Here is a 576716-nt window from a genome sequence, read left to right on the forward strand (position 1 = left end):
CCATTGGTAGCTTGATCTACTAGCAGATTTGGATCAAAGCACAGGAGTGTTGCGATTCAGGAAGCCAGCATATACCCTGAACCTTTCAGCACAGTTAAAGGGGTTAGGGACACTAGCAGGGTATAGACACCACTCTCCCTTCATGGCATAACCAACATGTTAAATTGATTTCATTTGGTTAGATTAGAAGCCAAATGCCTGGATTCAAGCTCCAGCTCCGTCTTTTACCAACTGGGAGTGTTTGAGTAAGTTATCTGATGTTTCTGAAGCCACATTTCCTTACCTGTCAAATGGGGATAGTAAGTTCATCCTACTCACTTCACAGAGTGGTTGTTAGGATGAATGGTAGATAGTGCAGATCTTGTTTTATAAATTGTAAAGTGTTCTATGGGTGCAAGAAAGTGTTTGTATCAATCATGTACATACACTTGTTTCTTGTGAACATATCTTTCCAACTAGACTCTAGGATTCTAGAAAGGGAAGGCCTCAAGAGATGTATCTTTGCAGTGCCCAACAGATTGCCATTTACCTATTGGCACTTAATGCATCTTTGTTGAATAAATAAAAAATTGGAATTCTTAATATGAAAAGAAAGCAAAGATTCCCTTAATAACATACAATATGTCTATGAAAGAGTATGCAATGCCATTTACTCATTTATTGAAGACCTACTATACTCAAAATTCTCTGTACATCTTTGAACACAGGATGAGTAAGATGTGGCCTCTGCCTTTAGGAAATTAAGTGGGATAAAGTGCTAAACAAACTAAGATAAGAGTCTATAAAGAATATGAGGGGAACACAAAGAAATGCTTGGCCAGTTCTACCCCACAGAGTGTTGGGCATGGAGATGAGGAGGAAAAGCAAGAACTTCGTATAAAAGGTAATGCCCACTGAATCCTAAAAGATAAGAGGGCGCTAGCCACCAGAGGAACCAGAGGGCAAGGATACCCTGTTAAGGGAGAAGGCAGGTTGTGAGATAATGTGAACAGAAAGAGTAGAGCAAGGCCAAAGAGTTACATGTGGTTTGTAGGGGCAGAGAACCGGGAGCAAGGGGAGGGGTGGTCAGAAAGATGTAAAACGAGAAAAGAAAGTCTTCTCCCACTCTTGGTTTCTAAGAAAAGGGATTTCTACTAAGCACACTCCTGGCTTCTCTCCTCCCCTTCTTTCTCTCCACCATTGGAGAGTGAGGTGACTTCTTTGATGGATAAACTGGAGAATACCTGGGTGTGCTCTGCTCAGTCCTGTCCTTCCTCTCAGGAATGTTTGCTGCATAGAAACCTCCGCTCACCATGCCCTAGCTCACTTGCCTGGGACTGTGTGGGTGAGTCTCTAATTCAGGGGGTGAGTTGGCAGGCCCGTTTGGCTCCTACACTAAGCTATGTTTTCTAATTTAGCCTTTATTAGTAATAAAGATGATGTTTTGGCCCGGTTTGCACACTTTTGTTTGATTTCACAATTTGTCCAGTGCTCATGTGGGCAGGATGGATGCTAAACAGGCAGGCAGGTGGGGCCAGACTGTGGAGGGGTTGGAAGGCTCTGCCCAGGAGTTTGGAATCACGCAGACCTAAAAGTCTACACTACAGTGAGCTCAGGACCTACAAAGGGAAGCAATACCTGAAGTCTTTGTGGAAAGAAAAAGCGTGGCTCTAAGTGTCAGGAGAACTGGAATACAGGCCCAGCTCTGCCTCTAACCATCCCCATGAGTTTGGGCAAGTCACTTAGACTTTCAAGACTTCAATTTCTCATCTGTAGAATGAAAAAAAATCTCTAAGTGTCCTCTCGAATTACATAGCCTGAAAAAGAGAGCATCACCTAACAGGAGGAAGATTTGAACACCAGGGTAGGTTGAACACTGGGACAGGCTGTGGAATTTCTCTCCTTGGCGATCTTGAAGACACATCTAATTTAGCATCCATTCTTGGACATCTTGAAGATATAGCTGAATTAGCACCCAACTTGGATAAGCAAGCTAATTTCCATATGCCAGGTGTTCTATTATGAATGTTATGTGGACCATCTTCTTTAATCCCCATGCCAACCTATGAAATTGATACTATTATCATTTTTATTTTATGGACAACCAAACTGAAGCTCAGGAAAGTTAAATAACTTCCCAAGGTGCCTACAAGCAGTAAGTGTCCATGCTAGGCTTTGAACTGTGGCAGGCTGGCACCATGGGTGCACTCCCAAGCGCTGCACTGCACCACCTCTGTGCTGAGGGGCAGCTCTAGGGCTTTTCCCAAGCAGCCCATCACAGTCCATGGTGTCCCGGTTTGCAGCTTCTCAGACACGTGCAAAAGGCAGGTGTTTGGCTAGTGTGAGAAACTAAACTCTCTTGGCTCCCTCTTAGCTCTGTGCCCTCGGTTTTGACATTCAGGGGTGAGAAGCACTTGCTTGACAATTAATTATGTACTGCCTTGTGACATCTCTTGTATTGATGTCTTTTTTGTTGTTTGGTTTCTCTATGTTTACAATTTATCTTCTCCAATAATATTGACTCCATGCTTACCACATGTCAGGCACTATTCTACATACTTTAAATGTGTTATTTCATTTAATACCCACTACAACTCTTCAAGGTGTGCAGCTATTATTCCCAATTTACAGCTAATAATACTGAGGTACGGAGGTCAAGATACTATTATGCTGCCCATAGGATGTAGATATCTGAAGCGTATACTGAGTCCTCGATTAATACTGACAAAAGATTCATTCATTTCAAAGATTCCCTTTGCCTAGATGCTTCCATAGCCTTCTATTGATTCTCTACTTAGCTCTATCTTTTCTATATTTTTTATAGGCTGTGTCTAAGATGGAGTCACTGGGTGGTGCAATGGTTAACATACTCAGCTGCTAATGGAGAGGTTGAAAGTTCAAGCCCACCCAGAGGTGTCTTGAAAGAAAGGCCCAGTGATCTACTTCCAAAAATCAGCCACTGAAAACCCTGTGGAGCGCGCTTCTACTCTGACACACGTGGGGTTGTCACGAGTGGGAGTCGACTCCACGGCAACTGGGGTGGGGTTTTTTTGTATGTGTGTGTCTAAAATGGTGACTGAAAACTGAAAAAGCCATATATGTGTGGGCTATTCCTAAATACCTGTCTTAGTAAGCCCTGAGAAGCCACAGGAGCTCCCCAGCCTGGGGTATAAAAAGCACTTTGCATGCAATAATCACTCATTTATTGACTGAGGTGTTGCTCCACAATCTGCTGGTAAAGATACTTGTTTATTCTTTTATGAATTCCTGGTCTCATAGAATTTTTCTTGCCTTTTTATTCTTCTTTCCCCTGACTGGAGCCCTGGTGGCACAGTGGTTAAGAGCCACGGCTAGTAACCAAAATGTTGGCAGTTTGAATCCACTAGCCGCTCCTTGGAAACCCTATGGGGGCAGTTTTACTCTGTCTTATAGGGTTGCTATGAGTTGGATTGACTAGACGGCAACAGGTTTTTGTATAAGTTCCCCTAACTTTTGGCTTTCCTTGCTACTTGAAAGCAGAAATAAACCCATTGCTGTTGACTCACAGTGACCCTATAGGACAGAGTAGAACTCCCCCATAGGGTTTCCAAGGAGCAGCTGGTGGATTCAAACTGCCAACCTTTTGGTTAGCAGCCTGAGCTCTTAACCACTGCTCAACCAGGGAACTATAATGAACAGAGTGAGGGCTTCACAGGGTAAATATGCTTTTCTGAAACAATATATACACATTTTTTAAGCGAGTTGGGAGGCTGGGACAAAAACCTCTCCTCCCTGGCCTCTTGAATGTCCTATTGGACTGCTTCTCGATTTCAAAGCCATGGTTTCCATTTTTACTTTGGAATCTGGCAATGAGAGTTTTGTCTTCTCCAGTGGGGATGCATCCACTTTGGGTACGGGCGTGCCAGTTTACACTCACATTACACTTTGCAAACCAACCAAACCTGACTGAAGCCAGGTCAATGACCTGCAGTGACAACAGCAGCAGTTCACACAAATGAGACACATTTTCCAACTGATGTCGATTTATCCTTTGTGCCCACTGCTTCTTGTGTCCTGACCTACTCAAACTCCTGTAGACAAAGTTAGTTTTTGTTAATTAAATGAGAATTAACACAATAGCTATTTCCCTCCTTGTTGTCAACCTTTCTTTTGTAAACACCCTGTCCCAAAGTTGTAATTTGAGACATCTCAAACTCTACCTTGGGCATGTTTCCTTTGACTTGATTTGTGACATGTCCCTAGATAAACATTAGCATTTTGCAACTTTGAAAAATACCAGAATATACATTTCTCCATAAATTCTAAGTGGTAGAGCCTGAGCCGTAACTCTGTGACCCTTTATGCTCTAGATTCGTGCACACAGCCCCCTCCCCAGGCATGTGTAGGTGTCTCAAGACTGGGTGGTACAGGTAGACATCTGGACACAATCACCATCAGCCTAGCAATGGCTGCTGCAAGGACCCTGAGTTTCAATTCTCTGATTGGGAGACCCACATTATCAAATGGCACATTGCTGTGGGGTACTCAGTGGTGTGCACAGGTCTTGCACTGGCTTGTATGGAGAAAATGTGGGTACACTGAATGTACCCAAAGAAAAGTGATGTTCACTCATACATTCTCATGGAACAAGTGGGAGCTGTGCTATAAATTATACAGGAAGGCAACTCACCATAGTGAGATCTGGTCTGGCAATCTCTGAATTCCCTGCGATAGACAGCAAATACAGACCACCCATGTTAAAAAGCAAAGGTGGGCAGAAAAGATGAACAAGCCATTTACAGAGGAGGAAGCATGAGTAGCTGCTAAACGTATGGACAAATGAACAACCTCCGTGGCTATGAGGGAAATGCAACTACAACAGATTACCATTGTGTGCCCATCAGATTGGGCATAAAACGTTTGACACTACCAAGGGATGACACAGTTGTTAAACAACGGGCAAGCTTATGCCCTGCTGGTGAGAGTATGCTTTGGTGCAATCGCTTTAGAAAAAAAAAAAATGGCATCATTTAGTCAAACAGAAGATGTACATTCCCTATACCCCAGGTGGTCCTCTCTTAGAGTGAATCTCACACAGGTGCACAAGGAGATATATACATGGATATTTGGAGTAAGATTATTTGTTCAAACAAAGCAATGGGAACAACCTAAAGTCCATCAACAATGCACAAATGAAAGTACTATACAGGGATGGTTAAAAGAAGGTGCCACGGTTTATTTGTGCATTGTCAATGGACATTAAGTTATTTCAAAATCAATTTGACGGCAGTGGGTTTGGTTTGGGGTTTATACAGGGATGAAAATGTACAAGCGTTACATGGATCAGGAACTCACAAACAAAATGTTGAGAGAAAAAATATGCTTGCATACTAATAAATATAGTATGATATTACTGTTATTCGCCATCTGTCAGTTTGCTGTAGGGTGGTAGCTTGTGTGTTGCTGTGATGCTGGAAGCTATGCCACTGGTATTTCAAATACCAGCAGGGTCATCCATGGTGGACAGGTTTCTGTGGAACTTCCAGACTAAGACAGGCTAGGAAGAAGGACCTGGTGATCCACTTCTGGAAATTAGCCAATGAAAACTCTGTGGATCACATCAAAATATTGTCCAGTACAGAGTTGGAAGATGAGCCTTCTAGGTTGAAGGCACTCAAATCATATAGTAGCCACAAAAATGGACTCCAGCAAACCAACGGTCATGAAGATGGCAGAAGACAGAACAATGGTTTGTTCTGTTGTACATGGGGTCACTGTAAGTTGAAGCTGACTTGACAGCAACTAACAACATTACTGATACAATGTTTAAAAGAAGGCAGTTACAGCACATATTGCTCAGGGTTCCATATTCATATATATATATTTAAAAAAAGACCCGTTGCTGTCGAGTCAATTCCGACTCAAAGAGACCCTATAGGATAGAGTAGAACTGCCCAAGTTTCCAAGGCTGTAAATATTTACTGAAGCAAACATCCACATCTTTTCTCCCACAGAGCGGCTGGTGGGTTCAAACCACCCACCTTTCAGTTAGCAGCCAAGTGATTTAGCCACTGTGCCACCAGGGCTCCTTAATACATATTAAAAGTAGAAAGAAATGCATTGAGAATGAGAAGCCCCAAATTCAGGATGGTGGTCTCTCCTGGGATGGAGACTGCACTTGGGGAGAAGAACACAGAGAGTTATCTATTACATCGACAGGTTTTTTTTTTTTCAGCTAGGTAGATATTCATTGTATTCTTCTTTATATCATTTTGTACATCTTAAATATTTTATAATACATTTTCAAAAGAAAAGAAATGATAATGTTCCTTTGAGATGTCAAAGAATTCCAGAGCTAGAAAGGCCTTAGAAAAGATCGAGCCCCACAGCCTCTTTTTGAACATGATGAAAGCAAGGATCAGAGCCATCTAATGGCTTGGCCAGGATCATGGCTTGGGGCTGGCTGAATCCAGATCATTGGCCTATTCTCTGCACCTTGCTATGTCTTGATTTTTGTTTTATTTTCAACAGCATTCCTGAGATGTGAGATGGCCTTTAGTGACCATTGCTCTAAGAAGACACAGGGGCACAGAAGAGATTCAAGTCTTGGTTGTATGGTGACATCTCTACTTTAAAGGCTTACCTATGTTTTTGTGAGGCCTGCCCACAAAGCTCTACAGGCTTAACACTGAGTGTGTGATTTTATTGCAAGCAATTACACATCAATATTATGCCCTGCTATTGCTACTTTTCAAATGTAGAGCTCAAGGTCCTGCAGAGGCATTTGAGATTCATGATTTGCCTATTGGATAAAATGACAGTTGTATTATGGGGAGAAAATTTTGAGGCATCGAACGGTTAAAGGGCTTATCTAACATTATAATGTCATCTTTGATGGGAACAAGCTTTATTTCAAGTTCAAATTATTTAAAGCTTCTCCATCCCCACCTCCACTTCAGATGATGATTGTCTGCCTCATTCTCTAGCAGTGGAAAGTGACTAAAATGTATAAATACAGACATTTTCGTGCCGGCAGGCCCACCTTTTGCCCTTGGAAACGACCTCTTGCTTACTGGCCTCCATGACACTCAAGTCTTAAGGGTTCAGTAAGAAAACGGTAAAACGTTTCCCTGCCTCTAACGACACCTTTCCACATATTTTCATAACTTTAGGGCGACTGAGACTTTGAGGTGAGAGGGAGCAAGGGAAAGGCTCTCCCAGAGGGGAATTTGAGCCCCTGCAAGTGGAAGGTAACAGCAAAAGGCATCCTGAGTCATAATTCAGTCCTTGCTGCTGCCGTCATAATTCATAATTTCCTGAACACTCCGTAGGCTCCTGAGGGTAATTATGGCTGCCTCCTCAGGCACCCGCACTTGCCCAATATGGGCACAGGTAGGCAGACAGCCCCTCTCTGGGGATTCAAACTGGGCACCTGGCCCGCCTGCCTCCTGGTTCACCTCAGGCCCTTCATTTAGAAAACTGAGGTGACCAGTTGTTTACATTCCTCTTTCCTGATTTGCTTCCTTTCAGTGAACTTGCCTGAGCTGGGTTCCAGGAAAACATACCACTCTACAAAACACAGAGGGGGCGACAGCTAGCCCAAGGGTTCCGAGGTTGACTGCTTCTCCAGGATTTTGCCCCCACAGCCATGCAGAAGTGGCATGAACCCCCTAGGCGATCTCCGGCGCCCCAGGGGCGTCTGCTGGCCGGCTGTCGGCCCCTTGGCCCCAGCGTACGTGGAGAAGTCATGCACTCTGGTGGCCAGGGAATTCCTGCCCTGCATTCCTCACCCTTGGGGTGCAATGATCCCCCTTCTGGGCCTCCGGCCTGACCTCTGGGTCCTGGGCGTTGGCACGATTTATGACTCTGAGCTTCTTTTTATCTCTTCGGGAAGTAAACGTTTTGGTTGGGAAGTTTTTCAATTTCCTCCTGGCCTGAACCAAACCGCTCAGATTTCCAAGGGTGAGTGTTCCCTCTCTTCATGACCCTCCTTGCAGAGGCATGTAGCAGGGAGCCTCACTCCACCTGCAGACAGGCCTGCGCAAATGCTCCCGTGGCGGTGGCAGCGACAACGGGAGCAGGCTGTGCCGACCTTACCCAAACCTAACGTTTGCTGGGTAGAGTTATGTTTCAGTGGTTGTAGACGTAAAACCACTCCCACCCCCACCCCCCCCCCCCCTTTCAGGCCTACCACTTTGACTCTGCTTAGGGAAAAACCTTTCCAAAATGTATATGGGGTGCCAGGGACACAACTTCTAAACACTGATGGTCACTGATGGGCTTTCCCTCAGTGCGCCCCATAAGTCAATAATAGATTCTCCTGAACCACAACCTCCCAGGATTGGGCCGGAAACCAACCGTTTTTAACAAGCTCCCCAGACCATTCTAGGAGTCCTCAGGTAGCACACATGATTAAGTGCTCAGCTCCTAAACAAAAGGTTAGCAGTTCAAATCCACCCAGAGGTGCCTTGGAAGAAAGGCCTGGAGATTCACTTCTGAAAAATCATAGCCATTGAAAACCCTATGGAGCACAGTTCGACTCTGACACACATGAGTCAGAATGGACTCAACAGCAACAGGTTTGATTTCCTTCCAGGCCATTCTGATTCACCACAAAGGTTGAAAATCACTGCTGTCGAGACTGTACACGGAACGGAGTGAAGTGAGCCTGAGTCCTCTTGTAAGCATCATTCATACAAAAAGAACATGGACCCAGGATAGCTCAACAATAGCTCATGCTGGGCTTCTCACCAATAACATCGTGCCTTTTTTTTTGTCTTTGCCAAGAAGTTTTCATCTAATGACACACACATCCTTTCTTTCTTCCTCCACAGGGCCCCCTCCTTCCAACTCCCATACTCACCCTCCCAAGCAGTTTTCCCTCTTAGCCTGGTCCCCAACACGATGTCATTTGAAAGTCAGGGAAAGCAGTAAAGTCAGGACATCCCTTTTATACCTTTGTGAATATCTTCCGCTGTGATGGGCTCTTTTATCCTGAAACGCTTCACCCACTTTATATCCTAGGATAACTTCACCCACCACTGAAGTACCGCCAGCCGGCTCAGGAGGGCAAGTGGCAGCTGTTGCTCTGTTTAGGGCAGGAAGTGAAGAAGAACATGATATTCAACTAAAACTGCAGGGGGAATTCAGCGAGACGGCAGGGTCTAATGGAGACTGATGAACTGGGAGATCAGCCGGTCTGAGTTCTATTCCCATCTCGGCCACCAGCTCACAGGGGTGACCTTGGGTCTTTCACTGAAATGATCTGGGCCTTCGTTTCATCTGAAAAATGGTAGCGATGATACCTGCATCCTCACAGGAATAGTTACGAGGATTAGAGAGATTAGAAAAACACACAGGGCTCTTTTGATCCCAAGAAAGTCAGCAGAGATAGATGGATGGAGGCAGAAAGCAGTCTTATGCTGAGTGGAGTCGGCTGCCAATTACAGGATGTGATCTGAGGTGTAATGAAAAGTCGGCAGCGTTGAGATACCTCCCCTCCTGGCCTGCTGAGTGGCTCTGAAATTCCACTGCTGGAAGGGCATGGGCAGAGCCAGAAGAAAATACAAACATGACATCAGGAGCAACTCCACGTCCACAGCTTTTTGCCAGGTAGTTGGGGTAGTTTGCCACTTCTCCAGGAGGGAAAAAAAAAGGGGGGGGGGGCTGAGTGATCGAAGGAATCCTGGTGACACAATAGTTAAGTGCTTGACCGCTAGCTGAAAGGTCAGCGGTTCAAACCCATCAGCGGTTCAAACCCATCAGCGGCTCCCAGGGAGAAAAGACCTGGCGACCTGCTCCCATGAAGATTACAGCCTTGGAAACCCTACGAGGCAGCTCTACGCTGTCCTATAGGGTCTCTATAAGTCGTAATTGACTCAACAGCAATGAGTTTGGTTTTTTGGTTTTGAGTGATTGAGGCACTCAAACAGGTAAAGATAATTGGAGGAGAATTTAGATACAAAGAATGACAGAACTCACAGCCAGGACTATTGTGGGTTAGAACGTGGGACTTAGTGGCGAGTAGGAAGGATTAAACCCAAGGAAGGATTGGGAGACCTCAAAAGCCACAAATGAGTTAATGACAAAAACTGGTTTAAGAAACACTCTAATGAATGTTAGGTTATAAATGACTAAGAGAGCCTTCCAGTGGCAATGCTGTCTGATGTCTGTCCTCTTCTGTAAGACATCATTTGTGTTATTTCTTACTGACCTTACTTTTAGTGAAACTAGGTTTGTTACGCATATGTATGCGTGTGTTTGTGTGTGTATATGTGTGTGTGTGTGCATGGTTTTTGTTAGCTGCTGTCCAGTTGGTCCTGGCTCACGGTGACCCTTGTGCAACAGGATTGGACAGTTGTGACCTATAGGGTTTTCATTAGCTGATTTTTTCAGAAGTAGATCACCAGGCCTTCCTGCCTAGTCTGTTTTAGTCTGGAAGCTTTGCTGAAACCTGTTCAGCATTATAGCAACACACAAATCCTCCACTGACAGATGGGTAGTGGCTGGGCTTGAGGTACAAAAACACAGAGTAGAACCGAGTCTCCCACATGGAAGGTGAGAATTCTACCCCTGAACCATCACTGTCTGCTATTATTTGTATTCAGTGGTCTGATCTGCAACAGATCAGGACTGGGCAACAGATGGTGCAGGACTGGGCAGAGTTTTGTTCTGTTGTGCGTGGGGTCACCATGAGCCGAAGCCAACTCAACCACAGCTAGCAACAACAACAACAAGAAAATGACCAGCACAGTTGCTATTATAACAGCAAAGCTGAATTAAATGTGGCCCCTGCCCTCAAAAAGCTGACACATTCCATTTCTCCAATTCTGGATCACCACCCAGAGGTTCCTGAAATATATCTCTAGCAGAGTGCACCCCCTCTTCCTGTTGTGGGCTCACCCCTGCCCCCTGAGTGGAATGGCACTCATTTCTACACATGAATGCCTTTGGCTAAAGGAGCTAAAGCACCCACCTGTTCCCTTGGCCTCTGCCATGCTGGTTGTAAAATAACCCCCAAGGCCTGTCTTTCAGAGCTGCTGTTCTCACTCTGGCCTTTACTCAGACAGCAAGGAAAGGTGCCCAGGCTGCAGGGTTCAGGATGAACCCCCCGGCTGCAGCTAACTGTACCGTGCTTGAGTGCTGCTGGGGGGAACAGTTCTTCCTCTGCCTGCTCGTGGCAGACACCTGCTGACCTTCCAGCAGCCCATGCTCAGGCTTGTCCTTCTGCCTTCAAGGAAGAGACAGGCCAGTCTGAGGTCTAGCTTTGCCTCACCCAGTCTCAGCTACAGCAGTTTTCCTGCTTTCCTGTTGGAGCATGACATCTCTGATAGCTCCTTCTCCACCAGCCAGAGATTCCAGCCTGAGTGAGACTCACCAAGGCCCTTTCCTTGTTCCACTTGAGTCACGTCACTTCTCCTTGGGTACCTCAGTTAGGGACCCTGCAAGAGAATTTAAAAGTATTTCATGTAATAACGTTCATTACTACACTTGGGGTCGCTGTGAGTCAGAATCAACTCGATGGCAATCAATAACAACGATGTATTGTTAATAATAGTAGTAAATATAATAACAATGTGCCAGGGTCTGTTCTGAGTGCTTTACATGTATTAACTCATTGAATGTCCACAACAAGCCTATGAGATAGGTATTATTAATATCCCCTTTTCAGAAATGGGAACAGATCCAGAGAGGGTAAGTAAGTCATCAAAGGTCACACAGTTAGTCAACGGCAGAGCTGGAAGTTAACCCAGGCAGTCTGGCTCCGGAGTACATGCAGATCAGTTTCCACCACAGCAATTATTTATAAAGAGTTTGAGAAAGGTGATTGAAATGATAGATTAAAGGATTGCAAGGCCACCTTCTCTCTCAGACGCTCATTTTGTGAATTATGCAGATAGCTTTTTCTGATGTATTGTGAGGCCGTGCCTGCCCTCTGCTGGTTATTGGTGAACATTGCAACTCGGAGCGCATTCAGCTGAACCCGCGGGGATGTGAGCCACTGCGCTACCAGGGTTCCTGAGGACATCACAGGGTAATTCAAAGACAGGGACCTGGCAAATAAACGTACCTCTTTCCTGCGGCATCGGCATATAGAGTATTTCTTTTCCTCTGGTTTGGTGTGTTTTACATTTGTTTCCTTTTTCCCCCCCCTGAGGCGGGGTGGGGGATGGCGGGGGGAAGAGGGTAGAACGAGAAGTGCGAAAGCAGATTTCCACCTCAGTGAGGACAAGCAGAAGAAAACCACAATTATGCAACTATAAAACAACAAGTCTATGTGTTTATTGTCATGGAAATGTTGTGTAGCACTAGATGCCCATGAAATGTCATCCTAAACAGATGCAAAAGCACGTTTTCAGTCGCTTATAATTAAGTGTAAAAATGCTTTCCTAAATTAATCAGGGTATTCTTCCACTGCGCAACGGTGCATGTAAAAATATTCTTATTTTAAAGTTCAGCCGTTTTGAATTATCTGTGTCACGTTTGGTTTGATGTAGAAAGACAATGTTTCCCGTTTCTGACTCTGCTGTGATTCAGCTTGGCCTCAGGACTTGTGTTTCAGGGACCCGAAATTCCTGGGCTAAGACCAGTGACCACTCTTGATGGGGTTAACCTGGCTTCTTAGAAAGCCTCCAACCAAGAAGACCCCTCCAGACAAAGTCAGTCCTGCCCCTTAAGTGCTTATGTGGAGTCAGAGGGGAAGGGAAGAGGGGACAGAGAGGAAAGGGGATCCCCACCTGCTGCCACAGACACTCAATCCTGGAGACTCTGCCGAGGGATTATCAGCTGAAGCTCCTTGTGAATATGTGGGAGACCAGGGGAGTCACAGCCCTGGAGGTTGGGTTTTTGACCCTCAGATGGAGAATTGTCAGCATTTGCAGTTCTCAACTTGGCCATTTATAATTTTCCTCCTTGAAAGGATTGAGCAAGTTAGGCTTGCACAGGACATACATCACACAAATGGTAAACCCTCCACAGATTTTTCTGGTTACACATTCTCATAGAGGAGCCCTGGTGGTGCAGTGGCTAAGCACTGGGCTGCTAACAGAAAGATCGGCTGCTAACTGTAGGATTGGAGGTTCTCCTGCTCTGTGGGAGAAAGATGTGGCAGTCTGCTTCTGTAAAGATTACAGGCTTGGAAACCATATAGAGCAGTTCTACTCTGTTCTGTAGGGTTACTACGAGTTGGGATGATCTCGACAGCAACAGGTTTATTTAGTTAGTTAGTTGTTTTGGCCAGCACATACTGCTTATATAAATGTGGAAAAGAAAAAATCACAAGAAAACTGCAGGTACAGAGAATTTAGTAAGGCAGACCAGTTTTCAGGATGTACAACAGGGTTTGTACATACTCAGGCCCACCCGCAGCTCAGACCTGGACCATGTCCATTCATACCCTCTGCTTGGGTAACTTTTTCCCATCCACATCCATGGCTTCAGATCATCACCTCAATGTGGGTCTCTTACAAATTTACTTCCTTACTGCTGCCTCTGTCGTGGGGTCTGGACATGCATCTCCAGCTGCCAAGTACAGCCTTTCCTGGTTGCCCCTGTACCCCTGCTCAGCATGCCCAAAGCTGATCCAATCATTCTGTCCCTGGAAACTCCTCCCTTGATTTCCGTATTTCTTTTAATGGCATCACTACTTTCCTTGTAATTCCAGCTCAAAAGCTCAGAGTCAACTTTGCTTGATTCTTTCCCTTTCACTGGACCTAGTCAATTGCCGATACCCCTCTCACATTGTTGTTGGATGCCATGGAGTCAATTCCAACTCATACAGACCCCATGTGACAGAGTAGAACTGCCCCACAGGGTTTTCTTGGCTGTAATCTTTATGGAAGCAGATTGCTAGGTCTTGCTCTCACAGAGCCATTGGATGGGTTCAGATCGCCAACCTTTTAGTTAGCAGCCAAGCACTTAAATGTTTGCAGCATCAAGGATTCTTTCTCTCACATTAGTTACCTCCTTTCCATTCCCTACCGTTACTGCCCCTGATGGTTCAACGTAGTGGACAAGTATGAGCTTCAGAGTCAGACATTGGTTCAAGTCCCAGCTCCATTATTTATTATGTGTATGAATCTGGACTTTTCACTTAATTTATCCAAGCCTCATCTGTAAAATGGAAACAAATAGCATGTACTTCATAAGATTGACTATGAGTTAACTAAGATAATATAGATTAAATGCCTGGCATGTGGTTGGTGCTCAATATATACTATTTCTCTTTCCTTTCTTTCTGGCCTCATTACTTCTCACCAGGGCTAATTTAATAAACTTGTAATTGATCCTTGTCTCTTTGCTCTGAACATGTACTTATTGAATATACACTATTTGCTAGGTACTAGAAAAAAATTTTTTTTTTCTATTAGACTGGTTACTAGGAAGAAAAATATTAAACAAGTCCATAAGGCCTTGTTCCTGTGAAATTTACAGTCTGATGGAATAAGTAAAATCCTATCCTCACAGCATTTATTTTTACACTTCAGCCTGATGACTCTTGGTAGTGGAACAAAAATCCCTGCCTTTGCTGAAAAATGGAGGTATTTTGTTAAACTAAATTGAAAACTGCTTCCTCAGGTCTTGAGAACTAATTTGAAAGTCATCAATAAAGTAATATTTCAAGAAATAACTTCCAGAGTTTGTGAGCAGGTGTCTGACTTGAGCTAAGCCACGAAGGTCCAGAGGAAAAATACATAAACGCATAAGTACTACGTGAAGAAGTTGGGTCCTGTCTTAGTGCTGCTATAACAAATACTACCAGCGAGTGGCTTTAACAACAAAAATTTATTTTCTCACAGTTTACTTAGGAAGCTAGAAATTCGAATTCAAGGTGCCAGTTCTAGGGGAAGGCTCTTTCTTTGTCTGTCTCAGGTTTTGGTCCTTTGTTTCTTGGTGATCTTCATGTGGCATCTGTCTTCCACGTTTGTCCTTGCTTCTGAGCCTAGTCTGCCACTTCTATACCTCAGAGGTGATTGGCTTAAAACATAGTCTACACTGATATGGCCTCATTAACATAACAAAGAAATCTCATTCCCTGATGGGATTACAACCACATATATGTTTTGTTGTTAGGTGCCATCGCGCCAGTTCCAACTCATAGCAAACCCATGTACGACAGAAAGAAACACTGCCCAGTTTTGGGCCACCCTCACAATCGTTGCTATATTTGAGCCCATTGTTGCAACCACTGTGTCAATCCATCTCGTTGAGGGTCTTCCTCTTTTTCATTGACCCTCTACTTTACCAAGCATGATGTCCTTCTCCAGTGACTAATCCCTCCTGGTAATATGCCCAAAGTACCTGAGATCAAGTCTCACCATCCTCGCTTCTAAGGATGCATAGAACCCACATGTATACGAGTTAAGATTTCCAACACATAATTTTGGGGGACACAACTCAATCCATGACCGATACCATTGAGGAAGGACTCTGTAATAATACCGCAGGGGCACACTATAACTCTTCCTCTTAATTTTCCAAAGATTACTGAAGACTATTTACCAGGGTAGCTGGGTGCCAGGGAAAGGTATTATTTAGGCACTGACTCTAAGCTAACAAATTCTTAGAGTCTTGGAACATTATTGACGGGACCATGTGATGAGTGAAGTTTTTTCCAAATCACCTGAAATACAGCTTAGTGGGAATCCCAAGCACATCCTGATTATTTCACCAGTCCCTGAGTTTACAATTAAAATAATATCTTCAACAATTAGAAGTCCCACCTGTGGAGGAAGAGACTTCATGGCAGAGAAAGAAAAAAGGAGGTGTCGGGAGAGCCTTACCAAAATGGCAAAAGAAAAAACAAAACAAAACAATATTCCTGGGTGGGGGAGGAAGGTACTCATATAGGTTAGTGGTATCTGAAAGACACAGGCTGGTGATTCTTCAAAATGAGGATAATATTATTTATCTCACAGAGATACTGTGATGATTATGCGAGTGCATCTGCATGGCAAATAATCACTTAATAAATGTTAGCTACTATTTCCATAATTATTAATAACTTTAAATCCCTATTTGGACTTGCATGGGGATATACCGGAAACATGATCTTTAAAAATTATTATAGATGATTTTAAGCTTAATCAGGTAGTGGCTCCAAGTATAGTTGCTCTAGCAGATTTGGTCTACTTACTAAGAAAAAATAAATTTCTCTATCCCAGGAAGGAGAGGACACAAAAGGCAGTTTGTCTTCACCTTGTAGGGACAGTAAAAAGCCTCTCCTTCTTGGTAAGGGTTAAATCACCCTTCCATCTTTGTGCCTCAGTTTATTCCACCAGGGCATGATTATGTCTTCACCCCGCAGATATGGTCTACTACACTAACGATAACAAGGTTATAGAACCTGAAAAGTAGAAATTGGTAAAACATAGCCTTGGTAAAAGGATGAGAAATAAATTCCACAAAAATATGTAGAACTTTCCTCTTCAAAATGCCCTAGGGTTCAATAGTCTGGGACATGTAGAGATATCTCCTCCACGGTGAAGACCAATTCATGAAGCTTACACCTCCTCCAAAGAGACATAACGCTTGGCAGGTCTCTTTGGATTTTGGATGAGATGTAAGCTATATTTGAATCACTTATCAGCTAGTTCAGGAGCCCTGGTGTTGCAGTGGTTAAAGCACTGGGCTGCTAACCGAAAGGCTGGTGATTCGAACCCACCAGCCACTCTGCAGGAGAAAGATGTGGCAGTCTTCTTCCGTAAAGATTTACAGCCTTGGGAACTCTATGGGCAGCCCTACTCTGTCCTGTAGGATCACTATGAGTCAGAATAGACTTGGTGGCAGTGGGTTTAGTTTGGCTTGGTTTAGTTGGGTTTTTACCAGCTAATTCAACATACAGTAAGGCTGGGAACAAGAGATAGTTCTCTGGCTGATTGAAGCTGGAGGGCAAACAGCAATACCACTTGACTTTCTGATTCAGAAGATCAATGGTGCTTGAAGTATTCACAGCAGTTTGAGTTTCTGTGAATAGTTTGTAGCAATCCTCAACAGGAGGTCACAGCAAGACCCTTAGGGTCTTTGGGCAAAGTTATACTCTTTTCAACAAATAACTATTCTCTTTTGAGGTCCTGCTATAGAACCTGGGTGGCAAGTGAACTTCTGACTGTGGAATACCACGTGGCAATGTATTCTGGCTACTTATTATAAACTAGCTGTTATTTGATCAAACTACCCATAAAGTTGGTGTGCCCAGCAGTATTCCACCATCAAATGGAAGTATATATGGGTCAAGGTCTGAGCAGATTCTGAGGTACAAGGAAGTTGCAAAAATAGCTCAAAGAACTTCTACAGCTCCCTCAACTCACATCTTCGATATCATGGAGAGTATGCTAAGATCAGCTTACTGAAGGAAAAGAAACCAAACTTTGGTTTACCGAATGTGCACATGACATGAAGGTGCTGGTCATCTTTGGATTGTTGTGGATTTAGAGCCCCACTTGAAGTGGACCTAAAAGACAACAGGGAAGGAAAAATCTTTTGGGGAGCAATACTTATAGCCATACACAACGGTTTCATTCATTTTGCCTGGGAGGAGAAATTGCTTGAATCATGATGAACAACCAACTCATAAGCAGATGCTAAACCACCTCATCAATGGTAGCTAATAATCTGTCCAGATGATTCGAGACTTGAAATGTACAAGATTGGAAGGCTGGTGACAACAACAAGGTCAGGGAAGTGTGTGGATGCATCTCCTGAACTGAACGCAGAAAGTGAGAAAACTTGTCGCTCATGTTAACGCTCACCAAAAGGAATTCCTGCAGCAGCGGATGCTTCCCCAATTGCCTCATTGCTTGTTGAATGACCTCCTAAACTTAGTAACCATGGCAGCAGGTATGGAGGCTGTGCATGCATATCTGAGGGTATCAACCCACCCTGTGCACATACTGATTACACCAGACTCTTTCTGTGATGGAGGAGATTTGTCTTCACTGGAATATATGCTTTTCTATATTTACTTTTGCTTCTCTTGACCATCTTCCTTCTGCCAGCATCACTATCAATGAACTTCCTGAATAACTCACAATATCTCACTTATACTGCTATTGACCAAGGAACTCACTTTACAGAGGAAAAAGTAAAGTAATGACAGATGTTCAAGAGACTTTCTAGTTTGGATAGTTGGAATTACTCCCCACCCATTTTCAGTGTCCTTGTTTGCCAGAGGATTATATATACACAATTTCTTCAGCCCATATAATGTCATGTGATTTGGTTCAGCCCGTAAAGTGAGAGTAGGAGTAATGTGTGTCACTTTCAAGCAGAAGCTTTTTGAGCCAGTATGTAGTTTACCATGTTCTATTTTTCCTGTCTTGAGACCAACAATGTTCCGTAAAAAGGCTGCTCCATCCACCTGGGTCCTAGAGTGAAGATGCCATGAAGCAGAGCTGCAACTATTCCATGACGAAAACGAAGAATGAGAAAGAAAGAAAGCTTCATTGTTTGTTACTGCAGCATTACCTACCATATTCTGACTGATACTCTCTTCTCACCATGCACACCGTCAACCAGAAGCGGTATGCCTTACTGAATGCTAAAATGGCTTAGGCAATATTCAATTTCAGTGCCAGATGGAGTGCTGTCCTTCAAGTGGAGAATTTACTCAAAACCAAAGACCAGTAAATGTATTATACCGTGTTTCTCATAACTAGAATACATGGATCAGAGAACTGAGGAGTGGATGCGAGGGGTAGAACATAACTACAAAGTTTTGCTTTCCATCTCTGCAGCTCTAGCCTCTGTCGATTCAGAGGTTATCAGCAAGAGAATACTTCTTCACCCAGGGGAAACGAAGATGGTCACATTGAACTGGAAGTCGAATCTACCACCTGAACATTTTGACTCCACCTCCACAGGATGGACAGGCAAAAGAGGAATTAGAACTGGCTGATGCATTGACCAAAAAAAACTACGGGCAGTCTTACCCTGTCCTATAGGGTCGCTATGAGTTGGAATCGACTCAACGGCACTGCGTTTTTTTTTGTTTGTTTGTTTTTTTGATGCATTGACCTGGCCGTCAGGGAAAACAGGTTTGCTGCTATACTGTGAAAGCAAATAGAATTGGGGATCCCATTCTTGATTCTTTCCCTTCTCCCATGCTCTTCAGTGGCCTCAGTCTCTCTAGCTTCAGCTCCCTAGTTCCCTTGGGCAGAAAACCACAGTTTTTCCATTGATGTCTTATGCACAACATGATACCTAGCTCCAGCATAAAAGATACAAAAAATGGGAACGTATCTCATATGTTAGCACATCTCATATAGCTCTTCTTCCCTCTTCCTAGAGTGTACTCCCCACCAGAGTCTGTCTGTTTTTATTCACTCTCCTGTGTCTTCAGATCACTGCTTTATTATTATTATTATTATGCCCAGGTTTAATAGTTGTTTTCGGGGGTGGGGGTTTCATCCAGTAGAGTCTCACTGTATTATTATTGGAATCAAGCTGGGCTTTTGACAGAAATAGATGAACCGAGTTATTGGCGTTACCCAGAGATCCTAGACATGGAAAAGGATGTAGTAATTGACAAAACCTTTTGTCCCTTTTTGAAGGGAGGGAGTTATTTTTCAATTACATGAGGAAAAACTTTATGTTTTGTGGAGTTGGGAGTCAGGGAGATTAGCACCATAGTGGGAAGAAGGAAGTATGAAATAAGGAAAGCCAAAGGGGAGGACTGAACCTAGGATCAGCTTATAGGAAAATTCTGTCCGGGACTTTGGATCCCAAAGGACCTTAAATTGGGAAGTCACAGGACTAGATTGATATTCAAACTATCAAAACGGGAACAGCTCAGTTTAGAGTCCAGCAGCAACAGTGGCCAAAGGCCTATTATTTTGGAACCAATGAAAGCACCTTAACCATACTGTTCCTGTGGCAAGAGCACTGGGTTTTGGGTTTTATCTTGGTCTGTCAGCCTATCTATCATCCAACTGTCTGTCTGTCTACCTACCTACCTACTTATCATCTATCTAGAGGGCATTAGTGGTTCAGTGGTAGGATTTCCATGTGGAAAACCTGGGTTCGATTCTCCCTCAATTCACCTCATTTAGGGCCACTACCCATCTGTCAGTGGAGGTTTATGTATTGCTATGATGCTTAACAGGTTTCAGTAGTGCTTCCAGGCTAAGATAGATTAGGAAAAGAGGCCTGGTGATCTACTGAAAATCAACAAATGAAAATGCTATAGATCATAACAGTCTGATCCGCAATCCATCATGAAGAAGGCACAGGACTGGGCAGCATTTCATTTGTTGTGCATGGGGTTGCCATCACTTGGGGGTCAACTCTAACAACAACAACAACAACAATACTACAACAACAACAACATCTATGTATCTAATGAGGTATCTTGATTCCTGAATGTTTTCTGAGCATGGTTTTCCAAGCTTTGCTTCAATTCTACAAGCTACTTCATCACCTTCCCATAAATTCCTTCTCAAAATGCCAATGTTAGTTAGAGTTGACTTTTCTCATTTGCAATTAGGGAACTAGCTGGTACATTGAACAAGATTGCACTTTTCTCCCTCTGTGAACAGTTGCCCTTGCTCATCACACATCTTGAAAAGTACTTCTCCATACCTGCTTCTCACCATCCTTCCCAGGCTGGTCACATTTACCTGTTTTTTCAGCCCCCATTCATTCTGCTAAGTATCCTAGGGGATCTGGGACTCCAAATTCCATTTACTAGGGTCCCTTGCCACCTGACATCTGGTTGGGATCTACCAGTGGGATCACTGGCTGGATATTGGAAAGTGGGAGGAGTGGAGAAGGACACTTCTATTGCTTCCAGGTGCTGACGGTATCTCTCCAGCAGAGAGTAATGGGCAACTCTACACTCCAGTGTCCTTTGGTAGTTGTGGCATGGAGGCTCTTTCCTGGTCCCAACACTGGTCACGCAGCTCTCTTAGCAAAACAGCACTGTCGTGTGTTGCTTCCCATCATGGAGGTCACAGCACCAGCTGTGGGGCCACTCTTCCATGGTTCCAAGACTGTCCCAGGCAGCTGTTCCTCATCAGAGTCCCATATATCTGGATGGCATCCCCGCTGTGCTGCAGTGAGTGAGCTCCTGGGTATGGGTGGTATCATCTCTGCCTCTTTGCTCTTGCAACTCTAGGGAGAGAAATTTATTCCTTCAGTTACAAATCTCTGGGTTGCCTCCCCTTCCTGTTTTTGCCTTCTTGACCCATTCAATATTTTTGTAACCAATTCTCTGAATTAAATCCTCTATGTTAACATTGTTTTCCTTGGTATCTGTTTTCATGATTGGACCTGGAACGATACACTACCCATTCTTCAAAGCACATCTCTAATGCCCTTTCTTCTGTAAAGTCTTATCCAATCTCCCATCCAGGTCTCTTCTTTTGAATATTTTCATTTTTAAAACAAATTTTGAACATTTTTTGGCATTTGTGATTTTCCATCTTGTATAAAATTCCTTGTTTTATCCCACCCAACTTCCACAACATTGTAAGCATATCAAAAGCTGTTGCTGAATCTTAATCATAGGTGCATTTTCCTACAGCAACTAGCTCAGTACCATGAACTCAGTTCACGTTCTGAGAAAATATTTGTTGATTTGAATTGATTTTCAAAATGATGACCCTAAAGTCTTACATGATGACATGTGCAAAGACCTGGAGATAGAAAACCAAAAGGGAAGAACACACTCAGCATTTCTCAAGCTGAAAGAACTGAAGAAAAAATTCAAGCCTCGAGTTGCAATCCTGAAGGATCCTATGGGGAAAATATTAAACAATGTAGGAAGCATCAAAAGAAGATGGAATGAATACATAGAGTCACTATACCAAAAAGAATTGGTTGATGTACAACCATTTCAAGAGGTAACATATGATCAGGAAACAATGGTACTAAAGGAAGAAGTCCAGGCTGCACTGAAGGCATTGGTGAAAAACAAGGCTCCAGGAATTGACAGAATACCAATTGGCATGTTTCAACAAACAGATGCAGCACTGGAAGTGCTCATTTGTGTATGACAAGAAATTTGGTAGACAGTTACCTAGCCAACCGACTGGAAGAGATCCATATTTATGCCTATTCCCAAAAAAGGTGATCCAACCAAATGCAGAAATTATCGAACAATATCGTTAATATTACATGCAAGTAAAATTTTGCTGAAGATGATTCAAAAGCAGCCGCAGCAGTATATTGACAGGGAACTGCCAGAAATTCAAGCTGGATTTAAAAGAGGACATGGAACCAGGGATATCATTGCTGATGTCAGATGGATCCTGGCTGAAAGCAAAAAATACCAGAAAGATGTTTATCTGTGTTTTATTGGCTATGCTGAGGCATTAGACTATGTGGATCATAACAAATTATGGATAACATTGTGGAGAATGGGAATTCTGGAACACTTAATTATGCTTATGCAGAACCTGTACATGCATCAAGAGGCAGTTATTGAGCAGAACAAGGGGATACTGTATGATTTAAAGTCAGCGAAGATGTGTGTCAGGGTTGTATCTTTTTACCATACCTATTCAATTTGTATGCTGAGCAAATAATCTGAGAAGCTGGAACATATGAAGAAGAACGGGGCATCAGAATTGGAGGAAGACTCATTAACAACCTGCATTATGCAGATGAAACAACCTTGCTTGCTGAAGGTGAAGAGGACTTAAAGCACTTACTGATGAAGATCAAGGACCACAGCTTTCGGTATGGATTACACCTCAACATAAAGAAAACAAATATCCTCACAAATGGACCAATGAGCAACATCATGGTAAATGGAGAAAAGATTGAGGTTCTCAAGGATTTCATTTTACTTGGATCCACGATCAATACCCATGGAAGCACCAATGAAGAAATCAAAAGACGCATTACATTGGACAAATCCACTGTGAGAAATCTCTTTAAAGTGTTAAAAAGCAAAGATGTCCCCTTGAGGACTTAGGTGCGCCTGACCCAAGCCATGGTGTTTTCAATCACCTTGTATGCATGCAAAAGCTGGACAATGAGTAAAGAAGACTGAGGAAGAATTGATCCCTTTGAATTGGGTGTTGGTGAAGAATATTGAATATACCATGGACTGCCAAAAAAACAAATAAGTCTTGGAGGAAGTACAATCAGAATACTCTGTGGAAGCAAGGATAGTGAGACTGTGTTTTACATACTTTGGACATGCTGTCAGGAGAGATCAATCCCTGAAGAAGGACCTCATGCTTGGTAAAGTAGAGGGTCAGTGAAAACAAGGAAAACCCTCAATGAGATGGATTCATGCAGTGGCTGCAACAATGGGCTGAGGCATAGCAACAATTGTGAGAATGGCACAGGACTGGGCAGTGTTTCACTATGTTGTACATAGGGTTGCTATGAGTTGGAACTGACTCAATGGCTCTTAACAACAACAACAAAGTCTTACGGTATCTTCAGTCATCAAAGATAATGCAGCCTTCATTATGCTGTAATAGTTTATATTCACATAGTGATTAAATTTTGGATTTTTTTTATAACTGTGGTTGCATTGCAAAGAATTTTCTGTCCAGTGATTTCCTAAACTGAAATTAAAACATTTGCATATCCTATTTCCTTCTCTATACTTACGCACTCATACACTTCAGACAGTGCTTTGCAATTTATTAAAGCATTTTCACCAATGTTATCTCATGTAAACCTCACATTGATATCGCAAAATAGGAATTAATACCTTCATTTCAAACAGTGCTGAATGAGAGAGCTTGGGCTCCTAACCCAGGCCTTCTAACTCCAAAGTCCAGTGCTCTCCCTTGGCTTTTGTTTAAAGTTGAGGTTCCGGACAATCCAAGATCATAATTTTCTATGTCTTTTCTCACTGCTGAGAAATGCCATTAGAAATGCAGGCTTCCATTTTTCATACAAAAGTACAAAATAACAGGTGATCTGGGACTCTTTTGTCATATAAAATCAAAGGGAAAATGACCTTTTTATTCCTTGGGCTTAGCAAAAGTGGGCAATCATGTTCTCAATTTCACAGTTCATTGCATGTACATTTATGAGATTACTGCTGGTTTAGAAACGCACCATAGAACCTCCCAATAACTTGGCAGTCACTTTTTGATTGCTTTTTGGAATTGTACTGTCTTGTTCTCCCAAGACTCTGACCAAAGTTTAGTGACTTAAAACTGAAATACTGCAGCCATAAATTGAATCCAACCTAGGCAAGGCTCAAGTTATTACTTTTCTCCACCTGTTTATTATTTGATTGCTCATTGGCGCCATTTCTGTCTCAGGGGCTAATATTACAGAAGCGGATCCCCCTTCTAGGCCAGGAGACAAAGGGCAACATATGTGCTCAGGTATAGAGGGGAGACCGTTTCCATCACTATCCCTGTATTGGCCCCCAAACACCTGAAAATATAGCCCCAGGAAGCTTGTCTTGTGTTTGGCTAACAAAGAATTGTTCCATGGCCAACAATACAAGGTGTTATTTGAAGAGTACTGGAAAGGTCCAGGAATAAATGTCCCTGCACTTATCTTACACTGCAGTTGATGCCTAAGTTCCACCAACAATAAGTCATTTTTTCCTTACCACCTGGCTTTAAAATAACATATTCCTGACAAAGTCAACACACTGATTCTGCTTAACTGATCTTGTCCAATCCCCTTACCTGATCAGACAGCTTTGACACCACTCTTAACCACTACCTGACTTGACAGCAGTAGGTTTGGTTTTTTGGGAACATGGGCTAAGTACTTAGAATACTGCCTAGTGTATAGGTCCTCAATCGATGGTAAGTATTATTGTAGTTGTTGTCATTATTACAATTTTGAATTTGTTTTGCGGGCCAAATTGGTTAATCATAATGATTATTATTTACTGAGCATATACCATGTTCTAGGGATTGTTCTAGGCACTTAATACCTTATCTAATTATTGCAGCTGCCGTAAGAAATAAAAACTATTATCATATTCATTTTAAGATGAGGCAGAGAGGTAAGTGCTCTTTACTTTCAGCAAGCAAGGTTGTATCAACTGCATAACACAGGTGGGATATACTCAAGGTCATATTTTGGTCTTGAGGCCTGGCTCTGATTTTCTTCGGTTTCAGCTTGAACTTGCACATGAGCAATTGATGGTCTGTTCCACAGTCGGCCCCTGGCCTTGTTCTGACTGAGGATATTGAGCTTTTCCATCATCTCTTTCCACAGATGTAGTCAGTTTGATTCCTGTGTGTTCCATCTGGTGAGGTCCATGTGTATAGTTACCGTTTATGTTGGTAAAAGAAGGTATTTGCAATGAAGAAGACATTGGTTTTGCAAACATTGGTCTTGAAGCACTTACTAATGAAGATCAAAGACCACAGCCTGCAGTATGGATTGCACCTCAACATAAAGAAAACAAAAATCCTCACAACTGGACCAATAAGCAACATCATGATAAACAAAGAAAAGATTGAAGTTATCAAGGGTTTCATTTTACTTGGATCCACAATCAACAGCCACAGAAGCAGCAGTCAAGAAATCAAATGACACATTGCATTGGGTAAATCTGCTGCAAAGGACCTCTTTAAAGTGTTGAAAAACAAAGATGTCACCTTGAAGACTAAGGTGCGCCTGACCCAAGCCATGGTATTGTCAATTGCATTATACTTGTGTGAAAGCTGGACAATGAATAAGGAAGACAGAAAAAGAATTGATGCCTTTGAATTGTGGTGTTGGCGAAGAATGTTGAATATCCATGGACTGCCACAAGAACGAACAAACCTGTCTTGGAAGAAGTACAACCAGAATGCTCCTTAGAAGCAAGGATGGTGAGACCGCGTCTTACATACTTTGGACATGTTATCAGGAAGGATCAGTCCCTGGATGAGGACTTCGTGCTTGGCAGAGTACAGGGTCAGCGGAAAAGAGGAAGACCCTCAATGAGGTGGACTGACACAATGGCTGCAACAATGAGCTCAAGTATAACAATGATTGTAAGGATGGCGCAGGACCGGGCAGTGTTTCGTTCTGTTGTGCATAGGGTTGTTATGTGTCGGAAATGACTCAACGGCTCCTAATAACAACGCCAACAACAGAAAGGTAAAGCAACTTTTCCGAAGTTAAAGAGCAAGAAAGTGGTGAAACCAAAATGCAATAGTCAGCACCCCTTAGAGTGTAGAAATTAAAAAGAGAGGGCATTCCAAAAAAAAAAAAGACAAACCAGCTTCTCCTAGGAGGGCTGGAAGGTGGGCCCTATATAAAAATCACTTAAGGGAATTTGTCTAGGTACAAGGAACAATTCAAAGGCTTGTGCCATTGAGGAATAGTATGGACCCTCTCTTTCCTAAGAACTTTCAGAATGAGGTACATAATACCTGGAAGGAACTGAACATAGTATACCTGGAGGCAGAAGATACATTAGAAAGATGGTTCTCAACCTGTCTTTGTTCCAATCCAATTTATATGGTAGACGAATCCCCAGGGATATACCTAGGTCTGTGTACAACCCATAGCCTTGGCCCGTGCATTTCTCCCTTACTCCTCCACTCAGGAAAGCATATGGGAAATGAAGTGGACCATATAACATTGTATGGAAAGCATTGTTCTGGTGGCCCCAATGGGCTACTTCCAAGGGAAACACCTTGGAGAGAGCTTCAAGGTAACCCCTTGCCCCTGACATTCCCCTGCTCTCTGAAGGATATTTCCAGGTGTAGTTATGCCTATGACTCCACCCCGAGAGTTGACAAGCTTCTTGAAAGAAGGAGAAGTGAGGAAAAGGTCAGAGATGTGACTTGACAAACCAAGATCTTGCAAACACTGTTCAGACATGGTGAAGGGAACAGTGGTTAGATCATCTACCCGGGTCTCCAGCTTTCCATACTCAGCTCCAGGAATTGGGTTGCAGATAGAGATCGAGCCCAACCACTGGTTCTGGGTGGGAGGTGAGCCTGGGCTAAGAACCAAGAGTTCAAGGCAGCTGGTAATGTAGTGTCAATGGCCATCTTTCTGGTGGCTGAGCTGGCCCTTCTTTCTCCTAATTCTTTCCTCTGCCCCTATTCTCCCATGCTGTCCATCCTATTCTCATCACTTTCCATCCCAGTAGCCACTTCCCAGTATCACAGCTGTGCTGGCAGTGGGGAAGTGGCAGTCTGGGGGCCCATATTCGCCATGCTATAACCTGTTCCCCATCCAAGCTCCAATATGATGTCTCAAGTGAAGAAATTGCAACTGTCTGAAATGTATTAGACCATGAAATGCAAAAGTATATGAAATCAGCTACACAAATTTTGAAATAAAGTTCAGAAATTTAGTTGTTATGCTATAAAATACATTTGTTCTTAGCTGCAGTTGTGTTGGCCCTTACTCATGGTGATCCCATGTACAATGAAATATAATGCTGCCCACTCCTGCACCAACCCCATGATAGGTTGGAAATCTGACAGTTGTGATCCATAGGGCTTTCACTGGCTGATTTTCAGAAGTAGATTGCCAGGCCTTTCTTCCTAGTCTATCTTAGCCTGGAAGCTCTGCTGAAACCTGTTCATCATCACAGCCACACTCAAGCCTCCACTAACAGATAGGTGATGACTGACTGTTCATGAGGTGAATTGGCAGGGAATCGAACCCTCATCTCCCTTGTGGAAGGTGAGAATTCTACCACCGAACCACCATAGCCCTCACTGTAGCATACATTTACATATATATTATATATATATACGCATCACACACACACACATAATCTGTGAGCGCCATGTAGTGAGGAGAGCCATCTGCGCCTCACTAGATCATTCTCCCCTTCCCAAGCTCCCTGGATTTTCTAATGAAAATCGCTGCCTCTTTCTGTTGTCTCCTCTCCAGTCTTCCATTTTCGCCACCACTCTTATCCGTCAGCTTCTCCCTTTCCCCTTTCGTCTTTCTTTCTCATGTTTCTTTCCTCTTCTCATACTCATATTTCTGCTCCTCTTTGTCTCATTCCTCTTTGACAGCTACTATGTGATGGCAAGTGTAAATGACAAAGCAAAACTTGGATTCAGTTACTTGTTCCCTTCTCCTAACCTTTTCTTCCCCCCAAAAGTTGGAATATCCACATACATTTTTTTTCTCCTCCCACAAGGCCTATACATTTTTAGTTGGAAATGGTGCCATACCATAGCAAAGCTTTGATAAGCACAAGCTATTACCTGACTTCCATTATTATACAAATGTCGTGGTGCTCTATTTTTAGGAGAAAGGCAAATGTCAAGAAAGCAAGCTTAGTGTGTTTTGAAAGGACACCCCCGTATGGTAAGATATTGCCACAAAAAATGCTATGTAAAAAATGACCCCAAAACTCAGTGACATGAATATATATATATATATATATCTTTTTGCTCACATTATTTTTGCTCACACATCTGCAGGTCAGCTGAGTAGTTGGTTGGCCTAGGCTTGGCTGGGCTAGGCTCTAAGTTGCAAGTTGGCTTCAGCTTTTTTCCATGACACTGTCCTCATCCTTGGGTCAGTGGGATTCTTGGGACATGTTCTTCCCATACAGAGGACAGAAGCCCAAACATGCAAGCTTGCTTCACGTCTAACATCCCAGTGGCCAAAGCAAGCCACATGGCCAAGCCCAAAATCAAAGAACAGGGAAGTACATTTTGCTTCTAGTTAAAGGAACTGCAAAGTCACATTATAAGGGATGTAAATATGGGGAGAGGTGAAGAATTGGGGCCACTACACCCCAACTCCTAGGGCAGGAGCTGTTGCATTTAAAATAATGAATAGCAAGCAGTTTGGATGAAACCTTCACTTTCATAGATTGTGGTGACACAAGGGACCTTCTTAAGGTCTGAGTCAGTGAGACGTGAAGGAAAGTAGGAACAGGAATGGCCATGGTAGTGGGACACCATGTGAACACTCTTTACTTCTGATAGAGAGTCACTTTACAGGACACTGCTCCTTTTATAACCTTGAGGTTATCACTTGTCTACTTTAAGCCTTAATTTTTCACCTGTTGAATGGGCATAAGGGGAGACAGAATAAACTGCATGATATCTGGGTTCCCTTCAGACATTGAAGGAACTTAAATTTTTGAATGAAAAATAATATTAAGAACACTCTTGCCTCCCTTGCCTACCTCTCTCAAAGTTGTATTCACCTTAGCAAGACCTCAATCCTACTTTTTGCTTACTCCACACCTGAACCCAAATACTGAGCTCATTGCTCCTGGAGGGAAGTGCACAGCAGCATTAGCTAAGCCAGCTTCAAACTTATGACCAAAAAACCCAGATGGGCACTCAACACCACTGGGCAATCCTCCTATATTCTCCTAATAAATGCACTTTCTAATTTTATCCTCATATATCTAACATTTATTCCTTGTTTTAAAGTCTTCTGGTGATCTCACTTCATACCTCAGAGAGAACATAGTTGTTGTTGTTAGTTGTCATGGAGTCAGTTCCAACTCATGGCGATCCCATATGTACAGAGCAGAACTGTTCCATAGGAGTTTCAAGGCTCTAACGTTTTGGAAGTAGATTGCCGGGCCCATCTTCTGAAGTGTCTCAGGTGGGTTCAAATTGCCAACCTTTCTGCTAGTAGTCAAGCGTTTAACCATTTGCACCATTATTTTTATAGAGAATATAGACGCAATCAAAATGAAAATACCTCATTTTCCTACTAATGCCATCAATCTGTCTATAACTCTACTTATTTTCTCTTCTCACAGCTTGCAGCAGTGACCACAGCCCAGACAACTTAGAAAGGACATACAACACGAGCAAGAAATAAGCCTTTGTCTTGTATAAACCACTGAGATTTCAGAGCTATTTGTTACCACAGCATAAGCTATTCAAAGCTGACTAATACATTTTTTCCTTTTAGTTTATCAGATTAATACATACAATGAAGGCTACCTCATAAGTGAAAGAGTTTAAAATCTAGAGTTAAAAGTCCTAGGTTTGAAACCTAGATCTGACATTGATTAGATTTGTAAACTTGAATAAATTACTTTACATCTGAAGTTCAGTTTTCTTGTTTGTAAATAGAAAGTAATAAAATCTCCATCATGTTTTTTTTCCCAATGATTATTGTTATCTTTATGCTTTAAATGGTCATAATAATAGCTACCACTCACTGAGATCTCACTGTTAAGCTCTTACTAGGTCATAGGTCACCAAGGCAAGTTTCACAGATTTAATCTTACCACAATCTCATAAAGCAGGTTTTACTGTTCCTATTTTACAGATTATGACCTCAAGGTCTTACAATATTAAAGAGTCTGCCCTTGGTCACATAGCATACAAGAGTAGACGGCAGATGTCTGCTGAAGCTGAATGCGTTGAATTTAGCAAGACAGTCAGTCATCTATACAATTAGGAAGAAGAGAAAAAAAATACTTATAGAAAACTCCAAGATATACCTTTTAGAAATTTAACATTTTTAATGATTTATCATTTTTTAATTAGAAGACCTAACAACAGCATTGTACATAGGTGAGCACTATGGTTCGTCTAGGCTTAAAAAAAAAAAAAAAAAAACTTTCTCACTTTTCTCCCACTAGATGGCACGCAAGGCCAACAAGCTTTAACAACAACCAAAAAACAGTTGCAGAGAGGTTGATTCAGACTCCCGGCAGTGATCCCTTGGTGCAAACTGTTAACGCGCTCTGCTGCTAACTGAAAGGTAGGAGGTTGAAGTCTACCCGGAGGCACCTCGGAAGAATGGCCTGGCAATCTACTTCTGAAAACTCACCCATTGAAAACCCTGTGGAGCACAGTTCTACTCTGACACACATGGGGTCGATAAGCTCTAACAAGTTATTCCTAAATCTTTTTCCTTTACAGCTTCCCCAAATATTATGGTGCTTTTGCAACAAGTCTCACACCTTGCTCACACAAGAAGGCCCAAGATGGAAGAATTCCACACATCTAGACACCTAGACCAACACTGATTCTACATTTGGGATTTTTCCCCATAGATTTCTTAAAGTTTTTCAAATCAAGCTGATTCATCTTGTTAACTTTGACCAAATCTTGCCCTTTTAGAAACTCTGGAGGCCCCCAACACAGAGTAGTATAACGGGCTAAAATGCGTCAAGTGCCCACTTCTGGCCAAGATGCATTAGTATGAAAGTCGCCATTCAATGTAATAAAATAGATACTTAAGGTTTTGAGTTTATCGCTAATACATCAAAGATCCCACCATGTTACTCAAGCATGGGCCATGGACCAGCAGTGCGGGTAAAACCTGGAAGCATATTTTAAAAACCTGTTGCTGTCGAGTTGATTCTAACTCATAGCGATCCCATCGGACAGAGTAGAACTGCCCCATAGGGTTTAAGCAGACTGCCAATTCTTTCTCCCATGGAGCAGCTGGTGGGTTCAAACCACTGATCTTTTAGTTAGCAGCCAAGCACTTAACCACTGTGCCACCAGCCTCCTTGGGAGCATATTAGAAATGCAGAATTTCAGGATCTGCTCCAGGTCCACTGGATCCAAATCTGCATTTTAATAAGATCCCCCAGGTGATTCGTATCACATTAGAGATTGAGAAACACATAAGTGCCACTAGCCCACCCGTGGTCTTCCCATAAATTAAAAAAAAAAAAAACGTGCTCCCCTTCAGGCAGATGTAGCCAGGCACTTCCAAGCACAGGATTTCTGCGCTCAATAGCACTTTTGGCCAGAGGCTTTTAGGTGGGGTTCAGTCTGCACACTACACAGAGATGGTCAGGTTTCTCTCTCTCTCTCTCCTTCCCTCCCCTTATTGCCCTCCCTCCCTGTTACCTCTCATTTCCTTCTCTCTGTATATGGCATATATATATATATATATGTATCTCCACAGATCCACCATCATATACATATATAAAACTAAAAAAACCAAACCCATTGCCGCTGAGTAGATTCTGACTCATAGCAACTCTACAGAACAGAGTAGAACTGCCCCATATGATTTCCAAGGAGCACCTGGTAGATTCGAACTGCCAACCTTTTGGTTAGCAGCCGTAGCTCTTAACCATTATGCCATCAGGGTTTCCATGTACTTTGTGTTTAATCAGAATACAACAGCTTATCTTGCAAATGTGTCTGAGAAAATCACTTCTCCATTTTTGTCTGCTCAGAATACTTACGCCACATCCATTAGCCCTGGTAATCCAGAGTAGGCTGTATTTTGGAGCCTGGGAAAAACACACACTCCCTCACAAACTTACACTGGAAAAATGGTGGAAGAATTGATATGCACCCATCTCTTCCCCATTACATTCCCATCAACCAGATACAAGGCCCACATTTCCTTAAATGCTTTAGAAAGTTCTCTACAAAATATCCTTGATGGCCTTCACTTTAATTCTCATCTAACTCTCCCTAAGCCTTTTCTGTCTGATGCCCAGCATTGAGGAATTAGTCTAAATCCCCTTGAAAAGACCAAGGCTGGGCCAAGTTTCCCTTTGGATATTCCAAGGGGCAGTGACTGCCTGGTTTCATGTGCCACTTGTCGTTGGTGCTGTTGCATCGATTTTGACTCATAGCGACCCCATGTGACAGAGTAGAACTGCCCCATAGGGTTTTCTTGATTATAATCTTTAAGAAACAGATTTCCAGGTCTTTATCCTTCAGAGCCACTGGGTGGGTTCAAACCATCAACCTTTTGGTTAGCAGCCAAATGCTTAACAGTAGCACCACCAGGGCTCTCCTATCTGTTATAACCAAGCTAAATGTTACCTGAAAGAAGAAAGATTACAAAAGAGTAGAAAAGGAGCTAGAAGAAAAAGAGAAAGAGGCATAGATGTGGAGACGGAGGAGGGGACGGAGGAGAGGCAGGGAGAAAGGAAGTCAGAGGAAGGAAGAGCAAGGAAAAAGTAACCAACAAAAAAATCCAGCACTGAAGGTGTGGAATAATAATGTTGTCATTGTTGTCAGGTGCCATTGAGTTGGTTCTGACTCATAGCGACCCTATGTACCACAGAACGAAACACTGCCCCGTCCTGCGCCATCCTCACAATCCTTGTTATGCTTGGGTTGCTTGTTGCAGCCACTATGTCAATCCACCTCGTTGAGGGTCTTACTCTTTTCTGCTGGCCCTGTACTTTGCCACCCATGATGTCCTTCTCCATGGACTGACCCCTCATGACAACATGTCCAAAGTATGTAAGACGCAGTCTCTCCATCCTTGCTTCTAAGGAGCATTCTGGCTGTACTTCTTCCAAGACAGATTTGTTCGTTCTTTTGGCAGTCCATGATATACTCAATATTCTTCGCAACACCATAATTCAAAGGTGTCAATTCTTCTTCAGTATTCCTTATTCATCACCCAGCTTTCACATGCATATGAAGTGATTGAAAATACCATGGCTTGGGTCAGGCGCACCTTAGTCTTCAAGATGACATCTTTGTTTTTCAACACTTTAAAGAGGTCCTTTGCAGCAGATTTCCCCAATGCAATGCATCTTTTGATTCTTGACTGCTGCTTCCATGAGTGCCTATTCCCAAGAAAGGTGATCCAACTGAATGTGGGATAGTAATAGTTATTATTATTATTGTCACCATTCCCTATCTCAGGCAGATCTAAAGACAAAGTCCTCATCACGGCCTGAAGCCCTACATAACCTGCCTCTTCACATTCCCCCAAACTGGGTTTTACCTCCCAGCACCCCACAGGGCCTCTCCTCTTTCTAGGCATTCACACCCAGCACCATGGTCACACCCCCTCACTCCTTGCTATTTCTAGAACATAGCCAGCAGGCTCCCGCTTCAGGGATCTTGCACTTACTTGCTGTTACCTCAGTGGCTAAATGCTTCCCCAGGTATCTGCATGGTGAAGTTCCTTTTTTGATCAAGTTTTCTGCTCAAATTCTCTCCCCTGACCCCTGTATATAAAATATCACAAACGTACCTTCCCCATCCACCTCCTTACTCTGCTTTCTTTTTCTTTCCCATTTTTGTTACCTCTGAAATATTACATGTCTATTTTGTTCCTTAATTTGTCTGACTGGGTAGACCAGAATGTTTGCTCCAGAATGTTTTGTTCAGGATTGAACTTCCAGTACCTAGGACAGTGACTGACACAGAGGAAAAACCCACTGCCATTGAGTCGATTTGGATTCCGCAACCCTACAAGACAGAGCAGAACTGCCTCCATAGGGTTCCCAATGCTGTCATCTTTACGGGAACAGATTGCCAGGTCTTTGTCCCACAGAGCCACTGGGTGGATTCAAACCGCTGACCCTTAGATTAGCAGCCTAGTGCTTAACCACTTTGCCACCAGGGCTCGATACAAAGTAGATGGGCAATGAACAATTGTGGAGATGAATTGAGGGCTTACTATGTGCTTGTGTTCTTAGTGCTTTCGTGTATCAACCTGTTGAATCCTCACAATAACCCTACAGGGTGGGTTTTATTAACATGCCTATTTTACAGAAGAAATTGAGGAACAGAGAGGTGAGATAACTTGCTCAAGTTTTCTTTGTTGAGGTTCTTCTCTTATTTGCTATTAACCAGCTTTTCTCAAGTAAAGGGTGTTCTAGAACAGATGTCAACAAACTATAGCTCCCTGACCAAGTCTAGCCCACTGCCTGCTTTTGTAAACGGAAGACAGTCATGATGCATATTGGTTTACGTATTGTCTGTGTCTGCCTTTGGACTACAACAGCAGAGTTTAGTAGTTACTACAGAAACTATATGGTCTGCAAAGCCTGAAGTTTTACTATCTGGCTCATTCCTTTGTCTAAGGTCCTAAATAAAGGCTCTTACTAGGATGTGTGGGCATCAACATGCATGCGGGTGCATGGTTTTAGGGAGGGAAGCACATTAAACTATTAGTGATCATCAGCAAAAACCAATATATCTGGTTTGTTACCCTGGAAACCAAATGAATGAGGTTTAAGACAGATATATTTTGAACAGGGGTGTCGGCATTTCCTGGGAATTGTGTCAAGTCAATTCTGCCTCACGGCAGCACCATATGACAGAATAAAACTGCCCCATAGTGTTTTTTAGGCTGTAATCTTTACAGGCGCAGATCACCAGGTTTTTTCTCCTACAGAGCCACTGGTGAGTTTGAGCCGCCAACCTTTTGGTTAACAGTGAAGTGCTTATCCACTGAGCCACCAGGGCTCCTTGCTCCCCTGACCGCACAGCAAGTGTGCACTGAGCGCTACTCTGTGCCAGCTCTGCAATCCTCCTGAGTAAGTTGTCTACCAGGCTGCCACATTTCACAGTTCCTGAGGTGCCACCCACATTCTGTCAAGGGATGCAGGGGTACATTTGTACAGGACACAAAATGAGTGTGATCCTGGGAGGTGTACAACATGCAGCCTCCTTGGTCCCTCCCCTCTTATGAGCATCTCATCCTCTCAGGTGCTGTGGAGGTTACCAACCAGGGAAGAAGCCAAGGATTGGCAGTCTTTTAAAAGGCCAAGTCTCCAAAGCTAAATCTTCTGAGGTCAAGGGAGAGGGGAGCGAATGGGCTCTCACAAGAAAGTGGGGGGAGAGGAGGACATAGAATAACAGCCAGAACTCAAGTTATGTGTAGAAGACAAAGAAGGATCTGGGACTAGAAAGGCAACCCTTCCTGGGAAAATCCTAAGAGTCAGGACAATATATTTCAAGGTACCCAAATGAAGAGTACATATGGTGAACATATTACAGGACCTCAGAGAGATGGCAGTGTTTTGTGGGCTAAATGATATTTCTTCCAATTTTCTTTTCTGTATTTTCTTTTACATTGAGCGTATATTGCTTTTATAATCAGAAAAAGGAATAGCTATTTCTTTTTGACAAAATTAATTCAAGCCTGTTGAAAGAAGGGGTGACAACATAAATACTCACCATGAACATGCCACCCCATAGGACATTGTCATCTCCCTTTACACGTGTGTCTCAGGGCAGAGGACATTTCTGGCAACTGGGCCAACAGAACATGTGAGTTGCTCTGTCCAGAAGTTTGGCATGTCAGCTTAACATCTGTGCTTGGTATGTCCAACCCCTTAGTACTTCTTAACTGAATTGAAAAAGCATGGTTTTGATATCTAGTAAACCTTGGGTTTGAGGCAAGGTTTTCATTATGGAAATTCATTTCCCTGACCTGCCAGCATTACTTTGATGTGTTCTGGTTTGAGATTCAGAGAACTAAATGCTACCCAGGTTTCTAAAATCTTTGGAACATTCAGTATATCCATTTAAAAATGTGGATTTTCAAATCAATAAGGTTTTGCCTTAGTTGTTTGAACTCAAAATATATCCAATAGCAAAGTGAAGAAGGCCCATCTCATCTGAAGGCGGGGACAGGTAGGATGTTTTGCCCACATTATTCTCCAATGGCTACAAGATTTCTTTCTATCGGCACACACTTGAAAAATGTGGAAAATCTCCACACTTTATCTTTCTTCATTGTCTTTTCTTCAACTTCCTCTCTACTCCTGTTTCAGAGATTCCATAATCATGTTATTGCATTACTCACAGAAGCTCTGTAGAATGGTTTATAGAAAAGATGTCATATAAAATGAAATGGCCACACATGCAGCCACACTGTCTCACTATGAAGCAATTTGGGCATGGGGAGTGTGAAATTTTTGACAGCAAATGAGAATGAAATGAAGTTCAAACAAGCTTTCTCTTCTACTTGCTCCATCAAATTTGCTCTATCAAAATTTGGGTGCCCTCTTGACATAAACTTAACAGACAGAAGCTTCCAATCACTACGTAAGTTGTATACCCAAAACCAAACCAAAGCCACTGCCACCCAGTCTTATGGAGTATTAGAAAAAGAAGCACCATTCTGCTGGCTAAATCCACACAATGGGAAACAATTATGAAAGGATTTAAGACTTAAGACGTTGGATTTCAAGAAGCACTGACATAAAGGCTGATTCATGTTCATGAACAGTTCCAAGCAAATTTTTCATTTTCCCAATTGTACCTCTTCAGACTGAAATATTCACTAGTTGGATTCCATTTAAAAGTTAAAATTCCAATTTGGTGAAGTTGTGGATGAAGATCTGAGTTCACTCTTGTTTTATTATGATCTAAGTTTCAAATCCATGCCAAGTTTTTCATTTTTCTTTTTCGTGCATTAACGATGCCTTCTTTTTTCCTTGAAGTTTAACTCCATAAAACATCATATTTAACTGTTCTATTTGCCACAGTCTAAACAATTCTCCAATCATATAGTCTTGCGTAGCACAATACCTCCTCTCAGAAAGCCAAAACCATTGATATGGGGCAAACAAAGTGCAACTGTGTTAAAGTTGTTTAATAGACCGCCAATGTGCAGTCCACCAATGGGGGAGGGTGGTACAGAAAGACGGGGGTGGGGAGGAAGGCACAGATCTCCAAATAAAGAGCACCAATTTTGTCTTCAGTAGCAAAGCTAAAGAACATCATTTTAAAAAGGTACTTGGAATGAGTGTGATCTAATAATACGGGCTCCAGCATCAGCGCTCCCCAGGGAGGGCAGTCTCTCTTATCTGGAAGTTAGGCAGATGGATGGCTGTTGTCATGGAGATTGTTAGCTACCCAGGGCAGCTAAGCTGTCTGGAGTCTCTGCAACATTTTGGGATGCGTATTAGATGGGTGAGTGTGCCTTACCAGCTGAACGAAACTCAAGGAGTAAATCCCATTGGCTTGGCCAGAGAGTCTTAACATCTTTGAAATGGCTACGCACCATTAGGAGGCTAATTCTTTAGTGATCAGGAAAAGGAAAGGAATCTTATCTGGGGGCAGGGGGATATGGAGCCATCTGCAAAAATGGCCTAAAGCTAAGGAACAGAGTGTTTAACAATAAGCCATTGATGATTAAGTATTTCAAAGATGAAGCAGAGAAGATATTAATGGAAACCATGGCAGGGTTGTAAGGCAAAGAGAAATGGGACCAGATCAAGTGCCCCCAATACAAATGATGTCTGGCTTTTCATCTTCAGGCTTCTATGGAAATGTATGCTTCCTGACTCTCACATGTGCAAATCAGCTGAAAGCTGATGTGTTCCCTCTCCTGTTAGGTTCTATGAAGTACTGGAAGAAGGGGAGTTTTTAAGTGAAACTATAGCCTTTTCATTTGGAAAGATTCACCTACTGTGATGATGGCACTAAACTAAGAGATTGCTGAATAGTGTCTCAAGGTTGAAAACTGAAATCTTTGAGACACTACTAAAAAAAAAAAATTGCCATTGAGTCAATTCCAACTCATAGCAACTCTATAGGACAGAGTAGTAAGGCCCCATAAGGTTTCCAAGGCTGTAAATCTTTATGGAAGTAAAGATAGCCACATCTTTCTCCCATGGAGCAGCTGGTAGATTCGAACTCCCAACCTTTCAGATAGCAGCCGACTGGTTAACCACTTTGCCACAAGGGCTCCTTTGAGATTTAATTAGTTGCCCCAAATTATGATCTTATTTTGAGGGAAACTTAAATCTTCATTTCTTGTTCATTGTTAGAGTATCTTTCCATTTTACTTGATAAGCTTTGTCCAGATGACACACAGATAATTGTAACTCTTCTGGTGGTTTCATATTTCTAAGCCAGGTCCAATTTTATAAACAAGAGTTAATTCAGCTTCTCTCTATAATTATCAAATATTGGAGTACTTAAGTATTCTCTGGAAACTTGTTAAATTGTGGATTCCTGGGCCCCATTGCCAGAGATTCTGACTGAGAAGGTATGGGACCCAGAAAGCTGCATTCGTGACAAATACCCTGAATGGTTCTGATTCTAATGCCACTGGCCTTCCAGTGGCACCTTGAGAGGCACTGCCCTGCCCCATCTTCTTCCAATTGCCTTTTGCTCATCCTTTGCTCCTTCCAGTTCTCCCTCCCAGTCAGAACTCTTCCAGGTCTACACTGAAGCAAAACCCAAGAGTCCCAAAGAACCAACTGCTTGCTCAATCATTCCAACTCCAACCCTCCATCCATTACAGATTGATTCTAAAGGATATAGATTCTAAAGGATATCAGCATACAAACTAAAACCCAAACCTGTTACCTTCCAGTCGATTCAACTCACGGCAACCTTACCTGTTGCATAGTAGAACTGTGATCTATAGGGTTTTTGCTGGCTGTAGTTTTTATGGAAGTAGATCTCAGGGCCTTTCTTCCACCATCAGCATATAGATGCTATTTAAAATCATGGGGTTGGATAAGGTTAGGGAGAGAAGAATAGAGAGAAAAGAGAAGATGGTAGAAGACAAAGCCTTGAGCAATCTCAGCATGGATAACTGGTGAGGAGGCTTGGGTGTGAGAGCCATTGGCATAGGAAAACCAGGGGAGATCAGCATGTTTATATGCTAATGGAATAAATGAATAGAGAGAAGGAAAGACAAGGGAAGAAAGAAATAAGTACCTGAGCAAAGTCCTTCAGAAGGTAAGAACAGTGAAGACTAGAGCAAGAATGAAGAGCGGGCCTTTCATAGGTGCAGGGAACCCTCTTCTTTGTGACCAGATGGGAAACAGATTGCACATGAGCAGGGGCTTCAGGTTGGTAAATTTGATGTGGGAGGTAACAGAGTTTGGCTTCAGTCATTGGATCTAAACCCACTTGTTTGTTTATTTGATAGTCCTTATAGAAAATCTGTTCGTAAAGCTCAGCTGGCCCTCTGAAGATCAAAAATTCAATCTGGTCTGGCATTATTTGAAGGAGATGGTATTGCAAAGTTAATGAGCTCATAGCTAGGACTGGCCCTGGGTAAATGGTGAGGTAAATAGTGCTTATCTTTAGAAACTCCCCAGCCCCCCATTCCAACTCCTCAGCCCTTTGCTCAGTGTTCTCAGAGTGCTTTGGTATTCGGGTCCAAGAAGAAAGCAGCATTACATAAATGTCTCTATACCAAGCTGAAAGGGCTTATGTTTCACTCTTCCCAGGATTGTTTGTCTCTTTAAAGAGAGTTCTGGGGAAAGAGAAGGTAGTTCCTAATACGAATCCCTAATGGTGAAAATTCAGGGGAATATTTAGGGGAGCAGCTTTCCACCGTCAAATCCCAGTGGGGTTAACTTTCATCAGTTACAGGACTGAGAACCAAAACATCAACTAAACCACTATATACAAATCTGTTAATACCTACAGATGTTTTCCGTCTTCGCTTTCAAGGTATTTAATTGTGACATACTGTGAAACCCAAAATGCACTATAATTGCAGAGAGAGAGAGAAAGAGAGGAAGAGAAGGAGGGGGAGGAAGAGGGGTCAAGGGAAGGAAGAAGACATACTATTTGGCATAGTTTATTGACTCTAGCTGCCTGTGAAATAATACCTCTTGGATAATCCATTTATATATTTAGTGGCAACTCTGGCTGTAGTGTCTGAGCATTGTGATTATAACGTATTCCAAATCCAAATGGATTTGATATCAAAATTCATTTGGTTATCACTATGACTCACTGTACTTGTCTTTAATAATAACGTACAAAATCTCATTTATGCATGTTGTATCAGAGGCAAAATAAATATATATATATATATCTTGGTTGTTTCATAATAAAGAGAAGAACAGCAGAGTAATTCTAACGACAACAATCATACTGGCAATAGTAGTAACTATCATTTGAGCACCTACTATATGCCCAGCACAATGTTAGGTAATTGGTAATATCCATTTAATTGTTCTCATTTCTTCTTAAAGCGTTTTTAAAGTCCATGATCTCATAAAGTGAGTACCCATAATGGTTGCAAATATTGCAAGGTCAGAAATAACGTGGACTTCCAGACTTACAAAGGCCAAGGGACAGAGATCTTTAGCAGTAGGATGTTAATTCCAAAATGCTTGTGTTCGCTGTGTTGATTTCTCTATCATCTGTCCCTCCTTCACTCAAGCCAAATGAAACAACACACTTATCCTCTGTTATGTCTTTTTCTCTCAGTTCTTACATCTTTGATTTTTTTTCTTTTTTCTGGACTCTCCACGTATGGTGCATGCTGTGGAATGAAACCAGTTTACAGGTCAAAGTACAATTAGTGCAGAAAGTTCTCATTCAACATAAACACACATCTGGCCCCTCAGCATTAGTTAGCAGCCAACACTGAGCAATACTCTGTTTTTGATATGGCAGTTCTGGTGGATGGAAACCAACAGCATCTCACTCACAATACCTGTGTCTGGATCTCATCTCTGCTTTTTATTAGCTGTGTAGCCTTCGGCAAGTTCCTTAGCCTCTCTGACTCCCAATTTCCTTATTAGTATTAAAAAGAAATCCCAGCCTTCTTGTAAGAATCAAACCAGAGAATGTATATGACTATATACATACTTCATAAATGAAAAAGAGATGTTGAATTTGTTGATTTTTAGTACCTCTTTTTTTCTCTCTATCTTTGGAGGAAGTAGGGGAGAGAACGAGAGAAAGAAAGAGGAGAAGGAGAATAGGAAGAAGAAGACAAGGAAGAGAAGGAAGAGGAATAAGAAGAAGGAAGGAAGAGGAGAAAGAAGAAGGAAGAGGGAGAGAGGGAAGCACAGATGGAGGAGGAGAGCAGAAGAGATGGAGAGAGAAAAAAATGTTTGAGGACTGGGAATTGTTTTGCCCGTACGGGAAACATTTGATTATTGGTTATAATGATGAATCAATTTCAACTAAAAATATCACAGTAAATAGCTAACAGTTTTTCTCTCTCTTCCTTTCCCCTCCCAATAGTTTCCAACATCTGCCTCACCAAATTTGGAAAGAAATAAAATGGCAGTATACGATATCGCTTTCTTGGGGAAATCCTAATGAGGGGAAAAAGAAAACGGCATGGAGCTTCTGGCTAATTCAAAACGAGAATAATCAGCCCCTGAGTAACTGAGAGTGGGTGGTTTCTGCGGCACCGTTTCACGCTGGTTAGGGAGCCGGCCAGCCCAGTGGATGTACAGCCCGGGCATTGCGAACCCACCAAACTGGCCCAGACCCCAAACCCAGGCACTTGTATTTGACCATGACTTCTTAAAACCTAAGCTCCACTAAGCCCAGGACAGTCTCTGGGTAGTAAAAACACTAACTGAAAAGTTAAGGGTTCGAGAGCACCCCTAGGTGCCTCAGAGGAAAAGTTTAGTGATCTAGTCAGAAAAAAAAAAATCAGTGAAAACCCTATGGAGCACAGGTCTACTCTGACACACATGGGGTCACCATGAGTCACAGTCAACTTTACAGCAGCTAACTTTGTTTTTTACTCTCCTGTGCTCACTGTGTATGCTCCATACATATTTAAAATATAAGTCCAGTGTGTTTTTTAATGACTGTGGTGCAAATGGGGATAGTCGCCTGCAAACATCGCTTACTTGAAGCAGAATTAAGAAAAAAAGTATTTTTTTTTTAAAAGACTGTCAGTGGACTGATTGTAGGTACAGGGCATAATTATGAAATGAAATCTCTTTAGGTTTTGCTGGAGTTTGTTTTGCTATTTTGAATTCTGGATAAATTGGTGTCTGAACTCCTGTAAGAATCAGTAAAAAATAAAATAAAGCTCTCCCATTTCTGTATTGCTCTCGATGGTACAGCAATGGAATAAATAATTCTGTCAATCAATGCTTGTGATATAGAGGCTGAGATTTCTTCTACTCGCCAGCAGAAAGCACATGTTGAGGGCTCCTTAGTACAGGGCAGATGCCAATATCATTTCAAAAGAGTGGGGCATGGAGAATTGAGTGCTTTCTGAGAAGAAATGGGCTCAGCAGCCACCACACCCATTTCCAAAGCCTTGGCCTTTTTTGTTAACCCAGCAGTGGAATGAGGTGGTTTTCCCAGGGGCCACTCTGTCCCCTTCCTCATGACCCAGGAGATGAGAATCTGGCCCTTGGTTGGGGATGAAGCTTGAGTAAGCACCCTGAAAAACTCCAAATATTGGTGTGATACTTCAGACTTCCTGTGAATCCAGCCCGCATCCCTTCTGGACACTGTCATCTGCCTTGTTTCCAGTTAATTCTTTTCGTTTATGATTCGTCAGATTATGGGAAAGGCACCACCACTGGAAATAGCAAAAGCAAAGTGCTTGGATCAATGTGCTGAAGTTTGTCATTTGGCATGCATGAGTCCAGGGAGAACTGTGTGGGGATAGCAATGGGGACAGGATGCAGGGTCTGCATTTTGAAAGAGAGCAAGTGTGTTTGTGGTGGAATGAGGTCGCTGGTATTTTGATGTGGGGCTGATGGGGCACTGAAAACCTAATACCTAGGGCAAATGCCCGTTCTTAGGATCTTGGCCCTGCAGTATCCACAAATATTTCCAAGACCAGAATAGTGTTCTGTCTGAGAATTAGCCTACAAGGAATTAATAAACATCCAGAATACAAAAGAGTCGGTGACCAAAAGCACACGTTTTTCTTTCATTGTGAGAACGTGGAGGGAAAACCTTCAGGTTCAGTCTTCAAAGCAGCTCAGAACCCTGGCTCACTCTACCCTGTATGTAAACTCTCACGTGTGGTTCATTTTAAACCACCAAGTCTTGCTAACGTGTGGAGCTGGAGGGTGAATGGCAGCCTGGGCAGCACCTGATCATCCAAGGACGAGGACAGCCTTGAGCAGTAAACAGTGAAAGGCTGAGCCTTTTTCACGGGGCTCACATTTTTGAAATGGTTTCCAGGTATCTGAATTACTGAATTTGGGGTAAGTTCTTCTTTTAAAAGTTCATTAAGTCAGAGTCCCTGGATGGTGCAAATGATTAGCTTGCTTGGCCGCTAGCTGAAAGGTTGGAAGTTTGAGCCCACCCAGAGGCACTTCTGAAAAATTAGCCATTGAAAACCCGATGGAGCACAGTTCTACTCTGACACATGTGGGGTCGCGGTGAGTCGCAGTTGACTTGACGGCAACTAGGTACTGGTAAAATACAGCCGTTTTTCTTAAAGAGTAAAGTAGCTAGAAAAGAGGCTTTATAGAAGAATTTTAGAGAAGGCCTTAGCCTGTTTCCTTTTTCAAATGTGCAAAAAGTACCATTCCGGAACTTTCTCCCACTATCTCAAAGCATGGAGTCTCCAGTGGCAGGAACTTCTTAATACTTCACCAAACCATTTTCTTTTTCCCCCTGGCGCATAGCTAGACTGCATTTCCCAGTGTCCCTGGCAGCAAGACATCACCACCCGACTGAGTTCTGGTCAAGGGAATGTGGGCAGAAACGATGCTTGTCACCACCACTGCAGGCGCCACTACTGGGTTTGGCCCATAAAGCTTCCTATGCAGCCCTCAGGCCCCCTTTCCTCATCACTGGTTGGAGGCAGAGGAACCAGTGGTAGGTGGAGCTTTTTAACCTGGAGTCCTCAGACCCCAAAGAGGTATGAGGGGACAATTCAGGGTATCTGAAAACATGAATGAGGGAAAAATTGCATCCTTCTTTTCTCTATCTAACTGAAATACAGTATTTTCTTCAATTATGAATGAAAGCCACAGTACAATTAATGGTACCTGTGACTTTGTCAGAAACCCTGGTGGCATAGGGGTTAAGTGCTATGGCTGTTAACCAAAAGGTCGGCAGTATGAATTCACCAGGTGCTCCTTGGAACCTCTATGGGGCAGCTCTACTCTGCTCTCAATGATTTGGTTTTTGCTTGGTGACTTTGTCACCCATAGAAATAACAGCTATTTTCATTACAGTTACAGTTGTTGCCAAGGTCATAGAACGCTGTATGATCATTGCCACTGTGACATTGTAATTATTATTACCTGCATTTCAAGCTTATTATAATAAAGAACACGTGTCACGATTCCTTAAATATTTCGATAACTGTATTTCAATGTCATTGGCTTTGCAGTTACACTAATTCATTTTATGCATTTAGCAATTTTATTCTGCAAAGAGTCCTTAAGCTTTACCAGACTGTCAAAGGGGTTCATGGCACAAAAACATTTAAAAGCCCCTGCCTCTGGGGTGGTGGGCCACAAGACCAAAGACTCCTGGGTTCCTGAACGACTGCTTGGAGCTGCCCCTCTCTCCTCTCTCCCCTCCCTCTCCCACTCCACCACCAATCCACAATAAACTGACATGAATGAGAAATAAACAGCAGTTAGTCTGACTAATACAAGGCCACAGGTTGGTAAGTAGGGAGGAAGTTAAATTCGTGTTGATATTTAGATTCTGAAACTCAATCTTCTACCTCTAACTGGCAGACACCTAGCTGCTGGGCTTTTTCATCTTTGTGATTCTCAGTGAGGGATCTCCTTGGTTCAGCAGAATGAATGCACCTTACACCTCAGCACTCTTAGATTGAGTCCTGTTGTTGTCATTGTTGTCAGCTGCCTTCGAGTTAGCCCCAGACTTGTGGTGACCCCATGTGTTACTGAGTAGAACTGTTCCATGGGATTTTTTTGGCTGTAACCTGGTGGAGCAGTGGTTAAGAGTTTGGGCTGATAACTAGAAGGCCGGCAGTTTGAATGGAAACCCTGATGGTGTAGTGGTTAAATGCTATGGTTGTTAACCAAAAGGTCAGCAGTTCGAATCCACCAGGCACTCCTTGGAAACTCTAAGGGGCAGTCCTACTCTGTCCTATAGGGTTGCTATGAGTCGGAATCGACTCAAAGGCACTGGGTTTTTGTTTGTTTGTTTTGGAACCTTTTACAGAAGAAGATCGCCAGCCTTTTTCTTTCATGGAGCTACTGGGTGGGTTTGAACTGTCAGCCTTTTGATGAGCAGCCAATTGCAAGCTGTTTGCATCACCCAGACTCCTAGACTGAGGCCTACTACCGCTGTATCAAAGTCTAGCTTGTGAAGGGACACAGGCTGGTGTGGTTCAAGGACAGGATGTTTAGAGTTCATAAAACTAACATGGAACAGCATCTGCCTATATAAACCATGAGGCCTTTGTGGCACAGTGGTTAAGCATTCAGCTGCTAACAAAAAGTCTGGCAGTTTGAATCCACCAGTTGCTACTTGGAAACCCTATGGGGTAGTTCTATTCTGGCCTTTAGGGTCACTATGAGTCAGAATCAACTTGAGAGCAATGGATTTGGTTTGGTTTTATATAAACCACGAAGGAACCTTGGTAGGGCAGTGGTTAAGCACTCAGCCGACCAAAAGGTCAGTGGTTCCAACTCACCAGACGCTCCACAGGAGTAAGATGTGGCAGTCTGCGTACATAAAGGTTACAGCCTTGGAAACCCTGTGTGGTTATTCTACTCTGTCCTACAGGGTCGCTATGAGTCAGCTATGACTTGGTGGCAGTGTGTTTATATAAGCCACAGTTGTGTATATAAGCCACAGTTGTGTATATAAGCCACAGTTGTGTAAAAAGATGGCTAACCACCTCTGCTGCGAAATCTGGAAGACTTAAAGCTGTGCACCACAGAACACGAAATAACAGTCTCTCACTTTCCTTTCAAAATTAATATTTCTTGCAATGCAGACGACATGAACTGTAAAAAGTATGCACAGATTTTTAAAATAGGTTTTAAAATTAGAAAACATTCCAACTGGTAATCAAATTTGACAATTAAATGATTTAGGAGAGTGAGATGACCAGTGGCCAAGCATATGCTTCCTGTTATAAGTTTAGCTAAAAATTGCTGTTTTCTTTTTTCCTCATTTATTTAACACGAGATTGTTTTTCCGTGGTCCTATTTTAATAGGCTCCTAACGATGTTCTCTATGAGTCAGAATCTACTCGACAGCAGTGGGTTTTTTAATGATGTTCTAAGTATTCACTTGTACATTATTGGAAAGCAATGGATTTATAAGCATAACTAAGTTGATGATTATAGAAATTCGAACTAATGCCACATCTTTAACCTATGCTATGAGTTAGAATTGACTAGATGGCAATGGGTTTTTTCTTAATCTTCTTGAATTTCACCTATTTGTTGTGAGTAGAGATTGGTTCAATCATTTTAAAGCGATAGCAAGTTTACATAACATTAAAGGAAAGCAGGCATTATCCTTAAGTTGGATGTTCATAACGTGGGAATTTACGGCACTATAAATATTGTTTGGACTCTTGCTTGTATCAATCTCTTCACAATAACATCTATAAGACCTTTCCATATCGGTACACCAAGAGTTTCCTCCCATTTCTGTACAGTATTTCATTTTTTGGATGCACTCTGCTCTGTTTAACCAGTTCTTATTAATGGACATTTAGGTGGTTTCCAATCTTTTGTTATTACAATGTTCTAGTAAGTATCTTTGTACAATTATATCATTTTGCACATGTGAGTGTGTATACCTGTTAACTAAATTCCAAGAAGCAAAAGGTATGAACGTTTTTAATCTTATAGATACTGTAAAGGACTATACATAATACAGTGTCTTTGCATTGACCCATGTTGGATTCCTCCACCAAAAAGAATTTCCTCCAAAAAAATTCCAGTGATGGAGGGATCCAGCAACTTGCTTGACCTCTTTGGAACTAGCTGAAGGTCTAAACAGCCTAGACCTAAAGATGTTGAACGGAAACAAATTTGCAAGATGCAGGGGGTGTTTGGGGCTTGGGGTAGGTTAATAGAAGGGGTGATGGGACTGAGAGGGGTGGGCAAATGGCATTTAGAATTAAGTCCAGTCTTGCTAAAGATGCCAGGAAACGAACAGGTTAGGGAAGGGTGGCTACCTGGAAAATATTATTGTGTAATTGTGGTGAGAGAGAGAGAGAATTAATACAGAACTTGGAGTTGGAAGACTAGGTTTGAATTCCGGCTCCACCACTTGCTAGGGCCATGTGAGTTTGAGATGAAGATAAAGAAACAATACATGTGGAAAGGCCTGGTGAACAGTATGAACTTAACAAATTTTAGTAGAATCTGAATGAATTCTACATGGTTAGGCATGAAAGAAAACTACCAGATGTTCTCTAGAACCTTCACCCTGTGAGAGTGGGGCAGTGTCTGGCTTGTTCATGGTGTATCTTCTGTGTCTAGAGTTGTGACTGGCCCTGAATACATTCTCAATGAAGATTTTTTGATAAAGTTCAGGCCATCTCTACAGAGAATGTAAATGCAAAGAGAATGACTGGGTAAGCCTAGGAATATAGTTTTGTGAGTTACACGCTTATAATAATAGTGCTAATCCTTATGATAAGGAAAATCTCCCTACCACTGTAGGTATTTGATGAAAGTGTGTTGTTTGAATAAATGAATAAACTTTTCAAAGAGCTTTCAGAAATTATTTCATAAAGTAAATGGGTTTCCCAAACCTTAAACCCAAACAAACCAAACCCATTGCCATCGAGTTGATTCCAACTCATAGCGACCCTAGAAAAGGAAAAAAGAAATGAGTATTTTTATTTGAAATATTTGTATGTTAGTGGCCATCTAAGATACTCCACTGGTCCCACCTCATCTGGTGCAAGGGAGAATGAAGAAAACCAAAGACACAAGGAAAATATTAGTCCAAGTGTCTAATGAACCATGAGTATCACAGTCTCCACCAGACTGAGCCCAGTACAACTAGATGGTCCCCAGCTACCACCACTGACTGCTCTGACAGAGATCACAGGGGTTCCCAGACAGAGCTAGAGATAAATATAGAACAAAATTCTAACTCACACACACACAAAAAACCAGACTTATTGGCCTGACAGAGCTGGAGAAACCATAAGAGTATGGCCCCCAGCCACCCTTTTAACTTAGTACTGAAGTCACTCTTGAGGTTCATCCTTCAGGCAAAGATTAGACAGGCCCATAAAACAAAATGAGACTAAATGGGCACACCAACCCAGGGGCAAGGACAAGAAGGCAGGAGGGGACAGGAAAGCTGGTAATGGGGAACCCAAGGTTGATAAGCGGAGAGTGTTGACACACCTTAGAGTTGACAGCCAATGTCACAAAATGATATGTGTATTAATTGTTTAATGAGAAACTAATTTTCTCAGTAAACCTTCAACTAAAACACAATAAAAAAATTGTTCAAGAAAGAAGAAAAAAAAAAGAAATTTGTATGTTAGTGACTTGAAGAACTGTTGACAAAGTTACTGTATATTTTATTTTTGTCTTTTATTTTAGCTTCTTGACCTGTGCTTTAGTTGGAATAGATGAAAACATTCTAGTCCCCTGTTGGTGCCTACATAGTTCTAAAGCCTGTTTTAAGGGTTAATGGGGTTTATGTCTTCATACTGAAATGTACAGATGAGAGGAAAATTTCTTACCAATCTGGTTTTCAAAATTAAATTAACTGAGGAAATTGGGTTAGATGATCTTGAACACCCCACCCCTTTCTGCTCTGAAATTGTACAGTCTTGTGAATGAAAACATCAGGGGAAGACCAGAAGTCAGAAAAGGCCCCAGGATCCCTGCAGGGCAGAAGTCACATTACACTTGGAAGATTGTAATAAACACTTCACATTTATAGAGTGTTTACTAAGGGCTGGGCTTTGCATCTTTACATACCTTGTTTCGCATAATCCTTACAATCCCTGTAAAAGAAGTTGTTGGGAATTCTGCCTGGTCTCCAGCAGCTGGAAAGGAGGAGATCTTTCTGAGCACAGACCACCATTCCAAGCAGCAAAGCTGCCAACAATAACAGGCTTTGTAAAAGTAATTGCTGTCCTGAGTCAAAGAACTGTCTTCCACTGAGTTGAAAGGGCTATTAATCAGGGGGGTGGTCTCTCCAGACACAAAGACATGCAGAGATAATGTCATTTTCGACTCTGAAGGACAGAGTTCTGGGTGACATGAAATCTTGTGCAGTTATGACTTCATGGAGCAGGTCTTCTTAGCTTGGCCTTTGCTCTCTCTACATTTGTTCTCATTTCCTTAATTGGTGATGCTTTCCTCTTCTGTTGTGAACCTGCCTAAACCAAGGCGGCTGCGTCTAGTTACTGTTGTTGTCAGTTGCCATCAAGTCAGTCCCTGACTCATGGAAACCCCATGCACAAAAGAAAGAAACATCGCCTGATTCTGCACCATCCACATGATGGGTTGCAGATGGACCATTGTACTTGGCTGATTTTTGAAAGTAGATCACCAGGCCTTTCTCCATAGTCCATCTTAGCCTGGGAGCTTTGCTGAAACATGAGGTACATCGGCCAGGAATTGAACCAGGTCTCTCACATTGAACGAGACAATACAATCACTGAGCACTGAGCCACCAACGATTCATATCTACTTAGTAGGGTCTTTTTATTTATATTGGGTGGATGTCAATAGTCAGAGGTAGGTGAGGACTACAGATCTCTGAGCCCATGACCACACTGCAGGTAATAAAAGCAAGATACAAACACATTCTGCTGCCACACCAACATTTATAGCTAAGGAAGCATAAAAACTTGCAACTCAGTGACCTCAGGTCCTTGCCCCTTTAAATTCTTCAACACCTCCCTGTTCGAAGGGATCATTTAGGGCAAATGCAATAATATTCTAGAGGCAGCGTTCAGTCAATCTTCTACTTGCCACCAGGTAACCAGAATCTTCCAAACCAGCAATGGACTTAGAACCACTTTGGAACCCAACCTAAGGAACCATTTTAAAGAATGAAGATATTTAAATTCTTAAACCCTATTTTACTCAAGGACAGGAAACATTTTTATACTAATCTAATCCAGCAGTCAGCAAACTTTGGCCAGAAGTCAAATACAGCCTGTGCCTATTTTGGTAAATAAAGTTTTATTGAAACACAGCGATGCCAATTTATTTACATATTGTCTCTTGCTGGCTTAAGGAGCCCTGGTGGTGCTAAGGTTAAATGCTCAGCTGCTAACTGAAAGGTTGGTGGTTCGAGTCCACCCAGTGGGAGAAAAGACCTAGCAATCTGCTTCTGTAAAGATTACATTCTAGAAAACTCTATGGGGTTGTTCTACTCTGTCGCATGGGGTTGCTATGAGTCAGAATCAGCTTAACAGCACTTAACAACAACAGGTTGGCTTTGTGCTACAATGATAGAGTTGAATGATTCTGATAGAGACCACATGGCTCAAAACGTGAAAAGTATTTACAATCTGGCCCTTTACAGAAAAAGTTTGCCAAACCCTGCACTAGTCAATTCGTATATATTGTTGTTGTTAGGTGCCTTCAAGTCAGTTATGACTCATAGTGACCCTATGTACAACAGAACAAAACAATGCCAGGTCCTGCCCCATCCTCACAATCATTGCTATGTTTGAGCCCATTGTTGTGGCCACTGTGTCAATTTATCTCGTGGAGGGACTTCCTCTTTTTTGCTAACCCTCCACTTTACCAAACATGATATCCTTTGCCATCTTCACTTCTAAGGAGCATTCTAGCTGTATTTCTTTCATGACATATTTGTTCATTCTTCTGGCAGTCCATGGTATAGTCAATATTCTTCGCCAACACCACAATTCAAAGGCATCAGTTTGTCTTTGGTCTTCCTTATTTATTGTCCAGCTTTCATATGCATATGAAGCAATAGAAAATATCCTGGCTTGATTCAGATGCACCTTAGTCCTCAAAGTGACACCTTTGCTTTTCAACACTTTAAAGAGATCTTTAGCCAAAGATTTGCCCAATGCAATACATTGTTTTATTTCTTGACTGCTCTTTCCATGGTTGTTGATTGCGGAGCCAAGTAAATAAAATCCTTGACAACTTCAATATTTTTTCCATTTATCATAATGTTGCTTATTGGTCCAGTTTTTAGGGTTTTTGTTTTCTTTATGTTGAGGTGTAATCCACGCTGAAGGCTGTAGTCTTTGATCTTCATCAGTAAGTGCTTTAAGTCCTCTTCACTTTCAGCAAACAAGGTTGTGTCATCTGCATATTTCAGGTTATTAATGAGTCTTCCTCCAATCCTGATGCAGTGCTCTTCTTCATGTAGTTAAGCACCACTATTTTTACCAGTGAAAAGCCATTTCTTACACCCTTCATGCTAATTAGCAAAATCTGTGGCATGGATCAGAGATAAAGATACCTGAAGTGCTTAGAGCTACTGCCTCTGGAGAGTGCTTTTCGGATTAGATACTAGAGGACACCCTGGGGATATGAATCTTGCACTAGGACAATAATAGCCCCACACTGTTTAATAGAACTAACATAAATGTTTGTTGTTGTTAGGTGCCATCAACTTGGTTCAGACTCATAGCGACCCTATGTACAACAGAAACACTGCCTGGTCCTGTGCCAACAATCGTTAGGTTTGAGCCCATTGTTGCAGCCACTGTGTCAGTCCATCTAGCTGAGGACCTTCCTCTTCTTCACTGACCCTCTACTTTAGCAAGCGTGATGCCCTTCTCCAAGGTCTAATCCCTCCTGATAACATGGCCAAAGTATGTGAGACGAATTTTCCCTATCCTTGCTACTAAGGAATATTCTGGCTGTACTTCTTCCAGGATAAACTTGTTCTTTTGGCAGTCCATGGTATATTCAATATTCTTCACCAACACCGTAATTCAAAGGCATCGATTCTTCTTTGGTCTTCCTTATTCATCATCCAGCTTTCACATGCATATGAGGCAGTTGAAAACACCATAAATGTATAGAACATTGTAAATTTTGAAATTTCAAAAATAAATTCCAGGCATTATATATTCAAAACTCGCTTTCCTTAATCATTATTATAAACCTTCAAATACTCTCATATTAATAACAATATTAAGCCCAGAGTTTGAAAAGTATATTATGTTATTAGATCCTAAAGTGATAGAGCAGGTTTATTCTTATCCCCTTTTTACAGGATAAGAAAGCAAAGGCTGGAGTGTATATGTAATTTTCTCACAGTTGCAGATCTAGTGATAATCTCTTCTCTACATCATGGTAACTTCATAGTAACAACAACCCAATTAATTTTTTGAGTAAACCTAGCAGAGTTCAACTTCAGTCAACAGAAATATATTTTCTCTTCAGAAGAAAAAAAGAAGATAGCATTCTTAGAAACTTCTTGGCAAGTTTGCAAACTATCTTCACCTCCTTTTTTTTACGTATTTTATTCTTGAAGTTTTGGAACTACCATTGAGTGGTGAGATTGGCAATAGGGGGTGGGGAAAGTTCCCAGAGGAACACAAGGGATGAAGTTAAATGCTTGAAAATGGGTCAGTTTCATCAACTACATAAAATGAGACCCTATACAGTCAAAGAAGCCTTTGAGGGACCACCCTGCCTTGTAAATCTATAACTGTAGCACAGTATTACAAGTTTCCCATGCCAATCACAGAATTATACATGGCAGGAGAGGAAAACGCTCATTATTGGGTCAACAAGTTCACCCCACCTCAACCTTACAATGCTGAGTTGTTCTCTCTGCTACGTCTCTAACAGGATGGGAAGTTCATTTATTATTTGACTGGGGGCTACTAGAGCTGGTGTGCTGTCTCCTCAGCCTTTTCTCAGCCTCTTTTCCCAGTGACTCTGACCCTCAGCTCTCCATAATCTATTCCTTCCCATCTCATGACATCATCTCAAATGGATTTAAGCCCATAATTGGGACTTGAACATTTTGCCTCTTCCACTACTAGCAGGTTCTCAGTTGCAGACAGGAGAGCCCTTCCTTCAAGACAGTGCCTTCATATGCCAGGAGCTCCAAAGGATTTCTGTCCTTACCATAAACTCCAGAGAAAAAGAAAAAGGGGTAAATATTATATTCAGGAATAAGAACATTAAGATATGAGGCTGGGAAGAAGTTAGAGATCATCCCCCCAGACCCTGGAGGGATTATTTCCTGTTAGAGATTTAGATCACAAATCAGAACCATGTGAATTCTAGAAGTAAATGAGTCACCCACTCTAGAACACTTTATTATCCTAGACAGCTTTAAAACAACTCAATTGTTTAAAGTGACAACTCAAAAGTGAGCTCAAGTCTGAGTTCACTGGTAGATGTTAACCGTGATGTTAGGAAAAGTTCCAAAGTCTGTTGAAAATAACTGAATTGTTAGAGACAGTGTCTCATTTCTGAACATCTGGAGCTGTTCTAGTGATTCTTCTAGCGGACTTTCTGTGAACCATGGAAATAGCAGGGTCAATGTTGAGAGTAAGAAGAGACTTTCAAAAGTTTGAGTTCAAGATTAAATATTTATAATTCAGCTGCAATAGAAAAAAGAAAATATTAATGAAATCTTGAAAACTGATTTAAAGGCAGAGGGCTTATTCCTCTTTTAAAGACAACTTACTTTTCTCTTCACATAATACCAACTTTAAGGATATATAGTGAAGCATTCCGATGGCTCAGGTTATCCTGCGGTAACACACAACCTCAAAATCTCAGGAACTGAAGACAACCAAGCTCTATTTTTCAAGAGTACTACATATTCACCATGACTGTTCACCTCACTCTGGGAGCTAGGATTACAGAACTGCCACTTTCTGGAGTTTTGCCGATCATGGTGGCAGAGAAAAAGAGAGTTTTGAGAGACCTCACAACATTGGTTAAAAACCCCAGCTCCAAAGTGACATTTGCTTACAGCCCTAGTCAGCACTGGCCACAGGCCCCCACTCAATTACAAGGGGCCAGGAAGTGTGATCCTACTAAATGTCTGAGAGACAGGGAACTGGAAATATTTGAAAATAGTACTAAAGGCTTCTACATGTCATTAAGTTTGATAGGACAAAATTTGATCTGGGATATGTTCAAAATTATGCATATCCCACGCTTCTGATAATGTTGGTAAGTTGACTTTTTAAAAGCAAGTATTCACAAATAGTAAGAGGCCCTACCCATTGGTTTCTACATTTGGAGAATGAACACTGGAACCTCAGTTTAAAAAGTGTTAATACTTGCCCCGGATAAGCAAAGCACTACTGAAAAAGAAGAAGAAAGTGGGAGGCCTCACCTTACCTGACTTCAGAACCTGTTATACAGCCACAGTAGTCAAAACAGCCTGGTATTGGTACAACAACAGACACATAGACCAATGGAACAGAATTGAGAACCCAGACATAGATCCATCCACGTATGAGCAGCTGATATTTGACAAAGGACCAGTGTCAATTAACTGGGGAAAAGACAGCCTTTTTAACAAATGGTGCTGGCATAACTGGATATCCATTTGCAAAAAAATGAAACAGGACCCATACCTCACACCATGCACAAAAACTAACTCCAAGTGGATCAAAGACCTAAACATAAAGACTAAAACGATAAAGATCATGGAAGAAAAAATTGGGACAACCCTAGGAGCCCTAATACAAGGTATAAACAGAATACAAAACATTACCAAAAATGATGAAGAGAAACCCGATAACTGGGAGCTCCTAAAAATCAAACACCTATGCTCATCTAAAGACTTCACCAAAAGAGTAAAAAGACCACCTACAGATTGGGAAAGAATTTTCAGCTATGACATCTCCGACCAGCGCCTGATCTCTAAAATCTACATGATTCTGTCAAAACTCAACCACAAAAAGACAAACAACTCAATCAAGAAGTGGGCAAAGGATATGAACACACATTTCTCTAAAGAAGATATTCAGGCAGCCAACAGATACATGAGAAAATGCTCTCGATCATTAGCCATTAGAGAAATGCAAATTAAAACTACGATGAGATTCCATCTCACACCAGCAAGGCTGGCATTAATCCAAAAAACACAAAATAATAAATGTTGGAGAGGCTGCGGAGAGATTGGAACTCTCATACACTGCTGGTGGGAATGTAAAATGGTACAACCACTTTGGAAATCTATCTGGCGTTATCTTAAACAGTTAGAAATAGAACTACCATACAACCCAGAAATCCCACTCCTCGGAATATACCCTAGAGATACAAGAGCCTTCATACAAACAGATATATGCACACCCATGTTTATTGCAGCTCTGTTTACAATAGCAAAAAGTTGGAAGCAACCAAGGTGTCCATCAACGGATGAAGGGGTAAATAAATTGTGGTATATTCACACAATGGAATACTACGCATCGATAAAGAACAGTGACGAATCTCTGAAACATTTCATAACATGGAGGAACCTGGAAGGCATTATGCTGAGCGAAATGAGTCAGAGGCAAAAGGACAAATACTGTATAAGACCACTATTATAAGATCTTGAGAAATAGTAAACCTGAGAAGAACACATACTTTTGTGGTTACGAGGGGGGGAGGGAGGGAGGGTGGGAGAGGGTTTTTTTATTGATTAATCAGTAGATAAGAACTGCTTTAGGTGAAGGGAAAGACAACACTCAATACATGGAAGGTCAGCTCAATTGGACTGGACCAAAAGCAAAGAAGTTTCCGGGATAAAATGAATGCTTCAAAGCTCAGCGGAGCAAGCGCGGGGGTCTGGGGAACATGGTTTGCGGGGACTTCTAAGTCAATTGGCAAAATAATTCTATTATGAAATCATTCTGCATCCCACTTTGAAATGTGGCGTCTGGGGTCTTAAATGCTAACAAGCAGCCATCTAAGATGCAGCAATTGGTCTCAACCCACCTGGAGCAAAGGAAAATGAAGAACACCAAGCCCACATGACAACTAAGAGCCCAAGAGACAGAAAGGGCCACATGAACCAGAGACCTACATCATCCTGAGACCAGAAGAACTAGTTGGTGCCCGGCCACAATCGATGACTGCCCTGACAGGGAGCTCAGCAGAGGACCCCTGAGGGAGCAGGAGAGCAGTGGGATGCAGACCCCAAATTCTCATAAGAAGACCAAACTTAATGGTCTGACTGAGACTGGAGGAATCCCGGCGGTCATGCTCTCCAGACCTTCTGTTGACACAGGACAGGAACCATCCCTGAAGACAACTCATCAGACATGAAAGGGACTGGTCAGCGGGTGGGAGAGAGACGCTGATGAAGAGTGAGCTAATTATATCAGGTGTACACTTGAGATTGTGTTGGCAACTCTTGTCTGGAGGGGGGATGGGAGGATAGAGAGAGAGGGAAGCCGGCAAAATTGTCAAGAAAGGAGAGACTGAAAGGGCTGACTCAAGACGGGGAGAGTAAGTGGGAGTAGGGAGTGAGATGTATGTAAACTTATATGTGACAGACTGATTGGATTTGTAAACGTTCACTTGAAGCTTAATAAAAGTTATTATAAAAAAAAAAAAAAGTGTTAATACTTGATATTAGCTCATATAGATACTCTAATTCAATCTGAGATGCAGCTTGACCATCAAGAATTTTTAAAGCCCTGAAGCTAAAATCCCTGGGTGGTGCAGGAGTTTGTGATTGGCTGCTAACCTAAAGGTTGGCAGTTCAAACCCATCCAGTGATTCCACGAAAGAAAGTCCTGATAATCTGCTTCCATAAAGACTGCAGCCAAGAAAATCCTATGGGGCAGCTCTATCCTGTAAAGCAGGGAGTTGCCACGCGGCAGAATTTACTGGACGGCAGCAGATTTAAGGGAAGTTAACAAACATTGAGAGTAGGAAACCACTAATCCAGCCCAGGGTTCACTGTTTAGGGAGATTTTCAGCTCCAACATTATCTGTCTATCTATGTGGTCTTCAGTCAATTAATCTTCTTGGATTTCACTTTTATTATCTGTAAAATTAGGGATCGCATACACGGACTTCCACAGATCCTTCCAGCTATAAATGTTTCTTCCTGCACTTACTTCTTTTTGGAAAGAGTTTCAGAGCTCAAGTTAATGTGTTAAGCGCAGCCAAATTACTTTGTAAATTAATCTGGTTAGGTTCTTTATTTTCAATAATGGAATAAGGAAAATAATTGGAAGTAGTCTATCAGGCCAGGCTTGGGGATAAAGTCATATTATGAAAAAGATGTAAAGTTAACTTGATCTTTTGGTTATATGTGGACTGAAGGTGAACTTCTTGGCCTAAAGAGGAAAAAAAAAGAAAATTATATCACTTAATGCTATTCAGATAAAAATGAATTTTAAAAAGCCACTTCCCTCAATTCTTCTTGGTGAAAATGGAAAAGCTCAAGGTTTCGCAGTTTCTCTGCCTTGTAACCCTCCCTCAGCGCTGTCAGCATCTTAATAGTGTATTGATTGGCTCACACCCCGCTATCTTTAAAGAAGCATTATTACTCTGTTGGGCCAAACATGAAAAACTACTTTTAAATGCCTTTTTAAGGATTTTTTTTTTTCCAAAAGCTTTTTGGGGGCTTATTGAGCTTCTCTAACAGCTGGAATTAATTCTACAATGCTCTTCATTTCTGAGACAGTGAATTCATCAGAAGCCAGCGAGGCATCAGTGAGTCACAGGAGAGGAAGATGAGGGCCTGAGATAAATTAATGTGGTGATTAGTTACATGAACACCTGTATTTTTAGGCTTTTTCTAAGTGAGAGAACTTTTGGCGTCATTGCATTGGAAACTGGTGATAATTATCAATAGCCATTTTAAATATGTGAAGTTGATGCCTGTATTAAGGGCTGGGAAGTAAGGAAAGGAGAAGATGGGTTGTAAAAATTGAAACTTTTAGTACCTAAAATAGCATTATATTGTTTTTCAATTATAAAAGTGCCTGGCAAGCTGAAAATGACAGAATTTTCATTTATAGCCTAACTGTATTTATTCAATACCTATATCTCGTCCCTGCAATCATAGAAAAAAGACATCAGAATAATTTTTATTGAATGCTTCGAAAAATATCTGATGGTCATTCACTAAAATATTATCGCTTTAGGTGATAGTATTGTGGGTGGATCCTTTTTCTTCCTTTGGAAGCCTGTGTTTCCTCAGTTTTCTCCCTTATGTGTATGTTACTTTGGAAATAGCTTCACCCCTCACTGTGTGTTCTTGGGAAAATTACTTAACCATCCTGAGCCTCAGTCTGCTATCTCAAAACGAAGTTAATAATAGTATCTACCTTGAAGGGATTAGGGCAAATTACAGGAAATGGTAGATAATTGGCTGTGATGGATTGAATTTTGTCCCCCAAAAACCTGTGTTGAATTCCTGGCCCTTGTACCGGCTGATGTGATCCTGCTTGGAAATAGGGTTTTGTTATATTAATGAGGCCATACCAGTGTTTGGTGGATCCTAAACCTAATCAGGTGAGTCATAAAAAGAACAGAATGGACTCAGAGACACACGCCCAAACAAGGGGTAACAGGTGCTCTGTGAGAATGGTCTACTAGACAAGAAACGCCAAGGAACTGAGGAACACCCAGGGCTATCCACAAAGAAGAAATTGAAACAACTGAGACACTGATTTGAACTTTTAGCCTCCAGAACTATGAGAAAATAAATATCTGTTCTTTAAAGCCACAAACTTGTTGTATTTGTGTGATAGTAGCACCAGGTAAATAAGATATTGACCATCTTTTGACCTACAAAATAGCAATTTGAAATGGTTGCATACAATATTAAATGAATACTTACCATTAAATGAACACTTACCGTTATGCCTGGCAAATAGTAAAAACTCAGGAAAGTGTTACCTATAAAAAATGTTAAAGAATAGAGAGAATAAAAGCCCCTTGTGATTTGCTTTGAAGAATTAAGGATACTGGGGTTCCAGGATGTATAGGGGGCAGGGACAGGCATTTGCTGAGGTTTTATTTGGTTCAGAGTTCACAGCTCCATGAAAATGGAGAAAGAAATGTGCTCAGACAATCCATTTTGGCTTCTTGTCCTAGGATTGAACAAGGATTTTTGACTCTCATTTTGCTGTTGATTAATACATATAGACCTGCTTGTCAGAGATCGCACTAACATTCGATTTAATTTCAGGTTTCCAAATTGAGTTTAACAAAGATTCCCTTCTTAGTCCAACCCTCTTTAGAAAATGCTCTACCTGGGTATTATTGAATGCTGGTGCACTTTTAGCATGATCTAGCTCATGTTTCATACTCTGAGTTATCCTTTTTTTTTTTTTTCCTTGCCTTCTCACCATTTCTCTCCATCATGATATCACTTTGCATGAATACAATTTGCCACAACATCCAGTTGACTAATTTTTATAATCTGCAAATCAGAATCTGCCACTCCCCTATTACAAGTCTTCTGAACTTTCCCATTGTGTAAAGGATGAAATCTGGACTCATTTGCCTGGCAAAGAAATCTTTCATGATCTGATCCCATCCAGATTTGAATAGCATAATTAATAAGCTTGATTTATTTGAAACATATAGAACCCAGTACCCACGATTTACCGAATGCTATTCTTTTCAAGCACTCATTGAACATTTACAAACATAGGTCATTTGTTTGCCATGGAACCAATTTCAACCATCAAAATATTGGTATCATGCCCTGAGAGTATGGTTCCTGGACACCATTTCAGCTCATTAATGAGGTCACTCCTGTGGTTCACCCTTCAGCCAAAGATTGAACAGGCTCATGGAACAAAACAAGACTAAAGGGGCGCACCAGTCCTGGGGCAGGGACTGGAAGGCAGGAGGGAACAGGAAAGCTGGTAATAGAGAACCCAGGGCTGAGAAGGGAGAGTGTTGACATATTGTTGAGTTGTTAATCATGCGACAATGTGCGTACTAACTTTTTGATGAGAAACTAGTTTGTTCTGTAAACCTTCATCTAAAGTACAATAAAAAAAAATATATATATAGGTATCATAGAGGTCATTTCACATAGTGATAAAATGCATTTTAGGTCCCATCTGCTTTTGTTTGGATCCTGACCGCTCTTTTTAATAGCTCAGTGACCTTGGGTCAGTTATTAAATCTCTCTGTGCTTCACTTTCCTCATTTATGAAACTCAAAAGTTTATGATGAGGATTAAATGAGTAAATTTCTTAGGATGGGCAGACTTTGGTAAGTATGGTTTTGCAAGTGCTAGCGATTATCTCCTGCCTCTTCTCCCCCTAAGCTTCCCTGTATTTTTTGTTCTAGGAAAACTGTAATTCCTCAGTCACATTGCACTCTCCCAGGCTTCTCTGTCTTTGTATTTTTGCTGTTTCTCCTACGGACACGCTCTCTCCATGCTTGTCCGCCTGGAAGCTCCCATCATCCATAGAGTTTCAGAATTAAATTCCTGACTCCCTAGAGTAAACCCAGGTTCTCTTCCTCCTTGGATCCCTTTGTCAGTTTTATTGTGTGGAAGTTGCTGGAATCTCTATCTTCCCACTGTTCTGTAAACTCCCTGAAGTAGGAATAGCAAAAACACCAAAAAACTCAAACTGGCTGCCTTCCAGTCGATTCCCACTCATGGCTACCCTATGTGTTAGCAACACTTATTTAATTCAAAAAGTATTTACTGAGTGCTTGTTACAGGTCAGACATTGTTCTATACCATTTATTTATCTTCATAACAACTCTACGAGAGTTGGGTGATATTATTTTCCCTGCTTTACATTTAAGGAAATGGAATCGGAGAAAGGTTATGTAATTTGCCCAACTTCACCTAGACAGGAAGTGGTGAAGCTGGAACTCAAACCTATAGAATCTAGCTCCAGTGTCCACACTTTTAACCATTGTGCTATACAGAGATTATGATTGACTGATTAAATAATGCTATAGACCAGTGCTTCTTAGACCAGTGCTTCTTAGCCCAATGTGCATGTGTATCACTTCAGGATCTTGTTAAAATGCAGATTCTAATTCAATACATCTGAGGTGGGATTAAGATCCTGCATTTCTCACAAGCTCCCAGTCAGTACTGCTGGTTCATGGACCAATCACACTTTGAGAGGCAGACTCTAGACCAATGGTTCTAGAACTTCCCCTCCCCAGGACCTTTTTATATTCTTAAATATTATTGAGGATCCAAAAGAACTTTTGTTTGTGTAGGTTATGTCTGTCAATATTTACCATATTAAAAATTAAAACTGAGAACATTTAAAATACTTAAATAAACTAATTACACATTGTGTGCCTCAGAGCTGTATCCTTTCACCACAGTTATTCCATTGTATGCTGAGCAAATAATCTAGAAGCTGGACTATATAAAGACGAACGTGGCATCAGGATTGGAGGAAGATTCACGAATAACCTGTGATATGCAGATGACACAACCTTGCTTGCTAAAACAGAAGAGGACTTGAAGCGCTTACTGATGAAGATCAAAGACCACACCGTTCAGTATGGATTACACCTCAACATAAAGAAAACAAAAATTCTCACAACTGGATCAGTAAGCAATATCATGATAAATGAAGAAAATATTGAAGTTGTCTAGGACTTCATTTTACTTGGATCCACAATCAAGACTCATGGAAGCAGCAGTCAAGAAAAAGACACATTGCATTGGGCAAATCTGCTGCAAAAGACTTGTTTAAAGTGTTAAAAATCAAAGATGTCACCTGAGGACTAGAATGTGCGTGACCCAAGCCATGGTGTTTTCAATCACCTCATACTCTTGCAAAAGCTGGACAATGAATAAGGAATACGGAAGAAGAATTGATACCTTTGAATTATGCTGTTGGCGAAGAATGTTGAATATAAGAACAAACCTGTCTTAGAAGAAACACAGCCAGAATGTTCCTAAGAAGCAAAGATGACGAGACTTTGTCTCACATACTTTGGACATTTTATCAGGAGGGATCAGTTCCTGGAGGAGGACGTCATGCTTGGTAAAGTAGAGAGTCAGCAAGAAAGTGGATTGACGAGAGGGACCCACACAGTGACTATAACAATGGGCTCAAGCATAACAACAATTGTGAGGATGGCACAGGACCAGACAGCGTTTCGTTCTGTTGTGCATAGATAGGGTTGCTATGAGTTTGAATGGACTGTATGGCACCTAACAACAACAACCACAACATATTAATAAATAACATGTTTTAAAGAAAATGGGCATTTTTAAAACAAAAAATTAGCTATAAGAATGACATTGCCTTACATTTTTGGAAAATCACTTCAATGTCTGGTTAAATATAAGATGGCTGGATTCTCATACCCTCTGTCTGCATTCAGTCTCTTGTGATATGACAAGTCATGAAGTCTCTGGAAAACTCTACTGCATACTCACAAGAGAGTGTGAGTTCAAGCCCTCAGGCTCCCTTTGGAAATGTATTCCCTTAAGTTTTGGGCCTCTGGTGATGTAGTGGTAATTACTCTGGTGGTGAGTTAAATTATAGTATTTAACTTATAATATTAAGTCTAGGAGATCCTCCCTAGGGGGTTTCTGGACCATACTTTGACACCGACACCCCAGACCTTTCTGAAGAATCCTAGAGTACCTTGAAAGCTTATTGAGGTCATTGTGGAGTTAGGCTTTTCATGTTTTGAAAAATTTCACATTTATAAAATTCTGTGAGGATACTCTTTCTCAATCCAGCTTTTGTCTTTTTTTCCAGTTGCAAATCACATTCTCATCTTCATCCTATGATGGATGGTACATGATGTCAGTCTCAGCACAGACAATAATCTCTCCCGAAAACTCCACCCAAAAGGTGGTACGGCTTCTAGACAGGACATTTGATAAATAAGAGCATCAAAAAGAAAAACACATGTTTTATTCAATACCTAAAACATTTAAAAAATTGCTTTAGAATAGATCATCCCCACCTAACATATCAATTGACTTCAAATTAGTATGATTTTCCTTTATAAACATTTATTACAGGTGACTTAACATTTTTGTCCAAATGCGGTTCTGGAATTTTTTAAATATAAAGTATAAACTATTCAAAATCATTTGATATACTTGAATATAATATCTCCGTTCTCTTCCTCAATTTTTTACCTTACTTTTATGATTGGATTTACAAGCTTACTCAGTCTATTCAGGAGAGCATTTGAATACGTTCCTTGGTTCCTTGATGTGAACTTCCCTTTGAGCTCTGAAATGTTTCCTTGGCACATTTTCTTCTCCATTGGGTCTGCATCAACCTGACTCCTGTGGGACCACTGAGTTATGCTCCTTGGCTAATTGGCTCATTACCATGTTTGGGCCAATCAAGTATCACCGTGTGAATTCAAGCCCTCAGGCTCCCTCTGGAAATGTATTTCCTTAAGTTTTGGGACTCTGGTGGCATAGTGGTTAAGTGCTATGGCTGCTAACCAAAGGGTCGGCAGTTGGAATCCGCCAGGCATTCCTTGGAAACTCTATGGGGCAGTTCTACTCTGTCCTATAGGGTCGCTATGAATCGGAATCGACTCGACAGCAATGGGTTTCGGGTTTTTTTTGGGAAGTTTTGATGCTCTCAATTCTGAGAATCAGGAATCTCAGGATCAGAAGGGACCTTCAAGGTGGTCTAGACTTTTTCCACTCAGATGTGGCCCTTGGAGCAGTGGCATGGCCATCACTTGGGAGCTTCTTAGAAATGCAGGATCTCAGGAGCCACCTAGACCTACTGAATCAGAATCTGCATTTTAATAAGATCCCAAGAGTGGACACATTGAAGTTTGAGAAGCACTGCTCTAGACCAGCCTTCTATCTGATGCAGAAATCTGCAATGCCCTGCTCCCAACAGCCACCCTTGCGCTCATCAGCCTTCACCTTCCAGCTTCTTGCATTCTAGAACAATGTTCTCATCTTTGCTTGCACATTAAAATCACTTGGAGTCATTCATGTTATAACATGCTACAGCATAGATGAACCTTGCAAACATTTTGCCAAGTGAAGTAAATAGGTCACAAAAGACAAATTCTGTATGATCCCACTTACATGAAATATCTAGGATAGGCAAGTGTATAGATACCAAAGTTTATTAGTGGTTACAAGGGGAGGATCGGGAGGAGGAGAAGGACAGTCCCTGGAGAAGGACATCATGCTTGGTAAAGCAGAGGGTCAACGAAAAAGAGGAATGCCCTCAACAAGATGGATTGACAGAGTGGCTGCAGCAATGGGCTCAAGCATAATGAGGATTGTAAGGTTGATGTAAGACCAGGCAGGGCAGTGTTTTGTTCTGTTGTACATAGGGTCCCTATAAGTCAGACACACTTAACGGCACATAATAACAGCAATAATAGAGGTAGATGGGAGGGAAGAGGAAAGGAGAATTCACTGCTTAGGGGATGCTGAGCTTCTGTTAAGGATGATGGAAAAATTTGGAAATAAATAGTGGTAATGATTGCTCAACGCAATGAACGCAGTGCCACTGTATTGTACATGTAAAACATATTGAAATGGGAAATGACTGTTACATACATATTTGTCACAATACAAAAAAATCACCGGGAGAGCTTTTAAAAATCTCAGTGTCCGGGCTTTGCCCCAGACTAATTAAATCAGAATCTCTGGGGGTGGAGCCCAGGCATCAGCATTTTATGATGTTCCCCCAAGTGATTCTAATATGCAACTAAGTGTATGAACTACTGATGGAGAGTCATCCGTTTCCATCTTAAAGCCCATCTACCTCATTCCTTACTTTGATTTCCTGTGATGATGTGAATAACTTCTCAGAAAGGCAAACCTATTGCCTCTCATTTACACTTTTCTTGGAAATAGGTTTGGAAAGTAGAAAGTAGGAGTGTGGAGAACAGGTAACAGGTCTAAGACATATTTTGCTAATGTCATAATTTTCCTGGCCTCAAAGATGGTTTTCCTCTATACTGTATTTTCTAGGGTAATAAGTCCTTGAGTTTGTGACATTAGTGTCAATTAAGAAATTACTGTTTAACAAACTGAAACCTGTATTTTCGCAAGCAAGATACAGGGGAAAATGATTTTGGTGACACTTTTCTAGCCTTTAAACTATCCAATTTTATTTAGATAAATTGTTGCATGAGACAAATTATTGTTTGGGAATATGAAAGTCATGTTAACTGTAGTTCTGCACAGACTAAATACATGATCAGTCAAAAATTTGGGGAGACGGAAGGGAGTGTTGTTTTAAAAGGAAAATCAAATTGTTAGCCAGCATCATATTCATGTACTACTAATAAAAATCAAACCTTAAACCCTTGATAATAAATAAATTTGGAAATTTCACCATTTTAGATAATGGTGAGTATCATTCATATATTAAAATTTAGAAAATTTTTAGTTTACAAGCTCTCAATTATACATATTAGCTTTGAAGCCCAGGGATTTGAAAACTAAATAAATAGTCTAATTAATTTAGATGTTTGAGGATAAAATATCATCAGATCCTTTCCCCCCTCTTATTCCCACCTCTCCTAGCCTCCAAATCTGGATAAATATATTAGAGTGTTTAATAAGGAATCTGACACATTAGACAGACTTATAGAAGCTTTAGGAACCCTGGTGGCACAATGGTTAAATGCTAGGCTGCCAACTGAAAGGCCAGTGGTTTGAACCCACAAGCCACTCTGTGGGAGAAAGATGTGGCAGTCTGCTTCCATAAAGATTAAAGCCTTGGAAACCCAGGGGAGTAGTTCTACTCTGTCCTTATAGGGTCTCTATGATTTGGAGCCAACTCCACAACAGTGTGTTTGGTTTGGTGGTTTAGTACAAATGTTCTAAGTGTTTGAAAAGTTGACCCTCAGTTCTTTAAATATCCCAACAGGTAATCTTTAGCGATAATTTACTATTGGAGTTTACTCTTTGGACTAAGCAAGTATTATAGGAAGAAGGGATTGTGTCTTGGGTTCCTGGAGAGGTACAAGGAGTTTTAGAGCATTTCTCTATAGAACACACTGGTCCCTGGGTGGCGCGTTTGGCTGTTAAGAGAAAGGTGCGCAGTTTGAACCCACTCAGTGATGCCGGAAATAAAGGCTTGGTAATCTGCTGTGGAGCATAGTCCTAGTCTGCAATACATGGGATCACCATGAGCCAGATCAGCCTGCTGCCAACACTTTTGATTTTTTTTTTCTATAGAACACGCAGTTTGGCTCCCCCGAACTCGGAGAGAGATAGAGAACATTTTAAGAAGGATTTTGTTTTCTCTGTATATTTTTCCCCATTAATAAAATATTTGTATTTCTAAAACTTTTAAATTAAATCCCATTTTTGTACATATACTCCCCTCTTTTTCTACTGACTTACAGTTTCATTTCAATAATGCTTTATCTTTATATCTGAACCCATTAAATTGAAAGTGTCCCCTTATACCTTAGCTTAAGCATATATTCTACTCTCAAATTAAAACACTTGGAGAAGTCACCTGTAATGAATACTCCTCTAAAATTAAAAAAAAAAAAATCATGAAAACTTCTAATCATCTCCCAAATGAATCTTCCACACAAATCCAGATTTCTTAAAGAAGGGCTCACCCGTTAAAAAAAAAAAAAAAAACCCGCCAATTAGGACTAGTATTTCATTTATCTATTTGACTTGTCATTAAAATGTGATACACTCAAAACCTGAAAATGCACCATCAAACCTGTGAGCTAGTTCTGTGGACTTTTTGGAATGTAGATGAGAATGTTCCTGATGTCTACATCTTCCACTTCAGTTTCTTTCTCTACTCTTGTCCGTTCTCTTTGTTTCTGGGTCTTTTTGTCCTAATTTCCTAGGCATTAGGGAAAAAGGGGGGTATAGCTTGAATTGTGTGTGTGTGTGTGTGTGTGTGTGTGTGTGTGTGTATTCAAGGAGACTCATGACAATGAAAGCGCTTAAGGCCAGGCAGTGATTAAGGCCATTCCTCTCTGTTTGCCACATAAATCCTTTCAGAAGTGCCTGCTACGAGCTAGCCAGCATCTCCACACTCTGCTTCTGCTTCAAGGGTTTTCCCACAGCCTGCACTCAGCAACCATATGGGCCTATTTCTTAGACATGGTAGCATTGCCCCAGGATAAGTGGATAGGGTCTGGACATGACTGAGGAGAGCGTTGCTGGAATTTACCAGTTTTTTTTTTTTTTTTAAACTTGGACCAAAGAGCTGGGAAGGATCTTGGGCTCCATTCACTTCAGTCCTGGAAAATGAGGTCAGAGAGGCAATGTGACTCATCCAGGGGTGCATAATAAGTAATAAACAAAGAAGAAAGATGGGGAACACAAAAAGGAAGCATATTGAAGAAATTAAGAGGCACTCAAGTTGAAGGAAAATATGAATGGGTTAGATGTTCCCAGGATCAGCTAGGATTTTTTTTTTTTTCCCTCCTTACTAGCTCTAAGTGTTCCCTGTGTGTGTTTTCATCTATTTTGATGGCTCAGCCATTAATCCTGCCCAGGAGAATTCCTCTCTCATATTTCATTATCTTTTGGGAGAGATCTTTCATTGTCCCTAAATAGAAATCTGGATTTTCCATTGCTTTTAGTTTTTACCAAAAGGGCCTGAATCAAAGCATAATCTTTGGCCCCAAGCCTTCTTTGCCATCCTAGCAAGAATTCACTACTGCCTCTGGAATTTAATTCCAGAGAGGATTTAGCCCACAATTGGCCCTGCTATCTATGTGAGAAATGTGACAGTAATGATTGAAATAAAACCAACCTTCAGTGAGTGCTGAGTATATGCCAGGCCAGTGTACTGGACAACCTTTTAAAGTAGGGGTTATCATTCCATTATACAGGAAAGAAAACCAAGGCGAATTTCTCCCTCACCTTTAACTGTTGTCAAACTGTTGATTTTTCTTCATTATTGTCACTTAACTTAAAAACATGAATCTCAGCCATCTCCTCCTATTTTGGGATCAGGAATTTCCTTTAAAGCTATTCTATTCTTCTTTCCTCCCAACAGCATTGCCATCCTGACCCATCATACAATTTCTCTTGCTAAAATCTTTTCCTCTCTTACCCCTTTTGCCTCAGAGAGCCAGGTACAAACCAAGTCTCCCATGACACAGATATTTTTCATCTCCTTGGCACCTTCCATGTGGTGACCCCGACTGATCAAACCGTACCTTCAGATTCTTCCGTTTCCTCCTCTTCCTCCTTTAAAAAACCAGACAGGAATATAATCAATATGGGAACTCTCCGTACTTTCTGCACGAGCTTTCTGTAAACCTAAAACTGCTCTAAAAAATAGTGCTTTAAAACAAACAAAAACAATAATCAAACCCAGACTAAAAACCTGACTTTTTGCTTCTTCCCACAGGTTTTCTCTTGGCCTCAGAAAATCTGCATTTATTTGTACCATTTCTCATCTCGGTCTAACCCAGAAATGGGACTGGCATTCCTCTGCTTCCTACGCTCACCTCCCAGCACTGGTCTTCCCCGGCCCTCCCTTTTCACACCACCCCCGTTTCCTCTATCTGGATGGATTGGACATGGTCTGCTTGGAAACTCTGAGTGGGCTTTCTACAGCCTTGTCAAGGGCAAGGGACTGCTGTTGTCCTGCCTGCTTTGCGTGGTTGTGTGTGTATTAAATATTGCATTTTATTTTATTGTGTTTTCTTTCCTTTTATTTATTTATTTATTTTGGTAAGAGACTTGCTTTTCAACCTCAAAGAATTTTCCTTAGAAGAAACTTTTTTTATAAGGCTTTTTTCTTTGTTTGTTTTGTGTTTAACTAGTGACATATGTCTGTCCTGGGACAAGTAAAGCAGTTTTTGCTTTTTTTTTTTGTGGAAGTTGAGATGGTGAGCCCTAGTACAGACTGAGCTAGCATCGTGTCCAACGGCCTCCTTTTATACAAGAGAAACTTTAGAGCTGTTGATCGACTCATCAGAGTACCGTTGCCCATAGTGACAGGGCTCGAACTGGACTGCAGGTCTCCTGACCCCTAGTCTACAGGGACTCCCTTGACACCATTTTGATTCACAAACAAACCCTGCATTTTGAAATTGCTTGCTGGCTCTTAAAAAAAAAAAAAAAAAAATGTTACCATAGTGCTGACTCTGACTTATGGAGACCCCATGAGTATCAGAGTGGAAATGTGCCCCACAGGGTTTTCAATGGCTGATTTTTCAGAAGTGGATCACCATGCCTTTTCTTCTGAGTGCTTCTGAGTGGACTCAAACCTCCAACCTTTCAGTCAGCAGCCGAGCTTGTAATCTGTTTGCTGTATCTGGGTTCTCTAAATAGAGGCCTTGTAGTATGGCATACAGTTGCCTGTAACCACTGTAGTACTCCCTCATTGTGTGGTAATTTGAGGTTAGCTGGTGATCACACGATCCAGGAGAATCCCAACATCTTCAAGGCATGCATACTACATAGTCTCCCTATATTCTCAAGAAGACGGTAGCTCCTTGCTCTTCCTGGTATACCCTATCTGGCAGCTCTAGACAAAAAAAAAAAAAAAAAAGACAAGATCACATTATTTGCGAGGCCTGCTTTTTAAGCTACATCCCCTGTGGGAGTACTTATCTCAAACTCTTCATTCTCTCCTTCTAAGACGTTTAGGGCTTAACATGTCTTCTCTTAGTTTCTTAGTCCCTTCAATTCCTCTTGTCCCACCAAGCACTCCACCTAGGCTGCCCCCATATTCTTCTGAAATTTATTTCTACTTTATTTTTACCCCTAAATAAGATATTCCTATGATTAAAAATGTGTTGTTTTTGTTGTTGTTAGATGCCATCAAGTCAGCTCCAACTCATACATAGCATTCCTATATAACAGAACAAAACGTTGGCTGGTCCTTCACCCTCAGCGCAATAATAGGTATGTTTGAGCCCATTGAAGCAGTAAAGAATAAGAGAACACAATGCTCATTTCCCCTTGTCCATTCCAGACCCCAATCCCCTTCCCACACTTTATTCATACCTGCCCTCTGTTCTGCATCTTGCTTGTTTGCTTTGTTCCATTTTAGCACATAAAGCCTTAACCTCATTATTTTTAAATAGGTGCATAGTGCTCCATTATATTCCATAATGTATTTTGCCTGTCTCTCTTCTACCAACGGATATGTTTATTTCTTCCAAGGTTTTATTATTACAAACAATTCATATGCCACATTCTGAACCTCTCTCACTACCCCACCAATTTTCACTATCAAACTCAAGCATTCTACCTGCTGTAGACCCTGCATCTGCTATCCTAGGTGGCAGCTAAATTATATAACAAATTAGTGACTACCATTGTGTTAATAGGCACAGTATCAATGAGCCTTTCCTTCCTTTTTAAGAAGCATGCAACCATTTTAAGAAGGAACACATGGAGATAAGTTCTTAAACATGTCTCTCCCATCTCTGTCCAGTGCTTTTTGGAAGAGAAGAGATACAGACAAAGCAAGTCATAATTTTAGCCCATAGGAACATACCAAATTCAAATGATAGAATTAAAAAAAAAAATCTGAAAGACTAGTAAGATATTTTGGAGCAGGTAGGCTTTGTTGTAGCCTATAAAACACATGAGTTTATGACTATCTACTCAGTTTTTTTTTTTTTTTTTTTACTCAGTTTATGGGAGCTCCGGTGGCACAGTAGTTAAGAGCTATGGCTGCTAACCAAAATGTTAGCAGTTTGAATTTACCAGCTGCTTCTTGGGAACTCTTTGGAGGCAGTTCTACTCTGTCCTATAGAGTCTCTATGAGCCAGAATCAATTAGAGAGCAATGGCTTCATTATTATTTTTCTCTTACTCAGTTTATACAGGTGTGGCTGATACTGGCAGAGAAGTAGGTGTACTTCAGGAGCCATATCCCAGAATCCACATCTCCTCCCTGAAGAGATGCAGCTACCCATATGTAAATCAGGAGGAAGTGTCCAATCTAAAAGGCTGTGAGCCCTGCCTCACGCCATACACAAAAATCAGCTTACAGATCTAAATGTTGAAGGTAAGCAATAAAGCTTTTAGGAGTAAACAGAATAAGGTCTTTGTGATGCTGGAATAAGTAAAGATTTCTTAAACTAAACATAAAAAATGCTAGCAATAAGTGAAAATATTGATCATTTGGACTACATTAAAATTAGAGCTTTTGCTAATTAAAAGTCATCATTTAGAGAGTTTAAACTTGGAAAATTATTTTCAATATAAACATCTATTTAAAAACCTCTGACTTGTATCCAGAATACATAAAGCATGTCAAGAATTAATAAGAAATAGATGGACAATGTAATACAAAAAAGGGCAAATGAAATGAATGGACATTTCACAAAATAGTGTGCCCAATAGCCAATAAAGAAATGAAAAGGCACTCAATAATGAGTCATTAGCTATCAAAAAAACACAAAACCACAATGTGTTACTACTGCACACTCACAACAATGATTAAAATGAAGACAACAATATCAAGTGTTGGTGAGATTGCTGAAGGACTGTATTACACTCATACATTGCTGGTGTGAGTGTAAATTGGTATAACCACTTTGGAAAATTGCTTAGCCTAACTTCCAAACCCAAACATACGCTTACTATAAAACTGAATCATTCTAGTCACAGGCATATACACCATATGTTCACCCAAGATACATACAAGAATGATCACAGCAGTATTTTTAGTTGTACCAACTGGAAACAGCCCAGTTCACAATCAGCAAAAGAATGGATAGACAAATTGTGATATAGCTATATAATGGATTGCTATACAGTAAAGAAAATAAATCACCACACAACATGGATGGATTTTTCAAACATAATTTTGAGTAAAAGAAGTTAGACATTAATGATTACATTACAGCATGATTCCATTAATACAAAGTTCAAAACCAGGCAAAGCTAACCTAGATTTTAGAATTTATGAATATAGTTACCCATTTGGTTGAGGGGACAGGTCATGATTGGAAGAGGGGATGAAAAGACTTTCAGTGTTCTGGCATTGTTCTAGTTCTCGATTTGGATGCCAATTACATAAGTGTGTCTTCTTCATTACAATCCATTGAGTTATACACTTAAGATTTATGCATTTTAATACCTTATTAAAATTTTTACACTAAAATAAAAGGCTAAAGAATCATCAGGTAGCCCAATCTAAGTCCCCAGTCATTTCTATTTGACAATGCTAGAAATGCACGCAGAGGAAGGAAGGTCATTATTGGGGATAACAGGTAACTTACCTTGGTAACTCCATTTGTATTCCTGGAAATTATGAGTAAATAATGTAAACATCAGTGAGATTGACAGCTATGTATTTTATAGTATATTATTATATATATTATTAGTAATACAGGGTCAGTGTAACAAGGTGGTATGACAAGAAAACATTGTTGTATTTTTTAAACATATTCTTTCTGTTCTTAACAGAGAGCCTTATACATAAAGGGATCAGATCTCAATTAACGTTTATTCCATATTTGGGATGAGGAAGTGTTTAGGCTTTTGCTGATTGACTTTTATTTGTGTAACTTAAAGAAAAGTGAATGGGAGGTTTGAACTCTCCTAATCCTTCTTCAAAGGTGGCTTATGTGCTGTTGTGATACTGGAAGCTATGCCATGGAATTTCATATACCAGCAGGGTAACCCATGGTGGACAGGATTCAGTGGGGTTTCTAGACTAAGACAGACTAGGAAGAAGGACAGGCAGTCTACTTCTGAAAACTTGGCCAGTGAAAACCTTATGACTAGCAGTGGACCATTGTCTGATACAGTGCTAGAAGATGAGCCCAACAGGTTGGAGGCATTCAAAACATGACTGGGGAAGGGCTGCCTTCTCAGAGTAGAGTCGATCTTAATGACATGGAAGGAGTAAAGCTTCCAGGACCTACATTTTCTAAGGTTGGCATGACTCAAAATAAGAAGAAACAGCTGCAGATATTCATTAGTAATCAAAATGTTGAATGTACAAAGTATAAATCTAGGAAAATTGAAGTTGTCAAAAAAGAAATGGAATGCTTTAAGATCGGTATCCTAGGCATTAGTGAGCTGAAATGGACTGGTACTGGCCATTTTGAATCAGACAATCATATGGTCTACTGTGCTGGGAATGACACATTGAAGAGGGGCAGCATCACATCCATTGTTAAGAAGAACATTTCAAGATCTATCCTGAAGTACAGCACTGTCAGTGATACGAAATCTATATGCCTACAAGGACAACCAGTAAATACAACTATTATTCAAATTTGCACACCAACTATTAATGCCAACTATGAAGAAACAGAAGAATTTTAACCAACTTTGGCAGTCTGAAACTGATCAAACATGCAGTCAAGATACATTGAAAATTACTAGATCTTGGAATGCAAAAGTTGGAAATGGTGAAGAAGGGTCAGTAGCTGGAAAATATGGCCATGGTGACAGAAATGACACAAGAGAGTGCATGATGGAGTTTTGCAAGACCAATGACCTATTCATTGGAAAAGTCTTTTTTCAACAACATAAATTGCGAGTATACAAGTGGACCTCACCAGATGGAATACACAGGAACCAAAATGACTACATCTGCAGAAAGAGGCCTGGAGAAGCTCATTATAATTGGTCAGTACAAGGTCGGAGGTGAATTTCGGAACAGACCATCAATTGCTCATATGAAAGTTCAAGTTGAAGCTGAAAAAAAAATAAAGTCCACAGAAGCCAAAATACAACCTTAGGTATGTGCCACATGAATTTAGAGACTATCTCAAGAATAGATTTGATGCACTGAACACTAATGACTGAAGACAAGATTATTTGTGGGATTTCATTACACATGAAGAAAGCAAAAGGTCATTAATAAGACAAGAAAGAAAAGAACAAAATGGAGGTCAGAAGAGACTCTGAAACTTCCCCTTGACTGTAGACTGCAAAAAGTAAAGAGAATAAAAGAAGTAAAAGAGCTGAACAGAAGATTTCAAAGGCAGCTTGAAAAGACAAACTAAAGGATTATAATAAAATGTGCAAATATCTGGAGTTAGAAAACCAAAAGGGAAGTACACGCTAGACATTTCTCAAGCTGAAAGAACAGGAAAAAATTCAAGCCTCGAGTTGCAATATTGAAGGATTCTGTAGGGAAAATATCGAAAGATGCAGGAAGCATCAAAAGAAGATGGAAGGAATACACAGTCACTGTATCAAAAAGAATTAGTGGGTGTTTAACCATTTCAGGAGGTGGCATTGTGATCAAGAACTGATGGTACTGAAGGAAGAAGTCCAAGCTGCACTGAAAGCATTGGTGAAAAACAAGGCTCCAGGAATTGACAGAATACCAATTTAGATGTTTCAACAAACAGATGCAGCACTGGAGGTATTCACTAGTCTATGCCAAGAAATTGAAAGACAGTTACCTGGCAAATCAACTGGAAGAGATCCATGTTTGTGCCCATTCCAACGAAAGGTGATCCATCAGAACGCGGAAATTATCAAACAATATCAATATCACATACAAGTAAAATTTTGCTGAAGATCATTCAAAAGTGGTTGCAGCAGTGGATAGAAAGAGAACTGCCAGAAGTTCAAGCCGGACTCAGAAGAGGATGTGGAACCAGGGATATCATTGCTGATGTTAGATGGATCTTGGCTGAAAGCAGGGAATACCAGAAAGATGTTTATCTGTGTTTCATTGACTATGCAATGAAAGTTTGTGGATCATAGCAGATTATGGATAACAATTGCCAAGAATGGGAATTCTAGAACACTTAATTGCACTCATGAACAACCTGTACATAAACCAAGAGACAGTTGTTTGAACAGAACAAGAGGGTATTGCATGGTTTAAAATCGGGAAAGGTGCACATCAGGGTTGTATCCTTTCACTATATAACTATATTTATTCAGTCTGTATGCTGAACAAATAACCTGAGAAGCTGGACTATATGAAAAAGAACTCGGCAACAGGATTGGAGGAAGACTTATTAACAATCTGGGATATGCAGATGACCCGATCTTGCTTGCTGAAAGTGAAGAGGACTTGAAGCACTTACTGGTGAAGATCAAAGACTACAGCCTTCAGAATGGATTACACCTCAACATAAAGAAAACAAAAATTCTCAAGACTGGATCAATAAGCAACATCATGATAAAAGAAGAATATATTGAAGTTGTCAAGGATTTCATTTTACTTGGATCCACAATCAACACCCATAGACAGAAACAACATATTGCATTGGGCAAATCTGCTGCAAAAGACCTCTTCAAAGTGTTAAAAAGCAAAGATGTCACTTTAAGGACTAAGGTGCACCTAACACAAACCATTGTATTTTCAAAAGCCTCATATAAAGAAGACCGAAGAAGAATAGATGCCTTTGAATTACGGTGTTGGCAAAGAATGGATCGCCAGAAGAGTGAACAAATCTGTCTTGGAGGAAGTACAGCCAGAATGCTCCTTAGAAGGGAGCATGGTAAGACTTTGTCTCATATATTTTGGACATGTTATCAAGAGGGACTGGTCCCTGGACAAGGACATCGTGCTTGGTAGAGGGTCAGCAAAAGAGAGGGAGACTCTCCAGGAGATGGATTAACACGATGGTGGGATCAATGGGTTCAAGCATAGCAATGATTGTGCAGATGGCACAGGACTGGGCAGTGTTTTGTTCTGTTGTACATAGGGTCGCTATGAGTCAGAAATGACTAGATGGCACCTAACAGCAACAAGGGAGGAATCATAAGGAGGGCCTTCTGGAGCGGGTTGGTAATGTTTTATTTCTTAATCTGGGTGGTAGTTACATGTGGGATCACTTTGCTGCAATTCATCAAGCAGTACAGTTATTTTTTGCACACTTTTATTTATGTGTTTTATGTGTTAGTTTCTTTGGATGCCATAACAAAATGCCATAAAATGGGTGACTTTGAAGAATAAAAATTTATTGTCTCAGTTCTGGAGGCTAGAAGTCCAAATCAGTGTATGATCCATGTTGGTTCCTTCTGAGGCCTCTGAGAGAGAAACCCTTCTATGCCTCTCTCCTAGCTTCTGGTGGCTTCTGGCAATTCTTTGGCTTGCATCTGCCTCTGTTGTCACATGGCCGTCCTTCTGTCTAACCGTCCATGTCTGTTGTCTTCTCTTATAAGACACTGCTGGGATGGGATTAGGACTCTCCCTATTCTGGTATGATCCTCATGTTAACCGATGACACCTTCAAAGATATTATTTCCAAACAAGGTCACAGTCACAGGTACCAAGGGTGGTTAGGACTTCAACGTACCTTTTTGAGAGGGCACAATTCAATGATATACATATATATATACACACACACACACACACATATTTCTAGTTTATTGAAATAGTCTCACTCATATACTGCTTGTGCGAGTGCAAATTAGAACAACTTCCTTGGGAGGAAATTTGGCCAAATTATCAAAATTGAAAAAGGCATTTACCCTTTGAGCAGTGTCTAGCCTAGAAATGTACCCTACAGTCACTTATAACTTACGCAAACCGTTACCCATTCAAGGTCATTCACTGCAGTGTTGGTGATAGTAATAAAACTGGAAGCCACAGAAGAAAGAATAAATTGCTGTACATGACATATTAGAATATTATTCAGTAGTTAAAAACAGGGAGACAGATCTGTATCTGCTGATCGGGAAGCATCTGCAGGTGAAGTGTGGAGAGGACGCTCCTGTTTATGTTAAAAACATGTACATGTATATATATTTGTTTTTATGTTCACAGAATGTCTCTGAAAGGATACACAAGAAACTGACACTAAGAAGCACTGGGGTGAAGGGAAACTTATTTTCCAATTTACGCCCTTCTGATATACATTTCAAAATTACGTATATACATGCCATCTATTCAAAAATAAATTCAGTTTGAAGATAATTCTTTGCAGCTGTGTCTTTTTCTACTCTCATTTAGGGTCTTACTAAACTTGCGATAACTCACAACTTTGCCTTTACTGTCTTCGAACAGCCTTCCAAATCCATTCCATGGGGTAAAGGTCGGAGTCCTCTTCCATAATACTGAACTAAGCAAGGAGGTCACTCTTCTGCTGGTGACCTTTTTAATTGAGTTTACACCTCAAGTGAATTTGAACAGATCTCTTTTAATGAAACATTCAAAGCCTCTTGGCCCTCGTTAGTTTCCTTCCTCCCAGAAGGCTGCTCTAGAGTGAAAGGCAAGACAGAACCAAGGGCTCCATTCATCATTAGTCAGATTTTCAAGTGCCATAACTGGTTATCAAACTGGGAGTAACAGGAACTTAAAAAAAAAAACCTAAACCAGTTGCCATCGAGTGAATTCCGACTCACAGTGACCCTATGGGACAGAGTAGAACTGCCCCAGAGGGTTTCCAAGGAATGGCTGGTGGATTCAAACTACTGACCTTTTGGTTAGCAGCTGAGCTCTTAACCACTGCACCACCAGGGCTCCAAGAGAACCTTAGGGACATGATTTGAATAGCAAAGGAGTGTTGTAAGTAAATGTAAGTTAAGCACTCACCTACTAGCTGAAAGGTTGGTGGTTTGAACCCATCCAAAGGTGACTTAGAAGATAGGTCTGGCTATCTGATCCCAAAAGATGGTGGTGTTGTGTGTTGTCAAGTCGATGCCACCTCATGCAACCCTATATGACAGAGTAGAACTGCCCCATAGGTATTGTTAGGCTGTAATCTTTACAGGAGCAGATCGCCAGGTCATTTTCCCAAGGAGCCACGGGTGGGTTTGAACAGCTGATCTTTTGGTTAGAAGCCGAGCGCTTAATTGCTGTGTCACCACGGCTCCCTTGAAAACCCTATGGAGCATACAGAGTTAGAATAGAATCAATGGCAACTAACAAAACGACAACAACAACAACAAACGGTGCCCTAGGTTTATAACAAGCGGATGTCAGGAAGTAAGGTTGTATCTCAGTGGCCTGAGGACTGCAGAGAATTTGGGTACTCTCAAAAGTAAAAGATGACAATAACAAAGGTAATCCCTTCCCTGCAAAGAAAAGGTAAGAGAGGCCTCTGAATAAGCCAAGTCAGCTTCCCAAATTGCCTATGGTCTTACACAAAAGATGAATGACAGGCAGAAAGCCAAGGATGAAGAGATGGTGTGGGTCACATATTGAAGACATCAGCAAGAAGGCTGTAACTCAGGCTAGCAAAATTTGCAATGAACCATTTGTATATGACTTTAAAAAAGACACATTCAGAGCACAAATGGCTTCGATTAGATAGCACTGTTTTATCAGATAATACAGAGAAAGCAAAACCTGGAATTTACTGACTATCTCATCCAGCCCCTTTATTTTACTAAGATACACTACAGGCCTAGCCTAGAATTAAATACCCAGCTTGCCTAATCTTGGTTCACTGCTGTGCCTGCTCTCTACCTTGCCTCATAAGAGCTTATACTCTGGAGCCAGACTGCTTGGATTCAATCTCTGCTCTGCCTCTGCGGGAGCTGTGTGACTCTGGGCAAGTTACTTAACTTTTCCATGCTTCAGTTTCCTCATCTGTAATATAGGGATAATGCTAATAATACTACCTAGATCATGTAGTTGTTATTGGATTGTAAGCCATGACCTGGCAGATTCCTGTGTAGAGTGAAAGCAAGACTTAGAGGACCTCTGTTGTTTTTAGTTGCTGTCTAGTTTTTCCCGACTCATAGCAACCCCGTGTGTGCAGAGTAGAACTGTTCCACAGGGTTTTCAAAGCTGTCATCTTAAGTAGATCACTAGGTCTGTCTTCCAAGGTGCCTCTGGGTAGGTTCAAATGTCCAGCCTTTGGGCTAGTTGTTGTGTGCTGCCTAGTGGATTCTGACTCATAACGACTGTATATGATGGAGAAGAACTGCCCCATAAGATTTCGTAGGCTGTAATCTTTATGGGAAGGAGCCCTGGTGGTGCAGTGGTTAAGCTCTAGGCTGCTAACTGAAAAGTCATCAGTTCAAACTCACAGCTGCTGATGGGAGAAAGATGTGGCAGTCTGCTTCCATAAGGTTTACAGCCTTGGAAACCCTATGGGGCAGTTCTGCTCTGTCCTATAGGGTCACTATGAATTGGAATCCGCTCTACAGCAATGGGTTTTTTTTGGGTTTAATCTTTATGGGAGCAGATGCTAGGTCTTTTCTCCAGCAGAGCCACAGGGTCAGTTTGAACTGTAGTAGCTGAGTGCTTAACCATCTGCAGACACCCAGGGAATTAGAAGACCTCTAGGGCCCTTGAGAACCCTAAGGATTTGTGATTCTTCTCATAGTCACATAGTCTGGCTTGGAGCCCTGGCCTTGTGGTCACCTTGGGAAAAAGCTGAAGAGCACAGTTCTGTCCTGACCTTTCTACTCTAGCCCTATAGAAGAGGACAAGCTCTAGAGCCGCAGCTAAGACTTCGCTCAAATACTCAAGTTGGAGCTGACTTTGAATTTAAGGACAGCTGCATACTGGAAACTGCCATCATATATCAGAACATGTTCTCAGCTTTGCTAACAAGATTAGGGATACTTCATTTCTAAAAAAAAAAAAAATTTTTTTTTTTTTTTTTCATTTCTAAAGGAAGAGTAGAAATCCTTGGGAGGGGGAAGTTTATCAGTCAGCATTGTTCCTTCTCTCCTGAACGGAGGAGGTTAACAATAAAGGGCCTAGCCGCCTACGGAGCTTTGGCTGAGCCTCAAGGTGGGGCAAGGGCGGCCCGCTGTGCTCCAGGCCTAGGCGCTAACTCCCTCTGCAGGGCACTTCCTCGGGCCTTTGATCTTTCCCCAGGAACTGGCCAGGGCTGCATGGTTTATTTACTGTATATGTCTTCTCTCGAGGCAGATGCTTTTGGTCTATTTACTGTATATGTCTTCTCTCTCTCCCTCTCCCTCTGGCTCAGAGGTCAGAACGCTAGTTTGCGGAGGAACTTGAGTTCCAGGTCTTGCCTCGAGAAGCGCCACTGGGAAACTCCGCAAAAAAGGCACGTTTATTTTTGAGTAACCCACTGCCGTAGAGTTGATTCCCACTCATAGCAACCCTATAGGACAGAGTAGAACTGCCCCATAGCGTTTCCAAGAAGAGCCTGGTGGATTCGAACTGTCGAGCTTTTGGTTAGAAGCTGTAGCTCTTAACCACTAGTCCACCAGCAAATCCGGAAAAGGCGTCTTTCCCGGCCAGGATGCCAACAGACGATCCCAGGGCTGCCGACCAGGGCACCCAGATCCCGGGGTCAGCCTTGTGGGCGCGCCCCGTCGCAGCTCAGGCTTCTCGGTCCGGCAGGGGCTCGAGCTTGCGTCCCACTCCCAGACGCCAGGCTCCATCTGGAGTTTCATCTCCTCCTCTGGCGTCTCAAGTTGCCTTCCTCTGCAGGGAGGGGACCCCGCTCCCCGCGCCAGGCCTAATCTCCACCCGGCCTTTCCGTCTGAGCCGCCCGGCCCCAGCTCTCCATCTGCGCACCTTAAATCCCATTTATCTTCTTAACGCCCCAGGCCCGCCGCGCCGCCGCCCCGCCCGCTCTTCCTCTCACCCCCCACGCACACTCTTGCAAACCACAAACCATCCCCCCTCCGTATCCCCTCAAGAGCGCTCGCCCCTAGAGCGACGAGCGCAATCTCTGGAGGTTTAAGGAAAAGTCACCAAGCTAGGTGGGAGAGACCTAGAGGGGCGCGGCAGGAGGAGGAAACAGTCGGGACAGAGAGGGGCTGCCAGATTTCTGGGTCAGGACCACAGCAGAGGCTCCCAGCCCCGCGTCTCTAGTGGTTGAAATCGGTCCCCCTGCCCCCGGATCTAAGTCCCCAGAGGAGAAGGGCTAAGCTGGGGGGTCGGAGAGGGGTGGGGGCGGGCTGTCTGCTCCCGAGGTGGGCGAAGTGTATATGGCCCCATGGCCTGCCCCTCTCACTTACACTGGCTGTAATTCCAACCCCGGCCGGTCCAGCCCCCTCCCTCCGAGGCCAGCCCAGCCCTCCCCGCCGGCCTCCTCCTCCACCTCCGCCCCCCTACAAGCCCTGCCGCTCGCAGCCGGCTTCACTCCGCACACCGACCTCCCGGCGGCTGTCGTGCCTCCTAGGACTCCCTCCTCGTCCTGCTCCACCCTGCTTAGCCGCCCACCTCCTCGCCCAGGCCTGGGGATTTGCCAGGACCGCGTCCCTCACGTCCCCCAGGAGACGCCCATTCCCTGTGCGCCCGGGACTTGGTGAAACTTTGCAGGCGCCAGCCGGGAAATGGATTTAATCAGAGGCATCCTGCTCCGACTCTTGCTCCTGGTTTCCAGCCTCGGACCCGGCGCTGTGTTGCTCCGGACGGCTCTCGGAAAACCAGGTAATATGCGCTCAGTCCGCTCCGGGGCACCACGTCCCGTGCGCCCCTGCCCTGGTCCATAGCGAGGGCGCAAAGTGGGCAACGCGTCGCCTCTCCCTCCCCGGACCAGCGGCAGCTTAACCGGGTTCAGCTCTTCTCAGACCTGAGAAAAGACGCAAGCCTCGGCACCCCTCCCCCCAGCCCAGGCGGCTCCAGGGATATTTATTTGTTAAAAGAATGATCTATTTTCCAGACACAAGAGAGGTGAAGGATTCTGTATTTGACCGCAGAGAGCTAAGTGTTGGGGCAGCAGCGATCCTGCTGTCTCAATTACAGAGGATTGCAACTGTGCAGAGGAGTCGAACAGCTCCTCCTTGCCTCTCTAAACATCTTATTGAATTCACATTGTCCAGAGCCCAGCCATTTCCTGTTAAGTGTTTGAAGGTTTGCCTGGAATCCCCTCTGCCCATGTCCGCCTGGCCCATGCACCATGTGGGGTGTGGACTTTGCTGGTAGGGTTCTCTTCCACTCTGGGGCAGTTTACTCGAAAGGCGCACACAGTGGGTTAATATTTACCACGTTTTGAACTCTCGTCTTTGCTATTTAAACAAAGATTTTAGGCTATTACAAAGGATTGGAGAAAACATGAGATCACAGCAACTTGCAGTTCCGCTAGTTGTGTAGGTAAAAGTCTTCGTGTTTTTTTGTCTCCTTTGATTTGTCTGCCTGTTATGAGATTATTCAAAGTAGTGCGTTCTTAACAATAAAGTTCCAAGCGTTATTTCCTGAATAATGATTTTCATTTTTTTTTTTTGCGGGACTATATTTAGAATTCTGAAAAATCTGTTTTTTCTTAGTTTACTTTGTAAGCAGAGGTTGTCTTATGGGATTAATTATATTTTATGAACAATGGGAAACAGTATAACTTTATTTGAATGCAGTCTGCAAAACCTCGCAGGAAGCGCAGTTTGTCTTCACAAATAATGTGTCTGTAACAAAGAGGCAAACCAGGAGAAATCTATCAGAGGGCAAAGAAAATAATCTTGGCAGGTTCCCATGTAGCTGCTTAAATATTTTTGCTGCTCAGGATCTCTCCATTTGGAAATATGACTTGTTGCCTGTCAGCTATGGCAGACACTGTCACTCTTCAGGCTGTGTCGCTCATCACCTGCGGCTTGATATCTATCTCGAAATTTAGGGTCATTACCATAATCTGCATCGTACTTAAATTATGAGCCATTTCATATTCAGGTTCTTCAATTCATTTTGGAGATAATAAGAGCAGTCCAAGGTAATACTATACCAAATTGTTTCCCTTTCTGTAATGCACGCATACACACATCTTTGAGAATTTCAAGGAAAGGCTCCTTCCTAACTTTCCTCTTTAAAATAACCACGTCATGATGAATTGCATTCCCCAGGTTAATTCACATAAAACCATCTAGTCACAATTTTTGAACATGCATAGTTATATCTGTAGTTCTTAAGCATGAGTGGAGCGTGAGATGTTCTCTTAAGGATAGATTTCAACCCATTTAAGCAGAATCAGGATGAAAATAGATAAAAAAGAAAGAAAACTAGTTCACAAAAGCCTGCTGTACAAAACTGCTCATGTGGTTCACCGTATTTTCTTTCTCATTTTTTTGTGGTTCTTCACCTAAAATGCATTCCATCTGGTTCACCCAGGGTCTCATTCTAATGGCAATGTCATGGACATACCATGTTGGTCTCTTTTGTTTTATGAAGCATAGACAGGATCCCGGTAGTGGAAACTCTACCTTTTAAATATTTTGACATTAAAATCATCAAATTTCTGTTAAAAAGAGTATTTCGCCTAGGTTTAGCCTAGAAGTTTCTATTGCTTTATAATTTTGTTCAGACTCTGCCTTTCAGGTTGGAAAACCGCTCCGATTAAAATGACAGCTACCTCATAAACTTCAGGGAAAAATTTCCTCCTGGGCTCATTTACATCTCTTGGAAAGACTAGTTTTTGATCCGGAAAATTGGTCCCCATTAAAAACTGAATGTGCCCAGCTTGCCTCTGATGTGAACAGCAACCAGCTAATTTATAATCTTCCCCAGACACCCTCAAATTCTGCTAGTACGCATATAGGAGTTTCTTTGTACCTGGTTTCCTCAATAGAAATTGGATTGTGTGCAGTATTCTGGGGGTATCATGCCACCATGCAGGCATACTGGAGCAGCCCTGATTTATCTGGATACCCTCCTTGTCTCCTCACACTCCTAAATCTATTTTGACAGCTACGGCTTTGTTGGAGAAGTCTTAGATTCAAAATTAACCTGAAAATTTCCCCATTCTCTTCCACCTCTGTGGAGAAATGACTAAGTAGCAGCTGCAAGTATGAGTCTAATTTGGGTGCTACACAGGCAACCGTCTCCACCCCAAGTTAGCTCATCTTCTGGCATTGAGCATTAATAACAAAACCTCTACATTTCCAAGAGTCACAAGAAATGACAGTTTGCAAATTAAGTCAAATTAAATAGTAATAATAACTAACACTAATCAATTGTTGACCTGGCACACACTGATTTATTTAATTAACCCAACAGCCATTTGAGCTGTGTCATCTGTTTCCATCAAGTTTGATTCCCACTCATAGCGACCCTACAGGACAGAGTAGAACTACCCCATAGGGTTTCCAAGGAGTGGCTGGAAGATTTGAACTGGCAGCCTTTTGGTTAGCAGCAGAGCTTTTAACCACTGTACCACAAGGGCTCCCTATAATAATTGTGGCTTAGAGAGGTTTTTTTTTTTTTTTTTTAGAGAAGTTAAATATTGCATCCAGGGTCACACAACTAGCAAATGGTGGAATGGGAGTTCAGGCTTTGATATTCAGGACCAGAAGCTGAGCTCTTAGCAGCCCTGGTAAGCAGAGACCTGTAGCCTGTCTTGGAGGATGTCTTCTAATGGCTGAGAGGAAGCTACCATGAAACAGAGACGTAGTGACCAGGCAGAGAGTGTTGCCCCTCTTACTCTGTGTGGGGAATCAGAAATACCAGTAAACATTTGTGCATGGGATTATATCCAGGCTTCCAAAGGCAACCGAGGTGAATAATACCCAGCTGGAGTTCTGGAAGCTGTCTACTGACCTCCATCCACGGAGATCAGGGTGATGATGAACCACTTGGTTTCTGTTGTTGGACTCCTGAGGGTTAAGACTTGGAAAGGCCAGAGTGTCCACTAGAATACCTGGAAGTAGAAAAGGGGACCTCCGAAGAAGCAGAAGTATAGGGCCCTGTCATTGTCCCAGGTCTTCGTGGTATGGAAACACTATTTATTGAATATCTTGCATTCCTTCTCACCAGTTGCTATTGCATCTATTTTGACTCATGGTGACCCCTGTGTTTGGAAGTAGATAGCCAGACCTTTCTTCCAAGGTGCCTCTGGGTGGATTCAAACTGCCAATGTTCTGGTTAGTTACTAGCTGAGTGCTTAACCAATTGTACCACTCAGGGACTCTTTTGCATTCCTTTTCAGATAAAAAATCGGAATCACAGACCTGGAAGAAAGTGAAAAACCTTCATTTTACAACAGGCAGAGGGTGGTTAAATGACTTGCCCAAGGTTCCATCAGCCACTGAACTGGGTCTAGTACCCAGGTCTCCCACACCCTGAGTGGTCTTTATTGCTTCTCCCTTAATCTGAGTCACACGAGGAAGTGAACGATGGACAGTTGTGCTGATGTGAGGCAGGAAGAAAGGAAGGGGAAATGCAGACACGTCTACTGGAACCAGCACATGACAAACCACACATATTCCCATAGGCAGATGGGTAATTTTTGCCTTTATTATTATTTTTTTTTTAGTCAGAGTTATTGAAGTATAATTTACATGCCATAGAATTCACCCTTTTTAGGTATTCCATTTGACGAGTTCTTGCAAATATACACAGTAATGTAACTACAACTAAGACCACAGTTGAAATAAAGAACATTTCTGTCACCCCGCAAGTTTCCTTGTGCCTCTTTGTAGCCGGTCTTCCTCTTCTTACTCCCAGTCCCTTGCAAGCACTGACCTGATTTCTGTCCCTGCAGCTTTGCCTTTACCAGAATGTCATACACTGAGTCTGGCTTCTTCCACTTCGTGCTTTTAAGATCCACCTATGTTGTTGCATGTATCAGTAGTTTGTTTTTTTTTATTGCTGAGTTGTGGTCCATTGTATAGACGTAGCACAGCCTGTTTCACCATTCACTAGTTGATGGACTTTTGGGTTGTTTCCAGTTTTAACTATTATGAAAAATAGCTATTATAACCATTCACATACAAATTTCCACAAGTCCATACAAATGAAATGTGTTTTCATTTCTCTTGGTTAAATAGGAGTAGGAGCAATACACCGTATGGTAGGTGCATGTTGAACTTCACAAGAAACTGCCAAATTGTTTTCCAAAAATGACTATACCCTTTTGCGTTCTGACCAGCAATATATGAACATCCTGTTTACTTCACATCTTCTACAGCACTTGGTACAGTCAGATGGTTTCTTTTGGTTTTGTTTTTAGCTCTTCTAATAGGTACATTTTAATAGGTACATAAGGAGCCCTGGTGGCACAGTGGTTAAAGTGCTTGGCCACTAACCCAAAGGTCAGAGGTTCAAACCCACCAGGAGGTCCCAGAGAGAAAGATGTGGCAGTCTGCTTCCATAAAGATTATAGCCTTGGAAATGCTACGGGGCAGTTCTACTCTGTCCTATACGGTGGCTATGAGTTGGAATAGACTCCATGGCAGTGGGCTTGCTTGGGTTTAACAGGTGCATAATGATATATCCTCATGGTTTTAATTTGCATTTCCCTAATGACTTATGGTTTTAAACATCTTTTCGTACACTTATTTGTCATCCATATCTTCTTTGTTGGAAACCCTGGTGGTGTAGTGGTTAAGAACTATGGCTGTTAACCAAAAGGTCAGCAGTTCGAAGCTACCAGGCACTCCTTGGAAACTCCATGGGGCAGTTCTACGCTGCCCCATAAGGTCCCTATGAGTCAGAATCGACTCAACGGCACAAGTTAATTTCTCATACAAAAATTTATAGGTATATTGTTATGAGACGTTAGTCGCAATCCCTATAATGTGACAGCACACTCCCCCTTTCTACCCCAGGTTTCCCATGTCCATCCAGCCAGCTCCTTTCCCTTCCTGCCTTCTCATCCCGCATCCGAACAGGAGCCTTCCATTTGGTCTTGTGAATCTGCTTGAACTAAGAAGTACACTCTTCATAAGTATTATTTTGTTTTATAGCCCCACCTAATCTTTGTCTGAACAGTGGGCTTCGGAAGTGGTTTTTGTTCTGGGTTAACAGAACGTCCAGGGGCCATGGCTTTGGGGTTCCTCCAATCTCAGTCAGACCATTAAGTCTGGTCTTTTTACAGGAATTTGAGTTCTTCTCCACACTTTCCTCCTGCTCCTTCAGGGACTCTCTGTTGTGTCCTCTGTCAAGTCGGTCACTGGCGGTAGCTGGGTACCATCTAGTTCTCCTGGACTGAGGCTGATGGAGTCTGGTTTACGTGGTCCCCTTGTCTCCTGGCCTAATATTTCCCTTGTGTCTTTGGTGTTCTTCTTTCTCCTTTGCTCCAAATGGGTTGGGACCAGTTGATGCACCTTAAATGGCCTCTCGCAAGCTTCTAAGATCCCAGACACCACTCACCGAAGTGGAATGGAGAACATTTTCTTAACAAACTTTGTTATGCCAGTTGACCTACATGTCCCTGAAACCATAGTCTCCAGACCCCAGCCCCAGCTAGTCTGTCCCTCAACGTGTTTGGTTGTTGTCATGGACTGAATTATGTCCCCCAAAAATGTGTGTATCAATTTGGCTGGACCATGATTCCCGGTATTGTGTGATTTTCCTGTATGTTGTAAGTCCTGCCTCTAGGATGTTTATGAGGGAAGATGGGCCGCAGTTGTGTTAGTGAGACAGGACTCTATAAGATTGGATTGTGTCTTGAGGGGATCTCTTGAGATATAAAAGAAAGAAGTGAGCAGAGAGACAAAGGGACTTCATGCGACCAAAAAAGCAGCACCAGGAGCAGAGCACGTCCTTTGGACCCAGAGTCCCTGGGCAGAGAAACTCCTAGTCTGGGGGAAGACTGATGTGAAGGCTGACGGAGAAAGAAAGCCTTCCCCTGGAGCTGATGCCCTGAGTTTAGACTTTTAGCCTACTTTATTGTAAGGAAATAAACTTCTCTTTGTTAAAGCCACCCACTTGTGGTATTTCTGTTATAGCAGCATAGGTGACTAAGACAGTTATGTTCAGGGAACTTCTTAGCTTTTGGTTTAGTCCAGTTGTGCTGACTTTCCCCATATTGTATGTTGTCTTTCCCTTTACCTAAGATGAATTCTTTATATACTCTGGATGCAAGTCCTATATCAGATATGTGTTTTGCAAATATTTTCTCTTGGGCTGTGACTTGTCTTTTTATTTTATTAATGGTATCTTTCAAAGAGCAGACATTTTAAATTTTTGATAAAGTTGATTGATCAATTTTTTAATGATTCATGCTTTTTTTTTTGCTTAGTCTCTGACTGAAAAGCTGTTTCCCTATGTTTTATTCTAGAAGTTTTCTAGGTTTTATATTAAGGGTGTGATTCATTTAATTTTTGTGTGAGGTGTGAGGTTGAGGTTTACTTTTTGTATATGGATATATTGACTTCGTTTTAGACGCAATCTTAATGTTGGGGGATTTCAGAGGCAAAGTGTTCCTCTGCCTTAGCATGCTAGCTGTAGCTCTCAGGCCGTACTGGCTGGTGCCATTAAGGCCTGTTCATCTCTTCATGCAGTACAAAGTGTAGAGATCTTTTTTTCTCTTGACAAAGTTTCTGTCAGTGGAATCTCTAGAGGTGTTCTTGCCATGGTATGTCTGGGGTTTGAGCCTGAGTGGTCAGGATGGGTGTAGCGGTGCTGAGAGCAGGGTAGGTTACTGAGTTAAAGATCAGTGCTGCCCAGTCCTTAGACTTATTTCTTTAAATAAAATCCATGGTGTGAGTTTACTCTCTGGCAGAGCGAAGGGCTGGAGAACTGCATGTGGGTTCCACCTTTCCTCTTACCTTTCCAGTTTGCCTGATGCCCAGGGTCAGTGACCAGAAGGCCAGATCAGGGTTCAGAGTTCAAGGTTTTCCCTGGAGGATTTCCCAGCCATCCCTAGGAGTCCCTGGGAGGTACAAATGGTTCACATGCTTGGCTGCTAACCAAAAGGTTGGAGGTTCATGTCCACCCAGAGGCACCTCCAAAGAAGGGCCTGGTGATCTACTTCCAAAAAAACATCCATCGAAAGCCCTATGGAGCAGAGCTCTACTCTGATACACACGGGGTCACCATGAGTCGGAACTGAGTCGGTGGCAACTACAACAAGGCACTTTTTCCTTTGCTATCTCTAGCACCTAGCTACTAGTGCCCCATGACAGTTAAGGCACTGTGGCAGAAAGGGTTTCCTTCGACGTTGTGTTTCATCAGCACTCCTACCCTCCTATTTGTTTCCACATGATATCTAATCCCTATAAAGATGCTTCTCTCTCAGGCTTTCTCTCTCTCATTCCTTCGATTCCCTTTGAGGTAAAGGGACAGAGAGGTCAAGGTCAGAGGTAAATGTTTGTTTCTCAACTTTCTCAAGGCAAAGTGACTTGGCCAGAAATGAACTGTTACTGTGGGTTTTTTTTTTTTTTTTTTTCTCCCTTACCCAGATCCCAGGGCTTTAATGTAACCTTACAATTCTTTTGGGAGTAGTTGTCCATCTGGTTATGGGTTATTATAGCTCTAAAGTGGCCCAGTGACTCAGAGCCAGATTCCTTGAAGACAGAGGCTAAAGCATCTGTGGCTGAGATGGGACCTCAGCTTCACAGAGTTATCCTGTGGATCTCACGTGCTCACAACCAGGACTGTAGCTTCTCCCAACTGACTGAATAAATGGTGCGATATCTTGTTTGAAGCAAAAAAAAATCTTTTGAGCTGGTCAAGACTCCTGCTCCCTGTCTTAGTCACTGCAAGGTAAGCTGCGTGGTTTGGAAGTACACCTGTTATTTCAGGGATGGAGAAAGGGAGAAGGTGAGGAAATACCACGGAGTCTAAATGGCAGTTTGTAGAGGAAACCCCAAAGACCCATCTTTGATTTCTTTGGTGTGGGCCTGCGTTGAAGAAGGACTCTAGAGTATAACTCCAGCCCCCCAAACAAGCTGGAAGGCATTTGTCCATTTGCAGAGCTACTAATTGATTGCACTGGGGCAAAAGAGACTCAGGTGTAAATCAAGCAAACCACTGCCAGCATAGGGAGCATCTTCCAGCAGGTCTTTGACCCTAGCAGGGCAAGCACTTGGTACATACTACTCTGAGATCTCTCTCCTGCATAACAAGAGTTACTGAGTAAAACTATGGGCCAGGAAAGTAATTCCCAAACTTCCATGTGGTTATGAGTTTTTGGAGTGCAGCCCAGGCATCTACCTTTTTAACAAGTACCCCAGGTGACTTCGATATATTGGTTCACAGCCCACACTTTGAGAAATGCCCAAGAAAGCTTTGCACAACCCTGGGCTCCTCCCACGTCCTCCTGTCCCCCTGTACCTGTGCCCCAGGCACTCTATGACATGCTAAGTCCCCCCGTCATTCCTCCACCCCAATCTGTGACTGCCAGTGCAGTGTAATGGGTTTCTCTTTTATATGGCCTTTCTGGCCTTGGATTTAATAATTCTGCCAAAAATGATTGGCTGGACCACAATCTTGCAAGGGATTGGTCAGTATACTGTGCAAATAGGGTACGTAAAACTACCTAATAGAATTAAGTGACCTTGTGGGAATTGGTCGACTACTATACAAATTGAGTGATTGTGTTCTATTGAGGGATTGGTCAGTTCATTGGCTGGGAGGGTCATGTCTTGAAATTGACTATAAGGGCTAATCCCACAGAGGTTGAGGGGGGCCTCACTAGCATCAAGAAGAGACTGGAGGGGAGCACGTCCTTTGGATCTGGGGCTTCTGCACTCAGAACCTCCTAGACACAGAAGCGAGAGAGAGAGAGAGCTGTATGTAACACTGAAGATGGCATGAGACAGCGAGAAATAGCTACAACCTTAGCAGAGCCCAGTGGCAGAAAAACAGCAGTGGCACCAGTACAAGTGGCAGGAGCCAGGAGACTAGCACAAGGCAGCTGCAATGGGCTTTCCAGCCCACAGAATTAGAGAGACCTAAGTGCCCTTGGACAGGAGGCTTGCTGACTGAGTGGGGTGCCTCTAAGCACTTGTTGGTGGACCTAAAGAGCTGTAACCCTTGTCTGAACAGGCCACCTGGCTGCTGGCACAGCCGAGAGAAAGGGTGCCTGCCTATAGGCATGGCTGAGAGAAGGGCCTGCCTGAGGGCACGGCTGAGAAGAAGCTCAGAGCTGTCTTGTTCAGAGGCTGTCCTGATTGAAGAACTATATCCTGTCTCCTGAATTATAGTCTGTTACTTCCAAGTTGATCCTGATCCCAAGTTGTAGCCTGTTACTTTCCTAATAAGCCATGTAATTGTGAATGTGGTCTGTGAGTTCTGTGTGACTGTTCCATTATCAAACCTAGCAGAGAACTGGAGCGTGCCATGGAGGGATGGCTGGTGTCAGTAATGGTGAAGAAGCTGGAGAGTGGGGATATATTTGACTTCTATCTCATAGGAATCAGCTTTGTGCTGATCTTGATTCTTATCCCTCCTCCTGAATGTAGACAGGCTCAGACACTAGATTATAGACAGTAACAGCGTACTCCCCTGGGCATCTGTATTTTAACTGGAACAACCCTGTCCTTACACTGTCAGTTTTGGGAGGTTGGATTTGTGGTCTTCCAAAAGCACTATGTGTCTTCTGAGCCAGGTCTTCCTCCTCCTAAAACCGTTTGATTTCCAACACACAGTAACCCCATGTGGGTCAGGGTAGAACTGTATTCCATAGGGTTTTCAATAGCTGAATTTTTGGAAATAGATCACGAGGCCTTTCTTCAAGGCGCCTGTGGGTGGACTCAAACCTCCAACTTTTACGTTAACCTCTAACTATTTGCACCACCCAGGGACTCCTCTTCTTCTCCTATTTCACCCTCTATTCTTCAACAGTCATTGAGAGATGGCTCCACAGAAGGAGGGAGGCCCTGCAGTGGCATTCACAAAGCCAGGTTGTATGCATATATAACAGCTGCGCCACACCCCCTCAGCCCCTTCTTTTAGCCTCCGTGGCTGGTTCTCCTGGCTGAACAGGGAGGCTTCCGTGCGGGTGCAGACTTTAGTGTCCAGTAAACCTAAATTAAAATCCTGGCTCTGCTTTTTAGTATTTACTTGGTGACTTTGGTCAAATTATATTAGCTCTGTAAACCTCGGTTTCCTCATCTGCAAAAGACGAGATAAGGAAAGAACTTACCCCAGAGGCTGCTTCTCATAGGGTAGCTGGGAGGATTCAATGAGTTTACACCTGTACTGATGGATTTAAAGGGCTTAGAAGACAGAAGCTTGAAGGCGATATTTAAGAAACTGGGATTGTTTAACCTGGACAAAGGGAAATAGAAAAACAAAAACCTTAAAGAATAGATGTATTTTCAGGTATCAGAAGTAATAAACACAGGCAGTTATGATTTCATGTGACTTTTATCCTTTCCCATGCGTGTTAATGTATGATTACATGTGATTTAATTTGTATCAGGCTGTAAACAATTTCAGATGAATCTGCACATTCGAAAGTCTTCGATCAACCACGTGCTTTGACTTCCAGTTTGGAGGATGGGGCTGTCAGGTTTGTGGTCTCACATGAATGGATTACCTTTGAGAAACAGTAACCCCACGAGTGGGATGACTTTGCCTGGCAATTGTCTTGGGGGAAGTGTTTGTTACAGGGTGTGGTAGGGAGAGCAGCTGTTCATGAACGAGAATTATCCACTGTTACATGACCGGGAGTCAGTGAAGTCTCTATTGCTCAGTAGATTTGAGTTATTCATGAGCCACCCCCTGTGACACAGAAAAATGGAGACCAAGCTCATCAGCTCTTTCTTTTCGCACTAATGATTCGTCCACGACTTCAGCTGTAAAAAAAATCTCCACTTGCCCCAGATAACTCCACCAGCTTAATTTAAGAATCAAAGGAAAGAAAACAAACAAGTGCTTTGAAAAAAGTGAAGTGCTATGCAAAGGTAGAATATTATTATCTAACAATAATAATTTGTTGTCGTTGTTGAAAATTGCCGTTGAGTCGATACAGACTCATGGGGACCCCGTATGTGCAGAGTGGAACTGCTCCATAGGGTTTTCAAGGCTATACCTTTTGGAAGCAGATCTCTAGACCTGTCTTCTGAGATGCCTCTGGGTGGGTTTGAACCACCAACCTTTTGGCTAGTAGTTGAGCACTTGACCTTTTCCTCCACCCAGTCACTGATGATAATAATAGAAAGTATTATTACCTTAACCAAGCAGACCAACTGAGGATACACTTTCTGACTCCTTGATCTCATTTCCCGTTCCTCCTTTCCCCACTCCCCTAAAGACACTTGCGGATTCTATTTACACCTGAATCTGCAAATCCGGAGCAATTTAAATCTTAACGTTTGTGTTTGCTGACAGGGCAGCCAAAATCCTGAATCAGATTTAATACAATGTTAATGTTATTTATTTTTCTTGGTGCAGTAAGTTTCTGTTAGCCATTTAATGGCTTACATTGTGCAAAAGGAGTTGTATCAGCAGGCGCTTTTCCGTAACATCTGGGCAGTTGGAAACATAATACTTAAATACAACCTGAGTTTAAAGCCTTCCTTGGACAGATGGCTAATTTTATTGATCTAATCCTGCTTTTAGGAATAGATCCCAAGATCCTCTGCTCGTAATTCTTGGAGTGAGCAGAGAAATAAATAAAATGGATGATGACTGTGAATTAGGCACCTGTTATATTGCCAGTAATTTATTTATTTGTTTTTTGAATATTTTAGTACAAACAATGACCATGTGAATTACATTGTCTCTACCCTAAGGGTGTTTATTTAACACTTGAAATGACCCAGGACACTAAGCCTAAAACAAAACCTGTTGCCATCGAGTTGCTTCCCACTCATAGTGACCTTATGGAACAGAGTAGAACTGCCCCATGGGGTTTCCAAGGAGCGGCTGGTGGAATCCAATGCCAACATTTTGGCTAGCAGCCAAGCTCTTAACCACTGAACTACCAGGGCTCCAATCCAGTATAGGAGACACCATTTCCATTTAAGAGATTGTTACTGTTGTTATCGGGTCGATTCTGACTTATAAGGACCCAATGTACAACAGAATGAAACTCTGCCCACAATCATTGCTATGTTTGAGCCCATTGTTGCAGCCACTGCGTCACTTCATCTCTTTGAGGGTCTTCCTCTTTTTCACAAACCTCTACTTTGCCAAGCATGATGTCATTCTCCAGGGACTGGTCCCTCCTGATAACATGTCCAAAGTAAGTGAGATGGAGTCTTGCCATCCTGTTTTCTAAGAAGCATTCTGGCTATACTGCTTTCAAGCCAGATGTATTTATTCTTCTGGCATCCGTGGTATATCCAGTATTCTTTGCCAACACCATAATTCAGAGGCATCAATTCTTCTTCAGTCTTTCTTATTCATTGTCTGCCTGTTGCATACATACGAGGTAATTGAAAATACCATGGCTTGGGTCAGGCGCACCTTAGTCCTCAAAGTGACTTCTTTGTTTTTTTAACACTTTAAAGAGGTCTTTTGAAGCAGATTTGCCCAAAGCCATTTGTCATTTAGTTTCTTGACTGCTGCTTCCATGGGCGTTGATTATGGATCCAAGTAAAATGAAATCCTTGACAGCTTCAGTATTGTCTCCATTTGTCATGATGCTGCTTATTGGTCTAGCTGTGAGGGTTTTTGTTTTCTTTATGTTGAGATGCAATCCATACTGGAAGCTGTATCTTTGATCTTCATCAGTAAGTGCTTCAAGTCCTCTTCACTTTCAACGAGCAAGGTTGGGTCATCTGCATATTTTGAGGGTGTTAATGAGTCTTCTACCAACCCTGATGCTGCATTCATGTTCCTATAGTCCAGCTTCTTTGATTATTTGCTCAGCATACAGATTGAATAAGTATGGTGAAAGGATACAACCCTGATGCACACCTTTCCTGATTTTAACCCGTGCAATATCTCCTTGTTCTGTTCAAACCACTGCCTCTTGGTCTATGTACAGATTTGTCAAGAGCACAATTAAGTTTTCTGGAATTCCTATTCTTTGAAATGTTGTCCATAATCTGTTATGATCCACACAGTCAAACGTCTTTGGGTAGTCAATAAAACACAGATAAACATCTTTCTGATATTCTCTGCTTTCAGCCAAGATCTTTCTGACATCAGCAATAATATCTCTTGTTCCACTTCTTGTTCTAAATCTGGCTTGAATTTGTGGCCGTTCCCTGTTGACGTACTGCTGAAGACTGTGCCATACCAGTGGTTAAGTCTTTTGAACTTCACCACTATCTTAGTTAGAAACCCACACTTCAGAGCTTGTTAGTTATCATTCGAAGGGCTTTAATACCAAGTTTAATGAGCCCTGCTGGCACAGTGGTTAAACGCTTGGCTGCTAGCCAAAAGGTTGGTAGTTCAAACCCATCAACCACTCCATAGGAGAAAAGACCTGTTGACTGCTCCTGTAAAGATTTACAGTCTAGGAAACCCTGTGGGCAATTGCTATGAGTCAGAATCAACTTGATGGCACACAATAACAAAAATATGAAGTCTGGAGTCTGGGTGGTACAAAAGTTTAACAAACTCTGCTGCTAACTGAAAGGTTCAAATCCACCCAGAGGCACCTTGGGAGAAAGGAAGAAAGGCCTGGCCATCTATTTCTGAACAATCAGCCATTGAAAACCATATGGAGCACAGTTCTACTCCGATGCACCTGAGGTCACCATAAGTTGGAATGAATTCCATGGTAACCAGTTTTAATATAAAATCCGTTCTCAAAGGTGGCTATGAAAATGCTTTGAATGATGTTATTTAAAAATCTACACTAAAGAGTTTGTTCATTAGTATAAATTATGTTTGAAATTTTTTTTCATCGATGAAATATATGATTAACTAGAAAGGTTGTACATGCCCCTCTGTTTTTGCGTAGACAAAGAATTCAGCAAGGCCAGCAGCCAAGCTACTTTGGAGTTAGGTTAGAGCCTAATTCCATTCTGTGTTTCCCCTAACTTAACAGGAAACTCAATTTCCCGATCCCACTAGATGGTGGGATCCTGGTCCCGCTCTTAGAATATTGATGTACTCTCTCAGCGTGAGCCATTCAGTTAGGTGCATGCATTAAACAGGGTAGTTAACACGAGCTGCTGTAACAAACAACCCCAAATCTCATTGGCTTGACACAAACTTTATTTCTCATTTACCCCAAGTCCTAAGTGGATGTTCCTGGTTGGGCAGTTGTCACGGGCTGTTCTCCTCCAAACTGAGACTTTGAGACCTGAGTCATTCTATATTTAATGCTCTATATTGCAATGTCACCATCTTTAAAATGGGCCTCCAGGTGTCATGGAAGGTAAAGAGAAAGAGGACCTGTAAGAGAGACCTTTATGTGCCAAGCCAGAACCTAGTCATATGGTCCCAGCCTAACTGTAAGGAGGCTGGGAAATGTAGTTCAGTTGTGCACACAGGGAGAAAATGAACCGGGTTTGGTGGATACAAAGCTGTGGTGGCACAGTAGCTAAAGCACTAGGCTACTAACTGAAAGGTTGGTAGTTCGAGCCCACCAGCTTCTCCACAGGAGAAAGATGTGGCAGTCTGCTTCCATAAAGGTTTACAGCCTTGGAAACCCTATAGGACAGTTCTACTCTGTCCTATAGGGTTGCTATGAGTCAGAATCTATTCAACAGGTTGGTGGATAAATAATATTACCTCTTATGTAGGAAACCCTAGTGGCATAGTGGTTAAGTGCTACAGCTGCTAACCAAGAGGTCGGCAGTTCAGATCCACCAGGCAGTCCTTGGAAACTCTATGGGGCAGCTCTACTCTGTCCTATAGGGTCGCTATGAGTCGAAATCGACTCTACGGCAGTGGGTTTGGTTTTTTATGTAGTGCTTGCTGCATTTACTAAAAGAACAAAGAAGGGATCTCACCAAATTTACAAGAGAAGGTTATATGGTTATTTTTGTGACTTCTTGCTCATGAATATTTATAGATGAGGTAGAATTTGGCTTGGAATTTGCTTTCATTGTAGTATACAAGCTGGTTCAAAAGCAGATAGTTACCATCTATTGTTAATTGTTGGAGGCTATGATGATTTGAAGATCCATATTTGTGCCCATTCTAAAGAAAGGTAATCCAACAGAGTGTGGAAATGATCTATAGAACAACATCATTAATATCACACCCAAGTAAAGTTTTGTTGAAGATCATTGAAAAGCAGTTGCATGAGCACATTGACGGAGAACTGCCAGAAATTCAAGCCAGATTTAGAAGAGGTCATGGAACGAAGGATATTATTGCTGACATCAGATGGATCTTGGCTGAAAGCAGAGAACACCAGAAAGATGTTTACCTGTGTTTTATTGACTAGGCAAAGGCATTCAATTGTGTGGATCATAACAGGTTATGGATAACATTGCAAAGAATGGGAATTCCAGAACACTTAATTGTGCTTATGAGGAACCTGTACATAGACCAAGAGGCAGCAGTTTGAACAGAAGAAGGGAATACTGTGTGGTTTAAAATCAGGAAAGGTGTGCATCAGGGTTGTATCCTTTCACCATACTTATTTAGTCTGTATGCTCAGCAAATAATCAGTGAAGCTGGACTATATGAAGACAAACACGACAGGATTGGAGGAACCTGCCATTTGTGGATGATGCAACCTTCCTGAAAGTGAAGAAGACTTGAAGCACTTACTGATAAAGATCAAAGACTATGGCCTTCAGTATGGATTACACCTCAACATAATAAGAAAACAAAAATCCTTACAATGGGACCAATAAGCAATATCATAATAAACAGAGGAAATGGTGAAGTTGTCAAGGATTTCATTTTACTTGGATCCACAATCAGTGCCCATTGAAGCAGCAGTCAGGAAATCAAACGATGTATTGCATTGGGTAAATCTGCTGCAAAAGACATTTTTAAAGTGTTAAAAAGCAAAGATGTCACTTTGAAGACTAAGGTGTGCCTGACCCAAGCCATGGAATTTTCAGTCACCTCGTATGTGTGCAAAAACTAGACAATGAATACAGAAGACCGAAGAAGAATTGATGGATTTGAATTATGCTACCGATGAAGAATATTGAATATACCATGGACTGCCAAAAGATCACATACATCTGTCTTGGAAGAAGTACAGCCAGAATACTTCTTAGAATGAGGATGTTAAGACTATGTCTTACATACTTTGGCCATGTTATCAGGAGGGACCAGTCCCTGAAGACAGACGTCATGCTTGGCAAAGTAGAGGGTCAGCAAAAGAGAAGAAGATCCCCAATGAAGTGGATTGACACAGTGGCTGCAACAATGGGCTCAAGCATAGCAATGAATGTGAGGATGGCTAGGACCGAGCAGTGTTTCATTCTGTTGTACACAGGGTTGCTATGAGCTAGAACCAACTCGATGGCACCTAACCACAACAACAACAATGATGATTTGACAAAAGTACCTAAAGACAAAGCAGCCAAACTGACTTTTCTGTTTGCGATAGGGCCCCAAAATATTTATGTGGTTAAGTGAATATCTGCTATATGTTGCCACATATTTCCTACATTTTACACAAAGTAAAATTGATCCCTTTCTAAAAGTGAAATAACTACCCAGTTGTCTAAATAAACTCAATTTCTAAGGCAGATCAACTAGAATTCCAGATTTTTTCTCCCGAGTTTTCTAGAAGCTCCTTTTATTTATGTCCTGTAACAAAAAGGATTGTCCATGGTAGAATACTTTATTCAGTGAGGGAAGCATCTTAAAATATAAAAATCATGCTTTAGACATCGTAGCCTGCTTTGATGAGGGTGATGATAGTGTAGACTGATCGCAGCAAATATAAATGGATACGTTTGGTTGGACCACCATACTTTTCAAAGTTCTTTCATCAAAACGATCTTGTTTGATCATTACAACCCTTACCCTGGAGTGTCTGGATGGTGCGAAAGATTAATATGCTTGGCTGCTGACCCAAAGCCCAGTGGTTCAAGTTCGCCCAAGGGTGCACAGGAAGAAAAGGCTAGCAATCTACTTCTGAAAAATCAACCCTATGAATCACACCTCCACTTTGACAGACACGGGTTCTGCATAAGTTGGAGTTGACTCAATGGTAACTGGATAACCTTTGGCCCACTGGGAAGTCAGGTCAGATGACTTAGCAGAGAGGAAACAGGTATAGCCAGGACATAACCCAGGTGTCCAGTTCCTAGCCCTTGCTGCTTCCTATCAATCCAAAGGTGTTTTTGCAGCTAATGGATAAGAGTGTGATTGTTGCAATGTGTTCACATATACCTCTGCAGGCAGGAGGAACGCCAACAACAAGATGGCCTCCTCATCCACCCTTCACTTGCAGGGGCTCCATGCATGTCATGGGACTCTCTGTACCATGGCCTGGCATTGCATTCAGTCATGCTCCTGGCTGATTGGTGTGTGGGGAAAGTGGCTGGTTTTCCAAAATGCTTGATGAATAAGGGCTGCTTGCAACTGAGAAGCAGCTGTAGCAGCTGGAAGATAGCCGCAGAATACTCACAGGTGTCTCTTACAGGTGAGCCTTTTGGGGGTCTCAGGGACCACCCAGATGACTGACTGGCTTTGAAGTTTTCCATCCCTCTACTCTTCAGCCATCTTCTTTAGTGGTAATAATGTTTGCTAGACCTTTCAGTGTGGCATATTTCAAGGTTTACCATTTAAATCTCAAGGCTTTCTGTTAGTTTCTCAAACATCTGTTTGATGCTCTGGGAGTTCCTAATTGGTGTAGTTAAATAAATAAACCACTAAGTTGAAAAAAGAAGCGTTCATTTGATAGTTATCTTAAAGTAATTGATAGGCTTTTTTCACAGCCTACACACATTAACACAGATCCCTTCCACTTGGAGGAATTGTAACAGGAATCCAATCAGGCAGGCCTGGGTTTGAATTCTAACTTTAAAATTTATAGCTGTCTGATCCCAGATAGAGTACTTAATGTCTTTATGCCTTAGATTCCTCATCTGAAATTTAAGACTCAGAATACAAGGGCTTTGTGTGATGAATAAACGAGATAATACAATAACTGGAAATGCACCTAGAATAGTACCTAAGCATTTGGGCTCCAAAGTTGTTGTTGTTAGGTGCTGCCAAGCTGATTTCAGCTCACAGTGACCCCATGTGAGAGAGCAGAACTGCCCCAAATGGTTTTCTAGGCTGTAATCTTTACAGGACCAGATTGCCAGGTCTCTCTCCCAAGGAGCCACTGGGTGCCTTTCGGTTAGCTTAACTGTCGCACCACCAGGACTCCTTACCCCAAAGATAGTTCATTTCAATTAGGCTCGTTATGGTTTATAAAGTTTGTATAGTGGCAGAGATGGCAGTTTTCCCGTACTTCATATAACCCCAGATATTGACAACATTGGAACAAATGCATAATTGAGCCTTGGGCCCCATGAAAATAGAAGTTAAAAACATTTCATTTTTTTAGTTTCAAGTTATGGATTCTTGGACTTTATGTTCCAAAATGATGACTTCTGGTGTCTAGGTTGGTCATAAAGTTCAAGTTATTGATGAAAGACCAGCAGTCAACTTCAAGTTTAATAAAAAACAGCCAACATTTGTTTTGGGCTTTGTACAAAACCAAGAACGAACAAGGTCATATATTTTTATATGGCCACTGAAGTAGTAATAGATTTTCATGTATTAAGTATATGGCTTCCTACCCAAGAAGAGGTTATTTGCCATTGGAATATAAAAATTTTTAAACCATAGCCACCTTTTTTTACTGTGGTATTGAGATAATAAATGTAAAAGATTCTATTTCTATGATGTCTCTATTCCCTATTTCTGTGATCTACTCTCTCCCCATTTTGATTCAGCATACTGTGCCAGAATAATCTTCCCAAATGCAGTTTTAATTCTGTCACTATCATGCGTAATATTCTTTCCTGGCTCCCAGCTGCCTTCTAGATAGAAACCCTGGTGGCATAGTAGTTAAGAGTTCGGCTGCTAACCAAAAGGTCGACAGTTCAAATCCACCAGGCACTACCTTATGGGGCAGTTCTACCTTGTCCTATAGGGTTACTGTGAGTTGGAATTGACTCGATGGCAATGCGTTTTTTTTTTTTTTTTGGTTAACTGCCTTCGAAATTAAAGCTGAGCATCTGAGATATGTCACAATATGGCCCCAACTTACCTTTTTACCTTTCCTGTGTTCTCACTGAATACATAACTTGTATTCCAGTCAAACTGGATTATTTGCTATTCTGTTGACCTCCTCTTCGCTTGCCCAATGCTGAACCTGTCCACATGCTCATCTACCCCCTTGGAATATGCTTCCCACATCTCTGTCCAAAGACATACAACTACCCTTCCAAGCACAGCTCAGTTGCCGCCTTTTCTGTGACCTCTTCATGTACGCTTCCAGCCAGAAACCATTTCTCTCTTCTCCTATCCCGCCTTGTATTATATTATCCGGGTACCTGACTCATGTCTTCTGTTAGATTCGTAATTATGTCAAGGGAGTATCATGACTTTTTTTTTTTTTGTAGTAAATATGTATGTAACAGAACATTTGACATTTCAACAATCTTCACATGTACACTTCAGTGATGTTATATTCATCATGTTGTTCACCCATCACTCTTTAACTGTTCCCAAAATTTACCATCACCCTTAACAGTTGCTCCGTGTCCCGTAAGCATAGAGTCCTCCTTTCCTCTTCCCTCCCGCCTGCCCCTAACAGCCAGTAGTAGACTTTGTTCTCTATACACTTACCTATTGTAGATATTTTATATAAGTGGGATCATACAACATTTGTCCTTCCATGACTGACTTATTTCACTCAGCATAATGTTTTCAGGGTTCATCCATGTTGGAGCATGTATCAGGACTTTATTTCTCTTTATGGCTGAACAATCACTTCTCCATCTCTCTATCCCCTCCATCGCCTGGTGGAGTGACTTGTATGTGGTCAGTCCTTCACAGATAGCTGTCAAATCAAAAACGATAGCCTCATTTTGGGCGAATCCATTTTTAGCGTTGTATGATTAATTTGATCCTGCTTCCAGCTCCCAAATTCATTTCCTTCCTCCAGCACAAAACAGAAAAGTTATCACTTCCGTGTGCCTACAATTTTGCTCAACCTGTGCAGACATCTGAAAACCCACACTGCAGCATGATTTAGAGGAGCAAATACTCCAGAGAGTCAGGCTGCAGCAGGAGGTAATTTAAATCCCACCTACTTGCTGTCAACGGCTATTGGAATTGTGGGTTTTTAAGGTGCCTCTGATTGAGTCCATGCTGTGAAATATGTCATTCTCAATACCCAGAGGACAGGTGGGCTGCCTCAGCTTTTTATCATATCTTGGGAAGTTAAGAGGGAGCCCTGGTGGCACGGTGGTTAAAGCGATTGACTGCTAACAGAAAGGACAGAAGTTGGAAACCACCAGCAGCTCCAAGAGAAAAAGATGTGGCAGTCTGCTTCCGTAGAGACTGACAGCCTTGGCAACCCTATGGGGTCACTATGAGTCGGAATCGACTGGATGGCAGTGGGCTTTGGGTTTGTGGAAGGTTAAGAACCAAAAGCAGCACCGTTTACGCACATATCAAAAGATAGTGGGTGTGGTCTCACCCTTTCAGGAGTAAGGAAGAATGAGAAATCTCAAGGTAAAAAGGAAAGTTTAGTTCACAGGACTAACGGACCACATCTACCATGGCCTCCACCAGGCTGAGTCCAGAACAATGGGATGGTGCCCAGCTGCCACCACTGACTGCCCTGACAGGGATCACAATAGAGGGGCCCAGATGGAGCTGGAGAAAAATGTAGAATAAAATTCTAACTCAAAAAGAAAGACTAAGCTTGCTGGTCTGACTGAAGAAACCCTGAGAATATGGCCCCCGGGCATCCTTTCAGCTCAGTAATGAGGTCACTCCTGAGGTTCACCCTTCAGCCAAAGATTGAACAGGCCCATGGAACAAAACAAGACTAAAGGGGCACACAAGCCCTGGGGCAGGGACTAGAAGGCGGGAGGTAACAGGGAAGCTGGTAATAGGGAACCCAGGGTTGAGAAGCGAGAATGTTGGCATGTCATGGGGTTGTCAACCAATGTCATAGAACAATGTGTGTACTGTTTGACGAGAAACTAGTTTGTTCTGTAAACCTTCATCTTTCTAGTTTTAAAGTACAATAAAAAAAAAAAGAATGCAGAAAAAAAGTGGGTGAGGAGGGGTTGAAACAGTCAAATGTTCGTCACGTGCACGCGCGCACACACACACACGCATGCACAATCAGTCTTTAAAGCCAAAGGAAAATGAGGCTTGTGTGAGAGCGGCATCGGAGGTCTGATTGAAGAGGTCAGGCTGCAGGAGAAGGGATAAAGCCAGTCCATCTTCTATAATAAGACCAGACTGTGAGGTCAGGAGGAAAACAGTACTCAAGTTCTTCAATATTCGTCTTCACTTTTATTGTGCTGACCCTGGGTTGCTTACGAAGATAAATTTAGTGATCCCTGGAAAGGAAAGCAGTCAAAAGTTAGAGTGTTTACTGAGGTTTTGCCAGTCTTTGTTTTGAAAGGCCCAATATGCCTGATGGAATAAATGCTCCTGGGTGGCCAGATTGAAAGCAACCCACTGATTGACCCATTCACCAGTTGGCTTTGTGGTAATATATAAAGCAGATCTGAAAAAAATTGTGTTAAAATAGCAATGAAAACTGGACAAAGTAAAAGATATGATGCTGAGGTTTTGGGGTAAAGAATATTTGATGACTGAAATTTACTTTGAAATACATTAAAAAATAAGACCCACTGATGGATGGAAAGAAATATAACCAGATGCTGTAGAGCTAATTCCAACTCATGGTGACCCAGTATGTGTCAAGTAGAGCTGCACAATGGCTGACTTTTCTGGAATACTTTGCCAGGCCTTTCTTCCTAGGTGCCTCTGTTGTTGTTAGGTGCCATTGAGTTGGTTCCGACTCATAGCCACCCTGTGTACAACAGAATGAAACACTGCCCAGTCCTGCACCATCCTCACAATCATTGTTATGCTTGAGCCCATTGTTGCAGCCGCTGTGTCAATCCATCTCATTGAGGGTCTTCCTTTTTTTCACCGACCTTCTACTTTACCAAGCATGATGTCCTTCTCCAGGGGCTGATCCTTCCTGATAATATGTCCAAAGCGTGAGATGTAGTCTCGCCATCCTTGTTTCTAAAGAGCATATTGGTTGTACTTCTTCCAAGACATATCTGTTCATTCTTTTGGCAGTTCATGTTGTATTCAATATTCTTCACCAGCACCACAATTCAAAGCCATCAATTCTTCTTCAGTCTTCCTTATTCATTGTCCAGCTTTCACATGCATATGAGGTGATTGAAAACACCATGGCTTGGGTCAGGCACACCTTAGTCTTCAAAGTGACAACTTTGCTTTTTAACTCTTTATAAAGTCTTTTGCAGCAGATACACCCAATGCAATACATTGTTTGATTTCTTGACTGCTGCTTCCATGGGCATTGACTGTAAATCCAAGTAAAATGAAATCCTTGACAACTTCAGTCTTTTCTCTGTTTAACATGATGTTGCTTATTGGTCCAGTTGTGAGGATTTTTGTTTTCTGCATGTTGAGGTGTAATCCACACTGAAGACTGTAGTCTTTGGTCTTCATCAGTAAGTGCTTTAAGTCACTTTCAGCAAGCAAAGTCGGGTTATCTGCATATTTCAGGTTGTTGAAGAGTCTTTCTCGAATTCTGATGCCATATAGTCTGCATGTAGTCCAGTTTCTGTGCTTGTTTGCTCAGCATACAGATTGACTAAGTATAGTGAAAGGATACAACCCTGATACACACCTTTCCTGATTTTAAACCACAAAGTATACCCTTACTCTGTTCAAACTATTGCCTCTTGATCTATGTACAGGTTCCTCATGAGCACAATTTAGCGTTCTGGAATTCCAGTTCTTCACAATGTTATCTGTAATCTGTTATGATCCACACAGTTGAATGCCTTTGCATAGTCAGTGAAACACAGGTAAACATCGTTCTGGTGTTCTCTGCTTTCAGTCAGGATACATCTGACATCAGCAATGATATCCCTCATTCCGCATCCTCTTCCTAATCTGGCTTGAATTTCTGTCAGCTCCCTGTCGATGTACTGCTGCAACTGCTTTTGAATGATCTTCAGCAAAATTTTACTTGCATGTGATATTAACGATATTGTTCAATAATTTCTGCATTTGGTTGGATCACCTTTCTTTGGAATAGGCATAAATATGGATCTCTTCCAGTCAGTTGGCCAGGTAGCTGTCTTCCAAATTTCTTAGCATAGACAAGTGAGTGCTTCCAGCACAGCATCTGTTGTTGAAACATCTGTATTCCACCAATTCCTGGATCCTTGTTTTTCACCAGTCTCTTCAATGCAGCTTGGACTTCTTCCTTCAGTACCATTGGTTCTTGATCATATGCTACCTCCTGAAATGATTGAATGTTGACCAGTTCTTTTTGGTACAGTGACCTTGTGTATTCCTTCCATCTTCTTTTGATGCTGCCTGCATTGTTCAGTATTTTGCCAATAGAATCCTTCGCTATTACAACTTGAGGCTTAAATTTTTTCTTCAGCTCTTTCAGCTTGAGAAATGCCAAGCAGATTTTTCCCTTTTGGTATTCTAACTCTAGATCTTTGCATATGTCATTACAATACTTTGCCTTTTCGTGCTGTCCTTTGATATCTTCCGTTCAGCTCTTTTACTTCATCGTTTCTTCCATTTGCTCTAGCTGCTGGATGTTCAAGAGCAAATTTCAGAGTCTCTTCTGATATCCATTTTGGACTTTTCTTTCTTTCCTTTTTGATGACCTCTTAAATTCAGGTAGAATATGTTCAAGGTGGTACTTTGGCTCCCATAGACTTGTTCTAATTTTTTTCAGCCTCAACTTGAACCTGCATATGAGCAATCGATGGTCTGTTCTGAAGTCACCCCCTGGCCTTGTTGTGACTGATGATATGAGCTTTTCCATTATCTCTTTCCACAGATGTAAAAAAGTCGATTTAATTCCTGTGTATTCTATCTGGTGAGGTCCATGTGTATAGTTGCTGTTTATGTTGGTGGAAAAAAAGGTATTTGCAATGAAGAAGCCATTGGTCTTACAAAATTATATCATGTGATCTCTGGTATGGGTTCTGTCACCAAGGCCATATTTTCCAACTACTGATCCTTCTTCTTTGTTTCCAACTTTCGCGTTCCAATCACCAGTAATTATCAATGCATCCTGGTTGATGTTCCATCAATTTTCAGACTGGAGAAGCTTGTAAAAATCTTCAATTTCTTCATCTTTGGCCTTAGTGGTTGGTGCATAAATTTGAGTAATGGTCGTATTAAATGTTCTTCCTTGTAGACTGATGGATATTATACTGTCAGTGACACCATTGTACTTCAGGATAGATCTTGAAATGTTCTTTTTGATGATGAACTCAATGCCATTTCTCTTCAAGTTGCCATTCCTGGCATAGTAGACCATATGATTTTCTGATTGAAAGTGGCCAATACCAGTCCATTTCAGCTCATTAAAGCCTAGGATATTGATGTTTGTGTGTTTCATTTCATTTTTGAGCATTTCCAATTTTCTTAGATTCATACGTTGTACATTTCACATTCTGATTATTAATGGATGTTTGCAGCTGTTTATTCTCATTTTGAGTTGTGCCACACCAGTAAATGAAGGTTCCAAAAGCTTGACTCCATCCACGTCATTAAGGAGGCCTGGTCTTTCCCAGTTGTATTTTGAATGCCTTCCAACCCGAGGGTCTCTTCTTCAGGCACTGTATCAGACAGTGTTCTGTTGCTGTTCATAAGGTTTTCACTGGGCAGTTCTTTTCAGAAGTAGTCTGCTGGGTCCTTCCTCCTAGTCTGTCTTAGTCTGGAAGCTCAGCTGAAAGCTGTCCACCATGGGTGACCCTGCTGGTATTTGAATACTGGTAACGTAGCTTCCAGCATCACAGTAACACGCAAGTCCCCACAGTAGGACAAACTGACATATATGTGGGGGAGGTGCCCCTGAGTGTACTTAAACTTCCAACCTTTTAGTTAGTGGTCAAGTGCGTTGACTGCTTGTACCACTCAGGGACTCCAGATAGAGGGACTGATCATTGGATAGGATTGTGATAAAGCATTCATTGATGGAGAGAGCAATACACTATTGGATAGTATGTGTTAAAGAAAGCATTACAAAATATCAATCGTAAAGCCTAGGCATTGAGTAAATAGATGTTCACTATAAAATTCTTCCACTTTTCAGCATATCTGAAAGTATTCATAATAAAACTATGAGAAAAAAGCAAACTCAGTTTTAAGAAACCAAATGAAATGACTATGAATTTTACTCATAAAGAATAAAGTTCCAAAACTTTCTGCTGTGTTCCCACATACACTCCAAATTCATGCTCTGCTCTTCTTTGCTGGTCTCTATGCTCCATGAGGCTGGCCTCATTGGGCTGTATCATCCAGACTCTTTTGCCCTCTGGCTTCCTTTGAGTTCATCCAGTGGAAGGCAATGGTAGGAGATCAGAAGACAGCAGAGAGAGAATTCTGTGTATTTCATTCTAATTCCTGTGCTTTGTTACTTCTTGTCTGGCAGCAACTGCCTTTTTTAAAACTATAGCTCCTGCCCCTCCATGGCTTCCAACTCTTTCTGGCCTCCCATAGCACTATTTCCTCCACTCGTACTTTTAGTCCTAGGGGTAGTAACTGTATCTCACCGGTGTCGGTCTCCAGGCATCAGTATCTCTAGTTGTTTCTTAAAGCTTCACATACCTCTCCAAGCAGTCTTTTAATTAAAATCTTTTTTAATTAAGCAAATTCTTTTTCCTGCTGGGACACTGATTGAGACCGTCGGTGCTACAGCTTTGTAATATATGCTCTGTTTCTGTTCTTTTCCACCTCAGGCCTAACCACAGGTTTTGATTTGTGTTTAGCTTGCATTCAGAACTCTCTGAGGATCAGGTCTAATTTCGCTTAAACATACTCACTGCAAATTCATGGAGTAACTACAAGAGTAATAGAAGCCTTGATCTTTTGAGGATAAGCTTCTCCTTTGGGTCTAAATCTGCAGGCCGCTTGGATAACAGCATGTTTAGACCAACATATTCATGGCTATGTGGTGTTGAGGAATGACTGAAGTGATACTTAGGACTCTTCCTAGTAATTCCAAAGTCCCTACATGGCACAAATGGTTAACGGCTCCACTACTAACTGAAAGGTTTGTGGTTCAAACCCACCTAGAGGCTCCTTGGAAGAAAGGCTTAGAGATCTGATTTTGGAAGGTCACAGCCTTGAAAACCCTAAGGATCATAGTTCTACTGTGCAACACATGGGGTATCATGAGTTGGAATCGACGGTAACTGGTAATGGTAATTGCAGGAACACACAGGTTTCTGGGTAACGTGAAATACAGAGTGAATAATTCATCACTTGAGAAAGTCATCATGAACTTCAAGTATGCTGTTATAATGCCAGCGAATTTGACCTAAAGGGGAGCCTGGACTTTCTCCCACTTCTATTTAGGTTTTGATCTTAGAGATTTTTATAATCTTGATGCTTTTTAGACTCTGATCTGATTTCTTGGCTATAAATATCTGGTACCTCATATTCTACTGATTAGTAGAGTTGAAAATGCTTATTATTCAAACAAAAAAAGAATTAATTAGGTCACATCCGTCGTCTTAATTTGCACTCCCCCCAAACAGACCTTAAGATGAAGATTTGAGTGAAAATAGTTTATGCAGAAAGTGAAAACAAAACAAAAGAAAACAAAACAAGAGTAGAAAAGTGGGGTTGTGAGGTGGAGTCAGATGGAAGGCAATTTGATAAAGGTCGTTTCGAGTGAGCTACGCTGTGGGTGGTTAGAGCTTCATTACATGGAAGAAAATCTAGGAAATGGTGTAGAACAGGTGCCTCAGAGTCATCCCACCTGAGGTGTGAGGAGCTGGGATATTTACACCAGTTCCATTCAGTTCCTGAATGAGGCTGCGACTAGGGTGCGTGTTAATTCCCCAACACTTCCAGCCTGCTAGGCTTGTGGGCAGTGAAGGTTTCTAAGAAAACCCCCATGCAAAGAAATCACAGATCCTGGTGGTTGGAGGGCTGGCTGGCTCTGAACTTGTAAGGTCCAAAGGATTATGGTGGGGTACGTTCCAAGGCACACATAATTAACTAAACAGCTGTTTTATTTGGGTACTCAAGACTGAACGACATTTAGCATTTTGATAGACAGCTGTCTCCCAGTCCCTCACAAAAGGTTTGTATGTATTATGGAAAGAAGGCAAAGATGTTTCAAAATTCCAAATCCTAAATCCCAGTTCTTAGTCCCAACTTGTGCAGGGATTTTCAGGGGGTGGGTGGGGAACTACAGTGCAGTACAAGATACAGCCTTTTGGTTGAACCGGTTCTCCAGTTGGAGGTAATCGGAAAGGACAACTGCTTAGGTTTTAGTTCCAACCAAAAAAAAAAAAAAATAGCGTTATTCATTTGTGCTAATTGAGAAGGCGGCCAGTAGGAAACAGTCTTCATTACGTAAGGTTATACCCTGTTGTTTAGAGTTTGCTTTGCTGCCATTGATTCTTACAGTGGGGGAGAATTCACACTTACTTTTAAATGCATGCATTGTGCCTTCCCAAAACAACGTTAGCTAACATTTAAATGCAACTCTTGTCCTCAAGGAGTATTTTACTATCTTTCTTTGCAACATTAAACATACTCTGTTTGCATCTGCAGTGCCTTGGTGGTTCAGTGGTAGAATTCTCGCCTTCCATGCAGGAAATCCAGGTTCGATTCTCAGCCAATGCATCCCAAGCGTGGCCACCACCCTTCTGTCAATGGTGGTGTGTGTGTTGTTATGATGCTGAACAGATTTCCGCAGAACTTCGGGACTCAGACAGACTGGAAAGAAAGGCCTGGTGATCTACTTCCAAAAAATCAGTCAATGAAAACCCTATGGATCACAAAGCCCTATGGATCAATTCCGTTGTGAGTGGGGCCCATGAGTTGGGGGCTGACTTGACAGCAATCAACAACAACAACATTTATAAGGTGCTTTGTTATGTTCCAGGCAGTGGTAGTAACAGAACAGCCTCCTAAGGCAGCATCACAGAATCCTAGATTGAAAGGGTTCTTAGAGGTAACCATCCAGCCCAGTACAGTCTAGGGAAGATAAGCCATTTGCCTAAGGTCATGCAGTTAGTTAATGGAGAATCAGCACTAGGACCCAAGTCTTTTGATCCCTGATTTGGTGCTCTGTCCACTAGACCCACCTCTACCGTGATTCCTTAGGGGTATGTAGAGACTCCTATGGGTTGCTTCTATTTCCATTGACTCTCTTCTTTCCTTTCAATTTTGCTCTTTGCTTCTACATTTAGAGGTGATAAATCCTCAGTCCAGGCTCCTAGGGTACTGCCACGCCTAGAGAAGCAAATGACCTGTGAAAAAGTAGCCCCTGTTCCCCAGTCTGAGCCACGGCCACCTTTTTTCATCCTCTTCATTAGCCTCCAACTACCAGGTTTGTGAGAGGCACCAGCTCCTAAGTCACAGAGATCTGCAGGTACAGAGAGAAGGGCATTGGAACATAGATGGAAAAACAGTACATTTGTACAGTATCAAAATTCCCATGAGGAATTATCTCCATGGCATACTCTGAAGTAAACCCTCCCATGAGGCACCTTGATGGGGAAATGGAGGGGAATTTGTGTAATAGTAGTGTCAGTGGCTTAGTTAATTACTTGGCTTGCCTCTCGTTGGGGATAACCTTGAGGACTTAATCCACTATGGCAAAGTTCCAGAACATTTTTTAAAAGCACAGTTACAGTCATGCCTTGTAGAAAACTGCCTTGTGTAGCACTAAACCTTTAGAACAGAGTTCAGCAAACTTTTCTGTAAAGGGCTGGATAGTAAATATTTTAGGCTTTGGGAGTCTCTGTCACCACTACTCAGCTCTGCCGTTGTAGAATAAAAGTAGCCATAGGTAGAACATAAATAAATATGTGTGGCTGTGTTTCAATACAACTTTATTTACAAACATAAGCCAGAGACCAAATTTGGCCCGTGGGCCACAGTTTGCTGACTGATGCTGCTTTAGGGTGCTGTAATCCTGGTCTTCCCTGAGCCCTCAGGAAGTGCACCCTGGCAGGCCTGCTGCTGTCTTTGGTTTGCTCACTCTATGATGTCTGTTTTCATTACTAACATCATTAATGTCCTCTTTTACTAGTGAAAGTCTCTTGTTTCCCAGCAAATAGCTTAATTCAATCCCCAAATACCAGCAAAGGTGAAGTTGTTATGATGGTTAAAATGTATGCTGGACATTAGAGCAAGCCCAGGGAAGCTAGCCTCAGGTAGATGTGGGGTCTTGCTATAATTGTAAATAATCCTAAGAACATGAAGACATCACTAATAAACTCCCAGTTTTATATAGTTAATAAGCAATAAATGCCTGTGTCCAAAATACACTAATATGTTGCTGTTGTTAGGTGCTGTTGAGTTGGTTCCAACTCATAGCAACCCTATGTACAACAGTATGAAACGTTGCCTTGTCCTGCACCATCCTCGCAATCACTTCTATGCTTGAGCCCATTGGTGCAGATACCGTGTCAGTCCATCTCATTGAAGGTCTCCCTCTCTCTGACCCTCTATTTTACCGAGCATGTTGTTTTTCTCCAGGCACTTGTCCCTCCTGATAACGTGTTCAAAGTATGTGTTCTATAGGCCTGTCTAATCTCTGGCTGAAAAGTACACTTCAGGAGTGGCTTCAGTTCTGAGTTAGTGAGGTATCCGGGGGCCATTGTCTCAGGGGTTTCTCCAGTCTGTCAGACCAGTAAATCTGGTCATTTTGGGTTTTTTTTTTTTTTTGGTGAATTTGAATTTTGTTCTACATTTTTCTCCTGCCCTGTCCAGGACTGCTCATTATGATACCTGTCAGAGTCATCGGTAGTAATAGCCGGGCACCATCTAGTTCTTCTGGTCTCAGGCTGGTGGAGTCTCTGATTCATGTGGTCCATTAGTCCTTCGGACTAATATTTTCCTTGTGTCTTTGGTTATCTTCATTATCCTTTGCTCCAGATGGGATGGATATATCTTAGATGGTCACTTGCAAGCTTTTAAGACCCAAGGTTCTACTCACCAAAGGAAGATGTAGAACATTTTCTTTATGAACTATGTTATGCTGATTGACCTAGATGTCCCCTGAGACCGTGGTCCCCAGCCTTCAGCCCCAGTAGCTTGGTCCCGCAAGGTATTCGAATGTGTCTAGGAAGCTTCTATAACTTCGGCTTAGTCAAGTTGTGCTGAATTCTCTTATGCTGTATGTTGTCTTTCCCTTCACCAAAGTTGACACTTGTCTATCTAGTTAGTGATTTCTCCTTCCCAACTCTCACCTGCCTTGTAACTAACCCACTGAACTGAAGTTTTTTTTTTTTTTCTTTCCTGCGTGTAAACTTTTCTTGGGTTTTTATATTAGTGGCCTCATACAGTATTTGTCCCTTCATGATTGACTTATTTCTCTCAGCATAAGGCCCCGTAGATTCATCTATGTTGTGAGATATTTCGTGAATTCATCATTGTTCTTTATCATTGAGTAGTATACCATTCTGTATATAATATAATTTGTTTATCCATTTATCTGTTGGTGGGCACTTAGGTTGTTTCCATCTTTTTGCTATTGTGAAAAATGCTGCAATGAACATGGACGTGTATATGTCTATTTGTGTGATGGCTCTTATTTCTCTTGGATATATTCCTAGGACTGGGATTGCTGAATCAGATGGCATTTCTATTTCTAGCTTTTTAGGGAGGCGCCATATCATTTTCTATAGTGATTGTACCACTTTACATTCCCACCAGCAGTGCGTAAGAGTTCCAGTTTCCATACAACCTCTCCAACATTTGTTATTTTTTGTTTTTTTGATTAGTGCCAGTAATGTTGGGGTGAGGTGGTATCTCACTGCGGTTTTGATTTGCATTGATTTTAATATATTTTTAAATATATTTTATTTTCAGTTAAGAGATACCAGTGGGAGATTTATTTGACAATGTTTTGATGTAAGAAGGAAGCTTTTTTTTTTTTTTTTAATATGAGCCCACTGATTGGAGTACTTGCTCATCCTTCAAGCATTATCTAAGTGCAGAACCCTTCTAGATTTCTCGCTCTTTTAGAGTTGTAGCAATTGTTTTTGGGATTCACCTTTATTGAGTTATTCCAAAACGGTCAACCAAGATTTTATCTGAACTTTTTTTTTTGTATTTGCATTTCATCTATTTACAAAGGAAAAAGTCATGTGATTAAAATAAAACTGGAAAGCTCACAACTGACTCTTGATAAGCACACTGCTCAGCTATGGGAGAATTGGGGAATGCAGATGTATAAGAACCATAAAGAGAGCGAGACCCTTGCCAGCCTTAACGTTAGTGCATTTTACTGAGGGAATGGAGGCTGTTGTTTCATTCAGGTATTAACTTAGGCAGACTTTCTTTTGCTATGTTGTTGTTGTGTGCCGTCAAGTCGATCCCGACTCCTAGCAACCCTATAGGACAGGGTAGAACTGCCCCATAGGGTTTCCAAGGGGCGACTGGTAGATTCAAACTGCTGACCTTTTGATTAGCAGCCTGAGCTCTTAACCACTTCACCACCAGGGCTCCATTTCTTTTGCTATAGTGCTTCAAAAAGTTGTTTTGTTTTGGTTTAGTTAAAATAAATTTGCTGCCATCTTTTTCACACTCATATTTTGCTCCGGTAATTTCTTCAGAGTACGCTGTCTACAACTGTCTGCTGAACCTTGATGACATCAACTAATTTCTTTTTTTTTTCGGTGGAGTTCAAATCAATGAACTCTTTTGAAGGAGTAATCCTCCAATAGTCCATAAACTTGTGTCTTCTCTAATATAAAAATTATAATGGTTATTTAAATATTTCAGAGTTTTAAAAAATCTGAAATATTTATATAGCTTGACTACATAAAAAAAAATAGGCAAGCATTATTTCAAGCACTTAGAAATAATAATACTTTTATTCCTTTTAACAACCCTTTGAGGCAGATATTACTCCATGACCATTTTGTAGGTGAAGAGACTAAAACAGAGAGGTTAAATGGCAGAGCTGGGATTTGAACCCAAGCAGACTGGTCAAGAGCCTTACTTCTTCTTCTTTTATTATTATTGTGCTTTGGGAGAAAGTTTACAGCTCAAGTTAATTTCTCATATAAAAATTTGTACACATATTGTTATGTGATATTAGTTGCAATCCCCACAAAGCGACAGCACATTCCCCCTTTCCACCCTGGGTTTCTTGTGTCCAATTCATTTAGTTCCTGTCCCTTCCTGCCTTCTTATCCTGCCTCTGGACAGGAGCCGCCCATCTGCTCTCCTGGATCTGACTGAATTAAGAAGCACGTTCCTCAGGAGTATCATTTTTTGTTTTGTAGTCCAGTCTAACCTTTGTCTGAGGAGTGGGCTTCAGGAATGGTTTTAGTTCTAGATTAGCAGAGCATTCAGGGGCCATAGTTTTGGGGGTTCCTCCAGTCTGGTCTTTAAATCTGGTCATTTTATGTGAATTTGAGTTCTGCTCTGTAATTTTCTCCCCCTCCATCCGGGACTCTCTGTTGTGTTCCCTGGTGGTAGCTGGGCACGATATCTACTTCTTTTGGTCTCAGACTGTTGGAGTCTCTGGTTTATGTGGATTTTTTGTCTCTTGGGCTAATATTTTTCTTGTGTCTTTGGTGTTCTTCAGTCTCCTTTGCTCCGAGTGGGTTGCGACCAATTGATGCATCTTAGATGGCTATTCGCAAGCTTTTAAAACTCCAGACGCCACTCACCAAAGTGGGATGCAGAACATTTTCTTTTTTTTTTATTAACTTTTATTGAGTTGCAACTGAACGTTTACAAATCAAGTCAGTCTGTCACATATAAGTTTACATACATCTTACTCCGTACTGCCACTTGCTCTCCCCCTAATGAGTCAGCCCTTCCAGTCTCTCCTTTCGTGACAATTTTGCCAGCTTCCAACTCTCTCTACCCTCCCAACCCCCCTCCATACAGGAGATGCCAACACAATCTCAAGTGTCCACCTGATATAATTAGCTCACTCTTCATCAGCATCTCTCTTCCACCCACTGTCCAGTCCCTTTCATGTCTGATGAGTTGTCTTCTGGGATGGTTCCTGTCCTGTGCCAACAGAAGGTCTGGGGACCGTGGCCGCCGGGATTCCTCTAGTCTCAGTCAGACCCTTAAGTATGGTCTTTTTATGAGAATTTGGGGTCTGCATCCCACTGATCTCCTGCTCCCTCAGGGGTTCTCTGTTGTGCTCCCTGTCAGGGCAGTCATCGATTGTGGCCGGGCACCAACTAGTTCTTCTGGTCTCAGGATGATGTAGGTCTCTGGTTCATGTGGCCCTTTCTGTCTCTTGGGCTCTTAGTTGTCGTGTGACCTTGGTGTTCTTCATTCTCCTTTGATCCAGGTGGGTTGAGACCAATTGATGCATCTTAGATGGCCGCTTGTTAGCATTTAAGACCCCAGACGCCACATTTCAAAGTGGGAGGCAGAATGTTTTCATAATAGAATTATTTTGCCAATTGACTTAGAAGTCCCCTTAAACCATGGTCCCCGAACCCCTGCCCTTGCTCCGCTGACCTTTGAAGTATTCATTTTATCCCGGAAACTTCTTTGCTTTTGGTCCAGTCCAATTGAGCTGACCTTCCATGTATTGAGTGTTGTCCTTCCCTTCACCTAAAGCAGTTCTTATCTACTAATTAATCAATAAAAAACCCTCTCCCTCCCTCCCTGCCTCCCCTCCTCGTAACCACAAAAGTATGTGTTCTTCTCAGTTTATACTATTTCTCAAGATCTTATAATAGTGGTCTTATACAATATTTGTCCTTTTGCCTCTGACTAATTTTGCTCAGCATAATGCCTTCCAGGTTCCTCCATGTTATGAAATGTTTCAGAGATTCGTCTCTGTTCTTTATCGATGTGTAGTAATCCATTGTGTGAATATACCACAATTTATTTACCCATTCATCCGTTGATGGACACCTTGGTTGCTTCCAGCTTTTTGCTATTGTAAACAGAGCTGCAATAAACATGGGTGTGCATATATCTGTTTGTGTGAAAGCTCTTGTTTCTCTAGGGTATATTCCGAGGAGTGGGATTTCTGGGTTGTATGGTAGTTCTATTTCTAACTGTTTAAGATAACTCCAGATAGATTTCCAAAGTGGTTGTACCATTTTACATTCCCACCAGCAGTGTATAAGAGTTCCAATCTCTCCGCAGCCTCTCCAATATTTATTATTTTGTGTTTTTTGGATTAATGCCAGCCTTGTTGGAGTGAGATGGAATCTCATCGTAGTTTTAATTTGCATTTCTCTAATGGCTAATGATCGAGAGCATTTTCTCATGTATCTGTTAGCTGCCTGAATATCTTCTTTAGTGAAATGTGTGTTCATATCCTTTGCCCACTTCTTGATTGGGTTGTTTGTCTTTTTGTGGTTGAGTTTTGACAGAATCATGTAGATTTTAGAGATCAGGTGCTGGTCGGAGATGTCATAGCTGAAAATTCTTTCCCAGTCTGTAGGTGGTCTTTCTACTCTTTTGGTGAAGTCTTTAGATGAGCATAGATGTTTGATTTTTAGGAGCTCCCAGTTATCTGGTTTCTCTTCATCATTTTTGGTAATGTTTTGTATTCTGTTTATGCCTGGTATTAGGGCTCCTAGGGTTGTCCCAATTTTTTCTTCCATGATCTTTATCGTTTTAGTCTTTATGTTTAGGTCTTTGATCCACTTGGAGTTAGTTTTTGTGCATGGTGTGAGGTATGGGTCCTGTTTCATTTTTTTGCAAATGGATATCCAGTTATGCCAGCACCATTTGTTAAAAAGACTATCTTTTCCCCAATTAACTGACACTGGTCCTTTGTCAAATATCAGCTGCTCATACGTGGATGGATTTATATCTGGGTTCTCAATTCTGTTCCATTGGTCTACATGCCTGTTGTTGTACCAGTACCAGGCTGTTTTGACTACTGTGGCTGTATAATAGCTTCTGAGATCAGGTAGAGTGAGGCCCCCCACTTTCTTCTTCTTTTTCAGTAATGCTTCGAGGCTTCTTTCCCTTCCATATGAAATTGGTGATTTGTTTCTCTATCACCTTAAAAAAATGACATTGGAATTTGGATCGGATGTGCGTTATATGTATAGATGGCTTTTGGTAGAATAGACATTTTTACTATGTTAAGTCTTCTTATCCATGAGCAAGGTATGTTTTTCCACTTAAGTATGTCCTTTTTAATTTCTTGTAGTAGAGCTTTGTAGTTTTCTTTGTATAGGTCTTTTGTCTTTTATATCCTTGGTAAGATTTATTCCTAAGTATCTTATCTTCTTGGGGGCTACTGTGAATGGTATTGATTTGGTTATTTCCTCTTCAATGTTCTTTTTGTTGATGTAGAGGAATCCAAGTGATTTTTGTATGTTTATTTTATAACGTGAAACCTTTTCTTAATAAACTTTGTTATGCCAGTTGACCTAGATATCCCCAGAAACTACGGTCCCCAGCCCCCAGCCACAGCTACTCTGTCCCTCAAAGTGTTTGGATGTGTTCAGGAAACTTACTAGCTTTTGCTTTAGTCCAGTTGTGCTGACTTCCCCTGTATGGTGTGTTGTCCTTCCCTTCACCGAAGATGATCATTGTCTACTACCTAGTTAGTGAATTCCCCTTCCCTTCCCCCCCACCTTTGTAACCATCAAAGAATGTTTTCTTCTGTATTTAAACTTTTTCTTGAGTTCCTATAATAGTGGTCCCATACAATATTTGTCCTTTTGCGAGTGACTAATTTCACTCAGCATAATGCCCTCCGGAATCATGCATGTTGTGAGATGTGTCTCAGATTCATCATTGTTCTTTATCATTCGTTGCATGGTATTCCATTGTGTGTATGTATCATAATTTGTTTATCCATTCATCCGTTGATGGGCACCTAGGTTGTTTCCATCTTTTTGCTACTGTGGATAGTGCTGCAATGAACATGGGTGTGCATACATCTATTCGTGTGACAGCTCTCATTTCTCTAGCATATATGCCAAGGAGTGGGATTGCTGGATCATGTGGAACTTGATGGTACTGGGATTGGGTGGAACTTCTATTTCTAACTTTTTAAGGAAGCACCAAATCAATTTCTGAAGTGTTTGTACCATTTTACGTTCCTACCAGCAGTGCATACGTGTTCCAGTCTTTCTGCAACCTCTCCAACATTTATTACTTTGTGTTTTTTTGGATTAGTGCCGGCCATGTTGGGGTGAGATGGTATCTCATTGTAGTTTTGATTTGCATTTCTGTGATGGCTAATGGTCATGAGCGTTTCCTTATGTATCTGTTAGCCTTGTGAATGTCTTCTTGGGTGAAGTGTCTGTTCATATCCTTTGCCCATTTTTAAATTGGGTTATTTGTCTTTTTATTGTTGAGGTGTTGCAGTATCTTGTAGATTTTAGAGATTATACCCTTATTGGATATGTCATAACCAGAAATTTTTTCCCAGTCTATAGATTCTCTTTTTACTCTTTTTGTGAACTCTTTTGATGAGCATAAGTACTTGCACATTGTTAGCTGTGGTTTGTATACTATTTATGCCATGTATTAGGGCTCCTAGCATTGTCCCTGTTTTTTCTTTCCCAATCTTTATCATTTTAGATTTTGTGTTTAGGTCCTTGATCCGTTTTGAGTTAGTTTTTGTACATGGTGTGAGGTATGGGTCTTGTTTCATTTTTTTGCTGATGGGTATCTGGTTATGCCTGTACAACTTGTTAAAGAGACGGCCTTTTCCCCATTTAACTGACTTTGGGCTTTTGTCAAATACAGCTGCTCACAGGTGGGTGAATTTACATTTGAATTCTCAATTCTGTTCCTTTAGTCTATGTATCTGTTGTTGTACCAGTACCAGGCTGTTTTGACTACTGTGGCGGTATAATAGGCTGAGTACAGCTGGCTGAGCCAGAACCTACCACAGAGCTCTGGTAAAGTGAGGAACTTGGCTGATTTATTAAGTGGCATTTGTCAGCTTCAGACAAGCACTATCTGTGAGGGCAAGGATAGAAACATAGGAGATTGAATACCTATGATAATGGTGATAGCTCCTGTTTGTGTGGTGCTCCAGAATTTGCAAAACTCTTGTCTATATTATCAGTATTGGCGTGATTAGCCCTAATAATACACTTTGGAGTCAGATAGTCTTATTTTAGATTTCTGCTCCCTAGATTTCTGACCTTGGCCAAGTTCTTTAATCTTTCTGAGCCTCAGTTATTTTCATGTATAAAATGGGGGTCAATCATTTACCATTTGTAGTATTATGAGTTAAGTCATATAATGCATGTGATGTGCCTAACACAATGCCTAGTTTACAGTAGGTTCAGGAAGGATCTCCACTACACCCTATTATGGATTGAATTGTGTCACCCAAAGATACGCATTGATATGTGAGAGACTGACTTGATTTGTGTTTTTTTTTTTTAAGCACAATAAAAATTATTAAAAAAAAAAAAAGATATGCATTGGAATTCTAACCTATATTTGTGGATGTAATCCCATTTGGCAGTAGGGTTTTGTTTGTTATGTTAATGAGGCTATATTAGTGTAATTAAAAAAAAAGTGTGTCTTAAACCTAATGGCTTTCGAGATATGAAAAGGGCAGATTAGACACAGAGAGAAACAAGCACAAATGAGGGAAAGATAGATGCCAAATGAAGATTACCAAGGAGTGGAGGAACTCCAGGGTTACAGAAACTGAGATGAGGATTTTCCTCCAGAGTGTTCAGAGAGAGCCTTCCCTTAGCCTGCCCTGAATTCAAACTTCCAGCCTTCTAAACTGTGAGAAAATAAATATCTGTTTGTTAAAGCCACCCACTGGCGGTATTTCTGTTAACAGCAGCACTAAGATACTAAGACACTAAGACATATCCAAAAAGGTACTCAGAAAGAGTAAGGAAACTGCACAAGGTCACAGGAGTGTCAGAATCGGTCCTTTGGTCTTCTGACTCTTAGTCTAGTAGTCTTTCTACTTTATCACATATTGTCTGGAGGCTGGAATATTTCTAATGAGCAGTGAGGCAAAGGCACCACCTAGTACAATGGACACCCAACCAAGGCGAAGGACATGGACCAGTGCCCTGAGAGAAAGCATGCAAGTGAATGTCATCCTTGCCCTTTGTGGGGCAATGACAAATTAGTACATTCCTGCTAATCACTTATTGATGTTTAGGCATTCACATATTCATTCAGAGAGTGTTTATTTAGCAAATACATACGCCAGGTATTGTGCTAACTGCTGGGAATAAAGCGTGAATAAGAAATAGAATAATTTCTCCAAAACTCATTAACACTTTGCAAAATTTCAAAGATATAATGATCCCTGTTGGATATAAAAATTACTTAGTTTGTAACTTAACTGTATTAGATTTTAATCATCTGATTGCAGAACTAATTATAAAGCTGAAAGGCACATTATGAACTGCTTTTTCGGTGTAATTTCTTACTATAGATCCTTATTAATGTATTTTTATAGAAATGAAAATTCAGTGCACAGGTTAGATGGACTGGAGATTTTTTAAAAACTGTGAAGATAAGGGGGCTTAAGTATATAAGGCTTTCTTATTGTATTACTCAATTTTCTTGTCATCTCCTAAATGTCAGTGTAACTAGTAAAATGACTATAATGTGGGGGTTTGTGAAAGAATGGTGGTCAGTTTTAAAACTGGAAAATGGAAGAAACATATTGCTGGGAAAGAAAAGACTTCTACTTTGATCTTATCTATTGTGCATATTATTACTCTCATCCTCCAGTCAAATAGAAAGCCCTCGCTTCACAATTATACTTGAACTAGAGACCCTAAATAATTCCATAAAACTTTATAATATCAAAGAGTCTGATTCAGTAGTCCACACTTAAGATTTGAGAATGGAACTTTGTGTTCCTGAGCCTTTGGTTTACAAGGTGAGAAAATACAGGGCTCCTGTCAGCCAGGTAGGAACAATTCGAGCCCTGGTGGCACAGTGGTTAAAAGCTCAGCTGCTAACCAAAAGGTCAGCAGTTTCAACCCACCAGCTACTCATTGGAAAACCCATGGGGCAGAGCAGAACTCATAGTGACCCTATAGGACCGAGTAGAACTGTCCCATAGGGTTTCCAAGGTTGTAAATCTTTATGGAAGCAGACTGCCACCACATCTTTCTCCTACAGGGCACCTTGTGAGTTCTAACTGCCAACGTTTCTGTTAGCAGCTGAGTGCTTTAACCACTACGCCTCCAGGGCTCGTTTGATAAAGCTTAGGACAACTTAAATGCTAATTTTTTATTGTGGTAAAATAGTCTCAGAGGATAAGAAAAACAGTCATAAATACTTGCTTTTTTTTCTGAGATGTTACAGAGCTGAGTTGCTAATTTTTTATTGTGGTAAAACAGTCTCAGAGGATAAGAAAAAAATCATAAATACTTGCTTTTTTTCTTAGACTACATAACTGAGTTGTCTAGACAATATAAAATCAACTGAATCATTGAGTAGCCTCTCCTCTGGTTTTGTAGACCAGATGTGTGTCATTTCTTCACGACCAAGGCAATTTTGGGTGATAGGCAGAGCACTGGGCAGAGACCCTGAGTACAAGCCATCCTGCCTTTCCGTCTTATAACTAGGTCCATGGTCACCATACGTTGTCATGAGGGCAGCCTTAACAAAACCGTTTGTGGCTCATCTCATTAGCGATCTCCAAATCCTATTCTCTGTGGAGGCTGGGAAAGGAAAGGACTCCTCCTGGTTAAAGCAGAACTCTATAAACTCTAAATACCTCCATTGTCTTTTTCTTTTAAGATACCATTTTAATTCCAGTTTTTCAAGCTTGACTCCCCGGAGCCATCTTTAATTCTTTTTCTCTCTCCCCTACTTGCTGATTCTTTTTCCTTGTAATTTCTCTTTCACTTCCCTAACTCATTTTCCAGTTCCCTGGTCTTTGTTCAGATCCTTTTTAATTGAGGCCTGTAATAGACTCCTAGCCAACTTGCCTTCAGTCTTTCTGCCTCTTATCCCTCTGCATTAGGCAGGGTAAACTAGGTTAGTCTGAAATAACAAACAACCACAAAAATCTCAGTGGCTTAAAAGAAAATGTACTTATAGTTTATGCTACATGTTTACCACACATTATAAGAGGCTGCTTTCCACAGCATCCTCACTTAGCAACCAAAGCTCCACTATTTGGAATGTCATCAGTTACTGATGCAGGGGAAGAGAGGTACTGGAGGATCTTATGGTGACAATTAAATGCTCTGTTCCAGAAGTAACACACTAACTTCTAGTGATACCCATTGGCCAGAACTAGTTACATGGTCCCACTTAACTAACAGTCAGATGGACAGACAGGTGTAACCTTCTCATATGCTCAGAACAAGTGGAGAAATGGAGCATTAGGGGCCTTCACTATTTCATCCTAACAAAGACCAGGATACTCTAAAGAAGGCCAGGGTCCTACAAAGAAGACCAGCATTCAACAGTGAAGGCCAGGTCCTACAATTAAGGCTAGGGCCCTACAATGAATGTCAGGGTCCTACAGTGAAGGCCAGGGTAGTCTTCGCAAAGCATTCCTTTGCTTTAATTCTCTCAGCGGTCCCCACTCTCTACTAGACAGCCGTACAACAGGTGTTTTTCTGCTATTAGACTAAAATTCAAGGATCTCTAACATTTATTGAATAGCCAGTGTTTATTAGAAAAGTGCTTACTATTTTGGACATCATGCTTGGTAAGGTAGAGGGTCAGTGAAAAAGAGGAAGATCCTTGATGAGATGGATTGCATCAGTGGCTGCAACAATGGACTCAAGCATAAAATGATTGTGAGGGTGGTGCAGGACCAGGCGGTGTTTTGTTCTGCTTTAGATAGGGTTGCTATGAGTCGGAATGGATTTGAGGGCACCAACAACAACATGTCAGACACCCTGCTACATTCTTTATATCTATTATCTTACCTATTTCTGATAGCAGTTATTGAAGGGAAGTATTATTATCCCCATTTCACAGATGAAGAAACTGAGGACTAAGGAATGTCTTTAGTTTGGGTTCCTGAAATTCAGAACATAAAACAGGGCCTTGTGTGAAAGGAAGCCAGTGAGAGAGGAGGATTATGATAAAGACAGGGGAGGAAGGTCAGTATATGATAATGAGTGGGTTACCACTGTGGGCAGCTGGGGCACAGTCCCAGCTGTGGGCCCTGAGAGACAGTGTAGAACAGAGCTCTACACTGAGGGGCAAGGAGCTAGGCTGTTTTCCCATTAATTCCTGTTTCTCAACAGTTGAGGGTTGCTCGGGACAAATTAAAGTCCTTTTCGGCCTGCCCTGCCCATAAACCAAATAAGTAGAGTCTGTCACAGTATGCCCTTAGACAAAGAAACAAAGAAGCTGTCAGAGTTTTCTGGAACAGTGCTGATAACCCTTAGGGTGGACAGAGGGGATATGGGCATTGACAGTGTTTTCTACAAAAAGGTTAAGTTACTTGCCAAAGGCACACAGTGAAAAAGATTTAAGCCGAAACAGTCTTGTTCCAAAACCCTCTATCTGTTCACACTGACTTTGTAAGACTACTTTACTTACTACCTTCTACTACTGGAGATAGAGAGAGAGAGAAAGATCCATGCTTGAGCCACAGTGGATCACCCTCCAAACCAACTTGTTCTTTTTCTTTTCCATTCCTTTGTTCATGAAAGTCTTCCACTTGGGGTTCCCTTTGCCCCATGCCTCCAATTCAAATTCTGTCCATCCCCTCTGCTCAGCTCAAGTGTTGCCTCCTCCATGCAGCCTTCTTGGATCATCAGAAATGCTGCCTTTCTCCTCTAAAACCCTATGGAGTGGGTTTTGCTCCTGTAGCACATGCCCTGTACTGCCCTACAAGTCAGGGATGCATTTACAGGTCTTTTTCTGCTCTTAGACTGTAGGCTCCTTGAGGGCATGGACCATATTTATTCAATTGCCTCAAATGTTTCGTGGAATAAAGCAGTTACATATGACTGTGTACATGCACACACATTTCACTCTCAGTCCGTCTTGGCTGAACTTGTCAAAGGTCACATTGAAGTCTGAATTTCAGGAGTTAGTGGTTTTCTCTTGCTCTCCCTACTGTGCCACCATCAGCTTCCCCACTTACCCAGCTTCTGGCATCTGTGTTGCCATCGCCAGCTTCCATTCCTGTGTAGGGGCAGGAGAAGGAGCTGACTAATGAGAGCAGGTCTGTTTCCAGAAGTTTGCTGCAAGTTCCCCTCCATATGTCACATTTAGGAGATGGGTACCTATCATTCTTCCCTTAGAAATGTAAGTGGAATGAAGATGGTTTGCCCAATTCCGATGACATGAAAAGCTAGGCAAGGAGAATGCAATTAACCTTAAGGGAAATTGCCCAGAAAGCTGACACTCTAAACCATATGCCAAGGATTGCTAATGATTAGGAGGTGACAAAGACCTTCGGCTCTGTTTGTTTCAGAACTGGAAAAAAGAAGCAACTCTTAGGTCCTTTCATATGATATTCAGAGTTGCACTTTTAATAGCCTAGAGAAAGTGATGTGAACTGAAGAAGGAAATCCCACATGGTTTTCCCTCCTCATTTTCAAAGAGACACTCTTGCATTACTAAGGAGAGCCTGTCAGATTTCTAATATACACCAGAGCTCAATGACAAGAAATAGTGGCAGAATCAATGGCCCTGGCCTCATCGCAGTGTCACTTTCCTGGTTTTTCCACTTCACAAGGTGTTGTCACAGTGGTTAAGCATTTGGCTGCTAATCAAAAGGTCAGTAGTTCCTATCTGGGACAGTTCTGCTCTGTCCTATGGGGTTGCTATGATTCGGAGTCGGCTGGATGGCAACGGGTTTGATTTTTTTGTTTGAATGTGTTTTAACATGGTATCCTCCAGCCCCTCCTTATTATCATCACAATTCCATTTTGAAATGTTGAGCCAGAAGAGGGACTTCTGAGCACAGATGGTAATTCACTCTGAGCATCTTTTTTCTTTCCATAACAAGTGCAAAAGCAGATTGTGTTCTTGGTCAAGTACTTTAAAAAAAAATTATATTAAATTACTCACCTCAACAATTTCCTGAATATTGGATTCTTAATTATGTAATGGACCCCCCCCCCAAAAAAAGCGTTTTCTTTCATCTGTTGTAAATGAGTTGCCTTTGGATTTCATTGACTGCCCCTTTGTTCTCATATGGCTGAGTGAGAGTTGGTTTGAAGAATGGCTTTGTAGTATTTCATGTGTTCATTGCCACTCTTTAAATATAAAGTCTAGAAAGAAAACATTGAAATAATGAGCTGCCAAGTTGAGGGTCTCTTGCAAGTACAGGCAATCTAAAAGTTTGCTTTTATCTTCCAGTTTTGGAAATCCATTCCATTAGAAATCACTTATGTACCCCCATTTGCTGCCGTCCACTAACTGCACCTGGAATCAATAACATTGATAACATTCCTGTATCAAAATCACATAAAGATCCCATATATTCTAAGGGGATGGTACCCACAAGTACACCTATAGGCAATTGAAGTGCACTTTGCAAAGTTACATGTTGATAATATGAGAATTTTGTGTATACATGTGTAAGCAGATTGGCCAGGGCTGGAGGTTGATGTTTTCACTTGCTGTCAAGTTGGCTGTATTGGTTACAACTCATGGCAATGTTATGTATGACAGAATGAAACATTGCCCAGTCTTGTGTCATTCTCATAATATTTTGTATGTTTGAGACCATTGTTGTGGCCGCCATGTCATTCCACCTCATGAACGGCTTCCCTCGTTTTTGCTGCTATCCATAAGGTTTTCATTAGCTAATTTTCAGAAATAGATCACTAGGTCTATCTTCCTAATTGCCCACCAGGGCTGTCCAAACATGGGGCTGCCTATAGGCAATTTATATTATATTAATTATAGGGTTGCTATGAGCTGGAATTGACTCAACAGCAATGGGTTTGTTTTGTTTTTTGGTATAGGCAATTTAAATACACTTTGCAAATAGACATTTTGATATTTTGAAAATTTTTAATATCCGTGTGTAAGCAGGCTGGCCAGGATTTGGGGTGAGAAGATGATTAATCAAGGAGAACTTTCTGGAGGAGTCAAATTTTGCGCAATGTTGGAAGGAAAGGACATATTGTCATAAAGAATCATAGAAAAATAGATGATTGTTATACTAGGTGAGATAATGGGAAATTTCTATAGATAACTATTAATGATTGTTAAAAAAAATAAATTCCTGCTCTCTCTATAGGGACAACAGAGTCACTCTTATGAAAAGCAGCTCTGTTGGAAAACTCATTTTCTGTTTTCTGTTTGTTTGTTTTTAGGTCATGGCTTCTGTTTCTTCCTTTCAGCCCCTGACCCCATATATTTTTCATTTTCCCTTAGAAGAGTTTGAACTGCTACAGACGGAGAACTTCTAGACTAATAGTCTCCATTTTTTTTTTATAAACTTTTTAACCTGTCTGGTATTTTCAGATTATGAAAACCATTTACTTTCTAACCTGGGCTGTTGTAGTTGTCTTCATATGCAGTAATGTGGGACCAACAAAGGATTTGGGATCATAAGACCTGGATCTGAGTCCTGGCTCATTCACCAGTGCTAGCCGTGTGACTTTAGACGAGACCTTCAACCTCTCTGAACTTCTGTTTCCTTGTTTGCAAAGTAAATTAAATAAGCTAATTAACTAAATAAACAAGAAAAACAATGCTGTGCACAGAATTACAGTGAAGACCAAATGCAGCCATATGTATTATATACATTTTAGGGATTTTTTAGGTTGTATTTTTAACATTAAAAAAATTAAACATGAAAAAAATGCCTTGATTGTACTGGCACTGTATGGAGACTTGGCTCCTCCAAATTTCTCCTTTAAGGTCTTCTTCCATTCCTAGATTATTTTAACTGTAAATAGTTATCCCTACTATCTACACAGAAAACAAGTGAAAACATGTTTTTCCTTAGCAGTTAGTTGCCTTTTAGCTAGTCCCTGAAAATGTCTTCTTATGTGTTTCTTTGAGATATAAACATCAGAGTCATAGATTTTATGAGGTTATTTCCAAAGGTCAATGCATTATATCAAAATGACACAAGGAGTCAACATTATTTTTGAACGTGTTTTTTAATTATTTATAAAATATGGTGTATAGTTTTGGGTTTACACATGTGATTGTCATTTAGGGGACTGTGTTATAGGAAAAGTCCCTCCCTTTAAACACAAAAATCTGACTCTGTGGGGTTGATGCTTACACTGGGCAATGCATGTGGACACCGTTCATCTCACACACCTCCAGGTTCTCACTCGTTGAGCAACCCCTACATTGATGTTTCTTTCTTTCTTTTTCTTTTTTTATTGCTCTATCAGTCAGCTATTGCTGAGCAGCAAAGCACTCCAAAACTCCATGACTTGTTGTTACAACAATCATTTATTCCCACTGATGTCTCTACAGGCTGGCTGGGATTAGCCTGGACTAGGCTGGATTCAGTTGGACATCGCCGTTTCTAGCTGCAGGCTCTGCTGGGCTAAGCTCCTTGCTGTGGGCTAAGCTCAGGTCTGCTCCACATATATCTGTTCTGGAACCCAGGCTAAAGAAGCAACAGCTCCTAGGGTAAGCTCTCAGGGCAATGGCAGAGGAGCAAAAGACTGGTAAACATTTCAAGCCTCTTATTGCATCATGTCTGCTAACATCTCACTGGTGACAGTAATATTTGCTAAGCTTAAAGTCAAGGGCTGAGGAAGTATACTCTGCTTACCATGAGCCCAAAGAAAATCGTATGGTCAAGTCCAACATCAATGTGGCTGAAAACTATACTCCCCCCATGTTGGGGTGAGTGTGGGGTTTAATGTTTTGGATCAATAATCTAATCTACTCCTATTGCCGAATACGTATGTGTGAGTTGCTATAAGTAAAATACACATGTATGGTACAACTCTATAGTGCAGTAAAACCTGCGAAAGCCAGAAACTGTGTGAGGCAGAAACCTGTCAGAGAAGGAAAACTCAAATATTTTCCCCTAAATAGAGAGCGACAGAAAAGTGGTGACTGCACCCTGTCAAAGGTGGAAAACTTTCAAAACCCGGAAAAAACAAGGCAGTCCTGCTGAATTCCGGCTTTCACAGGTTTCACTATGTAAGCATAAGGGCTCCAATGCCCTCTACGATGGTCATTTTGACGTGACCCAAGAGTGGTCACGGGATGATGCTCCCATACAGGATCATTTCCCCCGTTAAAGATGAGAGGCTACGATGGGCTCAAACATAGCAACGACTGTGCGGATGGTGCAGGACCGGGCAGCGTTTCATTCTTTTGTACATAGCATTGCTGTGAGTCTGAACCAACTCAATGGCACTTAACTGCAACAGGTTTTTCAAATGTGTTTGTTCAAGCTGTAACTTTATCATTGCTCTTCCTTTCAAGAAAGTACCAGAATATGAATTCAAATGATGTTAATGAAGGTTTGACTTCAAATCTACCTTGGTTCATTTCAAAAAGCAAATTATTCTTAAACTTTGGTACTTTAGGTACAAATAGTAAATAAATTTAAGGACCCCTGGTGGCACAATGGAAACCCTGGTGGCATAGTGGTTAAGTGTTACAGCTGCTAACCAAAAGGTTGCCAGTTCAAATCCACCAAGCACTCCTTGGAAACTCTATGGGGCAGTTTTACCCTGCCCTATAGGGTCGCTATAAGTTGGAATCAACTCGATGGCAATGGGTTTAGTTTTTTTTTTTTTGGTGGCACAATGGTTAAGCACTTGACTGTTAACCAAAAAGGTGTTGGTTAGAACCCACCCAGTGGCCCTACAGGAGAACAATCTGGTGATCTGCTTCCATAAAGATTGTTGTTCTTGTTCTTAGGTACCGTTGAGTGGGTTCTGACTCAAATCAACTCTGTGTACTAGGCAAGGAAACACTGCCCAGTCCTGTGCCTTCCTCACAAACATTACTATGTTTGAGCCCATTGTTGCAGCCACCGTGTCAATCCATCTCATTGAAGACTTTGCTCTTTTTTGTTGACCCTCTACCAAGCATAATGTCCTTCTCTAGGGACTAGTTCTTCCTGATAACATGTCCAAAGTACTTGTAACAAAGTCTCACCATCCTCACTTCTAAGGGACATTCTGGCTGTGCTTCTTCCAAGACACATTTGTTTGTTCTTCTTGCTCTTCGCCAACACCATAATTCAAAGACATCAGTTCTTCTTCAGTATTCCTTATTCGTTGTTCAGCATTTGCATGCATATGAAGTGATTGAAAATACTGTGGCTTGGATCAGGGTCCACCTTAGTCCTCAAAGTGACATCTTTGCTTTCTAACACTTTGAAGAGGTCTTTTGCAGCAGATTTGCCTGTTGCAATGCACCATTTAATTTCTTGACTGCTGCTTCTATGGTCGTTGATTGTGGAGCCAAGTAAAATGAAATCCATGACAACTTCAATATTTTCTCCATTTATCATGATGTTCTTTATTGGTCCAGTTGTGAGCGTTTGTTTTTTCTTTATGTTGAGGTGTAACCTATACTGAAGGCTATAGTCTTTGATCTTCATCACAAGTGCTTCAATTCTTCACTTTTAGCAAGCAAGGTTGTGTCATCTGCATAACACAGGTTGTTAAGGAGCCTTTCTCCAAGACTGATTACATGAAAATTACAGCCTAGAAAACTCTATGGGGCAGTTCTGTTCTGTCACATGGGGTTCCTATGTGTCGAAAATCTACTCGACAGCAGATAACAAAAAACAGTAATAAATTACATGCAACAGAAGCTCACACTGATGGCAACAAACCATGGCCAAGAACCACAGCTAGATCCCAATAGCTGTGTGTCTGGACAGTTGACTACAAAACGAAGATCACGGAATGTTGTAGTGACCTCGGCTTTTCTATTCACTTTTTATCAGCTTGACTTGAAAGCAAAGCTTATATGTAGCAATAATCAAGATAGAGAGAGGCCCACATTTGATTGTTGAATAAATGGGTCTTTTAACATAGCATGTTTGAAAGTTTGTTTAAATATAGCTGATGAGTAAAGTGTAGATGGACAAACTGCAGAAAAGGGAACGACAAAAAAGATCCCTTTTCCTTCTTCCATGTGTCTTGGAGGAGTCTGAGTATCTCACCAAATGGCAAAGGTTTAGAAAGTAATGAATTACAAGTAAAAATTTGACTGAATTTTTAAAATTTAGGCTGGAACTGAAGGGAGGATCTTGATTTTTAACTTTACAACTGAGATACACCATTCCCCACCCCTAAAATGCACTGAAACAATATATAAGATTATGATGATGTTATCAGGTAACTGGATAAAGCTTCCTTCTACATTTCTAAACAAAAAAAACCCATTGCCATCACAACGCATTCCATTGCTAAGCAAACCTCCTTTCTTAAATTGAGAGTGGACTAACAAGCCCATAGTGCTATGCTACCTTCACCAAGAAGGCAAATATCAGAGTGTAGGGAGTACAGGTAGCAATCCTGAAATATGTAGAGAGGAATACTTATATCTTTGGGGTTAGTGCTCTTTAAACTGCAAAATACAAAATACAGGTAAGCCCCAGAATAATTGTTAAGAAACTTTCGGGGGTTTGACAAGTCTGTTACTGGTTACATGCAGAAAAACTGGTCATGGAATGCTCAGGAAATGATGTGTGGGCAAAAAAAAAAAAAATAGTGCCCATGGTGTATTGCTAGAGTCAGGATAGAAAGAAAAGAGGTCTACATCCAGATTCTTCATGGGTGAAACCCAAACAGAAAGATAAAGAAAAGGTCTCTTGACTCTTACTGCTCTAACTGTTTTAAACCAAGCTAAATAATTGCTCTAGAGGAGGTAAACATTAATTTTTAATGATGATTATGATGATGATAGATTCAACTTATTAAACATTGGTAAGTTGAATAGTTTGGATTCCAACAGAGGTCAGCTTAACGGCAAGTTCATTCTCTTTCATCTAGACTCAGCCGCCACACAATATACTCAGCTGCCTCTTATTTAAAGAAAGTGGGCTTTTTTTTTTAAATAGAGGAATTCAAACGAATCAATGTTAAAGGAATGAGGGAAATAGAAAATCACCAGCAGGTAAACACTGCAATAATAACAAATGTAGGCAAGATTGACCAATGGATGCTAAAATTAGTGGGTAAAAATTTGAGGCAAAAGAGGATGATTCATAGTATCAAAGTAGATCCCCAAAGATATTTATGAACTATAAAGGGAAAAAAATAGTAACTTTGCAGTGGAAAAAGCTGGCTGACACCAACATACCCAAGTTATCAAAGCTAATATCACCAGCAATAAGACATATTGACATCATGTACCGCTAGTATTATATACTTGAGAAGGGTATATCACTTCTCTGGTATTGTTGCCAAAGATGTATAACCTCAATCTAATTATGAAAAAAAATCAGAAAGTCAAATTGAGGGATATTCTACAAACTAATTGACCAATAATCTTCCAAAGTGTCAAGGCCATGAGAGATAAGGAGCGACTTAGAGATTGTTGCACATTGGAAGAGACTAAAGACACATGACAGCTATTATGCAATATGGGATCCTGGAATGGATCCTGGAACAGAAAAAGGATGCTAGTGGCAAAGCTCATAAAATTTGAATAAGGACTGCAGTTTAGTTAATAGCACTGTACCGATGTTAATTTCCTGATTTTGATCATTGCAAGGTTATGTAAGGTTTTAACACTAGGGGAAGCTGGGTGAAGGCAACAGAGAAACTCTCTGTACTATTTTTGCACCTTTTCTGTATGTTTAAAATTATTTCAAGATAAAAAGTTGAGAATGGCATAAGGTTAAATTAATACAGGTGATATGTATAAACTAGGGATCTTATTGCTCAATAAGGCTACCATTTCCCGTTATGTACTTATTATGAGGAAATGCAGAAATTCCTAGAATTCTTAAAATGTCTGATCTCTTGGCAATCAATTTCAAATTACATAGTCTTAGCATTGAACTGTCAGTTGGGTGTGTTATTCTTTTTGATTCTGGCTTGTGGATTTTGGAATGTTTCTAAAGACTAGGCGGTACAAACAGTAAATTACATCTAAAATGGAAGGAAGCCTTTTAAGAACATACATGTCCTAACCTGAACCTGCTTGACACTGTGAGCCTGTTCTTACTCTGCAGTAATTACGTGGTCTTTGAAGTCACACTTCTCAGGTAAAAAGCCAGCAAGAGCCACGCATTAAGTGTGATTAGCACTAAAGGATTGTGTTTAGCGTTCCTGGGTTCACTATCCAAATAACAGTACCAGAAGTGTTTGAATAATTTCTAGACTCTGAAAATATCCCTAAAGATCCAGAGCTATTTCTGGGTACACCAGACCGTTGATCCTAAATCCTGTGGTAGGAGAAGCAGCCAAAGAGGAGACACCCTGCAATGGGGATCTGCTGCCCATCAGTGTCCCAAGGACAATGGCCCTCCAGCACATTTCAATCAGAATTGTCATTCCGCTCAAATCCACACCACATGGAGAGAACACTGTGGTAAGAGGGGCTCTGTGAAAATCAGTCTTTGAGGGCTTACAAAGACTCAGATGGAAAACATCTCCAAGCCTGAGAAGATAGATAATAGAGGAGCTATTGTCTGCTGAGAGAAGGAGGGAAATGATTTTTTAACATGCTCAGACTATGAACCTTTATAGTGGAGAATTTCTCTTTGATGTTTTCTTTTCTTCTATCCATACAGCAATCAGCATTTTCAAAAACTTGTATTTTAATACTGTGATTTCAGCTGTATCTGAGCGATGTCAGAGTCATCTTTAGAGATAATTTCCCAGCATAGTCTTTTCCAGGACTCAGATTTTTCCTCTCTTTGATTAGGAAAAATGTAAAAAAAATCCTGACTCCTTGTACTTTCTCTGTTGCTCCCTAGTAATATGGCACTGTACAAATAATAAACACTCAGTCCTAAATGAGCCCACACCTTCTCAAGCCAACAAGATTAAATGATGCATTGGATGTGAAATGTAAGACAGAAGAGCCAAGGAACCAAGAATTTTAGCCTGAGCAAATAGAAGGAAGGCATTTCCATCAATTCAGATGAGAGAGACAATGGATGAAGCAGGCTTGGTGGTGGTTTGAAGATCAAGAGTTGCAATTTGGATGTGTTACATTTGAGATGCTTATTGTACATCCATATTTCAAGGACACAAGTAGATGAGCCTGGAGTTCATAGGAGAGGTCTGGACTGCAGGAATAAATTTGAAAGTCATGGGCACAAAGATGGTATTTAAAACTGAGATCAGCAAGTGAGTATAGGAAATAAAACATAAAGAAGTCAGAGAGGTAAAGAGAAAACAAAAAAAGATACAAGAAAGAGTGAGGTAGGAAGGAAAACCAGGGGTATCCTGGAAACCAAGAGAAGAAAGTGTGTCAGGAGAATGGGATGATCAGCTGGAAACTGCTGTTGATAAGCCAAGTAAGATGAGGATGGAAAACTGGCCATTGGACTTAGGAGAGGTAGAGGTCATTGGTAACTTTGAAGAGAAGCATTTTAGGACATCCTTGTTGTTGTTAGGCGCCGTTGAGTTGGTTCCGACTCATAGCAACCCTATGCACAACAGAACGAAACACTGCCCGGTCCTGCGCCATCCTTACAATCGTTATGCTTGAGCTCATTGTTGCAGCCACTCTGTCAGTCCACCTCGTTGAGGGTCTTCCTCTTTTCCGCTGACCCTGTACTCTGCCAAACATGTTGTCCTTCTCCAGGAACTGATCCCTCCTGACAACATGTTCAAAGTATGTAAGACGCAGTCTCGCCATCCTTGCCTCCAAGGAGCGGTCTGGCCATGCTTCTTCCAAGACATATTTGTTTGCTCTTTTGGCAGTCCATGGTATATTCAATATTCTTCACCAACACCACAATTCAAAGATGTCAACTCTTCTTCAATCTTCTTTATTCATTGTCCAGCTTTCACATGCATATGATGTGATCGAAAATACCATGGCTTGGGTCAGGTGCACCTTAGTCTTCAGGGTGACATCCTTGCTCTTCAACACTTTGAAGAGGTCCTTTGCAGCAGATTTGCCCAATGCAACGTGTCTTTTGATTTCTTGACTGCTGCTTCCATGGCTGTTGATTGTGGATCCAAGTAAAATGAAATCCTTGACAACTTCAGTCTTTTCTCCGTTTATCATGATGTTGCTCATTGGTCCAGTTGTGAGGGTTTTTGTTTTCTTTATTTTGAGGTGTAATCCATACTGAAGGCTGTGGTCTTTGATCTTCATTAGTAAGTGCTTCAAGTCCTCTTCACTTTCAGCAAGCAAAGTTGTGTCATCTGCATAACGCAGGTTGTTAATGAGTCTTCCTCCAATCCTGATGCCCCGTTCTTCTTCATATAGTCCACCTTCTCGTATTATTTGTTCAGCATACAGATTAAATAGGTATGGTGAAAGACTACAACCCTGACACAACCTCTGAAGGCACTGGCGAAAAACAAGGCTCCAGGAATTGATGGAATATCAATTGACATGTTTCAACAAACAGATGCAGCACTGGAGGTGCTCGCTCATCTATGCCAAGAAATATGGAAGACAGCTACCTGGCCAACTGACTGGAAGAGATCCATATTTATGCCTATTCCCAAGAAAGGTGATCCAACCGAATGTGGAAATTATAGAACAATATCATTAATATCACACACAAGCAAAATTTTGCTGAAGATCATTCAAAAACAGCTGCAACAGTATATCGACAGGGAACTGCCAGAAATTCAGGCTGGGTTCAGAAGAGGACGTGGAACCAGGGATATCATTGCTGATGTCAGATGGATCCTGGCTGAAAGCAGAGAATACCAGAAGGATGTTTACCTGTGTTTTATTGACTATGCAAAGGCATTCGACTGTGTGGATCATAACAAGCTATGGATAACATTGGGAAGAATGGGAATTCCAGAACACTTAATTGTGCTCATGAGGAACCTTTACATAGATCACGAAGTGGTTGTTCAGACAGAACAAGGGGATTTCAGGACATAGTGAGGGCAAAATATGACTGGGATGGGCCTAAGGGTAAATGGGAGGAAAGGAATTGGAGACAGTGAGTATAGATGGCTTTCTGGGGAGTGTTGCTGCAAAGGGGAGAAAAGATGGATGGTAGTTGGTAGTTGCCAGGAAAGTAGGGTCGAGAGAATTTCTTTTAAGATAGGAGAAATAACAGTAGGTTTAAATGGTTCATAGCTCAGGTCTGTTAAATAACATTACGACACCTTTCAGAGCTAGGACTCACATAGAAAACACTGATACCCAATTAAGTATTAGTCCTTGGGTCATGTGGGAATTAGGATAGAGTGGAACAAGATAAAAATGATAATGGGGCGGGGGGAGATGTGTTTGAGGATTGATACTTGTTAAATTCTGAGAATTTCAAAAGAGCTGGTTTTTAGCTATGTCTAGATTTCCCCAGTGTCTTTTCTTAGACAAGTTCATTGTCCAGTGCCTAGCATACAGTTGGTATTAATCTCCTTCTCCCCTGACAGCTCTAAAGGTCCACTTTAATCTTATGATAGAAAGAGATAAGTCCCAACTAGACTTATGAAGCTCGAAACATAGACTGGAAATTGAAATCCAGGATTCCTCAGACTAATAGTGATGGACTTGGTATTGACTTGAGCTTTCGTCCAAATCCCAGCTTAGCCCACTCTTCAGCTGAGTGACCATGGCCAACTCTCTGAGCCTCCATTGTCTTACCTGCATTGTGTAACCAATAATTATGACTACTTCATAAAGTTGTTATGAGAATTCAATGAAATAATAAATATAAACGTTTGCACACAAAAAAGTTATAAGTAAATTAGTTCCCTGCTGCCTTCTAAAATTTTATTTCCATTGTTTGGGTTCATTTTCCCCAAAAATTCAGAGGCACTTCTTCACTCAGGCTCTTGGAATTTCAGACACTACTGCTTTGAGAGATTTGTTTTCAAGGTGTTTGAGAATCAGGAGAGCACCTGGAAAACAAGTCTTTTTCTGCCATGTTCAAATAACTGTAAAAATGGACAATATAGATTTTTCTAAAGCTTTCCTCACATCTAGTAAGAGAGAAAGCTTTACTTTATTTCAGCTCCAGGTAATTTTCTGAATAGGCTGTAAGTGCCTGAAGTGAGAATTTCATGTATAATCTCCATTCTTGCTACTCCCTCACTGTCCTCATGCCCTAATATCCCAGATTTGACATCGAGCTTCTTCCAGACTCTTAGAATCCCAGGGTTTAGCAGATGTTGTCTAATTCAGTCTGCACAGCTGCTCATGAGGAAAGATCAGGGGAGGATTGTCATTCCCATTTCCCAAAGGAGATAAGAAAAATGCTTGCAAGTTATGGCCGAGCAGAAAATACCCTGCTGGCTACTGGAATTTATGCACATACTTCCAGGATATCTTTAAAGGACTTCATTAAAGAGAGCAACATTTCCCAAATCTAACTGCTATTCCCGAGTCTACTGAAGTAGTCTCATCAGCCCTTAATTAATGCGGAATTAAGGGGAGAGGTAGCTAAGCAGTTACCTAAGCCCAAGCCCAAGAACATTGCCATCAAGTCGATTCCAACTCAAAGGGATTCTATAGGACAGAGTAGAACTGCCCCATATGGTTTCCAAGGAGTGGCTGGTAGATTCAAACTACTGACCTTTTGTTTAGCAGTGGAGCTTTTAAGTTCTGCTCCACCAGGGCTCCAGTTACTTAAGGAGTGCTAAAATATCACAGAAAACTAAAAATTTCACTGGAAATACAAGATGAAGACAATTGTAGTTACTAGAATGTTTCTCAGGGAGAGTACGATTGGAAGGGAAACTTTGATAAAGCTGCTTTGGGATCAGATGGATAAATAAGAACATCAAGGGGAATTATTGATAAACAAAACAAAGTCCCTGGACTTCCCTCTAAGGGAATTTGGTCCAGTTATCTACAAGGCTTCTGCTTTGCTGACTGAGCCATGCAAGTCTGGTACCAGAGCTGAATTGCTGGGTGATGCAGCTAAAGCTGAAGGTTCTGGATCACCTACCCTTCTTCATCCTCCTTCAGGCAGTAAGCAGTCCATTGTTCTAAATGTGTTGCCTAGATGTGTAAAGAGTATTGATTTGAGTTTTTGCTCAAATGTGGAGGGAGAGTTAAACAAACACACCTACTTTTGCTTCATTCAAAGCCCACTAAGATGGCTCCAAATGGAGTTTTATAAAAAGGATGGGAAGAATGGGAGCAGAGACAACAACCACTGGATTTTTGAAGCTGGAGAGTAGATGGAAGAGTGGCAGATAAATTACTCTACTTAAGAGAACAGAATCCTAAGCTGACAGTGAGGAAAACTGAGAGCTTATGAGATTTACACCTTGAAATCCCTTAAGTTCTCAGAAACTGACAGCATTGGGTACTTCTAGAAGCAAAGAGTGAATGAAAAGTTAAAATAAGGAAGACATGTTGGAAATAAGATTGAGAAGTAGTCAGAGTCCCAGATCTCTTTTTAACATCTGCATAATTGGGCAACTGTCCCCAGCACACCCTACTCCACATCTTCCCAAAAGACTGGTAAAGCAAAAGTTCTGTGAACTAGGGGGCACTCATTACACTGAGGATATGGAAGTGTCTGTATACTGAGATCTCTAGCTTTCTTCCCTACTTGCTTCTGTATTTTTGGCAGGTGACTTCTTCCTTTAGGTAAGAGATCAGAGGATCCTTCTCTTGAATTTGACCAGCCTAAGTGTAAGGCACTATCAATATTGATATTGAAGGCTCCCTAAACAACTACAGTAAAGCTCACAGTCTAGAAGCCTCACTCACACATGCAAAATTTACAATGAGCTTTTTATTTGTGAATACTCAAAATTAGAGAAGATAATCAAGAACTTCCTGGCATCTAAAGAATGCTTCCAACATGGAAGATGGAAACCAAAACTATAAAAAAGAAAAAAAAAAAACAGAGAAAAAAAACAACTTGGAGGAACTAGAGACTATAAGAAGAAAAGAAAATGTAAAAACCAATACATCAAAAAAACTTCATTTATATCACTAAAGAAATAATATATTCCAACCATGAAACATGAACCGGGTAGTACATAAAAGGAAATAATAGCCAGAGGACAAAAAGAGCCCTGGGATTTAAGAAATACATATATCAGAAATGAAAAACTCACTATGAAGGTTAAAAAGAAAGTTGGAAAAATCTTTTGGAAAGTAGAACAAAAAGACAAAGAGAAGAGAAAAGATAAGAAAATTAGAGTACCAGTCCAGGACATTAAATGTACAAATCATAGACATTCTACAAAGAAAGAATGACAGCAACAACAAAAAACAGAGATGATATCACCAATGACAAGGTTAAGAAAAATTTCCCAGAACTGAAGGGCATGAGTTTGAAGATCAAAAAAGCTCATACACAATGGATGTGAAAATAAGCCCAAACCAAGGGGATGAAGAGAAAATCTTACAAATTTCAGGGAGTAAAAATAAAAACATAGAAAAGATCAAGATTTGAAATGGCCTTGTACTTCTCAACAACTGTACTTACAGCAAGAAGACTGTGGAGCAATTACTTTAAATTCTGAAAGAAAATGATTTCTAACCTAGAATTTCATACCTAGCCAAACTGTCAATCAAGGGGGCAGATAGAAGACTCTTGATACATTTACCTCCCTTGCACCTTTCCTCAGGAAGCAGCTGGAGGATGACTCAACAAAATAAGAAAGGCAACTTAGAAAGAACAAAGATGCAAGACAGAACATGCAGGCAACAGGAGATAAAACCCATGAATGAGATGTAAGAATTCCCGGGGCGGAGGGGGGGAGTGGTGAATGGAAATGCTAGCATGACAAATAGTTACCAGATGCGCAGGGCAACCAGTCCAAACTGGACTCTGGATAAAACTTCGTCAGGAAAATAAAATTGATAAAATATCTGACATGTCTGAATGTCTTAAGAGGAGATTTAAAATACTAGCAAATTATGATAAGTTAACAATGACAACAACAAAAAACCTAAAAACAGTAAGGAGGAACCATGGTGGCACAGTGGTTAAGTGCTCGGCTGCTAAGCGAAAGGTTCTTCGTTTGAACCCACCAGCAGCTTTTTGGGTCAAAGATGTGACAGTCTGCTTCCGTAAGGATTTACAGCCTTGGAAACCCTATAGGGCAGTTCTGCTCTGTCCTATAGGGTTGCTATGAGTTGGAATCGACTTCACAGCAATGGGTTTGCATTTTGGTATAATAAAAGTAAAAATTATGTATTTACTCCAGAGTATCCAAAGGCTTAGGAAGATTGGAATGTTAGATTTATTATGTAAGACCTGCTCACTCACCCTGTGACTGTGACCCCAGGAAGGCCTAGAAGACACTTTCTTCACTATAGCAATGAGAAAAACATTCATTAGGTCAGCCCTAGCATCCTTATGAGCATTGGTAGCACAGTGGTTAAGCACTCAGTTTCTAATCGAAAGGTTAGCAGTTTGAACCCACCAACTACTCCATGGGAGAAAGATAGGGCAGTTGGCTTCCATGAAGATTACAGTCTTGGACACCCTATAGGGCAGTTCTACTCTGTCCTATAGGGTTGCTAGTAGTTGGACTTGAGAACAGTGGGTTTGGTTTTTTGAACATCCTTTAAGGAGTCCCTGTGTGGTGCAAATGGTTAAGTGCCTGGCAATTAACTGAAAGGTTGGAGATTCAAACCCACCCAGAGGCATTTTGGAAGAAAGGGCTGGCTGACCATCTGCTTCTGAAAGCTCACAGCCATGAAATCCTATGGAACCTATCATAGACTGAATTGTGTCCCCAGTGAGCCAAGCTTCACCATGTGTATTCATGTCCATGAATGTGGGCTACCAAGAGAATGCAGCAGAAGTGATGCAAGTCAATTCCAGGCCTCAGCCTTAAGAAGCCTTGAAAGCCTCTGCATTTGTACTGTGGGGGCAGTCAGTTGGCATATAGGAAGTCTAACTACCCTAAGAGTACCATACTGTGGGGAAGCCCAATATAACTACATAAAGAGGACATGTAGAGGAAAATCAATAAACTCAGCTGACGGCAAGAACCCAGGTTCCCAGTTGCAGCCCCAGTTGAGCTCTCAACCAACAGCAGCACCAACTTGTCGGCCATGTGAGTGTGCCATCTTGGAAGTGGATCTTCCAGCCCCGATTGGGCCAACCGAGCTGACACTGTGTGGTGCAGAGATAAACTGTCCTCACCAAGCCAGCCCAAGTTGAAGAATCATGAACAAATACATAAGGTTATTTTAAGCCATTACATTTTGGGGTTGTTTGTTATTCAGTGACAGATAATTCAATTACTATTTGCTTATCTGCTACACTTGGCATTTGGTGTTGCCCATGATCTAAGCTGGGCTCTATATTCTCATGCAGCCCTGAAAAAATTGGTGCTTATGATTCTCTCTACTGCTCTTTTGCATGTAATTCTCTTGACACTAATTTCTCTCTTTGGGTAACTATCCATCCAGCTGAAGAAATGCTTTAAACTGCTTGGACATCTGAGGTAGCCTTCTCAGGATCATAAGAGCCTATGAACTTGGTGGTCAGGATTTTCTAATACCGTGGGCCGTTATCATGGAGTTCTGGTGGCACAGTGTTTAAGAGCTTGGCTACTAACCAGGAGGTCAGCAGTTCGAATCCACCAGGGGCTCCTTGGAAACTCTATGGGGCAGCTCTACTCTGTCCTATAGGGTTGCTATGAGTCAGAATCAACTCAACAGCAATAGGTTTGATTTGCTTTGGTAGTTACACTGACCTCTGACCTTGCCACCCAGTCTGGCCTTTGGGCTGGGCATGGCACCCCTTGACCACGACTGCTGTCTGTGACTCTTGGGTTTTGATTTGCTCTCAGCTTGTGGGGAAGGCCTGGTTATTCCATCTTCATACTTTTGTGTGGGAAGAAATAGTTTCCCAGAAAAAAAAAAAATTGCTACTAGAAAGACATTCCCTTAGGAATAAACAGATTTCTTCCTCTATGTCCTTTTTAAGTAGTCCATTTCAAAACCTCTACTCTGTCATAACTGCTAAATAAAAGTCAAAAGGGCAGCCTTTAATATGTAAAATTGGTATAGCCCCAAATTCTCATTAACATTTTAAAACCAGCTGGCCCTACTGTGTCTCTTTTATTCCATTCTTATCATGGATTGAATTGTGTCCCCCCCAAAATATGTGTATCAATTTGGCGAGGCCATGATTCCCAGTATTGTGTGATTGTCCACCATTTTATAATCTGAGTTGATTTTGCTACGTGTTGTAAATCTTGCCTTTATGATGATAATGAGAGGGGTTGGGGGCAGTTATGTTAACGAGGCAGGACTCAATCTGCAAGATTGGATTCTGTCTTCAGCCAATTCCTTTTGGGATTTAAAACACAGAAGCCAGCAGAGAGACGGGGGACTTCATACCACCAAGAAAACAGCGCTGGGAGCAGAGCGAGTCCTTTGGACCTGGGGTTCCTGTGCAGAGAAGTTCCTAGTCCAGGGAAAGATTGGTGAGAAGGACCTTTCTCCAGAGTCAACAGGGAAAGCCTTCCCCTGGAGCTGATGCCCTGAATTTGGACTTCTAGCCTACTTTGCTGTGAGGAAATAAACTTCTCTTTGTTAAAGCTGTCCACTTGTGGTATTCCTGTTATTGCAGCAGTAGATAACTAAGACAGTCCTCCTCAGGAATAGGCAGCCCCACACACCAGTTGGGTCACCTCTCAACACCCTCACGACTCTTTTTTCTTTTAGTAAAGAGATTGGGTGCTTTCTGCTCCCGAGACCCTGTACCTGTGGAGGGCTGAGTTGTACCAAGAGAAAAGAAGCTTGGCAAATTAGTGCAGTGCAAAGAGTGCCAAATTTGGAACCAGACAAATCTGGATTCAAATCCTAGGTCTGGCAATTTCCTAGTTGTGTGACCTTAAGCAAGTTACTTAAACTCCCTTGGGTTTCCTCATCTGAAAACTAGAATAGGTCAGTTCTTACTTTATAGGGTTACTCTAGGTTTGAAAGTGAATTATTAAGAATCCAGAAGATACAGGATACGCTCACTAAAAGGTGGCAGTAATGAAGATGATAATGATGATGTTGACTTCAAGGAAAGATAGGCGCTTTAGGGAGTCCTTAAATGATTCTTGCTGTCAGGCCCACCTCACCAGGATAGATGGGCAGAAGAGGATTGGGGAATCTGGAATGAAGAACCAAGATGTGCCCTGGTTTGCATACCACCTGCAGGGTCGCTGGGTCAGGTGAGAGGGTTGTGCATTGCATTGCACTGCCCAACTGCACGACAGGATGTGGTGGCCCTGAGCTCCTACGGATCCAAAATGTGGCGGTGGTAGCTGAGTAGGATAAGTAACAGTAGTGGGCTCCTGCCAGCTCCTGCCAGCTCACAAGAGCCAGTTGTTAAATGTTCAGGGATTTTGTGAGCCAGCAGTTAAACACAGCCATTATTAAAAATTAAGTTTTATAAACTTAAATCAAATGCTCAAGACTCGTGACTTCCTAATTATTTTACTCCATTTTAGTATTACCTATGTTCTCAAGATCATTTACACTTACGTATCCGTATGGTGGAAATATGCCGTAATGATGTGGTACTGAGTGTCTCTTCCCAGCTCCACTTTCTATGATATTACATTCATAACTTAAAATTGGCTGTAACGTTATTTATACCACTAAAATTGGCAAGCACCAAAAATCAGGGTTTTTTGTTAAACCTTTCCCACCACACTGTTGGGTGGTTAAGACAAGGTTAAGACAAGCAAAAGGTAATAATTAAATTCTTCTCTAGCCTACTACATGTTGACTATGTTTTAGCCAATTTCTAGCACTAATAAAGAAAAAAAAATGAGGGGTGAAAGACAGACAGATTTTGTTCCATCTCCAGTACTCTGGGATATAGATTGCTCTGCCCTCTCCCTACATCCCTGGATTCATTTGAGCCCGATGTGTGGGGGTCCGTTGTGGGGGTATAAGCCCACAGCCACCAGCTGTGTGTATTCGGTGGAAGCTTAGAAACCAGTTGAGAAATGTGACCTAAAGCCTTGAGTCTGGAACACAGTGTTTGTACCATAAAATATAAGTGAAGGTTGCAGCTGAACTTGCTTGGCTGGTGGTCCCAGGATACTTGTCTTCCAGCCCTGCCTTGCGGTTGCACGTACTTCTTTTGTTTATCATCCCTCTCACTTCTGGTACAACATGAAAAAGGGACAGTCCACTTCAGGGCAGGAAATTCAATTCTTTGGGGGCAGGTAAAGTCCAACCTGCCTATCATTTCATGAATGGTAATAATCTAACAATACGAAATAACACCAAATGCCACCACAGGACGTAATGCTTCGGCATCCGCTACGACAGATGGATGGCTCAAATAAGACTTAATGGGGAATCCAAGTCACTAATGCTGTTCAAAGCCCCGAGGGTTTCCAAGTGCTTGAGAAACACAGAGAGCATGGACACGAGATGGTATTTCATCCCAGAACAAAAGTCGATTCTTTTCTTTTAAAGTGGTTAAACAGATTCGGATGACCTTTCAAATATACTTTTGTAGCTCTCATTTCTGCAAATCACCAAACAATGTAATGTTTTCTTCCCTCCATTTATCTATTTTAAGCCACTGTTTTGCTCTGATATTGCTTTCTTCAAATTAGCAAAGTTGTTAAGAGCTATGGGCTCAGACAGTCAGAGGTTCAAATCCTTGCTCTGTTACTTACTAGCTGTACAACCTTGTACCACAGCTTCTTCATCTGTAAAATGGGGATGGGAATAATAATGCCAGGAGCCCTGGGGTAGTGCAAATGGTGAAGTGCTTGCCTTCTAACTGAAAGGTTGGCTATTTGAGTCTACCCAAAGGTACCTTGTAAGAAAGGCCTGGCAATCTACTTCTGAAAACCAGCTATTGAAAACTCTGTGAAGCACAGTTCTACTCTGACACATATGGGTCACCATGAGCTGGAATTGACTTAATGGCAACTGGTTTTGTTTTCTTTTCTTTTTAATAAAAATACCTAGAGCATGGGGTTATTGTGAGAATTAAATGAGCTACACATATTAACTTACTGAGTTAAACCATTCAGACTGTGTGACATAATAACTATCTTTTATTATTCTTTAGGAGCCCTGGTAGCTCAGTGGTTAAGAGCTATGGCTGCTAACCAAAAGGTCAGCAGTTTGAATCCACCAGCTGCTCCTTGGAAACCCTATGGCTCTTTAGTTATTTTCCTATGATGCTAACCGCCCCCCCGCCCCCATATGATTGCCTTATTCCCTGCCTTCCTCATCCTTTTCTCTCTCTCTCTCTCTAGGAGTCTGTTTGTTTGAATGTTACAACTTAGCCACAAAAAAAAAAAAAAAAAATGAACTTTTTCCTAATGCCTGAGAAAAATTACTGAGGTCATTATCGTCTACTCTTAGTGGCCTGAATTTGCAGTTTTCAAAAATAACACAAGGTTACAGATATAACAACATTGACCTTCCTTAAAATTTCAGTCTTAACAGGCATTTTAGCTAGCACACCACTATTTAAGTCAGTAAACTCTTTCCTTCTCACAAAAAGCTGTTCGCGTCTGAGAACGATGGAAGGATGATTGAGGATCGCATGCGGTATGTGCCAGGAAGCCCTGTGATTGGGGCAGACTAGGGGAGACTCTTTCCAGAGGTGGCCCGATGTGGGGATTACCATCGAGGCCTTTCTGCCCTTAACTGCCCTCTGTCCCTTACTCCGGCTGACCTGTGGCCTTTCTCTCTCACACTTGGAACTATGGGTTGGTCCATAATGACATTTTGTATACAACAGCCAGCTGTCTAGTTTTTGGTTTTATTTTTGTTTGGGTTTGGCAGTGTAGATTTAAAGACATCTACAAATTATGGTAAAGCTCTTACACTCCTTCCCTACTAAAAAAAAGATCCTTCCTTAATAAGAATCAGAAACTTGGAATAAAGTTGGCAATCTCCGGAGTTGCTAACGCTGACAAAAGAATGCAAAAAAAAAAGGGGGGGAGGGGCAGAGAAACCGAAAGAGGAATGGGTATTGAAGGTTCTGGACAACCCACAAGCTGAGCAATGGAGAGGATACTTCCTGAACCAAGAAAAAAGGGACAGCAGAGGGACATGGGGAGAAAGGTCAGCGTCTATACGTGCCATTTATATAAAAGACGAGTTTGCCCAGCTTTAGAAAGACGAGGTCCAGAGTCAGAATAGCTGACTTCACTTACGAGCTCCGTTTTTGCTAGGCCAGCCTTGTAACTCTGGGTCACTTATTGTCGTTCTGCCTCAGTTTTCTCATCTATACAATGGCAATAAGAATGGTAACCTTATCTGTAGGGTTGTTGCAATGATTAAATGCAATAATCATTGTATGGTGTGGTTACAAGTGCTGGCCTGGGAGTCAGTATGTTCATCTGGCTCCATCTCATAGGCACATCAAAAGCTTGGAGTAAAGGTGACAATCCTAGAATTTTTAATGCTGAGAAAGGAATGCAGAAAAGTTTGTGATGTGAGTATATGATGGAGCCAGAGGAAAAGACTGGCTGGCTGTCAAGCATATATTACATACCTGCAGTGTGATTTTGGAAGAGTCACTCAACCTCCCTGTATTTCAGATTGTTGTTTGTCAAATAATGATAATAACAATGACAGGAAGCAAGGATAGTGAGACTTTGTCTCATGTACTTTGGACATGTTATCAGCAGGGAGAAGGAAATCATCCTTGGTAAAGTAGAGGGTCATCGAAGGCGAGGAAGACCCTTAATGAGATGGATTGACACAGCGGCTGCAACAATGGGCTCAAGCATAACAACGATTCTGAGGATGGTGCAGGACTGGGCAGTGTTTCGTTCTGTTGTGCATGTGGTTGCTATGAGTCGGAGCTGGTTCGATGGTACCTACCAACATCACTTGGAATATATCTGGCATCTAGTACATGTTAGATGCTTTCTTCTGCCTTAGTTGTGCCTTGATTTTGTGAAGTGCCCCACCTGATGCTCACACAGTCAACACTCAGTTTTTATTAGCAATTATTATGGTACACAAAGAAAACAAATCACTTTGAGTGAATGACGATATCCTTTTGCTGATGTGTTCCCAGGGTTTTGCTTTGTGTCATTCTGTATTGATGGGCATTCATTTTGTAGACTGCCTTGTTCACCTACCATTATAGCAGAACCATTTCCCTGTGTCATTATAAACTCTTGGTAAGCATCGTTTCAGTGATAGACCATCGAGGGCACATATGTTACTATAATTTATTTCAACACTGTAGCCTGGAATTCATACTGTTTTAAAATTTTCACTATTACAAATATATTGAGATGAGCATCTTTGTGCATACTATGTTTTCCGTATTTGGGGTTATTCTCTAGAATATATTTGAAAAGTGAGAATACTAAGTCATATCAGTATTTATTTAAGATTTATCATACGTTGCTCAATTATTTTCTAAAAGAGTTATACCCAGCAAAAGCACCAATCAAAAATATAAAAAAGATACCCTTTGTAGAACAGGGTTTTATCATCTTTAAAAACTTGTTTCCATTTATAGGTAAGCAATGACTCCCAGTGTTGCAACAAGTTGTGTGTTTTTAATTACTCGTGTGTTTTGAATATTTTTCTGTGTGTCAGTTCTTAAGTTTTTTTCTAGTAACTTGTCTGTTTATGCTCTTTGCCCATTTTTTCCTATGGACCACAATATTTTTCTGTTTTATTTTGTATGAGTTCTTTATATATTCAATGATATTTTTTCTCTGTAAATATTTGTCCCCAGACTATATTTTACTTCAGTTGTTGTTTTGATAGGGAGAAATATTTTTAAAATGTGTACTCTATTTGTTTTTGTGTGTAATTTCTCCTATTAAGAAAAGCTTTAAAGTGAATATGCTGGGGGTGGCTGGGGAGAGTCCTCTTGTTTTTATGCTTTTACAAATGTGTATTTCCTTTCATTCTTTAATCTATCTGGAGATGAAGTTATGTTGGTGTTCAGTATGAATTAAGGCAGACATTGATTTTCTCTTCTAATTTGCTAACCGACTGTCCTAATGTCATTTGTTGAATAATTCTTCCATTCCCAATTGATCCAAGATGCCTTTCTTATCGTAAATTAAGTTTTTTGTACATTCTAGGGCTATCTGTTCTGTTCTATTGATCGACCTGTCCATTCCTATGCCAATACCGTGGTGTTTTAATTAGAGTTGAAGGGTATTTTAAGTCCACTATTTCAAGAGAGAGCCCAGCAGAGCCAGAACAATTATGTGAATGTGAGGATATGAGCAATGGATACTTACAAATGCCTGATAGTTTGGTTCTCCTTGCCCATCTTTGGGCCCCTGAATGGGTCACAGAGTGTTGGGTATTTGTTGAAATTTGAAAGGAGATACTGAGGGATGTAGGGGTGCTAAAGGCCTCCCAAGGCATTAGCTCCCCAGGACAGGGCTCCAGCAGGCATCACCATCATTTGCCTCTCTAACTCTTCTTTTTCTCTGTTTCACATGAGTACCCATTCCATCCGGGGACACCACCTTTCTTCAAATCTTGGCAGAATGCTATCACTCATCCATAATGACGACCCATTGAACTCAGATAGGGACGTGTGACTAGCTCTGGTCAATGAGAGGTGAGTGGTAGTGACTTGTTTCTTCAATGGGAAGAAGTCTGAAGAGCCAGCACATGGTTCATTATGTTCCAGATAGCAGCTACTCCCCACTCACCTGGGCCGTAGAGAGGGGACGGCCTGCAGGAGAGCTGCAGCTGACCCTCAGTGATTATGTGGATGAATAATAAATAAATTGTTGTTATAACCCACTGTGTTTGTTATAATAGCAAAAGCTATCCTATCCTGCCCCCACATGTCTGTCAGCTTGTCGTACTGTGGGGGCTTGCGTGTTGCTGTGATGCTGGAAGCCATGCCACTGGTATTCAGATACCAGCAGGGTCACCTCTAGAGGACAGGTTTCAGCTGAGCTTCCAGACTAAGACAGACTAGGAAGACAGACAAGCAAAATTTTGCTGAAGATCACTCAAAAACGGCTGCAGCAGTATATCAACAGGGAACTGCCAGAAATTCAGGCCGGTTTCAGAAGAGGACGTGGAACCAGGGATATCATTGCAGATGTCAGATGGATCCTGGCTGAAAGCAGGGAATACCAGAAGGATGTTTACCTGTGTTTTATTGATTACGCAAAGGCATTCAACTGTGTGGATCATAACAAATTATGGATAACATTGCAAAGAATGGGAATTCCAGAACGCTTAATTGTACTCATGAGGAACCTTTACATAGATCAAGAGGCAGTTGTCCAGACAGAATAGGGGATACTGATTGGTTTAAAGTCAGGAAAGGTGTGCGTCAGAGTTGTATTCTTTCACCATACCTATTCAATCTGTATGCTAAGAAAATAATACGAGAAGCTGGACTATATGAAGAAGAATGGGGCATCAGGATTGGAGGAAGACTCATTAACAAACTGTGTTATGCCGATGACACAACCTTGCTTGCTGAAAGTGAAGAGGACTTGAAGCACTTACTAATGGAGATCAAAGACCACAGCCTTCAGTATGGATTACACCTCAATATAAAGAAAACAGAACTCCTCACAACTCCAATGAGCAATATCATGATAAACGGAGAAAAGATTGAAGTTGTCAAGGATTTCATTTTACTTGGATCCACAATCAACAGCCATGGAAGCAGCAGTCAAGAAATCAAAAGACGCATTGCATTGGGTAAATCTGCGGCAAAGGACCTCTTTAAAGTGTTGAAGAGCAAAGATGTCACCCTGAAGACTAAGGTGCTCCTGACCCAAGCCGTGGTATTTTCAATTGCATCATATATATGCGAAAGCTGGACAATGAATAAGGAAGACCTGAGAAGAATTGATGCCTTTGAATTGTGGTGTTGGTGAAGAATATTGAATATACCACGGACTGCCAGAAGAATGAACAAATCTGTCTTGGAAGAAGTACAACCAGAATGCTCCTTAGAAGCAAGGATGGTGAGACTGCGTCTTATATACTTTGGACATGCTGTCAGGAGGGATCAGTCCCTGGAGAAGGACATCATGCTTGGCAGAGTACAGGGTTAGCGGAAAAGAGGAAGACCCTCAACGAGGTGGACTGACACAGTGGCTGCAACAATGAGCTCAAGCATAACAACGATTGTGAGGATGACACAGGACCGGGCAGTGTTTCGTTCTGTTGTGCATAGGGTTGCTATGAGTCGGAACCAACTCGATGGCACCTAACAACAACAACAACATCCTATCCTGACCGATAGCAGAAAGATAGTCAAAATATATAACAATTGGCATGACATGAGCATGGACTAGTCAAAGGGGATACCAGCCAGCAAGTACACCAGGGTGGGACCTACTAGATAATTGATAGCCTTGCACTTTATTGAAATCCTGTCATCCCATCCCTTTAAGGTGGTTTTGCATATCTCAAATCTCATTTACTGGGTATTGATTTTCTAACTTAGATTTTATAGTCCCTCGTGATTCCAGTTGTGGCCATGACATAATTTGCTTGTGCTAGACAATAGACAACCGTCATTTCTATAGTTTCAGTTATTTATCTGCTCTGTTTATAGAGATCATACGTTCTGATGGGAATGATCCATGTGTATGTAACTTCTGTTCTTCACAAGCTATGGCACCATGCTGGGCCATCATTCATTCCATAAATACATATTTGTAGTATGTATGTTGTCTTGGAAACCCTGGTGACATAGTGGTTAAGGGCTACTGCTACTAACCAAGGAAGGGGTCTGCGGTTCGAATCCGCCAGCTGCTCCTTGGAAACTCTGTGGGGCAGTTCTACTCTGTCCTATAGGGTTGCTATGAGTCAGAATTGACTTGATGGCACTGGGTTTGGTTTTTTTGGTTTTTTATATTGTCTTCATTATCTAGTACTGCTGTAACAGAAATACTGCAGATGAATGGCTTTAACAAAGAGAATTTTATTCTCTCACAGTCCAGTAGGCGAGAAGTCCAAATTCAGGGGTCCAGCTCCAGGGGAAGGCTTTCTCTCTCTGTCAGCTCTGGAGGAACATCCTTGTCATCAGTCTTGCCTTGGTCTAGGAGCTTCTCTGCTTATGAACATCAGGTCCAAAGGACACGCTCTGCTCCTGATACTGCTTTCTTGGTAGTATGAAGTCCCCATGTCTCTCTGCTCGCTTCTCTCTTTTATATTTCAAAAGAGATTGACTTAAGACATTATCTAATCTTGTAGATCTCATCAATCTAACTGCCGCTAATCCATTTTATTAACATCCTAGTCCTAGTGATAGGACTTACAAAATGTAGGAAAATCTCATCAAATGACAAAATAGCAGACAATCACACAATACTGAGAATCATGGCCTAACCAAGAATCATGGCCTAACCAAGAATCATGGCCTAACCAAGTTGACACATATTTTGGGGGGACACAGTTCAATCCATGACATGTATTTATACACACACACACACACACACACACATACGCATACACTCCATATTGTTGTTAGTTGCCATTGAGTCAATTTGCTCATGGAAGTCCCATGTGTTACAGAGTAGAATTGCTCCATAGGGTTTTCTTGGCTATAATCTTAACAGAAGCAGATTACCAGGTCTATCTTGTGCAGTACTGCTGAGTGAGTTTGAACCACCAACCTTTAGGTTAGCAGTAGAGTGCACGCTATTTTCACCACCTAGGGATCTTTGGTACTCTATAAATATGTATGGGTAAATATACACACACACACACACACACACACACACACACACACACATATAGGGAGCCCTGATGGTGCAGTGGTTAAGAGCTACAGCTGCTAACCAAAGGGTCGGCTGTTCGAATCCACCGGCCACTCCTTAGAAACCCTATAAGGCAATTCTGCATTGTTCTGTAGGGTCAACATGAGTCGGAATTGACTCAACAGCAACAAGTATATATATATATATATAAAACCAAACACTAAACTCGCTGCCACTGAGTTGATTCCAACTCATAGTGACACTATAGGACAGAGTAGAACTGCCGCATAAGGTTTCCAAGGAGCGCCTGGTGGATTCAAACTGCCAAGTTTTGGTTAGCAGCTGTAGCTTTTAACCACTATGCCACCAGGGTTTCCATATGTATGTATATATTCCAAAAAATAAAAAACCAAACCCATTGCCATCGAGTAGATTCTGACTCATAGAGAACCTATAGGACAAAGTAGAATTACCCCACAGGGCTTCCAATGAGCAGCTGGTGGGTTTGGACTGCCGACCTTTTGATTAGCAGCCATAGCTTGCCATAGCTCTTGAGCACTGTGCCACCAGGGTTCTCTATATATATTAACCCCTTGCCATCAAGTTGATTCTGACTCATAGCCCCCCTATAGGACAGAGTAGAACAGCCCCATAGAGTTTTCAAGGAGCTGCTGGTGGATTTGAACTGCCGACCTTTTAGGTTAGCAGTGGTAGCGCTTAACCACTAGCCACCAGGATATCCCCCATATGTATGTGTATGTGTGTGTGTTTGTGTGTGTGTGTGTGTATAATATATAAAAATCAAACCCATTGCTGTCTAGTCAATTTTGACTCATAGCCACCCTATAAGACAGAGTAGAACTGCCATCCTTAGGGTTTCCAAGGAGTAGCTGGTGGATTAGAAGTGCTGACTGTTCGGTTAGTAACCAAGCTCCTTAACCACTGTGCCACCAGGGTCCCAACAGATGATCTGAAACTAGAAACGTTAGAGAAGGAGAAAGGAATTGGTGGCTTCCCCACAAGAGAAACTACTGTAAACATAGTGATAATGTGACTTGGTTTCTGGAGTCCAAGTGACCTGGATCCCTAGCTGCCACTTACGAGGTATGTGATTTGGGCACATTATTTAATCTTCAGCCTCAGTTTTCTCATCTGTAAAATGGAGTTCTTGTGAAGATGTTGTTATTAGATGACATCGAATAAGTTCCAACTCACAGCAACCCTGTGTACAACAGAACAAAACACTGCCTGGTCCTACACCATCCTCACAATTGTTGTTAAGTTTCAGCCCATTGCTGTAGCCACGGTGTCAATCCATCTTTGTCTTTCTCAATGACCATCTAATTTACCAAGCATGATGTCTTTTTCCAGGGACTGATCCCTCCTGATAACATGTCCAAAGTATGTGAGATGTAGTCTCACCATCCTTACTACTATGGAGCGTTATGGCTGTACTTCTTCCAAGACAAGTTTGTTTGTTCTTTGGCAGTCCCTGGCATATTCAATATTCTTCATCAACAGCACAATTCAAACGCATCAATTCTTTTTAGGTCTTCCTTATTCATCATTCAGCTTTTGCATGCATATGAGATGATCGAAAACTCCATGGGTTGGGTCAAGCACACCTTACTCTTCAAGGTGACATCTTTGCTTTTTAACACTTTAACGAGGTCTTTTGCAGCACATTTGCCCAAAGTAACACGTCGTTTGATTTCATGACTGCTGCTTCCATGGGTGTTGATTGAGGATCCAAGTAAAATGAAGTCCTTGACAACTTCAATCTTTTCTCAGTTTATCATGATGTTGCTTATTGGTCCAGTTGTGAGGAGTTCTGTTTTCTTTATATTGAGAAGTAATCCATACTGAAGGCTGTGGTCTTTGATCTTCATTAGTAAGTGCTTCAAGTCCTCTTCACTTTCAGCAAGCAAGGTTGTGTCATCTGCATAACACACATTATTAATGAGTCTTTCTCCAATCCTGACCCCCTGTTCTTCATATAGTCCAGCTTGTGAAGATAAGATAGGGAAATGTGTGTGTGGTACATAAGCACAGATCCTGGTCCATAGCAGCAGTTACTGTTGTTTTCATTTATTCTTAGTATAGCCGAGGTGTCTGTGGGGACTTCCTGTTTCTTGGTTGGTTGGTTAAATTTGCCTTGAACCCCCATTGCAGGGCTCAGAGAAACTTAAGGCTTTCTCTAGGATTTCTGACATGTAACCTTTACCTCTTTTTGAGTCTGAGCCTTTGTGGCTAACTTTAGTCCTCATGACTATCTAGTTTCCATGCCTCCAGACTCAAATACTAAACCCCATGCATAACTCCTCAGGGCCCAGGCTCTGGAGTCAACCTCAGTTCATGACTTGACCCCATCACTTTCCAGCTGGGTGAGCTTAGAATAGCTATGTCATGGATTGAACTGTGTCCCCCCAAAATATGTGTCAACTTGGTTAGGCCATGATTTCCAGTATTGTATGATTATTTTAACATTTTGCCATCTGAAGTGATTTCCCTATGTATTGTAAATCCTATCACTATGATGTAATGAGATGGATTAGTGGCAGTAATATTGATGAGGTCTACAAGATTAGATAGTGTCTTGAGCCAGTCTCTTTTGAGATATATAAAAGAAAGGGAAGTGAGCAGAGAGGGGGGAACCTCATACCACCTAGAAAGCAGTGCCAGGAACAGAGTGCATCCTTTGGACCTGAGGTTCCTGCACTGAGATGCTCCCAGACCAAGTGAAGACCAATGACAAGGACCTTCATCCAGAGCCAACAAAAAGAGAAAGCCTTCCCCTGGAGCCAGTGCCCTGAATTCAGACTTCTAGCCTACTGGACTGTGAGAGAACAAACTTCTCTTTGTTAAAGCCATCCACTTGTGGTATTTCTGTTACAGCAGCACTAGATGACTAAGACACGCTACTTCTGTTTCTCTGATTCCTCACTCCTAAAATGGGATTAATAATAGTGCCTACCTCATAAAGTTACTACGAGGCTTGAATAAATTAATATATGCAAACTGCCAGAACTTTATTTCATGTACAGTAAGCAGTCAATAAATTTTAACCATTATTATTCTCCGCTTCCCACATTTTTGTGAGTTTGGACATTTTTATTGGGGATTCAGCATCCCTTCCTCTGGCAGGCTCAATTCCCCTGCATTCTGCTGTCTTCCAAAGCCCACATTCCCCAAACATGCCCCTGACCACCCCATGCACACCCTCGGGTCATAAGGTCCAATTCAGCTGCTCCCACTGTTTCTCTTGTGGGGAATAAATTTGCCAGATTAAATTGCTTCCCAACCCTGAGTCCAGAAGAATAAAATTTCTCAGTCTTCTATGTCACCTTTTAAGATGTCACTAAGAAATGGTTAAGAGCAGTGGAAGTCTTGCTGCCTGGGTCCAAGGGCAGAATAAGTAGGATTTAGCACTACCACACATTGTTTGCCCTTGGCGGGTTCAAATCCACCCAGGGGCACTGCAAAAAAAAGGCCTGGTGATCTGCTTCCATAAAAATTACAGCCAAGAAAACCTTGCGGAGCATTTCTACTTGGTAGTGCATGGGACCTCCATGAGTCAGAGTTGACGCGACAGCAGAAGACACCAACAACAACCACATAGTAAATCTCAGTTTGTTCCCTGTCACATTCCAGTGGTTAGGCTATCGCGTAATCTTGAAAGTAATTGCAAATATCCATTTTGGAGTCAAAGAGGCCAGGGGTGAATTCCTGACTGCTCCACTTTCTATGATCTTGAGCACATCATTACATGTCTGTCCGCAGTTTTCTCATTTGAAAAATAGGTATATTGATGTTTACCTTACAGAGCTGTTGAAAAAATTAAAGGAAGTAACTTCCATAATGTTGGACAGATTTTGCCGAGATGAGAAGACGGGCATCGGGAATCCAGCCAGGGGTCATCTTCTTAAGCCATAAATTGTTGAGGCTACAGCCACCCAGGGGGCAGAGGTTAAATCTATTCACTAAGGCTGTGCCCAGCCTGGGAATCTGCATCTGCCAGCAGGGGCATCTTTTTCCTGTGTGCCCAAACATTTCGTATGGGCTTGGGAGTGGTGAAAGGGACTTTTTACAAAATGCCTAGAAGAGTGCTAGGCTTAGAGGCTTAGAGATGGTAGTCAATAAAAATGACGGCATTGGTGGTTCAGTGGTAGAATTCTTGCCGTCCACGCAGGAAACAGTTACCATAAAACACAGATTCGAGCTGCCCGTCACAAAGCCAACACTGAGACAGGGGTGAGGTACGCAGCAAGAGGGCTTTATTTTGTACTGGCATACAAAAGACAGAGGGGAATGGGCTCCCCCAAAATCTGTCTGTCTGCTGGAGACCAACCAGAGGATTTTATAGGGTAAGGGCTTAGGCTAAAGAATCTGGAGAATGGCAGTTGAGGGCATGTTGATCACATTTCAGACATGTTGACCTTCTGTGGGTATTCTTTAGAGGTCTTCTGATGCCATCCTGGTTTTCGTCACAAGATTGGCCCCCATTGTCTAGTTGTCTAGTCCCAGATCTTATTGATTGCCGTTCTGCTTCTCCAAGAGGAACGTAGGTTAATTTTAAACTCCATAGAATCATGGAGAAAGGGAGAGGGAGGGGAGGAAACAAACTACAAATTACAAAGTCACAGGGGTATGTAAAAGCTAACTATCCAACCCATGCAGAAACAATGCTACAATACCCAGATGCGAGGCCCCTTTAATCTCTTTCTCATGCTGCCCCTTTCAAGACCAAGGTTAGATTCCTGGCCAGTGCACCACAAGCATAGCCATCACCCATTTGGCAGTGAGAGGCTTGCTTGTTACTCTGATGCTGAACAGGTTTCAGCACAGCTTCCAGGCTAAGGCAGACTAGGAAGAAAGACCTGGCAATCCACTTCTGAAATCAGCCAGTGAAAACACTATGGATCACAACGACCCAATCTGCAACTGATTATGAGGATGGCTCAGGACCGAGCAGCGTTTAGTTCCATTGTGCGTGGGGTTGCCATGAGTTGGGGTCAAACTCAACAACAGTCAACAACAATTATCATCAACGGCAAATTCATATGCCAATATGCCAGAACTATGAACCCACTGTCTTTAAAGTTTCCAGCTTCTTGGGAAACGGTAGGTAGTTAATTCTGTTTGTTTTTTTAAAGACTGTTAATCTCTATTCCCTGAGAGACAGGAAGTTTTAAGCCTTTTGTAATTACCTTCAAGCTTAGGCAGCTTATTGATCATCAAGCTTCAGGTTTGACTAACCTAAGGCTTTACCAGGAAGGACCCACACATGAAGGCTTGGCCAAATATTTCTGGCTGTCATCATGAAAATAGCAGAGGCCAGATTCTGGCCCAGTGCACAGGAAAGGGGGAACCTGCTTCTGAAGGCAGGCGCAGACTAGACACAGATGTCCTGCCATATGCTGCAGGAAGCCCGAGTTTGTAGGAGGAAGCAGGAGAGAAGATAGATCCTGAGAACACAAGAAAAGAGCCAAAGCTGCTCTCACCAGTGGTTACCGTATCTCTTCACTCACTGCAGTGGGCACTTAGGGAGATATCAGTTTTCTGTTGTCAATTTTTAGGGCTTGAGTCATTTCTTCTGCTCCAGATGGACACAGCCTTGCCTGGTGAAAGGGGCCCTCCCTAAGGGGAGAGGGTCTCATGCTAGGATTATGATGAAAAAGGAAGGACCCTCATTTTTTCTTCAGTAGTTTTATTTTGAAATAATTTTAGATTTACAGAAGAGTTGCAAAGATAGTTACAGAGAGCTCCCATATGTCCTCACTCAACTTGCTCTAGCATTAACGTCTTACATTAGTGTGTCAAAGTAAAACTGTGCTCCATAGAGTTTCAGTGGTTGATATTTTGGAGGTCAATCACCAGGCCTTTCTTCCGAGGCGCCTCTGGGTAGACTGGAACCTCCAAGCTTTTGGTTAGCAGGTGAGCACGATAACCATTTGTACTACCCAGGGACTTCTCTAATGTTAACATCTCACATTAAATCAGTTGCTGTCGAAGCAATTCTAACTCATGGAAACCCCCTGTGCTTCAGGGTAGAGCTGAACTCTACAGGCTTTCTTTGGTCATAATTTTACATTCTACTCGGTCCTAAAGAGTTGCTGAGTTGAAATTGACTTGACGGCAATGGAGGAAGGGGGGTCTTACTGAAGCAGACAGTCAGGCCTTTCTTCCGTGGCACTGCTGGGTGGATTCAAGCCACCAACCTTTTCATTAGTAGCCAAGAGCAAACTATCTGTGCTACCCAGGGATTTACATGTTACATTACCATGGTACATTTATCAAAACTAATAAATAAACATTGGTACAACACTAACAACTAAACTAAACTATGGAATTTCTTCAGATTTCTTTCCACTAATATCCCTTTTTGTATTCCAGGATCCAATCCAGGGCATACCACTTCGCATTTTGTTGTCATATCTCCCCAGTCTCATCCAGTCTGTGACAATTTCTCTGTCTTCTTTTGTCTTTCATGACCTTGACACTTTCAAAGAGTACTGGTCAGTTTGTAGGAGGAAGCCCGAGTTTGTAGGAGGAAGCAGGAGAGAAGATAGATCAAGTCCCTCAATTTGGGTTTGTCTGATATTTTCTCATGATTAGAATGGGGTTGTGTATTTGGGACAGGAATACCACAAAGGGAAATTGTTTTTCTCATCCCATGACATCGGGGTGTCTTCATTAAATAGTGCTGCTATAACAGAAATACCACAAGTGGATGGCTTTAACAAAGAGAGATTTATTGTCTCACAGCTTAGGAGTGACTTACAGGTAGATGGGATGCAGGCTCTGGGTGAATGCATTTTACTGGCCTGGGACTCCTCACATCCCTCCCCACTTGGTGAAGCAGTGTGGCCATAGGAGGATGCGAAATGAACCTTCTACGACAGGGACCAAACCAAGCAGTACTGCCCTTAGACCTGGGCAACTGGGCCTGGGGGGACACAGCTCAATCCATAACGCTCAGTGTCTGAGAATTTCTTCAATCCCCGGGTAACTAGAACAAACACTGTTACATGTCTTAAACCCACATTTTTACTGCTGCCTTGAGGGCATCACCTTGGAAATGGCTGCACCGGAAGATTTTTGGTTAATATTCATTGCAGCTTTAGTAATAATATTGAATCAAGCTTCAAAAAGGTGGAAATAAGGTTCTTCTTCCCTCCGTATTCAGAATTTCTTGATTATTTTTAGTTAGTCTGGGCACTTTCCGTTGCATCAGTGACTATAACTTGGTTCATTCCGTGAAAATCAAATAACTAAAATGTATTTCTGTCACAGACGATATTTTTGTTTGTGTTTTGAAGTGTTTTTATGAATTGGATTACAAAACTAATTGAATCAGAGATGAATTTTGCTCAGGAAGTTGAAGGCTTTTATGAAATAAAATTACCATAAGAAATTGACTTAATTATTCAGAAGTTTCTAATGCAAAAGCCTAATATAGTTTTGAAAGCCCTCCAAAGAAGAAAGCTCAAGAATACAGTCCCCTAATGGCAAAGAAACACACTTTTTATTCATTTATCTCTTAAGAATTATAGCTTTCAGCTTATAAGAGCACAGCTTTAGGGTATACTAAAAAAAAGTCTTATACTAGTTTTAAAGGCTATAGTGCATCAAAAGTAGTTTTCTGTTGTGTAGCATGTTTTTCTCTCATTGTAAATGTTGGTTAAATATGAATTGTTACTTTTGTATTTAACCACTGAAATCTTATTTAGGCCTACTACATTAATTTTTTGTTTTTGTTTTTTTAGTATTGAGGAAGCGCTAAGATCCTCAAAGACTTTGGTGTTATAAAGATTATCAAAACTTCTTAGCTTCAAAGTGGAACACAGAATTACCATTAAAAAAAAAAAAACCAAACCCTTTGCCGTCGAGTCTATTTCAACTCATAGCAACAATCTTAATCCTAGATATATACCCAAAAGAACTGAAAGTAGAAACACAAACAGAAACTTGTGCACCAATGTTCATTACAGCACTATTCATGATTGCCTAAAGGTGGAAACAGCCTAACTGTCCATCAACAGATGAATGGCTAAACGAAATGTGGTACATACATGCAGTGGAATACTACTCTGCCATAAAGAGAGATGAAGGCCATGCATATCCACAACATAAATGGATCTTGAAAACATTATGCTGAGTGAATTAAGTCAGTAGCAAAAGGACAAATACCACTGGGTTGGGTTATGTGAAATAGGCAAATAGAAACCAAAGATGATTAGTGGTTACCTCGGGTGGGAGAGTGGAGCCCTGGTGGCACAGTGGTTAAGAGCTACTGTTGCTAACCAAAAGGCCAGCAGTTTGAATCCATCAGTTGTTCATTGGAAACCCTATGGGGCAGTTCTACCCAGCCCTATAGGGTCGCTGTGAGTTGGAATTGACTCCACGGCAATGGGTTTTTGGGGGTAGGAGGGAGGAGAAAGGGGGAGCTGTTGCGTTTGAGTTCATGTTAATGGTGGTAGAATAATCTGGAAAAGAATAATGATAACGGTTGCACAACTTGAAGAACTTAATGTGACTAAATAGTACTGTACATGTAAAAACTGTTGAACTGGAAAATGTTTTATTATCTGTATTTTTACTACAGTTAAAAAACAAACAAAACCTTTCTGCCTTCGGTTTCTGGAAGAGTTTTGGAGAGTGCAGCTCCGGCTTGGGCTTGACTTGCCCCGTCCAAAGGTTTGACTTTTCCCGCTGACTCAGAGATCGTGGAGATGTGAGGAAAAGCCTCTGGTGGTTTTGCTCTTATCTTTCACTCTGGTCACTGGAAGAAATTTAGAGAATGACTGTGATCCTTTCATCCCCGTCAGGACCATACCCCAATGTCTCGCTTAGTGATACCAAGCCATGTGTCAAGACTTCCCCAGAGGGCTTCTCTGGCCTCCCCTGGTCCACCACCCTTCCCAGCCTGCAATTTCTTATCTCTAGCCCAGGGGTGGCGCCACTGGGTGGCTTAATGCTGCTTTTAGCCTGCTGCATCCCCATAATCATACAATCTTTATATAAACAGTGTGCTTGTTCTGCAAACGCAGCTTCAGACAGGCCCCCAGCCGGAGACCTCCCCTGTCCTCAAGGACACTTCAAAGAAGCACACGAGTAAAAAATACTGCGCTTGCAATGCAAATGCGGCTAAGGCAAGGCCTCTGGTGCTTCCTCCCAGCCAGACGGCCAGTCGTATGCCCTTCTTACACACAAGTTTTGGAGTCCCCGGTCTTCTGGCCCCAACCTTCATGCTGCATTCAGCTGTTTTAGAGAGAAAGAAAATTACTAAAGCTTCGCATAGTTAGGTCACATACATTCTCCCTAGTAGGGTGCAGACTGCGGAAGTCCTGTGAGGGGGATACTGTATCCCTTAGGATCTGAACACGGCAAATAGGTGTCAGTGCATATACCAGCTCCGAACAGTTGGCAGTGCTGCTCCAGGCACTGGGTTGAAGAGGATTCTGAGGCCTCCTCCAAGAGGAGAAGATGGACCAATTCAATGGCAAGGGTGGCTTCCAGGTTTCTGGAAGTCCTGGTGGATGGTGATGCCATTTACCAGGACAGGGATTACTGAAGGGTGTCAGGTTGATAAGAACGATGACCAATTCCACTTTGACATTTTGAATTTAAGAGGCCCGTGTGACCTCTGGGTTCTCTTGGCGGCTGGGTACATAGGGCTGCCTCTCTGGAGGTGCGGAGCTATCAGCTGTATGTGGTAGTGACAGGTGTCACAAGCAGAAAAACTCGGACTAGGTTTGAAATTAAAAGCAAAGAGGTTTATTACAGGAAAAAACAATTTACAGTTGGGAAATACAGGTTTAGAGGCTCTCAATACAATGTTCTGCCAGTGAGAAGCCAGGCAGCACTTAAATATTAAAACATCAGAAACTAACAGTAAAAATATTCCGATTGGCTAGCAAAAGCAAGTTCTTCTGTTTGGCTATTTTTGGTAAATCATTAAGGACATGCTGAGGCAAGTTCCTTGTGGAAGCACCTTTCTACATACTAGTTAGCCTACTTTCAACCATATTCTTCCTGAGGGCAAGCTGCCCCTCCCTGGGCTTGCTCTGACTTGTCTAAGCATAGCTACATTGTTTGTTTATTGGTCAGCAAGCATCAGGGAAGTAACAGAAAGAACTTAAAATCAAGTCCGAACTTATGTCAAGACTCAAAATGGAGTTAGGGCTCCGGTTGTAGACCTAAGCCTTTCACAAATCAAGTGCCTTAGATTTTAGGCTCTCATACACAGGCAGGGGAAAGAGCACCCAGGAAGAGGGTGCAGTGGGAGCTGGTGGGGAAGGACTGTGTTCCAAGTTGGCTGCCTTCACACATACTCATGTGGAGTGTTGGTGGGCATGTGTGGAAGTGGTTAGAATCACCAATGTTTAGGAGTGGCGAGAAGAATATCTTTACCTTATTACCCACTTGTCTCTGCCTCTTTCTGTCCCTTTGGTGGGATCTTAGACCAACAGATTCTAAACCTCAGTTTTCTCATCTGTAAAGTGGGAATGTCTGCCTCCTTTATCAAATATTGCTGTGAGGAGCAGATGAATTCTGGTGAAACATGGTGGACTGAGCAAACTTATTTACTACTATCCCTCTCAAAACCCCATTAAAAATGCTTGAAAATTTGTGGAGGAGAGTAGTATTAATCACCAGGACAAAGGAAACCAAAAGAAGATGGCAGCAATGGACAAGTGGCAACTGATGTAGAAACCACGGAAAGATGAGTTTTAGGCCAGCAGTTGGGACAGGATCAGAAGCAGGCTGATGTTTGTGTAGTGGTTTGAACTTTACACACATTTCTTCTCTCTTCCGTCCTTCTCTTTTCCTTCTCTCCTCCCTCAGATCTCTTTTTTTTCCTTGCCTTTTTTCTTTATTTTTTTAAACATTTAATCTTTTTCTTCTAAATTTTATTTATTTTGTTGCCCTTGTTGAGAATGTATACAGCAAAACATAAACACGGATTAAGCAGCTTCTACATGTACAATTTAGTGTCACTGATTATATTCTTTGAGTTGTACAACCGTTCTCACCCTCCTTTTCTGAGGTTTTCCTCCCTTATTAACATAAACTCACTGCCCCCTAAAGTTCGTATACAATCTTTTGAGTTGCTGTTGTCAGTTTGAACCCATATAGATAGTTCGTAAAAGAGCATAACGCTCAAGGTAGACCTTTTTTACTAGTTAAGCTGAACTATTGTTTGGTTTTCAGAGATCTCTTTTATTAAGAAATAAAATGTTCAAGTGGTAAACATACTGGTACATTATAGGAGTAAAGCACAGTTTGTCCATTTCTTTACTGATAGGTTGTTTCCAGCAAAAATAAAGAAATGTGAAGATGAGGTGAAAGTACGCAAACATACATGTGAATAAGATCCAAGAAGATCAGAATGGTTGTTACCACTGGGGAGAGAAGAAGGAAGGGGAAAAGAATGGAGAATAAAGTTTTAGCTGTATCTTTATTTTACTTATTTTTGAACAATCTGAATATTAAAATAATAGCAACAACAGCTGCTACCTTATGTTAGTCCTAGTTATTGTGAGAAAGAAAATAAAAATCTGCCCTCAGTGTGCAGGGAAACATGAGTGTGTGTGAAGACATCATGCTTGGAACACTGTGGAGGGCCACCAGCTCCAGTTTATAATCTTCATGGAGGTGTGAAGCCAGGACCCTGGTCATGGGCCCATCTCTCCAATCCTGGACGTTGTGAGAGCTGGCCCGGGCTGTCTGCTAGGGCTTCTGCCTCCTGTGAGGCCCAGTGGTAATCCCCTCCAGCTTCCAACCTTTAAGTTATTTTTCAAATATGTGTTTTTCTGTGACTATATAGTAATATAAAAGGAGCCCTGATGGCACAGTGGTTAAAGCAATCGACTGCTAACCGACCCCATGTGTGTTAGAGTAGAACTGTGCTCCACATGGTTTTCGATGGCTGTTTTTTTTCAGAAGTAGATTGCCAGGCCTTTCTTCTGAGGTGCCTCTAGGTGGACTCAAACCTCCAGCCTCTTGGTTAACAGCCTTTTTCCTGGGTGCCTTTGTTTTGCCATTCTGGTTGGCCTGTGATACAGGTATTATTTTATGCAGGTTTAGAGCTGATAGATCTGCTTCATTCATTGCAAACTATTTTTAGTCTTGTCATTAAATGGAGAGAGACAACCTGCAGACATGAAGCAACAGTCAGTTTTAACCCACCTGGTAAAAACTTCATGAACGGTTATTTGGTGAATTTCCCTTAGTAACAAAGGAGCCAGGTCATACCCACACCCATGCAAATGTTGGTCTTTGAATATAAAAATATTTTCAAAATAATTTTTTACATTATGAAAACAATATGTTAACATTCTAGAGAGCTTGCCAAGTAAGAGAAAATGGCGGTGGGGAGGGGGCGGGGATTATCTTTAATTTCAGCCACCCTAATGCAAAACTTAGCCTTTTTCTCTTGCTTTTAAGTTATTTTTCAAACGAGTATAATAATAGTATTAGTGGCAATTGGGCATACATTTTTATTTAAGACTAATCCTAATTGTTGCTACAGAAGTGATCCAAACCTCGTTTTCTCGATAAGCTTTTTATTGTGAAATACATTTCGATTTACAGAAGAGTTGCAAAGATAGAGTTCCTTATGATTTTCACCCAGTTTCTCCTCATGTTAACATCTTTCATAACTATGGTACATTTGTCAAAACTGAGACATTTACTACTATCAATATTGACTAGTAGTAGTACAATCCTATAAACTAAACTACAGACTCTTTCATTGGTTTTCCCACTCATGTCCCATTGATGCACCATAGTGGACCTAACTTTTGCCCTGTTTCTAAGTATTTAGATTGTTTACTGTTTCTCAGTATCACAAGTGATCTGTGACGAACATCTTCATGCATGCAGCCTCCTTTTCTTTGAAGATTCTCTCCTCAGGACAGGCGGTCATGGCGCCTCAGGCAGCCCAAGATAGGAACGTATTTACGGCTCTCCCTATCACTGCAGAGTGCCAGAGCGTCTCCCAAGAGCTTGTGCTCATTTACACTGCCATCAATAATTTTTTGACAGTAGCACATTTATGTACTCTTGTCAGCGTTAGTTACTATCACTTCAATATTTGGGCTAATTTAATAGGTAAAAACGACATCTCAATTTTTTGTTTAATTGCATTTCTTGGCTAACTAGCAAATTTAAATACTTTCTCCTGTGTGTAACCGGCTATATTTCCTCTTTAGTGAGTTTTCTCTTCATATTTTATTTACTAGGCTCCTAATATTTATTCCTCAGTTTGTGTTTTGCTTTTTTCTTTTGTAATTTTAGAAGTGCGTAATGAAAGTTTTATGACGTTAAATCCATCACTTTTCTTTTGACTTTTGTGATTTCTTTTTCCTTTTTTTTTACAACTTTTAAGCTGAGAGTTTCCTTTTCTCAAAAAAATTGATTTAAAAATTCAATTATTTTCTACAGTTTGACTTCTCATCTTCAGTTGTTTGATTCATCTGGAATATTTTTGGTATTGGGTGCAAATGTCTGACGTGGAAGCTCTTGCCTCACTGGCCACAGGTGGCTGTACCTCCTTTGTGTGTAGGAAAGACCGTCTGTCTGTTCCCAGCTGAGTGAGCAGTACACCTCTGTCCTCAGTATTGCCCAGACCAGAATCCTTGGAGCCATCTTGGCCCTCTCCTGCTTCACCACCCACATCCGCTCAACCATCATGCGCTGGTGGCTCTATTCATCTCTCCATCTCCCCTGTCCCACTCTAGTTCAGTCCATCAGCTCCCATTTGAAAATGGGAAACTGACTGATTTCTCTGCCTGTAGTTTGCACCCCCCACAACATATTATTTTTCTACAGCCAGATCACCAACTAGTTGCCATTGAGTCAATTCTGATTTTTCAGAAGCAGATTGCCAGGACTCTCTTCTGATTCACCTCTGGGTGGACTTGAACTGCCAACCTTCTGGTTACCAGTGAGTGTATTAACTGTTTGAACTACCCAGGTACTCTTCTACAGCCAGAGGGCTCCCTAAGTTCAAATCTGGCCATGTCACCCTCCTGTCTTAAGCCCACAGTGTTCTGGCCCTATATGATGTGGCCTCTGCTCCTCCCTCTAACCTCCTATCTTCCAACTACTGTCCCTGACCCTTGCTCCAACGCTTCCTCTGACCTCTGCTCATGTGGAATTGCTTGGAGATTTTGAGTATGCCTTCAGTATAATCTCTGCTTGGAATATGCTGTTCTCTTCTCTTTGCATGGCAAGCCCCTCTCTGCCTGTTGTCTCCACTTAAACATTATCTCCTAAGATAGCCCTTCTAGAAACATCCTAGATGTTCTATTATTCATTCTCTCAAACCCTTGTTTGTGTCCTTTATAGCATTAATGCACAACTTAAAATTATCTAATTTCATTGTCTACTTGCTTTTCTTAAAATTGTTTTGTCACCACAGTAAAACTCCATCATGAGGGCTTGGATATGACTGACATGTTCACCATAGTCTTCCCAGTACCTAGTATAGCACTAGCACAATGTACAGCCTCAAAAAAAAAAAAAAAAGAGAAGGAAAAAAGGTTGAATGAATGTATCTAAGAAGAGTATCTACTGTTCCTTCTTCCTGAGACATTTTTCCCTTCCCCACTTTGCCTTATTTCTCGTTCCATCAGGCTGAGTCAGGTGTCTTGCTGTGTGCCACCAAAGTGCCCCGTACTTCCCAACGTTCATGCTCCTCACACCCCACTGTAACGTCCTGCTAACTTGTGTGTGGCCCCATGTCTCTCTTCTTCATTAACGTAGCTTCACTGTCTAATCCAGCGCCAGGGACATGCAGGAAGGAGCTCAGTACATATTTGTTGAGTGTGTGCAGGACTGAATAAATGAATAAAAATGTCAGTAAAATAGGCATCATCCCTACCTGTATCCCAACAGGGCCAGATTCGAATACTCTCCTAGAAACTATGAAAGGAAAGGGGATAGAATTTATGTTCTTTAACGGTACCAAGATGCCATGAATACTGCAGATTGCTTTGCTCAACATTTATTTTACCCTCCTTCTAGGTGCTATTACTATAATGCAGAGGCTGGAGAAATAAAAACTACATTCCCTAGACTTCCTTGCAGCTAATGTTCTGGATGTAAATTGATTAAAAAAAAAAAAAAAAAAACAGTTGCCGTTGAGTTGATTTCGACTCGTGGTGACCCCATGTGTATCAGAGAAGAACTGTGCTCCATAGGGTTTTTAATGTTTGATTTTTCAGAAGTAGATCCCCAGGCTTTACTTCTGAGGTGACCCTGGGTAGACTTGAACCTCCAGCCTTTTCAGTTAGCAGCCAAATGCATGAACTGTTTGCACCACTCAGGGTCTTGGGTGTAAATTAGGTCTAACCTATTAGATGCACTCTTGGGAGATACGGAAGGCAGAAGTGAAGTGGAGGTGCCTTACCTGCTGTTGTTTCTCCAGCCAGGCAAGTCCATGAAGACCCAGGAACTCATCAGCATTGCGGGGGCCAGCTTTGTGGGTATCTGGAGGTAGTTGTGGCCCCACTAATGGCAGTAAAGAGGGTGAAAGCAGAGACTTCACAGTTCTGAATCACAGCTATAGCAATATATGTGTGTGTATACATAATATATTGCTCTAGCTGTATTGCTTTTTATATAATAGAGCCAATGGAGACTCCTGAATTCCACCCCTTGAGTTTTTCCACTAACTCTGTAAGTATCTCCCTGCTTAAAATACCTAGAGTGTTTTCTGTTGCCTGTAATGAACTGTGGCAATAGACAAGGGATATAAGACTGGTTCTCTGTTATTGACTCAAGCTAGCCCATCTGTTGCAAATTTTCCCAGAGTAAGGCGAGCAGGTGCTATTTCTAGGACTATGGATAAGGCTGTTGTCGTTGTTAATCTACCGTGCAGTAGGCCTCTGACTCATGGCTACCCTACGCACAAACAGGATCAGATCGTTGTGGCCCATAGGATTTGCTTACTGGATATCCTATAGTTCTGTGGGGGCCTGATAAATTATCTCCATCATCCCTCTCCCACCCCAAACCTAACATCTTTGAGGTTTTTGTTAACATAGACATCTTAACTCATCAATGGTTAGTCGGTAACCTACGACCACTGAGCCAGTTAGGACTCATGGTAACCCCATGTGTTACAGAGTAGAACTGCTCCATAGAGTTTTCTTGGCTGTAATCTTTATGCAAGCAGATCACCAGGCCTTTCTTTCACAGCACTGCTGGGTGGGTTTGAACTGCTAGCCTTTCAGTTAGTAGTCAAGCGCAAACTGTCTGCAACACCTATAAAGCTTTGGATAATCATATAGGGAACCCAAACATAAAACTATGAAGAGAAAATACAGGTGAATGATTCAGATCTTGAACTTACCAAGAGTTTTGAAAAAATCAAGGAGGAAAAAATTAACAACTCAGTTGAAATATGTACAAAACACACGAATAGAGGAAGAAAAATAACCAAAAATATATTAAAATATTCAATTTTTTTCCTATCATATTAACAGATATTTTTAAAGTGTTAATACTCAGACCTGCTTACCAAAAGCCAAATCAAACGCATTGCCATTGAGTCGATTCCAACTCATAGCAATCCTATAGGACAGAGTAGAACTGCCCCATAGGGTTTCCAAGGAGCAGCCTGGGTGGATTCAAACTGCTGACCTTTTGGTTAGTAGCCAAGCTCCTAACCACTGTGTCACCAGGGCTCTAGGTCTGGTAAGGATGTGTTATTTATAGTGGCATTCTCATAAACCTCCTTAAGCTTCTAAACTGGTTAATATTCTAGATATAAGTTTGGTTATATTTATAGCAAGTCTTTAAAATGTTCATTCAATGGTTCTAACCAGGGCAGCCTTGCTCCCCAGAGCACATTTGGCAATGTCTGGAGATGTTTTTGGTTGTCTCAACCAGGGAGTGGTGCTACTGGCATCTAGTGGGTACAGACCAGGGATGCTGCTATACATCCTACAATGCACAGGACGGCTGCCACAACAAAGAACTACGTGGCCCGAAATGTCAATAGTGCTGGCATTGAGAAAACGTGCCTTAGATACAGAAATTCTACCTTAGAAATTTAGCCAAATGAAATAATCGAATGCATTTAGAAATGTATTATTTAATCCTTTTGGGAGAGCAATAGGTCAGTAGCCATTAAAAATTAAAATTCATATACCCGTAATTTTTTCCAGGTATCTGTCATGGATTGAACTGTGCCCCGCTCCCCACAAAGTATCTGTCAACTTGGCTGGGTCATGATTCCCTTGTGTGATTGTCTACCATTTTATCTCCTGATGTGATTTCCCTGTATGTTATATATCCTATCCTATCACTATGATGTAATAAAATGCATTCGTGGTGATTACACTGGTGAGGTCTACAAGATTAGGTAGTGTCTTAAGCCAGTCTCTTCTGAGATATAGAAGAGAGAAACGAGCAGAGAGACATGGGGACCTCATACCACCAAGAAAGCAGCACCGGGAACAGAGTGCGTCCTTTGGACCTGGGGTTCGTGCGAGGAGAAGCTTCTAGTCCAGGGGAAGATTGACAAGAAGGACCTTCCTCCAGAGCTGACACAGAGAAAGTCTTCTCCTAGAGCTGATGCCCTGAATTTGGACTTCTAGCCTACTAGGCTGTGAGAAAATAGTTTTTTCTTTGTTAAAGCCATCCACTTGTGATATTTCTGTTACGGCAGCACTAGATGACTAAGACAGTATCCATCCTAGAAAAATTTCACAAGTGCCTAAGAAGGCACAGACACAGGTGTTCTTCACAGCATTATTTTTAACAGTGAAGATTTGAAACAACCCAAGTGTCAATCGATGGAGTAGTGGTCAACACACGTGCATGCTGTGTGTCGCAGTTTTTAGTCATCTGACCTCCCACTGCCCTTTCCCTATTATTCTATCTTCCTTTTGTGTCACTTTGCTTTGGATAGGCTTGATGGAAGAAAAATTTCCAGAACTCACAACATTCTGTCATTTCCCAGTTTGGAAATCAGGAAGGACTGATTTTTCCTCTCCTGCCCCTTTGCTGAGCCAAGAGGAAGGCATATGACCTAAGTTTGGCCAATCAGATGAGACTTTGAATCTTGAAGGAAGGCAGAGGCAGAAAGATGGTTGAAGCTCAAATTCCCGCAGTGAGCAGCAGTGGTAGGTGGTACGTGCAAGAGGGGTGGGGAGCTGCCCCCTGGCCTCACAGTTCTTCTTTTTTATTTTTTTATTGAACTTTAGATGAAGGATTACAGAACAAACCAGTTTCTGATCAAACAGTCAGTATACACATTGTTGTATGATATTGGTCAACAACCCCATGACATGTCAACACTCTCCCTTCTTGACCTTAGGTTCTCTATTACCAGCTTTCCTGTTCCCTCCTGCCTTACAGTCCCCGCCCCAGGGCTGGTGTGCCCCTTTAGTCTTGTTTTGTTCCATGGTCTGTTCAATCTTTGGCTGAAGGGTGAACCTCAGGAGTGGCCTCATTACTGAGCTGAAAGACTGCCAGGGGGCCATACTTTCAGGGTTTCTCCAGTCTCTGTCAAGCCAGCAAGTCTGGTCTTTATTTTTGAATTAGAATTTTGTTCTAATTTTTTCTCCAGCTCTGTCTGAGACCCTCTATCGTGATCCCTCACAGTTCTTCTAAATGACAGCATTGAGCCTCATTACTTGGCCCACCAGAAAGGCCTTGGGTTCTGTTATTAAAAACATTGGTGGGAGGCCCCAGCAGCAGTCCAATAAATAGATATGTTAGATCTTTTGGAATTATAAACATAGTATCCTAACTGATATACTAGAGAATTATAGGCAGAAGTTAAAAAAAAAAAAATCAGGACTTAGTAAGTGGAAAATCAGATTGCAAAATATTCATTCATTCAAGAAATGTTTACTGAACCCTTACCATTTAGCAGTCTCTGAGCCCTGGTGGTGCAGTGGGTAAGAGCTATGGCTGCTAACCAAAAAGCTGGCAGTTCAAATCCACCTGCCACTCCTTGGAAACCCTATGGGGCAGTTCTACTCTGCCTTCTAGGGTTGCTATGAGACAGAATCGACTGGTTGGCAATGGGTTTGGGGTTTTTATTTATTTATTTATTTTTGTGGGAGAGTACTCCAAACTGGACAGACCTGTTCCCTGCCCTCATGGAGCATTATTTAAAGTAGCAAAATATTGAAAATAAATTAGGTGTCTAACAATGGTGAAATGATAAATACTGTAAATTTTGGCACATGTGTTAGATGGAAGAGCTTAAAGTCATTAAGTCATGATTTTTAATACCAGTGCATATACTGTATGTACTAAGTAAAATAAAATGCAAACTTATAAATGTGTTTATATATACACACATTAAGTGTACACAGTGAACCAACTCAAATCAAACCTACTGCCATCGAATCAATTCCAACTCGTAGTGATCCTATAGGACAGAGTAGAACTGTCCCACAGGGTTTCCTAGGCTGTAAATCTTTAAGGAAGCAAACTGCCACATCTTTCTCCTGGAGAGCAGCTGGTAAGTTAGACCTGTAGGTTAGCAGCCGAGCACTCAGCCACTGGGGCTCTTTATACACTGAACACAACATTAAAATATATATTGCATGTAATATATGTATGTATGTATGTATTGACATTATATAATAGATAGGAATCCCGGGGTGGCACAAATTATTAAGTACTTGACTACTAACCAAAATGTTGGTGATTTGGAAGACAGCCCTGGTGATCTGCTTCCAAAAGGTCACAGCCTTGAAAACCCTATGGAGCACAGTTCTACTCGGCACACCTGGGGTCACCATGAATAGGAATCAACTTGATGGCAACCACCACCACCACCATTAACAACAATGAATGTAAACATATATAACTTACAACGTATAACATCTATCATACATCGAGTGTCATATAACATATATATTGTAAATCTTCTGTAAACATACCCAAGGTGGGATGCATGGAGCTTCTAACACAATGTCTTTTCTTTTGGAGCAGGCAAGGTGGGACCTCCTTTAAATATCATCTTGAATGCATTGAACTGCACAGCTATCAGTGTCCAGTGGAAAATGCCAAGGCATCCTGGGAGCCCCATCGCCGGGTACACTGTGAGTACATAGGCACGTGATTTCTGCTATGGGTTGGGGTGACTGTCCTTCCTATCCTTGCTCCTCCTGTGTATAGCCTCCGTGACCAGCCCTTCCGTATATAAGCTTGTGTATACAGTATCTAAATTATCATTAAACTTCCCCATTCTCCCTCTCTGAAGCTACAAGAAGATCCTCCTTCCAAGGACGTATATAAGTGCCCTGAAAGTCACAGCTGTATCAGTCAATTAGGATCTACCCAGTCCTTACTCTGTTCAAGGATGGGAAACTATAAACCAAGTGGAAGACATGGTTCCTGCCATCAATTGCTAACAGTCAAATTTGGAGAATAAAGTAGAAGCATGGGAAGAAAAATAGAGAACACTGTGGAATGTTGTCAGTAACACAAATCATGTAACATCTGAATTAAAGTAAAGGGGGTGGACAGGAAAAGTGGAGGAGGGAACAGAGAATGCATTCCTACATGTCAGAGGTTACAAATGGGTGGATTTCAGTTCACCGAAATGTTTTGTTTGGACCGTGTTTTTAAAAATGAGCCAACTTTTAGAAGTCAGGAGTTTTCAGGTAAATATCTGGAGTTCCACAGTCTCTGGGGAAATTAGGCCCACTTTTTTTTCCTACTGGGCCAAGCCCACTGGAGCTGAACTGTCTGCTTTAGGTAGGACGGAAGCCCCGCCATGATATCACGGAGCCACCAATCCATACAGCCTCCCTTTCACCAAGGCCAAGGGGCAGTAGTCATTTGTCCTGGCATTTGTCCTATTGTCTCTTTAAGTGGAGAAATGTATCTTTGGGCTTATGTCATATCGAAAGTGGGAAAATGAAAGATTACCTGGAAGATTCCATGGTTTCAGGAAAAAGTCAGAAAAGCCGGGTCCAGCCCTTTTCATCCATGTCCCTGATTTGCACCTTCTCCTGGCCTCTGCAGGCTTATGAGTTTGTCACCCTAGCTCGGGTGTGTATGAGGTGAGGGTTTGCACCTCCAAACCCACTGTGGTTGTGAGTGCAGTTAGAACCCAGGCCTTTGATGTATTTGAAGTAGTGGCTCTGCTTTCACCCTGGACATCTGTATCTTTTCAAGGTGTTTTACTCGGAGGTCGGGGCAGATAAATCTCTGCAGGAGCGGTCGCATAATGTGCCTCTCAGCCAGGACACACTGACCACTGTGAGTATCTCCACCCTGGCTGCCCCTCAAAAAAGGGAAAAAAGATGGACGCTTGGCCTTTGAGGAGTATTGTGAAGGAGGTCTCATTTGGAGACCTGCTGTATATGCACTAACAACAACTAATGTTTGTATCATCCTTTAGAGTTTACAGATGTCTTTCCTGTACATTATCTCATAGCAATCCGTCTACTCTCTGCAAAGGCGGGCGCCTGGAGAAAGTCCTGGCGTAAATGATTCCATCGTTAACTCACCCTCATTTTATCATTCGAGAACACAGGCTCCTTGTGGCTGCTTTTTTCTTTCTTTTTTTCTTTCTTCTTTTCATAAAGTTGAATTTTCATTTGTTTTTTTAATTCCAAGAAAGCTTTATAAATAAATATGACACATTTGTATTTTCCCAACTGCCTGGAGACACAATAGAGAAGAAAATGTTGTAACTTGCAATGTGTATTCAAATGTCTCAGGTGGTTTATTTTTTCTGGAGCCCGGTATCCTGTCCTTTCACTTAGCAGTTGTTGGCTCCTCATCTACTGCTTTTCTATTTCCTGTTAATGTCTCTCTGAGTGAATTTTTTCTCTTAGGCATTTCCTGTTGTGCTATTTATTTTTTGTTTGTTTGTTTTCTTTTCTTTCACTCTCTTCCTCGTTTCCCATTCTGTTGCTGTTATCCTACAGGTTGTTTTTGTTAGGTGCTGTTGAGTCAGTTCCAACTCGTAATGACCCTATAGGACAGAGTAGAACTGCCTCACACGGTTTCCAAGGCAATAAGTCTTTACGGAAGCAGACTGCAGCTGATGGGTTTGAGCTGCTTACCTTTCAGTTAGCAGCTGAGTGTTTAACCACTGCGCCTCCAGGGCTCTTATCCTACAGATTAGAGCCTTTGGATTGCTCTACATGGAGTTAGCGCCAGTGCTCTTAATACTGCTGTAATGAAGGTGGTGATGGTGGTGGTGGCGCTGTTATTAACTCCTATTTAATAAGCGCCTACTATGTGCAGTGATGGTTCTGTGACAGAGTTCTCACCTTCCATGCAGGAGACCCAGGCTTGATTCCCAGCCAATAAACATCATGCTCAGACACCACCTGACGGTCAGTGGGGGCTTGTGTGTTGCTATGACACTGAAGAGGTTTCAGCAGAGCTTCCAGGTTAAGACTAGAAAGAAAGGTCTGGTGGTGATCTATTTCTGAAAAATCAGCCAATGAAAACCCTTTGTTTCACAACGGTTCAATCCTGGTATGCACGGGGTCACCATGCGTCAGAGGCTGACTCGATGGCGGCTAACGACAAACAACCTGTGCAGCACACAGTTTGAAACCTATCTGTCTTCTGTCATAAAGCAACTCCACTTGTTGAGTGTCAGTTATCTGCCAGGCACTGTCCCTTGTGCTTGGCGTTTGTTTTTCCATTTCACCTTCACAACCATACTGTGAGGTAGGTATTCTCTTCACGTTACTGACCAGAAAGCTGAGACTCAGGGAGGTGAAGTAACTTTCCTCAAATCAAACACTGATAAACTACAGAGCAGATAGTAACCTAGGGCTGACTTCTGAGCCTCTGCTCTTGCTACTTTGTTACCAAAGTCCTCTTGACTTATAAAGAATAGGTGCACATTTTCAGTTTATTTGTATTTTGTATGACTTGCCCTTAACCTCAAAATAGACTTTTTGCTTAAGCTTCCCTCATCTTCCTCAAAAGCCCTGAGCCCCAGTCTCAGTGGTTTATTCTAGCCTAAAAGGGGAGATTAGTTTGGCCCCAACTAGGAAACCACTTCTAGAGTTTCCGTGTCCCCTCGACAGCACTGGAACTTTCAACAAGCTCACTGACCCCACTAAGGAGCCAGCATTGTCCGCCTGGGTCTCCCCAACAGCCTTAGCCTCGTGTCCTACAGGGCTCACTGCTCTGCCGGGGACATAGTCCAGGTAAATAACTGGAGTGCATTGCTGATGACAGGTGCTTCGGAGTCTGGATAGTGCCCCTGAGATCGGGATCCTGCCCCAGGACGTGGAGCTTGGACAGGGAACCGGTATCTCGATAAAGTCCCCTGCAGTACAAACATCAAACAGAGGGCCCAGAGGGACACAGCACTCTGGGCTCCCACCACTTATGAGTGGGGTGACTTTGGTCAAATGTATCTTGTGTTTAGTCACCACCTGTCTGTCATTGGAGGCTTAACTGCCTAAGCCTCAATTTTCTCCCATGAGGGGGGGTATAATAATTACACTTTTGTGAGAACCAAATAAAACCGTTTGTGTAAAAGCCTAAAAAGCATCCATTTTAAAGAAGCCATATATATGCTAGTTCTCATGCCTGATGACCAGCACCGTTATGTTAAGTACATTCTCTTCATTACTTACTTCCAGGCACTAGAGTACTCCATCAACTCTAAAACTTCATCATCATGCTGATTTCAACAAACTTTTTGCTTGCTACTATAAAAAAAAAAAATTTTTTTTTTTTGATATAGCCAGCACAAGATAACACACAGTCCCTACTCTTTGGCAGCTTGCAGTCTTGTTGAGAAAATGACATTTATACCAATAGAACAATTAGAGAACAACAGACCCTATGTCATTAACATGCCTCTGCATGTAGAGAGTGAGGTTTGAAGATGGAGAGATGAGTGTGGGAACAAGTGGTGATGAGGGGAAACTTGGGGCTAGGAATTGAAGCTGGGGTAGCTTTTGGAAAGGCAGAGGAGAAGGAGGGAATACTTTGAATACAGGGAATGAACACACGTGTGTGTGTACCTGCCTGTGTGTGTGTATGTGTGTGCATGCACGCACGTGTAGATGTCATAGAGTGGGAGGTGGGGTTGTAGATTGTGCAGAATGGAGAGAGGAAGTAATGACTACCCCTGAAGGCAGTGAGTCAGGAAGAGGGGAGAGGACGAGACCAGTATATAGGCTTTGGACCCAGATTCCTGCATTACAACAAACCAGCTGGGTAGCCTTACTGAATCTCAGTTTCCTCATCTACAAAATACGGATTGCATTTGTTTCCTTGGGCTGCCATCACAATGTACCACAAGCTGGGTGGCTTAAAATAACAAACTTATTTTCTTATGGTTCTGGAAGCTAAAAGTTCAAGCCTAAGGCATCAGCGAGGCTATGCTCTCTCTCTCTCTGTTTCTCTCTCTCTCGATCAGCTCTAGGGGAAGACCCTTCCTTGTCTCTTCCAGCTCGTGGTAACCCCAGGAGTTCCTTGGGTTGTGGTAGCATAACTCCAATCTCCGCCTCTGTTTTCACATGGCCATAATTCCTCGGTGTTTGTGTGTCTGTATCTCTTCTCTTCTTTAAGGACTTCAATCGTAAAGAGATTAGGGTCCATACTAATGACCTCATTTTAACTAATTTTCATCTGCAACAACCCTATATCCTAATAATTATGGTCAGTTTCACAAGTAGAGCGGGTTAGGACTTGAACAGAGCTTTTGGGGGGATACAATTCAACACATAACAAGATTTTGTAGTATCTATATACCTGTAGGAGCCTTGGTGGCTCAGTGGTTAAGCATTTGGCTGCTAACCAAAACATCGGCAGTTCGAATCCACCTGCTGCTCCCTGGAAACCTAGGGGGCAGTTCTATTCTGTCCTATAGAATTGTTATGAGTCAGAATCAACTTGATGACAACAGGTGTATATCTGTATAGTAGCCATATATCTTTTTTGGTTGCATCCATATATCTCAAGCTGCCCTTTGAAATCTTCTGTTCAGTTCTTTTACTTCATCATTTCTTCCTTTTGCTTTAGCTGCCTGACTTTTGTAAGCAAGTTTCAGAGTCTCCTCTAACATCCACCTTGGTCTTTTCTTTCTTTTCAATGACCTCTTGCTTTCTTCATGTATGATGTCCTTGATGTCATTCCACAACTCGCCTGGTCTTCAGTCACTAATGTTCAATGTGCCAAATCTATTCTTGAGGTGGACATCATGCTTGGCAAAATACAGGGTCAGTGGAAAAGAGGAAGGCCCTCAACAAGGTGGATTGATACAGTGGCTGTAACAGTGAATTCAAACATAACAACGATTGTAAGGATGGTGCAGGACCGGGCAGTATTTGGTTCTGTTGTGTATAGGGTCACTATGAGTCGGAACCGACTTGACGGCACCTAGTAACAACATCTATACATCTATATATGGAATTTCTGGGTGGTGCAAATGGTTAACACACTCAACTGCTAATAGAAAGGTTGGAAGTTCGAGTCCACCCAGAGGCACGTAGAAAGAAAGACGTGACAATCTACTTCTGAGAAATTAGCCATTGAAAACTCTAAAGAACACAGTTCTACTCTGACACACATGGGGTAGGAAGTGACTTGATGGCGACTGGTTACTGATTATATACCTATATATAAAAATAGTATTTATATAGTAGCACCTGTTATCTGTGGTTCCTAAACTGTGTGCTGAAGCACTCTGGGGCTTTGCAGCAAACTCAGAAGAGTGCTGTGGAATATTTCAAATTTTCAAGGAAACGCCAACATCTGTGAAACCACAACTACCCAGTTGTTTGGATTTAGCCACTTAATAAACAGACATGCTAGGCATTTCTCTAGGCCTAGAGGTGCTGGGAGACTATTACAGAGATGCTAAGGGTGCCGTGAACAAAGAGAGTTTGGGAACCTCTCTACATTCTGATACCATCCTACAGCATGTGGATATTGTGAGCATTAAATGAGGTAATGGTTGTAGAGCCTTCGGCACAATGTCTGGCACAGAATAAAAAATCAGTAAGTGAGCAATATAACTCCTATTGCAAAGATAGGTGTTTGCTGCCCTTGACTGTCCATAGGGGTAGGAGTGGGTGCTCTATGGGTTTGTTTTAGTTCTTCATGTTGCTTCTGTTTTTTCCTTTCTCCAGGGACCACCTGATCACCAGATGATTTTTGTAAGTATGCTTTAAAAAAGTTAAACCCCTGTCCCAACCCAGGATTCAGGGCATCTCCTCTCATCAAAACGTTGATTTTCCTGCATCTCCTGCATATCGAGTAAGACTCAAGAGAAAGCACTTAATTCTAGTGTAAGCAGGGACTGCCAAGCATACCAGGTGCATTTTTAACCATTTAGAAATAAGCTTCTTTTATCCTCCAGTGTGCTGCTTCATCTCGCATGGCAGAGTAAGGTTAAGAGGAACATTTTTTAAAGGTTGAAGTAATTTAAGCTCTGCTCCAAGACTAGGTGAAACAGATTGAAAAGGAAAGAAAATACTTAAACTAGTGAAGCATTGCTGGTCAGTAGTACCTTCCCCCCTGGTTTACTTTTCCTTTTCTCACACCCTCTAACAATTCCAGGCCTTTCAGCTAGACATGACTGAATCACCTAAAAAGGGTGGATTTGATTTTCTGGACTGAATGCCTTAAATAGAGGATTGGGTTGACACACGGTTGGACTGATTTAAATGATAAACTGACCAAACTAACCTGGCTGACTATGTGGAATTCTGATGCATTGTTTAACAATCTGCATCGGTATTGGGCAAATCTACTTCAAAAGACCTCTTTAAAGCGTTAAAAAGCAAAGATATCACTTTAAGGACTGAGGTGTGCCTGACCCAAGCCATGGTGTTTTCAATCGCCTCATATGCATGTGAAAGCTGGACAATGAATAAGGAGGACCAAAGGAGAATCGATGCCTTCGAATTATGGTGTTGACAAAGAATATCGAACATACCACGGACTGCCAGGAGAATGAACAAATCTGTCTATGCATAGTACAGCCAGAATGCTCCTTAGGAGTGAGGATGGTGGGACTTCTTCTCACATACTCTGGACATGTTATGAGGACGAACCAGTTCCTGGGGAAGTACACCATGCTTGGTAAAATAGAGGGTCCTCGAAAAAGAGGAAGTCCCTCAATGAGATGGATTGACACAGTGACTTCAACAATGGGCTCAAGCAATGATCACAAGGATGGGGCAGGACTGGTCAGTGTTTCATTCTGTTGTACATAGGTCATTATGAGTTGGAACCAACTGAACGGCACCTAACAACAACAACAATATAAAGGCCTGTAATTTGGCTAGCGTTTCACACCAATTTTATGTTTTTATTAGAAGAGCAATCTGCACTTTTCATTCTGGAAAAAGTATTATAAAACAAATCAGGACAATTTGGTAATTTTTAAAGTTAGAAACAGAAAAGATGTTTAGGCCAGTGGTTGACACACTCTTTGCTCATGCATACTGTCAGTTAAAAATCTTTGGACATGCACCAGTATATGTATATTTATGTATTATAAATTATATTGTGCTACTGTACTAATACATTATGTACATTATAATGCCCCACAAAATTTTAAAGGAGGACATGAAACAGAAATAGAAAGTTCTTATATTTTCTTCCAGCATCTCAGTAGACTGTCTTGTTCACCCAGTGGGATACTCTTTGGAGTCTGCTGGTCTGGTTGGGCCAGAATAGTGATTCTGTTGGAGTCATACTCAAGGTTTGGGAGAGAAAACTTACCCAGGAATCAGACTCCGTCTAGACCTAGCTCTGTCCCCAGTATAAGGGTGACCTTGGGCAAGGCCACTGAACCCCTCTGAATCTTACTCTTCATGACTATAAAATAAAGGGATAGATTAGCAATGGTTCCCATCTGGTGATACCTCTGTCCCTGAGAGGACCTATAGAAATATATGTGGCCATTTTAGTGAACCACTGTCCGGGAAGCTAATTCTCCTGGAATACACAGGACAGACCCACACAAGGAAGATTTGTCCAGTCCTCAAAACCAATAGAATACATCTCTAACTATCTTTGACCACTCGCAAAATAGAAATCCCTATAACTTCTTTCACCCTGCCTACTCAGTCTTCTTGAAGGCCATTGGAGGAAGGATGTTTGGAAGATAACACTTTTCTATTTCCCTGGTGCCGTTTATCTAATGATGCTAAGTATTTTCAACTTCTGCCAAGACAATCAAGCCTTGACTTGAAGGGTCAACTATGAAGTTGAATTCAAGTTTACTAATCCAAGCTTATTAGCTACTAATGAATGTTTAACCTTTGGTCCAGAGAGGCTAAGTGGTTTCCCGAAGACCACATAGCTAGTTTGGCAACAGAACCTGGGTCTCCTGGCTCCTAGTCCAGGTTCTAACCATTTCATGCCTCCGCTCAGCTGGGCTCTCTTGACGTCCTCATGGTGTAGTAGCTACATGTATGGGCAAGTGAACAGGACAAACTCTAGTTCATTTCTGAAAACAAAGCACTGGATTTCCAGCAGTGGGAGAAGTGAGCAGCATGAGAGGGAGTAAAGGCAAGGTTTGAAATCTGGATCATATAAATGCAGAACCATTCAACAGAGTTTGCTCATTGTAAAGTGAACAGATATTCAGTAAATAGTCCCATCATTTCAGGAACTTCTCTTACATAGCTGCCCAGGTTCTTTTCATTTACTAGTTAGGATATAAGTCTAGCAGAATGTTAGGGATTGAATTGTGGCCTCCAAAAATACATGTTGTAAATCCTAACCCCTATACTTGTGGTTATAATTCCATTTGGGAATTTTTTGTTATATTAATGAAGCATTATTAGTGTAGGGTGTGCATTAAGTCAATCTCTTCTGAGATCTAAAATGAGCAGATTGAGCAAGCAACCAAGCAAGCAAGCAGACAGGGGGGAAGATAGATGCCACGCCACTTAAGATCTCCAAGGAACCAAAAAACAGAAGATATAAAGAGACAAAAGAGAGAAAGCCTCCCCTTTGAGCCAGCACCCTGAATTTGGACTTCTAACCTCCTAAACTGTGAGAAAGTAAAGTTCTGTTTGTTAAAGCCACCCACTTGTGGTGTTTCTGTTATAGCAGCACTAGGTAACTAAGACACAGTGCACAGACCCAAAATAACAGTTACGCTAACAAGATGTGCGTTTATGTTTCTCTCATGTAACTGTCTGGATATAAGTGGTTTAGGGCTCTTGTGGTGGCTTCCCAGTGTCAGAGTTCTGTCATTGTCCTGTCAGACCTTCAGTGTTTCTTCTCTGTAGTCTAAAATGACACACTGCTATATTCATATTCTAGCCAAAAGTTGAAGGACAGGGGAAAGGAAACATACCCTTTCCTTTTAAAGGATAGCTAACTCAGAAATTGCCCTCAGAATTTTCACTCAAATCTTACTGGACAGAATTTAGCTACATGGTTACACCTAGCTTCAAGGGAAGCTGGGAAATGTCTTCCAGTGGTCGTGGTCCAACTGAAATATGGAAGCTGTAGTCCTTGGAGAAGGACATCATGCTTGGTAAAGTAGAAGGTCAGTGAGAAAGAGGAAAACCTTCAATGAGATGGATTGACATAGTGGCCACAACAATGGGCTCAAGTATAACAACGATTGTGAGGATGGCGCAGGCTGGGCAGTGTTTGGTTCTGTTGTTTATAGAGTTGTTATGTGTTGGAAACTACTCGACAGCACCTAACAACAAATTTCTAAAAGAAGCCCTAGTGGTGCAGTGGTTAAGTGCTTGGCTGCTAACCAAAAGGTCAGTAGTTCAAACCCATCAGCCATTCTTTGGGGGAAAGATGTGGCAGTCTGCTTCTGTAAAGATTTGCAGCCTTGGAAACCTTATGGGGCAGTTCTACTCTGTACTATAGAGTCACTAGGTGTCGGAATTGACTCAACTGCAACAGGTTTGGTTTTTTGAATATACTTCTGAAAAATCAGGCATTGAAAACCCTATGGAGCCCAGTTCTACTGTGACACAGGTGGGGTTGCCATAAGTTGAAGTTAACCAGACAGCAAATGGTTTGTTTTGTTTTTTTGGTTATTATGAGAAAGGACAGAATGAATACTGAGGGGCAATGAGTCATCCTTGTCACAGATGTAATCAGGTAGAATGAGACTGGTCTCCTTCTGAAAGAAGAGCAGGACATCAGGATTGGAGGAAGACTCATTAACAACCTGTGTTATACAGATGACACAACCTTGCTTGCTGAAAGTGAAGAGGACTTGAAGCACTTACTGATGAAGATCAAAGGTAGTTGGACATCTGAAAAACAAGGTGCTAGCCTGAGAATTAGACAAGCTGTGTCTGAGAATCAGGTGATTGGAAGCATATTATGCCATTATGTTTTATGAGGGAAACCAGACCCACTGCTACCCCCAAGGGTGGTTATATAAACTCTCAGGGTCTAGTTTCATCATCTGTAAAATGAGGATAATAGGACTGACCAAATAGGCCTGCTATAAGGATTAAATGAGGCAATGGTGTGAAAGCATTTTATAAATTCCAAAATGCTATATACGTGCAAACAATTAGGATTACACCAATTATGAAGTGAAAGTTGTCGTCTGGTGATCTGAAAGGAGGCAAGGCTCATGGGGAATAGCTCACTTGGTTTAAAGTTGCTTGAGTTTTCTCCTTGGTTCACTGCAATGACTGGCTTTGGTTTTCTCTTATAAAATAGATGTGAATATACTGTCCAAATGACAGCCAAGAGGTCTGTTGAGAAGACAAAGGAGACAAGTTTTGGAAGGGGTTTTGGATGTCAGAAAGGGCTAAACAAGCACAGCAGGGTTATTTTTGCAGCAAATCACCAAACTCTGCTCCCCAAAAAAAGGTGGGGAAGGGGGGCAGGGAAGACTGTTGAATTCACTCTGACCTCTATTCCAAGAAAGCAATTTCTCTCATTCTTTGCATCTCTTACCATCTTGTATAGAAATAAATTCCAAGAGTGATAAACATCTTGACTTGTTTTCAAGCTTCCACAAGGAAAAAAAAAAAAAAAAACACTGCTTGTTTTTCTGCTTTTAAAAGAATATATTCAGCATCTTATCTAGTTTGATACAAGGCTGAAGTAGTAGTTATGAGTGATTTAAGGACAGAAATCCAAGGATTTCTGCATTTATGTGGAATTTCACTACCGAGTCCAAGGTTATCACAAGTGACAATGTAAGGAGAGATTCCATTTGGGAAGAGAGACATCAGAGGAAGAAAAGTCTGTTAAATCACCTGATCCAGCCCTTTTTTTCATGGTTCCCACCACTCCATTCCCTGGATCTTCACCCTCTTCTGCAAACCCACCAGCTTTTCAGCCCAGGAAAAGGCATAGACCAGAAATAGAAAGATGACTTCTGGGATGATCACCCTCTGCCTCTCAGAATGCACCCTGAGATAAAGGTAGAGCAAAGTTCCATATCTAGTAAAGAGTTTAATTGTTTTTTAATCCACAATGAGGAATTTCTTGAAGGGTAATTTTTCATAGCTTTCAGGGATAACTTTTAAATTTCTAATATGTCATGTTCATAAAGTAATAATCTGATCTTTAATGTTTATGACAAATATTTTGTTAATGTGAATATTTTTTAATATTTTTATACATGTATTTCCAATTAGAATTCGGGCTTTGAGTCCAAAAAAAAAGCAGAGTTCAAATCCTCCCTTTGCCACTTGCTAAATATGTGTGTTTGGGCAAATCATTAATTTTTTCGAGCTTCACTCCTCTGTTAGTAAGAATAAAAGTGATGCTGCTTCATAGATTTGAAAGAGGAGTTAAATATGGCTATGGATGCGTTTCTCAAGCTGAAAGAACTAAAGAAAAAATTCAAACCTCAAGTTGCAATACTGAAGGATTCTACGGGCGAAAAATTGAATAATGCAGAAATTATCAAAAGAAGATGGAGAAAATACACAGTCGCTGTACCAAACAGAAGTGGTCAACGTTCAGCCATTTCAGGAGGTAGCATGTGATCAAGAACCAATGATACTGAAAGAAGTCCAAGCTGCACTGAAGGTAATGGCAAAAAACAAAGCTCCAGGAATTGACAGGATACCAAGTGAGAAGTTTCAACAAATGGACACAATGCTGGAAGTGCTCACTCATCCTTGCTAAGAAATTTGGAAAACAGCTACCTGGCCAGCAGACTGGAAGAGATCTATATTCATGCCCATTCCAAAGAAAGGCGATCCAACAGAATGTGTAAATTTTCAAACAATATTATCCATATCACACACAAGTAAAATTTTGCTAAAGATCATTCAAAAACAGTTGTAGTGGTACATCAACAGAGAACTGCCAAAAAGTCAGGCCAGATTCAAAAGAGGACATGGAACAAGGAATATCGTTGCTGATGTTAGAGGGATCTTGGCTGAAAGTAGAGAATACCAGAAAGATGTTTACTTGTGTTTTATTGGCTATGCAAAGGCATTCAGCTGTGTGGATCCTAACAGATTGTGGATAACATTGGGAAGAATGGGAAATTGAGAACACTTAATTGTGCTCATGCAGAATCTGTACATAAACCAAGAGGCAGTCGTTTGAACAGAACAAGGGGATACTGCGAGGTTTAAAATCAGGGAAGGTGTGCATCAAGGTTGTATTCTTCCGCCATATTTATTCGGCCAGTATTCTGAGCAAATAATCAGAGAAGCTGGACTATCTGAAGAAGAGTGGGATGTCAGGAGGAAGACTCATTAACAATCTGCGTTATGCAGATGACACAACCTTGCTTGCTGAAAGTGAAGAGAACTTGAAGCACTTACTAATGAAGATCAAAGACTATAGCCTTCAGTATGGATTACACCTCAAGAAAAAGAAAACAAAAGTCTTCACAAATGGACTGATAACCAACATCATGATAAATAGGGAAGAGATTGAATTTGTCAGGTATTTCATTTTACTTGGATCCTCAATCAATATTCATGGAAGCAGCAGTCAGGAAATCAAACAAAGTATTATATTGGGCAAATCTGCTGGGAAAGACTTCTTTAAAATGTTAAAAAGCAAAGATGTCACTTTGAGGACTAAGGTGCAACTAACCCAAGCCTTAATATTTTCAGTTGCTTCATATGCATGTGAAAGCTGCATGGTGAATACAGAAGAGCAGAGAAGAGTTGACACCTTCGAGTTGTGGTGTTGGTGAAGAGTATCGAATATACCATGAACTGCCAAAAGAATGAACAATGTGTCTTGGAATAAGTACAGCCAGAATGCTTCTTAGAAGTGAGGATGGTGAGACTCCATCTTATGTACTTTGGACATTTTATCAGGAGGGACAAGTCCCTGTGGAAGGACATCATGTCCAGTCAGCAAAAAAGAGGAAGACCTTTGGCAAAATGGATTAACAGAGTGGCTACAGCAATTGGCTCAAGCATAGCAACAATTGTGAGGACAGTGCAGGACCGGGCAGCATTTCATTTTGTTGTACATGGGGTGGCAATGAGTTGAAACCAAGCCAATGGCATCTAACAACAACAACATGAATGCAAAGACTCTTTGTTCTTGAAACAGCAGGAATGTCCAATAAATGGTAATAGTAGCTGTATTAGTTTCCTAGGGCTGCTGTAACAAGTTACCATAAACTTGGTGGTTTAAAGCAACAGAAATTTGTTTTCTTACTGGTCTAGAGGCTAGAAGTCCAAAATCAAGATGTCAGCAGGACCATCCTCCCTCCAGAGACTCTCCAGGTGAATCTGTTCTGCCCTCTTTGAGCTTCTGGAGGCTCCAGGCATTCCTTGGCTTTTGGCAGCATTACTCTGGTCTCTACTTCTGCTTTCACATGGCCTTCTTCTCTGTGTCTTTTTTGTGTTCTCTCCTGTTCTTAGAAAAACACCAGTCATTGGATTTTGGGCTAACCCTAAATTCAGGCAGATCCTTAACTTAATTATATCTGCAAAGACCTTATTTCTAAGTAAGGTCACATTCACAGATACTGGGAGTTAGGATTTACACACTTTTGGGGGAATGGGATATTATTCAACCCACTAGCCAGAAAACATCTCACCACAGTAGCCATATTTGGTGTTGGCTCATAGCTAGTATCTATCAGAAGCTATGAAGCCATATAACCACTCCCTTACTTCACACAGCATAATGACTTTCCAGAAGAGGATCCTAAAGCAAAAGCCTCTGAAAGCATCAAGTTGACTTGAAAGTGTATTTCTGTTTCCATGGCAAGAACCTGGGAGTAGCAATTGGGAGAGATAGAAGAAAAGCAGTGTTGCATCCACCTGCTACCTCCACTTCCCTAACTGCCCAACTTTACATGAAACCAGGGGATAGATGACAGAACTACGATGCACAGACAGGAGACTGAAAGCAGGTCTGTGTGTTCAGCAAAGCTCTTCATGCAGCTGCACCTAGGATGGAGTGTAGATGAGAGTGAGAGAAGAGCGTTTTAGAGACAGATACCCTTTAGAGGCTAAAGAATGGCCCAGGTGAGGAGTCATGGGGGCTTTAACTAGGCCACTGAGATGGTAATGGAAAGAAGAGAACAGGTCAGAAAGAACTGACGGAGGTGGCCGAATAGAGAGGGGCAAGAGGAAGTCAGCCCTGTTTCTGGAGGTACTAACTCCAAGGCCTGGGGCACAGGTGCTGACGCTGTAAATCAAGATAGAGGAGTCAGTGAGAGAAGCTGGTTTTTGATAAGGTCATCTGTTCGTCCTGGACATCTTGTTTGATTTCTTTCTTTCATTCGCCTGCTAGTTCATTTATCTATTCAGCAAAAAGCATTGCGTGAGCATTTGCTACATGTCCAATACTGTGCAAGCTTTGGGATGCCAGAGGAATAAGAACTTGCCTCCTGCCCTCAAGTGCGTGGGACAGAGTGGCAAATAAGCAGACAATTGCAGTATAACATGAGGGGCGTTAAGACTGGGTTATACCAAGGACGCCAGGGAAGTATAGAAGAGTGCACCTAACAAGACTGGTGCTGGGGGTTAGAGAAATTAGGTAATGTCTCAGCTGAACTGAGTCATGAAGCATAAGCAGGGGTGAACCAGGCAAAAACAGGGAGAAGGTCATTTCATGTAGAGGGAACAGCAGGTTCAAAGGCCCAGAGGCAAAGAATTGAATGGCATAAATTTGAGCCCTACCAAGGTCTTAAATATGACTGGAATATAGAATGCGAGGAGAGGAGATGGCACGAGATGATGCTGGAAGGATAAACAGGGGGCGCAATATGCCATTCTCAGGGGAAAGTGACAGGATCAGATTTAGGGGTTAGGAAGATCACCTGGCAGGGTGGAATCAAGATCGGAGGTGCAGGGAGTATTGGTAGCAGGGAGAATCTAGAGCCTGTTGTCATAATTATGGGGGCCTGGACATAAATGGTTGGAAACCCTGGTGGTGTAGCAGTTAAGTGCTACGGCTGCTAACCAAAAGGTCAGCAGTTCGAATCCACCAGGCGCTCCTTGGAAACTCTATGGGGCAGTTCTACTCTGTCCTATAGGGTCACTATGAGTCAGAATCGACTCGACGGCAGTGGGTTTGGGACATAAATGGCTGTAAGGATGAAATGGAGCCCTGGTGGCACAGTGCTAACCAAAAGGCCGGCAGTTCAAATCCACCAGCTGCTCCTTGGAAGCCATTTGGGGAAGTTCTACTCTTTCCTGTAGGGTTGCTATGAGTCGGAATCGACTCCAAGGCAACAGGTTTGGTTTTGGTTTTTTTGGTTTTAAGATGAAACGAGAACTAAGGTGCCTCATATGCATGTGAAAGCTGGACAATGAATAAGGAAGACCTAAGAAGAATTGATGCCTTTGAATTATGGTGTTGCTGAAGAATATTGAATATACCATGGACTGCCAGAAGAGCAAACAAATCTGTCTTAGAAGAAGTACAGCCAAAATGCTCCCTAGAAGTGAGGATGGCAATACTCCATCTTATGTACTTTGGACATGTTATCAGGAGGGATCAGTCCCTGGAGAAAGACATATTGCTTGGTAGAAGGTCAGAGAAAAAGAGGAAGACCCTCAATGAGATGGATTGACACAGTGGCTACAACAATGGGCTCAAACATAGCAACAATTGTGAGAATGGTGCAGTGTTTCATTTTATTGTTCATAGGGTTGCTATGAGTCGAAACCGACTTGACAGTACCTAACATCAACAACAACAAGGATGAAATGACATAAACACATTTAAATACTGTGAGGGAAGTAGAATCAGCTGTATTGATAACTGATTGGCAATAGGGGAGGAAGAGTGAACACAGAGAAGAAAGTGTCCAAAATTTCTGGCTTCAGTAACTTGGTGAATGCGATGCTAATCAATGAAAGAGAGTACACAAGAGGTGGATCAATCTTGTTTTGTTTTGAGCAGTGGGAATAGGAATGACTCGTTGAGCTTTGGTTATGTTGAGCTTGATTTGCTTGGTAGTTGTTGGATAGAGATGTTCAAGAGGCGGTCAGAAATCCGTGTTTGGAAATCAAAAGGTAGACCAGAACCAGAGATGCAGCTTTAGGAGATGTCAGTGCTGTGATGGTGCTAGAAGCTGAAGGAGTAGTATATGGGCTTACCCAAGCAAGACTGTATAGATTGAGAAGGGAAGATGGAGAAGGATGAACCCCTGGGAGAGACGAACACTAAAGGGGCAAGCTGAGAAATGGGAGTAGGTAGAGGAAATTGAGGAAGAGCAACTGAGAAGGATCTCAGAAGAGCAGAGTCATGGTTTCCAAGGGAGCCAAGAGTTTTAAGACGCAAGGATGGACAACAGTATTGACAGCTGCAAAAAGCCAAGTAAAAGACTGAGACATACGCGCTGGATTTACTACAAAGTTGTATTGGTGACTTAGGTAAGAACATCTCAATGTATTTTTAGTGGAGAGGTAAAGAGGCGAGGAAGTGGAGACAACTTTTTCAAGAAGGTTGCCTCTGAGGAGAGGAGCTAGGGGCGCATGTATAGTTGGGGAATGATTACTTTTAAGATGGAGAGACTTGAGCCCAGTTAGTACTTTCAGAATGATCAGGTAGATAAGGAGAGGTTGGAAATATAGGAGAAAGAGAGGAGGGGGAGCAGATGAGACTCAGAACATGGGAGGTGAGCCCAAGACCAGTGGTTCGCAAACCTGGCAGTACATTAGAATCACCTGGAGGACTTTAAAAGACAATGATACCAGGGCTTCCCCCTGCCCCTCGAGATCCAGAGTTAACTGATCTGGAGTGGAGCCCAGGCATCTGTATATATATATTTTTAACCTCTCTGTTATAGATTGAGTTGTGTCCCCACCAAAACATATGTTGAAGGCTTAACCTTAACCGCTTGTATCTGTGAAAATGACCTGGGCTGGAAATAAGGTCTTTGAAGAGTTTATCAGTTAAGATAAGGCCATACTGGGACAGGGTGGGTCCTTGTCCAATCTAAGTGGTGTCCTACAAAGAGAAGAGAAGTAGAGAACAGAGAGGAATAATAACTATGACATGTAAAGATGTATATACAAGCCAAGAAATGCCTTAAGTTACCGGAAGCTGGGAGAGACAAGAAAGGATCTTCAAAGACTTTCTAGAGACTTCAAAGGGAGCATGGCCCCCAACAACATACTGATTCAGAGTTCTACACTCCAGAACTATGATGTAGTACATTTGTGTTATTTACAGCCATCCACTTTGTGGTGCTTTGTTATGGCAGCCCCAGGAAACTAATACAATATCCAAGTGATTCTAACGTGGTTTCAGGGTAAACAACTACGGTATTAAGTATCCAATAATTATTTGTTGAATGCTTTTTATGTTTTTTGTTGATTAGTTGATTATTTCTCTTCAGTAACAATGAGTGTTTAATCACCTGCAGAGGGAGATGTGAAGAAATATAGGACAGGATTCCTGCTTTCAAGGGCTTACCATCCTGTAGGAGAAATGATATAATTTTAATATATATCAAATGCTAAATCAGTGGCACAACAGTTGGTGGGATTTGGGCAGTCAGCTAAGACATCACGGGAGGACAGATGTGCGCATCAGAGAAGTGGGGGAACCTAGGTATCTTAGTTAACTGGTGCTGTTGTAGCGCAAATCCCACAAGTGGGGTGGCTTTAAAGAACAGAAATTTATTTTCTAACAGTTCAGGAGACTAGAAGTCCGAATGTAGGGCATAACTGTACAGGGAGGTCTGTTTATGTCTAGTTCAGCTTCTGGTAGCTAGCAGTCCTTGGAGTTCCTGGCCTTGTAGGTGTATCTACCTTGTGTGTCTTCTTCCCTTGCTGTCTTTCCCCTGTGTTTCTCTGTGTATACTGGGTTTTGTTTTTTTTTTATAACATAGAAACGAGTAGGTTTAGGACCTACCCTACACTGGTATGACCTTATTATCATAATAAATAAAAAGCTCCTATTTCCAAATGGGGTCATATTTACAAGTACAGGGGTTAGGATTACATTATGGGTGGGGGGACACAATTCAATGTATAACACTAGGTAAGCAGAAAAGAAGAAGGTTCCCATGTCGCCAGGACAATCATCATTACCACCCCATTTCTTGAGCGCATACTCTCTACCAGCTACTTTACACACATTGTTTCAAACACAATAATCATGCAAGATCGTCAGGTATCATCCGCCTTTCACAGAAGAAACTGAGGCTCAGAGAAGTTAAATATCAAGGCCTCGGCTGGTAAGTGGCAGAATCAGCATTCAGGGCCAAGCCTGTTTGGCTCCAATGCCAGTGCTCTCTCCACAACAATTTGCTGCTGCTTCTCACCGATGGGACTCCGGTTCCAACTTACCATTTAGCACTGTAGCCTCAGGCTTCCCTGTTGTTGCCAAAGCCCAAGGTGGAGGAAGTCCTTTCAGCTGGGCCCATGTCCTTTCTGGTCAGGGCCATTGTTGCAAGGGAAGCTCACACACACATCCATCATTGATCCTTGTGGTTCTCAAAGTGTAGTCCCTCCATCAGCAGCAGCACTGAGAACTAACAAGTTTTAACATTTCTAACAAGAAATGCAAACTCCGGGAACCCTCCCGGACTTACTGAGTCAGAAACTCTAGGGTAAAAAAAACCGAACCAAACCCACTGCCGTCAAGTCAATTCTGACTTGTAGCAGCCCTATAGCAATCTTCTTTCACAAGCCTTTTAGGTGATCCTGACGGCCACTAAAGTTTGAGACCCCAGTCGGGTTCCTACTCTCTGGGTGCAAATCAAGGCCTCCGTCTCCTGTTGGGGCTAGTCCTTGAACATCTGTGGTGTGCAAATGAAAAGAAAGACTGGGAAGTTCCAACCCTGGACACGATCGTTTCCTGCATTTCAGCAGCCTGCTACTCTGAGTGAGGACTTCAGAGGTTTCGAGCAACATCTGATAGTGTGAGTGAGTCTTCATTCTAGGACAGTCTGTAGATTCCAAAGAAAAGGAGTCCTCTGGTCTTGAGAAACATGTCATGGTGTTTTCCTCTTTGCAGATTTTAAAATAGGGCCAACTCTTTAGAAAAAGCAAAACAATCCCTATCCAAAGCAATTTCACAGGACTCTCGAGATGTAGCCCTCGTGGAAATTGTCCTGTGTGCCCAAACAGAACTTCTGATGGTTGTGCCTTTCTTGTTTGGTCATTAACAGGAGGAAGTGATCGGAGATTTGAAACCAGACACTGAATATGGAGTGAGCGTAGCAGCGTACAGCCAAACTAGCAAAGGGCGGCTTAGCTCTCCTCGGCATGTTACCACTTTGCCTCAAGGTACAAAAAAAAAAAGGAAAACCAAACTCGTTGCAATCAAATCGATTCCAAGGAGCAGCTGGTGGATTTGAACTGCCCATCTTTTGGTCAGCAGCCTAAGCTCTTAACCTCTGTGCCACCAGGGTTCCAAATAAAAAACCCATTGCCGTCAAGTCAAAATGAGTTCAAATTTATTAATTTTATAAATAATAAATTATTTTATTAATAAGAATAAAAACTCTTGCCATCCATTCGTTTCTTCATTCATTAAATTTTAATGAGGAACTACTGTGTGCCAGTAGGAGGCAGTGGTTGTTCCCTGATAGAATTCTCACCTTCCATGCAGGAGACCTGGGTTCGATTTCTGGCCAATTACCTTACACCACCCATCTCTCAGTGACGGCTTGTGTTTTGCTATGATGCTGAACAGGTTTCAGCAGAGCTTCCAGACTAAGACGGACTAAGAGGAAAGGTCTAGTGATCTCCTTCTAAAAATCAGCCAGTGAAAACCCTATGGATCACAATGGTCTGATCTGTAACTGATCATTGGAATGGGGCAAGACTGGGCAGGATTTTGTCCTGTTGTGCATGGGGTCGCCATGAGTCAGAGGCCAATGTGATGACAGCTAACAGCAACTGCTATGTGCCAGGGACTGAGAATTCATGTTGAACACTAACAAGTACAGCTTCTGCCCTCTCAGAATTGAGAGCCTAGTGGGGTGAGTCGAGACATTATCTAATTAATGTCTGATCACAGATTGTAATAAGTGCCACATACAGTGATGTAAGAATGGACAAGGAAGACCTGACACAGGAGGAAGGGAAGATTTCCCCGAGGAGATGATAATTAAGGTAAGATCTGAAGGGTGAGTAGGAATTAAGAAGCTAGGGAGAAGAGTGGAAAAAGGAACTCGTAGGCACAGGGAATCCAACAAGCACTCACTGAGGTGGCACCAGCCTCAACCCTCGGGGACAGAGGTGGATCAATTGCAGCTACTGCTTGCAAAGAGCTCATGGTAGAAGGATAAGCTAATGCAAGGAGGCACCCAAGGTCTGTCTAAGGGATAAGGAGCATGCAGGAGGGAGCATTTCTGTCTGCCCCGAGGCTCAGGGAGACTTTCAGGAAGAATAATACCTTTGGCCCAAATATTGAAAGGTGCATGGTATTTTGCTTGGAAGAGAAGACAGAAGCAATAGCATGAACCTAGACTAGGAGATGTGAAAGTCTGGAAATGAAGGGAGTCGTGGCAGTTACCTTGGGTTGGTGGGATCGTGGGAGACTCCTACATCTTTCCAGATGAGGGCATTTTCCCAATGTCCTGCCATTGGTGTATGTTATTCTGATTATCAGAAGGAGAGGGAGGACACAAAAGCAAGATTAGAGAGACCATGGCATTAGTGCTAAGCTTTTCATTTTCCTTGTTGTTAGTTGCTGTGAAGTCAGTTCTGACTCATGGCGACGTCATGTGTGCAGAGTAGAACCTCCCTAGGGTTTTCAAGGCTGTGACCTTTTAGAAGCAGATCCTCAGGTGAGTCTTTCGAGGATGGGTTTGAACCACCAACCTTTCAGCCAGTAGTCGAATGCGTAACCGTTTATGTGCCCACAGACTCCAGTTTTCCTTGTGTTGTTGTTGTGTGCTGCCAAGTTGATTCTGACTCATAGCAACCCTATAGGACAGAGGAGAACTGCCCCATAGGATTTCCTAGGCTGTAATCTTTACGGGAGCAGATCTCCAGGCCTTTTTTCCTGAAGAATGAGTGGTGGGGTTCAGCCGCTGACCTTTCGGTTGGCAGCTGGGCACTTAACCATTGTGCCGCCAGGGCTCCTTGTTTTTCTTGCAGGTAAATATAATTCAGACATGCAGACAGAGACCAAAGGTTGCCAGGAGGTAGGAGTATTGTGGAAAGTGTTATAAGGCACACACTATTGTGTGTCCAGGGTAATGATCTGAACATTTCTCCTTTGGATTTTCAGCCAGAGGTGCTGGGGGGAGATTGGGAAAGACCAGGTCATAGACTCAAACCTTACGTGGTAAATCCAATGCTGATGGTTTATTTCAGGATTTTTGTGTTCTGTTTGGTTTGGTTTTCAAAACTGTCTGAACAGAGACGTTTTGGTTGTAGGATGCACACATGTTTTTAAGTATTAAAACCTCTCCAGCAGCTGAGACCACCAGCCAAGTCTCATTGTGTTTGCTGTCCTGCCTAGATTCCTGCCTGCCTCCTGCAGCCCCCCAGCAGCCACAGGTCGTCGTGGTTTCTGATTCTGAAGTGGCCCTATCTTGGAAACCTGGAGAGGGTGAAGGAAGCTCCCTGATTCAGTACTACTCTGTGGAGTTCACCAGGTACGTTTGTGTGTGGTATCCCCAAAGCAAACATGTCAACCTCAGCTATTCTACTCATCTCCCCTACACATATGCATAAGAGTGGACAAAAGCTGGGAGGCCTGTATTTATACTCTGTCCTTGGTCCAGCACCTTTCTCGTGGTGAGTTGTCTGGCAAACTTCTCCCCACCCTCCTTCACAGTCAGAAACTGGCCTAGGCTCTGAAAACACCCAAGGCATCATGGCCAACAAGCCTGCCTGCATTTCAAGCTTGAAACTTTCATGCCTGCCTTTGAAACATATAATTGAAATCAATATTTGATGGTGACATTTCTCAAGAGGGGGATAAAACCCTGTAAAAACAAGTAGGACTCATTGCGTCCTTCACATCTCTGTTGCCATGAGTATCTTGGTTTTGTTTTCAGTGTTTTTCCTCCTCTACCTCTCCATTTGTTATTCTGCTTATCAGAGGGTAGAAGAGTGATTAGAAGTACTTCTAATTTCTTACAGATATAAAAACATTGATTCTCAATGCTGCTGTGTAATTGTAAGGGTAAAAAAGAAGTGAACAAAAGGAATTCCTTGTCTAAGGCCCTCTTCTGAACTGTAGCTGTAGTTGGATTTTGAATGGAAGCACTTGGCTGATGCGCGACTGAAAAATGATATTTGTGGAGCTGGTGTTCTCTACCTTAAAGGTGATGGAGCTTGCCTGAGGTCTCTGGTGTTGTGGATTCATAAAGAGACTGGTTCAGCACCTCATTCCTGAGGCTTTCTGAAGCAAGGACAAAGGACTCTGCGAAGATTTTATTAGCTCTGTTTCTGTTTCTTGATGACCTAACCTAGCCTTGGTGGTAGAAAACAGGAATTTACTTCTCCAGAGATCAAGTCCTGTACTGAGCTCTTCGATGCTTGAGTATAGAGCTTGTTTTAGGCAGGACTTGTTGACTTGCAAGTGGCTGAAGTTCGAAAAAGAAGATGAAGCAGTAATGTATTGTCTCCTGTATGTATGTGTAAATTCAAAGGAGCCCTGGTGGTGCAGTAGTTAAAGTGCTTGGCTGCTAACCTCTTGGGTGCCTACCAAAGGGTTGGCGGTTCGAAGCTGCTCTGCAGGAGAAAGATGTGGCAGTCTGCTTAGGTAAAGATACAACCTTGGAAACCCTATGGGGTAGTTCTACTCTGTCCTGTAGTGTTGGTTATCAGCCAGAATTGTTTTGACCACAACAGGTATATGTGTAAAATCCAGTGGCAAGTATAAGGAAAGGCTAGATCCATGCCTTGTCGAGAGTCTGTCTCCATTCATCAGTCTGTCTCCTCCATCAGCTCTCTGCTGTGCTTTCCCTTTATTGGCTTCATTTTCTGGTAGGCTCTTCCTAGATGATGGCAAAATGGCCACCAGCCACTCAAGACTGGTAGTCTACTAGCTTAGTTTCTCACTGGAAACAAAGCAGCCATTTCTCAGTGGATCCAGCTAAGTCTCAATATTCACTCTAAGTAGTTAGGATCGGCTTCCTTTACATTCTCTGAGTCAATCACTGTGGCCAGGGTGGGGCTGGGGGGGAGGCTATATTGATTGGCATTGGTCATATTCAGAGCTCGGAAACCTCCATTTCCTCTTCTGAGTCATTCAGACCTGAAGTACATGGATTAAGAGCTCAAGAGGGTTGATTCCTCAAAGGAAAACTGCATGCAATTACTAGAAGAGAGGGGACAGAAGTACGGAAAATTAAGTAAAGAAACAAACAACAACAAAAAAAAAAACAGATGCCCAGTGCAAAGCCCCAGGCCAATGTTCTTCACTGAGGATAATATACAATCCTGCTGTTGAACAGAGTTGATAGACAAAGTCTGGAGTCTGCTTAAAGTAGAAAAGTTTCAAGTCCTAGTTCTAATACTAGTTAAACATGCAAGACTGGAAGTCCTAAAACTTCAGCTTTCTTACCTGTAAAACTTGGGACAAAACTTTGCATGACTGTTTACTTCTCTAACACTAGCAAAATAATACATAATATTTACAAACTCTGAAAAATGCAAAGTCTTTCCTGGTAGCCTAGCAAATCGTTGTGTAAACCCCAATAAAATGATTGCTGTCATTTATTATCAACTTTGTTCTCCAACATGTGTATTCTAGCCTTGTTCTGTGTCTAGTGCAGTGATAAAAGGTAGAAATTGCACTTTCTAAACCTTGAAGAGTACTTAAAGCACTTCCTGATAAAGGTCAAAGACCACAGCCTTCAGTTTGGATTACACGTTAACATAAAACAAAAATCTTCACAATTGGACCAATAAGCAACATCATGATAAAATGGAGAAAAGATTGAAGTTGTCAACAAAATATCAAAGTTGTTTACTTGGATCCACAATTAACGCCCATGGAAACAGTAGGCAAGTAAGCGAATGATGTATTGCATTGGGCAAACCTCCTGCAAAAGGCCTCTTTAAAGTATTAAAAAGCAAAGATGCCACCTTAAGGACTAAGGTGCACCTGACCCAAGCCATAGTATTTTCAACCACTTCATATGTATGCAAAAGGTGGACAATGAATAAGGAAGATCAGAGGAGAACTGATGCATTTGAATTATGGTGTTGGCAAAGGATATTGAATATACCATGGGCTGCCAGAAGAATGAACAAATCTATCTTAGAAGAAGTACAGCCAGAGTGTTCCTTAGAAGCGAGGATGGCAAGACTTCTCACATACTTTGGACATGTTATCAGGAGGGACGATTCCCTAGAGAAGGACATCATGCTTGGTAAAGTAGAGGGCCAGGGAAAAAGAGGAAGACCCTCAATGGGATGGATTGATACAGTGGATGCAATGATGGGCTCAAACAAAGCAATCTTTGGCTCAAACATAGCAACAATTGTGAGGATGGCATGGGACAAGACAGTGTTTCGTCCTGTTGTACATGGGGCCACTATAAGTGAGAACTGACTCAATGGCATCTAACAACAACAAACTGAATTGTGCACAATTGTAACTTGAAGATGAAAGAGACTCATTGGATTTAGAAACAAAAGAACTGAGAGTTCTGCCTCCTCCACTTGCCAGCCGTGTGGCTCTGGGCAAGTCCCTTCCCCTCCTGAAGCTCAGTGCCTCTCATAGTTTGGGGTTTCCCTGAAGCAGAGCCAAGACAAGGCCTGGGTAAGAGTCAAGTCCTTATTTGGAAGCAGGAATGAGAAAGTGGGGAGACTGAGAGAGGAAAGGAAGACATACAAGAGTGTGTTACTGAAGTCACTGTTGGGGGCTACAGAGACCTTGATGGGGGCTTGATCCCACTGAGACCTCTCTGAAGCAGACAGAATGCCTCTCAAATTTGCCCATCAAAAAGACAAAAGCCATTTACCCACTGGCTTCTGTCCTCCTTTCTTTATTGAGGGTTACCCCTGAGAGTATAACTTAGCTACACTTTTAGGCTGTGTTGGTGTGTGGATTAAAGAGGGAAATCCTGGGCTAGAAGGAGGGATTGATGAGAGCATGGCATGTTAGGTGCTGGCTGCATGAGGCGAGTGAGATCACATGGAACGGTCCACACCACGGCTACTACTGAAATCAGAAGTGGGACAAGAGAAGGCGACTTGGGCTCCAGAGGTATATACTACAAAGTCCTTATTTTCAAAACATGATTGCTCACTCCTTCAAGGCTTATAATGTGTGATTAGGAAGATCAAATGAAATCACATACAAGGAAGAGCTTTGCAAACATTAAAAACCTATACAGGTGTAAGGTGTACTTGTGCCTGTATTTCATGATTATAATCCCTCACCACAAAAATGTTCTTTAGCATTCAGACCTCCCCTAACATTTGAGGGGTTCAGGATCTACATTTTTATGCATTAATATTTTAGAACTATACATCATTCTAACAAACTGTTAAATATTTTTCTTATCTGTCTACCTTGACAAGTATACCTTCCCAGTGCCCTGGAAGGCTAGCTTTGAGTTAGAATTTTTTGGTACATTTGAATTCCATGTGCAACATAGTATGTGGAGAAATCCAGCCCCTGGTTCATCCCCTCTATTCAGAATTCTGCCTCTAGTGTTTGCAGAATACACAACTTGGGTCAAGCTGCTTTATCTCTATAGTATCAGGTATCCCATATTATAGTATCCCACATTACAGGGATATTGTTCATGGTCTTTGTAAAGTCTTTATACTTTTTGCCATTGAGTTGATCCCAACTCGTAGTCACCCTACAGGGCACAGTAGAACTGTCCCATAGGGTTTCTAAGGAGCAGCTGGTGGATTCGAACTGCCAACATTTTTTGGTTATATGTAGTAGATATTCAATATGTGTTTCCTTCCCACTATCCCATTGTTTTACAAAGAAGGATGTTGAGACTCAGTTTAAGTTGATTTGCCAGGGTAAAATGACTGGTTGGGGACAAAATTAAAATTAGAACCAAAGTCTCCTGACTTCCACCCCAGGCTCTTTTTTATAAAACTCCATGCCCCCTTCATGCCTGTGCTCCACCTTCAGAGATACAAGGGCTCAGCCTGCCCAGCACCCTGCTGACCTAGGAAATGGGAAGTCTTGTCTTAGGCTGCTGTTTGCTGTTGTTCCAGAAAGAAAACCTTCACAGCTTGTTGTAGCATTTATTCTTTTGCTGAAAGGTAAATCCCCACTTTCACTTGTAAACGTCTCAGAGCCTACCCCATTACAGCTAAGTGCCTGAAGATGTGTGTTTAGAGAGAGCTTTCCTGAGCTTTAAATCAGAAACTACGATTAGTGTGAAGAGATTCTTGGGGGTCTTCAATTACTCTGTTCTCCCCAGAGAAGTATGTTTAATGCTTAATATTGAATTCTTTTTGCCCAGATCCCTGTGTATGCAGAAATACGTGTGAAAGGTCTCTGTGTGAACCAAAGATTCCTTGCTACATCCAAGGAATGACCTGCCAGAGGCAGGTCAAGGTTAGAAAATTGTCAAAATTATTTTATCCCCAGAGGTTATTCTCAAATTTCAACCATCTTAATGTGTACCTCTTGTTTAAGTTCTATTACCGGAGGATTAAGTTTTAATCTTTCTCTGTTTTGTAGGCACTTACACTTTAGTTGCTCTTCTTTATTTACTGTTCAGTGGGAATAATGATACACAAGGCATTGTTAGCAGATAGTCTAACAAAAACCTTTTAAAAAGTATCTAAAAAAAACTTCCATTGAGTTGACTCTAACTCATGGTGACCCCATGTGTGTCAGAATAGAACTGAGCTCCATAGGTTTTCAGTGGGTGATTTTCAGAAGTGGATTGCTAGGTCTTCCTTCCAAGACACCTCTGGGTAGACCTGAACCTCCAGCCTTTTGGTTAGCAGCCAAGCACGTTAACCATTTGCACTAACCAGGGACCCCTACAAGTACTCAACTGGCTAATAAAAGATTAACCTGAGAAACTACACTAGCCTATGGTAAGGGCGTAATGACTTCTTATTTGCCAGCTTTGATGATATTTCAGGTGGACCTTATGTATTTAAGATACTCTCTTGATGTAAGGGTTTAAGACCAAATAAATCTTTGTTTCTCAACGAGCTTTTATCTCCCCCAAAGCAGAGGGGACTTATGGTATGAGTACCTAAAGGGATGCTCTCAGTGACTGCACCGAGAGGTCTTGGTCCCTGGCTCGGGCAGGATGAAAGCTTTTCGGTGGGAGTAATCTTCCTAAGGAATCCCTGAGTGGCACAGTTAAGCACTTGACAGTTAACTGAAAGGTTGGTGGTTCCAGGACCCCCAGAGGCGTCTTGAAAAAAAAAAAGCCCTGGTGATCTGCTTCTGAAAGGTCATAACCTTGAAAGCCCTATGGAGTCCAGTTTTACTCTGCACACATGGGGTCACCATGATTCGGAATTGACTTGATGGCACCTGTTTACCTGGGTCAACTTAAATCTTCAGAAGCTCGCCAAAGCTGGTGTAGGGGCTACTCATTAGCATCCCTGCTAACAGGATTTTTTTTTTTCTTTTACATCAGTGGAGAATATAATTGAAGAAGTAAATTCTAAGTCAGCCTGTAGGCTATGACATAAACTTTGTAATGTTTTTAAAGCATTGCCTACTTTGTTACAACAGAGGAACCATGTATTTGAGTGAAGAAGAATATTTCTTTTCTAAAGTGATATGGAAAATTTCTTTGTGGCCAGTAATGCTTAGTGTTTATTAAAATAAAACCAGACATAAATATAGCTACCTATGTTTAAAATATTTTGTCTATAAATATCTGAGAAATCTTTCTCCTTTGCCTAAGAATTTCCCCAGGGCAAGTGCCTTTCTCATAAGCAAAAAAAAAATATATATATATATATATACATATGTATATATATACACACACACACACACAATGATGGTACTGAAAACCAAAGTCCGAGAAAAATATTCTCTACCACTGCTGCTCCAACAGGGGTGCCACGCTCCACCTATACAATACTAGCAGGCTGGTTAAAGGTGAAAACCAGTTTTCATTTAACTTACCTGCAGTCCTTCCACAGGTGTGACCTGGTTGGTTAAAATTGCTTCAGAGCTTTGCATTGTCAGCTGCTGGAAGAGGTTGATTGTTTTCAAAATAAAGTCCACCGCTGGCTTATTTTTGGTGCATGTGAAAGTTCAAAATATTTCTATGTATGTTTCAGGAACATAGATCAAGAAATGTTGATTCTACATCTCAGCACAAGGCAGTTATACTGATAAATGAGAAGCGCACTGTCCCCCCTCTTCTCCCTTTCACACCTTTCTGCCTAAATGATTCCCTGGTCTCTAGCAGATGCCTTCTATAATAGAACTTGCAAAATTCATCTTCACACGGGGCTGCTTCTAAGCTGATTGCGGTGTCTACATACTGGTTTCGCTTGAGAATCTCAAGGTCATGCACACCTGGGTGTTTTTTTTTAATTATTATTGCCCAATCGATCTTTTTGTTCAAAGTCATCTGTCTTTCCATCCCATCAGCTTGTACTTCATAAACTCTTCCTTGATCTGCAAGTTACAAACGACCTTAATTAGCTTCCTCACAGGAAGTGACCCTGCAAAGGCTGGTACTGGAAATGAAGATCAAGTCAGGGATTCAGAATGGAAGCTGAACAGAGATCTATGGGTCGTACTTGAATAGTCTTAAGGCCTGATGTGATTTGTCTCGTGGTCAAGGTCAAAGGCTATGAAAGTTAAAGAAGTTTCTCATTCAGAATGGCAATTTACAGCCAGCCTCTTGGTATTATCTCTCAGGTTTAAGTTTGGCCAAATGCGGGTTCAGAAGACACAGCTCTGAGTCAACCTCTAATCCTGGGGACAGATTCTTGATACCAGTCCTCAATTTACTTACGTGTAAAATAAAGGCAGCTGGACGACCTCTAAAATCCTGTGACCATACTTCTAGCTTCAGGACATAGGCGAGGCAGTATAGACTGGTGGTTTCATGCACAGGATCTGGAGCTAGAGCCCCTGCTCCAGCCGGGGCCCCACCACTTTTAAGCTGTGTGATTTTACGTGGGTTATTACTTACTTACCTCATAGGTTGTTGTGAGATCATATGAGTTGATACACATAAATAAAATGCTTAGAACAGTGTCTGGCACCTAAGTTAGTGCTTAATCAGTTCTAACTATTCTATTATAGCTTTTATAATGGGTCTTTTCTGCTTTCCTACACGACCATATTCTTACCTAACTAGACGTCTTTATGCTTGCCATGCTCTCCCAGGATAGCTTTGCCTCGGCCTCTTTACCTAGTTAAATCCTGTTCATCCTGTGGATCCCTGCTTAAGTGTCATTTCCTCCAAGGAGCCTTCCCTGACTACCCCTCTTCCCCCTAGACTAGGCTAGTTATACCTGCAGCATCTACTTGCAACACTCAGCACACTTGCAGTTAATTACTTGTTCAAAGTCTGTCCTCCTCGCTGTGACACGAGGGCAGGTCTGACATGCTCTCTGCACCTAGCACCGATTGGGACTGATGATGTTTGGGCACAGACAGTCATGGGCTTAAACCTAGATAATGCCAACAACTAGCTGGAGCCTTGAGCAAGCCACTTAACCTCTCTAAACCTTAGTTTCCTCCTCTGTAAAATGGGGACTATAGTAGTGGCTACTTCACGAGTGTCATGAAGATGAAAATATGTATTATGGCACTTAAAATAGTGACTCATGGAAAGTTTTTTTTATTTATTTTAATGTGCTGGTTCTTTTCCTTACTCCGAGTCACACAGAAAAGGAAGGATATTGCCATTTCTTATCCCATTTGCCTTTAAGTACACAGTTTAAAAAGCATTTGCCACAGGTGGTTCGATAAATCTGTTACCACTAGCATCAGAGGCAACGACACTAACCATATCCTACCTCACTGTATGAGTTTTCCCAAGACTGCCATAACAAATCACTACAAAATAGGTGACTTAGAACAACAGAAATTTATTCTCTCACGGCTATAGAGACTAGAAACTCAAATTGAGGGTATTTGCTTGGCTTTTATCTGAAAAGGTTGGCAGTTCGAACTCACCAGCGGTTCTGCAGAAGAAAAGACCTGGCGATCGGCTGCCGTAAAGATTACAACCTAGGAATCCCTATGTGGCAGTTCTACTCTGTCCTATAGGGTCACTATGAGTCGGAATAGATTTGACAGCACACAACAAGAATAACAGCTTTCTCTGAAGGGTCTAGATGAAGATCCTTCCTTATCCCTTTGAGCTTCTGGTAGCCCCAGGTGTTCCTTGCCTTGCGGTAGCATAACTCCAAACTGTGCCTCGCGTTTATGTGTTCATCTTCCCTCTGTGTCTCTCTGGCTCTATGCCTCTTCTCTTCTTATAAGGACACCAGTAATATTGACTTAGCGCCCACTCTGCTCCAGTATACCAAAACCAAAATCCATTGCCGTTGAGTTGATTCTGACTTATAGCAATCCTATAGGACAGAGTAGAGCTGCTCCATAAGGTTTCCAATGAGTGGCTGGTGGATTCGAACTGCCAACCTTTTGGTCAGCAGCCTAGCTCTTAATCACTTTGCCACCAGGGCTCCATCTACTCCAGTATACCTCACGTTAACTTATTACACCTGCAAAGACACTATTTCAAAAAAGGTCACATTCATAGGTACTGGGGGTTAGGACTTAAACATAGCTTTTTGGGGTTACACAATTTAAACCATAACACTCACCATTGCAAAAAAAATAAAAGCTAGACCAAACCCAATGTGGTTCTGCACGTACCTGTCTCCCTCCAGACTGAAAGTTATTTATTGCTTTTTTTTCTTCTTTTTTCTCATCATGAAAGGAACATTGGTATGCGGTAAAGCTTCAAAAAATACCTAAATATACAGGACTAACATAAAAATGCCTGTTGTGCTTTTATTTCTTATTCAATGAAAACTTGTGTTTTTGAGCTCTTTGTAATACGTAAATAGAGCGCCAAGTCTTTTTACAGTATTCTACTAGAATATATAGGAACAATTGGGCAAATGGGTGCAATGTTTCACAGTGATGTAGCCCTGTGTTGGTTTCTAGCTCCCAAAAGTATAGAGCTTAGAATATTTAAAGACTTAGTGTTATGCAATTAGCTAACTTTGAGAATAAATAAATAGAAACCCCCTTTTCTTCGTAAAACAAATGTTTAGGAAGTTGTGCTGTTTAAATATAACCCTACCTGCCACCAGAAATACAATTAGAAATAAGCCTGCACGGGCTTGCTTAGAAGTCAGCTGAGATTTCATATTAACAAGTTCATGAAGAATTCCTTTCTTTTAGTTTTGAAATTGAAAATCTCAGAACCATCATCCAGACCGGGGCTCGGTCACAGAAATTCTGGTCGGAGTCAAGTTCCTCCGCTCGGGTCTGAATGGAAAAGGCTATTTTGAATGTTTTTGCAGAAGTCTGACCTACAATTCTACAAACTGATCCTTTAAAGCCTCAATTGTCCTACCATGAGCATTCCTGATGTAATCCCTGGCCAGACTGATGGGAGCTCACATAAATTGAATTCCTGTGTAACAGCATGGTAGCCATTTGTAAACTGTAAACGAAGTGTGCTCTCCTGTTGTCCCACTTGGGAGAAATGGCCAGCTGAGTTTATCATTACCCTATTCTGTGCATCCGTTTGTCACTGGGTTGCGTTGAACCAATTTGTAAATAAAGACAGAAGGCTGAAGGCTAAAGATCAAATAATACATCTTTTTTTTTTAACTGTGATTACTTAGTAGTTTTGGGTTTTCTTCCGTAATTCATTTCAGTGTAGAGCAAATTGTGCGTAATCCGGTCTGTAAAACTGAAAGAGATGCTGAGGCTCTTCTGAGGGTGAGGTTTACCCTCACCCCTGTTGGGTTCACCATGAATAATCATTGGGATCTTGCCTCTTCTCTTAAAGCTGAGTGCTTAACCCGTGGTTTGTTGATCCCCGAGGAGTCCGTGAATAGGATTCCAGAGATCCTTGGACTTTGGTTGGAAAATTGTTAAATACTTATTTTCAGCACCGGAAATTTAGCATTTCCTCCAAATATGAATGTAGACAACAAAGCCCGGTGGTATTAGCTGTACCTGTAATTTTGGCACCACAGAATCACAGATTCCTTATCCCGTTACAGTTGTCACACGTATCGTAAAACACCGGATATGCTTATCACTGCTTTGCTGTGCTCCTTCTAAGGATAATAACCCTTAGAAGCCAGGATGATGAGACCTCAGCTTGCTTACTGTGGACACATGATCAGGGCAGACCAATTGCTAGGAAAGGGTATCATGTTTCATAAAGTAGAGGATCAGCAAAAGCGAGAGAAACTCTGAATGAGATGGGTTGACACAAAAGCTACGACCACGGGCTCAAACATACCAATAGCCACGAAGATGGCACAGGACTGTGCGACATTTCATTCTATTACGTGTAAGTTTGCCGTGATTCAGAGCTGACTCAATGGCAATAACAACACCAACAACCTTGAAATTATGGTAGGTTTTCAGCCTATCGCTAGGTTCTGTTATTTAACGTAGTAATAAAGAAGTACATATATTCCTATATGATAAATTCTTTTTTATTTTGACAATTTCTTTCAATCTCATTGTTTTCCTGTATATTTTATTTTATGCATTTAAAAACATTCTGAGAAGGGATTCATAGGCTTAATCAGACTGTTGAAGTGGCACAAACATGGTTAAATACCATTGTCTGAGGCCAGGGATTGGCAAAGTTTTTCTTAAAGAACCAAACCCCAAAAAACAAACCCAGTGCCATCGAGTCGATTCCGACTCATAGCGACCCTATAGGACAAAGTAGAACTGCCCTATAGAGTTTCCAAGGAGCACCTGGTGGATTTGAACTGCTGACCCTTTGGTTAGCAGCCATAGCACTTAACCACTACACCACGACGGTTTCCCTTAAAGAACCAGAGAGTAAATATTTTGGGCTTTGCCGGCCATGTGGTATCTGTTTCAACTACTCAACCCTGCCGATGTAGCAGGAAAGCAGCCAGAGACAATATCTGGACAAATGGATGCGGTTGTGTTCCAATTAAAATTTATTGACAAAAACTGGCAGCTAAAGTTTGCCAAACCCTGGTTTCAGGCACTGTGCCTTTTCAGTTCAACCATCAATTCAGTTCAGCCATCCTTTACTGGACGCCTAATAAGAGGCCGCATATGATCAAGAACCGATGGCATTGAAGGAAGAAGTCCAAGCTGCACTTAAGGCATTGGCAAAAAACAAGGCTCCAGGAATTGACAGAATACCAACTGAGATGTTTCAACAAATGGATGTAGCCCTGAAGGTGCTAACTAGTCTATGCCAAAAAATTTGGAAGACAGCTACCTGGCCAACTGACTGGAAAAGATCCGTATTTGTGACCATTCCAAAGAAAGTTGATCTAACAGAATGCAGAAATTATTGAACAATATCATACCAAGTAAAATTTTGCTGAAGATCATTCAAAAGTGATTGCAGCAGTACATCAACAGGGAACTGCCAGAAATCTAAACCAGATTCAGAAGAGGATGTAGAACCAGGGATATCATTGCTGATGTCAAATGGAATTTGGCTGAAAGCAGAGAATACCAGAAAGATGTTTAGCTGTGTTTTATTGATTATGCAAAGCCATTTGACTGTGTGAATCATAACAAATTATGGATAAAATTGCTAGGAATGGAAATTCCAGAACACTTAATCGTGTTTATAAGGAACCTCTGCGTAGAACAAGAGGCAGTCGTTTGAACAGAACAAGGGGATACTGTATGTTTTAAAATCAAGGAAGGTGTACATCAGGGTTGCATCCTTTCACCATAATTTTTCAATCTGTGTGCTGAGTAAATAATCCAAGAAGCTGGACTACATGAAGAAGAACATGGCATCAGGGTTGTGGATGACTTATTAACAACAAGCAATATGCAGATGACACAACCTTGCTTGCTGAAAGTGAGGAGGACTTGAAGCACTTGCTGATGAAGATCAAAGATTGCAGCCTTCGGTAGGGATTACACCTCAAAATAAAACGAAAATCCTCACGACTGGACCAATAAGAAACATCATGATAAATGGAGAAAAGACCGACGTTGTTAAGGATTTCATTTTACGTGGATTCACAGTCAATGCCCATGGAAACAGCAGTCAGGGAATCAAACGATGTATTGCTCTGGGCAAATCTGCTGCAGAAGACCTCTTTAAAGTGTTAAAAAGCAAAGATGTCACCTTGAAGACTAAGGTGCACCTGACCTAAGTCATGGTGTTTTCAGTTACCTCATATGTATGTGAAAGCTGGACAATGAATAAGAAAGACCGAAGAAGAATTGATGCCTTTGAATTATGGTGCTGGCAAAGAATGTTGAATATACCATGGACTGGTTCTTCTGGCAGTCCATGGTATATTCAGTATTCTTTTCCAACATAATAATTCAAAGGCATCAATTCTTCTTCAGACCTCCTTATTCATCGTCCAGCTTTCACATGCATATGAAAAGAAAAAAAAGCAACTAAAAATACCATGGCTTGGGTCAGATGAACCTTACTCCTCAAAGTGAAATGGTATATTGAATATGCCTTGGGCTGCCAGAAGAATGGAACCCTGGTGGCTCAGTGGTCAAGAGACTGGCTGCTAACTCAAAGGTCGGCTTTTCGAATCCACCAGCTGCTCCCTGGAAACCCTATGGGGGCAGTTCTACTCTGTCCTATAGGGTTGCTGTGAGTCAGACTTGACTTGACAACAACATGTTTGATTTTGGTTTGTCCAGAACAAACAAGCCTGTCTTGAAGAAATACAGCCAGAGTGTTCCTTGGAAGCAAAGATGGCGAGGCTTTGTCTCTCATACTTTGGACATGCTATCAGGAGGTAGCAGCCGTTGGAGAAGGACTTTATGCTTGGTAAGGTAGATGGTCAATGAATAAGAGGAATACCCTTGATGAGTGGATTGACACAGTGGCTGCAACAATGGGTTCAAGCCTAACAATTATGAGGATGGCGCAGGATGGGACAGTGTTTCCTAACTCAGTGGCACTTAACAAGAACATCATGTGCTTATGTTCATTCAAACATCTATGTATTTAATATCTTCCATGTGTTAAGCTGTGCAAAGTATTTAGTGATGAATAAACCATATAGACCCTGCCCTTGGCAAAACTTCTAGTCAAGTGGGGAATGCAGACAAGTATAGTCCAGAGTGGTGAGTATTGCAGGCAGTGGAGCACCAGGGATCTTTTGACCTCTTGACCTCTTGCCAACCTAGAGGAGCACAAGCTTCGCACCTGACCCTGTTTTGTAGGAGTCTGGGAAGGCTTCTTGTAGGAATCATTACTTGAGCTAAGAAGGATGCATTAGAGTTAGCCAGATAAAAGTCAATGGAGGAAGTAACATAAAGAGATTCTGGCCAGAGGAAATAACTTGAGAAACATCTTGGCGGCAAGAGGAAAATGTTCCTGGAATTGCTTAGAAAGCCTGGAGCTCTGTGTGATGGGGGAGGCAGGGGTATTGGTAAGAGATAAGGCTGAATGGGTAAGCAAGGGTCAGACCAAGAAAGACATTATTAAGGAGCTTGTGTTTATCCTGAAAGTAATAGGGAGCTATGGAAAGTTTTAAGCAAGAAAGGGACTGATCGTATTTGCATTTTTTAAAGATCATGCAGACATTCTGAGGAATACAGAGATGACTAAGACAAGGTCACCATGCTTAATGAGCCCACAGTCTAGTAGAGGAGACAGAGGTATAAAACTACATCAGAAGATGGTATAACCAGTGCAATAATAGAACCAGGTACAAGGCAGAGAGATAGTCCAGAGGAGACTCTTATTAAATCTGTTCTAATAGATACATTTTTATTTTTTGAGATGACGTTTAGAAGGAATAACATGAGGAAAAATATTTAGGAAAAAAGCTTCCAAATAAATCCAAGGTCCTCAAGAAGACATTAAATTGTGGAATGATGGGTCCAATGTCAAGGGAAAGAGGCCACACCATAGCCCCAGCTGTACTATAATTAGGCTTTTGGACCACTCCGTCCCAGGCCCATAGTGGCCTCTGCTGTCAAGGTCATTTGGACATTCTGCTGTATCCCCAAGGGGCCTGTTTCCTGCTCCAATAAATTCCATACTCAAATGTATTTTCCCTGCAGGATTTAACCATTTTTAGCCCAACTTCCCAGCTGATGTATGCAGCACTTTGAGCTCCACCCTTCACCTGACCTCCAGCTTTCACATACAATGGGGAGTGACTCATTAGATAGTAGTGAAATCAGTTTAGGGGGTCCTGATCACCATTTTTTCCAAAGTGAAGTAGAACAGAAACAAAAATATCAGAGGACATCACACATTGTAAAAGTAATTATTTTGTGAAACTTGTGTTTCAGTTGTGTGTGTGCCAGTGTGTGTGTATGTGTACTGGTCATGATGTCTAACATAGTCTCACTGTGGGTCATTAAAAAAATTTGAAAAATGCTGTTCTAGAGCATGAAGTTACGCATTTGGAGTTTAACAGGGTTCAAATGCCATTTTTTGAGCATTTGATTCGATTATAATTAACAGATTTCTCTCCATGGCTGAAAAAATAGGCTTTCTTTATTTTGTAGGACTAACTTGAAATCTTAGAGTTGGAAGCACCATCTAAGGTATTTTGGAAGAATAACAGACACCTAGTCCAATGTTTTTCAAATTGTGGGTCGTAATCCGTGAGCGGTGAAATCAGTTTAGGGGACTCTGACCAGCATTAAAAAAGGAAGGGGAAGAGAAGAGAGAAAGAAAAGAAAAAAAAAAAAAAAGAAAGGAAGGAAGGGAAACAAAAGGAAAGGAAAAAAACAAGGATAAGTAATTCTTCTTGAAGCTCTTCTTTCAATTTTGTGCTCATACTGAATATACATATAAGTCATATTTGTGTATGTATGTATAGGAAGGAGCCCTGGTGGCACAGTGGTTAAGAACTTGGCTGCTAACCAAAAGACCTGCCATTTGAATCCACCAGCCACTCCTTATAAACCCTATGGGGCAATTCTACTCTGTCCTTTATGGTCGCTATGAATCCACATTGACTTGACGGCAATGGGTTTGGTGTTTTGATTTTATGTATACGTGTGTGGGGTTACTATACAAAAATGTATTTCTTACTATGGGTAAGGCCAGAGATGCTGATCTAAGTCCAACTCCCCACCCTGTTCTGGAAGCCACTCTGTTATATCCCTGACTGATGGCCAGGCACCCTCTGCTTCAATAATGCCACTGATGCAGTGTTCATCCTTTCCAAGGCAGTCTGCTTCATTGTTGAGCATTCCTAATTGCCATCAAAAGGTTCTCAATATAGAACTCCTGAGGGAATAGGAGAGCAGTGGAATGCAGACCCCAAATTCTCATAAGACCAGACTTAATGGTCTGACTGAGACTACAAGGACCCTGGTGGTCATGGCCCCCAGACCTTCTGATGGCCCAGGGCAGGAACCATTCCCAAAGCCAACTCTTCAGACATGGATTGGACTGGACAATGGGTCAGAGAGGGATGCTGGTGAGGGGTGAGCTTCTTAGATCAGGTGGACACTTGAGACTATGTTGGCATCTCCTGCCTGGAGGGGAGATGAGAGGGTAGGGGGGTTAGAAGCTGGTGAAATGGACACGAAAAGAGAGAGTAGAGGGAGGGAGGGACTGGGCTGTCTTATTAGGGGGAGAGCAATTGGGAGTATGTAGCAAGGTGTATATAAGTTTTTGTGTGAGAGACTGACTTGATTTGTAAACTTTCACTTAAAGCACAATAGAAATTAAGAAAAAAAAAAAGGGTTCTCATTATAATGTACTGTCTTTGGCTTCCCTGTAAGGAACCACTGGTGCTCCTGATCCAATATGGAAGACAGACAGCCTTGGTACCATCCTCTTTTGAAACATAAGTCTGTTTCTTACCTAAAGACACTGTCTTGTGTTCACTACGTCTTCATCCCCAACCAAGCAATGCCAGCCCTTTGAGCACTGCCTCAACTGGAGGTGGGTCTAGCCTGAACTCACCCCGATTTGTCACTGTTGTTAATGCACAGTGTCTTCAATTGAGTTTCTCCTGCCTGGTGGTCTGATGAACATAGAAAACTACTTCTTCCCAGTTTAAGGGCACTGGGCCTCTTCAACAGCAGCTGGTTTGCAGAGCTTATATTGAGCTTGTGATCAGTTTTTAAAATCTAGGCTTATGCCCACAAACTCACAGATTTTTGCCACACCAAGTTTTCTCTGCCTTGGATTTAAAAATCTAAGATTTTACGCTCATCCTTATTGAATTTCATTTGGGCTGGCTTTCCCCTTGTGTTTCTGTATATTGTGATCATTTTGAATTTTTATCCTGTCATCTATCTTATTTTGTGAGGCCATGTCTTGGGTGGCAACTATTTGCATTTACTAAAATTCTTCTCGTTGTTTTAAATACAACTACTCATACCCTTTTTTCTTCTGAGTTTGGACAACTGAGATTCATTTTGAGTTTATGGGGTTTTTTTGTTTTGTTTTGTTTTGTTTTAAAATTTTATTGTGGTAAAAAATATATCTAAAACACATCTGCTATTTTAACCATTTTCAGTGTACGATTCAGTGACAATTACATTCACGATGCTGTGTAGCCATGACCACTAGCCACCCAAATATTGGTCATCACCCCATGTTTGGTAAAGGTGCAGAGTTGAGTCTTCTGTACTATTTTGAAGATTTTTTTCTATCCATTTTTTCCTTCTCCTTAACCACTTGTATTTTCCTTAAGAAAATCCTTCCCATGATCTCATCTGCCTATTTATCTATTTGAGCCTTTCTGATATATGTGGGTACTGTTGGCAGGCTACTAATTTAGAATTCCATTCAAACAATAGAATGATAGATCAATCAGTCCATCAATCAATTGATAGCTGCTATTGAGGCAACTCAGACTCATGTCATCCTTATGTACAACTTAATGGACTGTTGCCCAGTCCAGCATCATCCTCATGGTCTCTAGCATGTTTGAGTTTATCATACAGCTAGTGTACCAGTCCATCTCAAAAGGCCTCCTTTGCCCTCACTGGCGCTCTGGTTCACCAAACAGGATGTCCTCCTCTAGCAATTGATCTGTCCTGATGACTTGTCCAAAGCAAGCAAGTCAGACAGTGTTCTGCTGTGAGCCATAAAGTTTTCATTGGCTAATTTTTGGAAGAAGATTGCCAGGCCTTTCTTCCTAGTCTGTCTTGGCTGGGAGGCTCTGCTGAAACCCATCCATCATGAGTGACCCTGCTGGTATTTGAAATATCTAGGGCATAGCTTCTAGCATTACAGCAACATGCAAGCCATCACAGTGCAACAAACTGATAGATGGGTGGTAGATATAAACAACGGTTATTAAATATTCATTCACCATTTATTTAGAAGAGAAGCAGAACACCAATGAAATATAATTAGCCCTTTTCCCCCCACTTCCTCACACTTCTTCAGTAAGTCTTTCAAGGCCTTTTGGAGCCCAGTTTTGTGTTCTTTGGATGTGGCACCCACGAGTGCTGTACCTCTTTTCAGTTATCCAAACCCGAATACTATGAAAGTCTAAGTTCTTCCTGGTCCTCACAGGCTTTCTTCAGGATTTCATCCACACTGATCTATCCAAATGTAGCTCTCGAAAGGTACTATTTTGCACTGATTTCATAATGTTCCTTAGATGTGTTATCTCTGCAATTAAAATTATAAGATAGGTGGGTGGGTGAATGGATGGATGGATGGATGGATGGATGGATGGATGGATGGATGGATGGATGGATGGATGGATGGATGGGTGGGTGGGTGGATGGATGGATGGGTGGATGGATGGATGGATGCTTGCTGTCAAATGGACTCTGACTCATTGCAACCTTATGTACAATTACCCAGTCCTTCACATCCTCATGATTGCCAGCATGTTTGAGTTGCAACTGTTGTGCCAGTTGTGGCAGCTGTTGTGCCAATCCATCTCACTGAGGGCCTCTCTCACCCCTTCTGGCCCTTTTCTTCACCAAACATGATGTCCGGCTGCAGACACTGGTCTTTTCCAATTACATGTCCAAAGCAAGTGAGTCAGACAATATTCTGCAGTGCTCCATAGGTTTTCGTTGTCTAATTTTTCAGAAATAGTTCACCAGGCCTTTCTTCCTAGCCTGTATTAGCCTGGAAGCGCCCCTGAAACCTCTCTACCATGAGTGACACTGTTGGTATTTGAATTACTGGTGGCATAGCTTCCAGCGTCACAGCAACAAGCAAACCACCACAGTGCGACAAACTGACAGACGGGTTATAAACTCTCAGGGAATGGAACTGTATTCATACTTCCTTGGAGTCTCCCAGCTTCTGTGATAGATGCCTAGTTGATTGTCATTAATCACTTGCCATTTGACTAATTAACCCAAGGCAGCCATCTACTGGGTATGATGGTGCCTAGAAAAACGATCAGCCACTGAGGCTGAGATTGGCAATAGACGAAGTGGTCAAAATGCCACAGAAATGGGAATAAAACATCAAGATGGACCTCTCAGTGGTTCTGTGACTTTGGGTAAATTATTTTCTTTCTGAGCCTCACTGTCCATGTGACTAAAACGAAAGCCTGAACTAGATCAGTGACTCTTTAGGGCTTGGGGATCATGATTACCTATGTGAATCTGATAAAAGCTAAGGAGACTTTCCCTAGAAAAATGCAAATAGAAGTTCATATACAAAATGTTGCATATCAATTCTGAGAGTCAAGACACTCGGATGAAACGGTCTGTAAGATTCCACCCAGCCCCTGTAACCAGGCTGGATTCTAACACTGCCAGTGGTTAATTGCGTCTTCCCACCAAACGAACCAGTGAGTGAATCTTTATTACATGTTTAGGTAAACACTGCTGTCAGCAATGTATCTCCCCCACCTCACTCCCCCACTCAACCAGCTTCCAAAAGCATGCTACTGACCTCCTGAGACGCAGGCTGCCTAAACCAACCCTGTCCCGCTGTGAAAAGTGCTTCAAGTGCACACCCTCTTGGTGACTGCCTATCTTCACCTGTGCTGGGACCGTCACCTGTGAAGACAGCGCCAGTACCAGCTGCCATGGAGTCAATTCTGACTCATGGCGACCTCATGTGCCAGAGTAGAACTGTGCTCCGTAGAGTTTTCAGTAGCTGGTTGTTTGGAAGTAGATTGCCAGACCTTTCTTCTGAAGTGCCTCTGGGTGGATTCACACCTCTAACCTTTCATTAGCAGCCAAGCGCTAACCATTTTCACCATCCTCTGACTCCTCTGGTGATGCAGTGGTTAAGTGTTTGGCTGCTAACCAAAATGTTGGCAGTTCGAATCCAGCAGCTGCTCCTTGGAAACCCTACGGGGCAGTTCTACTCTGTCCTATAGAGTCCCTGTGAGTTGGAATCAACTCTATGGCAATGAGTTTGGTTTTGGTTTTAGTCTGACTCCTCTGAGGGTACAAAAAAGCCCAGTCCAAACTCGTTGCTCATAGGGTTTCCAAGGAGCTGCTGGTGGATTCAAACTGCCTACCTTTTGGTTAGCAGCCATAGCTCTTAACTGCCGTACCACCAGGGCTCCCCTCTGAGGGTAGCATTTCTGAATTCAGCTTCTCCCTCTCTAGCCTTTTCATTGTTGGGGAAATTGCCAGGGCAGTGTTGCTATGGTGACTTGCCAGGCAACTTTGTAGTTAGATTGAAATGACTTTTTAATCTAAAAAGATAAAGCTATCGTTGAAGATGATTTAAGACAACGCTTTTGCCTGAGTTATCTTTCTCTCAACCTAGCCTTTGCACTTTTGTACCTCAAGAGACTTTAAAAACATTCAAATAAAAAACTGTGGCAAAATCAGAGGGAAAATGTCAAAGGTTTTGAACTGGTATTCAATCTGCTGGAGCTTTCTTTTCTCACTCCATAATAATGAAATTCAATGGCTATGATTTCAACCTCTTATTCGCTGAAAATAGTTTTCTCTCTTGTATTAAATAAAAAAACAAATACAGAATAATTCCCTTTTTTCCCTCCTGTGATTTTTACGTGAGGGTTTTTACGGGTACTGGCAGGTTGTTTTTGCTTTGTGCCGTTGACCCTATGGGACAGTTCTACTCTATCCTATAGGGTCACTGAGTCGGATTTGCAGGTAGGAAAACCACAGCACGTTCTGGGAGCAGTTATGAGTTAGTTCCTCTACAAATATCACAAGGGGAGCTTAGCAAAAGATAATAGGATAGTTTTATCTAAAGAGCACATCTTTTCTGACTTTACTTTTTGGAATCCTCTGTGGCTTTCCTCAGCGAAGTGATTTTGTTCTAGTTTATGTTCGTAAATGTGTTTCCTTTGACTTAGTAAGGCTTTTTCTTTGATGTAAACACACGAGAAGTCCAACTTTAGAGAAAGGATATCATCAGGAAAGGGAAACGAGCCCTACTTCCTCTGATGGCATGCCCTTGGAACTTTGCAACATAAGCATTCTTATGAAAATGAGATACTTCCCCCATAAACTACTCAGCATGGTAAGCCCAAGGAAGCATAGATTTACTTCCTGGGCTTAAGGAGTCCAATACATTTGACTTTCAGTGATTCCTGCTAATGAAATCTAGGCATGCACACATTAAGGAAATCCCTGTATCGTTCAGACATTTCCTTTTCACAAAACACAGCCACTATTTCCTTGCCTAGTGAGTTGTTCATAAAGAACTAACAGTGTTTTTTGCTCCCTGCCTTCCTCTAAGTATCTACAAGCAGAGGTGTTTAAAATTAGAACAATTTGGAGAATAGTCTCCTGACCACTCTCAGCCCAATTCTTCTTTCTGACATCAAGGATCTTCTTAACCTAACCTCAACCTGTCAACCTAATTTGGCCTCACAAATTATCACCTATGTGTATTGGATGAGGTACTTACCAGTTTAGTGCCTTAGTGGCCTCCTTTTTTTTTTTTTTTTTTAAAGAAAAAAGGGGTGTTAATAATAAATGTTGGAGAGGTTGTGGAGAGAAGAACACTTATACACTGCTGGTGGGAGTGTAAAATGGTACAACCACTTTGGAAATTGATTTGGTGCTTCCTTAAAAAGCTAGAAATGGAACTACCGTACAATCCAGCAATCCCACTCCTTGGAATATATCCTAGAGAAATAAGCGCCTTTACATGAACAGATATATGCACACCCATGTTCATTGCAGCACTGTTTACTATAGCAAAAAGATGGAAACAACCAACATGCCCATCAACAGATGAATGGATGGATAAATAAATTATGGTATAGTCACACAATGGAATATTACGCATCAATAAAGAAAAGCGAGGAATCTGTGAAACATTTCATAACATGGAGGAACCTGGAAGGCATTATGCTGTGTGAAATCAGTCAGTTGCAAAAGGACAAATATTGTATAAGACCACTATTATAAGATCTTGAGAAATAGTTTAAACTGAGAAGAACATATTCTTATGTGGTTACGAGAGGGGGCAGGGAGGGAGGGTGGGAGAGGGGTATTTACTGATTAGATAGTAGATAAGACCTACTTTAGGTGTAGGGAAAGACAACACACGATACAGGAGAGGTCAGCACAACTGGACTAAACCAAAAGCAAAGAAGTTTCCTGAATAAACTGAATGCTTCGAAGACCAGTGTAGCAGGGGTGGGGGTTTGGGGACCATGGTTTCAGGGGACATCTAAGTCAATTTGCATAATAAAATCTTTAAGAAAATATTCTGCATCCCACTTTGGAGAGTGGCGTCTGGGGTCTTAAACACTAGCAAGTGACCATCTAAGGTGCATCAATTGGTCTCAACCCACCTGGATCAAAGAATAATGAAGAACACCAAGGACACAATGTAATTATGAGCCCAAGGGACAGAAAGGGCTACATAAACCAGCGACTACATCAGCCTGAGACCAGAAGAACTAGATGGTGCCCGGCTATAACCGATGCCTGCCCTGACAGGGAACACAACAGAGAACCCCAGAGGGAGCAGGAGAACAGTGGGATGCAGACCCCAAATTCTCATAAAAAGACCAGACTTAATGGTCTGACTGAGACTACAAGGACCCTGGTGGTCATGGCCCCCAGACCTTCTGTTAGCCCAAGACAGGAACCATTCCCAAAGCCAACTCTTCAGACATGGATTGGACTGGACAATGGGATAGAGAAAGATGCTGGCGAAGAATGAGCTTCTTGGATCAAGTAGACACTTGAGACTATGTTGGCATCTCCTATCTGGAAGGGAGATGAGAAGGCAGAGGGGGTCAGAAGCTGGTAAAATGGACATGAAAAGAGAGAGTGGTGGGAAGGAGTGTGCTGTCTCATTAGGGGGAGAGCAATTAGGAGTATATAGCAAGGCGTATATAAATTTTTGTATGAGAGACTGACTTGATTTGTAAACTTTCACTTAAAGCACAGTAAAAATTAAAAAAAAAAGGGGGCTGTTAATAATAGTACCTACTGCAGCTAACAACAACAGCAGCATAGGGTAGTTGTGAGAAGTAAACGATTTAAAGTATTAGAACAATAGGAGTCCCTGAGTGGTGCAGCTGGTTAGTGTGCTGGGCTGCTAATCAAAAGTCTGGCAGTTCCAAGTCACGTAGAGGCATTTTGAAAGAAAGGTCTGGTGATCCACTTCCGAAAAACCAGCCATTAAAAACTCCGCGGAGTACGTTATACTCTGACACGCATGAGGTTGCCATGAATTGGAATCAAATCAGTGGTAACTGGTTATTAGAATAATTCTTGGTACTTCTCACCAAAAACGAAATCAGATCCCATCATAGTGACCCTGCAAGCACCTGATAAATGGTAGCCATCATTAGCTGTTAACACAAAACCTCCACCCCAGTTGGGCCAGTTGCCCTGTCCGTAGCCATGTGCACTCATTCCATATTTACCACCTGGAATGCTCTCCTTTCTTTTCTCCAGCTGTTGTTGTTGTTAGATGCTTTCAAATCGGTTTTCAACTCATAGCAAACACATGTGACAGAGTCGAACTGCCCCCTAGGGTTTTCTAGGCTGTAATCTTTATTGAAGCAGATCGCCAAGTTTTTGCCCTACAGAGTCACTGGATGGATTCAAACCCCCAACCTTTTGGCTAGCAGCTGAGTGCCTGTTTTGCCACCAGGACTCCTTCCTCCTCCAACTAAGAAGGCCATATAAAGCAGTGCTGTCCAATAGAAAAATAATGCATGCCACATGTTAAATTTTAAGTTTCCTAACAGGGGCATTAAAAAAAAAATAAAAAGGAACTCATTAAATTAATTTTAATAAGATATTTTCTTTAACCTGCTGTAACCAAAATATTGTCATTTCAACATGTAATTAACATAAAGATTATTAATGAGATATTTTCTTTTCTTTTTTTTTTAAATCTAGTGTGTATTTTCCATTTCAGTTCAGACAAGCCTCATCTCAAGGGCTGACTAGCCACAGGAGACTCATAGTTCCAAATGAGAGCACGCACATACAGAGTAAGCAGGTGGCTTTACTAGTTCTGTGAGGTGGCTAAGTTCCTCAAATAATGGCTAAACACATGCTGAGTGTTTTCGACGTGATAGCCAGGCACTAAGCTAAGGGTATATATCTCATTTAGTCTTTATGATAGCCCTCTTAGGTAGGTACTTTTATTGCTCCAATTTTATAGATGAGAAAACTGAGAAGTAAAGAAGTTAAATAGCAGCTTGTATGTGGTGGAGTCAGGGTTTGAACTCTGCTTTGTCTATCTGCAGTATGCCCACCATCTATATAGGACCTCCCAGATGGGAGCCCCAAGCAAAAATCTGCCTTCTCACAAGGTCATGGAAGCTCCATAGACACATCCAAACTCCCTGAGGATACAGAATTGCTGCACTGAGGGCTGTGGGGACCATGGTCTCAGGGAACATCTAGCTCAGTTGGCATAACATAGTTTATAAAGAAAACGTTCTACATTTTACTTTGGTGAGTAGCGTCTGGAGTCTTAAAAGTCTGTGAGGGGCCATCTAGGATACTCCCCTGGTCTCACCCCTTCGGAAGCAAAGAAGAATGAAGAAAACTAAAGATACAAAGAAAAGATTAATTCAAAAGACTAATAGACCACATCTACCATGGCCTCCACCAGACTAAGTCCAGTATAACTAGATGGTGCCAGGCTACCACCAGTGACTGCTCTGACAGGGATCACAATAGAGGTTCCCGGACAGGGCTGGAGAGAAATGTAGAACAAAATTCTAACTCAAAAAGAAAGACCAGACTTGCTGGTCTGACAGAGACTGGAGAAACCCTGAGAGTATGGCCCCCAGACACCCTTTTTGCTCAGTAATGAAGTCACTCCTGAGGTTCACCCTTCAGCCAAAGATTGGACAGGTCCATAAAACAAAATGAGACTAAAGGGGCACAGCCCTGGGGCAAGGACTAGAAGGCAGGAGAGGGCAGGAAAGCTGGTAATAGGGAACCCAAGGTCAAGAAGGGACAGTGTTGACAAGTCGTGGGATTGTTAACCAATGTCATAAAACAATATGTGTAGCAACTGTTTAATGAGAAACTAGTTTGTTTTGTAAACCTTCATCTAAAGTACAATTAAAAAAAAATCTTCCTTCTATAAAGGACACATGAAAGGCACATGAAAATTCAGCAAGTTGGCATAATTGTACAATTTAAGAGTAAGAAATACCACGAATAGACTATTCTGGAATTTCCCCATAGGAACTCCTGCAATTGGTCACCCTATAAAACAATATTTGTTTATTTTATGAACAGATTGTGAATAGATGGAATCTGTGCTCTCCTGACCTCTGAGGATGGGGACTGCCAAAGGGAGGCTTGTTTACAAAACATCTGGAAGGGAGAGTCCTTGAGAGTAAACTCCCATGTGGAGATCTTTCCATCATAGTCAAGGCCAAGTGAGGAAGAGCAGATGATCTTTAAATAGCACTTAAAATCGGCCCTAAAAATGATCTACTTGCATTTATTGACAGAAACTTACAAATTGTGACCTATGATTTAAAATCAGAATCACTTTTCGGATAGGAAATGGTAACTCATTTTTACGAGTGTTGCTTCTAGAGTTCACATACTGTTAGTCTGCATGGCCAGCTAACTTCTCTCCCCTCTGGTATTCTGAACTACTGCTTTTCTTTTCTTCTTTTATCATTAAAGGCCAGATTTCGACAAGAGTTGGACTTTAATCAAAGAACAGATCCAGATGGATTCCATGGTTATCAAGGGCCTCATTCCAGATACCAACTACCAGTTTGCGGTGAGGGCCATAAACCCCCATGGTCCCAGTCCCCCCAGCCAGCCCAGCAACACCATCCGAACCCTACGTGAGTACCACCCCCTATCTGCGGAACAGACGTAGCTGCGTTGCTGGGGTTGTCTCATGAGGAGCTGTTTTACTGGGTTTCTTCTAGCTCTGAATGGCACAGATGGTTAACTGAAAGGTTAGTGGTTCAAGTCCATCCGGAGGTGCCTTGGAAGAAAGGTCTAGCGATCTATTTCTGAAAAATCGGTCATTAAAAAACCCTGTGGAGCCATTGATAAACCCATGTGTGTTCTGCTTGGATACACATGGGGTCGCCACGAGTCAGAGTTGACTCACTCGGTTTTCCCAATCCTTTGGAAGTTTGAGGATATTAACAGGGACACAGGCTGTTTCTGTGTACAAAAGATCACCAGAAGATTTATTTTTGTGTAGCCTTAGGGGATTTGAGGTCAGTTTTTTTTTTTTTTTTTTTTTTCCACAATCGTAGAACAGACCACATAGCAAGATGACATGCAACCTTTTTTTCTGCTTTATCTTTTCAGAAAATGAGTTAATCTTATAGGAGATAAAACAAGACTTCCAGATTCTTCAGGGTTAGTGTTCACCTACCCAGAGCCCTGGTGGTGCAGTGGTTAGGAGCTACGGCTATTAACCAAAAGGTCAGCAGTTTGAATCCTCCAGCTCCTTGGAAACCCTGTGGGGCAGTTCCACTCTGTCCTCTATGGTCGCTATGAGTCAGAATTGACTTGACAGCAATGGGTTTTTTTTGGGTATCCAGGGGCACCTTGGGAGAAAGTCCTGGTGATCTACTTCTGAAAAATCAGCCATCAAAAACCCTATGGAGCACAGTTCTACTTTGACATACATGGGATTGTCAAGAGTCAGATTTGACTCAATGGCAACTGGTGGGGTTTAACCTCGAATGTCCTATCTCCTTCCTTCAAGTTGAATCGTTGATAGGGTATACAGTGAAGCCATACCCCCAACATGCACACATACACACACCCTATTAACTACTATCACATAGCAATTGTTTCACTCCTCTCCTTCAGAATTTAAGAATTAAAATTTCCCCAGCACATGGCAAATCATGAAGCTTCTTCTTTCTGAAAGCTTCTTCTTTATATTAAAAAAAAAAAAAAAAACATTTCCGTCGAGCCGATTCCGACTCATAGTGACCCTATAGGACAGATGGAACTGCCCCATAGGGTTTCCAATGCTGTCATCTTCATGGAAGCAGACCGCTACATCTTTTTCCCATGGAGCAGCTGTGTAGTTTGAACCGCCGGCCTTTGAGTTAGCAGCTAAACTCTTAGCACTGCACCACCAGGGCTCCTTTTATTTCAAAGGAGAGCCTTTTCCTACTCTTGCTGAATGAGATCTCTCCTATACTCTTTGGTTAAACTTTATGATATACGGTCAAAAATTGGGGCCATAAGAGATAGGGATTGGCTTCGGGATCGGACCATACTTGGAAACACTTAGTTTGCCATTTCTTATTACAAAGCAAGCAGGCTTTCTCTGTGGTGGGTGTACCTACCTCCATCCTTTACGGACATCGAACTCCTCTGCTCCAGTTTTGTGAGCTGCCTCACGCTCATCTCTTTCATGCTGTCCCCATAGTCATGTAAGTAGAACAAGGATGAGATGTAACAATTCCTGCCGGGCTTGGACGCGGGTGTGGAGGACTGGAGTCAGGAAAAGGGGCATGCGTTGGGGGTGTCTCTGGCATTTGTTTTTTTTTTGTTTTTTAATTGGTCTGGTCTGCTAATTTCTGATCATTATTTCACTATTAGTGGATCCCAGCTTTGTGGATTAATATGCGATAAGGTGTGTAAAAGTGCATGACAGATATTACATTTTATTACAATTGGTCTCCTATGTGAGATAAAATTTTGTAATTTCAAAGTAATTCAGGGAGGTGGACAAAGCCAAGCTGATGCTGTGAAAACTCTTGATAATGCAATATTCCTAAATAAATATGATTTTACTGCTTTTAGGTATATACAGGTATTCAAATCAGGATAATAGAAGTAGAATTTATAAGATGGCCTGTTTCATAAATACGTATGAACGTGCTATAATTGGTATTTCAGTTTTTTCTGTTCAGCTCTGTTCATTTATTATGGTTTTTCTCATAATCATTTCTAATGGTTTAGAAAACCCTTTATTTTGGCCTTTACACCTTTCTTTTTTTTTTCTGGTGTTGGTTTTGACTATAATTTAGCTTCCAAACCCTATTTTTTCCATAGGCAAAATTACCGAATTACCAAAGAGCACTTACCTGAACTGCAATAAATTTTAAATTTCAAAGCTACCTTTGGGAGAGCCTGCTGTGAGCCCGGCACTGTGCTGGGCACTTTATCTACAAAATCTCATTTAATCTTCACAAACACCAAGTGCTGAAGGGATAGTATCCCTTTTTACAGATAAAAAACAAAAAATTGAGTCTTTGAAAGGTTATGTATTTTGCTGAGATTAATAAATGTGGAGGATGGATTTGAACTTGAGCCTGGCTGACCACAAATCTACTGGTGGATTCAAATTAAGAATGCTCTTTTTCTTCTAATGCAAAGTAGCATTGGAATGGGTAACCTCAGTAAATAATGGACAGGTTGTGAAAACAAAAATCATAACAGAAATTGATTGAAGTTTATTTAATATACAATTTGCAAATGGGGGTAACATTTAGAATAAACCAAAAAAAAAAAAAAAACCAAACCCATTGCCATTCAGTTGATTCCAACTCATAGCAACCCTACAGGACAGAGTAGAACTGCCCCATAGGGTTTCCAAGGAACACCTGGTGGATTTGAACTGCTCACTCTTTGGTTAGCAGCCCGACTCTTAACCACTGCATCACTAGGGCTCCAACATTTAGACTAAATAAAAAAAAATAATAAAAAAAAAAACCTGTTACCACCGAGTCGATTCCGACTCCTAACAACCCTATAGGACAGAGTAGAATTGCCCCATAGTTTCCAAGGAGCACTGGTGGATTCGAACTGCCACCCTTTTGGTTGGCATTTAGACTAGGTAGTCAAAAATGTTCCAAAGAGAAAGAACTTGCAAAGTTTCTTATATACCATCTTATTGACATTTCCATGGAAATGGGGCCAGAACAGTGTTTAAATAATAGCAGTTTACCCTAAAACAATTGTGGTGTTGGTGAAGAATATTGAATATACCATGGACTGCCAAAAGAACAAACAAATCTGTCTTGGAAGAAGTGCAGCCAGAATGCTCCTTAGAGGCAAGGATGGCGAGACTGCGTCTTACATACTTTGGACATGTTGTCAGGAGGGATCAGTCTCTGGAGAAGGACATCATGCTTGGCAGAGTACAGGGTCAGTGGGAAAGACGAAGACCCTCAACGAGGTGGATTGACACAGTGGCTGCAACAATGAGCTCAAGCATAACAATGATTGTAATGATGGCTCAGGACTGGGCAGTGTTTCGTTCTGTTGTGCATAGAGTCGCTGTGAGTTGGAACGGACTCGATGGCACCTAACAACAACAACAACCCTAAAACACAGCTTCTAGTCTGACCTTGGAGTTCCTGTGTCTCAAAACCAACTTCACGTAGATAATTCTTTAAAAGAGCACAATGCTCAAGGCAAAACAGTATTCACTAAGCTATTTACTAGGCTTTTGTTTGACTTAAAGGAAACTTGCTTCCTCAAGACTCAAAGTTCAAAAGAAAACCTCAGGGCAATGACCTGGGTGTCATCCTATCTTCATGGGTCCCAGAAATCTGGGTTCCAGGGGAATTAAAACTCTGTTTCTCAAGAGGAACAGTCTATGTGCCGTCTGTGGACAAAGGACCCTCTGACAGCACAGAACAAAACCTGTCAGAATTTTTTTTCTTTCAAAACTTGTGAGGTGTACTATATATACAGAAAAGTGAATCAAACATACATACGGTGAAACCTGTAAGAGTGGAAACTCCATGGGACTGCCTTGTTTTTCCTGGTCTTGCAAGTTTTCTGCCTTTGACAGGGTGCAGCCTTACCACTTTTCTATGGCCCTCTATTAGTGGAAAATATTTAAATTTTCCTTCCTTCTCTGACAAGTTTCCACCTCACGTAGTTTCCTGCTTTCACAGGTTTTACTATTGAAATCCAACGAGTATGTATCAGTACAGTGGATTACAGCTGCAATTGTCATTGGTTGGTACCCAAGGCATGCCAAGTGTTAAATATTTTGACCACCACACCCCGAATGAGTTGCTGAGAGTAGTATTTCTCCACACTGGGCTTTCCTATTCACAGTCCTCCCATTCCTCTCCCACCTCGAGCTCTTTTCTTCATTTGTGCTTGCTTGGTTTGATGTCCACTTTGCCCCCTGAACAACAAATGAACTTCAGAACAAAATGTTCAAGAGTACCACTGAGGCATAGAGTACCCAGTGGGAACTCTTAGATCCCACCCTGGACTTTGCCACTCCCTGGGCCCCTCTGTCCTTGCCTGTTTATCTTAGGCCACATTCTTTTGTGAGGAGATATAACACTTTATAGCTCTACTAACAAGAAAGGAATTTACTTCCCACTGGGCCTGTTAATGCCAGACCTTATTTACAGCTTAATTACTTAATAGCACAATTGGTAGACCTTTGTTGCTCTTGGGTATGTAGTTAATGAACCAGGGCCCAATGTTTCAATTAATTGGCCCTCAGCCTGATTGAGGAAGAGTGATGGTTTGGGTTCTTTGACTGGCGTGTTGAGAGGCATGGGGCAATGTCTACTTTGTACCTCAGCTCCACAAAATTACAAACAGAATGGGAAGAAAAAATGAAGATGGTTTAATATCCAGGTCCTATAAAGAGAAATAGGAAAATAGAATCATTTCAGTGACCTTGAATAATAAATTATGCTACCCTGTATTTGCTTCTATTCTCTCACCTGAGGTTTTCCTAACATAAATCAAAAAAACCAAACCTGTTGCTGTCGATTCTGACTCATAGCGACCCTATAGGACAGAGTAGAACTGCCCCTTAGGTTTCCAACGAGTGCCTGGTGGAATCAAACTGCCGACCTTTAGGTTAGGAGCTGAGCCATAACCACTATGCCACACAGCAGCACATATTGTATACCTATGAGGAGATACAAAAAAGGCAGAGATCATGACCCCTTACTTCTTTCACCATCCTGCTCTATTTTTTTCCTGGAAGAAAGGAATACTAGCAACATTGTAATTTGCCCAATTATTCTATGGCGTTCTTTTTTTCCTGTGATTTTTCTGATAAATTAGCCAATTGCTGTCCAGAAGTAGAGTCTCTCTTGAGCCTCATGACAAGTGTACACGCATGTGGCTCTGCAGGACGTGGATTTGCTCCATCTGGTGGTCACTTATTCACTGGGATTCAAGCTAAGCTTAAAAAGAGGGACGGAGGCAAGTAATAAAGGACACACACCTTAAATAATAGAAATGACAGTGGTAAGAAAGTTATATGCCTTCTTCCTTTTTCCCAGAGACGAATGAAATTAAAAAATAACTCAATGTGTGACCAACTCTGGGATTATATAGCCTCCCTTGGGAATGGAATTTGGTCCTCTGACCCTAAACTGTTTAATTTTTAGTGTTCTATCTTCATGACGGAAACCCTGGTGGTATAGTGGTTAAGTGCTATAGCTGCTAACCAACGGAAACCCTGGTGGTATAGTGGTTAAGTGCTATAGCTGCTAACCAAAGGGTCAGCAGTTCCAACCCACCAGGTGCTCCTTGGAAACTCTACAGGGCAGTTCTACTCTGTCCTATAGGGTCGCTGTGAGTCGGAATCGACTTGATGGCACTGGGTTTTTTTTTGTTGTTGTTGTTATCCTCATGACAGAATATTCTCCAGTATAGTTTTGGAAGGTGAGCCCCCTAGGTTGGAAGGCAACAAGGGACTCAAGCATGGTGGTGATCATGAGGCTGGCACAGGACCAGGCAGCCTTTCATTCTGTTGTGCTTGGGGTTACCATGAGTTAGAGCTGACTAAATGGCCACTGACAACAGCAATCTTTATCATACAGGCAGAGAAAGAACCAATAAATTCTTTACTGAAGTGAAATTGGTATCTTCAGGGCAGCCCTCACTAGAAGATGTTCTTCCTGTGTCAATTTTCTCTCTGTTCCAAGCAAAGGCCGTGCTCTTTCCTGCCTCAGGGCCTTTGTACCTGCTGTTTCCTCTGCCTGGAACTCTCTTCCCACAAATCTTTCCCTGACCTTCCCCCCTTTTCTTTTAGACCATAGCTCAAATGTCACTTCCTCGGACAGGCCTCACTTACTTTGACACTCACTGTGATCACAACCCTATTACCCTATTTTTTATTTTCTCCAATGTACTCTTAGGGCCTAAAATTATTTAATTCATTTGATTATCTGTATCTCTCCTCTATGAAGCTCCTTACCAGGGCTGGAATGACTAGTTCAAGGTTTTGCTCCTGTGCAATGTCTGTTTTTGTTGCTGTTAGGTGCCATCGAGTCAGTTGTGACACTGTGACCTTATGTACAACAGAATGAAACACTGCCTGGTCCTGTGCCATCCTCACAATCCTTGCTATGTCTGAGCCCGTTGTTGCAGTCACTGTGTCAACCCATCTTATTGAGGGTCTTCCACTTTTTTGCTGACCAAGCACGATGTCCTTCTCCAGGGACTGGTCCCTCCTGATAACATCCAAACTACGTGAAATGAAGTCTCACCATCCTCGTTTCCAGGACAGATTTGTTCCTTCTAGAAGTCCACAGTATATTCTATTCAGTATTCTGCCAATACCATGATTCAAATGCATCAGCTCTTCTTAAGTCTTCAATTCTTATTCATTGTCCCACTTTCACATGCATATGGGGCGATTGAAAATACTATGGCTTGGGTCAGGACACCTTAGTCCTCGAAATGACATATTTGCTTTTTTTTTTTTTTTTTTATTGTGCTTTAAGTGAAAGTTTACAGTTCAAGTTAGTTTCTCATACAAAAATTTATACATACATTGTTATGTGACCCTAGCTGCTCCCCCTATAATGTGACAGCACACTCCTCCTTTCCACCCCAGATTTTCCGTATCCATTCAGCCAGCTCCTGTCCCTTTTCCCTTCTCATCTCGCCTCCAGACAAGAGCTGCCCATTCAGTCTCATGTATCTACTTGAGCTAAGAAGCACTGTCTTCACGAGTATCATTTTAAACATGGTCCCCAGGCCCCCGCCCCTGCTACTCTGTCCCTCGAAGTATTTGGTTGTATTTAGGAAGACTCTTAGCTTTTGGCTTAGTCCAGTTGTGCTGATTTCCCCTGTATTGTGTGTTGACCTTCTGTTTACCTAAGATAATTCTTGTCTATTATCTAGTTAGAGAACACCACTTTCCCTCCCTTCTCACCCTCGTAACTATCAAAGAATGTTTTCTTCTGTGTTTAAACCTTTTCTTGAGTTCTTATAATAGTGGTCTCATACAATATTTGTCCTCTTGCCACTGACTAATTTCACTCAGCATAATGCCTTCCAGATTCATCCATGTTATGAGATGTTTTGCAGATTCATCCCTGTTCTTTATCGTTGTGTGGTATTCCATTGTGTGAATATACCATAATTTGTTTATCCATTCATCATTGATGGGCATCTAGGTTGTTACCATCTTTTTTGAACAGTGCTGCAATGAATATGGGTGTGCATATATCTGTTCGTGTGATGGATGTTCTTTCTCTAGTATATACGCCAAGGAGTGGGATTGCTATGATACTTCAATTTGTAGCTTTTTTAGGAAGTGCCAAAACAATTTCCAAAGTGGTTGTACCATTTTACCTTTCCACCAGCAGTGTACAAGTGTTCCGGTTTCTCCACAACCTCTCCAACATTTATTATTTTGAGTTTTTTGGATTAATGCTAGCCTTTTTTTGTTGGAGTGAGATGATATCTCATTGTAGTTTTGATTTTCATTTCTCTAAAGGCTAATAATGATCGTGAGCATTTCCTCATGTACCTGGTAGCCACCTGAGTCTTTTTAGGTGAAGTGCCTGTTCATATCCTTTGCCCATTTTTTAATTGGGTTATTTGTCTTTTTGTTGTTGAGATTTGCAGTATCTTGTAGATTTTAGAGATTAGATGCTGATTGAATTTGTCATAGCCAAAATTTTTTTCCCAGCCTGTAGGTTGTCTTTTTACTCTTTTGATGAAGTCTTTTGATGAGCATAAGTGTTTGATTTTTAGAAGCTCCCAGTTGTCTAGTTTCTCTTCTGGTATTTGTGCATTGTTAGTAAAATTTTGTAATTCTGTTTACATCACGTATTAGGGCTCCTAGCGTTATCCCTGTTATTTCTTCCATGATCTTTATCATTTTAGATTTTATATTTAGGTCTTTGATCCATTTTGAGTTTGTTGTTGTGCATGGTGTGAGGTATGGGTCTTGTTTCATTTTTTTGCAGATGGATATCCAGTTATGCCAGCACCATTTGTTAAAGAGACTGTCTTTTCCCCATTTAACTGACTTTGGGCCTTTGTCAAATATCAGCTGCTCATTGTTGTTGTTGTTAGGTGCCATTGAGTCAGTTCCGACTCATAGCAACCCTCTGCACAACAGAACTAAACACTGCCTGGTCCTGTGCCATCCTTACAATCGTTGTCATGCTTGAACTCACTGTTGCAGCCACTGTGTTGATCCACCTCGTTGAGGGTCTTCCTCTTTTCCACTGACCCTGTACTCTGCCAGGCATGATGTCCTTCTCCAGGGACTGATCTCTCCTGATAACATGTCCAAAGTATGTAAGACACAGTCTCGCCATCCTTGCCTCTAAGGAGCATTCTGGCTGCACTTCGTCCAAGACAGATTTGTTTGTTCTTTTGGCAGTCCGTGGTATAGTCAATATTCTTCACCAACACCACAATTCAAAGGCGTCAACACTTCTTTGGTTTTCCTTATTCATTGTCCAGCTTTCACATGCATATGACGTGATTGAAAATACCATGGTTTGGGTCAGGGGCATCTGACCCAAGCCAGTTGCTCATAGGTGGATGAATTTATGTCTGGATTCTCAATTCTGTTCCATTGGTCTATGTATCTGTTTTTGTACCAGTACCAGGCTGTCATGACTACTATGGCAGTATAATAGGTTCTAAAATCAGGTAGAGTGAGGCCTCCCACTTTGTTCTCCTTCTTTAGTAATGCTTTACTTTTCCGGGGCCTCTTCTCTTCTCATATGAAATTGGTCGTTTGTTTCTCCATCCCATTAAAAAATGCCATTGGAATTTGGATTGAGATTGCATTGTATCTGTATATCTCTTTGGGTAGAATCGACATTTTCACAATGTTGAGCCTTCCTATCCATGAGCAAGGTATGTTTTTCCACTTACGTAGGTCTCTTTTGGTTTCTTGCAGTAGTGTCTTGTAGTTTTCTTTGTATAGGTCTTTTACATCTTTGGTTAGATTTATTCATAAGCCTTTTATCTTCTGGCAGGCTGTTGTAAATGGTATTGGTTTGTGATTTCCTCTTTGAAGTTCTCTTTGTTGGCATAGAGGAATCCAACTGATTTTTGTATTTTTATCTTTTATCCTGATACTTTGCTGAACTCTTCTATTAGTTCCAGTACTTCTCTTGTGGATTCTTTTGAGTTTTCTGTGTGTAAGATCATACCATCTGCAAATAGAGATACTTTTACTTCTCCCTTACCAATTTGGATGCCTTTTATTTCTTTTTCTAGCCTGATTTTGCTCTGGTTAGGACCTCCAGCACAGTGTTGAATAAGAGTGGTGATAAAGGGCGTACTTGTCTGGTTCCTTTTCTCGAGGGAAATGCTTTCAGACACTCTTCGTTTAGGATGATGTTCACTGTTAGTTTTGTGTAAATGCCCTTTATTATGTTGAGGAATTTCCCTTCTATTCCTTTTTTCCTGAGAGTTTTTATCATGAATCGGTGTTGAACTTTGTCAAATGCCTTTTCTGCATCAGTTGATAAGAGCATATGGTTCTTGTCTTTTGTTTTATTTATGTGATGGATTACATTGATTGTTTTTCTAATGTTGAACCATCCCTGCATACCTGGTATGAATCTCACTTGGTCATGGTGAGTTATTTTTTTGATGTGTTGTTGAATTCTATTGGCTAGAATATTGTTGAGGATTTTTGCATCGAAGTTCATGAGGGATATTGGTCTGTAATTTTATTTTTTTATGGTGTTTTTACTGGTTTTGGTATCAGGATTATGCTGGCTTCATCAAATGAGTTTCGGAGTATTCCATCATTTTCTATGCTCTGAAATACCTTTAGTAGTAGTGGTGTTAACTCTTCTTTGAAAGTTTGGTAGAATTCTCCAGTGAAACCATCAGCCCCTGGGCTTTCTTGTGTTGGGAGTTTTTTAATTACCTTTTCAATCTCTTTGTTTGTTGTAGGTTTATTTAGTTGTCCTACCTCTGTTTATGTTAGTTTAGGTAGGTAGTGTGTTTCTAGAAATTTGTCCATTTCCTCTAGGTTTTCAAATTTGTCAGAGTACAATTTTTCATAGTATTCTGTTATGATTCTTTTAATTTCAGTTGGGTCTGTTTTGATATCGCCCATCTCACTTCTTATTTGGGTTATTTGCTTCTTCTGTTTTTCTTTTGTCAGTTTGGCTAATGATTTATCAATTTGGTTTATCTTTTCAAAGAACCAGCTTTTTGTCTTATTGATTCTTTCAGTTGTTTTTCTGTTTTCTATTTCATTTACTTCTGCTCTAATTTTTGTTATTTGCTTTCTTCTGGTGCCTGAGGGCTTCTTTTGCTGTTCTCTTTCTATTTGTTTGAGTTGTACTGTTAATGTTTTGATTTTGGCCTTTTCTTCTTTTTGTATGTGTGCATTTATTCCTATAAATTGGCCTCTGAGCACTGCTTTTGCTGTGTCCCAAATGTTCTGGCAGGATGTGTTTTCATTCTCCTTTGATTCTGTGGATTTCTTTATTCCATCCTTAATTTCTTCTATAACTCAGTAGTTTTTGAGCAAGGTGTTGTTCAGTCCCCCCACCCCCTTTTTCTGTTATTGATTTCTACTTTTATGGCTTTATGGTCAGAAAAAATGCTTTATAATATTTCAATGCTTTGGATCCTATTAATGCTTGCTTTATGGCCTAATATGTGATCTATTCTGGAGAATGTTCCATGTGCATTGGAAAAGAAAGTATACTTGGTTGCTGCTGGGTGGAATGTTCTGTTTATGTCTATGAGGTCAAGTTGGTTGATTGTAGCATTTAGATCTTCTGTGTCTTTATTGAGCTTTCTGAATGGTCTGTCCTTCGCTGAAAGTGGTGTGTTGAAGCCCCCTACTATTATCGTGGAGCTATCTATCTCACTTTTCAATGCTGTTAGAGTTTGTTTATTTTGGAGCCCTGTCATTGGGTACATAAATATTTATTATAATTATGTCCTCCTGGTGTAACCGACCCTTTAATCATTATATAGTGTCCTTCCTTATCCTTTGCGGTAGATTTTACCTTAGTCTATTTTCAGTTTGTTTGTGTCTTTAAGTCTAAGGTATGTCTCTTGTAGGCAGCATATAGAAGGATCTTTTTTTTTTTTTTTTTTTTTAATCTGTTCTGCCACTCTCTGTCTCTTTTTTGGTTCATTTAGCCCATTTACATTCAGTGTAATTATGGATAGGTATGAGTTTAGTGCTGTCATTTTGTGTGTGTGTTGTTGATGGTTTCTTTGTTCCACTTAATTTTCTGGGCTGAGTCATTTTTCTTCATGTATTTTCTTTTTATCTTTTTCATTGTTGCTGATTTTGTATTTGCTGAGTCTTTATGTTTTTCTTGTTTTTTATTTTGATGTGTAGGATTGTTAGTTTCCTTTGTGTTTACCTTAATATTTACCCCTATTTTTCTAAGTTTAAAACAATCTTTTGTTTCTTTATATTACCTTGACTTCCTCTACATATGAAAGATCTGTGATTACATTTTTTAGTCCCTCTTTTTTGTCTTAATGTTGTTATCTATTACTTATTGACTTGTCTGTTTCCCTATTTTCAGCTTTTTGGCTTTGATGTATTTTTGTGACTTCCCTATCTGAGTTTATATCTGGTTGCTGTGTCCTGTGTTCTAGTCTTGGATTATCTGATATTATTGATTTTTCTAACCGGAGGACTTCCTTAACTTTTCTTGTAATTTTGGTTTGGCTTTTGCAAATTCCCTAAATTTCTGTTTATCTGGAAATGCCCTAAGTTCACCTTCATATTTGAGAGACATATGCTGGATATATGATTCTTGCCTGACAATTTTTTTCCTTCAAGGCTTTATATATGTCATCCATGGCCTTCTTGCCTGCATGGTTTCTGCTGAGTAGTCTGAGCTTACTCGTATTGACTGTCCTTTGTAGGTGACTTTTCATTTATCCCTAGCTGCTCTTAAAATTCTCTCTTTATCTTTGGTTTTAGCAAGTTTGATTATAATATATCTGGTGGTTTTCTTTTGGGATCTACCTTATGAGGGGTTCAACGAGCATCTTAGATAGATATCTTCTCATCTTTCACAATATTAGGGAAGTTTTCTGCCAACAAAACTTCAACAATTCTCTTTGTATTTTCTGTTCTTCCTCCTGTTTCTGGTACTCCAATCACTCATAAGTTATTTCTCTTGATAGAGTCCCACGTGGTTCTTAGGGTTTCTTCATTTTTTTAAGTTCGTTTATCTGATTTTCCTTTGAATATGTTGGTGCCAAGTGTTTTATCTTCAGTCTCACTAATTCTGACTTCCATTGGCTCAACTCTGCTCATATGACTTTCTACTGAGTTGTCTAATTCTGAAATTTTATTATTAATCTTCTGGATTTCTGTTTGCTGTCTCTCTAGGATTCTTGTAGCCTGTTAAATTTCTCATTTTGCTCTTCTATAATCTTCTTAAGTTCCTCTATTGCATTGTCTTTGTGTTCCTTGGCTTGTTCTGCATTTTGCCTAATCTCCTTCCTGATTTCTCAAAGAGTTCTGTATATTAATCTTTTGTATTCTACCCTGGTAATTCCAGGAAGTTCTCTTCCTCTAGAATATTTCTTGATTCTTTGTTTTGGGAGCTTGCTGAAGCCATCATGGCCTGCCTCTTTATGTGATTTGATATTGACTGTTGTCTCCGAGCCATCAATAAATTATTATATTTATTTATTTTATGTTTGCTTACTGTGTCCTAGCTTCTTGTTTTGATATGCCCAAATAGGCTGCTTGTGTGGGCTACTTTGATTATTGGCACCTTTGAAGCTCTAGTGTCCTGTTACCAGATGGTTAGATTTGTTACTAGGTATGTGAGCCCAGGAGTCCATTCACTTTTCTTGTATGGATTCAGCTCAGGTGTCCAGATAGTCAGTCACCAAGTGTGTGGTGCAGGCTCTTACCTACAGTCCTAGACAGACAGGGGTGATTGGAGTAGCCACAGATATCTGGCTGCAGTAGGGTTTCATGCACTGAGCAAGACAGGGGGCTGATGCTTGTCCCTGAGTATCTGGGGGGAAGTGTACACCTGTTCCCTAGAGTGTGTAGGAGGGTAGGTTTTGCGGCCAGACTATGGGCACCCAATTCTGTTGGCCATAAGGATTGGGAGGCACCACTTATTCTTGGACCTTTGTTGCAGGTGGCTAGGTGGCATGGGTGGAGCCACCAGTCCTCAGGTCCCTGATTTGGGTAGTTGAGGACCCTGCTTAATGGGCGGAGTGGTGTCAAATGTCACAAACCTGCCACTCCACCATATAACTGATATAGTGAAGTTAGGCTTCAGGTATATATCCTGTTGTACTGTGCAAATGAGGGCCTACATTGTTGAAATGAGTCCACACAGGTCTATGCATAAAATAGGTGAAAGGTATTCAACCTCTGTGGACCCCTTATGCCTGTTCCTAGGCAAAGGAGCTGTACCTGCCCTGAGTTCCCAGCTTAGGGGAGCTGGCAGATTATTTTTTCCTGTTTGTTAATTTGTTCCCTCTCCAAGGCTGGGAGAATGGCTCAGAGTGCATGAGGGGCCCTACTTCCAGGCCAGGGAAAGTGAGAATCAACAACCCGTGAAGCCAGCCTAGGTCCTGGAGCAGAGTGGGGAGGGAACAGGGAGGGAGAGAGGTTCTTCTCAAATGGGGTGTTTTTTGATTCGTGTGGTAGGTTAGACATATGTACTTATCTTTTGTCAATTGAGGAATTATTCTCATTGGTTCTGGAGGATTGAGCAGACTGTCTTTAGGGATTACATAGGGAGGTTTGAGAGGTGTTTGGTTTGGGTTTTTACCAAGCTCTTCACCCCACAATCCCTTTTCTTCAACAGCTTCAGAGACTTCCTTTGCCAGTGAGTTGAGACATACCCACCTTGGCTCAAATTAATCAAATGTCTACAATAAACCTGATTTTATGCTGCCCTCCCTCCTGCACTTTTCTTCTCTCCTCCTTCTTGTTTTCTGAGACATTACTCTGCACAGCTGCTGTTGGTTGGACCCTTGGTTACTCAAGTATCTGTGTGTGAATCTCACTTTTACCCAGTGTTGCTCTGCAGTTTGGGGCCTTATTTTTAATTGCCTGATTGTCTCCCCAGAGACCAGACACATATTTAGCCACAATATAGGCTTTCTTAATCCCCAGTTGCTGGTAAGGGCTCCTATTTGGTAGCCAGACCTGAACCCACTATCGTCAAGTCAATTCTGACTCATAGTGACCCTGTGTGACAGAGTAGAGCTGCCCCATAGGGTTTCCAAGAAGTGACTGGTGGATTCAAACTGTTGACCTTTTGGTTAGCAGATATAGCACTTAACCACTGTGCCACCAGGAGGGTAGGCCTATAGATGAGCAAGCTGCACAGATTTGTGAATCTTTAGAATGTAAGAAGGGAAAGGAAACAGGAGGAAGAACAAATCATTTCTTTCACTCTCAGCCTAGACAAGCCTACATTTTAAGTGTACAGTTTGTGCATAAACATAACTTCAAATGCGATTTTATATTCAGGGTGCCCTCTGCGTGTAATCGCTCTATTGATTTGCTAATGCCAGGATGCATGTAAATCTAAGCAACGCTCCTTTGCACAACTTTATCAGCTCTAAAGGGGATGACTCACTTTGCTGTTTAAATACCTGCTACCTATTAATTGCTCTTCTGAGGCCTTGGTACATTCTCTATTACCATACATTTACTTATAATCAGTACACCAGTATTTCCACCCCCTCTGGCTGGATAGAGAAGAAAGACTAAGGCAAATGATGAGAAAATATGATTTTCCAAAGAACAGGAACTTGGAGTGCTCTATTTTCACTCATAGCATCTGTTCAGTCAGTCAGCTGGTATTTGGAGCACAGCGTGTGAACCAGCAACCATATACTATTTGATCCACTCTGCGCAATGAGTTGTTAAACATTAAAATATTGAGGTAATATTAGAATATTCTTAAATATTTTCCCTTTTGTTTTTTTTCTATTTACCTTAGTATCCATTTTGGTCTATTTTCTTTATACTCATTGTTTCAGGATTAATCTTTCCCTCTCATCCCTTTGGAGCACTGCTTGCTTTTACACAATTCTCTATTTGGAGCCCTGGTAGCGCAGTGGTTAAGAGCTGTGCTGCCAACTGAATGGTCAGCAGTTCAGTTCCACCAGCCGCTCTTTGAAAACCCTATGGAGCAGTTCTACTCTGTCCTATAGGGTCACTATGAGTCGGAATTGACTCAAAGGCAATGGGTCTTTTGGGATTGTTTCTTAGCATCTAAATTCCTGAATCACTTAGGTTCTTTGATGAGAGAGAAGGGCCCCAATCATGGCTTAGCACAAAGAGAGCAGGTATCTGAAATCAGTTTAACACAGTGACGGACACATAGAAGGAGCAGTGCTTGCTAGCAGAGTGTGATGGACTCCATCACATCATAGAGCCAAGCAGGAAGCAAAGATGCACAGACCATACCAAATGAGAAGCACGTGCAGGAGAAAAGCTGAATTTCCTAATGATCTCGGGTGTGCTCAGGCTCTCAGCAGGAAACACAGGCACATGCATTGGGTAATTTGAAGCAACTTTAATGAAGGGACTTTTTGCAAAAGTTAGGGTAGGTGTAAGGACACCATCTATCTCCTGTCTGTCAGTTTGTCATACTGTGGGAGTTTGTGTGTTGCTGTAATGCTGGAAGCTATACCACTGGTATTTCAAATACTAGCAGGACCACCTATGATGGGTGGGTCTCAGCAGACCTTCCAGACTAGGGCAGACTAGGAAGAAAGTCCTGGCAATCTACTTCCAAAAAATCAACCAACGAAAACCCCATGGATCACAACAGATCACAACAGAACGTCATCCAATATAGTACTAGAAATGAACCCTCTAAGAGGGAAGGCACTTCACAATAGCCGAAAAACTGAACCCAAACTACAATCCTGAAGATGGCACAGGCTGGTCGTGGTTGTGTTTTGTTGTACGTGGGGTCTCTGTGAGTCCTAGCCAACTCCACAGCAACTAACGACAACAAGGAAACTGTGAGGGAGCAGTGACCAGCATCTGGAGACAGAGAAGGCTGTCTGTGGGCCTTCAGGACATGAGTCCCATGACAACCTCGTAGGGTGGAATCTGGGGGAATAAATACCCTGACTCCTTTCCTTCCTTCCTTCCTTCCACTCTCCTGCTGGTGCTTCCCAATGGGCAGAACACAACTAGAACGAGACTGGTTAGCACAGAGAGAGTGGACAAGGGTGAAGGGTGAAGTGGAGGGACCGAAAGAGGGAATCCACCGCAATAGGTAATAGTAAAATAAAGAAAGAATTGTGCCTTTACGGGGTCTCCTAAAGTGTGGAGGATTTTTGGTCTTTTGCTCTTTATAGATTTAGGGCACAAACCTTATCTTATTCATCTTTGTGTCTCCTACATAGTATTTAGCATATTTCCTTGAACACTGGAGGTAATCAAGTACATGTTTCTTGACTAAGGACCTAAGGGGGAAAAAAAAAAAAACCACTGCCATTAAGTCAATTCCAACTCATCACAGTGACCATATAGGACAGAGTAGAACTGCCCTGTAGAATTTCCGAGGAACAGCTGTGGATTTGAACTGCCAACCTTTTGGTTAGCAGCAGAGCTCTTAACCACTGTGCTACCAGGGCTGGCTCCTAGGAAAGAACCCACTCCGTCCTTGTGCACATGAGGAAACTGAGGCCCAGGATAACTCAGTAACTTCTCAAGGCCACTTAGTGGAGATCCTGGACAAGAACCTAGTTTAGTGATTACTCTCCTTACACGTGATTCCTAAAGTGAGTGAGATTCTGTTTTTCTAAAGAATCCGTTCCCTAAGTTATTTTACGATATATCTTTATTCATTCAAAGAAATATTTAGTGCCCACTGTGTCACAGGAGGAAACCCTGGTGGCGTAGTGGTTAAGAGCTATGGCTACCAAAAGGTTGGCAGTTTGAGTCCACCAGGTACTCCTTGGAAACCCTGTAAGACAGTTCTACTCTGTCCTATAGGGTCGCTGTGAGTTGGAATCGACTCGACGACAACTGTTTTTTTTTTTTGTTTATGTCACAGGAGGAGCCCTGGTGATGCAGTGGTTAACTGTTTGGCTGCTAACCCAAAGGTCAGCAGTTTGAATCCTAGTAGAGCCCTCATGGCACAGAGGTTAAGAGCTCTGGTGCTAACCAAAAGGTCAGCAGTTTGAATCCACAGCTGCTCCTTGAAAACCCTATGGAGCAGTTCTACTCTGTAGTAGAGGGTCACTATGAGTCAAAATGGACGCCTGGCAATTTTTTTTTTTTTTAATGCCACAGGCACTGTTCTAGATGGTGGGGATTCAGCAGTGAACAAAACAGACAGACAACAAACAAATAAATAACAGAGATAGCATGTCAGATGAGGATAGATGCTGTGGAGGAAAATAAAACAGGGAAGCAATGGGCAGCCAGGGGAAGCCTCCTGAGGTGACATTTGAGTAAGAAGGGGGTGAGCTCTGTGGATGTCTACTAGCTGGGGGAAGAGTGTTCCTGGCAAACGCTAAGGCATCAATGCAGAATCATGCCTGGGGCATTCAGGAAGAGCAAGGCCAGCGTGGCTGGAGCAGAGGGGCCTGGGGGCTGGGGAGGGGAGAAGAGGGAGAGGAAATGCAGTCTGAGGGAGAGAGAAGGCACAGATGATGGAGGCTGATTAGGGCCTTGGAGGCCATTGGAGGTCACTGGACTTTGCTTTGACTCAGAAAGAGATGGGAAAACTGACTGAGTGGAGGGTAGGAAGTTACCCAGAGGAGTGACAAAGCCTCACTTAGGTTTTAACAAGATCACTGGCTGTGATGTGAAGGAAAGACTAGGTCAGGGAGTCCAGTTAAGGAAACTGTTGCAATGATCCCAGAACAGAAATAGCTTTTCTGTTGTATATAAATATAAAAAGTAATTCATATTTATTAGAAAAAAAAATCAGAAAATATACAAAATCAAAATGAAAATTATCACTAATCTCAGCATCCTGACATAACCACTATTAACATTTTGGTATATAATCTTCCAGAATTTTTTGTTTTTTCCCAGTGATGAGATCACAGTAAATATACCTTTTCTGTACAACAAAATACTGTAGACATCTTTAAATGTAAATGGATATAGAACCACATCGTTAATTTTAATAACCACAGTGTATTCCACTGTAAAACTCTACCGTATTTATTTAACGAATTCCTGACTGATGGACATTTAGGTAGTTTCACTATTATATCCTCTTCATAGTGCCCTTGTTCATCTTTTGTCTTGTCCAAGTTCATGTTTACCTTCTGACAGCTCTGTGAAGCAGGTTGGGCCAGGGCCATTATCTCTACTTTATGTTTACAGGTGGACAGACAAATGTGCACAGTTGGTCAGTAATATGGATGGTGTTTGGAATCCATTTCTCTTGCCTGTTAGTTCACTATTCTACACATTAACACACAATGTGATAGATAATCTCCATATTAAAGCATAATGTTCATATAAGCCTTTTGAGACAAAAATTTTAGTTTCAAAAGAAAAAAGTTGCCTGCTGTAAGGATGAAACCTTTTACCTTTTAAACTCATATTGAGACTTTTTGTTGTCCCAGCTTCCCGTTATCACTGGTACGGAGAGCCAGAGGCTGTCATAGAACATGATTAGTGCTGCTGTTGAACTCCAGGAAACCCTGATGGCCTAGTGGTTAAGTGCTACAGCTGCCAACCAAGAGGTTGGTAGTTCAAATCTGCCAGATGCTCCTTGGAAACTCTATGGGGCAGTTCTATTCTGTCCTATAGGGTCGCTATGAGTCGGAATCAACTCGACGGCAGTGGGTTTTGGGTGGGTAGTGAACTTCAACCCTAGCACCTACCATCTTTAAAAAATGTAACTGTGTTTGCATTCTGACCCAGTGGAAAATTGCTCATATCGCTAGTTTTGATCACATGATCACATGGGAATTCCAGAGGCCAACAGAGATTTCAAGGTTCAAAAACATAATCAGCTCTTGATTAGAGTCTCTTGGTGGTGTAAATGGTTAAGTGCTCAACTACTAGCCAAAAGGTTGGTAGTTTGAACCCACCCATATGCACTTCGGAAGACAGGCCTGGAGATCTGCTTCGAAAAGGTCACAGCCTTGAAAACCCTATGGGGCAGTTCTACTCTGCATGCATGGGGCTGCCGTGAGTTGGAATCGACTTAACAATCAACAAGAAAACAAAGTGGTGGACGTGGGAATGTAAAATTATACAACCTCTGTGGAAAACAACATGGTGCCTCTTTAAAAAGCTAGAAGTAGAAATACCATATGATCCAGCAATCCCATTCCTAGGAATATATCCTAGAGAGGTAAGAGCCATCTCACAGGTAGACATATGCTCACTCATGTTCACTGCAGCACAATTCGCAATTGCAAAAAGTTGGAAACAACCTAAGTGCCCATCAACAGATGAGTGGATAAATTATGGTACATTCACACAATGGAATAGTACACAATGATAAAGATCAGTGATGAATCTGTGAAACATCTTACAACATGGATGAATCTGGAGGGCATTATGTTGAGTGAAATAAGTCCATCACAAAAGGACAAATATCGTATGAGATCTCTATTACAAGAACTCAAGAAAAGGTTTACACACACAAAAAACATTCTTTGATGGTTATGAGGGTGGGGAGGGATGGGAAGGGGAAATCACTACCTAGATGGTAGACAACTGTCAACTTTGGTGAAGGGAAAGACAACACACGATATAGGGGAAGTCAGCACAACTTGACCAAGGCAAAGTTGTAAAAGTTTCCTAGACACATCCAAACTCCTTGTGGGACTGAGTTTCTGGGGCTGAGGGCTGGGGACCCTACTCTTGGGGAAATTCAGATCAATTGGCATAACATAGTTCATAAAGAAGATGTTCTACATACTACTCTGGTGAGTAGCATCTGGGGTCCCGAAAGCTTACAAGCAGCCATCTAAGATACATCTATTGGTCCCATCATATCCAGAGCAAAGGACAACAAAGACAGCCAAAGACACAAGGAAAATATTAGCCCAAAGGACTAAAGGACCACATGAACCAGAGCCTCCATCAGCCCGAGCCCAGAACTAGATGGTACCCATCTACCACAGAGAGTCCAGGACAGAGCAGGAGAAACATGTAGAACAAAATTCAAATTCGTGAAAAAAGACCAGACTTACTGGTCTGACAGAGACTGGAGGAACCCCCAAGACTACGGCCGCTGGACACTCTGCTAACTCAGAACTAACACCACTCCCAAAGCTCACTTTTCAAAGATGAGACAGGCCTATAAAACAAACAGTAACACACGTGAGGAACGTGCTTCTTAGTTCAATCAAATGTACGAGACCAAATGGGCAACTCTTGCCCAAGAGCAAGACGAGAAGGCACGAAGGGACAGGACCTGGGTGAATGGGCACAGGGAGCCTAGGGTGGAAAAGGAGAGAGTGCTGTCACATTGTGGGGATTGCAACCAATGTGACAAAACAATATGTGTATAATTTTTTTAACGAGAAAATAGCTTGAGCTATAAACTTTCACCTAAAGCACAATTAAAAAAAAAGTGGCGCAAACAGTTAACATGCTCTACTGCTAACTGAAAAGATGTTTGTTAAGAGTCCATCTAGAGGTACCTCAGAAGAAAGGCCTGGAGATCTACTTCTGAAAGACCAGTCATTAAAAACCCTATGGAGTGCAGTTCTACTCTGACACACATGGAGCCACCGTGAGTCCAAATCAGTTCAACTCCATGGCAACTGGTTTTCTAAGAGGAAGAGGTAGAAGGAGCCCTGGTGGTACAGAGGTTAGGTGCTTGACTGCTAACTGAAAGGTCAGCCTTCTGTGGGAGAAAGATGTGGCAGTCTGCTTCTGTAAAGATTACAGCCTTGAAAACCCTATGGGGCAGCTCTACTCTGTCATATAGGGGTCACTATTTTTTTTTTTTTTTTTATGAGTCTTAATCGACTCCATGGCAATGGGCTTGGATTGGATGAAGAGCCATGCAGCAGATGGCGATAGTTCATAAGTCAACCAGCAGATGGCGATAGTTCACAGACTTTCAGAGCCAGAAACCTAATAGACTGACCCAGTGTTGGAGTCCGTTGTAGTGGTAGAGACAAGGGCAAAATAAAGAAATCGCATGTTATCTCAGATGTTTGACTTCTTTCACGGTTAACTGAGGCCAACCAAAACGGGAAAGGGCAACTTATTGTAGTTTTTAGGCTTTTCGTTACAAAGAAAAATTTTCAAACATTTCTTAAGTGATCTGGGATCTTTATAACATCTTATTTGTAATCAATACTGCGTCTTAATGATACAAAGAGCTGACACAATACAGTTTGTTCTAAAAGAAAATGAAAGAAAGGGTCGTCAAATTCACTAAGAATTAGCACAACGAGTATTAGAAGAGTAAGATATGAAAGCTACAGCAACTTTGAAGTTAGATCAGACTTTTTGCTTTGCTTTTCTTTTTTTTGCTTCACATGTCACCACTGATAATTATTTAAATTAATCTGAAAAATGTCTTGGTGATACTCAAGAAGGTAAAGAATCTAGGTTCTGAGTCTACAGTGTTTCTTTCACTTGTTTAAACATTCATTCACCAATTCACTTAAAATATGTGTGTTTAATGCCAGGCAGCTTCTTGGTGCTGGGGTTTTAGTAGTAAACAGGGTAAACGATGTCCCTGCCCCATGGAGTTTACATATGGGAGAGTCACTCTCAATCAGTAAGTAAATAATAAATCGACATTTTATTGTTGTTAGATGCCCTTGAGTCGGCTCCAACTCATAGCGACCCTGTGTACAACAGAACGAAACACTACCTGGTCCTGCACCGTCCTCGTGATCGTTGTTATGCTTGAGCCCATTGTTGCAGCCACTGCGTCAATCCATCTTGTTGAGTATCTTCCTCTTTTTTGCTGACCCTCTATTTTTCCAAGCATGATGTCCTTCTCCAGGGACTGATCCCTCCTGATAACATGTCCAAAGTATGTGAGGCGAAGTCTTGCCATCCTTGCTTCTAAAGAGCATTCTGGCTGTATTTCTTCCAAGACAGATTTGTTCGTTCTTCTGGCAGTCCATGGTGTATTCAGTAGTCTTCCCCAACAGCATAATTCAAAGGCATCAATTCTTCTTCTGTCTTCCTCATTCATTGTCCCGCTTTCGCATGCATATGACGTGATTGAAAACACATGGCGTAGGTCAGGGGCACCTTAGCCCTTAAAGAGACGTCTTTGCTTTCTAGCACTTTAAAGAGGTCTTTTGCAGCAGATTTGCCCAGTTTAAATAACGTTGCTTGATTCTTTGACTGCTGCTTCCATGGGTGTTGATTGTGGATCCAAATGAATGAAATCATTCACAACTTCAATCTTTTCTCCATTTATCGTGATGTTCGTTATTGGCCTAGTTGTAAGGACTTTTGTTTTCTTTATGTTGAGGTGTAATCCATACTGAAGGCTGCGGTCTTCGATCTTCATCAGGAAGTGTTCAAGTCTTCATCACTTTCAGCAAGCAAGGTTGTGTCAAGTGCATAGTGAAGGTTGTTAATGAGTCTTCCTCCGATCCTGAAGCTGTGTTCTTCTTTATATAGTCCAGCTTCTTGGATTATTTTCTCAGCATACAGATTATTTATGGTGAAAGGATACAAGCCTGATGCACACTTTTTTTCTTAATTTTTATTGTGCTTTAAGTGAAAGTTTACAAATCAAGTCGAAATCTCATACAAAAATTTTATAAACACCTTGCTGTATACTCCTAATTGCTCTCCCCCTAATGAGAGAGCATGCTCATTCCCCCTACTCTCTCTTTTTGTGTCCACTCAGCCAGCTTCTGACCCTCTCTACCCTCTCATCTCCCCTTCAGACAGGAGATGCCAGCATAGTTTCATGTGTCTACACGATCCAAGAAGCTCATTCTTCACCAGTGTCATTATCTATCCCATAGTCCATTCCAACCCCTGTCTGAAGAGTTGGCTTTGGAAATGGTTCCTGTCTTGGGCTAACAGAAGGTCTGGGGACCATGACCTCCGGGTCCTTCTAGTCTCAGTCAGACCATTAAGCCTGGTCTGTTTATGAGAATTTGAAGTCTGCATCCCACTGCTCTCCTGCTCCCTCAGGAGTCCTTTGTTCTGTTCCCTGTCGGGACAGTCATCGGTTGTAGCTGAGCACCATCTAGTTCTTCTGGACTCAAGCTGATGTAGTCTCTGGTTTATGGGGCCCTTTCTGTCTCTTGGGCTTATAATTATCCTGTGTCTTTTGTGTTCTTCATTCTCCTTTGCTCCAGGTGGGTTGAGACCAATTGATGCATCTTAGATGGCCTCTTGCTAGCATTTAAGACCTCAGACGCCACACTCCAAAGTGGGATGCAGAATGTTTTTTTAATAGATTTTATTATGCCAGTTGACTTAGATGTCTCATGAAACTATGGTTCCCAAACCCCTACCGCTGCTACGCTGGCCTTTGAAGCATTCAGTTTATTCAGGAAACTTCTTTGCTTTTGGTTTAGTCCAATTGTGCTGAACTCCCCTGTACTGTGTATTGTCTTTCCCTTCACCTAAAATATATCTTATCTACTATCTAATTAGTGAAAACCCCTCTGCTTTCCTCCCTCCCTCCCTCCCCCTTCTCGTAACCATAAAAGAATATTCTCTTCTCTGTTTAAACTATTTCTCAAGTTCTTATAATAGTGGTCTTATACAATATTTATCCTTTTGCAGGTGACTAATTTCACTCACCATAATGCCTTCCAGATTCCTCCATGATATAAAATGTTTCATGGATTTAACATTGTTCTTTATTGATGCGTAGTATTCCTTTGTGTGAATATACCATTGTTTATCCATTCATCCATTGATGGGTACCTTGGTTGCTTCCAACTTTTTGCTGTTGTAAACAGTGCTGCCATGAACATGGGTGTACATATATCTGCTGGTGTAAAGTCTCTTATTTCTCTAGGATATATTCCAAGGAGTGGGCTTGCTGGATCCTATGGTAGTTCTAGTTCTAGTTTTTAAAGGAAGTGGCAAATCGATTTCCAAAGCAGTTGTACCATTTTACATTCCCATCAGCAGTGTAGAAGTGTTCCAATCTCGCCACAACCTCTCCAACATTTATTATTTTGTGTTTTTTGGATTAATGCCAGCCTGGTTGGAGTGAGATGGAATCTCATTGATTTGCATTTCTCTAATGGCTAGTGATCGAGAGCATTTCCTCACGTATCTGTTAGCCATCTGAATGTCTTCTTTACTGAACTGTCTGTTCATTTCCTTTGCCCCTTTTTTAATTGGGTTATTTGCCTTTTTGTAGTTGAGTTTTTGCAGTATCATGTAGATTTTAGAGAGTAGGTGCTGATCGGAAATGTCATAGCTGAAAACTTTTTCCCAGTCTGTAGGTAGTCTTTTTACTCTTTTGGTGAAGTCTTTGGATGAGCATAGGTGTTTGATTTTTAGGAGCTCCCAGTTATCTAGTTTTTCTTCTGCATTATTAGTAATGTTTTATATACTGTTCATGCCATGTATTAGGGCTCCTAGCATTGTCCCTATTTTTTTCCCATGATCTTTAACGTTTTAGATTTTATGTTTAAGTCTTTGATCCATTTTGAGTTCATTGTTGTGCATGGTATGAGGTATGGGTCTTGTTTCATTTTTTTGCAGATGGATATCCAGTTATGCCAGCACCATCTGTTAAAAAGACTGTCTTTTCCCCATTTATCTGACTTTGGGCCTTTGTCAAATATCAACTGCTCATATGTGGATGGATTTATGTCTGGATTCTCAATTCTGTTCCATTGGTCTATGTGTCTGTTTTTGTACCAGTGCCAGACTGTTTTGACTACTATGGCAGCATAATAGGTTCTAAAATCAAGTAGAGTGAGGCCTCCCACTTTGTTCTTCTTTTTCATTAATGCATTTCTTAACTAACCGGGAATTCTTTCCCTTCCACATGTAGTTGGTGATTTGTTTCTCCATCTCATTAAAGAATGTTATTGGAATTTGAATCGGGATTGCATTTTATCTATAGATCGCTTTTGGTAGAATAGATATTTTTACAATGTTAAGTCTTCCTATCTGTGAGCAAGGTGTCTTTTGACTTATGTAGGTCTCTTTTGGTTTCTTGCAGTAGTGTCCTGTAGTTTTCTGTGTATAGGTCTTTTACATCTCTGGTAAGATTTATTCCTAAGTATTTTATCTTCTTCGGGGCTACTGTAAATGGTATTGATTTGGTGATTTCCTCTTCGATTTTGTTTTTGTTGGTGTAGAGGAATCCAACTGATTTTTGTATGTTTGTCTTGTATCCTGATACTCTGCTGAACTCTTCTATTAGTATCTCTATTTGCAGATGGCATTATCTTATACACAAGAAACCCTAAAGAATCCAGTAGTTTTCTTGAGGATTCTTTAGGGTTTCTTGTGTATGAGATAATGTCATTTACACATAGAGATGCTTCTACTTCTTCCTTACCAATCTTGATGCCCTTTATTTCTTTATCTAGACTTATTGCTCTGGCTAGGACCTCCAGCACAATGTTGAATAAGAGTGGTGATAAAGGGCATCCTTGTCTGGTTTCCGTTCTCAAGGAGAATGCTTTCAGAATCTCTCCATTTAGGATGATGTTGGCTGTTGGCTTTGTATAAATGCCCTTTATTATGTTGAGGAATTTTCCTTCTATTTGTATTTCCCTGAGAGTTTTTATCATAAATGGGTGTCAAACTTTGTCAAATGCCTTTTATGCATCGATTGATAAAATCATGTGGTTCTTGTCTTTTATTTATATGATGGATTACATGATTGTTTTTCAAATGTCGAACCATACCTGGTGTGAATCCCACTTGATCATGGTGAATTATTTTTTTGATATGTTATTGAATTCTATTGGCCAGAATTTTGTTGAGGATTGTTGCATCTAAGGTCATAAGGGATATAGGTCTGTAATTTTCTTTTTTTTTTATGGTGTCTTTACTTGGTTTTGGTATCAGGGATATGCTGGATTCATAAAATGAGTTTGGGAGTATTCTATCCCTTTCTACGCTCTGAAATTCCTTTAGTAGCAGTGGTGTTAATTCTTCTCTGAACGTTTAGTAGAACTCTGCAGTGAAGCCGTCTGGGCCAGGGCTTTTTATTGTTGGGAGTTTTTCGTTTACCTTTTCAATCTCTTCTTTTGTTAAGGGTCTATTTAGTTGTTCTGCCTCTGTTTGTGTTAGTTTAAGTAGGTAGTGTGTTTCTTGGAATTCATCCATTTCTTCTAGGTTTTCAAATTTGTTAGTGTACAACTTTTCGTAGTCATCTGATATGATTCTTTTAATTTCAGTTGGGTCTGTTGTAATATCACCCATCTCATTTCTTATTCAGGTTATTTGCTTCCTCTCCTTTTTTTCTTTTGTCAGTTTGGCCAGTGGTTTATCAATTTTGGAAATTTTTTCAAAGAACCAGCTTTTGGTCTTGTTTACTTTCAATTGTTTTTCTATTTCATTTAGTTCCACTCTAATTTTTATTGTTTGCTTTCTTCTGGTGACTGAAGGTTTCTTTTCTTGCTCTCTTTCTATTTGTTCAAGTTGTAAGGATAATTCTTTGATTTTGGCCCTTTCTTCTTTTTGTATGTATGCATTTATTGATATAAATTAACTTCTAAGCACTGCTTTCATTGTGTCCCAAAGGTTATGATAGGAAGTGTTTTCATTCTCATTGGATTCTATGAATGTCTTTATTCCATCCTTAATGTCTTCTATAACCCAGGCTTTTTTGAGCAGGGTATTGTTCAGTTTCCAAGTGTTTGATTTCATTTCCTTGCTTTTTCTGTTATTGATTTCTACTTCCATGGCCTTAGGGTCAGAGAAGATGCTTTGTAAGATTTCGATGTTTTGGATTCTGCTAAGGGTTGCTTTATGGCCTAATATGTGGTCTATTCTAGAGAATATTCCATGTGCACTAGAAAAGAAAGTATACTTGGCTGCTGTTGGGTGGAGTGTTCTATATATGTCTATAAGGTCAAGTTGATTGATTGTGGCATTTAGATCTTCTGTGTCTTTATCGAGCTTCTTTCTGGATGTCCTGTCCTTCACCAAAAGTGGTGTGTTGAAGTCTCCTACTATTATTGTGGAGCTGTCTATCTCACTTTTCAGTGCTGATAGAATTTGTTTTATGTATCTTGCAGCCCTGTCATTGGGTGCATAAATATTTGATATGGTTATATCTTCTTGGTATATTGTCCCTTTCATCATTGTATAGTGTCCTTCCTTATCCTTCATGATGGATTTAACTTTAAAGTCTATTTTGTCAGAAATTAATATTGCCACTTCTGCTCTTTTTTGATTGTTGTTTGCTTGATGTATCTTTTTCCATCCTTTGAGTTTTAGTTTGTTTGTGTTTTTGAGTCTAAGGTATGTCTCTTGTAGGCAGCATATAGATGGATCATGTTTTTTTATGCATTCTTCCACTCTGTTTCTCTTTATCTGTGCATTTAGTCAGTTAACATTCACTGTAATTATGGGTAAGTATGAGTTTAGTGCTGTCATTTTGATGTTGTTTTTGTATGTGTTGTTGACAGTTTCTTTTTCCCACTTAATTTTTTGTGCTGAGTAGTTTATCATCTTTATATATTGTCTTTTCCTCTTATTCATTATTGTTGATTTTGTTTCTGCTGAGTCTCTATTTTTTTCTTGCATTTTATTTTGATAAGTAAGATAGTTAGTCTCCTTTGTGGTTACCTTAATATTTACCCCTATTTTTCTAAGTTTAAACCTAACTTTTATTTCTTTATAACACCTTGTCTTCTTCTCCATATGAAAGATCTATGACTACATTTCTTAGTCCCTCTTTATTATTTTAATGTGGCCTTCTTTTACGTAATCACATTGCTGTTTCCCTGTTTTGAGCGTTTTTTTATCTTGATTTATTTTTGTGATTTCCCTGACATCTGATTGCCCTATCCAGTGTTCTAATCTTAAGTTGATACCTGATATTACTGATTTTCTAACCAAAGAACTCTCTTTAGTATTTCTTCTAATTTTGGTTTGGTTTTTACGAAATTCCTAAACTTCTGTTTATCTGGAAATGTCTTAATTTCACCTTCATATTTGAGAGACAGTTTTGCTGGATATATGATTCTTGCCTGGCAATTTTTTTGTTTCAATGCTTTATATAAGTCATCCCATTGCCTTCTTGCCTGCATGGTTTCTGCTGAATAGTCCAAGTTTATTCTTATTGACTGTCCTTTGTGGGTGACTTTTTGTTTATCCCTAGCTACTCTTAAAATTCTATCTTTATCTTTGGTTTTAGCAAGTTTGATTATAATATGCCTTGGTGACTTTCTTTTAAAATCTACGTTATGTGGAGTTTGATGAGCGTCTTGGATTGATATCTTCTCATCTTTCACTATATCAGGGAAGTTTTCTGCCAGCAGATCTTTAACAATTCTCTCTGTATTTTCTGTTATCCCTCCCCGCTCTGGTACTCCAGTCACTTATAGGTTATTTCTCTTGATAGAGTCCCACATGATTCCTAAGTTTGCTTAATTTCTTTTAATTCTTTGATCTGATTTTTCTTCAAATATATTGGTGCCAAGTGCTTTATCTTCAAGGTCACCAATTCTGCCTTCCACTTGCTCGATTCTGCTCCTCTAACTTCCTATTTAGTTGTCTAATTCTGTAATTTTATTGTTAATCTGAATTTCTGATTGCCTTCTCTTAATGGATTATTGCAGCTTATTAAATTTTTCATTATGTTCTTGAAGAACCTTTTTAATTTCTTCAACTGTTTTATCTGTATGTCCTTGGCTAGTTCTGCGTATTGCCTGATCTCTTTCCTTATGTCTTGAAGAGTGCTGTATATTAATCTTTTGAATTCTGCATCCGGTAATTCCAGGAAGGCACTTTCATCCAGAAGGTCCTTTGATTCTCTGTTTTGAGAGCTTGGTGAAGTGATCATGGTCTGTTTCTTTATGTGGTTTGATATTGTTTCCGAGCCATCTATATGTTACTGTATTAGTTTATTTTATGTTTGCTTATTGTATCCTAGTTTCTTGCATTGTTTTGTTTTGATGTGCCCAGATGTGTTGCTTGAGTGAGCTAGCTTGATTATTTTCACCTTTGGGGCTCTGACGTCCTGTCACCAGATGGCCAGAGCTGTTATCATGTACACGAGCTTATGAGTCCATTCACTTTGCTTGTGTGGATTCAGCTCATGTGTCCAGGTAGCCGGTCATCAAGCATGTGGTACAGGCTCTGTCCTACAGTCTTAGAGGGGCAGGGGTGATTGGTGTAGTTACCAATATCTGGTTGCAGCAGGGGGTCATGCTCTGAACAAAGCAGGGGGCTGAGAACTGTCCCCTGAGTGACTCTGAGGAAAGCGCATCCCTGTTCCCTAGACCATATAGATGGGTGGGTTCTGCAGCCAGACCATGGGCACCCAATGCTTTTGGTTGTAAGGACTGGGAGGTGTCACTTATCCTTAGACCCCTGTTGTGGGTGGCTGGGTGACCTGGGTGGAGCCAACAGTCCTTAAGCCCCTGATGTGAATAGATGAGGACCCTGTTTAGTAGGCAAAGCTGTGTCAAGTGTCAAACACCCACCTCTCCACCACACAGCTTACACAGTTGCAGTCTGCCAGCAAGGGCCTATTCTACTAGAATAGGCCCACACAGGTCCATGCAGGGGAGAAGGTATTCAAAGTGCACGGACCGTTTATGTCTGGACAGGATCCGCTTCTGCCCCGAGCTCCCCAGGTTAGTGGAGCTGGCAAATTATCTTTTCCCCCTCTTGTAATTTTATTCCTTCTCCAAGTCCAGGAGCATGGCTCAGGGCACTCAAATAGGCCTATCTCAGGCCCAGGGAAATTAACAGCCACTGAAGCTGGCTTGGGGGCAGGGGGCATGGTAAAATATACGCAAGTACTTAGCTTTTGCCAAGAGTGCCTTTCTTCTCTGGTTCCGGAGGTGTGAGAAGGCTATGCAGTTGGTTGCTTCTCCCTGAGAAAACTGCCGCTGAACGCTACCACCAGCCCACCACAGCTGCTTTAGGGAATGGTGCCTGAGGGATCCCAGTGATTCAGGTCCAGTAACTCGTCTCCACTTCTGAATGGCCTCTCTCTCCCCCTACCACTCGGTCCATTTTCTAACTTTGCCTTTGATGTTCAGGGCTCTTAGCTTGTCATACATATAATCGTTTCACTTGATTTTGGGGGTCTTTGATGCCAGAAGCATCTGGCTATTCCACCAACTTGCCCCCGCTCGACCCACATACTTTTCTTGACTTTAAACCACACAGTATTCTCTTGTTCTGTTCGAATGACTGCCTCTTGATCTATGTACAGGTTCCCAATGAGCACAATTAAGTGTTCTGGAATTCCCATTCTTCACAATGTTATCCATAATTTGTTATAATCCACACAGTTGAAAGCTTTTGCAAAGTCAATAAAATACAGGTAAACATCTTTCTGGTATTCTCTGCTTTCAGCCAAGATCCATCTGGCATTAGCAATGATATCCCTAGTCCCACATCCTCTTCTGAATCCAGCTTGAATTTCTAGCAGTTCCCTGTTGATGTACTGTTGCAACCATTTTTGAATGATCTTCTACATTTTATTAGTTATTATTTATTTATAAAATAGTGTATATTACATTATTTTACATAAATACTATGATATCTGTAAGTATAAGTGCTAGAAGGAAAAGCAAAGGTGTAAGAGGGCAGAGAGGATGGTGGAAGCTGCTGTTTGGATAGGCTGTCAAGGAAGGCTTCTCTTCAAAAGAGAGACTTGAGCAGAGTCCCTCTTCATGGAGGGAGCAGCAAGTGCAAAGATCCTGGGGCGAGAGTAGGCTTGGGTGTTCTAGGAACTTCAGGGAGGCTTATGTGGCAGAGACATAGTAAATGAAAAGAAGAATGGTAGGAAATGAAGTTGGAAAAGTAGCCAAGGGCCAGATCATGTCGAATCTTGCAGGTCATTATGAAGACTTTGGATTTTAGCGTAAGTTAGATGCAAAGACTTTGAAGGGTTTTCACAGCAGAATGACGTGATCTGAGCTAATAGTTTAAATAGTATTATTGTGGCTATGGTGTGAAATTTCTTTTGCTTTTCTGGTGCCTCCAAAAGTACCTCCTGATCCTGAACACCTAATGTGTCTGCCTCACACCTCCTAACCACATCAGTGGAAATCCTGTGGTTAGACAAGAGATCTTCTGTGCAATTGGACAGAGGCCCATAGGTGCCTGGTTGTTAACCACAGACCTTAAAAAACTTTGGGGATCAGTATGCCCAGCTATTCTGTTGCAGTAGGTTCCCTTGGGGTCTTAGCTTTAGATCTGTCTTATGCATTTTCTCGAGGTTTGGGCACCGTAGGGCAATGGTTCACAACCAGCGATCTTGCCCTCTGGGAATACTTGACAACATCTGGAGATATTTTTGGTCATCACATCTGGGAGGGGCAGTGCTATTGGCATCTAGTGGGTAGAGACCAGGGATGCTGCTAAACATCCTACAATGCACAGGACAGCCGCTCACAACAAAGAATTATCAGCCCAAAATGTCAATAGTGCTGAGGTTGGAAACACTAAATAAAAAACACTACTATAAGACAAAGATTAAATTCGAAAATATGACCCCTACTCAAAATAACATGACAGTCAGGATGGAAAAATAACAGACATCCAAGAAACAACTAGAATGAAGTTTTTCCCCAATGTTTTTGAACTGCAACCACAGTGAGAAAATACAATTTATACTGCAACCAAGAACACACAAATGTATAGAAAAATACGTAAGTGTATGCAAATGTTGCACAGAACGGTACCTTCTATAAGTGCAGTGCTCTATAATATTTTTATATCATTTGGTTCCATTTTTTTTAAATGTGGTCATGGCTCACTGAATTATTATTACCAACCACTAATGGGTTTGAAATCTACAGTTTGAATAATACTGAATTGAGTGCATATAGACATTAAATATTATTGTTATTGTTAGGTGCCCTCCAGTTGGTTCTAACTCATAGCAATCCTATGTACAACAAAATGAAACACTGCCTGGTCCTGTGCCATCCTCACAATCATTGCTATAGTTTCAGCCCATTGTTATAGCCACTGTGTCAATCCATTTCACCAAGGGCCTTCCTCTTTTTTGCTGATCCTCTGCTATACCAAGCGTGATGTCTTTCTCCAGGGACTGATTCCTCCTGATCACATGTCCAGAGTACTTGAGAAAAAGTCTTGCCATCCTCGATTCCAAGGAGCACCATGGCTGTGCTTCTTGCAAGACAGACTTATTCATTCTTCTGGCAGTCCATGGTAGAATCAATATTCTTCACCAGCGCCATAGCTCAAAGGCATCACTTCTTTTTCTGTCTTCCTTATTCATTGTCCAGCTTTTCGCATGCATATGAGGTGATTGAAAACACCATGGCTTGGATCAGGCATACCTTAGTCCTCAAAGTGACATCTTTGCCTTTCAACACTTTAAAGAGGTCTTTTGCAGCACAAGAAATTGTATATAGTTTCGTATAAATTATATATAGGCATTAAAGGGCATAAAGTAAGGATGTTTTAAGTATCCCACTAGAGTCACTAAAAGGATCAGCCATTAATTTCGGGAATATTTATTTTGCCAATCACTTTTCAAAGAGAACTGAAACAGACCTTGACCTCCCAGGCTTCACAATCCAGTCCAGTGAGAAGACGCGTGGACAACTGACCATACAGTGATGTACAGGATGGAGAACATGCTCTGTAGCACGGAGCAGAAGGGTGATGGATGGTGTGTTGGGGGGAGCTGGGAGGTGGGTTGGCAAAGGTTTCATGGCAGAGGTGACCCTGGGGATGGCTGTTAAAAGTTGAGTGGGGTTTCCCCAAAGGGGTAGGGGAAAGGAGAACAGAAGAATCCAGGCAGAAGATTGTCCAGGCTGAGCATTAAGGGAGTTTTTCGAGCATGTACAGAAGTGTTGTTCAGAGGCCAAAGGGTATAGGAGCACAGAGTCAGAAAGTAGAAACCCACTTACACCCATTGTGGGACTAATGTAAAACCACTCCTTTAGTAAGTTGCTTTCTTCTCCCTGCTCACAGGAGGAAGGCCACACTCCTTAGCCTGACATTCAAAATCTTACACATTCTAGCCCCAGCCAACCTCTGTTGCCTTATTGCTCCTGGCTTCAGAGTATGAACCCTCCACCCCAGCAGATGATATACCAGATGTTCCAACTGTCCCCAGAAGTCTTTGTGTATATTTGTATCTCCTTACCTTTCCCTACTTAGCAAATTCCAGCTGATGGTATTTTCTTAAGTCGTAGGTTTCAAACCACTGCAGAAATTCTTCTGTTAGAAAGCAACCCATAGTGAGCCCACAGAATGAACAATCCCACTAGTTATTCAGACAACAGAGTTTCAGAATTAGCATTTCATGGTTTTCTCTCCAACGGAGAATGGTTTTGAGATGCTTGGATGCTTGGAAACTCTTGGCTGTACCCCTGGCTCCTCCTCTATCTCTGTCTTGGTTTAATTAATATGCCAATACTTATTTGAAAATGAGAACAGACTGCTCTTGTTCCTATTTATCTGAAAAGATTTCTTGCCCACAACTTAGTCTCATGACCCAAAGAGAAGCTGGCTTGCACCTGCCAGGGATTCTCAATGGGACTTCAATTAAGTATTGGGCAGGATTGTGGGTCAGAGTGAGGGCTTAAGCCAGACTTCCTTCTTTTGACCGAAGTCGGGCTCTTTTCCCATAATGATCTATACCAAGGAAGAGTTGTGTTCATCGCTGTGGAGCTCTGAGGGACCCTTCCTAGCTTAGTTATCACTGATCTCACCTACAGTATGGCTGCTGTCTCCCAGAACCTTGCAGGTTTTTTAAATATAAGCTTGCCCAAGATATTTTAATGTATTTTAAAATTATTTATATTTCAAATGTGTGCAAAAATTATTTGAGGCCGTTTACACAAACATTTAAGGAGTCCCTGGGTGGTACAAACAGTTAAGTGGTTGACTAGTAGCTCAAGAGTTGGCAGTTTGAATCCATCCAGAGGCACCTTGGAAGACAGGCCTGTCAATCTGTTTCCGAAGGTCACAGCCTTGAAAACCTCATGGAGCAGTTTTACTCCGAAACACAGAGTCGCCATGAGTCGTAATCGACTTGACAGCCACTAACAACAACACTCAAACACCTTAATTGATAAGAAGTATGATAAGATGACCAGAAACCAAATAGAGGTAAGGGATACAACTGTATCAAAACTAGAGATGGGAAAATCACTTAAGTCCTGGTTATCACTGAATGCTGAGCTTCCTATTAGCAAAGACAAGAAAGAAATCAACGTGTTATAAAGCTCTCAATGGTTGACCGAAGGATGCAAACCAATTTTTCAGTGGAAAATTTTTTTCTGGATACATTTATAGGAAGAAATTACCAAAGGAATCATTATATGATGAACAATGTGGCATAGTGGTTAAGAGCTACGGCTGCTAACTAAAAGGTCATCATTTCAAATCCACTCCTTGGAAACCCTATGGGGCAGTTCTACTCTGTCCTCTAGGGTCACTATGATTCGGAATCGACTAGACAGCAACTAGTTTGGTTTTGGGTTTGTTTTGTTTCATTTTCAGTATATAATGAACAATGGGCATTATAAGGCATAGTGACTTTAATAGTGAGTTTTTCAGTGAGGAAAAAAATGTTTGTGTGTGCCTGTATTTTTCATGATCTCCATTAAAATTAAGGGTGTCAATATGAATTGTAGTTGAGTAATGGCATTTCTGCAGAGATGATCAGATCTGACAAAAGGAACAACAGTAGCACTGAAGCCTAATATCCCCTTCGAATTACCCAACAAACTCATTGTGTGTATTTTTAGAGACCAATGCCTAATACACATGCTACTATTGACTATCAGAGGTTTTCTTTCAAATTGCATTGCAAAGTGTTGTTTCAAAGGTATTCTAATTCTTTTTGGTTCAGACACATTTTCTGAAGGTAGTTGAACTTCCCATGTCTTTCTAATTTGTCCTTACTAAGTCAGGTACAAGCTAGATAAAATATCTCCTGGACTTTATATTTCAACAGCAAGTATTGTTTGACTTGACCAACCCCTAGGTTACACAGAAATCACAATGTTGACTCCCAAACTTTTTCTTCGTATTGCAAAAATTTTGCAACTGTCTCTTTGGGTGTAGGTCTCTTCATTTTAGCTAACACATTAGCCTGTTCAAACTGTTTTCTCAGGCTGGTTCTTTTTTTTTTTCTCCCCCTAGTTCCGGCAAGTTTTATTTCTATGCTTTTGATAAATGGTTCTGATTTCCATTATTGTGATAAACATGCAGGGCTGCCATAGCAAATTACTATAAACTGAATGGCTTAAAACAACAGGAATTTATTTTCTTACAGTTCTGGAGGACAGAATTTCAGAAGTCAAGGTGTCAGCAGGGCCATATTCTCTTTCTGAAGACTCTAGGGGAAGATCCTGCCTTGTCTCTGCCAGCTTCTAGTAACACCAGGCATTCCTTGGCTTGTGACAGCGTACCTCCAATCTCTGCCTTTATTGTCACATGGCAGTATTCCCTGCGTGTCTCTTTGTCTTTCTTTTCTTCTTATAAGGACAACAGTCATATCAGATTAGGGCCCACCTCACTCCAGTATGATGTGATGTTAATTCGTTATATCTGCAAAGACCGTGTTTCCAAATAAAGCCACATTCACAGGTACCAAGAGTAAGGACTTCAACACATATTCTGGGGGGACTCAGTACAACCTCTATCAGTCTGTTAGTGACAGACTCTGTGGTTTTGTGATCATGTCTTTGTTTCAATCATTTAATGTTAAACAATCATTTGATGAACATAGAATTTTGTGTTGACGTGTATTTTCTCATGGTGTTTTGTCTTAAAGGGGTGAGGAAGGATGAGCAGGGATTGGTGTCTCTGGTTTGAACCATTTGTGGGTTTGAAAACCTAAAAACATACCCAAACCACTGTTGGTGCCCAAATGTGAAGCCATTTTAAGGACACGGAAAATCTACAGGGGCCCTGTGCTCACTGGCGTCACGACTGCGATCTCCCCACCCTGTCGGTGTAGGTGTACATGTCTCCCTCCCCACTGAACTAGGAGCCGTTGATAAGCTGCGTTTCCCCTCTTTCTCATCTCCATCTCCTTGTTCAAGATCCTGGTTCCCAAATGTAAGATGTGAACTGAGCCTTCTTTTGTACCAGGCCAATTGGAGACCAGTACGGTCTATTGTCTATGTCTACTAATTTTGTGTTAGTTACCTTCTCTCTCTCCCACACCATCCAACTTTCACTCTCTGCCTTTCTACTAGATTGTTCCCATCAGCATGCGAACATGCATTCCCCGCACACAGAAAACCCCCTTGCCCCCCAACCCCCCCATCTACCACCCTATCCCGAGGCTTTCCTTTAAGCTCAAGTCACTTTGCTATCTATATTCATCGTACCCACCTTTTATTTATTAACCGTGGTGGAGTAATGGTTAAGTGCTGTGACTGCTAACCAAAAGTTCAGCAGTTCAAATCCACCAGGCTCTCCTTGGAAACTCTGTGGGGCAGTTCTACTCTGTCCTATAGGGTTGCCAAGAGTCGGAATCCACTTGACGGATTTTTTAATTTACTTTTCAACCAACTCCAGTGTCCTTTATTCCACTAGTCTTGTGAAAATCACCAGTGCCCTCAATTTTCTAAACACAAAATCACACCATGAACATAGCCCATCTCATTAAACGTCTTAAAAAATGTTAAATGCTTATGAACGTTTTTATACACTTCAATATCTTCTTAGGATTAATTCCTAATAGTAGAGCCGCACAATCAAATAACTCAAACATTTAAAATGTACTGGCAAATTGTCTTACAGAAAGACTGTGTGAGTGTGTGTATACACATGTGTATGTGTGTGTGTGGAGAGAGAGAGAAAGTTCATTTTTCTAGGCCACATCCTCCCAACACTATCAGCAACTGACAATCGCTACCACGCTCCCAGTGAAAATGACTGATCTGCTAAGCACTTAGAGCATCTCCTGTGTTAAAGACTGTATGTCTTTCAATGAGTATTTATTTTGCATTGACCACATGCAGAGCACCCTGGGAGAAGATTTGGCTCATTTACTCACTTACCTAACACATACATATTGAGTGCCTGCTGTATACATAATGCTGACTTCCTAATGTCAGCCACTATTTTGGTGGTTTAGAAATGTTTTAATTGTCTGTTCAAATCATGCCTCCAGTCCTGAGGTTTTAGTGCTGCAAAATGTTGTAAGTAAATTATTATTCATTATTCTCCAAAGCTACAAGGATTCTAAGCCTGAAATTCCCACACACCATGATAAAAATAGAGCCTTAAGTTGTCCTGCTATGTTCACAGTCGCATCTCTCATTAGGCTTTACCTGTGTATCTCCTCAATCTGCAGGTAGCAGAGAAGCAGGTGCATCACACCTTGGTTTCTGGCCATCTGCTTTACTTCCAACATCCCCATTATCTTTAGAAAGGGAGGCTCTGAGGGAGAAACACACAATGGCTTGTGTGCTGTTGGGGCTGGTTTATGTTCTTCAATTTTCTATAGGGGTTACGGAGAGTTAGTGCTTCCTTTGTGTATCTGTGCATATAGATAAAGGAGTCAGAAAGGCTTTGAGATGAAGTCCCTAGAAATCACTTGTTGCCTGGGGTGCCGTTCTTGGGCTCTGGTGAAATAAGAGATTCACGAAGTATTATGAGCAGACAAGAACAAAAATATCTGACCATGGCCAGGGAGCCCTTCTCCCCCAGCAACCCTACCTCTACCACCACAGAAACATACCTCTGGATTAGTTAGATTCATTCAGGTGGAAAGAAAAAGGCACAGGCAGATTCTTTGGTGGAAAGGGTTGAGCAAAGGAACCCACCCAGCATCCTTGCTAGTCTTCTGAGTCCCCGTGCTGGAAAGGCTGATGCTGAGCAGGTCTCACGCAGAACCAGAAGCCTCGCCTAGTGGTCTTCAGGATTGCAGCATGCACCCAGTTAGTGTATTTCCCGAGAGAGAGTCTGATCGAGTTGTTCAATCCCGTCTGTTTCGATTAGGAATGCATTCAGCTGCTGCAGATGCAGCCATCACAATCACCTTCACTGTCAAAGATAATATAGTAGAAAGGTGTTACGGATTGAATTGTGTCCTCTCCCCCCAAAAAATAGGTGTTGAAATCCTAAACCTTGTATCTGTAAATATGACCCTTTTTGGAAATAGTTTTTTTTTTTCTTCTGTTAATGAGGTCATACCAGTGTAGGGTGGATCCTAAATCTAATCACTTCTGAGTTATAAAAAGTGCAGAAGAGACACAGAGACATACACAGGAGAAGAGGAAGACAGATGCATCTACAAGCCCAGGAAAGCCAAGAATTGCTGGCAATTGCTAGAAGCTGAAATAGACAAGGAAGGACCTCCCCCTAGAGCCACACTCTGGATTTGGACTTCTAGCCTCCTGAACTGTGAAACAATACATTTCTGTTCTTTAAAATAACATTTGTGGTATTTTTGTTACAGCAGCAGTAGGTAACTAAGACATAAGTGATGTTCCAACAGACTTCCGCTTGTATCTTATTAACCCAAACTATCATATGGCCATCCGTAGATGAAATGAAGCCTGAGAAATCCAGTATTTAGCTTCTATAATATCTACAGCAGAAGCAGGTAAGGGAGGAGGGGTTGGGGCTGGAATATCTGAATTCCCTCTAGTATGAAGCATCTCTTTTGGTAGACTTTCACACCAGCATTGGTTGGTCTAGGTGTGATTATCATAAGCCTGGGCTTGGATCCTGGTTCAGTCAACTTTGACCAGGGTGCCAGGGCTGACTTCGCTTAAAGCATATAGCCCAAGTCAAAGTGATGCAATGCAGAGAGAGTCACTTGGAACCTCAACTCCATCAGGGCTCTGAATAGGGATTCTTTTCCAGGAAAACTATGCAAAATAATTCTTTTAAGATCCTGGAAGTGATTATTAATAGCTTTCAAACTCTTTGTGCAGTTCTTCTTTTGCTGTTAAGAACTCAGATGAGGAGGGCACTGTCATGTATTTTTATTATGCCTAAACTATTTGAAAAGTTCACTCTTTATTTCCCATATATTCTGTAAGTTCCTACAATGTGCCAGTGAGTGAGGTGTGTTCCACTGTGGCATGATAGAAACCAAAATAGACAGTGTTGCCATTGTTAAGGAGCTGAGAATCTGGTGGGTAAGTCACATTTATGAAACCATTCCGCTGACATAAATTTCCTTAAACTAAGAAAGGATATAAGAGAGGAGAGAACTATGAGAACATACAAGGGAACCTGACCTCATCTTGGGTACAAATCACTAAGAAAGTGATTTTGATTGGAAATAGAAAAGAACTAAAAAGGCAAAGGCATGAGGAGTGAAAGATAAGATTTTAAAGCATAAGGAATGGCATGTGAAAAGGCCCTAAGGCAGGAGAAAACATGGCATGTGTAGGAAATTGAAAGATGAACCAACATGGCTGAAGTAGGATGAGAAGGAATAAATTCATGTGAGAAAAGGCTGGAGTTGGGCCAACTCACACAAGGTCTTGGGAAGACTTTAAAGGGACTCAGGTCACAGGTATAATGTGTCATTATTCCATCCAATTTGCCAAGACTCAGTTTCAGACCTTGACCCATCTACTTCCTCATGGGCAACCCTTGCTCTGTAGCCATTCTTGTTCTGATGAGTGTTGAGGTTTTGAGGAGATCCAGTTAACAGCACCTTTCCTCTTTGCCTGTTTCTTGAATTAATGAGACGTAAGATAATGTTCAACAGATGAAGAACCAAGTGTCATCTTTATTGCTGATAAAGGCTGGGTCAGAAAATATACTGTGGGACAGCCCACTTGAGGGAAACTTTGGGTTTGTAGAACAGTCATACCATCCCAGGTCACTGCCTCTCACTGATCTGGGAGGGAAGGAGAAAGGGGAAAGGACCAGATTTCCCCAATTTCCGCCTCTATCCCCCAGGTCTTTTGATAGATACCAACAAAAACAAACTAGTTGCAGTGGAATCAGTTCTGACTCATGGCAACCCCATGTGTATCAGAGCAGAACTGCGCTTCATAGGGTTTCCAATGACTGATATTTTGGAAGTAGATCACTAGGCCTTTCTTCCAAGGTGCCTCTGAGTGGACTCAAACAGCCAACCTTTTGGTTAGCAGCCACGTGCTTAACTGTGCTACCCAGGGACTCCTTTCATGGATTAGCTTCACTCAGCTCGGAAATGTGGGCCAAGGGCTTTCACTCAGTAACTGAGTTGCTGTCTTCACTTCTGTGCGGAGAAAAGATAGGGCTAGAATCCCACAGCATTTCGGGAAAATCTCTTCCCATGCATATTACCTCAGGAGGGGGAATAAGCATTCCTTCCTCTATCATGAGCTATTAAGAGAAAGGAACTCAAAATAAAACATAGGCTTTTGAATGGAGATGGTTCCTGATAAATAGTGATAGATCACATCTTCTAAAAAAAGAAACCCATTGCGGTCAAGTAGATTCCAACTCATAGCAACCCTATAGGAGTGTTTATAATATGGAACACACAGCTACAATCCCCAAAGCACCGAATTCCCATGCTGAACTACTTCATTTTTCTTTTTCATTCACGTAAGGAAAAAAAGTAGAATTTCCTGGTTGTTTCTTTTTCAAACCATATTTGATTTGTAATAGGCAGCTGTAATACATCTAAGTCATAAGTGTGGATTCAGAGTCACAGAATGTTAGTATTGGAAAGGACCTCACAGGTCATCATCAAATCTAGTCCCACTCATTATTTTATTGGAAAATACCAAACCCGGAGAGGTCAAGTGACTTGCCTAAGGTCACACAGCTATTTGTGTTCCTCTTCCCATCATTTGGGTTCCATGACTAGAGATATTTCCAACTATGCCATGTCAGTATGGTAGAGAAACTCATTACTGATAGAAAACCAGTGACACCTTTACAAAAACAAACAGACAAGGCTCTTATAAAATGAAAGTCACCCCTTAATTTATTAATAGAAATTTTATTTTGTGTATTAATTTTTCTTGTTGTAGAATTACCCCTGAACCTGTTTTGCATTCAGTCAATGGATTGACTGTTCTGGGTATAATTAATGTCTCCTTTTTAATGTTCCCTTTTTCTAATTAACAAAGTGCCAAGTAAAAAGAGATAAGTTATACACTTTAATTACAATAACCCCAGGCTCCCGGGATAATTCTTATCAGTGGCTTGGACTGTACCTTCTGTGCTGACTTAGAAAGCACATTGGTGACAATGTCTTGTAAGCTGTGGACTCGAGATCTGAGGTGCTGGGGCTGTCAGGAAACAAGGGACATGAGCTTTAATTCCAGGTTTCTTTGGGTCATGCTGTGCCTGGACCTCCCTGTGCTCACTGTTTCCTATGAAAAATGAGAAATGACTATTAGCCTGGTTATTATGACAGATAAGGAGACTGTTAGGGTTGGCCAGTTGCATGCTTTTCAATTTTAGGTAAATCACTTAACCTCCCTTAGCTTCAGTTTACTGATCTGTACAATGGAATTAATCATACTTACCTTACAGGATTATTGTAAGGCTTAGAAATACGTTCAGCAGCCAACAGTACCTATTAGGTAGGGAGGCAGCAGTAAGCTTCAATAAATATGGTGATGGGGGAAAGAAGGAGGAAAAAGAGGAGTTGCTGTCATTGAGATCCTTGAATTCTGGACCAAGGACCCTAGAATTTATATTCTAGGCAGTGGGGGGACAGTGAAAGTTTTTTTTTTTTTTTTCCATTAAAGATAACAAAAGATGAAAACATATTTTTGGAAGAGAATCTTGACTTTGGTGACAGTATGTGTAAGAATGGCAAGAATGTGCACAGGGCAAGGGAGAACATGGAGGTAGAGAGACCAGCCTACTGAAGATGGAAACCATCTTTCTTCGTGTATGTTATAGCATCCTTTCATTGCCATATGGATTCTTTCCTCTGAAATACAACACTCTGATTATACGAGACAGAGAGATAAATGAAGAGACATACAGAGACAGAGAGAAGAAAGAAACCTAGAGACAGTGAGAGAAAAAATTTTTTTCGAGAGAGAGGCAGGGAGAAAGAGATGAAGAGAGACAAGAGAGGAGGAAGCTATTTTCAAAGGGCTGTCTGGCTTTTGCGTGAAAACATCTGGCATACAGCTGTGCTGGCTAGATGCAGGTGGCTTAAAAGAATACCCATACAGATGTAATTCTGGTATCAACAGCCTTTAATTTTGAAGACAGGTGGACTATTTTAAATCAAATTGTGAAGAATTGGTACGGAGGTGGTGAGAATGCCAGCTTCCCTGTGTTATCTCACCTCCACCTCTCTAGATGTGCCTGAACACCTGAGAACAGCTCCCTGCGCCCTGTCTCCCCCTCACCTGCCAGCCGCATTTCTCTCTTACTGCTTTAGGAGGAGATTTCTGGTCGGCAAGACAAGGAGCAGCCCCCTGCCTCTGAGACTACTTCCCACAACTGCCTTTCTGTCATTTTCTTCAGCTCCATTATTCAATCAGCTTGCTATTTGGCTTAGAGAAAGGAGAGAGTGCATTTGTGAGAGAACTGTTTGGCTTAGCTTACTCTGAAAGCAGGATACCTTTAAGTTCAGTTTATATTTTAACGTCATTTTCCTTTTCTTTTCACCAATGATCCAAACACAGGCTGCTTCATAAGTAGTGGGCATCAGTAACCTACAAAAGTCGGTTTCCATTGCCAGAGTTGATACTGCCCTAAAGGCTGGTGCCTGGTGTGCCCCGTTTAGAGGAGGCAGCTAGTATCTGTGCCTGCCCAAACCCCCAAGAGGAAATGGGGGCGCTACAGAGCAGCACTTTGAAAGGCTGCCACCTCCTGTGGAGTACTTCCTGTGCCAAGCCTAAATCAGAGCTGTTGTGGATCAGTGGCTTTTGTGGATGACAACTGAATAAAAATGCCAACCTGACTGTCTCCCAAAGGCAAATGTCCTGTGTTTTTCCTTGAAAAGAAGTGTTTCTCAGTCCACCTTCCGGTTCTGAAAGATTCCATTGTCCAGCTGAGATGGGTGGAAATGGTTCTCTATAAGATAAGATTTCATATAGGGCCCCTTTTTTTCTGGAGGAGTCCCTAGGTGGTACAAAGAGTTATTGTGCTTGGCTGCTAACCGAAAGGTTGGAGGTTCGAGTCCACCCATAAAAAAAAACCACCCATAGTCACCTTAAAAGAAAGGCCTGGCCATCTACTTCCAAAAAATCAGCCATTGAAAACCTATGGAGCACAGTTCTACTCTGACACACATGGGGTCACCATGAGTTGGAATCGACTAGATGGCAACTGGTTTAGTATTTTTTTCTGCACACGGGAGTATTTGCTGTATTATAATGTCCTTTCTTTGTTTTTTTTAAAAAACCCTTTAATGAAATATTTCATGCATCTAAAGTATATACATATACATATGTATGTATACCTCTGCCGTTGAGTCGATTCCGACTGATAGCAACCCTATAAGACAAAGTAGAACTGCCCCATAGAGTTTCCAAGGAGCGCCTGGTGGATTTGAACTGCTGACCTCTTGGTTAGCAGCCGTAGCACTTAACCACTACGTCACTAGGGTTTCCATATATATATATGACATGGATGAACCTAGAAAACATTACGCTTTGTGAAGCAAATCAGTTACAAAAGGACAGATACTATATGACCTCAAGCAAATAATAGAAAGCAAAAGTTACTAGTGATTACCAGGGGTAGGAAGAGGGGAGGGGGAAAGAAGGAGTTTTTGCTTAGGGTATATTGAATGTATGTTCTTGGTGGCAGGATAATTTGGAAAAAGATACTGAGGATGGTTGCACAACTTAAAGAATGTAATCGGTGTCACTGAATTGTACATGTGGAAATTGTTGAATAGCTGTATGTTTTGTTGTGTATATTTCTACCACACACACAAAAATAAAAAAGTATATATATAAAATATATTTTAAAAATAATATGAACACTCACATGTACGCTTGAAGGCCCCTGTGTATCACATCCCATTCACATTCTTCCCCCAGATATTTTTCTGATTGCCTTTTCCTACTTTCCTTAATAGTTTAAGTTTTATATATATATATATATATCCCTAAGGAGTAGGATAGAGATTGGCTGGTGACAAAAAAGTCAGCAATTTGAATCTACCAGCCACTCCTTGGAAACCCTATGGGGCAGTTCTACTCTGTCTTATAGGGTCACTATGAGTCGGAATTGACTTGATGACAACAGGTTTGGTTTTTTGGTTTATATATTCCTAAATAATATAGTTTTCCTTGCTGTTGTTTTTATATACATGATATCAAACTAGATGTGTTCTTTTGCAACTTGCATTTTTTGCATATCATATGCATTAATCCATGTTGATGCGTTAAAATCTCGTTCATTGACTTCCCATGCTGTATGGTACTATGTAGATACACTATAATTCACTTCTCCATTCTGTTGTTGACGGGCATTCAGGATGTTATTTGCTACTACAGATAGCAAATTTGAGATGTTTTTCCTATTACAAATGCTGAAGCCGTGAACGTGTTTTGCACAGGTTCCTGCTACATGTGTGCTAGGGTTTCTCCAGGTTTTTTAAGTTGGGGTGGGATTGCTGGGTCAAAAGATAGAAACGTTTTTCTACTTTATTAAACATTTCCAAGTATTTTGCTAGGTATCAGCTTTCATATTTAATAGTGGTACATAAGGGTTTCCATCGATCCCATCCTTGGTAATCTTTTTTATTGCTTAACTTCACATTTTTGCCAGTCTTGTCAGTCTAAAATGGCAGCTCCTTATGGTTTTCATTGGCATTTCCTCCATTACTTATGAGATTAAACATTTTTTCATATTTTGTGGCCGTTTATGCTTCCTCTCCTGTGTTGCATTCCTAGTGTATTCCGAATATATTTGGACCCAATCAGCACAGCTCTGTATATGGCTGAGTTAGGGTAGAAAATGGAGAGAAGGCAGACATTGACAGATGTGTGCTGGTTTTCTTTGTGAAGGCACCGAGGAAGCAGGAAGTGGCCACTATGGACCCCGTTATATCACTGACATGGGCATTGGTGATGATGATGAAGGATTTGAAGATGACTTAGATCTGGATATTTCCTTTGAGGAGGTAACAAAAATCTTTGCTCTTAACCCCAGGTGTTCTTGTTTTGTTGCCGAACAAGGCAGTTTAGTCAATGGACCATGAACATTTTACTTAAAATGTAAATTGGCCAATTTGCTTTTAACACCTATTTATTTCCTCTGAATATTAGGCTCCAGGTGATCATAAATTAACAATAACTAAGTACTGACCATGCTGATATTGTATAGACAGCCTCTGCCTGCTGGCTTTACAATCTGGCAGAAGCGTATTTTGATTGCCCACCAAGTGAAGTTTTATCAAATCAGGTATTATAAGAAATTGAATAATTCCTTGACAAAGTAATGCATCTTTGTAAATTTTATTAATAGTAAATCATATAATATCAGCTTTACCACTGATTTTCTGAGTAATATGGAACAAGGTACTTATTTCCTGAGCCTCAAGTTCTTCATTCGTAAATTGAGGTCAGTAATATTATCCCCATCAAAAGTGACCATATTTTCAAGGATTGGGCATCATTCACAAATAAGGCAGTCTAATTACTGTGTTCTGTGTTAATCTAGAACCCTTTTTCCTTTCTGACTTTAGGTTAAACCACTTTCTGCTACCAAAGGAGGGAATAAGAAAATTTTGGTGGAAACCAAGATGACCTCTATATCTAACCCAAAGGCCATTTCCATGCTCGCAGCCCCTACCTCAGCATCTCTCCCTAAGACTACAGTGGCTCCCCACGCCACTCCCATAGAGAGGAAGGGAAAAAGTGGTGTGGCTGTGATGCCAAGGCTCTTTGACATGTCTTGTGATGAAACCATCTGCGCTGCTGACAGCTTTTGTGTCAATGACTACACCTGGGGGGGCTCACGATGCCACTGCAACCTGGGCAAAGGTGGTGAAAGCTGCTCAGAAGGTAGGTTCCCTGGGGAGAAGAAGAACATGGTGCTGGACTAGCCTCACTGAGAGGCCGAGGGCAGTTTTATGGTCCAAACATGCCTCCTTCTAGGAGCCCTGGTGGCACAACAGTTAAGCACTTGGTTTCCAACTGAAAGGTTAGTGGTTTGAACCTACCTAGTGACTCCGAGGGAGAGAAAGACCTGATGATCTGTTCCTGTAAAAGATTATAGCCTAGAAAACCCTATGGGGCAGCTCTACTCCATCACATGGGTTACTCTGAGTCAAAATTGACTCAGGCGCACCCAACAACAACAAAATCCCTCTTCTTTTTTTTAATCTTCTTAATTTAATGTAAAAAAAAAAAAAAAAAAAAGAATCCATTGCCGTTGAGTCAATTCCGACTCCTAGCAACACTAGAGGACAGAGCAGAACTGCCCTGTAGGGTTTCCAAGGAGCATCAGGTGGATTTGAACTGCTAGCCTTTTGGTTAGCAGTCGTAGCTTTTAACCACTATGCCACCAGGGTTTCCTAATTTAATGTACCACTCATTAAATTAGCTACACATGGAAAATCATGAGGCCGTGTCTGTTGCTTCTAATTAGGTAGCACCCCTATTTATGAGTGTGCCAAACTTGTAATACTTTTGAAACAATCATTAAGTCATCCCGACAGCACCCTGGAGAAGTGGGCTTTACCATTACTATATCTCTACAGAAAAAAATCAACTGAAAGATGTGCATGAGGGGTTAAAAGTCATAATAATCGGACCAAAGTATATTACACAGAAGTATGGCTGGAAGAGGGTCGTGAAGTCATTGATTTCTTTTTAGAGAAGCAAGTACTGATCTCCAAAAATCCAGTTCCTTCCTAATAATTTCAGAACCTCAAAGTCTCAAAGAATGAGAAGCATGGGTGTAAAAAGTAGAGGAGATAGCAAACTTGGTTTAACAGGCTATCAAGGGCTTTCACTTGATGATATCCAGGCAACATGTATATTGATTTTGCTTTTGAAGATGTGAAGAAACGGTATTCTTTTGTGTTGTCTTTTTTTCTCTTTTCAGATATTGTTATACAGTATCCTCAGTTCTTTGGCCATTCCTTTGTAACCTTTGAACCTCTGAAGAACTCTTATCAGGCATTTCAAATTACTCTTGAATTTAGGGTAAGAGGATTAGTTGTTTAATGAGTGAATATTAGACACCTACTAAGAGGGATGGAGAAAGGAAGCAGGCAGGGTACTCAAGGGTCAATATGACACAGAGCCTGCCCTTAAACCAGTTCACAAGATAGCAAGAGTGAGGGGAGACATTCACACATTCAAGGAGCCAGTGAGGGGAGGGTGGGTTTGGATATTACTGAGCTATGGAAGTGGCTGGCCGGAAGGTTCTAGTGGGGATGGGACCCTAGCAGTGTTGTTCATGATGACTCTTCCCAGGCCAGAGTGTCAGAAGAAATAATGGATTCTCCATTCCAGAACCCTGTAGTTGAACAAAGAGAAAAACTACTATACACAACCGTGGTATATAGTGAGGACTTAATAGATGTTCTCTGACCTGAATCAGCTGCAGATCAGGAATCAGTCAATCCTTTTAGGTTAAAATGATTCTGTTCGGCATCTCAGACAACTCAAAAACATTTAGAAATCTGGAAACAAGTTCATCTTGTGGTCACGCCCACAGTGTTGAGTGTCCAAAAGATGACCTGTCCCAGCATAGGACAGCTGGCATGGGTGAGAACCATGCTGGTCTGCCTGATAGAAGGAAAGAAGCAAATTCTCATGACTTCCCAGAGAGAGAGAAGTAAAAAAGAATAAAGAGGGAAAAAAGGGATGCTCTTGGATGAGAAGAGAATTGGATGAGCGTAACTACCGTCCTTTCTGTGGCCATGGTCTTTGTACATATGGTTTTCCAGAAGCTCTGCAGATGGATCCACAAAGCCAAGTAAAGAGCAGGGCAAATACAGGGCCATCTTCCTCTCACCTCACTGCCACACCTCACACACTGTTTAGATTGCTGCCATCTGTTTATTGAAAATGAACTGGATCTGGGTACCTGGGAATTACTTGGCATCCATGCTCTTGCCCCTTTGTGAATGTGACTGCAGAGGGGGAATACTCAAGTTTCGTATTTATGAGCATTTCCAGATGGCTCTTTATGGACAGGGAAGTGCTCATTGTTCACGTGGCTTTTGTTTGTGTAACAACAGGCAGAGGCGGAGGATGGCTTACTGCTCTACTGCGGAGAGAATGAACATGGGCGGGGGGATTTCATGTCCCTGGCCATCATCCAGCGTGAACTCCAATTCAGGTAACGCCTGCCAAAGCTCACGGGTCTTTCATACTATTCTACATTATATTTTATTTTTATAGTGTGAATAAAACATATACAGATGCAGGTGGGAGTATGGAGTAAGGTGTATATAAGCTTATATGTGACAGACTGACTTGATTTGTAAACGTTCACTTAAAGCTCAATAAAAATTATTAAAAAAAATAACAAGAAAAACATAATAAAATACCAAAGTACATAAAAAGATAACCTCAAAGAAGCATTAACACAGAAAGATATAATAATAAGCATGCATGGGTTGAAACTATTAAAAAGTAAAGACTATCGAATTAATCAAACTCCCACCTCTTTACAAATACGGATTTAAAAATGTAACTTAGAAAGATTTCAGTAAAAAAGACATTTTAAGTAAGTATAAACAAACAAAAAACAAGACTGACTATTTTACTCTTAGAAACAATGTAGAATCCAAGCTATAAACTATTGCATTAAGTGGAGAAAAATCACCAATTTATACCAGACCAAGGTATAATCCGAGATAAAATATCACAGTCATGAAATTATGTAACGGATAGCATGGCATTGAGTATACAAGTGCCAAAAACTAGTACAGATGGTCCCCAGAGTACAAATGACTTCCATTCCTAAATCTGTCTTTATGTCAATTTTGTACATAAATTGGAACAGTTAGATATGGTTCATATCCAAAGTCAGTTAATCAAATGTTTGTCTCAGTATGTAGTGTAACTTTCTATGCTTAAAAAAATTAAAGAAACACTTCCAGATACATTAAAACGTCTTTCACAAAATAATACAGTAATAATAATAATGTTTCAATGCACATTGCAAAGTAACGCCCATTTGTTGTTATGAGACACTGTATGTACCTAGAATTTTTAATATAATAGGCTTTACAGGGAGTTTGGTTCATAGCTGCATGTATGTAAATTGGATGTTCATAACCTGGGGACTGCCTGTATTTGAAAAACACAATTTTGATGGGAAGCTTTCACATGAACTCTAAAATAGGCAAAATAAACAAGGACATAATCAAAAAAAAAAAAAAGTATGCAGATGGATTTCTGTAGATAAAGGAAAAATGCATATAAGGGAACCATGGACCCATTTACTAAATACTAGAGTAACAGTATTTAGTAAATACTTGACCTGTGGAACTTTGTGGAAACCCTGGTGGTGTAGTGGTTAAGAGCTGTGGCTACTAACCAAAAGGCTGGCAGTTCGAATTCCCCAAGCACTCCTTGGAAACCCTATGGGGCAGCTCTACTCTGTCCTTTAGAGTCACTATGAGTTGGAATCAACTCGACAGCAGTGGGTTTGGTTTTGGTGGAACTTCGTAATTATACATTAAGCAGTCCTTGGGTGGCACGGACGGTTAAGTGCTGGGCTACTAACCAAAAGGTTGGCAGTCTGAATGCATTCAGAGGCACCTCAGGAGAAAGGCCTGGCGACTTGCTTCTGAAAGGTCACAGCCGTGAAAACTCTGCAGAGCAGTTCTGCTCACCAACACATGGGGCCACCATGAGTTGGGATTGAGTCAACTCAACGACAGTTAGTACAAAACCATTCATCCATTCAACAGCAAAATTTCTAGAGTGCCCCCAGTATACTAGACACTGTTCTAGGTGCCGGAGATGCAGCATTGAGCCAAAGAGACAAAGTCTCTTGTCTCCTGGAGTTTTAGTAGATGTAAAGAGAATAGAGCTAGAATAGTCTCCTCATCCCCTTGTGGCAAATATGGCTGAAAGCCATGGAGGGCAGCAAGGAAGAGTTTACAGAAGCTGAAGCCCCATCCTCATCTCCCCTTGGGAGTGTGGTAAGTGGTTTGGCTCATCTCCTCTGCTTTGATCATTTCTCTCCCAACACAATTTTGGACACCACCATTGGCTTATGTGTGGTTCTTTGGGAGCAGAGTATCGTGGAGGTGTGAGTATTTTAATTATCTTCATAGAGGGGTGTTGTTGTTGGGTACTGTTGAGTTGCTTCTGACACATAGCGACCCCATGTGACAGAGTAAACCTGACCTGTAGCATTTTCTAAACTAATCTTTATGGGAGCAGGTCACCAGTTCTTTCTCTCACAGAGCCGCTGGGTGGGTTCGAACCACCAACCTTTTGGTTAGCAGCCATGCACTTAACCATTATGCCACCAGGGCTGGAGGTGTAGGTGGTACCTATTTGAGAACAACCAATCGAAATCATCCTTGTCATTCTCCATAGTGCACTAATGGCATCATTCACCCTCTGCCTGACTTTCCCCAAATCACTTCACCTCCTCAAGCCTGCCTTGGCGCTAACGTGAGGATTAAATGGGTTAAAAACCCCTCGCTGTCGAGTTGATTCTGATGACCCCATAGGACCGAGTAGAACTGCCCCATAGGGTTTCCAAGGCTGTAATCTTTACAGAAGCGAACTGCCACATCTTCCTCTCATGGAGCAGCTGCTGGGTTTGGACCAATGACCTTTCGATTAGCAGCTAAGCGCTTAACCACTGCGCCACCCCAGGGCTCCTTTATGAGTTAACGCATAAAAATACTTAGAGCACTTCTTGGCTCATAGCAAGCACTCAGTATGCATCAATATCTATTTTTTTTTTAATTGTTTTGGCACAAAAAGTACTTTTGGTTAAGTTGGAGAACACTATTGACCATCCACTTGGACTAGAAAATAGGTCCCCAATCTTTGCTAAATCCTTCGATTCATGGAAATTTAATGCTAGCCAGCAGGCTTTGAGGCAGTAGTTCTAACCATTGTGGGTTTCTAACCCTTGGATGATCCTGTAGACTCCCTACAGAACTAGCAGTTAGTGGCTGGTTGTTGTTCTTGTCAGATGCCCTCAATTTCCAATTCACAGTGACCCCATGTGACAGAGTAGAACTGCCCCAAAGGGTTTTCTAGGCTGTAATCTTTATGGCAGCAGACCATCAGGTCTTTCCCCAGAGAGACGCTGGGTGGTTTTGAACTCTCAGCCTTTTGGTTAGCAGCTGAACACTTAACCCTTGAGTCGCCAGGGCTCCTTTAGTGGCCAATAGCATGTCTCCAACTCTACAGCTCCCATGAGTGACTCTGACAGCCCCGTGTAGGTGAGCCTGACTTGTAGTGCCTTTCTACCACACTCATCTCCTTGCCTCTCTCAAGGCAAAGAAAGGAAGGCCATGGGAAGTGGGCAGCAGATAATGCAGGACCTAATAAGGATAATTCTGACCATGAGTCCTTCCCCACGGGCAACCTCAGGCTCCATGGGGAAGTGGTGTGGAGGCTGTTTGGTAGTTGACTAGAAAGGGTGGCAATTCTCCATGTCAAGCATAGTGAGCAGTGGGTGCCTCCAGGCTGTCTGGAGGTTGGAAAACACAAGGGTAATGCCACCATCTGAGACTGCTTCTCCCTGGCCCCTCACCTCACCCGAGTGGAGCCTCCTATGGAAACCACATGCTGCATCTGGGTCCAGCTGAGCACAGATGGCGGCGCCCGCCAGCCTGCCAAACGAGTGCAAAGACTTGGTTTTTCACATTTTATTAATATCACTGAGCCTGCCGCTTGGGAGTTGCAGAAAGTCCCCAGAGAAATCCTTGGAAGCAGAGTGACTTACGGTCTAATTTGCTGCAACTTGAATCCACTTCAAGCATCTGGCAATCTCTGACAAGGAGAGGGAGGGCCTGAATTGCCCATCATTTTCTAAGCTTGCAGAGAAAATTAGGTTAAAGGAGGCCCTACATTTGAAGATTCTATGGGCAGATTAAATATAACTAGATCGAGATCATCTCAGGGAAGAAAAGTCCAGTTATATCGCGTGTAGACTCAGATGGCTTTTTCTACTAATTCATGTAATTCTGAACAGATCGGCTTTGAAAGAAGCCATTACTCCAAAAGCGATGTTCGTGGGGTCTGGAAATATAATGAGCTAGTTGGTCAAAGAGCCTTCCTTTTCTTTTCCTCCCCCACAGGTTTAATTGTGGAACTGGGATGGCCATTCTCACAAGTGACACCAAAATCAAAATGGGGGGCTGGCACACGGTTACACTCTACAGAGATGGGCTGAATGGACTGCTGCAGCTGAACAATGGCACCCCAGTGACAGGCCAGTCCCAGGTGAGTGCCAGAGCCTCGCTCCCAGCCCACACCACCTAGCACCCACCATAAGCATCCTGAGAGGGCCCCACCGCAGAGAGCTGAGGCAGTCGTAGGACTCAAGCCCTGGATGAGCTTAGCGGAGGCCCCTTTGTCATGGAAAACCCATGAAACTGAGCTTAGATCTGCTCCTGCTAGGCCGTGGCACTCTAGGTGGGTTTTCAAGACACACATCCATGCTGTATCTACCCAGGAGAATCATTGAATTTGTAAGCATCATCGTTGGGGGTACACAGGCATATGCAGTAGGCTTTGTACCTAAGACGTTCTTGCTCCACAAGAACATCAAAGGTGAGGGAAGTCAGTTCCGACTCATGGCAACTTCACGTGTTATAGAGTAGAACTGAGCTCCATAGAGTTTTCTTGGCTATAATCTTTACGAAAGCAGATCGCCAGGCCTTTCTTCTGTGGCAATGCTGGGTGGGTTTGAACTGTCAACATTTCAGGTAGTTGTTGTTGTTAGGTACCGTCAAGTCAGTTCCAACTCATAGCAAATCCTAGGTACAACAGAGCGAAACACAGCCGGTCCTGCGCCATCCTCACAATCATTGTTATGCTTGAGCCTATTGAGCCTATTGTTGCAGCTCAGATAGGAGCTGAGCTCAAACTGTTCGCACTACCTGTTATTACTGTCAGACACAAAGCTTACTTTTAATGTAGGGGTGTTGCAATCCTGTGGCTTTAGAAAATCATCCCAAAAGGTTCACTTGGTTCAATATTCAGGAATAATCCATTCAACTACTTTTTTTGATTATAGGAAGTGGTAAAATAATTTAACTGTTGGGCTACTCAGCAAATCACCCAGGTATTCACATATTTGTCATGCTCTAGGCAATTTTAGGACTGTGTTTAGAATAAACAGTTTGAATTAGCAAGATGCCAAGGAACCAAGCCTATAATTATAACCAGGCAGGTGTCTGTATTCTCTGAGGAAAAGTGTAGCACGAAGGCCTTTGTGTCTATGTGTATAGCTTCCTCCCTGCCTGTGTCCTTCAGCACTCTTTGCTGGCAGCACGTATTATATAAAGAGCCATGCCATGCTGATCAAAAAAAAAAAAGAATAAAATCTCATTAGTTTGGATCCCAGTGGTTCAAAAGGAACATGAAACCAAATATAGTGAATGTGATCCAGGGAGATTACTTAGGTACATATTGCTAGGGAAGGAAAAGGCAGGAAAAGGAACTACAGAGTCATATACACACCAGAACAATGGGTCTAATATAATAACATGGAGTTTAATAGGAATAAAGAAGCCCTGAAGTTGGGCCCAAAATACTAACATGAAGATGGAATGGAGAAGTTATAATAGCAGTAATATGTGTGAATGTGGCATATGGTTTAAAGCAAGAAAGCTTAATAAAGGTTAGCAGACAGAGCTATGTGGTAACAACAGGCTACAGAAATTATTGATGGCATTAATAGAGGCATGCTGTGGTGGTGGTTGTCATTAGTTGCCCTTGAGTTGATTCCAACTCATGGCAACCCCATGTGTGTTAAAGTATAACTGTGCTCCATAGGGTTTTCATGTGGCCTTTTGGAAGCAGATCTCCAGCCCTGTCTTCTGAGGTGCCTCTGGGTGGGTTCAGACTGCTAACCTTTCAGCTAGTAGATGTGCATTTAACCATTTGCGCCACCCAGGGGCTCCTGGTAGAGGTATAGTATCCTGGTACAGACGTAAACCCATTGCTGTCGAGATGATTCCGACTCATAGTGACCCTATAGGATGGAGTAGAGCTGCCCCATAGAGTTTACAAGGAGCACCTGGTGGATTCAAACTGCTCACCTTTTGGTTAGCAGCAGTAGCTCTTAACCACTACGCCACCAGGGTTTCCAGTAGAGACATAGTATCTAGAAAAAGGGAGGTGACAATCCTATTCTATTCTATGGTGACTCAGCCTCCAACAGGAGTGAATTCAGATGTAGGATCACACTCTAAGAGGCCCAAGGGCAAACTGGAGCACGTTCAAAGGGCAGCCACCCAAATAGGAAGAGGATTTGAAGTCCCTGGCATGATTGATTGAAGGAGAGTTGAGTTTGGAGAAGAGGAGATGAAAGATGGACGGTGGCTTTTTATCACAGAATCAAAGGGAGAGTCTTAGGGAAGAAGGACTTACTCTGTGGACCCCCAAGGCTGAAGCTGAATGGAGAAAGCCTCGATTTTACCTCCATCTAATTGTGCAAAAGTGTCAGAGGTACAGCAGACTATCTCAGGAGATGGTTCCCTGTCCTTGGGGGTGTTCAAAAGTAACATAACTGAACCTTTTGGTAGGGATATAGAAGGGACCCAACAGCTAATGGAAGCTTGCATTATATTTTTTTCCAATCTCAAGGGTCTATGATTTTAATGAATATAGGAATTAATTGCACAAAGCATTTAATTTTATATATACTCAAGGTGAAGTTTGCCTCTATACTACTGGGACTTGCTAAGCAAGTTGTAGAAGCAGGACCACAGATGTGGAATGTGTAATAAACTGGCTTGGGAGATAGTGACTCTGTCTAAAATTGGGTTCCCCAGACACAGTGCAAGAGATGAGGATCCCCATGCAAGTGATGTATTAAGAAAGTACTCCCAGGGGAACCTGGTAAGAGAGCTGGAGGATGGGCAGGGAAGGGGGGAAGCCAGCAAGAGTCTGGCAAAGTTCTATAGAGTATGGCTTCAGCCTGATCCCATGGGGAAGCTCTGGAGTGGAAGTTATACCTACTTCAAGTTACGCCAACCCAAAACAAGAAATGGGACTTTCATACTTCTGCACCCATCGCTAACTAGTTGAAGGTGCCCTGGGGGAATGCAAACTCCCAGGCACTTTTAGTTCTGTACACAGGTAGGCAAAGCAGGCACCGGGGACCCAAAGGTAACCTTAAAAGAAAAAAGCCAGGGTGCTGGCTGTTGAAAGCAAAAGCACACTAGCATTGTCACACACCTCCTCATCAGAGGTAGGTAAAGCCCAGTCTGGGATATTGTGAAGAGCACCTCAAAGAAGCCATCCAGCCCTAAGGTCCGCTTAATGCCCTAGATAAGGATTGAGCTGTCAGACCCTTGCTGTGGTCCTAGATCTGAGAACAGGGTCAGAAGCAAGGGTGGATCCAGAAGGGAATTCTGAGAATCTTGATGAAATAAGCCAACCCAAACCTGTTGCCATCAAGTCAATTCCGACTCATGGCAACCCATGTGTTGTAGAGTAGAACTATGATCCATAGGGTTTCTTGGCTGTAATCTTTATAGAAGCAGCTCTCTAGACCTTTCTTCCATGGTGCTGCTGGATGGATTTGAACCGCTAGCCTATTGGTTAGCAGCAGAGCACAAACCATTTTCGCCACCCAGAGACCTTAAACCAGCCAAAAAACCAAAAACCAAACCTATTGCCATCAAGTCAATTCCAACTCACAGCGACCCTACAACAGAGTAGAACTGCCCATAGGATTTCCAAGGAGTGGCTGGTGTATCCCAGCTGCTGACCTTTCGGTTAGCAGCTGAGCTCTTAACCACTGTGCCACCAGGGCTCCAATAAGCCAACAGGGCACCTAAATTAATAAGAGCGTGTTCAGTAGTGGCAAACAATCTAACTGATCCTTAAAACCCACTGCAAGTACTGTAAAGTTGCCAAGCTTCTACCCAACCTCTTATTTACAAATGATTCTTATTTGGTGTATTTTGGCTTTTGGTTGTGTATCTATTCATTAGAAAAGATAAAACAATGATTAGGTTTTCTACTCATGGGTAATAAAAAGTTTAAAGAATAAAAGATTACATCTCCGTGGCTTGCATTCTGGGCATTTTATAAATTCTGGCAGAATGCCTTTCTCCAACCTTTCTTTAACCTTTAATCTAAATGAATGAGATATATCTGTAATAAAGAAAGAATAACCAAGGTGTCTTAATTTTATCCCACCTAATAGTTCATCCTGTATTTTGCAATCTGAAAACCTGCAATCCAGATTATGGCTTGGTCTAAGATTGGAAATTTCCCTACCCAACTATAATAACACTTTTTTAAAAAGTTGCATACATGAGCAGATGTCTAAATATTTTGCCACACAACCTGTTTGGCAATCTCCCCTACTCTCATAATGTTCCTTGCAGAGCATGGTATAAAGGTGGCCAGGATAGTAAAAGGGTAAACGTTAGTCCACATATACACAAAATTAGTATGATCACTTTTTAAGGCACAAAATCATCCCGTGACCCATCCAAGGTACACAATAAATTCGTCAGAGCTGGAAAGAGAAAGTTTTTGTTGGATGCCCAGCATGGTACACTGCATGTTGGGTTGGTCTTGGCTCTGACAAACCTTCTTTTCCCTTCTAGGCATTCCAAAATAATCCCTTCGGAAAACATAGCCCTCTGAGGAGTTCACTGAGTTACCCATGGTAACCGTGTGTTTTAATTTCCAGCAAGGCAGTGTCTTAAAGAAAAATATGGACGAACTAACACTAGAAGACACTAGCGCTAGAAAACAATAGCACTATAGCCTACATCTTAACCATGTCTCTTATCAAAATTTGGTGTATTTTGGCTTTTGATTGTGTTTAGTTAGATACAGTTTTCATCTTTTTTAAAGGGCCAGTACAGTAAAATTACCTTCCGGACACCTCTCTATCTTGGTGGGGCTCCCAGTGCTTACTGGTTGGTCAGAGCAACAGGAACAAACCGAGGCTTTCAAGGCTGTGTACAATCACTCACAGTTAATGGAAAGAGAATCGACATGAGGCCCTGGCCCTTGGGAAAAGCGCTTAATGGGGCCGATGTTGGTAAGTCACTCCCAGTGGGTTGGGGGTGCTGTTTCTGGCTTGGGCCAGGGTGGTGAGTATCTCTTTGGGTTGCAATCCTGAGTGGCTGGTTAATGCAGAACTTCAGGTGGGAGGTGGGCCCAAGGGGTAAGGTTGGTACTCTGCAAACATGATGACCCTGAGTCTGAATACCAAGGTATGATAAACCAAAGAGTGCACCAAACCCTTGGCTGTACCCTGCTGCTGCCTTGAATCTTCCTGAAAAGTGGCGTGGTCTCATTGGACAAAGCAACAAGTAATTCAACCCCTTCTCCCTACCTTACCCCCTTCCGTGAAAAAGTCAACACAGTAATGAAAGAAGAGCTTTCATATGTGCCCTGCTTCTGAAAAAAAATGGTCAAATTCAAAATTTTGACCACTGTACCAAATGCTTTCTCACTGAACCATCACACTAATTCTAGGAGGTAGAAAGTTTTATTATGCTCATTTTACAGATGAGGAAATGAGGCTTGTTGAAGTTAAATAACTTATCCAAAATAGTAGGCAGAGCTAAGATTGTTTCTAAATCCATAAGGACGTTTATTTTATCACTTAAGGCAGCAGGTAGATAATTCCAAGGTTGGTTAATTTAGTGACTCAGTGACAGCAGAACTCTTGGTTGATGTCTCTGTGATCCCCTTGCCTTTCACTTATAATCACAAAATGGAGCTGCAACTCTAAACGTTACATCCTCACATGACATTGCTTTTGGCAAAGCAAGACCCTTTCTTGGGCCCCTTTTCCCTCCATCTCCAAGGTGTTAGTTTGAAAGAATGGCACGGTAAACACCCGTATACCCACTACCTAAATTCTACTATTAACATTCTTATATTTGCTTTATCACCTATCGATCCATTCTTCTTTCCATCCTTTGGTCAGAGCTAGGACTTGATCCTCATGATTCCAGGTGCGTTTTGTTTTTGTTCATTTTATAGCTAATATTTTTTATTAGTTGAACACCTACCATATGTGCACACCATTCTAAGCACTTACTACTTTTATCATCCCAAGAATTCTATGAAATAGGTATTCCGGCTAGCCTTATTTTACAGATGAGAATCTGCAGCACAGAATAGTTGAGGAATTTGCCCAAGATCACTCTGCTTGTAAATGGTAGAGCCCAACTATGACCTCAGTCATCCTGGCTCCACAGCCTGCCCTTGAATCCATTGCATCTACCACATCAAAGTCTCCCCAGTGGGTCTCTAATTGCCTCCCTACACCTTTCCTGCTCCTACAGGTGATGGTATTGTTGGAACTACAAAAGATGAAGTCCACTTAAAAGGAAGACTACTATCTGTTTGTTATTCCCTGTGCTATTTTTTCCCCAGTTTATCACTTAGTCAAAACAACCAGTAGACAGCAATGACCAAAATAATTATTAAGCACCCACTGCGGTAGGACAATGTCTCCAAAACCCCCCTTCTGGAATATCTGTGATGAATCAGAACATAAGAACCAGCAGTTTCGTCAGGAGTCTCATGTGGTTGTTAAGAACCTGAACTCTAAAGGCAGATTGCCTGGATGGGGCAAATCAGTTAACTGCTCTATGACTCGGTTTCCCTGTTTATAAATAGTACCTACCTCATAGGATTATTTCGTTTAAATGAGTCGTGGTGTATATAAAGTACTTAGACTAGGGTCTTGCACATAGTAAACATGATGTAAATATTTGATATTAATATTGTCATGATTATATTCTGGACTCCACCCGTCAGGCAGTATATAAATTGTTACTTCTCTACTCATTGACCTCACAGGAAAACAGCCCTGCACGACACATCTGGCAGTTTCAAGGCGGCCAGCTTTTTTAATTCTAGCACAACGGGATGCCAACCTCTCCACTGAGCATATGGCACCAGGAGGGCCCACCTGGCTGGCTCCAGGCTCCCTAGGGGCAGTTATTGAGCTATTAGATTTCTCTCTATGAGCCTTAATGGTGGATGTTGATCACATTGCCTTTTTTCATTTGTTTCCATTTATTCCCTCTGGGGTACAAGACCAGGGCTGGTTATCCTTCCTCAACCTTTTATTTATTTCCCTTTGTGTTGTTGCTAGCTGCCATTGAATAAGCCCCCAATTCAAGGCAATGCCATCACAAGAGAACAACACACTGCTGCTTTGTCCTGCACTATCCCCATGGGTTACAGATCAGACCCTTGTGCTCCCTGGGGTTTTCATTGGCTGATTTTTAGAAGTAGATTGCCAGGCCTTTCTTCCTGGTCAGCCATAGCAACATGCAACCCACCACTGACAAATGGGTGGTGGTTGTGCTTGAGGTACATTGGCTGGGAATTGAACCCCCATATAGAAGGTAAGAATTCTACCACTGAACCACCACTGCCCCGTCCTTTGTATTAGTCCTCCTGAAATGTAAGTTCTTGAAAGTTAAATGCAGTCTCACCATGGAAGACACTGGGCTCATGCAAACACCAGTAAGTTTCCAGAGAAGCAACAGGCTTCCAGGAGAGAGTGAAAGAGTTTCAGAGTCGTGGTTCCTCCATCTGACACCTGTAAGGTGGTACTGCCATCTTCTACCACAATTTTCTCTCTCCCCTACCTCACCATCCCCACCAAACCTGTTTTTACTTCTCAGAAGGGCCTTTTGTTACTCAAATCCTCCCACTCCCAACTCTATCATTAGGCTGTTTCCAGCTTCTGGACTCTCTCCTCATCTCACATTCTAGAATATTCAGCAACTGTAGCAAAATTTTGGATTCTCTAACCCAGAGAGTTCTTGTATTGTTTCCATCTAAATTTTCATCACCACTCATTTTTTCCAGCCCTGTCTTGGGTCTCTGCATCTTGCTGGAGTAATGTTACCAGTCAAGCATCCCAAATTACTTGAGATTCAGGAGTTCTGCAGTAGCCATTGGCCTTGCCATGGCTCGTCAATCTCTTTACTCATTCTTTCATTCAATAAATACTTATTTTCATGCCTACTTATTACTAGTCATAATGCTGGGTCTGCGGGTAAAGTAATGGACAAGACAGACAGGATCCCAGCTCAGTCCTAATGTGTCTGAGGACAGACCAAATTAATCAAATCATCACACAAATAAAAGTAAAATTCTAATTGGTGTTACAAAGGAGAAGTGATGGTGCAACAAGAGTGTGTAATAGAGGCCTGGGGATCAGGGAAGGCATTTCTGAGCAAGTGATGTGAAGCTGATGTCTGAAGCAAGAATAAGACAAGGCAGAGGAGAGATAGTAGAACATTCCAGGTAGAGGGTTTGGCTTGTTCCAATGGGTGTATAAGGGGGAAATGGATAACATGACCTGGTTGGTGTCTCTAAAATCAAATCGGCCTCTCCATGGAGACTGTGAATGTTGGTGATATTCTCAGGGGCTATGGCTGAACAAAGCTCACTAGTCACTTCTGCCTGAGCTTCCAGTGGCCACTAGCTGGAATTCACAGACACCATCCCACAACAGCTATTGTGGCCAGCCATGTGGAGGAGATTGAATCAAATCGTTATCAGCCTTGAAGTCAGTCTCCTCTCCTGGGTACACGTTGTATGCTTAGTGTGTCCTCTCCTCCAGTGAGAGAGAAAGAAGATGGATCGAGTGAGCAGAGAGAGGACAGGATAAGACACTAGCCCTGCCGGGATGACACAATTGGGCCAAGGAGGGCTCATCATCTTAGAGGTGGACAGGCTACCAGCTCTGCAGGTGGAGCATTGGAGACTGAGGGGCAGAGCTGGCCCTTCCCGCCCCAATCAGAAACACACCCCCTTAGCCTTCATGCCCAGAAAAAGGGTTTTGTACTCATTTAGGTGGAAACCCTGGTGGCGTAGACTGTGCGGGCCAGACTGTGTCTAATTTGTTTCTTATACACAGGGAGAAAAGGAAGTCCAAAGGAACAGATGAAAAACAACCCAGGAAAACCTTTTTTTCACTTCATCTTGTGTAGTATGCTTGAAAATTACCGAGTGTATCCCTCGTGGGTCCTCTGTAATATGTTTGGTAAAGAAAGCTAACCAATCTGATGTGGAAGCTTCACCACATTTACCCCAGGGCACCTTCTGGCCTTCATAAAACTGTAACGTTAGAGGTAAAAAGAGGGGTTATAAAACCCACATGCTAAGGTACTATGGAGCCCTCTTCCGTCCTCTCCCATACCAGACGGAGTCAACTACTCAGACCAGTTAATAAGCTTAGACATGGCTGCTTAACTCCTTCAGGGCTTATCTTGTTTGCCTCAACTTTGAACCAACAAGGCAAGGCGGCTGCACTTAAGCTAATTGGGCTTGCACAAATCAGAACACTTTCAACATAAACACTCTGGTGACATTGGAGCAATTGAAATACATTCTTGTGGGAACAATAGATTAATTAAAGCAGAGTCATCCGCATCTGTGGTCATAAAGTTGCCCAGCTATGTGTGATTTAATTTATTGTGTCCACCATGTTTTAAAGAGTCTCTGTGACTCTTCATAAAAGAAACCAAAATCCAGTTAAAATGAAAGAGGATTCACTTATCCTGAAAGCTGGTTTGCAGTTGTGCAGGTGGAAGTCAACAGGAGGGGGAGCCAAATTCTGTCTATTGAGAGCCGTGAGCTGTTGGAGCCTCAGCCCCATCGTCTTGGGTGGCGCGCATAGGAAATCTCTTTGTAATCCCTGCTGTGTCTTTAGGGGAATGCAGCAGCGGCATCTGTGATGAGGCCTTGTGCATCAATGGCGGCACCTGCACGGCAATCAAAGCTGACTCGTACATTTGCCTCTGTCCCCTGGGATTTAAAGGTCGACACTGTGAAGACGGTGAGAAAGAAGCAAGTCGATGGTGGTTTCTTTTATCTGCGTGTTAATTCACAGTTCGTGTAATTTTTCATCTGTGAGCTTTTAGTAAAGCACCATACATTTTGATGGGCTCAATGTCGCTTTGTCAGGAGGGATGGGGGAATCTTTTTTAGCAGGCTGGAGGGGCTCCAAATGCCAAAATATCAAACCAAAGAGTTGTTCGTTTTAAGATTCACTTGAGCTAAGCCGAAAAGCCTGCTACAGCTGCTAACCAAAAGGTTGGCGGTTCATATCCACCAGGCACTCCTTGGAAACTCTATGGGGCAGCTCTACTCTGTCCTACAGGGTTGCTATGAGTCGGAATCGACTCGATGGCAACAGGTTGGTTTGGGCTAAGCAAGCATAGGGTCCTCTTGGGCCTCAAATAACTTTTAGAGTAACTTGTGTCACATCTGCCACCTAACTACAGTGGTTATTGGGTGCTGTCCAGTCAATTCCAACTCATAGCCACCCAGTGTGACAGAGTAGAACTGCCTGTTAGGGTTTTCTTAGCAGTAATCTTTACAAAAGCAGATCACCAGGCCTTTCTTTCACTGAGCTGCTAGGTGGGTTCAAACTTCCAACCTTTTGGTTAGTAGCCAAGTGCTTAACCATTGTGCCATGGGGCAGCTGGGAAATGTAGTTTAGCTCTGTGCCCAAGAGGAAAACCACATGGTTCTGGGTTTGCAACTAGCCAGTGTCTGCCACAGAGGGATGTCTAATGACATGCTTGTTTCCTCAGCTTTTACCCTGGCTGTTCCTCAATTCAGAGAGTCCCTGAGATCCTATGCGGCGACACCCTGGCCACTGGAGCCCCAGCATTACCTCTCCTTCACAGAGTTTGAGATCACCTTTCGGCCAGACTCGGGAGATGGTGTCCTCCTGTACAGCTATGACACCGGCAGCAAAGACTTCCTGTCCATCAACATGGCGGGGAGCCATGTGGAGTTCCGTTTTGACTGTGGCTCTGGAACCGGAGTCCTCAGGTAAGGCTGACACCTTCTAGAAACTTCTTCCCTCCAAAACCAAACAGTGGGCACTTGGAAAAAGACCAGATCGCCATCCAACAGCTCTCACTCTTCCTGTTTCCCCTCCACATTTCTCTTTTCTGAAACCTGTCCTGATTCATACAAATGAGGTGGTGCTCTCCCTGCCTGAAAAGTTTTCTTTTTTTCAGATAACTATCCAGCAGGTAATATTCTCTGCTTTAAATTGTGGAAAATGGGCTTGCTTCGGAAACCCTGGTGGCGTAGTGGTTGAGAGGTACAGGTACTTACCAAAAGGTCGACAGTTCAAATCCACAGGTGCTCCTTGGAAACCCTATGGGGCAGTTCTACTCTGTCCTATGGGGTCGCTATGAGTCAGAATCAACTCGACGGCAACGGGTTTGGGTTTTTTTTGTGGGGGGGGGTTGCTTCAGGTGGGGTGGGGGTGGGGAAGCCAACTGCTTTCATTTCCACCTGAGGCTGTGCAGTGTTGCAATGTGGAGAAATTCGATCAGGCACAATTAATTAGCACCTTGCACAGAGCTTTACATGTGCATGCTCAACAGATGTACAACTAGTGTAAAAGTATTAATTAGTTAAAAACATTAACGGATAGCTAATGACCAGAAATGCCCTTGATGACCTCACTGTAAATTTAAACTTTCTGCTTGCACTATTTTCTTCGATAAACCAAAACCAGACCTGCTGCCATTGAGTCTATTCTGACTCATGATGACCCCATGTGATTCTTCTGAGGCCCCCCGGGTGGAGTCCAAGCATTTAACTGTTTGTGTCACCCAGGAACTCTATTTCTTTGATACTCATTGCCATCAGTCGATTCTGACTCATAGTGACCCTAAAGGACAGAGTAAAACTGCCCCATAGGGTTTCCAAGGAGCAGATGGTAGATAGGAACTGCCGACCCTTTGGTTACCAGCCAATCTTTTAACCACTGCACCACCAGGGCTCCATTTCTTTGATAAACCAAAACCAAACCCATTGCAGTTGAGTCGATTCTGACTCATAGCGACCCTATAAGACAGATTAGAACTGCCCCATAGAGTTTCCAAGGAGCGCCTTGTGGATTCGAACTGCCGACCTTCTGTTTAGCCACCGTAGCACTTAACCACTCTGCCACCAGGGTTTCCATTTCTTTGACAGTAACGAGTTATTTAGCAACAGTATAGGCAAAAGCACCAAGGTCTCTTACTATTTTCTGTATGAAGGAACCTGACAATGAATCATCAGGAATGCAGACACTCAGTCCCTGACCAGTCTGCTCCAGGCAACAGATAGGAAGACTGTGGATGCATGTTTTTCAATAGGACAGTGGTTAGCAGGTGCTTTTAATGTAACCCAGTTGCAGACAAACAGACTTATGGTGACTCCCTGTGTGTTAGAGTAGAGCTGAGCTCTACAGCATTCACGATGGCTGATTTTTCAGAAGTAGGGCACCAGGCCTTTCTTCTGAGGTGCCTCTGGGTAGATTAGAGCTTCCAACCTTTGGTTAGCAGCGAGCATGTTAACCATTTCGCCACCCGGGGAGCTAATTTTAAAGTATTTGCTGGGTTTTTGCAGAGCTGGTTCTGACTAGTCAAAAAGTTTCCTCCTGTTGTCTAGTTTGTGCTATTAATTTACTCAGCAGATTCAATTGTTCCCAGCCAGTGACTCAGTATCTTTTTGAATCCCCTGGAGCCTGTAGTTGGTAGGTACAGACGTTTTTCTTATTTTTTTTGTGTCTCCTGTTTCTCATTGTGTTTCCCCATGGTGGTTTTAACCTTCCAGCCAGGGACCCACTAATCTATTGCAGACATGCTTCTTGTTCTCTTTTGAAACTCATGAGTGTGTTTTTCTCAATGGTGCCCTGCAGCAGGAAATTAGTTTTTGTTTGGGTTTTTTTTTTTTTTTTTATTTTGAAGAAAACTGTGGGCTCTATCCAATCATTATTTGTACTGCTAGACTCATTTTTAGAAAGAGAATGTGGGTGAAATGTTACAATCATACATTGCCCTTAACTGCTGATCATTTCTCATGGCTGATGGGAAATGCTTGCTGTTACAGGTGTCAGCAATTCTTAAAAAGTAGTATTTGTTTTTGTCCCGTGGCTGCTTTCTTACACATCAGTGACAACTCCCACCTTGGGGAAGGGACAAACATTTTTGTATCTCTGGTTATGCAAACACATGACCTATACCTCAGGATAACTTTGGTGGGTATTTAATTGATTCAATTTACATATGATTATGCAAAACAGCCTCAGCAATTCACTTAGAACTAAGCAATTCCCTTAGAAAAAGGAAGACACCTTGATTCTCACCTTGAGCTTTCAAAGGGCTTCTTCCCGGATAGCCATGACCAGAAGGAGCCAGGGGAGGGTTAGGGCTAAACAGCCCTCCTCCCTGACAGCTTGTCTGCACCACCCTGCATCTCTGTAGTGGCAGCTCCATCTGTGCAGTCACGGGCTCATGGGACCATTGGAAGTCCAACATTTCTCTCTTTCATAACTTAGTACCTGTTTTTGACGAGAAGCATTTTTAATTTTTTTTTTTTAATACATAAATATTGTTTTCCTGCCTGTCAGGAAAGGTGACTGAAAGGATAATTTTTGAGTGTTCTTTTTCCAGTTGCCTTGAGTGGATTACAACTCATGGTGACTGCACATGTGTCAGAGTAAAACTGTGCTCCGTAGAGTTTTTTCAAGGCTGATTTTCTAGACCTTTCTTCCAAGGTGTCTCTGGGTAGACTTGAACCTCCAACCTCTCAGTCAGCAGCCAAGCAATGATGCAAGAAGATGCAAGGTAATGGTTTGCATCATCCAAGGACTCTTGAATTGTTCAAAATAAATAAATAAATAAAAGAACCATTGCTGTTGAGTCAATTCTGACTCATGGCAACCTCGTGCATTATAGAGTAGAATTGCTGTGTAGGATTTTCTTGGCTATAATCTTATAAAAGCAGATCTCCAGGCCTTTTGAGGCACAGCTGGCTGAATTTGAACTTAAACCTTTTGGTTAGTATACAAGAGCAAACCATTTGTGCCACCCAGGGACCATTCTTAAGTGTTAGGTGTGATTCAAAGGAGGCAAGTTCTCTGAGTTTCCAAGAAGCAAACAGCCATTCATTCCCTTATCCCATTCCTCTCAAGTTTAAGGCTGACAACAGTGATCATTGCTGGTGTTTCAGACGCCCTTTGGAAGCTATTTGTTTTGAGAACCATTTCAAAGACTTCCTGCTTACTTAAGAAAGTTCAGTGAAAGGCTGAACTACAGGGAGTTGTGGAAATGGAGAAATCATTTTAACTTTAGGAAAAGGATAAAGTGGTCAAATTCATTATGAACCTGATTCAAAAAATCGAGACCATCGAAATGAGCTCTTGATGGCTGTGATCAATATTATTTCACTAAGGAAGGCAGTGTATTGACCAGGAATGACCTCTGCAGGACCAGAATATGGCTACAATGCCTTCCCTTATTATGGAGACAGACCACTTAAAACACGCAGCTTGCTTCTTTATTGCATATTGATTTAGCCGAGGTGATTAAATTCTAATTGCTAAGGACAAATTACAAAAGCATTTGCCAGAGCCAAAAATCAAGTGAGGGGATGATGACCTTTCAATAATTGTTTCCATTGGTATTCCTGAGGGTTTTCTAAAGATGATTCAGGACCAAAACACATTGGAAATTTTAGTATGGGCCAGAAACTAGACATTCTTAGACATATAAATGCATAATTACACTCTTTATGCACAGGACATGATAAACGGTAACAGGCAAAACTCCCACAAATGTCATTTGAACTTACATGCTTCCACCATGAATTAGAAATTGAATTTTTAAAGTGGTTTTAATCCTTATCACAATGCCAGAAAATGTGGAATCTGCTTTCCCCCAACATTTTATTATGAGAAATTTCAGACATGTAGAAATGTTAACTGTACAGTAAATACCCTTATACTTACCACCTACTTTCTACCATTAGCATCTTGCTATATTTGCTTTCCCCCATGCATCTGTCAGTTTGTCCTACTATGAGGGCTTTCGTATTGCTGTGATACTGGAAGCTATGTCACCAGTATTCAAATACCGGCAGGGTCACCCATGGTGGACAGGCTTCAGCTGAGCTTCCAAACTAAGACAGACTAGGAAGAAGGACCCGGTGGTCTATTTCTGAAGAGAATTACCAAGTGAAAACCTTATGAATAGCAGAGGAACATTGTCTGATATAGTGCTGGAAGATGAGCCCCTCAGGTTGGAAGGCACTGAAAAGATAACTGGGTAAGAGCTGCCTCCTCAAAGTAGAGTCGAATGGAGTCAAGCTTTTGGGACGTTCATCTGCTGATGTGGCACGACTCAAAATGAGAAGAAATAGCTGCAAACATCCATTAATAATCAGAATGTGAAATGTACGAAATATGAATCTAGGAAAATTAGAAATTGTCAAAAATGAAATGGAATCCATGAAGATCATTATCCTAGGTACTAGTGAGCTGAAGTGAACTGGTATTAGTCATTTGGAATCCGACAATCATGGTCTACTATGCCAGGAACAACAACTTGAAGAGGAATTGTGTTGCATTCGTCTTCAAGAACATTTTAAGATCTATCCTGAAGTACAATACTGTCAGTGATAGAATAATATACATACACCTACAAGGAAGACCAGTTAATACGACTATTATTCAAATTTACCCACCAACCATTAAGGCCAAAGATGAAGAAATTAAAGATTTTTACCAACTTCTGCAGTCTGAAATTGATGGTACGTGCAATCAGGAGGCACTGATAATTATTGGTGATTGGAATGCAAAAGTTAGAAACAAAGAAGAAGGATTGGTAGTTGGAAAATACGGCCTTGGTAATAGAAACAATGCCGGAGATCGCATGATCAAATTTTGCAAGACCAACGACTTCTTCATTGCAAATACCTTTTTTACCAACATAAACAGTGACTATTTTTTATACACATGGACCTCACCAGACGGGATACACAGGAATCAAATCAACTATATCTGTGGAAAGAGATGATGGAAAAGCTCAATATCATCAGCCAGAACAAGGCGGGAGCCGACTGTGGATCAGGCCATCAATTACTCATATAAGTTCAAGTTGAAACTGAAGAAAATTAAAACAAGTCCATGAGAGCTAAGGTACGACCTTGAGTATATACCACCTGAATTTAGAGACCATCTCAAGAATAGATCTGATGCGATGAACACTAATGACTGAAGACCACTTGAGTTGTGGAGTGATGTCAACGACATCATATATGAAGAAAACAAGAGGTCATTGAAAAGACATGAAAGAAATAAAAGACCAAGATGGATGTCAGAAGAGACTCTGAAATTTACTCTTGAATGTCAAGTAGCTAAAGCAAAAGGAAAAAATGATGAAGTAAAAGAGCTGAACAGAAGATTTCAAAGGGTGGCTTGAGAAGACAAAGTATTATAATGACATGTTGAAAGACCTGGAGAAAGAAAACCAAAAGGGAAATGCTCAGCATTTCCCAAGCTGAAAGAACTGTAGAAAAAATTCAAGCCTCAAGTTGCAATACTGAAGGATTCTATGGGGAAAATATTAAACAATGCAAGAAGCATCAAAAGAAGATGAAAGGAATACACAGTCATTATACCAGAAAGAATTAGCCGCCATTCAACCATTTCAAGAGGTAACCAATGGTACTGAAGGAAGAAGTCCAAGCTGCAGTGAAGGCATTGGCGAAAAACAAGGATCCAGGAATTGACGGAATACCAGTTGAGATGTTTCAACAAAAGAATGCAGCGCTGGAAGTGCTCACTCATATATACCAAGAAATTTGGAAGACAGCTACCTAGCCAAATGACTGGAAGAGATCCATATTTATGCCTATTCCTTAGAAAAGTGATCCAATGGAATGCAGAAATTATCGAACAATATCATTGATAGTGCATGCAAGCAAAATTTTGCTGAAGATCTTTCAAAAGCAGCTGCACCAGTATATTGACAGAGAACTGCCAGAAATTCAAGCCAGATTTAGAAGAGGATGTGGAACCTGGGATATCATTGCTGATGTCAGAGGGACCCTGGCTGAAAGCAGAGAATACCAAAAAGATGTTTACCTGTGTTTTATTGACTATGCAGAGGCATTCGACTGTATGGATCATAACAAATTATGGATAACATTGCAGAGAATGGGAATTCCAGAGCACTTAATTATGCTCATGTAGAATCTGTGCATGGATCAAGAGGCAAACAACAAAAGGATACTGCATGGCTTAAAGTCAGGAAAGGTGTGCATCAGGGTTGTATCCTTTCACCATACTATACAATCCAGGCGCTCCTTGGAAACGCTACGGGGCAGTTCTACTCTGTCCTATAGGGTCGCTATGAGTCGGAATCGACTTGACAGCAGTAGGTTTTAGTGGGATACAATCTGTATGCTGAGAAAATAATCCGAGAAGCTGGACTATATGAAGAAGAACCGGGCATCAGGATTGAAGAAAGACTCATTAACAACCTGCGTTATGCAGATGACACAGCCTTGCTTGCTGAAAGTGAAGAGGACTTGAAGCACTTACTGCTGAAGATCAAAGACCACAGCCTTCAGTATGGATTACACCTCAACATAAAGAAAACAAAAACCCTTACAACTGGACCAGTAAGCAACATCATGATAAATGGAGAAAAGTTTGAGGTTGTCAAGGATTTCATTTTACTTGGATCCACAGTCAACACCCATGGAAGCAGCAGTCAAGAAAGCAAAAGATGCACTGCATTGGGCAAATCTGCTGCAAAAGACCTCTTCAAAGTGTTGAAGAGTAAAGACGTCACCCTGAAGACTAAGGTGCGCCTGACCCAAGCCTTGGTGTTTTCAGTCGCCTCATATGCATGCGAAAGCTGGACAATGAGTAAGAAAGACTAAAAAATAATTGACGCTTTTGAATTGTGGTGTTGGCAAAGAATATTGAATATACCATGGACTGCCAAAAGAATGAACAAGCCTATCTTGGAAGAAGTACAGCCAGAACGCTCCTTAGAAGTAAGGATGGCAAGACTACGTCTCACATACTTTGGACGTGTTATCAGGAGGGATCAGTCCCCAGAGAAGGACATCATGCTTAGTAAAGGAGAGGATCAGTGAAAAACAGGAAGACCCACAATGAGAGAGATTGACATAGTCACTGCAACAGTGGGCTCAAGCATAGTAACAATTGTAAGGATGGCACAGTGTTTTGTTCTGTTGTGCATAGGTAGGGTTGCTATGAGTCGGAGCCGACTCTAAGGTACCTGACAACAACAGGATATTTGCTTTGTTATATATCTATCCATCCTTATATCCCTATCTCCGTTTACCCTTTTTTTTTTTTTAAGCATTTCAAAGGAGGTTGCAGACATCAGGCATCAGAACACAAGGAATCTGGTTTTTTACACCATCACCCATATAATGTTTTTCTCTTTTTCAAACCTTTTACACAATTAACATCACATTTTACCTTCCTGTTACCCTCATGGTATCTAGAAACCTGGGCTCATCCTATCCACATTTCATGTTTGCTGTTAGGAATAAATAAAATAATAAATGCAATCTTCCTAGCATGAAAGGAGCCCTGGTGGCACAGTGGTTAAAGTACTCAGCTGCTAACCAAAAGGTTGGCAGTTTGAACCCACTAGCTGCTCCTGAGAAGCAATCTGCTTCCACAAAGATTTACAGCCTTGGAAATCCTAAGGAGCAGTTCTACTCTGACCTATAGCGTCATTGAGTTGGAATCGACTTGACAAAGTGGTTTGCGACTCCTGCCATTTTTACTAAGCAGGAATTATTGTTTTCTGTTTACTGAATAGATTATGTGAGGTCCCTAAGGTCAGTATTGGTATGATCAGAGCTAGACTGATGCACGTTACGCATACGACGTGATTCTTGGTTTCCATCTTCGAACAGGAGTGAAGATCCCCTCACCCTAGGCCATTGGCACGAGCTTCGAGTATCTCGCACAGCGAAAAATGGAATCTTGCAGGTGGATAAACAGAAGGTAGTGGAGGGAATGGCAGAGGTAAGAACATAGCCTTTACCCTTGCTGGTTAATGTGAACTGGGTTACTGTTTTCTGCCTGTCGTGCATGAGTATGAACTTGGACTCCAGTGCTTGGGTGGAAATCCCAGCTAACCACTGAGTAAGTTACTTAACTTTCTGTTCCTCAACTGGGAGTGGAGAGAATAATAATACTGGCCTTATGGGGTCGTTGTAAGGATTAAGTGAGTAAATATAAATACCTTGCTTAAAAATTAGGTGCCGTTCACCCAACCCCACCATCACCCCTGCCTTTGTTTCTGTAGGCAGTATAATGTAGGTGGAGCCCTAGTGGCACAGGATTAAGTGCTGGCTGCTAACCAAAATTTCAGCAGTTAGAATTCACCAGCCAGCCTTTGGAAACCCTATGGGGCAGTTCTACTCTGTCCTGTAGGATCTCTATGAGTTGGAATGGACTCAAAGGCAACTGGTATGGGTTTTGGGGGGTTTCACAGTGTAGTGCACAGTCTCCATGGAGACCAAGGGTACAGGGGTGATGAGCCTGACAAGAACACCCAGCTCTACCACTTAGCAAGAGTGTGAACAGGGTATCTAAGGTATGGCAGATGCCCTGGGTGCCACTTGAAGGGGGTACCAGTGAGCAGTTTCTACTAACCATTGCAGTTTCCACTGCCAGCTGTGAGAGATCATTTAGCAAGTTAAAACTAATACTTTCCTTCATATTTTAGCACCCTTTCCTGAACTTAGTACATTCTTTCCTACCCCTTTCTTTCCTACCCCTTCCTTCCTTACCCACCCAACTTTTCTGCCTGGTCAGGTCCCAGCCAGCCCTCAGGCTCAAGGCCTCAATCCATCTCCTGCTGCCCAGGCCTTGACCCGGGTCCCCATCCACCCACCTGCACGCCAAATCCCCTCTTTCCCTCTGAAAAGTTTCTAGACTTTAGGGACTATTTTCTCCTGATGTAACCTTCCACCAAACTGGAGGGAAAAGTTAATCGAGGCCAGAGAAGAGCCAGGGTGGTAGGAGGGACCCACAAGAGCCAGTTAAAAAAAAAAAAAAAAAAAAGGTTTCTCTTCCATGATGACTAACTGGGCCTCCAACGCAGAGTTTTGGTTGTTGGGTTAATGGTCCAAGGTACCCGTTAGTGCTAAATATTTAAGATGAGTGCCAGATATTTGGACGAGTCAAGATTTCAGCACTTGCCATAGGCAGTATTTTAGTAGATATGTCTCTGCACTGGTTACTTGACCTCTCCAAGTCTGTTTTCTCATCATAAGATGAAGATAGTGGTGACAATAGTAATACCTACTTCATAAACTTGTGAGAAGTAAATGAATTATAGATGTAAAACACAACAGTACTTGGCACATGTTTGTCACTATGTAGTTTTGCTTATTGTCACTATCATTAGTTAATAGAGTACTATCACGAATTTAAGGACAAAATTTCCAGTCAATTTATAACTTTCATCTATTCGTTTATGTCTAAGGCCATATCCAAAGGAAACCCAAATTTTTATGAAGAGTTAAGGGATATTTGCTTTAGAAAACATAATCCACTAGGATTCTGCAGAGGAAACAAAACACAGTGTCCTAAAAACAACGGGGACAGATTTGCCAACATCTTAATTCACAACAGTTTTTATTCTGTGTGACACAAACTTTGAAGTGGGCATTGACAAATTTGGGTGTTCTGATAAGCAAATGTATTGGTAGAAAAAAAAAAGAAAGGAAGGAAAAGAGAACTTTGGTGGGGAAAGAGATGTTTGCCTGAGAAGAAAAGAAAGAACACACTGCCCAGAAGCCAGCCTCAGGGACTGCAGTGGTAGAAGCTCCTGTGGGAACCAAGGACCTCTTTGGAAATGAGAAGAATCCTAAACTGCGTTCTATTTCAGGAGTTAAGAGCCCTTCATACCTAGAAAGTTCTCCATAAATATTCGTGGAAGAAAGAAAGGAAATGAGGCACAAAGGAAGAATAGAATGGAAAGAGGAAGGAAGGAAGGGAGGGAGGGAGGGCAGAAGGGAGAGAGGAAGGAAGATGGATGAAAGGACATGGATTTTAAAGGGAAAACAGCAGTCACTTCTGGTACAATCCAGAAAACACTAACAGGTGACTTTAGCCCAAGACAGTATTGGAAGCTCTCAAGGATAGACATGAGGGGTATGTGGGTTTAATCATGTAAATTCAAAAAGCCATTGTATCTCTCCAGGCCTTAATTACAACCATCTGTGAAACAGGAACAAAAGCTTAGGATGGGAGTGTTTGTAAATAAATAGTACCTTTAAGGCCTTTGATTGTAAAGCCAAGGAACTCTTCAGGACACAGCATTTACCCCTAGGATCCTACAGAGAAGCCACAACACAGGTGAAAGCCATACCTCAGAGTTTCTGTTATTGCCGTATCAGAGAATGAAACTGAAACTGTTACGGTAAAGCTGATGCCCTTTCTCTTGGGGTTTATTTCCAAACAGGTTTGGGTGGATGGCGCAGGCTGGAGTCCTGCCCAGCGGGAAAGCCACACAAACACACGGAAGGTGTGACCATTATGTGTGGCTGCAAGGGTGGTTCTGCTGAGGCTGCTCTGAGCCAGGAGTGGGAAAGCCCGATGCTTGACCTCAGTGGGTTGAGCCTTAATCACGTCTCCTCCCAGGCGGTTCTCTCCCCAGCTGCCCTCCCACCCTGTTCAAAAGCTTGGCTGACAGTGGAAGCAGCCATCATAGAGCTTAGTGACTGGCAGAGGCAGGGGCCAGAGCACACTTCTGGGGACTAAATCAGGAGCTAGGCACAGTCTGTGTCCAGACTGACCCCTGGGATGCTCACCTGAGAAATACCCACCAAAACTAAAACACCGAACCAGTTGCCGTCTAGTCAATTTGGCTTCATGGCATTCCCATGTGGACGCGGTTTCAAAGTAGAACTGTGCTCCATAGGGTTTTCAAGGCTGATTTTTTGGAAGTAGATTGCCAGGCTTTTCTACTGAGGAGCCTCTGAGTGGACTCAAACCTCCAGCCTTTCAGTTACCAGACAAGCTTATTAACCTTTCGTACCCCCCAGGGCTCTTCCAACACCTCAGCATGGCTTATAAGGCTCTGCCTGATCTGACCACTCCCTCACTCTGCCCTGACACCTGTACTCCCTCCAAGCCCTGGCTTCTTCCTGTTTCTACAGTTCTACCTCTTCCTTGGCCGTGCCCCTATTCCCTATGTCTAGCGTATGGGACACACACTGCCACTAGGTGCACCCACAGCCACTTGTACAGTCCCCGTAAGAGTACTGATCCCAACTGCCTGCCACTAGTTTGTATTCCCCACCATCGTCAACCCACTAAGGGCAGGGATTGGTCTTTCTTATTTACTGTTGTTTGCCCAACATTTGACAAAATGCCTCGGACATAGCAGGTGTCCAATAATATGTGTCAAATAAATGATTAGATTCTGCTACTACTTTTTTATTTTTTTTACCATAAACCAAAGCAAACGATAACTTAAGTTACTCGAAGTGTATTTATCGCCAGAGATCTCAGTTTTTTTTAATTTATCTTCTGTATGCTGTCTTATGATATTTCAACTTGTTGCTTAAGGCTCAAGTTTGAATGAGTTTAGACATTACATATTACACAGCTTGTTATCTAGCCCACCCACTGGAGTTTAGGCTATTAAAATGACCAGAAGTAGGGAAAGTCTTTGTGGTAACTGACATTGGGGAGTTCCTTGCAATTTCAATAGATGGAAGAATGTCTCATCCTTTGTATTTGATAATAAGGAGTGCCCCCCACCCACGTGCCTCTCCCTTTCTCTTGGCCCCCCAGGGGCTCCACCTTTATCATTACGGAATATAACTATAACTGGCCATACTGGAACGCTGATTAGGCATCCAGCTCTGTGCAAAGTGCTACCTAAGTAGTAGCCCATTCCTTCCTTGCAGCAGCCAGGAGGAGCTAGTCTGTTCCAGTCAGTCACAAATAACCCCAAAACATCAGCAGCCAGTAATAAGGGTTTGGGGGCAATGGTGGTTCAGTGATAGAATTCTCACCTTTCGTGCGGCAGACCCAGGTTTGATTCCCGGACGATGCACCTCATGCACGGCCACCACCTGTCTGTCAGTGGTGGCTTGTGTGTTGCTGTGATGCTGAACAGGTTTCAGCAGTGTTTCCAGACTAAGGTGGACTAGCAAGAAAGGCCTGGCAATCTACTTCTGAAAATCAGCCAGTGAAAACCCTATAGACCACAACAGTCTGATCTGCAGCTGATCATGGGGAAGACACAAGACCAGGCAGCATTTTGTTCTGTTATGCATGGGATCGCCATGAGTTGGGGCTGACTAGGTGACAGGTAACAGCAACATACGTGTTTATTTCTCACTCATGCCACATGTCCATTAATGGTTAGCTGCAGCTTTATTCGGAGACTGAAAGAATAGCCACTGACCCTTCATCATGGCAGAAGGAGAAAAGGACCTGGCTCTGAAAGCTTCTGCCCAGAAGTGATTCATGTCTTTTCTGCGCATGTTTTGTTGGACAGAGCAAATCACGTGACTGCACCTGAGATGGACAGGTTGAGGATAATCTTCCTGCAGGGAGGGGCACTACAGGAAGAGGCACTAAATACTGGCAAATGATAATTCAGTCTACCACACTCACCATGACACAGCAATGAGGTAGAGTCTGTGATTCCCATTTTACAGATGTTGAAACTGAGTCTCAGAGAGGTTAAGAAATTTACGACCATCCGAACAAGTGGTAAGTAGCAATGCAAAGCAATGTGAAAGTTAAGCAAATATGTAGACAGATGGTTGTGATAGGGTCTTGAGGCTGTCTCTACCTGAACAGGCACAAAGCATAGTTGATCGTCTTGATAATATATTCTAAAGTTATAACATGTATTGTTTTTACTCTGTTGGCAGGGAGGCTTCACACAGATTAAGTGCAACACAGACATATTTATCGGTGGTGTCCCCAATTACGATGACGTGAAGAAGAATTCGGGCATCCTCAAGCCATTTAGTGGGAGCATCCAGAAGGTACAACCTTAATTTTCTTGTATTTATGGTGTGACCCGGACTGTGATTTTCACATAGGGTGATAGAATCAAAGTTTATGAACAGAGCAATCTGCTGAACCCAAATAGAATCTTTGAGAAATTTTTTGAAGTTTTAAGTTTCATTTCTTAATGCACACAGCCTAGCTTCCCATTTCCACTGTCTTAAACACCTGCTCCTGGGTCCATACCCAGCAGGCATCCCACGAGTGCCACTCAGAGAAGACAAATTCCTACAGCAAATCCACCAAAATATTGTGGGACAGGTGAGTGAGGCAAATGGCACCAGGTCACCAGGATTCTTCTCCAACAGGGAAGGAGACCAGTGGGGTCTAATAGCAGTACTAGCAGTCCCCAGATTATGAATGAGTTCCATTCCTAAGTCTGTCTTTAAGTCGAATTTGTACATAAGTTGGAACAGTTAGGTACAGTTCATATCTAATGTCGGCCAAATGTTTGTCATAGTATATAATATATAGCATACCTTTCTATGCATAAAAAACCCTAAAGAAATACTTCCAGATATGCTAAAACATCTTTAACATAACATAGTAACAATAATAATAATGTTTTGATATGCCCTGCAAAGCAGTGCCCATTTGTTATTACGAACCATTGTATGTGCCTCGAATTTTTTTTTAATAATTTTTATTGTGCTTTAAGTGAAAGTTTACAAATCAAGTCAGTCTCTCACACAAAAACCCATATACACCTTGCTAAAAAAAAAAAAAAATTTTTTTTTTTTTTTTTAGCACACTCCCAATTACTCTCCCCCTAATGAAACAGCCCGCTCTCTCCCTCCACTCTCTCTTTTCGTGTCCATTTCACCAGCTTCTAACCCCCTCCACCCTCTCATCTCCCCTCCAGGCAGGAGATGCCAACATAGTCTCAAGTGTCCACCTGATCCAAGAAGCTCACTCCTCACCAGCATCCCTCTCCAACTCATTGTCCAGTCCAATCCATGTCTGAAGAGTTGGCTTCGGGAATGGTTCCTGTCCTGGGCCAACAGAAGGTCTGGGGCCATGACCACCGGGGTCCTTCTAGTCTCAGTCAGACCATTAAGTCTGGTCTTATGAGAATTTGGGGTCTGCATCCCACTGCTCTCCTGCTCCGTCAGGGCTTCTCTGTTGTGTTCCCTGTCAGGGCAGTCATCCGTTGTAGCTGGGCACCATCTAATTCTTCTGGTTTCAGGATGATGTAGTCGCTGGTTCATGTGGCCCTTTCTGTCTCTTGGGCTTGTAATCGCCTTGTGTGCTTGGTGCTCTTCATTCTCCTTTGATCCAGGTGGGTTGAGACCAGTTGATGCATCTTAGATGGCTGCTTGCTAACGTTTAAGACCCCAGACACCACTCTTCAAACTGGGATGCAGAATGTTTTCTTAACAGATTTTATTATGCCATTTGACTTAGATGTCCTCTGAAACCATGGTCCCCAGACCCCTGCCCTGCTACGCTGGCCTTCAAAGCATTCGGTTCATTCAGGAAACTTCTTTGCTTTTGGTTTAGTCCAATCGTGCTGACCTCCCCTATATTGTGTGCTGTCTTTCCCTTCACCTAAAGTACTTCTTATCTACTATTTAATTTGTGAATGCCCCCTCCCACTCTCCCTCCCTCTCCCACTCTCCCTCCCTCCCTCCCCACCTCATAACCACGAAAGAATGTTTTCTTCTCAGTTTAAACTATTTCTTAAGTTCTTATAATAGAGTTCTTATACAATATTTGTCCTTTTGCAGCTGACTAATTTCACTCAGCATAATGCCTTCCAGATTCCTCCATGTTATAAAATGTTTCACAGATTCATCACTGTTCTTTATTGATGCGTAGTATTCCATTGTGTGAATATACTGTAATTTATTTATCCATTCATCCGTTGATGGGCACCTTGGTTGCTTCCGTCTTTTTGCTATAGTAAACAGTGCTGCAGTAAACATGGGTGTGCATATATCTGTTCGTGTAAAGTCTCTTATTTCTCTAGGATGTATTCCAAGGAGTGGGATTGCTGGATCATATGGCAGTTCTATTTCTAGCTTTTTAAGGAAGCGCCAAATTGATTTCCAAAGTGATTGTACCATTTGACATTCCCACCAGCAGTGTAGAAGTGTTCCAGTCTCTCCACAGCCTCTCCAACATTTATTATTTTGTGTTTTTTGGATTAATGCCAGCCTTGTTGGAGTGAGATGAAATCTCATTGTAGTTTTGATCTGCATTTCTCTAATGCCTAATGATCGTGAACATTTCCTCATGTATCTGTTAACTACCTGAATGTCTTCTTTAGTGAAGTGTCTATTCATATCTTTTCCCATTTTTTAATTGGGTTATTTGTTTTTTTGCAGTTGAGTTTTTGCAGTATCATGTCGATTTTAGAGATCAGGCACTGTTCAAAATGTCATAGCTAAAAACTTTTTCCCAGTCTGTAGGTAGTCTTTTTACTCTTTTGGTGAAGTCTTTGGATGAGGGTGTTTGATTTTTAGGAGCTCCCGGTTATCTAGTTTTTCTTCTACATTCTTTATAAAGTTTTGCATACTGTTTATGCCTAATGTTGTCCCTATTTTTCTTCCATGATCTTTATCGTTTTAGTTTTTATATTTAGGTCTTTGATCCATTTTGAGTTAGTTTTTGTGTATGGAGTGAGGTATGGGTCTTGTTTCATTTCTTTGCAGGTAGATATCCAGTTATGCCAGCACCATTTGTTAAAAAGACTGTCTTTTCCCCAATTAACTGTTTTGGGGCCTTTGTCAAATATCAACTGCTCATATGTGGATAGATTTATGTCTGGGTTCTCAATTCTGTTCCACTGGTCCATGTATCTGTTGTTGTACCAGTACCAGGCTGTTTTGACTACTGTGGTGGTATAATAGGTTCTAAAATCAGGTAAAGTAAGGCCTCCCATTTTGTTCTTCTTTTTCAGCAATGCCTTATTTATCCAGGGCCTCTTTCCCTTCTATATGAAATTGGTGATTGTTTCTCCATCTCATTAAAGAATGTCCTTGGTATTTGGATCGGAATTGCATTAAATGTATAGATCGCTTTTGGTAGAATAGACATTTTTATAATGTTAAGTCTTCTTATCCACGAGCAAGGTATGTTCTTCCACTTATGTAAGTCTCTTTTGGTTTCTTGCAGGAGAGTACTGTAGTTTTCTTTGTTTGAATTTTTAATATAATAGGCTTTACAGTCCGTTTTAACTATGGGTTGTATGTAAATCAGATGTTCATAACACAGGACCGCCTGTAGTCTTGGCTGTTTGTCTCACCTTGGAATTAGTTTCATGTTTGCTCGAAACAAGTTTTCTTGGGCAAGAGTCAACCCTCATGCGCACCCTACCTCATGTTTCAGCAGTTTTTGTCTATCGGTCATTAACCAAGCTCTTAAGAGCATAGATTAAAGCATCCTTCCATAGAAGACTCAGAAAAAAACACTCAGCTAGTGAAAAGATACAGGGCCTGACCCCACTCACGCATGTCTCTTATTTTTCTCTTGGGGCTGCCATGGTTCTTTCTGGTTATGAGAATATGCTCTGTCTGCAATAGATGCGCAGGGTGGACTCACCAGCCCAGATTGCCAGGAACACCAAACACTGGGAGAGAACGCATCTGAGGAAAACATATTCAGTTCCCTGCTACTACCTCATCCTGTTTTCCTTCAGTGGCCAGTGGTAGCGTGGGGGCCATCGATCTTCTTCAGAGCAGAGGCAAAGCACAAGAGAGGCTAAGATGCAGGAGGGACAGTGAAAGGACATCCTGTCGTGATTTGCTCCTGGCGCAGTGGGACGGCCTGCTGAGGCTGTGTCCCTCTGTCCCAGTGCCAAGCCCATCAATATTGACTGACTCTACTGTGTTTCCTTTTGTTGCTGAACTGTAATGTCAGTGACAACTCCATTTAGACCATTGTCCCTCATGAGTGGGACTGGCCATGTTTAATCCTGTCTCTGAAATTCTTGAAGTTTCTGGGTGTCTTAGTCATCTAGTGCTGCTATAACAGATGGCTTTAACAAACAGAAATTTATTCTCTCACAGTCTAGGAGGCTAGAAGTCCAAATTCAGGGTGCCAGCTCTAGGGGAAGGCTTTCTCTGTTGGTTCTGGGGGAAGGTGCTTGTCATCAATCATCCCCTGGACCAGGAGCTTCTCAGCACAGGGACCTTGGTCCAAAGGATGAGCTATGCCCCTGGTGCTTCTTTCTTGGTGGTATGAGGTCCCATGTCTCTCTGCTCCCTTTGCTCTTTTATATCTCGAAAGAGATTGACTTAAAACACAACCTAATCTTATAGATTGAGTCCTGCCTCATTAACATAACTGCTTCTAATCCCACTTCATTGACATCATAGAAGGTAGGATTTACAACACCTATCACATCAGATGATGAAACGATGGGCAATCACACAGTAAGTGGGAATCATGGCCCAGCCAAGTTGATACATATTTTGGGGGTTCACAATTGAATCTGTGACACTGGGTGATACAGTTAAGGAGTTTGGCCGCTAACCAATTTTGGAGATTCGAGTCCACCCAGAGGCACTTTGAAAGAAAGACCTGGCGATCTACTTCTGAAAAAAACCCAGCCATTGAGAACCCTACTTTGACACATGCGGGGTCATCACCAGTTGGAATCAACTCAAGGACAATTGTTGGTGGTTGGAATTCCCACATACGAAGCAGTTAGAGATGCTGGAGATGTACTCCCTTCTCCCCACCCTTTCTGTCTCGCCCTCTCTTCACCCATCACACACATCCTTTTCTTACTCGCTTCCTTAAGGCCTCCCTCCCCTCCTGGTGACAGGGTCACAGCTGTGCCATATCCCACACTAAGTGATGCCTCTCTTGGCTTGTCTCAGGAACAGTCTTTCACTGGCGGCACGGAAAAGGGAAATTGTGGAAAGATTCCGGCTACTCTCCAGCAGCTTCTGGGATGCAGGGCTGGGGAACAGTTTTTTCCCATGGTTCATGGATTTGTGGCAGGAGGTGCCAGTGGGGCTCCCTGGGAGGTGTTCACGCTCTCACCAAGTGCTGCAAGGCCTGTGTGACACTGAAACACCCACAGCTCCAAACCAAAGACTGGAAAATTCAGGTCCATCAATGTGGGACTGTGTAGTTAACCTCTCTCTGGAGGGCAATGGTGGTTCAGGAGTAGAATTCTTTCCTTCTGTGGGGAAAACTCGGATTCGATTCTTGGCCAGTGGACCTCAGACACAGCCACCACCCATCTGTCAGTGGAGGCTTGCATGTTGCTATGATGTTGAACAGGTTTGAGCAGAGCTTTCAGAATAAGACACTAGGAAGAAAGGCCTGGTGATCTACTTCCAAAAATCCGGCAATGAAAATCCTATGAATCGCAACAGTTCAAGCCCATTGTGCATGGGGTCTTCGTGAATCAGGGGCCAGCTTGATGGCAGCTAGGAGCAACAACAAACCCTCTGGATAATTCATCAGTTTTGCCAGCACCACATTGCAGGGAAAAGGGGATGCGAGCAAAGGAGTCCTCCTGCCCTGTGAATATGCACAGGGGGCTAAGGATGTGATCTGAGTTTTATTTTATTTTTTTTTAATGGTGGGGAAGGGGATATGGTGAGGAAGGGTATTCAGGAGTGCTGGGGAAGGAGGACAGCAAACGTGGGGGCGGAACAGTCTTCTAGGCCCAGCTGGTGAGCGTTAGAAGACTACACCGGAACATTGACCGTAGTGACACAGTATCACACCGCAGAACCTTTCCGCACTGCACCACCTCGGAAAAGCAGTCGCTTCCGCTTTGGTTCCTGCAGTCGCTTCCGCTTTGCCTCCTGCCTGCCTAACACCGTCTTGTACTCACCCTAGTCTGCTCTGTACAGCGTTTCTCAGCCTTGGCTGCATCTTAGAATTGCCTGGGAAGCTTTTGAAAATTTCCGATGACTGGGGCCCACCCTCAGACTCTGACTCAGTTGGTCTGGATGGGGCCTGGGCACTAGTATTTCTTAAAAGCTCCTCAGGCCATTCTAATGTGCTCTCTAGTCACTGCGACTTCTTTAGGGCCTCCACCAGTGGCCTGGTCTTCTAGAAACCAGAGGAGCACTTTATTATCCTCGGGTTCTCCTGAAGTGCCAGATGTACCCCTTCAGCTCCTTAAGAGCTTACCAGTTGCCATCTAGTTGATTCTACTCATGGCGACCCCATAAGTTAGCTGCAGAGTAGAACTACCTCCATAGGGTTCATCATGGCTATTACCTTTCAGAAGCAGATTGCCAGGCCTTTCTTCCAAGGGAATCTCTGAGTGGGCTCCAACCGCCAGCCTTTGGATTAGTAGCCTTGCACTTAACCATCTGCCGCTACCCGGGGACTCCTTTTCATCACTCTCAAGGCTGCAAAAGTAGGAACTGGATTTTTGGGTTCTTCCCCTCAGTATGTGGAGTAGCTCAGGTTAGAAATCTGAGGGAAGCTCAAGAAGACTGAAAAGATGTATTCTGAATCCCTGAATGTCTTTACATTTTCTGTCCCCAAGATCATCCTGAACGACCGGACCATCCACGTGAAGCATGACTTCACATCTGGTGTGAATGTGGAGAATGCGGCCCACCCCTGCGTAGGCGCCCCCTGTGTCCATGGGGGCAGCTGCCGGCCCAGGAAGGAGGGCTATGAGTGTGACTGCCCCTTGGGCTTCGAGGGGCTGCACTGCCAGAAGGGTAAGCACTGCTTCTAGCAGGGAGGGGTGGGGCAGTCTGCTGGGGGACCACTACCCTAAAGGAAGATTTAGTACAGCCAGACTGATTATTAATGATTTTAATAAATTATTAGATGACTAATTATATATAAATTGAAGTATGAGCAACTTTCTGAAGAGTGCTCTTGTCCATGCTACCTGACTTCTCTGTGCCTCAATTTTCTCACCTGTAAAATGGGAATAATGATAACAGTCTCTAACTCTGAAGGCTGTGATGTAGATTAAATAAGGTAATGCTTATAAAAGGAACCCTGGTGGCACAATGGTTGTGTGCTCTGCTGCTAACCTAAAGGTTAGCATCTAGTCTACTGGATGGCAGTGGGTTTGGTTTTTGGTTAGTATTATTGAGCATTTACCAGGCACTCCTCTAAATGCTTTATGAGCATTGTTGTTCGGTGCCATTGAGTCGATTCCAACTCATAGCAACTCCATATGACAGAGTAGAACTGCCCCATAGGGTTTCCAAGGAGTGACTGGTAGATTCAAACTGCCAACATTTTGGTTAACATCTGTAGATTATTATTACTGGTGACAAAAATCAGATCCATTACCAGGCGCTGTGAGCTCCTCAGCTTCCAGCTTGCCCTTGTTTGAAAGCTTGGGCGGCCATAGACCATGAGTCCCTGCTGGACCAAGCTTTGCTCACCTGCTCAAGGAAAGCAGAGGCCATGGCCCTGCTGTTAGAATAGACCTGCCCACAAACAGCCACGATCACTGGACCTTCTTGTTTCTAAATGTCAGTAAGAGCACACCTGCTTAAGAACTAATAAAAAACAAAAACAGACAAGCCTGAAGGAGATAAAGCAGCAGGCACAAGTGACGGGACATGCAAGCTCACTCCTTTTTGTTTCATGGTTCCTGATCTTTATCAGAGTTAGGACTGAAAGGACGACTGTCTGTCAAGTACAGGCAGGTATTTTGGTGCATGGAATGGTAGGAAAAGGTGTTTTACAGAAAAACCCACTGCCGCCGAGTCGATTCCGATCCATAGTGACCCTATAGGACAGAGTAGAACTGCCCCGTAGAGTTTCCAAGGAGTGCCTAGTGGATTTGAACTGCCGACCTCGGTTAGCAGCCGTAGCACTTAACCACTACACCACCAGGGTTTTACAGAAGCCTTGGAAGATCTGAAAGATGCCAAGTTTCCACTTTGAAGGCTGAGCGGTATTTCTTTCACTTAACCTTGAAACCGGCGTGGCAAATCATACAAAATGTATTTTTAACATAGCTCACCCTAGTGATGAACTTTCAACCCTCAAAGAAGAGTAATTGATCCATTTGTGAATTATCCTGATTGTAGCTCTAAAAAACAAACAGTTTGGCTAATAGGTTGTACTTCCAGAGATTTAGTTCAGATTTGGCTCGTTAACTCAGAACATTGGGTTTGGATTTTATACATCAGGGTTTGAATTTCCAAAGTCTCTGATTTTACCCCAGGCTGTTCAAGCTTGCTCCTGCCTTTAGACGCTAACATTAATGGTCAGTACACAAAGGCTTAAACGAGCATTTAGCTTCGGGAATTAAAGCAAGAAGGAAAGGATAATTGGTGAGCTTGTTAGCCCTTGTCTCCAGCTACGTTAGCCATAAGAGTTATAAAGGGCTCGCATTTATAGCTTCATAACTATAGGTTCAAGTTCAGTGAGAAAAGCCAGAATGAAGATTCCCAGTGGCAAGATTTGAGGGAACGGACAGTGGTAGGGGGTGGGGGATGGCGAGAGGGCCTTGAGGCATTAAGATCTCATTTCCTGCAATGTACTAGGCTAGAATCAGTTGCCATTGAGTCAGGTCTGTCTCATAGCAACCCCATGTGTGTCAGAATAGAACTGTGTTCCATAGAGTTTTCAATGGCTGATTTTTCAGAAGTAGGTTGCCAGGCCTTTCTTCCAAGGCACTTCTGTGTGGACTGAAACCTCCAACCTTTCAGTTAGCAGCTGAGTACATTAACCGTTTACACCATCCAGGAACTCCAAGATTAAAAACCAGGAGAACCATCAGCTGCACTCTGTGTTGTATCAATATCTCCTTGCTTTTTTTTAAAATAAAGATACCGCTTCTGGCAAAATGGCAGCCTTTGCCAGTTCTAGAAAGGTTGATACATAAGAGTTGTAATACAATATTATAATGAAATGTGCACAGATCTAGAGTTAAAAAACCAAAAGGGGAGAACACATTCGGCATTTCTCAAGCTGAAAGAACTGAAGAAAAAATTCAAGCCTTGGGCTGCAATAGTGAAGGATACTATGAGCAAAATGCTGAACGATGCAGGAAGCATCAAAAGAAGATGGAAGGAACACGCAGAGCCCCTGTACCAAAAAGAATTGGTCGGCATTAAACCATTTCAGGAGGTAGCATGCGATCAAGAACTGATGGTATTGAAGAAAGAAGTCCAAGCTGCACTGAAGGTATTGGCAAAAAACAGGGCTCCAGGAATTGACAGAATACCAATTGAGATGTTTCAACAAACGGATGCAGCACTGGAGGTGCTCGCTCGTCTATGCCAAGAAATTTGAAACACAGCTACCTGGCTAACTGACTGGTAGTACCTATTCCAAAGAAGCGTGGTCTAACAGACTATGGGAATATAGAACAATATCATTAATATCACATGCACGTAAAATTTTGCTGATGATCATTCAAAAGCGGTTGCAGCAGTACATCCAACAGGGAACTGCCAGAAATTCAAGCCGGATTCACAAGAGGACTTGGAGCAAGGGGTATCATTGCTGATGTCAGATGGATCTTGGCTGAAAGCAGAGAATACCAGAAAGATACTGACCTGTGTTTTATTGACTATGCAAGGGCATATGACTATGTGGATCAGAACAAATTACGGATGACATTGTGAAGAATGGGAATTCCAGAACACTTAATTGTGTTTATGCAGAACCTACCTGTACCTAGACCAAGAGGCAGTAGCTCCAACATAGCAAGGGGATACTGTAGGGTTTAAAATCAAGAAAGGAGTGAGTCAGGATTGTATGTTTTCACCATACTTGTTCCATCTGTATGCTGAGCAAATAATCCCAGAAGCTAGACTATATGAAAAAGAATATGGCATCAGGATTGGTGGAAGACCCATTAACAACCTGTGAAATGCAGATGACACAACCTTGCTTGCTGAAAGCAAAGAGGACTTGAAGCACTTATTGATGAAGATCAAAGACTACAGTCTTCAGTACAGATTGCACCTCCACGTACAGAGGACAAAAATCCTCACGACTGGACCAATAAGCAACATCATGATAAATGGAGAAAAGACTGACATTGTCAAAGATTTCATTTAACTTGGATCCATAATCAACTCCCATGAAAGCAGGAGTCAGGAAATCAAGCCACGGATTGCATTGGGCAAATCTGCTGCAGAAGACCTCTTTAAAGTGTTAAAGAGCAAAGATGTCACTCTGAGGACTAAGTTGCACCGGACCCAAGCCATGATATTTTTAATTGCCTCATATGCATTCAAAAGCTGGACAATGAATAAGGAAGACCGGAGAAGAATTGACGCCTTTGAATTATGGCGTTGGTGAAGAATACTGACTTTACTATGGACTTTTTTTTTTTTTTTACCAGAAGAATGAACAAGTCTATCTTGGAGGAAATAACAGAGTGCTTCTTGGAAGTGAGGATGGCGAAACTTTATCTCATGTGCTTTGGACATGATATCAGGAAGAATTAGTCCCTGGAGAAGGGCATCATGCTTGGTAGAGTAGAGGGTCAGTGAAGAAGAGGAAGACCCTCAACAAGATGGCTGCACACAGTGGCTGCAGCAGTGGGCTGACGCATAACAATGATTGTGAGAATGCTGCAGGACCAGGCAGTGTTTCGTTTTGAAACATTTTTGAAACTTGATGGCACCTAACAACAACATACGAGGTGTATGGCCTGTATCCCATAATTTCCTCTCCCGTTATAATGACTTGAGAGGATTAATGGGACTCTGAATACAGGCTGGGGCTGTTAAAGATGACTTTTTCTGGGCCCCTGCAGTTACCAGCTGTGGGCAGTTCCCATGTAGACTGCTGTAATACTGGAGAAAGCATCGAGTCCCATGTAAGGATTTGAAGGAAAGGGAAGAGGGATGGGCAATTGTATTGTTCCACAGAGATGGAAGAGAAAATATTAAAAGTCTGGGTACCTTCTTAGCTTGAAAGACCAAGGACGGTTAGAAGCCATCCTTAGCTGTCAGATAGAATTCATTCATTCAGGAAGGTGTTTCTTAGGCTCCTATAATTAAAGAGCCTTTTCTCCCTGGGGATCAGATCATGATTCAAAAGCAAGAGCGTGCTCCTAGTATTTCCCACAGAAGTTAAACCGACCCATTTACATTGAGCAAGTACTGCAGAAGTCATCAGCACTAGGCCTCATTCGTGTATACCTGGGGTCACCTTCTACTCAGGGACTTAGTTTTCTAGATCCTTAAAAGTCTGCTTTTCTCTAGCTAGTCCTGTCTCACTATGTGGCTGTTACTAGGTGCCATTGAGTGGATTTTGACTCATAGTGACCCCCCTAAAAAAAAAATACTCCCCATCCTTTCCTCTTTCTCTTTACTCTCACCAAAATTTATCTATCTTGTGTCTCAGTCCTTCAGAACTCTTTTCTCTGCTAAGTAAGTTACTAGTAAGTTAAGGCAGAGTTCCACAGAGTGCGTGTAAAAAACTAAGTCCTGAGGACTATTAACAGCAGTTTACACACACGTGTAGACAAACACACATACATTCAGACACAGAATGAGAGGGGTGTTCCATGGACAAATAAATTTGGATAACACTGGTTTATCCAAACAGAGTTAAGTAGTTCTCTTCTGTAGGACTTGTCAGAGCCTTTGCTATGCTCTGTGTGTTCAGATGGGGAAGTACATAACACAGCTGTTTTCTCCTGAGGTTCTTCCTACCAGTAATGGACAGGTCACTTGGGAAAGAACTTCTGAGCCCCCGTTGTTTCTCCCTTCCCTGCATTGCAGAGAACAGCTTGGACTCAGAGTGTGCAGGCACCTTCCGGCCACTAGATGGGGCTGTTTCACTGTAGCCGGTGGGCTACTCCGCCTAGACCGCAGTCACAGCTATTGAGGCGTAACAGTCGTAAAGATCAGATTTTATCTGCTCAGTATTGACCCACCATACACTCAGTGTTTAGAACATTTTAAGTTGTACTCAGTACAGTCATATCTACTAAGTACGTGGGATTGACTTGGGTGATTTTTTTTTCCTTTGGTCCCAATGTATTTTTTAAAAAATCCTCCGCCCTGCTGTCAATTCCGATTCATAGCAACCCTATAGGTAGCCTCGGTAAATTTGTTGCTGTTAGTTGCCTTTGAGTCAATTCCAACTCATGGCAGCCCCATGTGTACAGAGTAGAACTGCTCCACAGGGTTTTCAAAGCTGTGACCTTTTGGAAGCAGATCACCAGACCTGTCTTCTGAGGTGTCTGTGGGTGGGTTCGAACCACCAACCTTTTGTCTAGTAGTGAAGCGCTTAACCCTTTGTGCCACCCAGGGACTCCTTCAGTAAATAGAGATCCTACTTTAAAAAAAAAAAAACTCAGTATGTAAAAACACAAATTAATAAAAACAAAAATTACGCATACTACAAAGGATTTCTTTTCTTAGAACGGTGTATCATGAAATAGTTGAAAATTTGGGGCTATTTAACCGAGATGTTGGTTTCTAGGTACTTGAAGGGCTGGTAGTATAGAACAAGTTATTATATTTTTACTTTGTGGCTACAGATTCAGCTTAATGTAATAAAGAATTCTGTATCAAGTAGAATCCCCCGATGGTGAAGCATGCTGCTCTGTGAATTAGTAAAAGTCCCATCGTGGAAAGTGTTTACTCAGGGGCAGGGTGGCCAGCCATCAAGACTGTAGTTGGGAGGAATCCAGATGGCAGGGAAAGCTAGCCTGCAGCACCCCCGGCTTTTCTTTCTCTAGGGTCCTGTGATCCTAGTAAAGAGCCAGCCCTCCCTTCCACTCTTTATGGCCTGTTGGGAATTTCAAGTCCCTCAAGTGGAAAATTTGCGTTGCCTGGGCTGCTGTGCTTGGAGGCTGCTACTCATTGGGGTATTGTTTTGTATGTCATCAGATGACACGAGCTCTTAGATATAAATGGGAGGGAGCGATAAAAACACGTTTCTGTGAAACTATCAGTAAGGATGCTGCTTCACAGAGAAAAGACAGTGTAGAAAAAAATAGGTGTAACAGGCTAGGTTAACATGTCATCATGTTTACAATATTTAAGCAAACCACAGTGCCACCAGAAAGTGCTAGATGGTTATTTCCAGTGTTTTAGGATGGAATTTATTTTATCTATATATACTCATGAAACTGAGTATTTTTTCACCATTTTGTATTCAAATGGTGACATTTCTGGAGAAGATCCTTGCCCTGTGTTAATCATAAAATAAGCAGGTCTGTGGAATTTGCAAAGGGAGGGGGAAATAGAGTGATATTTTCCAAGATAGAGAGGAAAGAGGTAGCTGGCTGGCTTATTTCCTTTTTCATGGGCAGCCTAGAATCAGGAAAGTAATCATCTTTGGTAAGGTAAGTAACTCATTAGCAAAGAACTGTTTCTCCAGGTTTGGAGTTAAGGTTTAGAATAAATATGGATTGTAAGTTCAAGGTTAGGGGAGCTTCAGAAGTGTCAGACAACTTATCATAAGCATGGTGCCCCCACCACCTACTCCTTCACTCTAGCACCATTAAGCTGAGATGGGAGAGGGGAGGCAGGGTTACTGGGAAAGATTTCCAGTGGCCCCTGTTGGGATTCAAATTCACATTCCCTGGGAGGACACGCTGGGCTGGGCAGAGCTTTGTGAGGGAAACAAGGCCGGTTTCAAGGCAGCTGCTTGAACCAAAGCAGTTGAGGTTTGACAATGCCTGTGAATTCTGACTCTCCCTGTTTTGTTTCATGCTGGCACCGGGCAGAGTGTGGGAACTACTGCCTCAATAGTAAGTACAGTAAGTTCTCTGAGAGCTGATGAAAGCGCTCTGGACTCATGCCAGGGCCTGCCAGGGCAGGCCGCGCAGCCAGCCGTATGCAGAGGGGAGCCAGGGTAAATGGTGGGGGAGTGGGGACATACCTACCCAGGGGGTAAAAATTCTCTCTCCAAGGCGCTGGCCTGAGAACACGCTTGTTTCCCAGTTGGACCACCGGTAGCGCCTGAGCTCAGGGCTTAGCAGGCAGCTGGACAGGCTCAGACAGACCCCTCTGGAGGCTCCGTGTGCAGAGCTGACGCGTGACAAGCACGTCCTGACCATTTCAATGAGTCCAGGGGAACTATGGCTGTTGGCTACAGGCCCACGTCCATAGCCAACAGCAGTGGGGGTGGACCCTGGCTGTACCTCTCACCTTGGGAGTGAGCCAAACCTGGTAAGGGCTCCTTGGTTATGTTTGGCTCTGGAGAGGAGGCCTAGTCAACTCGGATATTCTGTCTCTTCCTTCTCTCGGCTCTCGTGTCCTAAAACCAGGGCTGGCCATCCCAACCAAGAGCTCCCTTTTACCTCCTCGTTTTTCCTACCTTTTATTGTCTTATTTTTATTTTCTATTTTCATTCATTTGTGCATTATCTCTTTATTCTTTTTAGCCTTCTCCATTTTTGCCCTCTCATTTCCCTTCCCGTTCTTCATTTTTGCCTCATTTCTAGTAACATTCCTCTCCTCTCCCTTCTCTCCTTGGCATTTCTCTCTCTCTTTTCCTTGCTGGTGGGCAGCTGCTTCTCCACCTGACTCTCCTTTATATTCACAGCTTTTCCTCCTTGGCATTTTCTTTTCTGGTTTGAGCTTTCCCCCCTCTTTTTCACTCAGCTTCCTTTCTCCTCTTCTCTTGTCATTTTTCTTCCCACACTTTTTTCTTCTCTCTACTTCCCTCCCCCCTTTCTCCTCCTACCCACTTAACCAGAAGGGGGGGTGGCTGGTGGTGTAATCCAGAATTTAAGATAGATGAACCTTCCTTCTCTGTCCTTAATGGATCCTGATAGAATGGCCTTGGTCCAGGGCTGTGCTGCTCCAGAGAGCAATAAAGCAATTTCTTGGAGTGTTACCCCAGAAATTATCTTTTAAAATTTTATTTCTCTTCCTTTGCTTTTCTTTAAAGCTCTTGGGAGCATGTTGTGGGTGACCTGCCAATATAGGAACTTATGCTTGGGGACCCATGCCCACAGGTTTGCTGTCATCTCTTTAGTAGAAACCCTCTAACCTTACCTCCAATTGGTGACACAGCACTTAACCTATTCCTTTGCTAACTGTGTGTAAAAAGGTAACTCCTTGGAAAAGAAAAGGAAAAATCAGGAAGAAGGAAGTATCTTTGTAAAATACTGAAATGTAAAGAATAGGTCAGGAGCCAGAATGAAGGAAATCTAGTCTGGTTCATGGTCTATGGCTATCTTAGCTGTATGATCTTGGGTGAATCTCTGATGTTTCCTGTGTCATTTTCCTCGTCTGTAAGATGGCAGTAACCGTCTCTCCCCCATCCCATACTCCCTATGTTATGACTTCATGAGATTGTGGTGAAGATCTTGTGAAATGTCACACTGGATGGTGATTTATAAAAGGAAGAGCCAAAGTGTCATCCCTCACACTTAAAGGATCTCTTGAGATCCTGGTTGAAGGGGCTCTGGGATAGATTAGCTTCAGATGAAGAAGCCCTGGTGGGCTTGGCTGGGGTTGCTTTCTCTGCCTTTCTTGGAGCACATGTAGGGTTGTCCCCAGATGTTCCCACATGGCCCAAGACCTGCTCTTTGGCTTCCAAGAATAATTGGGAACAGTTCAAGTTTCAATATATTGCAAGGCCTTCTCAGTAGTGCTGAGGCCATTGAAGTGGACCATCAGCCCCCAGGGAGGGGACAGCAGGGAGCGCCAACACCAATCTGTGGGGCTGGGCAGCTCTGAACCTGGCCAAGTGCGTGCGGCTGACAAGTTGTGAAATGTCCTATTCCCAGGACCTGGCTTTCTCTATATTTTCCTGCCACATTGTTAAGTCCTGGGGTCAAGAGAACCACAAACCATGTAACCTCCCTTTTCTGTTCTGTCGCAGTGATCACAGAAGCCATTGAGATCCCGCAGTTTATGGGCCGAAGTTACCTGATTTATGACAATCCAGATATCCTCAAAAGGTAATGAGCTACAACAGGCAACTTCCTTATCTTCCTGGGGGTAAATTTCTCAGTATCTTTCCGAGGCCTTTTTCTTGTTTTACATGCCAGAAGATCACTCTAAAAGAAGGCAGTTCAGGTATCCTCCCACTATTTGAAGGTTCACTTTATACCACTTCGTTTTTATGAAAGACTTCCATTTGTACCTGTTCTCCCTAACTGAAAAAATCTGAAGAGAATTTTCACTATTACAAAAAAAAAAAAAAGCGAAAAGGGGCAATAGCCTGGAGTTTAGTGTTTGTTTTGCAGCAAGCCTCTTTAAGGCAGCACACACCCCAAGCATCGAGAGTGGTGTCACCAGGCTCCTTTCCCAGAAACTACGCTGAGCATCTCAGCATCAAGTCACTGTACATACATTATTCTACTTGATATAGGCTGTGTATTTATCTTATCATTCCTGCTTTTACTGTGTGTTGTGTTATTTTAGGTTTTATGTGTTCTTTAGTATGATTTGGTAGGTTATTTTTGGGGTCTGGGGAAGCTCAAAAATTTTTCCTATATAAACTATTGGTAACTGCTTCTTCACTTTATGCCATTTCAGCTTAAGTGAAAGTTTTCAAAGGAACACTCTACTTTCAGATAGTGGGGGAAACCTGTTTAGCCATGGCCTCAGGGAGAAAAAAAAATACAAAATAAATATAGAAACTAGAACAAAACAAAAATAAACTCAGCTTTAAAAATGCAGCCTTTCAAACAAACAAGCCTGTTACAAACCGTCAAAAGATTTTCTGGTCAAAGGGCCTGGGGAGAATGGCGTGAGGAGCACTGGGGTTTCTAAGGTTCTGGCTTTGGGAAGCGATGAGAACTTGACACTCATAAAACCAAGGTTATGAGTGGGATTCTCCAAGCAGGGCAGTTAGTTTCACGCTGTTCTGCAATCAGAGTCTGCAGCTCTGCCTGGGACCAACACCACAAGGGTTCAGCGTGGTTCGTTCCCAGCTAGGTCATTACTTTGCATCTTCGTCAACAACAGTTCAGTTGTCCTCTTCCAGCTCTGGTCATTTCTCTTGCCATTTTATGTCCTACTCTTTTTTCCTCTCTCTACTTTTTTTTTCCCTTCTTCCCCCTACCCACTTTAACCAGGAGGAAGAGTAGTTGGTGGTACAGTCCAGAATTTTAAGATATAAGAACCTTCCCTTTTCGTCCCTCTCTCCATCTCAGCTCCTTTCATCTGGATACAAGAGTTTAGCACAGGCTGATTCTTAAGTCACAGCCATACATTTAACCCCTGGTGGCAGAAGTTCCAACCCTGGCTAGAGTCATAGCCCCTGGTTTTGAGTAGACTGTTGACATAGCAAGGGGAAGGCTGGGAGGCAAAATCCTGAACCCAGTAAAGCTTGTCTTTGGCACCTTCAGCTTGCCCCTTCTCCCTTCTTTTTTTCCCTCCTCTAGACCTGAGTAGTTGATAGTGTACCATCACCCTTCCTGCTCCCAACACAATCATGTCTAGAATCTTTCTTACTCTTTAGGTTGACTGCATCTTAACAGACTAAGGCAAAGCTTTAAGTTAAAGGCATCTGGCTCTTAGGGCAGAGTTTGGTTGCTTTTCGAAGAACAAAAGTAGTTGTGAGAAATTATCATGAGGCATTCTATGTCCTTGGTAACTCTGAAAGCACACCAGGCAGACAGTTGCTTAATTTCTCTAATTCCAGGTTGTATTTATCTGTGTTATTTTGGCACGGGGCCTAAGCCAAAATGGATTCCCATCCATGAGAAGTTCTTTTCCTCCTTCAACCTTGCTCCCCTCCCCAAAGATACCTATAAGTGCATTTAGTTCCCAGAAGGCGGTGACAATGTGAAAGAGGACCAAGTCTTCAGGCCCTGGTGTTTAGTGAGAGTTCACTAGGTGGTTTGGGGAGCGTAGAGGAGCATGGTGAGAGTAGGGGTATGTGGCTTTAAACAAACCCACTCCATGTCTGGGATCCTAAACACTTGCAAGTGGCCATCTAAGATGTATCAATTGGACTCAATCCACCTGGAGCAAAGGAGAATGAAGAACACCAAAGACACAAGGTAATTATGAGCCCAAGAGACAGAAAGGGCCACATAAACCAGAGACCACATCATCCTGAGACCAGAAGAACTAGATGGTACCTGGCTACCACCGATGACTGCCCTGACAGGGAACACAACAGAGAATCCCTGATGGAGCAGGAGGACAGTGGGATGCAAACCTCAAATTCTCATAAAAACACCAGACTTAATGGTCTGACAGAAACTAGAGGGACCCTGGAGGACATGGTCCCTGGACCCTCTGTTAGCCCAAGGCTGGAACCATTCCTGAAGTCAACTCTTCAGACAGGGATTGGACTGAACTATAAAACAGAAAATGATATTGGTGAGGAGTGATCTTCTTGGCTCAAGTAGACACATGATACAATGTGGGCAACTCCTATCTGGAAGTGAGATGAGAAGGCAGAGGTGGACAAGAGCTGGTTGATTGGACATGGGGAATACAGGGTAGAGAGGAGGAGTGTAGCTGCCTCATTAAGGGGAGAGCAGGTAAGAGTACATAGCAAGGTGTGTATAAATTTTTGTATGAGAGACAGACTTGATTTGTAAACTTTTACTTAAAGCACAATAAATGAAAAAAAAATATATAAAAGACCCACTTCAATGGCGCTTTTATGTATGCACGTGTATGCATGTGTGTGTGTGTGTGTGAAGCAGCAGGTAAAAGTCAAGTTCAAGGTCTGTCTCAATTAGATGCTTTTGGCTGCAAGTAACAGAAAACTCAGCTCAAAATGTGTTAAACATAAAGGGTGTTTATTATTTTATGTAACAAAGAGTCTGGAGTTAGGCTGGATCCAGGGCTGATTAACTCAGAGAACTAACTACATCATCAGATACCCAGGTCTCTCCCGTATTTCTGCCTTATTATCCTCAGCATATTCTCCAGAGGTCACAACCCTCATTGTTATAAGGCAGCTCCCCATAAGATGTTCATAAGATGGCAATTAAAAAAAAAAAAAAGTAGTAAACCATTGAGTCAATTCCAACTCATAGCAACCCCATGTATTTCAGAGTAGAACTCTGCTCCATAGGCTTTTTTTTTTTTAATTAATTTTTATTAAGCTTCAAGTGAACATTTACAAATCCAATGAGTCTGTCACACGTAAGTTTACATACATCTTACTCCCTTCTCCCACTTGCTCTCCCCCTATTGAGTCAGCCCTTTCAGTCTCTCCTTTCGTGACAATTTTGACAGCTTCCCTCTCTCTCTATCTTCCCATCCCCCCTCCAGACAAGAGTTGCCAACACAATTTCAAGTGTCCACCTGATATACTTAGCTCACTCTTCATCAGCATCTCTCTCCCCCCCGCTGACCAGTCCCTTTCATGTCTGATGAGTTGTCTTCGGGGATGGTTCCTGTCCTGTGCCGACAGAAGGTCTGGGGAGCATGGCCGCCGGGATTCCTCTAGTCTCAGTCAGACCATTAAGTATGGTCTTTTTATGAGAATTTGGGGTCTGCATCCCACTGATCTCCTGCTCTCTCAGGAGTTCTCTGTTGTGCTCCCTGACAGGGCAGTCATCGATTGTGGCCGGGCACCAACTAGTTCTTCTGGTCTCAGGATGATGTAGGTCTCTGGTTCATGTGGCCCTTTCTGTCTCTTGGGCTCTTAGTTGTCGTGTGACCTTGGTGTTCTTCATTCTCCTTTGCTCCAGGTGGGTTGAGACCAATTGATGCATCTTAGATGGCCGCTTGTTAGCATTTAAGACCCCAGACGCCACATTTCAAAGTGGGATGCCGAATGTTTTCATAATAGAATTATTTTGCCAATTGACTTAGAAGTCCCCTCAAACCATGTTCCCCAGACCCCCGCCCCTGCTCCGCTGACCTTTGAAGTATTTATTTTATCCCGGAAACTTCTTTGCTTTTGGTCCAGTCCAATTGAGCTGACCTTCCATGTATTGAGTGTTGTCTTTCCCTTCACCCAAAGCAGTTCTTATCTACTGATTAATCAATAAAAAACCCTCTCCCTCCCTCCCTCCCTCCCCCCTTCGTAACCACAAAGGTATGTGTTCTTCTCAGTTTTTACTATTTCTCAAGATCTTATAATAGTGGTCTTATACAATATTTGTCCTTTTGCCTCTGACTAATTTCGCTCAGCATAATGCCTTCCAGGTTCCTCCATGTTATGAAATGTTTCACAGATTCGTCACTGTTCTTTATCGATGCGTAGTATTCCATTGTGTGAATAGACCACAATTTATTTACCCATTCATCCGTTGACGGACACCTTGGTTGCTTCCAGCTTTTTGCTATTGTAAACAGAGCTGCAATAAACATGGGTGTGCATATATCTGTTTGTGTGAAGGCTCTTGTATCTCTAGGGTATATTCCCAGGAGTGGGATTTCTGGGTTGTATGGTAGTTCTATTTCTAACTGTTTAAGATAACGCCAGATAGATTTCCAAAGTGGTTGTACCATTTTACATTCCCACCAGCAGTGTATAAGAGTTCCAATCTCTCCGCAGCCTCTCCAACATTTATTATTTTGTGTTTTTTGGATTAATGCCAGCCTAGTTGGTATGAGATGGAATCTCATCGTGGTTTTAATTTGCATTTCTCTAATGGCTAATGATCGGGGGCATTTTCTCATGTATCTGTTGGCTGCCTGAATATCTTCTTTAGTGAAATGTGTGTTCATATCCTTTGCCCACTTCTTGATTGGGTTGTTTGTCTTTTTGTGGTTGAGTTTTGACAGAATCATGTAGATTTTAGAGATCAGGCGCTGGTCGGAGATGTCATAGCTGAAAATTCTTTCCCAGTCTGTAGGTGGTCTTTTTACTCTTTTGGTGAAGTCTTTAGATGAGCATAGGTGTTTGATTTTTAGGAGCTCCCAGTTATCTGGTTTCTCTTCATCATTTCTGGTAATGTTTTGTATTCTGTTTATGCCTTGTATTAGGGCTCCTAGGGTTGTCCCTATTTTTTCTTCCATGATCTTTATCGTTTTAGTCTTTATGTTTAGGTCTTTGATCCACTTGGAGTTAGTTTTTGTGCATGGTGTGAGGTATGGGTCCTGTTTCATTTTTTTGCAAATGGATATCCAGTTATGCCAGCACCATTTGTTAAAAAGACTATCTTTTCCCCAATTAACTGACACTGGTCCTTTGTCAAATATCAGCTGCTCATACGTGGATGGATTTATATCTGGGTTCTCAATTCTGTTCCATTGGTCTATGTGCCTGTTATTGTACCAGTACCAGGCTGTTTGACTACTGTGGCTGTACAATAGGTTCTGAAATCAGGTAGAGTGAGGCCTCCCACTTTCTTCTTCTTTTTCAGTAATGCTTTGCTTATCCGGGGTTTCTTTCCCTTCCATATGAAATTGGTGATTTGTTTCTCTATCCCCTTAAAATATGACATGGGAATTTGGATCGGAAGTGCGTTATATGTATAGATGGCTTTTGGTAGAATAGACATTTTTACTATGTTAAGTCTTTCCTATCCATGAGCAAGGTATGTTTTTCCACTTAAGTATGTCCTTTTGAATTTCTTGTAGTAGAGCTTTGTAGTTTTCTTTGTATAGGTCTTTTACGTCCTTGGTAAGATTTATTCCTAAGTGTTTTATCTTCTTGGGTGCTACTGTGAATGGTATTGATTTGGGTATTTCCTCTTTGGTGTTCTTTTTGTTGATGTAGAGGAATCCAAGTGATTTTTGTATGTTTATTTTATAACCTGAGACTCTGCCAAACTCTTCTATTAGTTTCAGTAGTTTTCTGGAGGATTCCTTAGGTTTTTCTGTGTATAAGATCATGTCATCTGCAAATAGTGATAGCTTTACTTCCTCCTTGCCAATCCGGATACCCTTTATTTCTTTGTCTAGCCTAATTGCCCTGGCTAGGACTTCAAGTATGATGTTGAATAAGAGCGGTGATAAAGGGCATCCTTGTCTGGTTCCCGTTCTCAAGGGAAATGCTTTCAGGTTCTCTCCATTTAGAGTGATATTGGCTGTTGGCTTTGCATAGATGCCCTTTATTATGTTGAGGAATTTTCCTTCAATTCCTATTTTGGTAAGAGTTTTTATCATAAATGGGTGTTGAACTTTGTCAGATGCCTTTTCTGCATCAATTGATAAGATCATGTGGTTTTTATCTTTTGTTTTATTTATGTGATGGATTACATTAATGGTTTTTCTGATATTAAACCAGCCTTGCATACCTGGTATAAATCCCACTTGATCAGGGTGAATTATTTTTTTGATGTGTTGTTGGATTCTATTGGCTAGAATTTTGTTGAGGATTTTTGCATCTATGTTCATGAGGGATATAGGTCTATAATTTTCTTTTTTTGTAATGTCTTTACCTGGTTTTGGTATCAGGGAGATGGTAGCTTCATAGAATGAGTTGGGTAGTATTCCATCCTTTTCTATGCTTTGACATACCTTCAGTAGTAGTGGTGTTAGGTCTTCTCTGAAAGTTTGGTAGAACTCTGCAGTGAAGCCGTCCGGGCCAGGACTTTTTTTTGTTGGCAGTTTTTTGATTACCGTTTCCATCTCTTTTTTTGTTATGGGTCTATTTAGTTGTTCTACTTCTGAATGTGTTAGTTTAGGTAGGTAGTGTTTTTCCAAGAATTCATCCATTTCTTCTGGGTTTTCAAATTTGTTAGAGTACAATTTTTCATAGTAATCTGAAATGATTCTTTTAATTTCATTTGGTTCTGTTGTGATGTGGTCCTTCTCGTTTCTTATTCGGGTTATTTGTTTCCTTTCCTGTATTTCTTTAGTCAGTCTAGCCAATGGTTTATCAATTTTGTTAATTTTTTCAAAGAACCAGCTTTTGGCTTTGTTAATTCTTTCAATTGTTTTTCTGTTCTCTAATTCATTTAGTTCAGCTCTAATTTTTATTATTTGTTTCCTTCTGGTGCCTGATGGGTTCTTTTGTTGCTCACTTTCTATTTGTGCAAGTTGTCCGGACAGTTCTCTGATTTTGGCTCTTTCTTCTTTTGTATGTGTGCAATTATCGATATAAATTGGCCTCTGAGCACTGCTTTTGCTGTGTCCCAGAGGTTTTGATAGGAAGTATTTTCATTCTCGTTGCTTTCTAAGAATTTCCTTATTCCCTCCTTGATGTCTTCTATAACCCAGTCTTTTTTCAGAAAGGTATTGTTCATTTTCCAAGTATTTGATTTCTTTTCCCTAGTTTTTCTGTTATTGATTTCTAGTTTCATTGCCTTGTGGTCTGAGAAGATGCTTTGTAATATTTCGATGTTTTGGACTCTGCAAAGGTTTGTTTTATGACCTAATATGTGGTCTATTCTAGAGAATGTTCCATGTGCACTAGAAAAAAAAGTATATTTTGCAGCAGTTGGGTGGAGAGTTCTGTATAAGTCAATGAGGTCAAGTTGGTTGATTGTTGTAAGTAGGTCTTCCGTGTCTCTATTGAGCTTCTTACTGGATGTCCTGTCCTTCTCCGAAAGTCGTGTGTTGAAGTCTCCTACTATAATTGTGGAGGTGTCTATCTCACTTTTCAATTCTGTTAAAATTTGATTTATGTATCTTGCAGCCCTGTCATTGGGTGCATAAATATTTAATATGGTTATGTCTTCCTGATCAATTGTCCCTTTTATCATTATATAGTGTCCTTCTTTATCTTTTGTGGTGGATTTAAGTCTAAAGTCTATTTTGTCAGAAATTAATATTGCTACTCCTCTTCTTTTTTGCTTATTGTTTGCTTCATATATTTTTTTCCATCCTTTGAGTTTTAGTTTGTTTGTGTCTCTAAGTCTAAGGTGTGTCTCTTGTAGGCAGCATATAGATGGATCGTGTTTCTTTATCCAGTCCGTGACTCTCTGTCTCTTTATTGGTGCATTTAGTCCATTTACATTCAGCGTAATTATAGATAAATAAGTTTTTAGTGCTGTCATTTTGATGCCTTTTCATGTGTGTTGTTGGCCATTTCATTTTTCCACATACTTTTTTGTGCTGAGATGTTTTTCTTATTAAATTGTGAGATCCTCATTTTCATAGTGTTTGACTTTATGTTAGTTGAGTCGTTACGTTTTTCTTGGCTTTTATCCTCAGTTATGGAGTCGATATTCCTTTTTGTGGTTACCTTATTATTTACCCCTATTTTTCTAAGTAAAAACCTAACTTGTATCCTTCTATATCGCCTTGTATCACTCTCCATCTGGCAGTTCAATGCCTCCTGTATTTAGTCCCTCTTTTTGATTATTGTGATCTTTTACCTCTTGACTTCCATGATTCCCTGTTGTGTGTATTATTTTATTTATTTATTTAAATTAATCTTAATTTGTTTGTTTTTGTGATTTCCCTATTTGAGTTGACATCAGGACGTTCTGTTTTGTGACCTTGTCTTGTGCTGGTACCTGATATTATTGGTTTTCTGACCAAACAATCTCCTTTAGCATTTCTTGTAGCTTTGGTTTGGTTTTTGCAAATTCTCTAAACTTGTGTTTATCTGTAAATATCTTAATTTCGCCTTCATATTTCAGAGAGAGTTTTGCTGGATATATGATCCTTGGCTGGCAGTTTTTCTCCTTCAGTGCTCTGTATATGTCGTCCCATTCCCTTCTTGCCTGCATAGTTTCTGCTGAGTAGTCTGAACTTATTCTTATTGATTCTCCCTTGAAGGAAACCTTTCTTTTCTCCCTGGCTGCTTTTAAAATTTTCTGCTTATCTTTGTTTTTGGCAAGTTTGATGATAATATGTCTTGGTGTTTTTCTTTTTGGATCAATCTTAAATGGGGTTCGATGAGCATCCTGGATAGATATCCTTTCGTCTTTCATGATGTCAGGGAAGTTTTGTGTCAGGAGTTCTTCAACTATTTTCTCTGTGTTTTCTGTCCCCCCTCCCTGTTCTGGGACTCCAGTCACTCGCAAGTTATCCTTCTTGATAGAGTCCCACGTGATTCTTAGGGTTTCTTCATTTTTTTTAATTCTTTTATCTGATTTTTTTTCAGCTATGTTGATGTTGATTCCCTGGTCCTCCAGATGTCCCAGTCTGCATTCTAATTTCTCGAGTCTGCTCCTCTGACTTCCTATTGCATTGTCTAGTTCTGTAATTTTATTGTTAATCTTTTGGATTTCTACATGCTGTCTCTCTATGGATTCTTGCAACTTATTGATTTTTCCACTATGTTCTTGAATAACCTTTTTGAGTTCTTCAACAGTTTTATTAGTGTGTTCCTTGGCTTTTTCTGCAGTCTGCCTTATTTCATTTGTGATGTCTTTAAGCATTCTGTAAATTAGTTTTTTATATTCTGTATCTGATAATTCCAGGATTGTATCTTCGTTTGGGAAAGATTTTGATTCTTTTGTTTGGGGGGTTGGAGAAGCTGTCATGGTCTGTTTCTTTATGTGGTTTGATATGGACTGCTGTCTCCGAGCCATCACTGGGAAACTAGTTTTTCCAGAAAATCCGCTGAGAGGTACGCTGGCTCCAGGCTCTGAAAACAATCGCTGCCTCCCCATATTTGTTCGTTCTCCGTCTCTAAATCTGTGTTTGTTGTTCAGAGTTCGTAGATTGTTATGTATGTGATCGATTCACTTGTTTTTCCAAGTCTTTGTTGCAAGAGGGATCAGCGGTAGCATCCACCTAGTCCACCATCTTGGCCCCGCCCTCTCCATAGGCTTTTTAATGGTTCTAATCTTTCAGAAGTAGATCACCAAGCCTTTCTGTCGACATGCCTTGGGTGGATTTGAACCACCAATCTTTCAGTTAATAGCTGAGTACTTGACTATTTGCACTATTTAGGGACTAACATGTCTATAAGTCAGGGCAATATCCAATGGAAGTAAAAGGGACTTTTGCTTTCATGTGACTCTTTTTAAAAGGGAAAGAGCCTTTCTGAGAATCCTCTTAGTAAAATTCCCCTTCTCATTGGACAATAGTGAATCACATGTCCACAAATCACTGGCAAGAGAAATGGAACCATCATGACTGGCTTGTACCAATCAATATACCCAAGGCAAGTGGGCAAGGAAAGAGACTTGGAACAAAAGATTAGAAAAAGCTGGTGTCCGGGGAATGGATCTGAGCTGGTTCGCTGTACACCTGGCCTTGTAAAGCTGGTGAAGAAAAGTCACCATTGTGGACCCTGCTTCTTCCTCACCACTCTGAAGCCCTGCGAGGGGAAGGCAAGCTTGGTCTCTTCCTGTCTAGATCAGACTCTGGGAAGACTAGACAAAGTCCCCTCCGCTGTTCACTACTGAGCACACTGTACAGCCCCAGGCCCAGGTATGTGGGGAAGACAGAAGGATGGTATAAGTGATAAAACCAATACCAAACCCAGTGCCATCAAGTCGATTCAGACTCATAGCAACCCTATAGGACCGAGTAGAACTGCCCCATAGAGTTTCCAAGGAGCACCTGGTGGATTCAAACGCCGTAGCACTTAACCACTGTGCCACCAGGGTTTCTAACATAAGTGATAGGAGAATGGAAAAAGAAACTTCCCCAATAGTGTCATATCCATAGAAATGTTAAATTATGTTTATTCCTTCCTCAACTTTGATTAAAGGACCTTACACTTGCTCTTCTTCCTATGTCAATCCAACACTTACCCTTTAGTGAGAATTAATTTCTAAGTAAAACTGGTAAGTGCACATATGCGTGTGTTCCCATTACCAGCCTTGGCTGCAGAACCGGGGGCATGACCTGATGAGCAGCTCTCCTTTCCTCCCAGTTTCCCATTCCTCTTCACCCTTACCTTTGCCCCAACACTCCTCAAGACCACTATCCCATGAAGCCATCTTCTTTTTCTGAGACCCTGTCCCTGTCTAGTCACTGGCCCCAAGGACAGTCACCTTCAGAGCTGGCCATCCACAACCACGATCATAGCTCAGAGCAGCTTTTGTCTTGAAACTTTTGGCAATTAGGAAACCTACTTTCTGTTGGGTCACAGGATAGGACAGGAAAGGGAAAAGACTGGGGCATGTATGGGGGCTGAACCTGGGACCATGATATTGGCCATAGTCTCTGACACAGCAAGTGCTGTCTCGTGAGGTCTCACCATACTCAGGGAGGACAACGCGGCTGCAGAGTGAGGCAAAGCCAGACTTTTAGACCCGTGATGGGATTCATGGTGGTGATGCACTTTCTAATCTCTTAACAGTAAGTGTCAAAAATGCCAGATTATCCTTACACTTGGTTGCTCCTGGCTGGCAGACAAAATTAAGACTACAGATGTTGTTGGGGACTGGTTAATTCAGTGGAATTCTTTGTATATTTTCTCCAGGGTGTCTGGATCAAGATCAAATGCATTCATGAGGTTTAAGACGACTGCTAAGGATGGCCTATTGATGTGGAGGGGAGACAGCCCCATGAGACCCAGCAGTGACTTCATTTCCCTGGGGCTTCGGGATGGAGCCCTGGTGTTCAGGTAATTCCATTGCCAGATGCGTTCAGCATCACCTGTGATTTTTCTCAGATAGTGCAGATCATACCAAACAGTGGCTGCAATCTAGTGTCTGAACTCACCTAGGTTCCCGAGGAATAAGAACCAGAATCAGCACAAAGCTGGTTCCTGTGAGGTGGAAATCTCCAACTTTTCCACTCCAACTTTGTCAACTTTTTCTGACACCAGCCATCCCCTCCCAACTCCTTATCCCCACCATGGCATTCTCTCATTCTCTGCTGGGTTCGAAAATTTGTTGCAATAGCCACACCGAACTCAATGGACCATACTCACAGTTATATGATTTATTACAGAAGTAACAGGCTACAACTCAGGATCGGGATCAACTTGGAAGTAACAGGGTACAACTCAGGAGACAGGATACAGTTTGTAAATCAGGACAGCTTCCAACCAAGACAACTCTCAGCTCCTTCTCAACCATGCCAGCCCATCCCCTCTAGGCCTCTGCCACTGAACCCTTGTAGGCCTCTGCCCTGCGCAGCAAGTGTTACAGCTCTTTTGGCTCTGCCAACAAGTGCTCAGAGGCACCCCACTCTACCAGCAAGCCTTCTGCCTGAAGGTGCTCATCTCTCTGTCTCCGGTGGCCAGCAAGCCCACTGCACCATCTTGCACTGGCCTCCTGGTTCCTGCTGCTCATATGGCTACCACAGTTTTTCTGCCATTGAGCTCTGCCATGCTTGCCACCGTTGCTTACAATATATCATCTTCTCATGCAGTCTTCAGTGTTTCAGCTGTCTCTTCTGGGTCTAGGAGGTTCTCAGAGCAGGAACCCTGGGTTCAAAGGATGTACTGCATTTCAGACTATTCTTGATGGTAGTGAAGTCCTCCCTCAACCTCTGGGGACTGGCCCTTATATAAGCTTAGCAGTATGGCAAAACCAACCAATCCCCGAGGTGAGCTATAAGTCAGTCAAACCTATTGGGTAGATTTACGTACCACTCTGGTGGCACAGTGTTTAAAGCAATAGGCTGCTAACCAAAAGGTCGATGATTCGAAACCACCAGTGGCTCTGTGGGAGAAAGATGTGGCAGTCTGCTTCCATAGACATTATAGCCTTGGAAACCCTATGGGGTCGCTGTGAGTTGGAACCCACTCGACAGCAGTGGGTTTTTTTTTTTGTTTTTTGGGGTTATTAGCATAGTAAATTGACTAATTCCTGCAAGGTGCATAATATAGACCAATGACAAGGCAGGTTGCAGCCCAACCAACCATTTTTGGCAAAATTATAAACCCAAGGCCAGAAATAAGAGAAACCCATTGCACTGTAGTGGCTTAAAAGTGATCTAGAACACAGTCTGCTGGAATTGACTGTTGCGTGAAGCTTGGTGTTCATTTGGGGCTTCTAGTCTTTCTTTCGAGTGAAAACCTTATGAATAGCAGCAGAACATTGTTTGATACAGTGCCAGGAGATGAGCCCCTCAGGTTGGAAGGCACTCAAAATACAACTGCGGAAGAGCTGCCTGCTCAAAGTAGAGTCAACCTCAATAAAGTGGATGGAGTCAAGCTTTCAGGACCTTCATTTGCAGATATGGCATGACTCAAAATGAGAAGAAACAGCTGCAAACATCCATTAATAATCAGAACCTGGAAAGTATGAAATATGAATGTAGGAAAACTGGAAGTCATCCAAAATGAAAGGGGATGCATAAAGATTGACATCCTGGCTGTTAGTGAGCTTAAATGGACTGATATTGGCCATTTCGAATAGGGCAATCATATGGTCTACTATACCAGAAATGACAAATTGAAGAGGAATTGTGTTGCATTCATCATCAAAAAGAACATTTCAAGATTTATCCTGAAGTACAATGCTGTCAATGGTAGTATAATATCCATACACCTACAAGGAAAACCAGTTAATGCAACTATTATTCAAATTTACACACCAACTACTAAGGCCAAAGATGAAGAAATTGAAGATTTTTACCAACTTCTGCAGTCTGAAATTGATCAAACATGCAATCAAGATGCACTGATAATTACTGATGATTGGAATGCCAAAGTTGGAGACAAAGAAGAAGGGCTGGTAGTTGGAAAATATGGCCTTGGTGATAGAAACAAAACCAGAGATCACATGATAGAATTTTGCAAGACCAACAACTTCCTCATTGCAAATACCTTTTTTCACCAATGTAAATGGTGACTACGCATGTAGACCTCGCTAGATGGAATACACACGAATCAAATCGACTACATCTGTGGAAAGAGACGATGGGAAAGCGCAATATCATCAGTCAGGACAAGGCCAGGGACTGACTGTGGAACTGACCATCAATTACTCATATGCAAGTTCAAGTTGAAACTGAAGAAAATTAGAACAAGTCCACGAGAGCCAAAGTATGACCTTGAGCATATCCCACCTGAATTTAGAGACCATCTCAAGATTTGACGCATTGAACACTAATGACCAAAGACCAGACCGGTTGTGGAATGACATCAAGGACATCATACATGAAGAAAGCAAGAGGTCATTAAAAAGACAGGAAAGAAAGAAAAGACCAGAATGGATGTTAGAAGAGACTCTGAAAGTCGTTCTTGAATGTATAGTAGCTAAGCGAAAGGAAGAAATGATGAAGTATAAAAGCTGAACACAAGATTACAAAGGGCAGCTTGAGAAGACAAAGTAAAGTATTATAATGACACCTGCAAAGACCTGGAGGTAGAGAACCTCTGCATTTTTCAAGCTGAAAGAACTGGAGAAAAAATTGAAGCCTCGAGTTGCAATATTGAAGCCTTCTTTGGGGAAAATATTAAATGACTCAGGAAGTATCAAAAAAGATGCAAGGAATACACAGAGTCATTTACCCATTTCAGGAGGTAGCATATGACCAGGAACCGATGGCACTGAAGGAAGAAGTCCAAGCAGCACTGAAGGCATTGGCAAAAAACAAGGCTCCAGAAATTGACGATGTTTCAACAAACAGATGCAGCGCTGGAGGTGCTCATTCATCTATGCCGAGAAATTTGGAAGACAGCTACCTGGCCAAACGACTGGAAGAGATCCATATTCATGCCTATTTGTAAGAAAGGTGATCCAACCAAATGCACAAATTATCGAGCAACATCATTAATATCACACGCAAGTAAAATTTTGCGATGATCATTCAAAAGAGACTGAAGCAGTATATAGACAGGAAACTGCCAGAAATTCAAGCCAGATTCAGAAGAGGACGCAGAACCAGGGATATCATTGCTGATGTCAGATGGATCCTGGCTGAAAGCAGAGAACACCAGAAATATGTTTACCTGTGTTTTATTGACTATGCAAAGGCCTTTGACTGTGTGTATCATAACAAATTATGGATAACATTGTGAAGAATTAGAATTCCAGAACATTTCATTGTGTTCATGAGAAACCTGTACATAGATCAAGAGGCAGTCGTTTGAACAGAACACGGGGATACTGCGTTGTTTAAAGTCAGGAAAGGTGTGTGTCAGGCTTGTATCCTTTCACCATACTTATTCAATCTGTATGCTAAGCAAATAGTCCGAGCAACTGGACTATATGAAGAAGAAGGAGGCATCAGGATTAGAGGAAGACTCATTAACAACCTGCGTTATGCAGATGACACAACCTTGCTTGCTGGAAGTGAAGAGGACTTGAAGCACTTACTAATGAAGATCAAAGACCACAGCCTTCAGTGTGGATTACACCTCCACATAAAGAAAACAAAAATCCTCACAACTGGACCAATGAGTGACATCATGAGAAACAGAGAAAAGATTGAAGTTGTCAAAGACTTCATTTTACTTGGATCCACAATCAACACCTAATGAAGGATCAGTCAAGAAATCAAAAAATGCATTGCACTGGCAAAATCTGTTCCAAAAGACCTCTTTGAAGTGTTGAAAAGCAAAGATGTCACCTTGAAGACTAAGGTGTGCCTGGTCCAAGCCAGCCGTGGTGCTTTCAGTTGCCTCATGTGCATGTGAAAGCTGGATGATAAATAAGGGAGACTGAAGAAGAATCGATGCCTTTGAATTGTGGTGTTGGCAAAGACTGTTGAATATGCCATGGAGTGCCAAGAGAAGAAACAAATCCATCTTGGAAGAAGTATAGCAAGAATGCTCCTTAGGAGTGAGGATGGTGAGACTACATCTCACATACTTTGGACATGTTATCAGGAGGGATCAGTTGCTGCAGGAGGACATCATGCTTGGTAAAGTAGAGGGCCAGTGAAAAATAGGAAAACCCTCAACAAGATGAATTGACACAGGGGCTGTAACAATGGGTTCAAGCAGAAGGATGAATCTGAGGATAGTAAAGGACCAGGCAGAACTGACTCGACGGTACCTAACAACAACAGTCTTTCTTTCCAGCATTCACCTTCTAGTGCAAGGGTCAGCAAACTAAATCTGGCCCACTGCCTATTTTTGTAAATAAAGTTTTTTTGGAATACAGGTAAGCTCACTCATTTATGTATTGTCTATGGCTGCTTTCATGCTAGGGTGGCACAGCAGGGACCGTCTGGCCTGCAAAGCTTAAAATATATATCATCTGGCCCTTTACATAAAATGTCTGTGACCCCTGTTCTAGTGTGTTATTGCTGAATGCTCCTGACTTGCAAATCAGAAAGTGGTAAAGAGAAGACCTTGATACTGACAAGCATGGTAACCGTTGACCCCAAACCAAACCAGTTGCCACTGAGCCATTTCCAACTCATGGCAACCCGTGTGTCACAGAGTAGAACTGTACTCTGTAGGGTTTTCAAAGGTGTGACCTTTGGGAAGCAGATAGCCAGGCTTTTCTTCTGAGGTGCCTCTGAGTGGGTTTGAACCACCAACGTTTTGGTTAGTAGTCTAGTTCTTAAATATTTGCAGCACCCACAGACTCCCCATTGGCTCCACTCAGCTCAGTAGTCACCAGCCCAGGAAGCTTTTCCTCAAGATCTACTAAAGTCCAGGAGACCCAGCTTTAAATTCTGACTTTGCTCCTTATTAGCTGTGTAGCCTTGGGAAGGAGAATCCCTGCTTTCTAGTCTCCTGCTGCAAAGAAGAACAAAGCACAAATTCGTATCTCAATAGATCAACCCTAAAAACATTAGGATTTTTGTAATAAATGCTTCTTTGTTGTCTTAGTTATCTAGTGCTGCTATAACAGAAATACCACAAGTGGATGGCTTCAACAAACAGAAATCCATTCTCCCACTGTCCAGGAGGCCAGAAGTCTGAATTCAGGACATCAGCTCCAGGGGAAGGCCCTCTCTGTTGTCAGTTTTGGGTGAAGGCCCCTTTTATCAATCTTCCCCTGGTCTAGGAGCTTCCCAGCACAGGGACCCCAGGTCCAAAGGACATGCTTTGCTCCTGCTCATTTTGCTTGGCAGTAATGAGGTCCCTCTCTTCTCTGCTCCATTTCCTCCTCAATATCTCAAAAGAGATTGACTGAAGATACAACATAACCTGTAGATTGAATCCACCTCATTAACATAACTGCCTCTACACCTACCTCATTAACATCATGTTGTTGCTGTTAGGCGCCCTCAAGTCGGCTCCGACTCATAGCAACCCTGTATATGCACAACAGAACGAAACACTGTCCGGTCCTGTGCCATCCTTACAATCGCTTTTATGCTTCAGCTCATTGTTGCAGCCACTGTGTCAATCCACCTCATTGAGGGTCTTCCTCTTTTCCTCTGACCCTGTACTTTGCCAAGCATGATGTCCTTCTCCAGGGACTGATCCCTCCTGACAATATGTCCAAAGTATTTAAGACACAGTCTTGCCATCCTTGCTTCTAAGGAGCATTCTGGTTGTACTTCTTCCGGGACAGATTTGTTCATTCTTCTGGCAGTCCATGGTATATTCAATATTCTTCACCAACACCACAGTTCAAAGGGGTCATTTCTTCTTCTGTCTTCCTTATTCATTGTTTTCACATGCATATGATGCTATGGAAAATACCATGGCTTGGGTCAGGCGCACCTTAGTCTTCAAGGTGACATCTTTGTTTTTCAACACTTTGAAGAGGCCCTTTGCAACAGATTTACCCAATGCAGTGTGTTGTTTGATTTCTTGACTGCTGCTTCCATGGATGTTGATTGTGGATCCAAGTAAAATGAAATCCTTGACAACTTCAAGCTTTTCTCCATTTATCATGATGTTACTCATTGGTCCAGTTGTGAGGATTTTTGTTTTCTTTATGTGGAGGTGTAATCCACACTGAAGGCTGTGGTCTTTGATCTTCATTAGTAAATGCTTCAAGTCCTCTTCACTTTCAGCAAGCAAGGTTGTGTCATCCACATAATGCAGGTTGTTAATGAGTCTTTCTCCAATCCTGATGTCCCTTTCTTCTTCTTATAGTCCAGCTTCTCGGATTATTTGCTCAGCATACAGATTGAATAGGTATGGTGAAAGGATACAACCCTGACATTAAACTCATCAGTATCCCCTTGTTCTGTCTGAACAACTGCCTCTTGATCTATGTACGGGTTCTTCATGAGCACAATTAAGGGTTCCGGAATTCCCATTCTTCCCAATGTTACCCATAATTTGGGTCAAATGCCTTTGTGTAGTCAATAAAACACAGGTGAATATCCTTTTGGTGTTCTCTGCTTTCAGCCAGGATCCATCTGACATCAGCAATGATATACCTGGTTCCACGTCCTCTTCTGAACCCAGCCTGAATTTCTGGCAGTTCCCTGTCGATATACTGCTGCAGCCATTTTTGAATGATCTTCAGCAAAATTTTGCTTGTGCATGATATTAATGATATTGTTCTGTAATTTCCACATTCGGTTGGATCACCTTTTCTTGGGAATAGGCACAAATATGGATCTCTTCCAGTCAGCTGGCCAGGAAGCTGTCTTCCATATTTCTTGGCATAGACAAGTGAGCACTTCCAGCACTGCATCCGTTTGTTTAAACATCTCAATTGATATTCCTTCAATTCCTCATTATCATCATAAACGTTAGGATTTACAGTGCATACGATAATCACATCATATCACAAAATGGTGGACGACCATACAGTACCATAGCCTAGCCAAGTTGATTTTAGGGGATACAATTCAATCCATAGCCTTGGGTGATACGCGATAAGACAGACCCGTCAGTTTTTACTCCTTGTAAGTGTTCTTGATTTTCTCAAATGGGTGGGGATGAATTAGTCAAAAGAATTACTGGGACAGTTTCTTCCCATCCCTATCCCCACTAGAGTGGGTTGGAGCTGGGCTCACAAGGAGTGGTAACGGGCTTGTCCCTTGGGGCTGTGATGACACATACTCAGTTCTGATGTGATGACACATAAAAAACACTCATCTGCACCACTGGTTTTCAAAATGTGGCCTCCAAATTAGCAGCATCAGCACCACCTGGGAACTTGTTAGAAATGCAGATTCTCTGGTCTGTCCTCTGACCTACTAAATCAGAAAAACTCTAGGGGTGGGGCCCAGCAATCTGTGTTTTAAGAATTTCTTCAGGTAATTCTGATACCTGCTCAAGTTTGCGAACTTCTGCTCAGTCTCTAGACTGTTAGCTTTGTGGGTATAGGGGTTGCTCTGGCTTTTACTTCTTTCATCTCCCCTATGGTGACTAGCAGTTGCCACTGAGTTTATTCTGATTGGTGGCACAGTGGTTATGCACTTGGCTGATAATCAAAAGGTTGATGGTTTGAACCCTCTACCCGCTCTGTGGAAGAAAGATGTGGCAGTCTGCTTCTGTAAAGATTTACAACCTCGGAAACTCTACTGTGTCCTATACGGTCATTGTAAGTTGAAATGGCCTTGATGGCAGTGGGTTTGGTTTCTTTTTGGTATGGTGACTAACAAAGTCTCTGGGCAGCGCAGACAGTTTGAATGCACCCAAAGACAGTAGTGGAGGTTTGTTTCCAAATGGTCACAGCCACTGAAAACCTTACGGAGCACAGTTCTACTTTGCGCAAACATGGGGTTGCCATGAGTCAGAATTGACTCAAGGGCAAACATTTTTTTCTTTTTTTTTTGTGATGACTACTAGCACAAGTGTTCACTAAGTGATAGGAATTTTTTTTTATATACCTTTTTTTGTGCTTTAGATGACAATTTACAGAGCACGTATTGTTTTGTGACATTGGTTGACAGCGTCACGAAGTGTATGCATTCTCTCCTTCTAAACCTTGCGTTCCCCATCACCAGCTTTCCTGTCCCCTCCTGCCTTCTCGTCCTAGCCCCTGGGTTAGCGTGCCCATTTAGTCTTGTTTGTTTCATGGGCCTATCTAATCTTTGGCTGAAGGGCGACCCTCAGGAGCAACTTCATTACTGAGCTCAAAATGTTTCTGGGGGCCATACTTGTGGTGTTTTTCTAGTCTCTGTTAGACCACTAAGTCTGGTCTTTTTTTTGTAAGTTAGAATTTTGTTCTACATTTTTCTCCAGCTTTGTCCAGGACCCTTTATTGTGATCCCTGTCGGAGCAGTCAGTGGTGGTAGCAGGCACCATCTAGTTTTGCTAGATTCAGTCTGGTGGAGGCTGTGGTAGTTGTGGTACAGTAGTCCTTTGGACTAATCTTTCCCTTGTGTCTTTGATTTTCTTCATTCTCCCTTGTTCTAGACGACTTGGGACCAGTGGTGGCTCACAAGCTTTTAAGACCCCAGGCACTACTCACCAAAGTAGGTTGTAGAACACTTTCTTTATAAACTTTGTTATGCCAATTGACCTAAATGTCCTCCGAGATCATGGTCCCCATCCCTCAGCCCAGTAATTTGGTCCCTTCGGGAATTTGGATGTGTCTATGGAGGTTCCATGACCTTGCCTTGGTCAAGTTGTGCTGACTTCCCAGTATTGTGTACAGTTTTACCTTCACTAAAGTTAAAAACCCTTCACTAAAGTTACCACTTATCTATTGTCTAGTTAGTGTTTTCCCCTCCCCACTCGTCCCTTTGTTTGTAACCAGCAAAGACTGTTTCTTTCTGTATGTAAATCGCTTCATGAGTTTTTATAATAGTGGTCTCATACAGTATTTGTCCTTTTGTGATTGACTTATTCCACTCAGCGTAATGCCCTCCAGATTCATCCATGTTGTGGGATGTTTCACAGATTCATCATTGTTCTTTATTGTTGGTAGATTCCGTTGTGTGTATGTACCATAGTTTATTTAATTTGAATTTAAATAGACAAAGGAGAAAGAGAACAGGTCTCTGGAAAAGGATGAAGACTTAATTCTGGAGCATCTGACAGTCATGCACGGGGGATTACTGACAGCCAGGCTTATTGTTGTTTTACTGTTAGTTTCTGTCAAGGCAATTCCAACTCATGGCGACCCCTTGTGTTCGGAATATAAGTGTTCCTGTAGGGTTTTCAAGTTTATGACCTTTCAGAAGCAGATCTTGAGGGCTATCTTCTAAGGCGCCTCTGGGTAGGTTTGAACCACCAATCTTTCAGTTAGTAGTTGAGCACTTAACTGCTTGTGCCACCCAGAGACTCTCACAGGCAGGGCTATTGTGGTTAGGTGCTGTCAAGTTGGTTCCGGTTCATAGCGACCCTATGCACAACAGAAAGAAACACTACCCAGTCCTGCGCCATCCTCACAATCGTTGTTACGCTTGAGCCCATTGCTGCAGACACTGTGTCAATCCATCTCATTGAGGGTCTTCCTCTCTTTCAGTGACCCTCTACTTTACCAAGCATGGTGTCTTTCTCCAGGGACTGGTTCTTCCTGATAACATGTCCAAAGTATGTGAGATGTAGTCTCACCATCCCTCCTTCTAAGGAGCATTCTGGCCATACTTCTTCCAAAACAGATTTGTTGATTCTTCTGGCACTCCATGGCATGTTTATTCAATATTCTTCGCTCACACCATAATTCAAAGGCGTGGATTCTTCTCTGGTCTTCTTTATTCATTGTTCAGCTTTTGCATGCATATGAGCCAGTTGAAAACATCATGGCTTGGGTCAGGTGCACCTTAGTCTTCAAGGTGACATGTTTGCTTTTTAACACTTTGAAGAGGTCTTTCGTAGCATATTTTCTCATTGCAATGCATTGATTTCTTGACTGCTGCTTCCATCAGCCAGAATAGGGTAAACTAAATCTTGGAACAAAAGGCTTTTTGAGAGGAATCATCATTTATCTGAACTTATCTAAAAAAAAAAAAAAAAAAGTGCCATTGAGTAGATTCCGACTTACAGCAACTCTGTAGGACAGAGTAAAACTGCCTCATAGGGTTTCCAAGAAGTGGCTGGTGCATTTCAACTGCCGACCTTTTGGTTAACAGCCGAGCTCTTAACCACGACCTCGTGCTTGCCTCTAAATGGCAGAGCATGCTAAGTGATGGTACTCCTTTAACTTTGGAGACTTTTGAGAGAAGTATGTGGTTGAAAGCCAGAGACTGGCAGGTGAAAGGCAACTTCTCACCATCTTTATCCTCTTTCCCTATTGGCCCATACATCCAACACGGAGCTCTTCACACCCCGCTTTTCAGGCTTGCTGCCGAAGCCATTTTCTTGTGGTTTTCCTGTGGTTAACCTCACAAAGGCCTCAAGTGTGCCCAGAAAAGGGAACTGAAACTGTAGTTCAGCCGTGGTGGGAGTCCCAGCATCTCCCCCCTCACACTCCCAACACCGCCAGCTAAAACCTAATCACCATCCATTCCAGCCAGCCAGGGAAATTCGATCTGCTCAGGGCCACCCTGCGGCTCTCACGCTGCCACCCGTGGACCCGGCGAGGCCCCCACCTTCACCCACCCCTTAGTGCCTTTCTAACAGCTCTGCTGCATCCAGAAATTTTTCTTATGGTACCATTTCTTTCTCAGGTTTCTGAAATTGGCCCCATGTTTTTCTTTTTAGGCTGGTGTTCTGTGTAAAAAATTTGCTGCTCAGCTCGGGCCAAGCTACATCTGCTCTGTTCCTGGGCCTGCAGCTCCAGTGTTTCTGCTTCACTGTATTTCCTTCATCTGGCTTGTTACTTCCCCACATCCATCCACCAAAGACAGATGATGGAAGGTTGCAGTAGGCTGGTGATAGAGAGGGTGGTGGTGTGGGCCAGTGGCCGAAAATGTCAGCAGACAGCCAGGTCACCTGAAGAGCTCGGAAAAATGTAGATTTTTCTTTCTGCGGAGGTCTGGAGGGAGGCCAGACTCTGACTGAAAACAAGCGCCACAGCTGCTTCCAAGGCTGTAATTCCGGGAACCACTCCTTGAGAAACAGGGTCTGAAGTGGTAAAAAGTGTGGGCTTTGGAGTCAGACATATCTGATCCCTGTGGCTGTGTGATCTCCTGAAAGTTACAGACCATCTCTGAGCCGCCTTTGCCTCATTTGTAGAAGGAAAAGTTGATTGTGAGGATTAAATGAGTAAATACTTGTAAAGGGCTTGGAATAGTGCCTGGCAGAGCTAGTTATTAGTGGTAATGATAATAAAAACAATTATCCTTGATTGAGAATTTCCTATGTTCTAGAAGCCCTACCTTAGAGAGAGAACACACACTGAGGAAGTTACCACAATTACAACTGCTTAATAAGTCTTAGTTATTATTATTATTGGACCCCAGTGGCGCAGTGGTTAAGTATTCAACTGCTAACCAAAAGGTCGGCAGTTGGGATCCACCAGCAGCTCCTTGGAAACTGTATGGGGAAGTTCTACCATATCCTATAGGGTTGCTATGAGTTAGAATTGACTCGACGGTAACAGGTTTTTTGGTTTTATTATTATGATTATCTTAATAAAACATGGACCATGCCCTCAAGGAGCTTATATCAGTGGAGTCTAGAGAGCAAATCTGTCTATGGGATAAACCATACTTGAGATTCTGGTGTTTGATATAGGTCCAAAGCAAACATAATAGAAAATCAAATGTAGCCTGCATTTTTCTTGACTTTTTTCCTTCACCTAAATTCTGGCCCTTTTGTTACGTTAGTGCTCAAAGCTCTTTTGCCAGAGAATACAGAAGAGCAATGGAACCCTAAGAAACATTATTCATGGTTTTGGGGACGGAAGAGCAATGGAACCCTAAGAAACATTATTCATGGTTTTGGGGATTGTATAGAGAAGGAATATCCAAGTGCTCAGCTAAAATGAGCTTGCCTCTGTCTTTGTTTTTTTTTATGATTATATATGGGGCATAAAACCCAGTGAAAAGGTTTGTGAAAATCATTTGACTGGCAGTCTTTTCCACTAATTGTCCTTGAGACCTAGATAACATTTTCATGTAACAGAGAAAGAGAAGGGATTTGACAGTAAAGTGCCCAGTGCTGCAGTTCAAAGGGGACAGTAAGTAAACCAAAACCTATTACTGTTGAGTCGATTCCAATGTCATAGTGACCCTATAGGACAGAGCAGAACTGCCCCATGAGGTTTCCAAGGAGCAGCTGGTTTCCAAGGATCGAACTGCTGACCGTTTGGTTAGCAGCTGAGCTCTTAACCACTGAGCCAGCAGTGGCACCAAATGAAGGTGGTTGGGTGGTCTCGAAAGGGCCTCCCCAATGGCATTTCCTGGGCGACCCATCTTGGATCTCAGACTCATGGGTCTAGTGCACACCATGCTGAGTAACTCAGGATAACCGATTCATTCAAACCAGACTGACAAGACATTGATAAAGCAATCAGTCATGCCTTCATTTGTTCATTCATTCTTTTTCACTTTTTTTTTTTAATTGAGGTGTAACTTCCATAAGGAGTCCGTGGGAGGTGCAGTTAACGTGCTTACTGCTAACAGAAAGGTTGGCAGTTCAAGTACACCCAGAGGTGCCTCGGAAGAGAGACTGCGATCTACTTCCAAAAAATCAGCTATTGAAAACCCCTGGAGCACAGTTCTGCTTTGACACACATAGGGTCACTATGAGTCAGAGGTGACTTGATGGCAACTGGTTTGGTGTTTGGAATTTCCGTAAAATGCCCAGGTGTTCAGTGTGGACTCCCTTTAATAAATGCACGAATACTTGCATGAACAGGAGAGTTACCAGGCTGGAGAGCAGAACAGGAACACCTGTCCTTTGTGCATCCAGGATCTGGAACAATTAAAAAGGTCTCCATTCACTGGATTACAATCATGCTCCATCAGCCTCCCAGAGATCACAGTCAGGTCACCTTAATCCTGGACCTGGGTGTTCCTGGCATCTGTGGTTACATAGTTACAACCGGTTAGCTTACTCTCACACACTCCTCTTCCAGGAGAGGCTTGAAGAGTTTAACTGTTGGTGGCAAACTTTCTCCTTCCTGCTCATTCCTCCAGGCACATTGTCAACCCTGTATACCCTCTGGACTATGTGCTGCGTATGTTTGGGTGGATGGCATTAGTTGTTTGGCTCCTACTACGTGCCGTGGAGCCTGAGTGGTGCAAGTGATTTGTGATCGGCTGCTAACCAAGATTGGCAGTTCAAACGCACTCAGCGGCTCTGTGGAAGAGAGGCCTGGTGATCTGCTTCTGTAAAGATGACAGCCAAGAGAACTGAGTGGAGCAGTTCTACTCTGTAACACGCAGGGTTGCCATGAGTCAGAACGGACTCCAGGGCAATGAGTATGGTTTTATTTGCCAGACTCTGAGTATGTATTACCTTAGTTAACATTTCCTATGATCCCTTAATTCTTCTTCTTTGGCCTTAGTGGTTGGTGCGTGAATTTTATTCAAATAGTCCTATTAATTGGGCTTCCTTGTGGGTGTATGGATATTATACTATCACTGACAGTGTTGTACTTCAGGATAGATCTCGAAATGTTCGTTTTGACAATGAATGTTATGTCATTCCTCTTCAACTTGTCATTTCCGGTGTAGTAGACCATACAATTATCTGATTCAAAATGGCCAATACCAGTCCATTTCAGCTCACTAATGCCTAGGATATCAATGTTTATGTGTTCCATAAGGCCAAAGAGGAAGAAATTGAAGTTTTCTACCAACTTCTGCAGTCTGAAATGGATCAAACATGCAATCAAGATGCGTTGATAATTACTGGCAATCGAAATGCAAAAATTAGAAACAAAGAAGAAGGATCGGTAGTTGGAAAATATGATCTTGGTGATAGAAACAATGCTGAAGATTGCATGATAGAATTTTCCAAGATCAACAGCTTCTTCATTGCGAATACCTTTTTCAACAACATAAATGGCAACTATACATGTGGACCTTGCCAGATGGAATACACAGGAATTAAATCAACTATATTTGTGGAAAAAAACAATGGAAAAGCACAATATCATCAGTCAGGACAAGGCCAGGGGCTGACGGTGAAACAGACCATCAGTTGTCATATTCAAGTTGAAACTGAAGAAAATTAGAACAAGTCCACGAGGGCCAAAGCACAACCTTGAGTATATCCCACCTGAATTTAGAGACCATCTCAGTAATAGATTTGAAACATTGAACACTAATGACCGAAGACCAGACTAGTTGTGGAATGACATCATATATGAAGAAAGCAAGAGGTCATTAACAGAACATGAAAGAAAAGATCAAAATGCATGTCAGAAGAGACCCTGAAACTTGCTCTTGAATGTCAAAGGGTGGCTTAAGAAGACAAAATAAAGTATTATAATGACATCTGCAAAGACCTGGTGGTAGAAAACCAAAAGGGAAGAATACATTCAGCATTTCTCAAGCTGAAAGAACTGAAGAAAAAATTCAAGCCTCAGGTTGCACTATTGAAAGATTCTATAGGGAAAATACTAAACAATGCAGGAAGCATCAAAAGAGGATGGAAGGAATACACAGAGTCACTATACCAAAAAGAGTTGGTAGACATTCAGCCATTTCAGGAGGTCGAATATGATCAAGAACTGATGGTACTGAAGGAAGTGGTCCAAGCTGCACTGAAGGCACTGGCAAAAACAAGGCTCCAGGAATTGACAGAATACCAACTGAGGTTTTTCAACAAACGAACGCAGCGCTGGAAGTGCTCACTCTTCTATGCCAGGAAATTTGGAAGAGAGGTACTTGACCAACTGACTGGAAGAGATCCAAATTTGTACCCATTCCAAAGGAAGGTAATCCAACAGAACGCGACCATTACCGAACAATATCATTAATATCACACACAGGTGAAATTTTGCTGAAGATCACTCAAAAGCAGCTGCAGCAGTACATTGACAGGGAAGGGCCAGCAATTCAAGCCGGATTCAGAAGAGGGTGTGGAACCAGGGATATCACCGCTGAAGTCAGATGAATCATGGCTGAAAGCAGAGAATACAAGATGTTGACCTGTGTTTTATTGACTATGCAAAATCGTAACAAATTATGGATAACATTGGGAAGAATGGGAGTTCCAGAACACTTAATTGTGCTCATGAATAATTTGTACTTAGACCAAGAGGCAGTCATTCGAACAGAACAAGGGGATACTGCATGGTTTTAAGTTAGGAAAGGTACGCATCAGGGTTGTGTCCTTTCACCATAGCTATTTAATCCCTATGCTGAGCAAATAAGCTGAAAAGCTGGATTCTATGAAGAAGAGTGCAGCATCAGGATTGGAAGAAGACTCATTAACAACCTGCGATATGTAGATGATACAACCTTTCTTGCTGAAAGTGAAGAGGACTTGAAGCACTTACTGATGAAGATCAAAGACCACAGCCTTCCATATGGATTACACCTCAGCATAAAAAAAACAAAAGTCCTCACAACTGGACCAATGAGCAACATCATGATAAACGGAGAAAAGATTGAAGTTGTCAAGGATTTCATTTCACTTGGATCTAAAATCAACACCCACGGAAGCAGCGGTCAAGAAAGCAAATGACACATTGTGCTGGGCAAATCTCCTGCAAAAAATCTTCTAAAGTTTTAAAAAGCAAAGATGTCACTTAAGGACTAAGGTGTGCCTGACCCAAACTGGTGTTTTCGATAGCCTCATATGCATGTGAAAGCTAGACAATGAGTAAGGGAAACTGAAGAAGAATTGATGCCTTTGAATTATGGTGTTGGCAAAGAATATTGAATATACCATGGACTGCCAGAAGAACAACTCTTTTGGAAGAAGTACAGCCAGAATGCTCATTGGAAGCAAGGATGGTAAGACTTCATTTCACATACTTCGGACATGTTGTTAGGAGAGACCAGTCCCTGGAGAAGGACATTATGCTTGGTGGAGTAGAGGGCCAGTGAAAAAGAGGAAGACCCTCAATGAGATGGATTGACACAGTGGCTGCAACAGTGGGCTCAAGCATAACAGTGATTGTGAGGATGGCACAGGACCAGGCAGTGTTTAATTCTGTTGTACACAGTGTCTCTGTGAGTGGGAACCGACTCGATGGCACCTAACAACAACAACATGATCCTTCAGGGAAGGTATTATTAACCTCCTTTTGCATATGAGAAAACTTAGGCTCAGAGAGCTAGAGCAAATTTCCCAAGGTCACAGAGCTAGTAAGTTGACAAGCGTAGGAATCAAGTCAGGTCAGGCTAATCCGAATGCCCATGCTCTTTCTCCCACCCCATGCTGCCTCTCATAAAAGCCACAGATTAGTAATTCAGGGCAGCTTTTATGAACTGGCTTCTCAGCCCTGACTCATCTTCATTCATTTCTTCAGCAAGCATTTGGCCACCAAATATTGAAAGCTGAAAATTCCACCTCCCGGCGGCCCCGCACAAGGAGACAATTGATGTGGAAAAATTCCCACATTATTAGAAAACAGTGGATTTTTCAGGGTCAGAGTGGCAGCTTTGTCCCATGGTTTGTCAAGTCACTCAAATTCTATTCTTGGCTTAAATATTAATGAGCTGTGTGACTTTTTTGAGCCTCCATTATTAAAGAAGCAACCCAAGCTGCTTTCCCTGGGGAAAGCCAAGGGCTTTCTATTCTTGCTCTTTTCTCAGAATGAACACATGCAAATGCTCAGCAACTGGTCTAGCTTTCCTCTGGACATTCCTGTTTCTTGGGCAATGAGGTAAAGAGAGACACCTCCTCTTATAAGATAGGAGAGTTGTTCCCAGTTGGAACACCTTTTCCTTCAAAAGCATGATTACACAGCCTTTATCATATTATCAAGAGAAGTTTAGGCAGCTGGCTCAATGCCCAGTACAGAGCAGTCACTCAATAAGTATTTGTTGAATTGAATTAGAGTAATCGAATGAACGCTGGATTAGAGGGCTATTTCTCTCTGGTAACCAAGATGTTCATGTCCTCTGATACTTTCTGGGTATCAGGGTATCTGGGACCTGAAACAGAAGGTAGAAAGCTACTGGATGGACCTAGTATCAGAATAAAATGAAGAGCAGATGATATACCAAGTTCAAGGTCTTGTTTTACACATTAGCTTGAGATTTTAGGCAAAGTCCCTTAATCTCTGTAGTGTAATATGAAAACAAACACGAAAACACATTACAAATGATATAGCCCTTTCTGTTTCTCATACTATTGTACTGATACTTTACTACATGGGGCTTAAAAAAGTCCTTATGGGCTAGCCTGGGAATCTGTCACCTTTCATAATCTTTTCTTGTTTTGTCTTAATAAAACTGTGTTCTAAATTCCAAAGAACTTTTGCAATGAGAATTATTTGTGAATGAGTGTCTGCCTGTACTTCAGTGTTTTATTTTCTTCTCTGTCTTGTTATTCTCTGATGCCTTTAGCTATAACCTGGGCAGTGGTGCAGCATCCATCATGGTGAACGGCTCCTTCCACGATGGTCGGTGGCACCGAGTCAAGGCTGTTAGGTGAGTGCCTACCATAGCATGAGACAGAGGGGTATCTAAACAAAGGTGGGGTGTGGTGTCCAATTCCCTGTTAGTCCAACTTCCCACACCAACCTTGTCTGGCATCCTAGGACCCTGTTCCAGGCCAGTCAGGGCATTTTGCTACCAAGTCCCACCTGTGCCATCCACAGACACTGACAGGCCACTCCCTCGCACTCTGCCTTATCACCTTCCCAGATGATGTGACTGTCATCAGGTCTTCCACCCTCCCATCTGTCTTCCATAATCCACTCTCCCTGAACTTCAGTCTCTGCCCAAAGGCACTCAGCTTTCTTGCTTCATGGGTCAGGAAGCCCACCACGCCATCTCCTGCAGGTCTCTCCTGCTAGTCTCTCCTTCCGTGGTGGTGGTAGGGTCTTCTCTTTCCCACTTCTGGGATGGTTTACCTCAAGCCCAGCGTGATGGCAAAAACCAACCAGTCCCCTTGGTGGTCTGCAATTACCATGTCTGCACAGTCCCACCTAATTACTTGGGTGAGAGTTACAAGACCATGGCTAGAAAGGGCACACAGAAGTGATCTATCACACTGCAGTTTAGCTTAACTAGTAAAGAATGTCTGTCTTGAGCATGTACTCCTTTAAGTTCCATCTATATGAGATCAAATTTACAACAGCAACTTGAAAGGTTAGATAGGGAGCTTAGGGGGCAATGAGTATATGGTAATGGGGGAGGAACAACTTGGAAAAGGAGGGTGAGAATGGTTGTACAACTGGAAAAATGAAGTCAGTGTCACTGAATTGTACCTGTAGAAGTTGTTGAATTGGTGTATGCTCTGCTGTGTATATTCTCAATGAGGACAACAACAACAACAAAAAAAATTATATATTTAAAAAAAAAAGTATCACCATGTCAGCCCCACTTCTCCTATTGGGTTTGCCTTAGAACTCTTCACTAGCTCCCTCTTACTTTCAGGGTAAATTCTAAACTCCTTATGGTGTCCTTCCCTGTCTGCTTCTCGCTTGATCTTTACCCACCATTATTTGCTATGCTCCATCTATACTGACCCATTTGTCTTTTCTCTCTTTGTTCATACTGCTGCTGCTGCTTGCATTAGCTTCCCCTTTTCCTTCACCTGATTTACCTAGTCATCAAAGCTCATCTCAGAGGAGTTCCTCTGAGAATCTGTCGCTCACCCTCACTGTTGTAACCACCCTCTCCCCAGTCAAGGTTACATGCCCCTTCTGGGTAAACTTCACAGCACCTTGGGCATTCTTCTACCATAGAATGGTGACATTATGTTAGTAGCAATTTGATTTTCTGTCCTCCTCAGTAGACTAAAAACTCCTTTAAGCCTAGGATCATTTTTTTGGTCTTCGTAGCCCCATCATTTAGCACAGTACCTGGTACACAGGAGGTACTTTAATACATTTTTATTGAAATGAATGAAGGATTGAAAAAAATGGTGATGGTTTTTACAGGGATGGCCAATCAGGAAAAATAACTGTGGACGACTATGGGGCCAGAACAGGCAAGTCACCTGGCATAATGAGGCAGCTCAACATCAATGGAGCTCTGTACGTGGGTGAGTCACCTTTGACCAAATCTAAATCACACCCTGTTCATTTGTCATTCTGGGGCTCTCCATCACTGGGCACTTCGCTGGATCAGGCAAATGCCTGGAAATCAGGAAGCTCTCAAGCTATCCCATTCTTCCACCTTCTGAACTTCTGACTCATGGCTGGAGGCAGGAAGGGAATCACTTACACGCTTTTGTGCTTTGGACCAATTCACCAGGAAAACCGTGCTTTACTTGTTTATAGAGCAGGAACCTTCTAAATATAGCTCCATGAATTCTGTCTAACTGAGGAAGGAGGATCTGCCTGTCTCAGACATAAGTGAGTAGTATTTCTATAAATGGCATATAACCCACTAGTATGGACACATAGAAATGAACAGTTATTTCTATCAAAAGGCCATATGATATTTTCTGAATTTGATCGAGAGTATTCAGCATCCTTTGAGACATCACTGTGTTTCCTTTGGTTTAAGATGATATCACCTCTACTTACGTACTACCTTTTGTTGACATTATACAATACTTCAGAATTTACTAACTACTGTTTGGTTTCAAGATGGCAAATTGGGCCAAAGATCACATATGATGTGCGTACTTATATCCTCTGGTTGTCTATCAAACTGATCTAAGGCAACCTGTTCCTTCAAGGATTATTATAAAATAAACACATGTGATATACTGAGCAATTCAAGGGGCCCACAGCCATCACCTGCCCTGTCAGCCAAGGGATGCCTCACTGGTCAGCACTTAAGTGCCATGAAGAGAGCCCCTACCCTTTGCTGAGGGGAGGCTCACCCTTTGGCTCACCCTGTTGCCCTCTTGCTTCCCGGCAGGTGGAATGAAGGAAATTGCTCTGCACACTAACAGGCAATACATGAGAGGCCTTGTGGGCTGTGTCTCTCATTTCACCCTGTCCACCGATTACCACATTTCCCTTGTGGAAGATGCCATTGATGGGAAAAACATCAACACGTGTGGATCCAAGTAACACCAGCTGGCCTTGCCCAAGGGACAGAGCCTTCTATCCTGAGAGTCCCTGGGGCCTGGAGACCCTGCCTGATGCCACACACAGAGGCCCTGGGGCCAGGTGTGTTTCCCCTTATCAAGGAGCAAGCACACTTTGATGAGAAATAGAGAATGAAGACAGGAATCCCCGGGTGGCCTTCTCTGCTGATACTCTGTGGACCAAACCAAATGGGGCACTCTGTGTAGGAAGCATCGGACTTTGTCCATTGAATGTGTAGTGGCTGCCAGAGATCACACACCAATGCAAATTCCAGCGCCTGTCTGCTGTAGCTCAATGACTGCGTGGTGACTCATAGTACATAAAAAAAGAAAAGAGAGAGAGAAAGAAACCCGAAGGGCAGTATTAAAATACTTCTCTCCTTCCCTGACTAGTGACACCCTTATTGACAGCAGAATGAGTGTGTGATCTTGACCCTTGCATTTCCCACCTTGGCCCGTGAATTGTTCAGATTAAGCCTTTTAGCACCTCACTGTCTGATCCAGTGTGCTCTATTCATGAAACTATGAGTCGGGGGGAGACTAGACATAGGATCATAAGCGTAATGCTGCTCCCCCCACAAAGTTCACTTTTATTCCTTTGGTCCTTTTTATAATGCAAACCTAGGGACATGGGCACCGTGATTTTGTAGCTGTACTTTTGTATGTGTATATTTTTATAGCTGCAGACTGTCCACACAGCATACTTTTAGAAGTTTGGGTGGACGACCCTGAATTTGCACACTTTCCTAAAAACTTTCTCCCAAAGGAAACTTGTTGTTTGGGCCCTTTAATGTTAGTGGAGTAGGATAGAGTGCTTGGGTGGCAACTTGGGGAGGTGACTGTTCTCTTCCAGTAAATGTGGATGGCTCAAGGAGGTGATACAAAGCTTTCCAGAATAAGCGGATTAAAAGGAACATGTATTACTGAGGTGGTCGCTGTCATTTTTATTTGAAGAGAGGAGGAAAATCTGGAGTTAACTTGAATAAAGAGAAGGAAAAAAGGCTAGAACCTTCTATCATTCATTCATTCATGAAGGTGTTACAGATCCTTGCAGAGGCCATATCTCTAAATGCACACCAGTACAATCAGCATTTTTAAGAATTCCTTCCCTTTGACTCGGGAAGACAGTGCTAAGGTGGTGCTGGGAGACTTCCCTTAGCATGGTGCAAACATGTGGGCAAGAACCAGAGAAACAGGCCTTCTTGCTTTGGAACCCCCAGCTGCTTCCCTTTGCTATTATTCATGCATGTGTTCCTGGTGACAGCTGACATTCTGGCAGGTCTCCATGACATGAGTTACTAAGGAAAAGGTGAGATGAACACTGCCCCCAAAGAGGAGAGAAATAAGATCCAGCTCATGCAGAGTCTATAATTAGTCCCAGTCATGACTCCACTCTTGTCTGTGCAACGTTTATTCAGCAAAGACTTTTGAGCTTGGTACAAAGCCCGGTTTCAGGCACACTAAGGATTCAGAAAGATGAATAAGTAAACTAGAGGGGTTCATCTTGCGCCTCAGCCTTCAGCCTCCTTTCTTTGGGAATCTTTGATGACCAGGAACCCTTCTACCGGAGGAATAAGAGTAATAATAACAATAACAGTAATACTAATAATAATTCATCCTCTCCTACACGTGTCGCCTTGTGAGTGTAATCTGGAAGAAAGCCACGTGGTAGAAAGTGAGTCCTACCATCTCCCTAGCACCCTCACTTTAACACCTCTTTCTTGGAGACTGGTAGGGCCAATGCTTCCCAAGATATAACAGAATTGCTTTTACAGCACACTTTCAATAGGTTTTCTCCAGCCAAAAATTTTCATTGTGATTTTAACAAAGTATCCAGCTGAGCTGAAGCCAGGAGAGTTGTGCTGTTGACGAGCTGTTGTCTTAGGCCAGTTATCCAGAGACAAATGCAGTGACCCTGGGATGGGACCTGGGAGTGTGAGCTGAAGCCGAAGAGGATTCAGAACCACCTTCTTCATGGGTGGGCTGCAGATGGAGGGGTGACATGGTGTTGGATCCAGGGTAACAGAGATTCTGTGGGTGAGAGGGCAGCAGAGGTAGAGGGACCCCCAAGGCACTGACCGCACAGAGGCTCAGGCTAGAGAGCAGGGTAAGAGATTGTATTTCCCAAGTGAAGGGCAAGGCTCTTTCACCCTCTCAGTGTGGACAAAAGCCAGGATGATTTTTTAGCAGAGGTGGTTGTGAGGATACAAACTTCGCCCTAAGGTTGAGGGATTAGACTTGGGTTGACATGGGCAGGAGTGCTGGGCAGAGCCTAGCCTGGGCTTGTTAGTGCCCCAGTTTTCTCTGGGAGTCTACCTGTTACCTATCACCATAGTCATGCTGCACAGCAAACCACCATAAAAATTCAATCATACACCGAAAGAATTGTTTACACATCTTGGGTAATCAGCTTGGTTGGGCTTGACTAGATGGTTCTTCTGGTCTCCTCTGGATTTGCGCACACTTTTGGGGATTGGCTAACCTAAGATGGCCTCAACTGGGAGGATGAGGTGACTTGAATTTGCTCCATATGTCTTTCTCCTGGGACCAGTGGGCTAGCCTGAGCATGCCCTTCTCATGCAAGCGTGTAAGAGAACAAGAGTTAATGTGTAAGGCCTTTCAGGGCCTAGGTTTGGAACCGCCATGTATCACTTCAGCCACATACTACAGAGAAGGAAAACACAAATATTTTCCACTGAAACGAGCAATAGAAAAGTGGTAAGACTGCACCATGACAAAGACAGAAAACTTGGGAGACCCAGAAAAACAAAGCAGTCCCGCAAAGTCCGAGCTCTCACAGGTTTCACTGTGATGCAAATGGTTTAATGTGCTTGGCTGCTAACCAAAAGGTTGGCAGTTCGAATCTACCCAGAGCTACCTCAGAAGAAAAGCCTGGTGATCTATTCCTGAAAAACCAGCCACTGAAAATCTATGGGGTGCAGTTCTACTGTGATACACATGGGGTTGCCATGAACCAGAATCCACTTGGCAGTAAATGGACAGACTCAAAACCAAACCTGTCATCATCTAGTTGATTCCAACTCATATTGACCCTACAGACAGAGTAGAACTGTCCTATAGGGTTTCCAGGGAGCCCCTGGTGGATTTGAATGGCGAACTTTTGGTTAGCAGCCTAGGGTCTTAACCACTACACCACCAGGATTTCCAGACAGCCTCAAGAGATGAAGAAATCAACTCCACCTCTGTAGTGAGAGGAACTACAGAGTCATCTGGCAAAGCAAATGGATATAGGGAGGGTGAAAATTTGGGCCATTAATGCAATCATTCCTCCAGAGTAAGTCTACGTAGTTGAAAGAAACAGCGAGACAGGGACAGAGGTAGCCCCTGACAATAGTTCTCCTGCAGGGACCCTTGGGGTAGGGCAGAGGTGTGTGCTGGCAATGACTGGCCTCGTCTGGCCAGGCAGCAGCCCTGCTCCCTGTCCAGTCCTGTCCACTGGGCCCTTGCTTCCCTTCCCTCTTCCACCTGTTGCCTGACATTTGGCAGCCTTATTGTCCTGAGGAGGCCGAGCAGGGAGATGGGATCTGTGCCATGGCTTTGGGTAGCCGCTCTGATGGGAGGCATGCAGGTGAAGGCAGGCTGGGCTCTTGGCTCAAGAGAGGTTTGGGGAGTAGCCAGGAAGCTTGGAGGTTAATGCAATCCCTTGTCTGCTGAGGGAGGAAGGATATCGTGAGGCATGGATTCCTGAAAAGCTTTTGTCCTACAGTCAGGGTCTGAGATAATTCCGCTGAACTTCCCACATGTGCTAAGCAAGGGTGGCTGTGGTGGGGTGAGTGTCTTAGTCATCTAGTGCTGCTGTAACAGAAATACCACAAGTGGATGGCTTTAACAAAGAGAAGCTTATTCTCTCACAGTCTGGTAGGCTAGAAGTCCAAATTCAGAGCACCGGCTCCAGGGGAAGATTTTCTCTGTCAGCTCTGGAGGAAGGTTCTGTCCTCAGTCTTCCCTTGGTCTGGGAGCATCTTAGCGCAGGAACCTCAGGTCCAAAGGATGTGCTCTGCTACCGGGACTGCTTTCTTGGTGATATGAGGTCACCAAGTCTCTCTGCTTGCTTCTTTCTTTTATATCTCAAAAGAGATTGGCTTAACACTATCTAATCTTATAGACCTCATCAGTATAACTGCAGGTAATCCATCTTATTACATCATAGCGATAGGATTTACAACACATAGGGAAATCACATAAAATAGTGGACAATCACACAATACTGGGACTCATGGCCCACCAAAGTTGACATATTTTGGGGGGACACAATTCAATACATGACAGTGAGAGAAGTGAATATTCCTATCAGAATGGACTTTCACACCCCTGCACATGTCCTCAAGGCCCAGCTGTGGGATTTCTCCCGGGAAGACCTGTGGAGCTAGCTCTTCCTGGCCCCATATCGCCCTAGAAACCTGAGAGGGGTAGCCTGCCCAGATGACCCCAGCCTGTCAGCCACTCTTAATGGCTGCCCTGCTCTCCCATCTTCTTATTTGCCTTTCATTTCCTGACCCAGTCCAGTTCCAGCCAGTCTCCAGCCCCTCTCCAACATAAACAGGCCTGCGGGTGCCATACACTAACTGTCCTGATTTCACAGTAACTGGTGCTTTCCTTCCTACTTCCCTCCTGGCCTTTCCTCCGCCCACCTCCTCCTTCTCCCCCCGCCCTGAGTGGGAGGAAGGATCTCGGAAACGTGCCTGGGGCTGGCAGGCCCAGTGCTTTCCACTTGGAGGAAATGCTGCATTTTTAACCTTTAACCCAGAAAAATATGATTCTCAGAATGCTTGTTTTTAGCACTGCAAGTTCCCAAAGGAAGAACAGGAAGTAGGAGGGGCCCCAGCCCCTCTCAGGGTGATGACAGCCCATCCCTCCCTCGCCCCAAAAAGCGTTTCTTCCCTGGGATAGAAGCACAAAGGGGCAGCCTGCAGAGGCCCAGCTGCTGGGAGAGTAACGCAGAGAATTCCAGCTCCAAGTGGAAAGACAATGAATGCTTTAGGAGAGGGGCCAGGACAAAGCGTTAGCCTTCCTTGCCTCTTCAGCCCCCGCCTGATCCAGGAACAAACAGTAGCTGCCCTTGAAAATGGCAGTGGGTGTTTAGGAGTACCCCGATATATTTCAGACCCTTAGCTAAGAGGGTGTAGGATGAGCTTATCAAATACAGAAAAGAAATTCTCCAGGACTATTACCTCAAAAGGAGCCCTGGTGACACAATGGTTAAGCGCTTGGCTGCTAACTGAAAGGTTGGCGGTTTGAACTCACACAGAGGCTCCTTTGGGAGAGGGACCTGACGTCTGACAGAGGCGTATCTATGGAAAATAGCGCCTATGGCAATTAGTTTAAATTGCAGAATGATCTCTCCAAGCTGGCGATGGAAACTGCAATGGCCAATAGAAACTGCTAATTGGCACCCCCACACCCACCCCCCAGTGGCACCCAGGGCACGTGCCATACCTGCCATACCCCGGACACACCTCTGCTTCTGGTGATCTGCTCCCATGAAGATTGCAGCCTAGAAAAACCTATGAGGCAGTTCTAGTCTGTCACATGGGGTCACTATGAGTCAGAATTGGCTCAACGGCACCTAACAACAATCATGAAGGAGACCATGTGAGAAAAATATCAGAATTTCTTCCACCACAAAATCAAAATCCAATTCCATAGTAAGGGATTTTTTCTGCTTCAGCCCATTCCCAGGTAGCTTTCTCAACATAGAGAATGTGGATCATTTCACCACATCATACCCAGGTGCTCCTACAGCACATACTAAACAAGGAAGAGAAATGGACCAGCAGTGCCTTATCCTGCAGAGTGCAAGGTCGGAAGGCATTTAAGCTGGTGGGTCTTCATGGAAGTCCGTAGGAAGTCCCAGCCTACAGGTGGCTACGCTGAGGCTGTCAAAATGACTAATTCAATCTAACAGTATGAACTGGCTTCTGGGCGAGATAGATATTGTGAGTAATTGCACCTCAACTTCAAGTTCAAAGAATGTGCCTGGAGCCGGCAGGCCGAGTGCCAGATAATCAGAGCAGATGGGCATGACCCTTTAGACTCGGAGAGACGGAAGCTGGCCAGAAAGACTGGGTGGCTTGCCATGATCCCACCATAAGGATGCAACCATGATGTTTCACCCTGAAACTTTCCTTTTTCTTGCCCTGACCTTCAGTCAGGTGTGGCCTGCCCAAGGACACCTACGATTATTAACCAGCATTCTAGGGCTCCCAGGTTAGCTGTCATTGGCGGTACAGTCATGTGGGTGTCCACTTTCTGGTTTCTCATCACAGGCCTGAGTCTGCCTTCTTCCAGCATTCTTCTACTGCAAGGCCTCTGAGGTGAGCAAAACTGAAAGCAGAAACTAGAGCTGTTCCATTGGTGTGGGATTTAGCGCCCCCGACAAGCCATCAGGTCTAGTTGACTTCTTTTCCCCTCTCTCCTTTGCCTTAATCTCCACAAATAACCTCCATCACTCAGGGGAGTAGTTTCCAACTATTTCTGAGCAGCAGTGTGCTCCCCTGGGGGCCCTGCCCAGCCCTGGCCAAGCCAAGAGCTGAAACAGCTGGGCATGCAGCAGCGAAAACACTCTCCTGCCTCCTCCTTTCTTCCTGCCCGTCCTTGCTAAGACATTTTTGTCCTAGGAAGTGATGGCCCCTAGGAGCACTTCCTGGAAAGATGTGAGAGAAACATTCTGGTTCAGCATTTGGGATGAGGTGTCTGCTCTCCTGCTTGTCCATCTTTGTCTCTGTCTTACTCAAGATCTGAATGCTGTACAAAGGCACAGAAATTTCCAAGCTTGTGGTATGGTCTCCCTCAATGTCCTGGGATGCCTACTTCCAAGCAAGGGGCCAGCCTGGTACTGAAGGGCTGCAGCTCCAATGACTTGGCTAAATGAGGACTTTGATTGGAATGTCTCTCGAGAAGGAAGGCCAGGGAGGCTCAAGGAATTGGCTGTATGCATTTAAAAGGGAAGGGGAAGCAGAGTAAATAGCCTATGAGACTGAGAACTGTGGAATGAGAGGAGCATAAGGTTAGGAGGACCAGAGAGTGGAGACCTCTGGCCCCTGGGTGAAGACATTCCAAGTTTTCATGGTACTTGGGGTTCAAAGGGTGGCTGTGGGGAGGTGGGGATGAGATGAGGGGCACTGTCGAATAGAGTGAAAATGTGCACCCTGGTTTCCCTGGCTACAGTTATACAACTTCAGAAATGAAAGAAGCCTAGTCTCATAAAAAAAAATACAGGGCTAAAAATCCTGTTGCTGTCGAGTCAATTCTGACTCATAGCAACCCTATAGGACGGAGTAGAACTGCCCCATAGGGTTTCCAAGGAGCGACCGGTGGATTTGAACTGCTGACCTTTTGGTTAGCAGCTGAGCTCTTAACCACTGCACTACCAAGGCCCCCGTACAGAGCTCTCCAAAAAACCAAATTCATTGCCATCAAGTCAATTCTGACTCATAGCAACTCTAGGGAACAAGAGTAGAACTGCCCCATAGGGTTTCCAAGGAGCGCCTGATGCATTTGACAGGGCCAGGGAGGTATTAATTCCAATCACTTAGTGAACACTTGTAAAACCCATACCCATTGCCGTCAAGTCGATTTCAACTCATAGTGACCCTATAGGACAGAATAGAACTTCCCCGCAGGGTTGATCACTTGTGCTAGTCACCATGAAAAAAATAAATAAATAAACTGTTGCTCTTGAGTCAATTCAGACTCTTGGTGACTCCATGTTTGTCAGAGTAGAGCTATGCTCCATGGAGTTTTCGATGGCTGATTTTTTGGATGTAGACCTCTGGGTCTTTCTTCTAAGTTGCTTCTGGGTGGACTCAAACTTCCAGCCTTTCAGTTAGCAGCCAGACACGTTAACCATTTGTACCACCCAGGGACTCCTTTGGATTCCATTACCAGAAACCAAATCAAACCTGTTGCCGTCCGGTTGATTCCAACTCATAGCGACCCTATAGGACAGTGTAGAATTTTGCCATACGGTTTCCAAGGAGCAGCTGGTAGATTCGAACTGCTGACCTTTTGGTTAGCAGCTGAGCTCTTAACCACTGTGCCACCAGGGGATTCCATTAGAGACCCCATAACACCCTCTGATACATGTCCCTTTTTCCGAGCTAGTAAGAATTGTTCTCTGCTACTTACAACTAATGGCATTCTTCATAATTCAGCATACAAACTAGGTCAGGGGATTTAAGCTGTTTAGCAGCTTAAAACAACACAAATTTATTATCTCACCATCTGGCCACCTTCCTCCTCAGGAAATAACTCTGGACCCAGAAGCAACATCAATATGATCGGTCCTTGCTCTTCTAGATTCCCTTCCACCAAATGAATCAACATCATATTCAGGCTTTCAGTCTTGACTGGTTAATTAAACCCCAACGTTGCACTCCTGATCTAAAGAAAACTAAGACAGTCCTGCCAAATTGGGAACATATCCTTCATTGCAAAGGACTTCAACTAAAGATCAAGACAAGTGGGTCTGCTATTCAGTGTCTTGACCACATTTCATCTACAATAACCTAATCCAAATAGCATTAGCTCTTTGGGTTACTATAATAAACAACCTTAGAGATACTATGGTTGGAAAGAGGCTATTTTTTTTCCCCTTACATTCATTGATTCAATACATATTTATTAAATATCTACTGACTCAGCACCACTGATGTTGCTGTCGAGTGGATTCTGACTCGTGGGAACCCCAGGTATGTCAAAGAAGAACCGTGCCTCATAGGGTTTTCAATGGCTGGTTTTTCAGAAGTAGATGGCCAGGCCTTTCTTTTGAGGAACGCTTGGGTGGACTTGAACTTCCAACCTTTCGACTGGCAGCTGAGCATGTTAACCTTTGCACCACTAGGTGCTAGTGTTAGAGGGGTTCTTAGGTCCAATTGAAGAGACAGTTACTCCACAGACTGAGCAGTGCTGATGGGACACAAACAGGGTGCCATAGGTCGCCAGAGAGGGATTACATAGTCTAGTGTAGGGGTGGGTAAATGGGGGGTCATTGGAGGAAGTGATGGCTGAGATCTGAAGGATAAATGGGAAGTATCCAGAAATCAATCCCTGGGCATTGGTGGTGGAGAAGCAGCATGTGAAGGGAGCCAAAGGTAGGCAAGAACGAAGCGCTTTCTAGGTAAGAGATGAGACCCTTCAGATAATCAGGGGCCAGAGGATTACCAGGGGCAAGGCTTCTTATTTTGTATTTTAATATTATCTTCCTGGGCTCAGCTACAATTCCTTGGGAAATCATGGGTGCAAATTTCTGAGAGACTCCATGCCTGAATGAGCCACAACTGAGACTCATGAGCGTGACATAACTGCTGTGACGTCAAACAAATCCTCGTATTTGTTTGGAGGGATTTTCTGAGCAGGTTGACAGTCTCCACGCTAGATGTCTTAAAGATAGACGAGACTTGGGAGAAAGATAGGAGGGAGAGGCAGGGAAGGCCAACAGAAGCGGGAAGCAGGGAGGGAGACAATAAAAGAGCCTGGAGATACAGAGGTGACTTTCAGAATATGAAGTTTTCACTCGAAGGTTAATATTTTGTTGCCTCGCATGCAGTATGTTGTTAGTAAAGCTGCGAGTTGCAGCCAGGCTATGATGGGGAGAAATGTCCAGAGGCTATTTTGCAGCAATTAATCCTGAAAGGCACTGGACAAGGTTCGGATTTCACCTGCTGCCAAGGTGGCGCTGTAGCAGGCAGTGTATTTCAACCTCAGAGTCTCTACCCAAAGAACTTCAGTCTTAATGACTACAACAATTCCACCAAAAAGGAAAAGAGAAAAGTGAGATAAAAGACAAACAGACACGCCAGTAAGAAGGGAAGGATCTTAGGAAAAGAACTGAGCTTGTTATTCATAAGTTACCAGAGAAATCTATCATTGCTTTATGGTCACAAGACTGGTGACACAAAGTCAATACTTCTGGGTGAAGTAGGAGACTCCAGCTCCGTGCGGCCAGAGGAATGTGCCAGGGCTTACCTGAAGCCTGAGAGATCAGGACGAGGATAGTTTCCTAGAGAAGATGTGCAATTGAGGGAAAGAAGTGGGGACAGGAATAGATCTCTTGGTCATACAAGTTGTCACTTGGAAGCATACAGAGAACCTAACCCAGATAGTATGAATATAAATTTCCAAGTGTGGGGGGGGGGTGGCGGTAGATGTGGGTAGAAAGAGGGCTCTACTCTGTGGTCATTTGAGATAAACACCATTTATCCCCTAATCTTTTGTTGTCTAAGAGATAAGAAAGTGGATGAAGGGAAATTTCCTGCTGGAGAGAACAAAGGGTAAATGCATTCAGCAAATCCATGAGCACCTTCTGTGAACAAAGCATTGTGACCAAGCTGTGGGGGAAGGACTGGCCTTAAGTCACCATTGTTGATGTTGTTGGGTACTGTGAACTCATAGAGACCCCATGTAACAGAGTAGAACTGCCCCACAGGGTTTTCTTGGTTGTAGTCTTTACGGAAGCAGATCACCAGGTCTTTCTCTCACAGAGTCACGAGGTGGGTTGGAACCACCAGCCTTTTGGTTAGCAGCTGAGAGCTCTTAACCATTGCTCTACCAGAACCCCCTCGGGGCCTTCATTCCTCTTCCATGGAATGGAAGTTTAAACAAGGATATCCACTGTCTTTCCATAAAACCAAAAAAAAACAAACTTGTTGCCATAGAGTTAGAGTAGAACTGCCCCATAGGATTTCCAAGGCTGGTGCCGTAGTGGTTAAATGCTAGGGCTGCTAACCAAAAGGTCAGCAGTTCAAATCTGCCAGGCACTCTTTGGAAATTCTATGGAGCAGTTCTACTCTGTCCTATAGGGTTGCTATGAGTCAGAATTGACTCGATGGCAATGGGTTTGTTTTTTTGTTTTACCGTATTTTTACCTAAGTAACATGAGCATTCTAAGTTTTTTGCTAACTGTGCCCTACCTCGGAGAAGTATTTTCATAAGCACTCACTATGCTAATTTTTAATACCTCAAAGGGGTAGGGAGGGGAGGGGACAGTTGGAAAAAAAAAACAGAATTTTTGTGTTATTTGCATAAAAATATAATCTTTAGAGAAGCAGACTGCCACATCTCTCTCACCTGTGGAGCAGCTGGTGGGTTTGAACCACTGACCTTTCGGTTCGCAGTCAAGCACTTAACCGCTGCACCACCAGGGCTCCAGTCTTTCCATAATTTGAGACTCTTCTACAGAGGGATCACCTCTCTGTAAAACTAACATATTTCTGATATTCAGGGAAACAGAGTAAACCACTGTTGTTTTTAAAGGCACAATTATTTAGTGAATATTAGTCAAGCACCTGTGGATCCAACAGTAACTGACGTTGCCCAGTACCTGTTATGAGGTGTCAGAAGGTGCTCACTGCTGTAGAAAAGTACGGGTTCTGTGAAGGCAAATGGCTGAGGTCCTGGGGACACTGGGAAAGGCTTCTCTGAGCCAACAATGCCTAAATTGAGTTCTGAAGGATGACAGAAATCATCCATGTGAAGAAAGTGCTACAGCATTCATCTCTGCAGGAACAAATCCAGTGGCCCATCTAGCAGGCCTCTCCTGCGGAACTCCTCTCTCTGACTGAAGGATTATCCTAAGGCTTATCTAACTGGCCTTGAGGCATTTACATTTGAGGTGGCCAGAAAGTCTGAGATGTTCTCAAAGTTTTTCAAGAGGGCGGAGGGAGGCACGTGTAGTGCTTGAGCACCTATTCTATCGGCAGCATTACATACACTATCTGTAATCCTCGAAAGTCTTGCCGAGTTAGGTATTACGACCTACATTTTAAAGTTGAGGAAATAAGGGAGAGGTTGAGTAATTACAATCTGAGACCGCCCAGGTACTAAGTGGGGAAACTGGGATTAGAACCAGGTCTGTGCAGCTCCACACAAGGCAGCAGCTGCCCTGAGCTGTCTCAGAGAAAGTGTGGAACCTGACATCAGCCACCATAGGAGAGGAAGGAAAGGAGAGGGAATGACAAATGGTAACTGAGAAAATCAGACTCTAGGTTCATTCCTGAAGGCTGTGTATTATCTGCACTGGTAATTGGGCAGTTTAGGCTTAGGAGGGTCCATCTGTTCTCAACCTCTGCTTCTTCAAGACTTCTTCTCACACTGCCTCTGAGGAAAGTGTGAGTGACGGGTGTGTGCAGGCACCTTGGGGTTACTGCCCGTAAGGGCTCGTCTATGGTGGAGACACAGTTCTGCAGTAGTGACAAATTTGGCTGGGGTATGAAGGAAAAATTCAAGCTGAAACTTGAAATCCTTTCAAACTTTGAGAGACAGATGATTATAAAAGTCTCAGTACGCTGCAATTTGAACTCATTTTAACACTTCCACTGAACAGTTTTTATCAGAATCATCCTCAGAGGTTTTCCTTTTCTCTTTAATCTTAGACTCATCACCCTGGGATAAAATCATACCCAATTAAATCCCAAATCATTTCAAGGCATCTCTTGTTATTCCAACTTTTCTGATTCTCAGCAGAGTGGAGTACATTTAATTCAACTTCAGTGTGGGTCAGTGTAGGGGAAGGGCAAGGGATGTTTGGAGCTCACCCAAGATCATCCTTACACAGTTCCTTTGTCAACAAGCTGTATTTGTACACTAACATTTTAGAATGCTGCTGAATACTATAGTTTTTAGTAAAGATTATTCAGATATTTCTATTTTTCTTTCCCTTAATACTTACATCATTCCTCTCTTTTTGACCTTTTCAAAGTTCCCGGGGTTGATGGTACTGGAGATTTTGGCTCAAGAATTCACCATCTGGGAAACAAGGTTCTGCATGGAGACCTCCCCCAAGGACAGACCATATGTATGAGTTCTTCTTGAGCTTAAACACTAACATGTGTTTCACAATTAATTTAAAATTGGTCTACAGTTTCTTCCTGTTACATCTAGACCCGTTCACGTCTCTGTTATCACTCTAGGTAAACTTAGGATACATATGACTAAAGATGTCTTTCTTTATGAGGTTCTATTTAAGATCATTTCATACTATGACATGACTGAGGTATTGCTAAAACAGTGACTATCTTTCCAAATTTAATAACTTGAAATATAACTTTGATATAGTCCCAGAATTGTCAGAAATATTTAGGCTATCTCCAGAGGAAATGAAAACCATTCTTTAAGGACCAGTGTTTTTTATTTCCTAATGCTGTATTCCTACTATTATTTTTACGCTAACTTCCCCAGTAAATAGAATACAGATTTATTGGAAGAGATGGAATGTTAGAACAATGGCCTAGCAATATATTCAAACATTAAAAATTTCATTATAGCCTTACGCAATTGCTTCATAACCACTAATTCTATGGGATAGAACCAAAAACTACTAACAAAGAAGCCACTTTTTCTAAATGTTTAAAACGGGGGGGGGGGGGGGGGGGCAATAATGCCCAAATCTGTCAGTGTAAGATGTAAGAAAATATATTTATTTATTTTTTTCATGACAATACTATGGTAAAATTGTTAAATACATGCATGTTTTAAAAACAGACATAAGTAACATCTTTAGAGTTAACAGCCAAGCATACTAGGTTTTACATTAATGGTGTCTTAGTAATAGGTTACTTACATTCTATATTCTTGCTATAACCATGTTTTCCAAAAGATATTTAAACTAAATTCTGAAATTACATATAAAATGTTCAAATTTTCCATTCTAACAGCAACATAAACTTAAAATTTTCACAGAGCAGAAAATACTTCAGTTGTCATCTCTGTAAGCAGAGCTGTTTTATCCCATATTAAACCTGGAATTCTGTGAGTCAGGCTGAATCCCACAGATACACTTCAATCTAGAGCTGACTTCTTGTACATGTGTATTTAAATGTTTCCTTATATGATGAAATGTGATTTTAGGTACAGCACATCGTAACTGATCATTCAAGTCTAACACAAGTCTGTGGTGGTAACATTTCATGAAATGAAAAAGGGAACAGCTTCGGATCTGTGGTTTCTCCCCGAGTTCCTTCAGCTACATTGACATGCACCTGACCAAATGAAAATTAGTAAACAGTTACTAGTATTACAAAAAACTGAAGATACTTAACATATAACACCCTCTTAAAAAAAAAAAACAAAAAACATTCATTCTACAAACAACCTTATAAAAGAAAAACTTTTCTGTTCACAGTATGTGTATTTTGTAAACAGTAACTCACTATAATGCAAGTTTGAAATTGAAAAATAGGATTTCTGAGCATTATAAAGACCTCTGACTTAGGGCCAGCTAGTGAAAGAGAAAATAAAAACATTTCTACTAGCAAAGCTGAGTATGCTTTGTTTTATCTTTGGACACGGTGCACGCCTCTAAAACGGTACTATATCAAATTTAGGACATCCACCTTTCTAGCTAAGGAGCTCTGGTGGTGCAGTGGTTAAGCACTCAGCTTCGAACCAAAAGGCTGGCAGTTCAAACCCACCAGTGGCTCCCCAGGAGAAAGATATGGCAGTCTGCTTTTGTAAAGATTGCAGCCTTGGAGACCCTATGGGGAAGTTCTACTCTGTCCTATAGGGTGGCTATGAGTCGAAATCGACTCGATGGCAACGGGTTTGGGTTTTTGTTTGGTATCTTTCTAGCCAAGCCAATCTTATTCTAGCAGTTTTGAATTGAAATGTATTTAAGAAAAAGCCATGCACCTTTTGGGGTAAAATAAAACCCCTGCCTCTCTACAACACTGAACAGGGGTTCTTTCTGTGTGCTGCCCTCAACTCTTCACAATGCTGTTGCCACTTTTTCCTAAACGTTATGTTAGAAGGAAAAACTTAAATTGAAGAAACAACGAGCTTATGATATATTAGCAATAACGGGGGAAAGTATTTGGAATCAACCTGGAGAAAGACTATTTGAAAAAAATAACTTTATGAAACCATTTTTCAGTGTTCTTTTCTAGTGATCGATTGCTAATATATTAACATTAAACCTACTAGTGAATTTATCCACATTTTAACGGAAACTGTGTTGCCAAGAAATGTTTTGATCTTTTATAATACACCACTAAAATGCTTAAGAAAAACATTTAAGTTTCAGAAATTGAAAGTTACTCATTTAAAATGGAATCATTGTAAAGGGAAGTACACTTTAAATAAGAAATTCAACAAACTTTCAGTGAGCCATTCAATCACGTAACAGTATTTTAGGCTTAAGTACAGCATAAAGATCTATGTTGTCAGGTTTTTTTTGTTTGTTTTTTCTTCTCTCTCTTAAGTTCTGGTTGGCTACTGCAAAGGCAATCTTAGTAAACCTAAGTAATGTAATAAAAATTGATTAGTATCCCCTCCGCCCATTCATATCTCTTATTTTAGGGTACTGAATTATAACAACAAAAAAGTAAGTTACTTCTGCTTTATGTTCTAGCATCCATGGTTTACTTATATAAGAGCTTCTGAATTCATTTCAATGGTCCTCAGCTAGGCACTTGAACATAAAAATGTGTAATTCAGAGGGTTTCCCTCTTCAAACACCATTGCTAATTATGGGAAAAAAAATTGTTGCAATGTTAGGATTTGTCTCGCATAGGTCAACTGTTTTTAACTTGGACATTTTTAACCCAAAATTTAACATTTCGAACAGGGAAAAACAAGCACTACTGCTCTCATGGTTAAAGTAACAGGATCCTGCCATAAATCCAGTCTTCTAAGGATCTGGGTATATTCTAGTCCAAATCGCATCCCCTGAAACTTTAACATATACGATAGCGCCCAAGTATTGTTATTCTTAACCCTCTATACCAGCATTAAAAATAGTTCGTCTGTATTTTAACTGGCATGAATGATTACACAGTAGTTAAGACAAAGATGCTAACTGAACAGAAATAAAAATCTAACCACCCTAGTGAGATAAGAGGTTTAAATATTATTAATAGCCCTGATACACAATCCCTGAAGATATAAATAAACCAAATTCAAACCAAATAATTTCGCCAACGATGGTCTAAGGCTAAGCCTAAAAGAAGCATTTCCAGTTAAGTCTTGATGCAAATCACTTCTGTGAAATTTTTTCTTCTGGATAGGAAAGATGGGCACGATACCATGAAACTTTGTTAGAGCAGGAAATACCAGTTTAAAATAAATGCTTTGAAGAAACGTTTTATCAACAGAATGAGTTCTTATGTTACTCAATTAAGCTCATACATCAATGTATTGTTTGTCTGCCAGAACATACACTGTATGGTACTAACACATCCCAAGTTGGGTGTTGTTGATAGGTGCTGTCAGGTTGGCTCCAAGTAACAGCAACCTTATGGATAACAGAACGAAATGTTGCCTGGTCCTAACACCATCTTCATGATTTTTGGTATGTTTGAGTTCACTGCTTTGTTGTGTACTCATCAAATAAAAAGAAACTGTGAACATTTAAAACTAGGGAGATATAAGATCTTTCCCAAGTTTTCACTCAAACTGTGGAGCCACTTCTAGAGCCGAGTTAAATCTTTGAACCAATAGTCTCAGATCTACACATGGTAGATCTTGACAAATACAGCCGGAGAAACCCTGTTGATTTTATACCCTCTGGGATGGATCAGTAAGAAATTATTCACTGAACTGCCTAGTTAATGATCACACATATTACCCTTGAGTAGTGCCCAGTTCTACATTTTCAAAAAAAAAAAAGGCTTTGTATAACGGGTATACAAAATTTGACGTGGTTCAAAACAGAAAGTAGCAGAAACTGCTCTAAACATTAACAAAAAAAACATTTTATCCGATTACATGCCTGAGCAGCACGCAATTTGACTACCTTTTTCTGAATACTGACAACACATTAAGGAGTACTTTTAGTTTTGAAATACCATAGAACTGGTTTCAAATTCTGCTGGAAGAAAATATTTCCTTATTCTGTCACTAAAGGACATCCAATTATTCAAACACAGAAAGGACTGCAATGTTCTTTAAATATGGATGGTATGAAGACAATTAAGCAGCTATAGGACTAGTTTCTAACAAGCATACAATTTGTAGAAGTACGTGACTTTTCTGCCAGTTTCCGAGAGCGCAGTAGCACTAGATGTTCTAAGTGAAATGCTTGAGATCCATGAGCCGTGAAAGTAAGGCTGGTATGGAAAATGATGCTGATACTTCCTCCTTTGAATTTTTCAATGAATGGCTGCTTCTGTTTCTACGCTGCAGGAACAAAGCACCTCTATCATACAAACACATAAACGAACGTCCCAACTATGCCGATATTCTGGCCCGTCATCTCAAATCCAGGGTTCTATATGGATTCAACAAATTGGGAGGATTTAAATTGTATGTGTGTACTACTCCATACAATACATAATGTACAGGCTGATCTAATGTCAAAAGCCTAGTTAAGATTTCTAAGACTATTTTTATATTAAATTTTTTTTATTTAAGATGTTCTGTTGGAACTCCAGCGGCAGGGGTGAAGTGAGCAGCACTCTAAACCTTTTTTATATAGGAAAACAATGAAGTCTTGGGCAGAATGAAAGGACCTCACGGCACCCAGATTTCTACCATTTGCCAAACAAATGAGCTCCTGTTATACTTTTAGGTGAGAAGGGGCAAAGATCCAGATAGTCACAGTTGAAATGCACATATATTGATGACAGAGACCAAACAATTTCTTCAGGCCTTTGCTCATTACCTCAGGTTAGTTTAGATTAGTTAACTTTTACCTCAGCAAACACACCTATTCTTGTCCTCAAGAGATGAAGTACAGGATTGGTAAGGGTAAGGGTCTGCTAACGACAAGCTCTGGCAGGGTGAGAAAGAGGTTAGTCACAGAGATGCCAAGGAAGGCAGCACCAGGTCTGAGTGTTGGCGTGGAAGCTACGGGCAAGAGCCAGAGAGGACGAAGCAAGACAAAACGCTGTATGGCTCTGGTTTGACGTATTTTTCACTGTTGAAGACTTCTATGAGCTCTTACATAGTTCGAATATACTGTATGTGTACATAATTGTTACTTCATTTCACATATCCATAATTCATGAAGCTCACAGATTTTGCTGAAGCCTAGCAGTTAAAACCAGGATTCATAAACAGAATGTCCAAACAGGTTTTATCCCTTTTCACCATGTGGCTTTTTTTCTACAAACATGTTTTTTTAAAAGATACATTATGAACTAAGGGAAAAAAATAATCCCAGAAAACCTGACCCATTACTTGCAAATACATTACAGAACTTTGGATGGTTAAGAAACAAGCACATTTTAACTTATTCAGATATTTGAAATATTCAAGTACTTCTGCCTTAACTATCAAAAGACAAAAAAATACATAGGCAACCCGAGGGCAGGGAAAAGATAAGACTTTTGGGTTTTCACTATACTTTTCCAAGAACCACGCTATTCAATCCAGGCATTACCTATGAAAAACGAGGCCGGGAAGAGGACACTGTGCTGCGGACAGACAGCTCTGTACAGCTCACAAAGCCACCGGTGCACCTTTGATGCAGGTTTGCCCATTCATTCTACCCAAATGGATCTTTATGACATTTCATGTAAATGAGCCCTTGAATCATCATTTCTGTATCGCTTCAGTTTCGTATTTAAAAATTTGACAGCTGGATCAAATAGTCAGGAATCACGATCACTCAGGAGGGAGGAACTGCCAAGACTCACAATCAGGAGGGACGCCCGCTAGGGGTGTCAAAAATCATCCTGCTTCAGTGACTGGAGGCTCAGTGGCACCATCTCTTCTCATGGACAACAAAGGCCAATCAACGATGCAGACAGCTAATGACACTAGATATTGCTTAGTAGTCTCAAATAGTAAAACAGTGGAATTATATGCTTACGAATAATATTGAATAGGACATTAAAAAAAAAAAACATATGCTGTATAAAACTGACATTGTGTCACCAGATAAAGCTGACTTTTTTTTTTTTTAAACTTAGATCTATAGTTTTAGAATTTTAAACTTTAAATACTAGGGAAACCAACTGAAAGAAAGGAAGCCAGTACAAAAGCTAAAAAATAATGGAAAGGTCTGGAAACCTACCAAAGCGAGATAATGAGATTCTGATTTAGGCTGGTCAGTGTCTTACTCGTTTTCCAAGTTTGTACCCCTGAGTCAACTATTTGATAACCATCATACAGTAGGCACAGAAATCAGCACACTTTATCGAACAAAACACGAAATAGCTGTTGCTACATTAAAAAATTATATTAATATTTGTAAATGTAGAGAGAGGAGGATAACCTGAAATTTTAAAATCTGTGCTTGGTTTTCATCCAGCATGGAGGAAATGTCAGGCGAATAAACATCATCTGCTAATGTGACATGTTTCTCCTTTGTCTGCCAATCAGCTTGGAATTCCAAAAACCTACACATGTGAGAAAACCATTAACAGAATAGAAACCAGTTGCTGGGGGATTTGTTTTGCACGGACTAGACAGCATTCGTCTTGAAATGCTTCTAGAAGGCAGAGTACGTGAGGACTCTTTGGCTCGCATCACAAGTAGCTCCAAATCTTGCGTTTTGGGGGCTGAAATCTGAGTCACTGTACTTTGGCTTTTAGAATACATCAAAAGCACGTTAACACTCTCAGTGGCACTTGTGGTGCAGGTCACCTGACTGACAACACTTCACAGGGTCCCTCCAAGAACACCAGCGCTGACACAGCAGCACCAGCGCTAAGAGCTTATTGAGATGGCAGACTGAAGGGACGGAGTCACACTGTTAATCGTTTGGCTTGTTCTGAAAAAAGTTTGTAAAGGACCAGCCTCCTCCAGTAGATTTGGGAGAGTCTTCATCTTTAGGAGGAAGTAAAAACTGTCGGGAATTGATGGAGCACGGACTTCCAAAAGAGACAACTTCGCTGTTGCTGTCTGTGGATCTAGGTGAGTCTGGAGATACCAAATGCCAAGTACTGACATTTGCCTGAGGTCTGTAGCCTGCAGTGTCATCTAAGTCATCTTCTGCAGTTCCATCTTCTACAGGAGAAGAAACAGGGAGGTGCATTTGCGGCTTATAGCCGGACCCCCCTACAGGGTCATTTTCTTGTTCTTCTGGTTTTGCCTGAGGCTGATACATTGACTGGACATCAATATAGATGACTTGGGAAGTCCCCCCGGCTTCGTCCGCCACTGGATTAGGTATTTCTTCCTCAATGATTGGTGGACAATAGGACACAACCACGTGGTTTTCAGGTTCTGCCTCAGAGCTATCTTCAGGGTGCTCAGCTACTGGGGAAACTATTTCTGTATCTTCTATTTTAGGAACTACAGTTCGGGTTTCTAGAACCTCGACGTTATTTGGGGTACAGGGGTTCATTTCCAATGTTTTAAGAGCACTGTTTCCCTAGAAATAAACACAAAAGCACAGATTAAGGACAGCAACAAAAAGGGACATTATATCTTATATTTCTTCACATCAGCGTGTAAAAATTTCTCTCTACAACTCTGTAGTGCATACTATAGCAATGCCACTTTTTCCCTCCACATTGTCCTTGCTATTAATGGTAGTGGGAAAAAAATAGAGCATACGATAAACAATTTAAAATTAATAATTTTAGAAAGTCAGCAGATATTAAAAATTATCTTCTCAATACATAATACATAGGATGGCACTTCCAGGCTAAAACTTTTCAGTTTTAGTTCAAAAAACTAAAAAAAAAGCAGCCAGTACTTCAAAGATAAACAAAAGAAAATTGAAGATTACCTCACAGACACTCTTTTGAAACTGTAGTGCTTTACAATTTTCTGGATTTGGAATATCAGGGTAGAAGGTTTCTTTAATCCTTTAAAAAAGAGTAATTAATTTAATAATTATAAGGTTATCCATCAGATAACAAGCGAATAAATCATGAGGCTTACTTTGACTTTCTGTGCAAATATTTTCATTAATAAGCATCTGAGAGAGAAATGGAAGGTCCTCACTGTGTGACATTCACTAGAACTTCCTACGCGACGCAGTGCGGAGGTTCCAGTTTGGAAGCTATGAACAGTACTTCTATTTCTACAACTGCAGTATTGGATGTGTCTCATGAATGTGGAAAGCAAAGGCTGAATGTGGAATTAAATGTAATTCTGCTATCGAGTCAAAAGTAACATACAGGCATTACTCATATAACAAAATTTTCCTACTGCAAACTGGATTAAGCATGATTCCTCATGGACGTATCTGTACTATGCCCTTGTCTGCTTCTTATGAGAGGGTCCGGACAATTAGCAAGGGAAAGCTGGGTGTTACGTAACTGGCTTTACCTACATGATTAAAAACAACAATGAGTAATAAAAGTGATAGCCGTATGTCACGAGTACTATACTTGCTTGCTGTGCTAAAAAAGAAATACTAATCTTGAGTCAAAACAAAATGTGAAAAAAAAATTACTCGGTGTAGTGTAATATTTTTATAACTATTGAATTCCTGTGGGGAAAAGAACTTCATTAATAAAATACAAGTCTGAAATGCTCTAACTACTAAACTCCCCCATTTTTGGGGGGGAGCGGGGGAGTGTGGAAACTGAAATAGTTGTTTCCAAAGGTGAAATGTGCTTTTGTTAATCAGAAAATGGTTACCAAAATAAGCTGCTCTATACTTCTAAATCATTACTATTTTGATTTAGAAGCCAGGACTGCTGGAATACACCCTTTTCTTCACAATAAATGATGGAACATAGGACCTGCCTATGCACTCACCCACGGCTACTCACTCTCTGGCTTTTACTCAGCCACACACCCCTTTTTCACCTTCACCATAAGGTTGAGTTCTTTCCCATGTCAGGGCCTTCACAGAAGCTATTCCCTCTGCCTGGAACGCTCTTCCCTCTGCCTGGAATGCTCTTCCCTCCTCGACTCACCCCTGGGGACTCTACTCAAATGTCACTCCTGCAAAGAACTGGGACTGACCGCCCACATCCACTGACAAAGGTTCCCTCTGCTCTTCTCCCTGTGGCGCCTGGTCCCCTTCCTACCTACTTCTCACTCACAGGCTGTAAGCGTGTATTTATTGGATGATGTGGGTGTAACGTCCATCTTCCCCATCACATGCTAAGTCTGGAAGGACCATGCTTATTTTGTTCTCGATGGCACACAACAACACACCCCCCTACACAGGGGGAAAAAAAACCAAGCCCGTTGCCATCGAGTCAATTCCGACTCATAGTAGCCCCACAGGACAGAGTAGCACTGCCCCATAGGATTTCCAAGGAGCGCCTGGTGGATTCAAACTGCCAACCTTTTGGTTAGCAACTGTAGCTCTTAACCACTATGCCACTAGGGTTTGCTACACATGGGAGGGGTCACTCATATTTGCTGACTCATATTTTTTAGAAAGCCTGGCTTTCTAAAAAGGTCACCAGGACAAGTGAAATCTTAATCATTAAATTACATATAATCTTGTATATAGCTAATGCCATATTTATGCCTGTAATTTTTTTTCATTTTAAGCACAACTGCTATTACTTTAAATTATCAGTAAAAACAGTTGGGGAAAATTTACATGTTTATTAATTTTAAAACTTTTAATATGTCACATTCTTTGTTAAATGATATGTCACATTCTTGTGTAATATTAAATTCAACATTAACTGACTAAAACAATTATTTTTTACCATCTAGTTACAACCAAAAAGATGTACATATTTGTTAACACAGAGACTAAATAACCCCACCCTAAAAACACTGCAGCAAGGGTAAATGCAGGTGCCATTACCATTCTCGCTTCCGATAGCACAGGATGCTAGTTACCACGCCAACAATGACAGCCACTGCCACTGGGATGAGAATGGCAATAATTAATCCCACAGCTGAAAAGAGAAGTTTGCAAATAATTAAAGTCACCATTTTTTAGTACAAAGTACAGAATAAATTTGTATTAAGAGATATTTAGGCTGGTAGGTTATTTGAAAGGCTCCTAAATGCTCCAGTGACATTGAAAGACTATCAAAATGTAATCCTAAGGCATTTTTAATTTTTAATAGGAATACTTAAATTCTTTAGAGCACTGTTTCTCAATCTTGGCACTGCTGACATTTTAGAGTAGATAATTCTTGGTTAAGGAGCCCTGGTAGTTCAGTGGCTAAGCGCTCGGTTGCTAACCAAAAAATCGGTGGTTCATATCTACCAGTGGCTCCATGGGAGAAAAGACCTGGCAATCTGCTCCTGTAAAGGTAACAGCCTATGAAATTCTATGGGCCTTTCTATTCTGTCCTATAGGGTTGCTATGAGTCAGAAAGGACTCAATGGCACGCAACAATTCTTGGTTGTGGGGGGCTGTCCTGTGCATTGTAGGAAGTTTAGCAGCATCCCTGGTCTCTACCGATAAAAAAAAAAAAAAATTTTTTTCTTTTTTTTTGGTCTCTACCGATAGATGCCTGTAATACCTACCCCCTGTAATGGCAACCAAAAGTGTCACCAGACATTGCCAAGTGTCCCCTAGGGGAAAAATCACCCCCAGTTGTGAACCACTGCTTCAGAGAACCGTATCCTCCTGGTTCTATAAGAGCTGTGTGTGAACTCAACTCAGAGGTAAGGTAAATGCAGGTACCACCTTCTAAACTTAAGTTTTTCAAATGTTAAAGGACAGACCACCACTCTTATCTTCTCTACTTTCCATCTCAATTTTATGAATGTTGTGCTTAAAAAAAAAAAAAAAGATTTTTAGAATATTTCTTTCACCCTTTCCCTAAATGTGTTAAGTGAGATAAAAAACCTAAGACCAGCAGACTTCCATAAATTCAACATGAATTTAGAATTCTAGGCTTCAGATGTATCCCTGTTTAATTAATTTGTTGGGTACTCATTAGAAAACAGCTTCAAGTAACGGATAAGAATAAATGAATAAATACAAAGTCATCTCACAGGCTTTTAATGTTGCCCTCCACCCACCATTCAAATGTCACAACACCTGAAATTTTCAAAAAGCACAGGGGCTCCTCAATAAACCAAAATTGCTAGAAATATGCATTTAAGTATGAAAAACGCCTCTACGAGGTCATTAAACTCACAATTTTCCTTTGTCACCACATACATGCTCTTCTCAGGGCCTATCCCACCATCAGTGTAGGCGCGCAGCACCAGACGATAACTCGTTTTACCTTGGAGATCGGCAATCTTCAATGTCTTCTGAGATATGTCAGTAATATTCTTAACCTTTATGTCAGAATGGCCTGTTTTTAAAATGAACAATATTATTACTAATCTCTACAACAATTTATCAAATAGTCAATCATACCTGTTAGACCCATGGACACTTTTAAGTGAAGCTGGCTGCTGGCCACCCCTAAGGAGTAAGGACTTCAGAGCCAGCCAGAGCCATATTCAAGTTCTACCTCTGCCGGTGGTAGAGCTATGTGATTTAGGGTCCATTATTTCAATCACTCTGAACTTGAGTTTCTCTAACTGTGAAATAGAATATCACCACCTATTGCACAGAGCTTAATGCACAAGATCTAGAAAAATCTCTGCCACACAGTAGACAATCGGTAAGAGTTACTTCCCGTTCTGTTACTAAGAGGATGAGAATCACAACAGCCAGGGGACAGTGACGCTCTAGCTGATCCTGCCTATGAGTCAGGGCAAGGCTTGAGGGAGCAAGAGTATACAGATCAATGGAAATCACTTCAAACCACTTAGAAAAAAGATGTCGCCTGAGTTCTCAAACAAGAGGCTACTGAGGAAGCCTTTAAACCACTTCAAAAGGAAGTGTGAAGCACTTTTTTAAGCTATTAGTTTCAAAAACTTTAATGAAAATCGTGCAAGAGGATAGCTTGAAAAATGAAACAGTGCTAAATGGCTATTGAGTCAGCGAAAGAGAGGAAGACCCTCAAAAGAGATGGATTGACACAATGGCTGCAATAATGGGCTCAAGTGCAGCAACGATCGTGAGGATGGCACAGGACCAGGCAGGGTTTAGTTCTGCTGTACACAGGGCCGCTTTGATTTGGAACCAACTTGACAGCACCTTTAACAACAACGAACAGCTAATAATAAAAAGTAGCGGTTCTCCATCCCCGCCCCCACCCGCCCAAATAAAATATACTTTAAATCATGTTATTGGTTTCTTTGGATATTTACCTCCATTATTTCAAAATAACACACTTAGATTGCTAGTTTTTGATTCTTAAATTTTAGACATTATCTATTTATGTCCCATTAAGGTGAAGATTTACCTTTCTTACAATAGGCTACCCTTGTCCAAAACACACACAGCAAAACACTTGGTAAATTAAGTGTTCACATTCTTGTGACCGTATAGATATGTATTACTGCTAAGACAAACTGCTCAGTATGATCATGCTTCCTCTCTTGTATAACGCCATTTTTCCTGTTGTTAAAACTGCTTTTTTCCTTGATTTTCGATGTACCAATTCCTAAATCTTCTCACATCCTCTAGTGAATTCTCAACGCCATTTCCACAAGGTCAAAGGAAACGAAGCCCCAGTTCCATGCCCCCTAAGCCCCGCACACTTCCTGCCCAGAGGCCCCTTCCCTCTGCCTCCTGCACAAGGCTGGAGACCTTCTGGGCCACCATCTGGGGACTCCCTGCCCCTCTCCTGTCTGCTTCCTGGGTCTTCCTCATGTCATCTCATTTTGATGCACAACTCTGGTAGCTTCCTGAATAAGACTGCATGGGGGAAGTAAATATTTATAACCTTGCAAGTTGAAAAGTACCTTCATTCTATTCCCACTGGTTGACAGATGGGCAGATACAGAATTTTAGGTTGAAAATAATATTCACTCAGTATTCTGAAGACATTGCTCTGATATTTTCTGGTATCTGGTCTGTTGCTGAGAAATTTGTTGCCGTTTTTATTCTCTGGGTCCTCCTACCTGCCTTTTCCTCCTCATCATTTTTAAGACTATTTCTAGATACATTAGATGCTGTTAAAGTTCTTGGTAATGTATCTTGGCGTGAGTCTTTTTTCCTATTCATTTCACTGTGAAATTTGGGTCCTTTTACCCTATATACTCAAGTCCCTCAACTCTGGAAAGCTGTCTTATGCTATTTCTTTGATAGTTTCCTTCTCTCCATTTCACTCTGTTCTCCTTTGATAGAGCTCCCGTATAAGCACAATAGTGCAGATCCTAGGCTGGCCCTCCAGTTCTCTAATCTTTTAACTGAAGTATTTCTCCTCGGCCTTCATCTACTTTTGGGAAGAATTACTCTATCTTCCAACACTTCCATTTTTTAATTTTTATTACATTTTTAATTTCAAGGTGCTCCTTCCTGCCTTGATTGTTCCTTTTCAGCGAGGAAACCATGGTGGCATAGTGGTTAAGAGCTATGGCTAATAACCAAAAGGTCGGCAGTTCAAATCCACCAGGCACTCCTTGGAAACCCTATGGGGCTGTCCCTCTGTCCTATAAGGTTGCTGTGAGTCGGAACTGACTTGATGGCAATGGGTTTGTTTCTCTTTTCAGCGAACACAATTATTACCCAACTGTCTGAGAAGAGTTCTCTTTTGGATTTGTTTCCCCACATTGACTCCGTTCCCTCTGATGTCTTCTGGCTTCTGCCTTTCATGTTCGAGGCTTGCTCAACCATCTGGTGGTCCCTGGTTGCTAGTCATGTTTAAGAGTGAGCCATTAAGAGGTGAACTGGAAGCTTGGTGTGCATGGGTGGGGTTTATTGATTAGTGGGCTTCACTTATCACTGGTGGAGGATGATCAGGTAGGTTCCTGCCTTTCCTTGGGAGAATCTCCCAAATGACAGCATCTTTTATGCCTTTTCTCTGGGACCACTTAGTTTTCCCAAAGAAAGACCCTCTAATCTCTTGATGGGGGAACAGGCCTAGTGGAAGATGTTCTAGCAGCTCGGTGGGGAAAGCAGGGACAGGGCAAGGGCACACCACTTAGTAAGCTATACGCCTGTTTTAAGCCTAAGACTTCATCCGACGGTCCAAATCCCATAGGTTCTCTGGTTCAATTTCTCCAGAGACTAAACCTCTTGTCTTCTCCAGGCACAGGCAAGGGGCAATCACATTAGCTGTATGAAGCAGGTGTAGGACCTGGGGAGTCTAACTGCTCCTTACACAGACTTTCAATCAACCCCTGAGTTCAGCCCTGAGGTGTCCCAGCCATCTCGCTGTAATGCCTGGTTTTGCAGGGTGAACCACAGCCCTGCTCACTGGTACCTGTCTGTCCACTGTCGGCACTTAGATTTCACTGTCCTCCTAAGTCATGTACCCTACCTCACCCCCAAATTTATGAATCCTCTTGTTTAGTGTTGTCTCGCCTCTCCACTCCTCTTTGTCTTCGTGGCTTTGTATGTTTTTTTTCTTCTTGACTCTAATTTTAGTGAAATTCTGGGAGTAGAGATAAATATATATGTGTGACCAATCCACCACATCTAACTGGAGGTCCAGATGCTAGAATTGTAACTGGTTCAAGTGTAAAATTTCTGAGCATTTGAGGAAAATTACACCAGATTCTGGGTGTTCACAGAATTTGACATTGAGGGCTTCCCTCATCCAAAGGCAACTCTGAAGGCTCATGAAATGCAGAAATTAGTGATTCGGGTGAGGCACACATTTGATGAAGCTCATCTGGGGAAGTGGCTTAGCTAATGCCCAGTCAGCATCCTGACACGGCTTTGTTTTTCTCTACTTGTCAGACAGCCATTAAATAATTAAAACTGTTTCTTTCCGAGTAGAGGTCACCAGCGGAAATGAAATCTTTCAAGCTGAAAAGATGGTAAGCTTGTGTTATGTGTTATGCAGCTATGAATAATAAACATGACTCCTGACAGAAATTTAATTGGGAAGAAGCCAGAAGTCTATATAAACATTTCTGTGTTAGTAAATATAAGAATTTGCTAAGGTCTCTGGACTTACACCTCCCAAATGTTAAGGGCTTACTGCACTTTTTAAGCTCTAATGGATCTGCATGTTCCCAATCAATTCAATTAAGTTTCCCTGCTCCTTAAGACCAGGGCTAACAAAGAGCTTCACTGATGGCTGTCAGGGAACAACTGAGGCTCCAAGCCATTCTTGTGATTCCTGAGGTTTTCCTCTCCATTATTATAAGTACAAGAAGACTTCCTGTTTTTTTTTAATGCAACCTTCATACGGTGCTGTGTTAAGGATCATGCAAGGCTAGTCAAAATGGCTCCGCTTCTATGGGGGCTTATAACCAAAGGCTCTTCAGAGAAATGATTTACGAGATTTCTCAAAGGTCACATATGTCATTTATCACATGCCAAAATCTTAAAGCTCTCATATTCGTAAGACAACCGCATTCTCATTTTCCTATTTTTCCACTTTGGAAACCAGTATTAAACTACTCATCAGCACTTTCTTTTCCTTCTCTTTGGTTCCTGAAGAAGTTCTGAGAAACATTATATTCGGGCTGTAATTTACTTACCTGGCCCCAAGCCCCTCATCTTAGATGTGCCTCTCTCTCCTTTTCCAAAATAAAATAAATATCCTCTCAAGAAGCCTCTAAGCTCTTCCACAGGAATATCTTCCCATTTTACTAATATAGAATCTGCAGAAGTGTCTTCAACAGTAAAATTTGGTGCAACGATTGGAGCTGTAAAAGGAAAAAAATCAACTGCTGAAGGATATGTTACTAGCACAGAGGGAGGCATTAACATTTCAGGAGATTCCTAGCCTCAACAATAACTGAAGCTTTGAATTAAAACTTGATTATTTAATCATAAATTTTCAGATACTATCACAAGCATTTGCAGTAAAACTTATACTAATGATTTCAGACCAAAAAATTCTTTAAAGGAACTAAAGTAGAACTTACAACTTTTAGACAAAATACGTATCTAGGAAAGCAACCTATGTGAAGTCGTTAAGCGACTATGCAAACAGATTTTATTTGCATTTTCCCTCTGTTGATAACCCACGAAAAAAACCGAACCTGTTGCCTTGGAGTCGATTCCAACTCATAGGGACCCTATAGGACAGAGCAGAACTGCCCCACAGAGTTTCCAAGGAGCAGCTGGTGGATTTGAACTGCCCACCTTTTGGTTAGCAGCCGTAGCTCCTAACCACTATGCCATCAGTGTTTCCTCTTTGTTGATAGTACTAAATAAGCTAATAGTTTTTAAACTCGTAAAAGAGTTAAAGATTTTTCACATTCAAGTTAAAATTTAATTTTCTCAATGACAACAGTAAAATTATAAAATACAAACACTGAAAAATGAATAAAAATAATTTTAAATTTACCTTAAAAATTATTTTTCCTTCCTTGAACTAAGCATCTCAATTCAATCTACTTTTAAAATCCAATCTTACTACTGGCACTGATTTATAATTTCTCATATTAAACTCTTAAAAAAAAAGAGAACCCATCTAACTTACCCAATTCTTCTATATACCCCATTATGGAACGTAATAACTGATATCCTTGATTTCTGCACCCATACAGGAAAAAATTGTATCTTACTCCTGGTCGAAACTGATCTATATATAAGATGAATGCAATCAGTAAATGTTGTTCATAAATGCATATTACCATAAATATATTTAAAAAATATATTACCATAAATATCTATCATTACCATAAATATCTGTTTTAAAAATAGAACACTTGTAATTTTCAAAACTAAAAATATCAAATTTGTAATGCTCAAAGCTAAATTTTCAACAGATGTTATTAATTATAAAAATATTATCTGTATTTTCAAAACGGGTAAAAAATATACTGGGTAAAAATCAACTAAACCAAAATTAAAAACTAGTTCAAACAAATTAACTTCTATTGTAATGAATAGTATTCTAACATGGCCTCACCGTGGTAGGGAAAAAAGGTGATCACGTCTTATATTTTGTTTCTTAAAATCAAGCAAAGATGACTTCTTCCCAGATTTGATCCAGGGCCAGTTTACTAACTCATAGCAGGCCCACATCACACATCTGTAAGCCTGGCCCTAAGCAGTGTTACCTGTTACCCCTGGGCACACAAAATGTGAAGTGCTGGCGACAACAAAACCAAGCCCACTGCCTTCAAGTGGATTCCAACTCCTAGTGACCCTACAGGACAGAGTAGAACTGCCTCATTGGGTTTCCAAGGAGAGCCTGGTAGAGCGAACTGCTGACCTTTTGGTTAGAAGCCAAAGCTCTTAACCACTATGCCACCAGGGATTCCACTGGGGACACAGAGATGACTAAAACAAGGTGTCTGGCACAGAGTAGAGGGAGAGTGAGAAGGGCAGACAAACAAGGGTAACTACAACACAGCCTGCTACATATACGAGAGGAATGGATCATATGCATGGAATCTTACATGACGGACCAAATAATTCTAAGCGGATCAGCAAAAGCCACCAAAAAATGACACCAGAACAGGGCCTTAATGAGTAAATAGGGGCTCACCAGCAGTTTCTAGGAAGATGTTGCTTGGGGGAAAAATGGCAACATAACGAATTGCAAGTAATTTGCAGAACACAGCTATTCTAGTGTGGTTAAAGCGCTGGCTCTCCACTTCCGTGTTCACAGAACACCGGTAGTCTACGCCTCAGGTGAAACCACACCTGTCCAAGACAACTGGAGAGACCTCCCTCAATTTTAACTTTTTTTCCTGCAATATTTTTCCTTAAAAGTTTCTTATCTTCTGGAAAGTACTAAATAAATTTTAAGAGAACACTCAAACACCACCGATACTTAGTTTCACAACTTTTCTTTGGGGACAGGTACGCTTGTGATAACTGTGGTTTATGCTGCATGTGTGGTTAATAAATCTGCACCTACTTTTGTGTTAGAATTGTACATATAGATACTCTATAAAGTTCCGCCACCTTACCAAAAAAAAAGAGCCTGCGCGGGTTAGAGCATTAGGAATGTGTACTGAGATCACACAAGAGAGGCTAGAGTTGAATGGATAGATGACTGGTGACAAAGGAATAGGAAGTGCCTACTACGTGCCAGTCGGTGTCCTATAAGCTCAGGAGTGAATAAAGACAAAAATCTCAGCCTCTGGAAGCTCTCCGTAGCTGTGAATTTGAATTCTGGTGCTATTACATACTCGTCCTATGACCATGGGCACGCTACCCAACTCCTGAGCCTTTTCTCTCACCCACTGTAGGCCTTCACTCCTATCCTCAGCATAGTGCCACAAGACTGCTTCTCTTCCTCCTTCAGGTCTCGCCTTAAATTTATCCCTGGATAACCCACCTAAGGAGACTGCTCTCCACCTCCACTGTACCCCACCCCAGCCCATCCTGATTCTCCTCAAAGCTGAGGTGTGAAAAGATGGCAGACACGGTTAGAATTTACAGAGTACACTGGAGTTGTGTAACTGCCAGGGACAGTGCGGGAAAGCGGAGGGGAGGGGTACAGCTGGGCTGTCTGCTAAGGGAAGGTCGTTGGAAGGAACAGTTCAGTAGGACCATCACTGTTTTGGCCAACTCTACATGTGAGGCCGTTTGGATGTATTAGAAGTAGAACTGGAAAAGAACCTGAACCCACATGTGATAATCTAAGAAATGGGACTCACCCTCACTGTCTGACAGAGAAAAAAGGAACCAAGGAAAGCGTGTTCCCTGTGAGAGAAGTAATCAGGCCTCTTGCTCTCTTGAACTTCACTAACAAGTGAGGGAGAGCCACAAGAGGAGAATGATATCAAGAAGCTCACCACTGACAGGCTGCAGGGTCCAGAAATCCAGAGGCTAGAGGCATAATACACCCTCACCAGTTAAAAAAAAAAAAAAAATTTAGAAGGAAGGAGAATACTAGAAAGAGGGATCTAATTTCAAAGGGCAGGGCTGGTTTAGACTATAGATTACCACATTGCCCTTGTTGCTAAACTTCTTTAGGCTGCATCTATCAAGGACAGCCCCACCTTTTGAGGTTCACAGGCTCACTAGTCACTCAGAACACAAGACCCCCACCCACATAGCACCCATTGCCACACTGATGCCCCCTTGTGCCACATCAGGGAACATGATAACGGGTGCAAGTCCTTTGCAATTAGTCTCTCCCTAACCTCAGTAACCTGAGCTCTGAGTGAACCAAGACAATAGAACAATGGGTGAAACCACTATATAGTTTTGTAGTCGTCTTTCTCGTGAGTGTTGTCCTGTGTTGTTAAATATATTTTGACACAATTTTTAATGCCCCCTTGGCATTCCATTTTATAGATGTGCCAAAATTTACCCATTTCCCTATCGGGTATCTGTGTTGTTTTCACTATTATAAATAATGCTGTGATGAACATTCTTAAATGCAAATCTGTGTTGCTCTCTGATTATTTCTTAGAGTAAATTCCTAAGTGAGGAATTACTAGATCAAAAGGTTATGACCCTTTCTTGTACATACTGCTACAAACCACAGGCTCCTCTGGAGAAAAGTTAACCCAGGTCCCTCCGACATCAGCAGTAAAGGAGAATGATCATTTCATCACCCCTCAGTCACACCAGGTAGTGCTGTTCTTAATAATCGTTTTTCAGAACCTGAACTGACAGACATTAATTCACCTTACCAGATTCTATTACAGCTTCTGTGCTGTTTGACGGAACTTTTTTCCAGTCCATCAGGCAGGGTCCAGGGCGAGATGAATTACACCATTTAATAACATAGTCACAAGTCATGTTGGGATCGTAATTCCAACTGAGAAAAATCCCATTTCCCATTCCAACAGCCTGCTCTATTTTGAGGTCATCTTCAACAAGAAAGAAGGATATTGTACTGGCATTAAAAACATGAATATAAGGCACACCTCATGAAAATTGGCAAGTTATAAAAATCATATCACTACAGAAATTTTAACATATGCTCAAACTAGATAAACCTTTAGCAAAGATTAAAATTGTTGATGTTATTTTTGTTCTAACCACTATAGTAATTACCTGTAGTCTTAGTTATCTAATGCAGCTATAAGAGAAATACCACTAGTGGATGGCTTTAACGAAGAGAAATTTATTCTCTCACAGTCTAGGAGGCTGGAAGTCCAAATTCACGGTGCCAGCTCCAGGGGAAGGCTTTCTTTCTGTCCGCTCTGGGGGAAGGTCCTTGTCATCAATCTTCCCCTGGGCTAGGAGCTTCTCAGCACAGAGACCCTAGGTCCAACAGACACGCTATTCTCCTGGCTCTTGTTTCTTCGTGGTATGACGTCCCCTGTTTCTCTGCTCACTTCTCTCTCTCGTATCTCAAGAAACCAATTCAAGATACAACCTAATCTTGTAGATTGAGTCGTACCTCATTAACAGAATGGCCTCTAATCCTGCTTCATTAACATCATAGAGGTAGGATTTACAACACATAGGAAAATTACATCAGATGGCAAAATGGTGGACAACCACACAATCCTGGGAATCATGGCCTAGCCAAGTTGACACACATTTTTGGGGGACACAATTCAATCCATAACAACTGTACACACAGACTAACACAATTTTTTTCAAAGGTCACTTTCCCAGCAGCTGAAAAAACCAATCAAAAGGCACCTGGATCTGACAGTAAGTACTGGAACTAGGATAGGGAAATCAAGAGAAAGATGGGGCGAGGGAATCAGGACTGGGATGAAAGGAGAAAGGGGAGTGGGAGGCAGGAGGCAGGGGGCTGCTGAAGACCACCAGTAGGCAGCTGGACTCCCGCCTCTCATGATCCATGACGAACGTGAGCTCCCTGAGTGCAGACACAGGCCTCTGAGTGTAACCCCAGCCCCTGGGACAGAGTACTGTACACCAAGTAGGCATACAAGTAATTCACATCGGATCAATGGGTAAGCCATCCCCATCTCCTCTTTCATTCAAGCAAGAGTACAACCCTAGAGGTGGGCTGAAGGGGATTCTGGCAGACCAGGAGGTCAGGTGGGGAGGAGGAGGTGAACTGCTGAAATGCAGTAACGCTGTAGGATGGGATGGACAATGTGGGCACAGAGAGTAGAAAAGCCTACAAAGAACTCATGGGTTACTGAGGCACACTGTGAAGAGGCTGCAAGGAAGTAGAGGGATGCGGGGGCTGTGGTGAGCTTCTGTTTTCCCTTCCTGCCAGCTCTCAGCCAAGATGATCAGTGAGGCCCAAAGCTGGTGGAGAGGAACTGGGGTGAGAGGTATGGCTGTGTAGCCAGAAGAAAAGGGAAATTTCCTGTAGTCGCAGAAGAAAAGAAGTAATTCCTGTAACTGACTTATATTTAAGGGTTCAGTAAGTTGTGGGTGACCCATAGAAAGGTTTTTTGAACAAAATTCCCACTCATAAAACAAACACTACTGAATGCAAGACAACAATTGGGCCTAGAATACAAAAGACTTCGGACATAACAGCTTTTTTGTTCAAGGTAATTAAAAACCTACTATATAAATTGGTTCTGAGGCTGTAGAAGTTCTAACTTGAGAAATCCTCAAGGCATAATGATTTGTTCTGAGGCCTCGCTAATGGTCAGAAAGCTGATGACTAGGCCACTGTTAGTTCTGTAAATGACTGTCTTCTGAGAAACACATGGAAAAGGTAAGATTATAGTTCCTGAACTGAAAGAATAGAGCTATTGTCTATCACTGTGAAAGCAATAAAATATATCATCTACATTACTAGGTTATCCTCTCCTCTTAGGGATGTTCACACATCTGATTTTTTTTTTCTGGCCAGGCCAAAATTAAGTGAAATTAGTCTCCTTTGTTCTAACCCCCTGCTCCCTGTGTCTGCAACACCATTGCCATGTGGACGTCTCCCAGCGTGTACTGATCTCTGGGCTCTTGGTCAGTGTTCAGCATCTCTGTCTCTGAAATGTTTCCTCCTAATTCCCCCAGAGCTGATGGAAGCAAAACAAAGAGCCAGTTAAGTAATAAGCAGTAAGGAACTGCCTCACACAATAACTGAAAAGACAGATACCTAGAAGACTGTAATTGGATCAATTTTCTTCCTCTCAGAGTGAGTGGTGATAAAAAAAGGCTCGCATATTGGGGCAGTACAGCAAAGACATGATCAGGGAATGACTTGGCGGAGGAGTTAATGAAGAGGATGAAGAAGCTGCCATTTAAAACTCAAGGCCATCTAGACAGAGGCTAAGGAGGATGTCCTCACTGGTAATCCATGAAAAATTCAAAAGAAGTTACTAAATCATTTTATAAATTACATCAAAGTTTATTTTTAGCTTATTTTGAAGACAATTTAGACTGTAAGAAGAATTTCTATTAGTAAAGGATCCTATTAACAAAGAATTTATCAATAAAGCTGCCATTTTAAACTCTTTTTTTCCTAACAGTTTGCAAAATAGCCTAGCTGACATAGTATAAACTCTCATATTCTTCAAGTGATAACTGAAAATGGTATTCGAATAAACTTGTTAAAATATTTCTTCTTGAGAGTAATATCTGCCACTGTAAGTCTCCAACTTTAGGTGATAATGTAGGGGGAAGAGTCACTATTTTATCCATCAGTGTAGACGCTTCGAGTCGACACTGATGACTGCTGTCTCTCAGTGAACATCAGACATGAGCCTGCTTGATCCTCTTTACACGTCAGCAGCAGCAGCAGATGTCAGACGAATGCTGACGTTAGCTATCACTTCCACATTTTTCACTTTAATTTCTCGTTCATATGCTAAATCACCTGAAGCACTCACCATTTGGAATTTCCATACTAGCTATCTTTGAAGGTGGGGATGAGCCGACAGAATTTTTGGCCACCACACTGATGATGTAATCATTTTTATCAAGTTGTATTTCTGCTTTGTGTTGACGATCAGGAATTTCAGAAAGGGACTGTGTCTCCTCATCCGATGAACAGGATACATTATAGGAAAGTATTCTTCCATTAGCTTCATTGATGGGTAGAGGCTATGAAAAATAGAACAATAAATTCTGTTATAAAAAAGCCTGCATAAAGTGACTGTGAATAGGCAAGACCATCGAGTCTAAATAAACTGCATACTATATTAACAATAACAAGGTCACGTGAGAAAAGACAAAGTTGTTAACAATGAAACACAGATTTAAAATCCATTGTGACCTTGATGGAGTTCCTGAGTGGTGCAAATGATTAATGCACTTGGCTGCTAGTGGAAAGGCTGAAGGTTTGAAAGGCATCTCCAAAGAAAGGCCTGGCAATCTACTTCCGAAAAACCAGCCACTGAAAACCCTGTCGAGCACGGTTCTACTCTGACACACGTAGGGTCAGCTTGAGTTGGAACTGACTCCATAGCACGTGGTACTGGTGACCTGGATCAATCAGGTGGGTGACGAGGAAGAGAAAAACTACATTTACTATAAGTAGCAATAACACACACACAAATTAAATATTAAAGAAATACAAAAAGCTGTTCTTTTCAGAAGCAAAAAAGTTTTACTTAAAAACCAACGAAAAAAATTATTAAAAAGTTAGTTTTTTAGAAAAATATTTTTCTGTTCTCTCATTTTTAACTAGTTTATGCCTATTACAGAAAATCTGGAAAATACAAGTTCAAAGAAAACAAGTAAAAATCACCCGAAGTCCCAGCTTTTATATATAAATTCTCTTCTCTGACCAGCGCCTCATCTCTAAAATCTACATGATTCTGCTAAAACTCAACCACAAAAAAACAAACAACCCAATTAAAAATTGGGCAAAGGATATGAACACGCACTTCACTAAAGAAGATATTCAGGCGGCTAACAGATACATGAGGAAATGCTCTCGATCACTGGCCATTAGAGAAATGCAAATTAAAACTACGATGAGATTCCATCTCACTCCAATAAGGCTGGCATTAATTGAAAAAACAAAATATTAAATGTTGGAGAGGCTATGGAGAGATTGGAACACTTATACACTGCTGGTGGGAATGTAAAATGGTACAACCACTTTGGAAATCGATTTAGTGTTTTCTTAAAAAGCCGGAAATAGAACTACCATACGACCCAGCAATCCCACTCCTCGGAATATATCCTAGAGAAGTAAGAGCCTTTACACGAACAGATATATGCACACCCATGTTTACTGCAGCTCTGTTTACTATAGCAAAAAGATGGAAGAAACCAAGGTGCCCATCAACGGATGAATGCATAAATAAATTATGGTATATTCACACAATGGAATACTATGCATCGATAAAGAACAGTGATAAATCTGTGAAACATTTCATAACATGGAAGAACCTGGAAGGCATTATGCTGAGTGAAATTAGTCAGTTGCAAAAGGACAAATATTGTATAAGACCACTATTATAAGATCTTGAGAAATAGTTTAAACTGAGAAGAACACATTCTTATGTGGTTACGGGGGCGGGGGGAGAGGGCTATTTACTGATTAGATAGTAGATAAGAACTACTTTAGGTGAAAGGAAGGACAACAGTCAATACAGGAGAGGTCAGCACAACTGGACTAAACCAAAAGCAAAGAAGTTTCCTGAATAAACTGAACGCTTCGAAGGTCAGCAAAGCAGGGGCAGGGGTTTGGGGACTATGGCTTCAGTGGACATCTAAGTCAATTGGCAAAATAAAATCTATTAAGAAAACATTCTGCATCCCACTTTGAAGTGTGGCATCTGGGGTCTTAAACACTAGCAAGCAGCCATGTAAGATGCATCAATGAGTCTCAACACACCTGGATCAAAGGAGAATGAAGAACGCCAAGGTCACAAGGTAATTATAAGCCCAAGAGACAGAAAGGGCCGCATGAACTAGAGACTACACCATCCTGAGACCAGAAGAACTACATGGTGCCTGACCACAGCCAATGACTGCCCTGACAGGGAACACAACAGAGAACCCCTGAGGGAACAGGAGAACAGTGGGATGCAGACCCCAAATTCTCATAAAAAGACCAGACTTAATGGTCTGAGACTAGAAGGACCCCAGCGGTCATGGTCCCCAAACCTGCTGATGGCCCAGGACAGGAACCATTCCTGAAGCCAACTCATCAGACATGGATTGGACTGAACAATGGGTTGGAAAGAGATGGTGATAAGGAGTGAGCTACTTGCATCAGGTGGACACTTGAGACTATGTTGGCATCTCCTGTCTAGAGGGAAGATGGGAGGGTAGGGGGGTTAGAAGCTGGCAAAATGGTCATGAAAGGAGAGACTGGAAGGAGGGATTGGGCTGACTCATCAGGGGAAGGGTAAATGGGAGTATGTAGTATGGTGTACATACGTTTATATGTGAGAAACTGACTTGATTTGTAAACTGTCACTTAAAGCACAATAAAAATTATTAAAAAAAAATAGATGCTCTTAAATCTTGATATTTCCTTCAAGTTGCTTTTCCAGGTGTAGACTTTTTATTAAGATTGTTTTAATCATACTACATTAATTTTATATTTTTTCATGTTTCTACAATGCACACTTGTCTACATTAATACATTTACATACATTTTAATGGCTTTAGATTTCATGTAGCATTTTTATCAGTTTACTTGACTATTCCTTGAGGAAATAAAATTTAAGTTGTCCAAATTTTTCACAAAACTCAAATAAAATTTTGATGAACCTTTTGGTGTTACACTTTTTTCTTTCTCATAGTTATGATGAATTCTTTAAAAAGAATTCCCAAAAGTCAACTTACTACATCATAAAAGGATATGAACATTCAAGCTTCTCTATTTACACAGCTAAATTGCTTTTTGAAAAGATTGCTCTGATTTATACAGCAACACATGGGATCCTCTGATCTAGACCGACAATGATATTACTACTATTTTAAAAACACTGCTCCAGCAAGTGTGTCTACTGACTCCCTAATGGCCGGGTCCTGTGGACATGTTTTAGTCTTAAGACTTGTGGGCTTCATTTGACTGTTGACTACTAGCCCCTTGGATCCTCCTCCTCCTTTCCTCAATAACTGTTTCCTTCAGACCTTCCTGCCCCTTTGACCTTCCCAATCTCCTCTGCTGGATCTTCTTCCTTTGCCAGGCCTTCAAGTGCTGCTATCACCAAGGGTTCCATCCTTGGCCCTCCTTCACCTTGTGTCTTCCCCCTTAGAGATCCCACTTATATGCTACTCAAAGCTACACCTTTAGCTATGACCTCTCTCCTGGTCTCTCTTCTGTGACATCGAATTACCTACTGGATTTTACTTGCATATCCCAGTGGCACATGTTTAAGAAACCCACCATGTCTAAAACAACTTAGTCTTCCACCCAAATGTGCTCTTTCTTGGCAAAGAGCATCACCATCAACCTAGTTACTGAAGTTAGAATGTGAATCACATCAACATTTTTAATTCTTGGTTAAACATTCATCTAGGTTGAATAATATCCCAACGAAATTCATCAATATTCCAAACTTCCTCTACATTGAAGTAATGTGTGTAACTGTTACCATATTATCATGATACCTGACAGGCAACTGAAAGCAGTCTGGGAATTTTCTACTCAAGAGGAAGAGGATGTGACAGTCATCTGTAGACAATCTCAAAGCACTGGAATTTACACTGAACTTGTACACATACTTTACTTTGCTCAAAGTTGTTGTAATGTCACATTTTTGTAAAAATAACATTTTACTTTCAATAACAAAATTCACTGTTTAAAGGAATCCAATTACAACTGCTCTTATACAATCTGATATAACTCAATCATAAAGAAAAAAGAAGTCCTGATGCACGCCACAACTCAGATAAACCTTGAAAACATCTTACTGAGTGAAATAAGACAGGTGCAAAAGGATAAATACTGTAGGATCTCGCTTATATGAAATAAGCAAATATACAGAAACTAAAAATTAGTAGAGGTTACCAGGGTGAGAAGAAAGGGAAAAGGGGAGTTTCTGCTGAAGGGGCATTGAGTTTACATCAATGGTGGTAGAATGATTTGGAAAAGGGCAGCAAGAACAGCTGCACAACTTGAAGAATGTAATTAATGTCACTGAACCGTACGTGTAGAAATCATTGAGATGGCAAATGTTCTGTTAGATATACTTTTACCACAATAAAATTTTAAAAATTGTTTTAAAATCTGATGTAGAAAACAATTGTATGTTTTTGATGTTCACAAATCAGAGAGTAAAAAATGTAGCAACAAAAAAGTCTGCTCTAGTAGAGAAAAACTGATAAAGCATAATACAATTTATATTTTATCTAAAAAACGTTACAAAACCATGCAACTTTTTAACTGAAATAATATAACAGTTTATTTAAGGAAAACAAATTACATACAGTTTGTATAAAAAATGAGTTTCCCACTTATAGAAGAAAAAGTAACAAACACTTGTGATTCTAACTTGTAGACTTAGGCTGTGTTTCTGATTAAGGTGAAGAACATGAAATTCATTACGCTGTCAGATGCTTCGTTAAAAAAAAAAAAAATTGTCTTTGAGTCGATTCCAACCCATAGCGACTCTACAGGACAGAGAACTGCCCCATAGGTTTCCAAAGCGGCTGGTGGATTCAAGCTACCCATCTCTTGATTAGCAGCTATAGCTCTTAGCCACTTTGCCACCAGGGCTTTGCAGGCCTCATAAAATCCAACTACAGACCACTCAGCTCAAATCCTAACTCCTTGATATCCAAGAAAGCAGTTTAGTATAATAGTTACTTAACTGTTCGAGAAAAATGAGATATTTACCTTCCAATAGATTATTAAATTCTTCCCATCAGAACTCCACTCTCTCCAAGTATCTGGTCCCTTTGAAGGAACTAGGAAGGAGATTTCAAAATTAGTATTTGAAGACGATTACCACAGATCCATTAATCATATCAATAATCGAGATGGTGGTACATGAAATATTTCTCTAAGTATCTAGAATTCTCAATAAAAATGTGAAGCAGCTAAGTGGCTTTCACTTGAAAAATAAGGCACATGGAAAAGCTGAGCTCTCCAACTCTGGAAAATACAAGACCCTGAGTGGGTTACAATCACCATCAAGGCCCTACACCTCATCAGTCCTCAGGGATCTCTCTGTCTCTTGTAGTTGGACCTCCCCCTTACTCAAGTCCGCCCTCACCACACACTGGCTTCCTGCTGTTCCTCAGACATGCCAAGGACAGCTGCCTCAGGCTCTCTAAATTTTCTGTGTCTCTGCCAAGAACGCTCTTCCCCTAGATAAACACTTGGCTTGCTGCCTCACCTCCTTTATACCTCAGCTCAAATGTCACCTTATCAGCGAGGTCTTTCCTAACTACCCTATTAAAAACTGCAATTCCCTTCACCTCCCTCCCCACCTGGCTATCATTTTCTAGCCTCCCTTCTAGGTTTTTTCTTTCTCTGTGGTACTCATCACCACCTGGCAATACTATTGTATATGTGTGTGTGTTTTAAACATATTTCTAATTCTCTCTGCTATAAACTCCACTGGCAGAGCTCTGTTTTATTCACTGCTACATCCCTGGTGACCAGAACAATTCCTGACACATAACGTATCTCAATAAATATTTGTTAGCTGAGTCAATGCCTTCATCTTAATAAGGTTTAAACGTAAATAAGATGTTTCCTCTTGGCAAAAGCAGCTCAGTAGCTGAAGGCAAATGCTCCTGTGGTAGCCAGTCTCCAAAACGGCCAATGATCCATTACTCAAGCCCTGGGTAGTCCCCTCCCACCAGAGACCCCCCCAACCAGAGACGTATCACTTCTGAGACTGTGTCACTTCTGAGGCTAGGTCGTAAAAGACATTGTGACGTCTGTCTGCACTCTGTTTACTCGCTCACTTCGGAAGAAGCAAGCTACCATGTCCTGAGGACACTGACATGGTCCTATGGAGAGGCCTGCAAAATGAAGGACTGAGGCCTCCTGCCAACAGCCATGGAGTGTGCCATCTTCACCTCTAGCCCCAGTGGAGCCTACAGCCCCAACCTGCACGCTGACTGCAATCACCAGAGACTCAAGAGCCAGAACCACTCAGCTAAGCTGCTCCTGAATTTCTGGCCCACAGAAACTGAAATGATAGATGTTTGCTGTTCTAAGACAATGAGTTTTGGGGTAATATGTTAACGTATCAATAATAACTGTTACATTCCTCTCTAGACTCATGTTTAGGATTCATTTGTGAGGATCCATAGAATTCTTAATACGTATTGCAAAGGTTGATGTTGTTAGGTGCCATCGAGTCAGTTACAACTCATAGCGACCCTACGTACAACAGAACAGAACACTTCCCGGTCCTGCACCATCTTCACTATTGTTGTTATGCTTAAGCCCATTGTTGCAGCCACTGTGTCGATCCATCTTGTTGAGGGTCTTCCTCTTTTTCGCTGACCCTCAAGACTTTACCAAGCATGTCCTTCTCTAGGGACTGATGCCTCCTGACAACATGTCCAAAGTATTTAAGATGCAGTCTCACCATCCTTGCTTCTAAGGAGCATTCTGGCTAGGCTTCTGCCAAGAAAGACTTGTTCCTTCTTTTGGCAGTCCATGGCATATTCAATATTCTTCGCCAGCACAATTCAAAGGCATCAATTCTTCTTCAGTCTTCCGTATTCACTGTCCAGCTTTCGCATGCATATGAAGCCACTGAAAACAACATAGCTTGGGTCAGGCACACCTTAGTCCTCAAGGTGTTATCTTTGCTTTTTAACACTTTAAAGAGGACGTTTTTTACAGCCAATTTGCCCAATGCAACGTGTCTTTGGATTTCTTGACTGCTCCTTCCACAGGTGTTGATTGTAGATCCAAGTAAAATAAAATCCTTGACAACTCCAGTCTTTTTTTCTGTTTATCATAACGTTGCTTATTGGTCCAGTTGTGAGGATTTCTGTTTTCTTTATGTTGAGGTATAATCCATACTGAAGGCTGTGGTCTTTGATCTTCATCAGTAAGTGCTTCAAGTCCTCTTCACTTTCAGCAAGCAAGGCTGTGTCATCTGCATAATGCAGGTTGTTAATGAGTCTCCCTCCAATCCTGATGCCCTGGTCTTCATAGAGTCCAGCTTCTCGGATTATTTGCTCAGCATACAGATTGAATAGGTATAGTGAATGGATACAACCCTGACACACACCCTCATTGACTTTAAACCATGCATTATCCCCTTGTTCTGTTTGACTGCGTCCTGATCTATGTACAGGTTCCTCATAAGCACAATTAAGTGTTCTGGAATTCCCACTCTTCGCAATGTTATCCATAATTTGTTATGATCCACACAGTTGAATGCATCTGCATAGTCAATAAAACACAGATCAACATCTTTCTGGTATTCTCTGCTTTCGGCCAGGATCCATCTGACATCAAGAATGACATTCCTTGTTCCAAGTCCTCTTCTGAATCCAGCCTGATTTTCTGGCAGTTCCCTGTCAACATACTGCTGCAGCAGTTTTTGAATGACTTTCAGCAAAATTTTACTTGCCTGTGATATTAATGATATTGTCAGATAATTTCCACATTTGGTTGGATCACCTTTCTTGGGGATAGGCATAAATATGGATCTCTTCCAGTTTGTTGGCCAAGTAGCTGTCTTCCAAATTTCCTAGTATAGATGAGTGAACACTTCCAGCACTGCATCCATCTGCTGAAACATCTCAACTGGTACTCCGTCAATTGCTGAAGCCTTGTTTTTCTCCAGTGCCTTCAGTGCAGCTTGGACTTCTTCTTTCAGTACCATCAGTTGCTGATAATATGCCACCTCCTGAAATGGTTGAACGTTGACCAATTCTTTTTGGTATAGTGACTCTACGTATTACTTCCATCTTCTTTTGATGCTTCCTGCGTCATTTAATATTTTCCCGGTACAATCTTTCAATATCGCAATTTGAGGTTTCAAGTTTTTCTTCCCTTCTTGCAGCTTGAGAAATGCCTAGCATGTTCTTTCCTTTTGGTTTTCTAACTGCAGGTCTTTGCACATGTCATTATAATATTTTACTTTGTCTTCCTGAGCCTCCCTTTGAATTTTCTGTTCAGCTCTTTTACTTCATCATTTCTTCCTTTTGCTTTAGCTACTCAAAACTCAACAGCAAGTTTCAGTCTCTTCTGACATCCACTTTGGTCTTTTCTTTCTTCTCCGTCTTTTTAATGACCTCTTTCTTTCATCATGTATGATGTCCTTGATGTCATTTCACAACTCGTCTGGTCTTTGGTCATTAGTGTCCAATGCATCAAATCCATTCTTGAGATGCTCTCTAAATTCAGGTGAGATACACTCGAGGTTGTACTTTGGCTCTTGTGGACTTGGTTTAATTTTCTATTTTCATGGGAGAGGCAAAATCTGAATTAACGTCTACCATTTTTGCTTTACTATTTGTTAATTTTTCTGGAAGAAATTCTCATATTCCCTATATTACATAGTGCAAACAAAACTTTTACTATCTTTTGTTGGATGATTCCTGAAAATTACACCTATATCTAAGTTTTGTTTTAAAGCTAACATCTGGTTATTTAAGGATAGAATCCCATTTTCTTTGGAAATTAATATACCTGGAAATCCACCTACCTGATTTATACCTATGTTGGCCTATGTATACTATAGAAAGTGACTGTCAAGGTCTTTTAGCCCCATCCTTGTCTTAGGCTTAGGTCCCATATAAAAATTCTAATGATTTTTATTATTAATTGCTTTCTTAAAAGGCAATCTAAACACAGTATTAAAATCCCAGTGAAAGTAATTCTTACTACAATTTCAAGTTTCATATCCTATGCAATGTTTTAATTCAGGTGCAACCCTATTGTAGCTAGGGTAACCTCAGCCTTTCACACGTTATGCATTTTTCCTTATTATTCCAAAACTTTTAAAACCACCAGTTAAAATGTCTGTATAATATGTTATTAACGGTATTACACAATTTATCTAACCATTCTCCTCCTTTCAGGCACTTTGGTGACACTTTCCAAAAAAAAAAGTTGTAAAACGTCTAGACGCACGATAATCATTAGCCGTAAAATCACTTGGTTAACTTACTGGCTTCTGTGGTTAGGTGCTGTTTTTCAATGGTCCAGCTGCTCCATTTCCAGAATGTTTCAGTAGAACAACGAATCCGAAAAGTATAATTAGTATATGGACTTAACTTGCCTACGACAACGAAATAGCTTGAATCTTCTACTCCTTTGACCGTGACATTCCGCTGTTAGAAAACAAATCAATGCACGAATACATTTACATACGAAAACAGTTTTTAAAGGAAAACCTCCCAAATGTTTAACATAAGTCCACTGAAAGTCCATGAGTTTGAATATATAACACTGAAAACAATTCAACCACTGTAATATTTTAATTCTTATATACATGCCAAGTCAGTCAAATTATGCTGTTGTAATGTGTGTTTTTTTTTTTTTTTTTTTTTAATGGCAATAAACAAAATTAGGGTGTCTTTTTAATCCAAAAAATGGATCTAAGTATTATCGGTCAATTAAATTATGCAGAGATGATCATAAATTTTTTTTAAAACCTTCTGAATCATCAGTCAGTGGCTAATCCAATAAACCTTAACATAATTTCATAATGTGAGATGGCCTTGAGGATTTAACAGATTACTGATATGATACTTGAATGAAGTTTCTTGAAGGCAGGCATCATCTCTTACGGATCTTTTTATATGTCACTTGGAATCACTAGGATGGTGCTAAAACACGAAGTAAATATTCAATAAGTACTTACTTAAAAAAAATAAAAATGAAGCAACTCTAAGTAAATTTGAGATTTATATGTTTTAGGAAAAGCTCTGAGCTCCTAATTACTTATTACAAAGAAGCTTTTTGAGTTACATTTTGCAGTTTTGAGTAATTTCCTAGAAATCATCAGTACATTTCCAAATGAATATTCAATTGCAGTATCATTTATTTTGGACCTACCACAAATTGTAAGATAGTACAGTATAAAGTCAACCTAAATAATTAAAATGTATTAAAAAGTCATGTTTTGACTTATAATTACCAATTATAATTATAACTTGCTCCCATTGCTGCACTCTGTGGTTTTAAAAATCACTTCTACTTGCTGGTGCTGGTTAGTTCATTAACTGCTGCTAAAGGCTACAGCAAAAACTACTTATTCATTCACAAATGTACTGAATACTAGCTACGTGCCAGGTACTATACTAAACCTGGGAACACTGTAAGTAATAAAAGTCAAACTTATGTTCTATAATATTCAGTCTTATAACTGGTTTCGAATGCTAAATATAATGCTGTTATTACATTGATATATAACGCCTGTTCTTAGTAAATCACAACAATAAATAATCTGAAATTTCATACACATCAATTTACTTGACTCTTTTTGAAAACTCAGTGTTTTACCCAAAATAACCTCAAAGGAAACGTATACAAGAATGAATCATACTCACCAGTTCTTGTACTGAATTGCTTTTAGTAATTTCAACTTGACATAAAAGATGCATTTTTGCAAAGTTGCCTTGTAAGTACCAAGAAAGGCTAACAGCTGTTGAATTAGTATCCTTCACTTTAAATGAAGTAGGAGTATGGGGATAAACTGCAAATAAAATTTTAAAGATTACTTAAAATTTTATTTAAAGGTTACAAGCTATTTTCTAATATGACAAAACAGGATAAAAGAAAACAAATCAAGAAAGGTATCATTACATCTTTACATCAACAATATTCTACCCAGTATTTGTGGAATAGGAGCTCTGGTGAACACACAGTTAAGCTCTTGGCTGCTAACTGAAAGGTAGGTGATTTGACCTCATTTAGTAGCTTTGTCGGAGAAAGACCTGGCAATCTACTTCTGCAAAAATTACAGCTAAGAAAACCCTATGGGGCAGTTCTACTCTGTCACACAGGGTTGCCATGAATCAAAATCGACTCGATGGCACCTAAAAACGTTTGTGCAATCCACAAACCTTATATTTACTGCTAACATCATGCCGGATTTTTTTCAAGAACCAACGATACTTGAGGTTCTCCACCGGGATTGGGAGTATTAAAAGGTAGTAAGTCTCTACCTTTAAGGAACTTCTAATTCACTTGGAGAATGACAAGCAAGCAAGAAAGAACACGAACAAGTGTTATATATGCTAGAAAGAACACGAACAAGTGTTATATATGCTAAGTGCTAAATGAGTGGTACAAATATTAACTGTTAACAGAATTTGAATATGAGTGTAGGAGAGAAGGTCTTAGAGTAAAGATGGGACTTAACATGAGCTTTGAAGGAAGGATCAGACTAAAATTGGCAAGATGGGTGCAGAAAAGCATTTTAGGTAAGGTACTGGCAAGAGTGAACTACAGCGAAGCAAACTGCACATCACGGTGGTGACAGTGCTTACGCCAACTTGAGTGGTAGGAAATAATCAGGTGGGGAAGTAAGCTTGTAAAGGCAGACAAATACATATAAGTACTACCACTCAAATATAAAATGTAGCTGTCCTGACCTTAAGAAAAATCAGGAAACAAAAATGGCTGGAAGGAAGAATTGTAAAGGTGGTATTTTTTAAAAACGCAACGGACCATCTAACTAATCACTTGTTGTTAGGTGCTGCTGAGTCGATTTTGACTCATAGTCACCCCATGTGACAGAGCAATAAGTTTCTCATGGAAACCCTGGTGGCATAGTGGTTAAGTGCTACGGCTGCTAACCAAAGGGTCAGCAGTTCGAATCCACCAGGCGCTCCTTGGAAACTCTATAGGGCAGTTCCACTCTGTCCTATAGTGTCACTATGAGTCAGAACTGACTCGACAGCACTGGGTTTCATCTGTTTTTATAATCTTTACACAGACAGGTTGTCAAGACTTTCTTCCATGGAGCTGCTAGGTAGGTTCAAACTGCCAATTTTTCAGGTAGCAGCCAAGCTCTTAACCATTTGTGCCACCAGGCGACACCGTAATGGCCTTTCCCCTGTCAGTCTCCAAGGGATGGCCCCTACGCTATTTCTTTCTGCACAGAGCCTAGCACGAAGTTAATGTGCATGGAGTGACCATAAGAATGAATGGAGAAGAGACTGACCACATTTTATTCTTATTTTGCGCTACATGCCAATAAGCTTGGTAAAAATTCACAAATCAGCAGCAATAAAAAGGAACAAATTATTGTACATGCAACAACTTAGATGCATCTCAAGGATATTATTCTCAGTAAAAAATGTGGATCTCAAAAGGTCATATACTCTATATAACATTCTCAAACTGACAAGCAATAAAGGACAGATTAGTGGTTTTCAAGGGACAGGGAGAAGAGAGAGTGAGTGTGTGTGTGTGCATGTGTGTGGTGCTAAAAGGGTAGCAGAGGACTTTTTTGTGGTGATACAATAGTTCTGTATCTTGATGGCAGTTGTGGTTACGTGAATCTATACGTGGGATCAAATTGTATGATTTGATCTATAAACAAAATAAAAACTCATTGCTGTTGGGTTGATTCTAACTCATAGCAACCCTACAGGACAGAGTAGAACTGCCCCACCGGGTTTCAAGGCTATAAACCTTTACACAAGCAGACTGACACATCTTTTTCTCCATGGAGTTGCTGGTGGCTTTGAACCACCAAGTTTTGGTTTGTAGTCAAGCACTTAACTACTATGCCACCAAACTGCATAAAACTGTAGACACAAATACGTGCACATACAAATATAAGTGAAAACTGAATAAAGTCAGTAGTATTGTTAACAGCGCTATACAACTGTCAATGTCCTGGTTTTGACATTGTACTACAGTTATATAAGGTGTCACCATCAGGGAAAGCTTCGTGAAGGATTCTTGGAACTCTAAGCACCATTTTTGCAAACACCTATGAGTCTACAATTTAAAATAAAACGTTTTTAAAAACTGGACAATTTTTTTTTTTTTAGAACCTATTAGAGCCACTGTGGTTTCTATAAAAATGCTTAAATCATATTTTTATTTTAAACAGAATGGTGAAAGTAGAAATTTTACATTTTAAAGATTTTTAAATAAAATTTACAGTTAATATTAAATAACTATAAAGGAAACAGTCCAAAGTAATCCCTAAAAGCACTTTTCATAAACATCAAGATGTTCTGCCACTTCTAAAGTGATTTTTAAGACACTGGTTTATGAAGCAGCTTACCTCTTTTAGTTATGTTGACTAAAATTGTTGATTCTGATTGACCCAAAGGATTGCGAGCATTCAAAGTAAAATTATATATTTCCCAATTTGGAATCATTTGAAAGAACAACTGATAGCTTATATCTGCAGGATCTTCAGCTCTTTTAAATGTAACATTTTTTCCTGAAAAACTGAATTAAAAGAGCAATAAAAAAAAATGTTAAAATAAGTTCAAAATGGCATGAGATAAATACTGTAGCAAATTTCTAATAATTTTTTTAAAAAGTGTACACTTCTAATTATAGACATACTACATACTCATAGAAGAAATATTTAAGATACAGGAAGTAAAGAGAAAACAAAAATGACCCATAGGCCCACTATCCAGGAACAGTCTCTATATCAGGGCGTTCTTTCTTCCAAGCTTTTAAAAAAGGGAGCAAGAAAATGTATTTAAATTGCAGCAGTGACAGTTACGCAATTTTATATGGCATGCTTGGTTGTGTACCTTGCTCGCAATATAAATGAAATACAGCATTTTTCTATATCATTTAACATCTTTCCAACACACACCTCACCATTTAAGTTTTACATTCTTTCACAATTACCCTTACCTTTCAAATAAAGTGTAACTTGTGTTGTGCGGGCCCAACAATCCTGTAGGTCTTCCTGGGTTCCAAGTGCATATGATCTCCTTTAAATCACGTGTCTCACAATTTAGTTTCTGAGGAATATCAGGTGGATCTAATGGGGAAAAAAAAAGTAGTTACTTAGTATTTTCCCTGAAGATGTAGTATTTTATAAATGTTAGTCACATTTTGTACAATTCCCTTAAAAAGGAAATAATTTACTGTTTGTATTTTGCTTTCAAACAATACAGGAATTTTATCATTCTTTGTATAGCATGTTTTGTCAGAGTTGATATTACCTTAGAAATGATGGGTAAAAACATACTAAAGAGTGATGTTTAGCTTGTTTGGAAACTCCCCAATAGCAGCCTGAAGAGATCAACTGTTACTTTTTTCCCTGGAATTCTATTTCAGAGTTGACCAAATCTCTCAAACAAACCTGTGTTTAACAAGTTAATTCAGAAAAATTTTAAGTTTAAAGTATTAACATCTATCATCTATATACTGTGATCAGAAAAGAAATACTAAATCATGTTAGACGCTAACATAAGTCACATTACAAGTTTCAAAGTTCTTACATAAGTTATAAAAAAAAAAAGTTATAAGGACTATTATTTACAAAGTAAAACTGCTGATAAAGTTCTACATCACCATATATTCAAATTGCCTGCTTCTCTTTTGTTGTTTTGCTTTTTACTGTAACAGTTCTCCCTGGCTCTGTAAGGCCCGGCTACAAAAAGAAAACAGGTTTTTTTTTTTTGTGTGTGTGTGTGTGTGTGTGTGTGTGTGTGTGTGTGTGAGACCTTTAAAGTGGTCATGCGTGTACTGCAGTCTGACACTGCTGACTGCAGAAACTGCTATTTCTGTAATCATGTTGAACCCACGTAGGACAGAAACTAATATTTCCTATAGTTCATATTTACCCAAATGATCGAAAAGGTAAAAGGTTTTGTTTCTCCTTTTAATAATCTACTTGTTGAAATGTTCTGTAAAATAATTTTATAGTTTTTTAAAAAACACATTTTTAAAACAGTCCTTAGTTTATCAGCCAAGACTTAGAAAATTTCGCATACCTTCCCCAGAGATAAGAACACCATCTTTCAATGACATTTTAGATATTAAGAGGAATAATGGATGCTTTTATAAAAAAAAAAAAAATTTTTTTTCTTTTTTTTATATAAAGTTTAACAATTTGACAAGCATTACCATGCTTATTTTGAAAATTATTTTAAATCTAAGAACGAACTTTCAGCCAACTTTATTAAAAACACACACCAAATAATTTGAATATATTTAAACTGCTGGATATTTTAGGACTTGGCAGAAATATAAGGTGAAATACTTAAAATTCAAATAACAAAAGGTATCTGAAATGAATTGATTTTCTTCTCAAAGAAATTAACTTACAAAAGAATCAACTGAAGCTAAATATAAGGTCTATATATGTTAAAAACGACTGTATTTCTACACACCAGCAAACAGAAAATTTAAAAAACAAAGCCATTTTTTAAAAAAGCACTAGAAAATATTAAACATCTAGGAATAAATTTACCAAAAGAAAGAGCCTTCTCTCACTGAGATAAACCGAAGACCTAAATAAATGGAGGCATACATCATGTTCAGGGTTTAGAAGACTCAATATCATAAAAATGAACACTCTCCAAAATTGATCTATAGATTTAATGTAATCCCAATCAAAATTCCAGCAGCTTTTGATTGTGTGTGTGTGTGTGTAGAGAGAAAGTGACACACTGATTCTAAAATTCTTTTCAATCTTTTCAATAAATGGTGGGTTACAGGGATATCCATATGCGAAAGAAAATGAATTCTAACCCATACCTCAAACCATAAAAACCTACTCTCGTCAGTTTCTAAAAAGCTACCTCTAAAAGGAATGCTACTGTTGCTCCTGAGTTGAGAAATACCGAACAATATTTCAACCTTCAAACACTGTAAGTGAAGGTTAAATTATAAACTAAATGGGTTTGTTTTTGTACTGTGATAAACGATTAGAGTACGCTTGGAAAGCAAAGAAATGAACACAGGGAATATTCTCACCTTTTACATTTTCCATTTTTTTCTTCCATACCTTTAATGGATACCTCACTTTTTGGTATCACTAGCAGTTACCACAAAAGGAGGAGACGGAAAACTATAAAATTTAGATCTAAAAACTAAATAATGTGTGGACATTCAACATAAGTCATGTAGGTAGGGCAGTCCACTATGACAACCTTTGGAAATGTCATCGAATGTTACAACTTTAGAAGTGTTCATGTTAACAAAGACACCCCAGACTTATGGAGCACACATTACATAAAGAACACATCACATAAAGAATAAGTCTTCCTCTCACCCTTGTCCTCCAGCCACCCTCCTCTCCTCAAATGGATTATTTAAAGATGATGCTATTGAAATATTTTGTGTAAAAATAATTACGGTTTCTTTAATTAAGAAACTTAAAAAGGTGTATTTTAGCTGGCTGGTAAATTAATTTATATAAAGTAATTCCTAATTTAACAATTTAGGATCAAAAAATGTTATATACCAAGGACTCTTGACTCAACAAAGCTGTGAACTAAGAATTTAAACAAAAAATTAGCTGGATGTTCCAAATCTTGTTATAAAACCTACAAAGAACAAAGAAATAAGGAAGAAACAAAATCACTCTCCAGAAAAAGGATTAAGGCTTTCAGGAGGACCAAAAGCATCAGGAACGCTCTTTAATATTATATACTTACATCCTGCAAAAATAACTGTTCCAACCAGGTTGGTGTCTGTTGTGAAAACCACATTTGTTCCACTAGTTGGAGAAACAGAAACATTATAGATCTTGATTGCAACATTTTCTCCATCGAGATGGATAAGGGAGCACTTTTCTTTGCCAAACTGTGCTAATATGACTTTTTCTTGAATTACACAACAAACTGTTACATCTGAGCCTACGAGTACCACTTTGTCTTCAGGAAAAACCTTAGGCTGATAATCAGGTGACCCTAGAAAGAACAGAAGAATTACAAATACTTTAGAGATCTTTTCCCATAATGGGCTTTTTTAATTAAAATAAAGATTGTTTATTGCTTTTATAATAGTTGTTGTGTGCTGTCAAGTCAATTCTGACTCACGGAGGCCCTAGAGGACAGAGTAGAATTGCCCCACAGGGTTTCCAAGGAGCAGATGATGGATTTGACCTGCCAACCTTTTGGTTAGCAGTCTGAGCTCTTACCCACTTTGCCACTAAGGTTCCTTATAATAGTTACCCCACTATATACAAAATACGTTGTTAGATGCTTTGTAAGAGTGGTAGCCTGAAGATAAGGTATGCCCACCCCAAACAAAAAAATTCTTTAAATATAAAGCTCACAAGAAATGTTCTTCACTGGGCTCCAGTCACTCCACTCTTTGTGACCGGAGAAATGAAGATCATCAATGTAGCACCTCATTCTCACATAATGAGTGACACACTCCAAGGGCATGTCTGAGGTCCAACTCCAGTGGTGAAGCGTATCTTTACCATTCAGAGTTGTATTGTGGGTCATCTAAAAATGAACACAAACACAAAAGGAAATTTCTGAACAGTGATATGCCCTCCTTTCCTTTAGGATTAAAAAGCGTAATAGACTGTTTTTAATCAGCAGATAGTAGTAAAATTATCTCAGTTTTCTATAATGCATAACAGAAGAGTTATAGTAAAAATAATCATGATTCATTAGTTTACTTCTTCACCTTTAGGCCCTAGCACATCATCATACAAGATGTTGATATTCCTAAATGTTCAATCAGTACCTATTGCCTAAGTAATCTTCATTTCTCGTGGAGAGAAAATAACTAATGGGCTGAGACTTAAAGTCAAAGGGAAGAACTGTAGTTCAAAAAAAACGATAAATTATTGTTTTAGATTAAATTTTTTATACAACCATTATATATTCCTAAATATGAACCTTATAACGATATGAATAAATAGTAATCTCAACTGTAAGAAATGGGTAAGATTAAAATCAAATACTGAGAATCTACTATAAGGTACCTTGGGATTTCCAGGTAAAAACAGCATATTATACAAACGCATTTCCTTCTCTCTTCCCTCCTGAAATCCCTCTAAAACAAGAATAAGGAGATGATTTTAAAGGCCTAGATGCACAGGGACAAAACAAGAGAAGAAACCACACTAAAATTCTGGAATCTGAAAAGTGAATGGACAATCGTAGCGGATGTGGAAGACCTAGGAAAGCTGAATTGTAACCTTCCAGTGGGAAAGCCAGGAAACAACTTGATTTTTCTCATAGAAATGCCCAGTAGGCTCAGGAAGTGGCAATACCAGGTTGCTCTGGAAGGGCAGGGTGAAGGTACACCTCAAAACGGGAAGAATGAAAGTTCTTTGAAGATATGTTAGAGATAGCCAGATCCCCTCTGGCACTCTATGCTACTAAGGTGCTACCCTTCTTTAGCTTGCACAATGGAGATTTATACTCTGGAAAAGTAAAACACAGTATCTCTGGATTGAAAGATGTAAGAAAGAGTTGAGAGTGAGGAATACCATCAAAAAACAGGGGGAATGCTAAACTATGCATTCTGAAGGCTGAGACACTCTTGACTTTTTCCCCTACTCAGCTCCCAGGATACTGGTAGCCAAGCTCATACTCACCAGGCAGGAGTCTGAACAAACTTTTCTGAGACATATAAGCAGGTAAAGACAAAATACCTAAGATAACATTACAGGTTCACTAACTACACAGCCCAGCGTAATCAACCTATATTGAAGCCCCCATCAGCAAGGCCCAATAGAGAAACACAAAAGTTCCAATCAGATCTTTTATTTTTTAAGAGCCCCTCACTTAAACATGAACAGCAACCAGGGTTGCCAAAACATGGAGAGAAAAAAAAAAAAAAACTAATTTAAAAGTTAAAAGAACAAAATGAAGACAAAAAAAAAAAAAAAACCCTTGAAGTAACAGACCTTTCAGAAAGAAGACAAAACAAAAATCATATACTCAAGAGATAATATACTGCATCCATGAAACAAAAATAGGATACATTTAAAAAAAAAAAAAGGAAAAGGGATGCTTCATAAATTTAAAAATATAGTAGTAAAAATTCAAGATACAGTTTAGGAAAAGTTTCTCAGAAAATAGAGCAAAAGACTGATGGAAAATAGGAAAGATAAGACAATTAGAGGACCAGTCTGAGGGGTCCAATTTCTAAATAACAGAAGTTGTATGAAAACAGGAGAAAATTGAAAAAAGGAAATCAAAGAAATAAAATTTCCCAGAGCTGACAGGTGTTTCCAGATTTAAAGAGACCCAATATGTGTCCAGCACAACAAAAGAAGACAGGTTCACATAAGAAACAATGGAACAATGTCTTCAAAATCTTGAGGGGAAATTTTTCCAATCTAGGATTCTATATCCAACTAAACTAGTGACCATGTATGAATGCAGATATTTTCAGAAATGCAATGTCTTAATGTAGTTGTCTGGCAGCATTTTACACTCCCACCAGCAGTGTATGAAAGTTTTAATTGCTCTGGACTCTCTCAATATTTGGAACTGACCGTCTTTTCACTTTTGTTGGTAATAGCAGTCTCAGCTATTTCCCATAATCTGTGTTATACAAACTATGTGAGCTCTTATGTTAAAAGGGTTGGGAAGCAAGTCAGAAGGCCCTCAGAGAGATTCAGTAACAAAGCCAAAACTGATAAAATACCTACTGTGCTTGAATATTTTGAGAGGTGATTTATACAACATGGAAAAAAATTTAGAACTGAATTAGTAAAACAAAGAAAACTTAAAAAAAAAAGACAACACAAGAAGTTGTATAAAAAAGGTAACAGAATATACAACTTGGCTCAGCAGTAAATAGTGTTTACATAACTATAACACAAACAATGACTACCGGCTGGCCAAAAATTATATAATTATATTGGAAGAACGCGAGGAGACAGGAAAACAAAGCGTGTGTGTGCGTGCATGTGCGCGCGCATGTGTGTGTGCACTTGGAGGTTGGGGCAAGGGAGTTAAAGAGAGCTAAATTCTCGCTGTCTACCGTGGGAAATTAGTAACACTGCTCAAAACTACAAAAACAAAATCAAGAAATAAAAACACATAACAAAAGAAATGAGCTAGAAGAGTTGAAAGCAGTTGTTTCCACAGAGAAAAATTATGGGCCACAATACCCATAATTCCCAGGGCATCAGTCACACCATGGTCTATGCAATATACAGTTTCCGTGGCTGTACACAGGGGCCGTGGGCAGAATTGTCAAATACCTTATAAATGAAATACTACTGCATAGTCTTCTAGAGCTTTGAACTATTATAAAATGACTGAATGTAAGCAATTCTCACTTAAAGATATTGATATTAATAACATAATTATAAACAAAAATGTCAAATTTTACTATGGACCTGGGTCGTTTTTCCTCTTGAATTTCCCTTTTTTAATTAATTAGTTCTCTATTTTTCTTTACTTTGACTATATTTCCTCTTAGAAAGTTTGTTCTTCAATGATTATATTCCTAAAAGTAGGGAATCACTATCTTGCCATTGCTGACTTGTCAAGGGTTTTGTGGTAATGAGTAATGTGGTCTTAGAAAAATAATTCCTTTATCTTTTATTTCACTCCAACTTCAAAGAGTATATCCCTCTAATTTTAGTATCCTTAAAGTGGCAAAGTGGTTAAGGGGTTGGCTGCTAACCAAAAGGTCAGCAGTGTGAATCCACTGGCCGCTCCTTGGAAACCATATGGGGCGGTTCTACTCTGTCCTATAGTGTCGCTATGAGTCAGAATAGGCTTGACAACAATTTTTTTTTAAGTTAGTTTTTTTAAAAAAAGTCAACTAGTCTCCAAAAGAAATAATAAGAACTAATATTTGTTTAGCAGCTTCATAAATATCACCAAATCATTTACCTTTTGGACCCTAGGGTATGAATTATCACCACTTTAAAGGTGAGAAAAGGTTTTAGGAAGTCACCCTAAGCCAGTTAGCAGAAACTGTGGAATGTAAAATGTTATACCATTAAAAAAAATAGTTAAGCAATAAGATTTTAACCAAGTAGTAGTTTTAAGACAACAATGATGCCGCTACATCAAAGCTAACTGCAAAACTAGATTCACAGACAAGAATTGCCACTAGAATTTAAGAAAAGAGAGTATTTTATTTAAGAATCAAAGAAAAGAGGCTTTAATGAGGATGGGCTTTAAAATAAAGGGTAGGATTTGACGTGGGTCTTGAAATGTAGGTTCAATTTGCATAGGTGAAAAGTAAAAGGAGAGCATTTTAAATGAAAAACAGACTTGAACCAAAGTGCCTGGGCTCAAATCCTGGCTCCACCACTTAATGTATCCACAACTCTGTATCTTCATCTGTAAAATGGGGGTGATAATAATAGTACCTCCCCTCATGGGGCTGTTGTGAGGATTAAAAGAATTAACAAGAATGGCCATCCAAGGTACTACAACTGGTCTCTATTAACCTGGAGCAATGGAAGGAGGAGAGTCAGGAATAGGAGGAGGAAATGGAATGTGTGGCTAATTGCCTCCACAAACACCTGCCTCCTTTGCCATGAGACCAGAAGAACTGGATGATGCCCAGCTACCAATACTGAACATTTTGATCAAAGATTCTACAGAGGACTCCTGATCAAAAGAAGGAAAATGCAGAACAGAATTTCAAATCCTCACGTAATCCAGACTCTCTGGAGCCATGGAGGCTGGATAAACCCCTGAAACTATTGCCCTGAAATAACCTTAAACCAAAAATACCCCTGAAGTCTTCTTTAAATAAAACAATGGTTTCGCTTGATTAATAAAGAACGTCTGCCTTTAGCACTGTACACTTTTAAGAACTATCTATATGGGATCAAACTGATAATAGCAACTGGAAAGATTAGACAGGAAACTTAGGGGGCAGTAAGTTTATGTTGATGGGGGAGGAACAACTCAGAAAAGGAGGGTGAAAATGGTTGCACAACTTGAAGAATGTAGTCAACGTCACTGAATTGTACACCCAGAAAACATCGGTTTATGTTTTGCTGTGTATATTGTGAACAAAAAAACATAATAAATTATTTTAAAAAGAATTAACATGTATAAAAGCATTTAGAACAGTGAGAGGAATGCAGTAAGCACTAGATATGTACTAACTACAATTATGACTTATTTTAGGAGCATAATAACATGGGTTGTCAGAAAGGAAAAAATGAAATATAATACTATTTTTCACCTTCACTATCCTATCTATGTATCTACGCAAATAAATTTGAACATCATAAGATGGTCCTCTAGTTCGTAAACCTGTAACTAAGCATATTTCATATCCAGTGAGGAAGAAAATACTATAAGGATAAAGAGGGAATTACCATGTACCAGCTGTCAAAACTTTTCACTATTTCTCATTACTCCTTACATTAAGAGCAAACTAAAAGTAGGTCTTAAAGAAACCATTTTTAAACAGGATTTAAAAACTAAGGGGAAAAAAGTGTATGTACTAAATATAAGAACATTTTTTCAGAGTCTGATAAATTCGAGCTTATATACACAAAATTTCTCAACAATTACTATATGTATATGTTTTAAAACATTTATTTTTACATCTACAATTATTAGACAAAGATAAAAATAGCACACTAAATTATATGGACACTTATTTCTGTAAAAACATGCATATAAAAAAACGCTAAATACACAAAGATGGTTCTTAGCATGTTCAAGTGGCGGAATCACAGAGTATTCCTCCCTTTATTTCCTAAATATCCTACAGTGGTTCTACATTATTTTAATAATTAACAAGTGATTTTTGAAACACAGCATACGGTTTGTAATGAACTCTGAAAGGAAATCCAACCTACTTAATAATCCAAAAGTTCACTAATAATACCTTTAAAATCTTTAAAAAAAATGATTCAGTTTAATATCATATAAAAATTAATTTTATTTTTGTTGAAACTTACTAATGTTACAATTTCCATCTTCTTTTTACGTAGAATTTCAATTTGCCAGGTGACATTTGAGTGGTGTGGAAAAGCAGAGCCCTTGTCATTCCACTTTATGTGTAATGCAGAAGTTGAAAAATCAGCAATCAAGTTCAAGATCTCTGGAGTATCTGGGATTAAGGCTTAAAAAACGAAAACCAAAGGTAAAACTAAAGTAAGTAATGATTTTCATATTGCAAGTCCATTAATCAACTAATTTTAGACTTCATTCCTTCTTGACCAAAAATAAATAATCAAGAATGAAAACTCTTGGGCCAATTACTATAAAAAAAGATAACGTATGTTTATTTACAGAGACAGCTCCTAATAACAATCATCTGCTGGCTATTCTGAACCCAGAATACATTTTCTAACACAGCCACTGGATCCCCCACAAAACTGTAGTGTCATCCGGTCTGAACTCCGGGACCTACAAGTAGGTAACATCAAAGAGACGTACAAGAGCTTCCTTTGTATCACTGCCAGGTCCGGTCTCAGAAAACGACAAAATACAGAACACCTGCTTTGGTGAAGTTTTCCATCTGTCTCCTCTGCAGCCTCCTCCCTCATCTCCCAGTATCAGAGCCCCTCATGCTGGGGAGTGTCACCACCTTGAGGACTGACACGTGATATCACTGGTTATATCTGTCCAGTTGCCATTCAGTCGATTCCGACTCATGGTGACCCCATGTGTCAGAACAGGATTGTGGTCCACAGGGTTTTCATTGGCTGATTTTTCAGAAGCAGATGGCCAGGCCTTTCCTCCGAGGCACCTCTGGGTAGACTCAAAGCACCAACCTTTGCACCACCCAGGGACTCCTATCGCTGGTTATAGACATGACTGATTAGCAGCAGGACTGCAGGAAAGACTTAAGGCACTGAGTTAGGAAGCCAGTGGGCTACTGTACAGAAGCAGTGTGAGATCAGAAGCATTTCAGTTGCGTATCACTGTTTAGCAGTGGTATGCAACACAGTTTGCAAAAGATGGAGACAAGAGATAAGATGATCAATTAGGAGACAGCGAAAACCCAGATGGATTACTAAGGATAAAAAAAAAAAAAAAAAGTTTTTTTTTTTTTTTTTATACTAAGGATATGGACTGTAAAAACACAAATGAAAAAGAAAGGACAAAATCTGATGGGTATTTCAAAGAAATGACTGGTTCTTTTGATGGATTTGTTATAAAGAGAAGGGGAAACATCTAAGATTTCTCTTAAGTTTCCAGCAAGCAGCAAGAAAAAAAAAGGAATCGGGAACCAGTGTGAAGAGACAGAGAAAGACTGGATGTGGAAGACTACGTGTCAGGGGAGAAAAGATGATCAAATGGCAGACTCTACAGAACAACAAAAAGTCAGAACTGTAGGTAAAGACTCAAGAGTAACTCACAGAGTGTTGCTGAAGAAACAAGCAGGAATGCACTGAGATAAAACAGCAACTGACAGCTACGGCCCCCGAGGAACCAGGGATGCTAGCCAAGAATCCTGAGAGGGTATGATAAAGAAGCAGAAAGCAAACAAGAGAAACCCAGGATCACTGAGACTAAAAGAAACTGGCTCTCACGTGAGCCAAATAAAACAGAGTTCAGAGACCGAGAAAAGAATACTCACTTTGGTGCGGGCACCGTCAATATTTGACAAGGAAGTTTGGAGAGCAGCGGGCTCTGAAGCTGCGTTACAAAAGACAAAGAGGAAAACTATGCTCAAGGGTTTGGGCATCCAACAGAAATAAACTAGTTAAGTTAAAAAAAAAAAAAGTTAGCAGAAAGAAGTAAAGTATCCTTGTAAATCTTCAAGTCTTTATGGCATGGGTAAATTACTGAAAATTCTGGATTAATGGAAAATGAAGCAGGGCATGAGCTTGTTCAGTTCTATGGAACGCAGGCTTTCTGGCACGAAGGGCAGAAAGACCTGGAGCATTCTTGCATGTTTCCTCCTCCAAATATAGTAAGGTGAAGGGCATTTAAAGGAAATGCAGAGACACAACCTCTCTGATCTCATTTCTACCCTAATCATTCCTCAGGAAGCTCAAAGACCAATCAAATAAATCAGGGAAAACAAAGTGCAGGAGTGCGCAGCGGGAGGAAAGCTGAATTTGCTAAAGAGCAGCAATGGTAGAGCCAACCAACATAACTTAGTTAGTCCTGGTCCTTTAAAAGATATGCATTTACTAGACTTACCTAAATTGTACTGGCCAGTGCTCTACACAGGACTCACGTAAAAAAAAAAATAAAATAAAATGAGCCACCAATAACACAGCTATGCAAGAACAATGGAAAATGCTTTATAAGGGACGTTTTAAGTAGGAAACCACTTTTCAAAACCGAAGAGCACAAGCCAATGCGGAGCAAGAAGCTGTTTCAGTGCCAGGTGAGAGCCCAAGGTGCTACTGTGACCAGAACAGAGCAAGGGGCTTCAGACAGCTCAGGGCAAGAGGGGCACAAAGGAGATTCTAAGAACGGGGCTCTTCCTTCAAATGACCCCAGATGTCACGAGGGAATAAAGATTATGAAATGTGGGAGTATTTCACAAAACGACACTCATCTATTAAAATGCTTTCCTCCCTGAAAAGTGTACATAACTTAAATTTTCTCTAAATAGCAGTGAGCTACTGTTCAAAACATGTCATATCTAATATGTCAAGCTAAAGACAATAATAGCTACAATTACAAACACCGAGATTAAAAAAAAAAGCCGGACACCCACGCACTTTTTTCCTCCCTTTTCTTCATATTAGTGGGTTTATTTAAAAAAATACATGGAAGTTTTTCCTAAGCTCCCATGTTCTGTTATCTGCATTTCTTTCCAGCTTAAACAAACACTTGATGACAATGTTAAGTTGCTTTCTAGAAACTCAGAACTTTTCAGCTCAGGGGAAAAACTTAATCAAAGACTTGCTTGTTTATTTATTAAGCTAGTCCACCTTTATACCTGGGTTCTTCCTTCAAACATCAGGAGGTCAGGAACTTCCCCAGCTCTTTTATAGGATCTTCGTTAGGATCCAAATTTTCAGGTTATTTTAAGAAACTTAGTAAAAGACTTTTTGTGTGCTTCCTCTTGCTATGTAGAAATATACATACACATATATATATGTATGCGTGTATATGCATGCACACACATATAAATGCTAAATATCTTCCTTGCTTTATACGTTTATCATACATCATCTTCTGATCTGGATAAAACTTAACTTCTCATAAATTTAGTAGCAAATTACCAAAGTACCCAAGTCTTCTCATCCACACCTCTACTACCACTTAAGAGCTTCTTCTGCACACGCTGAGGCATCTATCTTGCTCTCTTACATTCACTTAATTTGCTTTTCAACTTTACACTTTAATCCAATCCTGTTATTCTAATCATGAGCAGACCCATGAGTAATAAAAATGCTACCAATAAATCAGATGATATGCAAAAAATAATGAAGCATTAATTGGGACCGAGTTACTCAAAGAGTCTGTCTTGATTTGCCTTTCTGATTTTTTCTAACACTGTCATCTTCCTAGATAAGAAGGGTGGGTACCTACTCCAACAATCATTTATCACAAACTGGCTCTCTTACGGAATCCTGGAGATTTTCAAAATCTAGAATAAAATTAAGTTAGAGTCCTCACATCTTACTATAAAATAATTACAGAGGGATGAAAGATTTAAATCAAGCATGAGAGCAAAACCAAAAACTCACAGAGAAAAATATCAAGAGATTCCATCTTGATGAGAAAAAAAAAAATACGAACTTGGAAAAATATTTGCAGCAAATATGACAGAGTCAATAATTATAATAGAGACTTCTTGTGAACTGCTGAGGAAAAAGATGACTAACACAAGAGAAAAACTACAAAGGACATGAACAATCACAAAGAACAAAATTTGTTCTAAAAAAGAAATGCAAAAACAACAGAGACATAATTCAAGGGCTATCAGATTGGAGCGGCAAAAATAATAGACATAGGTAATACCCAGTACTGTCAAACATGTGCAGAAGCAGGCACTCTAGCTCCTGAATTGCAAAGAGGTAAAAAGTTTTGGAGAACAATTTGGCAATCTACGCCAAAAGCCTTTAAAAAGGGAATATCTTTAAGCCAGCAAACACAATTCCAGGAACTTGGTCTACGCAAATGGTCAGACAAATTCACAAAAATGTTCATTAAAGCACTGGTGGTTGTTCTTGCTAGGTGCCTTCGAGTCAGTTATAATATCAAAAACTGGAAATAAAAATTTCAATGTCAATAATAGATCACTTAATTATGAAACCTCCATTCAATGGAATACTACACAGCCATTAAAAATAATGTACTTATATAGATAATAACATGAAAATATATCTGGTATGTCTTCTGTTCAGCACTTATAAAGTAATATGAACCCTACTTCTATGTATATGCATACAAAATATATTTGTTAATAGTATTTCTCTCTGGGTGCTGAGATTATGGCTGATCTGTCTTCTCTATAACTCTTTGCACATTTGAACATTTTGCAGAGAATGTACTACTTGTTATTATCAAAAAGAAAACCTGACGAGATCAAAGTTTATGATTTAAATACAATTCATATATGCCCAATATATTTTAAAATCTCAAAATTTACCATAAATTGGGTTTATCATAATCTATTTTATTATTAACAAAATATTCTGGCTTGGAACTCACATGCAGCTATAGAAATGAACACATGGCTCTTCTCTCATTATCTTGAAAGACAGCCCTAAGTAGCACGATACACTGACCCCACTTTAGCCAGAAAACGGGACAGGCTCTACATTCCTGGACAGCAGGCTTTGTGATTTTGCTTCCATCTGTGCTATGTAAGATATGGGCCAATCAAACATGCATCTCGCCCATACTGGACAAATAGCCAAGTTAATTATATTTTATTTCCCTTGCTTCAAAGTGGGTCATCCTTATAAGACTCATTACAATATCACTATGAGGTAGTCTCATAACAGTTGTCGGGCTGACAAATCAACTTGCCCCACCATTAAAAGAGTCAAGACTAATAAGGTTTGTATGGTATTGCTGAGGAGCAAAATCTCCATCTCTACCAGCCTAGGTTTATTTGGTGCTTCCAATCTGCTCTAGCATATGTCCTACATATTCAATCCACAAATCTGCTGTAAATTCCTGCTGTGTTCAAGGCACTCTACCAGGTGCTGGGTGTTGAAGACAAAGTCCCTCTCTCATGGAACCTATATTCTTGTGGGGGAGACACACAGTAAAGGTAATGACATAATAAATTATAAACATAATTATGGCAAGGGCTACAAAGAGAAGTACAGACTGCCCAACTTAAAAAAAAAAACAAAACCAAACCCAGTGCCATTCAGTAGATCCCGACCCACAGTGACCAACAGGACAGAGTAGAACTCCCCCGTAGGGTTTCCAAGGAGCGCGTGGTGGATCTGAACTGCCGACCTTTTGGTTAGCAGTCGAACTCTTAACCACTATGCTACCAGGGTTTCTGATTGGCTAAGGGTATGGCAAGAAAGGAATGGGATCTCCTTTGGAAGGGGGTAGTCAACAGGTATCTAAGAAACTCTGAAAGGTATACAGGAATCAACAAGGCACAGGGTTGTTAAAGGAAGAGTATCAAACTAAGGGAAGGATCTTGAACTCTGTGATATCTATTTTGACTAGAAGACAAATCAGCTTTCTTCCTGATCTCAACTATAACCTACAGTCCATAGTCAAGCTGCTGGTAGATGAAAGTATTAGTGTAACAACTGGAAATCAAAAGAACGGTAAGTTTCTGTCAAATAAGAAAGCACCACAATCTAACAAAAGAGGTGTTCTGAGCTATTTTAAAATCAATTTTCTTTGAAGTAAATACTTACAAATATTTTCTTCATTTAATATAAATTTACTTATAGAACTATGATTATGTACAGGATTTATTGATATTTCATGATCACCAGGTAATAGAGCTGGGATTTTAGTATTTGTTTTCTCTGATCGATAACAAGAATTAAACCTGCAAATTAAGAAAAAAAAAAGACATTTTAATTTAGAAGATAAAATTATAGCACAATTTTCATAAAAACTTCAGTAACACAAAGACAACATATATTCACATATACATACATACATACATATATATATGTTGTCATGTGCTGTTCAGTCGATTCTGATTCAAAGTAATTCTATAGAAGGACAGAGCAGAACTGCTCTACAGGATTTCCAGGGCTATGATCTTTATGGTAGCAGATCACCAGATCTTTTCTCCTGTGGAGCTGCTGGTGGGTTTGAATGACTGACCTTTATGTTAGCAGCCAAGCGCTTAACTATTGGACCACCACGGCTCCTTATATAAATAACTTACTAGGGTCAAATGGTATCTGTTCTTATGACACAAATTAAAGCTTTAATTTATAAAGCAGAGTATGGGAAACGCCGTATCTAATTATGTTTAACTCAGGTTCTACTGTGGTTATTCCATAAACATGCAATTCATCGACTCTGTCACCAAATTTAACAGACATCGTTCTAAGGGAGAACATGTATCGTATCAGTTCCTCATTAACAGCAACCCTAAATGAATAATTACATCACAAATAAATTCAAAGCAAATACACCTGAGTAACTCTGAACATAGCACTTAAGCATCACACTTAGGGTGGAGTAGATTTTGGCTCATAGCAGCTCCAGCGGACACGAGTAGAACTGCCCCATAGGGTTTTCTGGGCTATAATCTTTACAGAAGCAGATCCAAGAGCCGCTGGGTGGGTTTAAACCACCAACCTCTCGGCTAGTAGCTGAGCGCTTATAGATTCTGCAGTAATCTAGTGCAATGCCAATACACAAACCTGGAGCACCTTGCTCCAACAGTGCGGTCCAAAGATCAGCAACGGTAACATCACCTGAAGCTAATTAAAAATGCAGAATCTCAGGCAAACTACCCTTTCCAAATCCCACCAAGACCTACTGAATCAGAATCTATGTTTTAACAAGATCCCTGGATGATCTGTGTGCACATTAAAGTTGGAGAAGCACTACTCTTCCAGGCATGATCAAAGAAGTACAGAACATGGTCCCTTCTGCTTTGAAGCGATGAGTATCAAATATAAATTGGCTTCATAGCATGGTAGTTCTCCTCATTCTCTTTTGTTAAAGAATTAAGTCATGATTATATCAGCCTTTTAAGAGTTCAAAAACCCTTCTTCAAATTTAAATGTGAACTTGTAACAGAGTTATGTATACGATACAACTACCAGAAAGGAAGAGAAACACAGTAATGGGGCTGACAGGCAGAAGAGGGGTCTCGGTGGCAGCAATTCTAGATGGAGAAACAGATTCTGGGAGGCTAAATAACTTGTTCAATAACAAAATGCTAGGAAAGGTGCAGAAGAGGCAGGTTGAACCGCAAATCTGGTTTTTTTAGTTGGTCAGAAATTTAGCCTGCGCTACCCTTGCTAGCCTTTCTGTGATGGTTCAGGTTGTGTGTCAACTTGGCTGGGCCATGATTCTCAGTGGTTTGGCAGTCATATGATGTTGTGATCACCTCCATGATGAGATCTGCTGTGAGCAGCCAATCAGTTGAAAGGGAGTTTCCTTGAGCGTGTGGCCTGTATCAAATGTAAGTGGACATTCTGGCAAGGCTCAGGAGATTTGCTCCCTCTGGATCCTACAGCTGGCTCCTGTTTGTCTGACCTCTGGTTCTTGGGACTTGAGCTAGCAGCTAACCTTACGCCTTGCCTGTCAATCTCAGATTCATCGATCTTCGCAGCCTGTGAGCAGGAGCCCTGCCCTCTGACCTGCCAATCTTAGGTTCACCAGCCCCTGTGGCTGCGTGATTCAGGAAGTCTCTATCCTGACCCATAGACTTGGGACGTTCCAGCCTCTCCAACTGTGTGAGCCATTTCCTTGATAGAAATCTCTCTATATACACATTTATATGCTTTACTGTTTTTGTTTCTCTACAGAACCCAGCCTAAAACACTTTCTCTGAGTGCACCCTCTGGGCCTTCGTGTTTTCCATACCTAGACCAGCCCACCACACTGTGGCTCCTCACACTGAGGTGGGGCTCATGGATGCTGATGAAACACATGAAACTGGCTACCTGCAGCTCCTTCAAGAACACCCTCAATGTTTCCGTTTTTCTGCCTTGGCACGCACGTTATTCTGAACAAAGCTTTCCCATCAGCTCTGTTTTCAAAATGCTTCCAGTTCCCATGAAGCGTTCTCCCTCATCTCTTCGACAAAAGTGATCTTTTACCTCTATGGCTCCATGGCCCTTCATGTCTCTACACAGCATTTTCAATATTTTTATTACAATTTACATACATTCCTCGTTTCCCCATGAAAATTTTAACTACAGCAAAGGCACTCGATGTGCTCTCTTGCACTCCCGCCCCACCCCCAGCGCCTAGCAAGGCTCCCCTCACATTATTCCCAAAAGACCACAGACTTGAACACGGTTCCAGCTCACCTCCTTCTCAACCTCAAATGATGAAACGTCTTGATGTGCCAGCAACACAAAACCACCTGAATTCTCCCAGTACGTCATGCTATTTCATACGTTCATGCCGTCATGCCCACTACCCTTTCAGGCTGGAATGTTCTTCTGCCTTTTTTCTGCTGAGAAAACTGAGTGTTCCCACTCCACAACTACCCCTCTCTGACAGGCTCTCTGAACCTTGTTCTCCATAGTCTGTGCTCACTCAGCCTTTCACAGGTCATTTACGGCAACTCTTAACCAACAGCACTGTGAATGTTTATTTACTGCAAACTCCTTGGGAGCCGGAACCAACTTCCTGTCTTTGTGGCCTGTGGTACTCAACAGTGCTAGCTGCCAAATTTTTCAGTTCTCCCTTCTGGGCCCATGGCAGGATGGCACTTCCCTGCTACCCTGAAGCAAGCAGGCATGGCAACGAGACTTTATTTGGCCAGAGAAAGTTGTGTCTATCACTTCAGGAAGGAAGCTCTAGAAGCCAGCATGGGCTGTGCTCCCTCTCTTGCCCCTGCCGTGCATCTCCTAATGTCCCAGAGAGTGAGGACCCCCCAGGCTGGGCTCTAAAGGAGAGATGGGGCAGGGATCCCAGCTGCCCCTAATGAGCACAGAACACAAGCAGGAAATAAGCCACTAAGATTTGAGTGTCATTTGTTTCTGTAACACAATCTAGCTCTTCCTGACTAATTACTCCAATGCTTAAGATAATGCTTGACAACAGTACACTGAATGGAATGGTCTAAAAAAGAAAAAAAAATCCGATTGTATTTAAATAAACATTTATGTCAACTGACATGAGGACCACTCATCAGTACACGGGAACTCAGCACTGCCACACTGAACAACACCTGCAGCACTGCTGAGCAACTCCCTGCCCTGATGTGATTAGGGAAAAGCAATGGGAATTGCTCTGTCCTATAGGCATCCCAAAGGCACTGACTCTAGGCTTAGAAATCTAGCCCATGCTAAGACTACTTGAGAGGGTGAGGTCGTGTGACAGGCCCTGCCACCAGGCTCTCATTCTCCATATCCCTTCTCCCTATAACATAAACCCCATGTGTGTCTAAACACGCTGCCACTCAGCTAGGAGAACACACTTCCCTGCTTCTTATGGAATTGGGTTTAGCCACTTGACTAAGTTTTAGCCAATGAGATGTAAGCAGAGGTGTTGCAGGGATTTCTTGGAAGTCTCCTCAAAGAAAATTACCCTCTTTTTTCCTTCCTGCTTTCTGGATTGCAAACATGGTGGCTACACCCCAAGCACTCATCTTGGACCTTGAGATCATATGCTTAGGATGGTAGAGTAGCATGATAAAGAGGAACTGGGTCTCTGATGGCCATAGACAACACGCTGGCCCTACACAGCTCACCTCCTGAGTTTTAACATGAGGGTAAATGCCTGTTTGTTAAGCTACTAATATTGCTGTTTTCTCTTATGCACAGCCAAGTTTAATCCTAACTGATACAGGTAGACTTGGTTTGGGACAGACCTACCAAACTTCCCCAGAGCAAATCAGAATTCACAGCACAGACATTATTTGTAAAGAATCAAAGTTTTGGCTAGGAGAGGATATTTTTTGTTTCCACACTGACTGATGTTAGATTCAGAACTTCAGGGAAGTGGAGCATGAAGGTTTAAAATTTCATAAAATGTATTTCCAGAAGAAAGGCTTTATGTTCTAAAAGATACGGCACCTCTAGGTTGAAGTTGTGAATGAGTCAAAGTATTTCAATTACCTGTTCTCAATGCAAACTTCATAAAGAGTGTCACGACCAGAGGGTGCTTTCCAAGAACAGTCCCATACTTTTAAATTGTTAGTTATACACTTCAAGTCATGAGGAGCCCCTGGAGAAAGAAAATCACACACCACAGTAGATGATTAACAATGTAAATGCACTACGGAAGGTCAACACGCCAAGCCACTTCAGTCGTAAGGACAAGCGTGTACATCTGCATAGGGCCTGGGTCTTTTGTGCAGAGGGAAGCCTGCAGTTGTGGGAGACATGGTTTTATATTTATTTTTATAGTTCTGATTTTAAAAAGCTACAGGTTAAATGGATGAAAGTGGGCCAACCACCCAGCTACTTACAGGTTAAGCTTCTTCTATCAAAAATGCTATTCCAGCAAACTATGACAAGTAGAAACAAAGAGAAGTGACTGGATATGCTGAATCAAGATGAGGCCAAGAGAGGGCCTGGGGGGATTTTAGTACTCCATCGGAATCAATGCAATGGCAACTGATACTGGTAAACCTCCAATACCCACATTTGCAAAATAAATAAATAAATAAAATAAAACTTTCTGTCTCCCTTGCCAACTAGCACAGCTTTGAAATGTTCTTAGCCAATACTGCTTCACTGCTTGCTACCAGACTGCCACCCTGCACAGAAGTTCCATAAGAATCTTTAGATTTGTATAAAACCTGTTGCTGTCGAGTTGATTTGAACTGCCAACCCTTTGGTTAGCAGCTAATCTCTTAACCACTATGCCACCAGGGCTCCTCCTAATGCTCACTCAAGTCTTTAAAGTAGGTATATTTTATGTGTTAGTCTAAACAACTGAAAAGGAACAAATAATTCAGAAGATTACAATCCTAATAGTGTTTATTCACATCTATAAAATAACATTACATCACATAATACATAAGCACTATACAATGAAAGGAGCCCTGCTGGCGTAGTGGTTAAGGCCTTGGCTGCTAACCAAAAGGTCGGCAGTTCAAATCCACCAGCCACTCCTTGGAAACCTTAAGGGGCAGTTCAACTCTATCCTATAAGGTCGCTATGAGTCGGTATAGACTCGGTGGCAATGGGTTTGGTTTGGTTTATACAACAAAAAAGGACATCTTAAAAAGGAAAATGGAAAGAAAGTAGGTGGTATGAGGGAGAGAAGGGAGAAGAAGAAGAAGGGAAGAAAAAGGAAGGAATGAAACATGGGGAGGAGGAGAGGGAACAGGAAACAAATGCAGTGTAAAAAAGATGTACTTCTACCTCAGACTCTGAAGGTCTCTATATTAACATCCATGAAAAAGTTTTTTCTCTTTGATTTTTACACATGGTTGGCATGATACTCACTTGCAGCAATGAATTACGAAGCTATTTATGTAAGATGGAAAAACAGACATTATGTTACAAGCTATTACATTAGAAATCAGTAGTAGTCATAATAATAAACTTATTTAATCACTGACATTGAGGGGAAAGAGAAAATCTGTTTAATTACAGAAATAACATAAAACTAAACCAAGGAGCCGCAGGACTATAATGCTCTTTATGGGAATAAGCTAGGTGATATCTAGACAAATATTTTTACTACATCTAAATAAGATGATAACAAATGGTGTATTACTAAAAAAAAGGTATTTTGATTTCATTTATATGACATTCTGGAAAAAATAAAATTATTGAGACAGAAAACAAATCAGTGGTGGCTAGGGTGGGATGGATGGACAGACTGCAGAAGGGTCCAGGGGACTTTTTGGGAGTGATGGAACCATTCTATACCTTGATTGTGGTGGCAGTGGTTACACGACTGTATAAAACCAAACCAAACCGGTTGCCGAAGAGTCAAATCCGACTCAGTGACCCTAGAGGACAGAGCAAAACTGCCCGCATAGAGCTTTGGAGGCTAGCAGACTGCCCTATCTTTCTCCCATGGAGTGCCTGGAGGACCTGAAATGCTGGTTTTTTGGTTAGCAGCTGAGCGCTTACCCACTGTGTGGTTGTATGACTATATACATTTGTCAAAACTCACTGAACTGTATCTTAAAAAGGGTGAATTTTACTGTATGTAAATTATACCTTAATTTAAAATCAATCTCACATGTCTTTAATAGTCTTTTAAACAGAAAACAAAAAATACATAGAAAAAAGATAAAGAAATGGATTTTGACCATCAAAACCCTGAAGGATCCAATAAAAGAAAACAAGATGGTGTCAAAATCAAAACAATAATAAACTTGCAATCAGTTCACTCTCTTCTCTACGACTCCGACACACTTACCCTTCTTCTGGCTATTTACTTGGTTCATTAGACACAGCAGAATAAACGACGATAAGAGCCACTGGAAATTTGAACTGGTCTTCATCCTTTTACTGTCCACCATCTCGAACGGCTGTCTCAAACAGAAGTAAATGTCCATTGTCTGTGCAATGCAGTCAGTCCTAGATTAAGATAAGGATTTCAAATGATATTCAAATTGCTCCAAAGAGACACCACTATGCTGTGCACCAAAAATAAAAAAAAAAAACCATTGCTGTCAAGTCAATTCCAATTCATAGCAACCCCACGTATTTCAGAGTAGAACCGCTTCACCGAGTTTTTCTTGGCTATAATCTTCATGGAGGAAATCCTGGTGGCATAGTGGTTAAGAGTTTGGCTGCTAACCAGAAGGTCGGCAGTTCGAATCCACCAGGCACTTCTTGGAAACCCCGTAGGGTAGTCCTACTCTGTCCTATAGGGTTGCTATGAGTCGGAATCAACGCGATGGCAATGAGAATTTTTTTGGTTTAATCTTTATGGAAGCAGATTGCCAGGCTTTCTTCTGTGATATCTCTGGGTGAGTTCAAAGCATCAACCGTTAGGTCTGTAGTCAAGCCCAAACTGTTCACACCACCCAAATGAAATAAGCTGTACATTAAAAACTTTGGAGACAAAGGCTCAAGTTGTCCTTGGCTTCATTAAGGACATGAACAATCTAACACAACTGCTGCTTCAAGAATCCACGATAGGGTCAATTTCAAACTGATGGGCCTCAAGTTCAAGATTATGGCTAAACACATGGTCATTAACTCTCTATTCCAAGAGTAGTAAAATACAGTAAAGCAGTGCATACATACCCCTGGAGCTGTGACTGAGAATTTTAAGTATGACATGGATTGACATTTTTTAATTGTTACATATATTAGTTTTCAGTCACCTTCTATTTTTCTTTCCATTTACATTGTGATATGATGTTTCTGTTTAATTTAAAATAGTTTAAAGAAAATTAGGGTAAATAACAGTATAGGGGGCCTTCAGACAAAACACTGACAATGACACGTAAATTGCATTAGTTTAATAAACACTACAACAACTAAAACAAGAAAAGACCACTGGTAGACAGGAGGTTTCATCATATTTTCAGTGAAAATTGAAAGCAAATGGAAAAGCAGTGACTGGATCTGGTGGGTGGCAGGGAGGGGCTGCAACAGAGGAAGGCCTGCTCTGGTTAAGGCTTCTGGAGATATCTGTCAGCAAAGGTTGAGAGACAGCCCACGAAGCACCAGGCCCTTGTCCCCTTGTCTGGGCACTGGAGGCACAGCACTGACCAAGACAAAGCCTCTGCCCTCTACAGTTTAGTAGGCTCTAGCTGAAGAGACAAACACATAAACAATCAGAAATTGAGACCCTGATACGCACTTTGAGAATGAGAGTCAGTCAGTGTGCTGGGAGGTGTCTGAGCATGTGAAAGCCTATGACTGGAGGTGAGACTGACTGGTGAGGAGCAGGTGACCAAGAGAAGAGTGAGGAGCGCACTCCACATGGCAGCAAGAGCAAACAAAAAGATCTGAGACAACGACAGAAAGCGAGCTGGTGTGGCTTAGGGACAGTCAGGAGGGGCAGAGTAGAAGGAGATGAGTCAGAGAGGTGGTTGGTAAGTCTACACCAGGCCTCAGGGCATCATAAGACCTGGAATTTAATGTGGTTGAGATGAGAAGCCACTGGAGATAAATGATCATGGGAGATCAATGATCTGATTTGCACACTGGAAAGATATCTCTAGCTGTTGCATGGAGGGCAGGCTCTAGGGTAGAAGACTAGAGGCAGGAAACCACAGTCCAAGTGTGATTATCGGTGGCTAGGACAAGGGTTCTAAGAGTGGAAGTTTTGGAGACGGAGGTCTTACCAACGCTCTGCAGGCAGAGCAGTGTGGTGGTCAGGAACAGAGACTAGGTTTGAATCTCAGCTTTGTCACTTACTGTGTGAGCCCAGACACACTCTATGGCACTTATTGTGTGACCTTAACTTCTCTGTGTCTCAGTTTCCTCATCTGTCAAGTGGAGTTGGTAACTGTATTTCCCTCAAAGGTCTGCTGTGAAGACTCAAGTAAATATGTATAAAACACTTGGAATAGTGCCACACATAGTAAGTATTTTGCATAATATTTGAGGTGCAGGGAGAAGAGAGGAAGCAAGGGTGACTACTAGCTTTGTCCGCTAAACCATAATGGATGGATGGTGGTGCCATTTAAATCCTTCCTGGGTGTATGAAGAAGGCAGCAGTGAGATATGGAGCTGAAACTAAAGAATTCAAAGATCTGTTTACAGATGTCAAACTTGATATTCTCCCAATCCCCACTCCAAACAGAAGTATTCTCCTTGTCAGGCCTTCTATTACTCATTCTCATGTTGTCTCGCTTACTTTGGACAAGGTTATCAGGAGGGACCAATCCCTGGAGAAGAACATCATGCTCAGTAGAGGGTCTGCCAAAGAGAAAACGACCCACAACAAAATAGACTGACACAGTGGCTGCAAAAATGGGCTCAAACATAGTAATGATTGTGAGGATGGCACAGGACTGGGCAACATTTTGTTCTGTTGTACATAAGGCTGTTATGAGTTGGAACTGACTCGACAGCACCTAACAAAACATCATGTTGGCACAGACAGACAAGGATCACAAAACAACTGAGGAAAACCTAAAACATTAGAGAGAAATTCAGGATAATCAAAAAGGAAATAAAAATTATTCCCAGAGAAAGCAGGGATAATTTAGGAAATTGGGGGGGGGGGGGGAGACCTATGGCACAGTCATAAAACAAGATCAGATGCAATTAAAAAGGAATAATCAGAAGTAATAATAGCTCTGAGAAATTAAATATGTTGGCTGATAGTTAAAAATTTAAAATTAAGAATTAAAGTTTGGCAGTATTTCAAAAAAAGATAAAAATAGAAAATAAGAGAAAAGATATGAGACAGAGAATTGATAAAGGAACTCCGACATCTAAATAACAAGAACCCAATATGAGAACTCAAAAAAACTTCTTCTCAGTGAAATCAAATAGCAAGGTCTCTTCTTGGCTATTAAGAGTATTGTTAAAATACCCTGGGACTGAATCCCAAAAAGCTAAAATAATTATAACCGAAATATACACCAGGCAAGAGCACACATTTTAAAGTGTTCAGTTATTTTCTGGATGAATGAATAACTTCCTAGTCAATTCCAGTGACACTGAGTCTACTTATTAGAATGAAATTGTATTCGTGGAATGTCTAAAATGCCAGTTGCTAATGTTATAGAATTACATAGCTTGTACTGGAATAACTGAATAAAGGCAACCAAACATGATCCAAAAACTCCATCACAGACTAAAATAATCACAACCGACATCCACTGACTGGTTAAACATTACCTTCAAATGAAACAGTCTCTCCCTACAACTTTATAGCTATCCTAGAAAAGAGTCACGCGCCCCACTGCCATGCCAGGAAGCAGTGGCCCGTAGGGGTCTGAGGCAGCCGAGGAAGGACTCTGGATCAGGTGCTGGAGACTTAGACTCTAATCCTGACTCCATTACTAATTAGCGGTGTGACCGAGGGAAAATCAGTTAATCCCTCCCAGCTTCAGCCTCAACCACTGAGCACAGAAGCAAGCTCTATTCATCAGGGCCCAAATAAGAAACTTCCTGAAGTTAAGCTGTAATATTCCATTCCTGTTGGCAGGCACAGGAGTGCAAACGGTAGCTTGCTAGCACCAAGTGTGGCCTGGGAGTGCCAGCCATGGCCATGGATCAAGGAGTCTCCTGAGGTGCTCAGTGAACGTTACGTCGGCGGCGCCCAGGAACAGAAGAAAATCCAATGGCAGTGTCACCAAAACCTGCTTAACTTAAAACATGCAGGACAGTAAAGAAGCCTTTCTCTTGCCAAAACATTTACACTGAAAATTTTTAGCAAACCATTTAGGCAATATAATATTATGCTTATAGGAGATCCCACTTCATCAAGCAAAACTTTTAAATGGACTTATTTGAAAGCTAGGACAATATACAAATAGAGTCTTTCAAAGTACTTTCAGAGGAAAAAAGCACCCTTGTGAAAATTTTCCCGCTCCCTTCTGACAGAAACATTGTCAGAATTTACTTTTTTTTTTCACCAATGCCTGGTTCCTTAGAGGACAACAAATTTTTATAGAATTTCAGGGGCTAACTGTCAAAATTAGGACAGCTGTCTCTCAATGCTGCAACAGGGTGCAAATATAAATGTCTACAAGGGCAAAGCAGGTAGCAAGTGAGCCCAGCGTTTTCTTCTCAAATGTTTACCACTTATCCCAACACCATTTTTTAAATAATCCTTTCCTAATTTTGGAAACTATGTACCCGATATAGAAGCCCTGGTGGTGCAATGGTTAACTTGGTTAGTGCGCCTGCTAACCAAAAGGTTGGCGGTTTGAATGTACCAACCGCTCTGTGGGAGAAAGATGTGAATTTACAGCCTGGGAAACCCTACGGGGCAGTTCTACTCTGTCTTGAAGGGTTGCTATGAGTCACAATCAACTCGACAGCAATAGGTTTTTATTAATCTGATAAGGGTCTAATAACCAAAATATATTTTTAAAGAAAACTTCTACAACTCAGCAACAAAAAGGCAAACAACTCATTTAAAAAATGGGCAAAGAACTGAAACAAACATTTCACCAAAGAGGATATGCAAATGACCAACAAGCACAAGAAAAAATGCTCAATGTCATTAGCCACTAGGGAGATGAAAATCAAAACCATAATGAGATACTACTTTATTACCACTAGAACAGCTAAAGAAAAAAAAAAATGGAAAATAAGAAATGGTGAGAATGTGGAGAAATTGAAACCTTTATCCATGGCTGATAGGAATCCAAATGGTACAGCCACTGTGGAAAACCATTTGGCAGTTCCTCAAAAAGTTAAATATAGAACTACCATATGACCCAGCAATTCCACACTAAGTATACATCCAAGAGACCTGAAGGCAGTGATGCAAACAGACACATGTACACCAATTTTCATTGCAGCACTATTCAGAATAGCTAAAAGGTGGAAACAACCTAAAGGTCCAACCACAGGTGATCAGATAAACAAAATATGGTACATACATAAAATGGAATACCGTGTTGTTGCATGCTACAGAGTTGGTTCTGACTTGTATCGACCTATGTACAACAGAACAAACACCGCCCAGTCCTGTGCCATTCTTAAAATAGTTGTTATGCTTGAGCCCAACTGTTGCAACCACTGTGTCAATCCATCTCATTGCAGGTGTTCCTCCCTTTCGCTGACCCTCTACTTTGCCAAGTATGATGTCCTTCTCCAGGGACTGATTCCTCCTGATATGTAATGGAAGGGAATACTACATGCTATAACATGGATGAAACTTGAAAACATTATGCTGAGTAAAATAAGTCAATCACAAAAGGACAAACATCATATGATCTCACTTATATAAAATAACAAGAATAGGCAAATGTATAGAGAGCAAAGTTCATTAGTGATTACCGAGGTAAAAGGTAGGGGGACAGGAGAGTCATAGCTTAGGAAGCAGTGAGTTTTACGGTGATGGGAAATTTGCCAGTGATTATGAGTTGTACAACTTAGTGAATATAACTGGTATCACTAAATGGTACACCTGAAAAATATTAATTTGGCAAATGTGTTATATATATTTTTACAACAACGACAGAAAGAAAAAAACTATTCCTTTGCTCACTGACTTGAGAGGCCATTAATTTAACATTCCTTTCTCAACCTCCTCAGTGGGGCTCCCTCAGCCTATTGCTCTTAGCACTCTGTATTCCCTCACTGAGCAGCATTATATATTCCTGTGTCTTTAATCATCTCTCATATGCTCTTGTTAGGTGCCACTGAGTTGGTTCGAACTCACAGCGACCCCAGGTACAACGTAACGAAAAACTGCCCAGCCCTGCACCATCCTCATAATCATTGCTGTGTTTGAGCCTATTGTTGCAGCCGCTCTGTCAATTCATCTTGTTGAGTCTTCCACTTCTTTACTGACTCTGCTTTACCAAGCATGATGTCCTTCTCCAGGGACTGGTCCCTCCTGATGACACGTCCAAACTATGTGAGACATAGTCTCACCATCCTTGCTTCTAAGGAGCATTCTGGTTGTACTTCTTCCGATACAGATCTGTTCATTCTTCTGGCAGTCCATGGCATATTCAGTATTCTTTGCCAATACCATAATTCAAACGCATCAAGTTTTCTTCAGTCTTCCTTATTCACTGCCCAGCTTTCACATGCATATGAGACTGAAAATACTATGGCTTAGGTCTGGCACACTTTAGTCCTCAAAGTGACATCTTTGCTTTTAACACTTAAAAAAAAAATCTTTTGCAGCAGATTTGCCCAATGCAATATATCATTTGATTTCCTGACTGCTGCTTCTATGGGTGCCGACTGTGGATCCAAGAAAAATGACTTCCTTGACAACTTCAATACTTTCTCCATTTATCATGATGTTGTTTATTGGTTCACTTGTGATGGTTTTTGTTTCTTCATGTTGAGGTGTAATCCATACTGAAGGCTAGAGTCTTTGATCTTCATCAGTAAGTGCTTCAAGTTCTCTTCACTTTTCAGCAAGCAAGGTTGCGCCATCTGCAATCACAGGTTCCTTCAAGCCCGATGCCGCGTACGTCTTCGTACAGTCCAGCTTCTCGGATTATCTGCTCAGCATACAGGGTGAGTAAGTATGATGAAAGAATACAATCCTGAAGCATAGCTTACCTAATTTTAAACCACATAGTATCCCCCTGATCTGTTCAAACGACTGCCACTTGGTCCGTGTACAAGTTCCACATGAGCACAAATAGGTGCTCTGGGCTTCTCATTCTTCACAATGTTATCCATAAATTGTTATAATTTGTTATAATCCATACAGTCAAATGCCTTTGCATAGTCAATAAAACACAGGTAAACATCTTTCTGGTATTCTATGCTTTCAGCCAAGATCCATCCGACATCGTTCCTCATCCTCTTCTGAATCTGGCTCAAATTTCTGGCAGTTCCCTGTCAATGTACTGCTGCAACCATTTTTGAATGATCTTTAGCAAAAGTTTACTTGCGTGTGATAATAATGGTACTATTTGATAAACTGCGCATTCTGTTGCATCACCTTTCTTCGTAATGGGCACAATTATCAACCTCTTCAAACGACAGTTGGTTAGCCGGGTAGCTGTCTTCCAAATTTGTTGGCATAGAAGAGTGAGCACTCCCAAAGCTGCATTCGTTTGCTGAAACATCTCAATCCGTATTCTGTCAGTTCCTTAAGCTGTTCTCGAGTTCCACTACTCATGTGTCAGTTTGTTGCACTGCAGTGGCTTGGATGTTGCTGTGATGCTGGAAGCTACGCCACTGCTATTTCAATTGCCAGCAGGGTCACCCATGGTGGACAGGTTTCAGCAATACTACCAGATTAAGACAGACCAGGAAGAAGGACCTGGAGATCTACTTCTAAAAAACTGGCCAATGAAACCCTTATGAATAGCAGCAGCATACTGTCTGATACACTGCAGGAAGGTGAGCTCCTCAAGTTGGAAGGAACTAAAAATACTACTGAGGAAGAGTTGCCTCCTCAAAGTCGTTGGCCTAATGACATGAATGGAGGAAAGCTTTTGGAATCTTTATTTGCTGAAGTGGCACGACTCAAAATGAGAAAAAAACAGCTGCAAATATCCATCAATAACTGGAACATAGAATGTACAAAGTATGAATCTAGGAAAATTGAAAATCATCAAAAAATGAAATGGAAAGCTTGAAGATTGATATCCTAGGCATTAGTGAGAGAAAATGGACTGGTACCAGCCATGGTCTACTATGCTGGCAATAACAAATTTAAGAATGGTGCTGCCTTCATCATCACAAAGATCATTTCAAGATCCATCCTGAAGTACAATGTTGTTATGATAGGATAATATCCACATGCCTTTATTTTTTTTTATATAGTGAAGACAACTTAATACTATTACTCAAATTTATTCACCAACCACCAATGCCAAAGATGAAGAAACTGAAAATTTTTACCAACTTCTGTAGTCTAAAATTAATCAAACATGCACTCACAGTGTGTTGATAATTACCAGTGACTAGAATGTGAAAGTTGGAAACGAAGGAAGATCAGTAGTTGGAAATTATGGCCTTGATGATAGAAATGACGGTGATCACATGGTAGAATTTTGCAAGATCAACAACTTCTTCATTGAAAATACCTGTTTTCAACAATATAAATGGCAACTACACACATGGACCTTGCCAGATGAAATGCACAGGAATCAAATCGACTGTATCTGTGCAAAGAGACGATGGAGAAGCTCAATATCATTTGTCAGAACAAGGCCAGGGGCCAACTGCAGAAGAGACAAGCAATTGCTGACACGCACTTTCAAACTGAAGCTGAAGAAAATTAAAACAAGTCCACAAGAGCCAAAATACAACCTTGAGTATATTCCACCTGAATTCAGAGACCATCTCAAGAATACATTTGACATACTGAACACTAATGAACAAAGTGCAGATGGGTTGTGGGATGATATCAAGGAAATCATACACGAAGAAAGGAAAAGGTCATTAGAAAGACAAGAAAGAAAAGACCAAAATGGATATCAGAAAAGACTCTGAAACTTGTCCTTGAACAGAGTAACTAAAGCAAACAGAAGAAATTATGAAGTAAAAGAGCTTAATGGATTTCAAAGGGCTGCTCTAGTAGACAAAGTAAAGTGTTATAATGAAACGTGCAAAGACCTGGAGTTAGAAAACCAAAAGGGAAGAACACATCTGACATTTCTCAAGCTGAATGAACTAAAGAAAAAATTCAAGCCTCGAGTTGCAATATTGAAGGTCACTATGAGTCAGAATTGACTCGACAGCAATGGGTTTTTGTTTTTTATGGGGAAATGATGAATGATGCAAGAAGCATCAAAAGAAGGTGGAAAGAATACAGAGAGTCACTGAACCAAAAAGAATCGGTCAACCTACAACCATTTCAGGAGGTAGCATATGATCAAGAAACGCTGGTACCGAAGGAAGATGTTCAAGCTGCACTGAAGGCACTGGTGAAAAACAAGGCTCCAGGAGCTAACATACAAGGGATAAAATAGAATTCATAAACATTATTTTTCATATATCATTCATTGTTTATGAAGACAGGTACTTTTCTTAAATATACTTATTCTCCATGACAACCCTATGGAAACCCCGGTGGTGTAGTGGTTAAGAGCTACAGCTGTTAATCAAAAGGCTGGCAGTTTGAAACCACCAGGCACTCCTTGGAAACCCTAGGGGGCAGTTCTAGTCTGTCCTATAGGGTTCTATGAGTCAGAATCGACTTGATGGCAATGCATTCGGTCTTTTTTTTGACAACCCTATGAGGTCAGTATTATTATCAACCCCATTTTAGAAAGAAAGAAACTGATGCACAGAAAGGTTTCTCAAATTTGCTCACACAGCTATAAGGGACAGAACTGGGATTGAATCCAGGTCTGACCACCAATCTCAGGTCTAGACCGTAATACTAAGCTACAAACGTGGAACAGAAAACCCAGTGGACTGGAGTCAGGAGTCCTGGGCTCTACTCCCCATTCCCCCACTGAAGAGGTGGCCAGTACATGACCTTGGACCAATCACTCAACATCTCAAGTCTTAGTCTACAATTACACAACTTTGACTCAAGGCCTATTTTCTCTACTTTAAATATTGTAAGGAATTTACATTTAAGTAAAAATTTTTTTTTTTTTTTACTAAAATACCTTGCTTTCACCTCTAACTAGTAGACCTAGAATCTGATCAAGAATATGGCTCTCCCCGACCCTACCCCATTTCATATTTTTATTGGGGAGAAATACCACCTGCTTTACTAATCACTTCCAATAATCACAACGAAAAATCAGTCTATGTTCAGGGAACAAAACAGAAAATAAACGCTATCTTACTTTTCTCCTCCCAACCCTCTGTACAATTTTCATTGGTTAGCCCTTAGCTCGTGAGGTGCAAAATCCCACACTACAAAATCAGCCAGGAGTGAGTGAAGCTGGCCACAAGAACTGCACTAAGGGCTGTGGTGAGCACCCTCGAGCGCCGTATGTCTATATGGCACAGTGGTTAAGAGTTTTGGCTGCTAACCAAAAGGTTGGCAGTTCTACTCTGTGCTACAGGGTCACTATGAGTCAGAATCAACTTGACGGCAACAGCTTTGGTTGTTTTTTGTTTTGTGTTGTTTTGTTTTACCAAGTAGGAACATGGGTTCAGTATAGTCACAGATTCAGTTTTTCAAAAAGAGCCAGAAAGCCAGGAGTTTTTTTCTTAATGTGAGATTTTATTTTTAAGTACTGGCAACTAATTCCAATTTTTTAAAAAACACTATGTGGGCCAAACACAACACATTCAGACGCCAAATACAGTTCTTAGGGCACCAGTTAACAACCTGTCTCAAAATATACTGGCATTAAAAAATTCTCGTCTTGCTGTTCAAATAATCTTAAGATATTATCAGTCTTGAGACTTAAATTTTCAATGCACAGATATGGCCAAAATGAATTTGAATGTTTTCTTAACACTCCTATGGATCAGAATTTGAAAGCTATTTTCTTCAAAAGAACGTGGATAGTCTTTTTATTCCTGTATATTACTTAACCCCAGATCTCAAAATCCTAAGCATCTCTGAGAATATAAATGCTGCTTAAAAAATGAGAAACTAAAATAAAATCTGTAACTTCAGACTATGGCCTGCAAGATCTTCTAAGTTATGTGAAACTACTATACATTACCTAAGGTTCACTTAAGTCTTCTACTTAAGAGTAAAAGAGAGAATGAATAACCTAGCAGAACTGATACTTGGCAAAATTACTTTGGAAAGGGAAACTCTGTCAAGAAAGCACATTCTACAGACCAGAGATCTGTAAGCTTGACATTGGGCCTGGATAAGATTATAGAACATGTTACAAAAGGGATTTTAGAACAGGGTCACAGATCAAGTCACGTTATCCTGACCTCAGTCCATACTTGACAAGGTCACTAGACTGGGAAACCATGTGTCAGAAACAGACACAATGGATACTGGTTTGAAAAAGATCTTTTCTAGTACCTGAAAGATGTTTATGGGCATGAAGAAATAAGGGTTGTCGTATAAAGAGAGTGAGGGATTTTTTAACCACGTGATCAACCTTACTCAAAGGGTGCTAATTAAGAGATGATGTCAACCTGTACAAAGGCTGTACACAGACGTGACAGTTTTTGGGTTTTTTTTCACATTTTCATTAATGGATTAAGATACAGGAATCACATTCATAAAATCTGTAGTTTTTTTTTTTTTTTTTAATGAGAAAAATAGCAAACATAGAGGATGTAACAGTAAGGGTTCTAACAGTGCTGGGCACATCAATCAAGCTGAGTGTTTAATATAATAAATTAATCCCAAAAATTAACCTAATAAGATAAATTCAACATGGATAATGTCAGGGTCCAAAATGAAATGACAATGATAAGAGTTACTATTATCGATGAATACAGTATGAACAAGCATGAGTTGGAGGAGATATAATCTTGCGGGAACCTGTGGGAAAAATACAAAAGCACCGTTGCCAAAATGGGCCAACAATGTAATTTGCTGCCAAAAAAATAATAACAGCAATGATAATAATAATAAGAAAATGGCAGTAGTAGCAGTATAGGAACAGTAGTAGTCATCTAACTTGACATTTTTCTTGCCCTTTGTAGCTTATTACAATACACCTGGTAAACTACATTTGGTACGAAGTTCAACTATTTATTCGAGTGAGACAAATAAACCTCAACTTGTTCAGTGAAGTGAGAAGGATGATCAAGAACGGCAAAATCCCATCCTGTGAGGAACAAATGAGGCAAGCGATGATGCTGGAATCCTGACGGAAATGGGGATCTGTGGATAGGTAGAGTCTTCAAATATTTAGAATAAGCAAGATGAAACAGACAGCGTCAGAACTACCTTTTGTACACTGCTTTACGGGCAGGAAGCCTTTCCGCATACATTATTTCAAGAGATTGTAATAGGACCAATGCATGAAAACTAAAGTTCAGTGTAAGAACCTTCAAAAACTTAAAGATGAAAGCAGTTGCTTTGGGAAGTGAATAGACTCAACTTGTGATCTCCAAAGCAGAGCGGATAAGATGATCAAATACAGTGAATAAAGAAAATGTGAGACTTTTATCATCTCATCCTTTAAAGATTCGACTTGCATTTGATACACAGAAGGGAAATCAAGGCACTTTTTTAAAAATGGAAGGAAGACAAGGAGACAGGGTGTCAGATGGATCAATAAATTGTTTTCCTGGAAATTCACAAGGTGCAGAGCTATTTCTCAAAATGAGGACCAGTGGTCTCTTATGCTCTGTCCTTTGAAGAAGGGCTCTGACTTCACGTTTGAGTGCAAAACATCACAAAATTCCAACAGCAGAAGCAACAGGTCTTCCGGATCACCTATAAAACCCTCCCGTATCAGAGGTCAGGAATCTGGGGCCCCACATAAAACAACTCTTGCCTCCTCACTTTATCAGACACACAGTGTCTAAAATCTTACCCTTCTGCAGTATTATAACTGGAGGACTCAATTTTAATCTGAAAAATTAACAAGTAGATACTCCAACACTAATGCATTATTAATATGAAACATAAGCCATTATTACTGGTTTTACTACAGCCCAAATTATTATGAAATAATATAATATATAAATAATATAAATCTTATTCTAACTATTCTTGCATCTTTCTTTCCATAGGGGCCACCTATTTCCTATTTTACAATACTTAAGGACTGCTTGAACATTTAGTAACTTAAGGGTAAGGTATCAAGAGATCTGTACTTCAGAGCTTCAAACACATTGAATGCTTTTTCACTACTTAGAAGCTTAAAAAAAAGACACAGTGGAAGGAGCATGTGAGATGTTTTTGGTCATTATTAACTGCATATGCCACTGCCTCAACTCAATAAATCACAGACAAACTTCCAGAGCTGCACCCCGGTTCGGGCCTCTTCTTCCCTCTGGCCTCTGGACTCGCAATCCCTCCACAGGACAGTCTGCAGTTATCCTTCTGAAATGTTGGTCTCAATTCCCGAAATGGTCCACGGCTCTCCCCGGCCTACGGGATAAAGTCCAAACTTCAGCATAGCATGAGGCTCTCTGCTGGTTCACGCCAGCCTAACTTCCCAGACCCTCCTCTGCCCACTTCCTCACACTGCCCCTGTGCTTTAGTCCCACCAAAACCTGCCAGGCTCTGTTGGCTCTCTGTACCACTGTACACATCTTACCTCCATCTGGAATGCCTTTCCCACACCACTCTACCTTGTCCATTGAACAAATGCCAACTGGTCCCTCAGAACTCAGCTCACATCACTCCAGATACGACTTTCCCCAGTGCTCCCAGAGCATAATGCATACACTTCTGTTGCTACTTGCCATATTAAAAAAAATGTTGCCCTTGAGTTAATTCCGACTTATAGCGACCCTACAGGACAGAGGAGAACTGCCCCATAGAGTTTCCAAGGAGGGCAGCTGGTAGATTCGAACTGGCAGCCTTTTGGTTAGCAGCCGAGCTCTTGACCACTGTGCCACCAAGGGTCTACTTATCGCATAGTAATGGTGTATATAACCATCATTCTCACTGATCTGAGCTCACTGAAGAGGCAGGTACCTTATCATCTCTGTATCCCCTGGATCCCAGTATAGGGTTGTCGTCTATTGAGCATTCAAAAAAAAATCTTTGCTTAAAAAACATTTTTTTTCCTTTAAGAAAAAACATGTACAGTAAGTATGACAGTGTCAATATATTTAGTACAGTGCGCAGACAAACGGGTAAAAAAGAGGCTAGAGTGAGATGCATACCTTCAATAGTAATAAAAGTATGCAACTCACACGCTAAGAAATATAAATGGACAATAAACATGAAAACTAAGTGAAACCATATTTCAACTACAAATTGAAAAAGGTCAATAGGATTGACACTAGTTACTACGAAGGGAAGGACAACGTGGAGAAACTGGGTAACAAGCTGTCCTTGTGTAAGGCAACCTGAGGCCAACTGGCAGTACTGTTAACATTACGCACTTAACACACAGCAGGAGGCTAAGCACTCTACTGCCATTCTCATAACCCTCCAAGGACATCTATTATTTTTAACATGTTATTCGTGGGGAAATAGAGATTAAGTGACTTGTTTAAAGTCAGGAGGCTTAGAAGGAAGCAAAGCCACGATCTGAACCCAAGCTTGAGCTCTGAGCCATTACGTTATGGTATCTTCAACTCAAAAACCTTTATTTTGATAACAATGACAACGATGAACCAAGGTAACAAGCATTTATTTAGAACTTACTTTTATGTGCTAGGCACTGTGACAACTACTTCACAAGTAGATTATAATTCTACTTCTAGGAAATTTTCCTAGGAAATATGAGCCAAAACTGCAGAGGTGTTCACTGAACACAAGCCATAATTTAGAGGAGAAGAAAGACCTGAATGCCCATCAATTTGGGATTGATTAAATAAGACGATACCTCCACATGGATTCTAGTCAACTTCTCTCTCTTTCTTACTCTCACTAATTTTTCAATCATGCTGATATAAATAAGACCTATAAACCGGTGGTTCTTAAATTTATTCTACTGACCCTGACTTCTTTTCAGACACATATAAAACTTTCCACTTGACTTCTCCCCAAGTGTATGTACTGCATCATTTCAATTGAATGTCTAATAGACATCACAAATTAACATGTCCAAAAGAGATGCTTGGCTCTTAGCTCACCTAAACTTGTTCTTTCCCTAGTCTTTGACATCTCAAAAAAATGTCACCACCATTTGCTCAAGCAAGAAATCCACCAGCCATCCTTTTACCATCAGCCTCTACCCCTTCTGCATGCCCTGTCAGCTACACCTCCAAATAAATACTAAACACTAACATTACCCCACTGCCACCCCCCCCACCCACAAGTCCAACCTACCAACCTCTCTTGCCTGAACTGCTTTATCAGCCAGCCTCCTAAGTGGCCCTCTTGTTTCCATATGTGCTCATCTCTAATCCATTCTGCATAAAGCACCCAGAGTAACCTTTCAAAGATAGCTATCAGATCATGTCATTTCCCACTTAAAAAACGCCCCATGGATTCTCATTACCAACAATCTTCGCACTCCCTACCATGACCAATAAGGTCCTACAGCCAGGCCTGCCTCCCCTTTCATGATCATCACAGGCACCTCTCTCCTTCATTCACTGAGTTCCAGCCTCTGTGGCCTCTTTCCATTCCTCTCACATACCAATCCTACTTTCCCCAAGGCCTTTGCACTTGTTGTTCCTACTGTGTGGAGCCTTTTCCGCTGTTCTTCTCACGATGGGGTCCTACTCATCAAGTCACATCTGAGTTAACTCACTTCCTCAGAAAGGCCTCTCCTGAAGACCCAATAAAGGAGGGCAATGCCCGACCCACCCACCCCAATCCTGCAATACAACTGCAACCACTCACTCTCCATCACAGTATCCTATTTTATGTTCTTCACAGCACTTATCAATACCTACAATTATCTAGTCATTAGATGATTCCTTCTTTATCGTCTATCCCTCCCCAAGGAGAAGGTTATCTCCACGAGAGCAAAGACTTCACCTCTCTTGTTTATTACTCTATCTCCTAGTAGCTAGAAAAACTGCCTGGCACACAATAAGTGTCAGGTAAATACTTAATAAATTGAATAAATGGATGAATTAATAAACTGAATATAATGAACCATTATGCACCATGGAAGATGACTAAAGTAAGCTAAATTTTAAAAAGCCTGTTATAAGAAAATATATACAGTACAATCCAACTATGGTTTAACGTATTTGGAAATACTGACATAAATATATGTATACATATGCAGAAACCAGAAACCCTGGTGGCGTAGTGGTTAAGAGCTACAGCTGCTAACCAAAAGGTCAGCAGTTCAAATCCACCAAGTGTTCCTTGGAAACCCTACGGGGCAGTTCTACTCTGTTGTATAGGGTCACTATGAGTCGGAATCAACTCGACTGCAACGGGTCTGGTTTTGGTTTTATGCAGAAATTAATCTAGAAGGATATACAACAGAATATTACAGTGGTTATCTGAGTAGTGAAACTGAAAATGTTCGCATTTTTATCTGTTATAGTCTCTCAATTTTTAAAATTTTTATTAAATAAGCCTTTTTATTTTGTAATTTTTAAAACCCATTTCCATTTTTTAAGAAAATAACAATCCAATACAAAAACAAAAATCTCACAAAGTAACAACAGTTAATGAGTGTTATTTCCTAGTATTCAAATAAGAGCAGAACACAAATGATACAAATGTATCAAAAGTCATAAAAAATAGATTATTTTGACTCAGTAAACCAAGTTTAAGTAAAGAATCTGAAACTTTTGGGGGGGCATCTTTATGTTCAAAGATAATTAGTGTAATTATGAATTAGAGAGTTGTAACAATGCAACTGTTCGAATTATGGTATATCTGTAAAACGGAATATTACACAGTCATCAATAAATATTGAAGAATTTTCATAGAGAATTATCTCTAATAACATTAAGTAAAAACAAAAACGGGTGGGGGGGGCGGCTGCATATCCAGTAGGAGCTCAACTATGTGGAAAGAAAAAGTGAGGGAAAAGACGGGCAGAAGCATTTTAAGTATACTAGACTCGGAAAACTGGTAACTTGCAAGCCAGGCATTTGGATGTGTTTTGTTTAGACCGTGTGCTTAAAATACAAAATAAAATGAAGTATTTGCTAATATTCCTATCAAAGTATAAAGAAGAAAGACTGATCAGGCCCGCCTCAGTCATTTAGGTGATCTGCATTGTCCCTGTAGGCATTTGAGTGTAAGATTCCAACTGTACAATCCTTGCAATGCATTGCACTCACAGCTCTGACTGTTTGTCAGTGAGCTGAAAAGTTCCAAAACAGAGTCATCTGTCATTTTATTGAGGTTGGCATTCTGGAAAGGGTGAGTTGGCTAAGTTCTAAGTCTAGCCAACAGTCCAGCATCTGCATGTCAACACGGCTTGGTTGCTCTCTACTTGCCATTACATACTCAGTACATCTCATTAAGAGATTAAAGAGAGTTTCTTTGTGAAGTGACCCCCATTCCTGAGAGAGAGAGGGAGGGAGAGGAAGAGGGAGGGAAAGAGGAAAGACGGGAAAGCTAACTGCTGGCTCCAGTGGGGGGATTGAGAGTAAAAGCCGTAGAAAGTAAACAGAGACAGTGTAGACAGGAAAAAATGCACGATAAAGAATAAAAAGTTGACCTTGCTGGTGGCACCACCTGTGACATAACTTAACCTTCCATGCATTCTGCACAGAAACAAGAAAAAGTGATTTATGAAAAAGTCATCTTTTATTAGTCCTTATGAGGGAAATAAAACGCAAGGTTAGTACTTGTCATGAAGGTTCCGGGACATATTTTTCCAGACTACCGAGGGTCTACTTTATATCAAAATACTTACAACTACTGCCAATTTAAAAAAACCCTCACTACATAAGGAACGAATTACAAAATTAATGTGGCTTTACCTAGTGTCAAATGGAAACATTATTTTAAATGGCCCGTTTTATTGCCCTTGTGTCTCAGTTAAGATTAGGTGCTGTAATTTCTCAAGTGAGGTACCCATGAAGTCCACACATCCTACATTTACTAGCAGAAATCCATCCTCAGTAATTTTTACAAAAGATAATCTCAAAAACACATGAAGTCTTACTTAAGGTAATGAAAGATTTTGCTTTACATAAGATATACAGTAGCAATTTTAAGAATATTAGCCTAGGACATTCTCACACAGGTATGATGGCCACTGAATCATCAGTGACTATCACGCCTGGTAAAGTAACCTAATCCATTCCTCCTATGAAACAGTTTGTGAACAGGAAGGAGGGGGAGTTCGTGTCCACTGTAAAGTCACGTGACAGCAAAGTTTCTTTTAACATTTCAGGAGCAGAAACAAGGACTACTTGATTGTAAACTGTGGTAACCACCCTTTACCAAGGGTGCCTCCTGGTGCCCAGGCCCTGTACTGGCCATTGCCTGTATGTCCTTCAAGGGGCAGCAGGTTTGTCCTGGGTACTGCCACTATCTGATGCCCACCCCAGGCCTGGCAAAGAAAAGGTACTCAATAATTACTGTATGAATGAATCACATTTAATTCTAACAACTCTATGTAAAAAGAAAAGATAATCTGACCCTGACTCTCAAGAATTTACCATAAAGTACTATTCAAGACAGGAGAAGGGGTAAAAAATGCTTTTGATTCAAAATAAAATTCACTGGCAACAGAAAGCATTTCAGTTTTAAGGAAAATAAAAACTCAACAAGCTATTTCCCAGTGACCAGGAGTAACAAAATATTTTGTCAGAGTGCCCTGAAATGCTTTTTACAAGTGTTTGATATAACTCATAAGATGAAATCATTTTGATTAGAATTCCTGTATTACTAGGGATATAAGATTGGCCTTAATCATCACGCCAGATCTGTGAAGTCAAGGTCACATTTACCAAGCACTACCTGTAGGTACTGTGAGCCAGCTGCATTATTATTTCCATTTTACAGATAAGGAAACAGAGAACCTGTCCAAGTTCATAGAACCAACGAATGGGGAATGGGATCTGAGCCCATTTCCTTGACCACAGGACATGCTTTATATGTAGGAAATTCATGAAAGTAAAAAGAATAACCGTCACATGTCATTTCCCCACACAGTGCTAATATAAGCATTTGATGCAGCATCTTCCAGGCATTTTCCTACATAATAGGTAAGTGGCTACAGTGCCAGTTCTGGAACTCCTGGATTCTTAGATAAATAACACTTCTGGGTCTCAATTTCTTAAGTGTATGTTCATACACACACTCTCTCCAAAAGGGGGAAAAAAAAAACTGAGCTCAATTTACAGTTTTCCGTTTACAAATTTTGAGAACCTTTCCACATCAGTAATATTCATTCCCTTGTATCACTGTGAGTAAAGAAACAGTGGTCCATTACATGGACACACCAAAACTTAATCCCCCTATTACTGAGCATTTAAGTTGTTTCTAGTTTATAATTTTTGTAAATCAGATTTGTTTTTTTTTATAGAGGTCACCAGAACCTGGAAGTTCAGTTTTTCCCAAGTCTCAGAAAGCTCCCAGCCACCACCACCCCCCAATCTGATACACCCCACTAAGTGGACTTCCCACCAAGTGAAGAATCACTGTGTAGGGGGAAAAATGTTACTGACAGGAGTATGGTGGAGACATGCCCTGCGTAGGCGAGAACCACTGCTATAGATTAGTCTTTGTGCACATGCTTTATTTTTTCCCTTAGTTTAAATTCCTAGTGGTGGAAATGCCTGACTAAGGGACATGGCACATTTTTGAGGCTTTTGATGAGTAATACAAATTTGCCCTCCTGGAAAGTTGAAACAATTTAAACACCCCACAGTAGCATCTGAAAGTGAAAATTCCCGAAACCCTCCCGTTGCCTAGATTTGTTCTCAAGAAACTAAATTGCTAAACAACACTTATGTTTTAAAAACAGTGAAACTATTGATAAAACATTTAGAAAAAGAACAAACAATTCAGACAAATGCTAGACTTCCTAAGTACATATGGTTTCAGATACAAAGTATAAAACTTCAATAACACCAGATACCTGCAGACTGAATTCAACAGGAAGACAACAAGAAAATCTAGTGAGACTCTGCTCTGCAAGGTGCCAATCTAGTTCAGTGAAGTCTTGCACTGTCACTGCCTGTCAACAGGCTATTAGGCTTAACTAGTTTGGACTTTAACAGCAATACACACTACTTTTTAAGAAGAAACTCACGAATGTTTTTTCAAAATTTTATAAATACTACTTTATAGCTAAAAGAGTTATCTGAAGTTCCGAAAATTCTTTAAGCTATTCATTTACTAAATTAGTATCTAAGGGCTAAGCACTATTTTTTTTTTTAATTGTACTTTGTTTACAGAACAAACTAGCTTCTCATTAAACAGTATACATGTTGTTGTGACATTGGTTACCAACCCCACATGTCAACACTCTCCCTTCTCGACCTCTGGTTCCCTATTACCAGCTTTCCTGTCCCCTCCTGCCTTCTAATCCTTGCCCCAGGGCTGGTGTGCCCCTTCAGTCTCGTTTCGTTTTATGGGTCTGTCTAATCTCTGATTGAAGATGAGCCTCAGGAGCGACTTCATTACTGAGCTATAAGGGTGTGTGGAAGCCATACTCTCAGGGTTTCTCTGGCCTCTGTCAGGCCAGTAATTCTGGTCTTTTTTTGTGAATTAGAATTTTGTTCTACATTTTTCTCCAGCTCTATCCAGGACCCTCTATTGTGATTCTTGTCAGAGCAGTCAGTGGTGGCAGCCAGACACCACCTAGTTGTGCTGGACTCAGTCTGGTGGAGGCTGTGGTAGTGGTGGTCCATTAGACCTTTGACTAATCTTTCCGTTGTGTCTTCTGCTTTCTTCACTCTCCCTTGCCCCCGACAGGGTAAAACCAGTGGAGTATCCTAGATGGCCACTCACAGGCTTTTAAGGCCCAAGATGCTACTCACCAAAGTAGAACATAGAACATTTTCTTTATAAAATATGTTATGCCAATTGAGCTAGATGTTCCCCTGAGACCAGGGTCCCCACAGCCCTCATGGGTTAGGCACTGTCCTAATGCTGGGGACACACTGAACCATGCAACATCTTTGCCCTTAAGAAGCTGCTGTTGTAGAAAGAAGCACAGAACATGGCAGTTAAAAATCAGCAGGTAATGGTTACAATGCCAGTTCTAAAGCTAGTGGATTCTTAGGTAAGTCATAAAACTTCGGGGTCTCAATTTCTTTATCTGTAAACTGAAGAAGTCACCAGATGATCTGAGTGCCCTTCTGGCTCTCAAATTCTCTACTTTCTTTGATTTTGTTTGAATGCTTAAGTTTCCATGACTCATAAAAGCTCTTCATTTTATAACAAATTAATTTGCTAATTCTTCCATGAAATTAGAGCCAGGCTTTCCCAGAAAACCAATACTGCACCTACGGTAAAACTTTGGTACCTTCAAAGAATAACAGTAGGGTAATGTCCCAGTTGCAGCCCTGATGGCACAGTGGTTAAGAGCCTGGCTGCTAACCAAAAGGCCAGCAGTTTGAATCCACCAGCCGTTCCTTGGAAACCCTATGTGGCAGTTCTACTCTGTCCTATGGCAACCGATTTGGAACGCAGTTTAATGTCCCCTTTAGATGAGGATTTATGCTCCCAACTTTAACTGTTTCTTTGAAGAGGTTTCTCAAATGTTCTTGCCTCCTTCACTTGTATAAAAAAAAAAAAAAATACTGCACTATAAATACGGAGGCATGAAACATGACCTCACTGATATTGTGGTGGGCCTCCAAGCTTTCTGGATAGGAACTGCCAGCACCCCAGCTCTAATCCAGCACGTTGGTGCCCTCAGAGGCTGCGTGCGGCACTGAAGTCCTGGCAGCGGATTCTCACCTACCCCCAGTCTCTGCTTACCCCCAATTCAACAGACACACATAATTCTCCTGTCTACTGAATGTCTACAACTCACTGCCCCATTCACATTCCTAATATCAGAAATGGGAACCACTGCTTCTGACACCACTTGTATATTTTCCACCAGATGCTCCTGCCACCACCACTTCAACTGTCCCTAGGTCCAGGGTCTCCTTGGAGAAGTCTGCTTTTGGTAACAGAGGAAGGACATAGCAAGGGGCTTCACCAGGGCTTCCAACCAGCATTTGCATTTCCACCCCAATGTACAGGATCACAATCTGCAGTTCAACAAGATCCCCTGGCAATTCTTATGCATAATTTCCTGGGAACTTGTTAAAAATGCAAATCCTCAGCAGGAGTTCTAACCACACCCAAGCAACCAGGTGGAAGCCCTGTCAGTATCCCAAGGTACTGTCTAGGGAAGAGCCACACAAATGCTTTCAGGAAGGAATACTGTCTCCATGCCTCCTTTTGGAAACCCTGGTGGCGTAGCGGTTAAGAGCTAAGGCTGCTAACCAAAAGGTCGGCAGTTCGAATCCACCAGGCGCTCCTTGGAAACTCCATGGGACAGTTCTACTCTGTCCTATAGGGTCACTATGAATCAGAATCAACTCGATGGGCAACAGGTTTTTAACAGGTGCAGCCTTTCAGGACACTGCCACTTAATAAAACAGATGCATATTCTCAACTATATAGTGACTCCAATTCTTCCTCTATACCCGCCCTATAAACCAGATGAATAAGAGCCAAGATTTTCTCACCTCTGTGCAAAAATACATGAGAAATTCACCCATCAAAAGTTTCCCCTCAATTTCCAACATAAAATTTTCAGACAGTATATGATAACCCAGCCTTTCCTCCTGAGCAGCAGCAGCATATTACTAGTAAGAATGCACACGCTGTAAGTTTAGATAACATGGTGCTTCAGTGGTAGGATTTCTCGCCTTCCATGTGGGAAATCTGGGTTCGATTTCCAGTAAATACACCTCATGTGCAGCCCCCACCCATCCATCAGTGGAGGCTTGTGTGTTGTTATAATGCTGAACAGGTTACCGCGGAGCTTCCAAGCTAACATGGACTAGAAAGAAAGGCCTGGCAATCCACTTCCAAAAAGCAGCCACTGAAAACCCTGTGCATCAAACTGTGCAATCTGCAACCAATCACGGGGAGGGCACAGGACTGGGCAGCGTTTCCTTCCATCGTGCATGGGGTTGCCCTGAGTGAGGCGGGGGAGAAAGACTCAACCAGTAACAAGAATTCTTGCATTTGACAGTTTACAAAAGAAAATCTAAAGGAATTGGTAGAAGTACTTTAACTCAAGCATTCAAGCCTCTAAATTTACCACAACCAGTTAAGTGCTTCTGCTATTTGCCTGAAGAGTTTTCACTGCCAAGTGTCAGAACAAAAGAACAAAAGTACTTAAGATTTAGGACCCATAAAATCCAATCCTTTACGTGGAGTTTGCACAGAACTTAAGAGAGAAAGCTGGAAGATAAAATTATCTCATGTGGAAGCAACAACTCAGTTCAGGTATCAGTCAATTAGAATAAAAAAAAAAAATCAGTCAATTAGAATAGGAAATTTAAAAGTAAAAAACCCTTGGTGTGCAAGATCACAAAACTCCTGTGTTGAACAGGAGCATAAAAGGCACAGTTGAGAGAAAGATGACAGACTCTAATCAGACATCTACAACAATTGCTTGGCACAAAACTCATTTCCCAAGCTTCCAATTAACATAAAGGAACATATATTTAGAATGACAACAGATTAGAAGTTGGGAAGAGGAAATGCCACAAGTTCCAGATACTCCCTAAAATAGAACATGCACACATTTTTCCAGGGAGAATAAAAGTACCTGCAAAAAGTACATACATTTTATTTGCTCACCGCGTAGTCCGTCATCTGCCCGAAAGAACTAAAACATTCAATATACAAAAAAGGCACCTTTGAAAACAAACAAATGGCTAATCCACTAAAATTAAAAGTGAAATTGCTAACTAAACCTCTCAGAGATGACTATAATTTACTTTTAAAAAGGTGTGCTTTTTAAGGCTTCGTATTTTAATTTCATGGAGTAGCAACCAAACGCAAATGGCTTAAAGCAGTCATTTGAGAGAAGGTGTTAACAGTCTAACAAATTTGGTAACGTCAGTGCTAGAGGCAAGAAGAAAAGCTGGGATAAGACTCCTGAATCAAAGTATTTTGACCAAAATCTAGCAAGATTATTTCTTAAACTCTCTCATAATCCACAGGAAACCCTGGTGGCATAGTGGCTAAGTGCTATGGCTGTTAACCAAAGGGTTGGCAGTTCAAATCTGCCAGGCGCTCCTTGGAAACTCTACAGGGCAGTTCCACTCTGTCCTACAGGGTCGCTATGAGTCGGAATTGACTCGACGGCACTGGTTCACAATCCACTTACTCCGCAAATGTTCAGAGCCCACGCTGATCCTGGTGCAATGGAGAACGAGCAGACCTGCTCCTGCTCTCCTGGAACCCCCAGTTGTGGAGGACTTCCAACATGCAAGGTCCTGCTTCACTTCTGTAAACATTTCTTGACATATGCAGACACGCAGGGCACCATTTCCAGTGCTCACTCTTACCACTCTCCCTCTTCCCCTTTTGTCATGAACTTCAGCCACACTGCAATCCCTCTGTTCCTCAAGCATGCAAGGTCAAAGGCTCACATGAATGGGAAGAAAGTCCCATTTCAGGGCCTTTGCACATGCTGTTCCCTCTGCCGGAGAAACTCTTCCTTCACGTCTTCAAAACACCGGCTTCTTATCATTCCATCCTCAGCTCAAACCTCTCCACCCCAGAAAGGCCTCCCAAGGCACTCAATCTACCAGCAGTCCCTGCCCCATCCTCTCTACCACAGCAGCCCTCTGTGATTATCCTTCCTGTCTCTGCCCTTCTCTTGTTTGTTTGCATCTCTGCTTTTTGTTCACCTCCTCCACTAAAATGTGAACTCATTAATTACAGCGGTGTCTGTCCTGTGCAGTGCTATACCCTTAATCCCTAGAAAAGCTGCCTGGCATAGAGATGATACTCAATAAATATTTATTGAAAAAGAACACGTACAGACAATATTAACAATCTTGTACTACAATGACAGGTATCAAATAACAAAGGAAAAGAGGATAGCTCAAACACTAAAAGATTGGCTTGATCAGTTTTTCTTTTTTTTTAAAAAGGGATCGTCACAACTTACGCTAGTGTAAAATAATCTTCAAAAATAAGCATAATGGAAATACTAAAGCACGATATTGGCTAATGCTCAATGTTTATAAGGTATTAGGCTCAATTTCTAGCATTGGCATTACTTCCACAATTTATTCTGTTTTTAAAGCACTCTAACAAGAGACCCCAATTTTTAATTACAAAAAAAGCAAAAGCCAAATGCTTTTTAAAAGGCATCTTCCCCTTAAGAGTCATCTCCTAAGTGGAATCTCCTAAATTCCAAAAATTGTAACCATATTGCAGCAACATTAAAATCTGAGGCACTGGTGGCAATCTCCAGAAGGCAAGGACTTTCGTGGCCAATGGCAAACAAGTTTTTTGAAACACAAACTGTCCTCATCACCGATTTAATCAAAGGTACCAGCCTTCTCTCCCTGTCCAAAGATATTTAAACTCTTAAGAATTTTTCTTGCAGATTTTTCTTAAAAATTTGTATCTGCTCCTTTATTTCTCTTGATCAAACAAAGAGCTAAGTTACTAATCAAGGAATGTAACATTAGCCACTGACCTTCATGGCTCACGCTTCACAGCAAAAACACCAAAGATCCTTATGGATTGCCTTTAAGTTATGTAAAAGCAAAAGGTGCCCACTGCAGAGCAGGGGTATTTATTTCCTGGAATGTGACGTAAAGAAGCTACCGCCTTTGGGCCTCTGGGAATAATGCAAACCCACTTAAAAACCTCAAAGACAAATGTTTTACAGTAATTCCATAACACAATATTAGAAATAACCTATATATGTATATACCTCAGTACAGAAGAAGTTAAACTATGGTCCATCCTTAATGGGGTACTCAGCAGCTGTTAGAGAATGAGATTGCTCTCGTGTACTGACAGAAAGACTGCCATGATTTAGTATTCTGCAGGGGAAAGGCAGGCCACAGAACAGAGGATATACAACTGGTTCTTACTTGTGGAAAACCAAATAAAAAGAACACATACAGAATGTTTACATGAGCACAGGCTGGATATGGGAGAATATATACTAGGAGCTAGTAACCCTGGTACCTGGGCAGGGAAACTGGGTGCAGTGCAACACAGTGGAGAGGCATACTTTCCACTCTGTACCTTTTTGTATCTATTGACTCTTCTTCTACAGTGTGAGTGGATTGCCTAGCCTGCAAATTAATACAATAATTTTTTTATTTTAGGATGTCGTATACTACTACCAACATATTATTCAAGGATCGTTAAGAAGCAGAAATTTTCAAAACCATAAAAGTTTTGTTCTCTTCAGCAGCTCAGTTCCTGATTCTCAGTTCCCAGAAGAGAATCCAAGTCTCCACTAATTAGAGAGGCGTGCTTGTGATCTCACCTATTACAAAGCACATAATCCTCGATTCAATTCTTGGAAGGGAAAAAGCTGCTCCACTCACCTTGAAAACATACCTCATATTAAAATTGTGTTTGTAACTACCTAATGAAGCTTCCAAATCAGCAGTTTCTACCTGGCTATCAAACAGAAAGTTAAAGACGAGGGAGAGGATAGTCTCAAGGTTTTTACAAAAGCACACTGTACTGAGGTTCTCCTCTCCTCTGCCTGGCGTCAACAATGAACTCTATTAGTGAAATAAGATTTCAGATTTGTGGCAAAATAATCATTTAAAGGGAGGGGCAGGTATGATTTGCACTGAATAAACGCTTTGATTTTTCATCTGTGCGCATGTGGAGGGGGTGCTTTAGATTTAATTTAGGCACCACTGTTGGACCTAAGTCACATTAATTTTACTCCACGTAATTTTTTTTAAAAATCAAGGACAAGTCTGGGAGGAACACAAACAAATCGTAAGGGAAACTTTAAACTGAAACCTCTCCTTTGAAAAACTAAAAGAACCACATGAAAAGAAATGCAAAAACCTCGTTTTCATACAAAGACCATTTATTAACAGTACACAGGTTATACCAATATTTGCCTGCGTTAACACACACACAAAGAAACTCAAATACAAACAAAAGCGCTCATATTTTTTGTTAGCCGAAGCTAAGGACCAGAACCACCACATTACTTCAGCCGAAACGTAAGTTCACGATACGTCACGTGTAGAGTTTTCTGGGGGTCAGAATGCCAGTTCTGTGCTTTTAGATAACACATTCTAAGTGACAGTCTTCCATGAAGCCTAACTTCAAGTGCCAACACTTTGAGTTTGTTTAATCAGCATAGTACCTTCGGATATAAGCACGTAAAAATACAGGTAAGTCAAGTGTACTGTAAATAAAGAAGGCATAAGGAGCCTGTTTAAAGAAGAACTGCGGTACAGGAGCACGAAATCACTTGGCTGGTCACATCTCCAAATGAAAAAATATCCTAAGGCTCCTTCCCATGCCCCAGGTTATCTCTGGCCTCCGAACTTACTATCCTACGTGGGTCAGAAGTTCGCGGCGGGGGAGTGTGCGCCCACCAGGACCGGGGGGTGCCCAGGGGCACGCGGAGGAGGCAGCGCGACCCGGAGCAGCGCTTCCCTCGGTCACTCACCTCCGACGTTCCCCGGGCCCGGGGACCAGGACCAGCCGGAGCGTGGCTGCCCACCCCGCCCCCGCCTGCGCTCGCGGCGACGCGCTCCCGGGACCCGGCTCCGGGACTACCGCTCCCCGCGCGCCGCGCAGCCCGCACACCCGTCCGCCCCCGGCACTCACGGGCTGCTCCCGCGCCGCTATCTCGCCATCCCCCGCTGTCGCTCGGCCTCTTCGGCCGCCGCCCCGGGGCTGCCCGGAGTCCGCAGCCGCCCGGGGGCTGGAGGCGAGGGGGAGGGGGACGGGCACGACCCGCCGCCGCCGTTTCGCCTCCCCCGTCCCAGCGCTGGGCTGCTCGAGGCGGCCAAGGGCGAGGGGCGCCGCGCCCCTCCGCGAGCACCGGGAGCCCCTCCGCCGCCGCCAGAGCCGCCCGAAGCAATGGTAACGGCCCCGGCCACGGCCGAGACGCTCCGGCAGGGACTGCGGCGCGCGGGGGCGGTGCCTGCACGCCGCTCGCGGGGGGTGCAGCGCCCGGCCCCGCCCCCAGCCCCGCCCCTCCGCCCGCGCCCCGCGCGCCCCCGCCGGAAGCCGCCCGCGCTCCCCCGCCGCCGCCCCCGACCTGGCTGCGCGCACCCAGCGCTCGCCAGTGGAGTCACCCGGGGAGTGGGAGGAGCGCGGCGGCGCCGGGGCCCGGGCTCGGAAGAGTGGTGCTTTCGCAGAGGCTCCGGTCCAGAGGCCGGTCTCGAAAGGTCATGGACGAACCCCGGAGAGCGTAGCGCCGCAGCCGGTGCAAATCTTCACGAAAGGCCGGCCGAGCGCGCGGCTGCAGTGTTCCGGGAGTCCAGCGGGGAGGAGAGCGGGCCCCAAAACGCTGTCAATGGGCTTTGCAAACATTGCATGAAAGAGGGGAAGACGGGGGGTAGTGTTTTAGCCGCCTCTGTAAATATCCGCCAAAACCAGCTTCTACACCTGGAGGAGGGGGCGCTGTGGCTTGGATTTTACAAGTTACCTAAAATGCCCTTTGGGCCGGGACTCAGGCCACCTTCCTCCTGCCTGGAGCTGGGCTCCTTCAGCCGGAGGAGGCCCACAGGGCATTCGGAGAATATCCTGGAGCCATTTAGTCTTGCCTCCAAGGCGTGGTGGGTTTATTTGCGCCGAGAAGAAACGGATCCCTTAATGGGGTGAGATTTTTCCTCCGTTCATTGTTCCCATTTCCGCAGTTTCACTTGGCCTGGATTTTCTTCCAGAGTAATGCAGCAAATGATATTAGCTGGAGAACGTTTGATGGCGCAGAATTATGGCTTGAAGATGTTTACTTACTATGCCGGACGCATTTGATAATGTTCTCTTTGCACAATTAATTTTTGCAAAGTTCAGAAATGTGCCAGATAGGGCCCCTGGCACGCAGAAGCCACAGGGCTCTGCAGACACACCTTCAATAGGAAGCCGGCTTGTTTGTTCCATCGTGATTTATGTGATGCACCAGCACCAAAGCCAACGTGTTTTTTAGAGACCTTTGGATGCAATTCCAAAGCAATTTCTAAATTGGCAAACTGAGGCTTATTGTCTGAAATAATTTTCCCTGCTGATACTGTAATTCTAAAATGTGCAACAAATCACCTGGAAGTACATTAATTTGAAAAGTAGGCGCCTAGACTTAGACTAAAATATGTGTTTCACAGCAAAACATGGTCCCTGCTAGTGCCCTTATAGGCAAAAATGCATATTTTGAACACCAAAATTGAATTCTTCATGTTATCCCTAAGACTTTGTTTAGAAAACATGCTTCTACTATGTGCACCTGAAACCCCATTGACGATGTACAACGTTGCTTTTTGTTCAGCCCCACTCTTGAGTCCTTCATGGTTTGAGAAATTTGTCATCACTCATATTGGAAAATCCTATTTTTTTTTTTTTTTTTATAGCTGGCTTTTGCTTTAGGCACAGTAGGCACAGTGCCTAGGGGCCACGAAATGTTAGGGGTCTCTGAAACGTTTTAATTTCTTTTAAAATCGGAAGGAAAAAATAAATATGTAGATGTAAGGAAGCGTTTAAACATATATTAATATATTTGTCTTTATGCTAATGCGGTCTTAAAATTTATTTATTTATTATGGAAAAAACAGCTCAGTGAAGGCAAAAGTACCTAACCAAAAAAAAACCCAAACCTGTTGCCATCGAGTCGATTCCAACTCATAGTGACCCTATAGGAGAGAGTAGAATTGCCCCATAGGGTTTCCAAGGAGCAGCTGGTGGGTTGGAAGAACTGACCTTTTGGTCAGCAACCTGAGCTACACCACCAGGGCTCTGAAAGTGCCTAAATCCCCAAAAAATCATAATGTGGCCCTGTTGCCTAAGATTGAAAAATCCCATTCCATTGCAAAAAATTTCAGTTTTAAACTCATAGGGTTGACTGTGTTATGCAAGTATAAAGAAACATTTGGGGTAATCAAACCCAAACCAAACACATTGCTGGCCAGTCAGTTCCAACTCATGGTGACCCTATGAGTTTCAGGGTAGAACTGCACTCATTAGGGTTTTCAATGGCTGTAATCTCATGGAAGTAGATGACCAGATGCCAGGCCTTTCTTTCATAGTGCCACTGGGTGGATTCGAACCGCTGATCTCCCAGTTAGTAGCTGGGTGCAAAATATGAATGGCTAATATCCATTAGGTGCACATCATGTGTCTGGCACTGTGCATTGCCTCATTTAATTCTCACCACACACTGGTGAAATAGGTACTGTTACATGTAGGGGCTAACACAGATTTTATGAGGCCTGAAACTTACACAATTTGGGTCCTCTTTAAAAAAAAACAACAACAATACAACATGCCCAAGCCACTCCAGCAGCAGCCAAAACAAGGGAAAGTGACTTAGGAAAAGGCCAAGTGGAAAGACACCGCAGTCTCAGCTCATTGTAGGTTTAAAATATCTTACTTACGCAAACTGTACAAAAAACACATGACTATGTGAGCACATTGCTAGGGCTCCTGCCGTGGCCTTACTGGGGTCCCTGAAAAGGGGCCTTGAAGCTTACGCGGTATCAGCTTCACAGAAAACCTGCCCCTGATGTATACCCGTTTTGTAGGTAAGGAGGTTTAGGAACTTGCCCCAGCTTCTAAGGAGCGCCGTATTGCTCGGGCCATTCTGTGCTATGGTTTGAAGAGTTGTGGTCTACAGGCATTTTCACGAGAAAGAATGGATTTTATATTTCCATGACAAAGCAAGAGCTTTAAAAATCCATTAGAAATATTCTGATTGTAACCAAGCCATAACTCAGATTGAGGCATTTGATGTGCTCTTGCTGTCTGTGCTGACAGGAGTAAAATATTCTAATCTATTATATAAAAATATGAATCAACTAGTACAGGTTCTTAAAGGGATTTCAGCTCAATTTCAAATGCCAGGGATTGACATCATTTTTATTCCCCTTTTGTCATAGGCTAGTGTATGTTGTAAGAACTATTTTCTATAATCCTGACTTTTTTGCCATTTCCTGAGATGTTGTAAAATAAGTGTCAGAATAAGAATTTGTTTTGAGTGATGCTTTGGCACATAGCAGACCTCAATAAAGGTTTGTTAAATAAAAGAATGAAATGGAAAAAGGGCACATAATTATAAGTAAACGTGTAGGTTATGTAACAAGTTAAAATTGGATGGAATGAAGCAGCAAAAATGTTGGACTATAAGTACTTGCTACATAAGCAGAATTGGCTTCTTAGCTAATTATTTTGTATTCAGGATTTGTGTCCTTCCCAGGTGTTGGCAACTTTCCCTGCATTTCTATTTTGTTCTTTCTTTTTTTCGTAAATCAGATTTCACTTGAAGTGCTTAAATATAAAATGATTCTTAAGTTATACAAAAGTCATAGTCATACCTGCAAAGAAAGTTCTGGAAATAAAAGGCTTTGCTCTTTCGAATGATCAGTCACTCACAAAAGCAGCAAACTTGAAATGATGGGGATATATTATTAAATTACCCACATCTTGACTCTTAAGTGGGCTTCTCATGATGCATGATCTAATATGTATAGTGTTGATCAATCAATGAGACAAGATATGACCTCATTCCTGGAAGAAATTTTGGAACTGAATAAAAATCTGCAAATTCACCATAGCTTTTTTATTAACCAGTGAATAGCTGAAACAAGTGAAACTGTTCTTCATTTTAAGCCTAATAAATGTAAATTGGTTTATTTTAGAGCCCAGTTTGGGACAAGACTCAACAGTTTAGTTAGATCATTGTGAGAAGAAGACATATGAGAGTAGTCAGCTAATTTTCTCTAGATTTTTCTGTTTGGGTGGTTAGAAATGCTATTTGAGGAGCATGAAAAATGTGATAAACACCATGAAGGATAGTATCTGCCTCGGGTTCTGTTTAGAATATTCTCTCTCAGATAAAATGTTTCCAGGGGTGTCGTATAAAATGGTTTGGGAAATTACCATCCCTAGCATGGCCTCAACAGGATTGTATTTTGCTTATCTTCTTTTTTATGTATACTGTGTCATTTTCCAAAAGAGACTGAAGATGATTTACAATGAAATACAAATACATATTTTAAAATATGTAAAAAAAAAAAAAAAAAACTTGGCTGAGACAAACAATGGCATTTGAGCACAACACTTAGCTCCAGGCTTCCTCGTAGCCAAGTGAAATAGGGGGAAAGAAGGGTTTCATAACTCTCATTGTCAAGTGGAAGGAATCATACAATTTGATTTGGGAGAAAGTCCTTCCTGGCCCAAGCTGAGAGGAATTTGTCATAAGGGTCCTTATATGAGGGATGTTTGTTCAAAAGTTTAAGTTAACAGAGACACTACACAAAAGATTTGATTGCTTTTTGGTGGCAAACAGATATATTTTCTCTGGTGAACATATATTTTCTCTGGTGAACATATATTTTCTCTGGTGAATAGCTTTGAATTTGCTTAAACTGAAAGTAAGGCTCCTACACAGTTTTTTTTAAATACTTGCCTTTGAATGCAAACCAAAGGTGTAATATCAAACTTGGTTTTCCCAGTTTTCTTCTCTATTAAAAAAAAGGATTATTAACAGTATTTTTTTTTTTACCTCATAAGGATGTGGAAAGCACAAAAATAAGTTAATTTCTATAAAATCACTTTTATGACTCTCAGTGCTAAAATTGCTATAGTTTTCTTCAGCCAGAGTATAAATGTGAATTTTCATTTTCTCCCCTCTTATAATTTGTATTTTATTGAAAACCACCTCAAACCCCTTTTAAAGAATGCATGGTATATGTAAGTACTAAATAAATATTATCTTTTTTTTTTTTTATGGATACATATCAAAGCAAACACCTGAGCCTACTTTCGGGTAGGACTTGTCGTCAGCGGTTATAACCTTCTGTTGTCTTTGGAGGTAAAGCTTAGAGAATTGTGAGGAGTAAATGGGTTATCGCCGAGACCCCATAAAGTAGCCTTTGTTCCATTATATTCCCTTTTGGTGTTCACCTAGCAGCTCCTGTCCTCTGTGACTTCACTTAATTATTTGCTCTGATTTGAGGGACACTGAGTAAGGGCCCTTCTCCCCAATTAGACTAATAGTTATCTCCCTGAGTATTGGGGACTTGTTACCTTCAAGCGTTTTGTTTCATTTCTAATACTCCTGGGAGGTTAAATGCCTCAAGCTGTTCAAACTAACATCCACAGCCAGAAGCCTAGGGTTGGGGGGCGGGGGTGAGGTACCAGAAATATGGAGGGAGTCACTGAAGGAGAGATGGGGACACCCTGGAATGAACCTGCCTGCCCCCTCCCCTCAGCCCTCTCTCCAAACCTCCTGTTTAGTCCCAGGGAACTCTGAAAATTTCATTTCAAATCCTTGCTCTTCCTCTCACTCAGCTATCTTTGTCTTTCTTTTCCTGCCTCTCCCATCTTTTCTTTCTGCATGTCTCCACCCACTCCTCACTTCCCTTTATCTTTTACCTCCTCCTTTTTTTTTTTTTTGGCGTAACAAATGCTCTCTTCTGTCCCTGCCTTTTTCTTTCTTTCTCCTACCTTCTTCTTTATGTTGTCCAGAGTCATTTAGGGACCAAAAAAGACATTAAAATTGATGCTACCTTATTTCATACAGTCTCTCAGAGACCCAGAATCCTGTGCTAATATTCTCGGTTGAACTAATGGATCCCACAAAAGAGCAATTTACTCCATCCTCAGTGGTGATCTTAAGTCCATTATTGAATTTATCCCTACGGTTACTGCACTCAGTGCGTTGCCAGGGGCATCTTGTGTGGATGGAGAAGGAAGCCAAAGATGAAGGGATTGAGCTGAGGTCAAGCCAGAGGTAGTGGAGTGGTTTTGGCAATAGGGCCTAAATTCCTCAAACTCTTGAATGTATTACTCTAACTGAAGTACTTAATCCACAGCCTTCAATATTCTACACAAAACCCCCCAAATCTAAAACTCTAAGGGAGTGAGTTTGTTTCCAGTGTCTTGATTGTGAAGAAATTTCAGTGGTTACACAATTGCCAATAGGTTCAATTCATGGTCTCTAAAATCTGCTCCCATAAAGATAACAGCCAAGAAAACCCTATGGAGCAGTACTGCTCTATAACACACGGGGTCGCCATGAGTTGAAATCGACTCGACAGTGAGAGTTTAAAACATTACATAGATGAAAAATAACTGTCCAATGTTATACTACCACATTTGGTATAATTACCAAATAACTAGCTGAAAAATAACTAGTCAGTTAAATAATTAAGTAACAGTAATGCCCCTATGACTTCCATTGGGTGCCTAATTTGGTGCTCCGCCTGGGTCTCATATCGGAAAATAAAAGTGGCCATCACTATGGCAGCTCTGGCCAACAGGGACATTTCTGTGGATGATTTCCCCACTGGAACTTAAGGTAGCTGAGGACACCACCCTCACTGGGAAGTCTGCAGTGCTGAAATTCTCTTCTGTGACATTGTTTAAGTCAGGCAGCCATTTGATTCAAACTTTAGTGCTCAGAGAATCTCCTTCTGCCCGTCTAGGTAGGCCAGACCTGGACCACACCAATTAGTCTAACCTCCCTGGATTTTTCTTGCCTCTAAGAAAGAGAGACCAAGTTGTGCAGGACACCCTCAGGTTGGGAGATTAACATCAGCTGGTTATTAACAGAAATAGTCCCTGGGTGGCGCAAACGGTTAAGCACTGGACTACCAGTTTAGTCTCCTTGGAAGAGAGGCCTGGGGATCTGTCTCTGAAAGGGCACAGCCTTGAAAACCTCACGGAGCCGTTCTCATCTGCACACAGGATGTCGCTCTGAGTCGGAATCAACTCCACAGGAACTAACAACAACGTTAACATTAATAGCTAGGCATTTTCTCTGCAGAAGTTAAGAGCTTGGCTGCTAACCAAGACGTTGGCAGTTCGAATCCACTAGCTGCTCCTTAGAAATCCTACAGGACAGTTCCACTGTATCCTATAGGATCCCTATGAGTTAGAATCGACTCCATGGCAATGGGTTTACAGGTTCTCTGTACTATAGTTATTAGGTCCCCTTCACAGGTTAAGAAACTGAGGCTCAAAGAGGTAAAATAACAAAGATTTGAGCAGACTAATCTGTTTAATTCTGAAGATATAGTAATTTAGAAGGCACTGGCTAAAAGCAGGGTTCAGAATATGTAGTTACTTGTTGTTCTCGTTGTGTACTGTTGAGTCAATTCCGACTCATAGCAACCCCAAATGACAGAGTAGAACTATCACTAGATAACAACAGCGAACATTTTTGAGTACCTGCAGCCTGCCAGGTGCTGTGTACAACTCATTGCACACTCCTACAGCCCTCTGGTTTGTAGAGAGGGTTGTAATTTTCCATTTATAAATGAGGCAAAAAGGAGTTAAATAACTTGCCAGGGGCACATCGATAGTGACAAGTGCAAACCAAACCAGGCAAACCGCTCCCCAGCCCATCCTCCTAATGACTGTACTCTGTGTTCCACTATCAGTGCTGGCCACTAAGCCTTCTCCCCCTGTTTCTAGTTTCTGGATCTTCACTAGGATCTCCCCTACGACCTGTTGCTGCTATAAGCACGGCTTTGACAGAGTTTGGCTTCGACAGAGCCCTACACAAAGGCTCTTCCCAACCCACAGGACATGTTCCGAATACGCTCATCTCACTCCTCGGTCCACTCTGCTCCTCACTTTCGTCTTTGTTGGGTAGACTTTGTTTCTCTTGCACATTTCTGATTCAGATTTCATTGCTCACGGAGATAGATGACTTTCTGTTTCTTCTGGGAGTTCTGCCTATGATACGGCATCTCTGTAGGGCCCTTCCCACCCACTCTCCCCAGGCTGCTCTCTTCTGCCTAAGACCCCGTGATCAGATTTTCACACTGCCCTTATGTCTCTGGGGTCACCGCTTCCTCCAAGCTGAAAGCACATTTATATTAAAAACCTCCAATATCCAGGAGCATCCCCAGGTACTTCCATTGGATTTACACAGAGTATTCTTTTTGCTTAAGACCTACAAGTGCCTATTTTTATTAGCTGCCACCCACCTGTCAGTTTGTCATACTGTGGTGGTTTGCATGTTGCTATGGTTCTGGAAGTTATGCCACTGGTATTTCAAATACCAGCAGGGTCACCCATGGTGGACAGGGTTTCAGCAGAGTATTTAGGCTAAGACTGGAAAGAAAGGCCTGGTGATCTACGTCTAAAATTAGCCCCTGAAAACCTTATGGATTACAACAGAATTGTCTGGTAATGTGCTGGAAAGGAACTCCCCAGGTTGGAAGGCACTCAAAATACAGCCACCAGAACAACAAACTCAAGCACACCAACACCGACAATTGTGAAGATGGCACAGGCAGAACCAGGCGACATTTCATTCTATTGTACATGGGGTTGCCATGAGTTGGAGCTGACCTGACAGCAACTAATAACAACAAGCCTGTTGCCAGTCCCCTTGGTCACCTCTGTTTCTCATGACTGCCATAGAGGAGATGGCTGGTCTCGCTGAGTTTCACATCTTCATGGAAGGTGTCACAGCTCTTCTATAGGAAAATCTGTTAGTAGAGCTCTTGTTTTTCTCTTGTGAGCATTCCTTTAATGAGAGAGAATATTCTTGCAAAACATTCTGGAAATCTGTGCTTTCCTGGGGCCCTTTCAATCTGGACTCAGACCTGGTTTTATAAATGAAGATTATGTACTGCCCCAATGTTGCAAGAAAAAAAAAACCCCAAAAAACACAAAGCATTACATTTATAAGTGAATAGATTCACAGACACTTGAACTGGATGTGTCCTCAGAGATCATCTCACCCAGGAGACAAGGAAATAGGGAGATTAAGTAACTTGCCTAATTCACACAAATTTATCCAAGTTATTAAAGGACAAAGTTACTCAATAACATTACCCAATTTGTGCCAAAAGACACATTTTTTTTTTTTCCCAGTATGGATAATTCAGACAAGAGTAGATCTAAGTTGCTAAAGTTCACCAAAAACAAGTAAGAAATTTTGTTTATTTCTAAGACTCATTTCATTTAAAATTTCTCCTAGATTTGATGCAATACCTACTGGTCTCATCATTAACTTTTCTTGTAAGCACAAAGAGTGGCCATTATTATTCATTCAGTTATAAATTCATTTATTTACTCAAAGGTTATTTATGGAGTGTCTTATGTAACAAGCATTGAACTAAAAATTGGAAACTTTTAAAATGAAGAAGTGTTTAAATAAAACACTCAAATAAGTGTTTTAAAAATTAAGAAGTGAGATAGTGTTCTATGATACAGATTCTGTATATTCCTGTTGGGTAGTCCAAGTTCAAGTAATTGAGGTGGGTTCAGGTTAGGAATCAATCTTCATTAGCCAAACGTAAAATATCGTTAGTCGCAAAGTCAGCAATCAGATTCAGAGAAAAATTGCCGTAAAACTAAAACCAGCTGCAGTTGAGTCGATTCCCACTTGTGATGACCCCACGTGCGTCAGAGCAGAACGGTGTTCCATAAGGTTTTCACTGGCTGATTTTTGAGAAGTAGATCACCAGGCCTTTCTTCTGAGGTGCCTCTGGGCAACTTTGAATTTCCAACCTTCCAGTTAGCAGCTGAGTGCATTAACCATTTTCGCCTCCCTGGGACTCCCAAAGTTCCCACACTTGCAACTAATTATCATGAAGTGAGAATGGTTCTCTCAAAGCAAACAAATAATATTCATTCGTCTCATCCTCCCTTTCTCTCTTTCCTCCAATGATTGAGTTCTCCAAAAGCCAGGACCAAAAAAAAGATGCTTTCACAAATTCTGTAGCCTAGCACCAGCACTGTACAGACATTGTCACGTTACTATTGGATGTTAATAAGTCTTGGGTGAAAAAAAATTCCGTGGTCAAAAAACTTTGAAAAAATCTGGGTTGAACTGCATTAAAGAAGTTTGTTTTAATGTACCTCCTTTTCTGAACCTTTAACATGTTAACATTCATCATAAATCTCTAAGAGGGAGATAAAATATTTGACCTAAGTCAAACTAACTTGCCTGTGAAACCCTTTATTTGCAGAGCATTGCCCATGAATGCTTCCAAACTCAAAGTCAATTTAGTAAGTCTCTATAGTTCACCATTCATCAGGTATGGCTGTTTCTTAAAAAACAAAAATCATCTCGCTGTAGTTTTAGCCCACGTTATCTTTTTCTATACTCTTTTGAAGGAAAACTAATCATAATGATCTGCATATGAATCTTACCTTTACTTGAAAATCATTATTAAACCAGCTGTCAGCATGCGTGCTACTATTTGCTTACCCAGCACTGCAGACATCTCTAATCGATCACAGCGCTTTTTTCACGCGGGTTTGAAAAAACTTCAGAATCCTACTCAACACCATGCTTTATGCAGTAGTTTCCAATTCATGAAATTTGACCCACTACGTTGAAATGAATCTGCTGTCATTGTTAACAATAGCAACTCCTTCTGATGTGCTTCTATGTGCTGAGCCTTTTATTTGTAATACCAGCCCTCGGACTGGTTTAAGACACCATTATCTCCCACCTAGACTATTGTGATAGACTCCTAACCAATCAACCATACCTCTTTCCTCTGCACTAAGAAAGCAATCCAAAATAAGACTTACATGGTCTGCAAGGCCCTGCCTCAGGGTTTGGCCTTTGCTGATCCAATGTTGGATTTCCAGGTTCGGAAGCTCAGTCTCATTAGTTCACTAGAGGGGGATGAAACCCCAGAGAATTGAGTCATGCTAATCAACCCACAAGAGACTAATGTATAGTGCACAGTACCAATTTATTAATTTAAAATAAGAAATGGAGCAATCAAACCAACCTGATGTTTGTGTTCACTTGTCTGCGACTTCTTTCTAGAGGCTACAGAGTGTAGTGACTGTGAGCCTATGGGCTAAATCAGACCGCCTGCCCATGAATTCTGGCTCTGTGGTTAGTGACTGGGTGATCTTGGATAAGTTATAGACCCTTTTCATGTCTACTTCCCCGTTAGGTGACCGAGGATAATAACAAAACCCACCTCACTGGGTTGTTGGAATCTTAAAAAGCAAAGATGTCACTTTGTTGACTAAGGTGCTCCTGACTCAAGCCATGGTATTTTCAATTGCCTCATATGCATGCAAAAGCTGGACAATGAAAAAGGAAGACCGAAGAAGAGTTGACGCATTTGCACTGTGATGTTGGCAAAGAATATTGAATATACCATGGACTGCCAGAAGCACAAACAAAGCAGTCTTGGAGAAAGAACAGCCAGAATGTTCCTCAGAAGTGAAGGTTAGTTTGGATATATCTGAAGGGACCAATTGCTGGAGAAGGACATCATGTTTGGTAGAGAGTCAGTAAAAATGAGATGGATTGACAGAGTGTCTGCAACAACGGGCTCAAACATACCAACGCTTGTGAGGGTCATACAGGACTAGGCAACGTTACATTCTGTTATACATCAGTTACCCATGAGTTGGAGCCAACTCTATGGGAACTAACAACAACACCTCATTTGGTTGTTGCCATGAGTATTAAATAAGATAATAATAATAATAATAAACCTGTTAAATTCTGCTTAGAGCAGAAGCTGACATACAGTGAGCACTCAACAAATATCAGCTATCGTTCCTAGAATGGAAATCTACTTAAGGAACTAATATCAGAGCAAAGAGGACTGAAATCATCTTAAACAGGTTTTTCCCCCAAGTTGAGTTAACCTAATAATATATATTAAGTATTCCTGCTTTCAATAGTTATTGACACCCAGATAATTTCAGATTCTACCATACTAACTTGGTAGTACCTCATTCCACTAATATAAACGAATGCATGGATGGATATTGAAATGTAAATACACAAGTCTACATTTTTGCACTTACCTGAATCTGTCATCACCCCCAATTTATCCCTGAGCACTCTCCCTACCTCCAGGTTAAAACTGGCAGTTAAGGTGAAGCCCAGCACTTGAGATTCTGCCTGCCCCTCTCATCCTTTCTCCCCATTCTCCCCTTCACACTGCTTCAGCCACACTCAGCACTCTCTTTTCCTCACTTGTGCTCTTTCCGTTTCCAGGCTTCCCTCTGGCTAATTCATCTGCCTGGAAGTTCTCTCCCTCCCAGCTGTTGGCCCGGGTTATGGATTGAATCACGTCCCCCCAAAAAGATGTCGAAGCACTAAACCTTAGTAGCTGTAAATTTGACCTTGTATGGAAATAGGGTCTTTGAAGATGTTATCACTTAACGCGACGTCATACTGGAATAGGCTGAGCCCTAATCCAATCTGAGTGGTGTCCTATAGAAGAGAAGAAACACAGAGAGACAGACAGGAATGATGGCCATATGAAGATGCATCTGCTTACCAGGGAACGCCTGGGGCCACCAGAAGCTGGGAGAGACATGAAAAAGATCTTCCCCTTGAGACTTTGGAGGGAGCATGGCCTTGCCAGTGCCCTAAATTGGACTTCCAGCTTCCAGAACTGTGAAACAATAAATTTCCGTACTTATAAGCCACCCAGTTCATGTTATTTTGTTATAGCAGCTCTATGAAGCTAGTACAGCCTGGCTCATGTCTACTTCTCCTCAGAGAGACTTCCTCTCGCTCCTCACACTAGGTTAAGCCAAAACCAAAACCCGTGGCTTTAGAGCCGATTCTGACTCACAGCGACTCTATAGGTTAGGTTCCCTGAAAACACTCCTTCATAGCATTTACCACAATTGTAATTAAATGATCATTGCTTACTCTGTCCTTTCCCAGTAAGACCAATGAGGACAACAACCCTCCTTTTTGTTCACCACTGAATCCCCGGTACCCTGCAGATAGGTAGTTATTCAGTCAATAGCTATTGAATGAATTAATTTAACCTTCTCAAAAACCTATGTCTCCTGCAGTGGAAAGCCAAGGCTGAGCTGCCAAGAGACTCACCCACTTTAGAAGCAAAGATGGCTTTGGACATGTCATCAGAAGGGAACAATCGCTGGAGTAGGACATCATGTTTGGTAGAGAGTCAGGAAAAATGAGATAGATTGACACAGTTGCTGCAACAATGGGCTTAAACATACCAGCGGTTGTGAGGATGATGCAAGACTGGGCAAAGTTACATTCTGTTATACATAACAGTCCCATTTGGCAAAGCAGGATTCAATCTCAGGTCTTTCTGACTCCTAACCATGTCGTTTACTAACCCACACTGCTGACACTTGAGTTCTATGAGCCATGTGTCTATCTGGAGTCACTGGGTGGTTGAAAGGGTTAATGTACTTGGCTACTAACCAAAATGTTGAAGGTTCGAGTCCACCTAGAGGTGCCTTGGAAGAAAGGCCTGGTAATCTAATTCAAACAAATCAGTCACTGAAAACCCTATGGAGCACAACTCTATTCTGACACACGGTGGGTCACCATGAGTGGGAATCAACTCCACAGTTATGGTTTGTTTTTTCTTGTCTGCCTGTCTACACACTCCAGTGTTCTTAACTTTAACCAGACTCTACTATGCATCCTTGCGGAAGCAGCCTTTACCATCCTGAGCTCTGGACTTTTTCTTTTATTCCTGAACCTACCCAAATCTTTCCTATCATATTTTTATGAATTGTTCTACTGCCCAAGCTACAACATGCTACACTTAATTTTATTTTAAAAAATATGACCTTGAGTATATCCCACCTGAATTTAGAGACAATATCAAGAATAGATTTGACGCATTGAACACTTATGACCAAAGATCAGACGAGTTGTAGGATGAAATCAAGAACGCTATGTAGAAGAAAGCTAAAGGTCATTAAAAACACAGGAAAGAAAGAAAAGACCAAAGCGGATGTGAGAAGAGACTCTGAAACTTGCTCTTGAATGTAGAACAGCTAAAGAGAAAGGAAGAAATGATGAAAAGAGCAGAACAGAAGGCTTCAAAGGGCAGCTCAAGAAAACAAAGTAAATTATTATAATGAAATGTGCAAAAACCTGGAGTTAGAAAGCCAAAAGGGAAGAACATGCCCAACATTTCTAAAGCCAAAGGAACTGCAGAAAAATTCAAGCTCTCAAGTTGTAATATTGAAACATTCTATAGGCAAAATCAGGTTTTCAGGAGTAGACTGCTGAGTCCTTCTTTCCAGTCTGTATTACTCTGGAAGCTCAGCTGAAACCTGTCCACCATGGGTGACCCTGCTGGTATTTGAATACTGGTGGAATAGCTTCCAGCATCATAGCAACATGCAAGCCCCCACAGCACGAAAAACTGACAGATGCTTGGGGGTCTTCAGTATGGGTTACACCTCAACATAAAGAAAATAAAAATCCTCACGACTGGGCCAATAAGCAACATCATAATGAACAGAGAAAAGACCGAAATTATCAAAGATTTCATTTTGCTTGGCTCAACAATCAATGCCCATGGAAGCAGCAGTCAAGAAGCCAAAAGACACATTGCATTGGGCAAATCTGCTGCAAAAGACCTCTTTAAAGTATTGAAAAGTGGAGATGTCATCTTGAGGACTAAAGTGCACCTGACCCAAGCCATGGTGTTTTCAGTAGCCTCATATGCATGCAAAAACTGGACAATGAATAAGGAAGACCAAAGAAGAATTGACATGTTTGAATCTTGGTGTTGATGAAGAATATTGAATATGCTATGGGACTGCCAGGCCAAAGAATGAATGAACCTACCTTGGAAGAAGTACAACCAGAAATCTCCTTAGAAGCAAGGATGACGAGACTATGTCTCACATACTTTGGACATGTTATCAAAAGAGATTAGTCCCTGGAGAAGCACATCATGCTTGGTAAAATAGAGGGTCAGCAAAAAAGTGGAAGACCATTAACAAGATAGATTGACCTGGTGGCTGCAACGATGGGCTCAAGCATAACAATGATTGTGAGGATGGTGCAGGACCGGTCAGTGTTTGGTTCTATCATACATAGGGTCACTATGAGTAGGAACAGACTTGATGGCACCTAACAACAACAACAATGAACATTGGCATACAAGTATCCTATTGAGTCCCTATTTTAAGTTCTTTTGAGTACGTACCCAGATAGAAGTGAAAAGCAAAGATGTTACTTTGAAGACTAAGGTGTGCCTGAGCCAACTAGATGGCATCTAACAACAACAACGTAGGTAAAATACTGAATGACGAAGGAAGCATCAAAAGAAGATGGAAAGAATACACAGAGTTGCTGTACCAAAAAGAATTGGTTGATGTTCAACTATTTCAGGAAGTAGCATATGATCAAGAGCTGATGGAATTGAAGGAAGAAGTTCAAGCTGCACTGGAGGCACTGGTGAAAGACAAGGCTGCAGCAACTGACAGAATACCAACTCGGATGTTTCACCAAACAGATGCAAAGCTGGAAGCATTCAATCGTCTATGCCAAAAAATTTGGAAGATAGCTACCTGGCCAACCGACTGAAAGAGATCTAAATTTGTGCCCATTCCAGAAAAAAGTGATGCAACAAAATACAGAAATTATCAAACAATACCATTAATATCACATACAAGTAAAATTTTGCTGAAGATCTTTGAAAAATGGTTACAGGAGTACATCGACAGGGAACTGCCAGAAATTCAAGCTGGATTCAGAAGAGAATTTGAAACGAGGGATATCATTGCTGATGTCAGAAAGATGTTGGCTGAAAGCAGAGAATCTGAGAAAGATGTTTACCTCTGTTTTATTAATTATGTAAAGGCATTCGACTGTGTGGATCATAACAAATTATAGATAACATTTCGAAGAATGGGAATTCCAGGAAACAGTTATGCTCGTGCGGAGCCTGTGCATAGACCAGGAGGCAGTCGTTCAAACAGAACAAGGGGATATTGTGTGGTTTAAGATCAGGAAAGGTGTGCATCAGAGTTGTATCCTTTCACTGTACTTATTCAATGGGTATGTTGAGCAAACACTCCGAGAAGCTAGACTATATGAAGAAGAACAGGGTATCAGGATTGGAGGAAGGCTCATTACCAACCTGTGGTATGCTTGCTTGCTGAAAGCAAAGAGGGCTTGAAGCACTTACTGATGAAGACCAAAGACCACAGCCTTCAGTCTGAATTACACTTCAACATAAGAAAACAAAAATCCCTCACATAAGGACCGCTAAGTAATATCATGATAAACAGAGAAAACATTGAAACTGTCAAGGATTTCATTTTACTTGGATCCACAATCAGTACCCATGGAAGCAGCAGTCAAGAAATCAAAGGACTTATTGCACTGGGCAAATCGGCTGCAAAAGATCTCTTTAAAGTGCTAAAAAGCGAAGATGTCACTTTGAGGCCTAAGGTGCACCTGACCCAAGCCATGGTATTTTCAGTCTCCTCATATGCATGTGAAAGCTTGACAGCGAATAATGAAGACCAAAGAAGAACTGATGCATCTGAATTATGGTGTTGTTGAAGAATATTGAGTATACCATGGACTTCTAGAAGAAGGAACAAATCTGTCTTGGAAGAAGTATGACCAAAATGCTCCTTAGAAGCAAGGATGGCAAAATTTCGTCTCGTGTACTTTAGACATGTTACTAGGAGGGACCAGTCCCTGGAGAAGGACATTATGCTTGGTAAAGTACAAGTTCAGCAAAAAAGAGGAAGATCCTCAAGGAGATGGACTGACACAGTGGCTGCAACAACGGGCTCAGACCTAGCAATGAATGTGAGGATAGCGCAGGAGTGGGCAGTGTTTCCTACTGTCGTGCATAGGGTTGCTATGAGGCGGAACCGACTCGACGGCACCTAACAACAACAATTTTCATTTCTCTCCTACGGTCCCAGAATTCCACTCCCAGATGTACACCCAACGGAAATATATACCAAACGGCAGGATCTAGGATTTTCAAAGCAAAGCTGTTTTTAATAGCCAAAACCTGGAAACCGCAAATGTCTGTCAAAAGTGGAATGAATAAATAAACTATTTTATATTCACGCAATGGCATATTATATAACAATGGGAATAAATAGTCTGCACCTTTACACAACAATATGGATGAGCTTCACAAATATAATGTTGAGGAAAAGAAGTCTAGTACATGCTATACTATCCCATTTATAAAGATCTCTAAGTATGGTAAAAGGAATTCATGGTATGAGAAGTTAGGAAAGAGGCCACTCTTTGAAGAGTAGTGATTGGAATGAGAAGGGGCTTTCAGGGTGCTGATAATGCTCCATTTCTTGATCTCTGTGCTAGTTATTTATGGGCACTTAGCTTGTGAAAATTCAATAATACGTACATTTATGATATGTATACTTTTTTAAAATGGGGCTCTGGTAGCGCAATGGTTTAGTACTCGGCTGCTAACCAAAAGGTCAACTGTTTGAAACCATCCAGTGTCTCCACAGGAGAAAGACCTGACCATCTGCTCCTATGAAGATTACAGCCTGGGAAACCCTATGAGCAGTTCTCCTCTGTCCTATAGGGTCACTGTGAGTCAGAATTGACTCAACAGCAACTAGCAACGTATTTCTTTCTTTCTTTCTTTTCTTTTTATTTTTGCTTGCCTTGTCAGCTTTAATAAAATATTTGGGGGGGAGAAGTAGACAATGTGGTTACAAGGATGTGTATATACATACATATATATATATATACACACACATTTTCTTTCCTTTTTTTTAAATTTATTGTGCTTTCAGTGAAAGTTTACAAATTAAGTAAACTTATATACACCTTGCTATGTACTCCTAGCTGCTCTCCCCCTAATGAGACAGCACACTCCTCCTCTCCACCCTGTATTCCCCGTGTCCGTTCAACCAGCTCCTGTCCCCCTCTGCCTTCTCACCTCGCCTCCAGAGAGGAGTTGCCCACATAATATCATGTGTCTACTTGAGCCAAGAAGCTCACTCCCCACCAGTATCATTTTTCTGTCTTACAGTCCACTCCTACCCCTGTCTGAAGAGTTGGCTTCGGGAATGGTTCCAGTCTTGTGCTAACAAAAGGTCCCTCTAGTCTCAGTCAGACCATTAAGTCTGGTCTTTTTATGAAAATTTGAAGTCCACATCCCACTGTTCTCGTGCTCCATCAGGGATTCTTTGTTGTGTTCCCTGTCAGGGCACTCATTGGTAGTAGCTGGGCACCATCTAGTTCTTCCAGTCTCAGGCTGATGGAGTCTCTGGTTTATGTGGCCCTTTCTGTCTCTTGGACTCATCTTTACCTTATATCTTTGGTGTTCTTTATTCTCCTTTGCTCCAGATGGGTCGAGACCAATTGATGTATCTTAGATGGTACCTTGCTAGCATTTAAGACCCCATACGCCACTCTCCAAAGTGAAATGCAGAACGTTTTCTTAATATATTTGTTATGCCAGTTGACCTAGATGTCCCCTGAAACCATGGTCTCCAAACTCCCATCCCTGCTACTCTGGCCTTCAAAGAGCTTAGTTGTGTTCAGTAAACTTCTTTGCTTTTGGTTTAGTCCAGTTATGCTGACCTCTCCAGTGCTGTGTGCTGTCTTTCCCTTCACCTAAAATAGTTCTTGCCTACTATCTAATTAGTAAATACCCCTCTCCCTCCCTTCGCATGCTTGTAACCATCAAAGAATATTTTCGTCTGTGTTTTAAACTTTTTCTTGAGTTCGTGTAATAGGCAACACGTTTCTTTGTGCATATTGTTGTTAGTTGCCATCAAGTCGGTTCCGACTTGTAGGAACCCTACATACAACAGAACAAAACATTGCCCAGTCCTGTGCCATCCTCACAATCATTTCTGTACTTGAACCCATTGTTGCAGCCATTGTGTTAATCCATCTCATTGAAGATCTTCCTCTTTTTCACTGACCCTCTACATACCAAGCATGATGTCCTTGCCTAGGGACTGGTCCCTTCTGATAACATGTCTAAAGTATTTGAGGTGAAGTCTCACCATCCTCGCTTCTAAGGGCTGTACTTCTTCCAAGTCAGATTTGTTTGTTCTTCTGGAAGTCCATGTTATATTCAACATTCTTTGCCAACACCATAATTCAAATGCATCAATTCTTCTTTGGTCTGCCTTATTGATTGTCCAGCTTTCACATGCATATGAGGTGATTGAAAACACCATGGCTTGGGTCAGGTGTACCTTAGTCCTTTAGAGTGGCATCTTTACTTTTTAACACTTTGAAGAGATCTTTGCAGCAGATTTGCCCAATGCAATGCGTTGTTGGATTTCGTGACTGCTGCTTCCACAGGCGATGATTGTGGATCCAAGTAAAATGAAATCCTTATGCATATTATACTTCAATAAGAAGTTTAAAAATACCAACTTTGTTTCTGACTACTTTGATTTACAGAGACCAGTTTGAAATCTAATTCCACTGTCTGATGTAATGGCCACCCTCTATTCATGCAAATGGAACCTTCCTATGCTTGAAAAAGCCTAAAGCCTAAATTGTGACAAACACAGGACTGACTGCCATGTACTTTCAGGGAGATATTGGTCCACCAGTGGCGGTGCCAGCACCCACTTGTCAGTTTTTCATACTGTGTTGGCTTTTGTGTTGCTGTGATGCCAGAAGGTATTCCACTGGTATTTCAAATACCAGCAGAACCACCCACAGTAGACAGGTTTCAGCAGAGCTTCCAGATTAAGGCAGACTAGGAAGAAAGGCCTGACCATCTTCTTCCAAAAATAAGCAAATGAAAACTCTATGAATCACAATAGAATATTGTCCAGTATAGTGCTAGAAGATGAGCCCCCTAGGTTGGAAGTCACTCAAAATGCACAGTGACCGCAAAAATGGATTGGAATTTACCAAGGATTATGATGATAACCAGGACTGAGCAATGTTTTGTTTTGTTGTATGTTGGGTCACTATGAGTCAGAGGTGGCTGGAAGGCAACTGACAACAATAACAGTGGCTGTGCCCAGCAGATGAATTTCTAGTCCATGACCTGCCATCTCAGTGTGCTGCAGTCTTAAGTATAAAGAAACAAACACATGTTTACACAGTCTATTGATCCAGAAAATGCACTGAACCCTCTGCCTCTTGCTTCTCTTCTCTACTTTCAGCAGGACCCAATGACCCCCACCTTGTTCCAGATTCTGGGACAAGCCCTATGCTTAGAGGAAATTTAAAGAGACAGATTAGGGTACCTGAGGGGACTCAGTCTTAGGTTGGTCTAGCTCAGACACTCGGAATGGTAGGCCTGGGAAGGAACTTTGTTATCTCTGTCTCTCTCTTTCAGTCCTTTTGGACTGGTAGTACACCTCTGTCACCGGGCTTGTGCTTTGGTGAGGAAGGCATATACAGAGGAAGCTGAAGGGAAAAGGACATCCTACTTCTATGGAAAGAGCAGGGCTTTACAGTTACACATCTGGGCCACATCCTAACCCCATGGTTAGTTAGCCGTGTGACTTGGTTATGTTGCCTGTCAGAGCCTCCATTGCTTTAGTATACAATAGGGATAATAGAACCAAATTTAAAATGGTGAACGCCAAAGACCACCATCCTGTCTAAGGTATTATCAGCTTTTGTCTGTTATTGCAATAGTCTGCTAACTAACTGCTCTCCCTGCTTCCATTCTTGCTCCCCTACAGTCTATGCACAACACAACATCTGGAACAGTTCTATTTAAAAAGGCAGATTGGATGATTTTCCTCTTTGCTTAAAACCTTACTATGCTTTCTAATTTCCCGCAGGGTAAAACCAAAGTCCCTATGATTGCTTAAAACAGGATTTCTCAACCTTGTCAGTTGATGAGAATAATTTTTTGTTATGAGCTGTCCTATACAGTGTAGGACGTTTAGAGAAATCTCAGGCTTCTACCCGCTCGATGCTAGAATACTAAGCCCCCCTCCCAGCTGTGGCAATCAAAAACGTCTCCAGATGATGGCAAATGTCTCCTGGGGGTCAACCTGCACCTGGTTGAGAGCCACTAGCCTAAAAAAGCTTGGAAGTTCTCTTCATCTCCATCCCCTCCTACTATTCTGCCCTTCATTTCATTGGGATCTAGTCATCTGGTCTCCTTGCTATTCTTCAAATGCTCCCTCCTCACAGTCTTTGCCCCTGCTATTTCTTCTGACTGTAATGTTCTTCCTCCAGACATCCACACAGCTCACTCTCCCACCTCCTTCAAGAATTTATCCAAATGTCACCTGCTCATTGAGACTTTCCCTGACTGCTCTATTTAAAATGTTAATCCTCATCATTCCTTATCTTTCTACCTTGCTTTATTTTTCTTCAGTGCACTTATTACCCTCTAATATAGTATGAGGAGCCCTGGTAGCACAGTGGTTAAGTGCTCAGCTTCTAACTGAAAGGCTGGTGGTTAGAACCCACCAGGTGCTCTGCTGGAGAAAGACATGGTTGTCTGCTTCCATAAAGATTATATCCTTGGAAATTCTATAGGGCAGTTCTTCTCTGTCCTATAGAGTTGCTATGAGTAGGAATCAACTCCATGGCAATGGGTTAATTTAGTATAAATTTAGTTTGTTTTCTGTTTCCCCTATGAAAATGTAAGATCCAAGAGGGCAAGAATTTTGTTTTCTTCACTGCCCTGTCCCCAGCGACTAGAACAGTGCCTGGCACATAGTAAGGGCTCAATAAAAATTTGTTGAATGGATGAACAAATTAATGAAGGAATTCTATAGCTCAGGTCAGTTCTGACATGCATGTAGGAAGCAATCAATGAGTATTAGTTTCCTTTTCTTCATTCCTTTGTGACCAAGCCAGTGTTGTAACCAGATTGCCTTAGGATTTAATCACAGTACTTCCTCTGTCTTACTGCTTTTTTGTTAACCTCCACCTCCCAAGGAATTGGGGCTCTGTTACTTAACCTGCCATGAGTTTTGTTGGCCAGCACTCTTGATTCTGACTGTCTCACTCCTTCCCCACTAAAAAAAAAAACTCCACGATAGTTCAAGATATTTATCTGCTCAAACTTACCTAACCTTCCTAGTGCAGATCACCTGTCTGGATTGCCACCTCCCTGTTCCCAGAGTCTCCAGGTGCTGTGACCTCTGCTACCTCTCCTCTTCCTGACTGAACCTGCACACCATTCTCATCCCTTCTCTCCTACCAACAACACGCCCACTCTACCTCATTCTCAGAGGCAGAGGTGAGTCTGATCTCCAGTTCTAACACAGCCAGCCCCCATCCCCAAATCTACAACTACTGCCTCTCAAAACTTTGGAAAAGTCAAGAGAGATTACATCTCCCTTCTCTCTGTTCATCTACCAAGAAATCTGAAATTGGGGCAAGCTTCTCTTTCCATGAAAGGCTTGCCTGAATTTTCTTGCTTCCACTTGACTGTAATGCAAGCCAGCACTCGGAGCCATAGAAACATTACACCGTTCAATAAGCAAACAACTATAAATGCCAAGAGTCAACATACAAGTAGAGTCTCAAATGAAAGAAGGCTTGGAGTCCAGGTTGGCCGTCATTATTACCATGTTAACGTGACATTAGACAGTTTCTTTGGCAGACATCACAATAATTTCAGCAGAGACTTATCTGGATACAGTAGTTGGTTGCCTGTGATAAGAACGGATCAAATAATGAAGTACAAAATATTTCTGCCTCGGGTTTGCTTGTATGCCAGAGGGGTGTGGGGTTTGGGGCAAAATCCAGAAACATCCAAAGCACAAACTTGATTAAGCAACCCTCTGAAAACTAAATTCTTAATTGGAAATAGATTTATGGACACAATCCCAAAGCGCTTGCATAAGCAAAACAATTGATTGGACCATAATGTCTTTTTTGAGATAAAATTGAAGATCATTTCTCAAATTGTCAGTGAAATCCATGATGTGAAGGACGCTGATGATATAAACAGACATTTGAAGTTCTAAGAAGTTCATGAACAGCTCAAGATATTCAAGGACACCAGTTGAAAACACAATTATGATTTAGTTTCTGGACATCTGGCTGTTGTATCCAGCCAACTCATTGTCCTTTCTCCCCTTCTTCCCATTTGATTTCTAGCAGTTTTTCTACAAGCTACCAAAGGAAGGGACCAGAACAGATAACCCCTCCTTGTCCTTGAACTTTTCGGTTGCTGAATGCTACGTGGCATGGCGGCCATTTATCATTTTCACAGTGGCCAGCAAGTTGGAGGGGGCAGAACAAGAGTCTGGCTTCCTGGTTGGCTCTATAATGTTTCCTGCCATGGTCTGGAAATGATAAGTACATTTGTAACAGTACCAGGCCTGCAAGAGGAGAAAACGTGAAGTGAAAAAGTGCATCCATTGCTCAGTCTGCATGATCATACAAGTTGTATACGGATTATGGGCACCAAAGTTGTTTCTCTGTGGAGTTAGATGTCGAAATCTTGAGTGCCAAAGCTGTCAGCAACATTTAGATAGTATCTCATCATCCTTGTAAATAAACTTGATTTATTAATTGTGCTTCACTTTACATCATGAGTGTTAACAAACAAAAGTAGCCATTATGTTTTTTGGGGAAAAAAGCTACATTTTAAAATATCTCATTTTTGGAATTTCCCAAGTACTCAGTAAAATACCCACACATCTAGATCTTGGCCAAACTCCAGGTTGTGTCAGGAATGACTCTGTAGTACTTCAGTGAATGGTGGTATTATGCAAAACATGTTGATCCTGTGCTGAGCAATTAATTAGCGAAATTTATTGAACACTCACTGTGTACAAGGCACCATACTTTAAAAAAAAACAAAAAAACTCAATGGGGAGCTTAATTAAATGAGGGGAACAGAGAAAGCTTTCATCTTTCATTAGGTAAGAGGACTAGGTCAGTGGAGAAGCAACTTTATTTATAAATTTCTTTACCCCACAATTGTTCCATAATAATAAATAAGTGAAAATATGAGTTATAAAAAGACAGGCAGATCAAAATCCAAAAGTTTTTGCTGTGAAGAGAATTGATGTAGAGCATCTTGGTTAAAAAACACAAGAGTGAGTCAATGGAAGTCATAATAAAGACTGAGTTGCTTTTCTCTGTGATATTTTGAGAACTCTTTGTAGTAGCTGGCTCCGAGTCTGGCCCCTAGTAATTGGTTTCAAGGGACATGAGGTTGCCAGCATTTTTCTCCTTGACCTTTATGCATCTAACAAAAACCTGTCTTCTCTGCAAACTAAATAATAGTGAATTTAGAGTAAGGTTAATAGGTATGTAGGTTAAATATGTCTAGTGGAAAAAATTTTATTACCTGGCAACCTTGAAGTAGAAAACACAGGTTCCTATGACTGCAATTAGACCCAACTACAGTCTATAATAATGAATTTTTCTCTGACATTTTCCCAAAAAGGAATAAACATCTTTTGTGGCTCCAAAAAATTCTGGAATGAAATTTTCTGCTTTATTCATTTTAGATAAAATTCCCTTTGGAAAAAAAAAAATCCAGCTGTGCACTCCCTTCCCCATCAGTGTGCTGATCCAGAAAAGGAGAACTGTCATCAGCCTGTAGTGGGCATATTGAATTTTCCCTGCCTGGTCCCCATCACCTGCTTTCTGTTGAGAAAAGTGCCCCACTTTTCCTTTGAAGAATCTTTGAGATTCAGGTGGTTCTAACCTCATCTCTTGTTTTTAAAGATGGGCACATGGTCCATGCCCGGCCAAACAGAGCATCTCTGGCCACCATATTGGGTCAAAGATTGGTCTTCACCAAGCCAGATAGATCAATGAGACCCAGTTTGCAAACTTTTGCTGGAACAACTGAGAAAGAGGCACAGTCTTTCCAGTGGGGTTGGTAAATTTGGTGGTGATCTTCCTCTCTTCCATGGAAGAGTTTGCCTGAGAATGAAGCCAACATGGAGAAAAGCAGAGCTGAGAGATGGAAAGGAACAGACACTTGAAGATATCTTTTGAGCACCTAGATCCAGCTATAAGTGAAGCCCCTATTTCAGCTAACTGACACCCTTCACTCTGCCTACCTCTGTGCTCCCTACCCGTCCCTGGTCATGCCCTATCTAGTTGCCAGGACTTTCACCTGATCACACCTTGCAAATCACCTGCCTTGCGTGCCCCTTCACCTGTGCCCAGACTGTCCAGGTAATGCCTTGCCCACCTGGTTTTCCGTCCACTAGAACCTGCACAGCATCCTCATCCTGTCCCTGTTACCAACACTATCTCCCACTTGCCAGCACCTTCCCAAAGGCAGGTCTGGTCTCCAGGTCTAGCAGTCTCTGCCTGCTCCCCCAGCTCCTCGACTTCATCCTTGTGAAACCATGGATGTTTTCATTCTGCGACCAATAGGTTTTGTTTTGCATAATGTAGTTTGTGTTAGGGTTCTGTCACTGGCAACTGAAGTAGCCTTTGATCTTCATTGGTAACAAAACTTAACCTTGCTCAGAGCAGACTGATTTTTTTAAAGGGCCAAGAGTTACTTAGAGCAGGCTTTTTTTTTTTTTTTTAAAGGTAGGCATCCAAAGAAGAAAATACCAACATTTTGTGCCTAAAACATTTAATGACATTTATTTCATACATGCATCCAGTAATTCAAAAAAGGAAGCTCCAGAGTGGCTCCTTAAATTGAAGTATCACTTATTTAGAAATGTTAGCACACAACTATCAGTAATCAAGTGAGTGGCTTTAGAGCAGCATTTCCCATGGGTGTGGTTGGTGGATCACCTGTACTAGTATTATCTGGGGAGGCTGCTCCAAAATTCAGATTCCTTGGGCCCACTCAAGATCACTGAATCAGAATCTCTAGGACTTGGGCCTGGGAATGTACATTTCTTGACAAATTTCCTGGTAATCTGTAGGCACGCTAGACTTTCAGCACCAATACTTTAGGTCATGTTTTATACACGTCTTTTTTAGTTCACCTTTAAGTGACGCTGTACAAACCTATAGAATAATTCTAGGCACAGATCATCACTGAGACTAAATAAGTGTACCTGTGAAAAGCAGGAGAGTTTCAGGTAATTTAGAAATGCTGAGAGGTAGGATGTATAAGCTTGGGCAAAGTTAGCTTTGGTAAGAAAGGAACCAAAATATTAATGGATTACAACTTCAAGGGTTTATTTCTTTTGCATTTACATGTCCACCATAAGATACTCCAGGACTCCAGGCTGCTGGAACAGTCTCTCTCTTTTAGATATGGCTGGCCTTGTAGCAGACAGTGTAAAAAACAGGTGGACTGTAAGCTGGCTCTTAAAGTTCTGCTCAGAAGTCACACATGTTACTTACAGCCACATTTCATTGGCCAAGGCAGGTCACATGACCACTCCTATGTTCCATGGAGTAGGGTAAGAGAATCCTTCTATAGAAAAAGGATACTGCAGGGAGGGTCAAGCACCCAAGGGAGGGGTAGCAAATAGTTTGAACAGAAATAGAAACTATCACATGAGACATTTGTTGAAGTAGGTCAACTGTCCTTGAATAAAAAGGGGAAGAATCCATGGAACTGCTACATATATACACATCTCTGGAGTTACACTATATAAACTAGGATTGCAAATGGTTTGCTCTCTGCTAGTACCTGAAAGGTTCGTGGTTTGAGCCTCCCCAGTGGCATTGTGTAAGAAGTGCCTGGCGATCTGCTTCTATAAAGATTACAGCCAAGAAAACTCTATGCAACTAAGTTCTACTCTGTAACACGTGGGGTCCCTGTGAGTTATAATCGACTCAACGCAATAGTTTTTTTTTTTAAAAGAAGTCCTGCAATAGAAAAAAACAAAACAGCATTGTTTAACCTCACGTTTCCCAAGTTTTGTTTCCATGAAAACTGTCTTAGTTATCTGGTGCTGCTATAACAGAAATACCACAAATGGGTGGCTTTAACAAAGAGAAATTTATTTTCTCACAGTTTAGGAGGCTAGAAGTCTGAATTCAGGGCACCAACCCTAGGGGAAAGCTTTCTCTCTCTGTCAGCTCTGCAGGAAGGTCCTTGTCTCTTTTGAGCTTCAGCTCCTGGGTGATCTTCCTGTGGTTTGGCATCTCTCTTCCCCCATCTCTGCTTGCTCACTTGCTTGTTAATCTCTTTATAGCTTTTAAAAGAGATTGACTCAAGACACGCTCTACACTAATCCTGTCTCATTAATGTAATAACGACAACCCATTCCCAAATGGGATTATAATCACAGGCATAGAGGTTAGGGTTTTCAACACATATTTTGGGGGAACACAATTCAATCCATAACAGAACCCGTTTCAAAAAACATCATCACATTTTCACTGGCCAGGAGAGTCATTTGTTTTGTGGGCAAAATAATATTTTCTTCTGCTCTTACTACAGAGCATGCATGTGGGATATTCCTAGTCGAATATTGCATAATAGGCTCTGTGTGCCTTCAAGCTATTACATGCGTAAAAATCTGTTCTGTTATTCTACTAGGTCATCAAAAAACCTGGGGAATTCTATGCAAATACCTTTGATATGACTCTAACTCATTATAGGCTGCTGAAATTCAATAGCGTTACTGCAGAGCACAGAAGACGTGAAGCTAATACGCTGGGTGTTCCAGAAAAGATTTTTCTCTTAAATCTTCCTCATTACCTTGTTTGGAGTTAGGCAATTCCTGTAAATTGAAGCAATGTACTTTTTCTCCCATTTATGGAAGCCTGTCATTTTAAAAGTTCCTAAGCAGTTCTGGAGCTATAAATAAACATAAAAGTACTCAACTCTCAAAGACTCATAATTGAGGAAGCTAATTTTCCACATTTTCCCTGCCTGTACCCAAATGCTTTCTTGCACCTCCTCTGGGGTGCTTATGATTTATAATTTTTTATGTCCCTGTGTAAGTCGAAGGGGCCCTGGTGGCACAGTGGTTAAGCGTTTGGCTGCTAACTGAAAGGTCGGAAGTTCGAACCCACAAGCCACTTTCTGGGAGAAAGATGTGGCAGTCTGCTTCTGTAAAGATTTATAGCCTTGGAAACCCTGGGGCAGTTCCACTCTGTCCTACAGGGTCACTATGAGTTGGGACGATTCTAGGCAATGGGTCTGGGTTGGTTTTAGCATAAGTGGAGTTGCTGCATAGGAAAATTTCCTTGTTTCTCAGTCATTATAGCCGAAAAATGACACAAACAGAGGTGGCATTGGTCACCTCCCAATTCTTCCAGTTTTAAGTCACTGCTGGTGACTACCTCTTCAGAAACCCCTCCTTTGTGCTCTGACACCTTTCTCTCATTTATCACTGGCTCTCAGACTTCCCTGCCCCCCATCTACCCCTTAAATAATGGGGCTCCTCAGATTTCTGCCCTTGGCCCTCTTCTCATCTCACTCTCTACATTTTCAGGGTGAACTAACCCACTCTCTGACCTTTCACCCCACCCAGATTTGCCCTATCCCACATTGCTTCTGGGCATGGGTTTACATTCTAATTGCTACCAGGTCATCCCCACCTGGTGCCCCACATCTGCTTCAGAATTAATGTATCCCAAACAAACTCTTAATTTTTCTCCCCAAACCTTCTCGTGTTCTTTGTTTCAATTCATCATCACCACCCATTCATCCTCCTAAGCCAAAATTGGGGAACTGTCTTTAGCACCTCCATTTCGTTCATCCCTAAGTTCCAACTCCTGTCCACATTCAGCCTGTGCAACTTCAGAGATGTGAAACTTGAGACATTCTTCTGTATTTCCCTGCATAAGCCTAGTTCAGATGTTGATTATTATTTGCCTGATTATATATGAGGTGATGAAGAGTGTGGATTCTGGCATCGGACTGCCTGGCATGGAATTGTGAATCTATCACTTCCTGTGGAGTGACCTAGCTGCACTAGTTAACCACTCTGTGCCTCAGTTTCTCCTCTGTAAAGTAAAGATGAGTGTAATACCTACCACTTGAGATTATTGTGAGAGTTACTTTGGTAAATATATGTAAAATGCCTGGTACATAGTAAATGTGCAATAAATGATAGCTATTAGTGTTATTCAGTCGTAGAATTCTCACTTTCCATGCGGAAGCCCAGAGTTCTAGTTCCATGCATTGTACCTCATCTGTCACGTGCCCCTGGAAACTTGCATGTTGTTATGATGCTGAACAGGTTTCAGGAGAGCTCTCAGACTAACATGGACTAGGAAGAAAAACCTGATGATCTACCTCCAAAAATGAGTCAATGAAAACCGTACGATCACAACAGTTCAATATGCTACTGATCACGGGGAAGGTGCGGGACCAGGCATCATTTTGTCCCATTGTGCATGACCATGAGTTAGGGACTAACCTGACTTCAGCAACATTAGTATTATAATATCTTTTTAGCTGATTTCCCTGGTACCAGTCTCTTTCTACTTCACCAGTATCATCTGCCTAAGAAACACATCTGATCATGTCACTCCTTAATGTCCTTGGCTTTCTACCATTAAAGAATGAAGTTCAACTTTCTTAGCAGAGTATTTATGATCCTTCAAAAACGTGTTCCCATTCTACTTTCTGGCTTCACTTCTGGCTGCCTATTCTCTAAAACTCCGAGTCTACACTCTAGGCTATAGTAAACTCCTTACCATTCCTCAAATACTCCATTCCCTTCCAGAGTTCTGTGACTCGGCATATACCGTTTCTGTATTAGTCAGCTTTCCTAGGTTATGCTGCCATAACAACCATCCCCATATCAAAGTGGGTTTACAACTACACAGGTTTATTTCTTGCATGATTTTCATGTTGGCTGCTGGTCGGCTTCAGCTCTACTCTAAGGGTCTTCTTTATTCTGCAGCGTAAGCTGAATGAGCAGCCCCTTTTTGGAAATGGTTTTCTCATGGAGCAGAGGGAAAAGAGTAGTTGGGAATGCCACGATGGGTCTTAAAAGTTTTGCTAGTAGTGGCACAATACTCTTTCGCTCACATTTTATTGGCTAAAGCAAGTGACGTGGCCAAGCCTGACCTTAATGGGGCTGGGAAATATAAACCTGTCTCAGGGATGTGGAATAAATCATTAGAAACAATAATATCGTCTTCCACAGTTCCCTATATCTGGAATGCCATCACATGTCCCTGCTCCTCCTCATTCTTCAAAACCTTCAAAGTTTTATTATCATCTCCTTTGTGAAGCTTTTCAGTTGGCACCAGGCAGAGTTAGCTAGCTTTTCTCTCTGCATTCTCCCAGGATTCTGGCTGTATTTCTAATAAAGTGCTTACCATGCTGTACTAAGAATCTCTCTCTCTCTTTCTCTCTCTTATACACACACACACACACATACACACAGGACCACAGTTTCTTGATTTTTCTATCCCTGGCTCCAAGAATCTTAGTACTTAGAACACATCTTAAATAATGAATGAGCCAACTTGTTGCTTGGCCCTTTAGTAGACAAGGTTGAGAAAGTTTTTTTGCTGTTATGCTGTAGTAGGTGACCAAGTAACTCTCTCCTTTATTCATGCAGAAAGGAAACTTAAAGACCAGTGAGAAAGTTTGTTTTTTCTCCATGCTCACCAAATACATACTCCATTTTCTCACTTTGCCTTTAGTCCATTGCTATGCACTGAGAGAAAATGCCTTGAAAAGATATAGTTATGTGTATAGCCTTGGGCATTTATATACAGTGGCTAAGCATTTTTTTTTTTTGCTAACCAAAAGGTTGGTAGATTGAATCCACCAGCCACTCCTTGGAAACTCTATGGGGGCAGTTCTACTCTGTCCTATAGGGCACTATGAGTCGGAATTGACTCGCCGGCAGTGGGTTTTCATATTCATATGAAAACAGGTTGTGCCCATCTAGTAGCAGCCGAATCTTTCCTTCAATTCAGGTTACCTATTGCAAAGAGAGGCCCTGCAAATCATTTTGAAAAACCATCAGTAAGGCTCATTTGTGAGACTCTTTTTGGAAGACACTAAATCAACTCACCAAGGTATTCACTTTTACCTCTGAAGTATCACATATTCACCCTCCATCATCTCCCAACTGGTATTGTCTTATTTCAGGCTCTTATTTCCCCTTACCTGCACTTTTACTGCACTGGTTTACCTGTTTTCCTCCTTCCCAGAAGGCCCTTCTGCCACTTGCCCAGCCTCCCTCCAGTCCTGGAAAGCTTTTAATCAAGCATCACCTTCCTTCTGAACTCTTTCCTTCAGCTGTCTCCACAATCCCTCAGCAGACTTAAATCTCATCCGTGTATAACTTTTTATCACTGTTTTATCACATCAAATTGTAATTATTTACGTGTCTGCTTCCTCTTAGTGGACTAAGAGTCCTTGGAGGACTGGTATGGTGGTGTCTAACCCATCTCTATACTCAGAGCAGAATGCCTTGCACATACAAAAGATGCTGAATTACTGCTTCTTACATGGAGCTGCTGCTGAACTGAAGGCAAAAATTACGATTTACAAGTGCGGCAGGTAGTACAGTACAATTTAAAACACTTTTTTGATCTGCTGTTTTAATGCATGCTAATATTTTCATAATTCATGGGGAATGTAGTGTTTCTGGTATTAACCAATATATTTTGTATTCTTTAATGTAACTTTAACTTTAATACGGGAGCTCCATGCAAGACATTTTGGAAATAAATCCATTCTCTTTAAAACTTATTAGTGTATCAAGAAGAAGAAAAAAAATTAAAGAGATATTCTTCAAAGGATATTGTATGGCTAAAAAAAAGTTAGAAAATACCATAGTTCTCTTTATTATCTTTGTCACAGAAGAGAAAAATGAAAGTTTCAGTCAGACCCAAAACCTGAAGAAATAGAGAATTTAAGTTATATATGCTTTAGAAAAAGAAAAAACTTTCTTTTTTATGCTTTAGAAAAAATGAACAACGTGCTAATTTGACCAAATTTTTTAAAAGAAAAGAACTCAAGTACAAATTACATCCATTTAATTAGCTCAAGAGTGAAATTTTCAGTTTTGCTAACTATAATATATGTTATGTAAGAGACCATGAGTATAAGAGGGAAAGAAAGAGGGTGAAAGAGGTTGTAATTAAAGTAAGTCTTCCCAGAACCCTGGATTGTACTAGGAACATGTCCAGAACAAGCAAGGCTACTGACTTTTGCCAGGGTCATGTTTGTAGGTTGCTTTATCATAGCCCTTGCTTGAAAAACATAATTTGAGCATAGAAGGGCTCCCAAAATTGAATGATGTCCATGTGCTTCCCATTACGGTCAGAAGAAGAAATGCTGTGGTGGCCTCTGTAAATGGAATGGAATGGGGGTTTTCAGATCTCTTTCCAACTTGGCAGAAAGGCTGTATGCCACCCTGGACATGAGGAAGGCCTGGATATTTCTAAGGGACAGGGAGGCACAGTCACACAGAGTCACATAAGAACCACTGTGAACAGTTAGTTGGGCTTTCATCTTTTTTCATGTAGGAGGACATCTAGCCACTTTGGAATGGCTATTATTCATTGTTAGGGCTAGCTGCTGTCAAGTCAACTCCGGACTCATGGTGACCCTGTGTACAATGGAGCTAAACTCTTCCCAGACCTGCACCATCCCCATGAAGAGTTGCTGACTGGACTGTTGTGATTGATAGAGTTTTCACTGGCTGATTTCTAGAAGTAGATCATCAAGGTTTCTTCCTAGTCTATCTTAGTCTAGAAGCTCTACTGAAACTTGTTCGGCATCGTTGAAACACGTAAGTCTCCACCAACAGATGGGTGGTGGCTGTGTTTGAGGTGCATCGCCCAAGAACGGAGCCTGAGCCTTCCACATGGAAGGTGAGGATTCTACCACAGAACCTCCATAACCTTCTGTTATTATCTACCCTCTTCTAAATGTTGTTGTTGTTAGGTGCCTTCGAGTGGATTCCTACTCATAGTGACTCTACGTACAACAGAATGAAACACTGCCAGGTCCTGTGCCATCCTCACGATTGTTGCTACATTTGAGCCCACTTTTGCAGCCACGACTTGTCTGTTGGTTTGTTGTACTGTGGTGGCTTGTATGTTGCCGTGATGCTAGAGGTTATGCCACCAGTATTTCAAATACCAGCAGGGTCATCCATGTGGACAGGTTTCAATTGAGCTTTCAGACGAAGACAGACTAGGCAGGAGGACCTAGCTATCTACTTCTGAAAAAATTGGCCAGTGAAAACCTTATGAATAGCAATATAACATATTATAAATAACATAATGATAATATTATCATGAGCAGATTTTTTAAAAATACAAGATAATAGCAAAATATTATCAGTGAGTTTCTTTGTTGGCTCAGCCTTATGGATTTGGAAGCCACGAAAAATGGCCTGTTGACTCTTCATTTACTCACCTACTCACCACCAAGAGAGCAAGACTGATGACCTAAATCAGTCAATCCTTTTTCTTACTTCCCATCTGCCCCCAGGAGAGTCTAAAGTAACTAAGACAAGTACATGTAGCATCATTATTAGTTTCTTACCCAATATCCACTTTCCTCTTTTTTTCCTTGCTATGTACTTGTCCAGCTAACTGCTCACTTTCTCGGTCAATGAGACATAAGTAGACATTTGCCTGGGAGTTCCGGTAAAGCTTTTGATTTCTTGTGAAAAGAAGACAAAGACACCTCTCTCTATCTGCTTTTAAAACAGGTATGATACCTGCCCTGTAGCAGGTATACTGCAACATGAGGCACTAAGGATGGCAGAGCAGAAAGGTAGAATGGCCTGGGTCCCTTGGTGCATTACAAGCTAAAAACAACGCCAGCAATTGCCTAACTCTGGATTTCTGTTACGTGTGCAAAATGATCCACTATTTATTGTATGTGTTTCCTGTTACTTGCAGCAAAAAACACCTCTCTCTCATATAAATCAAGTCTATTGATAGAACTCAGTCAAGGATGCCCAAAGGAAAGTCAGGGTCTCAGGCTACTAGTAGTAGAGGAATAATAATTTGGAGAAGGTAGAAGATGGCCAGATTTTTCTTCACTTTTCCAAATGTCCCCTAATTTCAGCTCCCTTTTCATGCAATTTTCTACCACTCATCTGTCAGTTTGTCGCACTGTGGTGGTTTGCGTGTTGCTGTGATGCTGGAAGCTAAGCCAACAGTATTTCAAATACTAGCAGGGTCACCCATGGTAGACATGTTTCAGGGGAGCTTCAAGACTAAGAAAGTCTTGGAAGAAGGGCCTGGCACTCTACTTCTTTAAAAATTGGCCAGTGAAAACATTATGGATAGCAGCAAAATATCATCTAATATAGTGCCCAAAGATGAAGCACTCACGTTGGAAGGCACTCAAAATATCAGAAAGATGTTCACCTGTGTTTTACTGACTATGCAAAGGCATTTGACTGTGTGGATCATAACCAATTATGGGTAACATTGTGAAGAATGGGAATTCCAGAACACTTAATTGTGCACATGCAGAAACTATACATAGACTCTTGTAAAAACTCATTTCTGTCAAGTCTATTCCAACTCACAGCAACCTTACAGGACAGAGTAGAACTGCCCCGTAGAGTTTCCAAGGAGCGGCTGGTGGATTAGAACTGTAGACCTTTTGGTTATGCTTAAACACGGTGCCACCAGGGCCCCTAAGAGGCAGTTGTTTGAACAGAACAAGGGGATACTGTATGGTTTAAAATCAGGAAAGGTGTGTGTCAGAGTTGTATCATTTCACCATACTTATTTAATCTTTATACTGAGCAAATAATCTGAGAAACCTGACTATATAAAGAAGAACGTGGCATCAGGACTGGAGGAAGAGTCACTAATAACCTGTGACATGCAGAGGATACAAACGTGCTTGCTGAAAGCAAAGAAGACTTGAGGCATTTACTGATGAAGATCGAAGACTACAGCCTTCAGTATGGTTTATATCTTAACATGTAGAAAACAAAAATCCTCATAACTGGACCAATAAACAACATCATGATAAACAGAGAAAAGACCGAAGTTGTCAAGGATTTTCTTTTACTTGGATCCTCAATCAATGGCCATGGAAGCAACCTCCAAAGAATCAAAGAATGTATTGCATTGGGCAAATCTGCTGCAAAAGACCGCTTTAAAGTATTAAAAAGCAAAGATGTCACCTTGAGAACTAAGGTGCACCTGACCCAAGCATGATATTTTCAATGATCTCATATGCATATGAAAGCTGGACAATGGATAGGAAAGACCAAAGAAGAATTGATGCCTTTGAATTATGGTGCTAGAGAAGAATATTGAATATATCATGGACTGCCAGAAGAATGAACCAGTCTGTCTTGGAAGAAGTAGAGCCAGAATGCTCCTTAGAAGGGAGGATGGCCAGACTTCATTTCATGTGCTTTGGACATGTTATTAAGAGGGACCAATCCCTGGAGGGACCAATCAATCATGCTTGGTAAAGAAGAGGGAAAGTCATAGAAAAAGAAGGTCTTCAATGATATGAATTGACACAGTGGCTGCAACAATGGGCTCAAACATAGCAACGATTGTGAGGATGGTGCAGGACTGGGCAGTGTTTCGTTCTGTTGTACATATGGTCACTATTAGCCAGAACTGACTCGTCAGTACCTAAAAAAACATTTCATGTAATTTTAGGCCACCCTTAGGAAATGGAATTAAAAGCCCCCATTTAAAAACATTAACCCTGCCACTCAACACACCAACATTATGACTTCATTCCTTTGAATTATGAAGGTTCTTCCAACACTAAAGATCATTAGCACCTAACCTGCCCATGGTATATTTTTAGCCAAGTGTGTTCCTTAAATTGGAAATAAAAAAATCTCACACTCATTTATAATCTTATGAAAAAAGAATGCAACTCTATATCACCTGGTCTACATTATGAAAATCCGATCTTAGAATTTCAGCTTTAGTTAGAATATTCAGCTTTTATTGCTCAGGTAGAATGCTCAGGTATAAGACTTTCATGTGGATTACTTAATTATCTTTTGAAAATTGTGTTTTATATGATGTTCACTGTTGTCATTTTCCAAGTGCTAACATGTAGGTTCCTACAGGCATAGATTATATTACTGTTTTTTTTTTAAAAAGTAACCTTCCAAACTGGTCACATCTGGTTGATAGGCTGGGTTATGATGTTTGTACCTGGAGCATAGCCAGACCCAAAGCCCATGCAAACATACAATTACACTAGATTCATCACATCAAAGCCATTTTCTGTCTTGACTCCAGTTTTAGGTTTGGCATTTCGTTTCATCTTGTTCTGCTTTAAAACTCTTAAATAGTATTCAGAAGGGGCACAAAATGGCAGCTCGATTATCTCCCTAAACTCTCCCATTTGGAGAAGTGCCCACCAAAGAATTCAGAAATGAAACAAATTCATCACTTAACTGTTTTTATTAACAATAATTGCCTGCATTAGTCAAGACATTTGCTATGCGGCTAGAGTTGTGTTTTAATCCTTTAATCCTCACAAGTCTTTGAGTGAGATGCTAGTCTCCTGATGTTAAGTTTTTTCTCACCCATTCAGGGAGTATCATAGGTGCCACTGGGCTAGACTGGGAATACAGTAGTGAAAAGTAGACCTGATCCCCATCCTACCCTACTCCCCTGCCCTCCTCTCCCTTACAAGTACACAGATATCTCATGGAGTCTGAGGGGAGAAACCCCTGAGTGTAAAGAAATGGAAACCAGGGAGCACATAACAGGGACTCTAACCTAGATGAAGGGAGCCTTGGTGGCACAGTGGTTAAGGCAATCGACTGCTAACCAAAAGATCAGCAGTTTGAAACCACCAGTGGCTCCACAAGAAAAAGATGTGGCAGTCTGCTTTTGAAGAGCTGTGGAAACCCTATGGGGTGGCTGTGAGTTGGAATCAACTCGACGGCAGTGGGTTTTGGTTTGGAACCTAGATGAATGGAGCCCTGATGATACAATGGTTAAGCACTTGGCTGCTGATGGAAAGGCCGGGAGTTCGAACCCAGAAGCAGCTCCATGAGAGAAAAGACCTGGTGGTCTGCTCGCATAAAGATTACAGCCTAGGAAACTCTATGTGGCAGTTCTACTCTGTCAGATGAGTCTGCATCAACTCGACTGCACACGACAACAACCTAGGTGAGATCCTTAAGTGGCACAAACGGTTTATGCTCAACTACTGTCCTAAGGATTGGTGGCATGAACCCACCCAGTGGTACCATAGAAGAGAAGCCTCATGAACTGCTTCCTTTAAAATTGAAGCCAAGAAAACCCTATGGAGCAGTTCCACTCTATAACACATGGGGTAGCCATGAGTTGGAATCAACTCGATGGCAACAGGTTTGGTTTTTCTTTTGGTTTAACCCAAATGGGGATGGGAGGGAAAACCTCACTGAGAATATGACGTTTAAGCCTACACATGAAGCATGAGTGGGGTTCTCCAGGCAAAGAGGAAGGCAGTACTGCTGCAAGGAGTGAAAATTGTTCCAGACAGATGAGACAAGGTACCGGCCAACAGCACAGGGGCAAGATAGTGCCAAGTAACACTTCTGAGGAACTGAAAAATGTCCACTGTTGCTAGATTTAAGAGAACCAGGGATAGAATGGAGAGAGAGGCAGGAACAAGATCTCATGGGCCATGTTTGGGACTCTATCCTAAAGGCAATGGGAAATCATTAAAGGTGGTGGTGGTTATTATTATTATTATTGTGTGTGTGTGTGTGTGTGTGTGTGTATGTGTGGCAGGGATGGCTAGGGAGAAGGATGATCAGATTTAAACTGGAATTTAGGGAAATTAACCAACTTAGGCTAGAGTGATACAGAGCTGGAATTTGGAGCCAATGGACTTAACTCCCAATTGTTTACCCTTACCCCGCCTTTCTCTACCTTCTTGCAGTTTTACCAGCTTCACTCAAGTGCCAGTACCTTATGGCAATCAAGTTCATTGAAAGACCACTGAAAAGCATGTATTTAGTGCTTACTAGTACCTGGGCAAGGAGCTGTAGTGGTGCAATCTTTAAGCACTTGGTTGCTAACTGAAAGGTCAGTAGTTTAAACCAACCAGCCATTCTGTGGGAGAAAAGACCTGGTCCCATAAAGATTATTGTTGTTGTGTACTATCAAGTCAATTCCAACTCATAGTGACCCTATGAGAACTGCTCCATAGGGTTTTCTAGGATGTAATCTTTACGGGAGTAGATGGCCAGGTCTTTTCTGTTGTGGAGTGGCTGGTGGGTTCGAACTTCCAACCTCTCAGCTAGCAGCCGCTGAACACTTAACCACTGTACCACCAGGGTTCCTTCCATGAAGATTACAGCCTAGGAAATCCTATGGGGCAGTTCTACTCTGTCATATAAAGTCACTATGATTCAGAACTGACTTGACTGCATACAACAACAACAACCATAGCTGGGTACACACTAGAAGGAGGGATCCCAAGGATCTGACCTGCAAGTGTACCCTGACTCCTGCTCCTTCTCGGTGGCTATTGTAGAATTTAGATTTTGTAATCTGACCCCCTCCATTTATACATGTCCCTAAGCCCTTCTTATTTTGGACCCACGGCAACATGATATCAGAGTGAAAGTCAACTGCATTTGGGGGTTGTGAGGGAAACCATTCTCCTGCTAGCAAAATCCATATTATCTGCCCTAATTCTGACAACCACCTTGTGAAGTGACTACCCTGTTGCAGATGTATAGACTGAAGTTCAGATGGTCAAGCACTAACCCAAGATCACACAGATAGAAAGTGCCAGAACTGGGCTTCCAGAGCTTGTCCTCTGGGAAACGGAAATGTCAGGACTACACAGTCAAGCAGGTTCTGTCTGGTCAGCCTGCTGTTCTTAGCAAGGGCAAGTGAGAGAAGTGGGAAGAGGAAGAGGCTTGAGGGAAGGTAATTTTAATCCAAACAACACTGTATGTGGCATAATGTGAAACTCCCAAAAGGGAAATCATTCCCACAGCTTTAAATATTTTTACCAAACTCATTGCTGAAAAGCCCCAAAGGAGTCGATGCTACACCAAAAAAAAAAAAAAAAAAAAAGGTGAGTTTTCAATTCTAACTGAATCCCAAAATATTTTTTTCTTTTCTACCTTTTTGATTTTTTTAAGCTAAAATGCTACTTTTAGTTAGAATTGCTAGTAAGATATGATTTTGCTCAAATAAGTAAGACATAAAATATTCATAAAATTCAGAAGCTATATTTGCCTAGGTCTTTAAGTGCCTTAAAAAAAAAAAAAAAAAAAGGCCTTAGATCCCCATGGATTAATCAAACACCTTCCAGAGTTTGTTCTTTCAATACTCACCAAAGGAATGGCTCCGGATAGATAAAAGGCGTATTAAGATCTGAACTTGGGAATTTGCACAAATTTTGTCCTTTAGAACTAGGTTTGCACTAGTAAGTGTTATAAAATGCTCCAAACTTTTTATTTTCCAAATCATCTATCCACAAGTTAGCAATGTATTCATACATTCTTTTTTTTCTACCCATCAGAAGAGAACATGGAACCAGAAACATCATTGCTGATGTCAGATGGATCCTGGCAGAAAGCAGAGAATACCAGAAAGATGTTTACCTCTGTTTTGTTGACTATGCTAAGGCATTCGACTGTGCGGATCATGACAAATTATGGATAACATTGCAAAGAATGGAAATTCTGGAGTACTTAACTGTGCTCATGAGGAATTTGTACATGGATCAAGAGGCAGTCATTCTAACAGAACGAGGGGATACTATATGGTTTAAAGTCAGGAAAAGTATGTGCCAGGGTTGTATCCTTTCACCATACTTATTCAGTCTGTATGCTGAGCAAATAATCCGAGAAGCTGGACTATATGAAGAAGAACGGGGCATCAGGATTGGAGGAAACTCATTAACAACCTGCAGATAACACAACTTTGCTTGCTGAAAGTGAAGAGGACTTGAAGCACTTACTAATGAAGATCAAAGACCACAGCCTTCACTATGGATTACACCTGAACATAAAGAAAACAAAAATCCTCACAACTGGACCAATAAGCAACATCATGATAAACGGAGAAAAGATTGAGGTTGTCAAGGATTTCATTTTACTTGGATCTATAATCAACACGCATGGAAGCAGCAGACAAATCAAAAGACTCATTGCATTGGGCAAATCTGCTGCAAAAGACATCTTTAATGTGTTGAAAAGCAAAGATGTCACCTTGAGGACTAAGGTGCACCTGACCAAGCCATTGTGTTTTCAGTCACCTCATACATATGCAAAAGCTGGGCAATGAACAAGGAAGACAGAAGAAGAATTGACGCCTTTGAATTGTGGTGTTGGTGAAGAATATTGAATATACAGATGGACTGTCAAAAGAACAAACAAATCTGTCTTGGAAGTAGTGCAACCAGAATGCTCCTTAGAAGCAAGGATGGCAAGACTACGTTTTATATACTTTGGACATGTTGTCAGGAAGCGTCAGTCCCTGGAGAAGGACATCATGTTTGGTAAAGTAGAGGGTCAGTGAAAAAGAGGAAGACCCTCAATGAGATGGATTGACATAGTGGCTCCAATAATGGGCTCAAACAGCAATGATTGTGAGGATGGCGCAGGACTGGGCAGTGTTTTGTTCAGCTTTGCATGGGGTTGCTATAAGTCAGAACTGACTCAATGGCACCTAACAACAACAACACCCATCAGAATAAAATGGATCAAAGTATGCATATTTCTTAACATTTATTTACATTGAGGAGATTTATGATTCTGGTCTTTCTTTTAATTAGATTCTTTCGGATACTGCTTTCTTTAAGTGTAGTGCTAACACTCCCTTCATTTTTTTTTTACAGGTTAAATATTGATCTTGTTATATCATGTGTAAATAAAAATAGTAGCATTTTAGTGTTATACTTGAAAGAACTGTAAATATTAGTGAGTGTTCTTTAACTGAAAAAATGTATAATGGATCAAAGTCATTTTGCTCATTAAAAATAATTTAATTTTACAACAGTCAATTCACCTTTAAAAAAAAAAATTGCCTTCAAGTTGATTCCAACTGATAGTGACCCAATAGGACAGAGTAGAACTGCCCCATAAGGTTTCCAAAGCTGTAAATCTTTACAGAAGCAGACTGCTACATCTTTTTCCTGAGAAACAGTTGGTGGGTTTGAACCGCTGACCTTTTGGTTAGCAGCAGAGTGCTTAACCACTGAGCCAAAAGGATTCCTTCAATCAGTTCACAAATAGATCCTATTGAATCTCAAATTATACAGAAGAGGGGAAGAAGAAACTTGTTCCAGAAAATGACATGAATTTTAGATCTAGTGGCATTAGCCCAGAAAATTGGAAGGTAAGGATAAGATTCACTAACCTTATTCCATTAAAGAACATTTATACGGAAAACACTGAAATTGAGTTACAGCATTATTAAACTTTCATGCATAAATTAGAGACAGGATGCCAAGGGGCCATAAGACGAGAAAAGAAAGTGTATGTGTGTTTAGGAAAGTGTATGTGTGTTTCCTCTCTCCTCCCTCTCCTTTGTCCTCAGACAAAAATCCTTCCATGTAAAAAGGGAGTCCCTAGAAAAAGGAAAAAGCTAAATTTCCCAGATCAATTTGGAAACCCAGAATGGTTAGAAAGAACTAGGATCTTTACATGCTTATTTAATTTCCACAAGCCCAGGAGGTAGATCACAATTGATTGTACCTACTTAACTGGTAACTATTAAATAAAAAAATTTAATTAATTTTTTTTTTTTTTAACTATTGGGACACAATTAATCAAGTTACTTACCAGAGGCGACTCAGTTAATAAATGCAGGATCTAGAATTAGCCTCAAGACTTTTCTCTTTCTATAAACCAGTCACTCTTGACTCCAACTGGCCACATCCCCATGAGAGTCTTAGTGGCACTGTGCTCCATAGGATTTTCAGTAGCTGATTTTTTGGAAGTAGATCACTAGGGCTTTCTCCTGAGGTACCTCTGAATGGACTCCAACCTTCATCCTTCCAGTTAGCAGCTCAGCAAGTTAACCATTTGTACCACACAGGAATCCAGTCCTGACTGCAGGCTTCTACAATTTACCTCCTGGGACTGAATTATTTCCATATGAGAACAGGTTGCCAAAAAGCATCCTTTGACCATGATGCGTAAAGACTGTAGAGGAAGCTGATTTGCAAAGTGGGGACTTTGAGGGAGGATTGGCCTAGTAGCCAAAGAATCACACAGGAATGAGGGGAGGTACCAGGAAGTAAGAAAGGGATGAAAGTAAGGAGGTGGGAAAGTGTTTAGTAATTTTTTGTTGTCCCCAGAAGTCCAAGTACCATTGTGAATGTCATTTTGGTGTTTCTTTGACACACTGCCTTCATACTCTGTACCTGGTATAGCATATAAACATAAAACATGTGGTCTCATATTATATGTGACTGAGATCTCTGTGTAACACATTCTTTAAAGGGCAAATACTCCTTCAACAGTGGTAGTAAACAATAAGAACTGTCATATATGAAGTGCTTATTACATATGGAATATCACCACCATCATTAAAATTAACATTTATGTAACATGCCCCAGAGTGGTAGAATTCATTCACAATTTGGGAGGGTCTGAGTGGATTATCCTCAGTCTGAGTAGACTGTACCAGCAGACACTGTTCTAAGTTCTCTGCATGTATCATCTTACTTCATTCTCACAGCTATGCAATCAGGTAGATACCATTTTTGTCCACCTTTTACAAAAGAGGAAGCCTAGGCAGACTGACTCCAGTGACTGCAAGTGGTTTGCATGTTGAATTCATTCAAAAGATTTTCGAGTACTTGCTACACACCAGGCTCTGTGCTAGGAGGCTGTGATACAATGAAGAGCAAAAGTTGACATAATCCCTGCCCTGGTAGAATTTACAATCTAGCAAAGACAGGCAGGAGCTAAATGATGATGTAAATAAATGTATAATTGCAATCCACCACCTGCCTATCAGTTTGTCCTACTGTGGTGGCTTGCATGTTGCTATGATGCTGGAAATTATGCCACCAGTATTTTGAATACCAGCAGGGTCACCCATGGTGGATGGCTTTCAGCAGAGATTCCAGACTACGACAGACTGGGAAGAAAGGCATGGTGATCTACTTCTGAAAATTAGCCAACAAAAACCCTATAGATTGCAACAGAATATTGTCTCATATAAGCAGGATGATGAGCCCCTAGGTTGGAAGCTAATTAAAACACATGGTGACCACAACGATGGACATGAGCATAACAATGATAATGAAGATGACACAGGACTGGCAACATTTTCTTCTGTTATGCATAGGTCACCGTGAGTAGGTGCCTACTCAACAGTAACTAACAACAGCAGCATAATCCAATGACGCCAGGGTTTGTAGCACTATGACTGTGTCTATCCAGGGGACCTGCCTGCCCTAGTTCATTTAGTATCACAACAGCTCTACTCCTGTTTTACAGGTGGAGCAGCAAAACCAAGATTTAGGGAGAGAAAAGCATAATATTTAGGCAGTTGGCTAAGGATAATCTACCCAGACCCTCCCAAGTTATGAATCAATTATTTTACTCTGGGGCATGTCACACTTTTGTTGCATTAGCAAATCATTTAGCTTAGAAGCCTAAATGGAAATTATGTGCACATTAAGAGTTCCAGAACACTGATTTTACATTAGTACAACTCACCCTTTTTATAAGCAAAGATTTCCTATTGCTTATATAACAGGCCCAACGTTTTACTGACCATTCCCGTGGGCAGGCTGGCAAGAGGTAGTCAGCCAGGGGGTCCATGCTTACACTTGAACTTTTCATCTGTTTTGTGGAATGGAGGATTTGGCTTAGTGGCTGTGTTTATTTCTGTTTAAAGCACTAGAAATAGAAGGTTTGTGCAGATGTTCTGAGGACACCGTATAGAACAGTCAAAAACCTTTGTGGGCAATTAAGCTGCTACGGTCAGGACCCATGACTCACTCTAAACTGAGTTTTGTTGGTTCTTAAAATATTGTTTTGGTCTTGTCCTCAGCAAAGCTGGTGTGTTCATCACAAACATTGCTAGTCGGGGTGGGATTCTGTGAAATATTGTGTATGACAAAAGTTGGTTTCAACTTGCCTAGCTATTCCTAGACTATTGATCTGAGGGGCATCTTTTTTTTTCTTTAAAAAAAAATTATTTTTTGTTGTTGTTGAGAATATACACAGTAAAACATACACCAATTCAACAATTTCTACATGTAATTTCAGTGACATTGATTATATTCTTATAGTTGTACAACCATCCTCACCCTCTTTTCTGAATTATTTTTCCTCCATTAACATAACTCACTGCCCCTTAAGCTTCCTATCCAATCTTTCAACTTGCTTTGGTCAATTTGATCCCATATAGGTATTTATTAAAAGAGCATAATGTTCAAAGCAGACATTCTTTACTAGTTAAGCTAAACTATGGTTTGGTCTTAAGAAGACTTCAGGGGATATTTTTGGTTTAAAGTTTAAAGATTATCTCAAGACGATGGTTTGAGGAGTTCATCCAGCCTCCATGGCTTCAGAAAGTCTGGGTTTGTTCTTTATTTTCTGCCTTTTGATCAGGATTCTTCTACAGAATCTTTGATCAAAGTGTTCAGTAGCGGTAGCCATCCAGTTCTGGTCTCGTGGCAAAGGGGGCAGTTGTTCGTGGAGGCAATTAACAACACATTCCATTTCTTCCTCCTATTCCTGACTCTACTTCTTGCTCCAGGTGAATAGAGAACAATTGTTGGGTCTTAGATGGCCACCTGCAATCCTTTTAAGACCCAAGGTACTACACAACAAACTAAAGGACAGAACAGAAGAACTAATAGCGATATTAGGCCAATTAACAGGTCCCATGAAACCAGGACCCTAAGCCTCCAAACCAAGAAGCCAAATCCCATGAGGTGTTTGGTTGTACATAAGCAGCTTCAGCAGCTGCTCTTTTTATTGTTGTTGTAGGGAAAATATCTATCACACAACTTTTGTCAAATATAATTGTTGTCAATAAGTTGTACACTGAGAAGCATTTTAATCAGGAAGATGCCTTATACTGGGACGTCTGTCAAAACCCTCCATTCTATGAAGGAGAGAGCTGAGGCCCTGTGAGCTTAACTGATGTGCTCAATGTCATGGTTTTGGTGGCACAGATGTACTTTGAACTCCAGCTCCTGAGAGCCGCAATCCAGACCGCCTTACTCCACTCCATGATGACTCTTACTTAAATCCTTCATTTCTTTCTACATTCCTGTTTCTTCCCTTCTCTTCTTTTCATGCCTGAAATGTGGTATGACATCATCTAAAAAATGCCATGTATTACCCATTAACTATGGCCTCACAAGGCCAAAAAAAACCCCAAACCCGTTGCTGTTTGAATCAATTTCAACTCATGGCTACCCCATGTATTACAGAGTAGAACTGCTCCATAGAATTTTCTTAGCTGTAATCTTTTATGGAAGCAGGTTGCCAAGCCTTTCTTGTGCAGCATCACTGGGTGGGTTTGAACTACCCACCTTTAGGTTAGTAGTTGAGGACAAATTGTTTGCACCACTCAGGGACCTTATGGCCTTGTAGTTATTGACAAATAAGGCATTAGTTATAACATTCTACTCTGTTTTCTAGGAGTATAGAGTTTTGAGTAGAAAACCTTCAACATAGGTAGACATAAATACATGCAGACAAGCAAAATTGAATAGCCTCATAAATTAAAGAAAATTTACAAGACTCGTTAACTTCATGCGTAAGAGAAAAAGTGTGTGTGTATTTCATGGTGATAAAAGTGACTGGAATACCAAAACTAGGTAAAGACACCACAAGAAAAGAAAATTGTAGACCTATGCTCCTCATGAACGTAGATGCAAAAATCCTCAACAAAATTCTACCCAATAGAATTCAACAACATATCAAAAAAGTAATTCACCATGATGAAGTGTGATTCATACCAGGTATTCAGGGATGGTTCAACACTAGAAAAACAATTAATGTAATCCACCACATAAATAAAAGACAAGAATCACATGATTTTATCAATTGATGCAGAAAAGGCATTTGACAAAGTTCAACACTCATTCGTGATAAAAACTCTCGGAAAAGTAGGAATAGAAGGAAAATTCCTCAAGATAATAAAGGGCATTTATACAAAGCCAATAGCCAATATCACCCTAAATGGAGAGAGCCCGAAAGCATTCCCACTGAGATCAGGAACCAGACAAGGATGCCCTTTATCACCGCTCGTATTCAACGTTGTGTTGGAGGTCCTAGCCAGAACAACTAGGCTAGATAAAGAAATAAAGGGCATCCAGATTGGCAAGGAAGAAGTAAAAGTATCTCTATTTGCAGATGACATGATCTTATACACAGAAAACCCTAAGGAATCGTGAAGAAAACTACTGAAACTAATAGAAGAGTTCAGCAGAGTATCAGGATACAAGATAAACATACAAAAATCAGTTGGATTCCTCTACACCAACAAAAAGAACATCGAAGAGCAACTCACCAAATCAATGCCATTTACAGTAGCCCCTGAGAAGATAAAATACTTGGGAATAAATCTTACCAGAGATGTAAAAGACTTATACAAAGAAAACTACAGTACACTTCTGCAAGAAACCAGAAGAGACCTACATAAGTGGAAAAACATACCTTGCTCATGGATAGGAAGAGTTAACATTATAAAAATGTCTATTCTACCAAAAGCGATCTATACATTTAACGCAATTCCAATCTGAATCCCAACGACTTTCTTTAATGAGATGGAGAAACAAATCACCAAATTCATATGGAAGAGAAAGAGGCCCCGGACAAACAAGGTATTACTGAATGAGAAGAACAAAGTGGGAGGCCTTACTTTACCTGATTTTAGGACCTATTATACCGCCGCAGTAGTCAAAACAGCCTGGTACTGGTACAAGAACAGATACATGGACCAATGGAACAGAATTCAGAATCCAGACATAAATCCATCCACATATGAGCAGTTGATATTTGACAAAGGCCCAAAGTCAGTTAAATGGGGAAAAGACAGTCTTTTTAACAAATGTTGCTGGCATAACTGGATATCCATCTGCAAAAAAATGAAACAAGACCCACACCTCAGTCCATGCACAAAAAACGAGCTCAGAATGGATCAAAGGCCTAAACATAAAATCTAAAATGATAAAGATCATGGAAGAAAAAATAGGGACAACGTTAGGAGCCCTAACACATGGCATAAACAGTATATAAAAAATTATTAAGAATGCAGAAGAAAAACTAGATAACTGGGAGCTCCTAAAAATCAAACACCTATGCTCATCCAAAGACTTCACCAAAAGAGTAAAAAGATTACCTACAGACTGGGAAAAAGTTTTCAGCTATGACATTTCCGATCAGCACCTGATCTCTAAAATCTACATGATACTGCAATAACTCAACTACAAAAAGACAAATAACCCAATTAAAAAATGGGCAAGAGATATGAATAGACACTTCACTAAAGAAGACATTCAGGTAGCTAACAGATACATGAGGAAATGTTCATGATCATTAGCCATTAGAGAAATGCAGATTAAAACTACAAAGAGATTTCATCTCACTCCAACGAGGCTGGCATTAATCCAAACAACACAAAGTAATAAATGTTGGAGAGGCTGTGGAGAGATTGGATCACTTATACACTGCTGGTGGGAATATAAAATGGTACAACCACTTTGGAAATCAATTTGGTGCTTTCTTAAAAAGCCAGAAATAGAACTCCCATACGATCCAGCAATCCCACTCCTCGGAATATATCCTAGAGAAATAAGAGTCTTTACACGAACAGATATATGCACACCCATGTTTACTGCAGCACTGTTTACAATAGCAAAAAGATGGAAGCAACCAAAGTGCCCATCAATGGATGAATGGGTAAATAAATTATGGTATATTCACACAATGGAATACTACGTATTGATAAAGAACAGTGATAAATCTGTGAAACATTTCATAACATGGAGGAACCTGGAAGGCATTATGCTGAGTGAAATTAGTCAGCTGCAAAAGGACAAATATTGTATAAGACCACTATTATAAGAACTTGAGAAATAGTTTAAACAGAGAAGAAAATATTCTTTGATGGTTACGAGAGGGAGGAGGGAGGGAGAGGGGTTTTCACTAGTTAGATAGCACGTAAGAACTACTTTAGGTGAAGGGAAAGACAACATACAGTACAGGTGAGGTCAGCACAACTGGACTAAACCAAAAGCAAAGAAGTTTCCTGAATACTTCGAAGGCCAGCATAGCAGGGGCAGGGGTTTGGGGACCATGGTTTCAGGGGACATCTAAGTCAATTGGCATAATAAAATCTATTAAGAAAACATTCTGCATCCCACTTTGAAGAGTGGCATCTGGGGTCTTGAAAGCTAGCAAGCGGCCATCTAAGATGCATCAATTGGTCTCAACCCATCTGGATCAAAGGAGAATGAAGAACACCAAGGACACATGGTAATTACAAGCCCAAGAGACAGAAGGGGCTAGATGAACTAGAGACTATGTCTTTCTGAGACCAGAAGAACTAGATGGTGCCCGGCTACAACCCATGATTGCCCTGACAGGGAACACAACAGAGAACCCCTGAGGGAGCAGGAGAGCAGTAGGATGCAGACCCCAAATTCTCATAAAAAGGCCAGACTTAAAGGTCTGAGACTAGAAGGACCCCGGTGGTCATGGCCCCAGACCTTCTGTTGGCTCAGGACAGGAAACATTCCTGAAGCCAACTCTTCAGACATGGATTGAACTGGACAATGGGTTGGAGAGGGATGCTGGTGAGGAGTGAGCTTCTTGGATCAGGTGGACACTTGAGACTATGTTTGCATCTCCTGCCTGGAGGGGAGATGAGAGAGTAGAGGGGGTTAGAAGCTGGTGAAATGGACATGAAAAGAGAATGGAGGGAGGGAGCAAGCTGTCTCATTAGGGAGAGAGTAATTGGGAGTATGTAGCAAGGTGTGTATAAGTTTTTGTGTGAGAGACTGACTTGATTTGTAAACTTTCACTTAAAGCATGATAAAAATTATTAAAAAAAAAAAAGTGACTGGAAGGGAAGCCATGTACTTCAGGAAATCAGGAAGGAAATTTTCTTTTTTTTTTCTCATTAGTCAATGGCAGCTTGAGGAGAAAGGGGAGGAATTCATGTAGAAGGTAAGGGGAAAGTTTATGAATCCTATTAGAATGGGTGATCTGGCATAGGTTAAAACTTAAACCTGCACTGTCCAATACAGTAATCACTAGCCACATGGGGCTATTTTATTTTAAGTTAATTAAAATGAAATAGATTTAAAAATTCAGTTCTCTGCTACACTAGCCACTTTTCATGTGTTCAGTAGCCACATGTGACTAGTGGCTACCATATTGGACAAAGCAGATATAGACAATTTCTATCGTTGCAGAAAGTTCAACTGAACAGTGTTAATTGGAAGATGCATCGGAGGAGGAGGAGTACTGGATAAATGGGAAGGAGGAGAGAGAAAGGTAATATTTACTATGAAAAAGATGTACTAGATAAAAGGAAACAAGAGATATGGGAAGAAATGAAGTGATCTAGGGAGCAAGCCTGAATTGAGTTACATCTTGGACTCAAATCATTGGCTAGCCTTTACAGAAACTTTGTGCAATTTTTTTAAAATGGTGCCCCTCTGGACAGAACCATCCTGTGGTTTTTGTTAGTAAATATTCCTTTGCACATAGAAAAAATGCGTACCTTCTTCTGTGTGTTCACAGCACAGTATCAGACACTCATCTTGGTGAGCAGAGCACAAGCTAAGGTTTAGTTCCCACTTGCCATCTTCACCACATCTTTGTGCAGTGCACGCACTGCACAACTGTACACACTGGCCTCATCTGTTACTACTCTGGGACTTCAGGTCAGGGTTTGTGTGGTTAAAGTGACTGGGGACAAAAGAAGACCAATACCTCTGTTGAGGGCCAAGGACTGACTGGAGAAAAAGTCTGGTTGGGAACAGATCATAATAATCTACATGAAAAATACTGTTCTGTAGGAGAAAGAGTGAAGAGCCAAGGTCAGAGCCCTGAGAGACTCTTAGAACCAGCAAAAGTGTGGAGTGGTAAGAAGTCTAAAGGGATGGATATAGGAGACAAGTCCAGGAAGCAAGGCGGCAAACCAGAGCAATATTGTACCTGGAAGCTGGCGACTGCACAGGTTTCCAAGAGAATCTAGATGTAGCAACTTCCTCTCTGAGCTGGGATTAGGAGTGGATACTGGTCTTAGCAAGGGCAGTTGTGCAGAGTGAACGGCTGGGACCATGCAGGAGAGACAGGTTCTGGGAGAGAGAATTAGGATTTGAGGACATTCACATCATGAGGCTCTATATATGAGTAAGACATAGTCCAGGGGCTGGTGGGAAAGAGAAGTAAAATGCATCCCAACAATGACTGGAATGCATCAGCAGTGCAAAACAAAACTCCTGGGAAAACAAAACCGACTTGGATCATGGTGCAAGGAACTGGTAATGGGATATACAAGCTTTTGCTTCCAGGCCACAGTGTGAGTCCAACCCAGGGTAGGAGTTAGCAAAATGTTTCAGATGTCAGTGTGAAAGGAATTGATGGTGCCAGTCTCAACCTTCTAGCATTAGGGTAATCCTGAGAAGAGCCACCTGCCCACAGGAGGTAATCTTAGCAGCCAGTTTACGGAATGAATGGGAAAGGAAGCTGACCTATGATACCTATTCATTCTCAGCCATAAAGGGAGCCTCTTTGGAATGAGACTGAAGCAGTGCGGAAAATTTCTATTGCCCTCTGTACATAGGTCAGTGCTTCCAGAAGGTTGGTCCTTGAACCACCCACGTCCAAATCACCCTGAGATGCTCATTAACAAGGAAGACTTCTCAAGGCCTCCCTATACCAAGTCAATCTGTATTTTTAGGGATGGGGTCTGGGAGCCTGCATGTTAATCACGTTCCTTATTGTTGTCAGTGGCTGTCTAACCAATTCTGACTCATGGTGACCCCAAGTGTGCAGAGTAGGACTGCTCCATAGTTTTCAAAGTTGTGACCTTTCAGAAGCAGATCCCCAAGCCTGACTTCTGAGGCACTTCTGGGTGGATTTGAACAGCCAAGATTTGGTTAGTAGTTGAGCACTTAAGTATATGCACCACACAGAGACTCCTGGTCAACCTTCCTATGTGATGGTTTCAGGCTATTGATGATGTAGCTCAGTGGTTATCAAATTTGACCCTGCATCAGAATCACCTGGAAAGCTTATCAAAACAAAGATTTCTGGGCTGCAATTCCAGAGTTTTTGACTCAGTATCTGGGGCTCCAGGAATTGATGGAATATCAATTGAGATGTTCCAATAAATGGATGCAGTGCTGGAGGTGTTCACTTGTTTATGCCAAGAAATTTGGAAGACAGCTACCTGGCCAACCAACTGGAAGAAATCCATATTTGTGCTCATTCTAAAGAAAAGTGATCCTACAGAATGCAAAAATTATCAAACAATATCATTAATATCACATGCAAGTAAAATTTTGCTGGAGATCATTCAAAAGTGGTTGTAGCAGTACATCAACAGGGAACTGCCAGAAACTCAAGCTGATTTCAGAAGAGGATGCAGCATGAGGGATCTCGTTGCTGATGTCAGATGCATCTTGGCTGAAAGCAGAGAATACGGGAAAGACGTTTACCTGTGTTTTATTGACTATGCAAACGCATTCAACTCTGTGGATCATAACAAATTATGGATAACATTTCAAAGAATGGGAATTCCAGAACACTTAATTGTGTTCATGTTGAACTTTTACATAGACCAAGAGGCAGTCATTTCAACAGAACAAAGCGATACTGTGTGGTTTGAAATTAGAAAGACGTGCATCAGAGTTGTATCCTTTCACCATACTTATTCAATCTGTACGCTGAGCAAATAATCTGAGAAACTGGACTATGTGAGAAGAACGGGGCATCAGGATTGGAGGAAGACTTATTAACAACCTGCAAGATGCAGATGGCACAGCCTTGCTTGCTGAAAGTGAAGAGGACTTGAAGCACTTGCTGATGAAGATCAAAGACCATAGCCTTCAGTATGGATTACATCTCAACACAAAGAAAACAAAAATCATCATAACTGTACCAATAAGCAACATCATGATAAATGGAGAAAACATTGAAGTTGTCAAGGATTTCATTTTACTTGGATCCAATCAATTCCCATGGAAGTATCAGGCAGGAAATCAAATGATGTATCGCATTGGGCAAATCTGCTGCAAAAGACCTCTTTAAAGTGTTAAAAAAGCAATGATGTCACTTTGAGGACTAAGGTGCACCTGATCCAAGCCATATTTTCAATGGCCTCATAAGCATGTGGAAGCTGGACAATGAACAAGAATTGAAGACCAAAGAAGATTGAGGCTTTGAATTATGACATTGATGAAGAATATGAATATACCACAGAATGCCAGCAGAACGAAAAAAATCTGTCTTGGAAGGAGTACAGCCAGAATGCGCCTTAGAAGCAAGGATGGTGAGACTTGTCTCATGCACCTTGGGCTTGTTATCAGGAGAGACCAGTCCCTGGAGAAGGACTTCATACATGGTAAAGTAGAGGGTCAGAGAAACAGAGAAAGACCCTCAAAGAGCTGGGTTGAAAACAGTGGCTGCAAAGATGGGCTCCAGCATAGCAACGATTGTGAGGTTGGTGCAGGGCTGAGCAGTGTTTCTTTTTGTTGTACATAGGATCACTATGAGCTGGAACCAACTTGACGGCACCTAACAACAGCAATTTGAGGTGGGGTCTGAGAATCTGCATTTTTTAACAAGTTCCCAGGTGATACTGTTGGACAGAGACCACATTTTGAGAACCACTACTATAGATATTGTCTCTTTACCTAGCAATTTCTTAAAAGCTAAGAAAGTCTAAAATCTATCACTCATGTGCATAATTGAACTCCCTTCTATTATCCTGTTATTCAGAGAGCTAACACCCGTGACCTCTTTTTCACCTTGTTAGATAACTTGTAGCTTTCAATCGACAGTATGGAAAGAGATCTCACCTGGCCAGCCCGAATCCTGTATATTGTTTTTGTTTCAAATGTTTATATTATCATTAGTCTTGGCATTTTTTCATGCCTAGTGGTGACCTGCTGAAGAATTGTTCCCTTCTCTGTCAGCTTGCCCTGCAAAAAATAAATTTAGTCCTTTCTTTACTGGCCGTAAAGAGATACCCTGTAAAATAATGCTTACCAAGAAAGAAAAACCTGAAAAAGTTCTGAAATGCATAAAATGTTATTTTGGGGCACCTCTCTGGGACAGGATGTCCCCATCATCAACTAGAGGAAGTTCAGCCAAGAGGAGCTCCTGATAAACACTGTTTTGCATTGCACAGATCAAAGGGAGCCATTTATTGGAGGAAGGGATGGAAGTATTTGATGAGGCCCCTCTGCAGACTTCAGGTAAACAGGATAAGTCCTATCAATGAAAGCTTATACAAGGCCAGGCCACAGTCCCAAGGAACAATGGAGCAATAAGAACAGTGGGTGGCCAGGAAAGAGCCTCAGTCCTGACAAGATTGTTCTGCCAAGAGAATGGCGGTAAACAGGATTAGTTGTAATGAGATTATCAACTCAGGAACTGGAGGTCAGAGCAGGAGAGTTCTGTGTTGCATAAAGACACAGAAGTACCTTGTAGGGTGAGAAGATTACAGAGCAAGGGGCGAGGGCTTTCCCTTCCTTCCTTCCCTCTGGCCCAGGGCTGCCACCTCTATGGGAGTGAATGAAAAACTAAAACAACAGTTGCCATGGAGTCGATTCTGACTCATGGCGATCCCATGTGTGTCAAAGTAAAACTGTGCTCCATAGAGTTTTTCAATGACTGATTTTTTTTAAATAGATCTCCTGGCCTTTCTTCTGAGGCACCTCTGAGTGAACTCAAACCTCCAGCTTTTTAGTTAGCAGCTGAGCGCATCTACAATTTGTGCCACCCAGGGGCCTGCAGCTTATTCCTATTGTCAAATTGCTTTACTTTGTTGTAATGATTCACTTACTTGTCCATAAGGAACTCAACGAAGGGACTGTTGTATTTTTGTGCTCAGTGACACATAATGGGCCCTAGATAAATATTTATCAACAGCATGGGAGAATCTGCATGCACTATCTTGCTTTATTGATTATGCAAAAGGCATTCCACTGTGTGGATCATAACAAATTATGGATAACATTGTGAAGAATGGGAATTCCAGAACACTTAATTGTGCTCAAGAGGAACCTGTACATAGACCAAGAGGCAGTCATTCAAACAAAACAAGGGGATGCTGCATAGTTTAAAATAAGGAAAGGTGTGCATCAGATTTGCATCCCTTCACCATACTCGCTCAATCTGTGTGCTAAGCAAATAATCCAAGAAACTGGACTATATGAAGAAGAACATGGCATCAGGATTGGAGGAAGACTCATTAACAACCTGTGATATGCAGATGATACAACCTTCCTTGCTGAACGTGAAGAGGACTTGAAGCAGTTACTGATGACCATCAAAGACCACAGCCTTCAGTATGCATTACACCTCAACACAAAGAAAACAAAAATCCTCACAACTGTACCAATAAGCAACATCATGATAAATGGAGAAAGCATTGAAGTTGTCAAAGATTTCATTTTACCTGGATCAATAGTCAACACCCATGGAAGCACCAGTCAAGAAAGAAAATGACACATCCAACTGGTCAAATCTGCTGCAAAAGACCTCTTTAAAGTGTTAAAAAGCAAAGACGTCACTTTAAGGACTAAGGTGAGCCTCACCAAAGCCATGGTGTTTTCAATCGGCTCATATGCATGTGAAAGCATATGAATAAGGAAGACTGAAGAAGAATTGGTGGCTTTGAATTATGACCTATTAGTGAAGAATATTGAATATACCATGGACTGCCAGAAGAACAAACAAATCCATCTTGGAGGAAGTACAGTTGGAACACTCCTTAGGAGTGAGGATGGCGAGACTGTGTCTCACATACTTTGGACATGTTATCAGGAGAGATCAGTACCTTGGGAAGGACATCATGTTCGGTAAAGCTGAGAGTCAGCAAAAGAGAGGAAGACCCTCAAAAAGATGGATTCACATAGTAGCTCCAACAATGGACTGAAGCATAACAATGGTTATATGGATGGCACAGGACTGGGCAGTGTTTCATTCTGTTGTATATAGGGTCACTGTGAGTCGAAACTGACTCGATGACACCTAACAACATCTTGTTTAATTCTCTGATCCCCTTTGAAATAATGATAATCATGCCTGTCTTACAGAGAAGTGCATGATAGATGATAAATGGGAATGACCTTCTTCCATTCCCCCTTACCAGTTAAATATACCCGTTGCTGTTGTGTCAATTCCAACTCATAGCTACCCCATAGGACAGAGTAGAACTGTCTCATAGGGTTTCCATGGAGTGCTGGTGGATTCCAACTGCTGATCTTTTGGTTAGCAGCCAAACTCTTACCGCTGCGCCACCATTGCCCCTTGCTGTTGTTGTGTGCCATCGAGTTGACTCTGACTCATAGCAAACCTATAGAACAAACTAGAACTGCCCCATAGGATTTCCAAGGAGCGGCTGGTGGATTTGACCTGCTGACTTTTTGGTTAGCAGCCTGAGCTCTTAACCACTTTGCCACCAGGGTTCTGTTGTCCCTTAGGGAGTCCTAAAGCTCACCCAGACCTATGATCAGAAAAGAGAGAACAGGCTTCCCCTAGGATCTGTGCTTCCAGTTAAAAAAGCCTAACTTAGAAATGGGTCACAGAAAAAGTCAAAGACAAAGGATAGAAAGTAAGTCAGGGATAAAGGTTTTATGAATGCAAGATTTCCCATTCTCTTTTTCAGTAGGTAAACCAAAGACAGCACCCAGGGTTCCAGGAAACAGTTTGAGAACCATTGTCTTAAAGTCTTAGAACTAACATAAGCATTTTTGATAAAGTGGCCCCAAATTTGACTCTAAGTGTCCTGTCAGTAGTAGTGAAAGGGCCATCAACTCAGTTGCAGAATTCATAGGGTTTTTTTTTTTTTTAATAATAGCTGAGATGGAGGTCCTCAGTGTGGGTGTGGAGTCAGTGATCTGGAGATTGGTGGGAAGACACAGCTTGAGGGTCGTGGTTAGCATATAAAGCCAATGTCACAAGTCATCTTTGAAGCTGTGGGAGTGAGTGAAATTACAGAGGGATGAAAGTAAAGAGTGAGAACAGGGCTGAGTACAGAAAAATACCAAACAATCCCACAGTGTCTTCTATTTTCAGTTAACTTTTTAGGTGTAGCTTACCTTCTCAGTTAGATTACAGACTCCTTGGTGTTAAGGTCAGCTTCCAACGTCCTCTTTAAATTTAATTCCTCTTTAGTGCCTTAGATAGGATAGGTGCTTAAGAGTTGTCATCATTTCTTACACCATCAAACTTTGGGAAAGAGCCTTCTGTTTCCTTATACTTATTCTACCTTTAACTATTTGGGTTCTGCCCCTGCTACATGATCGAAATATCTCTTTAGCAAGTTATGTATGATTCCTCCATCGTGAAAACGGTTGGCCTGCTCTCAAGTTTGGAACTTCTGGAATTTCTCTGCAGCATTCAGCACTGTAAACACTTCTCCATCATTAAACAGTCAGCTCTCATGTTTTCTGTACCATGCTTGTTCTTGGTTCTTTTTAAATCTTGAATATTACTTTTTAGATTCACTGGCTGGCTCCTGTTCATCTCAGTGCCTTGAAAACAGATATTGCCCAAATTTCCATCATTGTCCCTCTTCTCTCCTTTTTCTACCTCTGCCTTGACAGTCTCATCAATGGTCTCAGCTATGGCTTCTTTGAGAATGATCTCCAAATCTAAGACTCAAGCCACACTGTCTTTCCTGGTCATTTGGGGCTCATCCTCTGGAATTAGGGATGGAGGGTAGATCCTGAGTGCCAGGCTTCTCTTTAATAAAGCAGCCAACAACCCTGGGTGGATATTGTATACATCATTAGCCTGATGGAGTAGACAGATAGGGGTGGATCAGAGAACAAAATGGAAAGTTGACCTCTAGAGTGGCAGGTCAATAGGGCACAAACTTGAAGGACTGGACACAAGATGGGAAGAAGAAGGAAGAGCAAGTTGTAGTAGGCAAGTGTGGTGTCATTCTAGAATTTCTCTCATGGACATTGAGTTCTGACCATGTGGCATGGATTGAATTATGTCCCCCCAAAAATGTGTTACCAATTTGGCTGGGCCATGATTCCTGGTATTGTGTGATTTTCCTATATGTTGTAAATCCTGCCTCTATGATGTTAATGAGGGAGGATGGACAGCAGTTTTGCTATTGAGACAGGACTCAGTCTACAAGGTTGGATTGTGTTTTGAGGCAATCTCCTGAGATATAAAAGAAAGAAGCTAGCAGAGAGACAGGGAGACCTCATACAACCAAGAAAGCAGTGCTGGGAGCAGAGTGTCTCCTTTGGACTTGGGTTCCTGCATGGAGAAGCTCCTAGTCTGGGGCAAGACTGATGAGAAGGCTGATGGAAAGAGAAAGCCTTCCCCTGGAGCTGACGCCCTGAATTTGGACTTTTAGCCTAGTTCACTGTGAGGAAATAAATTTCTCTTTTTTATGGCCATTCACTTGTGGTATTTCTGTTAGAGCAGCACGAGATGACTAAGACACCACAGCATGGCTCTTAACCTGGGTTAACGCACTTCTCCAGGGTCAAGAACAATACCCTAGGTACTGATTTCCAAGTCTTATTTCCATGAGGCTTTGTCAGATTCCTCCAGCGGAACCTACTGATTCCTTTTTCAATGCTCACTTGGCATTTGTTATTCAGGGTCTGCCCTGGCTCAGCTTCTTTTCATTCCCTTTTTTTACTGTCCAGGGGGACCCCATCCACCCCCATGGCTCAAGATGTTACTTTTATGTTGACAATTCCCAATTCTACATCTTCAACCTAAACTCCGAATTTGTAAATCAGCCTACGTAGTTGTTGATGTTAGGTGCTGTCGAGTGGCTTCCAACTCATGGCGACCCTATGCACAACAGAACGAAATACTACCCAGTCCTGCGCCATCCTCACAATTGTTGCTAAGCTTGAGCCCACTGTTGCAGACACTGTGTCAATCCATCTTGTTGACGGTCTTCCTCTTTTTTGCTGAGCCTCCACTTTACCAAGCATGTTGTCCTTCTCCAGGTACTGATCCCTCCTCATAACTATAGATTCCATAAAAACTTAAAACTCAGTATACTCTATACTGAAGCCATTGCCTTTTCCTCCAAACTGACTCTGCCTATCCCTCGCGTCCCCTCTCCTGAATCATCCAGTAATCCAAATCAGAAACCAAGGAGTTATTTTCAACTCGTCTACCTTCCTCCATCCCTAAATCAATTTTGCCTCTTAATTATCTGTTAATTTGTTCGCACTTTTCCATTTCCACTGCCAATTTCTTGGTTTATCCCTTAACATCTCAATACCCCTGGATATTCCAGTAGTTTCCTAACCAGTCACTAGTGTAAAGGTTTTATAACTTCCCATTCTGTCATCCCTGCCATTATCATAATTATCTTTTCAAAGTGAGATACTGATATTACTCTATAGTTCAATGACTTCTCACTGGCCACCACCAGATAAAATTCAAACACAATCTCCTTCCTAGTTTGCCCTCCTACTTCTTTAGCATTATCGACAACCATTTTCCCACTAGTGTCTCAGGTTTCATTTCTACTAGTGGTGGTCTTCTTAACACACCGTGTTGTTTCCTAATTCCATGACTTTGTGCGTGCCCATGTGTCATCTTCTTACATCATCTTCTCTTTGAAGGCTTTTCTGACCTTTTCTTTTTTCTCTATTCCTCTTCCCTACCATATCCCTTATGGAGACCTAGTGGCACAAAGAGTTCAGTGCTCAGCTACTAACTGAAAGGATTGGGGGTTTGAGCCTGCCCAGTGGCTCAGCGGGAGAAAGACCTGGCAATGTACTTTGGTAAAGATTACAGCCAAGAAGACCCTGTACAAAAAAAAAAAAAAAACCTGTTGCCGTCAATTCCGACTCATAGTGACACTGCAGGGCAGTTCTATTCTGTTGCACGGGGTCGATAGGAGTCGAAAACAACTCGACAGCACCTAACAACAACAACCATATGCCTTGTACATAACTATGTTCTAGTACTTCTAGAAATGAATTGTAGTTCCCTGTTTCCAAAAAAAAAAAAAAACTTGTAGTGGCAGAGTGGATTCCCACTCACAGAGGCCCTATAGGACAGAGTAGAACTGCCCCATAGGGTTTCCAAGGCTGTAAATCTTTACGGAAGCAGATTGCCACACCTTTCTCCCGCGGAGCAGCTGGTGGTCCAAGCCACTGACCTTTTGGTTGGCAGTCAAGAGCTTTAACCACCGCGCCACCAGGCAGCTCCTATTCACAATACACATAAGGATTTTAAAGGCTCAGGAGGTCTTTCAAGAAACTTGTTTGGTCTAACTTAGCTCTAAACCTGTTGCCATAGATTTTGCCTCTTATAGGCCCTATAGGTCAGAGTAGAACTGCCCCGTAGGGTTTCCAAGGAGTGCCCAGTGGATTTGAACTGCCGGCGTTTTTGGTTAACAGCTGTAGCTCTTAACCACTCTGCCACCAGTCCCTCCAATACCCAGGCAGGGCAGGCAGAGACCCCTAAGGAGATCCTTACAATACACTGAGCAGTAGACCTAGGTAGAGATGTGCCCGGGATGGAGAGGTTCCAGAGAAGTGTCTAATCCAGGCTTGAGGGGGTCTGGGAAGGATTTCTGTAGGAAATGGTTTCCATTGCTCACAACAGTATAACTGCTAATTTAATCCTCAGAATGGAAACTCCTTGGAATCTTAATACCTCCAGGGACTGAATTTCAGGTTTGAATGTAAATATCGAAAGTTTTTTCATTATGCAAAGATAGACAAGTCTTCCAAGTTATGCTTTTCTGGTTTTCATTCCTGTGGTCAGACTCATCTTTGAACTGGCCTGCCCCAGGCTGAATCACACCTCCAAACTCAACTCATTGAACTTGGATCCATCTCTTATTTTACTGTTGTTTATGTTTTCCTATGTCGGTCATAATGGTTTCCAATCATAGTATTTTAAGCTTCCTAATTTTTTAAGGGTAGGCAGGTGGGTAAGGGTAGGCATGGGTCATTTACTTTGTTCTCTCATAGAATCCAAAAGTTCCAAGTTTAGAGTAGGAACCCAGCAAACATTTATTGACTGCAGCAAACACAAGCCTAATTAAATATTTCCTATTTGGCTTGAGACAGCAGAGATGCTAATACGATAACCCTGAGCCTGTGCTGAGATACTTAAAGACCCTGCAGGGCCTCAAAATTACAGGCAGTCCCTAGGTTAAGAATGAGATACATTCCTAAGTGTGTCTTTAAGTTGAACAGGTACGAATGGTTCTAATTAGCCTTTACAATGGTTTAAAAGCTGTGCATCCAGCAAGTGACAGTGATTGCGAGGAAGAATTTGTTGCGGGTCGGGGTTGGTTCAATCGTTTCAAAGTGAGGGCAAATTTACCTAACTTTAAAGGGCAAGTATGAGTTGTCCATAAATTGGATGTTTGCAACCCAAGGACTGCATGTAACTAGTACTTTTTCTTGGAAATGTTGAATTTGCTCATGATTTTTTTTTCCTTCACTACAATAAAAAGTGCATCTCTTTCCCCCTTCACCCTCTCTGTCCCCACCAGTCTCATTTCCCCAAGTCACCACTGGCAACAATTTGTTAGGTGGTATTTCGAAAATGACCTGGGCATTTGTAAATGTCTTGTTTTTATAGAGAGAGAAAAATGAGGTCATACTTTAGACACCGTTTGGTGCCTTCCTCCGATTATTGAACATTAATCCAAACTTTTAAATCAAGGAGTTCTTATTCATAGAATATCCTAAAGCTTGATGGGAAATCTTTTGATCAAAGTCTTCTGATAGCACTGATGGCTTAGGACTCATCCTACATAACCAGAGTCCATGGTCTTAGAGTTCCTCAGATCCTTGACTAAAAGGGAGCCTTGTAAAGTGCATCTAACACTCCACAGATCAAAGCTGGGGCCTGTAGCTGCAATTCTTTTTTTTCTTTTCTTTTCAGTTTCTTTTGAAAACAGGGGCTTTAACATTTAACACAGCCTTCTCAAGACCTTCTCTGCCTCCGTCTTTTTCTCTGTTACGCATACGCATGCTCTCTCATGGCCTTGACTGTCTTCCAACTCCGTGGAAAATTCCTGTGCATTCTTACTTAGAGCAGCATACCCGTTACCCACTGTTGTTGAGTCACCTGCTCACGAAGGCCCCACGTGTTGTCACAGAGCAGAACTGTAATCCTTACAGAAGGAGATGGTCAGACCTTTCTTCTGTGGCATTGTCGGGTGGGTTCAAACCACCAACCGCCAGCCTTTCAACCTAACAGCTGAACGTAAACCACTTTTGCCACCCGGGGACCCTCTAGAGCCGCACAGAGGCCCTTAGAGGAGGGTGGGTGGAGCAGTGGAAACAACACACTATAGCCAGCTAATCTCAACCAGGGAATGTTAGAGCTGGAGGGTTCAGAGATTATCTACTTCTTCCTTTTCATTTGACAAAGAAAGTGACACCCAGAGAGGATAAATAACTCCCTAAATTCCATTGTGAGCCAGTAGTAGAAACAGGATCATCAGAAAACAGGTACGGTTAGGTGCATGGGGTTATATGCAGCAGGGTAGATAATAGGTATCATTACTTGGAATTATTTAGAGGTGATTATGACATTAACATGAGGCATTGGTGGTTCAGTGGTAGAACTCTCAACTTGCATGCAGGAGACCTGGGTTCGATTCCCGGCCAATGCACTTCATGCACAGCTTGCATATTGCTTTGATGCTGAACAAGGTCCAGCACAGCTTCCAGACTAAGACAGACTAGGAAGAAAGGCCTGGTGATCTACTTCAGAAGATCAAAACCTGACACATGGCGGGTAGCCATGAGTTGGAACAAACTCAACAGCAACTGGAAATGGCACAATAATTTTCAACCCGCCCATAAGAATATGAGATTGTGCATCACTTCTACCTTTATTCCCTGAGAAGATGTTTCTTCCAGAAACTATCTATGCATTTATAAACATCTTTTCAAAATATTCAAATGGGGAGGCTGTACGTTCATACCAATAGGAGCTTCATTATTTGTATCCGCAATGTACAAATGAGGACGCGGAGGCGCACGGAGAGTGAGAGGCTGACTGGGCAGCTCACCACAGGGAGCTCCTGGACGTCTGCCTGGGCTTCTGCCGGCTCCACTCTGCTAATTCTATTCAGTGTTATTATTGCGGTCTTACTGTTAAGAACACGTTCTTTGGGTTTTCTGCTTATCTCTAAGCTGAGAAAAAAGTTTTTCTTTTATTTTTTCTCTTTCTTTTTTTCAACCTTCAGCTTCTATGACATTAATTTAAAAAAAAAAAAAAAAAGTAAATGTAAGTGGAACAGGTCTAAAAGCAGCCTGTTTGCAACCTGATCGGGGACCTGGACCGAGACCAGCTGAGCCTTGGTGTAGGGTTCTATAAACACATTTCAACAATTTTTCCAAGTGGCAATTGGTTTATTTCCATTGAAACACTTGAAGGCATTGAATTAACAGTACATTTCCTAAACTATTGAAAGAGCAGCGGTAAAATGGTAGTTATATATGTCAGACGGGGAAATGGAGAGCTTACGGAATCTTTTTACTTTAAAGCTGAAGCACCATTTAACATGCCTTGTATTAGCTAGATGTATTTTTAAGGTCTGGAGTCTCTGGGTGGTGCAAGCAGTTAACACACTTGGCTGCTAACCAGAAAGTTGGGAATTCTGTCCACCCAGAGATGACTCAAAGAAAGGCTTGGTAATCTACTTCCAAAAATTCAGTCATTGAAAACCCTATGGAGCATAGTTTTTCTCTGATGCTTATGAGGTTGCCATGAGTCAGAATTGGCTCAAAGGAAATTGGCTTTTTTTTTTTTTTTTAAGGTTAGAATTGGTTAATACAACACCCTCATAGCCCATAGTTTTTATTAAAATTGATAACTGATGAACCAGATAACCTCTAACATCACTTTCTGCTTTAAGCTTTATGATTCTCTGTAAAAGTCATTTGCTCCCTAAACCTGGAGAACCTGGTGAATTATGTGAACCAACTCTGGAAAGTATTTCAGCATTGTTTTTGTTTGTGTCAAAGAACCTACTATACGTACATAAAAAATACTATGTTATCCATTGTTTTACCAAAAGCCATAACTTCCATTGTCAGAGAAGACATCACTAGTGACCTTTCTATTTGGGAATGTGATAGATGGATGAAATGATTATCCCTTCCAAGCCGAACAGGGGAACTATGTGATTTAAATTTTGTAGTCAGGACTAATCTCGTAGGCTTTTAAAATTGCTCCCCTTCATCCTCTCTAACCTCCCTCCCCTTTTTCATCTAAGTAGGGGAGAGTGAAGTAGGTAAATATGACCAAATCTATGAGAGCAGAACGAAATCCTGTATGACTTTTAAGTCCTACTTGATACGTATGACTAATGAAATGTTAGTTATAGTGTTAAGTAAATCAAAGCAAACTCAGCTCTTCTTTCCATCCCATTAAATAAATATCAAGGGAGTCCCACCCTATCAAGGGTAGTTCTTTCTCATAAGCTGTCCTCAACAGTCAGTCCAGATAACACATATTACTCCTTCAAAAATGGCATCCGTCTTCCCACACTTTTATATACTGCCTCATACTTTTCCCTCCACTAGCCCTATCAAGGAATCCTGGTGGCACAGTGGTAAAGAGCTCAGCTGCTAACCAAAAGTTCAGCAGTTTGAATCTACCAGCTGCTGTTTGGAAACTCTGGGGCAGCTGTACTTTTAGGGTTACTAGGAGTTGGAATTGACTCGACAGCAATGAGTTTGTTTGTTTGTTTTTAGCCCATCAAAGTTCAATCAACATCTCCCCTCTGCCTGAAGTCTCTGTGACTGTTTTCAACCTTCTGGTTGCCTGACATTGCTTTCTCCACAGCCTTAGTATGGCCAGCTCAGATCTCTTCTGTTACACACCTGATGGACCACAGTCACAATTACCATCTTCAGAGTTTTTCTTGCTGTCTTGGCCAAAATCATCACCTCCAACTATGTCTTCACCAGCATAGCCACTTTGCCCTCCTTTGCGAACACTCACAAAGGCCATACCTTCACAATCACCACCCAATCCCCCATCAGTGCTTCTGCTGCCTCTGTAGGAAAGTAGTTCTCAATCATGGGTGATTTTGCCTCTCAGGGGACATTCGGCCATGTCTAGAGACATTTTGTGGTTGTCACTACTTGGGAGTGGGGAGTGCTGCTGTCATCTAATGGGTACAGACCAGGGATGCTGCTAAATACCCTGCAATGCACAGGACAGCCCCCCCCTCCCCCCACAACAAAGACAAACAAGTACCCAGCCCAAAATGTCAACAGTGCTGAGTTTGATAAACGCTGCTCTGGGAGATAGTGGAGGCCTTTATTCTCTTTTTGTGCCATTGGCAGGAAGACAAAAACAAAACAAAATGAAATCTGTCCTCAGGGCACACACACCTGGAACCCTATTCTCTCTTCCCAGCCCAAGATTGGAGAAAACAAGGGGAATCTCATAGGACCAGCCTTCCATTCCCACCTGAGCAGGGGCTGGCACAGGGAGACCCCAACCAGGCCCTTGGCTCTCAGCTCTGGCTGCACATCAGATTCTCGTAATTTAAAATATTTAGAACACTCAGAATTCAAGTTTAATTGGTCTGTGATGGGGCCTGGGAGAAGGTTTTTTTTTTTTTTTTTTAAAATTCCCAGATAATATTAATGTGCAGCTGGATCTAATAACCTCTTGAATCTGCAGCCTGCTCAATGGGGTGATAATAGACCTTCCCAAAGAGCTGTGGGAAATTACACTCGCTCCTCACTTATGGACATGGTTAGGTTCCAAGGACAAGGTCGTTATGTGAAAATTGACTTCATGCAAAAATGCAGGATGACCATATCAGATCACAAAATGGAGGATGACTACATCATTACATACCTGCCAAACTGCATCATTACATAACTGCCAAATTACATCATTACTGCCAAACCACTGAGAATCATGGCCCATCCAATCTGACACATAACCTTAACCATCACAACCAGCCTTACTCTCCCCTTGCACCTTGGCATTTGTTACCACCAGACATACGTTGTTAATGTGCAAAATAGTAGATGTTTTACTATGATCATGAATGCGAAATGTTGGATAACAAAATAATTGATAAGTGAGGTCGTTGTTGTTGTTAGGCGCTGTCAGGTCAGTTCTGACTCCTAGCAACCCTATAGGACAGAGTAGAACTGCCCCATAGAGTTTCCGAGGAGTGACTGGTGGATTTGAACCACCGATCTTTTGATTAGCAGCCGAGCTCTTAATCGCTACGCCACCAGGGCTCCGATAAGTGAGGAGTAGTGTATTCTTCTGGGACACTTTTAATGTTAAAGGTTGGTCAACCTTTCAACAAGAGGGAAGCACCTTAACTGTATAGTCAGCCTGGGTCATCTGGGCAAAAAAAGATTATTTGAGGCTTTCTGTTCAGGGTCTTCCTATATCTTGAACTGGGACTTACACTAATTTTTAATATTTACCTAAATCAAGAAAAGTGGTCAAATCAAAGATTAAAAGTCACCTTCATAATTAAGTATTCTATGCTAGCTATTTGGAAACCCTGGTGGTATAGTGGTTAAGTGCTACAGTTGCTAACCAAGAGGTCGGAAGTTCAAATCTACCAGGCGCTCCTTGGAAACTTTATGGGACAGTTCTACTCTGTCTTATAGGGTCACTATAGGGTCACCGTGAGTCGGAATTGACTGGACAGCAGTGGGTTTGGTTTTTCTATGCTAGCTATTTATTTATCATGAAAAGGAAAACTGATTTTTTTGCCTCTTGTAGAAAAAGTAATCTTAAATTAAAAGTTTGAGGTGAACAATGGCTTATGAAAAATAATGGGATAGTAGCATAAATCATAAACATTGTCTCCATGAAATATGACTACTCTAATTCTGTACGTTTTCTTCCTGTTTCAGTACAAAGGAATCTTTACAAGGCAGATTAACATTAACCTTGGACTTATTACCATAGTTTTACTGATGAAACTGATAAAATAAAAATACTTTTCAATACTCAATAATCTCATTAAATAATCTATAATTTGAGTAAATCATATCAAATTCCTGGTTCGTTCTTTTTCTATTCTTCAGAGCTATACATCCTTGCATTCTATAGCATAATAATCATTGGACTCCATTACAGATTGAATTGTGTCCCCTAAAAGATATGTTGACGTCCTGACTCCTGTATCTGTGAATATGACCCAGTTTGGCAATCGGATCTTCGAAGATGTTATCAGATTAGGTTATCATGTGGTCGTACTAGACAGGGTGAGTCCTAATCCTAAAAGACTGCTGTTCTTATAGAAGAGAAGATACGCAAGGACAGAAAGACAGAGGAAGGGTGCTGGAGACGGGGAAGGGGGCTTTTCAGGGAAGAAGTGGGGGAAGATATACTGAGAAGCTAAAACAGCACATGCTTCAGGCCACCTTACTACAACAATCTCTTTAAGAGCCCTGTATAGCATTTGTATTGGGAATTTTTTTTTTTTTTTTATGAGGAGGAGCCCTAAATTACATGAGCTCAGGCCTCAAAAACCTGGCTGTACTGCCAGTGGGAGAGTAAGAGAACAGAACATGGATGCAAAAACCACAAATGACCTGACTTCCCTGAGTTAACAAGTCAGCTGCTGTTGCAGCCTCTGTGTACTACTTCTGTGCTCAGCCAACTAGAAGTTGTGGGCAAACACATTCTTTCAAAAAAAGCTTTATTGTTCATTCCTGACCTATCCACATGCCCTTTAACCAGAACCATGGTGACAACACTATGAAGGAGATGGGTAAGTCCTAGGTCAAGGCTGGGAAAATGAAGTTCAGCAGTGGGCACCAATCTAGCCACCAGATCACCTTGTAGACAACCGATGGGACAGATTGACCCAGGAGACCAAGAGATCATCTGGTTGACCCAAAACATTTGAGAAAGGGGAGAAAGAGTAAAATAGGGTAAGCAGGACTGGCTACAAAATTTATGGGCCCAGGGCAAAATGAAAACGTAGGTCCTTTGTTCAGAAAGTATTAAGAATTTCAAGATGACAACAACAGATATTAAACCAAGAGTGGGTCCCATCTGGAGTCTCTGGGTGGTACAAAATTTTAAGTGCACAGCTGCTAACTGAAAGATTAGTGGTTTGAGTCCAACCAGAGGTATCTCAGAGAAAAGGCCTGGAGATCTACTTCTGAAAAATCAGCCATTTAAAACTATAGTGCCGGATTCTACTCTGACATATATGGGGTTGCCATGAGTCAGAATCAACTCGATGGAAACTGGTCTGGTTTTTTGGGGCCCTTCAAAGTTTGGGACCCTGTCTGACTCCATAGGTCACATACCCATGAAGCCAGCCCTGGGGAGAGAGGAAAACTTAGGGGAAGGGCACTCATATTTATTGTGCATGTACGATATTCTAGGCATAGTGGAAGACATACTCACAATTCATTTTATCTTTATAACAACTTTGTGACAGAAATACTATTATTGGCAATTTACAGATGAGAAAAAAAATCTCAGAAAGTTTATGTTATTTGTGCAAAGACCAAAAAACAAAAATAAAAAACCCAAACCTATTGCTGCTGAGTTGATTCTGATCCATGGGGATCCTACCGGACAGAGTACAACTGTCCCACAGGGATTCTAAGTAGTGACTGGTGGATTCGAACTGCCAGCCTTTTGGTTAGCAGCCAAATGCCTAACCACTGTGCCACCAGGGCCCCATGTGCAAAGACACACAGGCATGTGTGCTGAAGTGGAGGAGGAAGGGCAGGGAGAGAGTAAAGAGACCAGAAGTCATTGCCGAAGCATTGGTCAGAACCAGGAACATTTGGGTTTTTATCGTGAAGCTTACAAAGCCAAGATGTCCAAATGGTTTGATTACAATTGTTGTGAACCACAATGGAGGCCGTGAATAGGACATTGAAAACACCTTTGTCCTTTACCATTTCCTTGAACCATTTAGCCCTGTGTCACTGCAGGGAGGTTGCCACTCCAACGAAAGTAAACAATTTGGAAGTTTCTAGACTTTCAGTTTTTGTATCTAGCTACTCTGGTTGGCACAGGGTTAAATGATTGTTGTTTATTTGCAATTTACTTATATTAAAAATGAAATGTCAAGTTCACACAGGGTGAAATAAAGAGCTGTTTACAAACATGCAAACAAATGCAAATGATCGCCGCCAAAAATATCCAAACAAACCAAACCAGAGACAAGAACTATCTCTTTAGCTCAAACTGTATGGTTCTTCCACATGGTCTTTTCAGCAGATGAAAGGAAATCCTGAAATTCAAGACCAAGCTCGATCAAATGCTAATTTAATGTTATTCTTCAGTTGACACCAAGTTAAGAGAGACTTGCAACTTATCTGGCTAATGTGAGCACTACAGTCACCCACATTACAAACTGAAGCAAAAAAAAATCTATTATGGGATCGGAATTTTCCAGTATTTCTCCAGTCTTCAGAGTCACTTGACACTGTCATATCTTAACTCGTGTTTATTTGTATACATTTATAAAGCAGAACCAAGAATTCTATTTAAAAGCAAATTGTTTACTTGAGTACAAGCATGCAGACACGCTTGTCCTTAAGCTTCACATATGTAGACATTCTTCACCTTTATGATGTTTTGGTAAGGAGAGTAGCAGTAGGACCTACATACCCCTGAATCCCAGAGGTGACAGAGGTGTAACTTTTAAAGTTCATGTGGATCTGATATTATTGATTGTCACCAAGGAGATATGGCCTCATATCAAGACAAGGAACTGGAGTTAAGCCCATCAAGTGCTTGTGCCAAGTCAGTGGCCCTTGAAACTGGTGAAACAGGTTTGGTATCTACTTTGATCTACGCACACGAAACCCTGGGCTTCCACTGAGAAGAGAGTTTATAGGATCGTGATTCTAGTGTCTTTTCTGAGAAGTGAGAAGATGGAAAATGTCCTCTTTTATTTCACCCATTCTGCCTTATATAAAAGTAGCAGTTGTGCCTACAAATAAGATTGCTATATGTTAGGAAACAGTCCCCCTTCCGCATGGAAACAGTACCTGTGACATGTTTGGTGTACACAAAGGCCTGGTCCTAGACAAGGAATTAGTTATTATCACAGCCTGGTCAGTTCTTAAGATGTGCTTTGGCCTATTCCATGAATAAGTATTAGCTGAAATCTTGCTCCTAATTCCAGAGGTAGGGAAAACCCTTCATTTCTTAAACAGCAAAACGTGTGAACAAAGCCCAATACTTGTTCCTGTAACTCTTGAATCAATATATTGGGATATGTACCTTATGGAGTTCAGTTTGCTGACTTTCATGCAGGAAGGAAATCACTGGGAAAGCACCCTTTATTTATCTTATAAAACAGGAAGGCAGAATATTCTTCTCATATCTGTTTGTGTGGCATGTCATTATCAATGATATTCCACAGGGACATAACACTCAGACCACTGTGATGTTAAAGTACCTGGAGGCTGGGTTCGAACCTCACCTCATGGGTTTCTGATTGCACTGACCTCTGAGGATCGGCCTTCTCATCTCTGAAATGGGGTGTTAATATCATCCTCTGAAGGCACTGCTCCTTTCTACCCAGCATCTCTGCTCCTTTTATTCCTTCCAAGAGAACCATGATTTTGTTCAGTTTGATGATATTTCCTCTCAGAAACATTCGTCTCCCTAGACTTCAATAGAGTTGGGTGGCCAGGTGATCCAGTTCTGACAAATGAACTGTAAGCAGGTGTCATTGGGTGAAGCTGTCAGGAAGGCTACTGCCATCCTGATGGGGACTTTCAGCTGGCACATGCTTTTGTACTTCATTCCCAACCCTCCCCCCTGCACCAACTTCCTGCCTGGAATGTGGATTCAGAGCCCAGAAATGGAGCAGAAACTGAGGAATGAGGCAATACTAGGAATGAAGAGGCAGGTAGGATTAAGAAGCATTGATCCTTGTGTAACTGCACAAACCCCAGACTGCCCATCCCTGGATTCCTTGTGATTCAGAAAAAAGAAGAGGAGGAGGAGGAAGAAGAGGAGACCTATTAAGTTAAGCCACATGCAGGCAAATGTACCCTGATATACTGCTTAACAAGGTTGGTGTGAAGAATTTCTGAGATGTAAAGTGCTTAGTTGGAACTCCTGGGTGGTGTAAACAGCTAACACACTTGGCTACTGTAGTGGATTGAATAGCGTCCCCCCAAAATGTGTGTCAACTTGGCTAGGCCATGATTCCCAGTATCGTGTGGTTGTCCTCCACTGTGTGATTGATGTAATTTTCTTACGTGTGGTAAATCCTAATCTCTGCCTGTGGTTAATGAGACAAGATTAGGTTATGTTAAAGAGGATTAGGGTGGGATGCAACACCCTTACTCAGGCCACAGTCCTGATTCAATGTAAGGGGAGTTTCCCTGGGGTGTGGCCTGCATCACCTTTTATCTGACAAGACATAAAAGGAGAGAGAAGCAAGCAGAGGGATAGAGACCTCATACCACCAAGAAAGAGACTTCAGGAATGGAATGCATCCTTTGGACCTGGGATGTCTTGCTGAGAAGCTCCCATACCAAGGGAAGATTGATGACAAGGACCTTTCCTCGGAGATGACAGAGAGAGAAAGCCTTCCCGCTGGAGCTGGTGCCCTGAATTTAGACTTCTAGCCTCCTAAACTGTGAGAGGATAAGTTTCTGTTTGTTAAAGCCATCCACTAGTAGTATTTCTGTTACGGCAGCACTAGAAAACTAAGACAGCTACTAAACAAAAGGTTGGTGTTTGAATCTACCCATTGGTGACTGGGGAGAAAGGACTGATCATCTATTTCCAAAAAAATCAGCCATTGAAAACCCTATGGGGTACAATTCTACTGTGACACAGAATTGACTCAACAGCAGCTTGTGGTGGTAGTGCGCCTTCCCACTGTCCCACCCTCACTCAGGGCCTCCACTGATCTACTTTCTGTCACTATAGATTAATTTGCATTTTCTGTAATTTTTAAACAGATGGAATCTTATCGTATGTACTCAGTTTGTCGTACTGTGTTGACTTGCATATTGCTACGATACTAGAAGCTATGCTACTGGTATTTTAAATACCAGCAGGGCCACCCATGGTGCACAGGTTTCAGCAGAGCTTCCACATTAGGACGGACTGGGAAGCAAGGTGTGACGATCTACTTCTGAAAACTAGCCACTGAAAACCCTACGAATCACAAAGAAATATTGTCCAATATAGGGCTGGAAGGGGAGCCCCCCTAGGTCGGAAGACACTCAAAATACACAGTGGTCACAGCAATGGACTCAACACACCAATGATCGTGAAGATAGTGCAGGACCGGGCAACATTTTGTTCCATTGTACGTGGGACCACCATGATTCACAGCCAACTTAATGGCAATTAACAAAAACGACATAAGAACCTTAGATGGTCCATTTCTTCCCTCCCATCCTTTGTGCTACCGTTGCCATACATTTTACTTTCACATGTTAAAAACCCAACACCAAACTACTTCGTTTGTATTTTGATTTAAGCAGTCAATTATCTTTTAAAGGAATTTAATACCTAAAAAAAAAGTCCTACATATTTCCCCATGTAGTTACCACTTCCAGTTCTCATCATTTCATTGTGTAGATTTATTTTTTCATCTTTGTCTGAAGGTTTTCTGTTAGCAATTCTTGTAGTAAAGATCTGGTTTGCTGGTGATGTATCTTTTTAACTTTCGTATGTGTGAAAAAGTCTTCATCTTTTTTTTTTTAATAATATTTTATTGTGTTTATGGTGAAAGCTTACACAGCAAATTTGGTTCCCACTTAACAATTTCTACACAAATTATTCAGTGATATTAGTTACATTTTTTTACAATGTGTCATCCTTCTCATTCATTCTGTTCTGGTTGTACTATTTCCAGTACTCTAGCTTCCCTGTCCTTTTACCGTCTCATCTTTGCTTTAGAGCAATTTTTAACCAGTTGTTCTCATATAGACAATTTTTTAAAGAAGCTCGTTACTCATGGGTGATAGTCTTTGTTTCATAAGCCAATCTGCTTTTCAGCTAAATGGTGACTTCGAGGAATAATTTAAGTTTAAGGTTTAAAGAGTATCTCAGAATGATAGTCCTGGGGAGTCCTCTAGTCTCAGCTAGTAGAATATGTCTGACCTTTTTAAGAATTTGAGTTCCATTCCACATTGTTTCTCCCATTTTATCCAGATGCATCTACTGTGGCCCGAATCAGAACAGTCGTAGTGGTAGCCAGGCACCATCCAGTTCTTCTGACCTCAAGGCAGATGAGACTGTGGTTCATGTAGACTATTAGTCCTTAGACTACTTTCTTTTCTGAGTCTTTGGCTTCCTACTTTCTCTTTCACTCCAGATGAGTAGAAACCAATCGTTGTATCTTAGATGGCCACTCTCAAGCTTTTAATAGCCTAGGCGCTACTCACCACACTGTAATGTAGAACGTACATTTTATGATATTATGCCGATTAACTGAGTTGCCCCATGAGACTATGGTCCTAAGCCTCCACCACCAGAAAACCAATCTCAGGAGGTGTTTGGTTATGTCACTTTTGTTTTTGAGAGATATTTTTGTTATTGAGAGTTTTTATGTTCTAAAACTTTATTGTTCCACTCTCTTCCTGCTTCACTTTTTTTTGAATGAGAAATGACAAATCTACTGGCATCCTTATCTTTGTTCCTTTTTGGTTAGTATGTCTTTTTTACCGGCTGGTTTTAAGATTTTCTCAGTATCACGGGTTTTCAGCAGGTTAATTATGATGTGTCTTGATGTGGTTTTCTTAATTTTTCTTGTACTGGAGGTTCATTGAGCTTCTTGGACCTGTGGGTTTACAGTCTTCATCAAATTTGGAAAATTTTGGCCATTATTTCTTCAAGTCTTTAAGTCTTTCCCTTTTTATTAGCTATCGATTGCTGTGTAACAAGTTACTCCAAAATTTAGCAGCTGAAGCAACACACATTTAATATCTCACGCTTTCTGCGGGTCAGGAGTCTGGGTACAGCTTAGCTGGGTGCCTCTGTCTCTTTGTCTCTAGCAAGGCTGCAATCACGGTGTCAGCCAGAGATGCCATCATCTCAAGGATTGATTGGGGGAGGATCTGATTCCAAGCTCCCTTCTGTGTCTGCTGATAGACCTCAAAAGCTCTGCTTCCAAGCTCCCTTGAGTGCTTGTTGCCAGGTCTCAGTTTCTTGCCACGTGGGCTCCTCTACAGGGCTGCCTCATGACATGGTAGCTGATTTACCCAGAAAAGAGAGATCCAAGAGTGAGCGAGAGAGAGGAAGAGAGCAGCCGTGATGGGAGCTAGAGTCTTTTTATAACCTAATCTCAGAAGTTATATCCCACCACTTCAGCCATGTTTTCTTCATTAGAAGCAAGTCAATAAACTCAGCCTACGTGCAAGAGATGAAAATTGTAGAAGACCATTAATACCAGGAGACAGATATTATTGGGGACCATCTTGGAGCCTGCCTATTACCCTCACCACTCCTGTGGGATCTGCAAGTACACGTATATTAGGTCACTTGAATTTGTCATAGCTTACTAATGTTTTGTTCATTATTTTAAAATTTGCTTTCCTCTCTGTGTTTCATTTTGTATAATTTCTACTGCTATGTCATGAAGTTCATGAATCTTTTCTTCTGAAATGTCTAGTCTGATCTTAATCCTCAGTGCGTTTTTTTTTTTTTTTTTTTAAATCTTAGACATTGCCGTTTTCATCTTTGGTTTTTTTTTTTTTTTTTTTTAACATTTTCCATGATTCTACTCACTTTTGAACATATAGAATGTAGTTATGATGACTGTTTTAATATCCTTGACTGCTAATTCTAACACTGTGTCAGTTTTGGGTTGGTTACAATTGATTGATTTTTTTCTCCCTATTATGGGTTATATTTTCCTACTTCTTGGTGCTTTTTTATTGGGGGCCAGGCATTGTGAATTTACCTGGTTGGATGCTGCATATTTTGTATTCGTATAAATATTCTTGAGCTTATTTTGGAATGTAGTTAAATTTCTTGAAAACAATTTCATCCTTTGGGAAACTGTTTTTAAAATTTGTTAGGTGGGACAGAGGTTGTGCTCAGTGTAGAGTTAATTATTCCTCAATAATGAAGCAAAACCTGTCTGTGTACTCTACCCAGTTTCACGTGAATCATGAAGTGTTTCAGTTTGTCTTGAGGGAATAAGCACTATTCTTGGCCATATGTGAGCACTGGCCACTGTCACCTCTTATCCTATATGCCTCATATAGTTCCCTACATGCCCGTACTTATCAGATGAATACCCAAAGGGGTATTCTTCCAGAGTTTTCTCTCTGTGGATCTCTTTCTTCTCCAGTATTGTCCTGAGAATTCTAGCTGCTTTGTTCTACCCCAACTCTCAGCTCCATCTCTTCAACACAGGGCTTTCTCTGGATTTCCCCTCCCTGTATCATCATGGTCTGTAAGTTCTCTTAAAGCAGTAATCTGGGGCAATTGCAGGGCTCGCCTCATATGTTTCCTGTCTCTCAAGGATCACTATCCTTTGTTGCCTGATGTTCAGTATCTTGAAAGGCATTTTTCATACAGTTCTTAGTATTTGGTTGTTTCAGAAGAGGGGTTAAATCTGGTCTTTGTTACTCCATCTTAGCTGGAAGCAGAAGTCTGGTCTCCAGGCAAAACCCTCTGAGTGGACATCAGCAACCTTGTTGAAGTGGCACGCCAAAATGTTCATTCCTTCCTTTCTATGTAAGAGTGGATGAGGATGAAGGAGACACCCTGGTGTATATGGTGACAGCTTAAGGGAGAAGAAGGGAAAGGATTAGTTTTCTCCCCAAGTTTAGAAGCTGCTTTTCATAACCTTGCCCATATATTATTTCTCTAACGACTGTCCTGCACGCTGTCATTGGATTTCTGTCACAGACTTTCACTCATAGCTTTGAGGTCCCACAGATGTTCAAACCTTTTGCTTGGAACCTGGCACTAAGTTAAGGTCAGGCTCTGACTACAAGTGTCTTACAAGATTATCTTTCTTGGCTCATGTCTATAAGGTTAAATTAGAGGCTGATTCATCTCTAGTAGTTAAACCAAACCATTTGGTACTGTTCACCAAGGGCCATTAATATGTCAGTGGCATCTCTGTATAAATGCTATCTTCTGGCTGTGAAAAGAATACTGATTAGTTTGACTGAACCAGAATCCAATTAGCTTTTCCTCTTCTCATCTTATTTTTTAAATGTAATTTTGTTAATGTGAACTTTAATAGTGATTTATGGGAACAGCTTTTCTTTATCTTTTCATGTAACTAGGTAACTTTTTTTGAGGTCAGAGTGCAACAAGAGCTCCTTTGCCCATAATTCTCACTCTTTTCCATTTCCTGTTGCAATATTTTTGGTAATATTTTTAATCCTCTGCTTTTAATCATCTTAAACAGCACCCAATTCTCAGGCTGACTTAGTGCACTCTTTCATGTCAGATTTCATAAAGCACGTTTCCAGGAAAGGCTGTCCTTCATTAGCCAGGAAATGTTCATGTCAGCGCGCTGAGAACCATCTTCTCCTAGGGCCAGAGGAAGAGAGTTCTCAACAAGTTATGTAACCCAGAGGGTTCATCAAATGCTTCAGTCAGGACAGGGGGCAGTATCAGCCAGAAACAGCTTGGATATTTCTGAAGGGGGGAAAAGAACTTTGATAAGCATATCCGATTAAATATTTTTTCTGCCCTGGGATTTGTCATGAAGCCTGTCATTTGTTCTGGAAATATGCTGACTTCCACAATCCATGTAGATAAGCACCAAATAATTACCCGAAAAATAATGCTGCCGTAGGGAATGGCACCGCCCAGTCAGAAGGAGCTAATGTACATTCCCAGCCTCTAATCAAGAATCAGGAAAGCACTATGGAGGAGCAGATGCAATAGCCTCGAAGCAATAGGAAGCTTCTTGAGGCAGGCAAGATTGCCACGTTCAAAAGCACAAGTTTTGGAGCCTGATTGCCCATGTGCAAGGTTCAACTCTGCTGCTTTCTAGATTTGAACTTGGGTATTATTCAACTTCTTCGTGCTTCAATTTTGCCATCTGTAATATGGAGAAATAATAATATCCTGCTCAAAGGATTGTTGTCATGTGACAACAGCTCAATTAAAAAGAGTTAATACATAGAAGTGCTCAGACTAGTAGCTGACATATATCACTGTTGTTGTTGTTACCTGCCCATCCATTCAGCTCCCGACTCATGGCCACCCCATCCACACACGATGGAATGAAATGCTGTCTGGTCCTGTGCTAGCCCCACGAGCAGTAGCTGATTGAACCATTTTCATCCATGGGGTTTTCATCAGCTGATCTTTGGAATGACCCCTGGCAGTGCAGTGGTTAAGAGCTATGGCTGCTAACTAAAAGGTTGGCAGTTCGAATCCAGCAGCTGTGACTTAGAAACCCTGTGGGGCAGTTCTACTCAGTTCTGTTCTGCAGGTTCGCTATGAGTCAGAATCGACTCAATGGCAACAGGTTTGGTGTGGTTTTGGTTGGACCTGCAGAATTAGATCACTAGACCTTTCTTCCTCATCTATCTTAGTCTAGAAGCTCTGCTGAAATCTGTTCAGCATCATAACATACAACCTCCACTGACAGACAAAGGGTGGTTGCATATGAAGTGCGTTGGCCAGGAATCAAACCCAGGTCTCTCACACGGAAGGTGAGAATTCTGCTACTGAACCACCAATACCTCGTACTAGTGTGGGCTGCTATTACTTTTGTGGAGAAATTTAAGCAGGGACTGGATATGTGCTGTCCAATATAGTAGCCACTAGGCACACATGGTTATTGAACGCTTGAAATGTAGCTAATGTGACAGAATAACTGAGTTTTAAATTTTATTTAATTTTAATTAAAAAATACTTGAATCAGTTATTGGAATAATTTTAAGTATGTTTGGAACAACTTGGTATGTAAATCTACTCTTTCAACTGTAAATTTTATGATATTTAAAAACAGATTAATTTAAAATTTCCAATAAAAAATTAATGACCAGATTTTGAAAACTAAGTACAAAAAAAAAAAAAAAAAAACTGAAAAATCTCTCTCTCTCTCTTTTTTTTTTTTTTAGTATTGATTACATGTTGAAACGATAATAATTTGGATATATTAAAAAAATCGGGTTAGATAAAATATACTGAAATTGAATTCCTTTGTTTATTTTTACTTTTTTAATATGACTACCAGAAATTTGGAGGCCTAGTGGCACAGTGGTTAGGAGCTCAAACTGCTAACTAAAAGGTCAGCAGTTCAAATCCACTAGCTGCTCCTTGGAAACCCCATGGGGCAGTTCTACTCTGTCCTATAGGGACGCTCTGAGTCGGAATTGACCCGAGCATGGTGGGTTTGGTTTGGTTTGACTAGAAATTTAAAATTACGTATATGGCTCATTCGTATTGGACAGTACTGGGCTAAAGCAGGAGGGACCTTCTTTGTTATGCTAAAATGTTTGAACTTTATCTTAAGAGCAATGAGGAGCCAGAGAGGAAATAGGATTGAATTTAAATATTAGAAAATTTGTTCTTGCAGCTGTGTGGAAAATCGATTTGAGGGGAAGAAGACCAGAGCTAGAGAGATCGATAAGTTGCAAGGGAAGACAGTGGTCTACATGGCGGCATGCCAGTGGGAATGGAGGAAGAAAGACATGCTACAGAGATAAACTCCCTCCACACACAGCTAAGGGGAGTCCATACTGACTATCAGGCAGGTGACTTGCGGAACTGGGTAGATTCTTTGAGACGGAGCCTATAGGAGGAGGAACAGAATGTAATTTAAGTGTCAAACTAAGTTCCTATAATAAAACCACCCCCAATTCTGTCAGCTCGGTTAATCAGATTGTAGAGGTCAAGATAAAACTCCTTAATGAACTACTGGCTGTTCTCTTCTTTCCCGAATCAGCTCCTAAATTAAGAAGCACCAAATGAAGTCCAGAAACTCTGTCTCTCCTTTTAAAAAACAACAACCAACAATCTAGACATATCCCAATGCCTTTCCAATACTCTCACCGTCTGGTGAACATTGTTAACAGCCCTCACTTTGTACTCAGAGCTCTTCCAGAATTCAAAGTGATTATTTTTAAAATGAGGATGAAAGAGAAGTCCCTTTAGAGACATTTCTCCCTAAGGGAACAATGCAGTTCAATGGAAAGAACCCAGGTTTTGAATCTAGACTCACCTGCCCCTGGATCCTACTTCTGTCACTTTTTGGTCCAAATCCTGGCATATGAAAGACACACAATCAATACTTGTTGAACGGATGAAGTTTACTTAACCTCCTTGAGCCTGATCTGTAGGAATGAGGTGATTATTTCCACTGTGAGAAGTTGCTATGAGGATGAGATAACCCTGTACAGTGTCTGGCGCTTTATTATGGATTGAAGCCCTGTTGGCAGAATGGTTAAGTGCTATGGCTGCTAACCAAAATGTCGGCAGTGTGAATCCACCAGCGGCTCCTTGGAAACACTATGGGGCAGTTCTACTCTCTCCTATAGGGTTGCTCTGGGTCAGAAAAGTAAAGTATTATAGTGACAAGTGCAAAGAGCTGGAGATAGAAAACCAAAAGGGAAGAACACACTCAGCATTTCTCAAGCTGAAAGAACTGAAGAAAAAATTCAAGCTTCAAGTTGCAATAGTGAAGGATTCTATGGTGAAAATATTAAACGATGCAGAAAGCATCAAAAGAACATGGGAGGAATACACAGAGTCATTATACCAAAAAGAATTGGTCAATGTTCAACCATTTCAGGAGGTAGCATGTTATTAGCAACTATTGGTACTGAAGGAAGAAGTCCAAGCTTCAGTGAAGGTATTGGCAAAAAACAAGGCTCCAGGAATTGATGGAATATTGATTGAGATGTTTCAAAAAACAGATGCAGCGCTTTAAGTACTCACTCGTCTATGCCAAGAAATATGGAAGACAGCTTCCTGGCCAACTGACTGGAAGAGATCCATATTTATGCTTATTCTCAAGAAAGTGATCCAACTGAATGTGGAAATTATAGAACAATGTCATTAATATCACACACAAGCAAAATTTTGCTGAAGATCATTCAAAAATGGCTGCAGCAGTATATTGACAGAGAACTGCTAGAAATTCAGGCCGGTTTCAGAAGAGGATGTGGAGCCAGGGATATCATTGCTGATATCAGATGGATCCTGGCTGAAAGCAGAGAACACCAGAAGGATGTTTACCTGTGTTTTATTGACTATGCAAAGACATTCAACTGTGTGGATCATAACAAATTATGGATAACATTGCAAAGAATGGGAATTCCAGAACACTTAATTGTGCTCATGAGGAACCTGTACATAGATCAAGAGGCAGTTGTTCAGACAGAACAAGGGGATTCTGATTGGTTGAAAGTCTGGAAAGGTGTGCACCAGGGTTGTATCCTTTCACCATATTGATTCAGCCTGTACACTGAGCAAATAATCTGAGAAGCTGGACTATATGAAGAATGGGGTGTCAGGAATGGAGGTAAACTCATTAACAACCTGCGTTATGCAGATGACACAACCTTGCTTGCTGAAAGTGAAGAGGACTTGAAGCAGTTACTGATGACCATCAAAGACCACAGCCTTCAGTATGGATTACACCTCAACATAAAGAAAACAAAAATCCTCACAACTGGACCAATAAGCAACATCATGAAAAATGGAGAAACGATCGAAGTTGTCAAGGATTTCATTTTACTTGGATCTACAATCAACACCCTTGGAAGCGGCAGTCAAGAAATCAAAAGACACATTGCTTTGGGTAAATCTGCTGCCAAAAAAGTGTTAAAAAGCAAAGATGTCACCTTGAAGACTAAGGTGTGCCTGACGCACACCATGGTATTTTCGATTGCATCATATGCATGTGAAAGCTGGACAATGAATAAGGAAGACTGAAGAAGAATTGACGCTTTTGAATTGTGGTGTTGGCAAAGAATATTGAATATACCATGGACTGCCAAAAGAAAGAACAGATCTGTCTTGGAAGAAGTACAACCTGCATGCTCCTTAGAAGCAAGGATGGCAAGACTGCATCTTACATACTCTGCACATGTTGTCAGGAGGGATCAGTCCCTGGAGAAAGACATCATGCTTGGTAAAGTGCAGGGTCAACAGAGAAGAAGAAGACCCTCAATGAGGTGGATTGACACAGTGGCTGCAACAATGGCCTCAAGCATAACAATAATTTTAAGGATGGCACAGGACAGAGCAGTGTTTCGTTCTGTTGTGCATAGGGTCACTATGAGTTGGAACTGACTCGATGACACTTAACAACAACAACAAAATGGGTCAGAATCTACTCAACGGCAAAAGGTTATTAAATGATAGCATTTATGATTACAACTTAGAATAAAATAGAAACAGGGTGAAATTATTTGTGGCCCATTTCAAATATTGCCCCTGGCCAATTTGGCCTTCAGACTGCCATTTTTATATTTCCAGGGCCATGGGAACATGACTGGCATAGATCTCCTAAATCTTGTGGTAATCCTGAACTGAAAACTTTTCTCATGAGCATCAGTCTTCAGCCTCCTTTCTACCAAGTCTCTAAGCAGAGCTTTGTTACCGCTAGCAACATTGCCTTTATTCTTCTTTGTCTTCTTTTCCTTGTCTTTTTTCCCTCTCCATTTCCCCTAAGAAAGCAATCTTAGAAACTCAAATGCTAGAATACTAATTAACTAAGGTTGGCTGTTCTTGACACGGCAGCTGACACAATTGTGTATTAGCTGAAAAGATCAGCATCTGACCTGTTGTCTTTTCCACGGTGAGCATTTAGTGGCAATCACCAAGTTTGGCTTTTGATCATGGCTTAAACAAATATTTATGTATAAAGCACAAAAAGAAAGCTATTTACTCTTCTCTATCTTCTGACAATGCAACTCTTCTTCGCAAACATTTTGCAAGGAACTAACAACCTGTTACTGGGATGAAAAGAGAACACTGAAGAACCATTAAGGAGTATGACTGTGTAAATGTACTAATGACGTGACCAAGAAATGGACAGTTTGTCCAGGAGGGAACACTGGGCATGATAATGCTCACCAAAGAAATCAGGCCCTTATCTTTCAGCCATCAAACCAGTATTTTCGGAGTGGCTCCACTGTACCCTCCCATGTCTGATCCTACTGGAATATATGATCCTTGTCTTCAAGGGCCTTATAATTTATCAAGAGGGACAAAACATACACTTGAAATAAACAGAAATCGACTAAGTACTTAACTGGGTGATATTGACTGTAAATGGAAGAAGAGTTTCCAGAAAGGGAAATCAATGTGGGCTGCTGATACTGAGAAAAGTCTACATAAAGAAGACGAAAGTTAAGCTAAGGCTATCAAGGATAGGTAACATTTCAGTAAGAGAGGGGAAGAAGGAAGGGCATTGGAAAGAAATGGTGTGTTTAAGTGTGTGTGTGTATACATATGTGAGGAAAAGGAGATACAAAGACAAGGAGGTGCTAATAAGGAAGGTATATGTTAGTCACAAAATATCTTCAACCGTATACTATATTTGTGTCGCTGAATCCTCAGCTGTAATTCCTTTCTCTCTCAAGCCCCACCTCACAACTTTCTCACTAATTTTAAATTCCTTCTTTTCTTGTACGTATCTTATATCCCCCACCCTTGCTAATTATGGACTTAGAATCATTTCTAATATTTCCAGTTTGGAAGTCTCAGCTACCAAACAGGAGCAGAAGATCCTTGTGAATTCTCAACACATGGGTGAATGTGTATTCGGTAAATATTGACCAGTGGCTGAAATTGAATTTATTTCTCTCAATTGCAAGTCTCTGAGAAGACTCATGAATTTCTTGACTGCCATTCTGGCATTTTTACTCGACAGCACTGGGTTGTGGGTTGGGTAACCAAAATGTCAGTAACAACTACAGAAGAAGCCTTGGGGGGGACTAAACCCCAGAAATTGTAGGGTACACTCAACAAAAAACATTGAGAAGACTCACTTTGGATTGGTTTTTCACTTTTCTTTGAAAAATTTTCCACGAATGGGTTCATTCACAAAGAGAAAGCCAAGCTTTGGCTACGACTCCTTCACAAAATGGAGGCAGTTGAAAACGTTGGCCTGGATCAAGGCACATGCACCCACTCTCAAAATTACTCCCTATAATTTTTCAGCTTGATTTTACCCTGAGTGTCCAGGCGGTTGGTGGCCACAGCCCTTTCTGGGCCATGAAGGGAAAATGATCTTTCCTCTCTCTCCCCTCAGAAGCTCTGAGGCGACTGGCCTTCTGCCTGGCTGCGCCAGAAATCTGCATGACCACCAGAGCTTCTGTGGTCAGCAGAGGAAGAAAATCTCGGGTGTTCACAGCTAAACGATGGTTTTAGAAATGCTGGAGACTGAGGGTTGGCTGGGTAACGTAGCAAGAATAGCAGCAGAATTGCACTCTTTGACTCTGCCTCTCCCCAGAATAGGCCCTAAGAGAACCATAGAGAGGATCACGATGTTCATGACTGGGCTTGGCGCATCGTGAGGACGCAGCCAGGGATTTTCTTTGGGGTCTTTCTGAGAATAACAGGGCTTCTCAAGGCCCCTCTCTCTTCTAAGTAGCTACAGTCCCAACTGCATTCTTTTGGCCCTAAGAAAGACTTCCTTGGGCCTAATTTTTTTTTTTTTTCCCCAGCCCATTTCAAAATTCCAGATTCTTCTTCCACAGGAGACTATGTGGCAACACTGCCTCCAGTATTTCAGAGTGCCAGTTTTGCATCACTGTGTGCTGGTAAGATTTGTATGACCGAATTGAGCACGGATTTTTTTCTTGCGATTGCTACTTTTCAGAGAAGCCAGCTTTGGACGTGATTCCATCATTAATACATGGCTGACTTATGGATAACTAAACCAGCTTTTTCCATTCTAACTCACCACCTTAGTCAGGCCCCAAAGATCCAGGAAGTAGAGATAAATTAGGAGAGCCCTCCCCCGACCCCACACCCTGTTTGCCCAAGAGCCTGAACATGGGCAAACGTATCTGTAGCAAAAGATGGAACGCTGATGGGTCACGTGCTCTATGTTCCTTAGTTATTTTTATTTCCTTAATAGAATCTCAAAATCACAGGAGGCCCTCAGGGCATGAAAATTAAATGTGGCAGCTGAAATTGGTATCTGCAGTACCAGGTCAAGCAGGCTGGCACCTATATGAGGCAAGGTATCTAAAAGGAGTTGAGGTGGTTCTGACAAACTGGAGAAAACCTGGGGAGGGTGGTTGAAAAGAACCAAGTTCTCTCTTCTTAGCATGGGCCTGCCTTCTGTCTGCCAGCTAAAGAGAATAGAAGGGGGAGGGGTTGTTTGCTTAAAGGGCATTCAATGTCAATGACCAGTTTTTCCTCCATAAAGACTAATGTTTGTAACTTTTTTTTTTTTTTAAGAAAATCCTTTGGCAGGCTGATTGCAATCTTGGTTATAAATATGCAAAGCATAATGAAAAGATCACAGTTCAATGGCTGGGGTGCATATTAGCCTGGGTTGTTTACAGCATGAGACTGTTCTCTCACCCCCTGCCCCACCTCCGTCTCTTGATGCAATCCCACACTGAGGAGCATTCATGAAGACAGAGGCCTTTCCATGTCCTACCGCCCAGCTTCCCAGAGGTTGTTCTGCTCTGGATCTGGCCCTGTGGAGGTGAGGGTCCACACCTGGGCAGGCATGGCAAGGTAGAGGGAGGTAGAAGGGAACACGGTTTTCTGATGCAGGACCGACTTGCCTTAAGAGGGCCTGATCTGGTTCTGGAGAACTCGGGGTTCAAAGAGTATGTGTTGGTATTGGACTAATCATAAATTTGGGTCTGCTTCTACAGTCCCTGAGAGATAAGGGCAGGTCATGCTGAGTCCTTCTGGTGTTCACACTGGCCAGGATGTGTGACCTTAGAGCTTGGCTGAAAATCTGCTCCTGAAGGGGTGAGGCAATGTAATTGAATCCCAGGACTGGACTCTCGTTCTGTCATTTATGGCCCTGCATCCTTGGGCAGGTTGCTTGGCCTCTTGCCTCAAGCCAGCATTCTTTGTCCTGCTGAGGTGGTTGTGAAGACCAAATGAGCCAATGCACATGAAATGTCATACCTGAGCCATGGGAGGTGCCTGGTAATAGGAGGCTAGGACTAGAAGGTTAGGCCCTGGGGCAGCAGAGAATAATAGGAAGGGCTGTCCTTTGCTCTGTCTGTGTGTCCCTTAGATTCTCAAGAGCCCAAGTTTCCAGAAAACTCCTTCTTGGCTTTGCTTTGCTGAAGACTCTGGTGTTCAATCTCCCAATCAGCCTGGGCCTGCTACTACCTATTGAGATTCTTACTTCAAGCCTTAATGCTCACCACCCTCCCTTCACAGACAGTTTACCTCCATCTCTAAGGCCTTGTCACTTTTCTTAAGAAAACAGCACAGTATATAAAGCACTGAAATGAGGTGGGGGAGTTTCCTCATTCATTCAATTCAAAGTTATGCTTTCGATCTGTGAATGTCAGGCCCAGGGACTTCCTAGCCTACATTGGTGGAGCCTTTTGCACAAGGATGCCTAACTTGTGTCTGTAAGAACCAGCTCTAGAATTTAGTCTCTTGACTGTGAAAGAAATAGAAAGGAAAGCCATTCTGTCAGGGCTCTAGCAGTAAACAGGTGGCACATTCAAACTGGACAATGGGAAGGTTTGGTGAAAGGACTATTTACAAAGATGTGGGCAGGATATAGGGAAACCACAGGGATAGTGTGGTATACCCCGGTGAGTAACAGCTGGGCATAGGTACCACCCCTGTGCCAACACAAGCCAGGTGAGGGGGCTATTACCAAAACTTGGGTTCACAGAGCTGTGCAGAAAGGGCTGCCTGACAGGGGCTGTGACCTTCATTTGAGGGATACATGCAGCCTGGGGAACCTTACAAGAAGGAACCCTGGAGAACACATACCCCAGCCTCACTTTTCTCCAGCCCTCAGATCATCTGTTATGCTCCCACTGGCTGAATCTGAGTAGAAGGGAGTGGGAGCCCTTTGTGGTAGCTTTCCCTCCTGGGGCAGAGAGCAAGGTGAAGATAAGTGAAGAGTATTTCAAGCAAATAGAAGACAAGCAGTTTGAAAAAAAATTTATACCAGTAATAAACAAAAAATTAAATGATCTTGCTAAGGGTAAACTTGGTATACCCACACCAGTGAGTCCTCACACCCTGGACCTTCGACTTATTAATTCCTACTAATTTCTCTTCCTTTCTTTAACAAAATAACAAGTTTCCATTGTATTATTTCTTTTCTAAAAAAGAGGCCTCAAGCTGCTTAGTAATATATTCTGAAACTTTACTAATAAATAATGAAACTAGAGTAATCACAACAAAGAAGGCATTGGTGATGGCATGGTGGAATTCTTGCCTTCCATATGGGTAATCTGGGTTCAAGTCCCCGCCAAAGCACCTCACGTGCAGCCGTCATTCATCTATCAGTGGTAGCTTGTGTGTTGTTACGATGCTAAACAGGTTTCAGTGGAGCTTGCAGACAAAAACAGACTAGGAGGAAAGCCCCGGTGATGTGCTTCTGAAAATCAGCCAATAAAAACCCTGTGGGTCATAATGGCCTAAGATAACCGGTCATGAGGATGGCGCAGGATCAGACAGCATTTCGTTCCGTTGTGCATGGGGTTACCACAAGCCAGGGGCTGACTCTGCAGCAGTCAACAACAATAATCACAACAAACAAAATACTATATGGTAAAAACACAAATGAAGATTGCACCAATGAAACAACTCAGATCAATTTGCAAGCAAAGAGCCTTCCTGGAATGTTTTTCCACACCCCTCATCTCCCTCAGGAAAGCTGAGCTATATAAAGTATAACTGCCCTCAACATCCTATTCTTTTTAATGTGTCTATCCATGATGGACGTGGACATAATGTTCCCAGCCACCTAATGCTTCCATGACATGTTCAGTTTCTCTTCACAGCAACTCTCAAGTCCCTTAGACTCACTGATGCCAACACTTTTTTCCTTCTCCTCCTCCTTACCCTTATCAAAACTTATTTGTCCCATGCCTTTGGGATTATGTTCTTTCAGGGAACTACTAATTTAGAAACAAGATTTTTTTTTTTAATTAACTTTTATCGAGCTTCAAGTGAACGTTTACAATTCAAGTCAGTCTGTCACATATAAGTTTATATACATCTTACTCTTTACTCCCACTTGCTCTTCCCCTGATGAGTCAGCCCTTCCAGTCTCTCCTTTCGTGACAATTTTGCCAGCTTCCAACTCTCTCTATCCTCCCATCCCCCCTCAAGACAGGAGATGCCAACACAGTCTCAAGTCTCCACCTGATATAATTAGCTCACTCTTCATCAGCATCTCTCTCCTACCCTCTGTCCAATCCCTTTCATGTCTGATGAGTTGTCTTCGGGGATGGTTCCTGTCCTGTGCCAACAGAAGGTTTGGGGACCATGACCGCTGGGATTCCTCTAGTCACAGTCAGACCATTAAGTATGGTCTTTTTATGAGAATTTGGGGTCTGCATCCCACTGATCTCCTGCTCCCTCTGGGGTTCTCTATTGTGCTCCCTGTCAGGGCAGTCATCGGTTGTGGCTGGGCACCAACTAGTTCTTCTGGTCTCAGGATGGAAACAAGATTTTAAGGATCAATTATATTTCCTGTAATATCTCCTTTACTCAAATTTTTTCTATCTTCCTACCTCAAAGATGGCAATGTTTAGTTTCCTATCTGTTGAGTGAACAGTGAAGAAATGATACAATAGACCTTTCTCTGGGGTCATTGTTCTGTTGTGTTGATTGAAGATTAAAACTCCTCCATGGAGGCTTTTCCTACATTGGGCTCTCTGGAAACAGACTCTGAGACAGAGAGTTGCATGCATAATGACCTGAGGAAGGCAGGATTGGGCAGAAGCAGAAGCTGACCCATAATGAAGCTTCAACAGAGGCTCGGTCATTCCTGTGGGAAGCTCTGGAGCTGGGATGACCCTTCAGAGATGTCCCAATGGAGGCAAGTGGGCCAGCCTTTGTATCCTCACATCAGCCAGTCACTGGGCTCTGGCTTTCCCTGAGAAAGAGAGTAACCTTTGATGGAACAGTTCTCTGTAGTTGAGGACAATTCTTAGTGAGGGATGTAGCTATGAATTGTCAGCAGCTGGTAGTCCCAACAACTGGGAGATGGATACATTGTTCCTGCAGAGGAGACCTGGACAGAGCGCCACAGCATCCACTACAGTCCACTTCTCATGTCACTCAGGTCCATTTGCATATCATGGCAATTTTTCTTCATCTGGGAATAGCTTCTCCAGGGTTCTGGTTAGTCTTGTTTCCCCTGAAAACTTAGAAGTGCTAGGGGGATGAACTACTGCCCTGCTGCTGTAGTTGGTCTCACATTCATAATGCTCATCGCCCTTACCCCCCACCACTCATCGTATCAGCACTTGTGCTGGTCGAGGTGACTAACCTGGTGGGGTGACCCAGACCCTATACCTGAGGGGTCTGAGTCCTGGTTACCAAGCTCTTCTCAGGCTGTGGCTGCTGTACTTGTCTATATACCATTGAATCTGGGCACAGGAGTATCAAAAGACATCCTAGCCAAGACCCTGCAGTCAGGAAAGGCAAATGCATACCTAAAATGTTTTTTTAACCCTAGTTAAGATGAATCATTACCCCTTTTAGGAATGAAGACATTCAAAGAAATTGATTTGCTACTAAGTGACCAGTTGGCCTCCCTGAGTGATGGTGACATGTTGGGGACTCAGCATTACTCTTTGTTGCTGGCAGGTTGGTTGGATACTCATCAGCAGAAGTAGCTAGATCAGCCTACATGCGTGTGCTGTTGGGCCATGCATAAGCCTTCATCTCTGCCATCATGGATACTCTATCTGCAAACCCTTCGTACAACTCAGTGGTTGAAGAGGATAGAGGCCGGCTGACATCTACTAGCCAAGCCATCCGATTAATGAGTGCCTTTTCTGCAGTGGATACCATCTAGTGCACATTAACTAAAATCTTTCCCATTCATGCCCACCCCCATAGGCCCATCAATGTGCCTCCTCCCCAGATATCCTTGCCTCTAACCTTTCAATCATTCTCTTTCTAGCCACAGACATTTGCCAACAAATGCCACTTATCATGAGTCTTTCTATACTTTATTGAGCCATTCTTTTTCTACCTGGTTAAGTAGATGACCAGTTGATACAACTGAAGCTCTTTCCAAGGAGAGGATTTTCTCTTACCACTGTCTTTCAGGGCTACCTTCAAGTGGGTCTGTAATGCAGCAAGGTCCATTTTCAGCTCACACTAACTTATTGAAGTGGCCTATCCATGAGGCAAGCTCAGCACTTTATAATGTCAGAGTCCACTTCCAAGGACCATTCCAGGTACCAACTGTTTTAGTTTGGGTTCTCTGGAAAATAGACTGAGATAATTTCATGCAGAATGTTTATTTTAGAGTGCTTTCAGGAGATTTTTATAAGGAGATGAGGAAAGTAGACTTGGGGAGAGTGACAAATTGAAGCAAAGTGGCTGGATCTTTTTAGCCTCACATTAGTCATTGACCACAGGCTGCCTTTGCAGGGGGTCATAACCTTAGAGAACACATATCTTCAGCTGAGTCAACAGACAATATTTCCAACACTTAAGAGGGTAGGGTGGATATGTCAGCCATGAAGAGGTGGTCTAGGCCATACCCCATGATATCTACTGTAACTAAAAAATTCACAGCTGTCCAATCAATTCCAACTCATAGCGACCCCATAGGACAGAGTAGAACTACCCCATAGGGTTTCCAAAGATATGATCTTTACGGAAGCAGATTACCACATCTTTCTCACTTCAGGAGAAATGTAAGCATCTGAATGCTTAACCACTGCACCACCAGGGCTCCTCAGTATCCATTATAGTGCTATACTAACTTATTCTAATTCAAGTTCAAATTTATTTCCCTAATGAACACTGTAAAGTGGTTCAAAGAATGAGCTTTCAAGTTCAAGACTCCTAGGCTCAACCCTTACTCTGTCACAAGTATAAGTGATCTGGGACAGCAGCTTAACCTTTCTGCTTCTCAGTTGCTTTATCTGTAAAATGTAATAATATCTATCATATAGAATTGACATGCAGATTAGAAGGGATTGAAGATGTAAGGCACTTGGTGGAGGGCATGGCTCACCTCATCAAATATTGTCTGTTATTAGCCATTAGCTCAACATGATCCACATGGATGTTTATTTTGGTCACCAGAACAATTGCTCTTGACTGACCGTGTAACTAGTGTGGCTGCAGTTCACTGAAGGGTGCTGAAATGACCTCATTGTCTGCATCATAGACTGTGTAGACACAGCTTATGTGAGTCAGGTGGAGAAAAGTCCTTCTTCAGAGAGATGGCATTTAATGAACTTGAGGGAAGATGTTGGAGAAAAGGAGGTTAGCAGTATGATGCAAGGAAAAGAATGAGACTTTGGAACCAATCAGGACTGACTTGTACTTTTGCTCGCACTTGTATTTAACCTCCCCAATCTCTCTTTTCCTATTTGTAAATTGGATGTGATAAATTAACTTCACAAAATAAACTAAAAAGATTCGGTGATGCAACATTTATTCCTCCCTTCTTTCCTACTATGAAATCCCCTGTGATCCAGAGACCTAGAATAGGTCACTTCTAAGCAACCAGAGGTGGTGTAGTGGTTAAGTGCTATGGCTGCTAACCAAAAGGTCAGCAGTTCGTATCCACCAGGCACTCCTTGGAAACTCTATGGGGCATTGCTATTCTGTCCTATACTGTCGCTATGAGTTGGAATTGACTCAATGGCAATGGGTTTTTAAGCAACCAGAGGATCCCTAGTGGCAGTTTTAAGCAACCAGAGATAGTTCTTTCTCTGCCACCAGCTACTAAGAAGAGTGCATTAATTATCTACTCTGTGTAAAGGAGATCTGGTGGTACCGTGGTTAGGTGCTCAGTTGCTAACCGAAAGGTCAGAGGTTTGAACCTACTAGCCACTCTGGGAGAAAGATGTGGCAGCCTACTTTTTAAAAACTATAGCCTTGGAAAATCTATAGGGCAGCTCTACTCTGTCCAATAGGGTTGCCATGAGTTGAAATCAAATCAACAGCAGCAGGTTTGGATTGCTGTGTAACGGATTACCCAAAATTCAGTGGTTTAAAAGTATAGTAAACATTCATCATCTCAGAGTTTCTGCTGATTTAGAAATTTTGGAACAGCTTAACTAGTTGGTTTCGTCTCAAGGTTTCTCTCAAGGTTGCAGTTAAGATCTTGGCTGGGTCTGCAGTCATCTGAAGGCTTGACTGGGGCTGGAGAGCCCACTTTCAAGTTGGCTCACTCATATTGTGGTGGTGTCTGCTGGCAGGAGTTCTCAGTTCCTGGCTGTGTGGATCATACCGTAGGGCTGCTTGATAGCTCTCATGACAGAGCAGCTAGTTTCCCCCTGAGCAAGGGCTGAAAGACAGAACAAGGAGGAAATCACTATGTCTTTTTGACCTAGTGTCGAAAGTTACACGCCGTAATTTCAGTAACATCCTGTTGGTTAAACAGGTCAGCCTCATTCATTGTCAGAAGGAAATACACAAGGGCATGAATACCAAAAGGTAAGGACCCATAAGGCCAACTTCGAGGCTAGCTACCACAAAGAGATTTCATGGATATTTACATCTCGAACTGAAGTTCTTTCTAGCAAACGTTCAAGTCGTTTTAACATTGAACTCAGTGTCTGAGGAGAGTTATGGGACTATAAATAGAATGTAAAGATGGCTGGAATTCAACTACTTGAGAAGGAGCCAACACTTCTCTCCCTGCCACATTGTTTAATAATATACATACAACTGTGTTTGCAGAAAGCCACCCATCACTGAAATAATTTTCTATTGCAGCAAATTATGCCACAATTTCTTTTAAAAAATCTTATTTCTTTCCTTATAAACATAAACAGATGGGAATTGTGTCATTTTACCCAAAGAATTTGTGCTGTGAAATTGTATCCCTTCTGATTCAGATCTTCTTATATTATCCAGAATTCTGTAGAGAAGCTTACTTGTCACCATCTTGGAGATCCAAATACTATAATGATGGTTTTATGACTATTTTGCCCTTTTATTCAGGACAAGGCATCTAAGTTTATGATTGCTAATTATATTCATAAATAATTACTGAGTTCTTCCAGCCAGCACTCCAAGGGCAGACAGCTAAACTTGGGTTAAGGACATTAAAAAGAAAGAAAAATACATGTTTCCTGCTCTTGAAGACATTGGTATCTTGTGAGGGAAACATCTCAAACTCATAATGAACGCATAAGAACTACACAGATATAGCAACTAAACCAGGGGACCTTCATGGGAATGAAATTTTGGCAAAGCTCTCTCTGATTTCCATCTCTCAGCAAATGCTATTCCAATCTAGAAAGAAACCCAATTTGAAAATAGAAGAGCAAATTCCTTCTGCCAGCCTCATGTCAATGATGGACTGGAAGAGAGGAGAGGAGGGGCTGGCCCGTACTGCCTGTCATCTTAGTGGTCTGGAGGAGTCAACACCCACTATAAATAGCATGTTGCCTCTAAGACACCCACTGTACCCACCAATTCACACCACATCCCCTTGACTGAGGGATGCCCTTTTGCCCAAGGCTGTAATTCATTTCCATGACTACCAGGAAGGCCAGAACAAATACATTTCTCCCAAAAGGAACTACACTTATTTTGATGATAGAAAATCAATATTCTTTATTTGTGGAATTACGTCCAGTTGGGTTAGAAACATTGTAATCAGGTCTGATAGGGAAAATCTATGTGGCTGAACTCAGTTTACACACTGGGTTAGGAGTCAGGAGGAATGGGATCTTTCATTTATTCACTCATTCATTCAACAAGCACATTTTTTGCTCACTCACTATATGGGAGACACTGTGTTAGGCAAACAGAACACAGTGTTTAAGAGACGAAATCAATAAAACAGAGTCCCTTCCCTTATGGCACTCACATTTAAATGGGAAAAACAGACATAAAAGAGACACATGCAATACAAACTGATAAATTCAGTGATTGGAATGTGCACCAAGTTTTCAGAGTAAATTTTAAATTTAATTACATGAAATTGGGAAAATCGCTGTGTTCTAAGCAAAAGGAACAGCATTTTCTAAGACGTGAAAACTAGAAAGAATATTATTTGTTCAGTTAATTGCTAAGTATAACTGGAGTTAAGACAGATCGTGGGGAAGGAGTGAGGGATGAAGCTGGACATGAGTCAAGACAGGTTTGGTAAATCCTGCCTGGGAGATGGGATTTAATCTAAATAATAAATAACATCTCCTGAAGGACATTAAGGAGAGTAAAATGATTAGTTTGTCATAAAAGACCACTCTGGTAAAGACAAAGAACAGGACAAAAATGGATCAGAATGGATCCCCAGGTAACTTGCAGATTGGTGGGGTAACAGAGCAAAGAAGAAGACTGAGGAGTACCTAAAGAATTAAGAGAAAACACAAGAGAGAGTGGCTTTGTGGACCAGAAGGAGAGTGTTTTAAGAAGGAGGAAGAGGTAAGAATGTCCAGTGTCATACAGACGTCAAGAAGAGTGAAGACTGAAACTTGTCCATTGGATTAGCACCCAGAAGAATTAATGCCATGAGTGCAAGAAGTTTCAGTGACGTGGAAGAAGTAGAAACCAGATTGCTGGTAAGGAGAAAAGAGGAGTGAGAAGATGAGATGGTGAGTGCCACAGTCTTAGTTTCCTAGGACTGCCATAACAAAATACCAGAGTGAGTGGCTTTAAAGAACAGAATCTTATTGTCTCACAGTTCTGGAGGGTAGGAGTCCAAATTCTGGGTGTTGGTAGAACCATGCTCTCTCTGTCCACTCTAGAAGAGACTTCCTTGTCTCCTATAGTTTCTGATAGTCCTGGGTCTCTTGGAGTTCTTTGGCCTTTAGATGCATCTTTACATTGCATCCCCTTCTGTGTGATCCTGTCTCTGTGCCTGTTCCTCCCTCTTATAAGACATTACTGAGAAGTAAGGAGCCGGAATGCTCCTTAGAAGAAAAGATGGCAAAATTTGGTCTCATATACTTTGGACATGATATCAGGAGGGACAAGTGTCAGGAGAAGGACATCATGCTTGGTAAAGTATAAGGTCAGCAGAAAAGAAGAAGACTCTCAAGGAGATGGATTGACACAGTGGCTGCAATGGTAGGCTCAAGCATAGCAACGATTGTGAGGACGGCACAGGACCAGGCAGTGTTTCGTTCAGTTGTACTTAGGGTCACTATAAGTAGTGCCATCAATTAGATGGCACCTAACAATAACAACATTCAGAAGTAATTAGGAGCCAGCCTACTCTGGTATGTCCTTGTTAATGTAACTGATCACATTTTCAAAGAAAGACCCTGTATTTAAACAAGGTCACATTCACTGAAATAGAGGTTAACATATTGTTCAGGGACACAATTCTATCCATAACAGCCCACTTTTCTAAAATCCAGGCTTGGAAGGAAAAAAGATCCCTTGTTGTTGTTGTTGGTAGGTGCTGTTGAGTCAGTTCTGACTCATAGCAACACTACGCACAACAGAACAAAGGACTGCCCGGCCCTGCACCATTTTCACAATTATTGCTATGCTTGAACCCATTGTTGCAGCACTATGTTAATCCATCTCATTGAGTGTCTTCCTCTTTTTTGCTGACCCTCTACTTTACCAAGCATGATGTCCTTCTCCAGGGACTGAGCCCTCTTGAAAACATGTCCAAAGTATGTGAAACCAAGTCTCTCCATCCTTGCTTCTAAGGAGCGTCCTGGTTGTACTTCTTCCAAGACAGATTTGTTCGTTCTTTTGGCAGTCCATGGCATATTCAATATTCTTCTCCAACACCACAATTCAAAGGCATCAATTCTTCTTCAGTCTTCCTTATTCATTGTCCAGCTTTCGCATGCATATGAGACGATTGAAAACACCATGCCTTTGGTCAGGCACACCTTAGTCCTCAAGGTGACATCCTTGCTTTTCAACACTTTAAAGAGGTCTTTTGCAGCCAATTTGCCCAATGCAATGTGTCTTTTGATTTCTTGACTGCTGCTTCCATGGGTGCTGATTATGGATCCAAGTAAAATAAAATCCTTGACAACCTCAATCTTTTCTCTGTTTATCATGATGTTGCTTTTTGGTCCATTTGTGAGGATTTTTGTTTTCTTTATGTTGAGGTGTAATCTGTACTGAAGGCTGTGGTCTTTGATCTTCATCAGTAAGTGCTTCAAGTCCTCTTCACTTTCAGCAAGCAAGGTTGTGTCATCTGCGTAACGCAGATCATTAATGAGCCTTCCTCCAATCCTGATGTTCCATTATTCTTCATAAAGTCCAGCTTCTCGGATTAATTGCTCAGCGTACAGACTGAATAGGTATGGTGAAAGGATATAACCCTGACACACAACATTCCTGACTTTAAACCATGCAGTATCCTCTTGTTCTATTCAAATGACTGCCTCTTGACCCATCTATAGTTTCCTCATGAGCACAATTAAGTGTTCCGGAATTCCCATTCTTCACAATGTTATTCAGAATTTGTTATGATTCACACAGTCGAATGCCTTAGCATGGTCAATAAAACACAGGTAAACATCTTTCTGGTATTCTCTGCTTTCAACTAGGATCCATCTGACACCAACGATGTTATCCCTGGTTCCACATTCTCTTCTAAATCTGGCCGGAATTTCTGGCAACTCTCTGTCAATATACTGCTGGAGCCTCTTTTGAATGATCTTCAGCAAAATTTTACTTGCAAGTGATAGTAATGATATTGTTTGATAATTTACACATTCTGTTGGGTCACCCTTCTTGGGAAGGGGTACAAATATGGATCTCTTCCAGTCCTTTGGCCATATAGCTCTCTTCCATATTTCTTGGCATAGACAAGTGAACACTTCCAGTGCTGCATCCGTTCATTGAAACATCTCAATAGATATTCCATCAATTCCCGGAGCCACGTTCTTCACCAATGCCCTCATTGCAGCCTGGACCTCTTTCTTCAGTACCATCAGTTCCTGATCATATGTTACCTCCTGAAATGGTTGAACACTGATCAATTCTTTTTTGGTATAGTGATTCTGTGTATTCCTTCCATCTTCTTTTGATGCTTCCTGTGTTGTTTAATATTTTCCCTGTAGAATCCTTCAGTATTGCAACTCAAGGCTTGAGTTTTTTCTTCAGTTGTTTCAGCTTGAGAAATTCAGAGTGTGTTCCTAGTTAGAGGAAAATAGGCAGTTGAGGAATTTTATTTTAATTTTCTTTTAAAGATGAAGGAGATTGGAGCACATTCATATGTGATGGGAGAGCAAGAAATGAAAGATACAAGAAAGAGTGTGGGGGATTAAAGCAGCTAAGCCCTGAAGATGTGGGAGGAATGAGATCTAGACCATGGGTTGGAGGGCTACACTGAGACTAGAGTAGAACACTGCTCCCATTGTCAAATGGGAGGAGAGGGGAAAGATGGGTGCAGATGCAAATAAGGGTACAGGTTGAGTGATGCTGAAGTTGATGGGTTTCCCCTCTGGTGATTCTCATATTGCCTGTGAAGCTGGGGGTGAAGTCTTCTGCTGGGAGTATAGGGAAATGTGTTGGTGGGCGTGACAACATACAGATAGGTAGGAAAGCTCAAAATATGCCCTGTGGAGGGTGGAAGAGAGAGCTCCAGGGAAATCTGGAACAATGATGATGTTTTAAGGAGAGGTCTCCCTTTTTCTGTTATGGGAAGGAGGAAGGAAAGTCTGATTCTGCTCATTTCTGTGACGTTGGGCAATGCAAGTAATTTCCCAGGCTTTCTTCTTCCTTATGTGAATGGTCTCTGTGGTTTCTGCAGTTTTAGCTCTCAATTTTGTTTCCTTTCTTACTCTCTTTTTAAGAAGAGGTAACTGTACATCAACTAACTGGCAAAAACAGTGTGTCATAACTGGTGGGAGATGGCACTTCCTCTCTACGTGCCTGAAAAAACAAAGTGACTCATATTCAGTGTATTAATTACAGTCCAGTGGAAATAGAGTCTATTGTACCATCTTTATATATTTAAACCTTTAGTGACAACAACCCTTGGAATGCTTCCAGGGCAAAGCACTGGTGAGGCCCTCAATCCACTACAATACTTGTTCTCTAAACGTGTTAGGGAGTTCCATTCAGTTCAGCAAGTACTTACGAAGCACATCTGTGCACCTACAACCATCTTGTAAAATCTGGATACAAAGCTTCAAATTTACTTGGGCCCAAAGAATAACTCCATACCACTTTGTATCTCTTTTGAGGAAACCTTTATGAACATACCAAAACAACAAAAAAACCGAACCTGTTGCTGTCGAGTTGATTCCAACTCATAGCAACCCTAAAGGACAGGGTAGAATGGCCCCATAGAGTTTCCAAGGAGCACCCGGTGATTTTGAACTGCCAACCCTTTGGTTAGCACCATAGCACTTAACCACTGTGTCACCAGGGTTTCTTTATGAACACCAAACCAAAAACCAAACCCATTGCTGTCATTTCCCACTAATAGTGACCTCATAGGACAGAGTAGAATTGCCCATAAGGTTTCCAAGGAGCATCTGGTGGATTCAAACTGCTGACCTCTTCGCTGGCAGACATAGCTCTTAACCACTACACCATCAGGTTTTCCTTATGAACATAATCATGGCATCATTTTTTAATGTTTATTTTTGACGATTCTTCCTTCCAATATTCATCCATGATTTAAAAACAAAACCCTCTGACACCCCTCATTCTCACTGGTGCTCCCAGGAATGAAGTGGGTAGGGGAAGCTTGAAGATGAAATCAGGTCATGAAAGTGAAGAAAAAAATGATAAACTCAAATTCCCAAGCCAGTTATTTCCCAGAAGCTAAACCTGTGTCTCTTTGGTCTTGCTTTTATTTCTCAGAACATTGAATCCTTGGGCAGGGTAGCTCTTCCTTTTACTTGCTGCTAGGACCATACTCACTGAGAGCTCAGGGAACAGCCAAAAGTATTACTCTGGCACTTGGGGAGCCTGATTCTCAGCGTAGCAGGAAGTAGTGACGATCTCCCAGTTTGTGCATCCAGTACTTATTCATTTCATTTATAGCGAGAGGAAGGGTGTCAGTGTGACGGGATCAGCGCCTTGCAGTTCTCTGAGACAGCTATGGTGCTGACTTAATCCCTAAGGTAGGACTGGAGAATGTGCTATTCCGTGCTTCTCTTCCTTGGGTGCTATTTTTCAGGCCCAAGTTCTTTCATAATATTTTGCAATACACGAGCAGCTACATTAGATATGATTGGTCTATTCATTTGCTAGGCTTACTGTCTCCTCTACTAAATGGAAGTACCAAGAAGGTCGTATATAATGCTTCAAATTTACTTGGGCACAATGAATATGTCCATATCACTTCATATCTCTTTTGTGGAAGCCTTTATTCGTTTGTTCATTACTGTTTCTCCAGTATCTAAAACAGTGCCTGGCATAAGTAGTTTTCAATAAATATTTGCTGAACTAATTAAATGAGAATTCAGCTTAGAGATCTCAGGTTGATTCTCTTTCTACAGTTATCCATTCCCAGAGATGGGAAGAATATAAGGATGGATGGAACCCTTTATCCCTGAGCATCCAAGAACTGTGATGTTCCATCTCAGGTGGTGGAGTGAAGGCTTGTCTCTCTTGGACCCACAGATGAAAGCATGATCTTTGTTGTTACTTCTGCCCATGCTGAATGTTGTTGAAGAGAACTTCAGGTGGTTTGCTGTCCTTTCCACTCTTATGGGATGCGTAGTCAGTTTTCCCAATAATAGAGGATTTTTTTGCTACTTTAAAAAATATTTTGGCCTATGGAATCCATATATTTTTCCAAACTGAAACCATGTTGGTTTTTATTAGGGTAACATATACTTTATTCTTCTAATTTGGGATCCTTAAGAGAGTGTAAGAGGATGTTATTCATAATTACACTGAACAAGCAGAAATTAGGACTCTCCTAGAAAAACTGGGATGAATATATGGTTACTCAGTAAGTAGAATTGATTTACAGATTTTTTAAAAAAAATTAAGGTCCTTGGTGAGAAAAAATAATTTAAAATAGCAAGAGGGAGCCTTTAAGTATTCTTTCCTCTACTGCATCAGACACAACTTCTCATAAATTATCTCAGATTAGAAACACTCAACCACTGCTGGGAATCTATCCTGGTGCACAACAGGATCCTTAACATTCATGCTTTCTTTCCACGTAAATCCTACCTGCTTTAGACAAAGACACAAACACCAGCCAATGTCAATTTAGACCAACCTTTGTTTTCCCATGTTGTTCTTGTTGTTGTTAGGTGCCATCAAGTCGGTTCTGACTCATAACGACCCTATGCACAACAGAACGAAACATTGCCTGGCTCTGCACCATCCTTACAATTGTTGTTATGCTTGAGCTCATTGTTGCAGCCACTGTGTCAATCCACCTCCTTGAGGGTCTTCCTCTTTTCCACTGACCCTGCACTTTGCCAAGCATGATATCCTTCTCCAGGGACTGATTCCTCCAGACAACATGTCCAAATTATGTAAGACGCAGTCTTGCCATCCTTGCTTTCAAGGAGCATTCTGGCTGTACTTCTTCCAAGACAGATTTGTTCCGTCTTTTGTCAGTCCATGGTATATGCGATATTCTCACCAGCACCACAATTCAAAGACATCAATTCTTCTCCAGTCTTCCTTATTCATTGTCCAGCTTTCACACCCACATGATGGGATTGAAAATACCATGGCTTGGGTCAGGTGCACCTTAATCTTCAAGGTGACATCTTTGCTTTTCAACGCTTTAAAGATGTCCTTTGCAGCAGACTTACCCAATGCAATGCATCTTTTGATTTCTTGACTGCTGCTTCCATGGGTGTTGATTGTGGATCCCAGTAAAATGAAATCCTTGACAACTTCAATCTTTTCTCCGTTTATCTTGATGTTGCTCATTTGTCCAGTTGTGAGGATTTTTGGTTTCTTTATGTTGAGGTGCAATACATACTAAAGGCTGTGGTCTTTGACCTCCATTAGTAAGTGCTTCAAGTCCTTTTCACTTTCAGCAAGCAAGGTAGTGTCATCTGCATAATGCAGGTTGGAACACACAGGCCAAAATATGACCATGAGTATGTCCCACCTGAATTTAGAATCCATCTCAAGAATAGATTTGACACATTGAACACTAGTGACCAAAGACCAGATGAGTTGTGGAATGACATCAAGGACATCATACATGAAGAAAGCAAGAGGTCATTGAAAAGACAGGAAAGAAAGAAAAGACCAAGATGGATGTCAGAGGAGACTCTGAAACTTGCCCATGAAGGCTGAGCAGCTAAAGCAAAAGGAAGAAATGTTGAAGTAAAAGAACTGAACAGAAGATTTCAAATGGCGGCTCAATAGGACAAAGTAAAGGATTATAACGACATGTGCAAAGAGCTAGAGATAGAAAACCAAAAGGGAAGAACATGCTCGGCATTTCTCAAGCTGAAAGAAATGAAGAAAAAATTCAAGCCTCGAGTTGCAGTAGTGAAAGGTTCTATGGGGATAATATTAAACGACACAGAAAGCATCAAAAGAAGATGGAAGAAATACAGAGTCCTTACACCAAAAAGAATTAGTCGATGTTAATCCATTTCAAGAAGTAGCATATGATCAGGAACCAATGGTACTGAAGGAAGAGGCCCAAGCTGCTCTGAAAGTATTGGTGAAAAACAAGGCTCCAGGAATTGATGGAATATCTATTGAGATGTTTCAACAAACAGATGCAACTCTTGAAGTGCTCACTTGTCTATGCCAAGAAATTTGGAAGGCAGCTTCCTGGCCAACTGACTGGAAGAGATCCATATTTATGCCTATTCCCAAGAAAGATGATCCAACTGAATGTGGAAATTATAGAACAATATCATTAATATCACACACAAGTAAAATTTTGCTGAAGATCATTCAAAAATGGCTGCAGCAGTATATTGACAGAGAACTGCCAGAAATTCAGGCTGGTTTCAGAAGAGGATGTGGAGCCAGGGATATCATTGCTGATATCAGATGGATCCTGGCTGAAAGCAGAGAACACCAGAAGGATGTTTACCTGTGTTTTATTGACTATGCAAAGGCATTCGACTGTGTGGATCATAACAAATTATGGATAACATTGCAAAGAATGGGAATTCCGGAACACTTTTTTTTTTTTTTTTTTTAGTTGTGCTCATGAGGAAACTTTACATAGTTCAAGAGGTAGTTATTCGGACAGATCAAGGGGATAGTGATTGGTCTAAAGTCAGGAAAGGTGTGCGTCAGGGTTGTATCCTTTCACCATACCTATTCAGTCCGTATGCTGAGCAAATAATCGGAGAAACTGGACTATATGAAGAAGAACGGGGCATCAGGATTGGAGGAAGACTCATTAACAACCTGCATTATGCAGATGACACAACCTTGCTTGCTGAAAGTGAAACAGACTTGTTTTCCCATGAGCTAAATAATTTTGTGGACTTTGTATCAGCTTCCTTCTTAACGTACTTTCCAATCTTTTAGTCAGCCATATTGGTGTCCTTTGTGCCTTTTCCAAGATTCTCTGTAGGTCTCACTTGTATATGATACCCAGAATTGTGCCTAATCTTATAGCAAGGGTCTGGATAATACTATTTCTACTGAGTCATGGCTGTAAAAACTATCATACAACACTTGATATTCAGCCTGTATTACAGGTCTGCATCTAGCCATGTACGTTCTGTTAAGACGTTAGAAAGCATCAGGGACACCTATTAAGCTCCTGTTGTTGTTGTTGTTGTTAGGTGCTGTAGAGTCAGTTCTGACTCACAGTGACCCTGTGTACAACAGAGTGAAACACTGCCCCATCCTGCACCATCCTCACAGTTGTTGCTATGCTTGAACCCATTGTTGCAGCCACTGTTAATCCATCTCGTTGAGGGTCTTCCTCTTTTTTATTGATTCCTACCTTGCTGTAGGAAACCTTGATGGCCTAGTGGTTTACTGCTACAGCTGTTAACCAAAAGGTCAATGGTTTGAATCCACCAGGCACTCCTTGGAAACTCTATGGGGCAGTTCTACTCTGTTCTACAGTGTCAATATGAGTCAGAATCAACGCGACAGCAACGGGTTACCTTGCTATAATCTTTTAGACAGGTAACTTCTCATTTTTTTTTTTATGGGTAAAATATACATAGCATAAAATTTGCCATTTTAACCATTTTTAAGTGTATAATTTAATGACTTTGATTATATGATTTACCATCACTGCTATCCCGATCCAGAACACCTTCATCACCGTAAGAGGTGGCCTTGTACATACTAAACAGTCACTTCCCATTTCTCCTACCTTCTAGCCCCTGGTAACCACTAATCCGCATTCTGTCTCTATGGATTTGCCTATTCTGAGCATTTCATATAAATAGAATCGTACAATATGTGGTCTTTTGTGTTTTCCTTCTTTCACTCAGTATAAAGCTATCAAGGTTCATCTACGTTGTAGCATCCATCGGTACTTCATTTCTTTTATAACTAAATAATATTCTGTTGTATGGATCTACCACATTTTGTTTATCCGTTTGTCTGTTGATGAATTTTTGAATTGTTTCTACATTTTGGCTATTGTGAATAATGTTGGAGTGAACATTAGTGTACATAACTGCTTCTTCTTAAACAGTCTTTTAGTAACCAGCTACCGCAAAAACCTTCAGCTCATCTTGTCTAAACATTAAATATAAATGATTTTTCTTATTTTGCTATTGTGGAATATTCCCTTCGCAGATGTTTTGATTTCAAGAAAGCAGCTAGCAGCACTCAGATACCACAAACAATGTTGAGAATGTGGGATTACCTTGAGCTGGACTATCAGTGCCCAGAAGGCACAGTTGGCAAGAATGACACTCTGTGTGAATACGTGCATTGTGTCCTCCTTGATTCTTGCTTGGCTGACCCAGGTACACCGACTCCAAGACTGACAGAGCCAGAAGGGCCCCTGGAGATGGACAAGCCCAACCCACTCACATTACAGATGAAACAAGTAGACCGCAGCTTCTTCCTGTCAAGACAAGTCTTCCTTAAGATGGCACAATGCATCTACAAACACCATTTTTGGTTTTAGTAAATTCTGTTGTGCCTCTTTCATCTGATATGATTCTGTCCAACTAGCAAGAACTATTCCTACCTTCCAGGTCTCTTTCAAAGCAGTGGCTTTGAACAAGACACTAAGGAAAAATGTGTTTAGATATCTTTACATTGAAGTCTTCATCTAGGCAGATTAAAGAAGTACTCCCCATTTTTAGTCAAGTTTAAACAAGCAGTTTAACATTTGAGTTTTACCTCCTTTTACAAAGTAGGTGGGTTTTGGGAAGGCTTTGGGGAGGGTGGGATTATCTGAAAAGGTCAAGGGACTTTGTTATTTAAATGACTCCTGCTTTTGTAAAGGAAAGGGTTTCTTTTCCTACTCTTATCCCAATTCCTTCCCTTTCTTTCTTTGATGTTTTATAAATTTTATTTTCAGGTATCAGAGTTGTACGAAATGAAAAATATTTGTATTGTTTCTAGGTCTGAAGTTAATGTTCAAAAATAATTGGTGAAATGCCAGAGGACGTGCGGTGTGTCCCTCTTGGATGCAGACCCTGCCTGCCAACCCCTCCCACACTCTCTCCAAATGGAGGATTGACTTTTTCTAAGGACAAGATGATTAATCCATAATCAATGCAGTAATAATCATTGCCATTGTATGCCTTCCCTCCCATTCTTAGTCTTTGTGGGTGGATCTCTGGAAACTGGGTTTTACTTGGTTGATCACACAAACTGAAAGTACATGTCATTCTTTCATGGATCAATAGCTTATTGCTCACAGCAGGAATGACCTCTGATATTATCTAAAATAGAATCAAAAACAGAAATCATGTAGTGTCTTCAGTAGGTCATTGTTGTGTTAGGTGCCATCAGGTTTGTTCCAACTCATAGCAACCCCGTGTACAACACAATGAAACACTGCCTGATCCTGTGCTATCCTGACCATCCTTGCTATGTTTGAGCTTCTTATTTCAGCCACTGTGTCAATCCATCTCTTTTTTCACTGATCCTTTATTTTACCAAGCATGATGTCCTTCTCCAGAGACTTGTCCCTTCTGAAAACATGTTCAAAGTACTTAAGACAAAGACTCACCATCTTCCTTTTTAAGGAACATTCTGGCTGTACTTCTAAGACAGGTTTGTTCATTCTGTTGTAGGGGAAAAAACATCACAAAGTTTAGTAAAGCAAAAAGACAGTTTTACTCAGCATATATTCAAAAAGACAAAAGTTGAAAAGCAGGGAAGCATGCTGCTAGAGCTGATGTCTGCCCAGGTCCAAGGGAATATTACAGAGTAAGCAAGAGTGGGAAAACGGGCAAGCATGTTTCATAGCCATGTCTGCCCGAGTCCAAGGAACATTACAGAATAAACAAGAATGGGAAAACAGACAAGCATACCGCCACAGCCATGTCTGCCTGAGTCCAGAGAATATTATAGAATAAACAAGAATGGGAAAACAGACAAACATGCTGCCACAGACATGTCTGTCCAAGTCCAAGGAAGCTTACAGAGCCATCAGTATATATTAACATTACAAATGGGCAAGACCATTGAAAGCTTCACCTTTTCACAGATTGGCTAGAAACTGTCATCCTACATTTTGAATTGTCTGTCTTACTGATCATTAGTACAGGTTTCAGTAACGAGAGTCAGGAGGGTCTTCATCAGTCCAACAAATTTCTATTTACTATATGTTAATAAAAAAAGCTAAGAGTGGAAAGTCTTCTATGTTCTGGCTTATGTGAAAGGTTCTCTAAAAGATATTTTCCAAGATTATTCTTTCTACTGTCTTTATCTCAGGGCCCAATTTATGCGTCCTTGGGAGTATTGGGTCTCTATGAGTTGGAATCGACTCAATGGCAGCAGGTTTGGTTTTGGTGTGAGTCCTTGTGAGCTCTTGTGAGCCCAGCTCCAGCTGGATCACATTCTCTACACTCAAGGACAGGGAATAATGATTCCAGTATTGTTTCCTAAATCAATTTCTCTGACAGTCCAGGGTATATTCAATATTCTTCATCAACACCATACTTTAAACGCATCAGTTCTTCTTTGTTCTTCCTTATTCATTGTTCAGCTTTTGCATGCATATGGTGACATTTAAAATACCATGTCTTGGGTCAGGTGCACCTTAGCCATTAAAAAGGGCATTTTTGCTTTTTAACACTTTGAGGAGGTATTTAGCAGCAGATTTACCCAATGCAATATGTCATTTAATTCCTTAACTGCTGCTTCCCTGGGCGTTGATTGTAAATCCAAGTAAAATGAAATCTTTGTCAACTTCCACCTTTTCTCCATTTATCATGATGTAGCTTATTGGTCTAGTTGTGAGGATTTTTGTTCTCTTTATGTTGAGGTGTAATCCATACTAAAGTCTGTAGTCATCGATCTTTATCAGTAAGTACTTCAAGTCCTCTTCACTTTCTACAAGCAAGGTGGCGTCATCTGCACATCGCAGATAGTTGAGGAGTCTTCCTCAAACCCTGATGCCTCCTTCTTCTTCATATAGTGCAATTTCTTGGATTATTTGGTCTACATACAGATCGAATAAGTACGGTGAAAGGATACAACCCTGATGCGTGCCATTCCTGACTTTAAACCTAGCAGTATCCCCTTGTACTGTTTGAACAACTGCCTCTTGGTCTATGTACAGGTTCTGAATAAGCACAATTAAGTGTTCTGGAATTCTCATTCTTTGCAATGCTGTCCATAATTTGTTATCATCCACACAGTTGAACACCTTTGCATAAAGCACAGGTAAACATCTTTCTGGTAGTCTATGTTTTCAGCCAGGATTCATTTTACATCAGCAATGATATCCCTGGTTCCACATCCTCTCTGAATCCCGCTTGAATTTCTGGCAGTTCCTTATCAATGTACTGCTGCAGCTGCTTTTGAATGCTCGTCAGCAAAATTTTACTTGCATATGATATTGTTCCAAAATTTCCACATTCTGTTGGATCGTCTTTTATTGAGAATAGGCATAAACATGGATCTCTTCCAGTCATTTGGCCAGGTAGCTGTCTTCCAAATTTCTTGGCATAAATGAGTGAGCACTTCCAGTGCTACATTTTGTTGAAACATCTCAATTGGTATTCCACCAATTCCTGGATCCTTATTTTTTGCTATGCCTTCAGTGCAGCTTGGACTTCTTCCTTCAATACCATTGGTTTCTGATCATATGCTACCTCCTGAAATGGCTGAACATCCACCAGTACTTTTGGTATAGAGACTGTATGTGTTCCTTCCATCTTCTTTTGATGCTTCCTGCATTGTTTAATATTTTCCCAGGAGAACCCTTCAATATTGAAATTCGAGGCTTGAATTTTTTCTTCAGGTCTTTCAGCTTGAGAAATGCTGAGCGTGTTCTTCCCTTTTGGTTTTCTACCTCCAGGTCTTTGCACATGTCATCATAATACTTTATCTTCTCAAGCCACCCTTTGAAATCCTCAGTTCATCATTGCTCATATGCCAGTTCAAGATGAAGCTGAATAAAATCAGAACAAGTCCACTAGAGCCAAAGAATGATGTTATTAAATATATCTCACCTGAATTTAGAGACCATCTCAAGAATAGATTTGCCTCATTGAACACTAATAACCAAAGACCAGATGAGTTGTGAAATGACATCAAGGACACCATATGTGAAGAAAGCGAAAGGTCATTAAAGAGACAGGAAAGAAAGAAAAGACAAAAATGAACGTCAGAAGCAACTCTGAAACCTGCTCTCAAATGTCTTTTTTATTTTTAAAACTCTATTATTAATACTCTATTCAAGGAGACCTGGTGGAGCAGTGCTTAAGCACTTGGCCGCTAACCGAAAGGTTGGTGATTTGAACCCACCCAGTGGCTCTGCCAAAGAAAGGCCTGGTCATTCCTTCTGTAAAAATCACAGCCAAGAAAACCCTGTGGGGAAGCTCTACTCTGTCACATGGATCAGAATTGACCGACTGAGTTGGAATTGACTGACTTGATGGCATAGTACAACAACAATACTCTTTTCTAACATACCTTTCTTTCTTTCCTTCCTTTTCTCCTACTTTTCTGTTTTCTCCTTCTCTTCCTTCTTCTTCTTCCTATTTCTCTCTCTTCCTCTCTCCCTCTCTCCCTCTCTTGCTCTCTCTCTCTCTTCCTCTCAATCTCTCTCTTTCTGTCTCTTTATTTCCTCTTTTTATTTTTTATAGTTTTTGTGAAGACAATATTGTGGTGATGGGCAGTGAATGGGAGGGACCTATCGTCCCTGGAAAACCTGCTAGTCATGTGGCAATGTGAGAATTTGCCAAATTCTGTGGAGGCCAGTTGATGCCAACATTATTGATTGGTTTCTTTTACTTTGCTAGAATAAAAATACCTAAAAGCATGGAACAGGCCCTTTTTATGTAAGATGCAATATTTAGCAGATTGAGGGAGGCTGATAAACAAAGTCATTTGAAATTTTATAGTATTTGCTGGTTGCCTCCTAAACTCCCATATACAACTTTGACCTTCCCAGTTTCAGTCTGAGGATTCATATAGTTCCAGGTAAGCCAAGCTAAGCCGACAGTATACACATGCTCTTTTCTATGGACTAGTTAGAGGTGATCCTGCCACTTAAGTAGGTCCAGTTGCAGTGATTCTTAGGGCTTTTGTTGAAAATGCTGGGAAAAAAGTCACTCTCTTTTCTCTGAATGTGAATAAGGGTGCACATATTGTCCCAGGAGCTACTAGCAGCAGTCCTTTGACCAAAAGATTCAAAGGATAAAGCTCATCTCATGAAGAATAAAGCATGGAGAGAGAAAGAAGTCAGGAATCAAGTCCTTTTTGCCATCCTAGAGCCACTGGAAACCAGCCTTACAACTAAATTTTTCAGCTACATGAGGCAATAAATTCCTTTTATTGTTTAAGTTGAGTTGAATTAGGGTTTCTGTTAAAGTCAACCCACAAACTGTTAACTTAGATAAGCCATGTCTTTGACGAAACCAAACTGGGAAAAGGGACACACACACACATACACAAAGAAAGAGCCCTTCAGCTATGCAAATTGCATTATAACTTACCATGGAGGATACACTGTGTGTATGACACACCCTTAATTTGGTAGTCTAATTGTAAAATAAAGTCAATGCATATGAAACAATTGGGAAATAATGTGCAGATGGCATTTGGTGGTACAAAGTGGAGTACTTTCAGAGAGGGAGGAGATCCAGAGAGGAGGATAAGAAACTTCATGAAGGAGGTGAGATTTAGGCAAAAAATATGTCTGTCGGTAGTTTTTACTGTGGCGGCTTGCATGTTGTTGTGACATTGGAAGCTACCACCGGTATTTAAAACACCAGTAGGCTCACCCATGTTGGATAGATTTCAGTGGAGCTTTCAGATTAAGACAGATTGGGGGGTAAGGTCTGGCCATCTACTTCTGAAAATTATCCCATGAAAACCCTATGGATCACAACAGAATATTGTCCAATACAGTGCTGAAAGATTAGCCCCCTAGGTTGGAAGGCACTCAAAACACACAGTGGCCGCAGCAATGGACTCAAGCATACCAATGATCTTTAAGATGGCGCGGGATGGATTGACACTTTGATCTGTTGTACATGGGGTCACCATGAGTCAAAGCCAACCCAAGAGCAACTAACAACACGTAGGAGGAGGTTGGAAGAAGGACAAATAAGTAAGCAACGTGAACCAAGGGTGGTCACTGAACTCTGAGGCATCTTTGAAGTATATGATCCTCAAAGCCACAACACGGTCAGTTTGGCTTTATGTAGTATTCAGTATAGTTTTCAGTGATGTGATAATAATGAGCTGAAACTCAGCCTTCTTACTAAGAAAACCAGTGTGTGCCCTCTCTAGGGCACTCTTGAGCATTTTCCCATATGCAAAAGTGTGGGTGAAATTCAGCCGTCTACTCTCTTCCCTTTTAGTTCCCTGCAGAATTTCTGCCTCTGAGTTACAGGAAATTTCTTTCTGAAAAGCCATTTGGAGACAGATTGTAATATAATGCTTTTGAACATTCCACTCTAACAATCGATAAAGGCAGCACTCACTGCAGAAATAATCAAACTTAGGACAGAATCTAATATTCACAAAGCTGATATTTTAACTCAACCCAAGAAGCTCCTGATTCTTTGCTCAAAGCTGTGGCCTGATTAGTTTTCCTCCCTTTGTTTTGTATTTTCATATACTTTTTTTTTTAATTGTGGCAAATACATTTGTAACAAAATATTTGCCATTTCATTGTCCTTCACGTGTGCACTTTCGTGACATTAATTGTACTCGTCTTGTTGTGCAACCCTCATCATTATCCATTTCCAACTTTTTCCATCACTATTAACAAAAGCTCAGTACCCCTAAGAAGTGAGTCCTCTTATGCCCTTCTCTCCCCTACTTTTAAAGCCAAGCTTTTTGAAGTTGCTTATAGTTATTTTAATCTATTTTAGCTGTCCAAGTTTGCAGCCAAGGTCAAATCTACATAGCAATAAGCATGCTGGCAACTAGCAAAGAATATGTTATTCTAGGAAGAAATAGAATGGCAATTGTGACCCTGGTTCCCTGGCCACACCCTCCTCATACTCCCTTTTTGACCCTTTAAGGAAGACGCCTGAATGATCTTAGCTAGTGTGTGCCAAGCAAATCAAAACTGTTTCTTGGGGAAGATAAGCTTTTCTAGTAAAAAGACATCCTGTACTAACTGAATCACGGTAGGGTGGGGGATGGAAGATAGAGAGCAGACATCACTGTCATTCTATGATCAGGGTTAGATCAGAATGAGAAACAAAGCTTCTCTTTCTCTTCTCACCATGAGTATGTCTACCTTCTCCTTCTGGAACTGTTCTCTTTGAATATGACCCATTGTCTTAGTTACCCAGTGCTGCTATAACAAAAATACCACCAGTAGGTGGCTTTAACAAACAGAAATGTATTTTCTCAGAGTTTGGAGGCAGGAAGATGGAATTCAGGGCACCAGCTCTAGTGGAAGGCTTTCTCTCTCTGTCGGCTCAGGGGAAGGTCCTTGTCTTTTCAGCTTCTGTTCCTTGGCTTCCTGGTGATCATCACGTGGTACAGCATCTATACTCCTATGTGCTTGCTTGCTTGGTTAATCTCTTTTAGATCTCAAAAGAGATTGATTTAAGACACACCCGACACTAATACTCTTCATTAACACAGCAAAGAAGACCCGTTCCCAAATGTTTATAGGTTAGGTAAACCACCGTATATGGGTTAGGATTTACAACACATGTTTTGGGGGGACACAATTCAATCCTTAACACCCGTGATCATTGGATCAATATTCTTAGCTTGTGTATATGAACTACCTTTGGGGGGGTGCTTCATGCATCTTGGGGCTCCTGGGTGGTAGAAATGGTTAATGTGTTTGGCTGCTGACTGAAAGGTTGGTGGTTCAAGTCTACCCAGAGGGACCTCAGAAGAAAGGCCTGGCGATCTCCTTCCGAAAAATCAGCGACTGAAAACTGTGGGTCACAGTTCTACCCTGACACACATGGGGTTGCCATGAGTTGGAATCAACTTGATGGGAAGTGGTTTAATGCATCTTAATAAGAAGTCATAAGGAACAACAACATCCTCTGCGTAAGATTTAAAGAAAATCATTCTCATTACCATATTGAATTAACCTTTAGAAAATGTGAAAGCATTTATATTATAGTAGCTAAAGAAATGGGATCCTTCAAATATTCCGTAGCTCAAGGCAGCACTCAGGGGATCCATAACTGTCTTAGTCATCTAGAGCTGCTATAACAGAAATACCACACGTGGATGGCTTTAATAAGGAGAAATTTATTCTCTCACAGTAAAGTTGGCTAAAAGTCCAAATTCAGGGTGTCAGCTCCAGGAGAAGGATTTCTCCATCAGTCTTCTCATCAATCTGCCCCGAGACTAGGAACTTCTCTGTGCGGGGACCGCGAGCCCAACAGACGCGGTCTTCTCCTGGTGCTGCTTTCTTGGTTGTATAAGGTCCCCCTTATCTCTCTGCTGGCTTCTTTCTTTTATATCTCAAGAGATTGCCTCAAGACACAATCCAGTCTTGTAGATTGAGTCCTACCTCACCAACACAACTGCTGCCCATCCTCCCCCACCAACATCATAGAGGCAGGATTTACAACAGATAGGAAAATCACACAATACCGGGAATCGTGGCCCAGCCAAATTGATACAGGCATTTTTGTGGGGACACAATTCAATCCATGACAATAGGTAATAGAATTTTGTTGTTGCAAGTGGTTGCTCTATGATTATTAAATTAATGTTACTCCTCCCCTGATCCCACTCATGCCCACCACCATACCCACATACTCATAAAATTGCAGGATTGGAAGAGAATAGTGAATTCAGAGCCTTTATTTATTTATTTATTTTGTCCGAACCAGAGTCAAGAAAGTTTGAAAGAATACAATAAAAGTGCAAGGATTGCGTTGGGAGTAGATTTAGGGAGGAAGTGTCATTTGCCCCTGGCTTTTGAAAGGCCAGTATGTCCAGCATGACAGGTCTAAGAATGGTCCACATAGAGAGATTCCTTATTAATCCTTATCCTGGTTAATCAGGAATAGAATGCAGCAGATTACTACTCAACAATAAAAAGGAAGGAACTGTTGATACTCACTACGACACTGATGAATCACAAAATAATTATGCTCAATGAAAGAAGTCAGACGAAAAGAGTATATACCATTTGATTTCATTTATATAAATTTCCGGAAAATACAAACTAATCTATAGTGATAGAAAGCAGATCGGCTGTTGCCTGGAGAAGGGTGGTGGCAGGGAGGAAAGGGGCTTAAGAAAACTTTTGGGATTGAATCCTATGTTCATTATATTAATTTTGGTGATGGTTTCACAAGTGTATTCATATATCAAAACTTATCAAATTAGACACTTTTAATATGTGTGCTTTATTATATGTCAGTTATACCTCAATAAGGCTATTTTTAAAAATCAGGAGTAGAAGACACAGACAACAGAGGAGGGGAAACTGACCAGAAGAGAAAAAACAGGAAATTGATTTATTATTTCTTCTTGCATCAGCCCAGGTGCTTTTATCTGAGTACACTACGTTCCAGTTTCAACCTGTTACTGTTGTTGTCAGCTGCTGTCGAATCCCCCCCGACCCATGGTGACCCCACACACAAGGGAACAAAACCCTGCCTGGTCCTGCGCCATTCCCATAATCCCTTGTGGATCAGACGGTTGTGATCCAAGGAGTTTTTATCATCTGATTTTGAGATGTAGATTGCCAGGTCTTTCTTCCTGGCCCACCTTAGCCTGGGAGCTCCGCTGAAACTTGTTCAGCATCATGGCAACATGCAAGCCTCCACTGATAGTTGGGTGGTGGCCATGTGTGAGGTTCATTGGCTGGGAACAGAAGCCAGGTTTCCTACATAGAAGGTGAGAACACTACCGCTGCACCACAAGTGCAAAAAACTGGTGCTTCAAAAAAAATTTTGTTTTTTTACATTACTTAATACCTCTAGAAAAGAATCACATTTAAAGTGTAAGTGGTTTGTATTATAACCTTTCTTACTAACCAGTTTCATAATCTAAGGAGATTCTTATTTTTTCAATACATCACCATCAGTTACACACCTTCTGTTGGTGTTATGGAACCCTGTTGGCATAGTGGTTAAGAATTTGGCTGCTCTAATTTAGGTGAAGGGAAAGACAACACACAATATAGGAGAGGCCAATTGGCATAAAATCTATGAAGGAAACATTCTGCATCCCACTTTGGAGAGTGGTGTCTGGGGTCTTAAACACTAGCAAGCAGCCATCTAAGATACATCACTTAGTCTCATCCCACATGGAGCAAAGGAAAATGAAGACCACCAAAGACACAAGGTAATTATGAGCCCAAGAGACAAAAAGGGCCACATAAATCAAAGACTACATCAGCCTGAGACCAGAAGAACTAGACGGTGCCTGGCTATAACCGATGACAGCCATGACAGAGAACACAACAGAAAATCCCTGAAGGAGCAGGAGAGCAGTGAGGTGCAGACCTCAAATTCTCATCAAAAGACCAGACTTAATGGTCTGACTGAGACTAGAAGGGCCCTGGAGGTCATGGTCCCCAGACCTTCCGTTAGCCCAAGACTAGAACCATTCCCAAAGCCAACACTTCAGACAAGGATTAGATTGGACTATAAGATAGAAACTGATACTGGTGAGGAGTGAGCTTCTTGGATCAAGTAGACACATGAGACTATGTGAGCAGCTCCTGTCTGGAGGGTAGATGTGAATGCTGCGCAAGACAGAAGCAGGCTGAATGGACACAGAAATACAGGGTGGAGAGAAGGTGTGTGCTGTCTCATTAGGGGGAGAACAGCTAGGAATATACAGCAAGGTATATATAAGTTTTTGTAAGAGAGACTGACTTGATTAGTAAACTTTCACTTAAGCCACAATAAAAATTAAAAAAAAAAGAATTCGGCTGCTAACCAAAAAGCTTGGCAGATTGAATCTACCAGCCCCTCCTTGGAAACTCTTTGAGGAGGTTCTACTCTGTCCTATAGGGTTGGTATAAGTCATAATCAACTCAATGGCAACAGGTTTGGTTTTTGGTTGTAGTTGTTAAGCGCTAGAGTCATTTCTGACTCATAGCGACCCTATAGGACTGAGTAGAACTGCCCCATAGGGTTTCCAAGGAGCGGCTGGTAGATCGGAACTGCCAACATTTTGGTAAGCAGCCATAGCTCTTAACCACTGTGCCATACAACTTCTACACATTAATAACATTGTCATGATACTTAATGTCTTTATTAGTTGTCAAAAGAGCTTGGAGGGAGAGGTGCTCATAAGTCCTCAAATAATGCATCTAATGGTGGGAAAAGAGATGAGCATCAGCACAGTTGATTTGGTGTCTCTGATAAGTTAAGGGCAGGAAGAAAAAGATTAAGACAGATGGGAGAGGCATAGCAAGCAAATATAATGAGAAGATCTTGTGGGGATCGTGGTTCAGTCACAGCAATTGTAAATAGACTTCTGTGGGACAACTGAGGATATTTACATATAGGTTGTGGAAGATGATATTAATGAATTTTGTGAGTGGGAAAACGGCATTGTGGTTGTGTATGAAAATATCTACAGTGTTCAGAGATGTGTACAGAAGTACGAGACAAGATACAACTGAGGTCTGGGATTTGCTTTAGCATACTTCAGCAAAGTGGGGGATGGATGCAAAACTGTGCAAAAATCTTGGTCGTTGTTACATCTGGGGGATGGGTAGACAGGGTTCAGCATATTATTCTTCCTACTTTTATATATATTTGAATTTTTTTCATAATAAAAAATGTAAAAGACTTTGTTAAAGTGCTTACCATGTTTCAAAGGAGGGGAGGTGGTTGATCACATAGTAATCACCAAAGAGAAAAGGAAAGAACTAACCTGCAAGTTAGAAGGCGGGGTACGATACAGAGATGTCTCAGATCTATTTCCAGATTGCCCTAGCCTGACTGGGTGACCTTGGAGAATGACCTTGGAGAAAATCCCTTACTCAAGTGAATAGGGGAAAGTACCTGCCTCCCAGGTGTGCTTGGAGGATTAATTGCCCTTTAGACAGCCCTAGTGGATGGACAGAGCCATTAAAGGGCCTCTAGGTTATTAGAGCGTCGCTCACTGTGCATTGGAATCATCTTGATGGCAATGGGTTGGTTGATGGTTATTTGGAGCCCTGGTGGTGCAGTGGTTAAGAGCTCAGTTTCGACCAAAGAGCTGGCAATTTGAATCCACTAGCAGTCCTGTTGGAAACTCTGGTGGTGTAGTGGTTAAATGCTACGGCTGCTGACCAAAAGGCTAGCAGTTCAAATGCACTAGGCCATCCTTGGAAACACTACGGGGCAGTCCTACTCTGTCCTATAGGGTCACTACGAGTTGGAACTGACTCGACAGCAACGCGTCTGGTTGTGGTTTATTCTCCTAACAGGAGCCCTGGTGGTGCAGTTGTTAAAAGTTCTTGGCTGCTAACCCATCAGCTGCTCCACAGGAGAAAGATGTGGCAGTCTGCCTCCATGATGATTACAGCCTTGGAAACCCTATGGGGGCAGATATGCTCTGTCCCATGGGGTTGCTATGAGTCGAAATCTACAGCAGTGGGTTTGGTTTCTGTTTTGTTCTCCTGTCTTTATGAGCTCTGATGGTTCTACCCTACCCCAGCTGCTGTTGGATCAGATGACAGAGGGCGGCCCTGCATTTTGTTCCGTCACCAATGAGGTTAACTTTCCAGGAGTCACTTGATCTCAGATACCCTGCAGTTTTCCCTGAGACTTTTGAAGTTGGAAACTCATTTCTTTGGTTAGGGCTACTTATTCCTTGGGGTCCCCCCTTTAGCACCGCAGACGAGAACCAGGCGACAAGAAAAAGTGAGATGGCTCCAAACCAGCTTGCCCTCTACATTTACAGGACAAACCATGACTTTTCTCAAGGCTCACAAATTATAGGGAGGCAAAGGGTGGAAAAATCCAGGAAAAAAAAAAAAAATACCACCCATAAAAACATGCCAAATGGAGGGAAAGATGTCTATAATTCTACTGGCTTTCAAACATATTTATTTAGTTCAGTCGTTTATGAAACAAAACCCAGAAATTCCAGGCCTCTCTCTTAAACAAAAGAACCACTCACATTCGCTCCTGGTCAGCATGCAAAACTTGATTAAAACCCAAAAGTTAGACATAGGTTCATAACGAAGGTCTCTTACAGGCCACAGCTCAGAGTGACTGTCACATGCTGTCATGGATTGAATTGTTTCCCCCATAATATCTGTCAACTTGGCTAGGTCATGATTCCCAGTATTGTATGATCACCTATCATTTTGTCATCTGATGGGATTTTCCTAAGTGTTGTAAATCTTATCACTATGATGTAAAAAGATGGATTAGTGGCAACTTTATTGATGAAATTTAAATGGTATCTTAAACCAATCTCTTTTGAGATATAAAAGAGAGAAGCAAGCAGAGATACCTGGGAGCCTCATACCACCAAGAAAGCAGTGTCAGGAGCGCAGTGCGTCTTTTGGACCTGAGGTTCCCGCACTGAGATGCTCCCAGACCAAGGGAAGACTGATGACAGAGACCTTCTTCCAGAGCTGACAGAGAGAGACTTCCCCTAGAGCTGGCTCCCTGAATTTGGACTTCTAGCCTACTGGACTGTGAGAGAATAAGCTCCTCTTTGTTAAAGTCATCCACTCGTGGTATTTCTGCTATAGCAGCACTAGATGACTAAGACACATGCTTTCTTATCTAGCTGTCAAATTCATCCCAACTAGCACCCCACACCTCCCACAGCCCCCAGAATAAAAATAAAACCAAACCAGTTACTATTGATTTGATTCTAACTCATGGCAACCTGTGTGCTTCAGGGTGGAACAGTGCTCCAAAGAGTTTCCATGGCTGACATTTCAGAAGTAGATAGGCAGGCCTGTTTTTTGAGGCGCCTCTGGGTGTATTCAAACAGCCAACCTTTCAGATAGTAGCCAACTGCTTAACCTTTTGCACCACACAGGATCTAAACCCAGAGTTACCAAAACTAGGAAAATGTTTAGAAAGATGTTTTTTCCTACATGTGTCAGAAGAGTCCCAAATATGAAGTAAAGATAATTATTCATACCATGGATAGCTAAGATTTTCTAACTGATCTGAGCCCCCAAAGAAGTCCTGCATGGGATTATCTGGATTTCACAATGTTATCAGTTGTCAACAGACTTTGCCTTCCTTGAAAGTGCTTCCAATTGTTTCAGTGGCTAAAGAGACCTAAATCAACACCGAATATAGCAAAGAAAACAAACCACTTATAAACTTTTCCCATACCTGCCAAAACTGGACAGCTATAAATAGAAGATGACAAACGCTGTTCAAAAATATTTCTCAAGAAAAGAACGGGCGGAAAAGAGTGAATAATTTTCAAAGAAAAAAGGATTTTTTTTTTTTTTAATTAGCTCATTTTGCGACTTAGAATTTCTGTGGTCATAACGAAGTGAGGAAAACACAGTTCAGTGGTGATACTATGATTCCTATACCCATAAGAATTCTAAACTGCTGTCAGCTTGATTTAAGCAATTACTTTGCACATAATATTGGTACAGTGTTTCATTCTTTTGTTATTTGTTATTTGTCCTGTTGCAAGAGCCAATATTTGCCAGATATCGTCAGCTCTTTCTTCCTTTAAGAAGATAGGCTATTTTTTTTTTTTTTTCCTCCACAGAGAAACCTCAGTTTGTCAAGGTCATTCACCGATTGGTTCAAATCCATAGTGTTATTTCTAGTATTAAATTGCACAACTGCCTTTTTAATCACACATGTTGTTGTTAGTTGTTTTTCCAGCTTTTAACTCTATTCTGAGTGTTCACTCGTGTTGTTCTAAGGAACACAAGGAAGTCTTTGAAGCTGAACTATCTTGAGTTTGAATCTTGCTTCTGCCATTATTAAACTGTGTGACCCAGGGCAAGTTCTTAAACTCTACTTGCCTTGGTTTCTTCTTCTGTAAATTAATGATTAAATGGAATAAAGTACGTGAAATGTTTAGCATAATGTCTCTCAATAGCAACTATTCAATAAATGCTGCAGTCATTTTTAATAATAATAAACACATTCTGATTACAATTGTTGTGTGCCATTGAGCTGATTCCAAATTATAGATAACTTACTTCCTAGACTAAATGGACTTTATTTATATGTGTTGTTCTTGCTGGGTGCTGTTGAGTTGATTCCTACTCATAGCGTCTCCACGTAACAAAGTAGAACTGCTCCACAGGGTTTTCTTGGCTGTTATCTTTATGGAAGCAGATCGCCAGGTCTTTCTCCTATGTAGTGGCTAGGTGGGTTCGAGCTGCCAACTTTCCAGTTAGCATCTAAGCACTTAACTATTGTGTCACCAGGGCTCCTTTTATTTATATGTACGTGTAAGAATATAAAACAATAATAAATATCATGTTTACATAAATGATACCATTCCCCCAAAAGACAGTTTGATCCCAGAACACAAGTAAAGCCATGAACCTCATTTCCCTCTATCACAGCGACAACCTTGGCAATCCCACTTTCAAATGGATGCTTTATTCGTTCCCTCAGCTAGTTTTCTTCCTTCTGTATGGAATATGGAGCCCTGGTGGTGTAGTGGTTAAGAACTTGGCTGTTAACCAAAAGGCTGGCAGTTCGAATCCACCAGCTGCTCCTTGGAAACCCTATGGAGCATTTCTACTCTGTCCTGTAGGGTCACCATGAGTCAGAATTGACACGACAGCAACAGGTTTGTTTGTTTTCAGTGTGTAATATGAAACATTCCTTTCTGGCTCCTGACCCTGTGAAGGAAAAGGAGTCCCTGAGTGGAACAAACAGTTAATGTGGCTGGTTGTTAACCAGAAGGTTAATAGTTAAGTCCACCCACAGGCACCTCGGAAGAAAGGCCCGGCAATCTCTCTTCTGAAAAGTCAGCTGTTAAAAACTCCCTGGAACACAGTTCTGCTCTGACACACATGGGGTTGCCATGAGTTAAAATCAAGTCGATGGCAACTGGTTTTTGGAAGGAAGTGAAGACCCACAGGGCCTAGAGTACTCATTATCTGGAATTAAATGCTGACATGGCCCTGGCCCTTCATATGCAAAACCTTGACCTTACTGAGGTCACCGAAGTACTTGTCACTATAAAAAGATTCTCAAAGTCAAGAAGAAATTAGCAGGACTGAGAACTGCTGATGAAGCCTAGCATGTTATTGAACTGTTTCATTACTTTTTGAAGAGCATTTTTAGAAATATGTCAGTTAATTTATGCATGACGTACATATTGTATGTAGTCCACCTACATGTATAAGTGCTATGTATGTGTGGTTTTTACTGCTGTCTTGCTTTCTTATCTCATCATCTGTAAGTCCTAGAAATATATGACTGGAAGACATCACTGTTTCCTTCCAGAAGATGTATTAGTCTGGGTCCTCCCAGAAGCAGAGGCTAAAATAGAATTAAACATACAAGGATTTTATTAGGGGAAGCACCTGTGAGAGACAATGCCTGTGTGGTGGGGGAGGGTGGCACTGGTATGGCTGGGAGAGCTTTCAGACTGCAACGCAAATTTAAACCCAAATAAAGGGAAGAGGAAAAGAAGATGGGGTAGAAGTATTCTAGATTACCATACAGCCTAAGAAGGTTCATTGACTGTCTGGGCGTCCGTGAGTGAAAGTCAGCTGTCAGAGGAGTCCTGTGTCACCCAGGAAAAAGCTGCCTTAGGACCCTGCTTGCAGAGTCATTGAAGGTGAACAGCCTGCAGTAAATGACTTTGGTGCGAAGGTGAAGATGGGTTTCAGATTGCAATAGCTGGGGCCCTTGGTCAATTTTGCTCCCTTTAGCTGGAGTTTGGGGCACTGGTGGTTCCATGGTAGAATTCTTACCTTGCACGCAAGTTGGATTTGATTCCTGGTCAATGCGTCTCTTGCACAGCCACCAATCAAGTCTCAGGGAAAGCTTGCATGTTGGTACGATGTGGAACAGGTTTTAGTGGTGCTTCCAGACTAAGACAGACCAGGAAGAAAGGCCTGGTGATCTACTTCTGAAAATCAGCTTATGAAAATCCTATGGCTCATAATGGACTGATATACAAATGTTCATGGGGATGGCACAGGACTGAACCGTGCTGTGTTCCATCATGCACGGGGTTGCCGTGAGTCCAGGGCTTACTCAACAACAGCTAACGAAAACAGTTGCAGATCGGTGAGGCACTGCCTCGGGAGAGGTTGCTGCTAATTGCCTAGGATCTCTTCCTAGAGACCTCAAGCAGCTGGAAGGATAAGAGAGGCTGCCTGGGAAATATGTGCCGACTACACACACACACACACACACACACACACACACACACACCATGGGAGATCTAAGTATTCTGAAAGGCACAGATACGTTGCTGCAAAATAATATGCACCAGAGGAAGCTTCCCCACACCCCCAGTTCTGGGGGGTGTCTTAGTCATCTAGTGTGGCTATAACAGAAATACCACAAGTGAATGGCTTTAACAAAGAGAATTTTATTCTCTCACAGTCCAGTGGAAACCCTAGTGGCTTAGTGGTTAAGTGCCACGGCTGCTAACCAAAAGGTCAGCAGTTCCAATCCACCAGGCACTCCTTGGAAACTTTATGATTTGATTCTACTCTATCCTATAGGGTCGCTATGGGTTGGAATCAACTCAACTGCAACGGGTCTGGTCTGGTCACAGTCCAATAGGCTAGAAGTCCAAATTCAGGACACCAGCTCCAGGGGAAGTCTTTATCTCTGTCGGCTCTGAGTGAAGATCCTGTCATCAGTCTTCCCTTGGTCTGGGAGAATCTCAGTGCAGGAACCTCAGGTCCAAAAACGTGCTCTGCTCCCAGCACTGCTTTCTCGGTGGTACGAGCTCCCCCTGTCTCTCTGCTTGCTTCTCTCTTTTATATCTCAAAAATATTGGCTTAAGACACTATCTAATCTTGTAGACCTCATCAATATAACTGCCAGTAATCCATCTTATTACATTATTGTGATAGGATTTACAACACATAGGGAAATCATATCAGAAGATAAAATGTTAGACAATCATACAATCATACAAGGGAATCATGATCTAGCCAAGTTGACAGATATTTTTATGGGACACGATTCAATCCATGACGAGGGGTTCATTCCATCATGTTGACCTGGTTATTCACAGCCGGCTTCTAGGCAGAAGGTTTGGTTTACACATCCCCTGGATAGGAAATACATCTTAGCAATGGGGTCTGTTGAAGAGTTATTGAGATGAAAGAAGACAAAGAAAAGAGGAGGGGGCAGAGATAGAGAGTGAGAGAAAGTCAAGGGTTTCTGATTCACTGCCAGGCCAGACCTAAAAGCATAAGGTCACAGTTCTCAATTATGCTCTCTGCCTAAGGCAGAGGAAGAGCCAGGAGACCCTCTGTTAGCATAGGGTCTCTAAACAGGAGGTGGTGTTGGTGGTTTGGGGGCAGGAAATATACTAAAGTGGTAAAGTAGTTCATCAATGAAATGTCTCTGGCGGGGTCTTAGTTGAGCAGCTTTGGTGATGGATCCTTTTGTACTGGATCCAACTCTAATGGTGTTCCACTCCAGGGGAGAAGCAGAGCAGGGTGGAAGAACAAGCCCTCCCCAAAAGTCCCAATACCAGTACCAGTTGCTGCAGTTGACAGTACCTAATGGTGACCCCATGCGTTTCAGAATAGAACTGTGTGCCGTACGGTTTTCAATGGCTGATTTTTCAGAAATAGGTTGCGAGGCCTTTCTTCCAAAGTGCCTCTGGGTGGAGTTGAACTTCCAAGCTTCCGGTTAACAGTTGAGTGGGTTAGCCATTTCTACCACCCAGGGACTCCAGGGGTAGGAGCTGGATAAAGTGAGGAGCCTGGTTGAGCTGGAGGAGAAGAGCTCAGAGTGTCAATGACAATACCTGGGAGACCCCCTAGCCTAGTGGATGTTTGAATAGAACCAATAATTCATTCAACAAATATTTCTAGATAACCTACTAATTTCTATGTCAGGCACTACTGTGAGTATAACTCATTGTGAACAAAATGGAGGTGGTCTTTGCCCTTGTGGAAGTACACCCTGGCTGGGGAAATGGGAAGTAATAGAACAACCCCTAAATAAATGTCAAAAGACAGCTGTGGCATGTGCTCTGAAGGGGAGATGTGTAGTGATGCCATTAAAAGATATAACAGAGAGATTTGATCTGTTCTGGAAAGCCAAAGAAGGTTCCCCTGAGGAAGTGACTGCTGAGCTGAGATCTGAAGTGTCAGACAGCCTCAAAATTGCAAAGAGTGGAGGGAGAGTGTTCCAAACAGAGAAGCCACATGTGCATGGACCCTTCAGTGGGAAAAGAAATACAGGTGAAAGAAGGCCTGGGAGGATGGAGGAAGGAGAGAAGGAAGGAGAGGCTAGCTGGACAAGATGCTAGAGATGCTGAAAGAGCCAGATTAATGTTTTAAGTCCATTTTAGGGTCTTCATTTTTGTCCCAAGAGCAATAGGAGGCTATTGAAAAGCTTTAACTGGAGAAGTGAAATGATGAGATTTGCAATATGTAGAAAAAAAAAAGTCTTCTAGCTGCAGTGTGGAGCTGAATTGGAGGCTGGGTAAGAGTAGAATCAGGTAAAATAGTTAGGGCAAGAGATGATGGCAGTGACAAGGATGGTAGTGGAAGGAATGGAGGGAAGTGGATGGTTTAGAGATATAATTAGAGGACAAAGTCAAGATGACTTGGTTATGACTTAGCTGTGTGTTGGAAACCCTGGTGGCGTAGTGGTTAAGTGCTGCATCTGCTAACCAAAAAAAGGTCAGCAGTTCGAATCTACCATGTGCTCCTTGGAAACTCTGTCAGGCAGCTCTACTCTGTCCTATAGAGTTGCTATGAGTCTGAACTGACTCGATGGCAACCGGGTTGGTTTGGTTTTTTGGTTACATTTTGAGGTAGCAAATATGGCTCCTAGGTCTCTGGCTTGCGTATGTGGCTGTGTAGGGATGCCACTGAGATGAACACAGCAAAAGGACCAGGTTTGGGATGGAGGTGGCTAGTGTTCCTTTGGGACATCTAGGAGTAGATATCCAGAGGGCAATTCAATATATGGCTGTAGTTTCTGGCTTCCAGAGTGAGAAGCTAGCCTATTTGCATTCTATTGCACAGCTTCAGGATGGGTTTACAGGGGAGAAAAGAGTCTTTACAATTCTTAGCCTTTCGCTCTAGAGTTATAACCGAACACAGGTTCTTGTCCTATCCTATTAAAAAAAAAAAAAAACTATTAGCCAACGGAAATAAGATGGATGCCACATCACCAGTTGCAAGAGAAAGAGTAAGTGGAAATTTATTGTTTGGGGCAAATAAGGAGCAACGTGGGGCCTAGCAGCCGAAAGACCACGCATTCCTCACCCCAAGGAAGCTGGGAGCTTTTATGTCCTCTAGTTCCCAGGGGGCAGGGATTGGCTGCTGAAATCCAAACGCTCCATCCCTCCTATGCCCATATTTGGAGATCCAGGTGCTGAGTCACGTTGCAAAGGAAGGGACTCCTTGGTTTTCAAATGGGCTCAGGCATCATGGTATGCTGGGAAATATGTTCCTCTTCAGCAATGTCAAGTCTGGGGTCAAGTTCAGGGCCATGGCTCCCCAGGTCCTGCCCATGTTCCAAGATCCTGGTTTGCTCATGAGCAGGATTCTGGCGCCAAATTCAAACTGCGGTTGGGGCTGCAGAATGGTCGGGCCAAACTGCAGTTAGAAACCTTGGTTTGGCAAGCCGTAAGGGAGGAGGAAACTGTGTTGAACTGGGGGAAGCCTTGGCGGCGGCTTCAGAGTGACTAAAATAGCTTCCTAACTTAGGTAATTGAGTTAGGCTGCTCAAGAATTTCTGACACATAATAGGGTTTGAAAGAACCAGTTAACACAGGATCAGAGGGGACTCAGGAGGGGGTTCATGAGCCCTTGAAGAAAGGATGGCCTGAGGCCTAATATTAGTCCTCCATACCCCAAATTTGAGTTATACACAGTGTAACAACACTATTGACCTTCACTGTGATTTGGTTTCCTGGGAATCTAGGGAAGCACAGCATATCACTGTGCAGGGACACGTTGTTATCTTTGGCTGGGCCGGAGGCTCTCTGAGGCTGCAGAGCAGTCCAGATGGTGCTCCTGCCACCTGGAGGACAGACGTGGAGACAGAGACTGGCCTTCTCTGCTTCTCTCCCACACAGTGCAGGGCACAGAGGATTCACGGGAAGAAAAAAAAGGAACTGATGACTTCAAGAAGTTATACAAACCAGTGTCAACAGGTTCAATAAAAGTTCAGGGAAGTCAGGTATGAGCGCTGATACATTCCCGAGAGCCTGGGGGACAACTGGACCACCTTCTCTCATAGACAGCCCCTGAGGAGTGGAATGAGCACGTGCCTGTCTGATTAGTCTGTTTTTGTACTTCCATGTACATAGTTGGTAAAGTAGAGCATTACGGATTGACACAATAGCCACAACAATGTACTCAAAAATATCAATGATCATAAAGATGGCAGAGGACCTGCCAAGGTTTCATTCTGTTATACGTAAAGTTGCCATGAGTTGGCACTGACTCGATAGCAATATATTGTTGGCAGGTAACCTACCCTTCCCATCAAGGGATGAGGGCAGACTTATCTCATGAATTTGGGAGACATTCTTCTCTTTTGGCATCTGCCCACCTACATGAAGCTTGTATTTTCATCTACTCAAGAGTTTAACAGTAAAGGCAATGTCCCTGTGGGTAAAGCCTGCAGTTTTCTTGTTTTGCCTATGACTGAGTGATATAGTTTTAGTAAACCTGTTTGTTCATTCCACTAAACATTGTTTTCCAATATCAATATTATAAAAAATAAAGGTGATTTTTTAAAAATCTCCATCTGCTCAACTAATATGTCTATGTTAAAAAAGGAAAAGGGGTGTCACTTATTGGGGCCCTAAAACTCTGACATATAAAGAAGGCTATTCTTGGGGATTGTTTTATGGCATAAAAGTGTGAAATTCCCTCTCAGTTGAGAAAGCTCAGATCCTCAAGGGAATTCATCTTAACCTATCAATTGCCATATATACTATGATCTGGTATAAATATGTAGCAGATATTTTTTTTCCATCAATAATTGTGAATTAAATAGGTACCATTAAATCAGTTCTGACTCATAGTGACCCTGTGCACCACAGAACAAAACACTGCATGGTCCTTCGCAATCCTCACAATCATTATGCTTGAGCTCATTGTTGCAGCCACTGTATCAATCCATCTCTTTGAGGGTCTTCCTCTTTTTCGCTGACTCTCTACTTTACCAAGCATGATGTCCTTCTCCAGGGACTGATCCCTCCTGATAGCATGGTCCAAACTATGTGAGATGAAGTCTCACCATATTTGCTTCTAAGGAGTATTCTGGCTGAACCTCTTCCAAGACAGATTTGTTCATTCTTTTGGCAGGCCATGATATATTCAATATTCTTTGTCAACGCCATAATTCAAAGGCATCAATTCTTCTTCTTCGGTCTTCCTTATTCATTGTCCAGCTTTCACATGCATATGAAGCAATTGAAAACACCATGGCTTGGGTCAGGTGCACCTTAGTCCTTAAAGTGATTGCTTTTTAACACTTTAAAGAGAACTTTTGCAACAGAATTGCCCAATGGAATGCATCTTTTGATTTCTTGACTACTGCTTCCATGAGTATTGATTGTGGATCCAAGTAAAATGAAATCTTCCACAATTTCAATATTTTCTACGTTTATCATGATGTTGATTAACAGTCCAGTTATGAGGATTCTTGTTTTCTTTATGTTGATATGTAATCCACGCTGAAGGCTGTGGTCTTTGCTCTTTATCAGTTAAGTGCTTCAAGTCCTCTTCACTTTCAGCAAGCAAGGTTGTGTCATCTGCATATTGCAGGTTGTTAATGAGTCTTCCTCCAATCCCGATGCCACATTCTTCTTCATAGGATCCAGCATCTCAAATTGCTTACCCAGCATACAGATTTAAATAAGTATGGTGAAAAGATACAATCCTGATGCACAGCTTTCCTGACTTTAAACCATGGAGTATCCCCTTGTTCTGTTGAAAAGACTGTCTCTTGATCTGTGTACAAGTTCCTCATGAGCACAATTGACTGCTCTGGAATTCCCATTCTTCGCAAAGTTATCCGTAATTTGTTATGATCCACACAGTTGAATGCCTTTGCATAGTCAATAAAACACAGGTAAATGTCTTTCTAGTACTCTCTGTTTTCAGCCAGGATTCATCTGGCCTCAGCAATGATATCCCTCATTCCACACCCACTTCTGAATCTGGCTTGAATTTCTGGCAGTTCTCTGTCAATGTACTGCTGTAACCACTTTTGAATAATCTCCAGCAAAATTTTACTTGTGTGTGATATTAATGATATTGTTTAATAATTTCTGCATCCTGTTGGATCTCCTTTCTTTGGAATAGGCATAAATATGGATCTCTTCTAGTCAGTTGGCCAGGTAGCTGTCTTCTGAATTTCTTGGCATAGACAAGTGAGCACTTCCAGTGCTGCATTCGTTTGCTGAAACATCTCAATCAGTATTTGGTTAGTTCCTGGAGCCTTGTTTTTCACCAATGCCTTCAGGGCAGCTTAGACTTCTTCAGTACCATTGGCTCTTGATTATATGCTACATCCTGAAATAACTGAACGTTGACCAATTGTTTTTTGCAGCTGTCTCTTCTCATTTTAAGTCATGCCACATCAGTGAATGAAGGTTCTAAAAGCTTGATTCCATCCACATCATTAAGGTCGACTCTACTTTGAGGAGCAGCTCTTCCACAGTTGTCTTTTGAGTGCCTTCCAACATGAGGGGCTCATCTTCTGGCACTGTGTCAGAAAATGATTTGCTGCTATTCATAAGGTTTTCACTGGCTAGTTTTTTTTTTTTTTTTTTCCAGAAGTAGACCACCAGCTCCTTCTTCCTAGTCTTTCTTAGTCTGGAAGCTCAGCTGAAACCTGTACACTATGGGTGACCCCGCTGGTAATTGAATACTGGTGGCATAGCTTCCCGCATCACAGAATCACGTAATTCCTCACAGTATGACAAACTGACAGATGTGTGGAGGATTTTAAATATATATAAATGGCCATAAGACTGACCATCACACAGGATTATTTTTCATTTGCCCCTCCAAATCCATTTCCAACCTTCTTTGCTTTGCTCTATGTCCCAGGAGACCAGCCTGTATTGATGGCATCAATGGGCTCTCTTATTTCGGGCTTCTGTTGGGTTCAACCAATGGGAGGTTCTGGTAGAAAGTCAGAGGCTAGAGACAGAGTCAATGAGGAATTTTTGATTCCTCCCCTCTGCTGTGCTGTGGTGGCCCTTTTTCTTTACAGATGGTCAAATTCTTATCAGAAGACTCCTCTCTCACATTATAGCTCTTATTGGGTTCCAGGAACTCTACTTCTTTCCATTGCCCCTTCAAGCCTAAGACAGCTACCCACTGTCCTTAGCGTACCTCGCCGTTCGTTATAACTCCATACCCCTGTCCATACCTCTGCAAATAGTCCTTTTTTAAACACTCTTTGATTACTGCCTTGAATGCACTGTTTTCTGTTGGGACTTGAATACTATACTATCAATAGTGGAAGAAAGGACATCTGAATTTCAGTCCAGATTCTTTGCTAGGCTCATACATTCCCTGATGTGTATAGCAACCAGTGACCTTTTGGAAAGACGCCTCTTTGGGATATTCTGCCCTTCACACGCATCTCCCCCTGCACAGACACAAGTCACCAGCTGTCCCCAGACAATCAGTAGGTAGGGAGGGCATTTCAGCTCTGTGAAGATGTGTACATTAGAAACACCTGCATTTCCACCATACTGAGAACCACTGGCGTTCTATAAAGCCTCAACTCTCCATTAAATTTAGAGATTAAAAGAAGTCATCAGTGTGATTATAAATTTCACATTGCCTTTGCATTATGCTCAATAACATCAACTGACAACAACATTAGTAACCCATGTGTATGTGAAAAACCAAAGAGATTTTTATTACCCTACCTTCCGTCATACAAGAAAAGGGATTGAGGGAGAATGACATGGTTTTGGCAGTATGCTGAACACTTCTTTGGCAAGGGAAGAGAAGAAAACAATGTGATGGTTTTATAATCTCCTGGATTTTGAACTATATGCTATGGAGAAAAACTTAAGTCCTCTTATTTGATTAGAAATTCTTTTACTCTTTGCTGTGGGCAAGGTTAAATTATTTGTTGGGATCAATTAAGGTATTCATTAGTCTTAGTCCATGTGGCAGCCCAATTTGCTTTCACGGTGTTTGTTGAGTAATCCTAGAGTTAGGAGTGAGAGCTAAAGGATAATTATGTTTATGGGACATTTTCCTGCTGGTCTCAAAAGTGGAGGAGTTTGGCCTTGCTGATTCTGGATAATACATAGTGTATTTTATTACCATTTATTGAGGTAGATGCTGTGCTAGGCATTTTACATTTACAGTCGCCCAATCTTCACAACAATGCTGCAAAAGGTTATTATCATTCCCATTAAATAAATGAAGAAACTGAGTTCAGACTTGTGAAGGGATTTCCAAAGTAGACAGAGCTAGTAAGTGTTAGTGATGATTTGGACCCAGGTTAAAAGAAAAGATGGAAGTTGTCAAGGATTCCATTTTACTTGGATCCACAATCAACACCCATGGAAGCAGCAGTCAAGAAACCAAAAGATGCATTGCACTGAGCAAATCTGCAGCAAAAGGCCTCTCTAAAGTGTTAAAAAGCAAAGATGTCACCTTGAGAACTAAGGTGCAACTGACCCAAGCCATGGTATTTTCAATTGCCTTGTATGCCTATGAAAGCTGGTCAATGAATAAGAAAGACTGAAGAAGAATTGATGCCTAATTATGGTCTTGGTGAAGAATATTGAATATACCTTGGACTGCCAAAAGAACGAACAACTCTGTCTTGGAAGAAGTACAATCAGAATCCTCCTTAGAAGCAAAGGTGGTGTGACTTTGTCTCACATACTTGAACACGTTATCAGGAGGAATCAGTCCCTGGAAAAGGACATCATGCTTGGTAAAGTAGAGGGTCAGAGAAAAAGAGGAAGTCTCTCAACGAGATGGACTGACACAGTGGCTGCAACAACGGGCTTAAGCAAAACAAAGACTGTGAGGACTGGGCAGTGTTTCGTTCTGTTGTGCATGGGGTCACTGTGAGTTGGAAGTGACTTGATGGCACCCAACAACAACAGCAACAAACATCAAAAACACTTCTTTCAGGCTGCCATTTTGACTCCTGATTTGGGGGCAAAGACGTGGTTTGAACTTTGCCACTAGCCAGCTTTATGGTGTTGAATAAATCTATTTACCTTTCTGGGCTTCAATATCCTTATCTGTAAAGTGAAAAGTCGGGGCTAAAAGAACTTTAAGTTCTCTTCTAGCTCTGAAATTGTTTGATATTAATGTTTATGTAAAGATATCCCGCGAAATGGGTTTTATCTGTCAGGATTCAGAAGTTACTCTAGTTATTTAAGCAGAAAGAAATTAAATACAGGGATTTAGCTGCTTATAAAGATGATTGGAAGGGCTGGAACAGTAGGCTCTGGGATAGGCTGCCGGGAATGACTCTTAGGCTGTGCGGCCACTAGCATAAAGGCAGTGTGTGAAAGCACAAGGATTACGGACTTGAAGTCAACAGACTTTGGTAAAACTCTGGCTTTCATACTTATGAGCCTGAATTTCTTCAGCTGTAAAACCAGATAATGAATGTGAAAACACCTACACCAGTGCTTGGCAGAAATATGGTTATTTGAGAATAGAGAAAAAGAGGTGCAGACTAGAGCAATGGGAAATAACGATTAAATGGCAAAATGGGGCCAGGGAATAGAGGGTTTTCCTTAAAAAAAGAAAAGCTGGCAATAGGTGCTGATGGCAGTTTTTGGGTAGGGGAGTGACACGATAAATTTAGTGCTTTAGCAAGGTAAATATGGCAGCCACATTCAAGAAGCAAGTTGTTCTTACAATGGTTAATAAGAGATGAACACTTTTTCGAGACTTTTGAAAAGAATATTCCTTCCAACTTAATGGAAAATGCCCTTTGGGAAGCCATTGAAGTAGACTCTAGTCCATAGTTATTGGGGAATATTTAATTGAAAAAATTGCTTCTCATTGTTAAGCTTTGAAGTAGATTGTATTCTCCCAATAGGAGCAGGACGATAGGTCTGAGACATATCCTGTCTGAGTCACAGGCAGAAGGGCTGAGAACTAGAGTGGTCATGGTCAGGTGTAGCTGACCTAACTCCAATAAGATTAAAAAAACTAGTAAAAAATTTTTTACTAGTTTTATGTCCCCCTAAAAAGTACATACTTGGGAAGAGAGCCAAAGCCAAAGCCTAAACAAACAAACAAATCCGTTGTCATCAAGTCGATTCCAACTCACAGTGAACCTATTGGTCAGAATAGAACTGCCCCATAGCTTCCAAGGAGCACCTGGTGGATTTGAACTGCCGACCTTTTGGTTAGCAGCCATAACTCTTAACCACTGCACCACCAGGGTTTCCAGAAGACAGCCAAGAAGGCTCAAAAATTACACCCCATCCCACAGCTATGTATGTGGTAACTGCATAGAGAAGGAAACAGCTGAGTTCTTCCAACCTGCCCAGGAATGAGTTTGGAGCTGAGAAATCATGCAGCTTCTTAGCATGGCATCTGTAAAACCACTAAGGGTCTCATATGATTATAACGCAAGTGACCTCCAACAGAGTAAAAAGTTTCTAACACCTTCCAGCATCGAGAAATTTTAAAACTAAAAACAACCTTGCTGTGAATCTAGTAGTTGCTTAAAGTTGATAAATTTTCAATCAATATTTCATGTACCCCAAAGCTCTCATTTTTTAAATGAGGTAACTAAAGTATAGATGGTTAAGTAATTGGCCCAAGGTCACCGACTAGACAGTGGCAGAGCCAGGACTAGTACTTAAGTCTCCTGAGTTTTGATTTGGGTTTTACCCTGTATACCACGTTGTTTTTGGCTGTTGTTTCTGAGGGCATGAGTAACACACATAGTGGTGTTGCATATCGAGAAATCTTTAGCCAATTTCCGTGTTCTGAATTAAAAAAATAGTCCATTATTGTCATCTTCCTAGGCCTCTGTGAGGTTCTTGTGTCTCTTCAATGACATCCTGGAGTGGAAACATCACTTCTACAATGCACCCAATAGAGTCATGCTGAGCATTTGGCTTATAAAGCGAAGCCAAAGGCCAAGTTCTAGCACAGGGGCTGGCTCAGAATCCACGGATTCCTTCTGAATCTTAACCAGTAAAACCAGTTGCTGTTGAATACATTCCAATTCATGGCCACCCTATGTGTGTCAGAGTAGAACTGTGCTCCATAGGGTTTGCAATGACTGACTTTTCTTCCGAGGCACCTCTGGGTGGACTCAAACTTCCAACCTTTCAGTTAGCAGCCAAAAGTGAGTTAACTGTCTGCATGACCCAGGGACTGCTTCTGAACTTTAACTGTCACTGAAATCATTAAATGCTTTCCCTGGCTTCCTTCAGTGTCAAAATACAAACACCACCAGAAACAAGGCAAAGTCATAAATGCTATTGACAAGTCTAACACACATACAAGGGACAAAGGCAAACAGACAAACAGAAAGAGATTGAGAGTATACATAATAAGGACAAGAGGAGGGAGAGAGTAAACAGATGCATGTGTCAGTGAACCCATCTTTTTCTGGGCCACACCCTTTACCAGGAATCTGAAAGCTGGGCTTTAATTCAGGAGCTCTGGAGCTGTTTTGCATTCTCTTCTATAGTTTCTAGGCTTCTCATCCCCTACGAAGGATTCCCATGAAGGAACTGTTATTCTCTCAACTCAGTAAAGACTGTTTACAATGATACATCCTGTCTTCTTTCCTGTAGGTAAATAGTGACTCATGTAATGCTGAGGAGAAAATCCAGCATCTCCAGTTGTTAAGACTCCCCAGCCTAACAATCCAACCCAGCGACCGCTCTTGTCAGTGGAAACGTCTTGCCACAGTTCCCTCAGTAGTAACAGATGCTTCACAGAGGGTGGCCTTTCGTGGCGTTACCCAGAAGCAGTGACTCCTTTCACAGACTGTAGAAGCCCCTCCTGTGGTCCATGGACACAACTGTCTGCGCTTAGTTATGTCAGGGCCTTTCTTAGGTCTCTGAGTCTCTCAGCTCTTCCACTAGTTTCTGTGCTATTCAGCAGGAGGAGGATTGCACATGACCTTCTCAGCACCACCTCTGGAAGTCAGTTCCCAGCACATCCCTGGTACCTTTTGACCGGCAATTCCATAATATGAATTGACGGCAACTCATCTATACTTGAGAGAAAAATCTCATGCGTGTTTACAAGGAGATCTGGTCATGGTAGCATTCATCGTAGCCTTGTTTGTAATAGTAAAAACTTGGAAACAACTTAGTTATCTATGTAGAGGAGATGAGGTAAATAAATGTTGCTGTATTCGTACAATGGAATAAACATAGTGGATAAAATGAATAAATCTATCAACCTGGGTGAATTTTGAAAACACAATAATGAAGAAGAAAAACAGTATGCAGCAGGAGAGCATTTATATAAAATTAGAAAGCCTGCAAAATAATGCAAAACATTGAGGAGGTGAGAAGAGCCAGTAACCAGTCACTGTTGAGTCGATTCTGATGCATATGTCAGCGCAAAACCGTGATCCATAGTCAATGGCTGGTTTTTGGAAGTATATCACCGGGACATTCTTTTGAGGTGCCTCTGGGTAGACTTGAACTTTCAAACTTTCAGTTAGCAGCCAAGCACATAAACTGTTTGCACCACTCAGGACTCCAGAAGTGAGCAGAGACCTGAATAAAATGAGAAAATAAGCCATGGAATATTTTAGGAAAGAGGGTTCAGGGCAGAGGAAATTTCAAGGGCCTAAGGCCTGAGGTGAAAGCATGTTTGAGTGACAGGAAGCAGGTCGGTGAGAGTGGACTGTTTGGGGAAGAGGGGAGTATAGGAAATGAGGCCACAGAGGTCGCCAGTCATCACACTGTGAAAAGCCTCGTAGTTGGCATTGGGAAGTTTTTTTTTTTTTTTTTTTGTAGTAAAGTATATATAACTTGAAACTTGTCATTTTGATCATTTTTAAGTGTACAATTCAATGACATTAATTATACTCACGATTAATTATATTCATAATGCAACCACCACCAGTATCTTTTTCCAAAACTTTTTCATCACCCTGATACTCTGTGTCCTTTAAGCAAGAACTCCCTATTCTCCCCTCTCCCAGTCTCTGGTAACCTCTTACCTACTTTGGTCTCTGCACATTTGCCTATTCTAGATATTTCGCATAAGCGGGATCATAAAATATTTGCTTTTAGTGTCTAACTTATTTCACTCAGTATAATGTTTTTGAGGTTCATTCATGTGTAGCGTGTATCAGAACTTCATTTCTCTTTATGACTGAATAATATTCCTTTGAATGGATATACTACATTTTGTTTATCCATTCATCTATTGATAGACACTTGGGTTATTTCTACCTTTCAGCTATTGTGAATATTGGAAACTTTTAACCAAAGGAGTCCATGATGTGATTTATGCTTTAAATTAATGCTGGCTACTATTGACAGTGAACCGTAAGTAGGTAAAGAAGAAAATATGAAGAATATTATGAGGTTGTGGCAGTAATCCAAACATGACGGTGGCTTAGGGAGGGTGGAAGATGTTGGGAGATGTGGTTGGATTTGAGATGTAATTTGAAGGTAGAGCCAGTAGGAATTCCTCAGAAGTAGAATGTGGATGTGAAAGAACAAGTCAAGGCTTTTCACCTAAAAACCAGTTGCTATTTATTCATGTGGGGGGAGGGGCTGTTTTACAGTGAATATCAACAATCAACACCCATGGAAGCAGCAGTCAAGAAATCAAAAGATGCATTGCATTGGGCAAATCTGCTGCAAAAGATGTCTTTAAAGTGTCACTTTGAAGTCTAAGGTACAACTGACCCAAGTCATGGTGTTTTCAATTACCTCATATCAATGTGAAAGCTGGACAATGAATAAGGAAGACCAAAGAAGAATTGTTGCCTTTGAATTGTGGCATTGGTGAAGAATGTTAACATACCATGGACTGCCAAAAGAACGAACAAATCTGTCTTGGAAGAATTAAAAGCAGAATGCTCCTTAGAAGCAAGGATGGTGAGACTTCGTCTCATATACTTTGGACAAGTTATCAGGAGGGGTCAGTCCGTGGAGAAGAACAGCACGCTTGGAAAATTAGAGGGTCATCGAAAAAGAGGAAGACCATCAATGAGATGGATTGGCACAGTGGTTGCAACAATGAGCTCACGCATAATGATTGTGAGGATGGCACAGGACAGGGCAGTGTTTCATTCTGTTGTACGTAGGGTCGCTATGAGTCAAAACTGACTTGAGGGCACCTAACAACAACATTCATGTTGTATGCAAGTTGGTGTGGACTCAAAAATCAGAACAAAAGGAAAAAAGTCCAACTCACTCTGTGAGATCTGTAGAATCTTGATACCAAATCCCATGCAAGAAGACAAAATTCTCTATAGACAAGTTTCACTTATGAACATGGATGTGAAAATCTTAACTAATATATTAGCTATTAGAATGCAGTAATAAATTTAAAACACAAAGAATGATCAAGTAGGGTCCATTCAAGGATTGAAAGGAAGATTTTAAAAAAAGAAAATATAAAACTATAAAAACAATTCACCCCATTAATGAACTAAAGGAGCAAAAAAATCACATGGTTATCTCAATAAATGCTTAAATAAAGTCTTAGAAAACTAGGAAGAGAGGGGAACACCCTTATGCAGATAAAGGTTTTCTATTCAAAACCTGCTACAATCATCATATTTAATGAAAACAATTTTAAATATTTTTCCTTTAAAGTTAAGAATAAGCCATGTGTGTCCTGGTATCATCCTCACTCTTTAGCATGGTACAGGAAGTCCTGATCTATGCATTAAGACCAGGAAGGAAGGAAACCAAATTGTTATCATTTGCAACTACAATTTCATGATCATATGCAGAGGAAACCTAAGATAATCAGCAAACTATTAAAATTAACAAGAGTTCAGCAAGTTTGTTAGGTGTAAAACCATTTACAAACCTCAGCAGTGCTCTTCTCAACAAGCAAAAAATCAATAGAAAATACAACAGAATGTAGAATACCATTCATAGTAGCAACAAATTTTACAAAATACACAGGCATTAAGCCAATAAAGAAAACACAAGATCTTTATAGGAAAAAAAAAAAAGTTTAAACTATTAAAACTCATAGCCAAAAACCTGAATAAGCAGGAACATTAAACATCATGTAGATTAATGGCTTGATTTAACATCATATAGAATTAATTTTTCTTTGATTAATCTCTAAATTCAATGCAATTACAATCAAAACCCCAGGATTTTTTTTTAAATATGAAAAAGTGATTTTAAAATTTAAGTAAAAAAAAATGTATTTTCAAGGCATTAAGGCAAAATTGAAAAAGAAGATCTATCAGATATTAGAACAATAAAGGAAGGAAACCTTTACTGATAAAGCAAACAGAAGTGGCAGAGTTGGAGAAGATATCAATATCTAAAATCTAAAACAATTAAAATTTAAAATATATAAGGAAATTATTGTAACTCAATTAAATAACTAGTAAAAATTAAGCTCAAAGGGAATGTGAGGAAAATAACCAACCCCATCAGATAAGAAGACAAATTATAAACCCTTAACTAGAAAACCAGTAAAGAAAAATTAGGAAACTCTGGAAGAAAAAAATAATCAAAGGTATGAAAATACCTTTTCATAGGCAAATCACAGGAGCGAAATCCAAATGGCTATTAATTATATGAAGAATGCTGTACCTCACAAGTACCAAACATCCAAACCAGTTGCCGTTGAGTTGATTCCGACTCATAGCGACTCCACAGGATAGAGTAGAAGTACCTTAAAGGGTTTCCAAGGAGCAGCTGGCGGGTACGATCTGTCAGCTTTATTGGTTAGCAGCTTTAGCTCTTAACCACTCCATCACCAGGACTCTACCTCACTAGTAATCAAATGAATATAAATTAAAAGAAAAGTGACATATTACTTAACATATATGAGATTAGAAAAACATTAAAAAGGTCAGAAAAAAACAAGTGCTGGTTAGGACACATTGTTGTTAGCTTCCATCAAGTCAACTCTGACTCATGATGACCCCATATAGAACAGTATGAAACACTGCCCGGTTCCATGTCATTCTCAAAACTGTCAGCACTTATGAGTTCATCATTGCGGCTACTGTACCAACTTACCTCGTTGAATACCTCCCACGCCCTTCCTGGCCCTCTACTTCACCAAATATAATGTCCTTCTCTAGCAGTTGACCCCTTCTGATGATGTGTCGTGAGTTTGACGATGTTCTGTTGTGATCCCCAAGGTTTTAATTAGCTAATTTTTGGAAGCAGTTTGTCAGCCCTTTCTCCCTAGTCCATCGTAGTCTGGAAGCTCTGCTGAAATCTGTTCATTATGGGTGCTGGTATTTGAAATACCAGTGGCATAGCTTCCAGCATCATAGCAACGCACAAGCCATCACAGTATGATCAGTTGACAGATGGGTGGTGGGATTAGGATATGTGGAAGTAATCTTCACACAGCAAAGGAGGGAGAACAAATTGGTGCAGCCTGTCTAGAGGGCAACCTGGTAATATTTAGTGAAATTAAGAGCGTATATACACTATGATCCATCAATTCTACTCCTAGCTGTAGACCCAAAGAAACCCCATGTAAGTGGGGTCCATGTTGTTTGTGGCAGCAAGAGTTTGGGGCCACCTGAATGTTCACTGATGAGGAAAATGTGTGATATAATATGATGGAATCCTGTGAGGCCATCAGACATAATGAACACAATTTACATATAACAGCATGGATAGATCTCAAAACAGAATTCTGAGTAAAAAAGGGGAAAAAAAAATGAGATTCAGAGTTCAATAACATTTTTGTAAATTAAAAACACTGACACAAAATAACACTGTTTTTCGAGGCTAAATAAAGCTTAGGAATGGATAACAAAGCCATATTTTAAGTATACTATCCCCTGTTGCTGTCAAGTTGATTCTGACTCATAGTGACCCTACAGGACAGAGTAGAACTACCCTATAGGGCTTCCAAGGCTGTAATGTTTACAGAAGCCGACTGCCACATCTTTCTCCCCCAGAGCCACCCGTGAATTGGAACCACTGACCTTTTGTTTAGCAGCTGAGTGCTTAACCACTGGACAGCCAGGGATCCCCAAGTATGCTATAGTAAGTGAATATCAGAGGAAGGGACGCGTACAGGCTCAAGAGAAAAAATATAAAATTAATAAGATAAGCTTTATACAGATAATGCCCAGTGTTGTTGTTAGGTGTATTCAAGTTGGCTCCAACTCATTGCAATCTTACCCATGACAGAAAAAAAGGCCTCCTCCTGTGCCATCGTCACAACCATTGCTATGTATGAGCCCATTATTGCAGCCACTGAGTCAATCCATCTCACTGAGAGTCTCCCTCTTTTTGGCCAGCCCTCTACCAAGCATGATGTCCTTCTTCAGCTATTAGTCCCCTCTGATGTTGTGTCCAAAGTAAGCAAGACAAAGTCTGGCCATCCTTGCCTCTGCGGGGCGTTCTGGCTGTACTTTCTCCAAGACTGCTTTGTCCCTTCTTTTGGCGGTCTGTGGTACAGTCAATATTCTTCACCAACACCACAATTCAAAGGCATCAGTTCTTCTCTGGTCTTCCTTTCTCATTGTCCAGCTTTCACATGCGTATACAACAACTGAAAATGCCATGGCTTAGGTCAGGCACACCTTACTCATCAAAGTGACATCTTTGCTTTTTAAGATTTTAAAGAAGCCCTTTGCCACAGATTTGCCCAATGCCATACATCATTTGATTTTCTTGACTGCTGCTTCTGTGAGCATTGATTGTTGATCTAAGTAGAATAAAATCTTTGACAACTGCAGTCTCTTCACTGTCTATCATAATGTTGTATATGGGCCCAGCTGTGAGGGTTTTCATTTCCTTCACATTCAGGTGTAATCCACACTGAAGGCTGTAGTCTTTTACCTTCATCAGCAAGTGCTTCAAGTCAACTTCATTTTCGGCAAGCAAAATTGTACCTTTTGCATATTGCAGATTATTTATAAGTCTTCCTTCAATTCTGATGCTGTGTTCTTCTGCATATAGTCTAGCTTCTCAGATTATTTGCTCAGCATAGAAATTGAATAAATAAGATGAAAGATTACAACTCTGCCTCACACCTTTTCCAGTTTTAAACCATGCAGTATCGCCTTGTTCTGTTTTAAATGTCCACAGGGAGTCATAAAGAGTTTTAATAACTCAGTGCTGTGCACCTGAAGCCCAAGAAAGACAACAAAGGAAAAAAAACAAACGTGTTGAAAGCCCTTTTGACTGATCCCTGTTTCTTGGTATTCTGAAACTTCTGTCCTAATTTCTTTAGCAATGAATCAACCCATTAGTTAGGACCTTATTTTATATAACCCTGGTGACATAGTGGTTAAGAGTTACGCCTGCAAACCAAAAGGTCAGCAGTTCAAATCACCAGCTGCTGGTTGGAAACCCTATGGGGCAGTTCAACTCTGTCCTATAGGGTCACTATGAGTTAATATCAACTCATTGGCAACTGGTTTTAGCCAAAGAAAAGATGTCTTCCCTACTAGAGTCACTTAACTCTTTAAGTTTCGTTTCCTTTACCTGTAACTAACAGTTCCCCATCTAGGGTGAACGGGAGGATTAGAGGAGCTAACCCAGGTAGTTTCCTCTTGGTGTAAGTAAAAGTAGTGTAAGAATAAGTTCTTAGCACCCAGCAGCCACTATTATTTGGAAAACACAGTATTAGAACTTGACAAAATCTGAGAGATAAAGGAGTCAACCTTTTATTCCCTGAATGCA

The 576716-nt window shown here is 41.4% G+C and overlaps 2 protein-coding genes and 1 non-coding gene across 10 annotated transcripts; 2 read left to right on the forward strand and 1 right to left on the reverse strand.

Annotated features, from left to right (window-relative positions):
- The first annotated feature begins 80893 nt into the window (after positions 1-80893).
- EGFLAM (EGF like, fibronectin type III and laminin G domains) lies at positions 80894-364769 on the forward strand. 2 transcript variants are annotated; one of them, XM_049862604.1, is made up of 23 exons: positions 80894-81203; positions 170015-170124; positions 171206-171289; positions 176149-176175; positions 189537-189654; positions 191843-191978; positions 217460-217626; positions 262940-263055; positions 263620-263938; positions 264984-265084; positions 266128-266228; positions 270172-270316; positions 274919-275108; positions 279762-279887; positions 280648-280891; positions 288809-288920; positions 293801-293917; positions 300403-300583; positions 309647-309725; positions 320966-321109; positions 338614-338697; positions 340155-340258; positions 364542-364769. In XM_049862604.1, the coding sequence occupies exons 1-23, from the start codon at positions 81107-81109 to the stop codon at positions 364565-364567; spliced, it is 2928 nt and encodes a 975-aa protein (XP_049718561.1). In that variant the 5' UTR covers positions 80894-81106; the 3' UTR covers positions 364568-364769. The 2 variants fall into 2 exon arrangements, with proteins under 2 accessions (XP_049718561.1, XP_049718555.1); XM_049862598.1 differs by lacking the exon at positions 364542-364769 and adding an exon at positions 341086-345420.
- Positions 354688-440279, reverse strand: LIFR (LIF receptor subunit alpha). Of its 7 annotated transcripts, XR_007514429.1 has the most exons (22): positions 437227-439337; positions 424951-425090; positions 411957-412117; positions 409691-409799; positions 405341-405477; positions 399491-399654; positions 393908-394082; positions 393285-393539; positions 390529-390658; positions 389936-390105; positions 387240-387385; positions 385856-386018; positions 381601-381671; positions 376685-376898; positions 373604-373783; positions 370486-370587; positions 369536-369703; positions 365179-365340; positions 363885-363978; positions 361890-361968; positions 360429-361529; positions 354695-355254 (listed from the first exon to the last, which is right to left on the reverse strand). XR_007514429.1 is itself a non-coding variant. In XM_049862558.1 (21 exons), exons 1-21 carry the CDS (start codon positions 437230-437232, stop codon positions 360909-360911), a joined length of 3429 nt encoding a protein of 1142 aa, XP_049718515.1. In that variant the 5' UTR covers positions 437233-439337; the 3' UTR covers positions 354688-360908. The 7 variants fall into 7 exon arrangements, 6 of the variants coding, with proteins under 6 accessions (XP_049718515.1, XP_049718504.1, XP_049718521.1 ...); XM_049862558.1 differs by having other exon boundaries at positions 354688-361529; positions 424969-425090; XM_049862547.1 differs by having other exon boundaries at positions 354688-361529.
- A 60623-nt stretch (positions 440280-500902) lies between these two features.
- TRNAA-UGC (transfer RNA alanine (anticodon UGC)) lies at positions 500903-500973 on the forward strand. Its single transcript has one exon. It is a non-coding gene; the product is annotated as a tRNA-Ala (tRNA).
- Positions 500974-576716: the final 75743 nt, after the last annotated feature.

The sequence above is a fragment of the Elephas maximus genome, chromosome 2, assembly GCF_024166365.1.
Source record: "Elephas maximus indicus isolate mEleMax1 chromosome 2, mEleMax1 primary haplotype, whole genome shotgun sequence".
Taxonomy (NCBI): Eukaryota; Metazoa; Chordata; class Mammalia; order Proboscidea; family Elephantidae; genus Elephas; species Elephas maximus.

What these genes read in the sequence shown, in the direction of transcription:
- LIFR (XM_049862547.1), bottom strand. An exon ending in AGTCAACATAACTAAAAGAG is followed by an intron (nt 387,386 to 389,935) that starts GTAAGCTGCTTC and finishes TTTTATTTGCAG; the next exon opens with TTTATCCCCATACTCCTACT. An exon ending in GATGAGGGGCTTGGGGCCAG is followed by an intron (nt 365,341 to 369,535) that starts GTAAGTAAATTA and finishes TTTTAAAAACAG; the next exon opens with GCCATTCTGACATAAAGGTT.
- EGFLAM (XM_049862598.1), top strand. Translation starts at nt 81,107, where the DNA reads ATGGATTTAATCAGAGGCATCCTGCTCCGACTCTTGCTCCTGGTTTCC. An exon ending in GACGGCTCTCGGAAAACCAG is followed by an intron (nt 81,204 to 170,014) that starts GTAATATGCGCT and finishes CTTTTGGAGCAG; the next exon opens with GCAAGGTGGGACCTCCTTTA. An exon ending in CTGATCACCAGATGATTTTT is followed by an intron (nt 176,176 to 189,536) that starts GTAAGTATGCTT and finishes GGTCATTAACAG; the next exon opens with GAGGAAGTGATCGGAGATTT.